This window comes from Pristiophorus japonicus, chromosome 1, assembly GCF_044704955.1.
Source record: "Pristiophorus japonicus isolate sPriJap1 chromosome 1, sPriJap1.hap1, whole genome shotgun sequence".
NCBI classification, from domain to species: Eukaryota; Metazoa; Chordata; class Chondrichthyes; family Pristiophoridae; genus Pristiophorus; species Pristiophorus japonicus.
This window is the reverse complement of record NC_091977.1, coordinates 11,652,202-12,205,044: the sequence shown is the minus strand read 5'-3', so window position 1 is coordinate 12,205,044 and position 552,843 is coordinate 11,652,202. Positions and strand designations below refer to the sequence as shown.

At 49.9% G+C, this 552,843-nt stretch overlaps 3 protein-coding genes across 4 annotated transcripts; 1 reads left to right on the top strand and 2 right to left on the bottom strand.

Moving 5' to 3' along the window:
- Positions 1–20,575: 20,575 nt before the first annotated feature.
- On the bottom strand, positions 20,576–52,786 carry LOC139261792 (beta-1,3-galactosyltransferase 5-like). Its single transcript, XM_070877087.1, has 3 exons — positions 52,731–52,786; positions 37,520–37,613; positions 20,576–21,718 (listed from the first exon to the last, which is right to left on the bottom strand). Exons 1-3 carry the CDS (start codon positions 52,784–52,786, stop codon positions 20,576–20,578), a joined length of 1,293 nt encoding a protein of 430 aa, XP_070733188.1.
- Positions 52,787–52,984: 198 nt separating this feature from the next.
- LOC139275680 (glutathione hydrolase 6-like) lies at positions 52,985–127,702 on the top strand. 2 transcript variants are annotated; one of them, XM_070892880.1, is made up of 4 exons: positions 52,985–53,259; positions 107,138–107,403; positions 120,194–120,307; positions 125,450–127,702. In XM_070892880.1, exons 1-4 carry the CDS (start codon positions 53,153–53,155, stop codon positions 126,721–126,723), a joined length of 1,761 nt encoding a protein of 586 aa, XP_070748981.1. In that variant the 5' UTR covers positions 52,985–53,152; the 3' UTR covers positions 126,724–127,702. The 2 variants fall into 2 exon arrangements, with proteins under 2 accessions (XP_070748981.1, XP_070749055.1); XM_070892954.1 differs by lacking the exon at positions 52,985–53,259 and adding an exon at positions 103,131–103,154.
- A 62,045-nt stretch (positions 127,703–189,747) lies between these two features.
- tmem8b (transmembrane protein 8B) lies at positions 189,748–544,715 on the bottom strand. Its single transcript, XM_070877086.1, has 14 exons — positions 544,631–544,715; positions 472,930–473,119; positions 466,307–466,514; positions 447,683–447,816; positions 429,930–430,198; positions 387,907–388,298; positions 214,576–214,672; positions 213,774–213,886; positions 210,879–210,889; positions 209,222–209,364; positions 202,528–202,706; positions 198,051–198,197; positions 191,325–191,441; positions 189,748–190,092 (listed from the first exon to the last, which is right to left on the bottom strand). Exons 1-14 carry the CDS (start codon positions 544,713–544,715, stop codon positions 189,748–189,750), a joined length of 2,430 nt encoding a protein of 809 aa, XP_070733187.1.
- Between the last annotated feature and the right edge of the window lie 8,128 nt (positions 544,716–552,843).

The window sequence follows — 552,843 nt, the reverse complement described above, 5'->3', positions numbered from 1 at the left end:
TAGACTGGCCAGTCTGAGGGCGTCTGACTGGACTGGCCAGTCTGAGGACGTCGGACTGGACTGGCCGGTCTGAGGGCGACTGACTGGACTGGACTGGACTAGCCGTTCTGAGGGTGGCGGACAGGACTGGACTGGACTAGCCGGTCTGAGGGCATCTGACTGGACTGGACTGGACTGGCCGGTCTGAGGGCATCTGACTAGACTGGACTGGAATGGCCGGTCTGAGGGCGTTGGACTGGACTGGACTGGAATGGCCGGTCTGAGGGCATCTGACTGGACTGGAATGGCCGGTCTGAGGGCGTTGGACTGGACTGGACTGGAATGGCCGGTCTGAGGGCGTTGGACTGGACTGGCCGGTCTGAGGGCATCTGACTAGACTGGACTGGAATGGCCGGTCTGAGGGCATCTGACTGGACTGGACTGGAATGGCCGGTCTGAGGGCATCTGACTGGACTGGACTGGAATGGCCGGTCTGAGGGCATCTGACTGGACTGGACTGGAATGGCCGGTCTGAGGGCATCTGACTGGACTGGACTAGAATGGCCGGTCTGAGGGCATCTGACAGGACTGGACTGGACTAGCCGGTCTGAGGGCATCTGACTGGACTGGACTGGACTGGAATGGCCGGTCTGAGGGCATCTGACTGGACTGGACTGGAATGGCCGGTCTGAGGGTATCTGACTGGACTGGACTGGAATGGCCGGTCTGAGGGCATCTGACTGGACTGGACTGGCCGGTCTGAGGGCGTTGGACTGGACTGGCCGGTCTGAGGGCGTTGGACTGGACTGGCCGGTCTGAGGGCGTTGGACTGGACTGGCCGGTCTGAGGGCGTTGGACTGGACTGGCCGGTCTGAGGACATCTGACTGGACTGGCCGGTCTGAGGGCATCTGACTGGACTGGACTGGCCGGTCTGAGGACATCTGACTGGACTGGCCGGTCTGAGGACATCTGACTGGACTGGCCGGTCTGAGGGCATCTGACTGGAATGGCCGTTCTGAGGGTGGCAGACAGGACTGGACTGGAATGGCCGGTCTGAGGGCGTTGGACTGGACTGGCCGGTCTGAGGGCGTTGGACTGGAATGGCCGGTCTGAGGGCATCTGACTGGACTGGAATGGCCGGTCTGAGGGCGTCGGACTGGAATGGCCGGTTTGAGGGCGTCTGACAAGACTGGCCGGTCTGAGGGTGTCCGACAGGACTGACCGGTCTGAGGGTGTCCGACAGGACTGGCCGGTCTGAGGGCGTCGGACTGGAATGGCCGGTCTGAGGGCGTCTGACAAGACTGGCCTGTCTGAGGGCGTCGGACTGGACTGGCCGGTCTGAGGGCGTCGGACTGGACTGGCCGGTCTGAGGGCGTCGGACTGGACTGGCCGGTCTGAGGGTGTCCGACAGGACTGGCCGGTCTGAGAGCGTTGGACTGGAATGGCCGGTCTGAGGGCGTCTGACAAGACTGGCCGGTCTGAGGGCGTCGGACTGGACTGGCCGGTCTGAGGGTGTCCGACAGGACTGGCCGGTCTGAGGGCGTCTGACAAGACTGGCCGGTCTGAGGGTGTCCGACAGGACTGGCCGGTCTGAGGGCGTCGGACTGGACTGGCCGGTCTGAGGGCGTCGGACTGGACTGGCCGGTCTGAGGGCGTCGGACTGGACTGGCCGGTCTGAGGGCGTCGGACTGGACTGGCTGGTCTGAGGGCGTCGGACTGGACTGGCCGGTCTGAGGGCGTCGTACTGGACTGGCCGGTCTGAGAGTGGCGGACTGGACTGGCCGCTCTGAGGGCGTCGGACTGGACTGGCTGGTCTGAGGGCGTCGGACTGGACTGGCTGGTCTGAGGGCGTCGGACTGGACTGGCCGGTCTGAGGGCGTCGGACTGGACTGGCCGGTCTGAGAGTGGCGGACTGGACTGGCCGCTCTGAGGGCGTCGGACTGGACTGGCCGGTCTGAGGGTGTCTGACTGGACTGGCCGGTCTGAGGGCGTCGGACTGGACCGGCCGGTCTGAGGGCGTCGGACTGGACTGGCCGGTCTGAGAGTGGCGGACTGGACTGGCCGCTCTGAGGGCGTCGGACTGGACTGGCTGGTCTGAGGGCGTCGGACTGGACTGGCTGGTCTGAGGGCGTCGGACTGGACTGGCTGGTCTGAGGGCGTCGGACTGGACTGGCCGGTCTGAGAGTGGCGGACTGGACTGGCCGCTCTGAGGGCGTCGGACTGGACTGGCCGGTCTGAGGGTGTCTGACTGGACTGGCCGGTCTGAGGGCGTCGGACTGGACTGGCCGGTCTGAGGGTGTCTGACTGGACTGGCCGTTCTGAGAGTGTCTGACTGGACTGGCCGTTCTGAGGGTGTCGGACTGGACTGGTCAGTCTGAGGGCGTCGGACTGGACTGGCCGGTCTGAGGGTGGCGGACAGGACTGGACTGGTCGGTCTGAGGGTGTCTGACTGGACTGGACTGGTCGGTCTGAGGGTGGCGGACAGGACTGGACTGGACTGGCCGTTCTGAGGGCTTCTGACTGGAATGGCTGGTCTGAGAGTGGCGGACAGGACTGGACTGGACTGGCCGGTCTGAGGGCGTCTGACTGGAATGGCCGGTCTGAGGGTGGCGGACAGGACTGGACTGGCCGGTCTGAGGGTGTCTGACTGGACTGGACTGGCCGGTCTGAGGGTGGCGGACAGGACTGGACTGGACTGGCCGGTCTGAGGGTGGCGGACAGGACTGGACTGGGCTGGCCGGTCTGAGGGTGGCGGACAGGAGCGAAGAGCTGCAATCTCACTGCTGGGCGGGTAGTTCCACCTCAAATCAAATCCCGTATCTAAGTTGAACCTGCTTTGTTACCTCTACAAATACATAACTCGCTCGAGCATATAAATCAAGCAACTCCAGTAAAAGAAAGGATGGCTTATACACCAGAATTTACAGTAGCTCATGAGATTGTAAATCCTGGAATAGAATAGTTACTTGTAAAAGAGCTGCAACTCCCAGTGCTATGATTGATCGGCGCAGGGATTATACCACAGGTTGGGACCAGCTGACCCCAGCACAAACCCTCTAGCTCTTCCCTGTTTTTGGTTAAAACTTAATTGGTGATGGCAGTAGCCATCTATTATCAGATAGCATGTGCCTCCTTTTAAAGGAGCACAACCAATGAAGCTGCAACTTAAAATTTAAAAGTTAAATCAAGATTCTATTTCAGGGAGGTGATGAAGCACTCCAGTCTCTCCGGTGCCTCTGGCTCTTCCTGAGACTCCGAGGGCTCCCAACCATTATCTGTACGGCTGCCAGCTGTTGCTAAGTAATGCTTTGTCCGTCGGCCAATTATTTTAAGAGTCCTTTGGAAAGAAGTTGCAGGAACGGTGGGTTGCGGGAAAGAGAAGAGCGTGGGCCCCTTCCAAGCCCAGTAGATTTCTACGAAGATATAAAAAAAGTGACGGGCAGGAAAAGAACATAAGAAATAAGAGCAGGAGTAGGCCATATGGTCCCTCGAGCCTGTTCCCGCATTCTATAAGATCATGACAGAGTTTCGATCTCAGCTCCACTTTCCCGCCCGATCCCCATAACCCTTGATTCCCTGAGAATCCAAAAATCTATGTCTCAGCCTTGAATATACTCAACGATTCAGCAACCACAGGCCTTTGGGGTAGAGAATTCCAGCTCTGAGTGATGAAATTTCTCCTCATCTCAGTCTTAAATAGCAAAATCCTTATCCGAAGGCTGTGCCCTCTAGTTCTAGACTCTCCTGCCAGCGGAAACAACCTCTCAGCATCTACTATGTTTCAACTCCAGAGAGTATAGGCCGGATCTACTCAATCACTCCTCTTAAGACAACCCTCTCATCCCAGGGATCAATCTGGTGAACCCTCGTTGCACCGCCTCAAAGATATTTTATCCTTTCTCAGATGAGACCACTACAACTGCACACAGTACTCCAGGTGTGGTCTCATCAAAGACCCTACAATTTTAGTAAGAATTCCTTACGCCAACCCCTATGCAATAAAGGCCAACATGCCATTTGCCTACTAATTGCTTGCTGCATCTGCATGCTAACATTTTGTTTCCTGTATGAGGACACCTAGATCTCTCAACACCATTTAATAGTTTCTCACCATTTAAAAATATCCTGCTTTTCTATTCTTATCAAAATGAATAACCTCACAATTCCCCACAATATACCCCATTTGCTACCTTATTGCCCACTCACTTAACCTGTCTGTAGCCCTTTGCAGGCTCTTTGTGTCTTCCTTACAGCTTGCATTCCCACCTAACTTTGTATTGTCAGCAAACTTGGATACATTGCATCGGTCCTTTCATCTAAGTGATGAATATAGATTGTAAATAGCTGAGGCGCAAGCACTGATCTTTGTGGCACCCCACTAGTTACAGCCTGCTAACTGAAAAATGACGTATTTATCCCATCTCTGTTTTCTGCCCATTAACTAATCCTCTATCCATGCCAATATTACCCCTAACCCCACGAGTCCTTATCTGGTGTAGCAAGCTTTTATGTGGCACCTTATCAAATGCCTTTTGGAAATCCAAATATACTACATCCACAAGCTCCCTTTGTCTACCCTGCTAGTTACATCCTCAAAAAACTCTAATAAATTTGTTATACATACTACCTGTACTGTCATCCCTTTTTTACCTTGTTTTGTTTATTTTGTGAATTAAATTTATGTAATTAACTTAGCTTATAGTTTAGTTTTTAACGAATTACTAGATCTTAAGTTCGAGGTGATGAAATTAAATATTTACCTGTAACGCACAGCACAAGAAGTATTTGAGGCAAAAAGCAGCACCTCCTTCCCCCCCCCTGCTTTAAATTCCCACTCTCTCCAAATTCCCAAGTTTAACACTCTGTTTAGAAGCACTCCATTTAAGATTACTCTGTGCAGACCATCTGGTCCATCAAGCTTGCCCCATACGGTCATGATGCCTAGAGCTTCATTATTACATCCCCTACCCACCAGCAGCAGTGTAATTTCCAGGGAGAAACTAAAAACAGATTTGAAAACTCAAGGCCAATTGAAGAGAAAATATATGGAAAGAGACGGAGTCCAAAGGGTGAGAGTTGTGAGGATCATTCAGCCACCCGCCTCTCACTGTTGTGTGTTGGCGACTTGGCGGGTACTTTTTAACAGCAGGTTCTGATGTGGAAACAGTGCCGGGGAGAGATCACGAGGATGCAATGGATTCCACGGGACTGCTGATCGCTTTGCACTTACTAAATTAACAAATAAAGACAATAGCTATTGGAAATGTATCCCGTCTCTGCGTCATCATTCAATAAGAAACAGTTCACATGTCTGGGGGAGTGAAATCAGATAGAGGGAACAGCTCCTGTCTGGGAGAGTGAAGTCAGATAGAGGGGACCGCAACTATCTGGGGGAGTGGGGACAGATAGAGGGAACAGCTCCTGTCTGGGGAAGTGAAATCAGATAGAGGGAACGGCCCCGGTCTGGGGGAGTGAAGTCAGATAGAGGGAACGGCCCCTGTCTGGGGGAGGGTCAGATAGAGGGAACGGCTCCTGTCTGGGGGAGGGTCAGATAGAGGGAACAGCTCCTGTCTGGGGGAGTGGGAACAGATAGAGGGAACGGCCCCTATCTGGGGGAGTGGAGACAGATAGAGGGAACAGCCCCAGGGGGAGGATCAGATAGAGGGAACAGCTCCTGTCTGGGGGAGTGGGGACAGATAGAGGGAACAGCCCCTGTCTGGGGAGTGTCAGATAGAGGGAACAGCCCCTGTCTGGGGGAGTGGGGACAGATAGAGGGAATGGCCCCAGTCTGGGGGAGTGAGGACAGATAGAGGGAACGGCCCCTGTCTGGGGGAGTGGGGACAGATAGAGGGAATGGCCCCAGTCTGGGGGAGGGTCAGATAGAGGGAATGGCCCCTGTCTGGGGGAGGGTCAGATAGAGGGAACGGCCCCTGTCTGGGGGAGTGGGGACAGATAGAGGGAATGGCCCCAGTCTGGGGGAGTGAGGACAGATAGAGGGAACGGCCCCTGTCTGGGGGAGTGGGGACAGATAGAGGGAACGGCCCCTGTCTGGGGGAGTGAGGACAGATAGAGGGAACGGCCCCTGTCTGGGGGAGTGAGGACAGATAGAGGGAACGGCCCCTGTCTGGGGGAGTGTCAGATAGAGGGAACGGACCCTGTCTGGGGGAGTGTCAGATAGAGGGAACGGCCCCTGTCTGGGGGAGTGTCAGATAGAGGGAATGGACCCTGTCTGGGGGAGTGAGGACAGATAGAGGGAACGGCCCCTGTCTGGGGGAGTGTCAGATAGAGGGAATGACCCCAGTCTGGGGGAGGGGGGACAGATAGAGGGAATGGCCCCTGTCTGGGGGAGTGTCAGATAGAGGGAATGACCCCAGTCTGGGGGAGGGGGGACAGATAGAGGGAACGGCCCCTGTCTGGGGGAGTGGGGACAGATAGAGGGAACGGCCTCTGTCTGGGGGAGTGGGGACAGATGGAGGGAACGGCCCCTTTCTGGGGGAGTGTCAGATAGAGGGAACGGCCCCTGTCTGGGGGAGTGAGGACAGATAGAGGGAACGGCCCCTGTCTGGGGGAGTGGGAACAGATAGAGGGAACGGCCCCTATCTGGGGGAGTGGAGACAGATAGAGGGAACAGCCCCTGTCTGGGGGAGGGTCAGATAGAGGGAACAGCCCCTGTCTGGGGGAGTGGGGACAGATAGAGGGAACATCCCCTGTCTGGGGAGTGTCAGATAGAGGGAACAGCCCCTGTCTGGGGGAGTGGGGACAGATAGAGGGAATGGCCCCAGTCTGGGAGAGTGAGAACAGATAGAGGGAACGGCCCCTGTCTGGGGACAGATAGAGGGAATGGCCTCAGTCTGGGGGAGGGTCAGATAGAGGGAATGGCTCCTGTCTGGGGGAGGGTCAGATAGAGGGAACGGCCCCTGTCTGGGGGAGTGGGGACAGATAGAGGGAATGGCCCCAGTCTGGGGGAGGGTCAGATACAGGGAACGGCCCCTGTCTGGGGGAGTGGGGACAGATAGAGGGAATGGCCCCAGTCTGGGGGAGGGTCAGATACAGGGAAGGGCCCCTGTCTGGGGGAGTGGGGACAGATAGAGGGAATGGCCCCAGTCTGGGGGAGTGAGGACAGATAGAGGGAACGGCCCCTGTCTGGGGGAGTGGGGACAGATAGAGGGAACGGCCCCTGTCTGGGGGAGTGAGGACAGATAGAGGGAACGGCCCCTGTCTGGGGGAGTGGGGACAGATAGAGGAATGGCCCCAGTCTGGGGGAGTGGGGACAGATAGAGGGAATGGCCCCTGTCTGGGGGAGTGAGGACAGATAGAGGGAACGGCCCCTGTCTGGGGGAGTGGGGTCAGATAGAGGGAATGGCCCCTGTCTTTGGGAGTGGGGACAGATAGAGGGAACGGCCCCTGTCTGGGGGAGTGGGGACAGATAGAGGGAATGGCCCCAGTCTGGGGGAAGGTCAGATAGAGAGAATGGCCCCTGTCTGGGGGAGTGGGGACAGATAGAGGGAACGGCCCCTGTCTGGGGGAGTGGGGACAGATAGAGGGTACGGCCCCTGTCTGGGGGAGTGGGGACAGATAGAGGGAATGGCCCCTGTCTGGGGGAGTGTCAGATAGAGGGAACGGCCCCTGTCTGGGGGAGTGGGGACAGATAGAGGGTACGGCCCCTGTCTGGGGGAGTGGGGACAGATAGAGGGAACGGCCCCTGTCTGGGGGAGTGTCAGATAGAGGGAACGGCCCCTGTCTGGGGGAGTGGGGACAGAGAGAGGGAACGGCCCCTGTCTGGGGATCAGATAGAGGGAACGGCCCCTGTCTGGGGGAGTGGGGACAGATAGAGGGAACGGCCCCTGTCTGCGGGAGTGGGGACAGAGAGAGGGAATGGCCCCTGTCTGGGGGAGTGGGGACAGATAGAGGGAACGGCCCCTGTCTGGGGGAGTGGGGACAGAGAGAGTGAACGGCCCCTGTCTGGGGGAGTGGGGACAGAGAGAGCGAACGGCCCCTGTCTGGGGGAGTGGGGACAGATAGAGGGAACGGCCCCTGTCTGGGGGAGTGGGGACAGATAGAGGGAACGGCCCCTGTCTGGGGGAGTGGGGACAGAGAGAGGGAACGGCCCCTGTCTGGGGGAGTGGGGACAGAGAGAGGGAACGGCCCCTGTCTGGGGGAGTGGGGACAGAGAGAGGGAACGGCCCCTGTCTGGGGGAGTGGGGACAGAGAGAGGGAACGGCCCCTGTCTGGGGGAGTGGGATCAGATACAAGACTGTACCAACCTGGACACTGCGGGCTGGTGAGAAGCAGGAGAGATGGTTTAACTCCCATCCTTTCAATCCAGGCTCAGATATAAAATGTATTTCCTTCAGGAACCTCTCCAGTCAGCCTCAGGGTTTTGCCAGCAGATCAATGTAACTTGGCACTCGATGGGGTGGGTGCCACCCGAACAACATGAAAACAAGAACTTCCATTTTTTAAATGCAGTTTTGTTCACTGCTGCATTGTTGGAAATGTGGCTGAAAAGTTGCGCACAGCAAGGTCCCACAAACAGCGTTGCAATAATGACCAGATAGTCTGTTTTAGTGATGTTGGTTGAGGGATAAATATTGGCCAGGACACTGGGGATAACTCCCCTGTTCTTGAAATAATTGTCATGGGATTTTTTAACCTCCAACTGAGTGGGTAGACAGAGCCTCCGTCTCATTCGAAAGATATCGGGCTGAAAATTGCGGTCGGAGGCTTCCCTCCGACGAATGCTTCGGAGCCCCCCCCCAAAAAATCTACGAAAATACCTGGTGGTCCTGGAGGAATGTAGGATTCCGGTCGGAGGCCTTCATTTGCTGCGCAGCGCATGGGAAGATATCCTCCACGTACGTGGGCCTGGGCCGCCAATCACTATGGAGTATTCTCATTGTTGGTAATGGGAACTCTGTTTGTGCGAGCTCCCATTACTATCAATGAGAAAAAAAATCCTAAAACAAGAAACACAGCACAATAAATTTAAAAAAAACACCTTACATATTTAAACTTAATTGAAATTGAATGTAATTAAATGTTTTAGAACATTTTAATGTGTTTTAATAGGATTAAAAATAAACTTACTTTAATCGCAGGGTTTTTAATATAAAAATGAGTGATTAAATTTAATTTTTCTATGTTTGAAAATTCTTACATTGGTCAAAGTAAACTATATGTCTGCTTTTATCAGGCGTAAGAGTTTGAAGGACATTCGCTGGGCAGGAGTTCGGCAAATCGCTTGAACCCACGGCCTTCTGACTCAGAGATGAGAATGCTAAGAACTGAGCTGAAGGAAAGTTTGGAGAGGGTGGGTGTGAGTTGGCAGTGAGGAGGAGGGAGTCAAGTCCTCTCCCCAACACACACCTCCTCCCCCCCACCACCGTGTCTAGGCTGGGGGTGGTCTTTTATCTGACCCCCATGCCCCCGTCAAATATGTTCCCTGTTTGTTCTCAGCTAAACCACTAGATGGCAGAATAATTCCATGCGAGTGGGGGAGCAGGGGACGGGAATACCAATATTTCATCCCATATAAAACTTAAACATGCAACAAAGCTGAAGCAAAGCCACACAGCAGAGATGTACCTCACGTACTTCTCCTGTATTGCAGCCATCACTCACTAGTCACTTAGGTACATTTTAATTCATATAACCTCATTAAATGCATTTATGAGAATTATTTTCAAAATTATATGTGAATTAGTTTTACTGCCTTGGAGAGGGTGCAGAGGAGATTTGCCAGAAAGGGATGAGGGATTTCAGTTACATGGAGAGACTGGAAAGTTGGGGATCTCCTTAGAGAAGAGAAGGTTAAGGGGAGATTTGATCGAGGTGTTCAAAATCATGAAGAGTTTTAAAAAGAGTAAAAAGAAGAAACTGGTAAATAAGGAGAACCGCCATTGGCAGGAGAGTCCGTAACCACAGGAAATAGATTTAAGGTAATTGGCGAAAGAACCAGAGGGGAGATGAGGAGAATATTTTCCGACACAACGAGCTATGATCTGGAATGCACTGCGTGAAAGGGTGGTGGAAACAGATCCGATAGCAATTTTCAAAAGGGAATTGAATATATACTTGAAGGGAAAAATTTGCAGGGCTGGGAAAGAGCAGCGGAGTGGAACTAATTGGATCGCTCTTTCAAAGAGCTGTCAGAGGCATGATGGGCCGAATGGCCTCCTCTGTGCTGTATCATTCTACAATCAACAAATACAAAAAAAAAATTGGTTCTTGTTGCATGGGTTACTGCACCGGTGAGTTGAAAGCAATTACGAGCACAGAAGTTTACAACCCATCCCACACGCCAAGCGTGCCTGTAACCCATCGATCGTCCATTCCCTCATGATCACCCACGATCGCTCCCACTCCTCCAGATATCCCCCACAATTGCTCCACACTCATTGCCAATCGCCCCTTCTTCCCCAGTCCCATCGCCACCCGTCGCCTGGTGCCCCTACATTGCCCCAGTTCCTCTGATCTCCCCCTCCTATATTGCATTCCTCATTCAGGGATCAGTTCTAAATCCCAGTAACACCCAGCAATTATTTACTCTTTATGCTAACCCTGGTGAAGGCAACAGAATTGTTGAGTTCCAACGCTTGTGCAAATCAGAATGCTTGAAACGCTGTATTGGTCCAAAAATTGCAGCCTCTCCAGGTGTGTACGATGTGCGCACGCACTCGAAGAGGCCTCGCAAATGCCGGTCTATGAAGGTAAGTTTATTTTTAACACTATTGAAACATGTGTTTTAAATTTCAAAGAATAATTTTTTCTCTAAACCATTTAATTTAATGCAATTTCTATTAATTTAAAAAATGTGTTTAAAAAAAAATTAATGTCTGTGTTTTATTTAATTTTAGGGGTATTCTCATTGATAGCAATGGGAGATCTGAGCTCCCAATACTATGAATGGAATACCACATTGTGATTGCTGGTCCAGGCCCACATGATCCCAGGATAGGCGTACGCTCCTGGAATACATGGGACCTTACGCCTCGCATTGAGGCACAGAACCTTCAGGCTTGTCTTTTTAACACACTTTGCCTCTTTAGAATGTTGCTGTAATGTGGCCCTTTTTGATTTTTGCCTCGGAGCCCAAGTCTACGCTCCTCCGGGACCACCAGGTATTTTCGTCAAAAAAAGTTTGGCCGGATACGTCCGCCCGCAGAAAGCCTCCAACCGCAATGTTCGGGCCATTAGTTTCCCGTCTCTGTGCTGATGTAGCCGGTCTCTGCAGGTGGCAGAGAGGATGTCTTCTTACTTATAATTTACTCGTCAAATCAATAGAGTTCATAAACATTGAATATCAAGTGTCACAGCTTATTTAATATACTAAACCATACAATTAAAGCAGTACTTAGGACCAAGTCTTGCGGGGTTAGACAGGGGGAACTCAAATGTGCCAGAGTTCTCAGCTCGTGATACAGGTTGATCACACCTGAATCGAATTCTACATATCTGTTCCAACACCCACTTTTTATACCTTTTCCCCCTTACCTTTTCTACGTGACAATCAACACCTTCATAAAATCAACGAAAGAAACGCTTACATTTATCGATGTAACTATTTGTACTGCGTCTTTTCCACGCATGTAATGTCAAGCTCCGCCATCCGATGCCTCCCTCCTGCACTGAAAGTGCTGGGCCGGAAGTGCAGCCCCACTCTCATTCCACGTAGCTGAGAGCGGCGGTGGGACGGAGAGAGGGGTGGGGGGCCGAGGGTGGCGGCAGGGGGGCCGAGAGGGGTGGGGGTCCGAGAGGGGCGGCAGGGGGGAGAGCGGCGGCAGGGGAGCTAAGAGGGGGATGGAAGAAAGAGATTGGGGGAGAGAGAGAGAGAGAGAGTGAGAGACTGGGAACATAAGGACATAAGAAATAGGAGCAGGAGTAGGCTATTTGGCCCCTCAAGCCTGCTCCGCCATTCAGTAAGATCATGGCTGATCTGATCGTGTACTCAGCTCCACTTCCCCGCCCGCTCCCCATAACCCTTTACTCCCTTATTTCTCAAAAATCTGTCTATCTTCGCCTTAAATATATACAATGACCCAGCCTCCACAGCTCTCTGGGGCAGAGAATTTCACAGATTTACAACCCTCAGAGAGAAGAAATTTCTCCTCATTTCAGTTTTAAATGGGCGGCCCCTTATTCTGAGACTATGTCCCCTAGTTTTAGTTTTCCCTATGAGTGGAAATATCCTCTCTGCATCCATCTTGTTCAGTCCTCTCATTATCTTATATGTTTTGATAAGATCACCTCTCATTCTTCTGAACTCCAATGTGTATAGGCCCAACCTACTCAACCTATCTTCATAAGTCAACCCCCTCATCTTCGAATTCAACCTACTGAACCTTCTCTGAACAGCCTCCAATGCAAGTATATCCTTCCTTAAATACGGAGATCAAAACTGTATGCAGTACTCTAGGTGTGGCCTCACCAATACCCTGTACATTTGTAGCAGGACTTCTCTGCTTTTATACTCTATCCCCCTTGCAATAAAGGCCAACATTCCATTTGCCTTCCCGATTACTTGCTGTACCTGCATACTAACTTTTTGTGTTTCATGCACAAGGACCCTCAGGTCCCTCTGTACTGCAGCACTTTGCAATTTTTCTCCATTTAAATTATAATTTGCTTTTCTATTTTTTCTGCCAAAGTGGATAATCTCACATTTTCCCACATTATATTCCATCTACAAAAGTTTTGCCCACTCACTTAGCCTGTCTATATCCCTTTGTAGATTATTTGTGTCCTCGCAACTTGCTTTCCCACCCATCGTTGTATCATCCTGGGACATTGAAACCGATTCTGGAGGAGATGGGACCAGTACAAACCGGACGGTCTGCACCTGGGCAGGACCGGAGCCAATGTCTGAGGGGGAGTGTTTGCTAGTGCTGTTGGGGAGGGGTGAAACTAATATGGCAGGGGGATGGGAACCTAGGCAGGGAGACAGAGGGGAGTAGAATGGGGGCAGAAGCAAAAGATAGAAAGAACAAAAGTAAAAGTAAAAGTGAAGGGCAGAGAAACCCAAGACAAAAATCAAAAAGGGCCACATTACAGCAAAATTCTAAAGGGGCAAAGTGTGTTAAAAAGACAAGCCTGAAGTCTCTGTGCCTCAATGTGAGGAGTATTCATAATAGGGTGGACGAATTAACTGCGCAGGCAGCAATTAACAAATATGATATAATTGGCATCACGGAGACATGGCTCCAGGGTGACCAAGGCTGGGAACTCAGCATCCAGGGGTATTCAACATTCAGGAAGGATAGACAGAAAGGAAAAGGAGGTGGGGTAGCATTGCTGGTTAAAGGGGAAATTAACGCATTGGTAAGGAAGGACATTAGCTTGGATGATGTGGAATCTGTATGGGTGGAACTGCAGAATACCAAAGGGCAGAAAACGCTAGTGGGAGTTGTGTACAGACCACCAAACAGTAGTAGTGAGATTGGGGACAGCATCAAACAAGAAATTAGGGATGCGTGCAATAAAGGTACAGCAGTTATCATGGGCGACTTTAATTTACATATAGATTGGGCAAACCAAACTGGTAGCAATAAGGTAGAGAAAGATTTCCTGGAGTGTATTAGGGATGGTTTTCAAAACCAATATGTCGAGGAACCAACAAGAGGGCTGGCCATCCTAGACTGGGTGATGTGCAATGAGAAAGGTTTAATTAGCAATCTTGTTGTCGGAGGCCTCTTGGGGAAGAGTGACCATAATATTGTAGAATTCTTTATTTAGATGGAGGGTAACACCGTTAATTCAGAGACTAGGGTCTTGAACTTAAGGAAAGGTGACTTTGATGGTATAAGAAGTGAATTCACTAGAATAGACTGGCGAATGATACTTAAAGGTTTGATGGTGGATAGGCAATGGCAAACATTTAAAGATCACATGGATGAACTTCAACAAATGTACATCCCTGTCTGGAATAAAAATAAAACGGGGAAGTTGGCTCAACCGTGGCTAACAAGGGAAATTAAGGATAGTGTTAAATCCAAGGAAGAGGCATATAAATTGGCCAGAAAAAGCAGCAAACCTGAGGACTGGGAGAAATTTAGAATTCAGCAGAGGAGGGCAAAGGGTTTAATCAGGAGGGGAAAAATAGAGTATGAGAAGAAGCTTGCTGGGAACATAAAAACTGACTGCAAAAGCTTCAAAAGATATGTGAAGAGAAAAAGATTAGTGAAGACAAAGGTAGGTCCCTTGCAGTCAGAATCGGGTGAATTTATAATGGGGAACAAAGAAATGGCAGACCAGTCGAACAAATACTTTGGTTCTGTCCTCACGAAGGAAGACACAAATAACCTTCCGATTGTACTAGGGGACCGAGGGTCTAGTGAGAAGGAAGAACTGAAGGAAATCCTTATCAGGCGGGAAATTGTGTTAGGAAAATTGATGGGATTGAAGGCCGATAAATCCCCAGCACCTGATAAGTACTCTGGGATGCAGCCTAAGGAAGTACCCCTAGAAATAGTGGATGCATTGGTGATAATTTTCCAACAGTCTATTGACTCTGGATCAGTTCCTATGGACTGGAGGGTAGCTAATGTAACACCACTTTTTAAAAAAGGAGGGAGAGAGAAAACAGGGAATTATAGACCGGTTAGCCTGACATCAGTAGTGGGAAAAATGTTGGAATCAATTATTAAAGATGAAATAGCAGCACATTTGGAAAGCAGTGACATGATCGGTCCAAGTCAGCATGGATTTATGAAAGGGAAATCATGCTTGACAAATCTTCTAGAATTTTTTGAAGATGTAACTAGTAGGGTGGACAAGGAAAAACCAGTGGATGTGGTGTATTTGGACTTTCAAAAGGCTTTTGACAAGGTCCCACACAAGAGATTGACGTGCAAAATTAAAGCACATGGTATTGGGGGTAATGTACTGACGTGGATAGAGAACTGGTTGGCAGTCAGGATGCAGAGAGTCTGGATAAACGGGTCCTTTTCAGAATGGCAGGCAGTGACTTGTGGGGTGCCGCAGGGCTCAGTGCTGGGACCCCAGCTATTTACAATATACATCAATGATTTAGATGAAGAAATTGAGTGTAATATATCCAAGTTTGCAGTTGACACTAAGCTGGGTGGCGGTGTGAGCTGTGAGGAGGATGCTAAGTAGCTGCAGGGTGACTTGGATAGGTTAGGTGAGTGGGCAAATGCATGGCAGATGTAGTATAATGTGGATAAATGTGAGGTTATTCATTTTGGTGGCAAAAACACAAAGGCAGATTATCTGAATGGCAGATTAGGGAAAGGGGAGGTGCAACGAGACCTGAGGGTCATGATACATCAGTCATTGAAAGTTGGCATGCAGGTACAGCAGGCGGTGAAGAAGGCAAATGGTATGTTGGCTTTCATAGCTAGGGGATTTGAGTATCGGAGCAGGGAGGTCTTACTGCAGTTGTACAGGGCCTTGGTGAGGCCTCACCTGGAATAATGTGTTCAGTTTTGGTCTCCTAATCTGAGGAAGGACTTTGTTGCTATTGAGGGAGTGCAGTGAAGGCTCACCAGACTGATTCCCGGGGTGCAGGACTGACATATGAGGAGAGACTGGATCAACTGGGCCTGTATTCACTGGAGTTTAGAAGGATGAGAGTGGATCTCATAGAAACATGTAAAATTCTGATGGAACTGGGCAGGTTAGATGCAGGAAGAATGTTCCCGATGTTGGGGAAGTCCAGAACCAGGGGACACAATCTAAGGATAAGGGGTAAGCCATTTAGGACTTAGATGAGCAGAAATGTCTTCACTCAGAGAGTTGTTAACCTGTGGAATTCTCTACCGCAGAGAGTTATTGGTGCCAGTTTATTGGATATATTCAAGAGGGAGTTAGTTATGGCCCTTACGGCTAAAGGGTTCAAGGGGTATGGAGAGAAAGCAGAAAAGGGGTACTAAGGTGAATGATCAGCTATGAACTCATTGAATGGTGGTGCAAGCTCGAAGGGCCGAACGGTCTACTCCTGCACCTATTTTTCTATGTTTCTATCAGCAAACTTGGCTACATAACACTCGGTCCCTTCATCCAGGTCATTAATATAGATTGTAAATAGTTGAGGCCCCAGCACCGATCTCTGCAGCACCCCACTAGTCACTGTTTGCCAATTGGTAAATGACCCATTTATCCCGACTCTCTGTTTTCTATTAGTTAGCCAATCCTCTATCCATACTAATATATTACCCCCAACCCCGTGAACTTTTATCTTGTGCAGTAACCTTTTATGTGGCACCTTATCGAATGCCTTCTGGAAATCCAAATACACCACATCCACTGTTTCCCCCATATCCACCCTGCTCATTACATCCTCAAAGAACTCCAGCAAATTTGTCAAACATGATTTCCCTTTCATAAATCCATGCTGATTCTGCTTGATTGAATTATGCTTTTCCAAATGTCTTGCTACTGCTTCCTTAATAATGGACTCCAGCTTTTTCCCCCAAAGATCGATGTTAAGCTAACTGGTCTATAGTTTCCTGCTTTCTGTCTGCCTCCATTTTTAAATAGGGGCATTACATTTGCAGTTTTCCAATCCGCTGGGACCTACCCAGTATCCAGGGAATTTTGGTAGATTACAACCAATGCATCCACTATCTCTGCAGCCACTTCTTTTTGGACCCTAGGCTTCAAGTCATCAGGTCCAGGGGACTTGCCCGCCTTTAGTCCCATTATTTTACCATGTTCTACTTCTTTAGTGATAGTGATTGTATTAAGTTCCTCCCTCCCTATAGCCCCTTGATTATCCACTTTTGAGATTTTTTAGTGTCTTCTACTGTGAAGACCGATACAAAATATTTGTTAAGCATCTCTGCCATTTCCCTGTTCATTATTAATTCCCCAGTCTCATCCTCGAGGGGACCAACATTTATTTTAGCCACTTTTTTCCTTTTTATATACATGTAGAAACTCTTACTATCCCGTTTTTATATTTCGTGCTAGTTTACTTTCATAATCTATCTTCCCTCTATCATTTTTTTAATCATTCTTTGCTGGCTTTTAAAAGTTTCCCAATCCTTGCCACATTGTATGCCCTTGTTTTCAATTCGATATCATCCCTTATTTCCTTAGTTAGCCACGGATGTTTATCTATTCTCTTAGTCTTTCCTTCTCATTGGAATATATTTTTGTGCAAGTTATGAAGTATGAAGTCTGCCACTGCTCATCAACCGTCCCATACTTTAATCTATTTTCCCAGTCCACTTAGCCAATTCTGCCTCTATGTAGTCTCCTTTGTTTAAGCTTAGGACACTGGTTTGAGATCCAACTTTCTCACCCTCCAATTGAATTTGAAATTCAACCATGTTATGGTCACTCATTCCTAGAGGATCCTTCGCTAGGAGATCGTTTATCAATCCTGTCTCATTACACAGTACCAGATCTAAGATAGCCTGCTCCCTGGTTGGTTCTGCAACATACTGTTCAAGGAATCTATCCCGGATACACTCTATGAACTCTTCTTCAAGGTTACCCTGGCCAATTTGCTTTGTCCAATCAATATGAAGTTTAAGATCACCCATGATTATTGCCGTTCCTTTTTTACAAGCCTCCATTATTTCTTGATTTATACTCAGTCCAACAGTGTAGCTACTGTTAGGGGGCTTATAGACTACGCCCACCAGCGACTTTTTCCCCTTATTATTCCTTATCTCCACCCAAACTGATTCAACATCTTGATCTTCTGAGCCAATATCGTTTCTCACTAACGCACTGATCTCATCCTTTATTAACAGAGCTACCCCACCTTCTTTTCATTTCTGTCTGTCCTTCCGAATTGTCAAATACCCCTGAATATTTAGTTCCCAGCCTTGGTCACCTTGCAACCACATCTCTGTAATGAATATCGGGGGGTGGGGGGGTGGGGGGAGGTGGAAAACGGTGGGGAGATAGGGAACTCAGGGAAGACGGATCACCTTCTTCCAACCCCCTACAAGAGACATCTTTGGAGTGGTTGAAATCCAGAAGTCACGACACTGTCACTATTCACTTCATACCCAATAAACCCGTTAACAATCCGTACACACTGCCCCATCTATGGTGGAGTGAAGGCTGGGGTGGGGGGGGAGCGGGCGGGGGGGGCGTGGTAAGGTCATGCACTTGCGCTGGTGTAAGGAGGAACTTTGGCTGGGGGAGGGATGAGGAATGCATATGTACTGGGGTAAGGCACTTTGGTTGGCCCTTGCTGTCTTCTGGGGAGCTCTGTCCTCTGTCGCTTCAGGAAGTCAAAGTAGATAGAGTTACAATTTGTAAAGTCAGTGAGACCTTAGGCTGGGTGGTTCCAGTTACACATTCCAGTGGAACGTCAGGATGTGGCTTATCATCCAAGGGAACCAATCATAGACAAAGGCTGGAGCATGGCGGCCATTTTCACAGTACAAATAAGTGCGTCCTACATTTATATAGCGCCTTTCACGACCACCAGGCATCTCAAAGCGCTTTACAGTCAATGAAGTACTTTTGGAGTGTGGTCACTGTTGTAACGTGGGAAACAACAGTGACTATATTATATGATTAAACTTTTGTACAAACTACAAGGTGAGTTTTAGGGTCCGTTCCTCTGAGACATATCGAGGGGGTGAATTTCCTCAGGACTTCACCTCTCCTCCGCCATAACCTTGGAGGAAACGCATTTTTAAACACGTAAATGGTTTTTACACCGAACTTCTATCAAAGTTAGAGTCAAGGTGCAGGAGAAGTCCCGAGGATATTCAACCCCAGGACCTCCACACTGCAGTTCTCATTTCACTGTACTTTGTTCCCATTCCTGCTAGAGAGGGAGATTCTTCACCACAGCCTGTCATCCCAGGCTGGAACCTGTGGAGATTCTGCAGTGAAACATTGAGCTGCTCAGTGCTGTGATCCCAGCACCTGAAATCTGGTTAATGGAAAAACTTCCTCCAATTAGAAAGAAATAATTTGCATTTATACAGCACCATTCATGACCCCAAGATGTCCCAAAGTGCTTTACAGCCACTGACGTACTTTTAAAGTGTAGTCACTGTTGTAATATAGGAAATGCAGCAGCAAGCTCCCACAAACAGCAATGAGATAACTTTTTTTAGTGATGTTGATTGATGTAGTGATGCTCGTCCTTATTTTCCAAATCCCTCCATGGCCTCACCCCTCCCTATCTCTGTAATCTCCTCCAGCCCGCCCCGAGATGTCTGCACTGCTCCAATTCTTCCTTCCTGAGCATCCCCGATTGTAATCGCTCAACCATTGGTGGCCGTGCCTTCTGTTGCCTAAGCCCCATTCTCTGGAACTCCCTGCCTAAACCTCTCCGCCTCTCTTTCCTCCTTCAAGACGCTCCTTAACACCTACCTCTTTGACCAAGCTTTTGGTCACCTGTGCTAATTTCTACTTATACAGTGTCAGAATTTTATCTCATAATGACTTGGGTCATTTCACTACATTAAAAGGAGTTATATAAATGCAAGTTGTTGTTGTTGAGGGATAAATATTGGCCAGGACACCGGGGAGAACTCCCCTGCTTTTCTTTGTAATAGTGCCATGGGATCTTTTACGTCCACTTGAGAGGGCAGATGGGGCTTCGGTTTAATGTCTCATCCAAATATTACACTAGAGTGTCAGCCTAGAGTGGCATTTGTCCTCATATCTCTGGATTGGGACTTGAACCCACAACCTTCTACTCAGGCAAGAGAATGCTACCCACTAAGCCATGGCTGAATGTGACAGCCAGACTCAACGCTCTTAAAACGTGGTCAAAGGAGGTTCTTTTTATTATTATTCATTTTCAGGATGTGGGCGTCACTGGTAAGGCCGGCATTTATTGCCCATCTTTAATTGCCCCTTGAGAAGGTGGTGGTGAGCCGCCTTCTTGAACCGCTGCAGTCCGTGTGGTGAAGGTGCTCCCACAGTGCAGTTAGGTATGGAATTCTGGGATATTGACCCAGCGACGGTGAAGGAACGGCCGATATACTTCCAAGTCGGGATGGTGCATGACTTGGAGGGCAACTTGGAGGCGATGGAGCTCCCATGCAGTTGCTGCCCTTGTCCTTCTAGGTAGTAGAGGTCACAGACCCTTGCCCAAGAAGCCTCATACACATTGCTACCACTCTACACCGACGGTGGATCTTTAGGTTTAGGTCTGGGGGTGACCTTAAAGACCCAGTGGCTGCATGCATGTTGAATAGATGAGTATGCGGTCCATGTCCAACTTCTCAGAGGGCGTTTAGCCACGCGAGATTGAGCGATAACCAAGGTTAGCACAGTCAAGAGTCAAACCCCACTAGCTATCTGCACAATTTTTTGCTTTCCGTTACATAGGAGCAGGAGGAGGCCATTCAGCTACTCGAGTCAGTTCCTCCATTCAATTAGATCACGGCTGATCTATGTCTTAACTCCATCTACCCACCTTGGATCCATAACCCTTACCTAAGAAAAAACGGTCAATCTCTACCCAGTATCAACAGCTTTTTGGGGGCAGATTTCCACCTTGCTTAGTGTGAGGAAGTGCTGCCTGAAATCACGCCTCAACGGCCGAACTCTAATTTTAAGGTTGTGCCCCCCTTTTCTGGACTCCCACCACCAGAGGAAATCGTTTCTCTCTATCTACCCCATCAAATCCTATCATCATCTTAAACACGGTCAGCTCCACCTGGTGATGTCCGGATTGGCAGAGCAAGCGGTCCGGGCCTGGACCATCTTATTATGGGCTGCCTGTTGCTCGCGGGCGCTGAGGTGATGAATGACCATCAGGTACCTGTAGTTGCACACTCTCCAGTTCACGTTGTGCTGGGTGAAGCGGCTGCTCGACTGCACCGGGATCCCGGCCGCTTCCGCCAGGATCCCGACGTAAGCGTCCTCGACGGGAATGGGGGGGACGGATGCCGCCTCCCTCAGGATGGCGGCCGCGGCATCCAGCGACAGCACGTAGCCCACCCCGCTGGCGTAGGGCGGGTAGCGCTCCCTCCCGTAGTCCCGCCGCGACACGTACCATTTGCTCCGGGGACTCCGGATGACTTCCCTCTTCCCGGCCGCGAAGAGAGAGCCCCCGTAGAGTCCGGTCCTCATGGGGTTGTCCCTGACCAGAAAGCGGGGCAGTCTATCCGTGTTCACGAAGCAATCGTCGTCGGTCTTGAGGATGTAGGCGGGCTGGCAGGCACTGACTGCCCACTTTAAGCCGTGCATGACCTTCAGTGTTAGGTTTCTGTAAGTGTCCAGGTAGCTTCCGACCAACAGGTCCCGAAATTCGCCCTGCTCGGCTCGGATTAGGTCGGCCAGTCTTTCCTCCGAGGCCTGGCCAACCAAGAAGACCACCTGCCAGGGGAAGGGACTGTGCCACCACTGCAGCCCCCAAGTGTTGCGGATCACATTCCTGCGATCAACGTTGGGCTGGGCGGACGTCACCAGGATCAGCAGAACCTGCCCCTTCTTGCAAGGTGGCTGTTCATGTCGCCGACTGAACAATGTCTCAAAGTCGATCCCGAAGCTCTTGCCAGCGATCTTGTCGCCGCCTTCTTCCTTGCTCTTCGCCTGCTCCAGCGCCTTGCGGAGGTCGACCTTTGACCGACCAGATTCCTCAGCCACTTCCCCGGTCGCACAGAAACTTAAGATCAGAAAGGCGAACGTCAGGATCAATGCGAGTACAAGCACTTTAAAGTAACCTCTTAACTTCATTTCTTCAACACGAAGAGTTAACAAATCCCTGCACGCAAGGAGGAAGCGTTCATCTCCATTCTGGTTGGGTTCAAATCGAGCAGCACCCAAGTTTGTTGGTGTGGCTGCAGCCTTGCATTAGGGTAAGGAATAGGCAGAAGCAACAGCATTCCTTCCCTTCCCTCTCACTGAGTTAGAAGAACTTGCATTCATATAGCGCCTGTCACAACCTCAGGCCATCACAAAGTGCTTTGCAGCCAATGCAGTACTTTTGAAGTAGAGACAGAAAATGCTGGAAACACTCAACAGGTCAGGCAGCATCTGTGGAGAGAGAAACAGAGTTAACGTTTCAGGTCAATGACCCTTAAAAGTTAGAGATTTAACAGTTTTTAAGCAAGTGTAGGGGCAGGGAAATAAAGGGGGGAGGAAAGAATAAAAGGGAAGGTCGGGTGGAAGGCAGGAGAGTTTAAATGACAAAAGGGATGATGGCGCAAGGCAGTAAGAGCTGGTAACGGGACAAGTAAAGAAACAAAAGCTGGTGTAAATGGAAACGGTAGAACTATTATCGTCTGAGAAAATGGGAGCAGTGGTTATGATCTGAAATTGTGGAACTCAATGTTGAGTCCAGAAGGCTGTAAAGTGCCTGATCGAAAGAAGTGCTGTTCCTCGAACTTCACTGGAACAGTGTAGGAGGCCGAGGACCGAGAGGTCAAAGCGGGAGTGGGATGGAGAATTAAAGTTCTGAAGTGTAGTCACTGTTGTAATGTAGAGGCTGGGATGTTTCTCCTCCGAGCGCAGAGGGTTCAGGGGAGATTTGGGATGTGTTCCAGGTTATGAGGGGTTTTAATGGAGCAAATAAGGAGATACGGTTTGCAGTGGCAGGAGGGTCTGTAACCAAAGGGAGGCAGATTGGAGCTGATCGGCTGGGGAGGTGAGAAATGTTTTTGCGCAGCGAGTTGTTGTGATCTGAAGCGCGCTGCCTTGGGAGTCGATGGGAGCAGATTCAATGGTGGGCGGGGGGAGTTGGATGGTTATTTGGGGGGGGGGGGGCAGTAAGACTAATTGGATCGTTCTTTCAAAGCTGACCACAGGTCGGGACTATAAATAGAGCTGGAGCGCTGGGCCCTGGAACAAGGTGCAGCGAATGAGGGTACGGGGCCCAGAAGAGCCGAGGGCCCAGGGGCAGCACGGGCCAGCCCACACTGCGATATGGTCCATGCAGCAGAGCAGGTCTCCAGTTGTCCTGGTTAATCCTTGCCACTGAATAAAGGCCTAGCTCTGTCAAGCCCGTGTCAAGCAACAGCCACCACACGTTAAATAAAACCACATGCAGGCATCTTCCACCCCCTCAATTGGAGTTCAGGACTGGAATATCGGGTCCTTCATTGAAACATCTGTGAACTCCTGTGGAAGCAAGTCATCCTCGTTCGAGGGACCGCCTATGATGATGATGATCTTTCAAAGAGCCGGCACAGGCACAATGGGCCGAATGGCCTCCTTCGGTGCTGTGTGATTGTATGGTAGGATATTGCATCACATCCCATACCAGCCCTTCCTGTGGTCTCTCTGAGCAAGATTAGTGCCAGATGTACAGGAAGCTTTGTGCTCAGGAGCTGTGTTGATACGGCCCTCCACGCTGCTCCCGAGGCCGCCACTCCTTTTATGGCCCCGACCTGCCGCTGGTGTTCTCACGCAGGTTGGGGCCTCCATGGTGCAGGAGGGCAATGGCAGCAAAGAGTGACGTCATCAAGGTCCAAGTCAGTGATTGGAGCATGGGCAGGTACAGCAGGAGCAGGCGAGGTCGGAGCGAAGGAGGGGCGAGAGAATGTAGAGTGAGGTGATCGGGCCCAGGAGAGGCGTGAGTTGGGGGCCAGGGTCAGCACAGGCCAGCCCACACTGCGATATGTGTGCGCACTAGGTCCATGCAGCAGAGCAGGTCTCCAGTCGTCTTGGTCAACCCTTGCCACTGGACCAAGACCTAGTTTTGTCAAGCCCATGTGGTGGCTGGTGTGCAATGGTCACCACACGTTAAAACAATCCACGCAAAGTCATCTTCCACCCTTCAGGATGTGGTTCAGGATCTGGAATACTAGGTCCTTCATTGAAACACCCGTGAACTCATTCTTTTTTGGCGTGGAAGCAAGTCATCCTCGTTTCGAGGGACCGCCTATGATAATGATGATAGGAGGGGAGTAGAAGCAGGGAGACAAAACATCTCAGCAACCTGCCACTTCCGACGTGAAAGGAATCTCACCCTTCTTCCCACAGTCAGCATGCCTCCCAGTTACTGCAGATCTCAGCTTTGCAGATCTCAGCTTTGCACAGTGGGATTCCAGGACGCCAAGGGAGGGGCAAAGAGAGCGAGAACAAGAGAGAGAGAGGTCAGTGCAGCGGGTTAAAGTCCAGTGAAATGTTTGGAATTCTTCTCTCCGATTTGAACATCAGTTAGCCTGGCTTCCAGCTGATTGACAGAGCGTGTATGGCAACCCAGAGCTGTGTGGCAATGCATGTGAAAGATCAGGGGAGGGGTACTCTCAGTCGCTATGAAACAGTTGTCCTGATACAAGTTGAGGACTCCTCCTAACATTAATGGGACACTCTATATTTTAGCCTTCTTTTCCTGCTCTGTTCTTGTTTGAAGAGTTATAAAAAGCACAAACACAGATAAATGCAAGTTTCCCAGCCGATAAGACCTGCTCTGCTTCCCTTGCGAGGCTGGGCTGAGTCAACCCAGGAGGCCTACAGAGGAGCAAGGGACGCTCAAGAGAAGTTTTACATCGAGTCTACAGTGCAGGAGCAGGCCCTTCAGCCTAACTGCTCGATCCTGGTGTTTGTGCTCCACATGAGCCTCCTCCCACCCTGCTTCATCTAACCCTATCATGTGCTTATCCCTTAAATGCATCGATACTATTCGCCTCAACCATTCCCTGTGGTAGTGGGTTCCACATTCTCACCACTCTCTAGGTGGAGTTCTCCTCAATTTCCTATTGGATAGTGACTATCTGATATTTATGACCTCTAGTTTTGGTCTCCCCCATTGTCTCTATGTCTACCCTATCAAACTCTTATCTTAAAGACCTCTATCACGTCACCTCTTGGCCTTCTGTTTTCTAGAGAACAGAGTCCCAGACTGTTCAACCTTTATTGATAAGTATATCCTCCTGGTTCTGATATCAGCCTTGTGAATCTTTTTTGCATCTTCTCCAGTGCCTCTATATCCCTTTCATAATAGAGAACAGAACTGTTTACAGCACTCCAAGTGTGGTCTAACCAAGGTTCTATACAAGTTTAACATAACTTCTCTGTTTTTCAATTCTATCCCTCGAGAAATGAACCCCAGTGCTTGGTTTACATTTTTATGATCTTGTTAACCTGCGTCGCTACTTTCAGTGATTTGTGTCCTAGAATCCCCAACCAGCAGAAATAGTTTCTCTCTATCTACCCTGTCTGTTCTCTTTAATATCTTGAAAAATTCAATCAGATCACCCCTTAACCTAGACCTCTAGCTAGCCATTCTCCCAGTTTCTCCGTCTCCGTTGCATCTGCTCTGATGACACCACCTTTCACATTAGTGCCTCTGACATATCTTCCTTTTTCCTCAACAGAGGAATTCCCCTCCACCGTGGTTAACATGGCCCTCAACCATGTCCGTCCTATTTCCCACACCTCTGCTCTCACCCCTCCCCCTCCCTCTCAGAACCACGACAGAGTTCCCCTTGTCCTCACCCTTCACCCCACCAGCCTCCACATTCAATGGATCATCCTCCGCCAGTTTCACCACCTCCAGCGTGATCGCGCCACCAATCACATCCTCCCCACCCCTCCCAGCATTCCGAAGGGACCGCTCCCTTCGCGACCCTGGTCCATTCCGCAGTCACCCCCAGCACCCCTCCCCTTCCCACAGCACCTTTCCCGTGCAAGCGCAGGAGATGCAACACCTTCCCTTTTACCTCCCACCTTCCCACTATCCAGGGCCCCAAATACTCCTTCCAGATGAAACAGCGATTTACTTGTACTTCTTTCAATGTAGTATACTGTATTCGCTGCTCACGATGTGGTCTCCTCTACATTGAGGAGACCAAGCGTAGATTGGGTGACTGCTTTGCAGAACACCTCGGTTCAGTCCGCAAGTGTGACCCTGAGCTTCTGGTCGCCTGTCACTTTAATTCTCCACTGCATTCCCACTCTGATCTCTCCGTCCTCGGCCTCCCACACTAGTCCAACGAAGCTCAATGCAAGCTCGAGGAAAAGCACCTCATCTTTCGTTTAGGCACTTTACAGCATTCTGGATTCAACATCGAGTTCAATAATTTCAGAGCGTAACCGTTGCCAATCTTTGCCCCCCCCCTCCTCCCTCCTCCCCCCGTCTGGCTCAAGTCTGTTTCTTTTTTTCTCCTTGTCTCTCATGGCAGCTGGTCATTATGCTGCCATTCACACCCTATCTTGACTAATGTTTTTCTAAATCCTGACATTACCATTTGAATTTGGGCCATCATCCCTTTTATCTCTCTAATCTCTCCTGTCTTCCAACCTATCACAGACCTTCCCTTTTGTTCTTTCTTCCCCTCCCCCTTTCAGTGCTTGTTAAGAATCCGTTCTTTCCGAACACGCTCCCGTTCTGACGAAGGGGCATCGACCCGAAACGTTAACTCTGCTTCCTCTCCACAGATGCTGCCTGACCCGTTGAGATTTCCAGCATTTTCTGTTTTTATTCCTCTAGATATAAAGGCCAGCATTCCATTAGCCTTCCTGGTTATTTTCTGTACCTGTCTATGTTATTTTAATGATCTATGATCTATGTACCTGGACCCCCAAATCTCTTTCAATCGCCACTGTTTTTAGGCTCCATTTTGGTAAAACTCCCAAAATAGACTCTGCTACACTGTAGTCATTTGACCAGCACAAACCCACAGACAAAACCCAGCACAAACTCACCACAGACCCGCACGCGGACTCAGATACAGACCCACAGACAGACTCAGATAAAAAATACAGATCCACACACACACACTCAGATACAGATACAGACCCACACATACACCCAGACTCAGATACAAATACAGACCCATGGAAACATAGAAACATAGAAAATAGGTGCAGGAGTAGGTCATTCAGCCCTTCGAGCCTGCACCACCATTCAATAAGATCATGGCTGATCATTCCTTCAGTACCCCTTTCCTGCTTTCTCTCCATACCCCTTGATCCCCTTAGCCGTAAGGGCCATATCTAACTCCCTCTTGAATATATCCAATGAACTGGCATCAACAACTCTCTGCGGCAGGGAATTCCACAGGTTAACAACTCTCTGAGTGAAGAAGTTTCTCCTCATCTCAATCCTAAAAGGCCTACCCCTTATCCTAAGACTGTGTCCCCTGGTTCTGGACTTCCCCAACATCGGGAACAATCTACCCGCATCTAACCTGTCCTGCCCCGTCAGAATCTTGTATGTTTCTATGAGATCCCCTCTCATCCTTCTAAACTCCAATGTATCAAGGCCCAGTTGATCCAGTCTCTTCTCATATGTCACTCCAGCCATCCTGGGAATCAGACTGGTGAACCTCCGCTGCACTCCCTCAATAGCAAGAACGTCCTCCCTCAGATTAGGAGACCAAAACTGAACACAATATTCCAGGTGAGTCCTCACCAAGGCCCTGTACAACTGCAGTAAGACCTCCCTGCTCAAATACCCTCGCTATGAAGGCCAACATACCATTTGCTGTACCTGTATGCCAACTTTCAATGACTGATGAACCATGACACCCAGGTCTCGTTGCACCTCCCCTTTTCCTAATCTGCCACCATTCAGATAACATTCTGTCTTCACGTTTTTGCCCCCAAAGTGGATAACCTCACATTTATCCACATTATCCTGCATCTGCTATGCATTTGCCCACTCAGCTAACCTGTCTAAGTCACCCTGCAGCCTCTGAGCATCCCCCTCACAGCTCATACCGCCACTCAGTTTAGTGTCATCTGCAAACTTGGAGATATTACACTCAATTCCTTCATCCAAATCATTGATGTATATTGTAAAGAGCTGGGGTCCCAGCACTGAGCCCTGCGGCACTCCACTAGCGCTGCTATTTCATCCTTAATAATTGATTCCAACATTTTTCCCACCACTGATGTCAGGCTAACCGGTCAATAATTACCCGCTTTCACTCTGCCTCTCTTTTTAAAAAGTGGTGTTACATTAGCTACCCTCCAGTCCATAGGAACTGATCCCGAGTCGATAGACTGTTGGAAAATGATCACCAATGCATCCACTATTTCTAGGGCCATTTCCTTAAGTACTCTGGGATGCAAACTATCGGCCTTCAATCCCATCAATTTCCCTAACACAATGTCCCGCCTAATATGGATAACCTTCAGTTCCTCCTTCTCACTAGGCCCTCAGTCCCCTAGTATTTCCGAAGGTTATTTGTGTCTTCCTTCGTGAAGACAGAACCAAAGTATTTGTTCAATTGGTCTGCCATTTCTTTGTTCCCCATTATAAATTCACCTGAATCTGACTGCAAGGGACCTACGTTTGTCTTCACTAAACTTTTTCTCTTCACATATCTATAGAAGCTTTTGCAGTCAGTTTTTATGTTCCCGGCAAGCTTCTTCTCATACTCTTATTTTTCCCCTCCTAATTAAACCCTTTGTCCACCTCTGCTGAATTCTAAATTTCTCCCAGTCCTCAGGTTTGCTGCTTTTTCTGACCAATTTATATGCCTCCTCCTTGGATTCAACACTATCCTTAATTTCTCTTGTTAGCCACGGTTGAGCCACCTTCCCCATTTTATTTTTACTCCAGACAGGGATGTACAATTGCTGAAGTTCATCCATGTGACCTTTAAATGTTTGCCATTGCCTATCCACCGTCAACCTTTTAAATATAATTTGCCAGTCTATTCTAGCCAATTCATGCCTCAAACCATCAAAGTTACCTTTCCTTAAGTTCAGGATCCTTGTTTCTGAATTAACTGTGTCACTCTCCATCCGAATAAAGAATTCTACCATGTTATGGTCACTCTTCCCCAAGGGGTCTCGCACAACAAGATTGCTAATTAATCCTTTCTCATTACACATCACCCAGTCTAGGATGGCCAGCTCCCTGGTTGGTTCCTCGACATATTGGTCTAGAAAACCATCCCTAATACACTCCAGGAAATCCTCCTCCACCGCATTGCTACCAGTTTGGTTAGCCCAATCAATATGTAGATTAAAGTCACCTATGATAACTGCTGTACCTTTATTGCATGCATACCTAATTTCTTGTTTGATGCTGTCCCCAACCTTACTACTACTGTTTGGTGGTCTGTACACAACTCCCACTGGCGTTTTCTGCCCCTTGTATTCTGCAGCTCCACCCATACCGATTCCACATCATCCAAGCTAATGTCCTTTCTTATTATTGTATTAATTTCCTCTTTAACCAGCAATACCACCCCGCCCCTTTTCCTTTCTGTCTATCCTTCCTAAATGTTGAATACCCTTGGATGTTGAGTTCCCAGCTTTGGTCACCCTGGAGCCATGTCTCCGTGATGCCAATTACATCATACCCGTTAACTGCTATCTGCGCAGTTAATTCGTTCACCTTATTCCAAATACTCCTCGCATTGAGGCACAGAGCCTTCAGGCTTGTCTTTCAAACACACTTTGCCCTTTTGCTGTAATGTGGCCCTTTTTCCTTTTTGCCTTAGGTTTCTCTGCCCTCCACTTTTACATTTCTTCTTTCTATCTTTTGCTTCTGCCCCCATTCTACTTCCCTCTGTCTACCTGCATAGGTTCCCATCCCCCTGCCATATTAGTTTAACTCCTCCCCAAAAGCACTAGCAAACACTCCCCCTAGGACATTGGTTCCGGTCCCACCTCCCCCAGAACCGGTTCCAATGTCCCAGGAATTTGAATCTCTCCCTGCTGCACCACTCCTCAAGCCACGTATTCATCTGAGCTATCCTGCGATTCCTACTCTGACTAGCACGTGGCACTGGTATCAATCCTGAGATTACTACTTTTGAGGTCCTACTTTTTAAATTTAGCTCCTAGCTCCCTAAATTAGTCTTGTAGGACCTCATCCCTTATTTTACCTATATCGTTGGTACCTATATACATCACGACAACTGGCTGTTCACCCTCCCTTTTCAGAATGCCCTGCACCCGCTCCGAGACATCCTTGACCCTTGCACCAGGGAGGCAACATACCATTCTGGAGTCTCGGTTGCAGCCGCAGAAATGTCTATCTATTCCCCTTATAATTGAATCCCCTATCACTATAGCTTTCCCACTCGTTTTCCTGCCCTCCTATGCAGCAGAGCCACCCACGGTGCCATGAACTTGGCTGCTGCTGCCCTCCCATGATCAGGGGTCATCCCCCTCAACAGTACCCAAAGTGGTGTCTCTGCTTTGCAGGGGGATGACAGCAGGGGACCCCTGCACTACCTTCCTTGTACTGCTCTTCCTGTTGGTTATCCATTCCCTTTCTCACACACAGACTCAGATACAAATACAGACACAGACTCAGATACCAGAGAGGGGTGCTGGAAGACGATGTTCCTCCCACTGGTCCCGGGATCGCTCCGCTAACTAACTCTCTCCAACTTTCTGCTCCATCGGGCGCGCCTTCCCTGTGATGGACAGCCGCTGACTCCAATCAGTGCACGGCCTGCATTGATTGACAGCGGGTGAGCCAATGGTTTCGGGGGGCGGGATCTATCACACAGCGGGGGTTAGATGGTGAATTCCTGGGAATCGGGATATGTTCCGCCTGATGAAATCAGGTTCCCCAGCAGGGACATATTGCATTGAATTGATTTCCAAATTAAATTAATTATATTTAAAATGAAAGTCACCAGAGGAAAATAAGTTTATTTTAAGTGCAGTGCTCCTTAAAGTTAGGCATTGGAGTGTTGAAATTGGTTACTATCTCGAGATAACTCTGAGGGGATTCTGCTCAGCGTGGGATAACCTCAGTTCCGGGTTTGTGACTGGAATCTGACCTGTTTTATCATTGGTTAGAGGGGCCGCAATGTTGTTGGGATTTGGTTTAGTTTGTGTGAAATATGCGCGTCATCCTGACATCTTTCTGGGGAAATCCCTAAAACAGACTGTGCTGCACTGTACCAGCAAACACTCTCAAACCCAGCACAGACTCACACTCACAGACAGACCCTGCACAGACAAACCCAGCACAGACTCACACTCACAGACAGACCCTGCACAGACAAACCCAGCACAGACTCACTCACACTCACAGACCAGACCCACACTCACAGGCAGACCAGACTCACACTCACAGACAGACCCAGCACAGACTCACAATCACAGACAGACTCAGCACAGACCCACACTCACACAACCACAAATCCAATAATTTTTCCACCACCGAGGTTAGGCTGACTGGTTTGTAATTATTCGGTCTATCCCTTTCTCCCTTTTTAAACAAATGTACATTAATGGTCCTCCAGTCCTCTGGCACTGCACCTGTAGCCAGAGAGGATTGGAAAATGATGGTCAGAGCCTCTGCTATTTCCTCTTTTGCTTCTCTGAATAGCCTGGGATACATTTCATATACAAACTCCAGCACAAACTAAAAGTCATTCTGTGTGTGCTAAAACCTCTGTGAGAGTTTAGTGTTGCTGCCCCTTTAAGAGTTTACAGTTAATTATATCCAGGTCAACAGTTAAATTGGCCTTCCTGAAATAAAATCCCCAATGCTCCACATCACCTTTCAAATTCATTGATTTGCTCAATTGTACCATTTGGATTTAGTTTTATAATTTATTTATTTCATTTGTTTTGTTTAAAACTATTTTGGTTGAACATAGACTTTCCTTCCCTGAAATAGCAAAGGTATTGCATCTTTAAGGAGAGAAGTGGCATTTATATTGCGTCTTGCACAACCACCAGATGTCCCAAAGCCCTTTACAGCCAATCAAGTACTTTTCAAGTATAGTCACTGTTGTGATGTAGGATATGCAGCAGCCAATTTGCACTCATCATGGAGGGGATTGCTATACGGGCTGATCTTGCACACCCTCCACTTTGCCATCCTCGTCTGCCATCCGGACACGACTTTGCACATCATCTTGCTGTCCAGAGGAGGCGACGGTCCCCAATCACTTTTAGAGTTGCATAAACTGGCTACAGACAGGAATGACCACATCTGTGTGACTTCCTGGAGACCTACTACCTGGATGAGCAGGTCAAGTCTATCAAGCTACTCGGAGACTATGTTGCGGGGATTGGGTGCTTCTGAGAACGGAATGGCTGAATACTTATTTGATGCAGGGCTCTCTATGCGGGAGTCCTTCCTATATCTATTGGGGACTTGGCCTGGAGGGTGTTGCATGAGGCAGTCCTGTGCAATAAGGTTTTAAGTCGGTTCACGGCGTCCTATATGCGCCAAGTGTGAGAGTTTACAGTCCCTCATCCACTATTTGAAAGGGCTATTCCTCAATCTTTGGTTGCACTTCAGTCCCACGCTCCTGATCTTTGTGCACCCTGTGTGGAGTGGAGCAGGCAGGTCGGAGGGCCTTGTCATAGGACAGCTTCTGGGCATGGCCAAGGGGGCCATCAACAGGTCCAGGTAGCAGACGGTCGAGGGGGTCGTTCAGCCCGACTGCCTGCCTCTCTTCCACTGGCACGTTTATGTCAGGGTGTCCCTCGAGATGGAGCTCGAGGCCATCCGCGATCGGTGTGCACCGGAGGGACTGGAGTGCATCTTCACAACCAGGAATAACATTTTTATTTGATTGATTAATTTTCCTTTAGAATTTATGTTAATTTACAGTCTTTATTTGTTGTGTCCCTTTAAAAAGGGGGCACATGGTTGACGTTTAATCAGCAATTAGCCGGCATTGAAAGAGTCAGCCAATTGAAGCACAGCAAGCTCCCACAAACCATCCAATATCATAGGCAGCCCCTCGAAATCAAGGAAGACTTGCTTCCACTCTAAAAGTGAGTTATCAGGTGACTGAACAGTCCAATACGAAAATTACAGTCTCTGTCACAGGTGGGACAGAAAATCGTTGAGGGAAAGGGTGGGTGGGGAGTCTGGTTTGCCGCACGCTCCTTCTGCTGCCAGCGCTTGATTTTTGCATGCTCTCAGCGACGAGACTCGAGGTGCTCAGCACCCTCCCGGATGCACTTCCTCCACTTAGGATGATCTTTGGATAGGGGCTCCCAGGTGAGTATGTTGCCTCTTATCAAGGAGGCTTCGAGGGTGTCCTTGAAATGTTTCCTCTGCCCACCTTGGGCTCGCTTGCCGTGAAGGACTTCCGAGTAGAATGCTTGCTTTGGGTGTCTTGTGTCGGGCATGCGAACAATGTGGCCCACCCAGTGGAGCTGGTCGAGTGTGGTCAGTGCTTCGATGCTGGGGATTTTGACCTGATCGAGGACACTAACGTTGGTGTGTCTGTCCTCCCGGGGGATTTGCAGGATCTTGCAGGGACATCGTTGGTGGTATTTCTCCAATGATTTGAGGTATCTATTGTATAAGGTCCATGTCACTGAGTCATGCAGGATGGCGGGTACTACAACCCTGTAGACCATGAGCTTGGTGGCAGATTTGAGGGCCTGATCTTCGAACACTCCTTTCCTCAGGCAAACGAAGGCTGCGTTGGCACACTGGAGGTGGTGTTGAATCTCATCATGAATGTCTGCCCTTGTTGATAACAGGCTCCCGAGGTATGGAAAGTCATAGTCAACATCTTCACTGCGGTTTACGAAAGCATGGGCCTTACACTAAACATCCGTAAGAAAAACGTCCTCCACCAACCTGACCCCGCCACTCAGCACTGCCCTCCAGTCATCAAGATCCACGGCGTGGCCCTGGACAAGATGGACCACTTTCCATACCTCGGGAGCCTATTATCAGCAAGGGCAGACATCGACGATAAGATTCCCACAAACAGCAATGTGATAATGACCAGATAATCTGTTTTTAGTGATGTTGTTTGAAGGATAAATATTGACCAGGACACCAGGGGATAACTCGCCAGCTCTTCTTCAAAATAGTGCCACGGGATCTTTAATGTTCCCCTGAGAGAGCAGATGGGGCCTCGGTTTAATATCTCATCCATAAGACAGCACCTTTGCCTCTGCTAATTACAGCTCTACAGATACAGAGAGCACCATTTACCAGCCTCATGTTTACCATTCCCTACTGAACTGTAATTGGGCAGGCTAATTTGCTTTTCCTTCAAGGCACATCATCAGAAGATTTAGGAAAGTACAGAACACATTCAAGCTGTTCCTCATCTGTTACCAACGAAGTTGGCAAAAAATAAAGAAAAGAAGTTGTTGCATTTTTATAGCGCCTTGCATGACCTCAGGACGTCCCAAAGCGCTTTACAGCCAATGAAGGGAAACCTATTGGCCGGGACTCTGGGAAGAACTCTCCTGCTGTGCCTCAAATAAAGCCGTGGGTTTTTTCCGTGCACTTGCTCTGCATTGCACTGAAGTGTCAAGCCTGGATAAAGTGTTCAAGTCTCTGGGGCAGGACTTGAATGCATCACAGCGAGCCACGGCTGACACCTTTAGCAGATGGCAGGACATTGGAAAGTAGCTCGCCTTTAATTTGGTAACAAGTCAAACCACAACATTGAGAATTACAGTCCAGTGGGGCTTGTGAGCTGCAGGAGGGGAAAAAACTGTAATAAAGAAAGCAGCTCCAGGTCTTTTATGGATTAAAAGCAATAATTAGAAGGCGGCATAGATCTATAAAAAAAACAGACCATGCCTAACAAAATGTATTGGATTCTTTAAGGATCTAACGGACTTAATGGAAAGGGTAATGTGATGGGTGTCGTATATCTTGACTTTCAGGAACCATTCGATAAACCGTCTCACTAGAGACTTGTGGCTAAACTGAAAGCTCCTGAGATAAAGGGGGATGCTGTAAATTGGATAATGAATAGGTTAAATATTAAGAAGCAAAGGGCAGTGATCAATTGTACTTGTTCTAATTGGGCAGCTGTGGCTCGAGCTAGTTTTTTGTTGCAGTAACTGATTTATTAAGCTCAGATAAACGGCAAAAAAAAATGGCCCTTCCACTGTCCCTGAGACATTTTACGGGAGAAAAAATGCAGCAAATTACATAGAATTCCATCGAGCCTACAGCACAGAATCATGCCTTAAGGGCACTTACTGTTGCCAGTAGGGATCTCCAGAGCTGAAGTTATGGGATGTCTGACATTCATTATAAGAAAGCAAAGACCCAGTAAAGTCCACTCAGCCCCTCAGGTCCAATTACTCCACAGACCATGTTCAATCCGGCATGTTTTGTGATCCTATCCAATTCAAGGAGACAATGAAGTGCAGTTGAACCCGTTGGAAGATAACATTCATTGACAGATCTGCTTGCACCCCCAAAAGTAATCTAGCAAAAAAAAATCCTGACTATTAATCCAATTTCACGATCCCAATTCTGACCAGTCATGTGGTGGCCATTAACCGGTCCAAGCAGCGGGCGGTCGAGGGGGTCGTTCAGCCCGACTGCCTGCCTCTCTTCTAGACTGTGTTCACGCCTGGGTGCCCCTGGAGATGGAGCACGCGGTGTCTGCCGGTAAGCTCGAGGCCTTCCGCAACTGGTGGGCACCGGTGGGATTGGAGTGCATCATCACAACAGGGAACAGAATTTTAATTTGATCTGTTAAGGCTCCTTTTAATGTTTATTTGTTAATTTGCAGGTTCTAGCGATCGTGCACGGTTGAATCGTATTATTTAAAAAGAGCTGTGAGCTAGAAGCTGATATTCTCCAAAGGTGCTGCTGCTACAGAGAGAGTCTCCCTGTGAGAGGGGGAGCTTCCTATTGATGCTACAGAGAGAGTCTCCCTGTGGGAGGAGGACGAGGAGCTTGCTACTGATGCTACAGAGGCGACTGGAGAGAGAAGAAGAAGAAGTAGAGAGGAAGCAGAAGGGAGCATTTAAACACGAGCTCCCTTAATTGTTGACTTTGATTGCTCTCCATTTTGAGAGAGGGGCGGGAAAGCTGACCAGTCATATTCCCAAGCTGCCAGCTGCATGGGTTCAAGGATGCATGGATTTATTTCAGGAAGTGACATAATCCATCCAGTGGGAACTTACTTCGATTTTCGGGAGACATTTGATAAAGCTTCACATCTGAAGCTGATAAAGAAGTTTAAGACTAATGTTAATGACGGCAAATTAGTCAGATAGATTGCAAACTGGATTGGCGATGAGAAGCAGGAGGTAGTAATGGATGGGAAACATTGTGTCTAGGAGACAGTGATTAGTACAGCCTCTCAGAGGCCTGATCTGGGAGGTTATTTGACAGGCGCTATATGCCTGGCTTAGTGAAGCTTCATAGAATAGTTGAGAGAGAGTTTTACTTTGCATCTAACCCACACTGTACCTGACCCAAAAACCAGCAATGACAACTTGCATTTATATAGCACCTTTACCACAGTAAAACAGAAACGATTATCAAACAAAATTTGACACCGAGATATTACAATAGGTGACCGAAAGCTTTAAGGTTTTAAGGAGCGTCTTAAAGGAGGAAAGAGAGAGGTAGAGAGGTGGAGAGGTTTAGGGAGGGAATTCCAGAGCTTGGGGTCCAGGCAACAGAAGGCACGGCCACCGATGGTGGAGCGATTATAATCAGGCATACGCAAGATCGATCGATCGATCAGGCCAGTGTACCCTGCGCGTTATGATACCTTGATGTGCTTATTCTGTATCTAATGCTCTTTCTGGGAGCATTTGCTAAGACAGTGAAGAGACAGCTTTACTTTGTATTGAGGTTGTGATTAAACACAGCTGGGAGCCAATAATGGATGACTAAATTGGAAAAGCAATGACATGTCTCAGCTTGATAAATGAAACAAAAAAATACCAAATATAAACGTATATAGGAACAAGAGAAGTCTATTCAGCTCCTCAAGCCTGTTCCGCCATTCAATTACATCATGTTTGATCTGTATCTCAACTCCATTTACCCGCCTCGGTTCCGTAACCCTTAATACCCTTAAAATCTATCGATCTCAGTTTTCAATTGACCCCCCCAGCCTCAACAGCTTTTTGAAGGAAAGAGTCCCGATCTCCACTACACTTCGTGTGAAGAAATGCTTCGTGACATCACCCTTGAACGGCCTGGCTCTAATTTTAAGGTTAAGCCTCCTTGTTCTGGATTCACCAACCCCCCCCCCCCCCGCCCGCCCACCCACCCACCCCCACCAGAGGAAATCCTTTCTCTCTATCTATTTTTATTTGCACAACTGAACTGTACTTTCACTGCTCCTGTTCCGATTTTCTTTTGACAGGAAACCAATGGTCCAACGACCAACGAACTCAGGGAACGGACAACTTAGAGAGAGCTTCTTTCTGATGTGATAATCATGTCAAGTTCTGATGAAATACAGGATTTGTCTAAACGGCCCTTTTAAAACAGAAAGTGCACTGAGAACCTCTGAGGGACAGTGACAAGTGTAACGTTATTCGTTAGAAATGTTTCACAGGATACACCAGCTCCCCTTGAATATTAGGCAGTCCCTCTTATCGAGGATGACTTGCTTCCACATCAAAAAGGGATGAGTTCACAGTTGTTTCAATGAGGGACCTGACATTCTAGGTCCCGAAATACATACTGAAGGGTGGAAGATGCCTGTGCGTGTATTCTTTTAAAGTGGGGTGGTCGTTGCACACCAGCCACCACAAGGGCTCGACAGAGCTAGGTCTTGGTCCAGTGGCAAGGGTTAACCAAGACGACTGGAGACCCTTGAATTCTGTGTCGCTGTGTGTACCTGCCACTCAGCTGACAGTGGGACTGGGCCAATTAAACTGGGGATAAGGCACTGCACAATTGGTCCTGGCACCCTGGTTTAAGGAACTGCATAAAAATCAGCCAAGGTTCCTGAACATGGGCCTTAGACCTGAAATACCAACCGACTGACTGCTATTACTCCACAGGTGTGACCGCCCTACCTTGTGAGATTTTAGATTTCCAGCATCTGCCGTGCCTGGCTGTTTTATCCCGCTCCTGATCGCTACTGCTGAGAAGTGGCTCGTGCTCAGGAGCCTGCAAAAAGAGCAAACCCCAGACTTAATCGAGGTGTTCAAAATTCTGAGGGCTTTTGAGTAAATAAGGAGAAACTGTTTCCAGTGACAGGAGGGTCGATAACCAGAGAACACAGATTGAAGATAATTGGTAAAAAAAAACCAGAGGGATTCTTTGATGAGAACATTTTTTTTACACAGAAAGTTAATACGATCTGGAAATGTACTGCCTTAAAGGAAGCAGATTCAATAATAACTTTCAAATGGAATTGGATATTTACTTGAAATGGAACATTTTGCAGGGCTGTGGGAAAATGGAAGGGAGTGGAACTAATTGGTTAGATCTTGCAAAAAGCAGGCACGATGGGCTGAATGGCCTTCTTTGGTGCTGTATGATTCTGTGAAGTGCAGATGGGTGTTGAGAGCTTGGAGGCTCATCTGCGTTGCATCTCCCCTTCTCTCCACACCCTGCCGACACTCACTATCTGAGCTCGTTGATGAAGGGTCGCTGACACCTGTGGAACCCATACCACAGCAGGAGGCTGTATACTTTGGGGAGAAAACTGAGGGAGTAGATAAAAGGAAATTACTGATATGCATGTGATTGCAGCAGCTGTCTTGTGCACAGCAAGATCCCGCAAACAACACTGTCTTGTTGGCCTGTGGTGTTGGTAGAGGGAGGACTGTTGGTCAGGACAATGTGGGGGAAACATCCTTCTTCCCCCATCCTGCCCCACTGGGTTCCTGACCTTCACCCCCTGCCCAAGTTCCTCCCCCACAGATTCATGACCTTCTCCCCCCCAACATGCTCCTAACATTCACCCCCACCCCGATTCAAATTGTTAGGTGATCTTGACGACCAGCATCTGGGAATATGCTTAACCGAGTGTTTTGCACATAGTTACTTATGGTGGCCAGATTTAGATAAAGATATAGAGTACATTGTTAGTCAGTGTACAACAAGTCGATCGGTAAGCAAGAAGCCACCATCAGTACCATTACAGCCATGGAAATGGCCACACAGGGTATGGCAAAGGTTACATGTAAAATTTGGTGAGCTAGAAGGACAACAATTGTTCATTGTGATTGATAGCCATTTGAAGTGGGTGGAAGTGTTTCCAATGCGGAAAATAACAAGTAAAACACAAGACAATTTGCGAAGATTGTTTTCTTCATATGGCCACCCAGAAAAAATTGTGTCTGATAATGGGCTGCAATTTTGTTCAGAAGAATTTGCACAGTTCATGAGCAGAAATGGTGTGAAACATACCAAAGTTCCACTGTAACACCTTGCTTCAAATGGTGCAGCAGAGTGCACAGTACAAGTTGTAAAACATGCCCTCATCAAATAGATGTTGGATCCAAATCCAAGGAAACAGCAGTTGTCATTGCATCACAAACTAGCAAATTTTCTAATTACTTATCAGAATACTTCTCATACAACTACTAGTAGAACACCAGCAGAGTTGTTTTTCAAACGACAGCCATGAGAACCAGTTCTCGTTGTTAAAGCCAAACCTGGCACAGTCATTAGAAGAGAAACAATTAAGACAGAAAGATAATCATGATAGAGCTAGAGTAAGAGACAGAAGTGTGAAATTGAATCAGAAGGTTAGAGTAAAGAACCATCACCATAAATGGTTAAAGTAGTTACCAGGAAGAGTAGTGAAGATATGTGGTCCTCGCACATATTTGGTCAAGATGTTTGATCATGGAAAGGTTAGGTTTATTCATATTGATCATATTTTACCTACAGATGTGGAAGGAGTTGAAAGTTGGAATGATTCGATTATTTCTGATGAGTCAGATGGTCTTGTTGCAAGTAGAGTACCAGTAGCAAATCCTACATCAAATGTACGAGAGTACGAGAAACAAGTCCAAGCCCGAGTCAGGCAAACAGACAGTCTGAAGTTGTAGAGAGTCAAAATGTAGATCTAGGGTTGCCCTTGGAGAAAAATTCTCCTCAGGATAGCCTAGAATGAGGCTAAGTTTAACACCAAGTTTGGAAAGCTCTGTTCAAGAGTGAAGGGATCCTCTTCAGAAACAGAAAAGCAGTGGTTAAGTTTGATTTGTAAATATGGCAAAATATGTCCATATCTTTTGTTGTGTATACCATGCACATTATGTATGATGATTATTTTTTCATTAAGGAGGGAGAAGTGTAATAGAGCTCCCCTAGTGGACTACTACTGCACCTAGTGGACTACTGTGGTACTGCAACTCGTGATGTATAATAATTAAAGGGTCATATGATATAGTCACATGATAACTGTTGGAGCCATCTTGTAGTCTGTGTGTTTGTGACGTCGTAAGGAATATATCACAGGGCAGATGGGGCCTCGGTTTAACATCGCTATTCTGAAAAACGGCACCTCCGCCAGTGCAGCACTCTCAGTGCTGCACTGGTGTCAGCTTAGATTATATGTTGTAGTCTCTGGGTGGGTTGTGAATCAACAAGCTCCTGACTCAGTGGAGGGTACTGAGCCACAGTTGACACATTATGTTATAAATAGGAAACATGACAAAAACCTGCTGATTTATATTGCCCTCATAGTGCCGACCACAGCTCACTTGTTATCAGGTTACTGCACTCATGGGATATAAATCGAGTCTCATGAGTTTTCAGATTGTATCCTTTATGTCACTCGCGGCGCTGCTGGAATCATCTGTGCCGTTATAAAGGGTCTGCCCCGCTGGCCAGGGTATATTCTATTCATGATGCATGCAGTAGGTTTTCAAACCCTGTAAAATAACTGAAATTATTATTTTCTGAAGCCCATGAAGATCAGTTAATGGACTGCGAAAGGACATTAGGGTCTCTCAGATCCAGTTAGTTTTGCAATGTTCTCGAGACTGGAGAACTGGTAATGACAGCTCCCTGAGCTGGGAGATTGTACCTGCCAGGGTGGACTGAACGGGCTGGGGCTCTTTACTCTGAAGGGGAGAGGGCTGATCTGATTCTTTGGAGTTATGAGGGGGGTTTGTTGGGGTGGAAGTGGAGAGGATGTTTCCACTTGTGGTGGTCGCCGGAACTGGGGGTCATGATTGTGGAATGGTCCAGTGGGGTGTTCGGGGAGAACTTCTTTACCCGGAGAGTGGTCGGAGTGTGCAGCTAGCTGCCATGGGGAGGTGTTATGGGAAGCATGGGGTTAATGTGAACGTTGCTTTGAAACACTGTAGCTATATTACGGCGAGATGTTGGCCGCAAGCTCAGGGCTAAGTAGCACCCTTGATGTTACAAGGCATGATGGGAAGCTTTGCCAAAACAGACAGAAGCACAGTGTCAGCACTTATTAATTAACAGTTGGTATAAAGATGTTTCACGATACCTTGTGACAGAGACAATGGGTAAAGATGAAACATTGTTACAGAGACAATGAGTAAAGATGAAACATTGTTACAGAGACAATGGGCAAACAGAAGATAGTTGAGATAACAGAATACATCTGCTGAGAGCTTACATGATTAATAATTGACAGTTGCTCGGTTGGTGATCACGTAAACTCTTAGCTTGTCGAGTTTCACTTCTGCTTGATTATGTATCAATACATTGTCACAACTATTGAAAGTTGAGAGACTTTGGGACTTGACTTTGGGATGCCGAACACTCTCCCCTGCTTGCTTGTATTAAAGAATTCTCGTATTGTGGACTACAAGTGACTTTGAGTGGTGTTGTTCCCACAACAGGGGGGGGGAGGTTAAGTCAAATAGCATTTACCCCTTTGTGGGGAAGCTAGATGGGTACATGAGGGAGAAGGGAATAATAGGATTTGCTGATAGGGCTGATGAGCTGGTTTGATGAGCTGGGGTGGGAGGAGACACATGTGGAGCATAAACACCAGCATAGACCAGTTGGGCCGAATGGCCTGCGTCTGTGCTGTGCATTCTATGTAATTTTTTCTGCTTACACACTCTGACACTGAAACAAGCCACAGTGATATAGTACTAAGTCTATCTCGTCGCCAAGTGTAGCTTTATTACTGCAACAGTGAACCTATAGATTTAAAATGTACAATAAAAGCAATTTTATAGAAAAGTTAAATACTTTATTGCTGCTCATTACTTCCATTTTCTTCTGTTCTCTCTTCTTGAGCATGTAACTTTATAGCAGCTTATAGAGAATGTTGCTTCTTCTCCCCTCGCGTTCCTGAACTTCTCCCCCCAAGTTCCTGACCTCCCCCTCCCCATATTCTGATTTTCTCCTCCCCCCTCTCCCACCTTTCGAGTTCCCTGCCTTCTCCCTCGAGTTCCTGCCTTCTTCACCGGAGTTCCTGACCTGCTCCTCCGCCCCCCCCCCCCGCAGATTCTGACCTCCTTCCCCACCCAACCCCCCCCCCCCCGCTGACCACCGAGTTCCTGACCTTTATCCCCCCCCAGTTCCTGATCTCACATAAGAACATAAGAAATAGGATCAGGTGTAGGCCATATGGCCCCTCGAGCCTGCTCCGCCATTTAATTCGATCATGGCTGATCTGATCATTGACTCATCTCCACTTCCCCACCCGCTCCCCATAGAAACATAGAAACATAGAAAATAGGTGCAGGAGTAGGCCATTCGGCCCTTCGAGCCTGCACCGCCATTCAATGAGTTCATGGCTGAACATGCAACTTCAGTACCCCATTCCTGCTTTCTCGCCATACCCCTTGATCCCCCGAGTAGTAAGGACCAAGTCTAACTCCTTTTTGAATATATTTAGTGAATTGGCCTCAACAACTTTCTGTGGTAGAGAATTCCACAGGTTCACCACTCTCTGGGTGAAGAAGTTTCTCCTCATCTCGGTCCTAAATGGCTTACCTCTTATCCTTAGACTGTGTCTCCTGGTTCTGGACTTCCCCAACATTGGGAACATTCTTCCTGCATCTAACCTGTCTAAACCCATCAGAATTTTAAACGTTTCTATGAGGTCCCCTCTCATTCTTCTGAACTCCAGTGAATACAAGCCCAGTTGATCCAGTCTTTCTTGATATGTCAGTCCGTCCATCCCGGGAATCAGTCTGGTGAACCTTCGCTGCACTCCCTCAATAGCAAGAATGTCCTTCCTCAGGTTAGGAGACCAAAACTGAACACAATACTCCAGATGTGGCCTCACCAAGGCCCTGTACAACTGTATCAACACCTCCCTGCCCCTGTACTCAAATCCCCTCGCTATGAAGGCCAACATGCCATTTGCTTTCTTAACCGCCTGCTGTACCTGCATGCCAACCTTCAATGACTGATGTACCATGACACCCAGGTCTCGTTGCACCTCCCCTTTTCCTAATACGTCACCATTCAGATAATAATCTGTCTCTCTGTTTTTACCACCAAAGTGGATAACCTCACATTTATCCACATTATACTTCATCTGCCATGCATTTGCCTACTCACCTAACCTATCCAAGTCGCTCTGCAGCCTCATAGCATCCTCCTCGCAGCTCACACTGCCTCCCAACTTAGTGTCATCCGCAAATTTGGAGATACTACATTTAATCCCCTCGTCTAAATCATTAATGTACAGTGTAAACAGCTGGGGCCCCAGCACAGAATCTTGCAGTACCCCACTAGTCACTGCCTGCCATTTTGAAAAGTCTCCATTTACTCCTACTCTTTGCTTCCTGTCTGACAACCAGTTCTCAATCCATGTCAACACACTACCCCCAATCCCATGTGCTTTAACTTTGCACATTAATCTCTTGTGTGGGACCTTGTCGAAAGCCTTCTGAAAGTCCAAATATACCACATCAACTGGTTCTCCCTTGTCCACTCTACTGGAAACATCCTCAAAAAATTCCAGAAGATTTGTCAAGCATGATTTCCCTTTCACAAATCCATGCTGACTTGGACCTATCATGTCACCTCTTTCCAAATGCACTGCTATGACATCCTTAACAATTGATTCCATCATTTTACCCACGACCGATGTCAGGCTGACCGGTCTATAATTCCCTGTTTTCTCTCTCCCTCCTTTTTTAAAAAGTGGGGTTACATTGGCTACCCTCCACTCGATAGGAACTGATCCAGAGTCAATGGAATGTTGGAAAATGACTGTCAATGCATCCGCTATTTCCAAGGCCACCTCCTTAAGTACTCTGGGATGTCGTCCATCAGGCCGTGGGGATTTATCGGCCTTCAATCCCATCAATTTTCCCAACACAATTTCCCGACTAATAAGGATTTCCCTCAGTTCCTCCTCCTTACTAGACCCTCTGACCCCTTTTATATCCGGAAGGTTGTTTGTGTCCTCCTTAGTGAATACCAAACCAAAGTACTTGTTCAATTGGTCTGCCATTAATTTGTTCCCCGTTATGACTTCCCCTGATTCTGACTGCAGGGGACTACGTTTGTCTTTACTAACCTTTTTCTCTTTACATATCTATAGAAATTTTTGCAATCCGTCTTAATGTTCCCTGCAAGCTTCTTCTCGTACTCCATTTTCCCTGCCCTAATCAAACCCTTTGCCCTCCTCTGCTGAGTTCTAAATTTCTCCCAGTTTGTTGCTATTTCTGGCCAATTTGTATGCCAGTTCCTTGGCTTTAATACTATCCCTGATTTCCATTGATAGCCACGGTTGAGCCACCTTCCCTTTTTTATTTTTACGCCAGACAGGAATGTACAATTGTTGTAGTTCATCCATGCGGTCTCTAAATGTCTGCCATTGCCCATCCACAGTCAACCCCTTAAGTATCATTCACCAATCTATCCTAGCCAATTCACACCTCATTCCTTCAAAGTTAGCCTTCTTTAAGTTCTGGACCATGGTCTCTGATGTAACTGTTTCATTCTCCATCCTAATGCAGAATTCCACCATATTATGGTCACTCTTCCCCAAGGGGCCTCGCACAACGAGATTGCTAATTAATCCTCTCTCATTACAAATCACCCAGTCTAAGATGGCCTCCCCCCTAGTTGGTTCCTCGACATATTGGTCGAGAAAACCATCCCTTATGCACTCCAGGAAATCCTCCTCCACTGTATTGCTTCCAGTTTGGTTAGCCCAATCTATGTGCATATTAAAGTCACCCATTATAACTGCTGTACCTTTATTGCATGCACCCCTAATTTCCTGTTTGATGCCCTCCCCAACATCACTACAACTGTTTGGAGGTCTGTACACAACTCCCACTAATGTCTTTTGCCCTTTGGTGTTCTGCAGCTCTACCCATATAGATTCCACATCATTCAAACTAATGTCCTTCCTAACTATTGCATTAATCTCCTCTTTAACCAGCAATGCTACCCCACCTCCTTTTCCTTTTATTCTATCCTTCCTGAATGTTGAATACCCCTGGATGTTGAGTTCCCAGCCCTGATCATCCTGGAGCCACGTCTCTGTAATCCCAATCACATCATATTTGTTAACATCTATTTGCACAGTTAATTCATCCATCTTATTACGGATACTCCTTGCATTAAGACACAAAGCCTTCAGGCTTGTTTTTTTAACACCCTTTGTCCTTTTAGAATTTTGCTGTACAGTGGCTCTTTTTGTTCTTTGCCTTGGGTTTCTCTGCCCTCCACTTTTCCTCATCTCCTTTCTGTCTTTTGCTTTTGTCTCCTTTTTGTTTCCCTCTGTCTCCCTGCATTGGTTCCCATCCCCCTGCCATATTAGTTTAACTCCTCCCCAACAGCACTAGCAAACACTCCCCCTCGGACATTGGTTCCGGTCCTGCTCAGGTGCAGACCGTCCGGTTTATACTGGTCCCACCTCCCCCAGAACCGGTTCCAATAACCCCTTATCATTTAAGAAACTGTCTATTTCTGTCTTAAATTTATTCAACGTCCCAGTTTCCACAGCTCTCTGAGACAGCGAATTCCACCGAGCTCCTGATCGTCTCCCTCCGTGTTACTAACATTCTCCTCCCATGTTCCTGACCTTCTCCCCTCCCACAGATCCTGATCTCCTGCCCCACCCAACCTCTCCCCCCCTGAGATCCTTACCCTCCCCCCCCCCCCCCGGAGTTCCTGATCTTCTTCCACCGAGCTCCTGATCTTCTCTTCCCCCTCCGAGCTTCTCTCTCCCCCACCCCCCCTCCCCCGAGGTACTTTCCTTTCCTACCTACGATTCTCTCTCCTCCCAGCCAATCATTTGTCCTTTCCCTTCCTCTGATACCCTGTCCTCTCCCATCCCCACCCCCCCAATCCTCCTCTCCTCTCCCCGCTCCGATCTCCCAACCTTCTCTCCTCACTCCGAGCTCTTCTCCTCCCCCTGTAAGATTTGGATTGCAGCTCACACACAGATTACACAAAGCATCTTAGCTGTCATAAGGAATTTAATGAAGGTGATTCAAATATAGCCAAATTGTTGTGTTCCTAACACAGATGAGACTGCACACAGGGAGGTTAAAGTAACAGTGACCCCCAGAGTGAGGAACAGGCCTTAGGGGCCGGCTTATATACAGTGCTCCCAAGGGATGCTGGGATCCCTTGGGACTTCAGGGGATGAGCTCCCTGGTGGCGGAACATGGGAGTGCATGCTTTACAGATACACAACATCACTCCCCCCCCCAAAGTCAAAGTGAAAACTATTTACAAGGTGAGGTGGTCAGGAGCCTTTCTTTCCCTGGTGGATCACCTCGGTAAAAATGTCTGTTCTGGTGTGTTGGCTGTGCCCTCGCTGGGCTGGCGTGTTGTTGGCCCTGCAGGACTGCTGGGTGAGCCTGTCCTTGCTGGGCTGTTGGGCGTGATGGGTTCAATTTCCTGGTCTGGCGTGGTGTCGTTGATCCTTTGGGTGTGTGTTGTGGGCTCGAAAAAAGTAGTGCCTGCTGTGGGTTGTTCAGGGCAGTCTGTGAACTGCAGCCTCGTTTGGTCCAGGTGTTTCTGCAAATTTGTCCATTGTCTAGTTTGACTACAAACACCCTACTCCTTTCTTTAGCTATCACCGTGCCCGCGATCGACTTGGGACCATGTCCATAGTTTAGCACATACACAGAGTCATTCAGATCAATTTCCCGTGACACAGTGGCGCGACCATCGTTTACATTTTGTTGCTGCCGCCTGCTCTCTACCTGATCATGCAGGTTGGGGGTGAACCAATGAGAGTCTGGTTTTAAGTGTCCTTTTCATGAGTAGCTCAGCCGGGGGCACCCCATGAGCGAGTGGGGTCTCGTGCGGTAGCTGAGCAGTACTCGGGACAGGCGGGTTTGGAGTGAGCCTTCTCTGACTCGTTTAAGGCTCTGTTTGATTGTTTGTACTGCCCGCTCTGCCTGCCCATTGGAGGCTGGTTTAAACGGGGCCGAGGTGATATGTTTGATGCCATTGTGAGTTATGAATTCTTTAAATTCGGCACTGGTGAAACATGGGCCGTTGTCACTGACCAGTATGTCAGGCAGGCCGTGGGTGGCAAACATGGCCCTCAGTCTTTCAATGGTGGCGGTGCTTCCCGACATTATTTCACATTCAATCCATTTTGAAAAAGCATCCACCACCACCAGGAACATTTTACCGAGAAACGGGCCCACATAGTCGACATGGATCCTTGACCATGGTCTGGAGGACCAGGACCACAAACTTAGTGGTGCCTCGCTGGGCACGTTGCTCAACTGAGCACACACGCTGCATTGCCGTATACAGGACTCTAAGTCAGAGTCGATACCGGGCCACCACACGTGGGATCTGGCTATCGCTTTCATCATTACGATACCTGGGTTTGTGATGTGAAGATCCGAGATGAACGTCTCCCTGCCCTTTTTTGGTAGCACTACGCGGTTACCCAACAACAGGCAGTCTGCCTGAATGGACAGCTCATCCTTTCGCCGCTGGAATGGCTTGATTAGCTCTTGCATTTCAACGGGGATGCTGGCCCAGCTCGCATGCAGTACACAGTTTTTTACTAGGGACAGCAGAGGATCTTGGCTGGTCCAAGTCCTAATCTAGCGGGCCGTGACAGTTGATTTATCATTTTCAAACGCTTCCATAACCATCAACAAGTCTGCGGGCTGCGCCACCATCAACAAGTTTGCAGGCTGCGCCATTTCCACCCCCGTGTTGGGCAATGGTAGCCGACTGAAAGCATCCGCACAGTTCTTGCTGCCTGGCCTGTGGCGGATGGTATAGTTATACGCTGATAGTGCGAGTGCCCATCTTTGTATGCGGGCTGAGGCATTAGTATTTATCCTCTTGTTTTCAGCGAACAGGGATATGAGGGGCTTGTGATTGGTTTCCAGCTCAAATTTGAGGCCAGACAGGTACTGATGCATTTTCTTTACCCCGAACACACACGCTAATGCCTCTTTCTCAATCATGCTGTAGGCTCTCTCGGCCTTAGACAAGCTCCTGGAGGCATATGCGATAGGTTGCAACTTCCCCGCAACGTTAGCTTGTTGTAATACACACCCGACTCCGTACGACGACGCATCACATGCTAGCACAAGTCTTTTACACGGGTTATACAATACAAGCAGCTTGTTGGAGCATAAAATGTTTCTGGCTTTCTCAAAAGCAATTACTTGGTTTTTTTCCCCATACCCAGTTCTCACCTTTACACAATAACACATGAAGGGGCTCTAAGAGGGTACTTAACCCCGGTAGGAAGTTACCAAAATAGTTGAGGAGCCCCAGGAATGACTGCAGCTCTGTGACGTTCTGTGGCCTGGGCGCATTCCTGATAGCCTCTGCCTTGGCGTCTGTGGTCCGAATGCCGTCCGCTGTGATCCTTCTCCCCAAAAACTCCACTTCTGTTGCCATGAAGACGCAATTCGACCTCTTCAGCCACAGCCCTACGCGATCCAGTCGCTGGAGGACCTCCTCCAGGTTTTGTAGGTGCTCGACGGTGTCCCGACCCGTGACCGGAAAAACCACCGTGCGTGGTACTGACTTAGAAACATAGAAAATAGATGCAGGAGTAGGCCATTCGGCCCTTCGAGCCTGCACCGCCATTCAATAAGATCATGGCTGATCATTCCCTCAGTACCCCTTTCCTGCTTTCTCTCCACACCCCAAAAATATGGAACACTTCACGAATTTGCATATCAACCTTGAGTAGACTTGAGTAAGCTCTCCATGTTTCTCTGGAAGATCACTGCAGCTGACCGAATTCCAAACGGGCATCTGTTGTAGATGAACAGTCCCTTGTGCGTGTTGATGCAGGTGAGGCCCTTCAAAGACTCCTCCAGCTCCTGCGTCATGTAGGCCAAAGTCAGGTCGAGCTTGGTGAATGTCTTGCCTCCTGCCAGCATCGCAAATAGGTCGTCTACCTTAGGTAGCGGGTATTGGTTCTGTCGTGAGAAACAATTAATAGTTACTTTATAATCATCACAAATCCTGACCGTGCCATCACTTTTGAGTATTGGAACAATCGGGCTGGCCCACTCGCTGAATTCCACTGGGGAGATGATGCCCTTGCATTGCAGCCTGTCCAGCTCGATTTCCACTCTCTCCCTCATCATGTGAGGTACTGCTCGCGCCTTGTGGTGAATGGGTCATGCCTCTGGGACCAAGTGGATCCGCACCTTCGCCCTGGAAAAGTTTCCAATGCCTGGATCAAAAAGGGAAGGAAATTTGTTAAGAACCTGGGTACATGAAGCCTCATCGACATGTGATAGCGCTCGGATGTCATCCCAGTTCCAGCGGATTTTGCTCAGCCAGCTCCTTCCAAGCAGTGTGGGGCCATCGCCCGGGACAATCCAGAGTGGCAGTTTTTGCACCATGCCCTCGTAGGTGACCTTGACCATGGCGCTGCCCAGGACAGTGATAAGCTCTTTGATGTACGTTCTCAGTTTCGTGTGGATGAGGCTCAGGGCTGGTCTGAGTGCCTTGTTGCACCACAGTCTCTCAAACATCTTTTTGCTCATGATGGATTGGCTAGCGCCAGTGTCCAGTTCCATGGCTTCGGGTAAGCCATTCAATTTTATGTTTAGCATTATAGGTGAACATTTCGTTGAAAATGTGTGCACCCCGTGTACTTCAGCATCTGCCTCCTCTCTCTCAGGCTCGAAATTGTTTTGGTCCACCATGGACTGATCTTCCTCTGCCACGTGGTGGTTAGCAGGTTTTACAGAATTTGCAGCTCGTCTGGAGGTGCCCCATTGTTCCACAGCTCTTGCAAACATACCCTTTGAAGCGACATGAGTAGGCTGAATGGAAGCCTCCATAATGCCAACAAGGTGTGAATTGCCTTGCATTCATCCTTTGTTGTGGACTCTGAATCATCTGGGTCACCTGAGGCCTGCTGGCAGTTGCAGCCTCGTGGTTTCTGCCCTGTACATTTCTGCTCGCAAACACAGTTCCAGTTAATTTATGAACATTGCTAGCACTTGTGTGCTGAGAGATTTGTTTGGTGTTATCACTGGTGGACATAAACACCTGTGCTATCGCAATGGCCTTACTGAGGGTCGGTGTCTCTACAGTCAAAAGTTTTCGTAGGATGGTCTTGTGGCCAATGCCCAGTACAAAAAAGTCTCTGAGCATCTGCTCCAGGTAGCCATCAAACTCACATTGTCCTGCAAGTCGCCTTAGCTCGGCGACGTAGCTCGCCACTTCCTGACCTTCAGATCGCTGGCACGTATAGAACCGATACCTCGCCATCAACACACTCTCCCTCGGGTTAAGATGCTCCCGAACCAGTGTACATTGCTCCTCCTCCGACTCATCTGTAGGTTTCACCGGAGCCAGAAGATTCTTCATGAGGCTGTAGGTCGGTGCCCCGCAGACCGTGAGGAGGACCGCTCTCCTTTTTGCAGCGCTTCCTTCTCCGTCCAGCTCATTGGCTACAAAGTACTGGTCTAGCCGTTCGACATAGGCTTCCCAGTCCTCACCCTCCGAGAACTTCTCCAGGATGCTCACAGTTTGCTGCATCTTTGCATTGGATTCGTATACTCGTCGCCAGTTGTTGTATTCCTAACACAGATGAGACTGCACACAGGGAGGTTAAAGTAACAGTGACCTCAGTCTTTATTAAGACACTCCAGAGTGAGTGCTGGGATCCCTTGGGACTTCCGGGGATGCGCTCCCTGGTGGCGGAACATGGGAGTGCATGCTTTACAGATACACAACACAAGTCTAACACATAATTGGGATAGACAAAATAGACATCCAACTCCTTATCTGACATGACTGGAATCGTTCTGTGTCATCAACTTAGGCAAACTGCTGAGCTAGGGAACACGTATAAGACTATTATTTCTTTACAATTCACAGTTTCTTCCAATCCATGATTACGTCCTCCCTCCGAGCTCCTGTCCTTCCCCCTCCGGGCACCTCTCCTCTCCTCCCTCCAAGTTGCTCTCCTCTCCTCCCTTCGATCCTCTCTCTTCCCTCCACTCCAATCCCCTTGCTTCTCCCACCCCCCCCAAACCCCTGTCCTGCCCCCGATCCCCATCCCCTCTCCCCGATCCGATATCCTGACCTTCTCCCTAAACACGTGCACCACAAACAAGCCAAAACTTTGTCTCCACCCAGGGTTGGGGAACGATCACTCCAGAAATACCCTCACAGACAATATGTGGTGTTGAAGCTCCGGCCCCGCGGCTGCAGAGCCTGAGTCAGGTCCCCACACCCAGACTTCCACTCCAAGGCTACGGCCTACTATTCAGGCCTTCGCCCACTGGCTTGCCCCATGTAAGAGGGCGAGGACCTGCCCGTATGCATGCGGGGTTACGGTGTAGGTGGGACGGTGTTTAGGCTCCGCCCCCATACGGTGCGCATGCGCAGAAGGACGCAGAAGATCCCATGCAAATAATTAGTGTATGTACCGCTCAACATCACTGAAACAGATTATCTGGTAATTATTACATTGTTGTTTATGGGAGCTTGCTGTGCCTTTCCTACATTACAACATTGACAAGACATCAAGTTGGCTGTAAAGCACTTTGGGATGTCCCGAGGTCATGAAAGGAGGTGTAGAAATGCAAGTTCTTTCTTCCTTATTGAGAGAAATAACAGCTCCCGGTCTCTTGAAGAGTGACTGTTCATGTTGCCATGGGGATATAATGATGGAACAACTATAACAACAATTACAACTTGCATTTATATAGCGCCATTAGCGTAGTAAAACATCCCAAGGCACTACAGAGGAGTGGTTACCAAACAAAATTTGACACCAAGCCACACAAGGAAATATTATGACAGATGACCAAAAGCTTGTTCAAAGAGGTAGGTTTTAAGGAGGGTCTTAAAGAAGGAAAGAGGTAGTGAGGTTCAGGGAGTAAAGAGCCTAGGACCTAGGCCCAGGCAGCTGAAGGCACAGCCGCCAATGGTGGAACGATTAAAATCGGGGATTTGGCAGAGGCTAGAATTGGAGGAGCATGGAGATCTCGGAGGATTGTAGGGCTGGAGGAGGTTACTGAGATAGGGTTCTATGAGTTCTTTCTGATGGTTGAGTTGGAAGGCCATTCCAAGGCATTGCCAAATCTAGGTCATCATAAATTGGATTGTTTTAAGAAAAATCAAACCTCCTGTTATCATTTGAAAACCCACCAAAACAATCGAACCAGGGTTAATTACTCATGCTGTAGAAATTAAACAAGTTATTTCATAAGTTCAGTTGTCAAGGTTGAGAATGAGGTGTTTGAACAGTAGATATGACATAGATTTAAATAATTATATGCTCGTTTATTTTTGAAAAACAGAACAAGTTATAAATAAAACATTCATCCGTAATAGAAAAGACAAGTTACATTGTCACTCTGAATAAATCACACAAAGAGTTGTATTTATATAGCACCTTTCACAACCACCGGATGTCTCAAAGCACTTTACAGCCAATGAAGTACTTTCTGAAGTGTAGTCACTGTTGTAATGTAGGAAATGTGGCAGCCAATTTATGCACAGCAAGCTCCCACAAACAGCAATATGATAATGACCAGATGTTGTAATCTTGATCGCGGGATAAATATTGGCTCGGACACCAGGGCTAACTCCCCTGCACTTCTTCGAAATAGTGCCATGCGATCTTTTACAGCCACCTGAGAGAGCAGACGGGGCCTTGGTTTCACATGTTATCCGACAGTGCAACACTCCCTCGGTACTGCACTGGAGCCTCAGCCTAGATTTTTGTGTGTTATATAAATACAATAACTTGTATTTATATAGCACCTTTCACGTCGTGAAACTTCACAAGGTGCTTCACGGGAGTATTATGAGATTTTTTTAAAATTGACCCTGGAGGGGATTTCTGCCTCAGAGGTGAGAGTGCTGTCCACTGAGCCACTGGCTTGCACTAACATGACAGCTAATGGGGCTGTTGGCGTCAGCAATGGACAGGCCTGGGCTTGTTGCATTCTTGTTTTGGTCTTGTTGTGCTGGGTGTAGTTAGGCCATGCAGTTATTCAGGTTACTGGGCGAGGCGGGGTGATGCGGTATCCAGGTGACGGGGCGGGGGGTAATGCGGTATCCAGGTGACGGGGCGGGTGGGAGGTGATGCGGTATCCAGGTGACGGGGCGGGTGGGAGGTGATGCGGTATCCAGGTGACGGGGCGCGGCGTGATGCGGTATCCAGGTGACGGGGCGACTTGTCCTACCGCCGCCCACAGGTGCGGGTGTGGCTTGTGTCACCTGCCGGAGCGGCTCCATGGCGCCGGCTGCCTGAAATTTCGGGAAGAGCTGAAAGAAGTGAGGGGCAGAGAGGGCCGCAGCATCGAGCGGTCATGGGCTCGGCCTCCGGGGCGCGTTACCAGCGGCTCCAGGCCCACGACTGGAGCGAGGAGGAGGAGGAGGAGGAACAGAAAGAAAAAGTCACCATTCACCTGCACTCGTGAGTGTCAGTCCCTCAAATAACCCGACACATTGCTCTGAAGGGCCTCAGAGAAAAAGTTAGGGATGGAAAACTTACTTTTTTTCACCAAAGAGGATACCTGTGTGGTGATCTGCAATAAAGCACTTGCATTTAGATAGTACTTGCATTACGGAGGATTACACAGGATATATGGCACAGAAACAGGCCATTGTGCCCAACCAGTCCATGCCGGCGTTTATACTCCACTCGAGCCTCATCCAGTCTTTCCTCATCTAAATCTATCAGTATAACCCTCTATTCCCTTCTCCCTCTTAATACGTCCTTACTATACAATATAAATGCACACAAGGCCCATACTTGAGAGGTGGTCAGTCTGTGACCTATCCTTTATTCCATAACACTCAACTGCAGGAAGTGGGTGGAGCTTCCCCTTTTATATCTGAAGGTCTAGGCTAGGAGTGTCTCCCACAAGTTCACCACCTAGTGGTCATTGTTCTCACAGTGTACAACTTAGGTCAGATTATACATGGGTTACAATGCTGGTTGAATACATGACATCACCTCCCCCCCCCCCCCCCCAAGTCTTATTGGGATCACAGGTTGAGTCTCTCTGGTGGTTTACGCTCTCTTGTAGAGCGCCTGAGTTGGGGCTCCGCTTGTTGGGCGCTGTCCTGAGTGTCTGCTGTTTGCGGTGCCTCAGGCCTGTCCAGACTGCCCACAGTGACTGGGCTCCCCTCCCTTTGGTTCCTGTGTTTGTTTAGCTGTGGAGAAGTGAACTCTATATCGTGTTCTTCCTCTGCTTCTTCTATGGGGTTGCTGAACCTCCTTTTTGTTTGATCCACATGTTTGCGGCAGATTTGTCCATTGGTAAGTTTAACTACCAGAATCCTATTTCCCTCTTTGGCAACCACAGTGCCTGCGAGCCATTTGGGCCCTGCAGCGTAGTTGAGGACAAAAACAGGGTAATTTACATCAATACATCGCGCCCTCGCATTCCTGTCATGGTAGTCATATTGTGACTGGCGGCTGCTCTCGAAAATTTCTTTCATGGTGGGATAACCGGGTTTTGAGTGTCCTTTTCATTAGTAGCTCTGCGGGTGGAACCCCTGTGAGCGAGTGTGATCGGGATCTGTAGGCCAACAAGAGGCGTGATAAGTGGCATTGTAAGGAACCCCCTTGGATTCTGAGCATCCCCTGTTTGATTATCTGCACTGCTCGTTCCGCCTGGCCGTTTGAGGCTGGCTTGAACGGTGCCGTTCTGACATGGTTAATTCCATTGCTTGCCATGAAGTCCTGGAATTCAGTGCTTGTGAAGCACAGGCCATTGTTGCTGACCAAGATGTCCGGTAGACCGTGGGCGGCGAACGTTGCCCGTAGACTTTCTACCGTGGCAGAGGATGTGCTTGAATTTAAAATGTCATGCTCGATCCATTTGGATTAGGCGTCTACTACAACCAAAAATGTTTTTCCCATGAAAGGACCTGCGTAGTTCACATGGATGCGTGACCATGGCTTGGCGGGCCATGGCCAGGGGCTCAGGGGGGCTTCCCTGGGCGCATTGCCCAGTTGGGCACACGTGTTGCACATGCGAACACAAAGTTCCAGATCTGCGTCTATCCCTGGCCACCAAACGTGTGACCTGGCAATTGCCTTCATCGTGACAATGCCCGGGTGCTCCTTGTGGAGTTCTCTGATGAACACCTCTCTGCCCCTCTGGGTCATGACTATGCGGTTTCCCCACAGCAGGCAATCGGCCTAAATCAAGAGTTCATCCTTGCGCCTGTAAAATGGTTTAAATTCCTCAGGGCATGCTCTGTACGTGGCTGCCCAGTCCCCATTCAGGACACATTTCTTGACTAGAGACACTAGTGGGTCTCTATTTGTCCAGACTTTAATCTGACGGGCTGTCATGGGTGAGCCTTCGCTTCCAAAAGCTTCAACAGCCATGACCATCTCAGCAGCATGCTCGGTAGCCCCTCAGTGGTGGCTAGTGGGAGCCTGCTGAGTGCATTGGCTCAGTTTTCAGTGCCCGGTCTGTGCCGAATAGTGTAGTCATAGGCGGCTAACGTGAGTGCCCACCTCTGTATGCGGGCTGATGCATTTGCATTTATGGCCTTGTTGTCGGCCAAAAGGGACGTTAGGGGTTTGTGATCTGTCTCCAGCTCAAATTTCCTGCCAAACTGGTACTGGTGCATTTTCTTTACCGCATATACACATGCGAGCGCCTCCTTTTCTACCATCCCGTAGCCCCTTTCTGCCTGGGACAGACTTCTGGAGGCATAAGCTACCGGCTGCAACTGACCCTTGGCATTGACATGCTGCAACACACACCCGACACCATAGGACGATGCATCGCACGTTAACACAAGTTTCTTACATGGGTCATATAGCGTTAACAGATTGTTGGAACATAACAAATTGCGTGCTCTATTAAAAGCCCTTTCCTGGCTGTCCCCCCAGACCCATTCACGACCTTTGCGTAGGAGCACGTGTAGCGGCTCTAGCAGCGTGCTCAATTTGGGAAGAAAGTTACCAAAATAGTTCAGGAGTCCCAGGAATGAACGCAGCTCCGTCGTGTTACGGGTTCTGGGTGCTCTCTGGATCGCTTCCGTCTTGGACGCAGTAAGGCTGATCCCGTCTGCTGCTACCCTCATCCCCATGAATTCTACTTCTGGAGCTAGGAAGACGCACTTTGCCTTTTTCAGTCGCAGCCCTACCCGGTCCAGTCTGCGTAGCACCTCCTCCAGGTTGTGGAGGTGTTCTTCAGTATCGTAACCCGTGATGAGGATGTCGTCCTGAAAAACGACCATCCCTGGAATCGACTTGAGGAGGCTTTCCATATTTTGTTGGAAGATTGCGACGGCCGAACGAATCCTGAACGGACATCTGTTGTACTCAAACAACCCCTTGTGTGTCGTGATGGTGGTCAGCTTCTTCGACTCACTTGTCAGCTCCTGGGTCATGTAAGCTGAGGTCAGGTCCAATTTTGATAAAGGATAGCGTCGCAAAGAGGTCCTCTGCTCTCGGTAGCGGGTACTGGTCTTGGAGTGACACCCGATTGATGGTGGCCTTGTAATCGCCATATATCCTGACCGACCCATCCGCCTTGAGCACCGGCACAATCGGGTTCGCCCAGTCACTGAATTCGACTGGCGAGATGATGCCTTCCCTCAGCAGGCGGTCCAATTCGCCTTGTATCTTTTCCCGCATCACGTACGGCACCGCTCTGGCCTTGTGGTGTACTGGCCTGGCGTCCGGGTTTATGTGAATCACTACCTTGGCTCCCATGAAAGTGCCAATACCGGGTTGAAATAATGAGTCAAATTTGTCCAGGATCTGTGAGCATGATACTCGCTCCACAGAGGAAATTGCATTGACATCGCCCCATTTCCAGTTCATGACAGCAAGCCAACTCTTCCCCAGTAGTGCGGGACCGTCCCCCGGGACAACCCAGAATGGCAACCTGTTCTCCGAATCTTTATGGGTCACGACTACCGTGGCGCTGCCTAGCACCGGAATGATCTGCTTTGTGTATGTCCGTAGCTGTGCATCAATCGGCGATAATTTTGGCCTCCTGGCCTTGGACGCCCACAACTTTTCGAACTGTTTGATACCCATCAGGGACTGGTTGGCCCCCGTGTCTAGCTCCATTGATACTGGGATGCCATTGAGAGGCACTTTCATCATTATCGGTGGCGTCCTGGTGTATGAACTGTATACGTGCTCCACATGAACTCGCTGAACTTCAGCTTCCAGCGATTTCCCCCAGCGTTCATTTCTGCAATTTCTGCAGATATTTTGCTCATCTCTGTAAACTCCGGCTGAGTGTGTGCCTCCACACCTCCAACATGAGCTGCTGTTGGAAACAAAAGATCCCTTGCTAGTCGATCGTCCCTGACTGCCTCTGTGATTGTCCTTGAGTGCGCCATTAACAGGTGTTGATGGCCCCATTACTGGCCGCATTGTCCCTTGCAATGGCGTGAATCGCCATTCATCTTGCCATTGTCTCAGTCGAACTCCCCCTCTGGGTTCGACATGTTGGGGCATGCTCGATTGCCCTTGTCTGCCTGGAGAACTGTGGTGCTGCTTTAACAATGTTGAATCTCTGTCCCAACCATTCCTTAACACAGTACCTCTCGTCTGTTCTGCTAGTGGCCATGCTCGCGTGGTTTAAATCCCAGTTTCTCTTCGCCATTAATACGTCCTTACTATACAGTATAAATGCACACTAGGCCCATGCTTGAGAGAAGGTCAGTCTGTGACCTATCCTTTATTCCATAGCACTCAAGTGATGGAAGTGGGTGGAGCTTCCCCTTTTATATCTGAAGGTCCAGGTTAGGAGTGTCTCCCACAAGTTCACCACCTCGTGGTCATTGTTCTCACAGTGTAGAACTTAGGTCAGATTATACATGGGTTACAATGCTGGTTGAATACATGACACCTCTTATGATTGTCTAGCCTCCCCTTAAATGCATTGATACTATTTGCTTCAACCACTCCCTGTGGCAGCGAGTTCCACATTCTCACCACTCTCTGGGTAAAGAAGTTTCTTCTGAATTCCCTTTTGGATTTCTTGGTGACTATCTTATATTGATGGCCTGTAGTTTTGCTCTTCCCTTCAAGTGGAAACACTCTCTCTGTATCCAATCTCTCTCTCTCTCTGTATCCACTCTATCAAAACCTTTCAGAACTTTAAATACCTCTATTTGGTCACCCCTCAACCTTTTTTCAAGAGAAAAGAGACCCAGTTTGTTCATCCTTTTCTGACCATGTATACCTTCGTATTTCTGGTATCATCTTTGTAAATCTTCTCTGCCCCTTTCCAGTGCCTCTATAAGCTTTTTATAATATGGCGACCAGAACTGTACGCCTACTCTTAAGTGTGATCTAACCAAGATTCGATACAGGTTTATTATAACTTTCCTAGATTCCCTTGATTCTGTCAAAAATATCTATTGAAGAAAAACTTCTAAGCGCAGAGATTGAAAATGCTGGAGACCTGTAACTAACATGTCCTGGCCAATATTTGCACCTTGAGCAACTTCACTAAAACAAATTATCTGGTCATTATCAAGTTGCTGTTTGTGGGAGCTTGCTGTGTACAAATTGGCTGCTGCATTTCCTACATTACAACAGAAATTGCATTTCAAAAAAGTACTTAATTGGCTGTAAAGCGCTTTGGGACATCCTGTGGTTGTGAAAAGCGCTTCTTTCATAACACTTTTATTTAAAAATGAAAGACATGTATTTATAAACGTCAGGACTTCCCAAAGCGCTTTACAACGAATGAAGTACTTTTTGAAGTTTAGTCACTGTTGTAATGTAGGAAACATGGCAGCCAATTTGCACACAGCAGGGTTCTACAAACAGCAATGAAGTATATGACCAGATTATTTGGTTTAGGTATTGGTTGATGGATAAATGTTGGCCAGACCTCCACTGCTCTTCTTCGAACAGTGTTATGGGAGCTTTAGATCTACCTGAGTGGGGAGATGGAGCTTTGATTTAATGTCTCATCCAGATGGCACCCCTAACAGTGCAGCACTCCCTCAATATTTATCATAACTTATACAGCAGGCATACCCAATTGTTGGGGTTAAAAAGGAGGCTCCTCTCCCTCAAGGTGGACTAACTGATATAGTTAATCAACACGTCGCCCTTCTCCTAGAAACATAGAAAATAGGTGCAGGAGTTGGCCATTCAGCCCTTCGAGCTTGCACCGCCATTCAATGAGTTCATGGCTGAACATGCAACTTCAGTACCCCATTCCTGCTTTCTCACCATACCCCTTGATCCCCCTAGTAGTAAGGACTACATCCAACTCCTTTTTGAATATATTTAGTGAATTGGCCTCAACAACTTTCTGGGTGAAGAAGTTTCTCCTCATCTCGGTCCTAAATGGCTTACCCCTTATCCTTAGACTGTGATTCCTGATTCTAGACTTCCCCAACATTGGGAACATTTCTTCCTGCATCTAACCTATCTAAACCCGTCAGAATTTTAAACGTTTCTATGAGATCCCCTCTCATTCTTCTGAACTCCAGTGAATACAAGCCCAGTTGATCCAGTCTTTCTTGATATGTCAGTCCCGCCAACCCGGAAATCAGTCTGGTGAACCTTCGCTGCACTCCCTCAATAGCAAGAATGTCCTTCCTCAAGTTAGGAGACCAAAACTGTACACAATACTCCAGGTGTGGCCTCACCAAGGCCCTGTACAACTGTAGCAACACCTCCCTGCCCCTGTACTCAAATCCCCTCGCTATGAATGCCAACATGCCATTTGCTTTCTTAACCGCCTGCTGTACCTGCATGCCAACCTTCAATGACTGATGTACCATGACACCCAGGTCTCTTTGCACCTCCCCTTTTCCTAATCTGTCACCATTCAGATAATAGTCTGTCTCTCTGTTTTTACCACCAAAGTGGATAACCTCACATTTATCCACATTATACTTCATCTGCCATGCATTTGCCCACTCACCTAACCTATCCAAGTCACTCTGCAGCCTCATAGCATCCTCCTCACAGCTCACACTGCCACCCAACTTAGTGTCATCTGCAAATTTGGAGATACTACATTTAATCCCCTCGTCTAAATCATTAATGTACAGTGTAAACAGCTGGGGCCCCAGCACAGAACCTTGCGGTACCCCACTAGTCACTGCCTGCCATTCTGAAAAGTATCCATTTACTCCTACTCTTTGCTTCCTGTCTGACAACCAGTTCTCAATCCATGTCAGCACACTACCTCCAATCCCATGTACTTTAACTTTGCACATTGATCTCTTGTGTGGGACTTTGTCGAAAGCCTTCTGAAAGTCCAAATATACCACATCAACTGGTTCTCCCTTGTCTCCCTTGTCCACTCTACTGGAAACATCCTCAAAAAATTCCAGAAGATTTGTCAAGCATGATTTCCCTTTCACAAATCCATGCTGACTTGGACCTATCATGTCACCTCCTTCCAAATGCGCTGCTATGACATCCTTAATAATTGATTCCATCATTTTACCCACTACCGATGTCAGGCTGACCGGTCTATAATTCCCTGTTTTCTCTCCCTCCTTTTTTAAAAAGTGGGGTTACATTGGCTACCCTTCACTCCATAGGAACTGATCCAGAGTCTATGGAATGTTGGAAAATGACTGTCAATGCATCCGCTATTTCCAAGGCCACCTCCTTAAGTACTCTGGGATGCAGTCCATCAGGCCCTGGCGATTTATCAGCCTTCAATCCCATCAATTTCCCCAACACAATTTCCCGACTAATAAGGATTTCCCTCAGTTCCTCCTTCTTACTAGACCCTCTGACCCCTTTTATATCCGGAAGGTTGTTTGTGTCCTCCTTAGTGAATACTGAACCAAAGTACTTGTTCAATTGGTCTGCCATTTCTTTGTTCCCCGTTATGACTTCCCCTGATTCTGACTGCAGGGGACCTATGTTTGTCTTTACTAACCTTTTTCTCTTTATATATCTATAGAAACTTTTGCAGTCCGTCTTAATATTCCCTGCAAGCTTCCTCTTGTACTCTATTTTCCCTGCCCTAATCAAACCCTTTGTCCTCCTCTGCTGAGTTCTAAATTTCTCCCAGTCACCAGGTTCACTGCTATTTCTGGCCAATTTATATGCCACTTCCTTGGCTTTAATATAATCCCTGATTTCCCTTGATAGCCACGGTTGAGCCACCTTCCCTTTTTTATCTTTACGCCAGACAGAGATGTACAATTGTTGTAGTTCATCCATGTGGTCTCTAAATGTCTGCCATTGCCCATCCACTGTCAACCCCTTAAGTATCATTCGCCAATCTATCCTAGCCAATTCACGTCTCATACCTTCAAAGTTACCCTTCTTTAAGTTCTGGACCATGGTCTCTGAATTAACTGTTTCATTCTCCATCCTAATGTAGAATTCCACCATATTATGGTCACTCTTCCCCAAGGGGCCTCGTACAATGAGATTGCTAATTAATCCTCTGTCATTACACAACACCCAGTCTAAGATGGCCTCCCCCCTAGTTGGTTCCTCGACATATCGGTCTAGAAAACCATCCCTTATGCACTCCAGGAAATCCTCCTCCACCGTATTGCTTCCAGTTTGGTTAGCCCAATTTATATGCGTATTAAAGTCACCCATGATAACTGCTGCACCTTTATTGCATGCATCCCTAATTTCCTGTTTGATGCCCTCCCCAACATCACTACTACTGTTTGGAGGTCTGTACACAACTCCCACTAACGTTTTTTGCCCTTTGGTGTTCTGCAGCTCTACCCATATAGATTCCACATTATCCAAGCTAATGTCCTTCCTAACTATTGCATTAATCTCCTCTTGTATAATAACCACGGAAGTGAACACATGAAATCCCAGGTTCAACTGGCTTTTATTACGAGCAATTGCAAGGGAAGGTTCAGTCGTGGAATCTCCGAAATACATGAGTTTTCAAGTAGAACTTAGAAGTTTTGGAGAGGAGCACTCTCCTACAAAATCATCGATGGGTCTATTTCTATCAGTGAAGTTACATTGATTTGTCAACTCTTATCATACTGTCTGAGTGGTATATGCAATTGTCCATCTCCCAATGTGTTGTTCCATGACTTGCACTTTGCCGCAGTCTGTCCGACGCCTAGGGTGGTTGTACTGGCTTCCTTATCTCTTCCTCAGAGACTTCTAATCAACAACTGCTGAGTTTGCCGTTTAAGTGTTACTAAGGTTAACCATACAGTTTAATGCGTTATAAGTGTGCTATATCTATATAAGAAAGTGTAACATACATAGGCAATTATACAGACCCTCCTAATACTGATAAGTTCACTACCTTCAGCATAATTCTGACCACCTATTTGTAACTTTTACAATTTATCCGTTACACCAGTTTCTTCAGTGAAGGTTTGCGGCAAAGGTTTTGGAGATTTTCCCTTATTTCTTGCAGAGGAATTGCAATCTATTCTGGCTATGTATTGGTCTTTGTTACAAATCTAATTCCTAAATCTGTACATTAAAAATATTGCATCTTTCTATTAGGGGGATCAAGGGGTATGGCGAGAAAGCAGGAATGGGGTACTGAAGTTGCATGTTCAGCCATGAACTCATTGAATGGCGGTGCAGGCTAGAAGGGCCGAATGGCCTACTCCTGCACCTATTTTCTATGTTTCTATGTTTCTTACATCGACTTTAGGTCTCATTTCCTCTGGCTTATTTTTTGAAGAGACTTTTATGTCAACATTAAACATTGTCATCATAGGCAGTCCCTCGGAATCGAGGAAGACTTGCTTCCACTCCTGAAGTGAGTTATTTGGTGGCTGAGCAGTCCAATACGAGAGTCATAGACTCTCACAGGCAGGACAGATAGTTGTTGAGGGAAGGGGTGGGTGGGACTGATTTGCCGCACGCTCGTTCCGCTGCCTGCGCTTGTTTTCTACATGCTCTCGGCGTTGAGACTCGAGGTGCTCAGTGCCCTCCCGGATGCACTTCTCCACTTTGGCCCAGGACTCCCAGGTGTCAGTGGGAATGTCTAACTTTATCAGGGAGGCTTTGAGGGTGTCCTTGTAGCGTTTCCACTGCCCACCTTTGGCTCGTTTGCCGTGAAGGAGCTCCGCGTAGAGCACTTGCTTTGGGAGCCTCGTGTCTGGCATCCGAACAGCTTCAATGCTGGGGATGTTGGCATGGATGAGGATGTTGTTGGTGCGCCTGTCCTCCAAGGGGATTTGTAGGATCTTGCGGAGACATCGTTGGTGATATATCTCCAGCGACTTGAGGTGTCTACTGTACATGGTCCATGCCTCTGAGCCATACAGGCGGGCGAATATTACTACAGCCCCGTAGACCATGAGCTTGGTGGTAGATTTGAGAGCCTGGTCTTCAAACACTCTTTTCTTCAGGCGACCGAGGCGGTGTTGAATCTCCTCATCAATGTCTGCTTTTGTTGAGAGGCTCCCGAGATATGGGAAATGGTCCACGTTGTCGAGGGCCGTGCTGTGGATCTTGCTGTCTGGGGGGCAATGCTGTGCGGTGAGGACAGGCTGGTGGAGGACCTTTATCTTACGGATGTTTATCGTAAGGCCCATGCTTTCGTATGCCTCAGTAAATACATCGACTATATCCTGAAGTTCAGCCTCAATGTGCGTAGACGCAGGCGTCCACATACTGTAGCTCAACGACAGAGGCTGGGATGGTCTTGGACTTGGCCTGGAGGCGGCGAAGGTTAAACAGCTTCCCACTGGTTCTGTAGTTTAGTTCCAAGCCAGCGGGGAGCTTGTTGACTGTGAGGTGGAGCATGGCAGCAAGGAAGATTGAGAATAGGGTTGGGGCGATGACGCAGCCCTGTTTGACCCCGGTCCAGACGTGGATTGGGTCTGTAATGGATCCGTTGGTAAGGATCACGGCCTGCATGTCATCATGGAGCAGGTGAAAGATGTTGATGAACTTTTGGGGGCATCCGAAACGGAGGAGGACGCTCCATAGACCCTCGCAGTTGACAGTGTCAAATGCCTTTGTAAGGTCGAAGAAGGCCATGTATAAAGGCTGGCGTGCTGCAAAGCTCATGTCCGTTGTGCCCCGTGGGGGACAAAATCCACACTGTGACTCTGGGAGGAGCTCCTTGGCCACAGGGAGAAGACGGTTGAGGAAAACTCTAGCGACAACTTTCCCAGTGGCTGATAGCAGGGAGATTCCTCTGCAATTGCTGCAGTCGGACTTGTCCCCTTTTTTAAAGATGATCATGATCACTGCATCTCTGAGATCTCCCGGCATGCTCTCCTCCCTCCAGCTGAGAGAAATGAGGTCGTGTATCCACGCTAACAGTGCCTCTCTACCATACTATAATGCCTCAGCAGGGATTCCATCCTCTCCCGTAGCCTTGTTGTTCTTGAGCTGTCTTATGGCTTTTCCTACCTCGTGCAGTGTTCGGGTTTTGCCGAGGTGGTGGCGGGTTGAATGCTGTGGGATGGGGTCGCGAACACTCGAGTCAAAGGCAGAGTTCTCGATTGAGGAGATCTTCGAAGTGCTCCTTCCAGCTGGCCCCGACTGCCTCGGTGGCCTTAACATTGAGACTGCCGACGTGAACAGTTAAAACAAACCCTGAGGCAAACAATTGTTTGTTGTAATGTAATCACAGGCTTTCATAGAATCATAGAATGGTTACAACCCAGAAGGAGGCCATTCGGCCCATCGAGCCTGTGTCGGCTCTCTGCAAGAGCACTTCAGCTAGTCCCACTCCCCCGCCCTTTCCCCGTAGCCCTGCAAATTCTTTTCCTTCAGGTACTTATCCAATTCCCTTTTGAAAGCCATGATTGAGGCTGGTCTAAAACTCTCTCAGGCAGTGCATTCCCGATCCTAACCACTCGCCGTATTCAATAACAAATAAAAAAATTAAAAGTTTTTCCTCCTGTCGCCTTTGATTTTTCTGCCAATCACCTTAAATCTGTGTCCTCTGGTTCTCGACCCTTTCGCTATCAAATCTCCTCTCAACCGTCTCTGCTCTAAGGAGAACAACCCCAGCTTTACCGGTCTGTCCACGTAACTGAAGTCCCTCATTCTGAGAATCATTCTCGTCAACCTTTTCTGCACCCTCTCGAAGGCCTTCACCTCCTTCTTCCTAAAGTGCGGTGCCCAGAATTGGATACAATACTCCAGTTGAGGCTGGACCATTATTTTAAAAAAGGTTCTTCATAAAAGTTATTATACTTTGGCCAGTAAACGGCAATGTTACGCAATTTTGTTAAATCTCTCCGCTCCATTGTCTTATTTTATAAAAAAACAAATCTTTTATTTATGATCTGACAGATGATGATGACATCGGCAATTTACTGTTTAAAAATCAAATTATTTCTACCTTTATCATAATGGTGGAGTACACTTGTTTTCCTACCCCAGGCTCAAACGCTCACTCTTATTCTCGCCCTGGGCTGTCACTCTTTCACCTCCCCCCTCTCCCCCGCCCCACGACTCAACTGCTTGAGTAGAGGCAAATATTTTGACTTTCTTCACCCAATTCCTCAGCTCATAAGAAATAGGAGCAGGAGTGGACCATTCGGCCCCTCAAGCCTGCTCTGCCATTCAATAAGATTATGTCTGATCATCGACCTCAACTCCACTTTCATACACTATCCCCCATATCCCATGATTTCCTGAGTGTCCTAAAATCTATCGATCCCAGTCTTGAATATATTCAGAGACTCAGCATCCACAACTCTCTGGGGTAAATAATTCTAAAGATTCACAACCCTCTGAGTGAAGATATTTCTCCTCCTCAAGGTGAACTGTCTTGGGATGTATAGGTTAAATGTGCTAGATAAATGTAAGTTGTTGCTCACCTGTTAACTCTCCTCCCATTATCAGCATTGCTTTCCCTCTTATCTCACTCCAGTTGTCTCTATCTTCAATCCCCAGCTTCCTATTCCTCTCTTCCCTCTCTTCTCCCATTCCCATCCCCCTCCCCAGCTCTCTCAACAGCTTGACCTGGAAGGCACTTACCAAACCGCTCTATATAAGTAGATTCCAAAACCTAATTGCTGGTTTCCCAGCTTAGCATTGGGAAGTTGGTGAAGGAATCTAAGAAGCGTGGGATGGGTTGACAACGCCCAAAGGCCGTGGGACAAGAAACAAAGTGTCTGCAGCCGGAGCCCTGAGGCGATTGGGGAGGCTTGGGGGGGGGCGGGGGGAGGGGGGAGTTGGGGTGGTCACGCAGGCGGGCATCGAAGAATGGAGGAGAGGTAGGCAAAAGGTGCGAATGAGCATGTTGCCGGTGACCAAGATTGGGCAGAGGGAAGCTGGTGAAAGGACAATGAGGAGGCTACAATACATTTAAATATCATTTAATATTTTTCTAGAATCACTTTAAATTAAAAACTTAGGGCTACTAGGCTGACAACGCAGCAATATCAATGACAGGCAACAGTGCTCCCGCCAAGTAACGTTGGATTCGGGGTAAGTATAATAATGGAAAGAAAAACAGAATAAAAGTGTGGAGCATAACGCAAGTGTGACTGACAGAAAAACATGACAGTTAAAGGAGCGTTTTCTCTGAATCGCTCCATCTCTCACTTCCTTCAAAAGCCTTTTTAGAAACCTCTCAGTCACGCCCCCTTCCCCACCACATTTGTAATAATTCATTCTTGGGATGTTGCGTGGTTGACGAGGCTGACATTTATTACTCAGGAAATGCTGGAAATACTCAGCAGGTCAGGCAGCGTTTGTGGAGAGAGAAACAGAGTTAATGTTTCAGGTCGTTGACCTTCCGTCAGAATTGGCAAAAGTTAGAGTTGTAGCAGATTTTAAGCAAGTGGGGAGGGGAGGAAAGAACAAAAGGGAAGGTCTGTGATAGGGTGGAAGGCAGGAGAGATTGAATGACATAAGAGAATGGTAGTGCAAGGCAAAAGGGAGTGGTAATGGGACAAGTTTCTGTGTTTTGTTTCAGATTTCCAGTATCTACAGCATTTTGCTTTTGCATTTATTTCCCATCCCTTATTGCTTTGAAAACTGACTGACTTGCTTAAGAGGACAGTTAAGAGGCAACTGCATTGAGTGCAGGACTGGAGTCACCAGTCCAAGGTCAGGCCAGGTCCAAGACTACCCCAACCTCTGTCGTTGAACTACAGTACATGGATGACGCCTGCGTCTGCGCACATACAGAGGCTGCACTCCAGGACATAGTCAACATATTTACTAAGGCATACAAAAGCATGGGCCTTGTGCTAAACATCCGTAAGACAAAGGTCCTCCACCAGCCTGTCGTCACCGCACAGCACTGCCCCCCAGTCATCAAGATCCACGGCGCGGCCCTGGACAACGTGGACCATTTCCCATATCTCGGGAGCCTCTTATCAACAAGAGCAGACATTGACGATGAGATTCAACACCGCCTCCAGTGCAGCCTTCGGCCACCTGAGGAAAAGAGTGTTCAAAAACCAGAACCTCAAAACTGCCACCAAGCTCATGGTCTACAGGGTTGTAATACCTGTTGTTCAGCCTGACTGCCTGCCTCTCTTCCGCGCTTACATCCGAGCCAGGGTGTCCCTGGAGATGGAGCACGCGGTGTCCACCGGTACGCTCGCGGTCTTACGCGAGAGGTGGGCACCGGAGGGACTGGAGTACATCATCACCCCCGGCAACCAAATTTTAATTTAATTTTATATGTTTTAAAGTTTAATTTGTTTTATTGCCGGTTTTAGTGTCCCCCACCTTTTAGCCAGGGGGCATTTGTAAAATTTGTGTTTTATAGTGCCAAAAAAGCAAAAATTCACCAAAAACAAAACCCCAAAAAAGGGCACTTGAAAAGTGTTTGGCGTGTCCCCCAGATCAGGGGGCACTTGATTTAACTGTTTAATTTTGTTTCCAACCAAAAGAGTTGTAGTAATACCTGCCCTCCTGTATGGCTCAGAGACATGGACCATAGACACAGTACAGTAGACACCTCAAGTCGCTGGAGAAATACCACCAACGATGTCTCTGCAAGATCCTACAAATCCCCTTGGAGGACAGACGGACCAACAATAGTGTCCTCGACCAGGCCAATATCCCCAGCATTGAAGCACTGACCACACTTGATCAGTTCCGCTGGGCAGGCCACATAGTTTGCGTGCGAGACATGAGACTCCCAAAGCAAGCGCTCTACTCGGAACTCCTTCACGGCAAATGAGCCAAAGGAAGGCAGAGGAAACGTTACAAGGACACATTCAAAGTCTCCCTGATAAAGTGCGATATCCCCACTGACACCTGGGAGTCCCTGGCCAAAGATCATCCTAAGTGGAGGAAGAGCATCCGGGAGGGCGCTGAGCACCTCGAGTCTCAAGGCCGAGAGCATGCAGAAATCAAACGCAGGCAGCAGAAAGAGCGTGCGGCAAACCAGACTCCCCACCCACCCTTTCCTTCATCGACTATCTGTTCCACCTGTGACAGAGACTTTGGTTCTTGTATTGGACTGTTCAGCCACCTAAGAACTCATTTTAAGAGTGGAAGCAAGTCTTCCTCGCTTCCAAGGGACTGCCTATGATGATGATGACGACGGAGTCACATACAGGCCAGACTGGGTAAGGACGGCAGGTTTCCTTCCTGAAAGACATTGATGACCCAATTGGAGTTTTACTTTTTAATGATAACCAGCTTTTTGTTTACAGATTTTTTTTTACCTGAATTCAAATTCTCAACCTGCCATGGTGGTGGTAACCTGTGGAATTCGCTGCCGCAGAGAGTTGTTGATGCCAGTTCATTGGATATATTCAAGAGGGAGTTAGATATGGCCCTTACGGCTAAAGAGATCAAGGTGGTATGGAGAGAAAGCAGGAAAGGGGTACTGAGGGAATGATCAGCCATGATCTTATTGAATGGTGGTGCAGGCTCGAAGGGCCGAATGGCCTGCTCCTGTACCTATTTTCCATGTTTCTATGGTGGGATTCGAACTCGCGCTCTCTTGAAATATTAGTCTAGGGCTCTGGAATACGACTAGTCCACTACACTAACATAGACCCCCCCCATTGCAAAGCACCTGGAGACGATTTCCTACATTTATTTATTTTAAAATGCGAGGCTTTCTAGGGCATAGTGTGGTCTCGGTGATTGCAGTGTGGATTCCCAGCGGACCTGGAAATGGCTTCCCTCTCTTATTGCAGTGGATGTCTTGTGGCGTTGCTCGTAGTAACAGGAGGAGGCCATTCAGCCCCTCGAACCTGTTTCGCCAGTCAATCAGATCATGGCTGATCTGCATCTAAACTCCATTTACTCGCCTTGGTTCCTTCCGTAACTCTTAGTACCCTTGTCTAACAAAAATCAATCAATCTCAGTTTTGAAATTTTCAATCAACCCTCTCCATCCCAGCCTCAACGGTTTTTTGGGAGAGAGTTCCAGATTTCCACTGCCCTTTGTGTGAAGAAGTGCTCCCGGACTTCACCCCTGAACGGCCTCATGCTCATTTTAAGGTTATGCCCTCCCCCTTTGTTCTGGATTCCGCCTCCCTCACCTTATCAGAGGAAATAGTTTCTCTCTATCTACCCTACTCCTTTTAATCATCTTAAACATCTCTGTTAGATCACCCCTTAATCTTCTATACTCCATAGAATACAAGTTGGAGGGAGGCGCTGGTTTGAAAATAGTGGGTGTACAAAATACGGACGGTAAGAAACAGTGGATTTGCTGCTGGACAGCGGTGTGTTGCAATTGGTTGAAGGGAGTGTGCTCTGGTTCTTTGATCCGATTTGTTGAAGCGACTCCGCAGTGCTGCATCATACACACTTAGAACAATATCGATGGATTCTACCTCTCCCTCCCAAGAGGATAAGACTGCCCTCTAGAGACTTGAACACATAATCCAGGCTGACACTCCCAGTACTGAGGGAATGCTGCACTGTCGGAGGTGCCGTCTTTCAGATGAGTCGTTAAACCCTGTCTGTCCTCTCGGGTGGTCGTAAAAGATCCCACAGCCACTATTTGGAAGAAGAGCAGGGGGGTTCTCACCAGTGTCCTGGCCAACATTCATCCCTCAACCAGCATCACTGGAATGGTTTTGTTGGTTATTTATTTTATTGCTGTCTGTGGCATCTTGCTGTGTGCAAATTGGCTGCCAGGTTTCCCTACACCACAATAGTGACTACACTTCAAAGTTACTTGATTGCCTATGAAATGATTTGGGATGTCCTGAGGTTGCTGTAGAAATGTACAATATCTCCACCTCTCTTGTGAATAGATACACTACTTACTCCATATATAAAGCCTCACGGCTCCTGTAGTAGCAGCAGGCATATTCTGATACATAAAAGCAGCCTCTTAAATCAGCCAATTTATTTTGATAAATTCATAACGTGCATGATGAAATGGATCAAAGTGTGTTTTATTAATCACATTGGTTAAGAACATTCATTGCCACTTCTGAAAATCCCGGGAGACTCTAACTTTATTTAACATGGATTATTAATGGCCTCAGAAAATGTCTAAATTCATAGTGCATCTAATAGTTATATGTTTATATAAGAAAGATCTTGAATCCTGCACACAGTTCCTTCTGTGTAATGCTGAACTGTCCAAGTTTTTTGGCTCCGTCTCATTGCGTCTCGCAATTTACGTCGTGACTGGATATCATAGTGTTTGCGTCATGCTTGTGATTTGGTTTTAAGCTGTAATCATCTATGCTTTAGCAGGAAAATAATACACTATCCATTACATGACATGTGGTGGGTGTAGCCTGCTTGGGAGGAACAAGTGACTTTGAACCTATGGTTCCCAAAGTTCTCCACTACTGGGAGTTTTCCTTGCTTCATGTCTGGGTCTGTTGTAGACTAATTCATAAAGATTGATTGCCACAATTAGTCAACAACTCTATAATCGTTGCATCATTTGCCCAGCATGCCAACGTGAAAGACAAGGCTGAAACGTTTATAACCATCTTCAGCCAGAAGTGCCGAGTGGATGATCCATCTCTGCCTTCTCCTGAGGTCCCCACCATCACAGAAGCCAGTCTTCAGACAATTTGATTCGCTACACGTGATATCAAGAAAAGGCTGTGCGCTCTGGATACAGCAAAGGCTATGAGCCCCGACAATATCCCGGCTGTTGTGCTCTAGAACTAGCTGCTCCAGAACAAGCCAATCCTCTAGCCAAGCTGTTCCAGTTCAGCTACAATATTGGCATCTACCTGACAATGTGGAAAACTGCCCAGGTATGTCCAGTCCACAAAAAAAACAGGGCAAGTCCATCCGGCCAATTAACACCATCAGTCTGCTCTCAATCCTCAGCAAAGTGATGGAAGGTGTTGTCAACAGTGCTATCAAGTGACACTTATCAAGAACCTGCTCACCGATGCTCAGTTTCTGTTTCGCCAGGACCACTCGGCTCCAGACCTCATTACAGCCTTGGTCCAAACATGGACAAAAGAACTGAATTCCAAAGGTGAGGCGAGAGTGATTCACATTAGGCATTTAGGCAGTATTTGACTGAGTGTGGCATCATGGAGCCCTAGTATTGAAGTCAATGGGAATTGGGGGAAAGACTCTTCACTGGCTGGAGTCATACCTAGCATAAAGGAAGATGGCTGTGGTTGTTGGAGGCCAATCGTCACAGCCCCAGGACATTGCTGCAGGAGTTCCTCAGGGCAATGTCTTAGGCCCAACCATCTTCAGCTGCTCCATCATAAGGTCAGAAGTGGGAATGTTCGCTGATGATTGCACAGTGTTCAGTTATATCACAACTGCTCAGGTAATGAAACAGTTCATGTCCGCCTGCAGCAAGACCTGGATGACATTCAGGCTTGGGCTGATGTGTGGACGAATGTTACTTGCCACTTAAGTGCCAGGCAATGACTATCTCCAACAAGTGAGAGTCTAACCACCGGCCCTTGATATTCAACGGCATTACCATCGCCGAATCCCCCCACCATCAACACCCTGGGGGGTCGCCATTGACCAGAAACTTAACTGAACCAGCCACATAAATACTATGCGGGTCAGGGGCTGAGGATTCTGAGGCAAGTGTCTCACCTCTTGACTCTCCAAAGCCTTTCTACCATCTACCAGGCACAAGTCAGGTGGGTGATGGAATATTCTCCACTTGCCTGGATGAGCTCCAACACACTCAAGAAGTTCAACACCATCCAGGATGAAGCAGCCCGCCTGATTGGCCCCCCATCCACCGTCTTAAACATTCACCCCCTCCACCACCGGCACGCACCTTGGCTTCAGTGTGTACCATCTACAAGAGGCACTGCAGCAACACGCCAAGGCTTCTTCAACAGCACCTTCCAAACTCACGATCTCTACCACCTAGAAGGACAAGGGCAACAGGCGCATGGAAACACCATCACCTCCACGTTCCCCTCCAAGTTACACACCATCCTGACTTGGAAATATATCGGCTGTTCCTTCATCATCGTTGGGTCAAAATCCTGGAACTCCCTCCCTAGCAACATTGTAGGAGTACCTTCACCACACGGACTGCAGCGGTTCAAGAAGGCGGCTCACCACTTTCTTAAAGGCATTTGGGGATGGGCAATAAATGCTGGCCTTGCCAGCGATGCCCACATCCCGGGAACAAATGTGTTTTTAAAATGAGACTACCAGGATGGTAGCAGGTGAACTAGATGGTTTTTGGTCATTTTGCATCAAGCAGTTCCTGTGTACGTGGAATACGCTCCTGTTTTGAAACAGATCATCTGTCGTGGAGGAGATATCTGCTCTCTCGGGTGGAATAAAAAGATCCCATGGCACTATTTCAAAGAGAGCAGGGGAATTATGCCCGGTGTCCTGGACAGTATTTATCCCTCAGTCAACATCACTAAAACAGATTATCTGGTCATTATCACAGTGCTGTTTGTGGAAGCTTGCTGTGCACAAATTGGCTGCTGCCTTTCCTATGTTACGTCAGTGACTACACTACAAAAAGTACTTCATTGGCTGCTTTCATTTGTACAGTAGTCTTGATACTGGCAGCACCTTTGCAGTGTATGTGAGTATAACTCAACATATATAAAATATATACAAGGGTATTATCACTATGGAATGCCCCTCCCTCCAAACTCTCCACTCCTCTGACTCAGACCTCTTGTGAAACTCCCCCTCCACCCATACTTCCCTTTGCCCACCATTGATGATCGTGTCTTCAGCCAACTGGGCCCCCACACTCTGGAATTCCCTCCCTGAACCCCTCTGCCTTTCGCTCTCCTCCTTTTAAGACTCTCCTGAAAACCCACCTCTTGTCACCCGTTCCTAATAGCCCCTCCTTTGTCTTGGTGTTCATTTTTTGATTACTCCTCTGTGAAGCGCCTGGGGACACCTTTCAATGTTAATGGTGTTCTGCAAATACAACTTGTTATATAGCCAGCAGTGCTTCCTGTCAAACATAAGTTATTATAAGGAGTATTTCACCTCAGTAAGACTATTGATATTAAAAACTGCTGTGCTGCACAATGTGCGATTGTGGGAAAGAGCAGGGCAGTGGGGCTAATTGGATAGCTCTTTCAAAGAGCCGAATTGGCCTCCTTCTGGGCTGTAAAATTATATGATCTATTCGAGAGATTTATACCTCTGCATTACTGGGTGAACTTGAAAAAAACTAAGGTGAAGGACTGAGGCCCACAGTTCAGGAGACCATCCAAGGTTGAAAAGAGACGGTGAAGTAAACTAGGAGCATTAGTTAGCAAACTTGAGTTGTAATGGCCTGTGGATTGTGGAAGAAAGGAAAGATTGAGGGAAGTGAGGAGTTGCACTGTTTTGCACTATTTTCCCGCGAGTGAATGAGTTAAGACCAGGAAATGCTGATGAGTTTTAATTTCAGACGGTGCAGTGGCGGATGCGAGCAGAGACGGCAGTAATGCAGCGCGTGCGATGGAGCTTTAGAATCCTCCATCTCTGCCCCTCTCCTCCTTTAAGATGCTCCTTAAAACCTACCTATTTGTCAAAGACTTTGGTCACCTGTCCTACTTATGTGGCTCGGAGTCAAATTTTGATAGCGCTCCTGTGAAGTGCCTTGGGATCGATGTTCCCTCTATTTTTTTCCCTGCGCGTGGGCCCTTTAAATTGCGGCGGTCGTGCATGTGCGCTATCTCTCTCAGCGGCAGCAGCTGGTGAGCGACCTGAGTGGGACCTCGCAACCTTAGGGGGAACATTGCTTGGGATCAACGTACCCTCTAGATCGTGCAGTTCTCTGCCGGTCCAGCACTGCATGGGACCGGCTTGTGAAATGTTAAATTTTGCGCATGTGCAAAACTGTGAATAGGCTTCACAGTGCTTAAAGGGGCCTTGCACCCCCCCCCAAAAAAAATTAGAGGGGACATTGCTTGGGGTGTCTTACTATGTTAAAGGTACTATTTAAAAGCAAGTTGTTGTTGTATTTACTACCCAAATGTAATGACCAACTAGCCTCAGCCCATTCCACCTGCCAAGGTTGGACCTTGACTCTTCCAATTTCCACTCAAATGCGCCATACTATGCAAGATATTCGCCGTAGCTCAGTTGACGGCATTCTGCGCCTCAGAGTCTGAAGGTTCGAGCTCTGGGAGCTGAGTGCACAATCTGGGCCATACTGAGAGAGTGCTGAACCATTCCAGGTGCCAGCCTTTGAATCGAACGTTTAACCGCGGCTCCGTTGGCCTATTCAGGTTAAGGATCGTTGGGGGAGGAAAAAAGCAGGATGTTCCCTCGCAGTGTCCTGGCTAACCGTCCTCCCTCACATCACCACCGGCTAACTGGACATTGCTGCCTGTGGGATCTTGCTGTGCACACGACAGCTGCTGCAATCACAGCTCAAAGTAATTCATTGTACGTGAAGCACATTGGGACATTTCTGAGATGCGTCGTACACCTGCCAGTGCCGTACAATAATTACTCGTGTGCATGCTGTGCTGAGAAAGTGTGGGACCTTCTGTTTCCCGTCATGATATTTAATAATCATAGAATCTTACAGCACCGAAGGAGGTCATTCAGCCCATCTTGCCTGTGCCGGCTCTTTGGTAGAGCCATCCATTTAGTTCCACTCCCACCCGCTCTATCCCTATAGCCCTTCAAATTTTGTCCTTTACAAGTATATATCCAATTTCCCTTTGAAAGTTGCTGTTGAATCTGATCCCACTGCCCTTTCAGGCAGCGCCTTGCAGACAACTCACTGTGTAATTGTTTTTTCTCCTTATCTCCCCCTCTGGTTCTTTTGCCAATTATCTTAAATCTGTGTCCTCTGGATACCGACCTTCCTGTCAGTGTAAGCAGCTTCTCCTTATTTAGTCTATGAAAACCCCTCATAATTTTCAGCACCTCTATTATATCTCCCTTTAACCTTCACTGCTCTAAATAATAATGAATCAAAAATGCGCACTAAGCAAAGAATTTTAAATAAAATAAAATTTACAGTCCTGTGCATTACAAACTCTGCTGGCAAGTGACTCTCGGTAAATATTAAAACAGTGATTCAGTGGTGGAGACAGCAAATGTAAACTGCAATATCTTTGCTCGGGCGGTTTATAGGATTATCTAAACCACTCAATTGGATTACTGACTTGTAATTCACCGAGATATCTATTGTTCTCTATGTAATGACATTTTGATTAATGCTCTTGTCTGCCTTGCAAGCTTTCAAATGTTTACATACCCTGCGGCGTATCTAAATCTCGCGGCAGACTTTCGGACAATGGGTCACATCTGCTGCCCCCTCGCCCTCCCACCCATTCCAGTGAGCTCCTCGTCTTGGGTGGGCTGACTGGGAGAGGCAGAGGTGAGTCAACCAAAGTCTTGTCTCCAAGCGATCCCATTGCAGGTTGGCATTGGCACACTGCTGGGCGCTTCGGGGCAGATGATATGAGGCACGTTCTTTACGGTGGGGGTGGGTGGAATGTAAAGAGAGTGAAATTTATTTTAGTTGGGGAGGAGGTTGATGCCATGAGAGGGAGGAATGTAAAGAGGGTGACATTTGTTTTAACTGGTGGGGGAAGGAGGGAAGGATGGATTGGAAGTATGTAGCTGTTTTCTTAAATTATCGCCCAGCTGTATTCTACAGCTGTCCCTGTTTTTATTCATTTGAGACATTTAGTGAAATGGGATGTCGCAGACTTGCAGTTAATGCAGGAAGCTCACTAATATCATTTTCGAAAGGTTATATTGGATCCCTGGGAGTGCAGTTTCCTCCTCCTCTGTCAAGCCCAGAATTAAACCGGGCAGTTTAAAATTCATGCTCCTTTTTGTGTGTCTTCTGGCAGATCGCTTCTTGCGGCACAGAATTAATCAGGGAGAGGCTGTCAAATCCAATGACGTCCTCCTCCGCTTCCCATGCCAATGAGCGAGGGCCACCTGCTTCGAAAGCCGCAGCGCCCTTGCAGGAGGGACACAACTTGGGTCATTGCTGGGCACTGCCTTGGAATCTCTGCCAGTGTCCTGGCAGGGGTCCCAGACACAGAAGTGACGAGGCTATCGATCGTTGAGCATCTGCTTGTGCAATTCATAGTGTGACCTTGGGCAGTATAGAGAGAGAGTGAGAGAGAGAAGGGGTGGGGTTTAGAGAATACAGAGAGCAAGGGGATCTCTTTTAACAGCAAGAGGGTTCACGAATGAGACCAGGTCAAATGCAAAAGATTTGGAAATGAGGGCGGGTGAAATCTCTTCACAGAGTGTGTTGTGAAACTCTGGAATTCACTGCCAGGGTTAGTGGTTGAGGCACAAACTGTGTCAAAATTAGTTTGGAGAGGCTAAGGGGAGACTTTATTGACGAGTATAAAATTATGAGGGGCCTAGATAGGGTGGATAAGAGGTCAACAACCAAGGGACATCGATTTAAAGTAATTGGTAGGAGATTCAAAGGGGATATGAGGAGAGATTTTCTTCACCCAGAGGGTGGTGGATGTCTGGGACTCACTGCCTGAAAGGGTGGTAGAGGCAGAAACCCTCATCACATTTAAAAAGTACTTGGATGTGCACTTGAAGTGCTGTAACCTACAAGGCTTAAGACCTAGAGCTGGAAAGTGGATTAGGCTGGATAGCTCTTGATCAGCCGGCACAGACATGATCGGCCGAATGGCCTCCTTCCGTGCTGTAAATTTCTATGGCCCAGAAATCCTGGTTTCTCCTTCCCGCTGACGTTCGACTGGATTCTAGAAAAAAGATGTGTACTTACCTGAAGCTGCTGCACCCACAAGATCCCAATCCTGAGGCCTCCACTGACTGCGCATCAGAGCGCGTGCGCAAGGCTGGAGCTGCAGTCACATGGCTCTGGGCAGCCAATCAAGATAAAGTATGTTCTCATTCATCATAATGGGAACTGAATGAGAAACACCCTCCCAAACACACACAACATTAATAACATTTGGAGAAAATACACTACATATTAATTTAAATTAAAGATATTTATGCATTAAAAAAATATACTTTTCCAATTTTTAAAGTTTTAAAAATTATTCTTTAAAATAAATTTAACGTAGTGGGCAGGGTTTTTAAAAATAAAATGTTTTTTATATTTTATTTTTTATGTTTTAAATGTGTTTTAAAACTCTTACGCCTATAAAAGCAGGCTATGCGCGAGTTTTAAGGACATCCGCTGGGCAAGATATGGGTAAATCCCACAATCTTGCCCATGCGAATGTCCTGGTTGCTCCAGCTTGACCAATTGGAAAAGCCGTTTTCAGCACATGTGGATTGTGCGCTGAAAACTGGATTTTGAAAACCGTATGGACCCGGGAGGCCGGAATTTTAAGGCCTATGATTCTATGAGAGGTGGATGAAGGAACAGGGGTTGAAGAGGATATGGGAACAGGGCGGGCAAATATGATTAAGACTATTTGCTCTTGTGGAGGGTGGACACCAACACTCATTGGGCCGACTGGCCTGTTTCTGTGCTGTAACTGCTAAGTATTTCAGTATATTTATAACAAAACTTTTTTTTACTAATCCAAAAGCAAAATACTGCGAATGCTGGAAATCTAAAATTAAAAAAAGCAGACAATGCTGGAAATACTCAGCAGGTCAGGCAACATCTGTGGAGAGAGAAACCGAGTTAACGTTTCAGGTTGGTGACCTTTCATCAGAAGTGGAAAACGTTAAGGGGTGAAGTTCATTATCGCCCCGTTTGGGGCAGTAACTTTTGAAAGCCGGGAAACATAGTGCCAGGTGCTAATGTTTCCCCGCTCTCTCAAAATTGGCTTTAGCGCTCCAGGAAGGAAGTGCAGCACTAAATCAAACGCTCCACTTCCATCTTGGAGAGCTAAAGGTTGCAGACGGAGCGGAGACCTCTGCAGTGCTTCACACTGGGCCGTACAGCGCTGCTGCGTTCAAAGGGTCCTTCCCTCCCTGAACAGGAAGGGCCATCGTTGCAGCCTCTGCAACGTATCTGGATCACCAAGGAGTGGTGAACCCGTGCAATCAGCTCAAGCAGCGTTCCGGACTGAATGAGTGCGGCCAGGATCCCGCGAAGGAAACGGCATCAACAAAGGTAAGTTTTTTTTTACCTATCTCGGCCGCCTCGCCTTTAATCATCGCCCCGGTAGTGGCTGGCCGCCCGATCCACACTTCCTGCAACTGCCGGTGTTTTCACCCGGCGCTGCCGCAGGAGTTGGAAGTGAATTTCGGGTCCGGGGCGATGCGCACGGCGACGATGTCACAATCTCCAGGCACAGGAGATCGGGGTGCAATGCTGTAGTGCTGCCACTAAACTCCTGCCCAATATGGCGGGAGCCAATGTCAGCGCCACACTTGGTCGAAAAGGCATTTGGCAAAAGTACTTAATTGTCTGTAAAGCGTTTTGGGAAGTTGAAAGCTATTGAATGGTGCTGTATAAGCGCAAGTCATTTTCTTTTTTCTGTTATGCTCTTTATCTACATCATAAGTTGAATATTGTTTTCTCAACAATTTTTGTTGACTAGATTTATAAAAAAAATATATAATTATCCTGTGAATAAAAGACACACAATTTGCATTTATAGAGCACCTTCTCACCTCTTAAAGCCCACCCTGAATAATAGATGACTTTGAAATGCAGTGACTCCTGTGTAAGCAACCGCACTCAGCTATTTTCGATGAATGACCAGTTAATCTGTTTCTTGGTGTTCGAGCAATGCTAGCCTGCACTTCAAATAGGGACCAAGCTGCAATGGCGGATAGAGCTGCTATTCATAGAATCATAATGCACATTCGGCCCATCGTGCCTGTGCTGGCTCTCCCACTCCCCTGCTCTTTCCCCATAGCTCTGCAAATTTTTCCTTTCAAGTATTTATCCCATTCCCTTTTGAATGTCACTATTTAATCTGCTTCCACTGCCCTTTCAGGCAGCACATTTGCAGACCACAACAACTCGCTGCGTAAAAAAAAATTCTTCCCTTCTCCCTCCTGGTTCTTTTGCCAATTACCTTAAATCTGTGTCCTCTGGTTACCGACCTTCCTGTCAATGGAATCAGTTTATCCTTACATAATCAAAACCCTTAAATGAATGTCTCACCCAAGGACGTCACAGTCAGAAGTGCAGTAAACCCAGACCCTTAAGGAAGTGGCCCTAGAAATAGTGGATGCATTGGTGATAATTTTCCAACAGTCTATCGACTCTGGATCAGTTCCTATGGACTGGAGGGTTACTAATGTAACACCACTTTTTAAAAAAGGAGGGAGAGAGAAAACGGGTAATTATAGACCGGTTAGCCTAACAGCGGTGGTGGGGAAAATGTTGGAATCAATCATTAAGGATGAAACAGCAGCGCATTTGGAGAGCAGTGATAGGATTGGTCCAAGTCAGCATGGATTTATGAAAGGGAAATCATGCTTGACAAATCTTCTGGAATTTTTTGAGGATGTAACTAGTAGAGTGGACAAGGGAGAACCAGTGGAATTGATATATTTGGATTTTCAAAAGGCTTTTGACACGGTCCCACAGAAGAGATTGGTGTACATAATCAAAGCACATGGTATTGGGTGTAATGTACTGACGTGGATAGAGAACTGGTTGGCAGACAGGAAGCAGAGAGTTGGGATTAACGGGTCCTTTTCAGAATAGCAGGCAGTGATAGTGGAGTGCCACAGGGCTCAGTGCTGGGACCCCAGCTCTTTACAACATATATTAATGATTTAGATGATGGAATTGAGTGTAATATCTCCAAGTTTGCAGATGACACTAAACTGGGTGGCAGTGTGAGCTGTGAGGAGGACACTAAGAGGCTGCAGGGTGACTTGGATAGGTTAGGTGAGTGGGCAAATGCATGGCAGATGCAGTATAATGTGGATAAATGTGAGGTTATCCACTTTGGTGGCAAAAACACGAAGGCAGAATATTATCTGAATGGTGGCAGATGAGGAAAAGGAGAGGTGCAATGAAACCTGGGTGTCATGGTTCATCAGTCATTAAAAGTAGGCATGCAGTTACAGCAGGCGGTGAAGAAGGCAAATGGTATGTTGGCCTTCATAGCAAGGGGATTTGAGTATAGGAGCAGGGAAGTCTTGCTGCAGTTGTACAGGGCCTTGGTGAGGCCCCACCTGGAATATTGTGTTCAGTTTTGGTCTCCTAATCTGAGGAAGGACGTTCTGGCTATTGAGGAAGTGCAGCGAAGGTTCACCAGACTGATTCCAGGGATGGCTGGACTGACATATGAGGAGAGACTGGATCAACTGGGCCTTTATTCACTGGAGTTTAGAAGGATGAGAGGGGATCTCATAGAAACATAAAAGATTCTGACTGGACTGGACAGGCTAGATGCGGGAAGAATGTTCCCGATGTTGGGGAAGTCCAGAACCAGGGGACACAGTCTTCGGGTAAGGGGAAGGCCGTTTAGGACTGAGATGAGGAGAAACTTCTTCACTCAGAAAGTTGTTAACCTGTGGAATTTCCTGCCGCAGAGAGTTGTTGATGTCAGTTCATTGGATATATTCAAGAGGGAGTTAGATATGGCCCTTATGGCTAAAGGGATCAAGAGGTATGGAGAGAAAGCAGGAAAGGGGTACTGAATAAATGATCAGCCATGATCTTATTGAATGGTGGTGCAGGCTCGAAGGGCCGGATGGCCTACTCCTGCACCTATTTTCTATGTTTCTATTATGAGCTCCAAACCTAAACTGGGGCGTTAACCCACCATTTTGTTTGTGGTGCACATTTAGTTGATTGCATTTTCCGGTTATATTTGTGAATGTGCATGCCCAGGCTTGGTTGGTTATAAAATTTAGCTTTAAATCTGTTGATTTTAAACATTAACTACAATGCAAATGGAGTAGTTAGTACCTAATTTTGTTTTTGTGATCGATCCAATCGAGATGTGTTGAGAAAGTAATTGATGCTATGACCTTCGCATGTGATGAACGGGAGGTGGTGAGACTGGGAGTTTTCAGGCAGGCTGAGTTCGTGAAGATTTAGTTCTATACTGTATTGACTGTCATGACCTCTCCGTGCTCATCTTGTCCATGAGACCCACTTCTATTAGATCCATTTCCGGCTCCCTGGACCCTATTCCCACCAAACTGCTGACCACCCAACTTCTGGCTCCCATGTTAGCCGACATTGTTGACGGTTCTCTCTCCTCAGGTACTGACCCCCTCTCCCTCAAATCTGCCATCATCTCCCCTCTCAAAAAACCAACCCTTGACTCCTCTGTCCTTGCAAACTACCGCCCCATCTCCAACCTTCCTTTTTTCTTCAAAGCCCTTGAACGTGTTGTCGTCTCCAAAATCCGTGCCCATCTTTCCCGCAACTCCATCAATCCCTCCAATCCGGTTTCCGCCCCTGCCACAGTACTGAAACATCTCTCATCACAGTCACAAATAACATTCTTTGTGAGTGTGACAAAAGTAAACTATCCCTCCTCGTCCTCCTCGACCTGTCTGCAGCGTTTGACACAGTTGACCATTCCATCCTCCTCCAAGGCCTCTCCACTATCGTCCAGCTGGGTGGGACTGCACTCGCCTGGTCCCATTCTTATCTATCTAATCTTAGCCAGAAAATCTCCTGCAATGGCTTCTCTTCCTGGATCTTTACTTCTGGTGTCTCCCAAGGATCTATCCTTGGCCCCCTCCTGTTTCTCATCTACATGCTGCCCCTTGGCGACATCATCCGAAAACACAGCGTCAGTTTCCACATGTATGCCGACGACACCCAGCTCAACTTCACCACCACTTCTCCCAACCCCTCCGTGGTCTCTAAATTGTTAGACTGCTTGTCTGGCTTCCAGTTCTGGATGAGCAGAAATTTTCTCCAATGAAATATTGGGAAGACCGAAGCCATTGTTTTCAGTCCCTGCCACAAACACCATTCCCTAGCCACTGACTCCATCCCTCTCCCTAACACTGTTCGTAACCTTGGTGTCATATTTGACCCAGAAATGAGCTGCCGACAACGTATCCAAGGCATAACTAAGACCGCCTATTTCCACCTCCGTAACATCGCCAGTCACTTGCCTCAGCTTATCCGCTGCTGAAACCTTCATCCATGCCTTTGTTACTTCGCGACTTGACTACTCCAATGCACTCCTGGCCTCCCACATTCTACCCTACATAAATTTGAGGTCATCCAAAACTCGGCGGCCTGTATCCTAACTCTCACCAAGTCCTGCTCACCCATCACCCCCTGTGCTCGCCGACCTACATTGGCTCCCGGTTAAGCAACGCCTCGATTTCAAAACTCCCATTCTTGTTTACAAATCCCTCCATGGCCTTGCCTTTCCCTATTCCCTATCTCTGTAATCTCCTCCAGCCCCACAAGCCCCCCCCCGCCCCCCACCCCAGATAGCTGCTCTCCTCTAATTCTGCCCTCTTGAACATTCCTGATTATATTCACTCAACCATTGATGGGCGTGCCTTCTGTTACCTGGGCCTGGAACTCCCTGCGTGAACCTCTCTCCCCTTCTTTCCTCCTTTAAGACGCCCCTTAAAACCAACCTCAGTGATTTTGGTCACCTGCCTTAATTTCTCCTTGTGTGGCTCGGTGTCAAATTATTTGTCTCATAATACTTCTGTGAAGCGCGTTGGGACGTTTTACTATGTTAAAGGCGCTATATAAATACAAGTGGTTGTTATATTGGAACAGGTGTAGGCCATTCAGCCCCTTGGATCTGTTCCACCATTCAATGAGATCATGGCTGATCTGAATCTTCACTCCATCCACCCACCCACCTTGGCTCCATATCCTTCTTTACCCTTGGCTGGCAAAAATCTATCGGTCTCAGATTTAAAATGTATAACTGAGTTCCACACTTCTATCACCCTTTGTGTGAAGCAGTGTTTCCTAACGTCTCTGCTGTTAGGGGTAAAGCAGATACGACACAAGGTTTTATATATACCTTAGAGAGTGGAATGAGTATCTTTGTCAAACATGAAGAAAGCTATTAGTATTTGAGAAGCCTCAGATGGCCCTGGGGACAGTTTTATTCCTACCTTCATCAAATTGAGGGATTTCAGTTCTGGGAATTAGAATACTTTTCCATTATAATCATGCTGCATACTACAAATGATCCCAGGCTAGCATGGGTTAGGTACAGAGTAAAGCTCCCTCTACACTGTCCCATCAAACACTCCCAGGGCAGGTACAGCACGGGTTAGGTATAGAGTAAAGCTCCCTCTACACTGTCCCATCAAACACTCCCAGGGCAGGTGCAGCACGGGTTAGATACAGAGTAAAGCTCCCTCTACACTGTCCCATCAAACACTCCCAGGGCAGGGACAGCACGGGTTAGATACAGAGTAAAGCTCCCTCTACACTGTTCCATCAAACGCTCCCAGGGCAGGTACAGCACGGGTTAGATACAGAGTAAAACTCTCTGTACACAGTGCCATCACACACTCCCAGGGTACATCCAGCATGGGGATAGATACAGATTAAATCTCCCTCTACACTGTCCCGTCAAACACACCCAGGTCAAGTACAGCACAGGTTAGATGCAGAGTAAAGCTCCCTCTACACTGTCCCATCAAATGCACCCAGGGCAGGTACAGCATGGGGTTAAATACAGAGTCTCCAAAAAGCTCCTTTTTACACTACCCCATTAAAGACTTTCACTCCAACCTCAGTGTTGTAAAATGGTATATTCCCATACCAGCCATCCATCCTTGGGGTCTCACCGATTGAAATTTTCAGTTTAAGTGCCGGCTCGGTCTCTGTGCAGCAGCCTTGCGCTGTGGTCTCATGCCTGTTCAGCACTAGATTGCCTCCTGTTTATTTCCCATATGATCTTTACAGCTATTACAGAGGAGATACATTCAGTGAATTTGAACCCGAGGTGAAGGGACCCCACTACACCACCCAATCCCGTTCCCTTTTATCGCTTCGGTGGGTCTGATCCCGAACACTCTTTCAAGTTAAAGAGTATGGGAACAACAACAACTTGAATTTATACAGCGCCTTTAACATAGTAAAATGTTCCGAGGTGTTTCACAGGAGAGTAATCAGACAACATTTGATACCGAGCCACGTAAAGAGATTTTGGGACAGGTGAGGGTCAAAGAGGTAGGTTTTAATGAGGGTCTTAAAGGTGGAGAGAGAGGTAGAACGGCGCAGAGGTTTAGGGTAGGAATTCCAGAGCTTGGGGCCTCGGCAGCTGAAGGTACTGCCACCAGTGATAGGGGAGATTGAAATCAGGGATGTGCAAGAAGCCAGAATTGGAGGAGTACAGAGATCTGGAAGGGTTGTAGGGCTGGACAAGATTACAGAGATAGGGAGGAGCGAGTCCATTGAGGGATTTGAACACAAGGATGAGAATTTTAAAATCGAGGCATTGCTGGAACAGGAGCCAATGCAAGTCAGTGAGCACAGTGGGTGATGGGTGAGCGGGACTTGGTTTGAGTTACCGTAGCCTTCTATGGGTCGAATGGCATCCCTCATCTCTAACTTAGAAATTAACATAACTACTGCCATTAAAATATCTGCAGAATCATTGCAAAGTATCTATATTAATTCAGACGTACAGCAATTTGTATTTATATAGAGCCTTTAATGTTGTGAAACACCCCAAGGTGCTTGGATCTTCTAAATGATATTCCTTTTAAGGGTCATCAAATTTCCCTCCTCAAAAAGAAGTTTAGAATAAGTATGTTAGCATTCCTAAGCTTGCTGCCCTGGGTTGCTGGTAGCAGGCGTGGGTTGGGGATGGCGGAGTGCGGTAGTAGTTTGATGAAATTGCAGATTTATGCTCATGTAATGTGTTGCTGCTCTCAACCAAGAAGCTGTCGTCGAGTTCAGGCCAGGTACTTTTTTTTCCCCCCAGGTGAGGAGCATATCTCTGATATTGGGACATCGGAACAGGATGCCATTCAGCCCATCGAACCTGTTCTGCACCTCAACTCCATTTTCCTGCCTTAGCTCCATATCCCAAGATACCCTTACCCATTAAAAATCTATCGATCTTGGTCTTCAAAGCTCCAATTGTGCCCCAACATTCTCAGCCTTTTGTGGGGAGAGTGTTCCAGATTTGCACTACCCTTTGTGGGGGGAAAAGTGCATCCTGATTTCACTCCTGAATGGCTTAGCTCTAATTTTAAGATTTTGTTGCGCTTTTGGATGTTTTACTATTTTAAAGGTGCTATATAAATGCAGGTTGTTGTGGTTGAGTGTATCAGGTGCCTGTCATCGGAATAGAGGCAAGTGACATTGATAAAACAAGGAAAGTCGTCTCAACGTTGGGTCATACGACCTTGGATAAGAACAAAGACCCATACAGTCTTGTGGCTAAGGAGGTTGCGCTATCAGTGGAGCAGTTATCTTGCTAAAGTACCTGTAGGGTGTCAGTTACACCTTAAGACATGTCCATGTGGTTGAATGATGCCTTGGAAAGAGATCTATGTCAACAAGTTGGTTTTTCTAGGAGGTTTACTCGAATGGTACCAGGGATGAGCACCTTCAGTTACGTGGAGAAGCTGGGGTTGTTCTTGTTATGTATGAAGAAAGAGTCAGACTGAACACTGTGAGCTCAAAGTAATGTGTGACCTTAGTCTTTTATTGCAGCTCTCCAGAGTACCTCTCCAACCTGTGAGGCCTCTTTAAATACCTGTGCTCCCAAGGAATTATGGGATCCCTTGGGATTCCAGTGGATGAGCCCTCTGGTGACTGTACAGAGTATATACAAGTTTACATACATAACAACACTACCCCCACCTTCCCCCCCCACCCCCCCCCCCCAGTCAACAGTGTAACTATTTATAAGGTGAGTCGATCTGGGGCCCTTGCCATGGTTGATCGTCTCGGGGCAAATGCTGGTATAGGTGAATCGTCTGTTGGGCCCTCGCTGGGCTGCTGTGCAGCTGGCCTTGCTGGGCTGCCTAGTGTGGTGAGTCCTGCTGGGCTGCTGTGGATTATGGGTTCTGCTTCGTGGTCAACCGTTGTGTTGGTTGCCACTGGTGTGTGTGCTGGGGGGGGGTCAAAGAAGGTAGGGGCCAAAGTGGGTTGCTTAGGATAGTCCGTGAATCTGAGTTTGATTTGGTCCCAGTGTTTCTGGTGAATGAGTCCATTTGAAAGTTTGACCCTAAACATCCTGCTCCCCTCTTTGGCCACAACAGTGCCAGGAAGCCACTTGGGACCTTGTCCATAATTCAATACAAATACAGGATCGTTGATTTCAATCTCGTGTGACACATTTGCGCTATCATGATATTGACTTTGTTGGAGCCGCCTGCTCTCTATCTGTTCATGTAGATCAGGGTGAACTAACGTGAGCCTTGTCTTAAGTGCTTTTTTCATGAGCAGTTCAGCGTTCTCTTCTCCATCCAGCTTGTTGCTACGATGTATTGGTTGAGTCGCTCCACAAAGGTTTCCCAATCATCTCCCTCTGAGAATTTCTCCAGGATGCTCACTGTTCTCTGCGTCTTTGAGTTCGCTATCTGTATCTTGTTGCCAGTTGTTATGTATGAAGAAAGAGTCAGCCTGAACACTGTGAGCTCAAAGTAATGTGTGACCTTAGTCTTTTATTGCACATCTCCAGAGTGCCTCTCCAATCTGTGAGGCCTCCTTAAATACCTGTGCTCCCAAGGAATGATGGGATCCCTTGGAACTCCTGTGGATGAGCCTTCTGGTAGCTGTACAGAGTATATACAAGTTTACATATATAGTAGTTCTCCTCAGAGCAGGGGAGGTGGTTAAGGGAAGATTTAATAGAGGTCTTCAAAATCATGAAGGGTTTTGATAGAGTAAATAAGGAGAAACTGTTACAACTGGCTTGGGGGTCTTTGTGCATGAAACACAAAAAGTTAGTATGCAGGAACAACAAGTAATCAGAAAGGCAAATGGAATGTTGACCCTTTATTGCAAGGGGGATAGAGTATAAAAACAGAGAAGTCTTGTTGCAACTGTACAGAGTATTGGTGAAGCCACACCTGGAGTACTGCGTGCAGTTTTGGTCTCCGTATTTAAGAAAGGATATACTTGCTTTGGAGGCAGTTCATAGAAGGTTCACTAGGTTGATTCCGGAGATGAGAGGGTTGACTTATGAAGATAGGTTGGGTGTATACTCATTGGCATTCAGAAGAATGAGAGGTGATCTTATTGAAACATATAAGACAATGAGAGGGCTGGACAAGATGGATACTGAGGTATATTTCCACTCATGGGGGAAACTAAAACTAGGCGGCATAGTCTCAGAATAAGGACCCATCCATTTAAAACTGAGATAGGGAGAAATTTCTTCTGAGGGTTGTAAATCTGTGGAATTCACTGCCCCAGAGAGTTGTAGAGGCTGGGTCTTTGAATATATTTAAGGCGGGGATAGACAGATTTTTGAGCGATAAGGGAATAAAGGGTTATGGGGAACGGGCAGGGAAGTGGAACTGAGTCAATGATCAGATCAGACATGATCTTATTAAATGGTGGAGCAGGCTCGAGGAGTCAAATGGCCTACTCCTGCTCCTATTTCTTGTGTTCTAGTGGCAGAAGAGTAATCAGAGGGCACAGATTTAAGCTAAATGGAAAAAGCACTTGATGGCTTAAATGAATAAGAACTTGAAGTACTTGAAGGGGATAAAATTACAGGGTTATGAAGAGTGGGACTAATTGGATAGCTCTTTCAAAGAGCAGGCACGATAGGCCAAATGGCGGCCTCCTGTGTTGGGTTGATAACCCGATTGGGAGTGTTGTTTGTATAAAGTTGACACAAGTAGCAGTATAAAACATGAGCAATGAAGGACAGATTTAGTAACCTTATCAATCCAGGGCTAATGGGAACCTGTGTTAGGTCATCACACGAATGATGCAAATGGACCAAGTGTTTGCAATATGGCCCTTGGAGGCAGAGAGATAAGGATTTTAAACTGCTGTCTTATGGTAGCAATAAACATCATTGTGATTGTAGCCAGTGCAGTTTAATTTAATTTTCTCTCATTAATTCATCGAGTCGGGGTGAACTGGCAGATTACACACAGCCTCTTGCTGCACATTGTCAGGATTAAGCTGTTGGCCTTAAATGTCTGACTGCTGCACACACAGTAAATTCCTTCCTTATGTGTCCCTCCTATGGCCTGTGTTGTGAATTAAAAAAGAATATTATTTATTCATTCATGGAATGTTAGCAACGCTGGCAAGGCCGTCATTTATTGCCCATCCCTAATTGCCCTTGAGAAGGTGGTGGTGAACCGCCTTCTTGAACCACTGCAGTCCGTGTGGTGAAGGTTCTCCCAGAGTACTGTTGGGGAGGGAGTTCCAGGATTTTGACCCAATGACGATGAAGGAACGGTCAATATATTTCAAAGTCAGGATGGTGTGTGACTTGGAGGGGAACGTGGAGGTGATGGTGTTCCCATGCGCCTGCTGCCCTTGTCCTTCTAGGTAGTAGAGGTGGTGAGTTTGGGAGGTTCTGCCGAAGAAGTCGTGGTGAGTTGCTGCAGTGTATCTTGTAGATGGTACACACCGCAGCCACGGTACACCGGTCGGTGGTGGAGGGAATGAATACCGCGGATGCTGGAAATCTGATATAGAAAGAGAAAATTTTGGAAATACGCAGCAGGTCAGGCAGCATCTGTGGAGAGAGAATCAGAGTTAATGTTCAGGTTGATGACCTTTCATTAAAACTGGCAAAAGTTAGAGATATAACAGGTTTTAAGTAAGTACAGAGGCAGGGAGAGGGAGGAAAGAACTTTATTTATCCCTCAGCCAACCACCAAAACAAACACATTATCTGACCATTCTCACATTGCTGTTGTGGGAGCTTCCTGTGCACAAATTACCGCGTTACCTCCGTTCGTCTGTCCTTTCTTTCAAATGACCCTAAAGGTCCTGAGCACAACAAGCATCGCACCTCGACTAATTCGGTATCAGTTAACGATATCAGTACATGATCTTGCAAGCAGCATGTGAACGAACACTGTGTACCCTTGCAAGTACTGTATGGAAAATGCTGTGATTTAATCTAAATGTCTGTTCATTTCTGCTTCACGTAGAGTTGCTCTTTTTGTTCGTTTAAGAACATTTTGAAAAGTTAAAGAGCTCATTTTGGTCCAAAATTATGAAGCATTTTGCTACTTGCCATTCTAGTGTGCATGGAACATAGGAACAGGCGTTGGCCATTCAGCCCCATGAGCCTGTTCTGCCTGTGTGTCAACTTGGTCGTACTCTCTGAGTCAGAAGTTTGTGGGTTTAAGCCCCACTCCAGGAATTGAGTGCAGAGTCTGATATCTAGTGCATTGCAGAGAGAATGCTGCATTGCTGGGGGTGCTGTACATCGGGTGAGATGTTAAAGCGAGGCCACGTCTGCCTCATCTCCAGTGCTCTAGATGGACAATGACGATCCCACGTCAAGACTCCCGGAGACCTGCCCAACATTCTACCCTCAAACAACAACAGGTCAACTGACCATTCAATCAGTGGGACTGTTACGTGCAAAATGTGGTTTGCAATGGGGAGCAAGTTGTAAATAGCCTCGGTCAGACCCCTTTTGGCGTCCTGCATTCAGTTCTGGGCACCTTACCTCAGGAAGCATAGGCCTTGGAGTGGGTGCAGGGCAGATTCACCAGAATCATGCTTAGAAGGTTAAATTATGAGGACAGGTTGCACAATCTTGAGCCTAGAAGGTTAAGGGGAGAACTGATGTGTTTAAAATGTTATGGATTTGATAGGGTAGACACCGAGTAACAAGGTGAGCGGATCTAGGTTGAGGGGGCAAATCTTAATATTAGAGCTAGGCCGTCCAGGAGCAAAGTCAAGAAAAGCTATTTCACACAAAGAGTAGTGAAATAGCCTTTCTCCAAAATGCTGTTGAGTCTGGCGGTCAATTGGAGCTTTCAAGACCGAGATAGATAGATTTTTGTTGGGTAAGGGTATCAAGGGATATGTTTCAAGGTGGGTAAACAGAGTTGAGGTGCAGATCAGCCATAATCTAATTGAATGCGGGAAAAGGCCCGAGGGACTGAATGGCCTCCTGCTCCTAATATGACTATCACTATGTTACCGAGCTAACAACTGCACTTCAAAAGCAATTGATTTTTGGTAAATTACTGAGAGACATTTGAGCAACTCGATGAGGCATTATGTAAATGCAATAGTTCCACTCCAGCGGGGAGCTTGTTGAGCGTAAAATGGAGCATTGCAGCGAGGAAGATCGAGAAGAGCGTTGGAGCGATGATGACGCCCTGTTTGACCTCAGTCCGGACATGGATTGGGTCTGTGGTGGATCCATTGGTCAGGATCATGGCTTGCATGTTGTCATGGAGTAGGTGGAGGATGGTGACAAACTTTTGGGGGCAGCTGAAACAGAGGAGGACGCTCCATAGTCCCTCGCGGTTGACCGTGTCAAAGGCCTTTGTGAGGGTTACAAGGGTTAGTGCTGTTCCCTGAAGTTCTCCTGTAGTTGTCACGTGGTGAAGATCATGTCCGTTGTACCCCTATATGGCTCAGAGATGTGGACTATATGCAGTACACACCTCAAAGCACTGGAGAAATACCACCAACGCTGCCTCCGCAAGATCCTGCAAATACATTGGGAGGATAGACGCACCAACGTCAGTGTTCTCGATCAGACCAACATCACCAGCATCGAAGCACTGACCACACTCGACCAGCTCTGTTGGGAGGGCCACATCGTCCGCATGTCTGACACGAGACTCCCAAAGCAAGCGCACTATTCGGAACTCATCATAGGCGGTCCCTCGTATCGAGGATGACTTGCTTCCATGCCAAAAAAGGGATGAGTTCACTGGTGTTTCAGTGAAGGATCTAATATTTCAGGTCCCGAACTGCATCCTGAAAGGTGGAAGATACCTGTGCGTGTATTTTTTAACGTGTGGTGGCCGTTGCACACCAGCCACCACACTGGCTTGACAGAGCTAGGTCTTGGTCCAGTGGCAAGGATTACCCAAAGCGACTGGAGACCAGCTCTGCTGCAGGGACCTAGTGCGCGCACATCGCAGTGTGGGCTGGCCCCTGCTGCCCCTGGCCCCACGCCTCTTCTGTGAACTCCTACACAGCAGGTAACCCCCAGGTGGGCAGAGGAAACCTTTCAAGGACACCCTCAAAGCCTCCTTGATAAAGTGCACCATCCCCACCGGCACCTGGGAATCCCTGGCTCAAGACCGCCTTAAGTGGAGGAAGAGCATCCGGGAGGGCGCTGAGCACCTCGAGTCTTGTCGCCAAGAGCATGCGGAGGACAAGCGCAGGCAGCGGAAGGAGCGTGCGGCAAACCAGACTCCCCACCCACCCTTTCCTTCAACCACTGTCTGTCCCACCTGTGACTGAGGCTGTAATTCCTGTATTGGACTGTTCAGCCACCTGAGAACTCATTTTTGGAGTGGAAGCAAGACTTCCTCGATTTCGAGGGACTGCCTACGATGATGATGATGTAAATGCAAGTCCTCTTTTCTTGCTCTTGCTGATTATAAATGTCACTCCTAAAATTTCTTTGGTGTGGATATAGTTTTGGGTGGAATGTTATCGTGTCATTTGACCAGTCCAAGCATACTTGATTTTTCAATGCCTTCAGGGTGGTGCAAAGCCATATGGAATCTTCAAAGAAGGGAGAGATCTGAACATTCTCCCAGATGTCTGAAGGCAATTGAACTGGTTTCAGTCTGGCATTGAAAGCTGCATCATTCCATCCAGCTTTCCTGCTACCTCCTGATTAGTCACCCATCTGTAGGGTTACCAACTCTCCAGGATTGTCCTAGAGTCTCCGGGGCACTACTGCGAGCAACACCGGCAGAAAAATCAAAGGAATGTTTTTTTTAAAATTGCATTTTCTTTAAAACTTTTAGTTATAAAAATATCAGAGATGGGGGAAAAGTGCTGTTTGACTGACGGTCAAGAATCATCCATTGGGGCAATGAATCTGTTCACTTTCCGGTTAGTGTGGGAAGGTGGTGTGTCATGAGGATGAACATATCAGGCGACTGATTGGGGGAATGTGGGATAAAAACACAAATTGCTGGAAACTTTTTTTTTTTGGAGTTCACCTGCAAAAACATAAAACATTAAACCGTGCCACCTGACCTGGGTGACACACCAGACATTTACAAGGCCCTTTTTTTCCTTTTTTTGGTTTTTATTGTGTTTTTCATTTTTTTGGGGGGTTTTTTTGGGCGCTAAAATCACATTTTTCCAGTGCCCCCTATAAAAGGGAAGGGGACACTAAAAGCACCGGCAATTAAAACAAATTAAACTTTAAAACGTAAAATCAAATTAAAATTTGGTTGCCGGGCGTGATGATGCACTCCAGTCCCTCCGGTGCCCACCTCTCGCGGAAGGCCATGAGCGTACCGGTGGACACCGCTGGAAATACTCAGCAAGTCAGGCAGCATCTGTGGAGAGAGAAGTAGAGTTAATGGGCCCAAGTTTCCACATGATTCGCGCCTGATTTTTAGGAGCAACTGGTGGAGAACGGACTATTTTAGAAATCGCAATTCTCCACATTTTTTTTTCTGCAGTTCTAGTCAGGTAGAACAGTTCTAGTTTAGAACAGAATTTTTTCTTCAAAAGGGGGCGTGTCTGGCCACTGACGCCTGATTTGAAAGTTTGCACAGTGAAAATGTACTCCAAACTAAAGTAGAATGGAGCCAGTGAAGATTTTTGTAGAACTGAAAAAACCTGTTCTACATATTAAAAAATCAGGCGCAGGTTACAAATTAGGCGTCCAGAACGAGGTGGAGGGGGGAAGGGAACTCATTAAATTCGACAATAAATCCTTATTTATACTTCTACAAATATTATACAAATAAATCCAACCTGAATAAACATTTATAAGCCAAGAAAAGTTTAAATAAAGCATCTTCCTACCTGTGTGAAAGTGCTTCAGAGAATTCTGCAGCTGTTCGTGCCGCTGAGCGAGGGAGGGAGAGAAGGGGAGAGAGGGAGGGAGAGAGAGAAGGGGAGAGAGAGAGGGAGAGAGAGAAGGGGAGAGAGGGAGGGAGAGAGAGAAGGGGAGAGAGGGAGGGAGAGAGAGAAGGGGAGAGAGGGAGGGAGAGAGAGAAGGGGAGAGAGGGAGGGAGAGAGAGAAGGGGAGAGAGGGAGGGAGAGAGAGAAGGGGAGAGAGGGAGGGAGAGAGAGAAGGGGAGAGAAGGGGGGAGGGGAGGGGGAGGGAGAGGGGAGGGAGAGGGGAGGAATAGGGAGGGGGGGAGAGGGGGAGGGGGAGGGGAGGGAGGGGAGGGGGGGGAGGAGAGGAGAGGAGGAGGGGGAGGGGGGGAGAGGGAGGGGGGGGTGTCGGGTCGCGGGGGTCGGGGGGGGGGAGCGGGTGTCGGGTCGGGAGGGGGGGAGCGGGTGTCGGGTCGGTGGGGGGGTGGGGGGGGAGAGCGGGTGTCGGGTCGGTGGGGGGGTGGGGGGGGAGAGCGGGTGTCGGGTCGGGGGAGGGAGTGGGTATTGGGTCGGGGGGGGGGAGCGGGTGTCGGGTCGGGGGGGGAGCGGGTGTCGAGTCGGGGGTGGGGAGCGGGTGTCGAGTCGGGGGTGGGGAGCGGGTGTCGGGTCGGGAGGGGGGGAGCGGGTGTCGGGTCGGTGGGGGGGTGGGGGGGGAGAGCGGGTGTCGGGTCGGTGGGGGGGTGGGGGGGGAGAGCGGGTGTCGGGTCGGGGGAGGGAGTGGGTATTGGGTCGGGGGGGGGGAGCGGGTGTCGGGTCGGTGGGGGGGTGGGGGGGGAGAGCGGGTGTCGGGTCGGGGGAGGGAGTGGGTATCGGGTCGGGGGGGGGGAGCGGGTGTCGGGTCGGGGGAGGGAGTGGGTATCGGGTCGGGGGGGGGGGAGCGGGTGTCGGGTCGGGAGGGGGGGAGCGGGTGTCGGGTCGGTGGGGGGGTGGGGGGGGGAGAGCGGGTGTCGGGTCGGGGGAGGGAGTGGGTGTCGGGTCGGGGGGGGGTGAGCGGGTGTCGGGTCGGGAGGGGGGGAGCGGGTGTCGGGTCGGTGGGGGGGTGGGGGGGGGAGAGCGGGTGTCGGGTCGGGGGAGGGAGTGGGTGTCGGGTCGGGGGGGGGGGAGCGGGTGTCGGGTCGGGAGGGGGGGAGCGGGTGTCGGGTCGGTGGGGGGGTGGGGGGGGGGAGAGCGGGTGTCGGGTCGGGGGAGGGAGTGGGTGTCGGGTCGGGGGGGGGGGAGCGGGTGTCGGGTCGGTGGGGGGGTGGGGGGGGGAGAGCGGGTGTCGGGTCGGGGGAGGGAGTGGGTGTCGGGTCGGGGGGGGGTGAGCGGGTGTCGGGTCGGGAGGGGGGGAGCGGGTGTCGGGTCGGTGGGGGGGTGGGGGGGGGAGAGCGGGTGTCGGGTCGGGGGAGGGAGTGGGTGTCGGGTCGGGGGGGGGGGAGCGGGTGTCGGGTCGGGAGGGGGGGAGCGGGTGTCGGGTCGGTGGGGGGGTGGGGGGGGGGAGAGCGGGTGTCGGGTCGGGGGAGGGAGTGGGTGTCGGGTCGGGGGGGGGGGAGCGGGTGTCGGGTCGGGGGGGGGGAGCGGGCCTCGGGTCGGGGCGGGGGGGAGGAGCGGGTGTCGGGTCTTGGTCGGGGCGGAGGGAGCGGGTCTCGGGTCGGGGGGGGGTGTGGGGGTGGGGGGGAGAGGGGAGAGCGGGTGTCGGGTCGGGTCTGGTCGGCGGGGTGGGGTGGGGTGGGAAGCGAGTGTCGGGTCTGGTCGGGCGGGGAGCAGGAGCTGGCCGTGGGAGGAGCCTCATTCACGCAGCCCCAGTGAGGCCATTGGGCCAGGGCTAGGGGCTGCGTGCTTCGGGCCCCTCCCACACAGTTCGGAGCCTGGAGCTACTGCACTTGCGTGCCGACTGTAGTGCGCATGTCCAGAGGTCCCGGCACTGTTTTCAGCGCCGGGACCTGGCTCCGCCCCCCCACAGCTCGTGCCGGGCGCCCAGCTCGGAGGAGCGCCCGTTTTATTTCTTGTGGAAACTTGGGCCCAATGTTTCAGGTTGTTGACCTTCATCAGAACTGGCAAAAGTTACAGATGTCCCAGGTTTTAAGCAAGTACAGGGAAATGGGGGAGGGGAGAAAAGAAAAAAAGGGAGAGTCTGTGATGGGGTGGAAGGCGGACAGATTAAATAACAAAAGGGAGATGGCAATGGGACAAGTTAAGAGACTAAAGATGGGTCGAGACGAGGTGTCAATTGGAGGTATCAACAGCTGCCGTCCGAAAAAATGGGGGCAGAGGTTGAACTCGATGTTGAATCTAGAAGGCTGTAAAGTGCCTAATTGAAAGATGAGGTGCTGTTCCTCGCGCTTACGTTGAGCTTCATTGAAACAATGTAGGAGGCCGAGGACGGCGAGATCAGAGTGGGAGTGGGACGGAGAATTAAAATGACAGGCGACCGGAAGCTCAGGGTCATGTTTGAGGACTGCTGAACGTGGGGGAGGGTGGGATGCGGGAGGAGAAAAGAGCTCTTGATGTAACCTCCACGAATACGTCCAACCAGAATTGACAATTCTTAACGGTATGGTAGTGTAGGGGCAGCACGGGCCTGCCTACACTTGAGATATGTGTATGCACTAGGCCCGTGCAGCAGAGCTGGTCTCCAGTTGTCTTGGATAACCCTTGCTCTGTCAAGCCCGTGTGGTGGCTGGTGAGCAATGGCCACCACACGGTTAAAAAAAATCCATGCATAGGCATTTTCCACCCCTTCAAGATGTAGTTCGGGACCTGGATTATTAGGTCTTTCATTGAAACACCTGTGAATTTTTTGACGTGGAAGAGGGTCATCCTCGATTTGAGGGACTGCCTCATCATCATCATTGGCGCTCCCTCGGAATTGAAGACTTGCTTCCACTCTAAAAATGAGTTCTTAGGTGGCTGTACAGTCCAATACGAGAACCACAGTCTCTGTCACAGGTTGGACGGATAGTCGTTGAGGGAAGGGGTGGGTGGGACTGGTTTGCCGCACGCTCCTTCCGCTGCCTGCCCTTGATTTCTGCACGTTCTCAACGGCGCGACTCAAGGTACTCAGCGCCCTCCCAGATACACTTTCTCCACTTAGGGCGGTCTTTGGTCAGGGTATCCCAGGTGTCGGTGGGGATGTTGCACTTTACCAGGGAGGCTTTGAGGGTGTCCTTGTAACGTTTCCGCTGCCCACCTTTGGCTCGTTTGCCGTGACAGAGTTCCGAGTAGAGCGCTTACTTTGGGAGTCTCGTGTCGGGCCTGCCCAGCGGAGATGATCAAGTGTGGTCAGTGCTTCGATGCTGGGGATGTTGGCCTGGTTGAGGACGCTAATGTTGGTGCACCTGTCCTCCCAGGGGATCATAGGAGACATCGTTGCTGGTATTTCTCCAATGACTTGAGGTGTCTACTGTACATGGTCCATGTTTCTGAGCCATACAGGAGGGCGGGTATTACTACAGCCCCATAGACCATGAGCTTGGTGGCAGTTTTGAGGGGGGACTGCCTATGCTGATGATGATGATAGTGTTGGGGTTATGAACTAGGAACCTAGCTGTGGTGAGAGTTCAGATCCCACTGTGGCAAGTTACAAAATTGAATTCAATAAATTATTTGTGGATTAGAGCTGCTATTTGTTTAAAAAACAACTGGATCAGTTGACAGGTTTTTATCGGGTAAGGTTATCGAGGCGGGTAACTGTATCACAGTGACCGAGCACGTTCTGTGTGACGATCCCAGGCCTCCTATGTTCAGATCCTGCGACTTGTTTATTTGTGCTGTACCGGCCTCTCTGGGCCAAGACATGAGTCACTCAGCTGGCAGAAGGCCACCAGAAAACAATGATTGCGTCCCACGTCAACAGTGTTACTGCTGCTACACTGCCTTGAGAGGCAGCAAACGGAACTGCCTCTACTCGTGCACCCTGTCTTAAACTTTACATAGAATTCTGCAGAATTTACAGCACAGAAACAGGCCATTCGGACCAACTGATCTGTGCCGGAATTTATGCTCCACACCAGCCCCCTCCCAGCGCTCTTCATCTAACTATCCGCATAACCTTCCAATTCTTTCTCCCTTTTTCTTTCTTTTCTTTTTCGTGTGTTTATCCAGCTTCCCCTTAGATGCATCGATGTTGTAGTAGCGAATTTCACATTCTCACCACTTTTGCTGCAAAGCCTCAAAGCTCTAGGAATTAAAGAGTGCAATGACATTTTCTGTTGCGGATTACACCGCTGCTTCGAGTATTACTGATCTTGCCAAACAGAGCTATAGGATCGGGACACGTGCAGTCTTGTGGCAGGGAAGAGGGCGAAGATATGATACAACCACAACCGTATCCCCAGATATGTTTGATTAGTGATGTTGATTTTGGGAGCAACGTTGGCCAGGGTACTGGCAGAATTGTTCTGCTCTGAATAGTGTTGTGGGGGCCATCAGGACAGTGCGAGCAGTCAAACGTCACTTGCATACCTTTCTGGAACATCTTGTGCAGCTCATCCTCAGTCGTACATCACTCAGTTACTGTTCTTGTAACCTCAAAGAAAAAGAAAGGGCTTACATTTATACAGCGCCTTTCACGACCCTGGGTCGTCTCAAAGCATTTTACAGCCAATGAAAAGTGTAGTCACTGTTGCAATGTAGGAAATGCTGCAATCAATTTGTGCACAGCAAGCTCCTACAAACAGCAATGTAATAATGATCAGATCAACTGTTTTAGTGATGTTGGTTGAGGAGTAGATATTGGCTAGGACACCAGTGATAACTCCCCTGCTCTTCTTTGAAATAGTGCCATGGGATCTTTTATGTCCATCTGAGAGCAAATTGGGTGGGAGTGGGGGATGGGCAAGACAGGAAAGTGTTTAATCCTGACGCTCCAGGCATCATGGTGTGTGAGGCAGGCTTGATTGACCAGCTGATCTTTCCTGCCTGTCATTTTTGTGTTCTCGTATTAACACCTCCACAATGAGGTAAGAAGCTGGGGTGGAAACTGGATTTCCATTTTAAAAACCAGGGGGGAGAAATTCACTGTTTGGGGCGCTAATTTTTAAGTTTGAAAAGTTAGCGGCAGGCACTAATGATTTCAAACTTTTAAAAAAAAATTGCCGTTTGCACTCCCAAGAAGGAACTGGAGCGCTAAATTAAGTCTCCACTTTCTTCTTGGAGCGCAATCGGCAGCAGAGGGGACAGAGACTTCAGCCACACTGCACACTGGGCCATGCTGCACTGCTGCATTCAAAGGTTCCTTCCCTCCCTTAAAGAGAAGGACCATCGCTGCAGGCTCTGCAAAGTTTAAAAAGTACCTACCTGCCATCATCATGGGCAGTCCCTCGAACGAGGATGACTTGCTTCCACAAGAGTTCACAGATGTTTCAATGAAGGACCCGATGTTCCAGTCCTGAACTCCAATTGAGAGGGTGGAAGATGCCTGTGCGTGGATTTTTTTAACGTGTGGTGACCGTTGCACATCAACCATCGCACGGGCTCGACAGAGCTAGGCCTTTATCCAGTGGCAAGGGTTAACCAGGATGACTGGAGGCTCTGCTGCAAAAACTAGGAGTCTTATAGAATTATAGAATCATAAAAATTTACATAGAAACATAGAAAATAGGTGCAGGAGTAGGCCATTCGGTCCTTTGAGCCTGCACCGCCATTCAATAAGATCATGGCTGATCATTCACCTCAGTACCCCTTTGCTGCTTTCTCTCCATACCCCTTGATCCCTTTAGCCATAAGGGCCACATCTAACTCCCTCTTGAATATATCCAATGAACTGGCATCAACAACTCTCTGCGGTAGGGAATTGCACAGATTAACAACTCTCTGAGTGAAGAAGTTTCTCCTCATCTCAGTCCTAAATGGCTTACCCCTAATCCTTAGACTATGTCCCCTGGTTCTGGACTTCCCCAACATCGGGAACACTCTTCCTGCATCTAACCTGTCCAGTCCCGTCAGAATTTTATATGTTTCTATGAGATCCCCTCTCATTCTTCTAAACTCCAGTGAATACAGGCCCAGTTGATCCAGTCTCTCCTCTTATATCAGTCCTGCCATCCTGGGAATCAGTCTGGTGAACCTTCGCTGCACTCCCTCAATAGCAAGAACATCCTTCCTCAGATTAGGAGACCAAAACTGAACACAATATTCCAGGTGAGGCCTCACTAAGGCCCTATACAACTGCAGTAAGACCTCCCTGCTCCTATACTCAAATCCCCTAGCTATGAAGGCCAACATACCATTTGTCTTCTTCACCGCCTGCTGTACCTGCATGCCAACTTTCAATGACTGATGTACCGTTAACATATCCGTTAACAGCACCGTCCACCTATTCCGAATACTCCTCGCATTGAGGCACAGAGCCTTCAGGCTTGTCTTTTTAACACCCGTTGCCCCTTTAGAATTTAGTTGGAATGTGGCCCTTTTTGCTTTTGGCCTTGGGTTTCTCTGCCCTCCACTTTTACATTTCTTCTTTCAAACTATTGCTTCTGCCCACATTCTACTTCCCTCTGTCTCCCTGCATAGGTTCCCATCCCCCTGCCATATTAGTTTAACCCCTCCTCAACAGCACTAGCAAACCACTCCCCCTTGGACATTGGTTCCGGTCCTGCCCAGGTGCAGACTGTCCGGTTTGTACTGGTCCCACCTCCTCCAGAACCGGTTCCAATGTCCCAGGAATTTGAATTCCTCCCTTCTGCACCACTCCTCAAGCCACGTATTCATCTGAGCTCTCCTGCGATTCCTACTCTGACTAGCATGTGGCACTGGTAGCAATCCAGAGATTATTACTTTTGAGGTCCTACTTTTTAATTTAGCTCCTAGCTCCCTAAATTCGTCTTGTAGGACCCATCGTGTCCACGCCAGCTGACAAACAGCTATCCAGCCTAATCCCACTTGCCAGCTCTTGTTCCATAGCCTTGTAGATCATGGCACTTCAACTCGAATAGTCACCAATTAATTCAGTGAGGAATTTAGGAGAAACTTCTTTGCTCAGCGAGTGGTAAGAATGTGAAACTTGCTACCACAGGGAGTAGTTAAGGCGAATGCCAGAAATGCGAGGAAGTACCTCTCAGGGAAGGATGAAGAGGCTGGATCTCTTGAAAACAAAATTCTGAGGGGCGACCTAATAGAGATCTTTAAAATGATGAAAGGTTTTGATAGAGTAAATGCAGAGAGTGTGCTTCCACTTGTGGTGAAGAGCATAACTAGAGGCCATCAATATAAGATCGTCACCAAGAAATGTAATGGGGAATTCAGAAGAAACTTCTTTACCCAAAGAGTGGTGAGAATGTGGAACTTGCTACCACAGGGAGTGATTGAAGTGAATAGTATCGATGCATTTAAGGGGAGGCTAGACAAGTATATGAGGGAGAAGGGAATAGAGGGTTATGCTGATAGAGTTAGATGAGGAAAGACGGGAGGAGGCTCGAGTGGAGCATAAACTCCAGCATGGACTGGTTGGGCCGAATGGCCTGTTTCTGTACTGTAAATCATGTCTGTTTGGACTGTGTTTCCTCCTGTGTTGATGCTGCTGCTGCTCCGAGCAGCAGCTGTGTGCTAATGCGATGAAATTGTACCAAACTACTACACGGATTGAAAACCTACAGAGTAATCCATGCAACAGAACATTAAGGGGAGGAAAAAAATTCCAGGCAGTCAGCTTTTTCCTCCAGCCTCCGCATTCCTTAGCCCTCCCCTTCCCAAAGAAAGTCACAACACTGTTTGAACATGAAGGCTTGACAAATAACAAACTTGTAGAGGTCTCGGAATTGTCCAACGAGTTTGTCCACTGAGCGGGTGAGCCGTAAGGAAAGGAACAAAACAAGTGGGGAAACGGGGCAAATAGTTTTTTTTAAAAATCACATCCATACATATCTAGCTGTAAGAAAGAACTTGCAACTCTACAGCACCTTTCGCGACTTCAGGACATCCCAAAGTATTTTACAGCCAATGAAGTGCTCTTAAAGTGTGGCCATTGCTATAATGTACATCTTGCCCTGCCACCGTCAAAGATTTGTAAATAGGCACCCCCAGTTCCATCTGTTCTTGCACCCCCCTCAAAATAGTGTCATTTAGATTATGAATACAGAAACTGCTGGAAATAGTCAGCAGGTCAGACAGCACCTGTGTAGAAAGAAACAGAGTTAACATTTCAGGTCGACAAACCTTTTATCAGAACTTTAAAAAAAATGTGTTCATTCATGGGATGTGGGCGTCGCTGGCAGCATTTATTGCCCATATTATATCGCATTATACTGCCTGTCCATATTGTTTCCACCAGAGTGCATCACTTCACACACATGAGCTCATCCATCCAGAAAGATGCTGATGCCCCATTCGCCTTTTCTCGCGTCATCCCAAAGTGCTTCACAGCTTCCAAGTTTGTAGCAAGCGCGGCAGCCAGTTTGCGCACAGCAAGGTTCCAAAAACAGCAATGAGATAATCTGTTTAGTGAAAGGTAAACAGAAAATGCAGGAAACACTCAGCAGATGAGAGCCTTTGTTTTTCTCTCTCTCCAGATTGCCAGCATCTGCAGTATTTTGCTTTTGTTTATCTGTTTTAGTGAAATTGCTGAGAGATCGATATCGTCCAGCACTCGAGGGAGAACTCAACTGCTGGTCATGGGAGTCATGGGATCTTTTAGTTGGGGTGGAGTGTACAATGTTTCAGTATAAGAGGTGTTACAGTTGTGTGAAGCGGACTGGTTGGGCTGGGTGCTCTTTGCCTTTCCATCATTGTTCAGAGGTTTATATGTAACCTTTAGGGCTGCTGACCAAGGGCCATGCGGCTCTTTGTCGGCCGGCGTGGAGACGATGGGCCGAAATGGCCTCCTTCTGCGCTGTAAATTTCTATGTTTTACGTCCACCTGAGAGGGCAGACATGACCTCGGTTTAACGTCTCATCTGAAAGATAGCCCCTCCGGCAGTGCAGCACTCCCTTGGTACTGCACTGGAAGTGTCGGCTTGAATTATGTGCTCAAGTCTCTGGAGTTACCTAGTCTTCCCATTTACTGTGTTTAAACTTGGTGTCACTGTGCACTAGGACCTTGATCTTTCACCGAGGATGTTTTCTCAACCTTGGTGGGGTGCGGGGGGCGGTGGGGAAATGATAGCCCATGATATGTCAAAAGTTTATCTTCCATGACATATCATCAAACTGGCAGCATAATTCAGTCAATAACCAGTCCCCGGGTTCAAATTAATTGATATAAACTGCTCAGCCTTTGCACTCTTATTCAATTGCCTCATCTGATATATGTCAAGGGGATCACTGTCCTGCAGTGCACTGACAGAAAGAAAAAAAAGACTTGCATTTATATCGCACCTTTCATGACCTCAGGACCCAAAGCGCTTTACAGCCAATTACGTACTTTTGAGGTGTAGTCACTGTTGTAGTGTGGGAAACGCAATTTGCGCAGAGCAAGCTCCCACAAACAGCAATGTGATGATGACCAGCTAAGCTGTTTTTATGATGTTGATTGAGGGATAAATATTGGCCAGGACACCGGGGCTAAACTCCCCCTGATCTTCTTTGAAATAGTGCCATGGATCTTTTCCGTCCACCTGAGAGATTAGAAAGGATCTCGGCTTAACATTTCCTCTGACAGACTGCATCTCCGACTGTGCAGCACTCCCTCAGCATTGCACTGGCAGCGTCAGCCTAGATTTTTGTGCTCAAGTCTCTGGAGTAGGACTTGAACCCACAACCTTTTGATTCAGCCAAGAGCGCTACCAACTGAGCTACAGGTGACAAATAAACCTGTAGTTACTGTATCACGGTTAGTCATCCTTGTTACCTGATGTCCTCTGACACCCAAGATTCAAGTGTACTGATAGCTGGAGCTGGTAGTGACCGTTTCTGCTGAGCTGCACAAAAGACCTCATGTTAAATGGTGCATCTGTTTACAGTGCAGCAGTGGTTTCAAGGCTGCAATCTAATTTTACTTTGCATAATGGCTATAAACAATTTGAACTTGACTCTGCTGATTTATGACGTTGTCTAAAACACTTGATTAGATTTCTGCCTTGTACATAACAGATAGTTCTTCGATTATTTTATTTTTTATTCGTTCATGGGATGTGGGTGTCGCTGGCAAGGCCAGCAATTATTGTCCATCCCTAATTGCCCTTGAGAAGATGGTGGTGAGCTGCTGCCTTGAAACGCTGCAGTCCGTGTGGTGAAGGTACTCCCATGGTACTGTTCGGGAGGGAGTTCCAAGATTTTGACCCAGCAATGGTGAAGGAACGGCGATATATTTCCAACTCAGGATGGTATGCGACTTGGAGGGGAACGTGGAGATGGTTGTGTTCCCATGTGCCTGCTGCCCTTGTCCTTCTAGGTGGTAGAGGTCGCGGGTTTGGGAGGTGCTGCCGAAGAAGCCTTGGCGAGTTGCTGCGTTGCATCTTGTAGATGGTACACACTGCAGCCACGGTGCGTTAGTAGTGGAGCGAGTGAAGGTTGAAGGTGGTGGATGGGGTGCCAATCAAGCGGGCTGCTTTGTCCTGGATGGTGTCGAGTTTCTTGTGAGTTGATAGAGCTGCACTCGTCCAGGCAAGTGGAGAGTATTCCATTACCCTGATGACTTGTGCCTTGTAGATGATGGAAAGGCTTTGGGGAGTCAGGAGGTGAGACATTTGCTGCAGAATACCCAGCCTCAGACCTGTTCTTGTTGCCACAGTATTTCTGATCAATGGTGACCCCCCAGGATGTTGATGGTGGGGGATTCGGCGATGCCATTGAATGTCAAGTGGCGGTGGTTAGACTCTCCCTTGTTGGAGATAGTCATTGCCTGGCAGTTGTGTGGCACGAATGTTATTTGCCACTTATCAGCCCAAGCCTGAATGTTGTCCAGGTCTTGCTGGGTGTGGGCATGGACTGCTCCATTATCTGAGGAGTTGCGGATGGCTGAACACTGCAATCATCAGCGAATATGCCCACTTCTGACCTTATGATGGAGAGCAAGTCATTGATGAAGCAGCTGAAGATGGTTGGGCCTAGGACACTGCCCTGAGGAACTCCTGCAGCAATGTCCTGGGGCTGTGATGAATGACCTCAAACCATCACAACCATCTTCCTTTATGCTAGCTATGGTTCCAGCCAGTGGAGAGTTTTCCCCCTGATTCCCATTGACTTCAGTTTAACGAGGATTCCTTGATGCCACGCTTGGTCAAATGCTGCCTTGCTGTCAAGGGCAGTCACTCCCACCTAACCTATGGAATTGAGCTCTTTGTCCTTGTTTAGGCCAAAGCTGTAATGAGGTCTGTAGCAAAGTGGTCCTGGTGGAACCCAAAATGGGCAACGGTGAGCAGGTTATTGGTGAGTAAGTGCCGCTTCATAGCATTGTCGATGATACCTTCCATCACTTAGCTGATGATTGAGAGTAGACTGATGGGGCAGTAATTGGCCAGATTGGATTTGTTCTGCTTTTTGTGGACAGGACATACCTGGGCAGTTTTCCACATTGTCGGGTAGATGCCAGTGCTGTAGCTGTACTGGAACAGCTTGGCTGGAGGCCCGGCTAATTCTGGAGCACAAGGCTTCAGCACGACAGCCGGGATGTTGTCGGGGCCCATAGCCTTTGCTGTAACCAGTGCATTCTGCCGTTTCTTGATAACACGTGGAGTGAATCAAATTGGCTGAAGACTGGCTTCTGTGGTGGTGGGGACCTCAGGAGGAGGCCGATAAGGATCATCCACTCAGCACTTCTGGCTGAAGATGGTTGCAAACACTTCATTAAGCATGGGGGATATTGAGCATAGAGCCTCCTCCTCCTGTTAGTTGTTTAATGGTCCACCACCATTCACGACTGGATGTGACAGGACTGCAGACCTTCGATCTGATCCGTTGATTGTGGGATCGCTTAGCCCTGTCTGTGGCATGCTGCTTCTGCTGTTTAGCATACATGTAGTCCTGTGTTGCAGCTTCCCCAGGTTGGCACCACATTTTTAGGTATGTCTGGTGCTGCTCCTGGCATGCCCTTCTACACTCTTCATTGAACCAGAGTTGATCCTCTGGCTTTATAGTAATGGTAGAGTGAGGGAAATGCCAGGCCATGAGGTTACAGATTGTGGTGGAATACAATTCTGCTGCTCCTGATGGCCCATGAATGCCCAGCTTTGAGCTGCTAGATCTGTTCTGAATCTACTTCATGTAGCACAGTGGTAGTGCCACACAACATGATGGAGGGTGTCCACAGTGTGAAGACGGGACTTTGTCTCCACAATGACTGTGGTCACTGTGACCAATGCTGACATGGACAGATGCATCTGCGACAGGTAGATTGGTGTGGACGAGGTCAAGTAGGTTTTTCCCTCGTGTCGTCTGGCAGCTATATCCTCAGGACTTGGCAAGTCAGTAGTGGTGCTACCATGGTGATGGACATTGAAATCCCCCATATTCTGTGCCCTTGCTACTCTCAGTGCCTCTTCCAAGTGATGTTCAACATGGAGGAGTTAATCATCAGGAGGTTCCCTTGTCCATGCTTGACATAAAGCCATGAGACTTCATGGGGTCTGGAGTCAATGTTGAGGACTCCCAGGGCTACTCCCTCCTGACTGTATACACTGTAACGCCACTCCTGGTAGGTATGTCCTGCCGGTGGGACAGGACATACCCAGGGATGGTGATGGAGGAGTCTGGGACATTGGCTGAAAGGTACAATTCTGGGAGTATGACTATGTCAGGCTGTTGCTTGACTAAGTCTGTGGGACAGCTCTCCCAATATTGGCACAAGTTCCCAGATGCTGATGAGGAGGACTTTACAGGGTCGACTGGGCTGGGTGTGCCGTTGTCCTGTCTGTAGCCGGTGCTGAGGGTGGTCTGTCCGGTTTTGTTATTGTTACAACTGAGTGCCTTGGAAGGATATTTCAGAGTCAACCACATTGCTGTGGGTCTGGAGTCACACATAGGACAGACTGGTAAGGATGGCAGATTTCCTTCCCCTAAAGGAAGGACGTTAATGAACCAGTTTTTAAGGACAATCCGAAAGTTTTATGGTCACCATTACTGATACTAGCTTTTTATTCCAGATTTATTTAATTAACGGAATTTAAATTCCCCCAGTTGCCGTGGTGGGATTTGAACTCGTGTCTCCGGATCATTAGTCCAGGTATCTGGATTACTAGTTCAGTAACGTTACCATTATGTTACCGTTCCCAATAAACACCTTGTTTAGATTCCAGCCTGTACCTCACTCCCAGGTACCCATTATTCTATATATAAACCACCTAAACCAATTGTTTAGACTCCAACCTGTAGCTACTCTCTAGCCTGTCAGAGCAGAACTCCCTTGCTCTTCTTCAAAATAGTGCCATGGAATCTTTTACGTCCGCCTGAGAGGGCAGTAGCATTCTTGCCTCTGTGTTCGAAGTTCATGGGTTCAAGCCCCGCCGCATAGACTTGAGCTCATAATCCAGGCTATCACTCCCAATACTGAGGGAGTGCTGCCCTCACGGATTAACGTAAAAGATCCCGCGGCGCTATTTCAAAGAAGAGCAGGTGAGTGTTCCCAATTTCCTGGACAATATTCATCCCTCAACTAACATCACTAAACCAGTTGATCTGATCATTATCACACTGCTGTTTGCGGGACGGGCACCAGGAGCTGGGTTGGAGGCGTATTGCCAATATGGAGACCCGCTTTCAGTGAATTCGCTTGCAATGCGGTGTAAAAGTGGCTCCAATGAGAGACCTGTGGAATCCTCTGCCGAGCGAGTGAATGTGCTGGAAGGTTGGTATAGCAGCACTCGCCTGAAACTCCACAGCAAGGTTAAAACCACCCATGGTGTTAGTGCAAAATGCAACCTGCAATCGGAGCAAAGAAAAACATTCAATCAGGCTCTCTCCTTTCACATTTTCTTTTTTTTTGAAAAGCAAGTGAGTTATTGTGATCTGGATTGCACTGCCTGAAAGGGTGGTGAAAACCGATTCAATGATATCTTTCAAAAGGGAATTGGATCTCTACTTAAGGGAAAAATTTGCAGGGCTGTGTGGAAAGAGCAGGGGGGAGGGGGGCTAATTGGACAAATGGTCGTCTCTTGCGCTGTATAATTTTCTGAACTAGAAACATAGAAACATAGAAAATAGGTGCAGGAGTTTGGCCCTTCGAGCCTGCACTGCCATTCAATGAGTTCATGGCTGAACATGCAACTTTAGTACCCCATTCCTGCTTTCTCACCATACCCCTTGATCCCCCTACCCCTACCCATCAAAAAACATGGTCTTAAATACAGCAATGGTTTTCTCTTCATTTTAGGGTGTCAGCACGTTCCTTGCTCTCCCGTCAGAAGCGGGAGTCTTGCCTTCGTATTACTGCGTCCATGGTGCTGCTCAGCGTTGGCCTTTATTTTGGGTTCCACATTTTGAGGTACAGCAGCCTGGAGGCACCCGAGAAAGGCGGCGGTGCCAAAGATGGGAAGGCCCACCACGGAGAAGGAGATCACCCCCATGACAATCAAGCGGCTCACGCTCACCGTCACAAAAAAGGGGTTTACCATCACGCAGCTGTGGTTACTGATTCAGGTCAGTGGGAGATTCCATTCCCTTCGCTTTGACACAGTTTGTATTCCTTCCTTCTCGTTTCATTGGCTGATGAAGAAAGGTTGAGCAGGTTGGGCCTGTACTTATTGGAGTTTAGAAGAATGAGAGGTGATCTTGAAACATATAAGATTCTGAGGGGGCTTGACAGGGTAGTTGCAGAGAGGATGTTTCCCCTCGTGGGGGAATCTAGAACTAGGGGGCAGAGTCTCAGAATAAAGGGTCGCACATTTAAAACAGAAATGAGGAGAAATTTCTTCTGAGGGTCATGAATCTGGAATTCTCTGCCCCAGAGAGCTGTGGAGGCTGGGTCTTTGAATATATTTAAGGTGGAGATAGACAGTTTTTTACCGATAAGGGGTTATGGGGAGCGGGCAGGGAAGTGGAGCTGAGTCCATGATCAGATCAGCCGTGATCTTATTAAATGGTGGAGCAGGCTCGAGGGGTCAGCAGGCCTACTCCTGCTCCTATTTCTTATGTTCTTATGTTCTTCTCACTGATGGCATTGGCTCCCATGACGCAGGATCGCACAGACACGCTACATTCCCCAAAGTCAGACGCACTAAAGGCCACTACCCAGAAAGACGCTCTCCCTCTCCGCCAGCCAAATGTAGTGAACAGGGCAAGCTTAATTTGGGGTTGTTGGTTCCTGTTGCATTCCTGCTGTGCCCTTTCACCGTCCCGTCCCCCACTGCAACCAACACACCCTTTCCAAGGTTAATAGGTTAATTGATGGCTGTCAGGGAGTTACAAAGTCAGTAACTCGATCACGTGCTCTTAATTAAAGTCATTAAGCATCGATGGAAGCCCGAGTAATTAACCTGCAGGACCATGAAATTGAATTACTTACAGCTTTGAACGCTGTCAATCGGTTCACTTCAAAGTTCTTTTCGTTTTAGTCTTGCAGAGTGAGCGCACTGATTTGACTTAAGAAGTTCTAACGAGCGAAAAAATGATAAAGTATGCACGTTTTTTCATATTGCAGATATTTTATATATAGACCTATAATAAAATGTTTTAAATTATTATTATATTATATTATATTATTCCCTTCCTTCACCTAGCCCTCATCTGAGGCTCCCACCTGTCTTAGCCCTAAATATATATTTTTCTAGTTTCTCTTTGATGTCCCCTCTTAATCTCTCCAAACTCATCTTATCCATGAGACCCACTTCCTGCTCTCTTCACCCTATTCCCACTAAACTGCTGACCACCCAACTTCCTTTTTTGCCTCCCATGTTAGCCGACATTGTTAACGGTTCTCTGTCCTCGGGTATCTTCCCTTCTCCTTCAAATCTGCTGTCATCGTCCCTCTCAAAAAAAAACCCCTTGACCCCACTTTGCTTGCTAGCTATCGCCCCATCTCCAACCTCCCTTTCCTGTCCGAAGTACTTAATCGTGTTGTTGCCTCCGAAATCCATGATCATCTTTCCATGAATTCAATGTTTGAATCCCTTCAATCTGGCTTTCGCCCCTGCCACAGTACCGAAACAGCCCTCATCAAAGTCACAAATTATATCCTTTGTGACTGTGACAAAGGTAAACTATCCCTCCTCATCCTTCTGGACCTGTCTGCAGCCTTTGACACGGTTGATCACCTCCTCCAACGCATCTCCACCAAAGTCCAGCTGGGTGGGACTGCACTCGCCAGGTTCTATTCTTATCTATAATCGTAGCCAGAAAATCTCCTGCAATGGCTTCTCTTCCCACTCCCATATCGTTACCTCTGGTGTCCCCCAAGGATCTATCCTTGGCCCCTTTCTATTTCTCATCTATATGCTGCCCCTTGGCGACATCATCCAAAAACACGGAGTCAGTTTCCACATGTATGTTCTCGACACCCAGCTCTACCTCTCCACCACTTCTATCGACCCCTGCTTGGTATCTAAATTGTCCAGATTGCTTGTCCGACATCCAGTACTGGATGAGCAGAAATTTTCTCCAATTAAATATTGGGAAGACCAAAGCCATTATCTTTGGTCCCCGCCACAAACTGCGTTCCCTAACCACTGACTCCATCCCTCTCCATAGCATCAATCTGAGGGTGAACAAGACTGTTTGCAACCCAGCTGTCATATTTGACCCTGAAATGAGTTTCCAACCACGTATCCGCGGCATAACTAAAACTGCCTTTTTCCACCTCCGTAACATTGCCTGCCTCAGCTCTTCTGCTGTTGAAACCCTCATTCATGCCTTTGTTACCTCCAGACTTGACTACTCCAACTCACTCCTGGCCAGCCTTCCACATTCCACACTACGCAAACTTGAAGTCATCCAAAACTTAGCAGCCCGTGTACTAACCCACATCAAGTCAAGATCACCCATCACCCCTGTGCTTTCTGACCTACACTGGCTCTCAGTTAAACAACACCTCGATTTCAAAATTCTCATCCTGGTTTGCAGATCACTCCATGGACTTGCCCCTCCCTATCTCTGTAATCTTTTTCAGCCTCACAACCCCACAAGGTGTCTGCGCTCCTCAAATTCTGGCCTTTTGAACATCCCTCGTTATAACTGCTCAACCATCGGTGGAGGTGCCTTCAGTTGCCTGGGCCCTAAGCTCTGGAACTCCCTCCCTAAACCTCTCCGCCTCTCTACCTCTCCCTCCTCCTTTAAGACGCTCCTTAAAACCTACCTCTTTGGTCATCTTTAATTTCTTCTGTGGCTCGGTGTCAAATTTATCTGTTTTCTGTAACACTGCTGTGAAGCGCCTTGGGACATTTTACTACATTAAAGACGCTATATAAATACAAGTTATTATTATAATGGACAGGACAGTATATATAGGCTTACATAAATATATATAACTGATTGGACCAGTTATTGGAAAATAATTTTTATTGGTATGAGCGGGGCTCAAGGGTTAAATTATGAGGTCAGGTTGCATAGACTAGGCTTGTATTCCCTTTAGCATAGAAGATTAAGGGATGATCTAATTGATGTGTTTAAGATGATTAAAGGATTTAATAGGGTAGATAGAGAGAAACTGTTTCCTCTGGTATCTGAATCATGAACGGGGTTGGTGGGGAGTGGGGTTATAAAATGACAGCTAGCCTGTTCTGGGGTGATGTCACAAAGCACACCTTCACACAAAGAGTAGTGGAAATCTGGAGCAGTCCTTCAAAAGGCTGTGGATGCTGGGGGTCAATTGGAGCTTTCAAGATGGAGATGGATAGATTTTGTTGAATAAGGGTTTCAAGAGATATGGAGCAAAGGCAGGTAAATGAAGCTTGAGGTACAGATCAACCATGATCTAAATAAATGGCAGAACAGGCTTGAGAGGCTGAATAGCTGACTCATGTTCCTATATAAAAAATATTATGTTCCTATAAGTACTTTGATAGGTAAGGGCACATTGAAAGAAGCAAGAGGAGCAAAGTCATGAAAATTTTAGCTTCTGACTGGGAAAAATGGATTTCAGCACTCATAAAATTTAAAACCATGACTGATCGATGAACCCACGGCGCATTTCATGACTTAAAAAGACAGATCAGCACAGCGCATCTCCCATACACGAGGGAAATAAAAACGCTGGGACAAAAAAAAGGCTTTAAATTCAGTACATTTTCAATCCTGTCACAAAATTCTATATAGCTCTTTCCACAAACCTCTCAACATTATTCTTAATAAAGGTTACATTGACAAGAATACTGTGTCCAGTTTTGGTCGTCTCACATGGTGAGCGATATCGAGACTCTGGAAATGATTCAGAGGTGGACCACTAGATTGATACTTGGCTCAAAAGGGCGCTAGTTGGAAAAAATTCTGAGGGACCGGATAAATCTTCATCTAGAAAGACACGGATTAATCAAGGACAGTCAGCATGGATTTGTTAAGGGAGGGTCGTGTCTGACGAACTTGATTGAATTTTTTGAGGAGGTAACGAGGTTTGGTGAGGGTAGTATGTTTGATGCAGAGTATATGGATATTAGCAAGGCTTTTGATAAAGTCACACATGGCAGACTAGTCACGAAAGTAAAACCCCATGGGATCCAAGGCAAAGTTGGATCCAAAATAGGCTCGGGCAGGAAGTAAAGGGTAATGGTTGCTGGGTGTTTTTGTGACTGGAAGGCTGTATTCAGTGGGGATCCGCAGGGCTCAGTGCTGGGTCCCTTGCTTTTTGTGGTATATATCAATGATTTGGACTTGAATGTAGGGGGTATGATTAAGAAGTTTGCAGATGATACAAAAAAATGGCCATTTGATTGATAATGAAGAGAAAGCTGTAGACTGGAGGAAGATATCCATGAAATGGAATTCAATCTGGAGAAGTAATGTATTTGGGAGGCAAGGGATTCCACATTAAACGGTAGGACACTGAGAAGTGTAGAGGAACAAAGGGACCTTGGATTGCATGTCCACAGATCCCTGAAGGTAGCAGGTCAGATAGATAAGGTGGATAACAAGGCATATGGAATGCTATCCTTTATTAGCCAAAGCATAGAATACAAGAGCAGGGAAGTTATACTTGAACTGTATAAAACACTAGTTAGGCCACAGCTAGAGTACTGCGTGCAGTTCTGGTCACCGCATTACAGGAAGGACGTGATTTCTCTAGAGAGAGTACAGAGGAGATTTACGAGGATGTTGCCTGGACTGGAGAATTTTAGCTATGAGGAAAGATTGGATAGGCTAGGTTTGTTTTCTTTGGAACATAGGAGACTGAGGGGAGACCTTATTGAGGCGCAGAAAACTATGAGGGGCGTAGGTAGAGTGGATAGGAAGGTCCTTTTTCCCTCAGCAGTGGGGTCAACAACCAGGGGGCATAAATGTAAAATAATTGGTAGGGATTTGAGGGGAAGCTTTTTCACCCAGAGTGTGGTGGGGGTCTGGATCTCTCTGCCTGAAAGGATAGTGGAGGAAGAAACCCTCACTAGATTTAAAAAGTACTTGGATATGCACTTGAAGTATCGTAACCTACGGACCAAGAGCTGGAAAGTGTGATTAGGCTGGATTGCTCTTTGTCGGCTGACGCGGACACAATGGGCCAAAATGGTCTCCTTCCGTGATGTAAATTTCTATGATTCTATGAGTTACCACCATAGGTTCAGAGAGCTGAGTCTCAAAAGGCGTAGACTTTGGGGAGATTTGATTGAGGTCTTTAAAATGGTGAAAGGATTAGGCTCTGGCCATGTGGCTAGACTATTTGACTTGGATAGGTTTAGGGAGGACCAGGCGTCATAAGCATCGAACTAGGTTAGATATCAGGAGGTAGCTCTTATTGTAGAGGGACATCGAGCTTCAGAGCGAGTTGCTGGTTCGTGCATTGAATGTTAATTAGGAAGCTGGGAGCTTTGCTGGGTGTGGCTGATCTCTGCATACAAAGGTCCTTCACCAGCCTGTCACCGCCGCACAGCACTGCCCTCCAATCATCAAAATCCATGCCGCGGCCCTGGACAACGTGGGCCATCTCCCATAACGTGGGCCATTTCCCATATCTTGGGAGCCTCTTATCAACAAAGGTAGACATTGATGCGGAGATTCAGCATCGCCTCCAGTGCGCCAGCGCAGCATTCGGCCGTCTGAGGAAAAGAGTGTTTGAAGACCAGGCCCTCAAATCTACCACCAAATTCATGGTCTACAGGGCTGTAGTAATACCCGCCCTCCTCTATGGGTCTGGGGCATGGACGATGTACAGAAGGCACCTCAAGTCGCTGGAGATATATCACCAACAATGTCTCCGCAAGATCCTGAAAATCTCCTGGGAGGACAGGCGCACAAACATCAGTGTCCTCGACCAGGCTAACATCCCCAGCATTGAAGCACTGACCACACTCGATCAGCTTCGCTGGGCATGCCAGATACGAGACTCCCTAAGCAAATGCTTTATGTGGAGCTCCTTCATGGTAAACGAGCCAAAGGAGGACAGCGATAACGTTATAAGGACACCCTCAAAGCCTCCCTGGTAAAGTGCGACATCACCACTGACACTTGGGAGACCCTGGCCGCAGAACGCCCGAGGTGGAGAAAGTCCATCCGGGAGGGCGTTGAGCTCTGAGTCTCGACGCAAGGAGCATGAAGAGGCCAGGCGCAGGCAGCGGAAGGAGCGCGCGGCAAAACAGCCCCACCGACCCCTTCCCCCGACGAATGTCTGTCCCACCTGTGACAGGGTCTGTGGCTCTCGTATCGGACTGTTCAGCCATCAAAGAACTCACTTTGGGAGTGGAAGCAGGTCCTCCTCGATTCCGAGGGACTGCCTATGATGATGACAAGAGGTAGGTGGGCCATTGGTCGCTGTGGTCTTCTAGCACTCTGTTCCATTGCCTTTGGAGGTCAGAGTGGAAGTTCCCAGATTTTTTCCCCCTCAATTAGTGTCAGCTGTGGTTCACTGGGTAGCACGCTGGCCTCTGAGTCAGGAGGTTGTGGGTTCAAGTCCTACTCCAGGAACTTGAGCCCACAAATCTAGGCTGACACTCCAGTGCAGTACTGAGGGAGCACTGCACTTTTGGAGCTGCCATCTTTCGGATGAGTCGTTAAACTGAGGCTCCGTCTGCCCCCTCAGGTGGCTGTAAAAGATTCCATGACACTATTTCGAAGAAAGGCAAGGGAGTTAGCTTCCTTTCTTTTCTTTTCTTTCTTCCTTTCCTTTCCCCTCTCTCTCTCTCTCTCTCTCTCTCTCTCTCTCTTTCTTGCCTGTCCAGGAGATTTCGTGAGAGAGGGTGGGGATCAGTGAAGGGATGCTTAGTTGCACCATGATGTTATTGGGCTGGATCGATTGACCAATTGGGAATTTTCCTGTCCCATCATTTTTGAATGTGAGTAGATTAAACTCATAAGACTATTAAACTGCCGGAGAGATCCCCTGGGAAAGAAAGCAGGTAAATAGTTTACAGGGGGAGCATGGAGCTGGTGAATGAGTGACAAGGCAGGAAAATCTTGGGGAAAGAGTTCTGTGGGGGTAGGGGGGAGGGGGAAGAGGGGAGTTGGGGGGGAGCAGTAGGCAAGAGCGTAGTGGCAGGGAAAAGAGTGGAAGAGCTGTAGTGATAGGGGATTTGATTGTAAGGGGAATAGATAGACGTTTCTGCGGCCACAACCGAGACTCCAGGATGGAATGTTGCCTCCCTGTTGCAAGGGTCAAGGATGTCTCGGAGCGGGTGCAGGGCATTCTGAAAAGGGAGGGTGAACAGCCAGTTGTCGTGGTGCATATAGGTACCAATGATATAGGTAAAAACCAGCATGAGGTCCTACAAGATGAATTTAGGGAGCTAGGAGCTAAATTAAAAAGTAGGACCTCAAAAGTAGTAATCTCAGGATTGCTACCAGTGCCACGTGCTAGTCAGAGTAGCAATCGCAGAATAGCTCAGATGAATACGTGGCTTGAGGAGTGGTACAGCAGGGAGAGATTCAAATTCCTGGGACATTGGATCCGGTTCTGGGGGAGATGGGACCAGTACAAATCGGACGGCCTGCACCCTGGGCAGGACCGGAATCAATGTCCGAGGGGGAGTGTTTGCTCGTGCTGTTGGGGAGGAGTTAAACTAATATGGCAGGGGGATAGGAACCTATGCAGGGAGACAGAGGGAAGTAGAATGGGGGCAGAAGCAAAAGATAGAAAGAAGGAAAGTAAAAGTGGAAGGCAGAGAAACCAAAGGCAAAAAGCAAAAAGAGACTCATTACAGCAAAATTCTAAAGGGGCAAAGTGTGTTAGAAAGACAAGCCTGAAGACTCTGTGCCTCAATGCGAGGAGTATTCGGAATAAGGTGGACAAATTAATTGCGCAGATAGCAGTTAACGGGTATGATGTAATTGGCATCACGGGGTAATGGCTCCAGGGTGACCAAGGCTGGGTACTCAACATCCAGGGGTATTCAACATTTAGGAAGGATAGACAGAAAGGAAAAGGAGGCGGGGTGGCATTGCTGGTTAAAGAGGAAATTAATGCAATAGTAAGGAAGGACATTAGCTTGGATGATGTGGAATCTGTATGGGTCGAGCTGCGAAATACCAAGGGGCAGAAAACGCGAATGGGAGTTGTGTACAGACCATCAAACAGTGCTAGTAAGTTTGGGGACAGCATCAAACAAGAAGTTAGGGATGCATGCAATAAAGGTGCAGCAGTTATCATGAGTGATTTTAATCTACATATTGATTGGGCTAACCAAACTGGTAGCAATGCGGTGGAGGAAGATTTCCTGGTGTGTATTAGGGATGGTTTTCTGGACCAATATGTCGAGGAACCAACCAGGAAGCTGGCCATCCTAGACTGTGTGATGTGTAATGAGAAAGGACTCATTAGCAATCTTGTTGTGCGAGACCCCTTGGGGAAGAGTGACCATAACATGGTAGAATTCTTTATTAGGATGGAGAGTGACACAGTTAATTCAGAAACAAGGATCCTGAACTTAAGGAAAGGTAACTTCGATGGTTTGAGGTGTGAATTGGCTAGAATAGACTGGCAAATGATACTTAAAGGGTTGATGGTGGATAGGCAATGGCAAATATTTAAAGATCACATGGATGAAGTTCAGCAATTGTACATCCCTGCCTGGAGTAAAAATAAAAAGGGGAAGGTGGCTCAATCGTGGCTAACAAGGGAAATTAAGGATAGTGTTAAATCCAAGGAAGAGGCATATAAATTGGCCAGAAAAAGCAGCAAACCTGAGTACTGGGAGAAGTTTCGAATTCAGCAGAGGAGGACAAAGGGTTTAATTAAGAGGGGGAAAATAGAGTACTAGAAGAAGCTTGCCGGGAACATAAAAACTGACTGCAAAAGCTTCTATAGATATGTGAAGAGAAAAAGATTAGTTAAGACAAACGTAGGTCCCTTGCAGTCGGATTCAGGTGAATTTTTAATGGGGAACAAAGAGATGGCAGACCAATTGAACCAATACTTTGGTTCTGTCTTCACGAAGTAAGACACAAATAACCTTCCAGAAGTACTAGGGACCGAGGTTCTAGTGAGAAGGAGGAACTGAAGGAAATCCTTATTAGATGGGAAATTGTGTTCGGGAAATTGATGGGATTGAAGGCTGATAAATCCCCGGGGCCTGATGGTCTGCAATCCCAGAGTACTTTAGGAAGTGGCCCTAGAAATAGTGGATGCATTGGTGATCATTTTCCAACAGTCTATCGACTCGGGATCAGTTCCTATGGACTGGAGGGTAGCTAATGTAACACCACTTTTTAAAAAGGGAGGGAGAGAGAAAACGGGTAATTATAGACCGGTTAGCCTGACATCAGTAGTGGGGAAAATGTTGGAATCAATTATTAAAGATGAAATAGCAGCGCATTTGGAAAGCAGTGACGGGATCGGTCCAAGTCAGCATGGATTTATGAAAGGGAAATCATGCTTGACAAATCTTCTGGAATTTTTTGAGGATGTAACTAGTAGAGTGGACAAGGGAGAACCAGTGGATGTGGTGTATTTGGACTTTCAAAAGGCTTTTGACAAGGTCCCACACAAGAGATCGGTGTGCAAAATCAAAGCACATGGTATTGGGGATAATATACTGACATGGATAGAGAACTGGTTGGCAGACAGGAAGCAAAGAGTCGGGATAAACGGGTCCTTTTCAGAATGGCAGGCAGTGACTAGTGGAGTGCCGCAGGGCTCAGTGCTGGGACCCCAGCTCTTTACAATATACATCAATGATTTGGATGAAGGAATTGAGTGTAATATCTCCAAGTTTGCAGATGACATGAAACTGGGTGGCGGTGTGAGCTGTGAGGGGGACGCCAAGAGGCTGCAGGGTGACTTAGACAAGTTAGGTGAGTGGGCAAAGGCATGGCAGATGCAGTATAATGTGGATAAATGTGAGGTTATCCACTTTGGGGGCAAAAACGCAAAGACAGAATATTATCTGAATGGTGGCAGATTAGGAAAAGGGGAGGTGCAACGAGACCTGGGTGTCATGGCCAGTCATTGAAAATTGGCATGCAGGTACAGCAGGCAGTAAAGAAGGCAAATGGTATGTTGGCCTCCATAACTAGGGGATTTGAGTATAGGAACAGGGAGGTCTTACTGCAGTTGTATAGGGCCTTGGTGAGGCCTCACCTGGAATATTGTGTTCAGTTTTGGTCTCCTAATCCGAGGAAGGATGTTCTTGCTATTGAGGGAGTGCAGCGAAGGTTCACCAGACTGATTCCTGGGATGGCTGGACTGACCTATGAGGAGAGACTGGATCAACTGGGCCTTTATACATTGGAGTTTCGAAGGATGAGAGGGGATCTCATAGAACCATGCAAGATTCTGACGGGAGGGGACAGGTTAGATGTGGGTAGATTAATCCCAATGTTGGGGAAGTCCAGAACCAGGGGACACAGTCTTGGGATAAGGGGCAGGCCATTTAGGACTGAGATGAGGAGAAACTTCTTCACTCAGAGAGTTGTTAACCTGTGACATTCCCAGCCGCAGAGAGTTGTTGATGCCAGTTCATTGGATATATTCAAGAGGGAGTTAGATATGGCCCTTATGGCTAAAGGGATCAAGGGGTATGGAGAGAAAGCAGGAAAGGAGTACTGAGGTGAGTGATCAGCCATGATCTTATTGAATGGTGGTGCAGGCTCAAAGTGCCGAATGGCCTACTCCTGCACCTATTTTCTATGTTTCTATGTGCTGACATGGTGAGGAATGCCCTAACCAGAAGGCATGGCCGAGAGAGCTCACTCGAGTAGGAAAGGGCAAAGGCCACGGAGAGATTAGAAAACAAAGATGAGCTTAAAATCGAGAGACACAGTGGAGTCTGTCGAGGCTGGTGTTGGGAGATTGGGACTTTGTCCATGAGCTGCTCAAGACGTTCGTGTTCGTGGGGGTGGGGTGAGAGTACGTTAAGAGTTTCGATGGCAATAAGAAAGAATGAACTTGCACATTTGCATAGCTCTTTTCACAACCTCAGGAAGTCCCAAAACTCTTTACAGCCAATGAAGTACTTTGAAATGTAGTCACTGTTGTAATTTGGGAAAAGTGACAGCCATATTGCACTTAGCAAGCTCCCACAAACAGCAGTGCGATAATGAGGATCTATCTGTCTTTTAGTAATGTTGGTTGATGGATAAATACTGGCCTGGACACGGATTTTGAACTTCTCTGCTCTTTTTCGAAATAATATCCTGGGATCATTTATGTCCACCTGAAGGGGCAGACAAGTCCCCCAATATTTATTCATTCTGGCAAGGCTGGTATTTATTGCCCATCCCAAATTGCCCATGAGAGGGCGGTGGTGAGCTGCCTTCTTGAACCGCTGCAGTCCGTGTGGAGGAGATGCTCCCACAGTGCTGTCAGGGAGGGAGTTCCAAGATTTTGACCCAACGACGATGAAGGAACAGTGATATATTTCCAAGTCAGGGTGGTGTGTGACTTGGAGGGGAATGTGGAGGTGGTGGTGTTCCCACGCGCCTGCTGCCCTTGTCCTTCTAGGTGGTGGAGGTCGCGGGTTTGGGAGGTGCTGCCAAAGAAGCCTTGGCGAGTTGCTGCGGTGCATCTTGTAGATGGTGCACACTGCAGCCACGGTGCACCGGTGGTGGAGGGAGTGAGTGTTGGAGGTGGTGGATGGGGTGGCCAATCAAGTGGGCGGCTTTGGCCTGGATAGTATTGAATATCGCCGCAGAATATCTCAGCCGAAAGACAGCACTCCCTCACTGGGAGTGTCAGCTGAGAAAGTGTGAGGGTTATACACAAAAGTCACCGGGCATAATCGCAGTCATCAACCAAGTTTGAGCTCTTGGGAAAAACTTTCAAAGGTGAAAGTCCAGAAAAAGTAAGTGACAGGAAATCCTTTATGTAATACTTTTTTTTTTTAACGAGTACGTTTGTTTAAGGAATACTTTCACAGATTGTCTTTTCTGAAAAGCCTAAGTGAAGGGCCAAAGCCTGTAGCGCAGGCTGGAATAAAAATAATTGTAAGAGGATATCCAATAAATCAGGAGGTAGTGGTTTAATAATGCCAAGCTTGGTTTTTAATAAGCTTGTTATTCTTAAGAGGATGGGAAGAACGAGGCTGTGGAGATGTCCTCCGATGATGACAAATGAGTCACCAGATAGCTAATGAGTTGGGATGTGTCTGAGAGTCTGCTTGAGGTCCACTAGCATCCTCTATTATCGCTAATGTCATGCTGCTGCCCATTCGGGAGTCAATTAAATGCTGCACAGTGATCGATCCAGTGTAGGGGAATCCAATTCCAGCTGTTTACCCCCAGCACTTTAATGCAGTGCAAAGGTCAGCGACGCATCCAATCCTACGGGATCGATGGAGGTCGGAGAGGCCCTGAAGCTGACATTTAGATCCGAGCTCAGAATCTGAGCGAAACCTTGAGCCAAAAAACCCTGGAAGATTACGACACTGCCTGAACCTCTCCACCGGATTCTAGCCTGTAACTTGCTCCTAGGTATCCATTATTCCTTATGATCTAGGATTTGCCAACACTGCGCTGTAGGTTTCATCACATAACATTCAACCACCCCGCCCAGTTAAAAGGCCTTTTTTTTTATCCTTCTCCAATATTTTTAAAACGAATTTAACAAATACACTTTTTTTTAAAAAAAAGTCCCCAGTGATTTTCCTCCCGGTGTTGCTTGTAGCTATGCCCTGGAGATGAATCTTAAATTCATGGAGACTCCAGGGCACTCCAGACGGTTTGGCAAACCCTATTATGCTCCATTAATTAGTTTTGTAGTTGTCTAGTTATTACTTGTAATCACGGCATGCTAGCTTCCTCTGTTTATTGTCCCGTGTCCATGCGATAAATTCTAAGCTGCCGATAGTGGCTACTCTTGGAATGCTCAGGAATGTACACACGAGTGATCTAATGCAAACCGTTTCTTTCCTGTGCCGTTAAGAGATCTGCTCCGGCTTTGCGAAGGAGATCTTGACGAAAGGTGGGACTGCGGTAGATGCTGGAGTTGCAGCGATGCTCTGTTTGGGAGTGGTGCATCCTCACAGCACTGGAATAGGTAGGTGATGCAACCCATAGTGCCCATTTTGCAGCTTATAATTTGAACTCGGGTATGGAATCATAGAAATTTACAGCATGGAAGGCGGCCATTTCAGCCCATCGTGTCCACGTCGGCCGACAAAGAGCGATCCAGCCTAATCCCACTGTCCAGCTCTTGGTTCGTAGCCCTGCAGGTTACGGCACTTCAGTTGCAGATCCAAGTACTTTTTAAATGTGGTGAGGGTTTCTGCCTTTACCACCCTTTCAAGCAGGGAGTTCCAGAACCCCACCGCCCTCTGGGTGAAAACATTTCCCCTCAAATCCCCGCCAAACCGCGTACCAATTACTTTAAATCTGTGCTCCCTGGTTGTTGACCTCTCTGCTAAGGGAAATAGGCCTTCCTATCTACTCAATCCTGGCCCCTCATAATTTTAAAAAACCTCAATAAGGTCTCTCCTCAGCCTCCTCTGTTCCAAAGAAAACAAACCCAGCCCATCCCATCTTTCCTCATAGCTAAAATTCTCCAGTCCAGACAAAATCCTCGTAAATCTCCTCTGTACCCTCTCTAGTGCAATCACATTTTTCCTGTAATGTGGTGACCAGAACTGCACGCAGTACTCTAGCTATGGCCTAACTAGTGTTTTGTGCAGTTCAAACATAAGCTCCCCCCTGCTCTTGTATTCCATGCCTTGGCTAATAAAGCAAGTATTCCGCATGCCTTCTTAACCACCTTATCTACCTGGCCTGCTACCTTCAGGGACCTGTGGACAGGCACTCCAAGGTCCTTTTGTTCCTCTACACTTGTATTCCCTTGCCTTGTTAGCCCTCCTCATGGGGAGGGAGCAATGGGGTGGACACCAGAGATGCTTATTGTCTGTAGTTTGACCAGGGAGTTTTCAAGAAGCCTAATGCCTCAACGTATCTGTCCAGTGATTAGCGGCTCTGTACCAAACCAGAAGACCCCAGGTCGAGCTAATCTCATCCAGGGTGGCAGTAAGAGGCATTAAATTTGGCCTCAGCACCTCTGAGTTAGCGAGGCAAAATTGGCTAGTTCTCGATTATTGTCCAGAGGTCTCTGCTGCGTGAATGGAATGGGCAGGTGTGTGTGGGGGGTGGGTGAATATGTCTGTGGGGTGGGGGGGGATTGGTTGGTTTTGTGGGGGGGGTGCGTGGTTGTGTTAGGTATGTGTGTGTGGGTGCGGGGCAGTGTGGGTGTGTCTTTGGGGGGGGGATCGGTTAGTTTTGTGGGGGGGGGGTGCGTGAATGTGTTAGGGGTATTTGGGACAGTTTGGGGTGTCTGTGTGTAGGTGAACACGGGATCGGGCTTGGCTGTGATGGCCCCTATGGTCGAAAAGCCCATCTCTTTCCCCCCCACCTCCCCCCCCAGTCAAAGCTCACAGTTGAACATTGCCCAATTCAAAAGGCCGTTTGTGTGAATGAGGCCTTGCGGAGGGGAGAAAGTGGAGGGGAGAAAGATGCCTCGGGATCAGCTGTGGGACTTGCCCATTCAACTTCATTGAAACGCGGCTGATTTAACGATCCAATTTCACTGTGAAGCCAGACTCCAAACACTTCCAGCAACTGAGTATTTATTGACGTACTAGTAATTGTGAATCAATGACTTTCATGGTCAGTATAGGCTCTTATAAAACACTATAAATTTAACCAGAGTGCCTAGAAAGGAAAAGACTGAGAGGTGACCTGAATGAGGTCTTTAAGATAATGAAATGAGACCAAAACCAGGGGCCATAAATGCAAGATACTGACAAAATCCAATAGGGAATTCAGGTGAAACTTCTTTACCCAGAGAGTGGTGAGAATGCAGAACTTGTTACCACAGCGGGTGGTTGAGGTGGATAGCATAGATGCGTTTAAGGGCAAGCTAGATAAGCATATGAGGGAGAAAGGAATAGTTATACTAGTAGGGCAGGAGGAGGCTCGTGTGGAACATAAACACCGGCATGGACCTGTTGGGCTGAATGGCCTGTTTCTGTGCTGTAAATGCTATTTAATTCTACAACTTTTAATTTTAAACCCTGAACTCCTATTTCCTCTGTTTTATTCGTTAGCTCTCCTTCTCCTGCCTCCCTCGCCCCCACTCTTTAATCCCTGCAGAGTAGAAATTGACGCTGTAACATTGCAATTTCCATTCGAAGGACCCACGACGAAAGAGCCAGTTCCATGCGCTGGATGTCTGCCAAACGGTGCAGTGTTGCAGCCCTACTTTGCAGACTGCAGGCAAAAAACATTGCAGTTAAGGTTGCGAACCTCCCCCCAGGACACTGCTGCGAGCAACACTGGGAGAAAAATAATAGGGGCATCGAAAAAAAAAGTTTCTGTTTAATTTTCTTTTAGCACTTGCATTTACTAATTATAAAAATATTGGTGATGGGTTCATGGCTGTTTGACTTGGGGCAGAGCTGTTGGAGGCGGGAGGTCATGTGGTGAAACCTCCAGGAATACCTCCACAGTTGACAACTCTTGCTGCAGTCCACGGCACCACGAGAGTAGGCAGCACTTCAGTCAGACATCCACATTAGGCCAGAAGCACTCAGCCTACACCACTGGGCGACCTCCGTGTTCAGTAGGTCGTGTTATTCAGTAGCACTCTTGCCTCTGGGGTCAGGAGGCTGAGCGTGCAAGACCCACTCCAGCACCTAATCTAGGCTGACACTTCACTAAGGGCGGGGGGGGCTGCTTTGTTAAAGGATTGCACATTAAAACAAAGCCCCATCTGACTATTCAGACGGATGTTATAGCTCTCACGGCACTCTTTGAAGAGCAGGTCAATATTTAATGCAGCCTTTTAGCGAGAGTGGGTGAATAAAAAGACTTGTATTTATAGAGAACTTTATTATTAGCATCGAAACATCTCAATGCACTTCACAGAGCGAATACTTTGAGTGAAGTGGCAGTTGTCATGTAGGCTAATATGGCATTCATTCCATATCAGTGACGTCCCACAAACAGCAATCAATTGAATGATTTGTTAACCTTTTGGTACTGGACCAGCAACGCAGGGGTCGAGAGTCCAAATCCCATCGTGGAAAATGGTGAAATATAACTCAACAAATCGGATCATTTAAAGCACCAGAATAGCTGTTAGATTATTCTAATAACACACAGCTGGTTCACTAATGTCACCCTTACCTGGTCTGGCCTCCTTGTGGCTCTCAATGCCCTGTGATGTCACCACCTCGGAGCACCTCCTAGGGACGGACATTAAGTGCAGCATTGCCCACAGCCTGAGAACATAAATAAAATGGGCAGCCACACCCACTAAGGAGCTAGATTGAGACTCCGTACGAAAGGAAAACATTCCTTCGAACAGTGGTATTCATAAACACAACCCATGGGCAACGTGTAGTCTACTCTTCCCTCTGTCCTTGCCCGTGTTCTAATCGCCTTATCTGGCTCGTGGTCACATTTTGTTTGCTAATGCTCCCGTGAAGCACCTTGAGAGATTTTACTATGTTAAAGGCGTTATGTAAATACAAGTTGTCATCGTTGTGCAGATATGTTGCATACGAACATATGAAATTGAAGAGCAGGAAAAGCTCAGCTGATCCACCAAGCCTGCCCCACACCATGATGGCCAGAGCATCATGACTAAACACTTGGTTTGAACTCCCCCACCTCTTTCTCCCCCCCCCAACCCCCGGTCCACTCTCCTGGGTGAGGCAAAAAAAAACTGAGAAATAACCTTGGGCCAATAAGGGAAAAAATATTCTTGAAAATTGCTCTCCGACCCCCTCGGGTGAGGGACACCAGTCCAAGAGATCTCACAGACCATGTGTTATCTATAAAGACACTTGCCTTCTATGTGATGCGATCTGTGCCCCCAGTTGGGAACCAATCTTGCAACACATTCCAGAGGCTCAGTACTCTGGGAAAGGAGGAACTGCCTCACAATCTAGTCTGTTCCTACTCTTGCATAGTTTAAACAACAACCTCATGACCAATTGTGGCCTATCCAGCTGTTGGTCTTCTGCTGTTCGCCAAGGATTACAAGGTGAACAGATAGCAACATCCAGGTTCTGTGCAAACTCTAGGGCCTCCTTTGTCCAATATTCTAGATCCAAACCACCTGAAACACAAAAATTTAAGAAATGGGAGCAGGAGCAGGCCATTTGGCCCCTTGAGCCTGCTCTGCCATTCAATAAGATCGTGGCTGATCTGATCTTGAAAGTGGTTCCTGATTTCATTCCATATAGGAGGAAGCACTTTTTCCACACACGGTAGTATAAATCTGGAAAACTCTCCCCAAATTTTCAAGACTGAGACCGATAGATTTTGTCAGGTAAGAATATCAAGGGATATAAAACAAATAAGCCTAAATGGGGTACAACTGGTCAGCCATGATCTAATTGAACAGTGGAAACAGCTCGAGGGGTTGAATGGCTTCCTCCAGTTTTCAAATTCCTAACTCTGTTCGATTGCAGTCTGTATCAATTCAGGGTACCTCATTCTATTATTCAAATTCTATGCTGACTTGACTTAAAGATGAAGAAAAAACTTGCATTTACATAGTGCCTTTCACAACCTTAGGATGTCCCAAAGTGCTTTGCAGCTAATTAAGTACTTTTTGAAGTGTAGTCACCATTGCAATGTGGGGAAACCTGGCAGCCAATATGTGCACAGCAAGCTCCCACAAACAACATTGAGATAAATGAGCACATAATCTGTTTTTTAGTGATGTTGGTTGAGGAATTAATATTGGCCCCAGAACACCCGGGACTAACTCCCCTATTCTTTTTCAAAATAGTGACATGGGATCTTTTACGTCCACCTGAGTGAGTAGATGGGGCCTCGGTTTAACGTCTCATCCGAAAGACGCCACACCTCCGTCAGGTCGGCGCATTGGGAGTGTCAGCCTAGATTTTGTGCTCTAGCCCATGGAGTGATATGTAGAAACATAGAAAATAGGTGCAGGAGTAGGCCATTCGGCCCTTCTAGCCTGCACCGCCATTCAATGAGTTCATGGCTGAACATGCAACTTCAGTACCCCATTCCTGCTTTCTCACCATACCCCTTGATAGAAACATGTACCCACAACCTTCTGACTCTGAGGCGAGTGTACGTCCCACTGCTGCCCTCAGTACTGTAGATTCCTTTGTCGCACGTAGTCTAAGTTTTATGACTTCTTGTATTTTTGATGCAGGTGGAGTTCTCTCAGCCGTGTTCCACAACAAGACCTCGGGAACGACCAAGGTCCTGAACGCCCTTCCGACGGAGTCCCTGAACCTGAGCTGCGGCGTCCCGTCGACCCTTCAGGGCCTCCGACTGCTGCACCGCGAGTACGGCAGCTTGGGCTGGGCCGAGCTGTGCCGACGATCGGCGAGGCTGGCGAGGGAAGGCTTCCCCGTCGACCACATCCTGGCAGGAGCCATGAGAGAGGCGGCGGGGCAGGGGACCGTTCTGTGCCCGCTCCTCTGCGACCAGGGCCGGGCGCTGAAGGGAGCGGGAGCCAACTCCACCAACCGGAAACTGGCCGACGTTCTCGAGCAGGTCAGCGCGGAGATGGAGGACGCCTCCTTCCCGGAGCCCCTGGCTTGGCTACTGGCTCGGGATGTGGCGGGGCCGGACCCGCGGGTGTTCGCAGAGGCCATCAGAAGGCAGCGGGCAGCCCTGGTCGAGCCTTTGGTGACCGAGCTTGGCCATTTCTTCCTGTACGTCCCTCCGCCGCCCACCGCCGGCGACGTCCTGGTCCAGATCGTCAAACGGGCCGGTCAGCTCGGGCTCTCCTTGTCCAGCGTCTCCGGTGCCAAAAATGCGGCCGGCACTTATCGGGATATTCTGTCTGCCGCCCAGCAGGTCTACCGGAGTCTCCCGGGTTTCCTGGGAATGGTCCGCGAGAACGGCCAGGATCGAGGCAGGGGAAAACCCTCCCTGAAGACGGCTCGGGCCGGCAGTCACGTCACGGTTATCGACGCCTCCGGCAATGCTGTGACGATGGTTGGCTCCCTGAACAGCACCTTTGGGGCAAAGTTCCTGTCCCCGTCCACCGGCATTTTCCTCAGCGATTTCACCGGGGACGCAGACGCTGGTGTTCTTTACTGGGCCTGCCCGGCGATACTGAGGGCTATAGCCGCGGACGACCTGGTGGCCGTGGCTGGTACAGGGGGGGCCTCCGCTCCCTTTGCCGTGGCCCAAGTGGTTGTGAGCAAGCTTTATTTTGAGAAGTCGGTTGGCGAGGCGCTCTCCGGCCCCCGCTTTTACCTGAGCGTCGGAAGGGGGAGGGGGACCCTGCGCAAGCGTGTCTCCGGGCTGCAGAGAGAGTCCGAGATTTATACCCGCCTGTGCCGGGAAGAGCCAGAGCTGGAACTCGTCAATGGGACTGCGGGCGGTGTGACCACCACGGTGGTCGAATCCCACCTGGGTCACACCAGTGCCTTCGGCCAGCCGCAAGCCTGCGCCTATGTCAACGGTTATTGATAGCGCGGAGGTGGGAGGCTGTTGGCTCATCCGGAATGGGTAGTGTCCATTCCCCTGTCACGCCATCTAGCCCTTTTCACCTGTTATGCCATCCAGCGGTTTCCTAAATGATACGGGGAGTTTTTATCTCCACTGCTCTACCTGATATTTATTCTCCCGGGTGTCAACCATGACTCGGTGGGTAGCCCTCTCGCCTCTGCGGCGTGAGTTCAAGTCCCAGTCCTGAGATTTGAGCACATGATCCAGGCTGACACTCCAGTGCAGTACTGAGGGAGTGCCGCACTGTCTAAGGTGCTGTCTTTCGGAAGGAACGTTAAACCGAGGCCCCGTCTGCTCTCGTGGGTGGACGTAAAAGATCCTGTGGCATTATTCGATGAAGAGCAGGAGAGTTCTCTCCTGTGTTCTGGGAAATATTTAACCCTTAACCAACATCACTAAAACAGATGACCTGGTTATTACCTTATTGCTGTTTGGGAGCTTGCTGTGTGCAAATTGGCTGCCACGTTTCCTACAGTGACTCCACTTCAAAAGCACTTCATTGGTTGTAAAGCGGTTTGGGACGTCCCGAGATCATGAAAGGTGCTCTGTAAATGTAAGTCTGTCTTTTAACTTATGTATTATTCACTGTGGATAAAATCCTACTGATGTTACTGATCGCACAATCTCAACAATTACATCCAATAATCCAGTCTTAACTAAATAAATATACATTTTTTAAACACAAATGCTGGAAATGTGAAATAAAACCAGAAAATGCCATAAGTGGACAATGCAGATGTTGTTCCCAATTCTGGCGGAGGGTGTCCAGCCTAAACATTAACCTGTCTGTTTCTTTTTCTAATGATGACGGGTCTCTCCTCTCTGAATGTTTTTGCATTTCCCCAGCGGTGGGCTGCACAGAGTCGATTGCACTCCATTAAGCGGGAGTCATGCCTTTTGCCGATGTATCCATCGAGTCCCGTGGGAAGATCAGCTTGCACTGGGGCCTTTTAAATGCGTCCTTATTGGATTTTCCCAGGAGGACTTGAGCCGGGGATTGAATTGCATTGATCGGGACTGCTTTCAAATCCCATCTCCTATGGAGCATTGCGGAGATGGGATTGCATTAAAGCGCGGATAGAGAGAGGCGCCTCAGTCAAAGTTTCCTCTGGAAGCTCTCTGAGAGATGACGCTGCACTAACATTTTTGTTGTACCAGAATTTGTTTTGATGCTGATAGTCCAGAATACTGATTGATTTGTGTTGTATGTTTTTCAGTGTTGTTGAGCAGGAACTGCTTTTCCCACGAGCCGTTCAATGGCCTCGAATGATGCCATTGGCCAACAACAGCATATAACGTGCACGATTAATCACTTTGGCAAACTGTCAACGCTCCTTGTCGGAACAGTTAGAATCACACTACTATTTTCCTCTTACATTTTAAAGAAATCAATTTTTGAAGCCTAGTTTCCCTGGAGCTGTATCCATAGCGTCAGATAACCTGTTGCCATTGAATGCTTTATTGACAGCGATTGTCGGCCGTGGCTCGGTGGGCCTTTGAATCAGGAGGTCGTGGATTCCAGTCCCACTCCAGCTACTTGAGCACAAAATCTACAGTGAGGCTCCCAGTGCAGGACTGACTAAGTGGTGAGTCGGTCGGTTGAGACATTAAACCGAGGCCACATCTGCCCTCTCTGGTGAAACATAGAAACTTACAGCGCAGAAGGAGGTAATTTCAGCCCATCGTGTCCACGCTGGCCGACAAAGAGCCGCATGGCCCTTGATCAGCAGCCCTAAAGGTTACGTATAAACCTATGAACAATGATGGAAAGGCAAAGAGCACCCAGCTCAACCAGTTCGCCTCACATCCCTTACACTTCACCCCAACCCGAGCCATGTGATCTCCTGGGAGAGGCAAAAACCAGATTTAAAACCCAGGCCAATTTAAGGAGCAAAAATCTGGGAAAATTCCTCTCCGACCCATCCAGGTAATCGAAACTAGTCCAGGAGATCACCCAGGCCGTATTCGATTCCCTGCAGTACTTACCATTATATCTGCACCGTCCAACAAAAGATCATCCAGTCTAATCCCAATTATCAGCTCTAGGTCTGTAACCCTGCAGGTTACGGCACGTTAAGTGCCCATCCAGCCATCTCTTAAAAGTGGTGCATCCACCACTCTTCCAGGCAGCGCGTTCCAGATCCCCACAACCCTCTGCGTAAAGAATCCGCCCCCTCAAATCCCCTCTAAACCTTCCACCAACCACCTTAAAACTATGCCCCCTCATAATAGACCCCTTCACCAATGGAAATAGGCCCTTACTATCCACTATGTCCAGGCCCCTCAATGTTTTGTACACCTCAATGAGGTCTCCTCCCAACCTCCTCTGTTCCAATGAGAACAACCCCAGCCTATCCAATCTGTCCTCATAACTAAGATTCTCCATTCCAGGCAGCATCCTAGTAAATCTCCTCTGCACCCTCTCTAGTGCAGTCATGTCCTTCCTATAATACGGCGACCAGAACTGCACGCAGTATTCCAGCTGTGGCCTAACCAAAGTATTATATAATTTAAGCATAACCTCCCTGCTCTTATATTCTATGCCTCGGCCAATAAAGGCAAGCATTCCGTATGTCTTCTTAACCACCTTATCCACCTGGCCTGCTACTTTCAGGGATCTGTGGACAAGCACTCCAAGGTGCCTTTGTTCATGTACACTATTATACGTAAAAGATCCGACCGTACTATTTCGCACAAAGGCAGACGAGTTCTCCCTGGTGTTCTGACCAATATTTATTCCTCAACCAATATGAGTTTTAAAAAAAAATGATGTGGTCATTCATTGCATTGCTGTTTGGGGGACCTTGCTTTGCGCAAATTGGCTGTTGCACCTTCTACATTATAACTGTCACTACACTTCAAAATTGCTGTACAGCGCTTTGGGATACCCTGAGGTCATGAATGGTGCTATGTAAATGCCAGACTGTCTATCTGTCTATCTCACCCTACCAAGTGACACACAAGTGAGGGTATTACCAATGGGCTGATCCTTTGGCTACACATTTGGGTAGATCTTGTGCGATAGTGTAAAACGGATGATAGCAAGTCAGCAGCTCGTTTTACATCTATATCGATTTATATTTTCTTTGACTTCATTGAGAAGAGATGTGAAACAGGCTGCCAATTCACTGTGTTTCTGCAAGGATTGAAGACTTGCTAGCCTATGGTTCTATGAGGATTGAAGACTTGCTGGGCTCTGGCTCTGAGGATTGAAGACTGGGCTATGGTTCTATGAGGATTGAAGACAGTGTGGGCTATGGCTCTGAGGATTGAAGACTTGCTGGGCTCTGGTTCTGAGGATTGAAGACTGGGCTATGGTTCTATGAGGATTGAAGACTTGCTGGGCTACGGTTCTATGAGGATTGAAGACTGGGCTATGGTTCTATGAGGATTGAAGACTTGCTGGGCTCTGGCCCTGAGGATTGAAGACTGGGCTATGGTTCTATGAGGATTGACGACAGTGTGGGCTATGGCTCTATGAGAATTGCTGGGGTCCAGTTCTACAGGAATCGATAGTCTTAAGGCATTTTGTGTATGACTGTTCTGCTTGTCTTTGCTTTTACAGTGAATGAACCTGATGCTGCCCCTATCCCTTGTCCCGACATGCTACAAATGCCAGTATGTACTCTACCTGATCAGAATCTTTTTTTTCTTTTAAAAATTGTAATTTAGTCGATGCAAACACACTCTTTGGCCATTAAATTGAGCTGCTAGAATTGAATTGTGAGAGGTGAATGTCGATAATCAAGATTTATATTTAAATTACAGCTCCACCATAAATTTACTGACATGCACCAGAATCTGTCTACTTGTGTAGTCAATGTTCATCATGTTTAAGGTCTTCTGTTTAACTGAGTCCTTTCACTTTCCTGCCCACCTGTCTGCCTGACATCAAGGCTTTCCCTTCAAGACATCGATTGTAATGGATGTGAGCCTTTCTATGGTAAAGTGTACAGCATGCAGTGCCGCTACCTAACAATTCTTATTGTTGCATGATATGAAGTGAAGCTATGTCTGGCTGTGCTTGATTCTGCCCACAAGTAGCATCCACTGAGTTTTTAAATACAGCTGGACTTTTCAACGGTAATTAAGGCTGTCGATCCGGATCGCCTAACTTTAGTAGCAATCATGGAACTGCTAACTGACCACAGACCCCTTCACCCTCCCGCCCAGAGTTCCTGAGGGACGACGTGTAGTCATTCATGAAAGGGGAGAAAAACTGGGCATCCCTTTATGGATCAGCTATAGTTGTGAGTTCAAGCCCGACTCCACAAAAGCTAGACTGATGCTTCAGTGCAGTACTGAGAGAGTGCTGCCATCGGAGGTGCCGTCTTTCAGATGAGATGTTAAACCGAGGCCCCGTCTGCCCTCTCGGACGTAAAATAGCCCAAGCCACTATTTTGAAGAAGAGCAGGAGAGTTTTCCCCAGTGTCCTAGCCAATATTTAAACCTCAATCAAAATCACAAAAAAAATATCTGGTTCTTATCACATTGCTGTTTGTGGAGCCTTACTGTGCGCAAATTGAATGTTGCAATTCTTTACATTACAACAGTGACTATACTTCAAAATGTACTTCATTGCCTATGAAGCACTTTGGGACTGCGAAAACTTGTGAAAGGTGTTAAGGAAGATGGTTGTGATGGGTGGAGGTCAATCATCACAGCCCTAGGACATTAATGCAGGTGTTCCTCAGGGCAGTGTCTTAGGCCCAACCATCTTCAGCTGCTTCATCAATGACATTCCCTCCATCATAAGGTCAGAAGTGGGGATATTCGCTGATGACTTCACAGTGTTCAGTGCCATTCGCAACTCCTCCAATAATGGAGCAGTCTATGCCCGTGTGTAGAAAGACCTGGATGACATTTAGGTTTGGGCTGATAAGTGGCAAGTAACATTCGCACCAGACAAGTGCCAGGCAATGACTATCTCCAACAAGCGAGAGTCTAATCACTGCTGCTTGACATTCAATTGCATTACCATCACCGAATCCCCCACCATCATCATCCTGGGGGTCACCATTGCCAAGAAACTTAACTGGACCAGCCACATAAATACTGTGGCTACAAGAGCAGGTCAGAGGCTGGGTATTCTGCAGCGAGTGTCTCACTGCCTGACTTCCCGAAATCTTTCCACCATCTAGAAGGCACAAGTCAGGAGTGATGGAATACTCTCTAGTTGCCTGGATGAGTGCAGCTCCAACAACACACAAGAAGCTCAACACCATCCAGGACAAAGCAGCCCGCTTGATTGGCACCCCATCCACCACCTTCAACATTCACTACATCCATCACCGATGTACCGTGGCTGCAGTGTGTACCATCTACAAGATGCACTGCAGCAACTCACCAAGGCTTCTTCAGCAGCACCTCCCAAACCCGCGACCTCTACCACCCAGAAGGACAAGGGCAGCAGGCACATGGGAGCACCACCACCTCCACGTTCCCTTCCAAGTCACACGCCATCCTGACTTGGAAGTATATCGCCGTTCCTTCATTGTCGCTGGGTCAAAATCCTGGAACTCCCTCCCTAACCGCTCTGTGGGAGCACCTTCACCACACGGACTGCAGCGGTTCAAGAAGGTGAAAAATTACCATATTCTCAAGGGCAATTAGGGATGGGCAATAAATGCTGGCCTTGCCCACAACACCTACACCCCAGGAATGAATAAAAAATAAATGTAAGTCTTTTATATAAGCAATGGATCAAATCAGGTTTTCCTGATCTGTGTAGCTGTGTCACGCTAAACACCTCTTATTAACCCACCCATTGTCCCAATTTCCCAATCCCGAACCCTTATCTCCTTTGTTTCCCTCTTCGAATATCTCGTCCATGGAACCTACCTCCTTGACCCTCTCTCCCTTCGTTCCCTTAACTCATCATCATCATAGGCAGTCCCTCGGAATCGAGGAAGACTTGCTTCCACTCTTGCAATGAGTCCTTAGGTGGCTGAACAGTCCAATACGAGAGTCACAGTCCCTGCCACAGGTGGAGCAGACTGTCGTTGAGGGTAAGGGAGGGTGGAGCAGGTTTGCCGCACATTCTTTCCGCTGCCTGCACGTGTCTTCTGCATGCACTCGACGATGAGACTCGAGGCACTCAGCGCCCTCCTGGATGCACTTTCTTCACTCCCAGGTGTCGGTGGGGATGTTGCACTTTATTAGGGAGGCTTTGAGGGTGCCTTAACTGCTGCTCACTCAACTATCACTCCTATTGGACATGAATGATATCCTATGATTGTGACCCCTGCCCCCCCCCCCCATTGTCCTCCTCGACCTCTCTGCAGTGTTTGACATGATTGATCATGCTGCCTGCTCCACCACCTCTTCCTGCAATACCCTGCTCCCTAGGACTGCCCTTATGTAGTTTTACCCCTACCTATCTGGATGCAGTATGTGTACCACCAGCAATGACTTCTGTTCCTTCTCGGGAACCGTCATCATGAGTTCCCCAGCCGATCTTTTTTGGGCTACTTTTTCTCGGCCATATGCAGCTCCTTGGTGACATCATCTGTAGGCATAGGGTCAGCTTCCATATGAATGCTAATTACATGGAATTGCATAGACTCCACCGCACACAGACAGGCCATTCAGCCCAACTAGTCTATGCAGGCGTTTATGCTCTTCACTTGGATGAGCCTCCTCCCACCCCTTTTCATCTAACCCTATCAACATATCCTTCTATTCCTTTCTCCATCGTGTTTATCTAGCTTCCCCTTAAATGCATCTATGCAATTTGCCTCAACCAGTCCCTATGGTAGCGAGTTCCACATTCCTATAACTCTGAGTAAAGAAGTTTCTCCTGAATTCCCTATTAGATTTATTGGTTTAATGATTTAATGACCCCCGAGTCTACCATTCCACCACTTCTACTAACCCACCGACCAGCTCCGTGTTACCAGACAGTCTGCCCAACATAGATGTGTCATAAATTCCTTCACCCGACCAGTAGAAAGTCATTGTTCTCAGTGACTGTCACATACTGTGCTCCCTTGTCATTGACTCCACCCACTTCTTCACTGGCCACTTGCTCAGGCTGATCAAGACTGTATGAAACAGATTTAAGATAATTGGCAAAAAGTCTAGGAGGGAAACAAAGATTTATTTTTACTTAGCAAGTGGTTATGATCTGGAATGCACTGGTGGTGGAAGCAAATTCAATAGTAACTTTCAAAAGGGAATTGGATAAATACTTCAAAAAGAAAAAAATGCAGGGCTATGGGGAAAGAACAGGGAGAGTGGGACTAATTGGATAGCTTTTTCAAAGAGCAGGCATGATGGGCCAAAACATTGAAACACAGAAAATAAGAGCAGTAGTAGGCCATTTGGCCCTTCGAGTCTGTACCGCCATTCAATATGATCATGGCTGATCTTCTATCTCAACACCATATTCCTGCTTTCTCCCTATACCCCTTGATGTCTTTTTTGTGTAGAAATCTATACCTCCTTAAATATATTCAGTGACTTGGCCCCCACAGCCTTCTGTGGTAGAGAATTCCACAGGTTCACCACCCTCTGAAGAAATTTCTCCTCATCTCAGTCCTAAGTTTCCTACCCCGTATCCTGAGACTGTGACCCTTTATTCTGGACTTCCCATCTAGGGGAAACATCCTCCCCACATCCAGTCTGTCCAGCCCCATCAGAATTTTATACATTTCAATGAGATCCCCTCTCATTCTTCTAAACTCTAGTGAATGCAGCGCAGAAGGAGGCCATTTTGGCCCATCATGTCCACGCCGGCCAACAGAGACACACAGCCCTGAAGGTTACATATAAACCTATGAACAATGGTGGAAAGATAAAGAGCATCCGACCCAACCAGTCCGCCCCTCACAACTGCGACACCCCATACACCGCAATATTCCATACTCCACCCCAACCATAGCCATGTAATCTCCTGGGAGGGGCAACAAAACAGATTAAAAACCCAGGCCAATTAGGGAAAAAAATCTGGGAAAATTCCTCTCCGAACCATCCAGGCGATCGAAACTAGTCCAGGGGATTACTCTGGCTGTATTTGATTGCCTGAAGTACTTACCATCGTATCTGCGCCAGCCAATAACAGATTATCCAGTCTAATCCCAATGACCAGCTCTAGGTCCGTAACCCTGCAGGTTACAGCACTGCAAGTGCCCATCCAACCATCTTTTAAATATGGTGAGGGTTTCTGCCTCTACCACCCTTCCAGGCAGTGAGTTCCAGACCCCCACAACCCTCTGTGTGAAGAAGCTTCCCCTCAAATCACCTCTGAACCTTCCAGCAACCACTTTAAAACTATGCCACCTCGTAATTGACCCCTCCATCAAGGGAAATAGGCCCTTGCTATCCACTATATCCAGGCCCCTCAAAATTTTATATATCTCAAGGAGAACAAACCCAGCCTATCCAATCTGTCCTCATAGCTAAGATTCTCCATTCTAGGCAGCATCCTCCTAAATCTCCTCTGCCCACTCTCCAGTGCAATCACGTCCTTCCTGTAATACGGCGACCAGAACTGCATGCAGTATTCCAGATGTGGCCTAACCAGAGTATTATACAATTTAAGCTTAACCACCCTGCTCTTGTGTTCTATTCCTTGGCTAATAAAGACAAGTATTCCGTATGCCTTCTTAACCACCTTATCCACCTGGCCTGCTACTTTCAAGGGTATGTGGACAAGCATTCCAAGGCCTCTTTGTTCATCTACACTTTTAAGTGGCCGACCATATAATGTGTATACCCTTTTCTTATTAGCCCTCCTCAAGTGCATTACCTCTCAATTCTGTGAGTTACATTCCATTTGCCATCTTCTGCCCATCTGACCAGTAGATTGATATCCTCCTGCAGTCCATGACTTTCCTCTTCATTATCAACCACACAGACAATTTTAGTATCATCTGCAAACTTCTTAATCATACCCCCTATAATTAAAATCTAGATCATTGATGTGTATCACAAATAGCAAGGGACCCAGTACTGAGCCCTGCGGAACCCCACTGGCAACATCCTTCCAGTCACAAAAACACCCATCAACCATTACCCTTTGCTTCCTGCCTGAGCCAATTTTAGATCCAACTTGCCCTGGATCCCATGGGCTTTTATGTCCATGACCAGTCTGCCATGTGGGACCGTATCAATAGCTTTGCTTACCATATACACTACATCGTATGCACTACCCTCATCGACCCTCAATTAGGTTAGTCAAACACGATCTTCCCGCAACAAATCTGTGCTGACTGTCCCTGATTAATCCTTGCTTTTCTAAATGTCGATTTATCCTGTCCAGGAATTTTTTCAATAATTTTCCCACCTCTGAGGTTAGGCTGACAGTCCTGTAATTACTGCCCTATCCCTTTCTCCCTTCTTAAACAAGGGTACCACATTAACAGTCCTCCAGCACCATGCCCACATCCAAAGTGGACTGGAAAATGATGGTCAATTTTTCATGCTCTCTCTTAGCATTCCTAATAAACTTTTTAATTTTACTTCTGAACTTTCTATATTCCTCCAGAGATGCTACAGTATTTAGCCGTCAGTATATGACATACGCTTCCCTTTTTTTCTTTATCCTCCCCTGTAAGCCCCTAGACATCCAGGAGGCTCTGGATTTGTTAGTCCAACCCTTTTTCTTTCAGGGCACATGTTTGGCCTGAGCTGTCCGGATCTCTGCCTTGAATGCCTCCCACTGTTCCGAAACTGATTTACCTATAAGTAGCTGTTTCCAGTCCACTGTGGCCAAATCACTTCTCAACTTAGCAAAGATAGCTTTTCCCCAATTTTGGTCTTTTATTCCTGGTCTATCCTTGTCCTTATCTATAACTACCTTGAATCTGACTGAATTATGGTCACTGGCACCCAAGTGCTCTCTCACTGATATCCGTTCCACCTGCACTTCATTCCCCAAAACTAAATCTAGAACAGCCTCGTCCTGTGTTGGGCTTGTTACATACTGACTAAAAAAGTTCTCTTGAATGCATTTTAAAAATTTGGCACCATCTATACCCTTCACACTATATTTGTCCCAATCAATATTAGAATAGTTGAAATCCCCTACTATTACTGCCCTATGGTTTTTGGAGTTCACCGAAATTTGCCTACGTATTTGCTCTTCTATCTCCCTCCCACTGTTTGGGAGTCTATAATACACACCCATCAGTGTAATCGTCCCTTTTTTATTTTTCAGTTTGACCCATATGGCCTCATTTGATGATCCCTCTAACATATCATCCCTCCTCACAGCTGTAATAGTTTATTTAATCAATACCGCGACCCCCTCCCTTTTTACCCCCCTCTGTCTTGTCTAAACATCCTGTAACCAGGAATATTTAGCTGCCAAACCTGCCCCTCTTTCAGCCATGTCTCTGTAATGGCTATACTGTCGTACTCCCAAGGGTCTATCTGTGCTCTCAGCTCATCCGCCTTATTCGCTACACTCCTTGCATTGAAGTGTATATTTAGCACAGGAAGACCTCCTTGATTACTACTTACTAACCCTTGTTTCTTCTGTCTTACAGATTCACTTTCTACATTCTTGCTTTCAAATTTCATCTTTACTTCCTTCCCTATTGAATTTGTTCTCAGGTTTCCATTCCCCTGCCAAGCTAGTTTAAACTCTCCCCAACCAGAAGCGGTCCCAATGCCTCAGGAATTTAAAGCTCTCCCTCCTACACCAACTCTCCAGCCACGCGTTCATCTTCTCTATCCTTTTATTCTTGTACTCATTAGCAAGTGGCACCGGTAGTAACCCGGAGATTACTACTTTTGAGGTCCGACCCTTTAATTTTTCTCCTAACTCCCTAAATTCTGAATGATAACACAAAAGCAAAATACTGCTGATGCTAGAATCTGGAATAAAAACAGAAAATACTGGAAATCTCAGCGGGTCAGGCAGCATCTGTGGAGAGAATCAGAGATAATGTTTCGGGTCGATGACCCTTCAGCAGAACAGAGTGTTCGAAAAGAACGGATTCTTAACAAACACTGAAAGAGGGAGGGGAAGAAAGAACAAAAATGAAGGTCTGTGATAGGTTGGAAAACAGGAGAGATTAGAGAGACAAAAAGAGATGATGGTCCAAATTCAAATGGTAATGCCAGGAGTTAGAAAAACATTAGTCAAGATAGGGTGTGAATGGCGGGATAATGACCAGTGACCGGAGGTGCTTCGCAACGCATTCACCCAATCTATGCTTGGTCTCCCCAATGTAAAGGAGACCACATCGTGAGCAGTGAATACAGTATACTACATTGAAAGAAGTACAAGTAAATCGCTGTTTCACCTGCATGGATTATTTGGCTCCTCTCACTTTATGGATTGAATGGTCAGAAAACCAGTTTTCTAAAAAGCTGGAGTGACGTGACTTCCGGTGGATGACACATGAAGATGAACTGAGCGAGTCCTCACATAACCATTAAACAAACAAAACCTCTTTGATGCATAACCTGTTAAACAGCAAAGGGTTCAATTTTGATGTTGCCTGTGGTGACTAGACCACCCTCACCTTATCATGGGTACTGGAAATCTGGAACTCTCCAAAAAGCTGTTGAGGCTGAGGGGTCAAGTGATTATTTGAAAGTTGAGGTTGATAGATTGTTGTTAGGTAAGGGTATTAAGGGATATGGAATCAAGGTGGGTAAATGGAGTTAAGAGACAGATCAGCCATGATCTAATTGAATGGCAGATCTTATTAAAATGTATAAGATTATGAGGGGGCTTGACGAGGTGGATGCAGAGAGGATGTTTCCACTGATGGGGGAGACTAAAACTAGAGGGCAAGGTCTTAGAATAAAGGGCCGCCCATTTAAAACAGAGATGAGAAATTCTTCTCTCAGAGGGTTGTAAATCTGTGGAATTCGCTGCCTCAGAGAGCTGTGGAAGCTGGGACATTGATTAAATTTAAGACAGAAATAGACAGTTTCTTAAACGAGAAGGGGTTATGGGGAGCAGGCGGGGAAGTGGAGCTGAGTCCATGATCAGATCAGCCATGATCTTATTGAATGGCAGAGCAGGCTCGAGGGGCCATATGGCCTACTCCTGTTCCTATTTCTTATGTTCTTATGTTAACACCTCAAAGAGCTGAATGGCCTCCTCCTGTTCCTATGTTGAATTTCAGCTGGCTGTGCTTTGTGCCTAAAGCTTTTCATTCCAGAAACCAACTTGAGCACCTCTTGAGGGTTGTGTTGAGTTGACTTGATATTTTTGTCATGATATTTTCTGAATTGCTTTTCAATTTCTCACTCTAACTATGTTCAATTCATATCACACATATATTATACATTTCGTAGTTTGGGTACAGTCTACAGTCTAAAACCCTCCGAGAACTCTGCGTTCCTCCAACTCTTCCCTCTTGTGTATTCCATACTTCCTTTGCCCCACCATTGGTGGGCTGGCTTGTTTGTGTGTGAAGCACACATCCCTCTCATGAATCCATAGATCTACCATTATCTTTCCCAGGTGGATGGAGACTAAGGTAATCCCATTACCATATGAAGCCTGACCAAGCAGATAATGGACTACACGTGATACTGTTATTCCTTGGCTAAATGAATCCTTCTGAAATTAGATTGTTCCATTTGGGTTGTCACAATTTTGCAAAAGTCATGGGGCTAGATTTTCCACTTTTTTTGCATGCTTAACGCCCACTTAACGTCCATTTTACCGCTGAAATGACGTATAACGCCCAGATATCGCCCATTTAGCCACAAAATGGAAACTGACACGCATTTTTCGGACACTTAGCGGCGAGCGTTACTTTCCCCATATGCGTAACGCCAGGAAAAAAAATACCGGCCGCCAAATTTTTTCGGGTGGAATCATCAGAATGGGCGAAATAATATTGCCCAGCGTTACTTTCCGCACGGAATTAACGCTAAGATTCAATATACCGCCCGCCCACTTTTTTTTGTCGTAAAGAGCACATTTGCCAAAACTAACGCCCAGGAGATCGGCCACCGTCACTTTCACCATCTCGCACACATATCGCCCACAATATCGCTCGGCCAAAACACCACTCAGAAAAAGTGGAACTGTTCTTAACGAATCACAGCGGTGTGGGCACCATTTATTATATCGCAGGTCGCTTCATTCAAAAGGCTGCTTCAACTTCAGGGGAGTTTGGATTGACTCTGGAGTTCTTCTCAGGTGAAGTGATCTTCTCAACAGACATATTTTCAGACTCTGGACTATTGGGGGTTTACTGTAGGTGTATTTTAGTGAGGAAATGATTGTTTCTGACCAATCGCTATTATACTTTCATTGCAATGGGGCCAGCCATTTCTCAGCCTGCATTGATTAATACACAGATGCTGCAGAGTGCAAATGGCTCAATATGTGATGCACATCATTATGTGCCCAATTTAAGACATGCAAGAATGAGGAGGATGTCCAGACCATACACACCTCGCACGTACAGGGAAAAGAGGTCTTACCTCGACGTATCCGACCACACTGGCCTTCGGAGACTGCGCTTCCACAAGGTGGTGATCAATGAAATATACGAGCTCATCAGGCCACATATGCAGCCTGCCATCAGGACAGTGTCAGTCGAGGTCAAGGTCACCGCGGCACTGTCTTTCTACACATCCGGTTCCTTTCTTGCCTCCGCGGTCAAAATTTGCCCTCTGTCTCACCATGCAACCCATCGCTGCATTAGACAGGTCACGGAGGCCCTGTATGCGAGAAAGATGGACTTTATATCAGTTTCCCCATGACTTTGGAGGCTCAAACTGGCAGTGCTGGAGCATTCTACCGCATTGTTAAGTTCCCCAGGGTGCAGGGAGCAATTCAGTGCGCTCACATCGCCATGCACCTTCTCAGGACCCAGAACTTTTTCATAACAGAAAAGGATTTCACTCTTTGAAGGTCGAACTAGTTGACAAGCACAACCAGATCATAATGGCAGTGAATGCCAAATGTCTGGGTAGCTTCGATGAGGCTCACATCCTGCATGAGAGCGCTGTCTCTGACATGTTTAAAAGTCAGCCACTAGGACAATGCTGGATGCTTGTTGATAACCAATATGGCCTAGCCACCTGGCTGATGACATCCACACCGAGGCCGAGAAGCGATACAACCAGAGCCACAGAGACACACGTAATGTGGTCCATAAAACAATAACTGTGCTTAAGCAGTGCTTCAGATGTCTGGACCACTCAGGAGGGGAGCTACAATACAGCCCTGAGCAAGTAGGTAAATTCGTGGTCGTGTGCTCCATGCTGCACAACCTGGCTATAAGGAGGGGCCAAGAATTGCCAGAAGGGACTGATGCTCCACCTCAGGAGAGAGAGGAAAAGGACAACAAGAGGCTGGACGCTGACTTAGGGCCAGACAACCATGCCCACAGCCCCCTCCAGACCGCAGGAAAGGGCCCGTGGTGGCTACATAGCTGCAAGACTCTTATGTGAGGAGCTGATATCTGAACAATTTGCCTGAAAGAACATTGCTGTGAGTGATTACGCTGACACACTGCTGTGTGTGTGCAGCTCAGACATCAATGGTGCCCATCCATCACCTTGGTGCCAGTTAAAGATTATGCTGATTGAAGTTAAGTTTTATTTAACCCTTTCATGTTAAGGAATCACCAGTGTGTAACGGTCCAGCTATCTGAGACATTGTGCAACAAGGTTATGTTGAATACATTTTTTTTTATACTAACATTGTTCTGAAATCATAAGTATCATGGGCAAAAACAACCCCCCGCCCTCCACACCCCACTTTTTCCACCATTGACATCAAACAAATGTTCAACATGTCCAGCAGCACAGAATACAAAGGCAAAGCAGGAGCATGGTCCCCTCCCCCCATACATTACAACAAATTGCATACACCCAGATGGAGATATAACACAGCCATCACCTGCACCTCACTTTCCTTCCCCCCTCCCCTTCTTCTCCCCACCTCTACCCTTCCCCTCCTCATAGGCAGTCCTTCGAAATCGAGGAAGACTTGCTTCTACTCTAAAAGTGAGTTCTCAGGTGACTGTACAGTCCAATACAAGAATTACAGTTTCTGTCACAGGTGGGACAGACAGTGGTTGAAGGAAAGAGTGGGTGGGGAGTCTGGTTTGCCGCACACTCCTTCCGCTGCCTGCGCTTGCTTTCTGCATGCTCTCGGTGATGAGACTCAAGATGCTCAGCGCCCTCCCAGATGCTCTTCCTCCACTTAGGACAGTTTTGGGCCAGGGATTCCCAGGTGTCAGTGGGGATGTTGCACTTTATCTAAGGAGGCTTTGAGGGTGTCCTTGAAACATTTCCTCTGCCTACCTGGGGATCGCGTGCCATGTAGGAGTTCTGAGTAGAGCGCTTGCTTTGGGAGTCTTGTGTTGGGCATGCGAACAATGTGGCCCATCCAACAGAGCTGGTCGAGTGTGGTAAGTGCTTCGATGCTAGGGATGTTGGCTTGATCGAGCACACTGGCGTTGGTGCGTCTATCTTCCCAAGGGATTTTCAGGATCTTGCGTAGACATTGTTGGTGGTAATTCTCTAGCAATTTGAGTTGTCTACTGGATATGGTCCACGTCTCTGAGCCATACAGGAGGGCGGGTATCACTACAGCCCTGTAGACCATAAGCTTAGTGCCAGATTTGAGGGACTGATCTTTGATCACTCTCTTCAGAAGGCTGTGCTGGCGCACTGGAGGCAGTGTTGGACCTCGTTGTCGATGTCTGTCCTTGCTAATAGGCTCCCGAGGAAAGTGGTCCACATTGTCCAGGCCTCGTCGTGGATTTTGATGACCGGTGGACAGTGTAGTGTGGCGGGGTCAGGTTGGTGGAGGACCTTTGTCTTACGGATGTTTCATGTAAGACCCATGCTTTCTTATGCCTCGGTGAAGATGTTGATCATGGCTTGGAGTTCAGCCTCTGAATGTGCGCAGACACATTCGTGTATTGTAGTTCAACAACAGAGGATTGGACGGTCTTGGATCTTTCTATTGAGACGTTAAACCGAGGCCTTGTCTGTCCTCAGGCAGACGTAAAAGAACCCATGGCACTATTCAAAGAAGAGCAGGGAAATTCGCCCCGGCGTCCTAGCCAAAGTTTCCCCTCAACCGACATCACTAAAACAGGTTATCTGATCATTTATTTCAATTCTGTTTGCAGAGTCTTGCTGTGCACAAATTGGTTGCTGCATTTCCTACATCTCAACAGTGACTGCACTTCATAAAGCGTGACCCGAGCTTACGGTCATAAGAACATAAGAAATAGGAGCAGGAGTAGACCATTTGGCCCCTTGAGCCTGCTTCGCCAATTCATAAGATCATGGCTGATCTGATATTGATCTTGTGATTATGGGCTAGACTTTCCATCGGGTTCGCCACGCTACCGCCCAGTTAACCACTAAGATTTAGTCTAACGCCCATTTTCAATGGAAACTAACGCCCAATTATCGGCCATTTATCGCCGGCGTAAGTTTCAGCATAAAGTTAACGTCGAGAATTTTTTAAATGATGACGTTAGCAATCATGCACCGCCCAGAAGACTGTTTAGAATGGAAACTAACGCCCAGAAACCGCCCAGAAACATCGAAAAGCGTTACTTTCGGCATCTCACCCATATATTGTCCAAAAGATCGCTTGCCCAAAAAACGCTCAAATAAAGCTGCACTCACCTGACCTTACCCCAGCGGTATGGATGGCATTCTGTAATTCGGTGGACTTTTCATAAAAGGCTGCTTCATGGGAGCTTTGAAGTAATTTATGAATGCTTTTAAGGTGGTTTTAAAATCTCTTGATAACCATCTAATCATATTGTGGAGAATTTGCATTTTTTATTGAGTTTTTAATCATTCTGAATACATATAAATAGGGCATTTAGTAATAGTAATGCGGCCTGTAATTTCTCAGCCACATATTGATGACTACTCACATGCTGCAGACTAGAGATGGGAGAAGATTTATTGAAGAGCGTTACGTGCCCAGTCAAAGAGGTGACAGACTGCTGAGGAGGAGGAGACCTTACACCCGACGCATTTACAGGGATAAGCGGTCATACCTGAACTTGTCCGAAAACACATGCCTTAGGAGTCTGCGCTTCCGAAAGGAGGTCATCAGTGAGATATTCCAGCTCATTAAGGGAGATCTGCAGCCTAACAGCACCATCAGGACCACAGTGCCTGTGGAGGTCAAGGTTATTGCGACACTTTCCTTCTATGCTTCGGGGCTCCTTTCAGGCCTCAGCCGGCGACATTTGCAGCATCTCTTAGCACACCACACAATGTTGCATTCAAAGCCCTTTATGCAGGCAGGATGGACTTTATAAGTTTCCCTCTGACCAGGGAGGCACAGATTGAGAGGGCTTTGGGTTTCTTGGGAATAGCAAACTTCTCCAAGGTGCAGGGAGCAATAAACTGTACACACATCGCTATGCGAGCACCTTTTAGGATGCAGAGGTGTTTTGGAACCGAAAGGGATTCAATGCCCTGAATGTGCAACTCATTGTCAACCACAAGCAAATAATCATGGCAGTAAATGCTAATTTTCCGGGGAGCATTCATGATGCACACATCTTGCGTGAGAGCACTGTCTCTGACCTGGGAAAGTTTGATGCTTGGACCACTCAGGAGGCGAATTACAATACCACCCTGAGCAGATCGCTCAGTTCATTGTGGTGTGTTGCATAATTTAGCTGTCAGGAGGGGACAAGAATTGCCAGATGGGATTGCCAGTTCACCTCAGGAGAGAGGAGAGGCGGACGAGGACCTCAGGGAGGACAATCAGGCTGGCGATGAAACCATGCCCCCACCCCACCCTAGACCGCAGGAAAAGCCTCATGGTAATTACGCAGCTGCAAGACTGTTGCGACAGCAGCTCATAAAGGAACGCTTTGCTTGAACTAACGTTGGTGGTAGTTACACAACTGCAAGACTGTTGTGTCCGCAGCTCATGAATGAATATTTTACGTTGCGTTTGTGACAGTTACAGTTGTGTTACATTATGTTTCATCTTTGCCTTTCCTGGCCTGGCCTCGCCAGTGTTTGCAAACTTTGTATATGCTTAACTTTTCTGCTATTTGAAGACATTGCACAACAATGTTAAGTTAAATAAAACATTTCTAATGTTATAAAAGTGTTAAACAATTTTGTTTAAAACAAGCATCATTAAAAGTTAACACCCATTTATCTACCACCCCTACCCCAACAGTGAAAATGTTATAAATAACAAATAACAATAAAAACAACAGCAACAACATACTTTAAAAAACAAAACAAACAAATATCACACGGCTCAGGTTGGGGTGGTGTGTAGAATGTTTCAGTGCAAGGGGTGTCGCAGTTGTGTGGGGCGGACTGGTTGGGCTGGGTGCTCTTTGCCTTTCCGCCATTGTTCATTGTTCATAGGTTGATATGTAACCTTCAGGGCTGCTGACTGAGGGCCGTGCGGCTGTTTGTCGACCGGTGCGGACACAATGGGCCGAAATGGCCACCTTCTGCGCTGTAAATTTCTATGTTTCTAAACACCCACCCACCCAACATTCAACACATTTTTTGGCATTTGTTTTCAGACAAGTTCAGGTATGACCGCTTATCCCTGTAAATTTTTTTTAACAGCAACAACAACAATTAGAAGAACCCCCACCCTCCCTACCTGTGGCCACGCTTCTCCTTTCCTTTACACCCCCCCCTCATCTTAACGACACCTCTTCCCCTTCCCCTACCAACTCCAACTCCATGCCACCTTGTAGCAAGACACCTCGAGCACTGCTGCGATGTAGGGGGGTGTCGGCAGAATAATAGATTGGGCTGGAGATTGAGAGCACATTTCCCTCTGGCATCCATGGACTCGGCTATCCTCTCCATCACCGCTACTATCCGCGACATCTCCCGCAAGACGCTCGCGGTCAGAGCGGCAACGTGGCCATTTAACCCGCCCATTGCCTGGAGGAACTCTTGACCAATGTTGATGCTGGTCCTGGACAGATTCACCATGTCCACACTTAAGTCTGCCGGTCTTGGAGCAGACCGACCTCGCCGAACCAACCTCCGCGGGGTCGGTGCAGGCATGGAGCCACTCAGGGTGTCCTGCTGTAAGGAGCTTGGTCCCGTTCGGTGGAAGAGGACGTAGCCGCAGGAACACATGACGAGAGGGCTGCAGGCTCCTCCTCCACCTTCTCACTATCCTCGGTGGATAGGAGGACCTAAAGAAGCACATGCGAGGCTCTTGCCTCCTTGCCTCTGGAGCAACACTACTGCTATAAATATACTGACAGACATCACATATAATTAACATCATGATAGTACAGAATCTGCATTGTATTACAATGATATTTCATGATCCCATCATTACTTACATAACATTACATCAATCATATATTATACGGAAATGGCATTAAATGATTTTAAATGACCAATGTTTATACATTACTCACGTGGCGCAAGAACGGGTTCAGCACCATCACGGGCCGACCGGTTGTGGACCCTCACCAAGGCCAATTCCCGCTCTTCCAGGTCGGTCAGTGGGGTGAGATCTCCTGGTCCTCCACCAGTGTGCCGCTACTCGATGCGATTCTTCGAGAGCTTCTTCTGCAAAGGTAACAAGAGCATGGCATGGCATAAGATCATTGCCTAGGTACTATTACAAATAATAAGCCATCAGATTACTGACATATATTATTATTACTATTACACAACACAACACACAGACAATCCTCAATTAATCCTATGCTAATCATCGTCAATATTAACGATATATGCTAATACACTTCGTATACAATTAAATGCATGGTTATATCTACCATCTGAGAATAACTTGAATAAGATCGAGGTTAGGAATAAACACACGACACCAACTACAATCCAGCAGATCTACATTTAAATTAATCATTGTATCATTACAATTTATTAAATAAATAAAAATAATACTCTGCTGGAACCGACGAGATCGCTCCAGCGCTTGCGGCACTGGTTCGGTTCTTTAACTTCGTGCATTGTTGACGACATAACCTCCGTGATGGCAGACCAGATTCTCTGGTACACCCTGGGGTGGGAGTGGGGGGGCGGGGGGTGGTTTCGCACGACTACCCTGGGTCAATTGGGTCCATCGATTCTCCACCTTGGAGACCAAGGCAGCATTGGCCTCCTCGCTGAAGTGCTTTGCATGCCTTCGCCCACCCATCTCTTCTCCCTCCTCACCCACACCTTCCTCTTCACTCATATTAACCTCCTCAAATAATTGTATATTCTCCATTTTCAAATAATAATACTAATAATACTTGACACAAGCTTCCTCCTCTCTCTCTCTCTCTTCTGCGCATGTGCAGATGACCCCTGACCTCCCAAAACACGGGAAGCCGGCCTTGCACGATGGAATAAATCGCTAACGCCCATTTTACATTGCTACGGCTAATGTCCAAATGAAAAAGTGGAAACTAGCAGATTTTAAAATGGGCGATATTCTGCCGGTCACGAAAAAAATATCACTGCTAACGCCGGGAATACCGCCCACTTTTGGGCGATCTGGACACCAACGCAAAGTCTAGTCCATATTCGTTACGACCTCACAAACACACAGGACTTCACAAGATGGCTTCAATTCCAGGAACGTGTCAGGTGACCTGACTTCTTTATAATTTACAGCATTAGTTGTCCACTAGTTGGAGCAGTAGTCGGAACTATTACCGTGCTCAGCTCCACTTGCCTTCATGTCACTTTAATTCCCTGCTCCACTCCCACTCTGACCTCTCCGTCCTCTCTCCTGCACTGTTCCAATGAAGCTCAACGCAAGCTCGAGGAACAGCACCTCATCTTTCGTTTCGGCACTTTACAGCCTTCTGGACTCAACATCGAGTTCAACTATTTCAGACCTTAACCTCTGCCTCTTTTTTTCCCCTTTCCTCCTTTTTTCTTTACAAATCTGCCCTGGTTTTTCTCTTTCCCAAGGCAGCTGGTGATGATTCCACCATTCACACTTCATCGAGACTCATCTTTTGTTTCTTAACTTGTGCCATTACCATCTCATTTTTGCTCATCATCCCTTTTGTCTCTCTAATCTCTCCTGCCTTCCATCCTATCACAGACCTTCCCTTTTGTTCTTTCCTCCCCTCCCCCTTTCACTGTCCCTGCACTTCCTTAAGAATCTGTTACAACTCGAACTATTCCAGGTCTATCGAACGGTCACAGACCTGAAACGTTAACTCTGTTTTTCTCCACAGATGCTGCCTGACCTGCTGAGATTTTAGAAACACAGAAAATAGGTGCAGGAGTTGGCCACTCGGCCCTTCAAGTCTGCACCACCATTCAATAAGATCATGGCTGATCATTCCCTCAGTCCCCCTTTCCTGCTTTCTCTCCATACCCCTTGATCCCTTTAGCCGTAAGGGCCATATCTAACTCCCTCTTGAATATATCCAATGAACTGGCATCAACAACTCTCTGCAGTAGGGAATTCCACAGGTTAACAATTCACTGAGTGAAGAAGTTTCTCCTCATCTCGGTCCTAAATGGCTTACCGCTTATCCTTAAACTGTTTCCCTTGGTTCTGGACTTCCCCAACATCGGGAACATTCTTCCCGCATCTAACCTGTCCCGTCCCGTCAGAATTTTATATATTTCTATGAGATCCCTTCTCATCCTTCTAAACTTCAGTGAATACAGCCCCAGTCGATCCAGTCTCTCCTCATATGTCAGTCCTGCCATCCCAGGAATCAGTCTGGTGAACCTTCGTTGCACTCCCTCAATAGCAAGAATGTCCTTCCTCAGATTAGGAGACCAAAACTGAACACAATATTCCAGGTGAGGCCTCACCAAGGCCCTGTACAACTGCAGTAAGACCTCCCTGCTCCTATACTCAAATCCCCTAGCTATGAAGGCCAACATACCATTTGTCTTCTTCACTACCTGCTGTACCTGCATGCCAACTTTCAATGACTGATGTACCATGATACCCAGGTCTCGTTGCATCTCCCCTTTTCCTAATATGCCGCCATTTGTGTTTTTGCCACCAAAATGAATAACCTTACATTTACCCTTTTGACAGTCCAAATACACAACATCCACTGGTTCTCCCTTGTTCACTCTACTAGTTACATTCTCAAAAAATTCCAGAAGATTTGTCAAGCATGATTTCCCTTTCATAAATCCATGCTGACTTGGACCGATCCTGTCACTGCTTTCCAAATGCGCTGCTATTTCATCCTTAATGATTGCTTCCAACATTTTCCCCACTACTGATGTCAGGCTAACTGGTCTATAATTACCTGTTTTCTCTCTCCCTCCTTTTTAAAAAAGTAGTGTTACATTAGCTACCCTCCAGTCCATAGGAACTGATCCAGAGTCGATAGACTCTTGAAAAATGATCACCAATGCATCCACTATTTCTTCCTTAAGTACTCTGGGATGCAGCCTATCAGGCCCCAGGGATTTTTCGGCCTTCAATGCCATCAATTTCCCTAACACAATTTCCCGCCTAATAAGGATTTCCTTCAGTTCCTCCTTCTCACTAGACCTTCGGTCCCCTAGTATTTCCGGAAGTTTATTTGTGTCTTCTGCGTGAAGACAGAACCAAAGTATTTGTTCAACTGGTCTGCCATTTCTTTGTTCCCCATTATAAATTCACCTGAATCTGACTGCAAGGGACCTACATTTGTCTTCACTAATCTTTTTCTCTTCACATATCTATAGAAGATTTTGCAGTCAGTTTTTATGTTCCCAACAAGCTTCCTCTCATACTCTGTTTTCCCTCTCCTAATTAAACCCTTTGCCTTCCTCTGCTGAATTATAAATTTCTCGCAGTCCTCAGGTTTGCTGCTTTTTCTGGTCAATTTATATGCCTCTTCCTTGGATTTAACACTATCCTTAATTTCCCTTGTTAGCCACAGTTGAGCCACCTTCCCTGTTTTATTTTTACTCCAGACAGGGATGTACAATTGTTGATGTTCATCCATGTGATCTTTAAATGTTTGCCATTGCCTATCCACTGTCAAACCTTTAAGTATCATTCGTCAGTCTATTCTAGCCAATTCACGTCTCATACCATCGAAGTTACCTTTCCTTAAGTTCAGGACCATAGTCTCTGAATTAACTGTGTCACTCTCCATTTTAATAACGAATTCTACCATATTATGGTCACTCTTCCCCAAGGGGCCTCGCACAACAACACTGCTAATTAGTCCCTTCTCATTACACATCACCCAGTCTAGGATGGCCTGCTCTCTAGTTGGTTCTTTCAGCATTTTGTTTCAGATTCAAGCATCCACAGTATTTTGCTCCTGACGTCGTAGGGGAAACTAAAACTAGGGGACATAGTCTTAGAATAAGGGGCCGCCCATTTAAAACTGAGATGGAGAAATCTCTTCTGACAGAGAGTTGTAAATCTGTGGAATTCGCTGTCCCAAAGAGCTGTGGAGGCTGGGTCATTGAATATTTTTAAGGTAGAGATAGACAGATCTTTGAGCGATAGGGGAGTAAAGGGTTATGGGGAGCGGGCAGGGAAGTGGAGCTGAGTCCCTGATCAAATCAGCCATGATCTTATTGAATGGCGGAGCAGGCTCGAGGGACTGGGTGGCCTACTCCTGCTCCTATTTCTTATGTTCTTCTGTAAAAGGTGCTATAGAAATTCAAGTTCTTTCTTTACAACATCTAGTTTCCCACAAATGTTAAACTTGATCCTCACCAAATCTCAAGATAATTACAAATGAGGAAGGCCCACCCTGGCTAATCGCTGCAGAAAGAATGTACTGTTCCTTCCTCCATCGCGGTGTCTGACCACTTGTTAAATGGTTTCAACGGCACTACCTGGAAGAATTTCCTGATATCATCTGTAAGTTTGAATGTCACCAATTTATGAACAAAGGAAAATGAGGGGCAAGAAAAGCCCCGCTGGTCCATCAAACCTGCCCCACACACCATGATGGCTGGAACATCATGACTAGACACTTCCCACCCACAGCCATGTCATCTCCTGGGAGATGCAAAAAAAAAATCAAAAACACCAGGGGCAATAAGGAGGGAGGGAAGGGAGATGCGGAGGGAGAGAAAATCTTTAAAAATTCCTCTCCGACTCCCTCAGGCGATGGAAACTAGTCCAGGAAACCGCATGGACAATGCTTATGTTGACTGTTAACTCGCTTACCGATCTTAATGATAAGATTCAATCTCTGCCCCAGCCAGGAATCTGTCCAGCTTCCTTTTGGAGCAGTGCAGAGAGTCAGCACACACCACACAACCCTGTTCCTCTTATCCTGTTTCATGGGCTAGAGTGTCGTGTAGATCGCAATTTATACAAGAACTCTCTGCATGTAATATGCATGGTCTGTATTTTTCTTCCACTGCTTTGTGAGGCATGATTTGTGCAGCAAGTTTTGGTGAAATCGATTTTTAAGAACAAAATGTAGTGAAGGAATTTGTGCAGTTTTACAATCTCCAGTTAACCCTGTCTTTCTTTAAAGAGTTCAGTGCATTAAAGATCTGTGGCATTTTAATCTGAAGTAAGTAGTTAACAGTAGCAGCTTGCAGGAGCAATTAAGGTGGATATTGGAGGAAATTGTCTAGCGTAAGGCTTGCGGGCAGTCTAATGATAATGTTCTCATCGAGATTTCATTTCCTTGCACCTGTTCTCCCCATCTGTCCATATCTCAGTCATAAATGGTTCATACTACTTGCTTATTCACCAGCAGAAAGGTCAGAAAATATGTGTTTATCATGTATTAAAGGTCTTGTGGATAACAAGAATTTGTAGCATTTAAGGGCATAGGAACAGGAGGAGGCCATTCAGCCCCACGAACCTGTTCTGCCATTCAATGAAATCATAGCTGAACCCGCTTTTGCTCCATATCTCATGACACCCTTACCCAACAAAAATCTAACGACCTCAGTCTTGAGAATTTCGATTGACCCCCACAGCCATTCGAGGGGAGACAGTTCCCGATTTCTACTGTTTGTGTGAAAAAGTGCTTCATAATTTCATTTCTAAGTGGCCTATAGCTCTACTTTTAAGGTTATGCCCCCTTGTTCTGGATCCCCCTCCAGAGGAAACAGTTTCTCTCGATCTAACCTATCAAATCCTTTTATCATTTTAAACACCTCGATCAGATCACCCCTCAACCTTTTAAACTCAAGGGAATACAAGCCAACTTATCATAATGTAACCCTTTAATCTCTGGCACCATTCTGGTGAATTTGTGCTGTGCCCCTTCCAAGGCCAATATAAGCTTCTAAGGTGCAGTGCCCAAACCTGATGCAGTGCTTCAGATGGGGTCTGACCAAGGCTGAATTATCACTTCCCCACTTGTGAATTCCACCCCCCTGACCAACATTCCATTAGTCTCTTTGATTACTTTTGTTTAGCTCACACTCCCCCACATTGAACTCCATCTGCCACAGTCCATGTCCCTCTGCAACTTCCTGCTCCCATCTACATAACTTAGTTAGTCCAAACTCTAGTGTAATTTGAAAACTTGGATATACAACTCTCTTATTCCTTCATCCAAGTCACTGATAAACATGGGCAAAAACTGAGGCCCCAGAACATATCCCTGGGGAACACCACTTTCTTCCAATCAGAGTAGATTCTCTTTATCCCCGACTCTGTCTCCGAGCTTCCAACTAATTACCGACACATGTCACAAGGCTACCTTCAATTCCGTGCACTTACATTCTTGCTAATAATCTCTCGTGCAAAATCTTAACAAGTGCCTTCTGGAAGTACTTATAGACAACATCCATAGACACTTCCTTACTCCTGTCACACCTTGCTGTCACGCCAAAAGTTGCCTTCCTCAAACCTATTTCTACTTGCTGCTGGCTCCTCGTATTTATGATGTGACACCGATAGATTGCTGCTCATATTTGCTTCTCCCATGTTCATTCATAAGAAGTCTTGCTCAATATCTCAGAATGTTGGCATGTAGTTTTGAGATTATCAATAACAATTGTATTGCTTCTTTTTTTCATTCATTTCATTTTATATGCTTGATTCTGCGTTGCGAATATTTGCTAGGACAGTGTAGCGAGAGAAATGCAGGGAACAGCACCAACCCTTGTACATGGCCTTCTTTGACTTCAGAAAGGCCTTTGACACTGTCAACCGTGAGGGTCTATGGAGCGTCCTCCTCCATTTTGGCTGCCCCCAAAAGTTTGCCACCATCCTCCACCTGCTCCATGACGACATGCAAGCCGTGATACTGACCAACGGATACACCGCAGACCCAATCCACGTCCGGACCGGGGTCAAGCAGGGTTGCATCATCATGCCAACGCTCTTCTCGATTTTCCTCGCTGCAATGCTCCATCTTACCATCAACAAGCTCCCCGCTGGAGTGGAACTAAACTATAGAACCAATGGGAACCTGTTCAACCTTCGTCGCCTCCAGGCTAGATCCAAGGTCGTCCCATCCTCTGTCATCAAACTACAGTACACGGATGATGCTTGCGTCTGCGCACACTCAGAGGCTGAACTCCAAGCCATCATTAACATCTTCACTGAGGCGTACGAAAGCATGAGTCTTACACTAAACATCCGTAAGACAAAGGTCCTCCGCCAACCTGACCCCGACTCACAGCACTGGCCCCCGGTCATCAAAATCCACAGCGCGGCCTTGGACAATGTGGACCATTTTCCATACCTCGGGAGCTTACTATCAGCAAGGGCAGACATCGACGACGAGGTCCAACACTGCCTCCAGTGTGCCAGTGCAGCCTTCGGTCACCTGAGGAAGTGAGTGTTTGAAGACCAGGATCTCAAATCTGGCACCAAGCTTATGGAATACACCTCAATAGTAATACCCGCCCTCCGATATGGCTCAGAGACATGGGCCATATACTGTAGGCACTTCAAAGCGCTGGAGAAGCAAGATCCTGCAAATCCACTGGGAGGATAGACAAACCAACGTCAGTGTTCTCAATCAGGCCAACATCCCCAGGATCGAAGCACTGACCACACTCGAACAGCCCCGTTGGGTGGGCCACATTGTTCACATGCCTGACACGAGACTCCCAAAGCAAGCGTTCTACGCAGAACCCCTACACGGCAAGTGAGCCCTAGATGGGCAGCTGAAACGTTTCAAGGACACCCTCAAAGCCTCCTTGATGAAGTGCAACATCCCCACCGGCACCTGGGAATCCCTGGCCCAAGAGAAGGAAGAGGGCGCTGAGCACCTCAAATCTTGCCGCCGAGAGCATGCAGAAAGCAAACGCAGTCAGCCGAAGGAGCATACGGCAAACCAGACTCCCCACCTACCCTTTCCTTCAAAGACTGTCTGCCCCACCTGTTACAGAGACTGTAATTCTCGTATTGGACTGTTCAGTCACCCGAGAACTCATTTTTAGAGCTGAAGCAAGTCTTCTTCAATTTCGAGGGACTGCCTAGGTGATACTCCCACATGAGTCTATATAGTTACTTGCCACCGGCTTGCTGTAAGACGAGGTTTGGAAGTTGATTGAGGGTTCGAGTTACCATGTTGGCAGTGTTGCACCACACATGTGAGCGGACTGAAGATTCATTCACCACAGCATGGCTGAGTCTTAGACTGGATTCCATCTGGAGGGAACAGAAGGAGTGACGGGCATCAAAGGACCAATCTCTGGACCATGGCAGAGGAGGCCACCATGATGAATAGGAGTCAAATATCTTGCTCTGAACGGACAGGAGTATTGCAAGAGGGGGCTCTAAAGTAATTGGCACTGCCTTTACCAATGGGAGATGGAGCAAACCCAGCCGTTAAATAATTAATGCATTTCATTAAATTTTTGTTCTGCAAGAATAATAAGAAATGTAATGCAAAGCGATGCATAAAATATTTCCTTCCAGCACTCCTGCTCCCAATGGCCAGTTCAACATATAAATACATATCTATGGGACCACGACAACGGGAGGCAACTGGTAAATAATTAATAAATTCTATTAGATTGGACTGCTGCAGACAAATATCACATACAATGCTCAACACTGTGTAAATATATTTCATTCCAGGTATGCCCATTTCAGTGTGTAAATTAATAATGTGCGGGTCACGGCTGCAGGAACTGAGTGGTAAATAATTAATACATTCATTAGTACCGTGTGGGACAGAAAAATATCAAATGCAACATATAGATATATTCAATTCCTATGCTGCAGTTTCCAACAGCCATTTCAACACATCAATAAATAGTGCACAACCAGGAAAGAGTTAATACATTGTGCTTGTCGTCTACCTGTAAACCCTTACTGACTCTCCCAAACTTGACCGGTTAATAATTCATGAATCCTCACGATAATTGATAAAATCTCCCAATCTGCTCTCTAAATGATTAATGAATTCACCAAACCCAGTCTCTAAATGATTAATGAATTCACCAAACCCAGTCTCTAAATGATTAATTAATTCACCAAATCCAGTCTCTAAATGATTAATGAATTCACCAAATCCAGTCTCTAAATGATTAATGAATTCACCAAATCTAATCTCTAAATGATTAATGAATTCACCAAATCTAATCTCTAAATGATTAATGAATTCACCAAATCGAGTCTCTAATGATTAATGAACTCTCCCATTCTGATTTATAGCCTGCTAATGAAGTCCTTTGACCCCTCAATCTGTAAATAATTAATGAATTCTGCTAATCTGTAAATAAATAACAAATTCTCCTGACCCACCTGTAAGTAATTCATGAATGTCCCACTTCTGACTAGAAAAGGGAATGGCAGCATAGTGGTAATGTTACTGGACTAGTAATGCAGAAGCCTAGACTAATTTATCCAGAGATGTGAGTTCAAATCCCACCATGACAGCTGGGAGAATTTAAAATCAGTTAATTAATTAAATCTGGAATAAATCAGTAATGGTGACCATAAAACTGCCAGATTGTTGTAAAACCCCATCTGGTTCACTAATGTCCTTTAGTGCTGCCATCTTCCTCACTGTTTGCTACACTTCCAAGTTTTGTGTCATTTGCAAATTTCAAAATTGTGCCTCCAAGTCATTAATGTATATCAAAAACAGCAGTGGTCCTAGTACTGAACCTTGGGGAGTGCCTCTGTATATCTTCCTCCAGTCTGAAAAACAGCCATTCACCACAACTCGCTGATTGATTTCTATCCCTTAGCCATGTTGCTACTGCCCCTTTTATTTCATTGGCTTCAATTTTGCTAACAAGCCTAGTAAGTGCTACTTTATCAAACACATTTTGAAAGCCCATATATACATCAACTGCACTGCCCTCATCCATCTGCTCTGTTAACTCATCAAAAAACTCAATCAGATTAGTCAAACAAGATTTGGTCTTAAAAATATGTGCTGGCTCTCCTTTATTAGTCCTTGCTTGTCCAAATGGCTGTTATTTTTCTCCTGGATTATTGTTTCTAAAAGTTTCCTCAGCACCAACGTTAAACTGACTGGACTGTAATTGTCAGGTTTATCCTACTCCCCTTTCTTGAACAAGGGTGTAACATTTACAAGCCGCCAGTCCTTTGGCACCAGCCTTGTCTCTAAGTTGGACTGTAAGGTTGTGGCCAGCACCTCTGCAATTTCTATCCTCAGTAACCAGGATGCATCCTATTGTGTTCCTAACACAGGGAGGTTAAAGCAACAGTGACCTCAGTCTTTAATAAGACACTCCAGAGTGAGGAACAGGCCTTAGGGGCCGGCTTATATACAGTGCTCCCAAGGGATGCTGGGATCCCTTGGGACTTCAGGGGATGAGCTCCCTGGTGGCGGAACATGGGAGTGCATGCTTTACAGATACACAACATCATTCCCCCCCCAAAGGTCAAAGTGAAAACTATTTACAAGGTGAGGCGGTCGGGAGCCTTTCTTTCCCTGGTGGACCGCCTCGGTACAAATGTCTGTTCTGGTGTGTTGGCTGTGCCCTCGCTGGGCTGGCGTGTTGTTGGCCCTGCAGGGCTGCTGGGTGAGTCTGAGCTTGCTGGGCTGTTGGCCGTGATGGGTTCGATTTCCTGGTCTGGCGTGATGTCGTTGATCCTTTGGGTGTGTGTTGTGGGCTCAAAAAAGGTGGTGTCTGCTGTGGGTTGTTCAGGGCAGTCTGTGAACCGCAACCTCATTTGGTCCAGATGCTTTCTGCAAATGTGTCCGTTGTCTAGTTTGACTACAAACACCCTATCCCCTTCTTTAGCTATCACCGCGCCCGTGATCCACTTGGGACCATGTCCATAGTTTAGCACATACACAGGGTCATTCAGATCAATTTCCCGTGACACAGTGGCGCGACCATCGTTAACATTTTGTTGCTGCCGCCTGCTCTCTACCTGATCATGCAGGTTGGGGTGAACCAGCGAGAGTCTGGTTTTAAGTCCTTTTCATGAGTAGTTCAGCCAGGGGCATCCCTGTGAGCGAGTGGGGTCTCGTGCAGTAGCTGAGCAGTACTCGGGACAGGCGTGTTTGGAGTGAGCCTTCTGTGACTCATTTAAGGCTCTGTTTGATGGTTTGTACTGCCCGCTCTGCCTGCCCATTGGAGGCTGGTTTAAACGGGACTGAGGTGACATGTTTGATCCCATTGCGGGTCATGAATTCTTTAAATTCGGCACTGGTGAAACATGGCCCGTTGTCACTGACCAGTATGTCAGGCAGGCCGTGGGTGACAATCATGGCCCTCAGGCTTTCAATGGTGGTGGTGGCGGTGCTTCCCGACATTATTTCACATTCAATCCATTTTGAAAAAGCATCCACCACCACCAGGAACATTTTACCGAGAAACGGGCCCGCATAGTTGACATGGATCCTCGACCATGGTCTGGAGAGCCAGGACCACAAACTTAGTGGTGCCTCTCTGGGCGCTTTGCTCAACTGAGCGCATACGCTGCATTGCCGTACACAGGACTCTAAGTCAGAGTCGATACCAGGCCACCACACGTGGGATCTGGCTATCGCTTTCATCTTTACTATACCCGGGTGTGTGCTGTGGAGATCCGAGATGAACGTCTCCCTGCCCTTTTTTGGTAGCACTACGCGGTTACCCCACAACAGGCAGTCTGCCTGAATAGACAGCTCGTCCTTTCGCCGCTGGAACGGCTCTTGCATTTCAATGGGGATGCTGGCTCAGCTCCCATGCAGTACACAGTTTTTGACTAGGGACAACAGAAGATCTTGGCTGGTCCAAGTTCTAATCTGGCGGCCGTGACAGGTGATTTATCATTTTCAAACGCTTCCATGACCATCAACAAGTCTGCGGGCTGCGCCACCATCAACAAGTTTGCAGGCTGCGCCATTTCCACCCCCGTGGTGGGCAATGGTAGCTGACTGAGAGCATCCGCACAGTTCTCGGTGCCTGGCCTGTAGCGGATGGTATAGTTATATGCTGATAGCGCGAGTGCCCACCTTTGTATGCGGGCTGAGGCATTAGTATTTATCCCCTTGTTTTCAGCGAACAGGGATATGAGGGGCTTGTGATCAGTTTCCAGCTCAAATTTGAGGCCAAACAGCTACTGATGCATTTTCTTTACCCCGAACACACACGCTAATGCCTCTTTCTCAGTCATGCTGTAGGCCCTCTCGGCTTTAGACAAACTCCTGGAGGTATAGGAGACAGGTTGCAACTTCCTCGCAAAGTTAGCTTGTTGTAATACACACCCGACTCCGTACGACGACGTGTCATATGCGAGCACAAGTCTTTTACAAAGGTTTTACAATACAAGCAGCTTGTTGAAGCATAAAGTGCTTCTGGCTTTCTCAAAAGCAATTACTTGGTTTTTTTCCACCTACCCAATTCTCACCTTTGCACAATAACACATGTAGGGGCTCTAAAAGGGTGCTTAACCCCGGTAGAAAGTTACCAAAATAGTTGAGGAGTCCCAGGAACGACCGCAGCTCTGTGACATTCTGTGGCCTGGGCGCAATCCTGATAGCCTCTGTCTTGGCGTTTGTGTGCCGAATGCCGTCCGCCGCGATCTTTCTCCCCTAAAACTCCACTTCTGTTGCCATGAAGACGCATTTCGACCTCTTCAGCCGCAGCCCTACGCGATCCAGTCGCTGGAGGACCTCCTCCAGGTTTTGTAGGTGCTCGGCAGTGTCCCGACCCATGACCAATATGTCGTCCTGAAAGACCACTGTGTGTGTGGTACCGACTTGAGTAGGCTCTCCATGTATCTCTGGAAGATCGCTGCAGCCGACCGAATTCCAAATGGGCATCTGTTGTAGATGAACAGTCCCTTGTGCGTGTTGATGCAGGTGAGGCCCTTCGAAGACTCCTCCAGCTCCTGCGTCATGTAGGCCGAAGTCAGGTCGAACTTGGTGAACATCTTGCCTCCTGCCAGCGTCGCAAATAGGTCGTCTGCCTTAGGTAGCGGGTATTGGTCCTGTAGTGAGAAACGATTAATAGTTACTTTATAATCGCCGCAAATCCTGACCGTGCCATCACTTTTGAGTACTGGAACAATCGAGCTGGCCCACTCACTGAATTCCACTGGGGAGATGATACCCTCACATTGCAGCCTGTCCAGCTCGATTTCCACCCTCTCCCTCATCATGTGAGGTACCTTGTGGTGAATGGGTCGTGCCTCTGGGACCAAGTGGATCCGCACCTTTGCCCTGGAAAAGTTTCCAATGCCTGGCTCAAAAAGGGAAGGAAATTTGTGAAGAACCTGGGTACATGAGGCCTCATTGACATGTGATCGCGCTCGGATGTCATCCCAGTTCCAGCGGATTTTGCCCAGCCAGCTCCTTCCAAGCAGTGTGGGGCCATCGCCTGGGACAATCCAGAGTGGTAGTTCATGAACCGTGCCCTCGTAGGTGACCTTGACAATGGCGCTGCCCAGGTCAGTGATAAGCTCTTTGGTGTACGTTCTCAGTTTCGTGTGGATGGGGCTCAGGGCTGGTCTGAGTGCCTTGTTGCACCATAGTCTCTCAAACATCTTTTTAGTCATGATGGATTGGCTAGCGCCAGTGTCCAGTTCCATGGCTATGGGTAAGCCATTCATAGAAACATAGAAAATAGAAACATAGAAACATAGAAAATAGGTGCAGGAGTAGGCCATTCGGCCCTTCTAGCCTGCACCGCCATTCAATGAGTTCATGGCTGAACATGCAACTTCAGTACCCCATTCCTGCTTTCTCACCATACCCCTTGATTCCCCTAGTAGTAAGGACTTCATCTAACTCCTTTTTGAATATATTTAGTGAATTGGCCTCAACAACTTTCTGTGGTAGAGAATTCCACAGGTTCACCACTCTCTGGGTGAAGAAATTCCTCCTCATCTCGGTCCTAAATGGCTTCCCCCTTATCCTTAGACTGTGTCCCCTGGTTCTGGACTTCCCCAACATTGGGAACATTCTTCCTGCATCTAACCTGTCTAACCCCGTCAGAATTTTAAACGTTTCTATGAGGTCCCCTCTCATTCTTCTGAACTCCAGTGAATACAAGCCCAGTTGATCCAGTCTTTCTTGATAGGTCAGTCCCGCCATCCCGGGAATCAGTCTGGTGAACCTTCGCTGCACTCCCTCAATAGCAAGAATGTCCTTCCTCAGGTTAGGAGACCAAAACTGTACACAATACTCCAGGTGTGGCCTCACCAAGGCCCTGTACAATTGTAGCAACACCTCCCTGCCCTTGTACTCAAATCCCCTCGCTATGAAGGCCAACATGCCATTTGCTTTCTTAACCGCCTGCTGTACCTGCATGCCAACCTTCAATGACTGATGTACCATGACACCCAGGTCTCTTTGCACCTGCCCTTTTCCTAATCTGTCACCATTCAGATAATAGTCTGTCTCTCTGTTTTTACCACCAAAGTGGATAACCTCACATTTATCCACATTATACTTCATCTGCCATGCATTTGCCCACTCACCTAACCTATCCAAGTCGCTCTGCAGCCTCATAGCATCCTCCTCGCAGCTCACACTGCCACCCAACTTAGTGTCATCCGCAAATTTGGAGATACTACATTTAATCCCCTCGTCTAAATCATTAATGTACAGTGTAAACAGCTGGGGCCCCAGCACAGAACCTTGCGGTACCCCACTAGTCACTGCCTGCCATTCTGAAAAGTCCCCATTTACTCCTACTCTTTGCTTCCTGTCTGACAACCAGTTCTCAATCCATGTCAGCACACTACCCCCAATCCCATGTGCTTTAACTTTGCACATTAATCTCTTGTGTGGGACCTTGTCGAAAGCCTTCTGAAAGTCCAAATATACCACATCAACTGGTTCTCCCTTGTCCACTCTACTGGAAACATCCTCAAAAAATTCCAGAAGATTTGTCAAGCATGATTTCCCTTTCACAAATCCATGCTGACTTGGACCTATCATATTACCTCTTTCCAAATGCACTGCGATGACATCCTTAATAATTGATTCCATCATTTTACCCACTACCGATGTCAGGCTGACCGGTCTGTAATTCCCTGTTTTCTCTCTCCCTCCTTTTTTAAAAAGTGGGGTTACATTGGCTACCCTCCACTCCATAGGAACTGATCCAGAGTCAATGGAATGTTGGAAAATGACTGTCAATGCATCCACTATTTCCAAGGCCACTTCCTTAAGTACTCTGGGATGCAGTCCATCAGGCCCTGGAGATTTATCGGCCTTCAATCCCATCAATTTCCCCAACACAATTTCCCGACTAATAAGGATTTCCCTCAGTTCCTCCTCCTTACTAGACCCTCCGACCCTTTTTATATCCGGAAGGTTGTTTGTGTCCTCCTCAGTGAATACCGAACCAAAGTACTTGTTCAATTGGTCCGCCATTTCTTTGTTCCCCGTTATGACTTCCCCTGATTCTGACTGCAGGGGACCTACGTTTGTCTTTACTAACCTTTTTCTCTTTACATATCTATAGAAACTTTTGCAATCCGTCTTAATGTTCCCTGCAAGCTTCTTCTCATACTCCATTTTCCCTGCCCTAATCAAACCCTTTGTCCTCCTCTGCTGAGTTCTAAATTTCTCCCAGTCCCCGGGTTCTCTGCTATTTCTGGCCAATTTGTATGCCACTTCCTTGGCTTTAATGCTATCCCTGATTTCCCTTGATAGCCACGGTTGAGCCACCTTCCCTTTTTTATTTTTACGCCAGACAGGAATGTACAATTGTTGTAGTTCATCCATGCAGTCTCTAAATGTCTGCCATTGCCCATCCACAGTCAACCCCTTCAGTATCATTCGCCAATCTATCCTAGCCAATTCACGCCTCATACCTTCAAAGTTACCCTTCTTTAAGTTCTGGACCATGGTCTCTGAATTAACTGTTTCATTCTCCATCCTAATGCAGAATTCCACCATATTATGGTCACTCTTCCCCAAGGGGCCTCGCACAACGAGATTGCTAATTAATCCTCTCTCATTACACAACACCCAGTCTAAGATGGCCTCCCCCCTAGTTGGTTCCTCGACATATTGGTCTAAAAAACCATCCCTTATGCACTCCAGGAAATCCTCCTCTACCGTATTGCTTCCAGTTTGGTTAACCCAATCTATGTGCATATTAAAGTCACCCATTATAACTGCTGCACCTTTATTGCACGCACCCCTAATTTCATGTTTGATGCCCTCCCCAACATCACTACTACTGTTTAGAGGTCTGTACACAACTCCCACTAACGTTTTTTGTCCTTTGGTATTCTGCAGCTCTACCCATATAGATTCCACATCATCCAAGCTAATGTCCTTCCGAACTATTGCCTTAATTTGCTCCTTAACCAGCAATGCTACCCCACCTCCTTTTCCTTTTATTCTATCTTTCCTGAATGTTGAATACCCCTGGATGTTGAGTTCCCAGCCCTGATCATCCTGGAGCCACGTCTCCGTAATCCCAATCACATCATATTTGTTAACATCTATTTGCACAGTTAATTCATCCACTTTATTGCGGATACTCCTTGCATTAAGACACAAAGCCTTCAGGCTTGTTCTTTTAACACCCTTTATCCTTTTAGAATTTTGCTGTACAGTGGCCCTTTTTGTTCTTTGCCTTGGGTTTCTCTGCCCTCCACTTTTCCTCATCTCCTTTCTGTCTTTTGCTTTTGCCTCCTTTTTGTTTCCCTCTGTCTCCCTGCATTGGTTCCCATCCCCCTGCCATATCAGTTTAAATCCTCCCCAACAGCACTAGCAAACACTCCCCCTAGGACATTGGTTCCGGTCCTGCCCAGGTGCAGACCGTGCGGTTTGTACTGGTCCCACCTCCCCCAGAACCGGTTCCAATGCCCCAGGAATTTGAATCCCTCCCTGTTGCACCACTGCTCAAGCCACGTATTCATCTGCGCTATCCTGCGATTCCTACTCTGACTATCACGTGGCACTGGTAGCAATCCCGAGATTACTACTTTTGAGGTCCTACTTTTTAATTTAGCTCCTAGCTCCTTAAATTTGTTTCGTAGGACCTCATCCCTCTTTTTACCTATGTCGTTGGTACCAATGTGCACCACGACAACTGGCTGTTCTCCCTCCCTTTTTAGAATGTCCTGCACCCGCTCCGAGACATCCTTGACCCTTGCACCAGGGAGGCAACATACCATCCTGGAGTCTCGGTTGCGGCCGCAGAAACGCCTATCTATTCCCCTCACCATTGAATCCCCAATCACTATTGCTCTCCCACTCTTTTTCCTGCCCTCCTGTGCAGCAGAGCCAGCCACGGTGCCATGAACTTGGCTGCTGCTGCCCTCCCCTGATGAGTCATCCCCCTCAACAGTACCCAAAGCTGTGTATCTGTTTTGCAGGGGGATGACCACAGGGGACTCCTGCACTACCTTCCTTGCACTGCTCTTCCTGTTGGTCTTCCATTCCCTATCTGGCTGTGGACCCTTTCCCTGTGGTACGACCAACTCGCTACACGTGATACTCACGTCATTCTCAGCATCGTGGATGCTCCAGAGTGAATCAACCCTCAGCTCCAACTCCGCAACGCGGTCTGTCAGGAGCTGGAGGCGGATACACTTCCCGCACACGTAATCGTCAGGGACACCGGAAGTGTCCCTGAGTTCCCACATGGTACAGGAGGAGCATAACACCTGACCGAGCTCTCCTGCCATGACTTAACCCTTATATACACTTAAATTGGCAACAACAATGCTAAAGGTTACTCACTGATATAGAAGAGAAAAAAGAAAAACTACTCACCAATTACCAGCCAATCACTTACCCTCTTGGCTGTGACGTCACCTTTTGATTTCTTTCTTCTTCTTTTTTGCCTTCTCCCTGTAGCTGCACAAGTCACGCCTTTTATAGGCCGCTCCACGCACCTCCTCGACACTGCTCCCGACTGCCGCCGACGCTGGGCCCCGGACTCCCTGCTGTGCCTTTTATAGGCCTCTCCACGCACCTCCTCGACGCTGCTCCCGACTGCCGCCGACGCTGGGCGTTTTTATGTTTAGCATTATAGGTGGACATTTTGTCGAAAATGTGTGCACCCCATGTACTTCAGCATCTGCCTCCTCTCTCTGAGGCTCGAAATTGCTTTGATCCACCATGGACCGATCTTCCTCTGCCACATGGTGGTTAGCAGGTTTTGCAGAGCTTGCAGCTCGTTTGCAAGCTCGTTGGAGGTGCCCCATTGTTCCACAGCTCTTGCAAACATACCCTTTGAAGCGGCATGAATAGGCTGAATGGAAGCCTTCACAACGCCAACAAGGTGTGAATTGCCTTGCATTCGTCCTTTGTTGGGGACTCTGAGTCATCTGGGTCACCTGAGGCCTGCTGGCAGTTGCAGACTCGTGGGTTCTGCCCTGTACACTTATGCTCGCAAATACAGTTCCAGTTAATTTATGAACATTGCTAGCACTTGTGTGCTGAGAGATTTGTTTGGTGTTATCACTGGTGGACATAAATGCCTGTGCTATCGCAATGGCCTTACTGAGGGTCGGTGGCTCTACAGTCAAAAGATTTTGTAGGATGGTTTCGTGGTCAATACCCAGTACAAAAAAGTCTCTGAACATTTGCTCCAGATAGCCATCAAACTCACATTGCCCTGTAAGTCGCCTTAGCTTGGCGACGTAGCTCGCCACTTCCTGACCTTCAGATCGCTGGCACGTGTAGAACCGATACCTCACCATCAGCACGCTCTCCCTCAGGTTAAGATGCTCCCGAACCAGTGTACACAGCTCCTCATACGACCTATCTGTGGGTTTCATTGGAGCCAGAAGATTCTTCATGAGGCTATAGGTGCCCCGCAGACTGTGAGGAGGACCGCTCTCCTTTTTGCAGCGCTTCCTTCTCCGTCCAGCTCGTTGGCTACAAAGTACTGGTCTAGCCATTCGACATAGACTTCCCAATCCTCACCCTCCGAGAACTTCTCCAGGATGCCTACAGTTTGCTGCATCTTTGCATTGGATTCGTATTCTCGTCGCCAGTTATTGTGTTCCTTACACAGATGAGGCTGCACACAGGGAGGTTAAAGTAACAGTGATCTCAGTCTTTAATATGACACTTCAGAGTGAGGAACAGGCCTTTGGGGCCGGCTTATATACAGTGCTCCCAAGGTATGCTGGGATCCCTTGGGACTTCAGGGGATGAACGACCTTGTGGTACCTGCAAGAGTAAATATTACATTGATTTACATGTACCTATGTATTTATATAATTTGATTTGTAACAGTCAAGAGTGACTATCAGTAGATGTGAGGTCTTTCACTTTTACTGGGAATGTTTTACTCAAAGCCTGTGTTCAAAGTGTACATCATTAGGTAAAGAATGCAAATTTTCATAATAATCATGATTACATATGTCGGTTATGTGCTGTATCAGACTCTGTGATAGTATCTAGCAATGATATCACGCAATGATCTCATGCCATGTCGTCCTGTCACCTTTTACAGAAGAAGCTATCGATAATGAGGTCCGTACAGAGGTAAACGGGTGGGGGGCCAGCAGCGACATCACTGAGATGGAGGAGCGGGTGCTCGCAGTCATGGGGAAGCACCCCCGGACAGCCACGCAAGCATTTGCAGACCCTGAAGTGATGCCACACGAGTAAAGCTTACACCATTGCGTGATGTGAAGTTAATAGATGCTACACCCACTCATATCCGAACAATCATATATGATACTCGGTGGTGCTTTTGTCATGTATATGCTGTGTGTAGCGCTGGACTCACCTTGTGACCGTAGCACCCCCTTCTCCTCTAATAACCTCATTTGTGTTTTGCAGCTCAGCCAGTAATATGTCCCAAGGCAAGACCACAGAGGCCAGAAGGTGGGGGCGCAGGGCCTAACTCTCCGGATGATCCAACATTTGTTACTGAGGAGCTCCGAGTCTCGCCCGTCAATCCACTGGGTCTGTTCTCTACGGATGAGAGCGCGGACTTAGAGGAACCTGCATTGCCACGCCCCAGAAGCCATTCCACCCCAAGGCCATCTATTGGTCCTCCGGTCATTCCTGCCTCCTCTCTGGAGGTACCGGCCTCAAGCACCTCGCCACAGAGCACCCCATTTGTCCCCAGGACGGTGCCGACCCCGCGGAGGTCTCGTTGTCGCGGCAGGTCTGTTCCACGAGCGCCACATGACAGCAGAGAGATGGTACAGTTGTCCAGGAGGACTGTAGACATTGGTGACCAGCTCATCGAAGCATTGAGGGGGCATATCCCGACAGCTGGCCATCATGACTGAGTACATTCCACGGGTGGCAGAGGCCCTGGATGCAATAGCTAGGAATACTGCTGGCACAGGCCTCCCAGTGGTCCCAGAGCGCAGCACTCCACCCCTAGGTTCCGCACCACCACTGCGAAGGACGGATGAGAGCAAGGACCAAGATCCTGCTTCTGCATCAGAGAATGTTGCCCCCTCGGCACCCCCCGCTCCCACCTCTGCCTTCATCTCCCCCAATGAGGCACTGCCTGAGGAGCTCTTCGGCCAGGCGCCATGGAGCGAGGAGGGGAAGAGGTAGAGGTGGGGAGAAGGAGAGGGGGGAAGGAAAGTGAGGTGCATGTCTGCAGGTGTTGGCTGTGTTATATCTCCATCTGGGTGTATGCAATTTGTTGTAATGTATGGGGGGAGGGGACCACGCTCCTGCTTTGCCTTTGTATTCTGTGTTGCTGGACATGTTGAACATTTGATTGATGTCAATGGTGGAAAAAGTGGGGTGTGGACGGGGTTGGGGTGTTATTGCCTGTGATACTTATGATTTCAGACCAATGCTGGTATAAAACTTTTGTTGTGCATTGTCTCAGATAGCTGCACCGTTACACACTGGTGATTCCTTAACATGAAAGGGTTAAATAGATCTTAACATCAATCAACGTAAGCTTTAACTGGCATCAAGGTGATGGGCACCATTGATGTCTGAGCTGCACACACACTGCAGTGTGTCAGCGTTGTCACTCGCATCAACGCTCTTTCAGGCAAATCGTTCAGATATCAGCTCCTCACGTAAGAGTCTTGCAGCTATGTAGCCACCATGGAGCCCTTTCCTGCGGTCTGGAGGGGGATGTGGGCATGGTTGTATAGCCAGCCTGATTGTCTGGCCCTAGGTCAGCATCCAGCCCCTCGTCGTCCTCTTCCTCTCTCTCCTGAGGTGGAGCATCAGTGCCTTCTGCCAATTCTTGGCCCCTCCTGATAGCCAGGTTGTGCACGATCATGAATTGAGTTACTTGCTCAGGGTTTTATTGTAGCTCCCCTCCTGAGTGGTCAAGACATCTGAAGCGCTGCTTTAGCACAGTTATCGTTTGGTGGCCCCCATTGCATTGAAAGTATAATAGCGATTGGTCAGCAGCAATGATTTCCTCACTAAAATATACCTGGAATAAAGTCCCAATAGACTAGAGTCTGAAAATATGTCTGTTCAGATGTTCAGTTCACCTGAGAAGAACTCCAGAGTCAATGCAAACTCCCCCGAAGTTGAGGTAGCCTTTTGAATGAAGCGACCTGCGATTTTAAAAATGCCAGCCACACCGCTGGCGTTTGTTCAGAACAGTTCCACTTTTTCTGGGTGTTTTTTTGGGCGAGCGATATTGTGGGCGATATGTATGCGAGGTGGTGAAAGTGACAGCGGGCATTAGTTTCGCCAAATGTGCTCTTTACGACAAAAAAAAGTGGGCGGGCGGTATTATTGAATCACGGCGTTAATTTTGTGCAGAAAGTAATGCTGGGCGATATTATGGGCGTTGACTTCACCCATTCTGATGATTCCGCCTAAAAAAAGTGGGCGGGCGGTGTTTTTTTCCCGCTGTTAAGCACGTGGGGAAAGTAACGCTCGGCGATAAATTTTCGAAAAATGCCCGTCAGTTTCCATTTTGTGCCAAAATGGGCGATATATGGGCGCTATACCTCATTTCAGCGGTAAAATGGGCCTTAAGTGGGCGTTAAGCATGCAAAAAAAGTGGAGGTTCTAGCCCTATCTCAAGTCTCTCATAACTATATTCCCATCTTTAGCATCATCCTGACAAGTCTATGCTACATGCTCTATTTGGTTTTAATACCTTTTTACAATGAGATGTCCCAAAATATGCACATTATTCTGACCTAACCAATGTATTGTATAAATTTATTACAAAGAATTCTCGGCTCAGGAACAGGCCATTCAGCCCAACTGGTCTATGCCGGCATTCATGGTCATAAGAACATAAGAACATAAGAATTAGGAACCGGAGTAGGCCATCGAGCCCCTCGAGCCTGCTCCGCCATTCAACAAGATCATGGCTGATCTGGCCGTGGACTCAGCTCCACTTACCCGCCCTCTCCCCATAACCCTTAATTCCCTTATTGGTTAAAAATCTATCTATCTGTGACTTGAATACATTCAATGAGCTAGCCTCAACTGCTTCCTTGTGCAGAAAATTCCACAGATTCACAACCTTCTGGGAGAAGAAATTCCTTCTCAACTCGGTTTTAAATTGGCTCCCCCGTAATTTGAGGCTGTGCCCCCTAGTTCTAGTCTCCCCAACCAGTGGAAAAAACCTCTCTGCCTCTATCTTGTCTATCCCTTTTATTATTTTAAATGTTTCTATAAGATCACCCCTCATCCTTCTGAACTCCAACGAGTAAAGACCCAGTCTACTCAATCTATCATCATAAGTTAACCCCCTCATCTCCGGAATCAGCCTCGTGAATCGTCTCTGTACCCCCTCCAAAGCTAGTATATCCTTCCTGAAGTAAGGTGACCAAAACTGCACGCAGTACTCCAGGTGCGGCCTCACCAATACCCTGTACAGTTGCAGAAGGTCCACACAAGCCTCCTCCGATCTCTCTTCATCTAACCCTATTAGCATAACCGTCTATTCCTTTCTCCCTCATGTGTTTATCTAATTTCCCCTTAAATGTATCTATGCTACTCGTCTCAACCGCTCCTCATGGTAGCGAGTTCCACATTCTCACCACTCTCTTGGTAAAGAAGTTTCTTCTGAATTCCCGATTGGATTTATTATTGACTATCTTATGTTTTGGACTTGCCCACAAGTGGAAACATCTTCTCCACGTCTACTCTATCAGAGAAACAGAGTTAACGTTTCAGGTTGATGATATTTCATCAGTAATACATTTATTGCATTACTTTTACAGAAGTGACGAGCATCATATCTGAGAGAGTTTCAAAGACCCAGGAGTGCTGTGTGAAGAGTTGCATGCTTATTCTATACAGATATTCTATCTTGCTCAGCAACATTGAAGTGCCACAACATCAGCTCTCGTGTAACTGTACAGTGTTGTTTAATTGCAGCAGACTGCGGCGGTTCAACAAGGCGGCACATCACCATCTTCTCAAGGGCAACCAGGGATGGCCAAAAAGTGCCGGCCTTGCCAGCAACACCCACATCCCGTGAATGAATAAATTAATGTAATTGTTAGTGGATGTGGTAAAGAACTTGTAGAAGACTGACAGACATGTTGAGTGCCTGCCTCTTCTGTCATAGCACAGATTCCAGGCCTCTCTCGCCCCCGCCCTTCCTCCATAGCACTATCTCTCCCATCGAGTAGAAAGGCACAACTCTGCAAAATGACATTCCAACAGGTTTCACCAATTCCCCTTTCGAAAAACTCATTTTCTTTCAAATTCAAGTTTGAAATTTGACTTAGCAAATCCTGCCTTATCATCCAATAAACATTTCACTTTCCATTCATAATTATTCAACCTTTAAATCCAAGCACTTTAAGTAATGACACGCATCATCTCTTTACCTCTGAAATTTAAATTCTTATTAATTCTGCATTTTGCAAGTCCCCAGTTATTAAACGGCAAGGTGAGCTAGAGGCTCCAGGTTTTGTTCAGAATCCAGTTGAAAATTCAGCCAAATGTCAGCTGCGGCTCAGTGGGCAGCGCTCTCGCCTCTGAATCAAGGTCGTGAGTTCAAGTCCCACTTCAACCAGCTATTTACAATATATATTAATGATTTAGACGAAGGAATTGAATGTAATATCTCCAAGTTCGCAGATGGTAGCAATGTGAGCTGTGAGGAGGATGCTAAGAGGCTGCAGGGTGACTTAGGCAGGTTAGGTGAGTGGGCAAATGCATGGCAGATGCGGTATAATGTGGATAAGTGTGAGGTTATCCACATTGGTGGCAAAAACAGGAAGGCAGATTATTATCTGAATGGTGACAGATTAGGAAAAGGGGAGGTGCAACGAGACCCGGGTGTCATGATACATCAGTCATTGAAAGTAGGCATGCAGGTACAGCAGGCAGTGAAGAAAGGAAATAGTATGTTGGCCTTCATAGCGAGAGGATTTGAGTATAGGAGCAGGGAGGTCTTACTGCAGTTGTACAGGGCCTTGGTGAGGCCACACCTGGAATATTGTGTTCAGTTTTGGTCTCCTAATCTGAGGAAGGACATTCTTGCTATTGAGGGAGTGTAGCGAAGGTTCACCATACTGATTCCCGGGATGGCAGGTTTGACATATGAAGAAAGATTGGATCGACTAGTCTTATATTCACTGAAATTTAGAAGAATGAGAGAGGATCTCATAGAAACATATAAAATTCTGATGGGATTGGACAGGTTAGATGCAGGAAGAATGTTCCCGATGTTGGGGAAGTCCAGAACCAGGGGTCACAGTCTAAGGGTAAGGGGTAGGCCATCTAGGGCTGAGATGAGGAGAAACTTCTTCACCCAGAGAATTGTGAACCTCTGGAATTCCCTACCACAGAAAGTTGTTGAGTACAATATGTTGGATATATTCAAAAGTGAGTTTTATATGGCCCTTACGGCTAAAGGGATCAGGGGTATGGAGAGAAGGCAGGAGTGGGGTACTGAAGTTGCATGATCAGCCATGATCATATTGAATGGTAGTGCAGGCTCGAAAGGCCGAATGGCCTGCTCCTGCACCTATTTTCTATGTGTCTATGTTTCAAAGACTTGACCATAAAAATCTAGGCTGACGCTCCAGTGCAGTACTGAGAGAGTGCTGCACTGTCGGAGGTGCCGTCTTTCAGGTCAGACATTAAACCGAGGCCTCATCTGCCCTCTCAGGTGGATGTAAAAGATCCCATGGCACTATTTTGAAGCAGAGCAGGGGAGTTATCCCTGGTGTCCTGGGGCCAATATTTATCCCTGATCAATCTACATCACTGAAACAGATTATCTGGTCATTATCACATTGCTGTTTGTGGAGCTTGCTGTGTGCACATTGGCTGCCACATTTCCTACATTGCAACAGTGACTACACTTTAAAAAGTACTTCACTGGCTGTAAAGTGCTTGGGGACATCACTATATAAATTTAAGTCTTTTTATTTAAATATCTATCTACTTATATTATTTATCTTTTTAATCTATATTATCAAGTATTTATTAAAAGTCCTGTGTAGGTTGCAACATGCTATTTTAATATGCATTGAAAATTCCTATGTCAAGCTTTGTCTATGGGGAAAAACAATTTATGCGTGTCAACCTGTGCCTGCAGTACCAGTAACCCCGCTGTTAATGGCCTTTTCCCTTTTAAATGTGTCACAGTAAAGTCACAATTTGTGAATCGCCCCAAACTCCACCACACTGATCCCTGGGTGGCCATGTAGCAGCCATTTACTTCCAGACACTTTTTCAGGCATCAGATGAATATTGCGTCTCTCGATTCATAGAAACATAGGAACATAGAAAATAGGAGCAGTAGTAGGCCATTCGGCCCTGCACCGCCATTCAATATGACCATGGCTGATCCTCTATCTCAACACCATATTCCCGCTTTCTCCCCATAGCCCTTGATGCCTTTTGTGTCTAGAAATCTATCTATCTCCCTCTTAAATATATTCAGTGACTTGGCCTCCACAGCCTTCTGTGGCAGAGAATTCCACAGGTTCACCACCCGCTGAGTGAAAACATTTCTCCTCATCTCGGTCCTAAATTTCCTACCCCGTATCCTGAGACTGTGACCCCTTGTTCTAGACTTCCCAGCCCCGGGGAAACATCCTCCCCGCATCCAGTCTATCCAACCCAGTCAGAATTTTATACGTTTCAATGAGATCCCCTCTCATTCTTCTAAACTCTAGACTCTTCTAGACTAGAGGCCTAGTCGACCCAATCACTCCTCATACGTCAGTCCTGCCATCCCAGGAATCAGTCTGGTGAACCATCGCTGCACTTCCTCTATGGCAAGTATATCCTTTCTTAGGTAAGGAGACCAAAACTGCACACAATACTCCAGGTGCGGTCTCACCAAGCCCCTGTATAACTGTAGTAAGACATCCTTGCTCCTAAGCGGCCGAAAGGCCTACTCCTACACCTATTTTCTATGTTTATATACTCAAATCCTCTTGCAATGAAGGCCAACATACCATTTGCCTTCCTAACTGCTTGCTGCACCTACATGTTTGCTTTCAATGACTGGTGTACAAGGACACCCAGGTTCCTCTGTACATCGACACTTCGCAAGCCATTCCTGATCTCAACAAGCTGATTGAGACTATTGGCAGAGTTAGAAACATACTGGTTGCATGGATTTTGTGGCCAAATATCAGCCAAAACCTCTTTATCAAGACACCGCGCTCTCCCTCTTCCACCTCTCTTCCCTCCCTTTCACACACACTCGCCTTGTTGGCCATTTTCCCCAGAAACAGTCTGCCAGCTTGTAACCTTACCACCATCCCCTCCTCTCATCTTCCCTCCCCTTCTCTCTCCCTGTCTCTTGCCTCTGCTCTCCTCTCTCCCCTCTTTTCATCTCCCTCCCACCCCTTCCTCTCTGCTCTTCCCCGCCTTCAGCCAAATATTTTCCCGATCCCATTCCCTTTTCCTGAATACTGCCCTTGGTCTTGACTACCCCAGAGCAACCCCACAGGATACTGGCTGGTAATATATTCAAAGTCCTGTGTCAGCCCGCACTTACGCACTTACTGTCACCTTCTCCCGTTATGAATTCCTATGCAAACCTGTCACGTTATAATGATGCTTCCCCTCAGTGCAATTTATTGTAAAGGCAATAAGTAAAAATAAAGACAGAATGTACAATTTTACAATGGAACCTGAAAAGCAGAGAATGGTAGAAACTTACAGCACAGAAGGAGGCCATTTGGCCCATCGAGCTTGTGCTGGCTCTTCTGAAAGAGTTGTCCAATAAGATCCACTCCCCCCGCTCTTTCCCCTGCACTGTCGGAGGTGCCGTCTTTCCGATGAGATATTAAACCGAGGCCCCGTCTGCTCTTGGAATCCAGAGAAATTGGGCTTAGTAAGTGTGGCGGTGTTCTAGGTTGGGCACAGTGGTACCATTTATACCCTCTCAGAACTGTAGGATAAAGAGCTCTCTAGGAATACTAATGCTGCTTGAGATTATTGACCTTTAAGAGAAACAGTTAACTGGAAATATATTCTATTGATGTTTGAAGCGAAGATACTATTACCACAGCCTTTCAGTTGCTCTTGTTATTGTGCTTTATACTTTACAATTGCTCATTCGAGACAGCCAGTGAGCAGACGTTTTATATGGAATTCCCCGTCATGGGAATTTCTGCCCAAAGATCTCATGTTTGGTCAAGTGTCTAGGAAAAGACTGTAGAGTGGATATTGACTGTGGGATAATGTAAAGTGAGTGATAGCAAATCGGCAGCTCGTTTTACATCTCTCCCCGTTGAATTCAATGGAGATAAAGATCGAGAGAGATGTAAAACAGGCTGCCAAACTGTTAACACCCGCACTCAAAGCCAAAATCTACTGCCATTTCTTCTGTTTAAGGGAGCCACCAACAATGGACCATCGGTATAAAATTGTTAGCGAGGAAAGCGGTTAGAAGAGATTGGAGCATCCAATAGGAGAGGTTGGAGTAGAGGTCTTTGCCTCTGTTGAGGGAAAATTGGACTGCAATGCATTCAGAATCATCTCCTTTAAGGAACTCTGTTGTTCCTCCACTCTCCTAGCCATATTCAAACCTCTCGGCCCCCATTCTGTCCAGACTTCTCAAGCGCTTAAAGTTGATCCTCTCAAAATCAGGCATTTTTTTTTTAATAACCTCTCCAATCCTTGTTATGTCAACTGCGATCACATTATGATCACTGGTACTTAAAGCCTATGTATTCTAGATTTGATCATCCCCATTATCCATGGGATCCTGATGGTCCTTTAACCCATCACAGAGCGGAGCACCAGGTGAAGGTCACTGAAGATAAGTGCAGAAACGTTCCCTAATGAGGCCCGAAGGAGCGGCAATGTTCCTCTGGGACCCTTCCCACCTGCGAGACCATCTCATAAGAACATAAGAAATAGGACCAGGAGTAGGCCATACGTCCCCTCGAGCCTGCTCCGCCATTTAATACGATCATGGCTGATCCGATCATGGACTCAGGTCCACTTCCCTGCCCTCTCCCCATAACTCTTTATTCCCTTATCGTTTAAGAAACTGTCTATCTCTGTCCTAAATTTATTCAATGTCCCAGCTTCCACAGCTCTCTGAGGCAGCGAATTCCACAGATTTACAACCCTCTGAGAGAAGAAATTCCTCCTCATCTCTGTTTTAAATGGGCGGCTCCTTATTCTAAGATTATGCCTTCTAGTTCTAGTCTCCCCTATGAGTAGAAACATCCTCTCTGCATCCACCTTGTCAAGCCCCCTCATAATCTTATACATTTCGATAAGATCACCTCTCATTATTTTGAATTCCAATGAGTAGAGGCCCAACCTACTCAACCTTTCCTCATAAGTCAAACCCTTCATCTCTGGAATCAACCTAGTGAACCTTCTCTGAACTGCCTCCAAAGCAAGTATATCCTTTCTTAAATATGGAAACCAAAACTGTACGCAGTATTCCAGGTGTGGCCTCACCAATACCCTAAATAACTGTAGTAAGACTTCCCTGCTTTTATACTCAATCCCTTTTGCAATAAAGGCCAACATTCCATTGGCCTTCCTGATCACTTGCTGTACCTGCATACTGACCTTTTGTGTCTCATGCACAAGGACCCCCAGGTCCCGCTGTACTGCAGCACTTTGCAATCTTTCTCCATTTAAATAATAACTTGCTCTTTGATTTTTTTTCTGCCAAAGTGCATGACCTCACACTTTCCAACATTATACTCCATCTGCCAAATTTTTGCCCACTCACTTAGCCTGTCGATGTCCTTTTGCAGATTTTTTGTATCCTCCTGACACGTTGCTTTTCCTCGTTCCCCCACACCCCATCCCCCGGCCCCTCCTCCCGATCATGGACATATCTAGCGGCTGGCTCCCTTCCCTTGGTGTCAGCAGCCGAATTAGTAAAGTTAAAATCTGGCGGGCCTCCGATTGAGACTCCCGCTCGGGATTGTCTTCTGCTCCCACGAGGGAGTTAGAATCGGCCCTTGAACATTGGCATGCTATTCACTCGAGGGAGCATCTTACGCGAGCCTGATCCTGCCCTCATCTAACACATATACATGCTAATCTTTCAGCCAGTGTCAAGTGACGAGGAAAGACCTTTAGAGTGGATATTGACTGTGTGCGATAGTGTTAAGTGGGTGAAAGCAAATCGGCAGCTTGTTTTATATCTCTCCCCATTGAATTCAATGGAGTTAAAGATTGAGCAAGATGTAAGACATGCTGCCAAACTGTTATCACCCACTTTACACAATCGCACAGAAGTCAAAATCTACCACCATTTCTTCTGTATAAAGGAGCCACCAACAAGGGGCCATTACGTAGAATTTACAGCACAAAAACAGGCTATTTGGTCCAACTGCTCCGTGCTGGTGTTTATGCTCCACAAGTGCCTCCTCCCACCCCTCTCCATCTCACCCTATCACCATAACCTTCTATTTCTTTCTGCCTCATGCACTTAACTAGCCTCATTTGTACTTCATTGGTGTAAAGTGCTTTGGGATGCCTTGAGTTTGTGTAAATGTAAGTCTTTCTTTCTTCTTTCTTTCCCCTGAATGCATCGATACTATTCGCCTCAACCACTCCTTGTGGGAGTGAGTTCCACATTCTCACCGCTCTCTGGGTAAAGAGGTTTCTCCTGAATTCTTTATTGAATTTATTAGTGATCATCTTATATTTATGGACCCTAGAACTAGACTCGCCCACAAGTGGAAACATCTTCTCTACGTCGATCCTATCACAGCACTTTCATAATTTTAAAGACCTCTATTAGGTCACACCTCAGCCTTCTCTGTTGTCGAGAAAAGAGCACCAGCTTTTCAAGGCTAGCCAGATGTTCAGGCACTCCCATCACTTACCCTGGTGAAATTAGCACACAGCAGAGATTAATCTCGGAGTCTTTCTATTCGATGTCACACCAGGTAAAAGATTTCACTGCTGAGTCACGTAGTGTCCTTTCGGATCCCTCTTGAGCATCCCTGATTATAACTGCTCAACCATTGGTGACCGTACTTTCAGCTGCCTGGGCCCTAAGCTCTGGAACTCCTTCTTTAAACCTCTCCGCCTCTCTAACTCTCTTTCCTCTTTTAAGACGCTCCTTAAAACCTAACTCTTTGACCATGTGGATGAGAGACAGTGTGTGTCCTTAAGTAATGTTACTTACATTTTCAAACAAAAACAATTGAGACCAGGCAATTACCTCCCCTGGGGTTATGTTGACAACTAGAAAAGATCAATGCTGATTCTTGACCTGCAGAGATTGTAAACTTCTGAGGCCTATGAGACATAGAGACACAGGGACAGGAACAAATAGAAAGAAAAGCAGACACACAATTTCTTTTTTAAAATTTGTTCATGGGATGTGGGCGTCACTGACAAGGCCCAGCATTTATTGTCCATCCCTAATTGCCCTTGAGAAGGTGGTGATGAGCCGCCTTCTTGAACTGCTGCAGTCCGTGTGGTGAAGGTACTCCCACAGTGCTGTTAGGGAGGGAGTTCCAGGTTTTTGACCCAGCGAAGATGAAGGAACAGTGATATTATTTCCAAGTTAGGATGGTGTGTAACTTGGAGAGGAACTTGGAGGTGGATGGTGTTTCCATGCCCTTGTCCTTCTAGGCGGTAGAGTTTGTGGGTTTGGGAGGTTCTGCATAAGAAGCTTTGGCGAGCTGCTACAGAGCATCTTGTAGATGGTACACACTGCAGCCTGAATATTGTCCAGATCTTGCTGCATGAGGCCTTGGACTGCTTCGTTATCTGTGGAGTTGTGAATGGCACTGAGCACTGTGCAATCAGCAGCGAACATCCCCACTTCTGACCTTATGATGGAGGGAAGGTCATTAATGAAGCAGCTGAAGATGGTTGGGCCTAGGGCACTGCCCTAAAGAACTCCTGCAGCGATGTCCTGGGGCTGATATGATTGACCTCCAACCACCACAACCATCTTCCTTTGCGCAAGGTATGGCTCCAGCCAGTGTAGAGTTTTCCCCTGATTTCCATTAACTTCAATTTTACTAGGGCTCCATGATGCCACACTCGGTCAAATGTTGCCTTGATGTCAAGGGCAGTCACACTCACCTCACCTCTGGAATTCAGCTCTTTTGTCCATGTTTAGACCAAGGCTGTAATGAGGCCTGGAGCCGAGTGGTCCTGGCGAAACCCAAACTGGACATCGGTGAGCAGGTTAGAAACAGAAACATAGAAAATAGGTGCAGGAGTAGGCCATTCGGCCCTTCTAGCCTGCACCGCCATTCAATGAGTTCATGGCTGAACATGCAACTTCAGTACCCCATTCCTGCTTTCTCACCATACCCCTTGATCCCCCGAGTAGTAAGGACTTCATCTAACTCCTTTTTGAATATATTTAGTGAATTGGCCTCAACAACTTTCTGTGGTAGAGAATTCCACAGGTTCACCACTCTCTGGGTGAAGAAATTCCTCCTCATCTCGGTCCTAAATGGCTTACATCTTATCCTTAGACTGTGTCTCCTGGTTCTGGACTTCCCCAACATTGGGAACATTCTTCCTGCATCTAACCTGTCTAACCCCGTCAGAATTTTAAACGTTTCTATGAGGTCCCCTCTCATTCTTCTGAACTCCAGTGAATACAAGCCCAGTTGATCCAGTCTTTCTTGATAGGTCAGTCCCGCCATCCCGGGAATCAGTCTGGTGAACCTTCGCTGCACGCCCTCAATAGCAAGAATGTCCTTCCTCAGGTTAGGAGACCAAAACTGTACACAGTACTCCAGGTGTGGCTTCACCAAGGCCCTGTACAACTGTAGCAACACCTCCTTGCCCCTGTACTCAAATCCCCTCGCTATGAAGGCCAACATACCATTTGCTTTCTTAACCGCCTGCTGTCCCTGCATGCCAACCTTCAATGACTGGTGTATCATGACACCCAGGTCTCGTTGCACCTCCCCTTTTCCTAATCTGTCACCATTCAGATAATAGTCTGTCTCTCTGTTTTTACCACCAAAGTGGATAACCTCACATTTATCCACATTATACTTCATCTGCCATGCATTTGCCCACTCACCTAACCTATCCAAGTCGCTCTGCAGCCTCATAGCATCCTCCTCGCGGCTCACACTGCCACCCAACTTAGTGTCATCCGCAAATTTGGAGATACTACATTTAATCCCCTCGTCTAAATCATTAATGTACAGTGTAAACAGCTGGGGCCCCAGCACAGAACCTTGCGGTACCCCACTAGTCACTGCCTGCCATTCTGAAAAGTCCCCATTTACTCCTACTCTTTGCTTCCTGTCTGACAACCAGTTCTCAATCCATGTCAGCACACTACCCCCAATCCCATGTGCTTTAACTTTGCACATTAATCTCTTGTGTGGGACCTTGTCGAAAGCCTTCTGAAAGTCCAAATATACCACATCAACTGGTTCTCCCTTGTCCACTCTACTGGAAACATCCTCAAAAAATTCCAGAAGATTTGTCAAGCATGATTTCCCTTTCACAAATCCATGCTGACTTGGACCTATCATATCACCTCTTTCCAAATGCACTGCTATGAAATCCTTAATAATTGATTCCATCATTTTACCCACTACCGATGTCAGGCTGACCGGTCTATAATTCCCTGTTTTCTCTCTCCCTCCTTTTTTAAAAAGTGGGGTTACATTGGCTACCCTCCACTCCATAGGAACTGATCCAGAGTCAATGGAATGTTGGAAAATGACTGTCAATGCATCCACTATTTCCAAGGCCACCTCCTTAAGTACTCTGGGATGCAGTCCATCAGGCCCTGGGGATTTATCGGCCTTCAATCCCATCAATTTCCCCAACACAATTTCCCGACTAATAAGGATTTCCCTCAGTTCCTCCTCCTTACTAGACCCTCCGACCCCTTTTATATCCGGAAGGTTGTTTGTGTCCTCCTCAGTGAATACCGAACCAAAGTACTTGTTCAATTGGTCCGCCACTTCTTTGTTCCCCGTTATGACTTCCCCTGATTCTGACTGCAGGGGACCTACGTTTGTCTTTACTAATCTTTTTCTCTTTACATATCTATAGAAACTTTTGCAATCCGTCTTAATGTTCCCTGCAAGCTTCTTCTCGTACTCCATTTTCCCTGCCCTAATCAAACCCTTTGTCCTCCTCTGCTGAGTTCTAAATTTCTCCCAGTCCCCAGGTTCACTGCTATTTCTGGCCAATTTGTATGCCACTTCCTTGGCTTTAATACTATCCCTGATTTCCCTTAATAGCCACGGTTGAGCCACCTTCCCTTTTTTATTTTTACGCCAGACAGGAATGTACAATTGTTGTAGTTCATCCATGCGGTCTCTAAATGTCTGCCATTGCCCATCCACAGTCAACCCCTTAAGTATCATTCGCCAATCTATCCTAGCCAATTCACGCCTCATACCTTCAAAGTTACCCTTCTTTAAGTTCTGGACCATGGTCTCTGAATTAACTGTTTCATTCTCCATCCTAATGCAGAATTCCACCATATTATGGTCACTCTTCCCCAAGGGGCCTCGCACAACGAGATTGCTAATTAATCCTCTCTCATTACACAACACCCAGTCTAAGATGGCCTCCCCTCTAGTTGGTTCCTTGACATATTGGTCTAAAAAACCATCCCTTATGCACTCCAGGAAATCCTCCTCCACCGTATTGCTTCCAGTTTGGTTAACCCAATCTATGTGCATATTAAAGTCACCCATTATAACTGCTGCACCTTTATTGCACGCACCCCTAATTTCATGTTTGATGCCCTCCCCAACATCACTACTACTGTTTGGAGGTCTGTACACAACTCCCACTAACGTTTTTTGCCCTTTGGTATTCTGCAGCTCTACCCATATAGATTCCACATCATCCAAGCTAATGTCCTTCCGAACTATTGCCTTAATTTGCTCCTTAACCAGCAATGCTACCCCACCTCCTTTTCCTTTTATTCTATCTTTCCTGAATGTTGAATACCCCTGGATGTTGAGTTCCCAGCCCTGATCACCCTGGAGCCACGTCTCCGTAATCCCAATCACATCATATTTGTTAACATCTATTTGCACAGTTAATTCATCCACCTTATTGCGGATACTCCTTGCATTAAGACACAAAGCCTTCAGGCTTGTTTTTTTAACACCCTTTGTCCTTTGTTATTGGTGAGTAAGTGCCACTTGATAGCACTGTCAATGACACAATCCATCACTTTGCCGATGATTGAGAGTAGACTGATGGGACGGTAATTGGCTGGATTGGATTTGTCCTGCTTTTTGTGGACAGGAAATACCTGGGCAGTTTGCCACCTTGTCGGGTAGATGCCAGTGTTGTAGCTGTACTGGAACAGCTTGACTAGAGGCACGGCAATTCTGGAGCACAAGTCTTCAGCACGACAGCCGGGTTGTTGTCGGGACCCTTTGCTGCATCCAGTGCGCTCAGCTGTTTCTTGACATCACGTGGATTGAATTGGATTAGCTGATCATCTGTGATGGTGAGATGGTCAAGTAGGTTTTTTCCCTCGTATTGGTTCTCTCACCACCTGCCACAGGCCCAGTCTGGCAGTTATGTTTTTCAGGACACGGCCAGCTCGGTCAGTAGTGGTGCTACCGAGCCACTCTTGGTGATATACATTGAAGTCTCCCACCCAGAGTACATTCTCAGTGCTTCTTCAAGGTGGTGTTCAACATGGAGGAGTTCTGATTCATCAGATGGGGGAGGGCAGTAGGTGGTAATCAGCAGGAGGTTTCCTTGTCCATGCTTGACCTGAAGCCATGAAACTTCATGGGGTCCGAAGTCAATGTTGAGGACTCCCAGGGCTACTTCCTCCCAACTGTATATCACTGTGCCGCCACCTCTGGTGGGTCAGTCCTGCCGGTGGGACAGGACATACCCAGGAATAGTGATGGAGGAGACTGGGACATTGGCTGAATGGTATGATTCTGTAAGTATGACTATATCAGGCTGTCTGTGGGACAGTTGTCCCAATTTTGGCACAAGTCCCCAGATGCTAGTGAGGAGATCTTTGCAGGGTCAACGGCTGGGTGTGGTGTGCCATAGTCATGTCTGAAGCTGGTGCCGAGGTCTACACGGGTGGTTCGTCCAGTTTTATTCTTATTATTTTTTTCCGTAGTGATTTTTTTCCGAGTGGCTTGCTAGGCCATTTCAGATCTAATTTGATTTCACTTGTAAAACATAAATTGATGGAGCAGCAAGTAGGAACAAGGGAGATTGTGTGTAATGGAGCAAGGGGAAAATAGGATAATGGGGCTGTGATAGGGGTAAATGATGATAAGTGGGACAAATGGTAAGAAGGGGAGAGGGTCGGAAGAAGGTGAAGGAAAAATAGGGACACAATGGGAGTGAGGGGTTGGGATAAGTACTGCAGTGAGTGATTGGGGAAGAGGATGGGAAGGGAACTAATGAGGGCCACAATATCCCCACAACCTTCACTCCAAGTACAACCTGAGGCCATTGGTAACTCTTTTTCCCACCACATCACCCACCCGAAAGGAAAGACAAAAAGAGAGAGAATTGGAAGAGAGAAGGAAAAAAAGTTAACGGGAGAAGGCAAAGAAAAGAGAAAAAGCGAGATGGAAGCGAAGAGGAGAAACAGATACAGTGACATACAGACAGTAGGGAAGCTGAGAGAGAGACCACATTCTCCATCTTACCGCGTGCAATGCCACAGCAGTTCGCTTCGTAATATCTCGAAAATCTTACATCTGCTCTCACTTCCTGTCCAAGTTTTCCATTGTAAATTTCTAAATCCACATTTATAATGGGAGCTGCAGCTGTAAACTTGTCAGGCTCCAATAACACCCTCCCCTCAACCACCCAGTGGAGGTGCTGCAGTGCCACCACTAGAGAGAGAGTGTAATTACAATGTGACACGTTTACATAGCCAGTTTTCATTGTAAATGTGAATTATTAGAATTTATTGATATACAAAAATAAGAAATGCACGGCTTTAAAATGGACTGAAGTATGTCGGCAAATGCTCAATTACCCTGCTTCACCTTAAGACTTGCTCTTGACTCCCCATGTGGGACACTGCATGTGATCAACTTGCATTTTATTCATTTCTGACATATCCAGTACAAAGTCATGCACATCTCAGAAACAAAAGACTATTTTGTAAAAAGCAATTCCGATAATTGAGTGTTTTACATATATATATTATATATATATATTTAAAATATTTTATTTTTACTCAGGTTGTCCTGACCAAAATTTATCCCTCAACAAACATCACAAGAACAAAATCAGATTATCTGGTCATTATTTCATTACTGCTTGTGGAATCTTGCTGTGTGCAAATTGGCTGCCACGTTTCCTACATTACAACAGTGACTACACTTCAAAAAGCACTTCATTGGCTGTACAGCGCTTTGGAAAATCCTGAGGTCGTGAAAGGCGCTATGTAAATGCAGCTTGTGTCTTTATCAATGTTTGGACATAGCCCCTAGATTTGGTCTCCCTCCACAAGTAGAAAGATAGTTTCTATGTCTACCCTATCGAACCCTTTCGTAATCTTAAAGACATCTATCAGGTCAGCCCTCAGCCTTCTCTGTTCTAGAGAAAAGAGCTTCAATCTTTTACAGATTTTCCTGATACATAGAACCCCTCAGTTCTGGTGTCATCCTTGTAAATCTTATCTGCAGCTTCTCCAGTGCCTAGATATCCTTTTTATAATATGGCGACCAGAACTGTGCATTAACCAATGTTCTACATAACCTGTTCACATCACTGACACAGCAACGTGAGGAAGCTATCACCCATGAGGCTACAGCTGTAAGTTAAATTATTTTTTCAACATTCCATGGGAATTTTGTCCATGTGAGTGAATTATTCCATGGGTAAAATATACCTACGCATCACATGATTCCCATGTGACCTCACTGTAGGGTTGCCCACTCTGGTTGTAGATATTCCTGGCGGTTTCATCACTTGACCTCTCTCCAAATGACTCACCTGATCAAACAGCCTTTTTTTCCATAGAAACATAGAAAGAAATATAGAAACCTACAGCACAGAAGGAGGCCATTTTGGCCCATCATATCTGCGCCGGCCGACAAAGAGCCGCACGGTCCTCGGTCAGCAGCCCTAAAGGTTACATATAAACCTATGAACAATGAACAATGGTGGAAAGGTAAAGAGCACCCAGCCCAAACAGTCTGCCCCACACAACTGTGACACCCCTTGCACCGAAACATTCTACACTCCATCCCAACTGGAGTCATGTGATCTCCTGGGAGAGGCAAAAAACAGATAAAAACCAGGCCAATTGGGGAAAAAAAATCTGGGAAAATTCCTCTCCAACCCATCCAGGCAATCGAAACTAGTCCAGGAGGTCACTCTGGCCGTATTCGATTCACTGCAGTACTTACCATCGTATCAGTGCCGGCCAACAAGAGGTTATCTAGTCTAATCCCAATTACCAGCCCTGCAGGTTACAGAACTTTAAGTGTCCATCCAAGCACCTTTTAAATGTGGTGAGGGTTTCTGCATCTACCACCCTTCCAGGCAGTGAGTTCCAGACTCCCACAACCCTCTGCATGAAGAAGCCGCCCTTCAAATCCCCTCTGAATCTTCACCAACCACCTTAAAACTATGCCCCTTCATAATTGACCCCTCCACCAAGGGAAATAGGCCCTTGCTATCCACTATATCCAGGCCCCTCAAAATTTTGTACACCTCAATGTGGTCTCCTCTCAACCTCCTCTGTTTCAATGAGAACAAACCCAGCTTATCCAATCTGTCCTCATAGCGAAGATTCTCCTTTCTAGGCAGCATCCTAGTAAATCTCCTCTGCACCCTCTCTAGCGCAATCACATACTTCCTATAATATGATGACCAGAACTGCATGCAGTACTCCAGCTGTGGCCTAACCAAAGTATTGTACAATTTAAGCATAACCTCCTGCTCTTGTATTCTATGCCTCGGTCAATAAAGGCAAGCGTTCCACGTGCCTTCTTAACCACCTTATCCACCTGGCCTGCTACTTTCAGGGATCTGTGGAGAGCACTCCAAGATCCCTTTGTGCATCTACACTTTTAAGTGGCCTACTGTTTAATGTGTACACCCTTACCTTATTAGCCCTCCCAAAGTGCATTACCTCACACTTCTCTGAATTAAATTCCATTTGCCACTGCTCTGCCCACCTGACCAGTAGATTGATATCCTCCTGCAGTCCATAACTTTCCTCTTCATTATCAACCACACAGCCAATTTTAGTGTCATCTGCAAACTTCTTAATCATACTCCCTATATTTAAATCTAGATCATTAATATATACTACAAAAAGCAAGGGACCCAGTTCTGAGCCCTGCGGAACCCTGCTGGAAACATCTTTACAGTCACAAAAACATCCATCAACCCTTTGCTTCCTACCTCCAAGCCAATTTTGGATCCAACTAGCCACTTTCCCCTGGATCCCATGGGCTTTAATCTTCGTGACCAGTCTACCATGTGGGACCTTATCAAAAGCTTTGCTGAAGTCCATATACACTACATCGTACACAGTGCCCTCATCGACCCTCCTGATTACCTCCTCAAAAGATTCAATCAGGTTAGTTTACAGGTGCAGCAGGTAATCAGGAAGGCGAATGGAATGTTGGCCTTCATTGCGAGAGGGATGGAGTACAAAAGCAGGGAGGTCCTGCTGCATCTGTATAGGGATTGGTGAGGCCGCACCTGGAGTACTGCGTGCAGTTTTGGTCACCTTACTTAAGGAAGGATATACTAGCTTTGGAAGGGGTACAGAGACGATTCACTAGGCTGATTCTGGAGATGAGGGGGTTACCTTATGATGATAGATTGAGTAGACTGGGTCATTACTTGTTGGAGTTCAGAAGGATGAGGGGTGATCTTATAGAAACATTTAAAATAATGAAAGGGATAGACAAGATAGAGGCAGAGAGATTGTTTCCACTGGTAGGGGAGACTAGAACTAGGGGGCACAGCCTCAAAATACGGGGTAGCCCATTTAAAACCAAGTTGAGAAGGAATTTTTCTCCCAGAGGATTGTGAATCTGTGGAATTCTCTGCCCAAGGAAGCAGTTGAGGCTAGCTCATTGAATGTATTCAAATCACAGATCGATAGATTTTTAACCAATAAGGGAATTAAGGGTTATGGGGAGCGGGTGGGTAAGTGGAGCTGAGTCCACGGCCAGATCAGCCATGATCTTGTTGAATGGCGGAGCAGGCTCGAGGGGCTAGATGGCCAACTCCTGTTCCAAATTCTTATGTTCTTATGTTCTTATAACACGATCTTCCCTTAACAAATCCGTGCTGACTGTCCCTAATTAATCCTTGCCTTTCCAACTGTAGATTTATCCTGTCTTTCAGGATTTTTACCAATAAATTTCCCACCACTGAGGTTAGGCTGACAGGCCTGTAATTACTTGGCCTATCCCTTTCTCCCTTCTTAAACAAGGGTGCTACATTAGCAGTTCTCCAGTCCTCTGGCACCATGCTTAAATCCAAAGAGGAGTGGAAAATGATGGTCAAGGCCTCTGCTATTTCCTCTTTTACTTCACTCAACAGCCTGGGATGCATTTCATCCAGGCCTGGGGACTTATCTACTTTCAAAGCTGCTAAACCTCTTAATACCTCCTCTGTCACTATGTTTATTTCATCCAGAATTTCACACTCCTCCTCGATGCAGTATTTGCATTGCCCTTTTCCTTTGTGAAAACAGACGCAAAGTATTCATTAAGAACCATACCAACATCTTCTGCCTCATACAAAGATTCTGCATTTTTAAAAAACTTTTCTCCCAGTTTGCTCACAGCAGTGTTCAGGAGATCAGTCTTTAATTCCAGGATACTCCTGGGCAATCCTGGAAGGATTGGAAACCTTAGTATGTGTAAGTGCCATCAGCACCTTATCATAGAAAATCACAACGCAGAAAGAGGGCATTTGGCCCATCGTGTTCATGCTAACAAGGGGCTATCCAGCATAATCCCACTTTCCAGCTCATGATCCGTAGCCCTGTAGGTTACGGCTCTCCAAGTGCACATCCCAAGTACTTTTTAAATGTGAAGAGGGTTTCTGCCTCTTCCACCCTTTCAGGCAGTGAGTTCCAGACCCCCACCACCCTCTGGGTGAAAAAGGTTTTCCTCATCTCCCCTCTAATCCTTCTACCAACTACTTTAAACCTATGCGCCCTGGTTATTGATCCCTCTTCTAAGGGAAATAGGTCCTTCCTATCCACTCTATCTAGGCCCCTCATAATTTGCTACACCTCAATTAAATCTTTCTTCAGCCTCCTCTGTTCCAAGGAAAATAACCCCAGACTATCCAATCTTTTCTCGTAGCTAAAATTTTCCAGTCCTGGCAACATTCTCGTAAATCTCCTCTGCACCCTCTCTAGTGCAATCACATCTTTCCTGTAATGTGGTGACCAGAACTGCACGCAGTACTCTAGCTGTGGCCTAACTAGTGTTTTATACAGTTCAAGCATAACTTCCTTGCTCTTACATTCTATGCCTCGGCTAATAAAGGAAAGCATTTCGTTTGTCTTTTTAACTACCTTATCGACCTGTCCTGCTACTTTCAGGGATCCGTGGACATACACTCCAAGGTCCCTCTGTTCCTCCACACTGCTCAGTGTCTTCCCATTTATTGTGTATTCCCTTGCCTTGTTGTCCTTCACCAAATGCACACTTTTCCAGATTGAATTCCATTTGCTAATTTTCTGCCCAACTGACCAGTCCATCGATATCTTCCTGCGGTCTCGAGCTTTCCTCCTCACTGTCAACCACACGGCCAATTTTTGTATCATCTGCAAATTTCTTCATCATGCCCCCTACATTTAAGTCTAAATCATTAATATATACTACAAACAGCAAGGGACCAAGTACTGAGCCCTGTGGAACCCCACTGGAAACAGCCTTCCAGTCACAAAACTCCCTGTCGACCTTATCGCACCTGACAACTGTTTCACACACAATGAAGTGCAGTCACTGTTGTTATGTGAACAATGCAGGCAATTTGTGCTGAGGAAGATTCTGCTTCTGATCTGTTTTTGGTGTGTAAGCTCAATATAGGGCATGGACACTGGGAGAACGTAAGAACATAAGAAATAGGATCAGGAGTAGGCCATACGGCCCCTCGAGCCTGCTCCACCATTTAATACGATCATGGCTGATCCGATCATGGTCTCAGTTCCACTTCCCTGCCCGCTCCCCATAACCCCTATTCTCTTATCGGTTAAGAAACTGTCTATCTCTGTCTTAAATTTATTCAATGACCCAGCTTCCACAGCTCTCTGAGGCAGCGAATTCCACAGATTTACAACTCTCTCAGAGAAGAAATTCCTCCTCATCTCAGTTTTAAATGGGCGGCCCCTTATTCTAAGATTATGCCCTCTAGTTCTAGTCTCCCCTATCAGTGGAAACATCCTCTCTGCATCCACCTTGTCAAGCCCCCTCATAATCTTATACATTTTGATAAGACCACCTCTCATTCTTCTGAATTACAATGAGTAGAGGCCCAACTGACTCAACCTTTCCTCATTAGTCAACCCCCTCATCTCCAGAATCAACCTAGTGAACCTTCTCTGAACTGCCTCCAAAGCAAGTATATCCTTTCGTAAATATGGAAACCAAGAAGAACCTCCTGCTCTTCTTCAAATAGTGCCACGGAAATTTTAATACTTCGGTACAACATCTTATCTGAGAGACGGCACCTCCAGCAAGGCACCACAGTGTACAACACCACCCATCTCCCCCTTACTGAGTTACTGTTTTTGGAGGAGATGACATTGACCACATCAGACACTCAACTCCATTCAGAAAAGAGACTTCCAGAAACACATCAAGCGAATCTTAGAACAACAGGAGATTTTAGGAATTGACAAGACTTTGATCATTCTGTCAACTGCCGGGTTTATGATAAAATTCCTTGTTGGATACCAAGAATGTGATTTCGAACCACGCTGTCAAGGCAGTTTGCCTCTAGCCATTCCTGCCTGCCTGTTGCACTTTCAGTCTTCACTCTAGCACCAACGGTGGACCTACAAAGGAAACAAAGAGGATCCCACCCCTGGGATTGACAAGATAAACTCCCGACAATGGATCTGACCACTCAAATGTGGCTCCATTGCTCATGATGCTGTGAAACTCTGCCCCTCACCCAAACGCTGTTGCTCATCGTTACACGAAGTTCGTTATCAGACAACAGTGGACTTTGCAGTTTAGTTAAAGTCTCACCGTTGCGCGTGGAATTCTTCCGGTCTCTCACTGCAACTCCCAGTTACACGGGATCACCGCTGTTTACTGTGGGTCTCCCCCAATAGGAACAGGAGGCGGCCATTCGGCCCCTCAAGCACATTCCGCCATTCAATTAGACCATGGCTGATCCGTACCTCAACTCTGTTTACCCGCCTTTCTTCCATTTCGCTTGATACCCTATCGAACAAAAATCTATCGATCTCAGTCTTGAATTGACCCCCAGCATCCATCGACTTTTGAGAGAGAGAATTACATGGAACGTACAGCACAGAAACATTCCATTCGGCCCAGCTGCTCCATGCCAGGGTTTATGCTCCACACGAGCCAGCTCCCACCCTGCTTCACCTCACCCCAGCAACATAGAGTTAGCTGAGGAAAGACAGGAGAAAGCATAAAAGCCTGCATGGACATCGTGCTGATGGCCTGTTCCTATTCTGCAAATTCTATGTAACATATCCTTCCAGTCCTTTCTCCCTCATGTGTTTATCTAGCTACCCCTTAAATGTATTTATACTATTCGCCTCAACCACTCCCTGTGGAAGCGAGTTCCACATTCTCACCACTCTCTGGGTAAAGAAGTTTCTCCTGAATTCCTGATTGGATTTATTAGTGACTATCTTATATTGATGGCCCCTAGTTTTGGACTCTCCCACCAGTGGAAACATCTTCTCCATGTCTACCTTTATCAAACCCCTTCATAATCTTAAAGATCTCCATCAGATCACGTTTCAGTCTCTCTTTTCTAGAGAAAAGAGCCCCTGCCTGTACAATCTTTCCTGCTAGTTATAACCTCTCAGTTCTGGTATCATCTGGTGCTGGTATTGGATGGTAGGTGACCCGATCAGGTCGGTCCGTTTGGTCGTGAGTTATACTGTCGACGGGTCGTATAAAGGTAGCCTCGCATTTTATTTAAAAAAAATGTGAATTCAAAGAGCTTTATCTGTTGTTTTTTTTTGACACAGTTTTATTGAGACAGTAAACCAGGGCCCCTCTCCTCCCCCTCCTTGCATTCCTGAACAAATCGTTCGTGAGGGGGCGAGGGAGGCGAGTGAGAAGACAAGAGGTGTTCCCTTTGGCGGTATGGAAAATTGTGGTGCCGGCCAGTATCGTGCAGTTTGCTTTTATTTACAGAGCACATGTTCGGTTTCATCTCCCTCTCTCTCTCTCTCTTTTCCTTGGGATGTTCCTTCCATTGTTCGTAAAGGAGAGAGAGAAAGAGAACTTTTGTCGTTTTACTGCAGGTCCCCATCAGAGAAAAAAAAATACCATCAGCTGCTGCAAATGCTGTTAACGGACACCAGCCCTGGATCCACCAGTCCCATCTCCTCGTGCTCGTTGACACAGAGCCGGTACCCGCACCCCCTCTTCCTCGGCAGTGGGGCGACCCCTCCGCCCCCTCCCTCCGGCCTGGCACTGGGGGGCAGCAGGAAGCCAACACTGCCAGCGATCAGCATGTGCCAGATGCTGTGGATGTAGAAGTAGTTCTCCTCCGTCTCCACGAAGGCGTAGAGCGCCACAGCCGACGTGGCAATGACCGTGCCGGGGAAGAGGTAGAAGACCCAGCGTTTCCACGTGGGAGGGTAGCAGTGACGTCTCCGGATTGTGCGCACGGTCTGCGGGAGAAAGAGGAGCGCAACGTTAAACCTTTATCACTAGAGGTATAGAAATCACTGGAGAAATACCACCAGCGATGTCTCCCTGGGAGGGCAGACGCACCAACGTTAGCGTCCTCGACCAGGCCAACATGCCCAGCATTGAAGCACTGACCACACTCGATCAGCTCCGCTGGGCAGGGCCACGTCGTCCGCATGCCAGACACGAGACTCCCAAAGCAAGCGGTCTACTCGGAACTCCTTCACGGCAAACGAGCCAAAGGTGGGCAGAGGCAACGTTACATGGACACCCTCAAAGCCTCCCTGAAAAAGTGCAACATCCCCACTGACATCTGGGAGTCCCTGGCCAAAGACCACCCTAAGGGGAGGAAGTGCATCCGGGAGGGCGCCGAGCACCTCGAGTCTCATCGCCGAGAGCATGCAGAAACCAAGCGCAGGCAGCGGAAAGAGCGTGCGGCAAACCAGTCCCACCCACCCCTTCCCTCAACAACTATCTGTCCCACCTGTGACAGGGACTGTGGTTCTTGTATTGGACTGTTCAGCCACCTAAGGACTTGATTCCGAGGGACTGCCTATGATGATGATGAGAGTACTGTGGTCAATCTTTATCAATAGAGAAAGGAAGAAGGACTTGCATTTATATAGCGCCTTTCACAACCTCAGGACTTCCCAAAGCACTTTACAGCCAATGAAGTACTTTTGGAAGTGTAGTCACTGTTGTAATGTAGAAAACGCAACAACCAATTTGCGCACAGCAAGTTCCCACAAACAGCAACGTGATAATGACCACATAATCTGTTTTAATTATGTTGATAGAGGGATAAATATTGGCTAGGATAGCGGGGAGAACTCCCCTGCTCTTCTTTGAAATAGTGCCATGGGATCTTTTACATCCACCTGAGAGGGCAGACGGGGCCTTGGTTTGGCATCTCTTCTGAAAGACAGCACCTCTGACAGTGCAGCATTGTGAGGGTCAGCCAAGATAATGTGGTCAAGTTTCTGGACTGGGACTCAAACCCACAGCTTTCTGACTCAGAGATGAGAGTGCTACCCACTGAGCCACGACTGACAACAAGGTGGGTGCAGACAGTTTAGCACAAACTGATGAATTGGACCCACTACCGCTCAAAATATTTCAGGCTCTTCCCACAAATCCAGATTTGTCTTTCACTGACTGAAATGATCATGGCCAATGCAGCAAAGACAACAAGAGATGGCATATTTCTCCTTACCCAAGCAATGGCCATGATTCCAAGAGCAAAGAGGCTTGGCCCCAAAAGGTTCCACAGTCCGTGTCGGTCCAACTGCAAGGCCATCGAAAGCAACATGGCTCCCAGTAAGTACAAGATCTGTCAAAGTGCAAGGGTCAAAGGTCAGCAAGTGTTAACATCACTGAATGCGACAGAACAAACCATCAAAGTCAGTCGGGCATTTTAATTATTTACGCTTTCTTTGCTTTGACTTACTATCCGTTGCTTTTATTAAGAAAGACTATTGTTTCATTGGATAGATCTTGTAACCAATCACTTCAAAATGTAGTGCAAGGGTATTAAGGGTTACAGAACCAAGGCTGCTGGATGGAGTTAAGATACAGATCAGCCATGATCTAATTGAATGGCGGAACAGGTTCGAGGGGCTGAATGGCCTCCTCCTGTTTTCTCTGGAGGGCAATTTCTATGAATCAGCTCCTGAACTGGAGCTATCTGGCCCTCCCAGCCTACGTCCTCCAGCTCTGACTAGTTGCATTCCACAGAGGACATCTCCAAGGCCACAACACGAGAGCTGGGATTCAACCCACTTGGTGCCAGATTGCCGGGCAAGCCAATGCCCCATTGAGCAGGCTGGTTCTGGCTGAGCAAACAGTGGGCAGTGAGCATGTACACTGGGCTGATAGGCCGCAAGGTTTTAGCTGGCTTTTAAAAAAATTCATTCATGGAATGTGGTCATTGGTGGCAAGGCCAGCATTTATTGCCCATCCCTAATTGCCCGCGAGAAGATGGTGGTGAGCTGCCTTCTTGAACCGCTGCAGTCCGTGTGGTGAAGGTACTCCCACAGGAGGGAGGGAGTTCTTGGACAGGATTTTGATCCAGCGACGATGAAGGAATGGCTGATATACTTCCAAGGCAGGATGGTGTGTGACTTGGAGGGGAACGTGGAGGTGGTGGTGTTCCCATGCACCTGCTGCCCTTGTCCTTCTAGGTGGAAGAGGCTGCGGGTTTGGGAGGTTAAACGCTGGGGATCTCTAAACCTTATCTCTGGCCGACTGAGGTCCCTAGGATTAGGCGAACTTGCATTTCTGTAGCGCCTTTCCTGACCTCAGCACATCCCAAAGTGCTTTACAGCCAATGAAATGTAATGTAGGGAAATGTGGCAATCGATTTGTGCACAGCAAGATCCCGCAAACAGCAATGTGATAATGACCAGATCGTCTGTTTTTATCGATATTGTTTGAGGGACAAATATGGGCCAGGATGCCGGGGAGATCTCCCCCCGCACCTCTCCAGATAGTGGCCGCGGGATCTTGCATCCGCCTGAAAGCGAAGTCAAGGCCACGGCTTAACCCCTCCCACTGGATTGGTGAGTGGCTTGTTCCCCCATGGGGAGAGCATGCAGACTCCACTTGAAGCCTACTAATGTGTTTCCATGTGTGACACACCCATCTGTCCTGAAGCTTGTACTGAGACAGTCCTGCTCCAACTCTGGCCATGAAGTAACTAACCTGTCCACTAGATGGTGCCTGGGAGCAGCATGAATTGATTCACTTATTTTTGTCTAAAAATACTTCCAATATATTTTTTATTATCCAAGAGATAAAGAAAGAAACAGGATGCTGTCAGGATTAATATACTCATAATCAGAACGTTTAGAAACTTAGTTCTGAAACAAATCTCGAGGATATTGGATTACAAGGAAGGACAAGAAATAATTGTTACGTTCAAATAAACTCTCAAATTGATGAGGTAATAACTAGCTGCTTTTATTTCCAGACCCTCTAGAATATTCCGTCAAAGAATTACGAAGCAATATATGAGAAGACATTGGAATGTAATTGCTACGATGTGATTACTTCCCTGCCAGGTTCAGCACGGGTTAGCTACAGAGTAAAGCTCCCTCTACACTGTCCCATCAAACACTCCCAGGGCAGGTACAGCACAGGTTAGATACAGAGTAAAGCTCCCTCTACACTGTCCCATCAAACACTCCCAGGGCACGGGTTAGATACAGAGTAAAGCTCCCTCTACACTGTCCCATCACACACTCCCAGGGCAGGTACACCACGGATTATATACAGAGTAAAGCTCCCTCTACACTGTCCCATCACACACTCCCAGGGCAGGTACAGCACGGTTTAGATACAGAGTAAAGCTCTCTCTACACTGTCCCATCAAACACTCCCAGGGCAGGTACTGCATGGGTTAGATACAGAGTAAAGCTCCTTCTACACTGTCCCATCAAACACTCCCAGGGCAGGTACAGCACGGGTTAGATACAAAGTAAAGCTCCCTCTACACTGTCCCATCACACACTCCCAGGGCAGGTACAGCACGGATTATATACAGAGTAAAGCTCCCTCTACACTGTCCCATCAAACACTCCCAGGGCAGGTACAGCACGGGTTAGATACAGAGTAAAGCTCCCTCTACACTGTCCCATCAAACACTCCCAGGGCAGGTACAGCACGGGGTTAGATACAGAGCAAAGCTCCCTCTACACTGTCCCATCAAACACTCCCAGGGCAGGTACAGCACGGGTTAGATACAGAGTAAAGCTCCCTCTACACTGTCCCATCAAACACTCCCAGGGCAGATGCAGCACAGAGTTAGATACAAAGTAAAGCTCCCTCTACACTGTCCCATCAAACACTCCCAGGGCAGGTGCAGCACGGGTTAGATACAGAGTAAAGCTCCCTCTACACTGTCCCATCAAACACTCCCAGGGCAGGTACAGCACGGGTTAGATACAGAGTAAAGCTCCCTCTACACTGTCCCATCAAACACTCCCAGGGCAGGTACAGCACGGGGTTAGATACAGAGTAAAGCTCCCTCTACACTGTCCCATCAAACACTCCCAGGGCAGGTACAGCACAGGGTTAGATACAGAGTAAAGCTCCCTCTACACTGTCCCATCAAACACTCCCAGGGCAGGTACAGCACAGGGTTAGATACAGAGTAAAGCTCCCTCTACACTGTCCCATCAAACACCAAGAATGCAAATTAGTGTTGATTTATTGGTCCCATAGAACTGTGGAAATTTACAGGACAGAAGGGGGCCAAACAACCCACCATGTCTCTGCCGGCTCCTTGCGAGAACAATCCCAAAGCCCCACCCTCTCCTAAAACTCCCATCTCTTACACTGCTTCAAACATTTATCCACTCTTGCGCTAAAACAAACAATGTGATGCATGAACCACTCCCTGTGGCAAGGCGATGCATGTTGCCACCACCCTGTGTGTAAGGAAGTGTCCCCTCTCCCCACTCGATTACCCTGATGCTCTACAGACTGAGCTGTCCTGACTGGTAGTTTTGTGCTCACTCAGGCGTTGTCCAAACTCAGTTGACAGAGAAACCTTCGAACCAGGAGAGTAAGGAAACTCCCATCCCCTCAGTCAGGGGCCCAGAAAGAAAAAGAACTTGCATTTCTATAGCGCCTCACAATGTCCCAAAGCACTTTACAGCCAATGAAGTAATTTTGAAGTGTAGTCACTGTTGTAATGAGGGAAACGCAGCAGCCAACTTGCGCACAGCAAGCTCCCATAAATAACGATGTGATAATAACCAAATAATCTGTTTTTAGTGATGTTGATTGAGGGATAAATATTGGCCAGGACACCGGGGATAACTCCCCCTGCTCTTCTTCGAAATAGAGCCATGGTATATTTTATCTCCACATGAGGGCAGACAGGCCTTCGGTTTAATGTCTCATCTGAGAGACGGCACCTCCGACAGTGCAGCACTCCCCCAGTACTGCACTGGAGTATCAGCCTAGATGTATGTGCTCAAGTCTGTGGAGTGGGACTCGAACCCACAACCTCCTGACTCAGAGGTGAGAGTGTTACCCACTGAGCCACAGCCGACAGAAGGGGAAAGTTTGATGTCTAGCCCACGACACTATCCAGTCTGTACATGGTCAGAAGCTGGATTAACTGCCACGTTAAATGCCAGGAGAACAGAAAGACTAACGTCATTCAGCCAAATTGCACGGGCCCGAAGTCCGGTTTATACGGGTACAGTTGTGTAGTGGTTATGTTACTGGACTTATAATCCAGAGAATCTCGCTCATGGCAGTTTGAGAATTTGAATTCAATTTAAAGAAAAATCTGGGAATACAAAACTGGTATCAGTGAAAGTGACCATGAAGCTAAGCTCAAACGAAATTTTAGAAACTCATCTGGTTCACTAATGTCCTTTAGGGAAGGAAATCGGCCGTAGTTACCCGCTCTGGCCTATATGTGACTCCAGACCCACAGCAATGTGGTTGACTCTTAACTGGCCTCTGAAATGGCCTGGCAAAGTCACTCAGATGTAGCAACTAGTGATTGGCAATAAATGTCGGCCTTGCCAGTGACACACACGTCCCGAGAATGAATTAAAAAAACCCACATGTGGTTGTGATAGAATGGGCTATGGCAGCAGAGTGATTGTGTCACCTAACTAGTAATCCAGAGGCCTGGACTAATGATCCAGACATGAGCTCAAGTCCCACCACGGCAGCTGGGGAATTTAATTTCAGTTAATAAACCTGGAATTTATAAAAAAGCTAATATCAGTAATGGTGACCCTGAAATTGTTGTAAAAACCCATCTGGTTCACTAATGTCCTTTCGGGAAGGAAATCTGCTGCCCTTACCCGGTCTGGCCTGTATGTGATTCTAGACCCACAGCAATGTGGTTGACTCTTAACTGCCCTCTACAGTTCAAGAACATAAGAATTAGGAACAGGAGTAGGCCATCTAGCCCCTCGAGCCTACTCCGCCATTCAATAAGATCATGGCTGATCTGGTCGTGGACTCAGCTCCACTTACCCGACCTCTCCCCATAACCCTTAATTCCCTTATTGGTTAAAAATCAATCTATCTTTGACTTGAAAACATTCAATGAGCTAGCCTCGACTGCTTCCTTGGGCAGAGAATTCCACAGATTTACAACCCTCTGGGAGAAGAAATTCCTTCTCAACTCGGTTTTAAATTGGCTCCTCCGTATTTTGAGGCTGTGCCCCCTAGTTCTAGTCTCCCCGACCAGTGGAAACAACCTCTCTGCCTCTATCTTGTCTATCCCTTTCATGATTTTAAATGTTTCTATAAGATCACCCCTCATCCTTCTGAACTCCAACGAGTAAAGACCCAGTCTACTCAATCTATCATCATAAGGTAACCCCCTCATTTCTCGAATCAGCCTAGTGAATCGTCTCTGTACCCCTTCCAAAGCTAGTATATCCTTCCTTAAGTAAGGTGACCAAAACTGCACGCAACACTCCAGGTGCGGCCTCACCAATACCCTGTACAGTTGCAGCAAGACCTCCCTGCTTTTGTACTCCATCCCTTTCGCAATGAAGGCCAACATTCCATTCGCCTTCCTGATTACCTGCTGCACCTGCAAACTAACCTTTAGGGATTCATGCACAAGGACCCCCAGGTCCCTCTGCACCACAGCATGTTGTAATTTCTCCCCATTCAAATAATATTCCCTTTTACTGTTTTTTTTCCCAAGGTGGATGACCTCACACTTTCCGACATTGTATTCCATCTGCCAAACCTTAGCCCATTCGCTTAACCTATCCAAATCTCCTTGCAGCCTCTCTGAGTCCTCTACATAACCCGCTTTCCCACTAATCTTTGTGTCATCTGCAAATGTTGTTGCACTACACTCTGTCCCCTCTTCTAGGTCATCTATGTATATTGTAAACAGTTGTGGTCCCAGCACCGATCCCTGTGGCACACCACTAACCACTGATTTCCAACCGGAAAAGGACCCATTTATCCCGACTCTCTGCTTTCTGTTCGCCAGCCAATTCGCGATCCATGCTAATACATTTCCTCTGACTCCGCGTACCTTTATCTTCTGCAGTAACCTTTTGTGTGGCACCTTATTGAATGCCTTTTGGAAATCTAAATACACCACATCCATCGGTACACCTCTATCCACCATGCTCGTTATATCCTCAAAGAATTCCAGTAAGTTAGTTAAACATGATTTCCCCTTCATGAATCCATGTTGCGTCTGCTTGATTGCACTATTCCTATCCAGATGTCCCGCTATTTCTTCCTTAATGATAGTTTCAAGCATTTTCCCCATTACAGATGTTAAAATAACCGGCCTATAGTTACTTGCCTTTTTCTGCAGTTCACCACCACCTTCTCAAGGGCAATTAGGGATGGGCAATAAATGCCAGCCTGGCCAGCGATGCCCACATCCCATGAATGAATTTTTTTAAAAGAATCAATGGATGGGCAATAACTAGGAATAGCTTAATGAAAAAAATCCCCAGTCCAGTGACTTCACCTCGTTCCATCCTGGTTAAGAGTCAACAAGTCCCGCTCCAAAGTGGTTGACTCTTAACTAGCCTCTGAAGTGGCCAATCAGTTGTATCAAACTCACTAACAGCGGTTCAAGAAGGCGGCTCACCACCACCTTCTCAGGGCAATTAAGGATGGGCAATAAATGCCAGCCCTGCCAGAGATGTCCACATCTGGAGAAGGCTACGGACCAAGAGCTGGAAAGTGGGATTGGGCTGGGATAGCTCTTCAAGGGCCGGCACGGACACGATGGACTGACTGGCCTCCTTCTGTGCTGTAAATCTCTATGGATTCTGTGAATTAATATTTTTTTTAATTCTCTGCACCATCTGCTTTTCCCCTTTGGAGAAAAGGAATGTGACTCCGAGCTGGAGATATGGAAGAGAATGTTTCCGAGCTGCCGCAGAGCAAGGCTCCATTCGCCGAGCCGAAAGTGGAGACTAACCTGCTTGATGATTGGCTGCAGTCTCGCCATGGCGATGACCGTGACCCAGACAGACATCAGTGACCCCAGGAAATCGCAGAACTGAAGCACGTCGTACTCCATGATGCAGAACACCACGATCCCGGGCTGGTCACACGCGTGGTAAAACTGCAGGGGCAACCACAAGCAGGCATTATTAGTGGGATACATGCAGACAGGGTCGGGGGTGGGAGAGAGTGAGTGAGGGAGAGGGAAGGGTGAGGGAGGGTGAAGGAGAGGGAGAGCTGGAGGGAGAAAGAATTACATACAATTACAGAATTTACAACACAGAAACAGGACATTCGACCCAACTGGTCTGTGCCGGTGTTTATGCTCCACACGAGCCTCCTCCAACCTTACTCCATTTCACTCCATCAACATATCCTTCTATTCTTTTCTCCCTCATGTGCTAATCTAGCTTCCCCTTAAGCTACTTGCCTTAATGACTCCAAGTTTTACATTTGCACCACTCTCTTCAGTAAAAAAAAGTTTCTCCTGAATTCCTTATTGAATTGGGAGAGAGAGTTGCGAAAAAAAGGGGTAAGGGGGAAAAAAGGTAGGGATGGAGCTGTGAAAGAGAGAGAGAAAGAGAAAGGACTTGCATTTCCATAGCACCTTTTATGAGCTCAAGATGTCCCCCAGCGCTTTTTAGCCAATGAAGTACTTTTGAAGTGTAGTCACTGTTGTAATGTAGGAAGCGAGGTAGGACATTTTCAAACTGCAAGCTCCCACAAACAGCAATGTGATAATGACACCATCATCTGCTTTTTAGTGATGTTGACTGAGGGATAAATATTGGCCAGGACACCGTGGAGAACTCCCCAGCTCTTCTTCAAAATAGTGCCGTGGGATCTTTTACGTCCAGCTGAGAGGGGAGACGGGGCCTCGGTTTAACATCTCACAAAAGCTGGCACCTTTGACAGTGCAGTACTCCCTCAGCACTGCACTGGGGGTGTCAGCCTAGTTTTTTTGTGCTCAAGTCTCTGGAGTGGGGCTTGAACTGACAACCCTTTGACTCAGATGCAAACATGCTACCCACTGAGCCACAGCTGACACCTTGGGAGCGGAAAACGAAAGTGGGAGAGGAAGTAAGGGAGAGGGAGGGAGAGCAATGAGAGTGAGAGGGAGACTGGGAAATCAGAGGCTGTAATAGACTGAGGGAGAGAGAGTAAAATGGAGCGATGTGGAAAGAAAGAGAGAGAGGCTATCAGGATACATATAAAGCAACTAAATAGTAGAAGGGAGTGATAAGGAGGAATTGGAAAGGGAAACAGTTAGGTTACAGGAATTCTTATCGACAGAGAGAGAAGGAAATAGAGGAAGAAGGAGAGATAAAACAGAGTACAAGATAGAGACAAAAAGAGAGGTTATAGGAGTGCAGACTGAGAGAAAGAAGGTTATAGGATATGTGTTGACTGAGAGAAAGAAGGTTATAGGATATGTGTAGATCGAGAGAGAGAAGGTTATAGGATATGTGTAGAAACATAGAAACATAGAAAATAGGTGCAGGAGTGGGCCATTCGGCCCTTCGAGCCTGCACCACCATTCAATAAGATCATGGCTGATCATTCCCTCAGTACCCCTTTCCTGCTTTCTCTCCATACCCCTTGATCCCTTTAACTGTAAGGGCCATATCTAATTCCCTCTTGAATATATCCAATGAACTGGCATCAACAACTCTCTGCAGCAGGGAATTCCACAGGTTAACAATTCTCTGAGTGAAGAAGTTTCTCCTCATCTCAGTCCTAAACGGCCTGCCCCTTATCCTAAGACTGTGTCCCCTGGTTCTGGACTTCCCCAACATCGGGAACATTCTTCCCACATCTAGCCTGTCTAGTCCAGTCAGAATCTTATATGTTTCTATGAGATTCCCTCTCATCCTTCTAAACTCCAGTGAATAAAGGCCCAGTTGATCCAGTCTCTCCTCATTTGACAGCCCAGCCATTCCTGGAATCAGTCTGGTGAACCTTCGCTGCACTCCCTCAATAGCCAGAACGATTGAGAGAGAGAAGGTTATAGGATATGTGTAGATTGAGAGAAGGCTATAGATAGACAGAGAGAGAAAAGGCTATAGGATATATGCAGACTGAGAGAGAGTTATAGGATAGGTGCAGACTGAGAGAGAAGGTTATACGATACGTGCAGACTGAGAGAGAAGGTTATACGATACGTGTAGACAGAGAGAGAGAAGGTTATGCGATATGTGTAGACAGAGAGAGAAGTTATAGGATAGGTGTAGACAGAGAGAGAAGTTATAGGATAGGTATAGACAGAGAGGGAAGTTATAGGATACGTGCAGACTGAGAGAGGTGGTTATAAGATACGTGTAGACAGAGAGAGAGAAGGTTACAGGATAGGTGCAGAATGAGAGAGAAGGTTATGAGATACGTGTAGACAGAGAGAGAGAAGGTTATAGGATACGTGCAGACTGAGAGAGGTGGTTATAAGATACGTGTAGACAGAGAGAGAGAAGGTTACAGGATAGGTGCAGAATGAGAGAGAAGGTTATGAGATACGTGTAGACAGAGAGAGAGAAGGTTATAGGACACATGCATACTGAGAGAGAGAAGGTTATAGGATACGTGCAGACTGAGAGAGAAGGTTATAAGATACGTGCAGACCGAGAGAGAAGGTTACAGGATAGGTGCAGAATGAGAGAGGGAAGGTTATGAGATACGTGTGGAGAGAGAGAGAGAAGGTTATAGGATACGTGCAGACTGAGAGAGAGAAGGTTATGAGATACGTGTAGAGAGAGAGAAGGTTACAGGATAGGTGCAGAATTAGAGAGAGAAGGTTATGAGATATGTGTAGAGAGAGAGAAGGTTACAGGATAGGTGCAGAATTAGAGAGAGAAGGTTATGAGATATGTGTAGAGAGAGAGAGAAGGTTACAGGATAGGTGCAGAATGAGAGAGAGAAGGTTATGAGATACGTGCAGACTGAGAGAGAGAAGGTTATAGATAGACAGAGAGAAAAGCAAAGGGTGGAGAAAATACAAGAGAGACAGACGGGTATCAGTGTCATGTACATTGATTTTCGGAAAGCATTTGATACGGTTCCACACAAGCGAGATACATGATGGGGTTAAATTCAGGAAGTCCCTCTCCCCCTCCGCCCCACGGGGCAGCGTTTTCCCCTACGTACAAATGATGATGGGGGGGGTCATGAATGGTGCTGGGGAGAGGGGGTTCAGGATCGAGAGTGAGTGGGTTTCAGGATCGGGGGTGAGGGGGGGGCAGGATCGGGGTTGGGGGGGGAGGTGGGCAGGATCGGGGCTGGGGAGAGGGAGTTCAGGATCGGGGCTGAGGGGAGGGGGTTCAGGATCGGGGCTGAGGGGGGGGGGGGTTCAGGATCGGGGCCGGGGGGGGGTGAGCCGTCAGGATCGGGTCGGCGGTTTGTTGATTGGGGGAATGATTGGGAGTTGGGGTTTAGGAAATGATCGGATCAGCGGGGAGTGTTTTGGATCGGGGGGCTGTTGGGCAATAATTGGGAAGCCGGAGTGGGATGCAGGGTGAGTGACCAGGATCGGGAGGGAGGGGTCAAGGGTCAGGGTGCCTGCAGGTCAGAGGCAATGTCTCCTCTAGGCTGTGCGAGCTGCGCAGCAATGGGGAAGGGTCCCTTGCAGGCCGCTCACTGACTTCTCCGTTGTAAGTAACGCGCAGCGACGGAACTTTAAAGAGTCCTCGCAGCTGACAGGGGACATTAGTCAGAGGCAGGGATCTTGGGTCCGGGAGCGGCACGGAGTGTGCTAAGTGGCGTGGCATTTAGGGGTTTGCGATTGATTTCCCCAAGTACGCTGGCACCGGCTGCCTCGGGAAAAGACAATGTTGTGAAGCAGCCGTGGGGCCTCCTGTCTGCAACACGTGAAGACTTTGCCCTGGAGGGTGATGGGGACTACCTCTGAAGCTAGCAGGCCAGGTAGATAAGGTGGTTAAGAAGGTGCACGGATTACTTGGATAGGCTGGGTTTGTTTTCTTTGGAACGGAGGAAGCTGAGGGGACACCTGATTGAGGTGTATAAAATTATGAGGGGCCGGGATAGAGTGGATAGGATGGGCATATTTCCCTTAGCAGGGGGGGGCATAGATTTAAAGTAACACGAGAGGGGATTTGAAGGGAGATTTTTTTGTCGGTCGGCGTGGATACAATGGGCCGAAATGGCCTCTTTCCGTGCTGTAAAGTTCTATGATTCTTCTATTGTATGAGTGGGAGCTCTGGACAGTCTCCCCTCTCTCGGTAACCCAAGGACACTGAGGGCTCACAGTCAACTTCCCAAACAGACCCTTCAGCGGAGAGTTTTGCTACCCTAGCACAGGCCGGCGATCAAACCAGCGGACTTTCCTGCTCAGTGCGGCCCCGTCCGGTCCACTTACCCCCGGGGGGGGGGGGGGGGGCTGACTAAGCTGGGCCTCGAAGCCCCCTCCCAGATGGTTTGCAAATGGACAAGACACTGGTACTGACCGTGGAGAAGAACATGGTGAAGATGTAGACGGAGGCCTCCAGGAGATATTCGCTGCGTATCGCTATGGCGACGGGGGGGACGAACATGAGGTTGCTGAGGCAGAGGAGGAGCGTGGAGAGGAGCTGGAAACCGTACGAGTAGGCCTCGACGTTGTCGGTGCAGCCCCAGCCATTCCAGCCTGGAACACGACAGAGCAGTCAGAATCACAGCATCCCACCGCACATTCGGCCCATCGAGCCTGTGCCGGCTCTTGGATAGAAAGAGCTATCCAATTAGTCCCACTACCCCCGCCCTCCCCCCCCGCCCCTGCTCTTTCCCCTTGCTCAACAAAGTTATTTTCCTTCTCCAGTATTTATCCAATTCCCTTTGAAAATTATCATTGAATCTGCTTCCACCGCCCTTTCAGGCAGCGCTTTTCAGATCACAAAAACTCGCTGCATAAAAGAAAATTCTCCTCATCTCCCCCTCTGGTTCTTTTGCCAATCACCTTCAATCTGAGCCCGCTGGTTACCGACCCTTCTGCCGCCGGAAACAGTTTTGTCTTATTTACTCAATCAAAACGCTTCATGATTTTGAACACATCGATTAAATCTCGTCTTAACCTTCGCTGCTCGAAGGAGAACACCTCCAGTCTCTCCAAAATAACTGAAGTCCCTCATCCCTGGCACCATTCCAGTAAATGTCCTCCGCACCCTCTGCAAGGCCTTGACATCCTTCCTACAGTGCGGTGCCCAGAATTGAACACAATACTCCAGTGAGGCCAAACCAGTGTTTTATAAAGGTTTAACATAGCGTCCTTGCTTTTATACACTGTGCCTCTGTTTATAAAGCCAAGGACCCATTCTGCCTCGTTCCCCATCGAAGCCCAGGCCCAGGAGTACTGCGTGACCCCGGAGACATAGAAACATAGAAAATAGGAGCAGTAGTAGGCTATTTGGCCCTTCGAGCCTGCACCGCCATTCAATATGGTCATGGCTGATCCTCTATCTCAACACCATATTCCCACTTTCTCCCCATACCCCTTGATGTCTTTTGTGTCTAGAAATCTATCTCCCTCTGAAATATATTCAATGACTTGGCCTCCACATCCTTCTGTGGTAGAGAATTCCACAGGTTCCCCACCCTCTGAGTGAAACAAATTCTCATTGCGGTCCTAAATTTCCTACCCCGTACCCAAAGACTGTGACCCCTTGTTCTAGACCTCCCAGCCAGGGGAAACATCCTCCCCGCATCCAGTCTGTCCAACCCCGTCAGAATTTTACAAGTTTCTATGAGATCCCCGCTCATTCTTCTAAACTCTAGTGAATACAGGCCTAGTCGACCCGATCTCTCCTCATACATCGAAGCAAAGAAACATAGAAAATAGGTGCAGGAGTAGGCCATTCGGCCCTTCGAGCCTGCACCACCACTCAATAAGATCATGGCTGATCATTCACCTCAGTACCCCTTTCCTGGTTTCTCTCCATACCCCTTGATCCCTTTAGCCATAAGGGCCATATCTAACTCCCTCTTGAATATATCTAACGAACTGGCATCAACAACTCTCTGCGGTAGGGAATTCCACAGGTTAACAACTGTCTGAGTGAAGAAGTTTCTCCTCATCTCAGTCCTAAATGGCTTACCCCTTATCCTTAGACTGTGACCCCTGGTTCTGGACTTCCCCAACATCAGGAACATTCTTCCTAGTCCAGTTCCGTCAGAATTTTATATGTTTCTCTGAGATCACCTCTCATTCTTCTAAACTCCAGTGAATAAAGGCCCAGTTGATCCAGTCTCTCCTCATATGTCAGTCCTGCCATCCTGGGAATCAGTCTGGTGAACCTCAGCTGCACTCCTTCAACAGCAAGAATGTCCTTCCTCAGATTAGGAGACCAAAACTGAACACAATATTCCAGGTGAGGCCTCACCAAGGCCCTGTACAAGTGCAGTAAGACCTCCCTGCTCCTATACTCAAAGCCCCTAGCTATGAAGGCCAACATGCCATTTGCCTTCTTCACCGCCTGCTGCACCTGCATGCCAACTTTCAATGACTGATGTACCATGACACCCAGGTCTCGTTGTACCTCCCCTTTTCCTAATCTGCCGCCATTGAGATAATAGTCTGCCTTCATGTTTTTGCCACCAAAGTGGATAACCTCACATTTATCCACATTATACTGCATCTGCCATGCATTTGCCCACTCACCTAACCTGTCCAAGTCACCCTGCAGCATCTTAGCATCCTCCTCACAGCTCACACCACCATCCAGCTTAGTGTCATCTGCAAACCTGGAGATATTACTCTCAATTCCTTCATTACAAAAACGTGGTTGCTGGGTGGCCAAGACTGGGAATTAAACATTCTAGGGGCTAGATGGCCTACTCCTGTTCCTAATTCTTATGTTCTTATGTTCATCTAAATCATTAATGTATATTGTAAATAGCTGGGGTCCCAGCACTGAGCCCAGCGGCACCCCACTAGTCACTGCCTGCCATTCTGAAAACATAAGAACAAAGGACATAAGAATTAGGAACAGGAGTAGGCCATCTAGCCCCTCGAACCTGCTCCGCCATTCAACAAGATCATGGCTGATCTGGCCGTGGACTCAGCTCCACTTACCCGCCCACTCCCCGTAACCCTTAATTCCCTTATTGGTTAAAAATCTATCTATCTGTGATTTGAAAACATTCAATGAGCTAGCCTCAACTGCTTCCTTGGGCAGAGAATTCCACAGATTCACAACCCTCTGGGAGAAGAAATTCCTTTTCAGCTCGGTTTTAAATTGGCTCCACCGTATTTTGAGGCTGTGCCCCCTAGTTCTAATCTCCCCGACCAGTGGAAACAACCTCTCTGCCTCTATCTTGTCTATCCCTTTCATTATTTTAAATGTTTCTATAAGATCACCCCTCATCCTTCTGAACTCCAACGAGTAAAGACCCAGTCTACTCAATCTATCATCATAAGGTAACTCCCTCATCTCCGGAATCAGCCTAGTGAATCGTCTCTGTATCCCCTCCAAGGCTCGTATATCCTTCGTTAAGTAAGGTGACCAAAACTGCACGCAGTACTCCAGGTGCGGCCTCACCAATACCCTGTACAGTTGCAGCAGGACCTCCCTGCTTTTGTACTCCATCCCTCTCGCAATGAAGGCCAACATTCCATTCGCCTTCCTGATTACCTGCTGCACCTGCAAACTAACTTTTTGGGATTCATGCACAAGGACCCCCAGGTCCCTCTGCACCGCAGCATATTGCAATTTCTCCCCATTCAAATAATATTCCCTTTTACTGTTTTTTTTTCCAAGGTGGATGTCCTCATATTTTCTGACATTGTATTCCATCTGCCAAACCTTAGCCCATTCGCTTAACCTATCTAAATCTCTTTGCAGCCTCTCTGTGTCCTCTACACAACCTGCTTTCCCACTAATCTTTGTGCCATCTGCAAATTTTGTTACACTAAATTCTGTCCCCTCTTCCAGGTCATCTATGTATATTGTAAACAGTTGTGGTCCCAGCACCGATCCCTGTGGCACACCACTAACCACCGATTTCCAACCCGAAAGGACCCATTTATCCCGACTTTCTGCTTTCTGTTAGCCAGCCAATTCTCGATCCATGCTAATACATTTCCTCTGACTCCGCGTACCTTTATCTTCTGCAGTAACCTTTTGTGTGGCACCTTATCGAATGCCTTTTGGAAATCTAAATACACCACATCCATCGGTACACCTCTATCCACCATGCTCGTTTTCTCCTCAAAGAATTCCAGTAAATTAGTTAAACATGATTTCCCCTTCATGAATCCATGTTGCATCTGCTTGATTGCACAATTCCTATCTAGATGTCCCGCTATTTCTTCCTTAATGATAGCTTCAAGTATTTTCCCCACTACAGATGTTAAACTAACCGGCCTATAGTTAACTGCCTTTTGTCTGCCCCCTTTTTTAAACAGAGGCGTTACATTAGCTGCTTTCCAATCTGCTGGTACCTCCCCAGAGTCCAGAGAATTTTGGTAGATTATGACGAATGCATCTGCTATAACTTCCGCCATCTCTTTTAATACCCTGGGATGCATTTCATCAGGACCAGGGGACGTGTCTACCTTGAGTCCCATTAGCCTGTCCAGCACTACCCCCCTAGTGATAGTGATTATCTCAAGATCCTCCCTTCCCACATTCCTGTGACCAGCAATTTTTGGCATGGTTTTTGTGTCTTCCACTGTGAAGACCGAAGCAAAATAATTGTTTAAGGTCTCAGCCATTTCCACATTTCCCATTATTAAATCCCCCTTCTCATCTCATAAGGGACCAACATTTACTTTAGTCACTCTCTTCCGTTTTATTTATCGGTAAAAGCTTTTACTATCTGTTTTTATGTTTTGCGCAAGTTTACTTTCGTAATCTATCTTTCCTTTCCTTTCTTTATTGCTTTCTTAGTCATTGTTTGCTGTCGTTTAAAATTTTCCCAATCTTCTAGACCCATTTATCCCGATTCTCTGCTTCCTGTCTGTCAACCAGTTCTCTATCCACAGCAATACATTACCCCCATACCATGTGTTTTAATTTTGCACACCAATCCCATGTGTGGGATCTTGTCAAAAGCCTTTTGAAAGTCCAAATACACCACATCCACTGGTTCTCCCTTGTCCACTCGACCAGTTACATCCTCAAAAATTTCTAGAAGATTTGTCAAGCATGATTTCCCTTTCATAAATCCATGCTGACTTGGACCGATTCTGTCACTGCTTTCCAAATGTGCTTTAATCTTTAATAATTGATTCCTACATTTTACCCACTACTGATGTCAAGCTAACTGGTGTATAATTCCCCATTTTCTCTCTTCCTCCTTTTTTAAAAAGTGGTGTTACATTAGCTACCCTCCAGTCCATAGGAACTGATCCAGAGTTAATAGAATGTTGGAAAATGATCACCAATGCATCCACTATTTCTAGGTCACTTCCTTAATACTCTGGGATGCAAACTATCAGGCCCCGGGGATTTATCGGCCTTCAATCCTATCAATTTCCCTAACACAATTTCCTGACTATTAAGGATTTCCTTCAGTTCCTCCTTCTTGCTAGACCCTCGGTCCACTAGTATTTCCGGAAGGTTATTTGTGTCTTCCTTCGGGAAGACTGAACCAAAGTATTTGTTCAATTGGTGTGCTATTTCTTTGTTCCCCATTATAAATTCACCTGATTCTGACTGCAAGGGACCTACGTTTGCCTTCACTAATCTTTTTCTCTTCACATATCTATAGAAGCTTTTGCAGTCAGTTTTTATGTTCCCAGCAAGCTTCCTCTCATACTCCATTTTCTCCCTCCTAATTAAACCCTTTGTCATCCTCTGCTGAATTCTAAATTTCTCCCAATCCTCAGGTTTGCTGCTTTTTCTGGCCAATTTATATGTCTCTTCCTTGGATTTAACACTATCACTAATTTCCCTTGTTAGCCACGGTTGAGCCACCTTCTCCATTTTATTTTTACTCCAGTCAGGGATGTACAATTGTTGAAGTCCATGTGATCTATAAATGTTTGCCATTGCCTATCCACCATCAACCCTTTAAATATCGTTTGCCAGTCTATTCTAGCCAATTCACGTCTCATACCATCGAAGTTATCTTTCATTAAGTTCTGGACCCTATTCTCTGAATTATCTGTGTCACTCTCCATCTTAATAAAGAATTCTACCATATTATGGTCACTCTTCCCCAACAAGATTGCTAATTCGTCCTTTCTCATTACACATCACCCAGTCTAGGATGGCCAGCCCTCTAGTTGGTTCCTCAACATATTGGTGTAGAAAACCATTCCTAATACACTCCAAGAGACCCTCCTCCACCGTACTGCTACCAGTTTGGTTAGCCCAATCTATATGTAGATTAAAGTCGCCCATGATAACTGCTTCCTTTATTGCACGCATCCTTAATTTCTTGTTTGATGTTGTCCCCAACCTCACTACTACTGTTTGGTGGTCTGTATACAACTCCCACTAGCGTTTTCTGTCCTTTGGTATTCTGCGCTCTACCCATACCGATTCCACATCATCCAAGCTAATGTCCTTCCTTACTATTGCATTACTTTCCTCTTTAACAGCAACACTACCCCACCTCCTTTTCCTTTCTGTCTATCCTTCCTGAATGTTGAATACCCTTGGATGTTGAGTTCCCAGCCTTGGTCACCCTGGAGCCATGTCTCCGTAATCCCAATTATATCATATTCGTTAATAGCTGCCTGCGCAATTAATTTGTCCACCTTATTACGAATACTCCTCGCATTGAGGCACAGAGTCTTCAGGCTTGTCTTTTTAACACACTTTGCCCTTTAGACTTTTGCTGTAATGTGGCCCTTTTTGATACGACTGTCCTGCCATCGCAGGAATCAGTCTGGTGAGCCTTCACTGCACTCCCTCTTCGGCAAGTATATCCTTTCTTAGGTAAGGAGATCAAAACTGCACACAATACTGCAGGTGTGGTCTCACCAAGGCCCTGTATAACTGTAGTAAGACATCCTTGCTCCTGTACTCAAATTCTCTTGCAATGAAGACCAACATATCATTTGCCTTCCTAACTGCTTGATGCACCTGCATGTTTGCTTTCAATGACTGGTGTACAAGGACACCCAGGTCCGTTTGTACATCACCATTTTCCAAGCTATTACCATTTAAATAATACTTTGTCCCTATGTTTATGACTTTACGACTCTCTGCGGCCTACCTGCTTTACACTCGCAAGCAGCGTACAGGTAGTTGTTGGTGCGCAGGAGTTTGCACTGCCCGTACGTGCCACACTCATTGATGCACGGCGTCAGGTACGTCCTCAGGTACACTTCCGCTGTCACGTTGTTGCACACTTCGAACCTGCCGGAACCAGAGGACAATCCCGTCAGCACTCCCGTTACACCCGCACGTGACCACGGCCTCCCATTACATCCGTGTCATGTGACCATGGCCTCCCGTTACACCCTTGTCATGTGACCACAGCCTCCTGTTACACCCCGGTCATGTGACCATGGCCTTCCTTTACACCCCTGTCATGTGACCACGGCCTCCCGTTACACCCCGTCATGTGACCACGGCCTCCTGTTACACCCTTGTCATGTGACCACAGCCTCCTGTTACATCCCTGTCATGTGACCACGGTCTTCCTTTACACCCCTGTCATGTGACCACAGCCTGCTGGTTCACCCCTGTCACGTGACTACGGCCTCCTGTAACTCCCCCCACCTCGACATGTGATAGCAGCCTCCTGTTACTTTTCCTGTTTTGTGACCTAGGATAATCCGACTAATTTAGTCTTCAGAGACTTGGGCCCATTAATCTAGGCCGACACTCCCAGTGCAGTACTGAGGGAGCATTGCATTGTCAGAGGTGCCGTCTTTCTCCTTCAAATTCTCTCCCCCAAAAAGCTGTGGATGCTGGGGTTTAATTGAAATTTTCAAAGATGAACTTGCTAGATCCTTGATAGTTAAGGTTATCAAGGGACTGGAGCAAAGGTGGGAAAATGGGGTTACGGTACAGATCAGACATGCTCAATGGCCCATTCCTGCTCCTTCGTCTTTTAGATGAGACGTTAAACCGAGGCCCCGCCTGCCCGCTCAGGTGGATATAAACTATCCCATGACTCTAGTTTCGAAGAAAAGCAGGGGAGTTATCCCCGGTGTCTCAGCCAATATTTATCCCTCAACCAACATCACTAACAAACAGATTATCTGGTCATTTTCACATTGATGTTTGTGGGAGCTTGCTGTGTGCAATTTGGCTGCCACGTTTCCCACATTACAACAGTGACTACACTTCAAAAAGTACTTCATTGGCTGTAAAGTGCTTTGGGGCGTCCTGAGGACCCAACTCAACACTGCGAACAGGTGGTTACTGATAAAAGTCCTTAATTTATTGAGCAATCTCACCATCGCTCCAGGCTAATTTTAGTTGAGCCTTTCATTTGGGCAGCATGAGCTGAAATTCTCCAAACATCCCTTTTATTTTCTGTTCCTTGTAAATCAGTGCCTGATCCGGATTAAACTACGTGGGTTTAACCAGAATCCCTCTGATAAACAGGCTTCCAATTATTTTCAAATCAAATTGTATGTAATAATAATCCCAGATGTCAATTTCTGGTTCATTCAACCTTAAATGCAGTCACTATCGAGATTCGGATGAATAGAAATCAAATCCTCCATAACTGGGAGATAAACAGACGGAGGAGCCGAAATCCAGGGTCTCAAAGAGACCTGTTAATAGTCCATTTTCGGCGGCCATTCGAAAAGTTATCAAGGGACTGGAGCAAAGGCGGGAAAATGGGGTTACGGTACAGATCAGACATGCTCAATGGCCCATTCCTGCTCCTTCGTCTTTTAGATGAGACGTTAAACCGAGGCCCCGCCTGCCCGCTCAGGTGGATATAAACTGGCCGACCCGACCAAAGTTCAGGTCAGGGATTTTTCGGCCTGGAACCCCATTCCGTCCAAGTGGTTGCACCGGCAATTTTAATCAATAAAAATAATTACCTCCCAATATTCAGCGGAACTTTTCAATCCCCCGCCACGCGGTGCCCCCGGCATTGTCAGTGCACCCTCGGAAGACTGAGTGCGGCCTGGCGGCGCCAATCGGCCGGAAAAATATTGCCCCCGGGTTCAACCGGGCCACCAACGGGCAGCCTGGCACACCCTCTTAGGTGCCAGATCGCTGGCCCGGCCAAAACCCAGTGGCCAAAGATAAAAAATGATCAAATCTCTCCCCTTTAACAGAGGGGAGAGAGCATGGTGACGCTCATGCGCTGTGATGTCACCATGACTCCACCGCTGATTGACAGGGACGGAGGCCCCGTCTGACCCATTTTCAGCCAGTCAGCCTGGCTTTCAGTCTAAAGCCCACCCCCATTATGAGTCATTTCCTGTGGGACTTTGAAAAAAATGTCAAAGTCCTGAAAATGGCTCTACCTACCAGCTTTCTGGCATTACCTGAATTTCGACCCCCACTGTCTCTCCACAAAGAAAGAAAAGACTTACATTTATATAGCGCCTTTCACGACCACTGGATGTCTCAAAGTGCTTTACAGTCAATGAAGTACTTTTGGAGTATCGTCACTGTCATAATGTAGGAAAGGCGGCAGCCAGTTTGCGTACAAGCAAGCTCCCGCAAACAGCATTGTGATAAATAATCAGATAATCTGTTTTTTTGTAATGTTGATTGAAGGATAAATATTGGTCAGGACACCGGGGAGAACTCTCTCGGCTCGTCTTCGAAACAGTGCCCTGGGATCATTTACATCCACTTGAGAGAGCGGACGGGACCCACGGTTTAACGTCTCATCCAAAAGATGGCACCTCCGACAGTGCAACACTCCCTCAGCACTGCACTGGAGCGCAGCCTAGATGTTTTTTGTGCTCAGGTCCCCAGTACTGGAATCCACAACCTTCTAACTCAGAGGCGAGAGTGCTCCCCACTGAGCCACAGCTGACACAGGGAGATGAATAGTCCCAAGACACAGTGGGGATAATGTTGACCCCCAAAACAGGCGGGTTGGGGTCGGGTGAGGTAAAATAACTTTTAAAACCTCAAACCCGGCCCCCAACCCGCCCACTTCTGGGTTCAACGGAGGCGGGACGTGGGGCGGGCAGCCAACCTGCTCCCAGGAGGCGGGTTGGCCATTTAAATATTTTTGGGTTTAACCCTGGCCGGCCAGGTTTCCCAAGCCTCGGGAAACCCGGCAGCTCAAGGGAGATGAGAACAGCTTCGGGGAGAGGATGGGGGCTCGTGGGCCAGGAACCGGGGCCCCCCCCCGGCCCCCCCCCCCAAGCTTACCTCCCTCCCTCAATTTACACTCCCCCCCCCCCCCCCACCATCCAGGGAACCCCCACCCCTCCCCTCTGCCCTGGGGTCAAGGGTCGAGGATCAGTTCCCCGCCCTCCCCCCCCTCGCCCCCCCACACTCCCACTAACCCAGCAGCAGGTTTCTGCGGCTGCAGCATGCTCCAGAGCGTTCCTCACCTGACTGGGGGAAAAGCCCGTCAATCAGGCTGGCTTCCGGGCGGGGATCCTGTTAAAGCTCCACTGCACGTGGGGGGGAGTCCCGGGTTTTCCGACCGTAACTCCACCTCCTCGCTCGGAAAACCTGTCCGTCAATATTGGGGCCAGTTTCTCTCGAGGGAGATGAACTGTCCCAGGAGCATGATGGAGAGCTTCTGAAGCAGCTCAACCTATTGTCAATGTTCATCAAGGCTGAAGGGGCAACGGATTTAAAGGAGGCAGAAAAAAAATGAAGGGAGAAAAGATGAAAAGGGCGAAATTTTATTTTATTTCAACCTGAGAGGGTTGGCAGCGCCCCGGTTTAACATCTCATTCGATAGACGTTTATGATTCCAGCAGTGCCTTCAATCAAAAAGGTGAAGGTAGTTTGCAAAAACTTGCCTAGAATAACCTAAAGGGATCAAGGGGTATGGAGAGAAAGCAGGAAAGGGGTACTGAGATGAATGATCAGCCATGATCTTATAGAATAGTGGTGCAGGCTCGAAGGGCCGAATGGCCTACTCCTGCACCTATTTTCTATTTTAGAACATAAGAACATAAGAATTAGGAACAGGAGTAGGCCATCTAGCCCCTTGAGCCTGCTCCGCCATTCAACAAGATCATGGCTGATCTGGCCGTGGACTCAGCTCCACTTACCCGCCCGCTCCCCGTAACCTATGTTTCTATAATTTTATTTTACTGATCTTTAAGATTTTGAAAGTGTTTGATAGGGTAGACGTAGAGAACATGTTTCCACTTGTGGGGGGTACCAGAACTAGAGGCCAGAAATACAAGATAGTCACTAATAAATCAAATAGGGAATTCAGCAGAAATTTCTTTACCCAGAGGGTGGTGAGAATGTGAAATTCACTACCACAGGCACTGGGTGAGGCGAATAGCATAGATGCGTTTAAGTGGCAGCCAGATAAACACGTGAGGGAGAAAGGAATAGAAGGTTAAGCTAATAGGGAGAGATGAAGAGGGGTGGGAGGAGGCTCGTGGAGCATAAACACGATGGACACGATGGGCCGAAATGGCCTCCCTTCTGTGCTGTAAACTTCTATGATAAACGCTGGCACGGACTAGTTGGGTGGAATGGCCTGTTTCTGTCCTGTAAATTCTATGTGGTTTAGAGGAACAACAGCCTTCGTCCCTCAATGACTTTCCCCACCACAGAGTTCTCAATCTATGAATCTAATTATCCTCTTGTATTAGCTGACAACCCTCCCATTTAAACACGGAACCTTACCCATAGTCAGCTGAGCAGAGGGAGCGTAGACTGATGTACCAACTTCCGGTCTGAGGGTAAGGGATGCGCAGTCTGGTGACGTTTGAGGTAGAGTTGACCAACAAGAGAAACCCTGCAGACGTTTCTGGAACAGAAAGAAAAGATGGAATCGTGTCAAGTGTAAGTGAGTTGAATGCTCCTTCTTGTTCCACAGTACTGAAGGAATGTTTGAGCAACACAGCCCCTTCTCTGCAATGGTCCACAAGAGAGAAGCACCTTCACTGCCAGCTGACAATGAAATAGATCCCATTCTTCGACGTCCTGCAGAAGTGAAGACCACCTATATTTGGCCGACAGTTACTTGGCAATTTAATTCTGCCAAAGGTATTCCCAGTGGAGTCTCAATGTGTGTCTCTTTCACTGCACTGCCTGCACCCCAAGGAGAGTCTTCAAGGTGGAGAGTTTGAGGAGAGAATTTCAGAGTTTAGGACCTAGATGGCTGAAGGCACTTTTGATGGTGCAGGGGAATAGAGTCAGTGACTGTCATGCTGCAGGTTCACAACTTTTCTCTGGGGCTGCAATTCACCTTGGAATGCATCGGAGGTCAGTGCAAAAAAAATAGTGTAAATCGAGCTGCTGATTGGCTATCTCACTGGGGTGAGCATTCCCTTGTCATTGATTCCCTCTCTCCAAACTCCAATGGCACTGCAATGGGAGGCCACATTTGAAGCCTGGGCATTAATTGGGACAAATCAAAGGCCATATTGTGGGTTTGTTACCCAGGACGGCTCATGCCCTGTAAGAGAGTGCAGAGAGTGTCTCCTCGCAATTTACCTGATTCACAACTGGTTGAAGTGTTGTCTGATGATATCAAAGGCATTCCATGGTTCAAGCAGCCAATCACAGTCACGTTCTCCCCTTTCACTGAGGACTGCACCAAAAGGAAAAAAAAGGAAAAGAAAAAGTTGACAGGTGAATTATTAAAATAAACATAATTTATTTCCTAGTCTAATTTCAACAGTTAATTGGTCACCTGGATACCAAGTCATCTTCACGAACCAGATATTCTCTGCTGATCTTCTCTGCACAGCCTCCAAGCTCAGAGATCCCCCAAACCCACACAGTCTATTTCTACCTCCCCACAAGATCCACACACAGGATTACAATCAACTGGAGGTTTCAGTCTGTTCCTCTCCCACCAAACCTACTTCCTTTCATCTCGGCTCTACTTTTCCCTTCTGTCCAGTCCCTACCCACTTGCATCCGGGACTCTTCCCAACGTCCTCTGTCACTTTAACTTTAACCTATCCATCTTCTTTTCGCTATGGACGTCCAGTCCCTCCACACCTCCATTCCTCACCAGAGTGTCCAGTCCCTCCACACCTCCAGCCCTCACCAGAATGTCCAGTCCCTCTACACCTCCAAAAAAGAAATAGAAAGAAACAGAAAGGTGACGTCACAGCCAAGGGGGTAAGTGATTCACTGGTGATTGGTGAGTAGTTTTTCTTTTTTCTCTTCTATATCAGTGAGTAAACTTCAGCACTTTTGTTGCCAATTTAAGTGTATCTAAGGGTTAAGTCATGGCAGGAGAGCTCGGTCACATGATATGCTCCTCCTGTACCATGTGGGAACTCAGGGACACTTCCGGTGTCCCTGACGACTACGTGTGCAGGAAGTGTATCCGCCTCCAGCTCCTGACAGACCGCGTTGCGGAATTGGAGCTGAGGGTGGATTCACTCTGGAGCATCCATGATGCTGAGAATGACGTGAATAGCACGTGCAGTGAGTTGGTATTACCGCAGCCAGCTAGGGAATGGAAGACCAGCAGGAAGAACAGTGCAAGGAAGGTAGTGCAGGGGTCCCCTGCGGCATCCCCCTGCAAAACAGATACACCGTTTTGAGTACTGTTGAGGGGGATGACTCATCAGGGGAGGGCAGCAGCAGCCAAGTTCATGGCACCGTGGCTGGCTCTGCTGCACAGGAGGGCAGGAAAAAGAGTGGGAGAGCGATAGTGATAGGGGATTCGATTAAAAGGGGAATAGATAGGCGTTTCTGCAGCCGCAAACGAGACTCCAGGATGGTATGTTGCCTCCCTGGTGCAAGGGTCAAGGATGTCTCGGAGCGGGTGCAGGACATTCTGAAAAGGGAGGGTGAACAGCCAGTTGTCATAGTGCACATTGGTACCAACGATATAGGTAAAAAAAGGGATGAGTTCCTATGAGACGAATTCAAGGAGCTCGGAGCTAAATTAAAACGTAGGACCTCAAAATTAGTAATCTCAGGATTGCTACCAGTGCCACATGCTAGTCAGAGTAGGAATCGCAGAATAGCTCAGATGAATATGTGGCTTGAGCAGTGGTGCAGCAGGGAGGGATTCAAACTCCTGGGGCATTGGAACAGGTTCTGGGGGAGGTGGGACCAGTACAAACCGGACGGTCTGCACCTGGGCAGGACCGGAACCAATGTCCTAGGGGAAGTGTTTGCTAGTGCTGTTGGGGAGGAGTTAAACTAATATGGCAGGGGGATGGGAACCAATGCAGGGAGACAGAGGGAAACAAAATGGAGACAAAAGCAAAAGACAGAAAGATGAATAAAAGTGGAGGGCAGAGAAACCCAAGGCAAAAAACAAAAAGGGCCACTGAATGTAAAGGGGCTGCAGGAGGGGTCAAAACTAAAAATCATGGTTTAAAAACGAGTATTAAAACACTCTACCTAAACGCACGCAGCATTCGAAATAAAGTAAATGAGTTGACGGCACAAATCATTACAAATGGGTATGATTTGGTGGCCATTACAGAAACGTGGTTGCAGGGTGGCCAAGACTGGGAATTAAACATACACGGGTATCTGACGATTCGGAAAGATAGACAAGAAGGGAAAGGAGGTGGGGTAGCTCTGTTAATAAAGGATGATATCAGGGCAGTTGTGAGAGACGATATTGGCTCGAATGAACAAAATGTTGAATCATTGTGGGTGGAGATTAGAGATAGTAAGGTCACTGGTGGGCATAGTTTATAGACCCCCAAATAATAACTTCACGGTGGGGCAGGCAATAATCAAGGGAATAATGGAGGCATGTGAAAAAGGAACGGCAGTAATCATAGGGGATTTTAACCTACATATCGATTGGACAAATCAAATCGCACGGGGTAGCCTTGAGGAGGAATTCATAGAATGCATACGGGATTGTTTCTTAGAACAGTATGTTACAGAACCTACAAGGGAGCAAGCTATCTTAGATCTGGTCCTGTGTAATGAGACAGGAATAATAAACGATCTCCTCGTAAAAGATCCTCTCGGAATGAGTGATCACAGTATGGTTGAATTTGTAATACAGATTGAGGGTGAGGAAGTAGTGTCTCAAACAAGCGTACTATGCTTAAACAAAGGGGACTACAGTGGGATGAGGGCAGAGTTGGCTAAAGTAGACTGGAAACACAGACTAAACGGTGGCACAATTGAGGAACAGTGGAGGACTTTTAAGGAGCTCTTTCATAGTGCTCAACAAAAATATATTCCAATGAAAAAGAAGGGTGGTAAGAGAAGGGAGAACCAGCCGTGGATAACCAGGGAAATTAAGGAGAGTATCAAATTAAAAACCAATGCATAGAAGATGGCTAAGGTGTGTGGGAAAATAGAAGATTGGGAAAATTTTAAACAACAGCAAAGAATGACTAAGAAAGCAATAAAGAAAGGAAAGATAGATTATGAAGGTAAACTTGCGCAAAACATAAAAACGGATAGTAAAAGCTTTTACAGATATATAAAACGGAAAAGAGTGACAAAAGTAAATGTTGGTCGCTTAGAAGATGAGAAGGGGGATTTAATAATGGGAAATGTGGAAATGGCTGAGACCTTAAACAATTATTTTGCTTCGGTCTTCACAGTGGAAGACACAGAAACCATGCCAGAAATTGCTGGTCACGGGAATGTGGGAAGGGAGGACCTTGAGACAATCACTATCACTAGGGTGGTAGTGCTGGACAGGCTAATGGGACTCAAGTAGACAAGTCCCCTGGTCCTGATGAAATGCATCCCAGGGTATTAAAAGAGATGGAGGAAGTTATAGCAGATGCATTCGTTATAATCTACCAAAATTCTCTGGACTCTGGGGAGGTACCAGCGGATTGGAAAGCAGCTAATGTAACGCCTCTGTTTAAAAAAGGGGGCAGGCAAAAGGCAGGTAACTATAGGCCGGTTAATTTAACATCTGTAGTGGGGAAAATGCTCAAAACTATCATTAAGGAAGAAATAGCGGGACATCTAGATAGGAATAGTGCAATCAAGCAGACGCAGCATGGATTCATGAAGGGGAAATCATGTTTAACTAATTTACTGGAATTCTTTGAGGATATAACGAGCATGGTGGATAGAGGTGTACCGATGGATGTGGTGTATTTAGATTTTCAAAAGGCATTCGATAAGGTGCCACATAAAAGGTTACTGCAGAAGATAAAGGTACGCTGAGTCAGAGGAAATGTATTAGCATGGATAGAGAATTGACTGGCTAACAGAAAGCAGAGAGTCGGGATAAATGGGTCCTTTTCAGGTTGGAAATCGGTGGTTAGTGGTGTGCCACAGGGATCGGTGCTGGGACCACAATTGTTTACAATATACATAGATGACCTGGAAGAGGGGACAGAGTGTAGATGACACAAAGATTAGTGGGAAAGCGGGTTGTGTAGAGGACACAGAGAGGTTGCAAAGAGATTTAGATAGGTTAAGCGAATGGGCTAAGGTTTGGCAGATGGAATACAATGTCGGAAAGTGTGAGGTCATCCACCTTGGGAAAAAAAACAGAAATAGGGAATATTATTTGAATGGGGAGAAATTACAACATGCTGCGGTGCAGAGGGACCTGGGGGTCCTTGTGCATGAATCCCAAAAAGTTAGTTTGCAGGTGCAGCAGGTAATCAGGAAGGCGAATGCAATGTTGGCCTTCATTGCGAGAATGATGGAGTGCAAAAGCAGGGCGGTCCTTCTGCAACTGTACAGGGTATTGGTGAGGCTGCACCTGGAGTACTGCGTGCAGTTTTGGTCACCTTTCTTAAGGAAGGTTATACTAACTTTGGAGGGGGTACAGAGACAATTCAATAGGCTGATTCCGGAGATGAGGGGGTTACCTTATGATGATAGATTGAGTAGACTGGGTCTTTACTCGTTGGAGTTCAGAAGGATGAGGGGTGATCTTATAGAAACATTTAAAATAATGAAAGGGATAGACAAGATAGAGTCAGAGAGGTTGTTTCCACTGGTCGAGGAGACTAGAACTAGTGGGCACAGCCTCAAAATACGGGGGAGCCAATTTAAAACTGAATTGAGAAGGAATTTCTTCTCCCAGAGGGTTGTGAATCTGTGGAATTCTCTGCCCAAGGAAGCAGTTGAGGCTAGCTCATTGAATGTATTCAAGTCACAGATAGATAGATTTTTAACCAATAAGGGAATTAAGGGTTATGGGGAGAGGGCGGGTAAGTGGAGCTGAGTCCACGGCCAGATCAGCCATGATCTTGTTGTTTGGCGGAGCAGGCTCGAGGGGCGAGATGGCCTACTCCTGTTCCTAATTCTTATGTTCTTATGTTCTCCATCCCTCGCCAGAATGTCCAGTCCCTCCACACTTCCACCCCCCCACCAGAATGTCCAGTCCCTCTGCATCTCCAGCTCTCACCAGAAAGTCTAGTCCCTCCACATCTCCAGCCCTCACCAGAAAGCCCAGTCCCTCTGCATCTCCAGCCCTCACCAGAAAGTCCAGTCCCTCTGCACCTCCAGCCCTCACCAGAATGTCCAGTCCCTCCACATCTCCAGCCCTCACCAGAATGTCCAGTCCCTCCACATTTCCAGCCTTCACTAGAATATCCAGTCCCTCTGCATCTCCAGCCCTCACCAGAATGTCCAGTCCCTCCACATTTCCAGCCTTCACTAGAATGTTCAGTCCCTCTGCACCTCCAGCCCTCACCAGAATGTCCAGTCCCTCTGCACCTCCAGCCCTCACCAGAATGTCCAGTCCCTCCACATTTCCAGCCTTCACTAGAATATCCAGTCCCTCTGCATCTCCAGCCCTCACCAGAATGTCCAGTCCCTCCACATCTCCAGCCCTCACCAGAATGTCCAGTCCCTCCACATCTCCAGCCTTCACTAGAATGTCCAGTCCCTCCACATCTCCAGCCCTCACCAGAATGTCCAGTCCCTCCACAACTCCAGCCCTCACCAGAATGTCCAGTCCCTCCACATCTCCAGCCCTCACCAGAATGTCCAGTCCCTCCCCATCTCCAGCCCTCACCAGAATGTCCACTCCCTCCACACCTCCAGCCCTCACCAGAATATCCAGTCCCTCTGCATCTCCAGCCCTCACCAGAATGTCCAGTCCCTCCACATCTCCAGCCCTCACCAGAATGTCCAGTCCCTCCACATCTCCAGCCCTCACCAGAATGTCCAGTCCCTCCCCATCTCCAGCCCTCACCAGAATGTCCAGTCCCTCCACATCTCCAGCCCTCACCAGAATGTCCAGTCCCTCCACACCTCCAGCCCTCACTAGAATGTCCAGTCCCTCCACATCTCCAGCCCTCACCAGAATGTCCAGTCCCTCTGCACCTCCAGCCCTCACCAGAATGTCCAGTCCCTCCACATCTCCAGCCCTCACTAGAATGTCCAGTCCCTCCACATCTCCAGCCCTCACCAGAATGTCCAGTCCCTCCACATCTCCAGCCCTCACCAGAATGTCCAGTTCCTGCACATCTCCAGCCTTCACTAGAATGTCCAGTCCCTCCACATCTCCAGCCCTCACCAGAATGTCCAGTCCCTCCACATCTCCAGCCCTCACCAGAATGTCCAGTTCCTCGACACCTCCAGCACTCACCAGAATGTCCAGTCTCTCCACATCTCCAGCCCTCACCAGAATGTCCAGTCCCTCCACACCTCCAGCCCTCACCAGAATGTCCAGTCCCTCCACACCTCTATCCCTCACCAGAATGTCCAGTCCCTCCACATCTCCAGCCCTCACTAGAATGTCCAGTCCCTCCACACCTCCAGCCCTCACTAGAATGTCCAGTCCCTCCACATCTCCAGCCCTCACTAGAATGTCCAGTCCCTCTGCACCTCCAGCCCTCACCAGAATGTCCAGTCCCTCTGCACCTCCAGCCCTCACCAGAATGTCCAGTCCCTCCACATTTCCAGCCTTCACTAGAATATCCAGTCCCTCTGCATCTCCAGCCCTCACCAGAATGTCCAGTCCCTCCACATCTCCAGCCCTCACCAGAATGTCCAGTCCCTCCACATCTCCAGCCTTCACTAGAATGTCCAGTCCCTCCACATCTCCAGCCCTCACCAGAATGTCCAGTCCCTCTGCATCTCCAGCCCTCACCAGAATGTCCAGTCCCTCCACATCTCCAGCCCTCACCAGAATGTCCAGTCCCTCCACATCTCCAGCCCTCACCAGAATGTCCAGTCCCTCCCCATCTCCAGCCCTCACCAGAATGTCCAGTCCCTCCACATCTCCAGCCCTCACCAGAATGTCCAGTCCCTCCACACCTCCAGCCCTCACTAGAATGTCCAGTCCCTCCACATCTCCAGCCCTCACCAGAATGTCCAGTCCCTCTGCACCTCCAGCCCTCACCAGAATGTCCAGTCCCTCCACATCTCCAGCCCTCACTAGAATGTCCAGTCCCTCCACATCTCCAGCCCTCACCAGAATGTCCAGTCCCTCCACATCTCCAGCCCTCACCAGAATGTCCACTCCCTCCACATCTCCAGCCCTCACCAGAATGTCCAGTCCCTCCACATCTCCAGCCTTCACTAGAATGTCCAGTCCCTCCACATCTCCAGCCCTCACCAGAATGTCCAGTCCCTCCACAACTCCAGCCCTCACCAGAATGTCCAGTCCCTCCACATCTCCAGCCATCACCAGAATGTCCAGTCCCTCCCCATCTCCAGCCCTCACCAGAATGTCCACTCCCTCCACACCTCCAGCCCTCACCAGAATATCCAGTCCCTCTGCATCTCCAGTCCTCACCAGAATGTCCAGTCCCTCCACATCTCCAGCCCTCACCAGAATGTCCAGTCCCTCCACATCTCCAGCCCTCACCAGAATGTCCAGTCCCTCCCCATCTCCAGCCCTCACCAGAATGTCCAGTCCCTCCACATCTCCAGCCCTCACCAGAATGTCCAGTCCCTCCACACCTCCAGCCCTCACTAGAATGTCCAGTCCCTCCACATCTCCAGCCCTCACCAGAATGTCCAGTCCCTCTGCACCTCCAGCCCTCACCAGAATGTCCAGTCCCTCCACATCTCCAGCCCTCACTAGAATGTCCAGTCCCTCCACATCTCCAGCCCTCACCAGAATGTCCAGTCCCTCCACATCTCCAGCCCTCACCAGAATGTCCAGTTCCTGCACATCTCCAGCCTTCACTAGAATGTCCAGTCCCTCCACATCTCCAGCCCTCACCAGAATGTCCAGTCCCTCCACATCTCCAGCCCTCACCAGAATGTCCAGTTCCTCGACACCTCCAGCCCTCACCAGAATGTCCAGTCTCTCCACATCTCCAGCCCTCACCAGAATGTCCAGTCCCTCCACACCTCCAGCCCTCACCAGAATGTCCAGTCCCTCTGCACCTCCAGCCCTCACCAGAATGTCCAGTCCCTCCACATTTCCAGCCTTCACTAGAATATCCAGTCCCTCTGCATCTCCAGCCCTCACCAGAATGTCCAGTCCCTCCACATCTCCAGCCCTCACCAGAATGTCCAGTCCCTCCACATCTCCAGCCCTCACTAGAATGTCCAGTCCCTCCACATCTCCAGCCCTCACCAGAATGTCCAGTCCCTCCACATCTCCAGCCCTCACCAGAATGTCCAGTTCCTGCACACCTCCAGCCCTCACCAGAATGTCCAGTCCCTCCACACCTCTATCCCTCACCAGAATGTCCAGTCCCTCCACATCTCCAGCCCTCACTAGAATGTCCAGTCCCTCCACACCTCCAGCCCTCACTAGAATGTCCAGTCCCTCCACATCTCCAGCCCTCACTAGAATGTCCAGTCCCTCTGCACCTCCAGCCCTCACCAGAATGTCCAGTCCCTCTGCACCTCCAGCCCTCACCAGAATGTCCAGTCCCTCCACATTTCCAGCCTTCACTAGAATATCCAGTCCCTCTGCATCTCCAGCCCTCACCAGAATGTCCAGTCCCTCCACATCTCCAGCCCTCACCAGAATGTCCAGTCCCTCCACATCTCCAGCCTTCACTAGAATGTCCAGTCCCTCCACATCTCCAGCCCTCACCAGAATGTCCAGTCCCTCTGCATCTCCAGCCCTCACCAGAATGTCCAGTCCCTCCACATCTCCAGCCCTCACCAGAATGTCCAGTCCCTCCACATCTCCAGCCCTCACCAGAATGTCCAGTCCCTCCCCATCTCCAGCCCTCACCAGAATGTCCAGTCCCTCCACATCTCCAGCCCTCACCAGAATGTCCAGTCCCTCCACACTTCCAGCCCTCACTAGAATGTCCAGTCCCTCCACATCTCCAGCCCTCACCAGAATGTCCAGTCCCTCTGCACCTCCAGCCCTCACCAGAATGTCCAGTCCCTCCACATCTCCAGCCCTCACTAGAATGTCCAGTCCCTCCACATCTCCAGCCCTCACCAGAATGTCCAGTCCCTCCACATCTCCAGCCCTCACCAGAATGTCCACTCCCTCCACATCTCCAGCCCTCACCAGAATGTCCAGTCCCTCCACATCTCCAGCCTTCACTAGAATGTCCAGTCCCTCCACATCTCCAGCCCTCACCAGAATGTCCAGTCCCTCCACAACTCCAGCCCTCACCAGAATGTCCAGTCCCTCCACATCTCCAGCCCTCACCAGAATGTCCAGTCCCTCCCCATCTCCAGCCCTCACCAGAATGTCCACTCCCTCCACACGTCCAGCCCTCACCAGAATATCCAGTCCCTCTGCATCTCCAGCCCTCACCAGAATGTCCAGTCCCTCCACATCTCCAGCCCTCACCAGAATGTCCAGTCCCTCCACATCTCCAGCCCTCACTAGAATGTCCAGTCCCTCCCCATCTCCAGCCCTCACCAGAATGTCCAGTCCCTCCACATCTCCAGCCCTCACCAGAATGTCCAGTCCCTCCACACCTCCAGCCCTCACTAGAATGTCCAGTCCCTCCACATCTCCAGCCCTCACCAGAATGTCCAGTCCCTCTGCACCTCCAGCCCTCACCAGAATGTCCAGTCCCTCCACATCTCCAGCCCTCACTAGAATGTCCAGTCCCTCCACATCTCCAGCCTTCACCAGAATGTCCAGTCCCTCCACATCTCCAGCCCTCACCAGAATGTCCAGTTCCTGCATATCTCCAGCCTTCACTAGAATGTCCAGTCCCTCCACATCTCCAGCCCTCACCAGAATGTCCAGTCCCTCCACATCTCCAGCCCTCACCAGAATGTCCAGTTCCTCGACACCTCCAGCCCTCACCAGAATGTCCAGTCTCTCCACATCTCCAGCCCTCACCAGAATGTCCAGTCCCTCCACACCTCCAGCCCTCACCAGAATGTCCAGTCCCACCACACCTCTATCCCTCACCAGAATGTCCAGTCCCTCCACATCTCCAGCCCTCACTAGAATGTCCAGTCCCTCCACACCTCCAGCCCTCCCTAGAATGTCCAGTCCCTCCACATCTCCAGCCCTCACTAGAATGTCCAGTCACTCTGCACCTCCAGCCCTCACCAGAATGTCCAGTCCCTCTGCACCTTCAGCCCTCACCAGAATGTCCAGTCCCTCCACATTTCCAGCCTTCACTAGAATATCCAGTCCCTCTGCATCTCCAGCCCTCACCAGAATGTCCAGTCCCTCCACATCTCCAGCCCTCACCAGAATGTCCAGTCCCTCCACATCTCCAGCCTTCACTAGAATGTCCAGTCCCTCCACATCTCCAGCCCTCACCAGAATGTCCAGTCCCTTCACATCTCCAGCCCTCACCAGAATGTCCAGTCCCTCCACATCTCCAGCCCTCACCAGAATGTCCAGTCCCTCCCCATCTCCAGCCCTCACCAGAATGTCCACTCCCTCCACACCTCCAGCCCTCACCAGAATATCCAGTCCTCTGCATCTCCAGCCCTCACCAGAATGTCCAGTCCCTCCACATCTCCAGCCCTCACCAGAATGTCCAGTCCCTCCACATCTCCAGCCCTCACCAGAATGTCCAGTCCCTCCCCATCTCCAGCCCTCACCAGAATGTCCAGTCCCTCCACATCTCCAGCCCTCACCAGAATGTCCAGTCCCTCCACACCTCCAGCCCTCACTAGAATGTCCAGTCCCTCCACATCTCCAGCCCTCACCAGAATGTCCAGTCCCTCTGCACCTCCAGCCCTCACCAGAATGTCCAGTCCCTCCACATCTCCAGCCCTCACTAGAATGTCCAGTCCCTCCACATCTCCATCCCTCACCAGAATGTCCAGTCCCTCCACATCTCCAGCCCTCACCAGAATGTCCAGTTCCTGCACATCTCCAGCCTTCACTAGAATGTCCAGTCCCTCCACATCTCCAGCCCTCACCAGAATGTCCAGTCCCTCCACATCTCCAGCCCTCACCAGAATGTCCTCCCTCCACATCTCCAGCCCTCACCAGAATGTCCAGTCCCTCCACACCTCCAGCCCTCACCAGAATGTCCAGTCCCTCCACACCTCTATCCCTCACCAGAATGTCCAGTCCCTCCACACCTCTATCCCTCACCAGAATGTCCAGTCCCTCCACACCTCTATCCCTCACCAGAATGTCCAGTCCCTCCACATCTCCAGCCCTCACTAGAATGTCCAGTCCCTCCACACCTCCAGCCCTCACTAGAATGTCCAGTCCCTCCACATCTCCTGCCCTCACTAGAATGTCCAGTCCCTCCACACCTCCAGCCCTCACCAGAATGTCCAGTCCCTCCACACCTCTATCCCTCACCAGGAGATCCAGTGTCTCGACTCCTCCATCCCTCACCAGGAGATCCAATCCCTCCACATCTCCATCCCTCACCAGGAGATCCAGTCCCTCTGCACCTCCAGCCCTCACTAGAATGTCCAGTCCCTCCACATCTCCAGCCCTCACCAGAATGTCCAGCCCCTCTGCACCTCCAGCCCTCACCAGAATGTCCAGTCCCTCCACATCTCCAGCCCTCACTAGAATGTCCAGTCCCTCCACATCTCCAGCCCTCACCAGAATGTCCAGTCCCTCCACATCTCCAGCCCTCACCAGAATGTCCAGTTCCTGCACATCTCCAGCCTTCACTAGAATGTCCAGTCCCTCCACATCTCCAGCCCTCACCAGAATGTCCAGTCCCTCCACATCTCCAGCCCTCACCAGAATGTCCTCCCTCCACATCTCCAGCCCTCACCAGAATGTCCAGTCCCTCCACACCTCCAGCCCTCACCAGAATGTCCAGTCCCTCCACACCTCTATCCCTCACCAGAATGTCCAGTCCCTCCACACCTCTATCCCTCACCAGAATGTCCAGTCCCTCCACACCTCTATCCCTCACCAGAATGTCCAGTCCCTCCACATCTCCAGCCCTCACTAGAAAGTCCAGTCCCTCCACACCTCCAGCCCTCACTAGAATGTCCAGTCCCTCCACATCTCCTGCCCTCACTAGAATGTCCAGTCCCTCCACACCTCCAGCCCTCACCAGAATGTCCAGTCCCTCCACACCTCTATCCCTCACCAGGAGATCCAGTGTCTCGACTCCTCCATCCCTCACCAGGAGATCCAGTCCCTCCACATCTCCATCCCTCACCAGGAGATCCAGTCCCTCTGCACCTCCAGCCCTCACCAGAATGTCCAGTCCCTCCACATCTCCATCCCTCACCAGGAGATCCAGTCCCTCCACACCTCTATCCCTCACCAGGAGATCCAGTCCCTCTACACCTCCAGCCCTCACCAGGAGATCCAGTCCCTCCACACCTCCAGCCCTCACCAGAATGTCCAGTCCCTCGACATCTCCAGCCCTCACCAGAATGTCCAGTCCCTCGACATCTCCAGCCCTCACCAGAATGTCCAGTTCCTCCACATCTCCAGCCCTCACCAGAATGTCCAGTTCCTCCACATCTCCAGCCCTCACCAGAATGTCCAGTTCCTCCACATCTCCAGCCCTCACCAGAATGTCCAGTCCCTCGACACCTCCAGCCCTCACCAGAATGTCCAGTCCCTCTGCACCTCCAGTCCTCACCAGAATGTCCAGTCCCTCCACATCTCCAGACTTCACTAGAATGTCCAGTCCCTCCACATCTCCAGCCTTCACCAGAATGTCCAGTCCCTCCACACCTCTATCCCTCGCCAGAATGTCCAGTCCCTCCACATCTCCAGCCCTCACCAGAAGGTCCAGTCCCTCCACATCTCCAGCCCTCACTAGAATGTCCAGTCCTTCCACATCTCCAGCCCTCACTAGAATGTCCAATCCCTCCACATCTCCAGCCCTCACCAGAATGTCCAGTCCCTCCACATCTCCAGCCCTCACCAGAATGTCCAGTCTCTCCACATCTCCAGCCCTCACCAGAATGTCCAGTCCTTCCACATCTCCAGCCCTCACTAGAATGTCCAGTCCTTCCACATCTCTAGCCCTCACTAGAATGTCCAGTCCCTCCACATCTCCAGCCCTCACTAGAATGTCCAGTCCCTCCACATCTCCAGCCCTCACCAGAATGTCCAGTCCCTCCACATCTCCAGCCCTCACCAGAATGTCCAGTCTCTCCACATCTCCAGCCCTCACCAGAATGTCCAGTCACTCCACATCTCCAGCCCTCACGAGAATGTCCAGTCCCTCCACACCTCTATCCCTCACCAGGAGATCCAGTTGCTCCACACCTCTATCCCTCACCAGGAGATCCAGTCCCTCGACACCTCCATCCCTCACCAGGAGATCCAGTCCCTCCACATCTCCAGCCCTCACCAGGAGATCCAGTCCCTCTGCACCTCCAGCCCTCACCAGAATGTCCAGTCCCTCCACATCTCCAGCCCTCACCAGGAGATCCAGTCCCTCCACACCTCTATCCCTCACCAGGAGATCCTGTCCCTCCACACCTCTATCCCTCACCAGGAGATCCAGTCCCTCTACACCTCCAGCCCTCACCAGAATGTCCAGGCCCTCTGCACCTCTATCCCTCACCAGAATGTCCAGTCCCTCCACATCTCCAGCCCTCACCAGAATGTCCAGTTCCTCCACATCTCCAGCCCTCACCAGAATGTCCAGTCCCTCGACACCTCCAGCCCTCACCAGAATGTCCAGTCCCTCCATATCTCCAGCCTTCACTAGAATGTCCAGTCCCTCTGCACCTCCAGCCATCACCAGAATGTCCAGTTCCTCCAGATCTCCAGCCTTCACTAGAATGTCCAGTCCCTCTGCATCTCCAGCCCTCACCAGAATGTCCAGTCCCTCCACATCTCCAGCCTTCACTAGAATGTCCAGTCCCTCCGCATCTCCAGCCCTCACCAGAATGTCCAGTCCCTCCACATCTCCAGCCCTCACCAGAATGTCCAGTCCCTCCACATCTCCAGCCCTCACCAGAATGTCCAGTCCCTCCACATCTCCAGCCTTCACTAGAATGTCCAGTCCCTCCATATCTCCTGCCTTCACTAGAATGTCCAGTCCCTCTGCATCTCCAGCCCTCACCAGAATGTCCAGTCCCTCCACATCTCCAGCCTTCACTAGAATGTCCAGTCCCTCTGCATCTCCAGCCCTCACCAGAATGTCCAGTCCCTCCACATCTCCAGCCTTCACTAGAATGTCCAGTCCCTCTGCATCTCCAGCCCTCACCAGAATGTCCAGTCCCTCCGCACCTCCAGCCCTCACCAGAATGTCCAATCCCTCCACATCTCCAGCCTTCACTAGAATGTCCAGTCCCTCTGCATCTCCAGCCCTCACTAGAATGTCCAGTCCCTCCAGATCTCCAGCCCTCACCAGAATGTCCAGTTCCTCCACATCTCCAGCCCTCACCAGAATGTCCAGTCCCTCGACACCTCCAGCCCTCACCAGAATGTCCAGTCCCTCTGCACCTCCAGTCCTCACCAGAATGTCCAGTCCCTCCACATCTCCAGACTTCACTAGAATGTCCAGTCCCTCCACATCTCCAGCCTTCACTAGAATGTCCAGTCCCTCCACATCTCCAGCCCTCACCAGAATGTCCAGTTCCTCGACACCTCCAGCCCTCACCAGAATGTCCAGTCCCTCCACATCTCCAGCACTCACCAGAATGTCCAGTCCCTCCACATCTCCAGCCCTCACTAGAATGTCCAGTCCCTCCACATCTCCAGCCTTCACCAGAATGTCCAGTCCCTCCACACCTCTATCCCTCACCAGAATGTCCAGTCCCTCCACATCTCCAGCCCTCACCAGAATGTCCAGTCCCTCCACATCTCCAGCCCTCACTAGAATGTCCAGTCCTTCCACATCTCCAGCCCTCACTAGAATGTCCAGTCCCTCCACATCTCCAGCCCTCACCAGAATGTCCAGTCCCTCCACATCTCCAGCCCTCACCAGAATGTCCAGTCTCTCCACATCTCCAGCCCTCACCAGAATGTCCAGTACCTCCACATCTCCAGCCCTCACCAGAATGTCCAGTCCCTCCACATCTCCAGCCCTCACTAGAATGTCCAGTCCCTCCACATCTCCAGCCCTCACCAGAATGTCCAGTCCCTCCACATCTCCAGCCCTCACCAGAATGTCCAGTCTCTCCACATCTCCAGCCCTCACCAGAATGTCCAGTCCCTCCACATCTCCAGCCCTCACGAGAATGTCCAGTCCCTCCACACCTCTATCCCTCACCAGGAGATCCAGTTGCTCCACACCTCTATCCCTCACCAGGAGATCCAGTCCCTCGACACCTCCATCCCTCACCAGGAGATCCAGTCCCTCCACATCTCCAGCCCTCACCAGGAGATCCAGTCCCTCTGTACCTCCAGCCCTCACCAGAATGTCCAGTCCCTCCACATCTCCAGCCCTCAACAGAATGTCCAGTCCCTCCACATCTCCAGCCCTCACCAGAATGTCCAGTCCCTCCACATCTCCAGCCCTCACCAGAATGTCCAGTCCCTCCACATTTCCAGCCTTCACTAGATTATCCAGTCCCTCTGCATCTCCAGCCCTCACCAGAATGTCCAGTCCCTCCACATCTCCAGCCCTCACCAGAATGTCCAGTCCCTCCACATCTCCAGCCTTCACTAGAATGTCCAGTCCCTCCACATCTCCAGCCCTCACCAGAATGTCCAGTCCCTCCACATCTCCAGCCCTCACCAGAATGTCCAGTCCCTCCACATCTCCAGCCCTCACCAGAATGTCCAGTCCCTCCCCATCTCCAGCCCTCACCAGAATGTCCACTCCCTCCACACCTCCAGCCCTCACCAGAATATCCAGTCCCTCTGCATCTCCAGCCCTCACCAGAATGTCCAGTCCCTCCACATCTCCAGCCCTCACCAGAATGTCCAGTCCCTCCACATCTCCAGCCCTCACCAGAATGTCCAGTCCCTCCCCATCTCCAGCCCTCACCAGAATGTCCAGTCCCTCCACATCTCCAGCCCTCACCAGAATGTCCAGTCCCTCCACACCTCCAGCCCTCACTAGAATGTCCAGTCCCTCCACATCTCCAGCCCTCACCAGAATGTCCAGTCTCTCTGCACCTCCAGCCCTCACCAGAATGTCCAGTCCCTCCACATCTCCAGCCCTCACTAGAATGTCCAGTCCCTCCACATCTCCATCCCTCACCAGAATGTCCAGTCCCTCCACATCTCCAGCCCTCACCAGAATGTCCAGTTCCTGCACATCTCCAGCCTTCACTAGAATGTCCAGTCCCTCCACATCTCCAGCCCTCACCAGAATGTCCAGTCCCTCCACATCTCCAGCCCTCACCAGAATGTCCTCCCTCCACATCTCCAGCCCTCACCAGAATGTCCAGTCCCTCCACACCTCCAGCCCTCACCAGAATGTCCAGTCCCTCCACACCTCTATCCCTCACCAGAATGTCCAGTCCCTCCACACCTCTATCCCTCACCAGAATGTCCAGTCCCTCCACACCTCTATCCCTCACCAGAATGTCCAGTCCCTCCACATCTCCAGCCCTCACTAGAATGTCCAGTCCCTCCACACCTCCAGCCCTCACTAGAATGTCCAGTCCCTCCACATCTCCTGCCCTCACTAGAATGTCCAGTCCCTCCACACCTCCAGCCCTCACCAGAATGTCCAGTCCCTCCACACCTCTATCCCTCACCAGGAGATCCAGTGTCTCGACTCCTCCATCCCTCACCAGGAGATCCAGTCCCTCCACATCTCCATCCCTCACCAGGAGATCCAGTCCCTCTGCACCTCCAGCCCTCACTAGAATGTCCAGTCCCTCCACATCTCCAGCCCTCACCAGAATGTCCAGTCCCTCTGCACCTCCAGCCCTCACCAGAATGTCCAGTCCCTCCACATCTCCAGCCCTCACTAGAATGTCCAGTCCCTCCACATCTCCAGCCCTCACCAGAATGTCCAGTCCCTCCACATCTCCAGCCCTCACCAGAATGTCCAGTTCCTGCACATCTCCAGCCTTCACTAGAATGTCCAGTCCCTCCACATCTCCAGCCCTCACCAGAATGTCCAGTCCCTCCACATCTCCAGCCCTCACCAGAATGTCCTCCCTCCACATCTCCAGCCCTCACCAGAATGTCCAGTCCCTCCACACCTCCAGCCCTCACCAGAATGTCCAGTCCCTCCACACCTCTATCCCTCACCAGAATGTCCAGTCCCTCCACACCTCTATCCCTCACCAGAATGTCCAGTCCCTCCACACCTCTATCCCTCACCAGAATGTCCAGTCCCTCCACATCTCCAGCCCTCACTAGAAAGTCCAGTCCCTCCACACCTCCAGCCCTCACTAGAATGTCCAGTCCCTCCACATCTCCTGCCCTCACTAGAATGTCCAGTCCCTCCACACCTCCAGCCCTCACCAGAATGTCCAGTCCCTCCACACCTCTATCCCTCACCAGGAGATCCAGTGTCTCGACTCCTCCATCCCTCACCAGGAGATCCAGTCCCTCCACATCTCCATCCCTCACCAGGAGATCCAGTCCCTCTGCACCTCCAGCCCTCACCAGAATGTCCAGTCCCTCCACATCTCCATCCCTCACCAGGAGATCCAGTCCCTCCACACCTCTATCCCTCACCAGGAGATCCAGTCCCTCTACACCTCCAGCCCTCACCAGGAGATCCAGTCCCTCCACACCTCCAGCCCTCACCAGAATGTCCAGTCCCTCGACATCTCCAGCCCTCACCAGAATGTCCAGTCCCTCGACATCTCCAGCCCTCACCAGAATGTCCAGTTCCTCCACATCTCCAGCCCTCACCAGAATGTCCAGTTCCTCCACATCTCCAGCCCTCACCAGAATGTCCAGTTCCTCCACATCTCCAGCCCTCACCAGAATGTCCAGTCCCTCGACACCTCCAGCCCTCACCAGAATGTCCAGTCCCTCTGCACCTCCAGTCCTCACCAGAATGTCCAGTCCCTCCACATCTCCAGACTTCACTAGAATGTCCAGTCCCTCCACATCTCCAGCCTTCACCAGAATGTCCAGTCCCTCCACACCTCTATCCCTCGCCAGAATGTCCAGTCCCTCCACATCTCCAGCCCTCACCAGAATGTCCAGTCCCTCCACATCTCCAGCCCTCACTAGAATGTCCAGTCCTTCCACATCTCCACCCCTCACTAGAATGTCCAATCCCTCCACATCTCCAGCCCTCACCAGAATGTCCAGTCCCTCCACATCTCCAGCCCTCACCAGAATGTCCAGTCTCTCCACATCTCCAGCCCTCACCAGAATGTCCAGTCCTTCCACATCTCCAGCCCTCACTAGAATGTCCAGTCCTTCCACATCTCTAGCCCTCACTAGAATGTCCAGTCCCTCCACATCTCCAGCCCTCACTAGAATGTCCAGTCCCTCCACATCTCCAGCCCTCACCAGAATGTCCAGTCCCTCCACATCTCCAGCCCTCACCAGAATGTCCAGTCTCTCCACATCTCCAGCCCTCACCAGAATGTCCAGTCACTCCACATCTCCAGCCCTCACGAGAATGTCCAGTCCCTCCACACCTCTATCCCTCACCAGGAGATCCAGTTGCTCCACACCTCTATCCCTCACCAGGAGATCCAGTCCCTCGACACCTCCATCCCTCACCAGGAGATCCAGTCCCTCCACATCTCCAGCCCTCACCAGGAGATCCAGTCCCTCTGCACCTCCAGCCCTCACCAGAATGTCCAGTCCCTCCACATCTCCAGCCCTCACCAGGAGATCCAGTCCCTCCACACCTCTATCCCTCACCAGGAGATCCTGTCCCTCCACACCTCTATCCCTCACCAGGAGATCCAGTCCCTCTACACCTCCAGCCCTCACCAGAATGTCCAGGCCCTCTGCACCTCTATCCCTCACCAGAATGTCCAGTCCCTCCACATCTCCAGCCCTCACCAGAATGTCCAGTTCCTCCACATCTCCAGCCCTCACCAGAATGTCCAGTCCCTCGACACCTCCAGCCCTCACCAGAATGTCCAGTCCCTCGACACCTCCAGCCCTCACCAGAATGTCCAGTCCCTCCATATCTCCAGCCTTCACTAGAATGTCCAGTCCCTCTGCACCTCCAGCCATCACCAGAATGTCCAGTCCCTCCAGATCTCCAGCCTTCACTAGAATGTCCAGTCCCTCTGCATCTCCAGCCCTCACCAGAATGTCCAGTCCCTCCACATCTCCAGCCTTCACTAGAATGTCCAGTCCCTCCGCATCTCCAGCCCTCACCAGAATGTCCAGTCCCTCCACATCTCCAGCCCTCACCAGAATATCCAGTCCCTCCACATCTCCAGCCCTCACCAGAATGTCCAGTCCCTCCACATCTCCAGCCTTCACTAGAATGTCCAGTCCCTCCATATCTCCTGCCTTCACTAGAATGTCCAGTCCCTCTGCATCTCCAGCCCTCACCAGAATGTCCAGTCCCTCCACATCTCCAGCCTTCACTAGAATGTCCAGTCCCTCTGCATCTCCAGCCCTCACCAGAATGTCCAGTCCCTCCACATCTCCAGCCTTCACTAGAATGTCCAGTCCCTCTGCATCTCCAGCCCTCACCAGAATGTCCAGTCCCTCCGCACCTCCAGCCCTCACCAGAATGTCCAGTCCCTCCACATCTCCAGCCTTCACTAGAATGTCCAGTCCCTCTGCATCTCCAGCCCTCACTAGAATGTCCAGTCCCTCCAGATCTCCAGCCCTCACCAGAATGTCCAGTTCCTCCACATCTCCAGCCCTCACCAGAATGTCCAGTCCCTCGACACCTCCAGCCCTCACCAGAATGTCCAGTCCCTCTGCACCTCCAGTCCTCACCAGAATGTCCAGTCCCTCCACATCTCCAGACTTCACTAGAATGTCCAGTCCCTCCACATCTCCAGCCTTCACTAGAATGTCCAGTCCCTCCACATCTCCAGCCCTCACCAGAATGTCCAGTTCCTCGACACCTCCAGCCCTCACCAGAATGTCCAGTCCCTCCACATCTCCAGCCCTCACCAGAATGTCCAGTCCCTCCACATCTCCAGCCCTCACTAGAATGTCCAGTCCCTCCACATCTCCAGCCTTCACCAGAATGTCCAGTCCCTCCACACCTCTATCCCTCACCAGAATGTCCAGTCCCTCCACATCTCCAGCCCTCACCAGAATGTCCAGTCCCTCCACATCTCCAGCCCTCACTAGAATGTCCAGTCCTTCCACATCTCCAGCCCTCACTAGAATGTCCAGTCCCTCCACATCTCCAGCCCTCACCAGAATGTCCAGTCCCTCCACATCTCCAGCCCTCACCAGAATGTCCAGTCTCTCCACATCTCCAGCCCTCACCAGAATGTCCAGTCCCTCCACATCTCCAGCCCTCACCAGAATGTCCAGTCCCTCCACATCTCCAGCCCTCACTAGAATGTCCAGTCCCTCCACATCTCCAGCCCTCACCAGAATGTCCAGTCCCTCCACATCTCCAGCCCTCACCAGAATGTCCAGTCTCTCCACATCTCCAGCCCTCACCAGAATGTCCAGTCCCTCCACATCTCCAGCCCTCACGAGAATGTCCAGTCCCTCCACACCTCTATCCCTCACCAGGAGATCCAGTTGCTCCACACCTCTATCCCTCACCAGGAGATCCAGTCCCTCGACACCTCCATCCCTCACCAGGAGATCCAGTCCCTCCACATCTCCAGCCCTCACCAGGAGATCCAGTCCCTCTGCACCTCCAGCCCTCACCAGAATGTCCAGTCCCTCCACATCTCCAGCCCTCACCAGGAGATCCAGTCCCTCCACACCTCTATCCCTCACCAGGAGATCCAGTCCCTCCACACCTCTATCCCTCACCAGGAGATCCAGTCCCTCTACACCTCCAGCCCTCACCAGAACGTCCAGGCCCTCTGCACCTCTATCCCTCACCAGAATGTCCAGTCCCTCCACATCTCCAGCCCTCACCAGAATGTCCAGTTCCTCCACATCTCCAGCCCTCACCAGAATGTCCAGTCCCTCGACACCTCCAGCCCTCACCAGAATGTCCAGGCCCTCTGCACCTCTATCCCTCACCAGAATGTCCAGTCCCTCCACATCTCCAGCCCTCACCAGAATGTCCAGTTCCTCCACATCTCCAGCCTTCACTAGAATGTCCAGTCCCTCTGCACCGCCAGCCCTCACCAGAATGTCCAGTCCCTCCACATCTCCAGCCTTCACTAGAATGTCCAGTCCCTCTGCATCTCCAGCCCTCACCAGAATGTCCAGTCCCTCCACATCTCCAGCCTTCACTAGAATGTCCAGTCCCTCCGCATCTCCAGCCCTCACCAGAATGTCCAGTCCCTCCACATCTCCAGCCCTCACCAGAATGTCCAGTCCCTCCACATCTCCAGCCCTCACCAGAATGTCCAGTCCCTCCACATCTCCAGCCCTCACCAGAATGTCCAGTCCCTCCACATCTCCAGCCTTCACTAGAATGTCCAGTCCCTCCACATCTCCAGCCTTCACTAGAATGTCCAGTCCCTCTGCATCTCCAGCCCTCACCAGAATGTCCAGTCCCTCCACATCTCCAGCCTTCACTAGAATGTCCAGTCCCTCTGCATCTCCAGCCCTCACCAGAATGTCCAGTCCCTCCACATCTCCAGCCTTCACTAGAATGTCCAGTCCCTCTGCATCTCCAGCCCTCACCAGAATGTCCACTCCCTCCGCACCTCCAGCCCTCACCAGAATGTCCAGTCCCTCCACATCTCCAGCCTTCACTAGAATGTCCAGTCCCTCTGCATCTCCAGCCCTCACCAGAATGTCCAGTCCCTCCACATCTCCAGCCTTCACTAGAATGTGCAGTCCCTCTGCATCTCCAGCCCTCACCAGAATGTCCAGTCCCTCGGCACCTCCAGCCCTCACCAGAATGTCCAGTCGCTCCACATCTCCAGCCTTCACTAGAATGTCCAGTCCCTCTGCATCTCCAGCCCTCACCAGAATGTCCAGTCCCTCCAGATCTCCAGCCCTCACCAGAATGTCCAGTCCCTCCGCACCTCCAGCCCTCACCAGAATGTCCAGTCCCTCCGCATCTCCAGCCCTCACCAGAATGTCCAGTCTCTCCACATCTCCAGCCCTCACCAGAATGTCCAGTCCCTCCACATCTCCAGCTCTCACCAGAATGTTCAGTTCCTCGACACCTCTATCCCTCACCAGAATGTCCAGTCCCTCCACACCTCTATCCCTCACCAGAATGTTCAGTTCCTCGACACCTCCAGCCCTCACCAGAATGTCCAGTCCCTTCACACCTCTATCCCTCACCAGAATGTCCAGTCCCTCCACTCCTCTATCCCTCACCAGAATGTCCAGTCTCTCCACATCTCCAGTCCTCACCAGAATGTCCAGTCCCTCCACATCTCCAGCCCTCACCAGAATTTTCAGTCACTCGATACCTCCAGCCTTCACCAGAATGTCCAGTCCCTCCACATCTCCAGCCCTCACTAGAATGTCCAGTCCCTCCACATCTCCAGCCCTCACCAGAATGTCCAGTCCCTCCACACCTCCAGCCCTCAGCAGAATGTCCAGTCCCTCCACATCTCCAGCCCTCACTAGAATGTCCAGTCCCTCCACACCTGCAGCCCTCACCAGAATGTCCAGTCCCTCCACATCTCCAGCCCTCACTAGAATGTCCAGTCCCTCCACATCTCCAGCCCTCACCAGAATGTCCAGTCCCTCGACACCTCCTGCCCTCACCAGAATGTCCAGTCCCTCCACATCTCCAGCTCTCACCAGAATGTCCAGTCCCTCGACATCTCCAGCCCTCACCAGAATGTCCAGTTCCTCCACATCTCCAGCCCTCACTAGAATGTCCATTTCCTCCACATCTCCAGCCCTCACCAGGAGATCCAGTCCCTCCACACCTCTATCCCTCACCAGGAGATCCAGTCCCTCCACACCTCTATCCCTCACCAGGAGATCCAGTCCCTCTACACCTCCAGCCCTCACCAGAATGTCCAGGCCCTCTGCACCTCTATCCCTCACCAGAATGTCCAGTCCCTCCACATCTCCAGCCCTCACCAGAATGTCCAGTTCCTCCACATCTCCAGCCCTCACCAGAATGTCCAGTCCCTCGACACCTCCAGCCCTCACCAGAATGTCCAGGCCCTCTGCACCTCTATCCCTCACCAGAATGTCCAGTCCCTCCACATCTCCAGCCCTCACCAGAATGTCCAGTTCCTCCACATCTCCAGCCTTCACTAGAATGTCCAGTCCCTCTGCACCGCCAGCCCTCACCAGAATGTCCAGTCCCTCCACATCTCCAGCCTTCACTAGAATGTCCAGTCCCTCTGCATCTCCAGCCCTCACCAGAATGTCCAGTCCCTCCACATCTCCAGCCTTCACTAGAATGTCCAGTCCCTCCGCATCTCCAGCCCTCACCAGAATGTCCAGTCCCTGCACATCTCCAGCCCTCACCAGAATGTCCAGTCCCTCCACATCTCCAGCCCTCACCAGAATGTCCAGTCCCTCCACATCTCCAGCCCTCACCAGAATGTCCAGTCCCTCCACATCTCCAGCCTTCACTAGAATGTCCAGTCCCTCCACATCTCCAGCCTTCACTAGAATGTCCAGTCCCTCTGCATCTCCAGCCCTCACCAGAATGTCCAGTCCCTCCACATCTCCAGCCTTCACTAGAATGTCCAGTCCCTCTGCATCTCCAGCCCTCACCAGAATGTCCAGTCCCTCCACATCTCCAGCCTTCACTAGAATGTCCAGTCCCTCTGCATCTCCAGCCCTCACCAGAATGTCCACTCCCTCCGCACCTCCAGCCCTCACCAGAATGTACAGTCCCTCCACATCTCCAGCCTTCACTAGAATGTCCAGTCCCTCTGCATCTCCAGCCCTCACCAGAATGTCCAGTCCCTCCACATCTCCAGCCTTCACTAGAATGTCCAGTCCCTCTGCATCTCCAGCTCTCACCAGAATGTCCAGTCCCTCCGCACCTCCAGCCCTCACCAGAATGTCCAGTCGCTCCACATCTCCAGCCTTCACTAGAATGTCCAGTCCCTCTGCATCTCCAGCCCTCACCAGAATGTCCAGTCCCTCCAGATCTCCAGCCCTCATCAGAATGTCCAGTCCCTCCGCACCTCCAGCCCTCACCAGAATGTCCAGTCCCTCCGCATCTCCAGCCCTCACCAGAATGTCCAGTCTCTCCACATCTCCAGCCCTCACCAGAATGTCCAGTCCCTCCACATCTCCAGCTCTCACCAGAATGTTCAGTTCCTCGACACCTCTATCCCTCACCAGAATGTCCAGTCCCTCCACACCTCTATCCCTCACCAGAATGTTCAGTTCCTCGAAACCTCCAGCCCTCACCAGAATGTCCAGTCCCTCCACACCTCTATCCCTCACCAGAATGTCCAGTCCCTCCACTCCTCTATCCCTCACCAGAATGTCCAGTCTCTCCACATCTCCAGTCCTCACCAGAATGTCCAGTCCCTCCACATCTCCAGCCCTCACCAGAATTTTCAGTCACTCGATACCTCCAGCCCTCACCAGAATGTCCAGTCCCTCCACATCTCCAGCCCTCACTATAATGTCCAGTCCCTCCACATCTCCAGCCCTCACCAGAATGTCCAGTCCCTCCACACCTCCAGCCCTCAGCAGAATGTCCAGTCCCTCCACATCTCCAGCCCTCACTAGAATGTCCAGTCCCTCCACACCTGCAGCCCTCACCAGAATGTTCAGTCCCTCCACATCTCCAGCCCTCACTAGAATGTCCAGTCCCTCCACATCTCCAGCCCTCACCAGAATGTCCAGTCCCTCGACACCTCCTGCCCTCACCAGAATGTCCAGTCCCTCCACATCTCCAGCTCTCACCAGAATGTCCAGTCCCTCGACATCTCCAGCCCTCACCAGAATGTCCAGTTCCTCCACATCTCCAGCCCTCACTAGAATGTCCATTTCCTCCACATCTCCAGCCCTCACCAGAATGTCCAGTCCCTCCACACCTCCAGCCCTCACCAGAATGTCCAGTCCCTCCACATCTCCAGCCTTCACCAGAATGTCCAGTTCCTCCACATCTCCAGCCCTCACCAGAATGTCCAGTTCCTCCACATCTCCAGCCCTCACTAGAATGTCCAGTCCCTCCACACCTCCAGCCCTCACCAGAATGTCCAGTCCCTCCACATTTCCAGCCTTCACTAGAATGTCCAGTTCCTCCACACCTCCAGCCCTCACCAGAATGTCCAGTCACTCCACATCTCCAGCCTTCACCAGAATGTCCAGTCCCTCCACATCTCCAGCCTTCACCAGAATGTCCAGTCCCTCCACATCTCCAGCCCTCACCAGAATGTCCAGTCCCTCTGCACCGCCAGCCCTCACCAGAATGTCCAGTCCCTCCACATCTCCAGCCCTCAGCAGAATATCCAGTCGCTCCGCTCCTCCAGCCCTCACCAGAATGTCCAGTCCCTCCACATCTCCAGCCCTCACCAGAATGTCCAGTCCCTCCACATGTCCAGCCCTCACCAGAATGTCCAGTCCCTCCACATCTCCAGCCCTCACCAGAATGTCCAGTCCGTCCACATCTCCAGCCCTCACCAGAATGTCCAGTTCCTCCACATCTCCAGCCCTCACCAGAATGTCCAGTCCCTCCACATCTCCAGCCCTCACCAGAATGTCCAGTCCCTCCACATCTCCAGCCCTCACCAGAATGTCCAGACCCTCCACATCTCCAGCCTTCACTAGAATGTCCAGTCCCTCTGCATCTCGAGCCCTCACCAGAATGTCCAGTCCCTCCACATCTCCAGCCCTCACCAGAATGTCCAGTCCCTCCACATCTCCAGCCTTCACCAGAATGTCCAGTCCCTCCACATCTCCAGTCTTCACTAGAATGTCCAGTCCCTCCACATCTCCAGCCCTCACCAGAATGTCCAGTCCCTCCACATCTCCAGCCCTCACCAGAATGTCCAGTCCCTCCACATCTCCAGCCCTCACCAGAATGTCCAGTTCCTCCACATCTCCAGCCCTCACCAGAATGTCCAGTCCCTCCACATCTCCAGCCCTCACCAGAATGTCCAGTCCCTCCACATCTCCAGCCCTCACCAGAATGTCCAGTCCCTCCACATCTCCAGCCCTCACCAGAATGTCCAGTCCCTCCACACCTCTATCCCTCACCAGAATGGCCAGTCCCTCCACACCTCTATCCCTCACCAAAATGTCCACTCCCTCCACACCTCTATCCCTCACCAGAATGTCCAGTTCCTCGACACCTCCAGCCCTCACCAGAATGTTCAGTCCCTCCACACCTCTATCCCTCACCAAAATGTCCACTCCCTCCACACCTCTATCCCTCACCAGAATGTCCAGTTCCTCGACACCTCCAGCCCTCACCAGAATGTCGAGTCCCTCGACCACGCCAGCCCTCACCAGAATGTCCAGTCCCTCCACACCTCCAGCCCTCACCAGAATGTCCAGTCCCTCCACATCTCCAGCCCTCACCAGAATGTCCAGTCCCTCCACATCTCCAACCCTCACCAGAATGTCCAGTCCCTCCACATCTCCAGCCCTCACCAGAATGTCCAGTCCCTCCACACTTCTGTCCCTCACCAGAATGTCCAGTCCCTCCACACCTCTATCCCTCACCAGAATGTCCAGTACCTCCACACCTCTATCCCTCACCAGAATGTCCAGTCCCTCGACACCTCCAGCCCTCACCAGAATGTCCAGTCCCGTGACACCTCCAGCCCTCACCAGAATGTCCAGTCCCTCCACATCTCCAGCCCTCACTAGAATGTTCAGTCCCTCCACACCTCCAGCCCTCACCAGAATGTCCAGTCCCTCGACATCTCCAGCCCTCACCAGAATGTCCAGTCCCTCGACATCTCCAGCCCTCACCAGAATGTCCAGTTCCTCGACACCTCCAGCCCCCACCAGAATGTTCAGTCCCTCCACACCTCTATCCCTCACCAAAATGTCCACTCCCTCCACACCTCTATCCCTCACCAGAATGTCCAGTTCCTCGACACCTCCAGCCCTCACCAGAATGTTCAGTCCCTCGACCACTCCAGCCCTCACCAGAATGTCCAGTCCCTCCACATCTCCAGCCCTCACCAGAATGTCCAGTCCCTCCACACCTCCAGCCCTCACCAGAATGTCCAGTCCCTCGACATCTCCAGCCCTCACCAGAATGTCCAGTCTCTCCACATCTCCAGCCCTCACCAGAATGTCCATTCCCTCCACACCCCTATCCCTCACCAGGAGATCCAGTCCCACACCTCCATCCCTCACCAGGAGATCCAGTCCCTCTGCACCTCCAGCCCTCACCAGAATGTCCAGTCCCTCCACATCTCCAGCCCTCACTAGAATGTCCAGTCCCTCCACATCTCCAGCCCTCACCAGAATGTCCAGTCCCTCTGCACCTCCAGCCCTCACCAGAATGTCCAGTCCCTCGACATCTCCAGCCTTCACTAGAATGTCCAGTCCCTCTGCATCTCGAGCCCTCACCAGAATGTCCAGTCCCTCCACATCTCCAGTCTTCACTAGAATGTCCAGTCCCTCCACATCTCCAGCCTTCACCAGAATGTCCAGTCCCTCTGCATCTCCAGCCCTCACCAGAATGTCCAGTCCCTCCACATCTCCAGCCTTCACTAGAATGTCCAGTCCCTCTGCATCTCGAGCCCTCACCAGAATGTCCAGTCCCTATGCACCTCCAGCCCTCACCAGAATGTCCAGTCCCTCCACATCTCCAGCCTTCACCAGAATGTCCAGTCCCTCTGCATCTCCAGCCCTCACCAGAATGTCCAGTCCCTCCACGTCTCCAGCCTTCACTAGAATGTCCAGTCCCTCTGCATCTCCAGCCCTCACCAGAATGTCCAGTCCCTCCACATCTCCAGCCCTCACCAGAATGTCCAGTCCCTCCACATCTCCAGCCCTCACCAGAATGTCCAGTCCTTCCAAATCTCCAGCCCTCACCAGAATGTCCAGTCCCTCCACATCTCCAGCCTTCACTAGAATGTCCAGTCCCTCTGCATCTCCAGCCCTCACCAGAATGTCCAGTCCCTCCACATCTCCAGCCCTCACCAGAATGTCCAGTCCCTCCACATCTCCAGCCCTCACCAGAATGTCCAGTCCCTCCACATCTCCAGCCCTCAGCAGAATGTCCAGTCCCTCCACATCTCCAGTCCTCACCAGAATGTCCAGTCCCTCCACAACTCTATCCCTCACCAGAATGTCCAGTCCCTCCACTCCTCTATCCCTCACCAAAATGTCCACTACCTCCACACCTCTATCCCTCACCAGAATGTCCAGTTCCTCGACACCTCCAGCCCTCACCAGAATGTCCAGTCCCTCCACATCTCCAGCCCTCACCAGAATGTCCAGTCCCTCCACATCTCCAGCCCTCACCAGAATGTCCAGTCCCTCCACACCTCCAGCCCTCACCAGAATGTCCAGTCCCTCCACATCTCCAGCCCTCACCAGAATGTCCAGTCCCTCCACATCTTCAGCCCTCACCAGAATGTCCAGTCCCTCCACATCTCCAGCCCTCACCAGAATGTCCAGTCCCTCCACATCTCCAGCCCTCACCAGAATGTCCAGTCCCTCCACACCTCTATCCCTCACCAAAATGTCCACTCCCTCCACACCTCTATCCCTCACCAGAATGTCCACTCCCTCCACACCTCTATCCCTCACCAGAATGTCCAGTTCCTCGACACCTCCAGCCCTCACCAGAATGTCCAGTCCCTCCACATCTCCAGCCCTCACCAGAATGTCCAGTCCCTCCACATCTCCAGCCCTCACCAGAATGTCCAGTCCCTCCACACCTCCAGCCCTCACCAGAATGTCCAGTCCCTCCACATCTCCAGCCCTCACCAGAATGTCCAGTCCCTCCACATCTCCAGCCCTCACCAGAATGTCCAGTCCCTCCACATCTCCAGCCCTCACCAGAATGTCCAGTCCCTCCACATCTCCAGCCCTCACCAGAATGTCCAGTCCCTCCACATCTCCAGCCCTCACCAGAATGTCCAGTCCCTCCACACTTCTGTCCCTCACCAGAATGTCCAGTCCCTCTACACCTCTATCCCTCACCAGAATGTCCAGTACCTCCACACCTCTATCCCTCACCAGAATGTCCAGTCCCTCGACACCTCCAGCCCTCACCAGAATGTCCAGTCCCGTGACACCTCCAGCCCTCACCAGAATGTCCAGTCCCTCCACATCTCCAGCCCTCACTAGAATGTCCAGTCCCTCCACACCTCCAGCCCTCACCAGAATGTCCAGTCCCTCGACATCTCCAGCCCTCACCAGAATGTCCAGTCCCTCGACATCTCCAGCCCTCACCAGAATGTCCAGTCCCTCCACATCTCCAGCCCTCACCAGAATGTCCAGTCTCTCCACATCTCCAGCCCTCACCAGGATGTCCAGTCCCTCCACATCTCCAGCCCTCACCAGAATGTCCAGTCCCTCCACATCTCCAGCCCTCACCAGAATGTCCAGTCTCTCCACATCTCCAGCCCTCACTAGAATGTCCAGTCCCGCCACATCCTCCAGCCCTCACCAGAATGTCCAGTCCCTCGACATCTCCAGCCCTCACCAGAATGTCCAGTCACTCATCATCTCCAGCCCTCACCAGAATGTCCAGTCCCTCCACACCTCCAGCCCTCACCAGAATGTCCAGTCCCTCCACATCTCCAGCCCTCACCAGAATGTCCAGTTCCTCCACATCTCCAGCCTTCACTAGAATGTCCAGTCCCTCTGCACCTCCAGCCCTGACCAGAATGTCCAGTCCCTCCACATCTTCAGCCTTCACTAGAATGTCCAGTCCCTCCACATCTCCAGCCCTCACCAGAATGTCCAGTCTCTCCACATCTCCAGCCCTCACCAGAATGTCCAGTCCCTCCACACCTCTATCCCTCACCAGGAGATCCAGTCCCTCGACACCTCCATCGCTCACCAGGAGATCCAGTCCCTCTGCACCTCCAGCCCTCACCAGAATGTCCAGTCCCTCCACATCTCCAGTCCTCACCAGGAGATCCAGTCCCTCCACACCTCTATCCCTCACCAGGAGATCCAGTCCCTCTACACCTCCAGCCCTCACCAGAATGTCCAGTCCCTCGACACCTCCAGCCCTCACCAGAATGTCCAGTACCCTCCACATCTCCACCCCTCACTAGAATGTCCAGTCCCTCCACAACTCCAGCCCTCACCAGAATGTCCAGTCCCTCGACATCTCCAACCCTCACCAGAATGTCCAGTCTCTCCACATCTCCAGCCCTCACCAGAATGTCCATTCCCTCCACACCCCTATCCCTCACCAGGAGATCCAGTCCCACACCTCCATCCCTCACCAGGAGATCCAGTCCCTCCACATCTCCTGCCCTCACTAGAATGTCCAGTCCCTCCACACCTCCAGCCCTCACCAGAATGTCCAGTCCCTCCACACCTCTATCCCTCACCAGGAGATCCAGTGTCTCGACTCCTCCATCCCTCACCAGGAGATCCAGTCCCTCCACATCTCCATCCCTCACCAGGAGATCCAGTCCCTCTGCACCTCCAGCCCTCACTAGAATGTCCAGTCCCTCCACATCTCCAGCCCTCACCAGAATGTCCAGTCCCTCTGCACCTCCAGCCCTCACCAGAATGTCCAGTCCCTCCACATCTCCAGCCCTCACTAGAATGTCCAGTCCCTCCACATCTCCAGCCCTCACCAGAATGTCCAGTCCCTCCACATCTCCAGCCCTCACCAGAATGTCCAGTTCCTGCACATCTCCAGCCTTCACTAGAATGTCCAGTCCCTCCACATCTCCAGCCCTCACCAGAATGTCCAGTCCCTCCACATCTCCAGCCCTCACCAGAATGTCCTCCCTCCACATCTCCAGCCCTCACCAGAATGTCCAGTCCCTCCACACCTCCAGCCCTCACCAGAATGTCCAGTCCCTCCACACCTCTATCCCTCACCAGAATGTCCAGTCCCTCCACACCTCTATCCCTCACCAGAATGTCCAGTCCCTCCACACCTCTATCCCTCACCAGAATGTCCAGTCCCTCCACATCGCCAGCCCTCACTAGAAAGTCCAGTCCCTCCACACCTCCAGCCCTCACTAGAATGTCCAGTCCCTCCACATCTCCTGCCCTCACTAGAATGTCCAGTCCCTCCACACCTCCAGCCCTCACCAGAATGTCCAGTCCCTCCACACCTCTATCCCTCACCAGGAGATCCAGTGTCTCGACTCCTCCATCCCTCACCAGGAGATCCAGTCCCTCCACATCTCCATCCCTCACCAGGAGATCCAGTCCCTCTGCACCTCCAGCCCTCACCAGAATGTCCAGTCCCTCCACATCTCCATCCCTCACCAGGAGATCCAGTCCCTCCACACCTCTATCCCTCACCAGGAGATCCAGTCCCTCTACACCTCCAGCCCTCACCAGGAGATCCAGTCCCTCCACACCTCCAGCCCTCACCAGAATGTCCAGTCCCTCGACATCTCCAGCCCTCACCAGAATGTCCAGTCCCTCGACATCTCCAGCCCTCACCAGAATGTCCAGTTCCTCCACATCTCCAGCCCTCACCAGAATGTCCAGTTCCTCCACATCTCCAGCCCTCACCAGAATGTCCAGTTCCTCCACATCTCCAGCCCTCACCAGAATGTCCAGTCCCTCGACACCTCCAGCCCTCACCAGAATGTCCAGTCCCTCTGCACCTCCAGTCCTCACCAGAATGTCCAGTCCCTCCACATCTCCAGACTTCACTAGAATGTCCAGTCCCTCCACATCTCCAGCCTTCACCAGAATGTCCAGTCCCTCCACACCTCTATCCCTCGCCAGAATGTCCAGTCCCTCCACATCTCCAGCCCTCACCAGAATGTCCAGTCCCTCCACATCTCCAGCCCTCACTAGAATGTCCAGTCCTTCCACATCTCCAGCCCTCACTAGAATGTCCAATCCCTCCACATCTCCAGCCCTCACCAGAATGTCCAGTCCCTCCACATCTCCAGCCCTCACCAGAATGTCCAGTCTCTCCACATCTCCAGCCCTCACCAGAATGTCCAGTCCTTCCACATCTCCAGCCCTCACTAGAATGTCCAGTCCTTCCACATCTCTAGCCCTCACTAGAATGTCCAGTCCCTCCACATCTCCAGCCCTCACTAGAATGTCCAGTCCCTCCACATCTCCAGCCCTCACCAGAATGTCCAGTCCCTCCACATCTCCAGCCCTCACCAGAATGTCCAGTCTCTCCACATCTCCAGCCCTCACCAGAATGTCCAGTCACTCCACATCTCCAGCCCTCACGAGAATGTCCAGTCCCTCCACACCTCTATCCCTCACCAGGAGATCCAGTTGCTCCACACCTCTATCCCTCACCAGGAGATCCAGTCCCTCGACACCTCCATCCCTCACCAGGAGATCCAGTCCCTCCACATCTCCAGCCCTCACCAGGAGATCCAGTCCCTCTGCACCTCCAGCCCTCACCAGAATGTCCAGTCCCTCCACATCTCCAGCCCTCACCAGGAGATCCAGTCCCTCCACACCTCTATCCCTCACCAGGAGATCCTGTCCCTCCACACCTCTATCCCTCACCAGGAGATCCAGTCCCTCTACACCTCCAGCCCTCACCAGAATGTCCAGGCCCTCTGCACCTCTATCCCTCACCAGAATGTCCAGTCCCTCCACATCTCCAGCCCTCACCAGAATGTCCAGTTCCTCCACATCTCCAGCCCTCACCAGAATGTCCAGTCCCTCGACACCTCCAGCCCTCACCAGAATGTCCAGTCCCTCGACACCTCCAGCCCTCACCAGAATGTCCAGTCCCTCCATATCTCCAGCCTTCACTAGAATGTCCAGTCCCTCTGCACCTCCAGCCATCACCAGAATGTCCAGTCCCTCCAGATCTCCAGCCTTCACTAGAATGTCCAGTCCCTCTGCATCTCCAGCCCTCACCAGAATGTCCAGTCCCTCCACATCTCCAGCCTTCACTAGAATGTCCAGTCCCTCCGCATCTCCAGCCCTCACCAGAATGTCCAGTCCCTCCACATCTCCAGCCCTCACCAGAATATCCAGTCCCTCCACATCTCCAGCCCTCACCAGAATGTCCAGTCCCTCCACATCTCCAGCCTTCACTAGAATGTCCAGTCCCTCCATATCTCCTGCCTTCACTAGAATGTCCAGTCCCTCTGCATCTCCAGCCCTCACCAGAATGTCCAGTCCCTCCACATCTCCAGCCTTCACTAGAATGTCCAGTCCCTCTGCATCTCCAGCCCTCACCAGAATGTCCAGTCCCTCCACATCTCCAGCCTTCACTAGAATGTCCAGTCCCTCTGCATCTCCAGCCCTCACCAGAATGTCCAGTCCCTCCGCACCTCCAGCCCTCACCAGAATGTCCAGTCCCTCCACATCTCCAGCCTTCACTAGAATGTCCAGTCCCTCTGCATCTCCAGCCCTCACTAGAATGTCCAGTCCCTCCAGATCTCCAGCCCTCACCAGAATGTCCAGTTCCTCCACATCTCCAGCCCTCACCAGAATGTCCAGTCCCTCGACACCTCCAGCCCTCACCAGAATGTCCAGTCCCTCTGCACCTCCAGTCCTCACCAGAATGTCCAGTCCCTCCACATCTCCAGACTTCACTAGAATGTCCAGTCCCTCCACATCTCCAGCCTTCACTAGAATGTCCAGTCCCTCCACATCTCCAGCCCTCACCAGAATGTCCAGTTCCTCGACACCTCCAGCCCTCACCAGAATGTCCAGTCCCTCCACATCTCCAGCCCTCACCAGAATGTCCAGTCCCTCCACATCTCCAGCCCTCACTAGAATGTCCAGTCCCTCCACATCTCCAGCCTTCACCAGAATGTCCAGTCCCTCCACACCTCTATCCCTCACCAGAATGTCCAGTCCCTCCACATCTCCAGCCCTCACCAGAATGTCCAGTCCCTCCACATCTCCAGCCCTCACTAGAATGTCCAGTCCTTCCACATCTCCAGCCCTCACTAGAATGTCCAGTCCCTCCACATCTCCAGCCCTCACCAGAATGTCCAGTCCCTCCACATCTCCAGCCCTCACCAGAATGTCCAGTCTCTCCACATCTCCAGCCCTCACCAGAATGTCCAGTCCCTCCACATCTCCAGCCCTCACCAGAATGTCCAGTCCCTCCACATCACCAGCCCTCACTAGAATGTCCAGTCCCTCCACATCTCCAGCCCTCACCAGAATGTCCAGTCCCTCCACATCTCCAGCCCTCACCAGAATGTCCAGTCTCTCCACATCTCCAGCCCTCACCAGAATGTCCAGTCCCTCCACATCTCCAGCCCTCACGAGAATGTCCAGTCCCTCCACACCTCTATCCCTCACCAGGAGATCCAGTTGCTCCACACCTCTATCCCTCACCAGGAGATCCAGTCCCTCGACACCTCCATCCCTCACCAGGAGATCCAGTCCCTCCACATCTCCAGCCCTCACCAGGAGATCCAGTCCCTCTGCACCTCCAGCCCTCACCAGAATGTCCAGTCCCTCCACATCTCCAGCCCTCACCAGGAGATCCAGTCCCTCCACACCTCTATCCCTCACCAGGAGATCCAGTCCCTCCACACCTCTATCCCTCACCAGGAGATCCAGTCCCTCTACACCTCCAGCCCTCACCAGAATGTCCAGGCCCTCTGCACCTCTATCCCTCACCAGAATGTCCAGTCCCTCCACATCTCCAGCCCTCACCAGAATGTCCAGTTCCTCCACATCTCCAGCCCTCACCAGAATGTCCAGTCCCTCGACACCTCCAGCCCTCACCAGAATGTCCAGGCCCTCTGCACCTCTATCCCTCACCAGAATGTCCAGTCCCTCCACATCTCCAGCCCTCACCAGAATGTCCAGTTCCTCCACATCTCCAGCCTTCACTAGAATGTCCAGTCCCTCTGCACCGCCAGCCCTCACCAGAATGTCCAGTCCCTCCACATCTCCAGCCTTCACTAGAATGTCCAGTCCCTCTGCATCTCCAGCCCTCACCAGAATGTCCAGTCCCTCCACATCTCCAGCCTTCACTAGAATGTCCAGTCCCTCCGCATCTCCAGCCCTCACCAGAATGTCCAGTCCCTCCACATCTCCAGCCCTCACCAGAATGTCCAGTCCCTCCACATCTCCAGCCCTCACCAGAATGTCCAGTCCCTCCACATCTCCAGCCCTCACCAGAATGTCCAGTCCCTCCACATCTCCAGCCTTCACTAGAATGTCCAGTCCCTCCACATCTCCAGCCTTCACTAGAATGTCCAGTCCCTCTGCATCTCCAGCCCTCACCAGAATGTCCAGTCCCTCCACATCTCCAGCCTTCACTAGAATGTCCAGTCCCTCCACATCTCCAGCCCTCACCAGAATGTCCAGTCCCTCTGCACCTCCAGCCCTCACCAGAATGTCCAGTCCCTCCACATCTCCAGCCGTCACTAGAATGTCCAGTCCCTCCACATCTCCAGCCCTCACCAGAATGTCCAGTCCCTCCACATCTCCAGCCCTCACCAGAATGTCCAGTTCCTGCACATCTCCAGCCTTCACTAGAATGTCCAGTCCCTCCACATCTCCAGCCCTCACCAGAATGTCCAGTCCCTCCACATCTCCAGCCCTCACCAGAATGTCCTCCCTCCACATCTCCAGCCCTCACCAGAATGTCCAGTCCCTCCACACCTCCAGCCCTCACCAGAATGTCCAGTCCCTCCACACCTCTATCCCTCACCAGAATGTCCAGTCCCTCCACACCTCTATCCCTCACCAGAATGTCCAGTCCCTCCACACCTCTATCCCTCACCAGAATGTCCAGTCCCTCCACATCTCCAGCCCTCACTAGAAAGTCCAGTCCCTCCACACCTCCAGCCCTCACTAGAATGTCCAGTCCCTCCACATCTCCTGCCCTCACTAGAATGTCCAGTCCCTCCACACCTCCAGCCCTCACCAGAATGTCCAGTCCCTCCACACCTCTATCCCTCACCAGGAGATCCAGTGTCTCGACTCCTCCATCCCTCACCAGGAGATCCAGTCCCTCTACACCTCCAGCCCTCACCAGGAGATCCAGTCCCTCCACACCTCCAGCCCTCACCAGAATGTCCAGTCCCTCGACATCTCCAGCCCTCACCAGAATGTCCAGTCCCTCGACATCTCCAGCCCTCACCAGAATGTCCAGTTCCTCCACATCTCCAGCCCTCACCAGAATGTCCAGTTCCTCCACATCTCCAGCCCTCACCAGAATGTCCAGTTCCTCCACATCTCCAGCCCTCACCAGAATGTCCAGTCCCTCGACACCTCCAGCCCTCACCAGAATGTCCAGTCCCTCTGCACCTCCAGTCCTCACCAGAATGTCCAGTCCCTCCACATCTCCAGACTTCACTAGAATGTCCAGTCCCTCCACATCTCCAGCCTTCACCAGAATGTCCAGTCCCTCCACACCTCTATCCCTCGCCAGAATGTCCAGTCCCTCCACATCTCCAGCCCTCACCAGAATGTCCAGTCCCTCCACATCTCCAGCCCTCACTAGAATGTCCAGTCCTTCCACATCTCCAGCCCTCACTAGAATGTCCAATCCCTCCACATCTCCAGCCCTCACCAGAATGTCCAGTCCCTCCACATCTCCAGCCCTCACCAGAATGTCCAGTCTCTCCACATCTCCAGCCCTCACCAGAATGTCCAGTCCTTCCACATCTCCAGCCCTCACTAGAATGTCCAGTCCTTCCACATCTCTAGCCCTCACTAGAATGTCCAGTCCCTCCACATCTCCAGCCCTCACTAGAATGTCCAGTCCCTCCACATCTCCAGCCCTCACCAGAATGTCCAGTCCCTCCACATCTCCAGCCCTCACCAGAATGTCCAGTCTCTCCACATCTCCAGCCCTCACCAGAATGTCCAGTCACTCCACATCTCCAGCCCTCACGAGAATGTCCAGTCCCTCCACACCTCTATCCCTCACCAGGAGATCCAGTTGCTCCACACCTCTATCCCTCACCAGGAGATCCAGTCCCTCGACACCTCCATCCCTCACCAGGAGATCCAGTCCCTCCACATCTCCAGCCCTCACCAGGAGATCCAGTCCCTCTGCACCTCCAGCCCTCACCAGAATGTCCAGTCCCTCCACATCTCCAGCCCTCACCAGGAGATCCAGTCCCTCCACACCTCTATCCCTCACCAGGAGATCCTGTCCCTCCACACCTCTATCCCTCACCAGGAGATCCAGTCCCTCTACACCTCCAGCCCTCACCAGAATGTCCAGGCCCTCTGCACCTCTATCCCTCACCAGAATGTCCAGTCCCTCCACATCTCCAGCCCTCACCAGAATGTCCAGTTCCTCCACATCTCCAGCCCTCACCAGAATGTCCAGTCCCTCGACACCTCCAGCCCTCACCAGAATGTCCAGTCCCTCGACACCTCCAGCCCTCACCAGAATGTCCAGTCCCTCCATATCTCCAGCCTTCACTAGAATGTCCAGTCCCTCTGCACCTCCAGCCATCACCAGAATGTCCAGTCCCTCCAGATCTCCAGCCTTCACTAGAATGTCCAGTCCCTCTGCATCTCCAGCCCTCACCAGAATGTCCAGTCCCTCCACATCTCCAGCCTTCACTAGAATGTCCAGTCCCTCCGCATCTCCAGCCCTCACCAGAATGTCCAGTCCCTCCACATCTCCAGCCCTCACCAGAATATCCAGTCCCTCCACATCTCCAGCCCTCACCAGAATGTCCAGTCCCTCCACATCTCCAGCCTTCACTAGAATGTCCAGTCCCTCCATATCTCCTGCCTTCACTAGAATGTCCAGTCCCTCTGCATCTCCAGCCCTCACCAGAATGTCCAGTCCCTCCACATCTCCAGCCTTCACTAGAATGTCCAGTCCCTCTGCATCTCCAGCCCTCACCAGAATGTCCAGTCCCTCCACATCTCCAGCCTTCACTAGAATGTCCAGTCCCTCTGCATCTCCAGCCCTCACCAGAATGTCCAGTCCCTCCGCACCTCCAGCCCTCACCAGAATGTCCAGTCCCTCCACATCTCCAGCCTTCACTAGAATGTCCAGTCCCTCTGCATCTCCAGCCCTCACTAGAATGTCCAGTCCCTCCAGATCTCCAGCCCTCACCAGAATGTCCAGTTCCTCCACATCTCCAGCCCTCACCAGAATGTCCAGTCCCTCGATACCTCCAGCCCTCACCAGAATGTCCAGTCCCTCTGCACCTCCAGTCCTCACCAGAATGTCCAGTCCCTCCACATCTCCAGACTTCACTAGAATGTCCAGTCCCTCCACATCTCCAGCCTTCACTAGAATGTCCAGTCCCTCCACATCTCCAGCCCTCACCAGAATGTCCAGTTCCTCGACACCTCCAGCCCTCACCAGAATGTCCAGTCCCTCCACATCTCCAGCCCTCACCAGAATGTCCAGTCCCTCCACATCTCCAGCCCTCACTAGAATGTCCAGTCCCTCCACATCTCCAGCCTTCACCAGAATGTCCAGTCCCTCCACACCTCTATCCCTCACCAGAATGTCCAGTCCCTCCACATCTCCAGCCCTCACCAGAATGTCCAGTCCCTCCACATCTCCAGCCCTCACTAGAATGTCCAGTCCTTCCACATCTCCAGCCCTCACTAGAATGTCCAGTCCCTCCACATCTCCAGCCCTCACCAGAATGTCCAGTCCCTCCACATCTCCAGCCCTCACCAGAATGTCCAGTCTCTCCACATCTCCAGCCCTCACCAGAATGTCCAGTCCCTCCACATCTCCAGCCCTCACCAGAATGTCCAGTCCCTCCACATCTCCAGCCCTCACTAGAATGTCCAGTCCCTCCACATCTCCAGCCCTCACCAGAATGTCCAGTCCCTCCACATCTCCAGCCCTCACCAGAATGTCCAGTCTCTCCACATCTCCAGCCCTCACCAGAATGTCCAGTCCCTCCACATCTCCAGCCCTCACGAGAATGTCCAGTCCCTCCACACCTCTATCCCTCACCAGGAGATCCAGTTGCTCCACACCTCTATCCCTCACCAGGAGATCCAGTCCCTCGACACCTCCATCCCTCACCAGGAGATCCAGTCCCTCCACATCTCCAGCCCTCACCAGGAGATCCAGTCCCTCTGCACCTCCAGCCCTCACCAGAATGTCCAGTCCCTCCACATCTCCAGCCCTCACCAGGAGATCCAGTCCCTCCACACCTCTATCCCTCACCAGGAGATCCAGTCCCTCCACACCTCTATCCCTCACCAGGAGATCCAGTCCCTCTACACCTCCAGCCCTCACCAGAATGTCCAGGCCCTCTGCACCTCTATCCCTCACCAGAATGTCCAGTCCCTCCACATCTCCAGCCCTCACCAGAATGTCCAGTTCCTCCACATCTCCAGCCCTCACCAGAATGTCCAGTCCCTCGACACCTCCAGCCCTCACCAGAATGTCCAGGCCCTCTGCACCTCTATCCCTCACCAGAATGTCCAGTCCCTCCACATCTCCAGCCCTCACCAGAATGTCCAGTTCCTCCACATCTCCAGCCTTCACTAGAATGTCCAGTCCCTCTGCACCGCCAGCCCTCACCAGAATGTCCAGTCCCTCCACATCTCCAGCCTTCACTAGAATGTCCAGTCCCTCTGCATCTCCAGCCCTCACCAGAATGTCCAGTCCCTCCACATCTCCAGCCTTCACTAGAATGTCCAGTCCCTCCGCATCTCCAGCCCTCACCAGAATGTCCAGTCCCTCCACATCTCCAGCCCTCACCAGAATGTCCAGTCCCTCCACATCTCCAGCCCTCACCAGAATGTCCAGTCCCTCCACATCTCCAGCCCTCACCAGAATGTCCAGTCCCTCCACATCTCCAGCCTTCACTAGAATGTCCAGTCCCTCCACATCTCCAGCCTTCACTAGAATGTCCAGTCCCTCTGCATCTCCAGCCCTCACCAGAATGTCCAGTCCCTCCACATCTCCAGCCTTCACTAGAATGTCCAGTCCCTCTGCATCTCCAGCCCTCACCAGAATGTCCAGTCCCTCCACATCTCCAGCCTTCACTAGAATGTCCAGTCCCTCTGCATCTCCAGCCCTCACCAGAATGTCCACTCCCTCCGCACCTCCAGCCCTCACCAGAATGTCCAGTCCCTCCACATCTCCAGCCTTCACTAGAATGTCCAGTCCCTCTGCATCTCCAGCCCTCACCAGAATGTCCAGTCCCTCCACATCTCCAGCCTTCACTAGAATGTGCAGTCCCTCTGCATCTCCAGCCCTCACCAGAATGTCCAGTCCCTCCGCACCTCCAGCCCTCACCAGAATGTCCAGTCGCTCCACATCTCCAGCCTTCACTAGAATGTCCAGTCCCTCTGCATCTCCAGCCCTCACCAGAATGTCCAGTCCCTCCAGATCTCCAGCCCTCACCAGAATGTCCAGTCCCTCCGCACCTCCAGCCCTCACCAGAATGTCCAGTCCCTCCGCATCTCCAGCCCTCACCAGAATGTCCAGTCTCTCCACATCTCCAGCCCTCACCAGAATGTCCAGTCCCTCCACATCTCCAGCTCTCACCAGAATGTTCAGTTCCTCGACACCTCTATCCCTCACCAGAATGTCCAGTCCCTCCACACCTCTATCCCTCACCAGAATGTTCAGTTCCTCGACACCTCCAGCCCTCACCAGAATGTCCAGTCCCTCCACACCTCTATCCCTCACCAGAATGTCCAGTCCCTCCACTCCTCTATCCCTCACCAGAATGTCCAGTCTCTCCACATCTCCAGTCCTCACCAGAATGTCCAGTCCCTCCACATCTCCAGCCCTCACCAGAATTTTCAGTCACTCGATACCTCCAGCCTTCACCAGAATGTCCAGTCCCTCCACATCTCCAGCCCTCACTAGAATGTCCAGTCCCTCCACATCTCCAGCCCTCACCAGAATGTCCAGTCCCTCCACACCTCCAGCCCTCAGCAGAATGTCCAGTCCCTCCACATCTCCAGCCCTCACTAGAATGTCCAGTCCCTCCACACCTGCAGCCCTCACCAGAATGTCCAGTCCCTCCACATCTCCAGCCCTCACTAGAATGTCCAGTCCCTCCACATCTCCAGCCCTCACCAGAATGTCCAGTCCCTCGACACCTCCTGCCCTCACCAGAATGTCCAGTCCCTCCACATCTCCAGCTCTCACCAGAATGTCCAGTCCCTCGACATCTCCAGCCCTCACCAGAATGTCCAGTTCCTCCACATCTCCAGCCCTCACTAGAATGTCCATTTCCTCCACATCTCCAGCCCTCACCAGGAGATCCAGTCCCTCCACACCTCTATCCCTCACCAGGAGATCCAGTCCCTCCACACCTCTATCCCTCACCAGGAGATCCAGTCCCTCTACACCTCCAGCCCTCACCAGAATGTCCAGGCCCTCTGCACCTCTATCCCTCACCAGAATGTCCAGTCCCTCCACATCTCCAGCCCTCACCAGAATGTCCAGTTCCTCCACATCTCCAGCCCTCACCAGAATGTCCAGTCCCTCGACACCTCCAGCCCTCACCAGAATGTCCAGGCCCTCTGCACCTCTATCCCTCACCAGAATGTCCAGTCCCTCCACATCTCCAGCCCTCACCAGAATGTCCAGTTCCTCCACATCTCCAGCCTTCACTATAATGTCCAGTCCCTCTGCACCGCCAGCCCTCACCAGAATGTCCAGTCCCTCCACATCTCCAGCCTTCACTAGAATGTCCAGTCCCTCTGCATCTCCAGCCCTCACCAGAATGTCCAGTCCCTCCACATCTCCAGCCTTCACTAGAATGTCCAGTCCCTCCGCATCTCCAGCCCTCACCAGAATGTCCAGTCCCTGCACATCTCCAGCCCTCACCAGAATGTCCAGTCCCTCCACATCTCCAGCCCTCACCAGAATGTCCAGTCCCTCCACATCTCCAGCCCTCACCAGAATGTCCAGTCCCTCCACATCTCCAGCCTTCACTAGAATGTCCAGTCCCTCCACATCTCCAGCCTTCACTAGAATGTCCAGTCCCTCTGCATCTCCAGCCCTCACCAGAATGTCCAGTCCCTCCACATCTCCAGCCTTCACTAGAATGTCCAGTCCCTCTGCATCTCCAGCCCTCACCAGAATGTCCAGTCCCTCCACATCTCCAGCCTTCACTAGAATGTCCAGTCCCTCTGCATCTCCAGCCCTCACCAGAATGTCCACTCCCTCCGCACCTCCAGCCCTCACCAGAATGTACAGTCCCTCCACATCTCCAGCCTTCACTAGAATGTCCAGTCCCTCTGCATCTCCAGCCCTCACCAGAATGTCCAGTCCCTCCACATCTCCAGCCTTCACTAGAATGTCCAGTCCCTCTGCATCTCCAGCCCTCACCAGAATGTCCAGTCCCTCCGCACCTCCAGCCCTCACCAGAATGTCCAGTCGCTCCACATCTCCAGCCTTCACTAGAATGTCCAGTCCCTCTGCATCTCCAGCCCTCACCAGAATGTCCAGTCCCTCCAGATCTCCAGCCCTCATCAGAATGTCCAGTCCCTCCGCACCTCCAGCCCTCACCAGAATGTCCAGTCCCTCCGCATCTCCAGCCCTCACCAGAATGTCCAGTCTCTCCACATCTCCAGCCCTCACCAGAATGTCCAGTCCCTCCACATCTCCAGCTCTCACCAGAATGTTCAGTTCCTCGACACCTCTATCCCTCACCAGAATGTCCAGTCCCTCCACACCTCTATCCCTCACCAGAATGTTCAGTTCCTCGACACCTCCAGCCCTCACCAGAATGTCCAGTCCCTCCACACCTCTATCCCTCACCAGAATGTCCAGTCCCTCCACTCCTCTATCCCTCACCAGAATGTCCAGTCTCTCCACATCTCCAGTCCTCACCAGAATGTCCAGTCCCTCCACATCTCCAGCCCTCACCAGAATTTTCAGTCACTCGATACCTCCAGCCCTCACCAGAATGTCCAGTCCCTCCACATCTCCAGCCCTCACTAGAATGTCCAGTCCCTCCACATCTCCAGCCCTCACCAGAATGTCCAGTCCCTCCACACCTCCAGCCCTCAGCAGAATGTCCAGTCCCTCCACATCTCCAGCCCTCACTAGAATGTCCAGTCCCTCCACACCTGCAGCCCTCACCAGAATGTCCAGTCCCTCCACATCTCCAGCCCTCACTAGAATGTCCAGTCCCTCCACATCTCCAGCCCTCACCAGAATGTCCAGTCCCTCGACACCTCCTGCCCTCACCAGAATGTCCAGTCCCTCCACATCTCCAGCTCTCACCAGAATGTCCAGTCCCTCGACATCTCCAGCCCTCACCAGAATGTCCAGTTCCTCCACATCTCCAGCCCTCACTAGAATGTCCATTTCCTCCACATCTCCAGCCCTCACCAGAATGTCCAGTCCCTCCACACCTCCAGCCCTCACCAGAATGTCCAGTCCCTCCACATCTCCAGCCTTCACCAGAATGTCCAGTTCCTCCACATCTCCAGCCCTCACCAGAATGTCCAGTTCCTCCACATCTCCAGCCCTCACTAGAATGTCCAGTCCCTCCACACCTCCAGCCCTCACCAGAATGTCCAGTCCCTCCACATTTCCAGCCTTCACTAGAATGTCCAGTTGCTCCACACCTCCAGCCCTCACCAGAATGTCCAGTCACTCCACATCTCCAGCCTTCACCAGAATGTCCAGTCCCTCCACATCTCCAGCCTTCACCAGAATGTCCAGTCCCTCCACATCTCCAGCCCTCACCAGAATGTCCAGTCCCTCTGCACCGCCAGCCCTCACCAGAATGTCCAGTCCCTCCACATCTCCAGCCCTCAGCAGAATATCCAGTCGCTCCGCTCCTCCAGCCCTCACCAGAATGTCCAGTCCCTCCACATCTCCAGCCCTCACCAGAATGTCCAGTCCCTCCACATGTCCAGCCCTCACCAGAATGTCCAGTCCCTCCACATCTCCAGCCCTCACCAGAATGTCCAGTCCGTCCACATCTCCAGCCCTCACCAGAATGTCCAGTTCCTCCACATCTCCAGCCCTCACCAGAATGTCCAGTCCCTCCACATCTCCAGCCCTCACCAGAATGTCCAGTCCCTCCACATCTCCAGCCCTCACCAGAATGTCCAGACCCTCCACATCTCCAGCCTTCACTAGAATGTCCAGTCCCTCTGCATCTCGAGCCCTCACCAGAATGTCCAGTCCCTCCACATCTCCAGCCCTCACCAGAATGTCCAGTCCCTCCACATCTCCAGCCTTCACCAGAATGTCCAGTCCCTCCACATCTCCAGTCTTCACTAGAATGTCCAGTCCCTCCACATCTCCAGCCCTCACCAGAATGTCCAGTCCCTCCACATCTCCAGCCCTCACCAGAATGTCCAGTCCCTCCACATCTCCAGCCCTCACCAGAATGTCCAGTTCCTCCACATCTCCAGCCCTCACCAGAATGTCCAGTCCCTCCACATCTCCAGCCCTCACCAGAATGTCCAGTCCCTCCACATCTCCAGCCCTCACCAGAATGTCCAGTCCCTCCACATCTCCAGCCCTCACCAGAATGTCCAGTCCCTCCACACCTCTATCCCTCACCAGAATGGCCAGTCCCTCCACACCTCTATCCCTCACCAAAATGTCCACTCCCTCCACACCTCTATCCCTCACCAGAATGTCCAGTTCCTCGACACCTCCAGCCCTCACCAGAATGTTCAGTCCCTCCACACCTCTATCCCTCACCAAAATGTCCACTCCCTCCACACCTCTATCCCTCACCAGAATGTCCAGTTCCTCGACACCTCCAGCCCTCACCAGAATGTCGAGTCCCTCGACCACGCCAGCCCTCACCAGAATGTCCAGTCCCTCCACACCTCCAGCCCTCACCAGAATGTCCAGTCCCTCCACATCTCCAGCCCTCACCAGAATGTCCAGTCCCTCCACATCTCCAACCCTCACCAGAATGTCCAGTCCCTCCACATCTCCAGCCCTCACCAGAATGTCCAGTCCCTCCACACTTCTGTCCCTCACCAGAATGTCCAGTCCCTCCACACCTCTATCCCTCACCAGAATGTCCAGTACCTCCACACCTCTATCCCTCACCAGAATGTCCAGTCCCTCGACACCTCCAGCCCTCACCAGAATGTCCAGTCCCGTGACACCTCCAGCCCTCACCAGAATGTCCAGTCCCTCCACATCTCCAGCCCTCACTAGAATGTTCAGTCCCTCCACACCTCCAGCCCTCACCAGAATGTCCAGTCCCTCGACATCTCCAGCCCTCACCAGAATGTCCAGTCCCTCGACATCTCCAGCCCTCACCAGAATGTCCAGTTCCTCGACACCTCCAGCCCCCACCAGAATGTTCAGTCCCTCCACACCTCTATCCCTCACCAAAATGTCCACTCCCTCCACACCTCTATCCCTCACCAGAATGTCCAGTTCCTCGACACCTCCAGCCCTCACCAGAATGTCCAGTCCCTCGACCACTCCAGCCCTCACCAGAATGTCCAGTCCCTCCACATCTCCAGCCCTCACCAGAATGTCCAGTCCCTCCACACCTCCAGCCCTCACCAGAATGTCCAGTCCCTCGACATCTCCAGCCCTCACCAGAATGTCCAGTCTCTCCACATCTCCAGCCCTCACCAGAATGTCCATTCCCTCCACACCCCTATCCCTCACCAGGAGATCCAGTCCCACACCTCCATCCCTCACCAGGAGATCCAGTCCCTCTGCACCTCCAGCCCTCACCAGAATGTCCAGTCCCTCCACATCTCCAGCCCTCACTAGAATGTCCAGTCCCTCCACATCTCCAGCCCTCACCAGAATGTCCAGTCCCTCTGCACCTCCAGCCCTCACCAGAATGTCCAGTCCCTCGACATCTCCAGCCTTCACTAGAATGTCCAGTCCCTCTGCATCTCGAGCCCTCACCAGAATGTCCAGTCCCTCCACATCTCCAGTCTTCACTAGAATGTCCAGTCCCTCCACATCTCCAGCCTTCACCAGAATGTCCAGTCCCTCTGCATCTCCAGCCCTCACCAGAATGTCCAGTCCCTCCACATCTCCAGCCTTCACTAGAATGTCCAGTCCCTCTGCATCTCGAGCCCTCACCAGAATGTCCAGTCCCTATGCACCTCCAGCCCTCACCAGAATGTCCAGTCCCTCCACATCTCCAGCCTTCACCAGAATGTCCAGTCCCTCTGCATCTCCAGCCCTCACCAGAATGTCCAGTCCCTCCACGTCTCCAGCCTTCACTAGAATGTCCAGTCCCTCTGCATCTCCAGCCCTCACCAGAATGTCCAGTCCCTCCACATCTCCAGCCCTCACCAGAATGTCCAGTCCCTCCACATCTCCAGCCCTCACCAGAATGTCCAGTCCTTCCACATCTCCAGCCCTCACCAGAATGTCCAGTCCCTCCACATCTCCAGCCTTCACTAGAATGTCCAGTCCCTCTGCATCTCCAGCCCTCACCAGAATGTCCAGTCCCTCCACATCTCCAGCCCTCACCAGAATGTCCAGTCCCTCCACATCTCCAGCCCTCACCAGAATGTCCAGTCCCTCCACATCTCCAGCCCTCAGCAGAATGTCCAGTCCCTCCACATCTCCAGTCCTCACCAGAATGTCCAGTCCCTCCACAACTCTATCCCTCACCAGAATGTCCAGTCCCTCCACTCCTCTATCCCTCACCAAAATGTCCACTACCTCCACACCTCTATCCCTCACCAGAATGTCCAGTTCCTCGACACCTCCAGCCCTCACCAGAATGTCCAGTCCCTCCACATCTCCAGCCCTCACCAGAATGTCCAGTCCCTCCACATCTCCAGCCCTCACCAGAATGTCCAGTCCCTCCACACCTCCAGCCCTCACCAGAATGTCCAGTCCCTCCACATCTCCAGCCCTCACCAGAATGTCCAGTCCCTCCACATCTCCAGCCCTCACCAGAATGTCCAGTCCCTCCACATCTCCAGCCCTCACCAGAATGTCCAGTCCCTCCACATCTCCAGCCCTCACCAGAATGTCCAGTCCCTCCACACCTCTATCCCTCACCAAAATGTCCACTCCCTCCACACCTCTATCCCTCACCAGAATGTCCACTCCCTCCACACCTCTATCCCTCACCAGAATGTCCAGTTCCTCGACACCTCCAGCCCTCACCAGAATGTCCAGTCCCTCCACATCTCCAGCCCTCACCAGAATGTCCAGTCCCTCCACATCTCCAGCCCTCACCAGAATGTCCAGTCCCTCCACACCTCCAGCCCTCACCAGAATGTCCAGTCCCTCCACATCTCCAGCCCTCACCAGAATGTCCAGTCCCTCCACATCTCCAGCCCTCACCAGAATGTCCAGTCCCTCCACATCTCCAGCCCTCACCAGAATGTCCAGTCCCTCCACATCTCCAGCCCTCACCAGAATGTCCAGTCCCTCCACATCTCCAGCCCTCACCAGAATGTCCAGTCCCTCCACACTTCTGTCCCTCACCAGAATGTCCAGTCCCTCTACACCTCTATCCCTCACCAGAATGTCCAGTACCTCCACACCTCTATCCCTCACCAGAATGTCCAGTCCCTCGACACCTCCAGCCCTCACCAGAATGTCCAGTCCCGTGACACCTCCAGCCCTCACCAGAATGTCCAGTCCCTCCACATCTCCAGCCCTCACTAGAATGTCCAGTCCCTCCACACCTCCAGCCCTCACCAGAATGTCCAGTCCCTCGACATCTCCAGCCCTCACCAGAATGTCCAGTCCCTCGACATCTCCAGCCCTCACCAGAATGTCCAGTCCCTCCACATCTCCAGCCCTCACCAGAATGTCCAGTCTCTCCACATCTCCAGCCCTCACCAGGATGTCCAGTCCCTCCACATCTCCAGCCCTCACCAGAATGTCCAGTCCCTCCACATCTCCAGCCCTCACCAGAATGTCCAGTCTCTCCACATCTCCAGCCCTCACTAGAATGTCCAGTCCCGCCACATCCTCCAGCCCTCACCAGAATGTCCAGTCCCTCGACATCTCCAGCCCTCACCAGAATGTCCAGTCACTCATCATCTCCAGCCCTCACCAGAATGTCCAGTCCCTCCACACCTCCAGCCCTCACCAGAATGTCCAGTCCCTCCACATCTCCAGCCCTCACCAGAATGTCCAGTTCCTCCACATCTCCAGCCTTCACTAGAATGTCCAGTCCCTCTGCACCTCCAGCCCTGACCAGAATGTCCAGTCCCTCCACATCTTCAGCCTTCACTAGAATGTCCAGTCCCTCCACATCTCCAGCCCTCACCAGAATGTCCAGTCTCTCCACATCTCCAGCCCTCACCAGAATGTCCAGTCCCTCCACACCTCTATCCCTCACCAGGAGATCCAGTCCCTCGACACCTCCATCGCTCACCAGGAGATCCAGTCCCTCTGCACCTCCAGCCCTCACCAGAATGTCCAGTCCCTCCACATCTCCAGTCCTCACCAGGAGATCCAGTCCCTCCACACCTCTATCCCTCACCAGGAGATCCAGTCCCTCTACACCTCCAGCCCTCACCAGAATGTCCAGTCCCTCGACACCTCCAGCCCTCACCAGAATGTTCAGTCCCTCCACATCTCCAGCCCTCACCAGAATGTCCAGTCCCTCCACATCTCCAGCCCTCACTAGAATGTCCAGTACCCTCCACATCTCCACCCCTCACTAGAATGTCCAGTCCCTCCACACCTCCAGCCCTCACCAGAATGTCCAGTCCCTCGACATCTCCAACCCTCACCAGAATGTCCAGTCTCTCCACATCTCCAGCCCTCACCAGAATGTCCATTCCCTCCACACCCCTATCCCTCACCAGGAGATCCAGTCCCACACCTCCATCCCTCACCAGGAGATCCAGTCCCTCTGCACCTCCAGCCCTCACCAGAATGTCCAGTCCCTCCACATCTCCAGCCCTCACTAGAATGTCCAGTCCCTCCACATCTCCAGCCCTCACCAGAATGTCCAGTCCCTCTGCACCTCCAGCCCTCACCAGAATGTCCAGTCCCTCCACATTTCCAGCCTTCACAAGAATATCCAGTCCCTCTGCATCTCCAGCCCTCACCAGAATGTCCAGTCCCTCCACATTTCCAGCCTTCACTAGAATATCCAGTCCCTCTGCATCTCCAGCCCTCACCAGAATGTCCAGTCCCTCCACATCTCCAGCCCTCACCAGAATGTCCAGTCCCTCCACATCTCCAGCCCTCACCAGAATGTCCAGTCCCTCCACATCTCCAGCCCTCACCAGAATGTCCAGTCCCTCCCCATCTCCAGCCCTCACCAGAATGTCCACTCCCTCCACATCTCCAGCCCTCACCAGAATGTCCAGTCCCTCCACATCTCCAGCCCTCACCAGAATGTCCAGTCCCTCCACATCTCCAGCCCTCACCAGAAAGTCCAGTCCCTCCACATCTCCAGCCCTCACCAGAATGTCCAGTCCCTCCACATCTCCAGCCCTCACCAGAATATCCAGTCCCTCCACATCTCCAGCCCTCACCAGAATGTCCCGTCCCCCCACACCTCTATCCCTCACCAGAATGTTCAGTCCCTCCACACCTTATCCCTCACCAGAATGTCCAGTCCCTCCACACCTCTATCCCTCACCAGAATGTCCAGTCCCTCCACACTCTATACCTCACCAGAATGTCCAGTCCCTCGACACCTCCAGTCCTCACCAGAATGTCCAGTCCCTCCACATCTCCAGCCCTCACCAGAATGTCCAGTTCCTCCACATCTCCAGCCTTCACCAGAATGTCCAGTCCCTCCACATCTCCAGCCCTCACCAGAATGTCCAGTTCCTCCACATCTCCAGCCTTCACCAGAATGTCCAGTCCCTCTGCACCTCCAGCCCTGACCAGAATGTCCAGTCCCTCCACATCTCCAGCCTTCACTAGAATGTCCAGTCCCTCTGCATCTCCAGCCCTCACCAGAATGTCCAGTCCCTCCACATCTCCAGCCCTCACCAGAATGTCCAGTCCCTCCACATCTCCAGCCCTCACCAGAATGTCCAGTTCCTCGACACCTCCAGCCCTCACCAGAATGTCAAGTCCCTCGACACCTCCAGCCCTCACCAGAATGTCCAGTCCCTCCACATCTCCAGCCCTCACCAGAATGTCCAGTCCCTCCACATCTCCAGCCCTCACCAGAATGTCCAGTCCCTCCACATCTCCAGCCCTCACCAGAATGTCCAGTCCCTCCACACCTCTATCCCTCACCAGAATGTCCAGTCCCTCCACACCTCTATCCCTCACCGAAATGTCCAGTCCCTCCACACCTCTATCCCTCACCAGAATGTCCAGTTCCTCGACACCTCCAGTCCTCACCAGAATGTTCAGTCCCTCCACACCTCTATCCCTCACCAAAATGTCCACTCCCTCCACACCTCTATCCCTCACCAGAATGTCCAGTTCCTCGACACCTCCAGCCCTCACCAGAATGTCCAGTCCCTTGACCACTCCAGCACTCACCAGAATGTCCAGTCCCTCCACACCTCCAGCCCTCACCAGAATGTCCAGTCCCTCCACATCTCCAGCCCTCACCAGAATGTCCAGTCCCTCCACATCTCCAGCCCTCACCAGAATGTCCAGTCCCTCCACATCTCCAGCCCTCACCAGAATGTCCAGTCCCTCCACATCTCCAGCCCTCACCAGAATGTCCAGTCCCTCCACACTTCTGTCCCTCACCAGAATGTCCAGTCCCTCCACACCTCTATCCCGCACCAGAATGTCCAGTACCTCCACACCTCTATCCCTCACCAGAATGTCCAGTCCCTCGACACCTCCAGCCCTCACCAGAATGTCCAGTCCCGTGACACCTCCAGCCCTCACCAGAATGTCCAGTCCCTCCACATCTCCAGCCCTCACTAGAATGTCCAGTCCCTCCACACCTCCAGCCCTCACCAGAATGTCCAGTCCCTCGACATCTCCAGCCCTCACCAGAATGTCCAGTCCCTCCACATCTCCAGCCCTCACCAGAATGTCCAGTCTCTCCACATCTCCAGCCCTCACCAGGATGTCCAGTCCCTCCACATCTCCAGCCCTCACCAGAATGTCCAGTCCCTCCACATCTCCAGCCCTCACCAGAATGTCCAGTCTCTCCACATCTCCAGCCCTCACTAGAATGTCCAGTCCCTCCACACCTCCAGCCCTCACCAGAATGTCCAGTCCCTCGACATCTCCAGCCCTCACCAGAATGTCCAGTCACTCATCATCTCCAGCCCTCACCAGAATGTCCAGTCTCTCCACATCTCCAGCCCTCACCAGAATGTCCAGTTCCTCCACATCTCCAGCCTTCACTAGAATGTCCAGTCCCTCTGCACCTCCAGCCCTGACCAGAATGTCCAGTCCCTCCACATCTCCAGCCTTCACTAGAATGTCCAGTCCCTCCACATCTCCAGCCCTCACCAGAATGTCCAGTCTCTCCACATCTCCAGCCCTCACCAGAATGTCCAGTCCCTCCACACCTCTATCCCTCACCAGGAGATCCAGTCCCTCGACACCTCCATCGCTCACCAGGAGATCCAGTCCCTCTGCACCTCCAGCCCCCACCAGAATGTCCAGTCCCTCCACATCTCCAGTCCTCACCAGGAGATCCAGTCCCTCCACACCTCTATCCCTCACCAGGAGATCCAGTCCCTCCACACCTCTATCCCTCACCAGAATGTCCAGTCCCTCGACACCTCCAGCCCTCACCAGAATGTCCAGTCCCTCCACATCTCCAGCCCTCACCAGAATGTCCTGTCCCTCCACATCTCCAACCCTCACTAGAATGACCAGTCCCTCCACATCTCCACCCCTCACTAGAATGTCCAGTCCCTCCACACCTCCAGCCCTCACCAGAATGTCCAGTCCCTCGACATCTCCAGCCCTCACCAGAATGTCCAGTCTCTCCACATCTCCAGCCCTCACCAGAATGTCCATTCCCTCCACACCCCTATCCCTCACCAGGAGATCCAGTCCCACACCTCCATCCCTCACCAGGAGATCCAGTCCCTCTGCACCTCCAGCCCTCACCAGGATGTCCAGTCCCTCCACATCTCCAGCCCTCACTAGAATGTCCAGTCCCTCCACATCTCCAGCCCTCACCAGAATGTCCAGTCCCTCTGCACCTCCAGCCCTCACCAGAATGTCCAGTCCCTCCACATTTCCAGCCTTCACTAGAATATCCAGTCCCTCTGCATCTCCAGCCCTCACCAGAATGTCCAGTCCCTCCACATCTCCAGCCCTCACCAGAATGTCCAGTCCCTCCACATCTCCAGCCCTCACCAGAATGTCCAGTCCCTCCACATCTCCAGCCCTCACCAGAATGTCCAGTCCCTCCCCATCTCCAGCCCTCACCAGAATGTCCACTCCCTCCACATCTCCAGCCCTCACCAGAATGTCCAGTCCCTCCACATCTCCAGCCCTCACCAGAATGTCCAGTCCCTCCACATCTCCAGCCCTCACCAGAAAGTCCAGTCCCTCCACATCTCCAGCCCTCACCAGAATGTCCAGTCCCTCCACATCTCCAGCCCTCACCAGAATATCCAGTCCCTCCACATCTCCAGCCCTCACCAGAATGTCCCGTCCCCCCACACCTCTATCCCTCACCAGAATGTTCAGTCCCTCCACACCTTATCCCTCACCAGAATGTCCAGTCCCTCCACACCTCTATCCCTCACCAGAATGTCCAGTCCCTCCACACTCTATACCTCACCAGAATGTCCAGTCCCTCGACACCTCCAGTCCTCACCAGAATGTCCAGTCCCTCCACATCTCCAGCCCTCACCAGAATGTCCAGTTCCTCCACATCTCCAGCATTCACTAGAATGTCCAGTCCCTCTGCACCTCCAGCCCTGACCAGAATGTCCAGTCCCTCCACATCTCCAGCCTTCACTAGAATGTCCAGTCCCTCCACACCTTATCCCTCACCAGAATGTCCAGTCCCTCCACACCACTATCCCTCACCAGAATGTCCAGTCCCTCCACACTCTATACCTCACCAGAATGTCCAGTCCCTCGACACCTCCAGCCCTCACCAGAATGTCCAGTCCCTCGACACCTCCAGCCCTCACCAGAATGTCCAGTCCCTCCACATCTCCAGCCCTCACCAGAATGTCCAGTCCCTCCACACCTCCAGCCCTCACCAGAATGTCCAGTCCCTCCACATCTCCAGCCCTCACCAGAATGTCCAGTCCCTCCACATCTCCAGCCCTCACCAGAATGTCCAGTCCCTCCACACCTCTATCCCTCACCAGAATGTCCAGTCCCTCCACACCTCTATCCCTCACCAGAATGTCCAGTCCCTCCACACCTCTATCCCTCACCAGAATGTCCAGTTCCTCGACACCTCCAGCCCTCACCAGAATGTCCAGTCCCTCCACATCTCCAGCCCTCACCAGAATGTCCAGTCCCTCCACATCTCCAGCCCTCACCAGAATGTCCAGTCCCTCCACATCTCCAGCCCGCACCAGAATGTCCAGTCCCTCCCCATCTCCAGCTCTCACCAGAATGTCCACTCCCTCCACATCTCCAGCCCTCACCAGAATGTCCAGTCCCTCCACATCTCCAGCCCTCACCAGAATGTCCAGTCCCTCCACATCTCCAGCCCTCACCAGAAAGTCCAGTCCCTCCACATCTCCAGCCCTCACCAGAATGTCCAGTCCCTCCACATCTCCAGCCCTCACCAGAATATCCAGTCCCTCCACATCTCCAGCCCTCACCAGAATGTCCAGTCCCCCCACACCTCTATCCCTCACCAGAATGTTCAGTCACTCCACACGTTATCCCTCACCAGAATGTCCAGTCCCTCCACACCTCTATCCCTCACCAGAATGTCCAGTCCCTCCACACCTGTATACCTCACCAGAATTTCCAGTCCCTCGACACCTCCAGCCCTCACCAGAATGTCCAGTCCCTCGACATCTCCAGCCCTCACCAGAATGTCCAGTCCCTCGACATCTCCAGCCCTCAACAGAATGTCCATTTCCTCCACATCTCTAGCCCTCACTAGAATGTCCAGTCCCTCGACACCTCCAGCCCTCACCAGAATGTCCAGTCCCTCGACACCTCCAGTCCTCACCAGAATGTCCAGTACCTCCACATCTCCAGCCCTCACCAGAATGTCCAGTCCCTCCACATCTCCAGCCCTCACCAGAATGTCCAGTCCCTCCACATCTCCAGCCCTCACTAGAATGTCCAGTCCTTCCACACCTCCAGCCCTCACCAGAATGTCCATTTCCTCCACATCTCCAGCCCTCACCAGAATGTCCAGTCCCTCGACACCTCCAGCCCTCACCAGAATGTCCAGTCCCTCCACATCTCCAGCCCTCACCAGAATGTCCAGTCCCTCCACATCTCCAGCCCTCACCAGAATGTCCAGTCCCTCCACATCTCCAGCCCTCACCAGAATGTCCAGTCCCTCCACATCTCCAGCCCTCACTAGAATGTCCAGTCCTTCCACACCTCCAGCCCTCACCAGAATGTCCAGTCCCTCGACATCTCCAGCCCTCACCAGGAGATCCAGTCCCTCTGCACCTCCATCCCTCACCAGGAGATCCAGTCCCTCCACATCTCCAGCCCTCACCAGAATGTCCAGTCCCTCCACATCTCCAGCCCTCACCAGGAGATCCAGTCGCTCCACACCTCTATCCCTCACCAGGAGATCCAGTCCCTCCACACCTCTATCCCTCACCAGGAGATCCAGTCCCTCGACACCTCCAGCCCTCACCAGAATGTCCAGTCCCTCCACATCTCCAGCCCTCACCAGAATGTCCAGTCCCTCCACATCTCCAGCCCTCACCAGAATGTCCAGTCCCTCCACACCTCCAGCCCTCACCAGAATGTCCAGTCCCTCCACATCTCCAGCCCTCACTAGAATGTCCAGTCCCTCCACACCTCTATCCCTCACCAGAATGTCCAGTCCCTCCACATCTCCAGCCTTCACTAGAATGTCCACTACCTCCACACCTCTATCCCTCACCAGAATGTCCAGTTCCTCGACACCTCCAGCCCTCACCAGAATGTCCAGTCCCTCCACATCTCCAGCCCTCACCAGAATGTCCAGTCCCTCCACATCTCCAGCCCTCACCAGAATGTCCAGTCCCTCCACACCTCCAGCCCTCACCAGAATGTCCAGTCCCTCCACATCTCCAGCCCTCACCAGAATGTCCAGTCCCTCCACATCTCCAGCCCTCACCAGAATGTCCAGTCCCTCCACATCTCCAGCCCTCACCAGAATGTCCAGTCCCTCCACATCTCCAGCCCTCACCAGAATGTCCAGTCCCTCCACACCTCTATCCCTCACCAAAATGTCCACTCCCTCCACACCTCTATCCCTCACCAGAATGTCCACTCCCTCCACACCTCTATCCCTCACCAGAATGTCCAGTTCCTCGACACCTCCAGCCCTCACCAGAATGTCCAGTCCCTCCACATCTCCAGCCCTCACCAGAATGTCCAGTCCCTCCACATCTCCAGCCCTCACCAGAATGTCCAGTCCCTCCACACCTCCAGCCCTCACCAGAATGTCCAGTCCCTCCACATCTCCAGCCCTCACCAGAATGTCCAGTCCCTCCACATCTCCAGCCCTCACCAGAATGTCCAGTCCCTCCACATCTCCAGCCCTCACCAGAATGTCCAGTCCCTCCACATCTCCAGCCCTCACCAGAATGTCCAGTCCCTCCACATCTCCAGCCCTCACCAGAATGTCCAGTCCCTCCACACTTCTGTCCCTCACCAGAATGTCCAGTCCCTCTACACCTCTATCCCTCACCAGAATGTCCAGTACCTCCACACCTCTATCCCTCACCAGAATGTCCAGTCCCTCGACACCTCCAGCCCTCACCAGAATGTCCAGTCCCGTGACACCTCCAGCCCTCACCAGAATGTCCAGTCCCTCCACATCTCCAGCCCTCACTAGAATGTCCAGTCCCTCCACACCTCCAGCCCTCACCAGAATGTCCAGTCCCTCGACATCTCCAGCCCTCACCAGAATGTCCAGTCCCTCGACATCTCCAGCCCTCACCAGAATGTCCAGTCCCTCCACATCTCCAGCCCTCACCAGAATGTCCAGTCTCTCCACATCTCCAGCCCTCACCAGGATGTCCAGTCCCTCCACATCTCCAGCCCTCACCAGAATGTCCAGTCCCTCCACATCTCCAGCCCTCACCAGAATGTCCAGTCTCTCCACATCTCCAGCCCTCACTAGAATGTCCAGTCCCGCCACATCCTCCAGCCCTCACCAGAATGTCCAGTCCCTCGACATCTCCAGCCCTCACCAGAATGTCCAGTCACTCATCATCTCCAGCCCTCACCAGAATGTCCAGTCCCTCCACACCTCCAGCCCTCACCAGAATGTCCAGTCCCTCCACATCTCCAGCCCTCACCAGAATGTCCAGTTCCTCCACATCTCCAGCCTTCACTAGAATGTCCAGTCCCTCTGCACCTCCAGCCCTGACCAGAATGTCCAGTCCCTCCACATCTTCAGCCTTCACTAGAATGTCCAGTCCCTCCACATCTCCAGCCCTCACCAGAATGTCCAGTCTCTCCACATCTCCAGCCCTCACCAGAATGTCCAGTCCCTCCACACCTCTATCCCTCACCAGGAGATCCAGTCCCTCGACACCTCCATCGCTCACCAGGAGATCCAGTCCCTCTGCACCTCCAGCCCTCACCAGAATGTCCAGTCCCTCCACATCTCCAGTCCTCACCAGGAGATCCAGTCCCTCCACACCTCTATCCCTCACCAGGAGATCCAGTCCCTCTACACCTCCAGCCCTCACCAGAATGTCCAGTCCCTCGACACCTCCAGCCCTCACCAGAATGTTCAGTCCCTCCACATCTCCAGCCCTCACCAGAATGTCCAGTCCCTCCACATCTCCAGCCCTCACTAGAATGTCCAGTACCCTCCACATCTCCACCCCTCACTAGAATGTCCAGTCCCTCCACACCTCCAGCCCTCACCAGAATGTCCAGTCCCTCGACATCTCCAACCCTCACCAGAATGTCCAGTCTCTCCACATCTCCAGCCCTCACCAGAATGTCCATTCCCTCCACACCCCTATCCCTCACCAGGAGATCCAGTCCCACACCTCCATCCCTCACCAGGAGATCCAGTCCCTCTGCACCTCCAGCCCTCACCAGAATGTCCAGTCCCTCCACATCTCCAGCCCTCACTAGAATGTCCAGTCCCTCCACATCTCCAGCCCTCACCAGAATGTCCAGTCCCTCTGCACCTCCAGCCCTCACCAGAATGTCCAGTCCCTCCACATTTCCAGCCTTCACAAGAATATCCAGTCCCTCTGCATCTCCAGCCCTCACCAGAATGTCCAGTCCCTCCACATTTCCAGCCTTCACTAGAATATCCAGTCCCTCTGCATCTCCAGCCCTCACCAGAATGTCCAGTCCCTCCACATCTCCAGCCCTCACCAGAATGTCCAGTCCCTCCACATCTCCAGCCCTCACCAGAATGTCCAGTCCCTCCACATCTCCAGCCCTCACCAGAATGTCCAGTCCCTCCCCATCTCCAGCCCTCACCAGAATGTCCACTCCCTCCACATCTCCAGCCCTCACCAGAATGTCCAGTCCCTCCACATCTCCAGCCCTCACCAGAATGTCCAGTCCCTCCACATCTCCAGCCCTCACCAGAAAGTCCAGTCCCTCCACATCTCCAGCCCTCACCAGAATGTCCAGTCCCTCCACATCTCCAGCCCTCACCAGAATATCCAGTCCCTCCACATCTCCAGCCCTCACCAGAATGTCCCGTCCCCCCACACCTCTATCCCTCACCAGAATGTTCAGTCCCTCCACACCTTATCCCTCACCAGAATGTCCAGTCCCTCCACACCTCTATCCCTCACCAGAATGTCCAGTCCCTCCACACTCTATACCTCACCAGAATGTCCAGTCCCTCGACACCTCCAGTCCTCACCAGAATGTCCAGTCCCTCCACATCTCCAGCCCTCACCAGAATGTCCAGTTCCTCCACATCTCCAGCCTTCACCAGAATGTCCAGTCCCTCCACATCTCCAGCCCTCACCAGAATGTCCAGTTCCTCCACATCTCCAGCCTTCACCAGAATGTCCAGTCCCTCTGCACCTCCAGCCCTGACCAGAATGTCCAGTCCCTCCACATCTCCAGCCTTCACTAGAATGTCCAGTCCCTCTGCATCTCCAGCCCTCACCAGAATGTCCAGTCCCTCCACATCTCCAGCCCTCACCAGAATGTCCAGTCCCTCCACATCTCCAGCCCTCACCAGAATGTCCAGTTCCTCGACACCTCCAGCCCTCACCAGAATGTCAAGTCCCTCGACACCTCCAGCCCTCACCAGAATGTCCAGTCCCTCCACATCTCCAGCCCTCACCAGAATGTCCAGTCCCTCCACATCTCCAGCCCTCACCAGAATGTCCAGTCCCTCCACATCTCCAGCCCTCACCAGAATGTCCAGTCCCTCCACACCTCTATCCCTCACCAGAATGTCCAGTCCCTCCACACCTCTATCCCTCACCGAAATGTCCAGTCCCTCCACACCTCTATCCCTCACCAGAATGTCCAGTTCCTCGACACCTCCAGTCCTCACCAGAATGTTCAGTCCCTCCACACCTCTATCCCTCACCAAAATGTCCACTCCCTCCACACCTCTATCCCTCACCAGAATGTCCAGTTCCTCGACACCTCCAGCCCTCACCAGAATGTCCAGTCCCTTGACCACTCCAGCACTCACCAGAATGTCCAGTCCCTCCACACCTCCAGCCCTCACCAGAATGTCCAGTCCCTCCACATCTCCAGCCCTCACCAGAATGTCCAGTCCCTCCACATCTCCAGCCCTCACCAGAATGTCCAGTCCCTCCACATCTCCAGCCCTCACCAGAATGTCCAGTCCCTCCACATCTCCAGCCCTCACCAGAATGTCCAGTCCCTCCACACTTCTGTCCCTCACCAGAATGTCCAGTCCCTCCACACCTCTATCCCGCACCAGAATGTCCAGTACCTCCACACCTCTATCCCTCACCAGAATGTCCAGTCCCTCGACACCTCCAGCCCTCACCAGAATGTCCAGTCCCGTGACACCTCCAGCCCTCACCAGAATGTCCAGTCCCTCCACATCTCCAGCCCTCACTAGAATGTCCAGTCCCTCCACACCTCCAGCCCTCACCAGAATGTCCAGTCCCTCGACATCTCCAGCCCTCACCAGAATGTCCAGTCCCTCCACATCTCCAGCCCTCACCAGAATGTCCAGTCTCTCCACATCTCCAGCCCTCACCAGGATGTCCAGTCCCTCCACATCTCCAGCCCTCACCAGAATGTCCAGTCCCTCCACATCTCCAGCCCTCACCAGAATGTCCAGTCTCTCCACATCTCCAGCCCTCACTAGAATGTCCAGTCCCTCCACACCTCCAGCCCTCACCAGAATGTCCAGTCCCTCGACATCTCCAGCCCTCACCAGAATGTCCAGTCACTCATCATCTCCAGCCCTCACCAGAATGTCCAGTCTCTCCACATCTCCAGCCCTCACCAGAATGTCCAGTTCCTCCACATCTCCAGCCTTCACTAGAATGTCCAGTCCCTCTGCACCTCCAGCCCTGACCAGAATGTCCAGTCCCTCCACATCTCCAGCCTTCACTAGAATGTCCAGTCCCTCCACATCTCCAGCCCTCACCAGAATGTCCAGTCTCTCCACATCTCCAGCCCTCACCAGAATGTCCAGTCCCTCCACACCTCTATCCCTCACCAGGAGATCCAGTCCCTCGACACCTCCATCGCTCACCAGGAGATCCAGTCCCTCTGCACCTCCAGCCCCCACCAGAATGTCCAGTCCCTCCACATCTCCAGTCCTCACCAGGAGATCCAGTCCCTCCACACCTCTATCCCTCACCAGGAGATCCAGTCCCTCCACACCTCTATCCCTCACCAGAATGTCCAGTCCCTCGACACCTCCAGCCCTCACCAGAATGTCCAGTCCCTCCACATCTCCAGCCCTCACCAGAATGTCCAGTCCCTCCACATCTCCAACCCTCACTAGAATGACCAGTCCCTCCACATCTCCACCCCTCACTAGAATGTCCAGTCCCTCCACACCTCCAGCCCTCACCAGAATGTCCAGTCCCTCGACATCTCCAGCCCTCACCAGAATGTCCAGTCTCTCCACATCTCCAGCCCTCACCAGAATGTCCATTCCCTCCACACCCCTATCCCTCACCAGGAGATCCAGTCCCACACCTCCATCCCTCACCAGGAGATCCAGTCCCTCTGCACCTCCAGCCCTCACCAGGATGTCCAATCCCTCCACATCTCCAGCCCTCACTAGAATGTCCAGTCCCTCCACATCTCCAGCCCTCACCAGAATGTCCAGTCCCTCTGCACCTCCAGCCCTCACCAGAATGTCCAGTCCCTCCACATTTCCAGCCCTCACTAGAATGTCCAGTCCCTCCACATCTCCAGCCCTCACCAGAATGTCCAGTCCCTCTGCATCTCCAGCCCTCACCAGAATGTCCAGTCCCTCCACATTTCCAGCCTTCACTAGAATATCCAGTCCCTCTGCATCTCCAGTCCTCACCAGAATGTCCAGTCCCTCCACATCTCCAGCCCTCACCAGAATGTCCAGTCCCTCCACATCTCCAGCCCTCACCAGAATGTCCAGTCCCTCCACATCTCCAGCCCTCACCAGAATGTCCAGTCCCTCCCCATCTCCAGCCCTCACCAGAATGTCCACTCCCTCCACATCTCCAGCCCTCACCAGAATGTCCAGTCCCTCCACATCTCCAGCCCTCACCAGAATGTCCAGTCCCTCCACATCTCCAGCCCTCACCAGAAAGTCCAGTCCCTCCACATCTCCAGCCCTCACCAGAATGTCCAGTCCCTCCACATCTCCAGCCCTCACCAGAATATCCAGTCCCTCCACATCTCCAGCCCTCACCAGAATGTCCCGTCCCCCCACACCTCTATCCCTCACCAGAATGTTCAGTCCCTCCACACCTTATCCCTCACCAGAATGTCCAGTCCCTCCACACCTCTATCCCTCACCAGAATGTCCAGTCCCTCCACACTCTATACCTCACCAGAATGTCCAGTCCCTCGACACCTCCAGTCCTCACCAGAATGTCCAGTCCCTCCACATCTCCAGCCCTCACCAGAATGTCCAGTTCCTCCACATCTCCAGCATTCACTAGAATGTCCAGTCCCTCTGCACCTCCAGCCCTGACCAGAATGTCCAGTCCCTCCACATCTCCAGCCTTCACTAGAATGTCCAGTCCCTCCACACCTTATCCCTCACCAGAATGTCCAGTCCCTCCACACCACTATCCCTCACCAGAATGTCCAGTCCCTCCACACTCTATACCTCACCAGAATGTCCAGTCCCTCGACACCTCCAGCCCTCACCAGAATGTCCAATCCCTCGACACCTCCAGCCCTCACCAGAATGTCCAGTCCCTCCACATCTCCAGCCCTCACCAGAATGTCCAGTCCCTCCACACCTCCAGCCCTCACCAGAATGTCCAGTCCCTCCACATCTCCAGCCCTCACCAGAATGTCCAGTCCCTCCACATCTCCAGCCCTCACCAGAATGTCCAGTCCCTCCACACCTCTATCCCTCACCAGAATGTCCAGTCCCTCCACACCTCTATCCCTCACCAGAATGTCCAGTCCCTCCACACCTCTATCCCTCACCAGAATGTCCAGTTCCTCGACACCTCCAGCCCTCACCAGAATGTCCAGTCCCTCCACATCTCCAGCCCTCACCAGAATGTCCAGTCCCTCCACATCTCCAGCCCTCACCAGAATGTCCAGTCCCTCCACATCTCCAGCCCGCACCAGAATGTCCAGTCCCTCCCCATCTCCAGCTCTCACCAGAATGTCCACTCCCTCCACATCTCCAGCCCTCACCAGAATGTCCAGTCCCTCCACATCTCCAGCCCTCACCAGAATGTCCAGTCCCTCCACATCTCCAGCCCTCACCAGAAAGTCCAGTCCCTCCACATCTCCAGCCCTCACCAGAATGTCCAGTCCCTCCACATCTCCAGCCCTCACCAGAATATCCAGTCCCTCCACATCTCCAGCCCTCACCAGAATGTCCAGTCCCCCCACACCTCTATCCCTCACCAGAATGTTCAGTCACTCCACACGTTATCCCTCACCAGAATGTCCAGTCCCTCCACACCTCTATCCCTCACCAGAATGTCCAGTCCCTCCACACCTGTATACCTCACCAGAATGTCCAGTCCCTCGACACCTCCAGCCCTCACCAGAATGTCCAGTCCCTCGACATCTCCAGCCCTCACCAGAATGTCCAGTCCCTCGACATCTCCAGCCCTCAACAGAATGTCCATTTCCTCCACATCTCTAGCCCTCACTAGAATGTCCAGTCCCTCGACACCTCCAGCCCTCACCAGAATGTCCAGTCCCTCGACACCTCCAGTCCTCACCAGAATGTCCAGTACCTCCACATCTCCAGCCCTCACCAGAATGTCCAGTCCCTCCACATCTCCAGCCCTCACCAGAATGTCCAGTCCCTCCACATCTCCAGCCCTCACTAGAATGTCCAGTCCTTCCACACCTCCAGCCCTCACCAGAATGTCCATTTCCTCCACATCTCCAGCCCTCACCAGAATGTCCAGTCCCTCGACACCTCCAGCCCTCACCAGAATGTCCAGTCCCTCCACATCTCCAGCCCTCACCAGAATGTCCAGTCCCTCCACATCTCCAGCCCTCACCAGAATGTCCAGTCCCTCCACATCTCCAGCCCTCACCAGAATGTCCAGTCCCTCCACATCTCCAGCCCTCACTAGAATGTCCAGTCCTTCCACACCTCCAGCCCTCACCAGAATGTCCAGTCCCTCGACATCTCCAGCCCTCACCAGGAGATCCAGTCCCTCTGCACCTCCATCCCTCACCAGGAGATCCAGTCCCTCCACATCTCCAGCCCTCACCAGAATGTCCAGTCCCTCCACATCTCCAGCCCTCACCAGGAGATCCAGTCGCTCCACACCTCTATCCCTCACCAGGAGATCCAGTCCCTCCACACCTCTATCCCTCACCAGGAGATCCAGTCCCTCGACACCTCCAGCCCTCACCAGAATGTCCAGTCCCTCCACATCTCCAGCCCTCACCAGAATGTCCAGTCCCTCCACATCTCCAGCCCTCACCAGAATGTCCAGTCCCTCCACACCTCCAGCCCTCACCAGAATGTCCAGTCCCTCCACATCTCCAGCCCTCACTAGAATGTCCAGTCCCTCCACACCTCTATCCCTCACCAGAATGTCCAGTCCCTCCACATCTCCAGCCTTCACTAGAATGTCCAGTCCCTCTGCACCTCCAGCCCTCACCAGAATGTCCAGTCCCTCTGCACCTCCAGCCCTCACCAGAATGTCCAGTCCCTCCACTTTTCCAGCCTTCACTAGAATATCCAGTCCCTCTGCATCTCCAGCCCTCACCAGAATGTCCAGTCCCTCCACATCTCCAGCCCTCACCAGAATGTCCAGTCCCTCCACATCTCCAGCCCTCACTAGAATGTCCAGTCCCTCCACATCTCCAGCCCTCACCAGAATGTCCAGTCCCTCCACATCTCCAGCCCTCACCAGAATGTCCAGTTCCTGCACACCTTCAGCCCTCACCAGAATGTCCAGTCCCTCCACACCTCTATCCCTCACCAGAATGTCCAGTCCCTCCACATCTCCAGCCCTCACTAGAATGTCCAGTCCCTCCACACCTCCAGCCCTCACTAGAATGTCCAGTCCCTCCACATCTCCAGCCCTCACTAGAATGTCCAGTCCCTCTGCACCTCCAGCCCTCACCAGAATGTCCAGTCCCTCTGCACCTCCAGCCCTCACCAGAATGTCCAGTCCCTCCACATTTCCAGCCTTCACTAGAATATCCAGTCCCTCTGCATCTCCAGCCCTCACCAGAATGTCCAGTCCCTCCACATCTCCAGCCCTCACCAGAATGTCCAGTCCCTCCACATCTCCAGCCTTCACTAGAATGTCCAGTCCCTCCACATCTCCAGCCCTCACCAGAATGTCCAGTCCCTCTGCATCTCCAGCCCTCACCAGAATGTCCAGTCCCTCCACATCTCCAGCCCTCACCAGAATGTCCAGTCCCTCCACATCTCCAGCCCTCACCAGAATGTCCAGTCCCTCCCCATCTCCAGCCCTCACCAGAATGTCCAGTCCCTCCACATCTCCAGCCCTCACCAGAATGTCCAGTCCCTCCACACTTCCAGCCCTCACTAGAATGTCCAGTCCCTCCACATCTCCAGCCCTCACCAGAATGTCCAGTCCCTCTGCACCTCCAGCCCTCACCAGAATGTCCAGTCCCTCCACATCTCCAGCCCTCACTAGAATGTCCAGTCCCTCCACATCTCCAGCCCTCACCAGAATGTCCAGTCCCTCCACATCTCCAGCCCTCACCAGAATGTCCACTCCCTCCACATCTCCAGCCCTCACCAGAATGTCCAGTCCCTCCACATCTCCAGCCTTCACTAGAATGTCCAGTCCCTCCACATCTCCAGCCCTCACCAGAATGTCCAGTCCCTCCACAACTCCAGCCCTCACCAGAATGTCCAGTCCCTCCACATCTCCAGCCCTCACCAGAATGTCCAGTCCCTCCCCATCTCCAGCCCTCACCAGAATGTCCACTCCCTCCACACCTCCAGCCCTCACCAGAATATCCAGTCCCTCTGCATCTCCAGCCCTCACCAGAATGTCCAGTCCCTCCACATCTCCAGCCCTCACCAGAATGTCCAGTCCCTCCACATCTCCAGCCCTCACCAGAATGCCCAGTCCCTCCCCATCTCCAGCCCTCACCAGAATGTCCAGTACCTCCACATCTCCAGCCCTCACCAGAATGTCCAGTCCCTCCACACCTCCAGCCCTCACTAGAATGTCCAGTCCCTCCACATCTCCAGCCCTCACCAGAATGTCCAGTCCCTCTGCACCTCCAGCCCTCACCAGAATGTCCAGTCCCTCCACATCTCCAGCCCTCACTAGAATGTCCAGTCCCTCCACATCTCCAGCCCTCACCAGAATGTCCAGTCCCTCCACATCTCCAGCCCTCACCAGAATGTCCAGTTCCTGCACATCTCCAGCCTTCACTAGAATGTCCAGTCCCTCCACATCTCCAGCCCTCACCAGAATGTCCAGTCCCTCCACATCTCCAGCCCTCACCAGAATGTCCAGTTCCTCGACACCTCCAGCCCTCACCAGAATGTCCAGTCTCTCCACACCTCCAGCCCTCACCAGAATGTCCAGTCCCTCCACACCTCTATGCCTCACCAGAATGTCCAGTCCCTCCACATCTCCAGCCCTCACTCGAATGTCCAGTCCCTCCACACCTCCAGCCCTCCCTAGAATGTCCAGTCCCTCCACATCTCCAGCCCTCACTAGAATGTCCAGTCACTCTGCACCTCCAGCCCTCACCAGAATGTCCAGTCCCTCTGCACCTCCAGCCCTCACCAGAATGTCCAGTCCCTCCACATTTCCAGCCTTCACTAGAATATCCAGTCCCTCTGCATCTCCAGCCCTCACCAGAATGTCCAGTCCCTCCACATCTCCAGCCCTCACCAGAATGTCCAGTCCCTCCACATCTCCAGCCTTCACTAGAATGTCCAGTCCCTCCACATCTCCAGCCCTCACCAGAATGTCCAGTCCCTCCACATCTCCAGCCCTCACCAGAATGTCCAGTCCCTCCACATCTCCAGCCCTCACCAGAATGTCCAGTCCCTCCCCATCTCCAGCCCTCACCAGAATGTCCACTCCCTCCACACCTCCAGCCCTCACCAGAATATCCAGTCCCTCTGCATCTCCAGCCCTCACCAGAATGTCCAGTCCCTCCACATCTCCAGCCCTCACCAGAATGTCCAGTCCCTCCACATCTCCAGCCCTCACCAGAATGTCCAGTCCCTCCCCATCTCCAGCCCTCACCAGAATGTCCAGTCCCTCCACATCTCCAGCCCTCACCAGCATGTCCAGTCCCTCCACACCTCCAGCCCTCACTAGAATGTCCAGTCCCTCCACATCTCCAGCCCTCACCAGAATGTCCAGTCCCTCTGCACCTCCAGCCCTCACCAGAATGTCCAGTCCCTCCACATCTCCAGCCCTCACTAGAATGTCCAGTCCCTCCACATCTCCATCCCTCACCAGAATGTCCAGTCCCTCCACATCTCCAGCCCTCACCAGAATGTCCAGTTCCTGCACATCTCCAGCCTTCACTAGAATGTCCAGTCCCTCCACATCTCCAGCCCTCACCAGAATGTCCAGTCCCTCCACATCTCCAGCCCTCACCAGAATGTCCTCCCTCCACATCTCCAGCCCTCACCAGAATGTCCAGTCCCTCCACACCTCCAGCCCTCACCAGAATGTCCAGTCCCTCCACACCTCTATCCCTCACCAGAATGTCCAGTCCCTCCACACCTCTATCCCTCACCAGAATGTCCAGTCCCTCCACACCTCTATCCCTCACCAGAATGTCCAGTCCCTCCACATCTCCAGCCCTCACTAGAATGTCCAGTCCCTCCACACCTCCAGCCCTCACTAGAATGTCCAGTCCCTCCACATCTCCTGCCCTCACTAGAATGTCCAGTCCCTCCACACCTCCAGCCCTCACCAGAATGTCCAGTCCCTCCACACCTCTATCCCTCACCAGGAGATCCAGTGTCTCGACTCCTCCATCCCTCACCAGGAGATCCAGTCCCTCCACATCTCCATCCCTCACCAGGAGATCCAGTCCCTCTGCACCTCCAGCCCTCACCAGAATGTCCAGTCCCTCCACATCTCCAGCCCTCACCAGAATGTCCAGTCCCTCCACATCTCCAGCCCTCACCAGAATGTCCAGTCCCTCCCCATCTCCAGCCCTCACCAGAATGTCCACTCCCTCCACACCTCCAGCCCTCACCAGAATATCCAGTCCCTCTGCATCTCCAGCCCTCACCAGAATGTCCAGTCCCTCCACATCTCCAGCCCTCACCAGAATGTCCAGTCCCTCCACATCTCCAGCTCTCACCAGAATGTCCAGTCCCTCCCCATCTCCAGCCCTCACCAGAATGTCCAGTCCCTCGACATCTCCAGCCCTCACCAGAATGTCCAGTCCCTCCACACCTCCAGCCCTCACTAGAATGTCCAGTCCCTCCACATCTCCAGCCCTCGCCAGAATGTCCAGTCCCTCTGCACCTCCAACCCTCACCAGAATGTCCAGTCCCTCCACATCTCCAGCCCTCACTAGAATGTCCAGTCCCTCCACATCTCCAGCCCTCAGCAGAATGTCCAGTCCCTCCACATCTCCAGCCCTCACCAGAATGTCCAGTTCCTGCACATCTCCAGCCTTCACTAGAATGTCCAGTCCCTCCACATCTCCAGCCCTCACCAGAATGTCCAGTCCCTCCACATCTCCAGCCCTCACCAGAATGTCCTCCCTCCATATCTCCAGCCCTCACCAGAATGTCCAGTCCCTCCACACCTCCAGCCCTCACCAGAATGTCCAGTCCCTCCACACCTCTATCCCTCACCAGAATGTCCAGTCCCTCCACACCTCTATCCCTCACCAGAATGTCCAGTCCCTCCACACCTCTATCCCTCACCAGAATGTCCAGTCCCTCCACATCTCCAGCCCTCACTAGAAAGTCCAGTCCCTCCACACCTCCAGCCCTCACTAGAATGTCCAGTCCCTCCACATCTCCTGCCCTCAATAGAATGTCCAGTCCCTCCACACCTCCAGCCCTCACCAGAATGTCCAGTCCCTCCGCACCTCTGTCCCTCACCAGGAGATCCAGTGTCTCGACTCATCCATCCCTCACCCGGAGATCCAGTCCCTCCACATCTCCATCCCTCACCAGGAGATCCAGTCCCTTTGCACCTCCAGCCCTCACCAGAATGTCCAGTCCCTCCACATCTCCATCCCTCACCAGGAGATCCAGTCCCTCCACACCTCTATCCCTCACCAGGAGATCCAGTCCCTCTACACCTCCAGCCCTCACCAGGAGATCCAGTCCCTCCACACCTCCAGCCCTCACCAGAATGTCCAGTCCCTCGACATCTCCAGCCCTCACCAGAATGTCCAGTCCCTCGACATCTCCAGCCCTCACCAGAATGTCCAGTTCCTCCACATCTCCAGCCCTCACCAGAATGTCCAGTTCCTCCACATCTCCAGCCCTCACCAGAATGTCCAGTTCCTCCACATCTCCAGCCCTCACCAGAATGTCCAGTCCCTCGACACCTCCAGCCCTCACCAGAATGTCCAGTCCCTCTGCACCTCCAGTCCTCACCAGAATGTCCAGTCACTCCACATCTCCAGACTTCACTAGAATGTCCAGTCCCTCCACATCTCCAGCCTTCACCAGAATGTCCAGTCCCTCCACACCTCTATCCCTCGCCAGAATGTCCAGTCCCTCCACATCTCCAGCCCTCACCAGAATGTCCAGTCCCTCCACATCTCCAGCCCTCACTAGAATGTCCAGTCCTTCCACATCTCCAGCCCTCACTAGAATGTCCAATCCCTCCACATCTCCAGCCCTCACCAGAATGTCCAGTCCCTCCACATCTCCAGCCCTCACCAGAATGTCCAGTCTCTCCACATCTCCAGCCCTCACCAGAATGTCCAGTCCTTCCACATCTCCAGCCCTCACTAGGATGTCCAGTCCTTCCACATCTCTAGCCCTCACTAGAATGTCCAGTCCCTCCACATCTCCAGCCCTCACTAGAATGTCCAGTCCCTCCACATCTCCAGCCCTCACCAGAATGTCCAGTCCCTCCACATCTCCAGCCCTCACCAGAATGTCCAGTCTCTCCACATCTCCAGCCCTCATCAGAATGTCCAGTCACTCCACATCTCCAGCCCTCACGAGAATGTCCAGTCCCTCCACACCTCTATCCCTCACCAGGAGATCCAGTTGCTCCACACCTCTATCCCTCACCAGGAGATCCAGTCCCTCGACACCTCCATCCCTCACCAGGAGATCCAGTCCCTCCACATCTCCAGCCCTCACCAGGAGATCCAGTCCCTCTGCACCTCCAGCCCTCACCAGAATGTCCAGTCCCTCCACATCTCCAGCCCTCACCAGGAGATCCAGTCCCTCCACACCTCTATCCCTCACCAGGAGATCCTGTCCCTCCACACCTCTATCCCTCACCAGGAGATCCAGTCCCTCTACACCTCCAGCCCTCACCAGAATGTCCAGGCCCTCTGCACCTCTATCCCTCAGCAGAATGTCCAGTCCCTCCACATCTCCAGCCCTCACCAGAATATCCAGTTCCTCCACATCTCCAGCCCTCACCAGAATGTCCAGTCCCTCGACACCTCCAGCCCTCACCAGAATGTCCAGTCCCTCGACACCTCCAGCCCTCACCAGAATGTCCAGTCCCTCCATATCTCCAGCCCTCACTAGAATGTCCAGTCCCTCCACATCTCCAGCCCTCACCAGAATGTCCAGTCCCTCTGCACCTCCAGCCCTCACCAGAATGTCCAGTCCCTCCACATCTCCAGCCCTCACTAGAATGTCCAGCCCCTCCACATCTCCATCCCTCACCAGAATGTCCAGTCCCTCCACATCTCCAGCCCTCACCAGAATGTCCAGTTCCTGCACATCTCCAGCCTTCACTAGAATGTCCAGTCCCTCCACATCTCCAGCCCTCACCAGAATGTCCAGTCCCTCCACATCTCCAGCCCTCACCAGAATGTCCTCCCTCCACATCTCCAGCCCTCACCAGAATGTCCAGTCCCTCCACACCTCCAGCCCTCACCAGAATGTCCAGTCCCTCCACACCTCTATCCCTCACCAGAATGTCCAGTCCCTCCACACCTCTATCCCTCACCAGAATGTCCAGTCCCTCCACACCTCTATCCCTCACCAGAATGTCCAGTCCCTCCACATCTCCAGCCCTCACTAGAATGTCCAGTCCCTCCACACCTCCAGCCCTCACTAGAATGTCCAGTCCCTCCACATCTCCTGCCCTCACTAGAATGTCCAGTCCCTCCACACCTCCAGCCCTCACCAGAATGTCCAGTCCCTCCACACCTCTATCCCTCACCAGGAGATCCAGTGTCTCGACTCCTCCATCCCTCACCAGGAGATCCAGTCCCTCCACATCTCCATCCCTCACCAGGAGATCCAGTCCCTCTGCACCTCCAGCCCTCACCAGAATGTCCAGTCCCTCCACATCTCCAGCCCTCACCAGAATGTCCAGTCCCTCCACATCTCCAGCCCTCACCAGAATGTCCAGTCCCTCCCCATCTCCAGCCCTCACCAGAATGTCCACTCCCTCCACACATCCAGCCCTCACCAGAATATCCAGTCCCTCTGCATCTCCAGCCCTCACCAGAATGTCCAGTCCCTCCACATCTCCAGCCCTCACCAGAATGTCCAGTCCCTCCACATCTCCAGCCCTCACCAGAATGTCCAGTCCCTCCCCATCTCCAGCCCTCACCAGAATGTCCAGTCCCTCGACATCTCCAGCCCTCACCAGAATGTCCAGTCCCTCCACACCTCCAGCCCTCACTAGAATGTCCAGTCCCTCCACATCTCCAGCCCTCGCCAGAATGTCCAGTCCCTCTGCACCTCCAACCCTCACCAGAATGTCCAGTCCCTCCACATCTCCAGCCCTCACTAGAATGTCCAGTCCCTCCACATCTCCAGCCCTCACCAGAATGTCCAGTCCCTCCACATCTCCAGCCCTCACCAGAATGTCCAGTTCCTGCACATCTCCAGCCTTCACTAGAATGTCCAGTCCCTCCACATCTCCAGCCCTCACCAGAATGTCCAGTCCCTCCACATCTCCAGCCCTCACCAGAATGTCCTCCCTCCACATCTCCAGCCCTCACCAGAATGTCCAGTCCCTCCACACCTCCAGCCCTCACCAGAATGTCCAGTCCCTCCACACCTCTATCCCTCACCAGAATGTCCAGTCCCTCCACACCTCTATCCCTCACCAGAATGTCCAGTCCCTCCACACCTCTATCCCTCACCAGAATGTCCAGTCCCTCCACATCTCCAGCCCTCACTAGAAAGTCCAGTCCCTCCACACCTCCAGCCCTCACTAGAATGTCCAGTCCCTCCACATCTCCTGCCCTCAATAGAATGTCCAGTCCCTCCACACCTCCAGCCCTCACCAGAATGTCCAGTCCCTCCACACCTCTGTCCCTCACCAGGAGATCCAGTGTCTCGACTCATCCATCCCTCACCAGGAGATCCAGTCCCTCCACATCTCCATCCCTCACCAGGAGATCCAGTCCCTTTGCACCTCCAGCCCTCACCAGAATGTCCAGTCCCTCCACATCTCCATCCCTCACCAGGAGATCCAGTCCCTCCACACCTCTATCCCTCACCAGGAGATCCAGTCCCTCTACACCTCCAGCCCTCACCAGGAGATCCAGTCCCTCCACACCTCCAGCCCTCACCAGAATGTCCAGTCCCTCGACATCTCCAGCCCTCACCAGAATGTCCAGTCCCTCGACATCTCCAGCCCTCACCAGAATGTCCAGTTCCTCCACATCTCCAGCCCTCACCAGAATGTCCAGTTCCTCCACATCTCCAGCCCTCACCAGAATGTCCAGTTCCTCCACATCTCCAGCCCTCACCAGAATGTCCAGTCCCTCGACACCTCCAGCCCTCACCAGAATGTCCAGTCCCTCTGCACCTCCAGTCCTCACCAGAATGTCCAGTCCCTCCACATCTCCAGACTTCACTAGAATGTCCAGTCCCTCCACATCTCCAGCCTTCACCAGAATGTCCAGTCCCTCCACACCTCTATCCCTCACCAGAATGTCCAGTCCCTCCACATCTCCAGCCCTCACTAGAATGTCCAGTCCCTCCACATCTCCTGCCCTCAATAGAATGTCCAGTCCCTCCACACCTCCAGCCCTCACCAGAATGTCCAGTCCCTCCACACCTCTGTACCTCACCAGGAGATCCAGTGTCTCGACTCATCCATCCCTCACCAGGAGATCCAGTCCCTCCACATCTCCATCCCTCACCAGGAGATCCAGTCCCTTTGCACCTCCAGCCCTCACCAGAATGTCCAGTCCCTCCACATCTCCATCCCTCACCAGGAGATCCAGTCCCTCCACACCTCTATCCCTCACCAGGAGATCCAGTCCCTCTACACCTCCAGCCCTCACCAGGAGATCCAGTCCCTCCACACCTCCAGCCCTCACCAGAATGTCCAGTCCCTCCACATCTCCAGCCCTCACCAGAATGTCCAGTCCCTCCACATCTCCAGCCCTCACTAGAATGTCCAGTCCTTCCACATCTCCAGCCCTCACTAGAATGTCCAATCCCTCCACATCTCCAGCCCTCACCAGAATGTCCAGTCCCTCCACATCTCCAGCCCTCACCAGAATGTCCAGTCTCTCCACATCTCCAGCCCTCACCAGAATGTCCAGTCCTTCCACATCTCCAGCCCTCACTAGAATGTCCAGTCCTTCCACATCTCTAGCCCTCACTAGAATGTCCAGTCCCTCCACATCTCCAGCCCTCACTAGAATGTCCAGTCCCTCCACATCTCCAGCCCTCACCAGAATGTCCAGTCCCTCCACATCTCCAGCCCTCACCAGAATGTTCAGTGTCTCCACATCTCCAGCCCTCACCAGAATGTCCAGTCACTCCACATCTCCAGCCCTCACGAGAATGTCCAGTCCCTCCACACCTCTATCCCTCACCAGGAGATCCAGTTGCTCCACACCTCTATCCCTCACCAGGAGATCCAGTCCCTCGACACCTCCATCCCTCACCAGGAGATCCAGTCCCTCCACATCTCCAGCCCTCACCAGGAGATCCAGTCCCTCTGCACCTCCAGCCCTCACCAGAATGTCCAGTCCCTCCACATCTCCAGCCCTCACCAGGAGATCCAGTCCCTCCACACCTCTATCCCTCACCAGGAGATCCTGTCCCTCCACACCTCTATCCCTCACCAGGAGATCCAGTCCCTCTACACCTCCAGCCCTCACCAGAATGTCCAGGCCCTCTGCACCTCTATCCCTCACCAGAATGTCCAGTCCCTCCACATCTCCAGCCCTCACCAGAATGTCCAGTTCCTCCACATCTCCAGCCCTCACCAGAATGTCCAGTCCCTCGACACCTCCAGCCCTCACCAGAATGTCCAGTCCCTCGACACCTCCAGCCCTCACCAGAATGTCCAGTCCCTCCATATCTCCAGCCTTCACTAGAATGTCCAGTCCCTCTGCACCTCCAGCCCTCACCAGAATGTCCAGTCCCTCCAGATCTCCAGCCTTCACTAGAATGTCCAGTCCCTCTGCATCTCCAGCCCTCACCAGAATGTCCAGTCCCTCCACATCTCCAGCCTTCACTAGAATGTCCAGTCCCTCCGCATCTCCAGCCCTCACCAGAATGTCCAGTCCCTCCACATCTCCAGCCCTCACCAGAATGTCCAGTCCCTCCACATCTCCAGCCCTCACCAGAATGTCCAGTCCCTCCACATCTCCAGCCTTCACTAGAATGTCCAGTCCCTCCATATCTCCTGCCTTCACTAGAATGTCCAGTCCCTCTGCATCTCCAGCCCTCACCAGAATGTCCAGTCCCTCCACATCTCCAGCCTTCACTAGAATGTCCAGTCCCTCTGCATCTCCAGCCCTCACCAGAATGTCCAGTCCCTCCACATCTCCAGCCTTCACTAGAATGTCCAGTCCCTCTGCATCTCCAGCCCTCACCAGAATGTCCAGTCCCTCCGCACCTCCAGCCCTCACCAGAATGTCCAGTCCCTCCACATCTCCAGCCTTCACTAGAATGTCCAGTCCCTCTGCATCTCCAGCCCTCACTAGAATGTCCAGTCCCTCCAGATCTCCAGCCCTCACCAGAATGTCCAGTTCCTCCACATCTCCAGCCCTCACCAGAATGTCCAGTCCCTCGACACCTCCAGCCCTCACCAGAATGTCCAGTCCCTCTGCACCTCCAGTCCTCACCAGAATGTCCAGTCCCTCCACATCTCCAGACTTCACTAGAATGTCCAGTCCCTCCACATCTCCAGCCTTCACTAGAATGTCCAGTCCCTCCACATCTCCAGCCCTCACCAGAATGTTCAGTTCCTCGACACCTCCAGCCCTCACCAGAATGTCCAGTCCCTCCACATCTCCAGCCCTCACCAGAATGTCCAGTCCCTCCACATCTCCAGCCCTCACTAGAATGTCCAGTCCCTCCACATCTCCAGCCTTCACCAGAATGTCCAGTCCCTCCACACCTCTATCCCTCACCAGAATGTCCAGTCCCTCCACATCTCCAGCCCTCACCAGAATGTCCAGTCCCTCCACATCTCCAGCCCTCACTAGAATGTCCAGTCCTTCCACATCTCCAGCCCTCACTAGAATGTCCAGTCCCTCCACATCTCCAGCCCTCACCAGAATGTCCAGTCCCTCCACATCTCCAGCCCTCACCAGAATGTCCAGTCCCTCCACATCTCCAGCCCTCACCAGAATGTCCAGTCCCTCCACATCTCCAGCCCTCACTAGAATGTCCAGTCCCTCCACATCTCCAGCCCTCACCAGAATGTCCAGTCCCTCCACATCTCCAGCCCTCACCAGAATGTCCAGTCTCTCCACATCTCCAGCCCTCACCAGAATGTCCAGTCCCTCCACATCTCCAGCCCTCACGAGAATGTCCAGTCCCTCCACACCTCTATCCCTCACCAGGAGATCCAGTTGCTCCACACCTCTATCCCTCACCAGGAGATCCAGTCCCTCGACACCTCCATCCCTCACCAGGAGATCCAGTCCCTCCACATCTCCAGCCCTCACCAGGAGATCCAGTCCCTCTGCACCTCCAGCCCTCACCAGAATGTCCAGTCCCTCCACATCTCCAGCCCTCACCAGGAGATCCAGTCCCTCCACACCTCTATCGCTCACCAGGAGATCCAGTCCCTCCACACCTCTATCCCTCACCAGGAGATCCAGTCCCTCTACACCTCCAGCCCTCACCAGAATGTCCAGGCCCTCTGCACCTCTATCCCTCACCAGAATGTCCAGTCCCTCCACATCTCCAGCCCTCACCAGAATGTCCAGTTCCTCCACATCTCCAGCCCTCACCAGAATGTCCAGTTCCTTGACACCTCCAGCCCTCACCAGAATGTCCAGGCCCTCTGCACCTCTATCCCTCACCAGAATGTCCAGTCCCTCCACATCTCCAGCCCTCACCAGAATGTCCAGTTCCTCCACATCTCCAGCCTTCACCAGAATGTCCAGTCCCTCCACACCTCTATCCCTCACCAGAATGTCCAGTCCCTCCACATCTCCAGCCCTCACTAGAATGTCCAGTCCCTCCACATCTCCTGCCCTCAATAGAATGTCCAGTCCCTCCACACCTCCAGCCCTCACCAGAATGTCCAGTCCCTCCACACCTCTGTCCCTCACCAGGAGATCCAGTGTCTCGACTCATCCATCCCTCACCAGGAGATCCAGTCCCTCCACATCTCCATCCCTCACCAGGAGATCCAGTCCCTTTGCACCTCCAGCCCTCACCAGAATGTCCAGTCCCTCCACATCTCCATCCCTCACCAGGAGATCCAGTCCCTCCACACCTCTATCCCTCACCAGGAGATCCAGTCCCTCTACACCTCCAGCCCTCACCAGGAGATCCAGTCCCTCCACACCTCCAGCCCTCACCAGAATGTCCAGTCCCTCCACATCTCCAGCCCTCACCAGAATGTCCAGTCCCTCCACATCTCCAGCCCTCACTAGAATGTCCAGTCCTTCCACATCTCCAGCCCTCACTAGAATGTCCAATCCCTCCACATCTCCAGCCCTCACCAGAATGTCCAGTCCCTCCACATCTCCAGCCCTCACCAGAATGTCCAGTCTCTCCACATCTCCAGCCCTCACCAGAATGTCCAGTCCTTCCACATCTCCAGCCCTCACTAGAATGTCCAGTCCTTCCACATCTCTAGCCCTCACTAGAATGTCCAGTCCCTCCACATCTCCAGCCCTCACTAGAATGTCCAGTCCCTCCACATCTCCAGCCCTCACCAGAATGTCCAGTCCCTCCACATCTCCAGCCCTCACCAGAATGTTCAGTCTCTCCACATCTCCAGCCCTCACCAGAATGTCCAGTCACTCCACATCTCCAGCCCTCACGAGAATGTCCAGTCCCTCCACACCTCTATCCCTCACCAGGAGATCCAGTTGCTCCACACCTCTATCCCTCACCAGGAGATCCAGTCCCTCGACACCTCCATTCCTCACCAGGAGATCCAGTCCCTCCACATCTCCAGCCCTCACCAGGAGATCCAGTCCCTCTGCACCTCCAGCCCTCACCAGAATGTCCAGTCCCTCCACATCTCCAGCCCTCACCAGGAGCTCCAGTCCCTCCACACCTCTATCCCTCACCAGGAGATCCTGTTCCTCCACACCTCTATCCCTCACCAGGAGATCCAGTCCCTCTACACCTCCAGCCCTCACCAGAATGTCCAGGCCCTCTGCACCTCTATCCCTCACCAGAATGTCCAGTCCCTCCACATCTCCAGCCCTCACCAGAATGTCCAGTTCCTCCACATCTCCAGCCCTCACCAGAATGTCCAGTCCCTCGACACCTCCAGCCCTCACCAGAATGTCCAGTCCCTCGACACCTCCAGCCCTCACCAGAATGTCCAGTCCCTCCATATCTCCAGCCTTCACTAGAATGTCCAGTCCCTCTGCACCTCCAGCCCTCACCAGAATGTCCAGTCCCTCCAGATCTCCAGCCTTCACTAGAATGTCCAGTCCCTCTGCATCTCCAGCCCTCACCAGAATGTCCAGTCCCTCCACATCTCCAGCCTTCACTAGAATGTCCAGTCCCTCCGCATCTCCAGCCCTCACCAGAATGTCCAGTCCCTCCACATCTCCAGCCCTCACCAGAATGTCCAGTCCCTCCACATCTCCAGCCCTCACCAGAATGTCCAGTCCCTCCACATCTCCAGCCTTCACTAGAATGTCCAGTCCCTCCATATCTCCTGCCTTCACTAGAATGTCCAGTCCCTCTGCATCTCCAGCCCTCACCAGAATGTCCAGTCCCTCCACATCTCCAGCCTTCACTAGAATGTCCAGTCCCTCTGCATCTCCAGCCCTCACCAGAATGTCCAGTCCCTCCACATCTCCAGCCTTCACTAGAATGTCCAGTCCCTCTGCATCTCCAGCCCTCACCAGAATGTCCAGTCCCTCCGCACCTCCAGCCCTCACCAGAATGTCCAGTCCCTCCACATCTCCAGCCTTCACTAGAATGTCCAGTCCCTCTGCATCTCCAGCCCTCACTAGAATGTCCAGTCCCTCCAGATCTCCAGCCCTCACCAGAATGTCCAGTTCCTCCACATCTCCAGCCCTCACCAGAATGTCCAGTCCCTCGACACCTCCAGCCCTCACCAGAATGTCCAGTCCCTCTGCACCTCCAGTCCTCACCAGAATGTCCAGTCCCTCCACATCTCCAGACTTCACTAGAATGTCCAGTCCCTCCACATCTCCAGCCTTCACTAGAATGTCCAGTCCCTCCACATCTCCAGCCCTCACCAGAATGTTCAGTTCCTCGACACCTCCAGCCCTCACCAGAATGTCCAGTCCCTCCACATCTCCAGCCCTCACTAGAATGTCCAGTCCCTCCACATCTCCAGCCTTCACCAGAATGTCCAGTCCCTCCACACCTCTATCCCTCACCAGAATGTCCAGTCCCTCCACATCTCCAGCCCTCACCAGAATGTCCAGTCCCTCCACATCTCCAGCCCTCACTAGAATGTCCAGTCCTTCCACATCTCCAGCCCTCACTAGAATGTCCAGTCCCTCCACATCTCCAGCCCTCACCAGAATGTCCAGTCCCTCCACATCTCCAGCCCTCACCAGAATGTCCAGTCTCTCCACATCTCCAGCCCTCACCAGAATGTCCAGTCCCTCCACATCTCCAGCCCTCACCAGAATGTCCAGTCCCTCCACATCTCCAGCCCTCACTAGAATGTCCAGTCCCTCCACATCTCCAGCCCTCACCAGAATGTCCAGTCCCTCCACATCTCCAGCCCTCACCAGAATGTCCAGTCTCTCCACATCTCCAGCCCTCACCAGAATGTCCAGTCCCTCCACATCTCCAGCCCTCACGAGAATGTCCAGTCCCTCCACACCTCTATCCCTCACCAGGAGATCCAGTTGCTCCACACCTCTATCCCTCACCAGGAGATCCAGTCCCTCGACACCTCCATCCCTCACCAGGAGATCCAGTCCCTCCACATCTCCAGCCCTCACCAGGAGATCCAGTCCCTCTGCACCTCCAGCCCTCACCAGAATGTCCAGTCCCTCCACATCTCCAGCCCTCACCAGGAGATCCAGTCCCTCCACACCTCTATCGCTCACCAGGAGATCCAGTCCCTCCACACCTCTATCCCTCACCAGGAGATCCAGTCCCTCTACACCTCCAGCCCTCACCAGAATGTCCAGGCCCTCTGCACCTCTATCCCTCACCAGAATGTCCAGTCCCTCCACATCTCCAGCCCTCACCAGAATGTCCAGTTCCTCCACATCTCCAGCCCTCACCAGAATGTCCAGTCCCTCGACACCTCCAGCCCTCACCAGAATGTCCAGGCCCTCTGCACCTCTATCCCTCACCAGAATGTCCAGTCCCTCCACATCTCCAGCCCTCACCAGAATGTCCAGTTCCTCCACATCTCCAGCCTTCACTAGAATGTCCAGTCCCTCTGCACCGCCAGCCCTCACCAGAATGTCCAGTCCCTCCACATCTCCAGCCTTCACTAGAATGTCCAGTCCCTCTGCATCTCCAGCCCTCATCAGAATGTCCAGTCCCTCCACATCTCCAGCCTTCACTAGAATGTCCAGTCCCTCCGCATCTCCAGCCCTCACCAGAATGTCCAGTCCCTCCACATCTCCAGCCCTCACCAGAATGTCCAGTCCCTCCACATCTCCAGCCCTCACCAGAATGTCCAGTCCCTCCACATCTCCAGCCCTCACCAGAATGTCCAGTCCCTCCACATCTCCAGCCTTCACTAGAATGTCCAGTCCCTCCACATCTCCAGCCTTCACTAGAATGTCCAGTCCCTCTGCATCTCCAGCCCTCACCAGAATGTCCAGTCCCTCCACATCTCCAGCCTTCACTAGAATGTCCAGTCCCTCTGCATCTCCAGCCCTCACCAGAATGTCCAGTCCCTCCACATCTCCAGCCTTCACTAGAATGTCCAGTCCCTCTGCATCTCCAGCCCTCACCAGAATGTCCACTCCCTCCGCACCTCCAGCCCTCACCAGAATGTACAGTCCCTCCACATCTCCAGCCTTCACTAGAATGTCCAGTCCCTCTGCATCTCCAGCCCTCACCAGAATGTCCAGTCCCTCCACATCTCCAGCCTTCACTAGAATGTCCAGTCCCTCTGCATCTCCAGCCCTCACCAGAATGTCCAGTCCCTCCGCACCTCCAGCCCTCACCAGAATGTCCAGTCGCTCCACATCTCCAGCCTTCACTAGAATGTCCAGTCCCTCTGCATCTCCAGCCCTCACCAGAATGTCCAGTCCCTCCAGATCTCCAGCCCTCACCAGAATGTCCAGTCCCTCCGCACCTCCAGCCCTCACCAGAATGTCCAGTCCCTCCGCATCTCCAGCCCTCACCAGAATGTCCAGTCTCTCCACATCTCCAGCCCTCACCAGAATGTCCAGTCCCTCCACATCTCCAGCTCTCACCAGAATGTTCAGTTCCTCGACACCTCTATCCCTCACCAGAATGTCCAGTCCCTCCACACCTCTATCCCTCACCAGAATGTTCAGTTCCTCGACACCTCCAGCCCTCACCAGAATGTCCAGTCCCTCCACACCTCTATCCCTCACCAGAATGTCCAGTCCCTCCACACCTCTATCCCTCACCAGAATGTCCAGTCTCTCCACATCTCCAGTCCTCACCAGAATGTCCAGTCCCTCCACATCTCCAGCCCTCACCAGAATTTTCAGTCACTCGATACCTCCAGCCCTCACCAGAATGTCCAGTCCCTCCACATCTCCAGCCCTCACTAGAATGTCCAGTCCCTCCACATCTCCAGCCCTCACCAGAATGTCCAGTCCCTCCACACCTCCAGCCCTCAGCAGAATGTCCAGTCCCTCCACATCTCCAGCCCTCACTAGAATGTCCAGTCCCTCCACACCTGCAGCCCTCACCAGAATGTCCAGTCCCTCCACATCTCCAGCCCTCACTAGAATGTCCAGTCCCTCCACATCTCCAGCCCTCACCAGAATGTCCAGTCCCTCGACACCTCCTGCCCTCACCAGAATGTCCAGTCCCTCCACATCTCCAGCTCTCACCAGAATGTCCAGTCCCTCGACATCTCCAGCCCTCACCAGAATGTCCAGTTCCTCCACATCTCCAGCCCTCACTAGAATGTCCATTTCCTCCACATCTCCAGCCCTCACCAGAATGTCCAGTCCCTCCACACCTCCAGCCCTCACCAGAATGTCCAGTCCCTCCACATCTCCAGCCTTCACCAGAATGTCCAGTTCCTCCACATCTCCAGCCCTCACCAGAATGTCCAGTTCCTCCACATCTCCAGCCCTCACTAGAATGTCCAGTCCCTCCACACCTCCAGCCCTCACCAGAATGTCCAGTCACTCCACATCTCCAGCCTTCACCAGAATGTCCAGTCCCTCCACATCTCCAGCCTTCACCAGAATGTCCAGTCCCTCCACACCTCTATCCCTCACCAGAATGTCCAGTCCCTCCACATCTCCAGCCCTCACCAGAATGTCCAGTCCCTCCACATCTCCAGCCCTCACTAGAATGTCCAGTCCTTCCACATCTCCAGCCCTCACTAGAATGTCCAGTCCCTCCACATCTCCAGCCCTCACCAGAATGTCCAGTCCCTCCACATCTCCAGCCCTCACCAGAATGTCCAGTCTCTCCACATCTCCAGCCCTCACCAGAATGTCCAGTCCCTCCACATCTCCAGCCCTCACCAGAATGTCCAGTCCCTCCACATCTCCAGCCCTCACTAGAATGTCCAGTCCCTCCACATCTCCAGCCCTCACCAGAATGTCCAGTCCCTCCACATCTCCAGCCCTCACCAGAATGTCCAGTCTCTCCACATCTCCAGCCCTCACCAGAATGTCCAGTCCCTCCACATCTCCAGCCCTCACGAGAATGTCCAGTCCCTCCACACCTCTATCCCTCACCAGGAGATCCAGTTGCTCCACACCTCTATCCCTCACCAGGAGATCCAGTCCCTCGACACCTCCATCCCTCACCAGGAGATCCAGTCCCTCCACATCTCCAGCCCTCACCAGGAGATCCAGTCCCTCTGCACCTCCAGCCCTCACCAGAATGTCCAGTCCCTCCACATCTCCAGCCCTCACCAGGAGATCCAGTCCCTCCACACCTCTATCCCTCACCAGGAGATCCAGTCCCTCCACACCTCTATCCCTCACCAGGAGATCCAGTCCCTCTACACCTCCAGCCCTCACCAGAATGTCCAGGCCCTCTGCACCTCTATCCCTCACCAGAATGTCCAGTCCCTCCACATCTCCAGCCCTCACCAGAATGTCCAGTTCCTCCACATCTCCAGCCCTCACCAGAATGTCCAGTCCCTCGACACCTCCAGCCCTCACCAGAATGTCCAGGCCCTCTGCACCTCTATCCCTCACCAGAATGTCCTGTCCCTCCACATCTCCAGCCCTCACCAGAATGTCCAGTTCCTCCACATCTCCAGCCTTCACTAGAATGTCCAGTCCCTCTGCACCGCCAGCCCTCACCAGAATGTCCAGTCCCTCCACATCTCCAGCCTTCACTAGAATGTCCAGTCCCTCTGCATCTCCAGCCCGCATCAGAATGTCCAGTCCCTCCACATCTCCAGCCTTCACTAGAATGTCCAGTCCCTCCGCATCTCCAGCCCTCACCAGAATGTCCAGTCCCTCCACATCTCCAGCCCTCACCAGAATGTCCAGTCCCTCCACATCTCCAGCCCTCACCAGAATGTCCAGTCCCTCCACATCTCCAGCCCTCACCAGAATGTCCAGTCCCTCCACATCTCCAGCCTTCACTAGAATGTCCAGTCCCTCCACATCTCCAGCCTTCACTAGAATGTCCAGTCCCTCTGCATCTCCAGCCCTCACCAGAATGTCCAGTCCCTCCACATCTCCAGCCTTCACTAGAATGTCCAGTCCCTCTGCATCTCCAGCCCTCACCAGAATGTCCAGTCCCTCCACATCTCCAGCCTTCACTAGAATGTCCAGTCCCTCTGCATCTCCAGCCCTCACCAGAATGTCCACTCCCTCCGCACCTCCAGCCCTCACCAGAATGTACAGTCCCTCCACATCTCCAGCCTTCACTAGAATGTCCAGTCCCTCTGCATCTCCAGCCCTCACCAGAATGTCCAGTCCCTCCACATCTCCAGCCTTCACTAGAATGTCCAGTCCCTCTGCATCTCCAGCCCTCACCAGAATGTCCAGTCCCTCCGCACCTCCAGCCCTCACCAGAATGTCCAGTCGCTCCACATCTCCAGCCTTCACTAGAATGTCCAGTCCCTCTGCATCTCCAGCCCTCACCAGAATGTCCAGTCCCTCCAGATCTCCAGCCCTCACCAGAATGTCCAGTCCCTCCGCACCTCCAGCCCTCACCAGAATGTCCAGTCCCTCCGCATCTCCAGCCCTCACCAGAATGTCCAGTCTCTCCACATCTCCAGCCCTCACCAGAATGTCCAGTCCCTCCACATCTCCAGCTCTCACCAGAATGTTCAGTTCCTCGACACCTCTATCCCTCACCAGAATGTCCAGTCCCTCCACACCTCTATCCCTCACCAGAATGTTCAGTTCCTCGACACCTCCAGCCCTCACCAGAATGTCCAGTCCCTCCACACCTCTATCCCTCACCAGAATGTCCAGTCCCTCCACAATCTATCCCTCACCAGAATGTCCAGTCTCTCCACATCTCCAGTCCTCACCAGAATGTCCAGTCCCTCCACATCTCCAGCCCTCACCAGAATTTTCAGTCACTCGATACCTCCAGCCCTCACCAGAATGTCCAGTCCCTCCACATCTCCAGCCCTCACTAGAATGTCCAGTCCCTCCACATCTCCAGCCCTCACCAGAATGTCCAGTCCCTCCACACCTCCAGCCCTCAGCAGAATGTCCAGTCCCTCCACATCTCCAGCCCTCACTAGAATGTCCAGTCCCTCCACACCTGCAGCCCTCACCAGAATGTCCAGTCCCTCCACATCTCCAGCCCTCACTAGAATGTCCAGTCCCTCCACATCTCCAGCCCTCACCAGAATGTCCAGTCCCTCGACACCTCCTGCCCTCACCAGAATGTCCAGTCCCTCCACATCTCCAGCTCTCACCAGAATGTCCAGTCCCTCGACATCTCCAGCCCTCACCAGAATGTCCAGTTCCTCCACATCTCCAGCCCTCACTAGAATGTCCATTTCCTCCACATCTCCAGCCCTCACCAGAATGTCCAGTCCCTCCACACCTCCAGCCCTCACCAGAATGTCCAGTCCCTCCACATCTCCAGCCTTCACCAGAATGTCCAATTCCTCCACATCTCTAGCCCTCACCAGAATGTCCAGTCTCTCCACATCTCCAGCCCTCACCAGAATGTCCAGTCCCTCCACATCTCCAGCCCTCACCAGAATGTCCAGTCCCTCCACATCTCCAGCCCTCACTAGAATGTCCAGTCCCTCCACATCTCCAGCCCTCACCAGAATGTCCAGTCCCTCCACATCTCCAGCCCTCACCAGAATGTCCAGTCTCTCCACATCTCCAGCCCTCACCAGAATGTCCAGTCCCTCCACATCTCCAGCCCTCACGAGAATGTCCAGTCCCTCCACACCTCTATCCCTCACCAGGAGATCCAGTTGCTCCACACCTCTATCCCTCACCAGGAGATCCAGTCCCTCGACACCTCCATCCCTCACCAGGAGATCCAGTCCCTCCACATCTCCAGCCCTCACCAGGAGATCCAGTCCCTCTGCACCTCCAGCCCTCACCAGAATGTCCAGTCCCTCCACATCTCCAGCCCTCACCAGGAGATCCAGTCCCTCCACACCTCTATCGCTCACCAGGAGATCCAGTCCCTCCACACCTCTATCCCTCACCAGGAGATCCAGTCCCTCTACACCTCCAGCCCTCACCAGAATGTCCAGGCCCTCTGCACCTCTATCCCTCACCAGAATGTCCAGTCCCTCCACATCTCCAGCCCTCACCAGAATGTCCAGTTCCTCCACATCTCCAGCCCTCACCAGAATGTCCAGTCCCTCGACACCTCCAGCCCTCACCAGAATGTCCAGGCCCTCTGCACCTCTATCCCTCACCAGAATGTCCAGTCCCTCCACATCTCCAGCCCTCACCAGAATGTCCAGTTCCTCCACATCTCCAGCCTTCACTAGAATGTCCAGTCCCTCTGCACCGCCAGCCCTCACCAGAATGTCCAGTCCCTCCACATCTCCAGCCTTCACTAGAATGTCCAGTCCCTCTGCATCTCCAGCCCTCATCAGAATGTCCAGTCCCTCCACATCTCCAGCCTTCACTAGAATGTCCAGTCCCTCCGCATCTCCAGCCCTCACCAGAATGTCCAGTCCCTCCACATCTCCAGCCCTCACCAGAATGTCCAGTCCCTCCACATCTCCAGCCCTCACCAGAATGTCCAGTCCCTCCACATCTCCAGCCCTCACCAGAATGTCCAGTCCCTCCACATCTCCAGCCTTCACTAGAATGTCCAGTCCCTCCACATCTCCAGCCTTCACTAGAATGTCCAGTCCCTCTGCATCTCCAGCCCTCACCAGAATGTCCAGTCCCTCCACATCTCCAGCCTTCACTAGAATGTCCAGTCCCTCTGCATCTCCAGCCCTCACCAGAATGTCCAGTCCCTCCACATCTCCAGCCTTCACTAGAATGTCCAGTCCCTCTGCATCTCCAGCCCTCACCAGAATGTCCACTCCCTCCGCACCTCCAGCCCTCACCAGAATGTACAGTCCCTCCACATCTCCAGCCTTCACTAGAATGTCCAGTCCCTCTGCATCTCCAGCCCTCACCAGAATGTCCAGTCCCTCCACATCTCCAGCCTTCACTAGAATGTCCAGTCCCTCTGCATCTCCAGCCCTCACCAGAATGTCCAGTCCCTCCGCACCTCCAGCCCTCACCAGAATGTCCAGTCGCTCCACATCTCCAGCCTTCACTAGAATGTCCAGTCCCTCTGCATCTCCAGCCCTCACCAGAATGTCCAGTCCCTCCAGATCTCCAGCCCTCACCAGAATGTCCAGTCCCTCCGCACCTCCAGCCCTCACCAGAATGTCTAGTCCCTCCGCATCTCCAGCCCTCACCAGAATGTCCAGTCTCTCCACATCTCCAGCCCTCACCAGAATGTCCAGTCCCTCCACATCTCCAGCTCTCACCAGAATGTTCAGTTCCTCGACACCTCTATCCCTCACCAGAATGTCCAGTCCCTCCACACCTCTATCCCTCACCAGAATGTTCAGTTCCTCGACACCTCCAGCCCTCACCAGAATGTCCAGTCCCTCCACACCTCTATCCCTCACCAGAATGTCCAGTCCCTCCACACCTCTATCCCTCACCAGAATGTCCAGTCTCTCCACATCTCCAGTCCTCACCAGAATGTCCAGTCCCTCCACATCTCCAGCCCTCACCAGAATTTTCAGTCACTCGATACCTCCAGCCCTCACCAGAATGTCCAGTCCCTCCACATCTCCAGCCCTCACTAGAATGTCCAGTCCCTCCACATCTCCAGCCCTCACCAGAATGTCCAGTCCCTCCACACCTCCAGCCCTCAGCAGAATGTCCAGTCCCTCCACATCTCCAGCCCTCACTAGAATGTCCAGTCCCTCCACACCTGCAGCCCTCACCAGAATGTCCAGTCCCTCCACATCTCCAGCCCTCACTAGAATGTCCAGTCCCTCCACATCTCCAGCCCTCACCAGAATGTCCAGTCCCTCGACACCTCCTGCCCTCACCAGAATGTCCAGTCCCTCCACATCTCCAGCTCTCACCAGAATGTCCAGTCCCTCGACATCTCCAGCCCTCACCAGAATGTCCAGTTCCTCCACATCTCCAGCCCTCACTAGAATGTCCATTTCCTCCACATCTCCAGCCCTCACCAGAATGTCCAGTCCCTCCACACCTCCAGCCCTCACCAGAATGTCCAGTCCCTCCACATCTCCAGCCTTCACCAGAATGTCCAGTTCCTCCACATCTCCAGCCCTCACCAGAATGTCCAGTTCCTCCACATCTCCAGCCCTCACTAGAATGTCCAGTCCCTCCACACCTCCAGCCCTCACCAGAATGTCCAGTCACTCCACATCTCCAGCCTTCACCAGAATGTCCAGTCCCTCCACATCTCCAGCCTTCACCAGAATGTCCAGTCCCTCCACACCTCTATCCCTCACCAGAATGTCCAGTCCCTCCACATCTCCAGCCCTCACCAGAATGTCCAGTCCCTCCACATCTCCAGCCCTCACTAGAATGTCCAGTCCTTCCACATCTCCAGCCCTCACTAGAATGTCCAGTCCCTCCACATCTCCAGCCCTCACCAGAATGTCCAGTCCCTCCACATCTCCAGCCCTCACCAGAATGTCCAGTCTCTCCACATCTCCAGCCCTCACCAGAATGTCCAGTCCCTCCACATCTCCAGCCCTCACCAGAATGTCCAGTCCCTCCACATCTCCAGCCCTCACTAGAATGTCCAGTCCCTCCACATCTCCAGCCCTCACCAGAATGTCCAGTCCCTCCACATCTCCAGCCCTCACCAGAATGTCCAGTCTCTCCACATCTCCAGCCCTCACCAGAATGTCCAGTCCCTCCACATCTCCAGCCCTCACGAGAATGTCCAGTCCCTCCACACCTCTATCCCTCACCAGGAGATCCAGTTGCTCCACACCTCTATCCCTCACCAGGAGATCCAGTCCCTCGACACCTCCATCCCTCACCAGGAGATCCAGTCCCTCCACATCTCCAGCCCTCACCAGGAGATCCAGTCCCTCTGCACCTCCAGCCCTCACCAGAATGTCCAGTCCCTCCACATCTCCAGCCCTCACCAGGAGATCCAGTCCCTCCACACCTCTATCCCTCACCAGGAGATCCAGTCCCTCCACACCTCTATCCCTCACCAGGAGATCCAGTCCCTCTACACCTCCAGCCCTCACCAGAATGTCCAGGCCCTCTGCACCTCTATCCCTCACCAGAATGTCCAGTCCCTCCACATCTCCAGCCCTCACCAGAATGTCCAGTTCCTCCACATCTCCAGCCCTCACCAGAATGTCCAGTCCCTCGACACCTCCAGCCCTCACCAGAATGTCCAGGCCCTCTGCACCTCTATCCCTCACCAGAATGTCCAGTCCCTCCACATCTCCAGCCCTCACCAGAATGTCCAGTTCCTCCACATCTCCAGCCTTCACTAGAATGTCCAGTCCCTCTGCACCGCCAGCCCTCACCAAAATGTCCAGTCCCTCCACATCTCCAGCCTTCACTAGAATGTCCAGTCCCTCTGCATCTCCAGCCCGCATCAGAATGTCCAGTCCCTCCACATCTCCAGCCTTCACTAGAATGTCCAGTCCCTCCGCATCTCCAGCCCTCACCAGAATGTCCAGTCCCTCCACATCTCCAGCCCTCACCAGAATGTCCAGTCCCTCCACATCTCCAGCCCTCACCAGAATGTCCAGTCCCTCCACATCTCCAGCCCTCACCAGAATGTCCAGTCCCTCCACATCTCCAGCCTTCACTAGAATGTCCAGTCCCTCCACATCTCCAGCCTTCACTAGAATGTCCAGTCCCTCTGCATCTCCAGCCCTCACCAGAATGTCCAGTCCCTCCACATCTCCAGCCTTCACTAGAATGTCCAGTCCCTCTGCATCTCCAGCCCTCACCAGAATGTCCAGTCCCTCCACATCTCCAGCCTTCACTAGAATGTCCAGTCCCTCTGCATCTCCAGCCCTCACCAGAATGTCCACTCCCTCCGCACCTCCAGCCCTCACCAGAATGTACAGTCCCTCCACATCTCCAGCCTTCACTAGAATGTCCAGTCCCTCTGCATCTCCAGCCCTCACCAGAATGTCCAGTCCCTCCACATCTCCAGCCTTCACTAGAATGTCCAGTCCCTCTGCATCTCCAGCCCTCACCAGAATGTCCAGTCCCTCCGCACCTCCAGCCCTCACCAGAATGTCCAGTCGCTCCACATCTCCAGCCTTCACTAGAATGTCCAGTCCCTCTGCATCTCCAGCCCTCACCAGAATGTCCAGTCCCTCCAGATCTCCAGCCCTCACCAGAATGTCCAGTCCCTCCGCACCTCCAGCCCTCACCAGAATGTCCAGTCCCTCCGCATCTCCAGCCCTCACCAGAATGTCCAGTCTCTCCACATCTCCAGCCCTCACCAGAATGTCCAGTCCCTCCACATCTCCAGCTCTCACCAGAATGTTCAGTTCCTCGACACCTCTATCCCTCACCAGAATGTCCAGTCCCTCCACACCTCTATCCCTCACCAGAATGTTCAGTTCCTCGACACCTCCAGCCCTCACCAGAATGTCCAGTCCCTCCACACCTCTATCCCTCACCAGAATGTCCAGTCCCTCCACACCTCTATCCCTCACCAGAATGTCCAGTCTCTCCACATCTCCAGTCCTCACCAGAATGTCCAGTCCCTCCACATCTCCAGCCCTCACCAGAATTTTCAGTCACTCGATACCTCCAGCCCTCACCAGAATGTCCAGTCCCTCCACATCTCCAGCCCTCACTAGAATGTCCAGTCCCTCCACATCTCCAGCCCTCACCAGAATGTCCAGTCCCTCCACACCTCCAGCCCTCAGCAGAATGTCCAGTCCCTCCACATCTCCAGCCCTCACTAGAATGTCCAGTCCCTCCACACCTGCAGCCCTCACCAGAATGTCCAGTCCCTCCACATCTCCAGCCCTCACTAGAATGTCCAGTCCCTCCACATCTCCAGCCCTCACCAGAATGTCCAGTCCCTCGACACCTCCTGCCCTCACCAGAATGTCCAGTCCCTCCACATCTCCAGCTCTCACCAGAATGTCCAGTCCCTCGACATCTCCAGCCCTCACCAGAATGTCCAGTTCCTCCACATCTCCAGCCCTCACTAGAATGTCCATTTCCTCCACATCTCCAGCCCTCACCAGAATGTCCAGTCCCTCCACACCTCCAGCCCTCACCAGAATGTCCAGTCCCTCCACATCTCCAGCCTTCACCAGAATTTCCAATTCCTCCACATCTCTAGCCCTCACCAGAATGTCCAGTTCCTCCACATCTCCAGCCCTCACTAGAATGTCCAGTCCCTCCACACCTCCAGCCCTCACCAGAATGTCCAGTCCCTCCACATCTCCAGCCTTCACTAGAATGTCCAGTTCCTCCACACCTCCAGCCCTCACCAGAATGTCCAGTCACTCCACATCTCCAGCCTTCACCAGAATGTCCAGTCCCTCCACATCTCCAGCCTTCACCAGAATGTCCAGTCCCTCCACATCTCCAGCCCTCACCAGAATGTCCAGTCCCTCTGCACCGCCAGCCCTCACCAGAATGTCCAGTCCCTCCACATCTCCAGCCCTCAGCAGAATGTCCAGTCGCTCCGCACCTCCAGCCCTCACCAGAATGTCCAGTCCCTCCACATCTCCAGCCCTCACCAGAATGTCCAGTCCCTCCACATGTCCAGCCCTCACCAGAATGTCCAGTCCCTCCACATCTCCAGCCCTCACCAGAATGTCCAGTCCGTCCACATCTCCAGCCCTCACCAGAATGTCCAGTTCCTCCACATCTCCAGCCCTCACCAGAATGTCCAGTCCCTCCACATCTCCAGCCCTCACCAGAATGTCCAGTCCCTCCACATCTCCAGCCCTCACCAGAATGTCCAGACCCTCCACATCTCCAGCCTTCACTAGAATGTCCAGTCCCTCTGCATCTCGAGCCCTCACCAGAATGTCCAGTCCCTCCACATCTCCAGCCCTCACCAGAATGTCCAGTCCCTCCACATCTCCAGCCTTCACCAGAATGTCCAGTCCCTCCACATCTCCAGTCTTCACTAGAATGTCCAGTCCCTCCACATCTCCAGCCCTCACCAGAATGTCCAGTCCCTCCACATCTCCTGCCCTCACCACAATGTCCAGTCCCTCCACATCTCCAGCCCTCACCAGAATGTCCAGTTCCTCCACATCTCCAGCCCTCACCAGAATGTCCAGTCCCTCCACATCTCCAGCCCTCACCAGAATGTCCAGTCCCTCCACATCTCCAGCCCTTACCAGAATGTCCAGTCCCTCCACATCTCCAGCCCTCACCAGAATGTCCAGTCCCTCCACACCTCTATCCCTCACCAGAATGGCCAGTCCCTCCACACCTCTATCCCTCACCAAAATGTCCACTCCCTCCACACCTCTATCCCTCACCAGAATGTCCAGTTCCTCGACACCTCCAGCCCTCACCAGAATGTTCAGTCCCTCCACACCTCTATCCCTCACCAAAATGTCCACTCCCTCCACACCTCTATCCCTCACCAGAATGTCCAGTTCCTCGACACCTCCAGCCCTCACCAGAATGTCGAGTCCCTCGACCACGCCAGCCCTCACCAGAATGTCCAGTCCCTCCACACCTCCAGCTCTCACCAGAATGTCCAGTCCCTCCACATTTCCAGCCCTCACCAGAATGTCCAGTCCCTCCACATCTCCAACCCTCACCAGAATGTCCAGTCCCTCCACATCTCCAGCCCTCACCAGAATGTCCAGTCCCTCCGCACTTCTGTCCCTCACCAGAATGTCCAGTCCCTCCACACCTCTATCCCTCACCAGAATGTCCAGTACCTCCACACCTCTATCCCTCACCAGAATGTCCAGTCCCTCGACACCTCCAGCCCTCACCAGAATGTCCAGTCCCGTGACACCTCCAGCCCTCACCAGAATATCCAGTCCCTCCACATCTCCAGCCCTCACTAGAATGTCCAGTCCCTCCACACCTCCAGCCCTCACCAGAATGTCCAGTCCCTCGACATCTCCAGCCCTCACCAGAATGTCCAGTCCCTCGACATCTCCAGCCCTCACCAGAATGTCCAGTTCCTCGACACCTCCAGCCCTCACCAGAATGTCCAGTTCCTCGACACCTCCAGCCCTCACCAGAATGTCCAGTCCCTCGACCACTCCAGCCCTCACCAGAATGTCCAGTCCCTCCACATCTCCAGCCCTCACCAGAATGTCCATTCCCTCCACACCTCCAGCCCTCACCAGAATGTCCAGTCCCTCGACATCTCCAGCCCTCACCAGAATGTCCAATCTCTCCACATCTCCAGCCCTCACCAGAATGTCCATTCCCTCCACACCCCTATCCCTCACCAGGAGATCCAGTCCCACACCTCCATCCCTCACCAGGAGATCCAGTCCCTCTGCACCTCCAGCCCTCACCAGAATGTCCAGTCCCTCCACATCTCCAGCCCTCACTAGAATGTCCAGTCCCTCCACATCTCCAGCCCTCACCAGAATGTCCAGTCCCTCTGCACCTCCAGCCCTCACCAGAATGTCCAGTCCCTCGACATCTCCAGCCTTCACTAGAATGTCCAGTCCCTCTGCATCTCGAGCCCTCACCAGAATGTCCAGTCCCTCCACATCTCCAGTCTTCACTAGAATGTCCAGTCCCTCCACATCTCCAGCCTTCACCAGAATGTCCAGTCCCTCTGCATCTCCAGCCCTCACCAGAATGTCCAGTCCCTCCACATCTCCAGCCTTCACTAGAATGTCCAGTCCCTCTGCATCTCGAGCCCACACCAGAATGTCCAGTCCCTATGCACCTCCAGCCCTCACCAGAATGTCCAGTCCCTCCACATCTCCAGCCTTCACCAGAATGTCCAGTCCCTCTGCATCTCCAGCCCTCACAAAAAATGTCCAGTCCCTCCACATCTCCAGCCTTCACTAGAATGTCCAGTCCCTCTGCATCTCCAGCCCTCACCAGAATGTCCAGTCCCTCCACATCTCCAGTCCTCACCAGAATGTCCAGTCCCTCCACATCTCCAGCCCTCACCAGAATGTCCAGTCCCTCCACATCTCCAGCCCTCACCAGAATGTCCAGTCCCTCCACATCTCCAGCCTTCACTTGAATGTCCAGTCCCTCTGCATCTCCAGCCCTCACCAGAATGTCCAGTCCCTCCACATCTCCAGCCCTCACCAGAATGTCCAGTCCCTCCACATCTCCAGCCCTCACCAGAATGTCCAGTCCCTCCACATCTCCAGCCCTCAGCAGAATGTCCAGTCCCTCCACATCTCCAGTCCTCACCAGAATGTCCAGTCCCTCCACACCTCTATCCTTCACCAGAATGTCCAGTCCCTCCACACCTTTATCCCTCACCAAAATGTCCACTCCCTCCACACCTCTATCCCTCACCAGAATGTCCAGTTCCTCGACATCTCCAGCCCTCACCAGAATGTCCAGTCCCTCCACATCTCCAGCCCTCACCAGAATGTCCAGTCCCTCCACATCTCCAGCCCTCACCAGAATGTCCAGTCCCTCCACACCTCCAGCCCTCACCAGAATGTCCAGTCCCTCCACATCTCCAGCCCTCACCAGAATGTCCAGTCCCTCCACATCTCCAGCCCTCACCAGAATGTCCAGTCCCTCCACATCTCCAGCCCTCACCAGAATGTCCAATCCCTCCACATCTCCAGCCCTCACCAGAATGTCCAGTCCCTCCACACCTCTATCCCTCACCAAAATGTCCACTCCCTCCACACCTCTATCCCTCACCAGAATGTCCACTCCCTCCACACCTCTATCCCTCACCAGAATGTCCAGTTCCTCGACACCTCCAGCCCTCACCAGAATGTCCAGTCCCTCCACATCTCCAGCCCTCACCAGAATGTCCAGTCCCTCCACATCTCCAGCCCTCACCAGAATGTCCAGTCCCTCCACACCTCCAGCCCTCACCAGAATGTCCAGTCCCTCCACATCTCCAGCCCTCACCAGAATGTCCAGTCCCTCCACATCTCCAGCCCTCACCAGAATGTCCAGTCCCTCCACATCTCCAGCCCTCACCAGAATGTCCAGTCCCTCCACATCTCCAGCCCTCACCAGAATGTCCAGTCCCTCCACATCTCCAGCCCTCACCAGAATGTCCAGTCCCTCCACACTTCTGTCCCTCACCAGAATGTCCAGTCCCTCTACACCTCTATCCCTCACCAGAATGTCCAGTACCTCCACACCTCTATCCCTCACCAGAATGTCCAGTCCCTCGACACCTCCAGCCCTCACCAGAATGTCCAGTCCCGTGACACCTCCAGCCCTCACCAGAATGTCCAGTCCCTCCACATCTCCAGCCCTCACTAGAATGTCCAGTCCCTCCACACCTCCAGCCCTCACCAGAATGTCCAGTCCCTCGACATCTCCAGCCCTCACCAGAATGTCCAGTCCCTCGACATCTCCAGCCCTCACCAGAATGTCCAGTCCCTCCACATCTCCAGCCCTCACCAGAATGTCCAGTCTCTCCACATCTCCAGCCCTCACCAGGATGTCCAGTCCCTCCACATCTCCAGCCCTCACCAGAATGTCCAGTCCCTCCACATCTCCAGCCCTCACCAGAATGTCCAGTCTCTCCACATCTCCAGCCCTCACTAGAATGTCCAGTCCCTCCACATCCTCCAGCCCTCACCAGAATGTCCAGTCCCTCGACATCTCCAGCCCTCACCAGAATGTCCAGTCACTCATCATCTGCAGCCCTCACCAGAATGTCCAGTCCCTCCACACCTCCAGCCCTCACCAGAATGTCCAGTCCCTCCACATCTCCAGCCCTCACCAGAATGTCCAGTTCCTCCACATCTCCAGACTTCACTAGAATGTCCAGTCCCTCTGCACCTCCAGCCCTGACCAGAATGTCCAGTCGCTCCACATCTCCAGCCTTCACTAAAATGTCCAGTCCCTCCACATCTCCAGCCCTCACCAGAATGTCCAGTCTCTCCACATCTCCAGCCCTCACCAGAATGTCCAGTCCCTCCACACCTCTATCCCTCACCAGGAGATCCAGTCCCTCGACACCTCTATCGCTCACCAGGAGATCCAGTCCCTCTGCACCTCCAGCCCTCACCAGAATGTCCAGTCCCTCCACATCTCCAGTCCTCACCAGGAGATCCAGTCCCTCCACACCTCTATCCCTCACCAGGAGATCCAGTCCCTCTACACCTCCAGCCCTCACCAGAATGTCCAGTCCCTCGACACCTCCAGCCCTCACCAGAATGTTCAGTCCCTCCACATCTCCAGCCCTCACCAGAATGTCCAGTCCCTCCACATCTCCAGCCCTCACTAGAATGTCCAGTCCCTCCACATCTCCACCCCTCACCAGAATGTGCAGTCTCTCCACATCTCCAGCCCTCACCAGAATGTCCATTCCCTCCACACCCCTATCCCTCACCAGGAGATCCAGTCCCACACCTCCATCCCTCACCAGGAGATCCAGTCCCTCTGCACCTCCAGCCCTCTCCAGAATGTCCAGTCCCTCCACATCTCCAGCCCTCACTAGAATGTCCAGTCCCTCCACATCTCCAGCCCTCACCAGAATGTCCAGTCCCTCTGCACCTCCAGCCCTCACCAGAATGTCCAGTCCCTCCACATTTCCAGCCTTCACAAGAATATCCAGTCCCTCCACATCTCCAGCCCTCACTAGAATGTCCAGTCCCTCCACACCTCCAGCCCTCACCAGAATGTCCAGTCCCTCGACATCTCCAGCCCTCACCAGAATGTCCAGTCCCTCGACATCTCCAGCCCTCACCAGAATGTCCAGTCCCTCCACATCTCCAGCCCTCACCAGAATGTCCAGTCTCTCCACATCTCCAGCCCTCACCAGGATGTCCAGTCCCTCCACATCTCCAGCCCTCACCAGAATGTCCAGTCCCTCCACATCTCCAGCCCTCACCAGAATGTCCAGTCTCTCCACATCTCCAGCCCTCACTAGAATGTCCAGTCCCTCCACATCCTCCAGCCCTCACCAGAATGTCCAGTCCCTCGACATCTCCAGCCCTCACCAGAATGTCCAGTCACTCATCATCTCCAGCCCTCACCAGAATGTCCAGTCCCTCCACACCTCCAGCCCTCACCAGAATGTCCAGTCCCTCCACATCTCCAGCCCTCACCAGAATGTCCAGTTCCTCCACATCTCCAGCCTTCACTAGAATGTCCAGTCCCTCTGCACCTCCAGCCCTGACCAGAATGTCCAGTCCCTCCACATCTCCAGCCTTCACTAGAATGTCCAGTCCCTCCACATCTCCAGCCCTCACCAGAATGTCCAGTCTCTCCACATCTCCAGCCCTCACCAGAATGTCCAGTCCCTCCACACCTCTATCCCTCACCAGGAGATCCAGTCCCTCGACACCTCCATCGCTCACCAGGAGATCCAGTCCCTCTGCACCTCCAGCCCTCACCAGAATGTCCAGTCCCTCCACATCTCCAGTCCTCACCAGGAGATCCAGTCCCTCCACACCTCTATCCCTCACCAGGAGATCCAGTCCCTCTACACCTCCAGCCCTCACCAGAATGTCCAGTCCCTCGACACCTCCAGCCCTCACCAGAATGTTCAGTCCCTCCACATCTCCAGCCCTCACCAGAATGTCCAGTCCCTCCACATCTCCAGCCCTCACTAGAATGTCCAGTCCCTCCACAACTCCACCCCTCACTAGAATGTCCAGTCCCTCCACACCTCCAGCCCTCACCAGAATGTCCAGTCCCTCGACATCTCCAGCCCTCACCAGAATGTCCAGTCTCTCCACATCTCCAGCCCTCACCAGAATGTCCATTCCCTCCACACCCCTATCCCTCACCAGGAGATCAAGTCCCACACCTCCATCCCTCACCAGGAGATCCAGTCCCTCTGCACCTCCAGCCCTCACCAGAATGTCCAGTCCCTCCACATCTCCAGCCCTCACTAGAATGTCCAGTCCCTCCACATCTCCAGCCCTCACCAGAATGTCCAGTCCCTCTGCACCTCCAGCCCTCACCAGAATGTCCAGTCCCTCCACATTTCCAGCCTTCACAAGAATATCCAGTCCCTCTGCATCTCCAGCCCTCACCAGAATGTCCAGTCCCTCCACATTTCCAGCCTTCACTAGAATATCCAGTCCCTCTGCATCTCCAGCCCTCACCAGAATGTCCAGTCCCTCCACATCTCCAGCCCTCACCAGAATGTCCAGTCCCTCCACATCTCCAGCCCTCACCAGAATGTCCAGTCCCTCCACATCTCCAGCCCTCACCAGAATGTCCAGTCCCTCCCCATCTCCAGCCCTCACCAGAATGTCCACTCCCTCCACATCTCCAGCCCTCACCAGGATGTCCAGTCCCTCCACATCTCCAGCCCTCACCAGAATGTCCAGTCCCTCCACATCTCCAGCCCTCACCAGAAAGTCCAGTCCCTCCACATCTCCAGCCCTCACCAGAATGTCCAGTCCCTCCACATCTCCAGCCCTCACCAGAATATCCAGTCCCTCCACATCTCCAGCCCTCACCAGAATGTCCCGTCCCCCCACACCTCTATCCCTCACCAGAATGTTCAGTCCCTCCACACCTTATCCCTCACCAGAATGTCCAGTTCCTCCACATCTCCAGCCCTCACTAGAATGTCCATTTCCTCCACATCTCCAGCCCTCACCAGAATGTCCAGTCCCTCCACACCTCCAGCCCTCACCAGAATGTCCAGTCCCTCCACATCTCCAGCCTTCACCAGAATGTCCAGTTCCTCCACATCTCCAGCCCTCACCAGAATGTCCAGTTCCTCCACATCTCCAGCCCTCACTAGAATGTCCAGTCCCTCCACACCTCCAGCCCTCACCAGAATGTCCAGTCCCTCCACATCTCCAGCCTTCACTAGAATGTCCAGTTCCTCCACACCTCCAGCCCTCACCAGAATGTCCAGTCACTCCACATCTCCAGCCTTCACCAGAATGTCCAGTCCCTCCACATCTCCAGCCTTCACCAGAATGTCCAGTCCCTCCACATCTCCAGCCCTCACCAGAATGTCCAGTCCCTCTGCACCGCCAGCCCTCACCAGAATGTCCACTCCCTCCACATCTCCAGCCCTCAGCAGAATATCCAGTCGCTCCGCACCTCCAGCCCTCACCAGAATGTCCAGTCCCTCCACATCTCCAGCCCTCACCAGAATGTCCAGTCCCTCCACATGTCCAGCCCTCACCAGAATGTCCAGTCCCTCCACATCTCCAGCCCTCACCAGAATGTCCAGTCCGTCCACATCTCCAGCCCTCACCAGAATGTCCAGTTCCTCCACATCTCCAGCCCTCACCAGAATGTCCAGTCCCTCCACATCTCCAGCCCTCACCAGAATGTCCAGTCCCTCCACATCTCCAGCCCTCACCAGAATGTCCAGACCCTCCACATCTCCAGCCTTCACTAGAATGTCCAGTCCCTCTGCATCTCGAGCCCTCACCAGAATGTCCAGTCCCTCCACATCTCCAGCCCTCACCAGAATGTCCAGTCCCTCCACATCTCCAGCCTTCACCAGAATGTCCAGTCCCTCCACATCTCCAGTCTTCACTAGAATGTCCAGTCCCTCCACATCTCCAGCCCTCACCAGAATGTCCAGTCCCTCCACATCTCCAGCCCTCACCACAATGTCCAGTCCCTCCACATCTCCAGCCCTCACCAGAATGTCCAGTTCCTCCACATCTCCAGCCCTCACCAGAATGTCCAGTCCCTCCACATCTCCAGCCCTCACCAGAATGTCCAGTCCCTCCACATCTCCAGCCCTCACCAGAATGTCCAGTCCCTCCACATCTCCAGCCCTCACCAGAATGTCGAGTCCCTCCACACCTCTATCCCTCACCAGAATGGCCAGTCCCTCCACACCTCTATCCCTCACCAAAATGTCCACTCCCTCCCCACCTCTATCCCTCACCAGAATGTCCAGTTCCTCGACACCTCCAGCCCTCACCAGAATGTTCAGTCCCTCCACACCTCTATCCCTCACCAAAATGTCCACTCCCTCCACACCTCTATCCCTCACCAGAATGTCCAGTTCCTCGACACCTCCAGCCCTCACCAGAATGTCCAGTCCCTCGACCACGCCAGCCCTCACCAGAATGTCCAGTCCCTCCACACCTCCAGCCCTCACCAGAATGTCCAGTCCCTCCACATTTCCAGCCCTCACCAGAATGTCCAGTCCCTCCACATCTCCAACCCTCACCAGAATGTCCAGTCCCTCCACATCTCCAGCCCTCACCAGAATGTCCAGTCCCTCCACACTTCTGTCCCTCACCAGAATGTCCAGTCCCTCCACACCTCTATCCCTCACCAGAATGTCCAGTACCTCCACACCTCTATCCCTCACCAGAATGTCCAGTCCCTCGACACCTCCAGCCCTCACCAGAATGTCCAGTCCCGTGACACCTCCAGCCCTCACCAGAATGTCCAGTCCCTCCACATCTCCAGCCCTCACTAGAATGTCCAGTCCCTCCACACCTCCAGCCCTCACCAGAATGTCCAGTCCCTCGACATCTCCAGCCCTCACCAGAATGTCCAGTCCCTCGACATCTCCAGCCCTCACCAGAATGTCCAGTTCCTCGACACCTCCAGCCCTCACCAGAATGTCCAGTTCCTCGACACCTCCAGCCCTCACCAGAATGTCCAGTCCCTCGACCACTCCAGCCCTCACCAGAATGTCCAGTCCCTCCACATCTCCAGCCCTCACCAGAATGTCCATTCCCTCCACACCTCCAGCCCTCACCAGAATGTCCAGTCCCTCGACATCTCCAGCCCTCACCAGAATGTCCAGTCTCTCCACATCTCCAGCCCTCACCAGAATGTCCATTCCCTCCACACCCCTATCCCTCACCAGGAGATCCAGTCCCACACCTCCATCCCTCACCAGGAGATCCAGTCCCTCTGCACCTCCAGCCCTCACCAGAATGTCCAGTCCCTCCACATCTCCAGCCCTCACTAGAATGTCCAGTCCCTCCACATCTCCAGCCCTCACCAGAATGTCCAGTCCCTCTGCACCTCCAGCCCTCACCAGAATGTCCAGTCCCTCGACATCTCCAGCCTTCACTAGAATGTCCAGTCCCTCTGCATCTCGAGCCCTCACCAGAATGTCCAGTCCCTCCACATCTCCAGTCTTCACTAGAATGTCCAGTCCCTCCACATCTCCAGCCTTCACCAGAATGTCCAGTCCCTCTGCATCTCCAGCCCTCACCAGAATGTCCAGTCCCTCCACATCTCCAGCCTTCACTAGAATGTCCAGTCCCTCTGCATCTCGAGCCCTCACCAGAATGTCCAGTCCCTATGCACCTCCAGCCCTCACCAGAATGTCCAGTCCCTCCACATCTCCAGCCTTCACCAGAATGTCCAGTCCCTCTGCATCTCCAGCCCTCACCAGAATGTCCAGTCCCTCCACATCTCCAGCCTTCACTAGAATGTCCAGTCCCTCTGCATCTCCAGCCCTCACCAGAATGTCCAGTCCCTCCACATCTCCAGTCCTCACCAGAATGTCCAGTCCCTCCACATCTCCAGCCCTCACCAGAATGTCCAGTCCCTCCACATCTCCAGCCCTCACCAGAATGTCCAGTCCCTCCACATCTCCAGCCTTCACTTGAATGTCCAGTCCCTCTGCATCTCCAGCCCTCACCAGAATGTCCAGTCCCTCCACATCTCCAGCCCTCACCAGAATGTCCAGTCCCTCCACATCTCCAGCCCTCACCAGAATGTCCAGTCCCTCCACATCTCCAGCCCTCAGCAGAATGTCCAGTCCCTCCACATCTCCAGTCCTCACCAGAATGTCCAGTCCCTCCACACCTCTATCCTTCACCAGAATGTCCAGTCCCTCCACACCTTTATCCCTCACCAAAATGTCCACTCCCTCCACACCTCTATCCCTCACCAGAATGTCCAGTTCCTCGACACCTCCAGCCCTCACCAGAATGTCCAGTCCCTCCACATCTCCAGCCCTCACCAGAATGTCCAGTCCCTCCACATCTCCAGCCCTCACCAGAATGTCCAGTCCCTCCACACCTCCAGCCCTCACCAGAATGTCCAGTCCCTCCACATCTCCAGCCCTCACCAGAATGTCCAGTCCCTCCACATCTCCAGCCCTCACCAGAATGTCCAGTCCCTCCACATCTCCAGCCCTCACCAGAATGTCCAATCCCTCCACATCTCCAGCCCTCACCAGAATGTCCAGTCCCTCCACACCTCTATCCCTCACCAAAATGTCCACTCCCTCCACACCTCTATCCCTCACCAGAATGTCCACTCCCTCCACACCTCTATCCCTCACCAGAATGTCCAGTTCCTCGACACCTCCAGCCCTCACCAGAATGTCCAGTCCCTCCACATCTCCAGCCCTCACCAGAATGTCCAGTCCCTCCACATCTCCAGCCCTCACCAGAATGTCCAGTCCCTCCACACCTCCAGCCCTCACCAGAATGTCCAGTCCCTCCACATCTCCAGCCCTCACCAGAATGTCCAGTCCCTCCACATCTCCAGCCCTCACCAGAATGTCCAGTCCCTCCACATCTCCAGCCCTCACCAGAATGTCCAGTCCCTCCACATCTCCAGCCCTCACCAGAATGTCCAGTCCCTCCACATCTCCAGCCCTCACCAGAATGTCCAGTCCCTCCACACTTCTGTCCCTCACCAGAATGTCCAGTCCCTCTACACCTCTATCCCTCACCAGAATGTCCAGTACCTCCACACCTCTATCCCTCACCAGAATGTCCAGTCCCTCGACACCTCCAGCCCTCACCAGAATGTCCAGTCCCGTGACACCTCCAGCCCTCACCAGAATGTCCAGTCCCTCCACATCTCCAGCCCTCACTAGAATGTCCAGTCCCTCCACACCTCCAGCCCTCACCAGAATGTCCAGTCCCTCGACATCTCCAGCCCTCACCAGAATGTCCAGTCCCTCGACATCTCCAGCCCTCACCAGAATGTCCAGTCCCTCCACATCTCCAGCCCTCACCAGAATGTCCAGTCTCTCCACATCTCCAGCCCTCACCAGGATGTCCAGTCCCTCCACATCTCCAGCCCTCACCAGAATGTCCAGTCCCTCCACATCTCCAGCCCTCACCAGAATGTCCAGTCTCTCCACATCTCCAGCCCTCACTAGAATGTCCAGTCCCTCCACATCCTCCAGCCCTCACCAGAATGTCCAGTCCCTCGACATCTCCAGCCCTCACCAGAATGTCCAGTCACTCATCATCTGCAGCCCTCACCAGAATGTCCAGTCCCTCCACACCTCCAGCCCTCACCAGAATGTCCAGTCCCTCCACATCTCCAGCCCTCACCAGAATGTCCAGTTCCTCCACATCTCCAGACTTCACTAGAATGTCCAGTCCCTCTGCACCTCCAGCCCTGACCAGAATGTCCAGTCGCTCCACATCTCCAGCCTTCACTAGAATGTCCAGTCCCTCCACATCTCCAGCCCTCACCAGAATGTCCAGTCTCTCCACATCTCCAGCCCTCACCAGAATGTCCAGTCCCTCCACACCTCTATCCCTCACCAGGAGATCCAGTCCCTCGACACCTCCATCGCTCACCAGGAGATCCAGTCCCTCTGCACCTCCAGCCCTCACCAGAATGTCCAGTCCCTCCACATCTCCAGTCCTCACCAGGAGATCCAGTCCCTCCACACCTCTATCCCTCACCAGGAGATCCAGTCCCTCTACACCTCCAGCCCTCACCAGAATGTCCAGTCCCTCGACACCTCCAGCCCTCACCAGAATGTTCAGTCCCTCCACATCTCCAGCCCTCACCAGAATGTCCAGTCCCTCCACATCTCCAGCCCTCACTAGAATGTCCAGTCCCTCCACATCTCCACCCCTCACCAGAATGTGCAGTCTCTCCACATCTCCAGCCCTCACCAGAATGTCCATTCCCTCCACACCCCTATCCCTCACCAGGAGATCCAGTCCCACACCTCCATCCCTCACCAGGAGATCCAGTCCCTCTGCACCTCCAGCCCTCTCCAGAATGTCCAGTCCCTCCACATCTCCAGCCCTCACTAGAATGTCCAGTCCCTCCACATCTCCAGCCCTCACCAGAATGTCCAGTCCCTCTGCACCTCCAGCCCTCACCAGAATGTCCAGTCCCTCCACATTTCCAGCCTTCACAAGAATATCCAGTCCCTCCACATCTCCAGCCCTCACTAGAATGTCCAGTCCCTCCACACCTCCAGCCCTCACCAGAATGTCCAGTCCCTCGACATCTCCAGCCCTCACCAGAATGTCCAGTCCCTCGACATCTCCAGCCCTCACCAGAATGTCCAGTCCCTCCACATCTCCAGCCCTCACCAGAATGTCCAGTCTCTCCACATCTCCAGCCCTCACCAGGATGTCCAGTCCCTCCACATCTCCAGCCCTCACCAGAATGTCCAGTCCCTCCACATCTCCAGCCCTCACCAGAATGTCCAGTCTCTCCACATCTCCAGCCCTCACTAGAATGTCCAGTCCCTCCACATCCTCCAGCCCTCACCAGAATGTCCAGTCCCTCGACATCTCCAGCCCTCACCAGAATGTCCAGTCACTCATCATCTCCAGCCCTCACCAGAATGTCCAGTCCCTCCACACCTCCAGCCCTCACCAGAATGTCCAGTCCCTCCACATCTCCAGCCCTCACCAGAATGTCCAGTTCCTCCACATCTCCAGCCTTCACTAGAATGTCCAGTCCCTCTGCACCTCCAGCCCTGACCAGAATGTCTAGTCCCTCCACATCTCCAGCCTTCACTAGAATGTCCAGTCCCTCCACATCTCCAGCCCTCACCAGAATGTCCAGTCTCTCCACATCTCCAGCCCTCACCAGAATGTCCAGTCCCTCCACACCTCTATCCCTCACCAGGAGATCCAGTCCCTCGACACCTCCATCGCTCACCAGGAGATCCAGTCCCTCTGCACCTCCAGCCCTCACCAGAATGTCCAGTCCCTCCACATCTCCAGTCCTCACCAGGAGATCCAGTCCCTCCACACCTCTATCCCTCACCAGGAGATCCAGTCCCTCTACACCTCCAGCCCTCACCAGAATGTCCAGTCCCTCGACACCTCCAGCCCTCACCAGAATGTTCAGTCCCTCCACATCTCCAGCCCTCACCAGAATGTCCAGTCCCTCCACATCTCCAGCCCTCACTAGAATGTCCAGTCCCTCCACAACTCCACCCCTCACTAGAATGTCCAGTCCCTCCACACCTCCAGCCCTCACCAGAATGTCCAGTCCCTCGACATCTCCAGCCCTCACCAGAATGTCCAGTCTCTCCACATCTCCAGCCCTCACCAGAATGTCCATTCCCTCCACACCCCTATCCCTCACCAGGAGATCAAGTCCCACACCTCCATCCCTCACCAGGAGATCCAGTCCCTCTGCACCTCCAGCCCTCACCAGAATGTCCAGTCCCTCCACATCTCCAGCCCTCACTAGAATGTCCAGTCCCTCCACATCTCCAGCCCTCACCAGAATGTCCAGTCCCTCTGCACCTCCAGCCCTCACCAGAATGTCCAGTCCCTCCACATTTCCAGCCTTCACAAGAATATCCAGTCCCTCTGCATCTCCAGCCCTCACCAGAATGTCCAGTCCCTCCACATTTCCAGCCTTCACTAGAATATCCAGTCCCTCTGCATCTCCAGCCCTCACCAGAATGTCCAGTCCCTCCACATCTCCAGCCCTCACCAGAATGTCCAGTCCCTCCACATCTCCAGCCCTCACCAGAATGTCCAGTCCCTCCACATCTCCAGCCCTCACCAGAATGTCCAGTCCCTCCCCATCTCCAGCCCTCACCAGAATGTCCACTCCCTCCACATCTCCAGCCCTCACCAGGATGTCCAGTCCCTCCACATCTCCAGCCCTCACCAGAATGTCCAGTCCCTCCACATCTCCAGCCCTCACCAGAAAGTCCAGTCCCTCCACATCTCCAGCCCTCACCAGAATGTCCAGTCCCTCCACATCTCCAGCCCTCACCAGAATATCCAGTCCCTCCACATCTCCAGCCCTCACCAGAATGTCCCGTCCCCCCACACCTCTATCCCTCACCAGAATGTTCAGTCCCTCCACACCTTATCCCTCACCAGAATGTCCAGTCCCTCCACACCTCTATCCCTCACCAGAATGTCCAGTCCCTCCACACTCTATACCTCACCAGAATGTCCAGTCCCTCGACACCTCCAGTCCTCACCAGAATGTCCAGTCCCTCCACATCTCCAGCCCTCACCAGAATGTCCAGTTCCTCCACATCTCCAGCCTTCACCAGAATGTCCAGTCCCTCCACATCTCCAGCCCTCACCAGAATGTCCAGTTCCTCCACATCTCCAGCCTTCACCAGAATGTCCAGTCCCTCTGCACCTCCAGCCCTGACCAGAATGTCCAGTCCCTCCACATCTCCAGCCTTCACTAGAATGTCCAGTCCCTCTGCATCTCCAGCCCTCACCAGAATGTCCAGTCCCTCCACATCTCCAGCCCTCACCAGAATGTCCAGTCCCTCCACATCTCCAGCCCTCACCAGAATGTCCAGTTCCTCGACACCTCCAGCCCTCACCAGAATGTCAAGTCCCTCGACACCTCCAGCCCTCACCAGAATGTCCAGTCCCTCCACATCTCCAGCCCTCACCAGAATGTCCAGTCTCTCCACATCTCCAGCCCTCACCAGAATGTCCAGTCCCTCCACATCTCCAGCCCTCACCAGAATGTCCAGTCCCTCCACACCTCTATCCCTCACCAGAATGTCCAGTCCCTCCACACCTCTATCCCTCACCGAAATGTCCAGTCCCTCCACACCTCTATCCCTCACCAGAATGTCCAGTTCCTCGACACCTCCAGCCCTCACCAGAATGTTCAGTCCCTCCACACCTCTATCCCTCACCAAAATGTCCACTCCCTCCACACCTCTATCCCTCACCAGAATGTCCAGTTCCTCGACACCTCCAGCCCTCACCAGAATGTCGAGTCCCTTGACCACTCCAGCACTCACCAGAATGTCCAGTCCCTCCACACCTCCAGCCCTCACCAGAATGTCCAATCCCTCCACATCTCCAGCCCTCACCAGAATGTCCAGTCCCTCCACATCTCCAGCCCTCACCAGAATGTCCAGTCCCTCCACATCTACAGCCCTCACCAGAATGTCCAGTCCCTCGACATCTCCAGCCCTCACCAGAATGTCCAGTCCCTCCACACTTCTGTCCCTCACCAGAATGTCCAGTCCCTCCACACCTCTATCCCTCACCAGAATGTCCAGTACCTCCACACCTCTATCCCTCACCAGAATGTCCAGTCCCTCGACACCTCCAGCCCTCACCAGAATGTCCAGTCCCGTGACACCTCCAGCCCTCACCAGAATGTCCAGCCCCTCCACATCTCCAGCCCTCACTAGAATGTCCAGTCCCTCCACACCTCCAGCCCTCACCAGAATGTCCAGTCCCTCGACATCTCCAGCCCTCACCAGAATGTCCAGTCCCTCCAAATCTCCAGCCCTCACCAGAATGTCCAGTGTCTCCACATCTCCAGCCCTCACCAGGATGTCCAGTCCCTCCACATCTCCAGCCCTCACCAGAATGTCCAGTCCCTCCACATCTCCAGCCCTCACCAGAATGTCCAGTCTCTCCACATCTCCAGCCCTCACTAGAATGTCCAGTCCCTCCACACCTCCAGCCCTCACCAGAATGTCCAGTCCCTCGACATCTCCAGCCCTCACCAGAATGTCCAGTCACTCATCATCTCCAGCCCTCACCAGAATGTCCAGTCTCTCCACATCTCCAGCCCTCACCAGAATGTCCAGTTCCTCCACATCTCCAGCCTTCACTAGAATGTCCAGTCCCTCTGCACCTCCAGCCCTGACCAGAATGTCCAGTCCCTCCACATCTCCAGCCTTCACTAGAATGTCCAGTCCCTCCACATCTCCAGCCCTCACCAGAATGTCCAGTCTCTCCACATCTCCAGCCCTCACCAGAATGTCCAGTCCCTCCACACCTCTATCCCTCACCAGGAGATCCAGTCCCTCGACACCTCCATCGCTCACCAGGAGATCCAGTCCCTCTGCACCTCCAGCCCCCACCAGAATGTCAAGTCCCTCCACATCTCCAGTCCTCACCAGGAGATCCAGTCCCTCCACACCTCTATCCCTCACCAGGAGATCCAGTCCCTCCACACCTCTATCCCTCACCAGAATGTCCAGTCCCTCGACACCTCCAGCCCTCACCAGAATGTCCAGTCCCTCCACATCTCCAGCCCTCACCAGAATGTCCAGTCCCTCCACATCTCCAACCCTCACTAGAATGACCAGTCCCTCCACATCTCCACCCCTCACTAGAATGTCCAGTCCCTCCACACCTCCAGCCCTCACCAGAATGTCCAGTCCCTCGACATCTCCAGCCCTCACCAGAATGTCCAGTCTCTCCACATCTCCAGCCCTCACCAGAATGTCCATTCCCTCCACACCCCTATCCCTCACCAGGAGATCCAGTCCCACACCTCCATCCCTCACCAGGAGATCCAGTCCCTCTGCACCTCCAGCCCTCACCAGAATGTCCAGTCCCTCCACATCTCCAGCCCTCACTAGAATGTCCAGTCCCTCCACATCTCCAGCCCTCACCAGAATGTCCAGTCCCTCTGCACCTCCAGCCCTCACCAGAATGTCCAGTCCCTCCACATTTCCAGCCCTCACTAGAATGTCCAGTCCCTCCACATCTCCAGCCCTCACCAGAATGTCCAGTCCCTCTGCATCTCCAGCCCTCACCAGAATGTCCAGTCCCTCCACATTTCCAGCCTTCACTAGAATATCCAGTCCCTCTGCATCTCCAGCCCTCACCAGTATGTCCAGTCCCTCCACATCTCCAGCCCTCACCAGAATGTCCAGTCCCTCCACATCTCCAGCCCTCACCAGAATGTCCAGTCCCTCCACATCTCCAGCCCTCACCAGAATGTCCAGACCCTCCCAATCTCCAGCCCTCACCAGAATGTCCACTCCCTCCACATCTCCAGCCCTCACCAGAATGTCCAGTCCCTCCACATCTCCAGCCCTCACCAGAATGTCCAGTCCCTCCACATCTCCAGCCCTCACCAGAAAGTCCAGTCCCTCCACATCTCCAGCCCTCACCAGAATGTCCAGTCCCTCCACATCTCCAGCCCTCACCAGAATATCCAGTCCCTCCACATCTCCAGCCCTCACCAGAATGTCCCGTCCCCCCACACCTCTATCCCTCACCAGAATGTTCAGTCCCTCCACACCTTATCCCTCACCAGAATGTCCAGTCCCTCCACACCTCTATCCCTCACCAGAATGTCCAGTCCCTCCACACTCTATACCTCACCAGAATGTCCAGTCCCTCGACACCTCCAGTCCTCACCAGAATGTCCAGTCCCTCCACATCTCCAGCCCTCACCAGAATGTCCAGTTCCTCCACATCTCCAGCCTTCACTAGAATGTCCAGTCCCTATGCACCTCCAGCCCTGACCAGAATGTCCAGTCCCTCCACATCTCCAGCCTTCACTAGAATGTCCAGTCCCTCCACACCTTATCCCTCACCAGAATGTCCAGTCCCTCCACACCTCTATCCCTCACCAGAATGTCCAGTCCCTCCACACTCTATACCTCACCAGAATGTCCAGTCCCTCGACACCTCCAGCCCTCACCAGAATGTCCAGTCCCTCGACACCTCCAGCCCTCACCAGAATGTCCAGTCCCTCCACATCTCCAGCCCTCACCAGAATGTCCAGTCCCTCCACACCTCCAGCCCTCACCAGAATGTCCAGTCCCTCCACATCTCCAGCCCTCACCAGAATGTCCAGTCCCTCCACATCTCCAGCCCTCACCAGAATGTCCAGTCCCTCCACACCTCTATCCCTCACCAGAATGTCCAGTCCCTCCACACCTCTATCCCTCACCAGAATGTCCAGTCCCTCCACACCTCTATCCCTCACCAGAATGTCCAGTTCCTCGACACCTCCAGCCCTCACCAGAATGTCCAGTCCCTCCACATCTCCAGCCCTCACCAGAATTTCCAGTCCCTCCACATCTCCAGCCCTCACCAGAATGTCCAGTCCCTCCACATCTCCAGCCCTCACCAGAATGTTCAGTCCCTCCCCATCTCCAGCTCTCACCAGAATGTCCACTCCCTCCACATCTCCAGCCCTCACCAGAATGTCCAGTCCCTCCACATCTCCAGCCCTCACCAGAATGTCCAGTCCCTCCACATCTCCAGCCCTCACCAGAAAGTCCAGTCCCTCCACATCTCCAGCCCTCACCAGAATGTCCAGTCACTCCACATCTCCAGCCCTCACCAGAATATCCAGTCCCTCCACATCTCCAGCCCTCACCAGAATGTCCAGTCCCCCCACACCTCTATCCCTCACCAGAATGTTCAGTCCCTCCACACCTTATCCCTCACCAGAATGTCCAGTCCCTCCACACCTCTATCCCTAACCAGAATGTCCAGTCGCTCCACACCTGTATACCTCACCAGAATGTCCAGTCCCTCGACACCTCCAGTCCTCACCAGAATGTCCAGTCCCTCCACATCTCCAGCCCTCACCAGAATGTCCAGTTCCTCCACATCTCCAGCCTTCACTAGAATGTCCAGTCCCTCTGCACCTCCAGCCCTGACCAGAATGTCCAGTCCCTCCACATCTCCAGCCTTCACGAGAATGTCCAGTCCCTCTGCATCTCCAGCCCTCACCAGAATGTCCAGTCCCTCCACATCTCCAGCCCTCACCAGAATGTCCAGTCCCTCCACATCTCCAGCCCTCACCAGAATGTCCAGTCCCTCCACACCTCTATCCCTCACCAGAATGTCCAGTCCCTCCACACCTCTATCCCTCACCAGAATGTCCAGTTCCTCGACACCTCCAGCCCTCACCAGAATGTCCAGTTCCTCCACATCTCCAGCCCTCACCAGAATGTCCAGTCCCTCCACATCTCCAGCCCTCACTAGAATGTCCAGTCCTTCCACATCTCCAGCCCTCACCAGAATGTCCAGTTCCTCCACATCTCCAGCCCTCACTAGAATGTCCAGTCCCTCCACATCTCCAGCCCTCACCAGAATGTCCAGTCCCTCGACACCTCCAGCCCTCACCAGAATGTCCAGTCCCTCGACATCTCCAGCCCTCACCAGAATGTCCAGTCCCTCGACATCTCCAGCCCTCACCAGAATGTCCATTTCCTCCACATCTCTACCCTCACTAGAATGTCCAGTCCCTCGGCACCTCCAGCCCTCACCAGAATGTCCAGTCCCTCGACACCTCCAGTCCTCACCAGAATGTCCAGTACCTCCACATCTCCAGCCCTCAGCAGAATGTCCAGTCCCTCCACATCTCCAGCCCTCACCAGAATGTCCAGTCCCTCCACATCTCCAGCCCTCACTAGAATGTCCAGTCCTTCCACACCTCCAGCCCTCACCAGAATGTCCATTTCCTCCACATCTCCAGCCCTCACCAGAATGTCCAGTCCCTCGACACCTCCAGCCCTCACCAGAATGTCCAGTCCCTCCACATCTCCAGCCCTCACCAGAATGTCCAGTCCCTCCACATCTCCAGCCCTCACCAGAATGTCCAGTCCCTCCACATCTCCAGCCCTCACCAGAATGTCCAGTCCCTCCACATCTCCAGCCCTCACTAGAATGTCCAGTCCTTCCACACCTCCAGCCCTCACCAGAATGTCCAGTCCCTCGACATCTCCAGCCCTCACCAGAATGTCCAGTCCCTCCATACCTCTATCCCTCACCAGGAGATCCAGTCCCTCGACATCTCCATCCCTCACCAGGAGATCCAGTCCCTCTGCACCTCCATCCCTCACCAGGAGATCCAGTCCCTCCACATCTCCAGCCCTCACCAGAATGTCCAGTCCCTCCACATCTCCAGCCCTCACCAGGAGATCCAGTCGCTCCACACCTCTATCCCTCACCAGGAGATCCAGTCCCTCCACACCTCTATCCCTCACCAGGAGATCCAGTCCCTCGACACCTCCAGCCCTCACCAGAATGTCCAGTCCCTCCACATCTCCAGCCCTCACCAGAATGTCCAGTCCCTCCACATCTCCAGCCCTCACCAGAATGTCCAGTCCCTCCACACCTCCAGCCCTCACCAGAATGTCCAGTCCCTCCACATCTCCAGCCCTCACTAGAATGTCCAGTCCCTCCACACCTCTATCCCTCACCAGAATGTCCAGTCCCTCCACATCTCCAGCCCTCACTAGAATGTCCAGTCCCTCCACACCTCTATCCCTCACCAGAATGTCCAGTCCCTCGACACCTCCAGCCCTCATCAGAATGTCCAGTTCCTCAACACCTCTATCCCTCACCAGAATGTCCAGTCCCTCCACACCTCTATCCCTCACCAGAATGTCCAGTCCCTCCACACCTCTATCCCTCACCAGAATGTCCAGTCCCTCGACACCTCCAGCCCTCATCAGAATGTCCAGTTCCTCAACACCTCTATCCCTCACCAGAATGTCCCGTCTCCCCACACCTCTATCCCTCACCAGAATGTTCAGTCCCTCCACACCTTATCCCTCACCAGAATGTCCAGTCCCTCCACACCTCTATCCCTCACCAGAATGTCCAATCCCTCCACACCTCTATCCCTCACCAGAATGTCCAGTCCCTCGACACCTCCAGCCCTCATCAGAATGTCCAGTCCCTCGACACCTCCAGCCCTCATCAGAATGTCCAGTCCCTCGACACCTCCAGCCCTCACCAGAATGTCCAGTCCCTCCACATCTCCAGCCCTCACCAGAATGTCCAGTCCCTCCACATCTCCAGCCCTCACCAGAATGTCCAGTCCCTCCACATCTCCAGCCCTCACCAGAATGTCCAGTCCCTCCACATCTCCAACCCTCACTAGAATGTCCAGTCCTTCCACACCTCCAGCCCTCACCAGAATGTCCAGTCCCTCCACATCTCCAGCCCTCACCAGAATGTCCAGTCCCTCCACATCTCCAGTCCTCACCAGAATGTCCTGTCCCTCGACACCTCCAGCCCTCACCAGAATGTCCAGTCCCTCCACATCTCCAGCCCTCACTAGAATGTCCAGTCCCTCCACACCTCTATCCCTCACCAGAATGTCCAGTCCCTCCACACCTCTATCCCTCACCAGAATGTCCAGTCCCTCGACACCTCCAGCCCTCATCAGAATGTCCAGTTCCTGAACACCTCTATCCCTCACCAGAATGTCCAGTCCCTCCACACCTCTATCCCTCACCAGAATGTTCAGTCCCTCCACACCTTATCCCTCACCAGAATGTCCAGTCCCTCCACACCTCTATCCCTCACCAGAATGTCCAGTCCCTCCACACCTCTATACCTCACCAGAATGTCCAGTCCCTCGACACCTCCAGTCCTCACCAGAATGTCCAGTCCCTCCACATCTCCAGCCCTCACCAGAATGTCCAGTTCCTCCACATCTCCAGCCATCACTAGAATGTCCAGTCCCTCTGCACCTTCAGCCCTGACCAGAATGTCCAGTCCCTCCACATCTCCAGCCTTCACTAGAATGTCCAGTCCCTCTGCATCTCCAGCCCTCACCAGAATGTCCAGTCCCTCCACATCTCCAGCCCTCACCAGAATGTCCAGTCCCTCCACATCTCCAGCCCTCACCAGAATGTCCAGTTCCTCGACACCTCCAGCCCTCACCAGAATGTCCAGTCCCTCGACACCTCCAGCCCTCACCAGAATGTCCAGTCCCTCCACATCTCCAGCCCTCACCAGAATGTCCAGTCCCTCCACATCTCCAGCCCTCACCAGAATGTCCAGTCCCTCGACATCTCCAGCCCTCACCAGAATGTCCAGTCCCTCCACACCTCTATCCCTCACCAGAATGTCCAGTCCCTCCACACCTCTATCCCTCACCAGAATGTCCAGTCCCTCCACACATCTATCCCTCACCAGAATGTCCAGTTCCTCGACACCTCCAGCCCTCACCAGAATGTCAAGTTCCTCCACATCTCCAGCCCTCACCAGAATGTCCAGTCCCTCCACATCTCCAGCCCTCACTAGAATGTCCAGTCCTTCCACATCTCCAGCCCTCACCAGAATGTCCAGTCCCTCGACATCTCCAGCCCTCACCAGAATGTCCAGTCCCTCCACATCTCCAGCCCTCACCAGAATGTCCAGTCTCTCCACATCTCCAGCCCTCACGAAAATGTCCAGTCCCTCCACACCTCTATCCCTCACCAGGAGATCCAGTCCCTCGACACCTCCATCCCTCACCAGGAGATCCAGTCCCTCCACATCTCCATCCCTCACCAGCAGATCCAGTCCCTCTGCACCTCCAGCCCACACCAGAATGTCCAGTCCCTCCACATCTCCAGCCCTCACCAGGAGATCCAGTCCCTCCACACCTCTATCCCCCACCAGGAGATCCAGTCCCTCCACACCTCTATCCCTCACCAGGAGATCCAGTCCTTCTACATCTCCAGCCCTCACCAGAATGTCCAGTCCCTCGATACCTCCAGCCCTCACCAGAATGTCCAGTCCCTCCACATCTCCAGCCCTCACTAGAATGTCCAGTCCCTCCACATCTCCAGCCCTCACTAGAATGTACAGTCCCTCCACACTTCCAGCCCTCACCAGAATGTCCAGTCCCTCTGCACCTCTATCCCTCACCAGAATGTCCAGTCCCTCCACACCTCTATCCCTCACCAGGAGATCCAGTCCCTCCACACCTCTATCCCTCACCAGGAGATCCAGTCCCTCTACATCTCCAGCCCTCACCAGAATGTCCAGTCCCTCCACACCTCTATCCCTCACCAGAATGTCCAGTCCCTCCACACCTCTATCCCTCACCAGAATGTCCAGTCCCTCCACACCTCCAGCCCTCACCAGAATGTCCAGTCCCTCGACATCTCCAGCCCTCACCAGAATGTCCAGTTCCTCCACATCTCCAGCCCTCACTAGAATGTCCATTTCCTCCACATCTCCAGCCCTCACTAGAATGTCCAGTCCCTCGACACCTCCAGCCCTCACCAGAATGTCCAGTCCCTCGACACCTCCAGTCCTCACCAGAATGTCCAGTCCCTCCACATCTCCAGCCCTCACCAGAATGTCCAGTCCCTCCACATCTCCAGCCCTCACCAGAATGTCCAGTCCCTCCACATCTCCAGCCCTCACCAGAATGTCCAGTCCCTCCACATCTCCAGCCCTCACCAGAATGTCCAGTCCCTCCACACCTCTATCCCTCACCAGAATGTCCAGTCCCTCCACACCTCTATCCCTCACCAGAATGTCCAGTCCCTCGACACCTCCAGCCCTCATCAGAATGTCCAGTCCCTCGACACCTCCAGCCCTCATCAGAATGTCCAGTCCCTCGACACCTCCAGCCCTCACCAGAATGTCCAGTCCCTCCACATCTCCAGCCCTCACCAGAATGTCCAGTCCCTCCACATCTCCAGCCCTCACCAGAATGTCCAGTCCCTCCACATCTCCAGCCCTCACCAGAATGTCCAGTCCCTCCACATCTCCAACCCTCACTAGAATGTCCAGTCCTTCCACACCTCCAGCCCTCACCAGAATGTCCAGTCCCTCGACATCTCCAGCCCTCACCAGACTGTCCAGTCCCTCCATACCTCTATCCCTCACCAGGAGATCCAGTCCCTCGACATCTCCATCCCTCACCAGGAGATCCAGTCCCTCTGCACCTCCATCCCTCACCAGGAGATCCAGTCCCTCCACATCTCCATCCCTCACCAGGAGATCCAGTCCCTCTGCACCTCCAGCCCTCACCAGAATGTCCAGTCCCTCCACATCTCCAGCCCTCACCAGGAGATCCAGTCGCTCCACACCTCTATCCCTCACCAGGAGATCCAGTCTCTCCACACCTCTATCCCTCACCAGGAGATCCAGTCCCTCTGCACCTCCAGCCCTCACCAGAATGTCCAGTCCCTCTGCACCTCTATCCCTCACCAGAATGTCCAGTCCCTCGACACCTCCAGCCCTCACCAGAATGTCCAGTCCCTCCACATCTCCAGCCCTCACCAGAATGTCCAGTCCCTCCACATCTCCAGCCCTCACCAGAATGTCCAGTCCCTCCACATCTCCAGCCCTCACCAGAATATCCAGTCCCTCGACACCTCCAGCCCTCACCAGAATGTCCAGTCCCTCCACATCTCCAGCCCTCACTAGAATGTCCAGTCCCTCCACACCTCTATCCCTCACCAGAATGTCCAGTCCTTCCACACCTCCAGCCCTCACCAGAATGTCCAGTCCCTCCACATCTCCAGCCCTCACCAGAATGTCCAGTCCCTCCACATCTCCAGCCCTCACCAGAATGTCCAGTCCCTCCACATCTCCAGCCCTCACCAGAATGTCCAGTCCCTCCACATCTCCAGCCCTCACTAGAATGTCCAGTCCTTCCACACCTCCAGCCCTCACCAGAATGTCCAGTCCCTCGACATCTCCAGCCCTCACCAGAATGTCCAGTCCCTCCATTCCTCTATCCCTCACCAGGAGATCCAGTCCCTCGACACCTCCATCCCTCACCAGGAGATCCAGTCCCTCCACATCTCCATCCCTCACCAGGAGATCCAGTCCCTCTGCACCTCCAGCCCTCACCAGAATGTCCAGTCCCTCCACATCTCCAGCCCTCACCAGGAGATCCAGTCCTTCCACACCTCTATCCCTCACCAGGAGATCCAGTCCCTCCACACCTCTATCCCTCACCAGGAGATCCAGTCCCTCCACACCTCTATCCCTCACCAGGAGATCCAGTCCCTCCACACCTCTATCCCTCACCAGAATGTCCAGTCCCTCCACACCTCTATCCCTCACCAGAATGTCCAGTCCCTCGACACCTCCAGCCCTCATCAGAATGTCCAGTTCCTCAACACCTCTATCCCTCACCAGAATGTCCAGTCCCTCCACACCTCTATCCCTCACCAGAATGTCCAGTCCCTCGACACCTCCAGCCTTCATCAGAATGTCCAGTCCCTCGACACCTCCAGCCCTCACCAGAATGTCCAGTCCCTCCACATCTCCAGCCCTCACCAGAATGTCCAGTCCCTCCACATCTCCAGCCCTCACCAGAATGTCCAGTCCCTCCACATCTCCAGCCCTCACCAGAATGTCTAGTCCCTCCACATCTCCAGCCCTCACTAGAATGTCCAGTCCTTCCACACCTCCAGCCCTCACCAGAATGTCCAGTCCCTCGACATCTCCAGCCCTCACCAGAATGTCCAGTCCCTCCATACCTCTATCCCTCACCAGGAGATCCAGTCCCTCGACACCTCCATCCCTCACCAAGAGATCCAGTCCCTCCACATCTCCATCCCTCACCAGGAGATCCAGTCCCTCTGCACCTCCAGCCCTCACCAGAATGTCCAGTCCCTCCACATCTCCAGCCCTCATCAGAATGTCCAGTCCCTCGACACCTCCAGCCCTCATCAGAATGTCCAGTCCCTCGACACCTCCAGCCCTCACCAGAATGTCCAGTCCCTCCACATCTCCAGCCCTCACCAGAATGTCCAGTCCCTCCACATCTCCAGCCCTCACCAGAATGTCCAGTCCCTCCACACCTCTATCCCTCACCAGGAGATCCAGTTGCTCCACACCTGTATCCCTCACCAGGAGATCCAGTCCCTCGACACCTCCATCCCTCACCAGGAGATCCAGTCACTCCACATCTCCATCCCTCACCAGGAGATCCAGTCCCTCTGCACCTCCAGCCCTCACCAGAATGTCCAGTCCCTCCACATCTCCAGCCCTCACCAGGAGATCCAGTCCCTCCACACCTCTATCCCTCACCAGAATGTCCAGTCCCTCCACACATCTATCCCTCACCAGAATGTCCAGTCCCTCCACACCTCTATCCCTCACCAGAATGTCCAGTCCCTCGACACCTCCAGCCCTCATCAGAATGTCCAGTCCCTCGACACCTCCAGCCCTCACCAGAATGTCCAGTCCCTCCACATCTCCAGCCCTCACCAGAATGTCCAGTCCCTCCACATCTCCAGCCCTCACCAGAATGTCCAGTCCCTCCACATCTCCAGCCCTCACTAGAATGTCCAGTCCTTCCACACCTCCAGCCCTCACCAGGAGATCCAGTCCCTCCACACCTCTATCCCTCACCAGGAGATCCAGTCCCTCCACACCTCTATCCCTCACCAGGAGATCCAGTCCCTCCACACCTCTATCCCTCACCAGGAGATCCAGTCCCTCCACACCTCTATCCCTCACCAGAATGTCCAGTCCCTCCACACCTCTATCCCTCACCAGAATGTCCAGTCCCTCGACACCTCCAGCCCTCATCAGAATGTCCAGTTCCTCAACACCTCTATCCCTCACCAGAATGTCCAGTCCCTCCACACCTCTATCCCTCACCAGAATGTCCAGTCCCTCGACACCTCCAGCCTTCATCAGAATGTCCAGTCCCTCGACACCTCCAGCCCTCACCAGAATGTCCAGTCCCTCCACATCTCCAGCCCTCACCAGAATGTCCAGTCCCTCCACATCTCCAGCCCTCACCAGAATGTCCAGTCCCTCCACATCTCCAGCCCTCACCAGAATGTCTAGTCCCTCCACATCTCCAGCCCTCACTAGAATGTCCAGTCCTTCCACACCTCCAGCCCTCACCAGAATGTCCAGTCCCTCGACATCTCCAGCCCTCACCAGAATGTCCAGTCCCTCCATACCTCTATCCCTCACCAGGAGATCCAGTCCCTCGACACCTCCATCCCTCACCAAGAGATCCAGTCCCTCCACATCTCCATCCCTCACCAGGAGATCCAGTCCCTCTGCACCTCCAGCCCTCACCAGAATGTCCAGTCCCTCCACATCTCCAGCCCTCATCAGAATGTCCAGTCCCTCGACACCTCCAGCCCTCATCAGAATGTCCAGTCCCTCGACACCTCCAGCCCTCACCAGAATGTCCAGTCCCTCCACATCTCCAGCCCTCACCAGAATGTCCAGTCCCTCCACATCTCCAGCCCTCACCAGAATGTCCAGTCCCTCCACACCTCTATCCCTCACCAGGAGATCCAGTTGCTCCACACCTGTATCCCTCACCAGGAGATCCAGTCCCTCGACACCTCCATCCCTCACCAGGAGATCCAGTCACTCCACATCTCCATCCCTCACCAGGAGATCCAGTCCCTCTGCACCTCCAGCCCTCACCAGAATGTCCAGTCCCTCCACATCTCCAGCCCTCACCAGGAGATCCAGTCCCTCCACACCTCTATCCCTCACCAGAATGTCCAGTCCCTCCACACATCTATCCCTCACCAGAATGTCCAGTCCCTCCACACCTCTATCCCTCACCAGAATGTCCAGTCCCTCGACACCTCCAGCCCTCATCAGAATGTCCAGTCCCTCGACACCTCCAGCCCTCACCAGAATGTACAGTCCCTCCACACCTCCAGCCCTCACCAGAATGTCCAGTCCCTCGACATCTCCAGCCCTCACCAGAATGTCCAGTCCCTCCATACCTCTATCCCTCACCAGGAGATCCAGTCCCTCGACACCTCCATCCCTCACCAGGAGATCCAGTCCCTCCACATCTCCATCCCTGACGAGGAGATCCAGTCCCTCTGCACCTCCAGCCCTGACCAGAATGTCCAGTCCCTCCACATCTCCAGCCTTCACTAGAATGTCCAGTCCCTCTGCATCTCCAGCCCTCACCAGAATGTCCAGTCCCTCCACATCTCCAGCCCTCACCAGAATGTCCAGTCCCTCCACATCTCCAGCCCTCACCAGAATGTCCAGTCCCTCCACATCTCCAGCCCTCACCAGAATGTCCAGTCTCTCCACATCTCCAGCCCTCACGAAAATGTCCAGTCCCTCCACACCTCTATCCCTCACCAGGAGATCCAGTCCCTCGACACCTCCATCCCTCACCAGGAGATCCAGTCCCTCCACATCTCCATCCCTCACCAGCAGATCCAGTCCCTCTGCACCTCCAGCCCTCACCAGAATGTCCAGTCCCTCCACATCTCCAGCCCTCACCAGAATGTCCAGTCCCTCCACATCTCCAGCCCTCACCAGAATGTCCAGTCCCTCCACATCTCCAGCCCTCACCAGAATGTCCAGTCCCTCCACATCTCCAGCCCTCACCAGAATGTCCAGTCCCTCCACATCTCCAGCCCTCACTAGAATGTCCAGTCCTTCCACACCTCCAGCCCTCACCAGGAGATCCAGTCCCTCCACACCTCTATCCCTCACCAGGAGATCCAGTCCCTCCACACCTCTATCCCTCACCAGGAGATCCAGTCCCTCCACACCTCTATCCCTCACCAGGAGATCCAGTCCCTCCACACCTCTATCCCTCACCAGAATGTCCAGTCCCTCCACACCTCTATCCCTCACCAGAATGTCCAGTCCCTCGACACCTCCAGCCCTCATCAGAATGTCCAGTTCCTCAACACCTCTATCCCTCACCAGAATGTCCAGTCCCTCCACACCTCTATCCCTCACCAGAATGTCCAGTCCCTCGACACCTCCAGCCTTCATCAGAATGTCCAGTCCCTCGACACCTCCAGCCCTCACCAGAATGTCCAGTCCCTCCACATCTCCAGCCCTCACCAGAATGTCCAGTCCCTCCACATCTCCAGCCCTCACCAGAATGTCCAGTCCCTCCACATCTCCAGCCCTCACCAGAATGTCTAGTCCCTCCACATCTCCAGCCCTCACTAGAATGTCCAGTCCTTCCACACCTCCAGCCCTCACCAGAATGTCCAGTCCCTCGACATCTCCAGCCCTCACCAGAATGTCCAGTCCCTCCATACCTCTATCCCTCACCAGGAGATCCAGTCCCTCGACACCTCCATCCCTCACCAAGAGATCCAGTCCCTCCACATCTCCATCCCTCACCAGGAGATCCAGTCCCTCTGCACCTCCAGCCCTCACCAGAATGTCCAGTCCCTCCACATCTCCAGCCCTCATCAGAATGTCCAGTCCCTCGACACCTCCAGCCCTCATCAGAATGTCCAGTCCCTCGACACCTCCAGCCCTCACCAGAATGTCCAGTCCCTCCACATCTCCAGCCCTCACCAGAATGTCCAGTCCCTCCACATCTCCAGCCCTCACCAGAATGTCCAGTCCCTCCACACCTCTATCCCTCACCAGGAGATCCAGTTGCTCCACACCTGTATCCCTCACCAGGAGATCCAGTCCCTCGACACCTCCATCCCTCACCAGGAGATCCAGTCACTCCACATCTCCATCCCTCACCAGGAGATCCAGTCCCTCTGCACCTCCAGCCCTCACCAGAATGTCCAGTCCCTCCACATCTCCAGCCCTCACCAGGAGATCCAGTCCCTCCACACCTCTATCCCTCACCAGAATGTCCAGTCCCTCCACACATCTATCCCTCACCAGAATGTCCAGTCCCTCCACACCTCTATCCCTCACCAGAATGTCCAGTCCCTCGACACCTCCAGCCCTCATCAGAATGTCCAGTCCCTCGACACCTCCAGCCCTCACCAGAATGTACAGTCCCTCCACACCTCCAGCCCTCACCAGAATGTCCAGTCCCTCGACATCTCCAGCCCTCACCAGAATGTCCAGTCCCTCCATACCTCTATCCCTCACCAGGAGATCCAGTCCCTCGACACCTCCATCCCTCACCAGGAGATCCAGTCCCTCCACATCTCCATCCCTGACGAGGAGATCCAGTCCCTCTGCACCTCCAGCCCTGACCAGAATGTCCAGTCCCTCCACATCTCCAGCCTTCACTAGAATGTCCAGTCCCTCTGCATCTCCAGCCCTCACCAGAATGTCCAGTCCCTCCACATCTCCAGCCCTCACCAGAATGTCCAGTCCCTCCACATCTCCAGCCCTCACCAGAATGTCCAGTCCCTCCACATCTCCAGCCCTCACCAGAATGTCCAGTCTCTCCACATCTCCAGCCCTCACGAAAATGTCCAGTCCCTCCACACCTCTATCCCTCACCAGGAGATCCAGTCCCTCGACACCTCCATCCCTCACCAGGAGATCCAGTCCCTCCACATCTCCATCCCTCACCAGCAGATCCAGTCCCTCTGCACCTCCAGCCCTCACCAGAATGTCCAGTCCCTCCACATCTCCAGCCCTCACCAGGAGATCCAGTCCCTCCACACCTCTATCCCCCACCAGGAGATCCAGTCCCTCCACACCTCTATCCCTCACCAGGAGATCCAGTCCTTCTACATCTCCAGCCCTCACCAGAATGTCCAGTCCCTCGATACCTCCAGCCCTCACCAGAATGTCCAGTCCCTCCACATCTCCAGCCCTCACTAGAATGTCCAGTCCCTCCACATCTCCAGCCCTCACTAGAATATACAGTCCCTCCACACCTCCAGCCCTCACCAGAATGTCCAGTCCCTCTGCACCTCTATCCCTCACCAGAATGTCCAGTCCCTCCACACCTCTATCCCTCACCAGGAGATCCAGTCCCTCCACACCTCTATCCCTCACCAGGAGATCCAGTCCCTCTACATCTCCAGCCCTCACCAGAATGTCCAGTCCCTCCACACCTCTATCCCTCACCAGAATGTCCAGTCCCTCCACACCTCTATCCCTCACCAGAATGTCCAGTCCCTCCACACCTCCAGCCCTCACCAGAATGTCCAGTCCCTCGACATCTCCAGCCCTCACCAGAATGTCCAGTTCCTCCACATCTCCAGCCCTCACTAGAATGTCCATTTCCTCCACATCTCCAGCCCTCACTAGAATGTCCAGTCCCTCGACACCTCCAGCCCTCACCAGAATGTCCAGTCCCTCGACACCTCCAGTCCTCACCAGAATGTCCAGTCCCTCCACATCTCCAGCCCTCACCAGAATGTCCAGTCCCTCCACATCTCCAGCCCTCACCAGAATGTCCAGTCCCTCCACATCTCCAGCCCTCACCAGAATATCCAGTCCCTCCACATCTCCAGCCCTCACCAGAATGTCCAGTCCCTCCACACCTCTATCCCTCACCAGAATGTCCAGTCCCTCCACACCTCTATCCCTCACCAGAATGTCCAGTCCCTCGACACCTCCAGCCCTCATCAGAATGTCCAGTCCCTCGACACCTCCAGCCCTCATCAGAATGTCCAGTCCCTCGACACCTCCAGCCCTCACCAGAATGTCCAGTCCCTCCACATCTCCAGCCCTCACCAGAATGTCCAGTCCCTCCACATCTCCAGCCCTCACCAGAATGTCCAGTCCCTCCACATCTCCAGCCCTCACCAGAATGTCCAGTCCCTCCACATCTCCAACCCTCACTAGAATGTCCAGTCCTTCCACACCTCCAGCCCTCACCAGAATGTCCAGTCCCTCGACATCTCCAGCCCTCACCAGACTGTCCAGTCCCTCCATACCTCTATCCCTCACCAGGAGATCCAGTCCCTCGACATCTCCATCCCTCACCAGGAGATCCAGTCCCTCTGCACCTCCATCCCTCACCAGGAGATCCAGTCCCTCCACATCTCCATCCCTCACCAGGAGATCCAGTCCCTCTGCACCTCCAGCCCTCACCAGAATGTCCAGTCCCTCCACATCTCCAGCCCTCACCAGGAGATCCAGTCGCTCCACACCTCTATCCCTCACCAGGAGATCCAGTCTCTCCACACCTCTATTCCTCACCAGGAGATCCAGTCCCTCTGCACCTCCAGCCCTCACCAGAATGTCCAGTCCCTCTGCACCTCTATCCCTCACCAGAATGTCCAGTCCCTCGACACCTCCAGCCCTCACCAGAATGTCCAGTCCCTCCACATCTCCAGCCCTCACCAGAATGTCCAGTCCCTCCACATCTCCAGCCCTCACCAGAATGTCCAGTCCCTCCACATCTCCAGCCCTCACCAGAATATCCAGTCCCTCGACACCTCCAGCCCTCACCAGAATGTCCAGTCCCTCCACATCTCCAGCCCTCACTAGAATGTCCAGTCCCTCTGCACCTCTATCCCTCACCAGAATGTCCAGTCCTTCCACACCTCCAGCCCTCACCAGAATGTCCAGTCCCTCCACATCTCCAGCCCTCACCAGAATGTCCAGTCCCTCCACATCTCCAGCCCTCACCAGAATGTCCAGTCCCTCCACATCTCCAGCCCTCACCAGAATGTCCAGTCCCTCCACATCTCCAGCCCTCACTAGAATGTCCAGTCCTTCCACACCTCCAGCCCTCACCAGAATGTCCAGTCCCTCGACATCTCCAGCCCTCACCAGAATGTCCAGTCCCTCCATTCCTCTATCCCTCACCAGGAGATCCAGTCCCTCGACACCTCCATCCCTCACCAGGAGATCCAGTCCCTCCACATCTCCATCCCTCACCAGGAGATCCAGTCCCTCTGCACCTCCAGCCCTCACCAGAATGTCCAGTCCCTCCACATCTCCAGCCCTCACCAGGAGATCCAGTCCTTCCACACCTCTATCCCTCACCAGGAGATCCAGTCCCTCCACACCTCTATCCCTCACCAGGAGATCCAGTCCCTCCACACCTCTATCCCTCACCAGGAGATCCAGTCCCTCCACACCTCTATCCCTCACCAGAATGTCCAGTCCCTCCATACCTCTATCCCTCACCAGAATGTCCAGTCCCTCGACACCTCCAGCCCTCATCAGAATGTCCAGTTCCTCAACACCTCTATCCCTCACCAGAATGTCCAGTCCCTCCACACCTCTATCCCTCACCAGAATGTCCAGTCCCTCGACACCTCCAGCCTTCATCAGAATGTCCAGTCCCTCGACACCTCCAGCCCTCACCAGAATGTCCAGTCCCTCCACATCTCCAGCCCTCACCAGAATGTCCAGTCCCTCCACATCTCCAGCCCTCACCAGAATGTCCAGTCCCTCCACATCTCCAGCCCTCACCAGAATGTCTAGTCCCTCCACATCTCCAGCCCTCACTAGAATGTCCAGTCCTTCCACACCTCCAGCCCTCACCAGAATGTCCAGTCCCTCGACATCTCCAGCCCTCACCAGAATGTCCAGTCCCTCCATACCTCTATCCCTCACCAGGAGATCCAGTCCCTCGACACCTCCATCCCTCACCAAGAGATCCAGTCCCTCCACATCTCCATCCCTCACCAGGAGATCCAGTCCCTCTGCACCTCCAGCCCTCACCAGAATGTCCAGTCCCTCCACATCTCCAGCCCTCATCAGAATGTCCAGTCCCTCGACACCTCCAGCCCTCATCAGAATGTCCAGTCCCTCGACACCTCCAGCCCTCACCAGAATGTCCAGTCCCTCCACATCTCCAGCCCTCACCAGAATGTCCAGTCCCTCCACATCTCCAGCCCTCACCAGAATGTCCAGTCCCTCCACACCTCTATCCCTCACCAGGAGATCCAGTTGCTCCACACCTGTATCCCTCACCAAGAGATCCAGTCCCTCGACACCTCCATCCCTCACCAGGAGATCCAGTCACTCCACATCTCCATCCCTCACCAGGAGATCCAGTCCCTCTGCACCTCCAGCCCTCACCAGAATGTCCAGTCCCTCCACATCTCCAGCCCTCACCAGGAGATCCAGTCCCTCCACACCTCTATCCCTCACCAGAATGTCCAGTCCCTCCACACATCTATCCCTCACCAGAATGTCCAGTCCCTCCACACCTCTATCCCTCACCAGAATGTCCAGTCCCTCGACACCTCCAGCCCTCATCAGAATGTCCAGTCCCTCGACACCTCCAGCCCTCACCAGAATGTCCAGTCCCTCCACATCTCCAGCCCTCACCAGAATGTCCAGTCCCTCCACATCTCCAGCCCTCACCAGAATGTCCAGTCCCTCCACATCTCCAGCCCTCACCAGAATGTCCAGTCCCTCCACATCTCCAGCCCTCACTAGAATGTCCAGTCCTTCCACACCTCCAGCCCTCACCAGGAGATCCAGTCCCTCCACACCTCTATCCCTCACCAGGAGATCCAGTCCCTCCACACCTCTATCCCTCACCAGGAGATCCAGTCCCTCCACACCTCTATCCCTCACCAGGAGATCCAGTCCCTCCACACCTCTATCCCTCACCAGAATGTCCAGTCCCTCCACACCTCTATCCCTCACCAGAATGTCCAGTCCCTCGACACCTCCAGCCCTCATCAGAATGTCCAGTTCCTCAACACCTCTATCCCTCACCAGAATGTCCAGTCCCTCCACACCTCTATCCCTCACCAGAATGTCCAGTCCCTCGACACCTCCAGCCTTCATCAGAATGTCCAGTCCCTCGACACCTCCAGCCCTCACCAGAATGTCCAGTCCCTCCACATCTCCAGCCCTCACCAGAATGTCCAGTCCCTCCACATCTCCAGCCCTCACCAGAATGTCCAGTCCCTCCACATCTCCAGCCCTCACCAGAATGTCTAGTCCCTCCACATCTCCAGCCCTCACTAGAATGTCCAGTCCTTCCACACCTCCAGCCCTCACCAGAATGTCCAGTCCCTCGACATCTCCAGCCCTCACCAGAATGTCCAGTCCCTCCATACCTCTATCCCTCACCAGGAGATCCAGTCCCTCGACACCTCCATCCCTCACCAAGAGATCCAGTCCCTCCACATCTCCATCCCTCACCAGGAGATCCAGTCCCTCTGCACCTCCAGCCCTCACCAGAATGTCCAGTCCCTCCACATCTCCAGCCCTCATCAGAATGTCCAGTCCCTCGACACCTCCAGCCCTCATCAGAATGTCCAGTCCCTCGACACCTCCAGCCCTCACCAGAATGTCCAGTCCCTCCACATCTCCAGCCCTCACCAGAATGTCCAGTCCCTCCACATCTCCAGCCCTCACCAGAATGTCCAGTCCCTCCACACCTCTATCCCTCACCAGGAGATCCAGTTGCTCCACACCTGTATCCCTCACCAGGAGATCCAGTCCCTCGACACCTCCATCCCTCACCAGGAGATCCAGTCACTCCACATCTCCATCCCTCACCAGGAGATCCAGTCCCTCTGCACCTCCAGCCCTCACCAGAATGTCCAGTCCCTCCACATCTCCAGCCCTCACCAGGAGATCCAGTCCCTCCACACCTCTATCCCTTACCAGAATGTCCAGTCCCTCCACACATCTATCCCTCACCAGAATGTCCAGTCCCTCCACACCTCTATCCCTCACCAGAATGTCCAGTCCCTCGACACCTCCAGCCCTCATCAGAATGTCCAGTCCCTCGACACCTCCAGCCCTCACCAGAATGTCCAGTCCCTCCACATCTCCAGCCCTCACCAGAATGTCCAGTCCCTCCACATCTCCAGCCCTCACCAGATAGTCCAGTCCCTCCACATCTCCAGCCCTCACCAGAATGTCCAGTCCCTCCACATCTCCAGCCCTCACTAGAATGTCCAGTCCTTCCATACCTCCAGCCCTCACCAGAATGTCCAGTCCCTCGACATCTCCAGCCCTCACCAGAATGTCCAGTCCCTCCATACCTCTATCCCTCACCAGGAGATCCAGTCCCTCGACACCTCCATCCCTCACCAGGAGATCCAGTCCCTCCACATCTCCATCCCTGACGAGGAGATCCAGTCCCTCTGCACCTCCAGCCCTGACCAGAATGTCCAGTCCCTCCACATCTCCAGCCTTCACTAGAATGTCCAGTCCCTCTGCATCTCCAGCCCTCACCAGAATGTCCAGTCCCTCCACATCTCCAGCCCTCACCAGAATGTCCAGTCCCTCCACATCTCCAGCCCTCACCAGAATGTCCAGTTCCTCGACACCTCCAGCCCTCACCAGAATGTCAAGTCCCTCGACACCTCCAGCCCTCACCAGAATGTCCAGTCCCTCCACATCTCCAGCCCTCACCAGAATGTCCAGTCCCTCCACATCTCCAGCCCTCACCAGAATGTCCAGTCCCTCCACATCTCCAGCCCTCACCAGAATATCCAGTCCCTCCACACCTCTATCCCTCACCAGAATGTCCAGTCCCTCCACACCTCTATCCCTCACCGAAATGTCCAGTCCCTCCACACCTCTATCCCTCACCAGAATGTCCAGTTCCTCGACACCTCCAGCCCTCACCAGAATGTTCAGTCCCTCCACACCTCTATCCCTCACCAAAATGTCCACTCCCTCCACACCTCTATCCCTCACCAGAATGTCCAGTTCCTCGACACCTCCAGCCCTCACCAGAATGTCCAGTCCCTTGACCACTCCAGCACTCACCAGAATGTCCAGTCCCTCTACACCTCCAGCCCTCACCAGAATGTTCAGTCCCTCCACATCTCCAGCCCTCACCAGGAGATCCAGTCCCTCCACACCTCCATCCCTCACCAGAATGTCCAGTCCCTCCACACCTCTATCCCTCACCAGAATGTCCAGTCCCTCGACACCTCCAGCCCTCACCAGAATGTTCAGTCCCTCCACATCTCCAGCCCTCACCAGGAGATCCAGTCCCTCCACACCTCTATCCCTCACCAGAATGTCCAGTCCCTCCACACCTCTATCCCTCACCAGAATGTCCAGTCCCTCCACACCTCTATCCCTCACCAGAATGTCCAGTCCCTCGACACCTCCACCCTCACCAGAATGTCCAGTCCCTCCACATCTCCAGCCCTCACCAGAATGTCCAGTCCCTCGACATCTCCAGCCCTCACCAGAATGTCCAGTCCCTCCATACCTCTATCCCTCACCAGGAGATCCAGTTGCTCCACACCTCTATCCCTCACCAGGAGATCCAGTCCCTCGACACCTCCATCCCTCACCAGGAGATCCAGTCCCTCCACATCTCCATCCCACACCAGGAGATCCAGTCCCTCTGCACCTCCAGCCCTCACCAGAATGTCCAGTCCCTCCACATCTCCAGCCCTCACCAGGAGATCCAGTCCCTCCAAACCTCTATCCCTCACCAGGAGATCCAGTCCCTCCACACCTCTATCCCTCACCAGGAGATCCAGTCCCTCTACACCTCCAGCCCTCACCAGAATGTCCAGTCCCTCTGCACCTCTATCCCTCACCAGAATGTCCAGTCCCTCCACACCTCTATCCCTCACCAGGAGATCCAGTCCCTCCACACCTCTATCCCTCACCAGGAGATCCAGTCTCTCTACATCTCCAGCCCTCACCAGAATGTCCAGTCCCTCCACACCTCTATCCCTCACCAGAATGTCCAGTCCCTCCACACCTCTATCCCTCACCAGAATGTCCAGTCCCTCCACATCTCCAGCCCTCACCAGAATGTCCAGTCCCTCCACATCTCCAGCCCTCACCAGAATGTCCAGTCCCTCCACATCTCCAGCCCTCACCAGAATGTCCAGTCCCTCCACATCTCCAGCCCTCACCAGAATGTCCAGTCCCTCCACACCTCTATCCCTCACCAGGAGATCCAGTTGCTCCACACCTCTATCCCTCACCAGGAGATCCAGTCCCTCGACACCTCCATCCCTCACCAGCAGATCCAGTCACTCCACATCTCCATCCCTCACCAGGAGATCCAGTCCCTCTGCACCTCCAGCCCTCACCAGAATGTCCAGTCCCTCCACATCTCCAGCCCTCACCAGGAGATCCAGTCCCTCCACACCTCTATCCCTCACCAGGAGATCCAGTCCCTCCACACCTCTATCCCTCACCAGAATATCCAGTCCCTCGACACCTCCAGCCCTCACCAGAATGTCCAGTCCCTCCACACCTCTATCCCTCACCAGGAGATCCAGTCCCTCTACATCTCCAGCCCTCACCAGAATGTCCAGTCCCTCCACATCTCCAGCCCTCACTAGAATGTACAGTCCCTCCACACCTCCAGCCCTCACCAGAATGTCCAGTCCCTCCACATCTCCAGCCCTCACCAGAATGTACAGTCCCTCCACACCTCCAGCCCTCACCAGGAGATCCAGTCCCTCGACATCTCCAGCCCTCACCAGAATGTCCAGTCCCTCTGCATCTCCAGCCCTCACCAGAATGTCCAGTCCCTCGACACCTCCAGTCCTCACCAGAATGTCCAGTCCCTCCACATCTCCAGCCCTCACCAGAATGTCCAGTTCCTCCACATCTCCAGCCCTCACCAGAATGTCCAGTCCCTCCACATCTCCAGCCCTCACCAGAATGTCCAGTTCCTCCACATCTCCAGCCTTCACTAGAATGTCCAGTCCCTCTGCACCTCCAGCCCTCACCAGAATGTCCAGTTACTCCACATCACCAGCCCTCACTAGAATGTCCATTTCCTCCACATCTCCAGCCCTCACTAGAATGTCCAGTCCCTCTGCACCTCCAGCCCTCACTAGAATGTCCAGTCCCTCCACATCTCCAGCCTTCACTAGAATTTCCAGTCCCTCTGCATCTCCAGCCCTCACCAGAATGTCCAGTCCCTCCACATCTCCAGCCCTCACCAGAATGTCCAGTCCCTCTGCATCTCCAGCCCTCACCAGAATGTCCAGTCCCTCCACATCTCCAGCCTTCACTAGAATGTCCAGTCCCTCTGCATCTCCAGCCCTCACCAGAATGTCCAGTCCCTCTGCACCTCCAGCCCTCACCAGAATGTCCAGTCCCTCCACATCTGCAGCCTTCACTAGAATGTCCAGTCCCTCCACATCTCCAGCCCTCACCAGAATGTCCAGTCCCTCCACATCTCCAGCCCTCACCAGGAGATCCAGTCCCTCCAAACCTCTATCCCTCACCAGGAGATCCAGTCCCTCCACACCTCTATCCCTCACCAGGAGATCCAGTCCCTCTACACCTCCAGCCCTCACCAGAATGTCCAGTCCCTCTGCACCTCTATCCCTCACCAGAATGTCCAGTCCCTCCACACCTCTATCCCTCACCAGGAGATCCAGTCCCTCCACACCTCTATCCCTCACCAGGAGATCCAGTCTCTCTACATCTCCAGCCCTCACCAGAATGTCCAGTCCCTCCACACCTCTATCCCTCACCAGAATGTCCAGTCCCTCCACACCTCTATCCCTCACCAGAATGTCCAGTCCCTCCACATCTCCAGCCCTCACCAGAATGTCCAGTCCCTCCACATCTCCAGCCCTCACCAGAATGTCCAGTCCCTCCACATCTCCAGCCCTCACCAGAATGTCCAGTCCCTCCACATCTCCAGCCCTCACCAGAATGTCCAGTCCCTCCACACCTCTATCCCTCACCAGGAGATCCAGTTGCTCCACACCTCTATCCCTCACCAGGAGATCCAGTCCCTCGACACCTCCATCCCTCACCAGCAGATCCAGTCACTCCACATCTCCATCCCTCACCAGGAGATCCAGTCCCTCTGCACCTCCAGCCCTCACCAGAATGTCCAGTCCCTCCACATCTCCAGCCCTCACCAGGAGATCCAGTCCCTCCACACCTCTATCCCTCACCAGGAGATCCAGTCCCTCCACACCTCTATCCCTCACCAGAATATCCAGTCCCTCGACACCTCCAGCCCTCACCAGAATGTCCAGTCCCTCCACACCTCTATCCCTCACCAGGAGATCCAGTCCCTCTACATCTCCAGCCCTCACCAGAATGTCCAGTCCCTCCACATCTCCAGCCCTCACTAGAATGTACAGTCCCTCCACACCTCCAGCCCTCAACAGAATGTCCAGTCCCTCCACATCTCCAGCCCTCACCAGAATGTACAGTCCCTCCACACCTCCAGCCCTCACCAGGAGATCCAGTCCCTCGACATCTCCAGCCCTCACCAGAATGTCCAGTCCCTCTGCATCTCCAGCCCTCACCAGAATGTCCAGTCCCTCGACACCTCCAGTCCTCACCAGAATGTCCAGTCCCTCCACATCTCCAGCCCTCACCAGAATGTCCAGTTCCTCCACATCTCCAGCCCTCACCAGAATGTCCAGTCCCTCCACATCTCCAGCCCTCACCAGAATGTCCAGTTCCTCCACATCTCCAGCCTTCACTAGAATGTCCAGTCCCTCTGCACCTCCAGCCCTCACCAGAATGTCCAGTTACTCCACATCACCAGCCCTCACTAGAATGTCCATTTCCTCCACATCTCCAGCCCTCACTAGAATGTCCAGTCCCTCTGCACCTCCAGCCCTCACTAGAATGTCCAGTCCCTCCACATCTCCAGCCTTCACTAGAATTTCCAGTCCCTCTGCATCTCCAGCCCTCACCAGAATGTCCAGTCCCTCCACATCTCCAGCCCTCACCAGAATGTCCAGTCCCTCTGCATCTCCAGCCCTCACCAGAATGTCCAGTCCCTCCACATCTCCAGCCTTCACTAGAATGTCCAGTCCCTCTGCATCTCCAGCCCTCACCAGAATGTCCAGTCCCTCTGCACCTCCAGCCCTCACCAGAATGTCCAGTCCCTCCACATCTGCAGCCTTCACTAGAATGTCCAGTCCCTCCACATCTCCAGCCCTCACCAGAATGTCCAGTCCCTCCACATCTCCAGCCCTCACCAGAATGTCCAGTTCCTCCACATCTCCAGCCCTCACCAGAATGTCCAGTCCCTCCACATCTCCAGCCCTCACCAGAATATCCAGTCCCTCCACATCTCCAGCCCTCACCAGAATGTCCAGTCCCTCCACATCTCCAGCCCTCAGCAGAATGTCCAGTCCCTCCACATCTCCAGCCTTCACTAGAATGTCCAGTCCCTGCACACCTCCAGCCCTCACCAGAATGTTCAGTCACTCGATACCTCCAGCCCTCACTAGAATGTCCAGTCCCTCCACACCTCTATCCCTCACCAGAATGTCCAGTCCCTCCACACCTCTATCCCTCACCAGAATGTCCAGTCCCTCCACACCTCTATCCCTCACCAGAATGTCCAGTCCCTCCACACCTCTATCCCTCACCAGAATGTCCAGTCCCTCGACACCTCCAGCCCTCAGCAGAATGTCCAGTTCCTCGACACCTCCAGCCCTCACCAGAATGTCCAGTCCCTCCACATCTCCAGCCCTCACCAGAATGTCCAGTCCCTCGACATCTCCAGCCCTCACTAGAATGTCCAGTCCCTCGACATCTCCAGCCCTCAGCAGAACGTCCAGTCCCTCGACACCTCCAGCCCTCACTAGAATGTCCAGTCCCTCGACATCTCCAGCCCTCACTAGAATGTCCAGTCCCTCGACATCTCCAGCCCTCACCAGAATGTCCAGTCCCTCGACACCTCCAGCCCTCACTAGAATGTCCAGTCCCTCAACACCTCCAGCCCTCACTAGAATGTCCAGTCCCTCCACACCTCCAGCACTCACCAGAATGTCCAGTCCCTCCACATCTCCAGCCCTCACCAGAATGTCCAGTCCCTCCACACCTCCAGCCCTCACCAGAATGTCCAGTCCCTCCACATCTCCAGCCTTCACTAGAATGTCCAGTCCCTCCACACCTCCAGCTCTCACCAGAATGTCCAGTCCCTCCACACCTCCAGCCCTCACCAGAATGTCCAGTCCCTCTGCACCTCCAGCCCTCAGCAGAATGTCCAGTCCCTCGACACCTCCAGCCCTCACCAGAATGTCCAGTCCCTCCACACCTCCAGCCCTCACCAGAATGTCCAGTCCCTCTGCACCTCCAGCCCTCACCAGAATGTCCAGTCCCTCCACATCTCGAGCCCTCACCAGAATGTCCAGTCCCTCCACACCTCCAGCCCTCACCAGAATGTCCAGTCCCTCTGCACCTCCAGCCCTCACCAGAATGTCCAGTCCCTCTGCACCTCCAGCCTTTTCCAGAATGTCCAGTCCCTCCACATCTCGAGCCCTCACCAGAATGTCCAGTCCCTCTGCACCTCCAGCCCTCACCAGAATGTCCAGTCCCTCCACATCTCCAGCCTTCACTAGAATGTCCAGTCCCTCTGCACCTCCAGCCCTCACCAGAATGTCCAGTCCCTCGACATCTCCAGCCCTCACCAGAATGTCCAGTCCCTCCACATCACCAGCCCTCACCAGAATGTCCAGTCCCTCCACACCTCTATCCCTCAACAGAATGTCCAGTCCCTCCACACCTCTATCCCTCACCAGAATGTCCAGTCCCTCCACACCTCTATCCCTCAACAGAATGTCCAGTCCCTCCACACCTCTATCCCTCACCAGAATGTCCAGTCCCTCCACACCTCCAGCCCTCACCAGAATGTCCAGTCCCTCGACACCTCCAGCCCTCACCAGAATGTCCAGTCCCTCCACATCTCGAGCCCTCACCAGAATGTCCAGTCCCTCCACATCTCCAGCCCTCACCAGAATGTCCAGTCCCTCCACATCTCCAGCCCTCACCAGAATGTCCAGTCCCTCCACACCTCTATCCCTCAACAGAATGTCCAGTCCCTCCACACCTCTAGCCCTCACCAGAATGTCCAGTCCCTCTACACCTCTATCCCTCACCAGAATGTCCAGTCCCTCCACATCACCAGCCCTCACCAGAATGTCCAGTCCCTCCACACCTCTATCCCTCACCAGTATGTCCAGTCCCTCTACACCTCTATCCCTCAACAGAATGTCCAGTCCCTCCACACCTCCAGCCCTCACCAGAATGTCCAGTCCCTCGACACCTCCAGCCCTCACCAGAATGTCCAGTCCCTCCACATCTCCAGCCCTCACCAGAATGTCCAGTCCCTCCACATCTCCAGCCCTCACCAGAATGTCCAGTCCCTCCACATCTCCAGCCCTCACCAGAATGTCCAGTCCCTCCACATCTCCAGCCCTCACCAGAATGTCCAGTACCTCCACACCTCTATCCCTCACCAGAATGTCCAGTCCCTCGACACCTCCAGCCCTCACCAGAATGTCCAGTCTCTCCACATCTCCAGCCCTCACCAGAATGTCCAGTCTCTCCACATCTCCAGCCCTCACCAGAATGTCCAGTCCCTCCACATCTCCAGCCCTCACCAGAATGTCCAGTCCCTCCACATCTCCAGCCCTCACTAGAATGTCCAGTCTCTCCACATCTCCAGCCCTCACCAGAATGTCCAGTCCCTCCACACCTCTATCCCTCACCAGGAGATCCAGTCCCTCCACACCTCTATCCCTCACCAGGAGATCCAGTCCCTCGACACCTCCATCCCTCACCAGGAGTTCCAGTCCCTCCACATATTCATCCCTCACCAGGAGATCCAGTCCCTCTGCACCTCCAGCCCTCACTAGAATGTCCAGTCTCTCCACATCTCCAGCCCTCACCAGAATGTCCAGTCCCTCCACACCTCTATCCCTCACCAGGAGATCCAGTCCCACACCTCTCTCCCTCACCAGGAGATCCAGTCCCTCGACACCTCCATCCCTCACCAGGAGATCCAGTCCCTCCACATCTCCAGCCCTTACTAGAATGTCCAGTCCCTCCACACCTCCAGCCCTCACCAGAATGTCCAGTCCCTCCACATCTCCAGCCCTCACTAGAATGTCCAGTCCCTCCACACCTCCAGCCCTCACCAGAATGTCCAGTCCCTCCACATCTCCAGCCCTCACCAGAATGTCCAGTCCCTCCACATCTCCAGCCCTCACTAGAATGTCCAGTCCCTCCACACCTCCAGCCCTCACCAGAATGTCCAGTCCCTCCACATCTCCAGCCCTCACTAGAATGTCCAGTCCCTCCACACCTCCAGCCCTCACCAGAATGTCCAGTCCCTCCACACCTCCAGCCCTCACCAGAATGTCCAGTCCCTCCACACCTCCAGCCCTCACCAGAATGTCCAGTCCCTCCACATCTCCAGCCCTCACTAGAATGTCCAGTCCCTCCACACCTCCAGCCCTCACCAGAATGTCCAGTCCCTCCACATCTCCAGCCCTCACTAGAATGTCCAGTCCCTCCACACCTCCAGCCCTCACCAGAGTATCCAGTCCCTCCACACCTCCAGTTCTCACCAGAATGTCCAGTCCCTCTGCACCGCCAGCCCTCACCATGACGACCCACTTTTCCTCCTTGAACTGCGGCCCAACCAGTCTCCATCCACCACTGCTCTCCTCTACCTGGCTGAACTTGATCTTACATTGAGCAAGTTTTCCTTTAACTCCACTCACTTCCTCCAAATAAAAGGCATTGCTCGGGGAATACTCACGGATCCTAGCTATGCTTGTCTTTTTATAGGATATGCTGAACACTGGTTTTCCGAATCATACTCAGATCCACTTTGTGATCTCCTTTTCTGATGCTGCTTTGTGTTCCAATCCAGAGAATCTCATTAAATTTTGCTTCAAATTTCCACTCCTTTCTTTCCTTCACATGATCCATCTGTAACTCCTCATAGCGACATAGGAACAGGAGTAGGCCATTCAGCCCCTTGAACCTGTTCCTCTATTCAACGTGATCATGGCTGATCTGTATCCTGATTCCACCCACCTATCTCGGCTCCATATCCCTTGATACTCCAGGCTGGCAAGAATCTATTGATCTCCAGATTTAAAATTATTGATTGAGCTCGCACCTACTGCTTTTTGTGGGAGAGAGTTCCACAGCTCTACCACCCTTTGCATGAAGAAGTGTTTCCGAACTTCTCTCCTGAATGGCCTCGCTCTGATTTTAAGGTCATGTGCCCTTGTCCTAGACTCCTGCACCTGCAGAAAAAGTTTCTCTCTACCTACCCTATCAATTTGTTTCAAAATCCTAAAAACCTCAGTCCAATCACCCGTAACCTTCTACATTCCAGGGAATACAAGCCGAGTTTATGTAATCTCTGCTCATAATCTAACCCTCGGAGTGCTGGTAACATTCTGGTAAACCTACCCTGCACTCCTTCCAAGGCCAGTATATCCTTCCTCAGAATTGTCCAAGTGCTCCAGGTGTGGTCTAACTAGGGCTTTGTATAGCTCTGGCAAAACTTCCCCTTTATATTCCTCCCCTCCAGTGATAAAGGCTAACCTTCCATTGGCCTTTTTGATTATTTTTTTGTATTCTGTGTACGTGGACCCCTAAATCTATTTAGACCTCCACCGTTCCTAGCATTTTACTATTTAAAAAATATCCGGTTTGGCCCAAAATGGATAACCTCACACTTAACAGAGTTGAAATCCATCTGCCATAGTTTTACCCACTCACTTAATCTATCAATGTCTCTTTGTAATTTTATGCTGCTGTCTACACTGTTTACTATACCATCAATTTTTGTGTCATCGACAAACTTGGATATATGCTTCTCTATTGTGTTATCGAAGTAATTAATAAATATAGTGAATAATTGAGGCCGCACCACAGATCCTGTGGGACATCACTAGTCACTTCCTTCTGTTTCGAGTACATACCCATTATCCCTACTGTTATGTCTTGGATAAAGAGTCAGACTAGATACTGCAAGCTTAAAGTAAGTGTGACCGTATTTCTTTATTGCAGATCTCAGAGTGCCTCACCAGCCTGTGAGGCCTCCTTATATACAGGTGCTCCCAAGGGATTGTGGGATCCCTTGGGACTCCAGGGGATAAGCCCTCTGGTGGTTAGACATGGTAATTACAGGTTTACACGCATAACAACACTTCCCCCCTCATTGTAACTATTTACAATGTGAGTCGATCTGGAGCCTTCCTTTCCCTGGTTGATCGTCTCGGTGCAAATGCTGGTGTTGGTGAGTCGTTTGTTGGGCCTTGCTGGACTGCTGGGGGTGGTGAGCCTTGCTGGGCTGCTGTGGGTGATGGGTTCTGCTTCGTGGTCAACCTCTGGGTCGGTTGCCACTTGTGTGTGTGTTGGAGGGTCGATAAAGGTAGAGTCTATTGTAGGTTGTTCTAGTGAGCCTTCAGTTACCCTTTTCAAGCTCTGCTTGATTGTTTGAACTGCTCGTTCTGCCTGACCATTGGACGCTGGCTTAAACGGGGCAAACGTGACCTGTTTGACCCCATTACGGATCATGAATTCCTTGAATTCGGCACTGGTAAAGCATGGCCCATTGTCACTTAAAAGGACATCAGGCAGGCCGTGGCAAACGTGGCCAGTAAGCTTTCAATGGTGGCAACGGACATGCTTTCCGACATTATCATGCATTCAATCCATTTGGAGTACATATCTGCAACCACTAAAAACATTTTTCCCAAGAATGGGCTTGCAGAGTCGACATGGACCCTAGACCATGGTTTGGAGGGCCAAGACCATAAACTTATTGGCGCCTCCCTGGGTGCATTGCTTAACTGAGAACGTGCATTACATTTGTGCACACAGGACTCTCAGTCTGCATCGATACCACACGTGGGATCCGACTATCGCTTTCATCATTACAATGCCTGGGTGGGTACTGTGGAGATCACTAATGAAAGTGTCCCTGCCCTTTTTTGGCACAACTACCCGATTGCCCCATAGAAGGCAGTCTGCCTGTATAGACATTTCATCTTTGCGCGCTGTTACCGATTTATTTCTTCCTGCATCTCTAACGCGACACTAGACCAACTCCCGTGGAGCACACAGTTTTTTACTAAGGACAGACAGTAAGAGGTCCTGGCTCATCCAGGTTCTAATCTGTCGGGCGGTAACGGGTGATTGCTCACTCTCAAATGCTTCCATTACCATAACTAAATCTGCAAGGTGTGCCATCTCCACCCCGGTGGTGGGCAATGGTAGCCTACTGAGAGCATCGGAGTTTTCTGTGCCTGGCCTGTGGCAGATGGTGTAGTTGTATGCAGACAACGTGAGCGCCCATCTCTGGATGTGGGCCGATGCATTCGTATTTATCCCCTTATTTTCAGAAAAGAAGGATATAAGTGTTCGGTTTCCAATTCAAATTTGAGCCCGAACAGATGTTGATGCATTTTCTTTACCCCATAAACACATGCTAACGCTTCTTTTTCGATCATACTGTAGGCCCTCTCGACCTTAGACAGACTTCTGGATGCATAAGCAACCGGTTGCAATTTCCCAAATTCATTAGCTGTTGCAATACACACCCGACCTTGTAGGAAGACGCATCACATGCTAGTATCTAACGTTTACATGGATCATACAATACAAGCAATTTGTTTGAACATAACAGCTTCCTAGGTTTCTCAAAGGCATTTTCTTGGTTTTTACCCCATACCCATTCATCTCCCTTATGCAGTAAAGAGTGCAGGGTTCTAACAATATGCTAAGACCCGATAAGAAGTTATCAAAATAGTTCAGGAGTCCCAGAAACGACCGCAGCTCCATCACGTTCTGTGGTCTCGGTGCATTCTTGATTGCCTCTGTCTTCGAATCGGTGGGCCTGATGACGTCCACCGCAATTCTTCTCCCCAGGAACTCCACTTCAGGCACCAGGAAAATGCACTTCGAGCGTTTTAGCCTGAGCCCCACACGATTAAACCGACTAAGAACCTTCTCCAAGTTCTGCAGATGCTCGACGGTGTCCCGACCTGTAACCGAGATGTCGTCCTGGAAGACCACGGTGCGCGGGACCGACTTCAGCAAGCTTTCCATGTTCCTCTCGAATATCACCGCGGCCAATCGAATCCCAAACGGGCCTCTTTGTGCATGTTGATGCGGGTGAAGCCTTTCGATCATGTAGGCCGAGGTCAAGTCCAGCTTCGTGAACGTTTTCCCTCTAGCCAGGGTCGCAAATAGGTCATCTGCCTTTGGTAGTGGGTATTGATCTTGCAGGGAGAAACGATTAATAGTTACTTTGTAATCACCACAGATTCTGACGGTGCCGTCTCCCTTGAGGACTGGAATGATCGGACTGGTCCACTCAATGAATTCGATCGGTGAAATGATGCCCTCTCGTTGCAGCCTGTCCAGCTCGATCTCCACCCTCTCTCTCATCATGTAAGGTACCGCTCTCACCTTGTGATGGATGGGTCACGCCCCTGGAATCAAATGGATCTGTATTTTGCTCCTTGGAACTTCCCGATGTCTGGTTCGAACAGTGAGGGGAACTTGTTTAGGACCTGGGCACATGAGGTGTCGTTGACGGACGAAAGCGCTCGGACGTCATCCCAGTTCCAACGTATCTTTCCCAATCAGCTCCTGCCGAGCAAAGTGGGGCCATCGCCCGGTACTACCTAGAGTGATAAATCGTGTACCGCTCCATCGTAGGAGACCTTTACGGGAATCAGTTCCTTTGTGTACATTTTGTGTTTGGTACGAATGAGAGTCAGGACTGGCCTTGAATCCTTGTTGCACCACAACTTATCAAAAGTCTTTTTGCTCATTATGGACTGGCTTGCGCCCGTGTCCAGATCCATGGACACCGGGAGTCCATTGAATTCAACCTTCAGCATTATCGGGGGACACTTTGTGGTAAATGTGTGCACCCCATATACCTCTGCTTCCTCGGTCTGAGGCTCTGGTTCATCATGATCCACTGTGGATCTGTTCTCCTCTGCAACATGGTGGTTTGCATGATTGGCAGGGTTGGCAGGGTTTGCAGCTCGCCTGCACATGCGTTGGAGGTGTCCCATTGTTCCACAGCCCTTGCAAACGTATGCTTTGAAGCAGCATAAATGGAATCGATGATCACCCCGCAGCGCCAACAAGGTGTTAATGGCCTTATATTCACCACCCTTGATGGTGGACTCTGAGTCATCTGCAGACGTGCAGCTGCAGGCATGGAAGTCCTGCCATGTACATTTCGATTCAAAAACAATGTTACTTGCAGCAGCACTAGTGTGCTGGGAAATTTGTTTGGTATTGTCACTGGTGGAGATAAATGCCTGGGATATCGCTATGGCTTTACTCAAGCTTGGGGTCTCTATAGTCAAAAGTTTGTGAAGTATTACTTCATGGCAAATGCCAAATATAAAGAAGTCCCTGAGCATATGCTCCAAGTGTCCTTCAAATTCGCAATGTCCTGCAAGGCGCCTTAGCTCGGCGATGTAGCTCGCCACTTCCTCGCCTTCAGACCTTTTATACGTGTAGAACCGATACCTCGCCATCAGAACGCTTTCCTTCGGGTTTAGATGCTCCCGGACCAGTGTGCACAAATCATCGTACGACTTGTCTGTGGGTTTTGCTGGAGTGAGCAGGTTTTTCGTGAGGCCATACGTTGATGCCCCGCAAATGTTCTATGTTCTAAATGGTGAGAGGGATCGCCCTTCGTTTGGCAGTGTTCGCTTCTCCTTCCAACTCATTGGCCACAAAGTATTGGTCGAGTCACTCTACGAAGGTTTCCCAATCATCTCCCTCCGAAAATTTCTCCAGGATGCCCACAGTTCTCTGCAGTGTTGCGTTGGGGTTCGATATCTGTATCTCGTCGCTAATTGTTATGTCTTAGATAAAGAGTCAGACTAGATACTGCAAGCTCAAAGTAAGTATGACCGTAGTCCTTTATTGCAGATCTCAGAGTGCCTCTCCAGCCTGTGAGGCCTCCTTATATACAGGTGCTCCCAAGGGATTGTGGAATGCCTTGGGACTCCAGAACATAAGCCCTCTGGTGGTTGGAAATGGTAATTACAAGTTTACATACATAACACCTACTCTCTGCCTTCTATTGCCTCACCAATATCCTTACTAGGTCAATAATTTGCCGCCAATTCCATGAACTTTAATTTTAGCTAACAACCTCTTATGTGGAACCTTATCGAATGCCTTCTGGAAGTCCATATAAACTACATCCGTTGACATATTCCCTTGTCTACTACTTTAGCTACTTCCTCAAAAAATTCAATTAGGTTTGTTAGACTTCTCCCAGTTTCTGCGTTGTGTCTACTCCAATGATTCCATATCAGAGATTGCGAAATATCCTCCTTTTCCCTCAGCCAAGGATTTCTCTTCGCGATGGAAGGACCCGCGACCAAGTTTGTTTTATTTTTCGTGCCACCATCCTCAGCCTTTCCCCCCACCCCCTCAGAATGATGATAGGGGTGTGTCCCCCAGCTTTCCATCCCACCAGCCTCTCCACATTCGACAAATTGTCCTTTGTCACTTCCAGCGGGATGCCACCACCAAACGCATAATGTAAGAACATAAGAACATAAGAAATAGGAGCAGGAGTAGGCCATATGGCCCCTCGATCCTGCTCCGCCATTTAATAAGATCATGGCTGATCCGATCATGGACTTAGGTCTACTTCCCTGCCTGCTCCCCATAACCCTTAATCCCTTATCTTTTAAGGAACTGTCTATTTCTGTCTTAAATTTATTCAATGTCCCGGCTTCCACTGCTCTCTGAGGCAGCGAATTCCACAGATTTATAACCTGTGGGAGAATAAATTCCTCCTCATCTCAGTTTTAAATGGGCGGTTCCTTATTCTAAGATCATGCCCTCTAGTTCTAGTCTCCCCTATCAGTGGAAACATCCTCTCTGCATCCACCTTGTCAAGCCCCCTCATAATCTTATACGTTTCGATAACATCACCTCTCATTCTTCTGCATTCCAATGAGTAGAGGCCCAACCTACTCAACCTTTCCTCATAAGTCAACCCCCTCATCTCCGGAATCAACCTAGTGAACCTTCTCTGAACTGCCTCCAAATATGGAAACCAAAACTGTATGCAGTATTCTAGGTGTGGCCTCATCAATATCCTATATGACTGTAGCAAGACTTGCCTGCGTATATTCTTTCTTAAATATGGAAACCAAAACGGTAGTCAGTATTCCAGGTGTGGCCTCACCAATACCCTCTGCCCCACCCCTCCCCTCTCAGTATTTCAAAGGAATCATCACCTCCGTGACACCCTAGTTAAATCTTCCATTACCCGCTCTCCTTCCCCTGGCACCTTCCCATGTGAACGCAGGAGATGCAACACCTTCCCATTCAGTGCCTCCCATGCCTACCATCCAGGGCCCCAAACACTCCTTCCAGGTGAGACAACAATTTACATGTACTTCCTTCACACGAGTACACTGCATTCACTCTACAGCGAGGGGATCAAACACAGATTGGGTGATTGCTTTGCCGAACACCTCCATTTTGTCCACAAGGCCGACCCAAGTTCCCTCTCGCTTACCACTTCAATTCTCTGCCCCACTCCTGTTCTGACCTCTGCTTTTGAAACCTTCCTACAGTGAAGCTCAACGCAGCCTCGAGGAACAACACCTCTGGCATTAACATTGACTTTAACAACTTCAGACCTTAACCACAGCTCCCTTTTTCTCCCTGGCAGTAGGTAGGACAGGGGTGCACTATCTTTTCTGGGGATGGGGGAGGGGAGTGCTGGGTTAGGGACCCCCCTCCCCCCCTCTCAATTGGAACACCGTGCTATCCGGTGGTCTGAACCCTGGGTGTCCCCCTGCTTTATTCATCCATCAAACTCCTGGACCAACTTACGGGGCCAAAATTGCCCTCCGCTCGAAACGGGGCACACCCACCGATCTGGAAACATAGAAACATAGAAAATAGGTGCAGGAGTAGGCTATTCGGCCCTTCGAGCCTGCACCACCATTCAATAAGATCATGGCTGATCATTCACCTCAGTACCCCTTTCCTGCTTTCTCTCTATACCCCTTGATCCCTTTAGCCGTAAGGACCATATCTAACTCCCTCGAATATATCCAACGAACTGGCATCAACAACTCTCTGAGGTAGGGAATTCCACAGGTTAACAAGGGCTCTGTCCACTTCAATGTATGGGGCAGACAATCTGGAGAAATTCAGCACTTTGTGGGTTTTTCTGGAGCGGGGCAGAAGTGGCCTCATCATCGGGGCGGAGGTGTGGCGGGGCGGAGTGGCCGATGTAACAAGTCATCAGCGCCACTCGTCACAACATCCCTCCCCTTCAGTTAAAGGGGAAGGCCGCTGCAAACTCTGCAGCCCCTTCAGTGGCAAACACTGGGCCACCAGGGAGGGTTTTGGCCGGGCCAGCGGTCTGCCACCCAAGAGGGGGTACCACGCTGCCCGTTGGCGGCCCGGCCGAACCTGTGGGCATAATTGTCATCCCTACCTGGCAGTCAGCCGAGGAGAAAAAAATAAGATGGAGTCACTGGCAGCGCCAACTCCCCTTTAAGGGCATCTGGGCCACCCAGCCACAGAAAGGGTACCGACACCAAAAGCTGTCAGTGGCACTGGCCGGCAGTGCCGCTCCCGTGGGGCAATTTCCCACAGGGCAATTTCAGAAAGGGGTCGTTGCTGGTCGGTAAGGGGTCAGCGCTGGTCGGTAAGGAGCCGACGCCGGTCAGTAAGGGGCCGAAGCCGGTCAGTAAGGGGTCGACGCCGGTCGGTAAGGGGTCACCGCTGGTTCGTAAGGGTTAGGGTTAGGGTTAGCGCTGGTCGGTAAGGGGTCGGTGCTGGTCGGTAAGGGGTCGGTGCTGGTTGGTAAGGGTTAGGGTTAGGGTTAGGGTTAGCGCTGGTCGGTAAGGGGTCGGTGCTGGTCGGTAAGGGGTCGGTGCTGGTTGGTAAGGGTTAGGGTTAGGGTTAGGGTCAGCGCTGGTCGGTAAGGGGTCGGTGCTGGCCGGTAAGGGGTCGGTGCTGGTTGGTAAGGGTTAGGGTTAGGGTTAGGGTCAGCGCTGGTCGGTAAGGGGTCGGTGCTGGTCGGTAAGGGGTCAGCGCTGGTCGGTAAGGGGTCGGTGCTGGTCGGTAAGGGTTAGGGTTAGGGTTAGGGTCAGCGCTGGTCGGTAAGGGGTTGGCGCTGGTCGGTAAGGGGTTGGTGCTGGCCGGTAAGGGGTCGGTGCTGGTCGGTAAGGGGTTGGTGCTGGTCGGTAAGGGGTCGGTGCTGGTCGGTAAGGGGTCGGCGCTGGTCGGTAAGGGGTCGGCGCTGGCCGGTAAGGGGTTGGTGCTGGTCGGTAAGGGGTCGGTGCTGGTCGGTAAGGGGTCGGTGCTGGTCGGTAAGGGGTCAGCGCTGGTCGGTAAGGGGTCAGCGCTGGTCGGTAAGGGGTCAGCGCTGGTCGGTAAGGGGTCAGTGCTGGTCGGTAAGGGGTCGGCGCTGGCCGGTAAGGGGTCGGTGCTGGTCGGTAAGGGGTCAGCGCTGGCCGGTAAGGGGTCGGTGCTGGTCGGTAAGGGGTCAGCGCTGGCCGGTAAGGGGTCGGTGCTGGTCGGTAAGGGGTCAGCGCTGGTCGGTAAGGGGTCAGCGCTGGTCGGTAAGGGGTCAGTGCTGGTCGGTAAGGGTTAGGGTTAGGGTTAGGGTTCGGCGCTGGCCGGTAAGGGGTCGGTGCTGGTCGGTAAGGGGTCAGCGCTGGTCGGTAAGGGTTAGGGTTAGGGTTAGGGTTCGGCGCTGGTCGGTAAGGGGTTGGTGCTGGTCGGTAAGGGGTCAGCGCTGGTCGGTAAGGGTTCGGCGCTGGTCGGTAAGGGGTCGGAGCTGGTCGGTAAGGGGTCGGCGCTGGTCGGTAAGGGGTCGGCGCTGGTCGGTAAGGGGTCGGCGCTGGTCGGTAAGGGGTCGGCGCTGGTCGGTAAGGGGTCGGCGCTGGTCGGTAAGGGGTCGGCGCTGGTCGGTAAGGGGTCGGTGCTGGTCGGTAAGGGGTCGGCGCTGGTCGGTAAGGGGTCGGTGCTGGTCGGTAAGGGGTCGGTGCTGGTCGGTGCTGGTCGGTAAGGGGTCGGTGCTGGCCGGTAAGGGGTCGGTGCTGGTCGGTAAGGGGTTAGCGCTGGTCGGTAAGGAGTCGGTGCTGGTCGGTAAGGGGTTAGCGCTGGTCGGTAAGGGGTCGGCGCTGGTCGGTAAGGGGTTGGTGCTGGTCGGTAAGGAGTTGGCACATGCACAACGCAGTGCGGCTGCTATCAGAGGGCCACAGGCCTTATAGAAAGGGGCAATTTCGGCACTGCCTCTTTAGCTGATCGTATACTCTCAGTGAAAGGAAAAGAAAGGAAGACTTGCATTTCTATAGCACCTTTCATGACCTCAGGATGTCCCAAAACTCTTTACAGTCAACCAAGTACTTTTTGAAGTGTAGGAAATGCGGCAGCCAATTTGCACACAACAAGCTCCCACAAACAGCAGTGTGATTCCGACAGATCATCTGTTTTAGCGATGTTGGTCGAGGTATAAACATTGGCCCCAGGGCACCGGGGTGAATTCCGCTGCTCTTCTTCGGAAAGTGCTGCGGGATCTTTTACAGCCACCTGAGAGGGCAGGCGGGGCCTCGGTTTAACGTCTCGTCCGTCTCTCCCCACTGAGCCACACCTGTCACACTGCCGCGTCTTTTATGTCTTTGATTTCTCTCACAATGCTTCCTTTTGCTCCCTGAATGAATCACTTGGGGCATTTAAACCATCTTCTGTTCTGCACTTGAGCACTTTATAAGTCATTCTATTTATATTCCTGTAAGTGTGGTTGTTGTGTGTTTCCCCAGCGCCCCCCCTTTACCGAGTGCTGCTCATCTCCCAGTTGTGAGCAAGTGTTCCGGACCTGAAACAGCAACTTTTTGTTTCAGAATTCCAGCATCTGGAGGTCTTTGCTTTGTAAGGCAAATAGGATTCTGGGATATGTTGCCAAATTATTTTAGTTCAATTCCCAGAGTTCAGGCAGCACCTGGAGTACTGGCTAAAAGTTCTGGGCACCACAATATTTTATATACATCATATTGTAAGTGTTACTCCAACTTCTATGGGAGTTTCCACGTGTTATACAATATATTGGTACAGCGTCAAAATTCGGGAGTTCCAGAATCTGTACTGTTCTGGAACCCGGACACCGGGCAATCCGTGGCAGGGTCATCCGGAATCTGGAAAATATTCCGGAACCCGGACTCACGCCTCGAGCCACCGCCGACCTCTTCCCCCGCCGACCTCTCCCCTCGCCGATCTCTCCCCCGCCGATCTCTCCCCCGCCGACCTCTCCCACACTGACCTCTCCCCTCGCTGACCTCTCCGCCGCCGATCTCTCCCCCGCCGACCTCTCCCCCCACCGACCTCTCCCACACCGACCTCTCCCTCGCCGACCTCTCCCCTCGCCGACCTCTCCCACACCGACCTCTCCCCACACCGACCTCTCCCACACCGACCTCTCCCACACCGACCTCTCCCACATCAACCTCTCCCCCTGCCGACCTCTCCCCACACCGACCTCTCCCACACCGACCTCTCCCCACACCGACCTCTCCCACACCGACCTCTCCCACACCGACCTCTCCCACATCAACCTCTCCCCCTGCCGACCTCTCCCCCGCCGACCTCTCCCACACCGACCTCTCCCTCGCCGACCTCTCCCCTCGCTGACCTCTCCCCACACCGACCTCTCCCACACCGACCTCTCCCACATCAACCTCTCCCCCTGCCGACCTCTCCCCCGCCGACCTCTCCCACACCGACCTCTCCCTCGCCGACCTCTCCCCTCGCCGACCTCTCCCACACCGACCTCTCCCCTCGCCGACCTCTCCCACACCGACCTCTCCCCACACCGACCTCTCCCACACCGACCTCTCCCACATCAACCTCTCCCCCTGCCGACCTCTCCCCCGCCGACCTCTCCCACACCGACCTCTCCCCCGCCGACCTCTCCCCCCACCGACCTCTCCCACACCGACCTCTCCCTCGCCGACTTCTCCCCCCACCGACCTCTCCCCCCACCGACCTCTCCCACACTGACCTCTCCCCTCGCTGACCTCTCCGCCGCCGACCTCTCCCCCCGCCGACCTCTCCCCACACCGACCTCTCCCACACCGACCTCTCCCCCCGCCGACCTCTCCCCCGCCGACCTCTCCCCCCACCGACCTCTCCCACACCGACCTCTCCCTCGCCGACCTCTCCCCTCGCCGACCTCTCCCACACCGACCTCTCCCCACACCGACCTCTCCCACACCGACCTCTCCCACATCAACCTCTCCCCCTGCCGACCTCTCCCCCGCCGACCTCTCCCACACCGACCTCTCCCTCGCCGACCTCTCCCCTCGCCGACCTCTCCCACACCGACCTCTCCCCTCGCCGACCTCTCCCACACCGACCTCTCCCCACACCGACCTCTCCCACACCGACCTCTCCCACATCAACCTCTCCCCCTGCCGACCTCTCCCCCGCCGACCTCTCCCACACCGACCTCTCCCCCGCCGACCTCTCCCCCCACCGACCTCTCCCACACCGACCTCTCCCTCGCCGACTTCTCCCCCCACCGACCTCTCCCCCCACCGACCTCTCCCACACTGACCTCTCCCCTCGCTGACCTCTCCGCCGCCGACCTCTCCCCCCGCCGACCTCTCCCCACACCGACCTCTCCCACACCGACCTCTCCCCCCGCCGACCTCTCCCCCGCCGACCTCTCCCCCCGCCGACCTCTCCCCACACCGACCTCTCCCACACCGACCTCTCCCCCCGCCGACCTCTCTCCCGCCGACCTCTCCCCACACCGACCTCTCCCACACCGACCTCTCCCCCCGCCGACCTCTCCCCCGCCGACCTCTCCCCCCGCCGACCTCTCCCCGCCGACCTCTCCCACACTGACCTCTCCCCTCGCTGACCTCTCCGCCGCCGACCTCTCCCCCGCCGACCTCTCCCCCGCCGACCTCTCCCACACTGACCTCTCCCCTCGCTGACCTCTCCGCCGCCGACCTCTCCCCCCGCCGACCTCTCCCCCGCCGACCTCTCCCACACTGACCTCTCCCCTCACTGACCTCTCCGCCGCCGACCTCTCCCCCCGCCGACCTCTCCCCCACCGATCTCTCCCCACACCGACCTCTCCCCCCGCCGACCTCTCCCCCGCCGACCTCTCCCCACACTGACCTCTCCCCACACCGACCTCTCCCCCCGCCGACCTCTCCCCCCGCCGACCTCTCCCCCGCCGACTTCTCCCCCCCGCCGACCTCTCCCCCGCCGACTTCTCCCCCCCGCCGACCTCTCCCCCGCCGACCTCTCCCCCCACTGACCTCTCCCCCCGCCGACCTCTCCCCCCACTGACCTCTCCCACACCGACCTCTCCCACATCAACCTCTCCCCCCGCCGACCTCTCCCACATCAACCTCTCCCCCCGCCGACCTCTCCCCCCGCCGACCTCTCCCACGCCGACCTCTCCCACGCCGACCTCTCCCACGCCGACCTCTCCCACATCAACCTCTCCCCCCGCCGACCTCTCCCCCCGCCGACCTCTCCCACGCCGACCTCTCCCCCCGCCGACCTCTCCCACGCCGACCTCTCCCACGCCGACCTCTCCCACGCCGACCTCTCCCCCCGCCGACCTCTCCCACGCCGACCTCTCCCCCCGCCGACCTCTCTCCCGCCGACCTCTCCCACGCCGACCTCTCCCACGCCGACCTCTCCCCCCGCCGACCTCTCCCCCCGCCGACCTCTCCCACGCCGACCTCTCCCACGCCGACCTCTCCCCCCGCCGACCTCTCCCCCCGCCGACCTCTCCCCCCGCCGACCTCTCCCACGCCGACCTCTCCCCCCGCCGACCTCTCCCCCCGCCGACCTCTCCCATGCCGACCTCTCCCACGCCGACCTCTCCCACGCCGACCTCTCCCACGCCGACCTCTCCCCCCGCCGACCTCTCCCCCCGCCGACCTCTCCCCCCGCCGACCTCTCCCCCCGCCGACCTCTCCCACGCCGACCTCTCCCCCCGCCGACCTCTCCCCCCGCCGACCTCTCCCCCCGCCGACCTCTCCCATGCCGACCTCTCCCACGCCGACCTCTCCCACGCCGACCTCTCCCCACACTGACCTCTCCCCCCGCCGACCTCTCCACCCACCGACCTCTCCCACGCCGAGCTCTCCCACGCCGAGCTCTCCCACGCCGCTCTCTTCCCTTGCCGACCTCTCCCCTTGCCGACCTCTCCCCCCGCCGAACTCTCCACCCACCGACCTCTCCCACGCCGAGCTCTCCCACGCCGAGCTCTCCCACGCCGCTCTCTTCCCTTGCCGACCTCTCCCCTTGCCGACCTCTCCCCCCGCCGAACTCTCCCCCCGCCGACCTCTCCCCCGCCGACATCTCCCACGCCGCTCTCTCCCCCCACCACTCTCTCCCCTCGCCGACCTCACCCACGCTGACCTCTCCCCCTGCTGACCTCTCTCCCGCCGACCTCTCACACGCTGACCTCTCCCTCGCCGACCTCTCTCCCGCTGACCTCTCTCCCGCCGACCTCTCCCCCGCTGACCTCTCCCCCGCCGACCTCTCCCCCACCGACCTCCCGCCGACCTCTCCCCCACCTCGGGCTGCCGCTGACCCCTCTCCCGGCGACCTCTCCCCCGCCGACCCCTCTCCTGCCGACCTTTCCCCCACCTCGGGCCGCCGCCGACCCCTCTCCCGCCGACCTCTGCCCCACTGACCTCTCTCCCGCCGACCTCTCCCCCACCGACCTTTCCCCAGCCTCAGGCCCCCACCCCCCCTCCTTCCCGCTGCCGCTCGGCCAACGCCCCCTCCCTTCCCTACCTACTTACCTTGGCCCAGGCGTTTCCGTATTCGGGACGTCAGAAAGACGTTCTGTTGTCTGGAAATAGACAGAATTCGGAGCGGTCTCAGTCCCGAGGCTTCCGAATTTTCAACACTGTACCTGTATATATAGGAGTGTTAATGTAACTGCACTGATAAGTAATCTAGAGTCTTGGACTAATAATCCACAGAACATGAGTACAAAGCTCACCACGGCAGTTCGATACTTTGAATTGAGTTTAATAAATTTAGAAATAAAAAGCTGGTATCTATAAAACAGCACGTGAAACTGTCGGATTGTCGTAAAAAACCAACTGGTTCACTCACGCCCTTCAGGGAAGGAAACTGACCGTCCTTACCCAGTCTGGCCTATATGTGACTCCAGTCCCACACCAACATGATTGACTCTGAACTGTTCTCTGAAGTGGCCGAGCAAATCACTCAGTTACTATCTCAGGGGAACTGTGGATGGGCAATAAAATAATATTTTTATTCGTTCCGGGATGTGGGCGTCGCTGGCAAGACCGGAATTTATTGCCCATCCCTAATTGCCCTTGAGAAGGTGGTGGTGAGCCGCCTTTTTGAACCGTTGCAGTTCGTGTGGTGAAGGTGCTCCCACAGTGCTGTTAGGGAGGGAGTTCCAGGATTTTGACCCAGCGACGATGAAGGAACGGCCGATATATTTCCAAGTCAGGATGGTGTGTGACTTGGAGGAGAATGTGGAGGTGGTGGTGTTCCCATGCACCTGCTGCCCTTGTCCTTCTAGGTGGTAGGTGCTGTTTGGGAGGTGCTGTCGAAGAAGCCTTGGTAAGTTGCTGCAGTGCATCTTGTAGATGGTACACACTGCAGCCACGGTGCGCCGGTGGTGGAGGGAGTGAGTGTTGAAGGTGGTGGATGGGGAGCCAATCAAACGGCTGCTTTGTCCTGGATAGTGTCGAGCTGCTTGAGTGTTGTTGGAGCTGCACTCATCCAGGCAAGTGGAGAGTATTCCATCACACTCCTGACTTGTGCCTTGTAGATGGTGGAAAGGCTTTGGGGAGTCAGGAGGCGAGACACTCGCCACAGAATACCCAGCCTCTGACCTACTCCTGTAGCCACAGTATTTATGTGGCTGGTCCAGTTAAGTTTCTGGTCAATGGTGACCCCCAGGATGTTGATGGTGGGGGATTCGGCGATGGTAATACCATTGAATATCAAGGGGCGGTGATTAGACTCTCGCTTGTTGGAGATAGTCCTTATCTGGTACTTGTGTGGTGTAAATGTTACTTGCCACTTATCATCCCAAGCCTGAATGTCGTCCAGGTCTTGCTGCATGCAGGCACGGACTGCTCCATTATCTGAGGAGTTGCAAATGGAACTGAACACGGAACAAATGGAAATGTCAGCCTTGCCAGTGACACCCACATCCCGAGAATGAACATTAACAAAAATGTCATTCTGGTGAACCTGCGCTGAACTCCCTCCAAGGCCAATATATCTTTCCTGAGGTGCAGCGCCTAAAACTGAACTCACAACTCTCTGGAGAGAGACTTGAACCCACATCCCTCTGACTCGACAGGAGATTGCTACCCATGGACTCACAGAAAACCCCTACAGTTGGCTGTTGGCTCCATTGTCATCATCAGTGGGAACGCAGTGGCCTGTGGGCAACTCACCCACTCACAGAGCCACCTGGAGCGAGGACTCGCAAGCTTACAAAGGGAGTTAACAAAACTGATCCCCATAAACTGCTCGGATACCAGGGCAACAAAAGTTAAAACGCAGGAAATTGAAAGTGATCAGGAACGTCAGGTGAAAGGTCATCTACTTGAAACATCAATTCACCAGAATACCGGGGCTGAAAGGGTTAAATTACGAGGAAGGGTTGCACAGACTAGGCTTGTATTCCCTTAAGTTATCGAACATTAAAGGGGTGATCGAATTGAGTTATTCAAGACAATTACAGGATTTGATAGGGTAGATAGAGAGAAACTGTTTCCTCTGGTGGGGCAAGTCCAGAACAAGGGGGCGTACCCTTAAAATTAGAGCCAAACCGTTCAGGGGGTGATGTCAGGGAGAACTTCTTCACACAGAGGGTTGTGGAACTCTGGAACTCTCTCCCCCAAAAAACTGTTGAGGCTGGGGGGAAACGGGCGGGGGTGGGGGGAGAGCGTGAAAACTGTTGAGGCTGTGGGTGGGGTGGGGGGGGAAACGGGCGGGGGGGTGCGATAAAACTGTTGAGGCTGTGGGTGGGGTGGAGGGGGAATCGGGCGGGGGGGGTGCGTGGGGCGGGCAGGGGGTCAAGTCAAAATTTCAGAGCTGAGATCGCTATGTTTTTGTTAGGCAAGGGTATTAAGGGTTCGGGAACCAAGGTGGGCAAATGGAGCTCCGATCCAATCAACCATGATCTAATTGAATAGAAACATAGAGTAGGAATCGCAGGATAGCTCAGATGAATACGTGGCTTGAGCAGTGGTGCAGCAGGGAGGGATTCAAATTCCTGGGGCATTGGAACCGGTTCTGGGGGAGGTGGGACCAGTACAAACCGGACGGTCTGCACCTGGGCAGGACCGGAACTAATGTCCTAAGGGGAGTGTTTGCTAGTGCTGTTGGGGAGGAATTAAACTAATATGGCAGGGGGATGGGAACCAATGCAGGGAGACAGAGGGAAACAAAAAGGAGACAAAAGCAAAAGACAGAAAGGAGATGAGGAAAAGTGGAGGGCAGAGAAACCCAAGGCAAAGAACAAAAAGGGCCACTGCACAGCAACATTCTAAAAGGAAAAAGAGTGTTAAAAAAACAAGCCTGAAGGCTTTGTGTCTTAATGCAAGGAGTATCCGTAATAAGGTGGATGAATTAACTGTGCAAATAGATGTCAACAAATATGATGTGATTGGGATTACGGAGACGTGGCTCCAGGGTGATCAGGGCTGGGAACTCAACATCCAGGGGTATTCAACATTCAGGAAGGATAGAATAAAAGGAAAAGGAGGTGGGTTAGCATTGCTGGTAAAAGAAGAGATTAATGCAATAGTTAGGAAAGACATTAGCTTGGATGATGTGGAATCTATATGGGTAGAGTTGCAGAACACCAAAGGGCAAAAAATGTTAGTGGTAAATGTGTACCTCCAAACAGTAGTAGTGATGTTGGGGAGGGCATCAAACAGGAAATTAGGGGTGCATGCAGTTATAATTTGGGTGACTTTAATATGCACATAGATTGGGCTAACCAAACTGGAAGCAATACGGTGGAAGAGGATTTCCTGGAGTGCATAAGGGATGGTTTTCTAGACCAATATGTCGAGGAACCAACTAGAGGGGAGGCCATCTTAGACTGGGTGTTGTATAATGAGAGAGGATTAATTAGCAATCTCGTTGTGCGAGGCCCCTTGGGGAAGAGTGACCATAATATGGTGGAATTCTGCATTAGGATGGAGAATGAAACAGTTAATTCAGAGACCATGGTCCAGAACTTAAAGAAGGGTAACTTTGAAGGTATGAGGCGTGAATTGGCTAGGATAGATTGGCGAATGATACTGAAGAGGTTGACTGTGGATGGGCAATGGCAGACATTTAGAGACCGCATGGATGAACTACAACAATTGTACATTCCTGTCTGGCGTAAAAATAAGAAAGGGAAGGTGGATCAACCGTGGCTATCAAGGGAAATCAGGGATAGTATTAAAGCCAAGGAAGTGGCATACAAATTGGCCAGAAATAGAAGTGAACCCGGAGACTGGGAGAAATTTAGAACTCAGCAGAGAAGGACAAAGGGTTTGATTAGGGCAGGGAAAATGGAGTACGAGAAGAAGCTTGCAGGGAACATTAAGACGGATTGCAAAAGTTTCTATGGATATGTAATGAGGAAAAGGTTAGTAAAGACAAACGTAGGTCCCCTGCAGTCAGAATCAGGGGAAGTCATAACGGGGAACAAAGAAATGGCGGACCAATTGAACAAGTACTTTGGTTCGGTATTCACTAAGGAGGACACTAACAACCTTCCGGATATAAGAGGGATCAGAGGGTCTAGCAAGGAGGAGGAACTGAGGGAAATCCTTATTAGTCGGGAAATTGTGTTGGGGCAATTGATGGGATTGAAGGCCGATAAATCCCCAGGGCCTGATGGACTGCATCCCAGAGTACTTAAGGAGGTGGCCTTGGAAATAGTGGATGCATTGACAGTCATTTTCCAACATTCCATTGACTCTGGATCAGTTCCTATGGAGTGGAGGGTAGCCAATGTAACCCGACTTTTTAAAAAAGGAGGGAGAGAGAAAACAGGGAATTATAGACCGGTAAGCCTGACATCGGTAGTGGGTAAGATGATGGAATCAATTATTAAGGATGTCATAGCAGCGCATTTGGAAAGAGGTGACATGATAGGTCCAAGTCAACATGGATTTGTGAAAGGGAAATCATGCTTGACAAATCTTCTGGAATTTTTTGAGGATGTTTCCAGTAGAGTGGACAAGGGAGAACCAGTTGATGTGGTATATTTGGACTTTCAGAAGGCTTTCGACAAGGTCCCACACAAAAGATTAATGTGCAAAGTTAAAGCACATGGGATTGGGGGTAGTGTGCTGACATGGATTGAGAACTGGTTGTCAGACAGGAAGCAAAGAGTAGGAGTAAATGGGAACTTTTCAGAATGGCAGGCAGTGACTCGTGGGGTACCGCAAGGTTCTGTGCTGGGGCCCCAGCTGTTTACACTGTACATTAATGATTTAGACGAGGGGATTAAATGTAGTATCTCCAAATTTGTGGATGACACTAAGTTGGGTGGCAGTGTGAGCTGCGAGGAGGATGCTATGAGGCTGCAGAGCGACTTGGATAGGTTCGGTGAGTGGGCAAATGCATGGCAGATGAAGTATAATGTGGATAAAGGTGAGGTTATCCACTTTGGTGGTAAAAACAGAGAGACAGACTATTATCTGAATGGTGACAGATTAGGAAAAGGGGAGATGCAACGAGACCTGGGTGTCATGGTACATCAGTCATTGAAGGTTGGCATGCAGGTACAGCAGGCGGTTAAGAAAGCAAATGGCATGTTGGCCTTCATAGCGAGGGGATTTGAGTACAGGGGCAGGGAGGTGTTGCTACAGTTGGTGAGGCCACACCTGGAGTATTGTGTACAGTTTTGGTCTCCTAACCTGAGGAAGGACATTCTTGCTATTGAGGGAGTGCAGCGAAGGTTCACCAGACTGGATGGCGAGACTGACCTATCAAGAAAGACTGGATCAACTGGGCTTGTATTCACTGGAGTTCAGAAGAATGAGAGGGGATCTCATAGAAACGTTTAAAATTCTGACGGGTTTAGACAGGTTAGATGCAGGAAGAATGTTCCCAATGTTGGGGAAGTCCAGAACCAGGGGTCACAGTCTAAGGATAAGGGGTAAGCCATTTAGGACCGAGATGAGGAGAAACTTCTTCACCCAGAGAGTGGTGAACCTGTGGAATTCTCTACCACAGAAAGTAGTTGAGGCCAATTCACTAAATATATTCAAAAAAAAGTTAGATGTAGTCCTTACTACTAAGGGGATCAAGGGGTATGGTGAGAAAGCAGGAATGGGGTACTGAAGTTGCATGTTCAGCCATGAACTCATTGAATGGCGGTGCAGGCTAGAAAGGCCGAATGGCCTACTCCTGCACCTATTTTCTATGTTTCTATAGAAAATAGGTGCAGGAGTAGGCCATTCAGCCCTTCGAGCCTACACCGCCATTCAATATGATCATGGCTGATCATTCCCTCAGTACCCCTTTCCTGCTTTTTCCCCATACCCCTTAATCCCTTTAGCCGTAAGGCCATATCTAACGACCTCTTGAATATATCCAATGAACTGTCATCAATAACTCTCTGCGGCAGGGAATTCCACAGATTAACAACTCTCTGAGTGAAGAAGTTTCTCCTCATCTCAGTCCTAAATGGCCTACCCCTTATCCTAAGACTTAGTCCCCTGGTTTTGGACTTCCCCAACATCGGGAACATTCTTCCTGCATCTAACCTGTCCAGTCCCGTCAGAATCTTATACATTTCTATGAGATCCCCTCTCATCCTTCTAAACTCCAGTAAATAAAGGCCCAAGTGATCCAGTCTCTCCTCATATGACAGTCCAGCCATCCCTGGAATTAGTCTGGTGAACCTTCGCTGCACTCCCTCAATAGCAAGAGCGTCCTTCCTCAGATTAGGAGACCAAAACTGAACACAATATTCCAGGTGAGGCCTCACTAAGGCCCTGTACAACTGCAGTAAGACCTCCCTGCTCCTCTACTCAAATCCCCTCGCTATGAAGGCCAACATACCATTTGCCTTCTTCACCGCCTGCTGTACCTGCATGCCAACTTTCAGTGACTGATGAACCATGACATCCAGGTCTCATTGTACCTCCCCTTTTCCTCATCTGCCGCCATCCAGGTAATATTCTGCCTTCATGTTTTTGCCTCCAAAATGGATAACCTCACATTTATCCACATTACACAGCATCTGCCATGCATTAGCCCATTCACCGAACCTGTCCAAGTCACCCTGAAGCCTCTTAGCGTCCTCCTCACAACTCACCCCATCACCTAGTTTAGTGTCATCCACAAACTTGGAGATATTACACTCAATTCCTTCATCTAAATCGTTAATGTATATTGTAAAGAGCTGGGGTCCCAGCACTGAGCCCTGCGGCACTCCTCTAGTCACTGCCTGCCATTCTGAAAAGGACCCGCTTATCCCGACTCTGCTTCCTGTCTGCGAACCAGTTCTCTATCCACGTCATACATTACCCCCAATACCATGCGCTTTGATTTTGCACACCAATCTCTTGTGCGGGACCTTGTCAAAAGCCTTTTGAAAGTCCAAATACACCACATCCACTGGTTCTCCCTTGTCCGCACTGCTAGTTACATCCTCAAAAAATTCCAGAAGATTTGTCAAGCATGATTTCCCTTTCATAAATCCATGCTGACTTGGACCGATCCTGTCACTGCTTTCCAAATGCGCTGCTATTTCATCCTTAATGATTGATTCCAACATTTTCCCCACTACTGATGTCAGGCTAACCGGTCTATAATTACCCGTTATCTCGCTCCCTCCTTTTTTGCTACCCTCCAGTCCATAGGAACTGATCCAGAGTCGATAGACTGTTGGAAAATGATCACCAATGCATCCACTATTTCTAGGGCCACTTCCTTAAGTACTCTGGGATGCAGACTATCAGGCCCCAGGGATTTATCGGCCTTCAATCTCATCAATTTCGTTAACGCAATTTCCCGCCTAATAAGGATACCCTTCAGCTCCTCCTTCTCACTTGACCTAATGTTCCCTAGTACAATCGGAAGGTTATTTGTGTCTTCCTTCGTGAAGGCAGAACCGAAGAATTTGTTCAATTGGTCTGCCATTTCTTTGTTCCCCATTATAAATTCACCTGAATCCGACTGCAAGGGACCTACGTTTGTCTTCACTAATCTTTTTCTCTTCACATATTTATCGAAGCTTTTGCAGTCAGATTTTATGTTCCCTGCAAGCTTCCTCTCGTACTCTGTTTTCCCCCTCTTAATTAAACCCTTAGTCTTCCTCTGCTGTATTCTAAATTTCTCCCAGTCCTCAGGTTTGTTGCTTGGTCCTCAGGTTTGTTGCTTACTCCTGTTCCCTACTCCTGTTCCCATGTCCCTTCCTAAAGTGATGCACAGACACACTGCACAGCATACGGTGGCTGCTGAGGTTCTCTAGGTAGGCCAAGGATTTGTGTCCTATTATTGTTCAGCAAAATCCATATTTAATGTGCCCCCGGGTAGAATTACTATGATGCCGAGGTGTACACCACAAAGAGCTTGGCTATTAGATTTTTGTGTTCATGAATAATGTTTGGCAGCACTTTGCAATTGGATGCTGTCTGCTGTTCACTTGTCTATCTGTCTAATCAAAATTGGTTGGACATCGTCGCAGCCAAATGGAATTTGGTTGTGCAACAACTCGATTTTAAAATTCTCACCCACTCGTTCAAATCCCTCCATGGCCTCCCCCTCCCCCAACATCCCTATCTGTGTAACCTCCTCCAGCCCTCCAACCCTCCGATCTCTCTGCGCTGCTCCGATTCTGACCTCTTGCGCATTCATGATTTCCTTCGCTCCACCATTGACGGCCGTGCCTTCAGCTGCTAAGGTCCTAAGCTCTCCACCTCTCTCTCTCTCGCAACCTTTAAATCGTTCCTTAAAACCTACTCCTTTGATGAAACGCCCATCCTAATATCTCCTTATAATGTTCGATGTGAAATTTTGTTTGATAATCGCTCCTGTGAAGCACCTTGGGACGTTTTACTACATTGAAGATGCTATATAAATGCAAGTTGTTGTTGTCATTCGAACACATCTGGAAGGCGGGGGGGGGGGGCTGTTGGGTGCAATTGTAACCTAATTTTAACTCCGTGGAAAGTAATATTGGGTAGAATGTTAAACTGGGGGTATCCCACCCACCTGGTTCGGTTAAAATTGCCGCCATTGTCTCCCCCCCCGAGTTCTACTCTTCCTGGTAGATGAGAGAATTGAGGGTAGCTCCAGGAGTGTCATACCCCATCAGCAAGGGGTTGAAGGAGCTAAAGAAAGAACCTGAGTTTCACAACCTCAGGGTGTCCCAAAGTGCCAATAAAGTTGTTTTGAAGTGTAATTAGTGTTGTAACGCTGGCAAATCCAGCAAGTCCATTTTCACACAGCAAGATCCCACAATCAGCAATGAGGTCATTGGCCAGTTGATTTGGTTGAAGGATAAATATAGGCCAGGACACCTGCTCACGAGTCCAGCAGGTTCAAGGCCCACCAGGGAGAGAGCCATTGGTTCCAACACTACGTGTGAGTCTTTCATTAATATATTTGCTATGTGCTGCATCGTTTTTTAATTTGATAGTGAGTTGGGAATGGAATGGCCATGGCAACTGTATCTAGGGTAATTTTGTTCCGCGGTATGTGATTGGGGAGAAAAACTAAACGGGGCAGTGGTCGGGGGAGCGGGGTGATAATAACGATTGGTGAATAAGGAAATTAGAAAATAACCAGTTAGAAAGGAAAAAAACAGAAAAACACAAATCAAAGAGGAAGACAGACTCATAAACCTCTGCCAACTTTGCTCAGTTGGTAAAACTCTTTTTATGTAGAATTACACAGAATTTACAGCAGAGAAACAGGCCATTCAGTGCATCAGGTCTATGCTGGTATTTATGCTCCACACAAGCCTCCTCCCACCTTCACTTCATCGCACCCTAACACCACAACCTTCTGTTCCTTTCTCCCTCGTGTACCTAACTACGTCGCCTTAAGTGCATCGATACTATTCACCTCAACCACTCCCTGTGGCAGCGAGTTCCACATTCTCACCACTCTCTGGGTGAAGAAGTTTCTCCTGAATTCTTTATCAGATTGATCAGTGACTATCTTATATTTATGACCCTTACTTTTGGATTTCCCCAGAAGTGAAAACATCTCTACGTCTACCCTATCAAAGCTTTTCATCATTTGAAGGACCTTTAACAGGTCACTCCATATCCCTCTCATTTCTAGAGAAAAGAGCCCCAGCCTGTTCAATCTCAGAGTTGAAAGAAATGGTCTTGAGGGCTCTTGAATCAAGACTTTTGGGGTTCAAGCTCCAGTCCAGGGTTTACATTTAACTTTAAACAGTCCATGTCATGATCATCAATTTCCTTACTCCTCTTTAAACCTTCCCATTTTTTTCCCTTTCCAAGTGAGGTTGACTCTTGAGGGAATACTTCGCTGATGGGGGGGGTTGCCATCTTTCAGATGAGATATTAGCCCCGTCTCCCTGTTCGGTTGGCTGTCAGATATCCCAAGGCACTAGCGAGTGGAGCAGATAGATGGCATGTGCAACAATCCTTCCTCAGCCAACACCACCAAACTCTAAATAAATCAACTTAACATTCATCTCATTACTCGTGCACAAAACCCTGATGTGTTTTCTCACATAGCACAAAGGGGTAAAGTTCTACTACAGTTATATCATCATAGGCAGTCCCTCGAAATCGAGGGAGACTTGCTTCCACTCTAAAAGTGAGTTCTCAGGTGACTGAACAGTCCAATATGGGAATTATAGTCTCTGTCACAGGTGGGACAGACAGTGGTTGGAGGAAAGGGTGGGTGGGACTGGTTTGCTGCACGCTCCTTCCGCTGCATGGTCTCGGCGATGAGACTCGAGGTGCTCAGCGCCCTCCTCCACTTCGGGCGGTCTTTGGCCAGGGACTCCCAGGTGTCGGTGGGGATGTTGCACTTTATCAAGGAGGCTTTGAAGGTATCCTTGAAACGTTTCCTCTGCCCACCTGGGGATTGCTTACCTTGTGGGAGTTCTGAGTAGAGCGCTTGCTTTGGGAGTCTTGTGTCGGGCATGCGGATGATATGGCCCGCCCAACGGAGCTGGTCGAGTGTGGTCAGTGCTTCGATGCTGGGGATGTTGGCCTGAGCGAGGACGCTAACGTGTATATGGTCCATGTCTCTGAGCCATACAGGAGGGCAGGTATCACTACTGCCCTGTAGACCATAAGCTTGGTGCCAGATTTGAGATCCTGGTCTTCGAACACTCTCTTCCTCAGGCGACCGAAGGCTGTGCTGGTGCACTGGAGGCAGTGTTGGACCTCGTCATCAATGTCTGCCCTTGCTGATTTGTAGGCTCCCGAGGTATGGAAAGTGGTCCACATTGTCCAAGTTATATAAAGCTTTGGTTAGACCGCATTTAGAGACTGTGTTCAGTTCTTGGCACTGCACCTCAGGAAGGATATAGGGTTGGACGGGGTGCAGCGCAGATTCACCAGAATTATATAGGGGCCTACTATAGGGCAGTAATAGTGGGGGATTTCAACTATCCTAATATTAAATGGGACAAAATTAGTGTGAAGGGTATAGAGGGTGCGGAATTCCTAAAATGCATTCAAGAGAATTTTTGATCCCGTATGTAGCAAGGCCAACACGGGAGGGGGCGGCTCTGGATTTAGTTTTAGGGAATGAAGTACAGGTGGAAGGGGTATCAGTGGGAGAGCATTTAGGTGATAGAGACCATAATTCAGTTCGATTTAAGTTGGTTACGGAAAAGGACAAGGATAGACTAGGAATAAAAGTTATAAATTGGGGAAAAGCCAATTTTGCAAAGCTGAGAGGTGATTTTGCCAAAGTGGAAGTTAAATCAGTGACAGAGCAGTGGAAGGCATTCAAGGAGGAGATCCTGAGGCTTCAGAGCAAGTATGTTCCTTAAAGAAAAAGGGTGGGATTATCAAATCTAGAGCCCCTGGATGTCAAGGGACAGACAAGGTAGGATAAAGAAAAAAAGGGAAGCTTATGACAGATACCGAGGGCTAAATATTGCAGAATCTCTAGAGGAGTGTAGAGAAGTGCAGAGGTGAAATTAAAAAGCATATTAGGAATGTTGAGAGAGCATGAAAAAATTCTTGGCAAGTAAAACCCAAAGATGTTTTATGAATATATTAAGAGCAAGAGGATAAAGAAAAGGTAGGTCTATTAGAGACCATGAGGGTAATCTGTGTGTGGAGGTGGAAGATGTGGATATGGTTCTTAATGAGTACTTTGCATCTGTTTTCACAAAAGAGAGTGGCAATGCAAACACTGCTATCGAGGAGCACGACTGTGAAATATTAGATGAAATAAACATAGTGAGAGAGGAGGTATTAAGGGGTTTAGCAGCTTTGAAAGTGGATAATCCACAGGCCCGGATGAAATGTATCCCAGGCTGTTAAGCGAAGCAAAAGAAGAAATAGCACAAGTTCTGACCATCATTTTCCAATCTGCTCTGGCTTCAGGTGTGGTGCCAGAAGACTGGAGGCCAGCTAACGTGGCAGCTTTCTTTAAGAAAAGAGAAAGGTATAGCCCGGGTAAATACAGGCCAGTCAGCCTAACCTCAGTGGTGGAAAAATTATTGGAAAGAATCCTGAAGGACAGGATAAATCTTCATTTAGAAAGTCACAAATTAATCAAGGACAGTCAGCATGGATTTGTTAAGAGAAGGTCGTATCTGACTAACTTGATTGAAGTTTTCGAGGAAGTAACCAGGACGGCCGATGAGGTCAGTGCAAATGATGTAGTGTATATGGATTTTAGCAAAGCTTTGGGTAAGGTCCCACATGGCAGACTGGTCACGAAAGTAAAAGCCCATGGGATCCAGTGGCAAGTTGGATCCAAAATTGGCTCAGAGGCAGGAAGCAAAGGGTAATGATTGATGGGTGTTTTTTTGTGACTGGAAGGATGTTTCCAGTGGGCTTCCGCAGGGCTCAGTACTGGGCACCTTGCTTTTTGTGGTATACATCAATGATCTAGACTTGAATATAGGGGGTATGATTAAGAAGTTTGCAGATGATACTAAAATTGGCTGTGTGGTTGATAATGATGAAGAAAGCTGCGGACTGCAGGAAGATATCAATCAACTGGTCAGGTGGGCAGAACAGTGGCAAATGGAATTTAATCCGGAGAAGTGTGAGATAATGAATTTTGGGAGGGCTAACAAGGAAAGGGAATGCACATTAAATGGTAGGACACTGAGAAGTGTTGTGAAACAAAGGGACGTTGGAGTGCATGTCCACAGATCCCTGAAGGTAGCAGGCCAGGGAGATAAGGTGGTTAAGGCAGCATACGGAATGCTTGCCTTTATTAGCGGAGGCATAGAATACAAGAGCAGGGAGGTTATGCTTGAACTGTATAAAACACTGGTTATGCCACAGCTGGAGTACTGCGTGCAGTTCTGGTCACCGCATTACAGGAAGGACGTGATTGTACTGGAGAGGGTACAGAGGAGATTTACAAGGATGTTGCCGGGAGTGGAGAATCTTCGCTATGAGGACAGATTGGATAGGCTGGGTTTGTTTTTCTTGGAACAGAGGAGGGTGAGGGGAGACCTCATTGAGGAGTACAAAATTATGAGGGACCTAGATATAGTGGATAGGAAGGGCCTATTTCCCTTACCAGAGGGGTAACCAGGGGCACAGATTTAAAATAATTGGTAAGACGTTTAGAGGGAATTTGAGGGGAAATTTCTTCACCCAGAGGATGGTGGGGATCTGGAACTCACTGCCTGAAAGGGTGGTAGAGACAGAAACCCTCATCACATTAAAAAGTACTTGGATGTGCACTTGAAGTGCCGTAACCTGCAGGGCTACAGACCTAGAGCTGGAAAGTGGGATTAGGCCGGGTAGCCTCTTGTTGGCCGGCACGCACACGATGGGCCGAAATGGCCTCCTTCCATGCTGCAAAATTGTATGATTCTATGATTCTAAACAGGTTACAAGCTTGTATTCCCTCACATGTAGAAGATTAAAGTGTGATCTAATTGAGCCTTACACTAAACATCCGTAAGACAAAGGTCCTTCACCAACCTGACCCCGCCTCGCAGCACTACCCCCCAGTCATCAAGATCCACGGTGCGGCCCTGGACAACGTGGACCATTTCCCATACCTCGGGAGCCTACTGTCAGCAAGGGTAGACATCGAGGACGAGATCCAACATCGCCTTCAGTGCGCCAGTGCAGCCTTCGGTCGCCTGAGGAAAAGAGTGTTCGGAGTTCAGGCCCTCAAATCTGCCACCAAGCTCATGGTCTACAGGGCTGTAGTGATACCCGCCCTCCTATATGGCTCAGAGTCGTGAACCATATACAGTAGACACCTCTAATCGCTGGAGAAATACCACCAATGATGTCCCCACAAGATCCTGCAAGTCCCCTGGGAGGACAGATGCACCAACGTTAATGTCGTCAATCAGACCAACATCTCCAGCATCGAAGCACTGACCACACTCGACCAGCTCCGTTGGGCGGGCCACGTTGTATGCATGCCTGACACAAGACTCCCAAAGCAAGCGCTCTACTCGGAACTCCTACATGGCAAGCGAGCCCCAGGTGGGCAGAGGAAACGTTTCAAGGACACCCTCAAATGCAACATCCCCACCAACACCTGGGAGTCCCTGGCCAAAGACCACCCTAAGTGGAGGAAGAGCATCCGGGAGGGCGCTGAGCACCTCGAGTCTCGTCGCCGAGAGCATGCAGAAATCAAGCGCAGGCAGCGGAAGGAGCGTGCGGTAAACCAGACTCCCCACCCACCCTTTCCCCCAACCACTGTCTGTCCCACCTGTGACAGAGGCTGTAATTCCCGTATTGGACTGTTCAGTCACCTAAGAACTCATGTTAAGAGTGGAAGCAAGTCTTCCTCGATTTCGAGGGACTGCCGATGATGATGATGATTTAAGATGATTAACGGATTTGATAGGGTAGCTGGAGAGAAACTATTTCCTCTGGTGGGGGGAGTCCAGAACAAAGTGGGGAATAACCTTAAGATTGGAGCCAGGCCGTTCAGGGGTGATGTCAGGAGTCACTTCTTCACACAAGTGGAAATCTGGAACTCTCTCCCCCAAAAAGCTGTCGAGGTTGCGAGGGGGTCAATTGAAATATCAAAACTGAAATTGATAACAGTTTGTTTGGCAAGAGTATTAAGGCTTATGGAATCAAGACAGATAAATAGAGTTAAGATGCAGATTTGCCATGATCTAAATGAATAGCAGAACAGTCTCAAGGGGCTGAATGGCCTCCTCCTGTTCCCATGCTCCTAAGTTGCAGTCATTGTACTTCAAAAGCACTGTGTAGACAAAGCACTTTGAGACATACCGAGAGATGTGGATCAGGTGCGATATCAATGCAAGTGTTTTTTCAGTTGGTATAATCGGATATCTTTACCGTAACCCCCCCCCACCTCCCAATCTGTGCACGGCACGATTAAGAGAACCGTTTCCATTGGCACCCTTCTCACTCGTGTTAGCGTTTCGGAGTGAGGCAGGATTGTAGTCGCGTTTTAATCATCGCATCCGCTCACGCAGCCTGGACCACTGGGGATGAAGCAGTGTCTGGCAGCAGTCCACTTGCTTAAATAGGCTCAATCATCCTCAGGCTATTTCAGTCCGGCATTAATGCACACAACATGTTAGCAGAAAGCTACACGCAGACTTCAAGCTAAACTTGTCACGGCAGGCCTGAGGTTATAAATTAATTAGAGCCATCCCAGAATAGTCTATAATGGACTAGCCAAACATTCAACCTGCACTCTGATTAATTTACACGGATTGAAAGAAAGGAAAACTTGCATTTATATAGCGCCTGCTACTGCATCATGAAATCCCAAAGCGCTTTACAGCCAATGAAATATTTTTTGAAGTGTAGTCACCGTTGTAATAATAGGAAATATGGCAGCCAATTTGTGTACAGCTCCTACACACTCAGCAATGTGATAATAGGGGGCATAGTCTCAGAATAAGGGGCCGCCCATTTAAAACGGAGATGAGGAGGAATTTCTTCTCTCAGAGGGTCGTGAATCTTTGGAATTCTCTGCCCCAGGGAGCTATTGAGGCTGGGTCATTGAATATATTTAAGATAGATATAGACAGATTTTTGAGTGATAAGGGAGTCGAGGGTTATGGGGAGCAGGCAGGAAAGTGGAGTTGAGGTCAAGATCAGATCAGCCATTATCTTATTGAATGGCAGAGCAGGCTTGAGGGGCCAAATGGCCTACTCCTGCTCCTGTTTCTTATGTTCTTATAATGACCAGATAATCTGTTTTAGTGATGCTGATTGAGTGATAAATATAGGTTAGGACATCGGGGAAAACTCCCCTGCTCTTCTTCGAAATAGCCACCTTTGACATCCATCTGAGAGAGCAGACGGGGCCTCGGTTTAACGTCTCATCCAAAAGATGGACAGGAAATGAAGAAGTAAACAGTGGCAGTAGCAAAACATCTATTCCCATCAATGGTAGGTCAGCTCAGCTAGCTCTGCCCATCATTGATAATAACATAGGAGAAGGAGGAGGCCATTCAGCCCCTCAAGCATGTCCCACCATTCAACTAGCTCACAGTTGGTCTGTATCCCAACTCTATATACCCGACTTTTCTGTATATCTCTGAATACCCTTACCCGACAAAAATCTATCCATCCCAGTGTTGAAAATTTAAATTGACCCCCCCAGCACCAGCACCTTTTGGGGAAGAGAGTTCCAGATTCCCGCTACCCTTTGTGTGAATCAGTGCTTCCTGACATCACCCCTGAACAGCCGAGCTCTAATATTAAGATTTTGTCCTCTTATTCTTGATTTCCCGCCAGAGGAAATAGTTTCTCTCTATCTACCCTATAGAAGGCCTTATCTATTTTAAACACCTCAATTAGGTCACCCATCAACCTTCTCTAACCACAGGTTTGTAACTTTCATGCCAAGATAATGATTTAATTTTTGTTTCACATAGTTTGGTTTTCTTTTCTTTTTCTCTAAAGACGTTTAGAACAAGGGGTCGCTGTCTCAGGATACGGGGTAGGAAATTTAGGACCGAGATGAGGAGAAATGTTTTCACTCAGAAGGTGGTGAACTCTCTACCACAGAAGGCTGTGGAGGCCAAGTCACTGAATATGGTTAACATAGAAACATAGAAAATAGATGCAGGAGTAGGCCATTCAGCCCTTCTAGCCTGCACCACCATTAATGAGTTCATGGCTGAACATGCAACTTCAGTATCCCATTCCTGCTTTCTCGCCATACCCCTTGATCCCCATAGTAGTAAGGACTTCATCTAACTCATTTTTGAATATATTTAGTGAATTGGCCTCAACAACTTTCTGTGGTAGAGAATTCCACAGGTTCACCACTCTCTGGGTGAAGAAATTCCTCCTCATCTCGGTCCTAAATGACTTCCCCCTTATCCTTAGACTGTGTCCCCTGGTTCTGGACTTCCCCAACATTGGGAACATTCTTCCTGCATCTAACCTGTCTAACCCCGTCAGAATTTTAAACGTTTCTATGAGGCCCCTTCTCATTCTTCTGAACTCCAGTGAATACAAGCCCAGTTGATCCAGTCTTTCTTGATAGCTCAGTCCCGCCATCCCGGGAATCAGTCTGGTGAACCTTCGCTGCACTCCCTCAATAGCAAGAGACCAAAACTGTACACAATACTCCAGGTGTGGCCTCACCAAGGCGCTGTACAACTGTAGCAACACCTCCCTGCCCCTAAACTCAAATCCCCTCGCTATGAAGGCCAAAATGCCATTTGCTTTCTTAACCGCCTGCTGTAACTGCATGCCAACCTTCAATGACTGATGTACCATGACACCCAGGTCTCTTTGCACCTCCCCTTTTCCTAATCTGTCACCATTCAGATAATAGTCTGTCTCTCTGTTTTTACCACCAAAGTGAATAACCTCACATTTATCCACATTATACTTCATCTGCCATGCATTTGCCCACTCACCTAACCTATCCAAGTCGCTCTGCAGCCTCATAGCATCCTCCTCGCAGCTCACACTGCCACCCAACTTAGTGTCATCTGCAAATTTGGAGATATTACATTTAATCCCCTCATCTAAATCATTAATGTACAGTGTAAACAGCTGGGGCCCCAGCACAGAATCTTGCGGTACCCCACTAGTCACTGCCTGCCATTCTGAAAAGTCCCCATTTACTCCTACTCTTTGCTTCCTGTCTGACAACCAGTTCTCAATCCATGTCAGCACACTACCCCCAATCCCATGTGCTTTAACTTTGCACATTAATCTCTTGTGTGGGACCTTGTCGAAAGCCTTCCGAAAGTCCAAATATACCACATCAACTGGTTCTCCCTTGTCCACTCTACTGGAAACATCCTCAAAAAATTCCAGAAGATTTGTCAAGCATGATTTCCCTTTCACAAATCCATGCTGACTTGGACATATCATGTCACCGCTTTCCAAATGCGCTGCTATGACATCCTTAATATCATTTTACCCACTACCGATGTCAGGCTGACCGGTCTATAATTAAGAGGGAGATAGATAGATTTCTAGAAAAAAAAGTTATCAAGGGGTTGAATATGGTGTTGAGGTAGAGGATCAGCCATGATCATATTGAATGGCGGTGCAGATTCGAAGGGCCGAATGGCCTACTACTGCTCCTAGTTTCTATGTTTCTCACTAACTACAGAGATCTTTGGTTTAGCTTGGAGGCTTCAGATACATTGGCCGAGAAATTGGATTGTGCCACACCCACCTGTAGCAGTTGGCGCAGTCCCCATGGATTTTTAGGTATACCCTTATTAAAAACTGGACAGGCTGTTTGAGGGAAACAATGGAAAAACCCTCATCATAGGCAGTCCCTCGAACGAGGATGATTTGCTTCCACAAGAGCTCACAGATGTTTCAAATAAGGACGCGATGTTCCAGTCCTGAACTTCAATTGAGGGGGTGGAAGATGCCTGTGCGTGGATTTTTTTAACGTATGGTGACCGTTGCACATCAGCCACCACACATATCGCAGTGTGGGCAGGCCCCATGCTGCCCCTGGGCCCTGGCTCCTCTGGGACCCGTACCCTCATTCGCCGCACCTCCGCCAAAAAATTTGCCGAACCTCCGTCACGAATTAGGGAGATATCTGTAATCTGTACACTAATTGGTGACTCTCAGTCTCTCTCTCACAGGGAGATATCTATACGCTGACTGGTGTTTCTCAGCTCCTCTCTCTCAGAGAGATATCTGAACTGATGTGTCTCCCAGTCCCTCTCTCTCAGGGAGATATCTGTACACTGACTGGTGTCTCTCAGTCCCTCTCCCTCAGGGAGATATCTGTACTCTGACTGGTGTCTCTCAGTCCCTCTCTCTCAGGGAGATATCTGTACTCTGACTGGTGTCTCTCAGTCCCTCTCTCTCAGGGAGATATCTGTACTCTGACTGGTGTCTCTCAGTCCCTCTCTCTCAGGGAGATATCTGTACACTGACTGCTGTCTCTCAGTCCCTCTCTCTCAGGGAGATATCTGTACACTGACTGGTGTCTCCCAGCCCCCTCTCTCAGGGAGATATCTGTACTCTGATTGGTGTCTCTCAGTCCCTCTCTCTCAGGGAGATATCTGTACACTGACTGCTGTCTCTCAGTCCCTCTCTCTCAGGGCGATATCTGTACACTGACTGCTGTCTCTCAGTCCCTCTCTCTCAGGGAGATATCTGTACACTGACTGCTGTCTCTCAGTCCCTCTCTCTCAGGGCGATATCTGTACTCTGACTGGTGTCTCTCAGTCCCTCTCTCTCAGGGAGATATCTGTACTCTGACTGGTGTCTCTCAGTCCCTCTCTCTCAGGGAGATATCTGTACACTGACTGCTGTCTCTCAGTCCCTCTCTCTCAGGGAGATATCTGTACTCTGACTGGTGTCTCCTCAACTGAAGGTGGCTGACGTAACCAGGTTGCATTCATATGGTAACGGCCTGTCCTTGGGAACAATGGCCTGAGAGGCCCACTCCCAAGGCATGGATAACGAGGCTGGAGACTCACTGAGAAGATGAGCATGTTAAGTTAAATCGGCTGGGGGATCGAAACGAGATCGAAGCCATCACCGACCATTAAGGACATTAAAACATATCTAAAAGACATCCAACATGAAGTGCCTTTGGTTACCATGGAGGCCTGGCCCCGGAAGGCGGGACGAGGCCACAAAGGACTCGAGTGGATGACCCATCCAAACTTGGGAGGAAGCCTGGAAAGCATGCCCTGAGGCCCTGCATCTATTAAAACACAGATAGCATTCTGTGTATTGAGGGTGTATAGCAGAGAGCCATTTTGGATAGCGCTCTCTCTCTCTCTCTCCTGTCCTCACCACAATAGAATGCCAAGAGGAGCTGAGCCTTGCTCTTCCAACCGAGATGGACTTCGACTCAGACTGGAACTCACGTACCGCAAGGCCGGTGAGGAACCAGGGAGTCGAGATGTATGGGAAGAAGCTGTAAGCAAGATCAAGGGCAAGCTAGGTGAGCATTGCCAAGTCTACACCCCTACAAGATCACTTAGCTGGGAAAGGTGGTGCCTGTATGTTCTTACCAAACCAGAGGGGGTTTAGTGTTGGAAGGGTCCGGTGATAGTTTCGTTCACGGGAGGGTGGTAAGTCAGCACGATGGGGCTTGTTGGACAAGCCAGGGTTGTACTGTTGTAAACCGTACTGTTGTGTACACACCGCTTGTACTGTATACGAGTAAAATACATTGACTATGTCCTGGAGTTCGGCCTCTGTATATGCGCAGACGCAGGCGTCGTCCTTGTACTGTAGCTCGACGACAAAAGTTGGGGTGGTTTTGGACCTGGCCTGGAGATGGCAAAGGTTGAACAGGTTCTCACTGGTTCTGTAGTTTAGTTCCACTCCAGCGGGGAGCTTATTGCCTGTGAGGTGGAGCATGGTAACGAGGAAGATTGAGAAGAGGGTTGGGGCGATGACGCAGCCCTGTTTGACACCGGTCCAGACATGGATTGGATCTGTAATGGATCTGGCCACATTGTTCACATGCCAGACATGAGACCTCCAAAGCAAGCGCTCTACTCGGAACTCCTTCACGGCAAATGAGCCAAAGGTGGGCAGAGGAAACGTTACAAGGACACCCTCAAAGCCTCCCTGACACCTGGGAGTCCCTGGCCAAAGACCGCCCGAAGTGGAGGAAGTGCATCCGGGAGGGCGCTGAGCACCTCGAGTCTCATCGCCGAGAGCATGCAGTAAACAAACGCAGGCAGCGGAAAGAGCGTGCGGCAAACCTGTCCCACCCTCCCTTACCCTCAACGACCGTCTGTCCCACCTGTGACAGGGACTGTGATTCTCGAATTGGACTGTTCGGCCACCTAAGGACTCATTTTAAGAGTGGAAGCAATTCTTCCTTGATTCCGAGGGACTGCCTATGATGATGATGATGTATACGAGTGGGGTGGTTTTGTTAACCTTAATAAATATTGTACGGGTAAGCCTGAAAACACTGTCCAAGTTCAAATCTGTCCTCAGTAATCCCTATCATCCAGAACTTGTAGCAAGGGGGTTTGCATGCTCGCTACGGGCGGGGCAAAACCACTTACAATAACCGCCGATTGTGGCGGGGCCTATTGGTTACCACAAAACCAGTTACAACCTTTCAGGCATAAAATGGTCACCTAATGGTCAGAGAAGGTGCCGATCCTTTATATAGGAACATAAGAGCATAAGAAATAGGAGCAGGAGTGGGCCATTCGGCCCCTCGAGCCTGCTCCGCCATTCAATGAGATCACGGCTGATCTTCGACCTCAACTCCACTTTCCCGCCCGGTCCCCATGTCCCCTGATTACCCTTGAGTACAAAAATCTTTCAATCTCAGCCTTGAATATACTCGACGACTGAGCCTCCACAGCCCTCTGGGGTAGAGAATTCCATAGAGTCACCATCCTCTGAGTGAAGAAATTTCTCCTCATCTCAGTCCTAAATGGCCGACCCCTGATTCTGAGACTGTGACCCCTGGTTCTAAACTCACCAACCAGGGGAAACATCCTCCCTGCATCTACCCTTTAAGAATTTTGTATGTTTTAATGAGATCACCTCTCATTCTTCTAAACTCTAGCGAATATAGGCATCGTCTACTCAATCTCTCCTCATAGGACAATCCCCCTATCCCAGGAATCAGTCTGGTAAACCTTTGTTGCACTCCATCAATGGCAAATATATCCTTCCTTAGGTAAGGAAACCAAAACGGTGCACAATACTCCAGGTGCGGTCTCACCAGGGCCCTATATAATTGCAGTAAGATATCTTTACTCTTATACTCAAATCTTCTTGTAATACAGGCCAACATACTTTCTTAATTGCTTTCTTAATTGTTTGCTGTACCTGCATGTTAACTTTCAGTGATTCGTGTACAAGGACCCCAGGTCCCTCTGAACACCAACATTTTCCAGTCACTCACCATTTAAAAAACACTCTGCTTTTCTATTTTTTCTACCAAAGTGGATAACTTCACATAATGGGCTCAATTTTCCCCAGCGATTTGTGCCATTTTTTTTGAGCTGGCCGCTTTTTTTGGCCTCAGTTAAAAAACCACACTTTCCCCAATCAATAACCACCAGCGTAACTCAGTTAGTTACAGTTTGTTTAGGTAAGTTTATTTTTTCAGCCAAAGGGGGCATAACTTGCCACCTGCGCCAATTCTGGTCACTTAGGGAAGTTTGGCCAGTTGAGAGTTACTCCAGTTCTTAGGCCAGCGTGTGTGGCCTCTGCAGAAAAACATTCTGGAGAGTTAAAGAAATCGGCGCAGGTGAGTGCAGCAGATTCCTGGACAGCAGCAGCAGGAAAGGTAAGAGAGAGGGGGAGAGAGAGCGAGAGGTGGGACCGGGGGTGGGGGCGAGGAAGTGAGAGCGGGGGGTGGAGAGGGGAGAAACCTTTCGGGTATAGTTAGGTGCGGGGACCGGGAGTGAGTCGGCCATTCAGCCTGGGATATGGGCAGGGGGAGTGGACCTGGAGGCCATTTGGCCTGGGCTAAGGGCGGGACCGGCAAGGCACTCCGGGGCCAGGGTCGGGCAGGGGAACGGGCCGGCAAACCCTTCGGCCAGGGCTAGGGGCGGGGGAGCAGGACCGGCAAAGCACTTGGGGCAGGGGAAGCAGAACGGGAGGCCCTTTGGCTAAGGCTAGGGGTGGGGGAGTGGGGCAAGGCATTTGGGGTTTGGGGGAGGGGGGGTGGTGGGGAGCGGGACCAGCAAGGCACTCGGGGTTTGGGGGAGGGGGGATTGGGGGAGCCGGAGCTGGGCTGGCACAGGCAAGGGGCTCGGGGCAGGATAGGCAAGCAGACCGGCAAGCCCTTCGGCCTAGGATAGGGGCAGGGATTAACACCGGCTTTAATAATTGGAGGTAAGTTGCTGCAATATATTTTAAAGTGTTTTCAAGTTGATGCAATGTATTTTAATGTGTTTTTAAGTTGCTGCAATATATTTTAATGTGTTTTTAAGTTGATGCAATGTGTTTTAATGTGTTGGGAGCTGGCTGTATGTTTCACTTTGCAGCCTCAGCCCACTTTGTGTCCCTGGTTACCGTGGCAACCTAATCTTTTTGGTCCCGATCAAGTCTCCACCCCCAAAACTAAAGGACAGGTTTGGTCGCGCCAAAATGAAGAAATCTAACGGGGAAACTTAGAACATTTTGTTTTGGCGTACTTGGGCCCCCAAAAAACGGTCGCAACTCTTCAAGGACACCAAAAAAAAGCTTTGGGGAAAATTGAGCCCAATATTCCATTTGCCATGTTCTTGCCCATTCACTTAGCCTGTCTATATCCCCTTCAAGCCTCTTTGCATCTTCCTTACAACTTACATTCCCAGCTAGCTTTGAATCATCAGCAAACTTGGATATATTACATTTGGTCCCCTCATCCAAATCATTGATATAGATTTGATATAGGAAGCAGTACTTCGGAAAGTAGGAGCCAAGCGACTCAATTCAAATACAAACACATAGTGTGTGAGTTGTCCCTAGTGTGTGTGGATAATTCACAGAGCATGTTTGTAGTTGAATTGAGTGACTTGGCTCCTGTCTCAAACAACTGCCTGATGAAAACCAAATAATTACCGCAATTTAGTATTATGTTAAACTGGCACATGATTTGTGTGAGTGAAGATGTTTTTTTTAACCTATTGCCTACCATGACACAATGAACAAAACTGATGCCAAGCCAAATCTTAGACACACACGTTTCACCTTTATCACACCTGAAACCTGCCAATGCTCCAGGACCCAAGCATCAACCCCTCAGCACCAACTCTTAACCCTCTCCCATCCAGCAGTACCTCTGCATGTTTCCTGCCTACTTACCTACCTGCCAACAACATCTTCCCTACCATCTTGCTGAGCCCCTGGACATTAAAAAATAAAATGGGAGATAAAATTGAATGCAAACTAAAGGGAATGCAAAACTATGAAGGAAGGCCATTTAAATCCGACATCCACAGATACAATTGCAGAATCTCTCCCAGAAATCTGTGCAACAAAACCTCCTGTGATCGCGATACATCAGTGGCCCTGACAATACATTGTGCATAATTTGGGATAAAGCAATATATCGCCTGGCTAACTATAAGAACTGACACATATGGTCCTAGATATAAAAAAAGTCGAAAATCTAGAAATTGTGGTTTCAAGACCCACTCAACAATAAGAACTTGTATTTATATAGCGCCTTTAAAGTCCTAAAACGTCCCAAGGCACATCACAGGAGTATTATAAGATAAGAAAATTGACACTGAGCCACATAAGGAGAAATTAGGGCCGGTGACCAAAAACTTGATCAAAGAGGTAGGTTTTAAGGAGCGTCTTAAAGGAGGGCGGAGAGGTTTAGGGAGGGAGTTCCAGAGCTTGGGGCCCAGGCAGCTGAAGGCACGGCCACCGATGGTGGAGGAGCGATTATAATCAGGGATGCTCAAGAGGGAAGAATTAGAGGAGTGCAGACATCTCGGGGGAGGGGTGGGGGGTTGTGGGGCTCCAGCGATTTGAGCATATATCCCAGGCTGACATTCCCAGTGCAGTACTGAGGGAGCGCTGCACTGTCGGCTTTCAGATGAGACGTTAAACCGAGGCCCCGTCTGCTCTCTCAGGCGGATGTAAAAGATCCCATGGCACTATTTTGAAGAAGAGCAGGGGAGTTATCCCCGGTGTCCTGGGGCCAATATTTATTCCTCAACCAACATCACTAAAATACAGATGATCTGGTCATTGTCACATTGCTGTTTGGGGGAGCTTGCTGTGCGCAAATTGGCTGCCACATTTCTTGCATTACAACAGTGACTACACTTCAAAAAGAACTTCATTGGTTGTAAAGTGCTTTTGGGACATCCTGAAGCCATGAAAGGCACTATAGAAATGCAAGTCTTTCTTTCTGTCACACACCAAAGGTCAAACATTGTTACAGATTCCAAAACAGAAAACATTCCTGTCGCTGAACTGCAGCCTGAAATGTACAATTACAATTGCACTCTCAATGACTTCAGCAGCTTATAGGAAGGCACAAATCCCTGGATTTACCTGTGTAGAGCAGTGACCTTAAAGACACAGGCCAGGTTAGCATATAAATATCAAAACCACACTCCACATCCCAGACTGCATATAAGCAATGCCATGTGAGATCCATTAGTATCTATATACATTTTCTTCGAGTGCCTATCGGTCTCCAGATGTTCCACTTGAAATTGTAAAAAGCAGTAAAAAGAGAGTTTTTTTTTCCCTCTGACCTAATTTCCCTCAGCAAACAGCAATTAAACTCTGATTGACACGTTTAGACCACTCATCCAAAGGCAATGTCTGACACAGTTGGATTCAAGGACCAGGCCAGGACAGGCCAGGCTCTGAGCTAAATATCACAACCGGGATCTGGACCCGAGATCTATAGTCAGAGAAGATCAGCTGATGTATATACACATGAGAGAGACAGACAGAGAGAGTGAGTGTGAGGGAAAGAAAAACAAAGAAAGAGATCAGGCTGATAGAGAGATGGAAAAAAAAATCAGAGAAAATGAAATAAAGAGAGATTGGGGCAGGTGAGAGAGAGAGAGAAAACAAGGGAGAGAGACAGAACGAGAGTGAGAGAGACAGAGCGAGAGTGAGAGGGAGACAGAGCGAGAGTGAGAGAGACAGAGCGAGAGTGAGAGGGAGACAGAGCGAGAGTGAGAGAGACAGAGCGAGAGTGAGAGAGACAGAGCGAGAGTGAGAGAGGGAAACAGAGCGAGAGTGAGAGAGACAGAGCGAGAGTGAGAGAGACAGAGCGAGAGTGAGAGAGGGAAACAGAGCGAGAGTGAGAGAGACAGAGCGAGTGTGAGAGAGGGAGACAGAGAAAGAAACAGTGAGAGGAACAGTGAGTGAGAGGGGTAGAGTGAGACAGAGAGAGAGAGACAGAGTGAGAGAGAGACAGAGTGAGAGAGACACTGAATGAGTGAAAGAGAGAGAAAGACAGTGAGAGATAGAAAGAGACAGAGAGAAGGAAACAGAGCGAGACAGAGTGAGAAGAAAACAGTGAGGGAGAGAAGGAAACAGAGTGAGAGAGGAAGAGTGAGTGAGAGAGGAACAGAGTGAGTGAGAGAAGGAAACAGAGTGAGAGAGGAAGAGTGAGTGAGAGAGGAACAGAGTGAGTGAGAGAAGGAAACAGAGTGAAAGAGGAACAGAGATAGAGAGGGAGAGAGGGTGAGAACATGTCTTGAGAGAAACCAATGGCTTCAGCCCCAGCATTAAGTAAATAAAATGAGAGGGAAGAAGGCATCAGTATTGATCACCTGCTGTCAGTTTGATGGATGACTCTTACTGACTGAGCTGCACGACGCACTGAATACATTTATCATCCCTCGCACTTTGAGACACCGCTCGCTACCCCTTACTTACTGTGTTCAGTTTTAGCTCCATATTCAGGACGCCTCCACTGTCCAGGACAGGCATCAGATTGATCACAAACACAGCCGGCTTGTTGGGCAGCACAAAGACGTTGGGCCCGAAAAATATGTAGAAGTGGACAGAGAAAGTGTCCAGCTCGTTCCTGAGGGTGGGCCGGATGGGCCAGCATCGGTCTCCCAGGGCAGCCCTGTCCTGCTGACTCTCTGTGGATGGACGCTCCGCTGAGCCTCTGTCCGACTCGTTGAGTGCCCGAGGGGTGAATCCGGTGACGGGGAGGGTGTCGAGGATGGACATGCTCCCGGGGGAGCCGAAGGACTGCGGCATGTTCAGTGTTGGGCTGATGGGCGCGGAAATGCTCTTGGACACACCGAGCTTGGAACAATCTGGAAGGGGTGGGGGAAAAAAAATGTATTTCATTATCACAGCGTCACGGACAGGGGAGGGAGGGGACGGGAGGAGGGGCGCTTATTTCAAGCCATTCCGCCCCTGGGTAAATGGGTCAGTCAGCGCCCTGAAAATGCTGCTCCGCTTTATACTGGCGCCATCTTGGGCTGGGTCCTGAGCTAGGCCGCCGGAGCGCCTGCCTGTTTTTCAAGTGGAAGACTCCTTGCGATTCTGCAAATCAGAGTCATAAGAACATAAGAAATAGGAGCAGGAGTAGGCCATTTCGTCCCTTGAACCTGCTCCGCCATTTAATAAGATCATGGCTGATCCGATCATGGACTCAGGTCCACTTCCCTGCCCGCTCTCCATATCTCCTTATCGGTTAAGAAGCTGTCTATCTCTGTCTTAAATTTATTCAATGGCCCAGCTTCCACAGCTCTCTGAGGCAGTGAATTCCACAGATTTACAACCTTCTGAGAGAAGAAATTCCTCCTCATCTCAGTTTTAAATGGGCGGCCCCTTATTCTAAGATTATACCCCCGAGTTCCAATCTCCCCCATCAGTGGAAACATCCTCCCTCCTTTGACCTACCTATGACCCCCTCCAGCCCCCTCCCCGCCCCCTCCAGCCAGCGCAATTTTTGAGGGGTAAAAAGGAAGAAGAGGCAAAGGAATATCTTGACTTTGAGAACGCACTCGAAGAAAACATTTCATGATTTTGAACACCTCTATTAAATCTCCCCATAACGTTCTCTGCTTTAAGGAGAACAATCCCAGCTTCTCCAGTCTCTCAACATAACTGAAGTCCCTCATCCCTGGTACTATTCTGGTAAATCTCTGCACCTTCTCCAAGGCCTTGACATCCTTCCCACATTGCGGTGCCCAGAATTGGACACAATACTCCAGCTGAGGCCTAAACTAGTGTTTTATAAAGGCTTAGCGTAACTTCCTTGCTTTCGTAATCTTTGCCTCTATTTATGAAGCCCAGGATCCCGTATGCTTTTTTTAAAGTTAGACACGGCAGAAGGAAGGCAAGATTTTGGGTAATAACTAACAGGTTTAGAGTCCAATTGATATTCTTTCGTGAGGGTCAGAGAGGAATTTTTGACAGTGACTACATGTCTCCGTGATTTTGTTCATCTCTCCCAGGAAGTGGGTGAGGAGTGGAAGGAAAGGTGGGGGTGGTGATATAAAGACGATTCAAGTAAGTTGGTGAGCGAGTGTGTATTGAACTAATTACGAAACATCGCGTCATACAACAGGGATCAAATTTGTAATGACTGGCTGTTTTACCATTTGTGGTTGTTACTGTTTTATTCCTGCAACATCTTTTATAAGTAAACAGATCAAACAAAACATGTAGCTCAATATCAGATACATCTTCAATAGAGAGATAGATTCATGATGCACATATCGATACATACAGAAGAACATAAGAAATAACAGAAGTAGGCCATTCGGCCCCTCGAGACTGCTCCGCCATTCAATAAGATCATGGCTGATCTGATCTTGGGCTCAGCTCCACTTCCGTGCCCACTCCCCATAACCCTTCACTCCCTAAAGAGACTTACAGGTAGAATGACAGAAAGATGGCTATTTATATAGATTGAGAGTTAGAGAGATAGCGATAGATATAGTGAAATAATGAGACAGAGAGAGATAGACAGAGACAGGGAGAGAGAGAGAGACAGAGATCGACAGAGACAGAGATAGAGATAGACAGAGAGAGAGAGAGAGATATACAGAGAGAGAGAGAGAGAGACAGAGACAGAGATAGAGAGAGACAGAGCTAGAGATAGACAGAGAGAGAGAGAAAGAGAGAGACAGAGACAGAGATAGAGAGAGACAGAGCTGGAGATAGACAGAGAGAGAGAGAGACAGAGAGATAGAGATAGACAGAGAGAGACAGAGACAGAGCTAGAGCTAGAGAGAGACAGAGCTAGAGATAGACAGAGAGAGAGAGATAGAGATAGACAGAGACAGAGACAGAGATAGAGAGAGACAGAGCTAGAGATAGACAGAGAGAGAGAGAGAGACAGAGACAAAGATAGGGATAGACAGAGCTAGTGATAGACAGATAGAGAGAGAGACAGAGAGAGGGATGGGAACCAATGCAGGGAGACAGAGGGAAATAAAAAGGAGGCAAAAGCAAAAGACAGAAAGGAGACGAGGAAAAGTGGAGGGCAGAGAAACCCAAGGCAAAGAACAAAAAGGGCCACTGTACAGCAAAATTCTAAAAGGACAAAGGGTGTTAAAAAAAACAAGCCTGAAGACTTTGTGTCTTAATGCAAGGAGTATCCGCAATAAGGTGGATGAATTAACTGTGCAAATAGATGTTAACAAATATGATGTGATTGGGATTACGGAGACGTGGCTCCAGGATGATCAGGGCTGGGAACTCAACATCCAGGGGTATTCAACATTCATGAAAGATAGAATAAAGGAAAAGGAGGTGGGGTAGCATTGCTGGTTAAGGAGGAAATTAAGGCAATAGTTCGGAAGGACATTAGCTTGGATGATGTGGAATCTATATGGGTAGAGTTGCAGAACACCAAAGGGCAAAAAAACATTAGTGGGAGTTGTGTACAGACCTCCAAACAGTAGTAGTGATGTTGGGGAGGGCATCAAACATGAAATTAGGGGTGCGTGCAATAAAGGTGCAGCAGTTATAATGGGTGACTTTAATATGCACATAGATTGGGTTAACCAAACTGGAAGCAATACGGTGGAGGAGGATTTCCTGGAGTGCATAAGGGATGGTTTTCTAGACCAATATGTCGAGGAACCAACTAGAGGGGAGGCCATCTTAGACTGGGTGTTGTGTAATGAGAGAGGATTAATTAGCAATCTCGTTGTGCGAGGCCCCTTGGGGAAGAGTGACCATAATATGGTGGAATTATGCATTAGGATGGAGAATGAAACAGTTAATTCAGAGACCATGGTCCAGAACTTAAAGAAGGGTAACTTTGAAGGTATGAGGCGTGAATTGGCTAGGATAGATTGGCGAATGATACTGAAGGGGTTGACTGTGGATGGGCAATGGCAGACATTTAGAGACAGCATGGATGAACTACAACAATTGTACATTCCTGTCTGGCGTAAAAATAAAAAAGGGAAGGTGACTCAACCGTGGCTATCAAGGGAAATCAGGGATAGTATTAAAGCCAAGGAAGTGGCATACAAATTGGCCAGAAATAGCAGCGAACCCGGGGACTGGGAGAGATTTAGAACTCAGCAGAGGAGGACAAAGGGTTTGATTAGGGCAGGGAAAATGGAGTACGAGAAGAAGCTTGCAGGGAACATTAAGACGGATTGCAAAAGTTTCTATAGATATGTAAAGAGGAAAAGATTAGTAAAGACAAACGTAGGTCCCCTGCAGTCAGAATCAGGGGAAGTCATAACGGGGAACAAAGAAATGGCGGACCAATTGAACAAGTACTTTGGTTCGGTATTCACTAAGGAGGACACTAACAACCTTCCGGATATAAAAGGGGTCGGAGGGTCTAGTAAGGAAGAGGAACTGAGGGAAATCCTTATTAGTCGGGAAATTGTGTTGGGGAAATTGATGGGAATTGAAGGCCGATAAATCCCCAGGGCCTGATGGACTGCATCCCAGAGTACTTAAGGAGGTGGCCTTGGAAATAGTGGATGCATTGACAGTCATTTTCCAACATTCCATTGACTCTGGATCAGTTCCTATCGAGTGGAGGGTAGCCAATGTAACCCCACTTTTTAAAAAAGGAGGGAGAGAGATAACAGGGAATTATAGACCGGTCAGCCTGACATCGGTAGTGGGTAAAATGATGGAATCAATTATTAAGGATTTCATAGCAGTGCATTTGGAAAGAGGTGACATGATAGGTCCAAGTCAGCATGGATTTGTGAAAGGGAAATCATGCTTGACAAATCTTCTGGAATTTTTTGAGGATGTTTCCAGTAGAGTGGACAAGGGAGAACCAGTTGATGTGGTATATTTGAACTTTCAGAAGGCTTTCGACAAGGTCCCACACAAGAGATTAACGTGCAAAGTTAAAGCACATGGGATTGGGGTAGTGTGCTGACATGGATTGAGAACTGGTTGTCAGACAGGAAGCAAAGAGTAGGAGTAAATGGGGACTTTTCAGAATGGCAGGTAGTGACTAGTGGGGTACCGCAAGGTTCTGTGCTGGGGCCCCAGCTGTTTACACTGTACATTAATGATTTAGACGAGGGGATTAAATGTAGTATCTCCAAATTTGCGGATGACACTAAGTTGGGTGGCAGTGTGAGTTGCAAGGAGGATGCTATGAGGCTGCAGAGTGACTTGGATAGGTTAGGTGAGTGGGCAAATGCATGGCAGATGAAGTATAATGTGGATAAATGTGAGGTTATTCACTTTGGTGGTAAAAACAGAGAGACAGACTATTATCTGAATGGTGACAGATTAGGAAAAGGGGAGGTGCAAAGAGACCTGGGTGTCATGGTACATCAGTCATTGAAGGTTGGCATGCAGGTACAGCAGGCGGTTAAGAAAGCAAATGGTATGTTGGCCTTCATAGCGAGGGGATTTGAGTACAGGGGCAGGGAGGTGTTGCTACAGTTGTACAGGGCATTGGTGAGGCCACACCTGGAGTATTGTGTACAGTTTTGGTCGCCTAACCTGAGGAAGGACATTCTTGCTATTGAGGGAGTGCAGCGAAGGTTCACCAGACTGATTCCCGGGATACCGGGACTGAGCTATCAAGAAAGACTGGATCAACTGGGCTTGTATTCACTGGAGTTCAGAAGAATGAGAGGGGACCTCATAGAAACGTTTAAAATTCTGATGGGGTTAGACAGGTTAGATGCAGGAAGAATGTTCCCAATGTTGGGGAAGTCCAGAACCAGGGGACACAGTCTAAGGATAAGGGGGAAGCCATTTAGGACCGAGATGAGGAGGAATTTCTTCACCCAGAGAGTGGTGAACCTGTGGAATTCCCTACCACAGAAAGTTGTTGATGCCAATTCTCTAAAAATATTCAAAAAGGAGTTAGATGAAGTCCTTACTACTAGGGGGATCAAGGGGTATGGCGAGAAAGCAGGAAGGGGGTACTGAAGTTGCATGTTCAGCCATGAACTCATTGAATGGCGGTGCAGGCTAGAAAGGCCGAATGGCCTACTCCTGCACCTATTTTCTATGTCTATGTTTCTATAGACAGAGAGAGAGAGATAGGGATAGACAGAGAGAGAGAGAGAGAGAGAGAGACAGAGACAGAGAGATAGAGATAGAGATAGACAGAGAGAGAGAGACTGAGACAGGGATAGAGAGAGAGACAGAGCTGGAGAGAGACAGAGAGAGAGAGAGATAGAGAGAGTCAGAGACAGAGATAGGGTTAGACAGAGCTAGTGATAGACAGAGAGAGAGAGATAGAGACAGAGACAGAGATAGAGAGACGGCTAGATATAGGGACTGAATTTGATGCAGGTTGCAAGTGCAGCCGCTGCGGATCTGCTGGGACTGTATGTTTTTCGGCTGATTCCTCCGGAACGCCCATCTGCCACCCAGGCGCAAGATCGGTCGCGGAGGGATCTGCCGGCGTTATGTCATGCCGCCCGCCTATGCCGGATGCTGCAAATCGGCCATTTTGGTGAGGGATGCTGACCTCAGATCGACCTGCTGCCCGCCAGGAGGACCACTGATAAAGAGCAGGTGTGAGCTGGCCGTATGTCGGGCGGCAGGGAGCAGGGCTCCGAATGCTGCAGCACTGCACATCGCGGCTATGGTACAGATACTGGACCATCCTGAGTGGGACTGCTGGAAAAACGTTAGGTGGAGGTTGCTTTACTTTATTGCTGATCGTCCTGTTTAATTTGGTAAAAGCGACTGAAATGTGTCCAGGCTGATGGAAACTTTTCTCTTTGACCTTGCTGAAAGACCTTCATTGAGAAGCCCAATGGCGAAGGCAAAATAATTAGGAATAAGTAAAAAGTCACGTTTTGTCCATCCAAGTTGATTATAATTAATTCTGTGACACAGTCCTTCAAGAAGTTCTCAGGGAAGCACTACATATCACAGAGAGGGTAAGAGGGTTAGAGTTAGAATGATCTATTGTACGCCTGAGACAGCTGCAGACTCTGACAACATTTGTATGGGAGGAAAAGGGTATAAAGTTACAGCTATTTGACTTTAGGGGCAATGCAATTACAGACCAAATTGAGGAAGGACTATGGTCAATAGAACAGAGCAAGAGACAAGTAAGTGACTCAGTGGCTTACCGTTGAGGTTTCAACAACTAGACTGTCACTGTCGCCTAGTTAATGTGTTTTTCTTTGTACTGCAAGGAAACTACTTCATAAAATCTGTTCTGATTCATCACAAAAGACCTGTACCCAGTGTGCCTTGTTGTGGTGACGGACATAAGTCTATGCTGAGAGATGTAATTAATCTGACACATCGAATAACCCTCACAGCACATAAAGCGTGTTGCGATGGCCTGATGACCAGACCCATTATACAGTGCAGTCATATGTGGGTGGGAAGATATTCCTGATAAAGCAGATGACCTGAGAGACAGATGTATGTTTCTCACAAGGCACCACACATGACGTTAAAATCAGATACTCACCAAGAGAGGGTCAACAATGTGAGTGTAGTTACAAGTGCACAATAACAAATGTTACATAGCATTATTATATTTACAAACATTTACACCATCAACAGTCTACCCCCCCTCTCTACCCAGCACCACCACCTCTCTTCCCCCCCCCCGCACCCCCACCTTGAAGCCATACCCAAGCCCCATAGAGATATAGATAGAGAGATAGAGAGACAGATAGTGATCGATATAGAGAGTTAGAGATAGATGTGGAGAGATAGAGTGATAGAGATAAATATTATTGATAGGTTGGTCATATTAATTTCTGCTCAGCAAGGGTTAGTTGCCAAGGAAACCTTGCTAATACGTAAACCAGGTTCATTGGCAGCTCAGTGGACTAAATGCTGGAGATGGCGGGGAGCGGGGGTGCTGGAGGAGGCTTAGATGGTTCTCTATTGAACTAAGGAATAACAGACACAGTGTGACAGATCTGGTAAGGGATACAGACATAGGGAGTGAGACGCTCTCCTCAAAGTAGTGCTGATCAGAGTCAGAAAGTGACTGGTCGGGAAACTTCACGTATCTCCGCTATCAGGGCTGGTACAGCGCACTTTGTTCATTTCGATGTTACCAGCTGTTTTGTGAAATCACTCTTAATTCATCATAATCTTTACTCTCTTTATTCACTCATTGTAAAGGAAACCCATCTGTTGATTTTATATTTGACCATGCCTCACTTGAGGATGAGAATTTTCAAATCGAGGCTACTTGAGCTCATCCACTGCTGAAACCCTCATCCACCTGTGCTTTTCTCACCTCGAGAATCGACTATTCCAACGTTCTCCTGGCCGGCCTCCCACCTTGCACCCTATGTAAGCTTGACCTCATCCCAAACTCTGCTGCCCATATCCCAACTCTCACCAAGTCCCACTCACCCATCACCCCTGTGCTCGCTGACCTACATTGGCTCCCGGTTAAGCAACGCCTCGATTTCAAAATTCTCAGCCTCATGTTCAAATCCCTCCATGGCCTCGCCCCTCCCGATCTACGCAACCTCACCCAGCCCCACTACCCTCCTCCCCCCGCGATATCTGCACTCCTCCAACGTTGGCCTCTTGTGCATCACCCACTTGCTTCACCCCACCAGACTATCTTTCGGAAGATTGGACGCCATTGCAATATCCAATCTTTCAACAAGGGTTTATCTTTGCTATGACCCCTGGGTCTTGCTGCCATAAGAGCGGTTGGTTGTCCGGTAAAGATGAACTCCTAGTCGTAGGAGACCCAGGGAGAGACGAGCAAGCCTGAGGGGTTATCTGGGGCAGATCAGAAGCTTGTATCAGAAGCCATTCAGCCCATCTTAGCCCATCCATCGGGAAATGATGCTCCAGTCGCCACAGGCAACCGAGACAGATGGAGGAGCGGCGCGATCTCGGGGTTCGTATACATAAATCACTAAAAACTGATGGACAGGTATGAGAAATAATCCAAAAGGCTACTGGAATGTAAGCCTTTATCTCAAGGGGTGCTGGAATACAAGAGTGAGGAAGTTATGCTACGGTTGTATCAAGCTCTGATTAGACCACTTCTGGAGCACTGTGTTCAGTTCAGGGCACTGCCCCTCAGGAAGGATAGAATGGCTTTGGAGGGGGGAGCAGTGCAGATTCACCAGAATGATACCGGGGCTGAAAGGTTTTATTGTGAGGACATGTTGCACAGACTAAGATTGTATTCCCTTGAGTATAGAAGATTAAGGGGTGATCTAATTGAGGTGTTTAAGATGATTAAAGGAGTTGACGGGGAAGATAAGAACATTAGAAATAGGATCAGGAGTCGGCCATTTGGCCCCTCAAGCCTGCTCCTCCATTCAATAAGATCTTGGCCTCAGCTCCACTTCCCTGCCCGCTCCCCATAACCCTTCACTCCCTTATCGCTCAGAAATTTGTCTCTCTCCGCCTTAAATATATTCAATGACCCAGCCTCCACAGCTCTCTGGGGCAGAGAATTCCACAGATAGAGAGAAACGATTTCCTCTGGTGGCGGGGGAGTCCTGAACAAGGGAGGCCGTTGAGGGGTGATGTCGGGAAGCACTTCCTCACACCAAGGGTAGTGGGGATCTGGAACTCTCTCCCCAAAAGGCTGCTGAGGCTGGGGGTCAATTAAAAATGGCAAAACTAAGACTGATAGATTTTCATCAGGCAAGGCTATTAAGGGTTAGGGAACTAAGATGGAGTTGAAATACAGATCAGCCATGATCTAAGAGAATGGTAGAACAGGCTCGAGGAGCTGTAAGGAGACAGAGAGAGAGAGAGGGAGAGATGCTATGTACCAAACGGATGCCGTGGTACCGTTAACAAGACAGATGGATTTTGTAATGACACAGACACATCATTACCAGCATTATTGGTAAAAGAATCTGGAGTGTAAATTAGGTTTACAATTGAGCTTAAGTAGCACAGATCACTGAAACGTAATTGTCCTCTTTTATTTTTTTTTGAAAAAACAATCCTTATTTCTCCATGCCTTTGAGTCTGTCTGGTGTAAATTATTCTTCAAATGGTAAACTGGAAGTCTCATTTTAATTTGGAGGCAGGAAAGCATGAATGAAATAATAATCTTCGAGGCAACAGAGACATCGCACAATACCCGGGCCCCCCCCCCCCCGAGGTGAGAAATTAGCACCAAAGGACACTTGGACCTGTAGTAATTGTCCACAAGCTTTGATTTACACACGTAGCACAAATGCTACTCCCTTAAACCAGTTCTACAAGCATGGGCTGGGGTTGTTATCCTTGCAGCAGAGAAGGACAAGAGAGCATTTGACAAAGGTGAAGGGTTTAGCTAGAGTAAATCGAGAGAAGCAGTTTCCAATGGATGAAAGTTCGATAACCAGGGAGCACAGATTGAAGGTGATTGGCAAAAGAACCTGGGGCGACGCGAGGAAAATCTTTTTCACGCAGCGAGTGGTTAGGATTTGTGATGCGCTGCCTGATACGGCGGTGGATGCAGATTCAATGCTGGCTTTCAGAAGGGAATTGGGTAAGCACTCGAAGGAGAAAGAATTGCAGGGATATGGGGAAAGAGCGGGGGCGTGGGACTAACTGGAATGCTCTCCGAAAGAGCCGGTGCAGATTCGATGGGCCAAATGGCCTCCTCCTGTGCTGTATGATTCTATGAAGATAGTGGGCTGTGGAAAACAGAACTTTCACCCCGGTGCTGAAAAATAGGCACGTAATGAGCCAAGTGCACACATCCAATGAGCCCATCCAATCCAAGCCCTCGGAAACCAATCCCAGTTGCTTGCCGTGCTTTCAGCTGCCTGGGCCCCAAGCTCTGGGATTCTCTCCCTACACCCCTCCGCCTCCCCACCTCACTCTCTTCCTCACAGCCCACCTCTTTGACCAAGCATTTGGTCACCTGTACTAATATCTGCTTCAGACCTGAGCCTTTTACCCCTCTTACACTTCCCTCTTCCGCTTTTTCTCTCTTTCCCTCCCTTGTCAATATCTAACATGGACAGAAAGCAGGAAAGGGGTACTGAGGTGATGATCAGCCATAATCTTATTGAATGGCGGTGCAGGCTCGAAGGGCCGAATGGCCTACTCCTGCACCTATTTTCTATGTTTCTATGTTGTAAGACTGTTATGAAGCACCTTGGGACGTTTTACTACGTTAAAAGGACTATATAAATAAAAGTTATTATTATCAAATAACGCTTTGTGAAGCGCCGAGGTTGTATTGCATTAAGAGGTGCTAATCAATCAACGTTTTTGTATCACTTACTGCCTCGGTTGTCCTGTTTGAAGTGCGTCGGTTTGGAAAGGGTATGTTTGTAACACTCGCCTCAATGATGGCTAAATCCCAAATCAGAACATCAGGATCTGTTGGGGGCAGTGGCCTCACAATTTCTGCGGCTTGAGAGGCTTAAGTACTGGTGCGGGAGGGGGGGGTGGTGTGGTGGTGGGGGTCGGGGTAGCGATCGGAGGGTGGTCATAAATGGGACTTCCAGTCTCTAACCTTAGCACAAAAACTCACCTCTCCCCCTCGGGGCAAAATATAGCCAAGTATAGTACAAAGTCTATGAGGGCACTAACGACACGGAGCCCATTGGCCCTCACAGATTCGCTTCAGTTGCTACATAATTCATTCCCAGTAATTATATTTTTCATTATCACATTTGCATATTCTTTGCGGGGACATCCAATATGCACGATTGAATTCGACCTGTGCATATTTACTCATCAGAGGGATCATCCATTATTTAATGCTCCTGAGATTTGTGCAATGACAATTCCTATTAGACGGGAGAATGTATTCCATTCTCCACCAACTCATCTCCGCCCCAAACTAGTTTTCCCTGGCAGTGGAAAATCAATTGCAGAGATTTTCTCGAGTCTAATAATATATAAACCACATCCAGCCCTCTCGGGACTGAGCCGAGCTTCATGCACAAAAAAAACACAGGCACAAATGAAGAATTGGGCTTCTGACGACTTTATCTCTGAAGGTATCTGATCAAAATAGATAGATTCGGTGCTTGATTTGACTGCATATTTATCGACACAACAACATGCTTCAAAAGTAATTTATTGTTTGGGATTTTCTGAGAATGTGACGAGAGCTGTGCAAATCCAAGCTCTGTCCTCTGTACTCATGATGACATCTTCACTCGCATAGAATCAAAGAAGCTCACAGCAGCACAAGGAGGCCATTCGGCCCATCGTTCCTGTGCCGGCTTTTGAAAGAGCTCTCCAATTAGTCCCACTCCCCTCTGCTCTTTCCCCATAGCCCTGCAAATTTTAATTTTGAAAGTTACGCTTGAACCTGCTGCTACCTCCCTTTCAGGCAGCGCGTTCCAGATCGTCACAACTTGGTGCGTTAAAAATAGTTCTCCGCACCTTCCCTCTGCTTTTCTTGCCAATTATCTTGAATCTGGGCCCTCTGGTTACCGACCCTCCTGCCACTGGAAACCGGTTCTCCCTAAATAATCGATGCAATCATTCAGAATTTTGAACACCTCCAATAAATCTCCCTTTAAGGTTCTCTGCTCTAAGGAGAACAACCCCAGCATCTTCACGTTCTCCACATAACTGAAATCCCTCGTCCCGGGTACTGTTGTAATAAATGTCGCACTGGCAAAAATGGAAGGAAATATTACACTGGCCACAATTAAGCAGATTTTGCTTTGGTCACACCTCGTTCTTGAATCCCTGTATATCACCTGCCCTTCCCCCATCTGTTATATTATCACCAGTATTGAGGGATATCAATCTGCAAAATCCCCATTGCCCCATCGAGCCCAGTCCTTCCAATGTACTCTGTCAATTCTCATTCCGACAGTAACTTCAAGATTCTGAGATGAAAGCCACAGGTAAAACATTGCACGGTAAAGATCCATGAACCCGCTCATTCCCAAAAGTAATCGAACCAAATTTGCAAGACGTCTAGCTAGAATTATATAGAATTTACAGCATAACAACAGGCTATTCAGTCTAACTGGTCCACGTCAGTGTTTATGCTCCACTCGAGTCTCCTCCCACCCCCCTTCATCTCACCCCATCAACATATCCTTCTATTCCTCGCTCCTGCATGTGTTTATCTAGCTTCTTTTTAAATGCATCTCTGCTATTTGCCTCAACCAGTCCCTGTGGTAGCAAGTTCCACTTTCTCACCACTCTCTGGGCAATGAAGTTTCTCCTGAATTCCCTATTGGATTTATCTTAATTTATATTTATGGCTCCTAGTTTTGGACTACGCCACAAGTGTAAAATATCTTCTCTACATCTGTGTAGCATTTACTGTTTATTGTATTACACGTTGACGAGGTCACGACATTACAGGAAAGATGTGATTGCACTGGAAAGGGTGCTGAGGAAATTTATAAGAATGTTGCCTGGACTGGAGAATTTTGGCTATGAGGAAAGATTGGAGGTGCTGGGTCTGTTTTCTTTGGAATAGAGGAGGCTGAGGGGATTTGAGTACAGGGGCAGGGAGGTGTTGCTACAGTTGTACAGGGCCTTGGTGAGGCCACACCTGGAGTATTATGTACAGTTTTGGTCTCCTAACTTGAGGAAGGACATTCTTGCTATTGAGGGAGTGCAGCGAAGGTTCACCAGACTGATTCCCGGGATGGCGGGACTGACATATCAAGAAAGACTGGATCAACTGGGCTTGTATTCACTGGAGTTCAGAAGAATGAGAGGGGATCTCATAGAAACGTTTAAAATTCTGACGGGTTTAGACAGGTTAGATGCAGGAAGAATGTTCCCAATGTTGGGGAAGTCCAGAACCAGGGGTCACAGTCTAAGGATAAGGGGTAAGCCATTTAGGAGCGAGATGAGGAGAAACTTCTTCACCCAGAGAGTGGTGAACCTGTGGAATTCTCTACCACAGAAAGTAGTTGAGGCCAATTCACTAAATATATTCAAAAAGGAGTTAGATGTAGTCCTTACTACTGGGGGATCAAGGTGTATGGCGAGAAAGCAGGAATGGGGTACTGAAGTTGCATGTTCAGCCATGAACTCATTGAATGGCGGTGCAGGCTCGAAGGGCCGAATGGCCTACTCCTGCACCTATTTTCTATGTTTCTATGACCTGATTGAGGTGTATACAATTGTGAGGGGGCTGGATAGAGTGGATAGAAAGGACCTGTTTCCCTCGGCGGAGGAGTCAACAACCAGGGGGCATAGATTTAAAGTAATTGGGGGGAGGTTTAGAGGAGATATGAGGGGAAATGACTTCACCCAGAGGGTGGTGGGGGTCTAGAACTCACTGCCTGAAAGGTTGGAAGAGGCAGAAAGCCTCACCACATTTAAAAAAATACTTGGAAGTTCACTTAAAATGCCATAACCTGCAGGGCTATGGACCAAGAGCTGGAAAGTGGGATTAGGCTGGATAGCTCTTGATAGGCCGGTGTGGACACGATGGGCCGAAATGGCCTCTTTCTGTACTGTAAATTTGTATGATACTCTACAGATATTGGTCCAAACACAACGGGCACTATATTATTCCATGTAGTTCTCAATTATCCAATGAATGGCCACGGAAATGCGGACAGGCATGTGGGTGGGGCTGTGGACTGGAGACTCGGCCTGTCCAGTCACCGTGGAGTGGCAATCAAAAGATTCAGAAGGTCGTGGCGTGCATGTGTGCACACACACACACACACACACACGTATCGATAGTGAACAATAGTGCTCAGTGATGGAGAGCAGAAAGCTACAGTTTGAAGATGGCACACACTCAGTAATTAACAGTCCAGCCCACTCTTCACGGCACTGAATTAATACTGCAGCTCATCACTCAGTGAATGCACAACCCAAAACATGAATCTTTCATTATTATAAAGACACCAGCCTCTGCTCCCTCAATTCAGAGTAATTGGAATTTCTGCCTTCTTGTGTATTTTAATTAGGTTAGATTTTATGTTCCTAATTTTCTTCATGTTTGATCAGGTCTGTCAGACCATCTGTTCCTCCAACTGAACGTTTCTCCTAAATTTTTCTACAACAACAACTTGTATTTATATAGCACCTTTCACGTAGTGAAACGTCCCAAAGCGCTTCACAGAAATGTTACGCGATTAAAAAATATTGACACCGAGCCGCATACATAGAAATTAGGGCAGACGACCAAAAACCTGGCCAAAGAGGTAGGTGTTAAGGAGCGTCTTGAAGGAGGAAAGAGAGGTAGAGACACGGAGAGGTTTAGGGAGGGAGTTCCAGAGCTTGAGGTCCAGGCAACATAAGGCATGGCCACTGATGGTTGAGCGATTATAATCAGGAATGCTCAAGACAGCAGAATTAAAGGAGCAAGAGATCTCGGGGTGTGGGGGGGGGGGGGGTTGTGAGGCTCGAGGGAGATAGGGAGGGGCGAGGCCATGGAGGGATTTGAAAATAAGGATGAGAGTTTTGAAATTGAGGCGTTGTTTAACCGGAAGCCAATGTAGGTCGGCGAGCACAGGGGTGATGGGTGAACGGGACACGGTGCGAGTTAGGACACGGGCTGCCGAGTTTTGGATCACCTCTAGTTTACGTAGAGTAGAATGTGGGAGGCCAGCCAGGAGTGCTTTGGAATAGTCAGGTGTAGAGGTAACAAATAGAAGGATCTATTAATGGGCTGAGATGAAGAGGGGTGGGAAGAGGCTCATGTGGACCATAAATGCCCACACGGATATATTGTGCCGAATGGTCTGTTTCTGTGCCGTATCATTCTATATAAATCTATGTACTGACCAAAGCAAACTTAGGCCCCCCTAAGCTTAGCATCGATGCCCGAGACAAAAAACTGGAGTTCAGAAGAAATGTTTCACAAAAACAGTATGGTGGTGTCGTGGTTATACTGGACCAGCAATGCAAAGAACGTTAGTTCAAATCCAGCTCAGCAGTTTGAGAATTTGAATTCAGTTTTCAATAAAAACATGTAAATAAAAAGCTGGTATCCGTAAAAGTGACCGTGAAGCTGTCGGATTGTCACGACAAAAAAAAACGGTTCACTGATGTTCTTTCGGGAAGCAAACCTGCTGCCCTTACGTGGTCTGGCCTATATGTGACTCCAGTCCTACACCAACGTGGTTGACCCTAAACTGCCTTCGAACTCACAATCTCTGCTGAATGATTATTTGCAACAACTTTTATGTGTCCTTCGGCGCATGTGCGTCATGGACTCCGCCCCCTTTTTGCGCATGCGCGCTCAATCCGGCCGTGCATGTGCAGTGCGACATATGAGGAAGCCGGAAGTGGGGCCAAACAATGAACCGTGTGGAGCTCATCGCTGCTGGAGCTGCTTCGAGGGCTTTTGGATTATCTCCAGGACTTGGCCTAAAATATCACTGCGACTATCTACACCAATATTTTCATGGCCTTCTGTGGGAGAGAAAAAAACCGAGAGAGACAGAGAGACTTGAGGGGGCGGGGGGGGGGGGGGCGAGAGACAGACTGGGGGAGTGAGAGGCTGGGAGAGAGAGAGACTGGGGAGAGAGAGAGAGACTGTGGAGAGAGAAACTGACTGTGGAGAGAGGGAGACAGGTGTACCTAAGAACATAAGAACATAAGAAATATAAACAGGAGTAGGCCATACAGCCCATCGAGCCTGCTCTGCCATTCAATAAGATCATGGCTGATCTGATCATGGACTCAGCTCCACTTCCCTGCCCGCTCTCCATAACCCCTAATTCCCTTATCGTTTAAGAAACTGTCTATTTCTGTCTTAAATTTATTCAATGATCCCAACATCCACAGCTCTCTGAGGCAGCGAATTCCACAGATTTACAATCCTCTGGGGAAAAGAAATTTCTCCTCATCTCTATTTTAAATGGGCGGCCCCTTATTCTAAGATTATGCCCCCGAGTTCTAGTCTCCTTTCTACATCCACCTTGTCAAGCCCTCTCATAATCTTAAACGTTTCGATAAGATCACCTCTCATTCTTCTGAATTCCAATGAGTAAAGGCCCAACCTACTCAACCTTTCCTCATAAATCAACCCCCTCATTCCCGGAATCAACCTAGTGAACCTTCTCTGAACTTCCTCAAAAGCAATAAATATGGAAGCCAAAACTGGGCACAGTACTCCAGGTGTGGCCTCACCAATACCTTATATAGCTGTAACAAGACTTCCCTTCTTTTATACTCCATCCCCTTTGCAATAAAGAGCAAGATACCATTGGCCTTCCTGATCACTTGCTGTACCTGCATACTATCCTTTTGTGTTTCATGCACAAGTACCCCCAGGTCCCAGTGTACTGCGACACTTTGCAATCTTTCTCCATTTAAATATGAACTTGCTCTTTGATTTTTTTTCTGCCAAAGTGCATGACCTCACAATTTCCAACATTATATTCCATCTGAAAAATTTTTGCCCACTGACTTAGCCTGTCTCTGTCCTTTTGCAGATTTTTTGTGTCCTCCTCACACGTTGCTTTTCCTCCCATCTTTGTATCATCAGCAAACTTGGCTACGTTACAATCAGTCCCTTCTTCCAAGTCGTTAATATAGATTGTAAATAGTTGGGGTCCCAGCACTGATCCCTGCGGCACCCCACGAGTTACTGGTTGCCAACCCGAGAATGAACCATTTATCCCAACTCTCTGTATTCTGTTAGTTAGCCAATCCTCTATCCATGCTAATATATTACCCCCAACCCCGTGAACTTTTATCTTGTGCAGTAACCTTTTATGTGGCACTTTGTCAAATGCCTCTGGAAATCCAAATACACCACATCCACTGGTTCCCCTTTATCCACCCTGTTCGTTACATCCTCAAAGAATTCCAGCAAATTTGTGAAACATGAGTGAGAGAGAGAGACTGGGGCAAAGAGAGAGAGAGACTGGGGCAGAGAGAGAGAGAGATAGAGAGACTGGGGGAGAGAGAAAGAGACTGGGGGAGAGAGAGAGAGAGAGCGAGAGAGACTTGGAGTGACAGAGAGACTGCGGGGCGGAGAGGGGAGAGAGAGGGAGAGACTGGGGGGGAGAGAGAGAGTCTGGGTGGAGGTGGAGAGAGAGGTAGAGAGACTGAAGGGGAGAGAGAGAGAGAGAGAGAGAGAGAGAGAGATTGGGGGAGAGAGAGAGAGACTGGGTGGCGAGAGAGAGAGAGAGACTGGGGGAAGAGAGAGAGAGAGACAGAGACTAAAGGGAGAGAGAGAGAGACTGGGGGAGAGAGCGAGAGAAACTGAGGAGATAGAGGGAGACTGGGGAGAGAGAGAGAGAGAGACTGGGGAGAGAGAGAGAGACTGGGAACGAGAGAGAGAGAGAAACTGGGGACGAGAGAGAGAGAGTGACTGGGGATGAGGGAGAGAGAAACTGGTAACGAGAGAGAATGACTGGGAAGAGAGAGAGACTGGGGATGAGTGAGAGAGCGAGATTGGTGAGAGAGAGAATTTTCTTCATGTTTGATCAGGTCTGTCAGACAATTCGAGAGAGGCCCACCCAACCATCTGTTCCTCCAAATGAACTTCTCTCCTGAATTTTTCTACAACAACAACAACTTGTATTTATATAGCGCCTTTAATGTAGTGAAACATCGCAAGGTGCTTCCCAGGAGTATTATGCAATTTAAAAAAATTGACACCAAGCTGCATAAGTAGAAATTAGCGCAGACGACCAAAAGTCTGGTCAAAGAGGTAGGTTTTAAGGAGCATCTTGAAGGAGGAAAGAGGTAGAGAGGCGGAGAGGTTTAGGGAGGGAGTTCCAGAACTTGGGGCCAAGGCAACAGAAGGCATGGCCACCGATGGTTGAGCGATTATAATCAGGAATGCTCAAGAGGAGCACAGAAATCTCGGTGGAAGAGGGGGCGGGCTGGAGAAGATTACAGAGAATAGGAGGGGCGATGCCATGGAGGGATTTGAAAATAAGGATGAGAGTTTTGAAATTGAGGCGTTGCTTAACTGGAAGCCAATGTAGGTCGGCGAGCACAGGGTGATGGGTGACATGGTGCGAGTTAGGACACGGGCTGCCGAGTTTTGGATCACCTCTAGTTTACGTAAGGTAGAATGTGGGAGGTCAGCCAGGAGTGCTTTGGAATAGTCAGGTGTAGAGGTAACAAATAGAAGGATCTGTTAATGGCCTGAGATGAAGAGGGGTGGGAAGAGGCTCGTGTGGACCATAAATGCCCACACGGATATATTGTGCCGAATGGTCTGTTTCTGTGCCGTAACATTCTATATAAATCTATGTACTGACCAAAGCAAACTTAGGCCCCCCTAAGCTTAGCATCAGTGCCCGAGGCAAAAAAACTGGAGTTCAGAAGAAATGTTTGACAAAAACGGTATGGTGGTGTCGTGGTTATACTGGACCAGCAATGCAAAGAACGTGAGTTCAAATCCAGCTCAGCAGTTTGAGAATTTGAATTCAGTTTTCAATAAAAACCTGGAAATAAAAAGCTGGTATCTGTAAAAGTGACCGTGAAACTGTCGGATTGTCGGAAAAAAAACAACCGGTTCACTGATGTCCTTTCGGGAAGCAAACCAGCCGCCCTTACCTGGTCTGGCCTATATGTGACTCCAGTCCTGCACCAACGGGGTTGACCCTAAACTGCCTTCGAACTCACAATCTCTGCCCAGTGATTATTTGCAACAACTTTTATGTGTCCTTCTGCACATGTGCATCATGGACTCCGCCCCCTTTTTGCGCATGCGCGCTCGATCAGGCTGTGCACATGCAGTGCGACATACGAGGAAGCCGGAAATGGGGCCGAATTATGAACCGCTGGAGCTGCTTCTAGGGCTTTTGGATTATCTCCAGGACTTGGCCTAAAATATCGCTGTGATTATCTACACCAATATTTTCATGGCCTTCTGTGGGAGAGAAAAAATCTGAGCTAGTGAGAGACTGAGGGGAGAAACTGGGGGAGAGAGAGACTGGGGGGGAGAGAGAGAGAGAGAGAGAGAGAGACTGGGGGAGAGAGAGAGGGGAGTGGGGAGAGAGACTGGGGGGGGAGGGGAGAAAGACCGGGGGAGAGAGAGAGAGAGAGAGAGAGACTGGGGGAGAGAGAGAGGGGAGTGGGGAGAGAGACTGGGGGGGGGGGAGAAAGACCGGGGGAGAGAGAGAGAGAGAGAGAGAAAGAGACGGTGGGGGAGAGAGACGGTGGGAGAGAGACACTGGGGGAGAGAGAGTGACTGGGGAGAGAGAGACGGGAGAGAAAGAGAGAGATACTGTTGGGAAAGAGAGAGAGACTGGGCAGAGAGATTGACTGGGGAGAGAGATTGACTGGGGAGAGAGATTGACTGGGGAGAGAGATTGACTGGGGAGCGAGAGAGAGAGGGAGACTGGGGAGAGAAAGAGAGGGAGAGGAATTGGGAGAGAGAGACAGAGAACTGGGGCGAGAGAGGGAGAGGCTGAGGCGATTGAGAGAGACTGGGGGGAGAGAGAGAGAGACTGACTGGGGGGAAAGAGAGAGAGAGACTGGGGAGAGAGAGAGAGACTGACTGGGGAGAGAGAGAGAAACTGGGGACAAGAGAGATAGAGAGAGTGACTGGGGAGAGAGAGACTGGGGAGAGAGAGAGAGAGAGAGACTGGGAAGAGAGAGATAGAGAGAGTGACTGGGGAGAGAGAGAGAGACTGGGGAGAGAGAGACTGGGGAGAGAGAGAGAGAGAGAGAGAGACTGGGGACAAGAGAGATAGAGAGAGTGACTGGGGAGAGAGAGACTGGGGAGAGAGAGAGAGAGAGACTGGGGAGAGAGAGAATTTTCTTCATGTTTGATCAGGTCTGTCAGACAATTCGAGAGAGGCCCACCCAACCATCTGTTCCTCCAAATGAACGTCTCTTCTTAATTTTTCTTCAACAACAACAACTTGCATTTATATAGTGCCTTTAACGTAGTGAAACGTCCCAAGACATTGAATTCAGACACAGTTAATTCAGAGACTAGAGTCCTGAACTTCAGGAAAGGTAACTTCGATGTGTATGAGACGTGAGTTGGCTAGGATAGATTGGTGAATGATACTTAAAGGGTTGACGGTGGAAAGACAATGGCAGACATTTAAAGATCACATGGATGAACTTCAACAATTGTACATCCCTGTCTGGAGTAAAAACAGAACGGGGAAGGTGGCTCAACTGTGGCTAACAAGGGAAATTAGGGATAGTGTTAAATCCAAAGAAGAGGCATATAAATTGGCCAGAAAAAGCAGCAAACCTGAGGACTGGGATAATTTTAGAATTCAGCAGAGGAGGACAAAGGGTTTAATTAGGAGGGGGAAAATAGAGTATGAGAGGAAGCTTGCTGGGAACATAAAAACTGACTGCAAGAGCTTCTATCGATATGTGAAGAGAAAAAGATTAGTGAAGACAAACGTAGGTCCCTTGCAGTCAGAATCAGGTGAATTTATAATGGGGAACAAAGAAATGGCAGACCAATTGAACAAATACTTTGGTTCTGTCTTCACTAAGGAAGATACAAATAACCTTCCAGAAATACTAGGGCACCGAGGGTCTAGCGAGAAGGAGGAACTGAAGGAAATCCTTATTAGTCCGGGGCCTGATAGTCTGCATCCCAGAGTACTTAAGGAAGTGGCCCTAGAAATAGTGGATGCATTGGTGTTCATTTTCCAACAGTCAATAGACTCTGGAACAGTTCCTATTGGAGGGTAGCTAATGTAACCCCACTTTTTAAAAAAGGCGGGAGAGAGAAAACATATATAGACTGGTTAGCCTGACATCAGTAGTGGGGAAAATGTTAGAATCAATTATTAAAGATGTAATAGCAGTGCATTTGGAAAGCAGTGACAGGATCGGTCCAAGTCAGCATGGATTTATGAAAGGGAAATCATGCTTGGCAAACCTTTTAGAATTTTTTGAGGATGTAACTAGTAGAGTGGATAAGGGAGAACCAGTGGATGTGGTGTATTTGGACTTTCAAAAGACTTTTGACAAGATCCCACACAAGAGATTAGTGTGCACAATTAAAGCACATGGTATTGGGGGTAAGGTATTGATGTGGATAGAGAACTGGTTGGCAGACAGGAAGCAAAGAGTAGGAATAAACATGTCCTTTTCAGAATTGCAGGCAGTGACTAGTGGGGTACCGCAAGGTTCAGTGCTGGGACCCCAGCTATTTACAATATACATTGATGATTTAGACAAAGGAATTGAATGTAATATCTCCAAGTGTGCAGATGACACTAAACTGGGTGGTGGTGTGAGCTGTGAGGAGGATGCTAGGAGACCACAGAGTGACTTGGTCAGGTTAGGTGAGTGGGTAAATGCATGGCAGATGCAGTATAATGTAGATAAATTTGAGGTTATCCACTTTGGTGGCAAAAACAGGAAGGCAGAATATTATCTGAATGGTGTCAGATTAGGAAAAGGGGAGGTGCAAACAGACCTGGGTGTCACGGTACATCAGTCATTGAAAGTTGGCATGCAGGTACAGCAGGCGGTGAAGAAGGCAAATGGCATGTTGGCCTTCATAGCAAGAGGATCAGTATAGGAGCAGGGAGGTCTTACTGCAGTTGTACAGGGCCTTGGTGAGGCCACACCTGGAATATTGTATACAGTTCAGGTCTCCTAATCTGAGGAAGGACATTCTTGCTATTGAGGGAGTGCAGCGAAGGTTCACCAGATTGATTCCCGGGAGGGCAGGACTGACATATAAAGAAAGACTGGATCGACTAGGCTTATATTGACTGGAATTTAGAAGAATGAGAGGCGATCCCATAGAAACATATAAAATTCTGACGGGATTGGACAGGTTAGATGCAAGAAGAATGTTCCCGATGTTGGGGAAGTCCAGAACCAGGGGTCACAGTCTAAGGGTAAGGGGTAGGACCGAGATGAGGAGAAACTTCTTCACTCAGAGAATTGTGAACCTGTGGAATTCTCTACCACGGAAAGTTGTTGAGGCCAATTCACTAAATATATTCAAAAAGGAGTTAGATGTAGTCCTTACTACTGGGGGGAGGGAGATAGGCACTGGGAAGAGAGTTAGAGAGAGACTGGGGAGAGAGATAGAGAGAGAGAGACTGGGGGGAGAGAGAGACTGACCGAGGGGGAGAGAGAGAGAGAGACTGACTGGGGGGAGAGAGAGCGAGGGGGAGAGTGAGGACAAGAGAGAGAGTGTGACTGGGGAGAGAGAGAGAGGAAGACTGGGGAGAAGGAGAGAGTGACTGGGGAGAGAGAGAGGGAGACTGGGGAGAGAGAGAGAGAGACTGACTGGGGACAAGAGAGAGAGAGTGACTGGGAGAGAGAGAGAGAGAGAGAGAGAGAGAGAGACTGGGGAGAGAGAGCGCGAGGGAGACTGGGGAGAGAGAGAGAGACTGACTGGGGACGAGAGAGAGAGTGACTGGGAGAGAGAGAGCACGAGGGAAACTGGGGAGAGAGAGAGAGACTGACTGGGGACAAGAGAGAGAGAGAGTGACTGGGAGAGAGAGAGAGAGAGACTGGGGAGAGAGAGAGAGACTGACTGGGGACAAGAGCGAGAGAGTGACTGGGAGAGAGAGAGCACGAGGGAGACTGGGGAGAGGGAGAGAGTGACTGGGGAGAGAGAGAGAGGAAGACTGGGGAGAAGGAGAGAGTGACTGGGGAGAGAGAGAAGGAGACTGGGGAGAGAGAGAGAGACTGACTGGGGACAAGAGAGAGAGAGAGTGACTGGGAGAGAGAGAGAGAGAGGGAGAGACTGGGGAGAGAGAGCGCGAGGGAGACTGGGGAGAGAGAGAGAGACTGACTGGGGACAAGAGAGAGAGAGTGACTGGGAGAGAGAGAGCACGAGGGAGACTGGGGAGAGAGAGAGAGACTGACTGGGGACAAGAGAGAGAGAGAGTGACTGGGAGAGAGAGAGAGAGAGAGACTGGGGAGAGAGAGCGCGAGGGAGACTGGGGAGAGAGAGAGAGACTGACTGGGGACAAGAGAGAGAGAGAGTGACTGGGAGAGAGAGAGAGAGAGAGAGAGAGAGAGACTGGGGAGAGAGAGAGAGAGAGAGAGAGAGTGACTGGGAGAGAGAGAGCACGAGGGAGACTGTGGAGAGAGAGAGAGACTGACTGGGGACAAGAGAGAGAGAGTGACTGGGAGAGAGAGAGAGAGAGAGAGACTGGGGAGAGAGAGCGAGAGGGAGACTGGGGAGAGAGAGAGAGACTAACTGGGGACAAGAGAGAGAGAGAGTGAATGGGAGAGAGAGAGAGAGAGAGAGAGTGACTGGAGAGAGAGAGCGAGAGGGAGACTGGGGAGAGAGAGACTGACTGGGGACAAGAGAGAGAGAGAGTGACTGGGAGAGAGAGAGAGAGAGAGACTGGGGAGAGAGAGCGCGAGGGAGACTGGGGAGAGAGAGAGAGACTGACTGGGGACAAGAGAGAGAGAGTGACTGGGAGAGAGAGAGCACGAGGGAGACTGGGGAGAGAGAGAGAGACTGACTGGGGACAAGAGAGAGAGAGAGTGACTGGGAGAGAGAGAGAGAGAGAGAGAGACTGGGGAGAGAGAGCGCGAGGGAGACTGGGGAGAGAGAGAGAGAGACTGACTGGGGACAAGAGAGAGAGAGTGACTGGGAGAGAGAGAGAGAGAGAGAGAGAGAGAGAGACTGGGAGAGAGAGAGCACGAGGGAGACTGGGGAGAGAGAGAGAGACTGACTGGGGACAAGAGAGAGAGAGTGACTGGGAGAGAGAGAGAGAGAGAGAGACTGGGGAGAGAGAGCGAGAGGGAGACTGGGGAGAGAGAGAGAGACTAACTGGGGACAAGAGAGAGAGAGAGTGACTGGGAGAGAGAGAGAGAGAGAGACTGGGGAGAGAGAGCGCGAGGGAGACTGGGGAGAGAGAGAGAGACTGACTGGGGACAAGAGAGAGAGAGTGACTGGGAGAGAGAGAGAGAGAGAGAGACTGGGGAGAGAGAGCGAGAGGGAGACTGGGGAGAGAGAGAGAGACTAACTGGGGACAAGAGAGAGAGAGAGTGACTGGGAGAGAGAGAGAGAGAGAGACTGGGGAGAGAGAGCGCGAGGGAGACTGGGGAGAGAGAGAGAGACTGACTGGGGACAAGAGAGAGAGAGTGACTGGGAGAGAGAGAGCACGAGGGAGACTGGGGAGAGAGAGAGAGAGACTGACTGGGGACAAGAGAGAGAGAGAGTGACTGGGAGAGAGAGAGAGAGAGAGACTGGGGAGAGAGAGCGCGAGGGAGACTGGGGAGAGAGAGAGAGAGACTGACTGGGGACAAGAGAGAGAGAGAGTGACTGGGAGAGAGAGAGAGAGAGAGAGAGAGAGAGAGTGACTGGGAGAGAGAGAGCACGAGGGAGACTGGGGAGAGAGAGAGAGACTGACTGGGGACAAGAGAGAGAGAGTGACTGGGAGAGAGAGAGAGAGAGAGAGACTGGGGAGAGAGAGCGAGAGGGAGACTGGGGAGAGAGAGAGAGACTAACTGGGGACAAGAGAGAGAGAGAGTGAATGGGAGAGAGAGAGAGAGAGAGAGAGAGAGAGAGAGAGAGAGACTGGGGAGAGAGAGCGAGAGGGAGACTGGGGAGAGAGCGAGAGACTGACTGGGGACAAGAGAGAGAGAGAGTGAATGGGAGAGAGAGAGAGAGAGAGAGAGAGAGACTGGGGAGAGAGAGTGAGAGGGAGACTGGGGAGAGAGAGAGAGACTGACTGGGGACAAGAGAGAGAGAGAGTGAATGGGAGAGAGAGAGAGAGAGAGAGAGAGAGTGACTGGGAGAGAGAGAGAGCACGAGGGAGACTGGGGAGAGAGAGAGAGACTGACTGGGGACAAGAGAGAGAGAGTGACTGGGAGAGAGAGAGAGAGAGAGAGAGAGAGAGTGACTGGGAGAGAGAGAGCACGAGGGAGACTGGGGAGAGAGAGAGAGACTGACTGGGGAGAAGAGAGAGAGAGTGACTGGGAGAGAGAGAGAGAGACTGGGGAGAGAGAGCGAGAGGGAGACTGGGGAGAGAGAGAGAGACTGACTGGGGACAAGAGAGAGAGAGTGAATGGGAGAGAGAGAGAGAGAGAGAGAGTGACTGGAGAGAGAGAGCGAGAGGGAGACTGGGGAGAGAGAGACTGACTGGGGACAAGAGAGAGAGAGAGTGACTGGGAGAGAGAGAGAGAGAGAGAGACTGGGGAGAGAGAGCGCGAGGGAGACTGGGGAGAGAGAGAGAGACTGACTGGGGACAAGAGAGAGAGAGTGACTGGGAGAGAGAGAGCACGAGGGAGACTGGGGAGAGAGAGAGAGACTGACTGGGGACAAGAGAGAGAGAGAGTGACTGGGAGAGAGAGAGAGAGAGAGAGAGAGAGACTGGGGAGAGAGAGCGCGAGGGAGACTGGGGAGAGAGAGAGAGAGACTGACTGGGGACAAGAGAGAGAGAGTGACTGGGAGAGAGAGAGAGAGAGAGAGAGAGAGAGAGTGACTGGGAGAGAGAGAGCACGAGGGAGACTGGGGAGAGAGAGAGAGACTGACTGGGGACAAGAGAGAGAGAGTGACTGGGAGAGAGAGAGAGAGAGAGAGACTGGGGAGAGAGAGCGAGAGGGAGACTGGGGAGAGAGAGAGGGACTAACTGGGGACAAGAGAGAGAGAGAGTGAATGGGAGAGAGAGAGAGAGAGAGAGACTGGGGAGAGAGAGCGAGAGGGAGACTGGGGAGAGAGCGAGAGACTGACTGGGGACAAGAGAGAGAGAGAGTGAATGGGAGAGAGAGAGAGAGAGAGAGAGAGACTGGGGAGAGAGAGTGAGAGGGAGACTGGGGAGAGAGAGAGAGACTGACTGGGGACAAGAGAGAGAGAGAGTGAATGGGAGAGAGAGAGAGAGAGAGAGAGAGAGTGACTGGGAGAGAGAGAGAGCACGAGGGAGACTGGGGAGAGAGAGAGAGACTGACTGGGGACAAGAGAGAGAGAGTGACTGGGAGAGAGAGAGAGAGAGAGAGAGAGAGTGACTGGGAGAGAGAGAGCACGAGGGAGACTGGGGAGAGAGAGAGAGACTGACTGGGGAGAAGAGAGAGAGAGTGACTGGGAGAGAGAGAGAGAGACTGGGGAGAGAGAGCGAGAGGGAGACTGGGGAGAGAGAGAGAGACTGACTGGGGACAAGAGAGAGAGAGAGAGTGACTGGGAGAGAGAGAGGGAGACTGGGGAGAGAGAGCGCGAGGGAGACTGGGGAGAGAGAGAGAGACTGACTGGGGACGAGAGAGACAGTGACTAGGGAGAGAGAGAGAGAGAGAGAGGGAGACTGGGGACAAGAGAGAGAGAGAGAGAGTGACTGGGGACGAGAGAAAGAGAGAGACTGGGAAGCGAGAGAATTTTCATGTTTGATCAGGTCTGTCAGACAATTCGAGAGAGGCCCACCCAACCATCTGTTCCTCCAAATGAACGTCTCTCCTGAATTTTTCTACAACAACAACAACTTGTATTTATATAGCGCCTTTAACGTAGTGAAATGTCCCAAGGCGCTTCACAGGAGTAATATGCAATTTTACAAAATTGACACCAAGCTGCATAAGTAGAAATTAGCGCAGATGACCAAAAGTCTGGTCAAAGAGGTAGATTTTAAGGAGCATCTTGAAGGAGGAAAGAGAGGTAGAGAGGCGGAGAGGTTTAGGCAGGGAGTTCCGGAGCTTGGGGCCGAGGCAACAGAAGGCACGGCCACCGATGTTTGAGCAATTTTAATCAGAGATGCTCAAGAGGGCAGAATTAGAGGAGCACAGAGATCTCGGAGGCGGGGAGGGGGGGAGCTTGGATAGAGAATTAGCTGGCGAACAGAAAGCAGAGAGTCGGGATAAATGAGTCCTTTTCCGGTTGGAAATCGGTGGTTAGTGGTGTGCCACAGGGGATCAGTACTGGGACCACAACTGTTTACAATATACATAGATGACCTGGAAGAGGGGACAGAGTGTAGTGCAACAAAATTTGCAGATGACACTAAGATTAGTGGGAAAGCGGGTTGTGTAGAGGACTCAGAGAGGCTGCAAGGAGATTTAGATAGGTTAAGCGAATGGGCTAAGGTTTGGCAGATGGAATACAATGTCGGAAAGTGTGAGGTCATCCACCTTGGGAAAAAAGGGAATATTATTTGAACGGGGAGAAATTACAACATGCTGCGGTGCAGAGGGACCTGGGGGTCTTTGTGCATGAATCCCAAAAGGTTAGTTTGCAGGTGCAGCAGGTAATCAGGAAGGTGAATGGAATGTTGGCCTTCATTGCGAGAGGGATGGAGTACAAAAGCAGGGAGGTGTTGCTGCAACTGTATAGGTATTGGTGAGGCTGCACCTGGAGTACTGCGTGCAGTTTTGGTCACCTTACTTAAGGAAGGATATACTAGCTTTGGAAGGGGTACAGAGACGATTCACTGGGCTGATTCCGGAAATGAGGGGGTTACCTTATGATGATAGATTGAGTAGACTGGGTCTTTACTCCTTGGAGTTCAGAAGGATGAGGGGTGATCTTATAGAAACATTTAAAATAATGAAAGGGATAGACAAGATAAAGGCAGAGAGGTTGTTTCCATTGGTGGGGGAGACTAGAAATAGGGGATCAGCCTCAAAATACGGAGGAGCCAATTTAAAACCGAGTTGAGAAGGAATTTCTTCTCCAAGAGGGTTGTGAATCTGTGGAATTCTCTGCCCAAGGAAGCAGTTGAGACTGGCTCATTGAATGTTTTCAAGTCAAAGATAGATAGATTTTTAAGCAATAAGGGAATTAAGGGTTATGGGGAGAGGGCGGGTAAGTGGAGCTGAGTCCACGACCAGATCAGCCATGATCTTATTGAATGGCGGAGCAGGCTCGAGGGGCTAGATGGCCTACTCCTGTTCCTAATTCTTATGTTCTTATAGAAACATAGAAACATAGAAAATAGGTGCAGGAGTAGGCCATTCGGCCCTTCTAGCCTGCACCGCCATTCAATGAGTTCATGGCTGAACATTCAACTTCAGTACCCCATTCCTGCTTTCTCGCCATACCCCTTGATCCCCATAGTAGTAAGGACCTCATCTAACTCCTTTTTGAATATATTTAGTGAATTGGCCTCAACAACTTTCTGTGGTAGAGAATTCCACAGGTTCACCAATCTCTGGGTGAAGAAGTTCCTCCGCATCTCGGTCCTAAATGGCTTACCCCTTATCCTTAGACTGTGACCTCTGGTTCTGGACTTCCCCAACATTGGGAACATTCTTCCTGCATCTAACCTGTCTAACCCCGTCAGAATTTTATATGTTTCTATGAGGTCCCCTCTCATTCTTCTGAACTCCAGTGAATACAAGCCCAGTTGATCCAGTCTTTCTTGATAGCTCAGTCCCGCCATCCCGGGAATCAGTCTGGTGAACCTTCGCTGCACTCCCTCAATAGCAAGAGACCAAAACTGTACACAATACTCCAGGTGTGGCCTCACCAATACCTTATATAGCTGTAACAAGACTTCCCTTCTTTTATACTCCATCCCCTTTGCAATAAAGGCCAAGATACCATTGGCCTTCCTGATCACTTGCTGTACCTGCATACTATCCTTTGTGTTTCATGCACAAGTACCCCCAGGTCCCGCTGTACTGCAGCACTTTGCAATCTTTCTCCATTTAAATAATTACTTGCTCTTTGATTTTTTTTTCTGCCAAAGTGCATGACCTCACACTTTCCGACATTATACTCCATCTGTCAAATTTTTGCCCACTCACTTAGCCTGTCTATGTCCTTTTGCAAATTTTTAATGTCCTCCTCACACTTTTTTTTCCTCCCATCTTTGTATCATCAGCAAACTTGGCTACATTACACTCAGTCCCTTCTTCCAAATCATTAATATAGATTGTAAATATGGGGTCCCAGCACTGATCCCTGCGGCACCCCACGAGTTACTGGCTGCCAACCAGAGAATGAACCATTTATCCCAACTCTCTGTTTTCTATTAGTTAGCCAATCCTCTATCCATGCTAATATATTACCCCCAACCCCATGAACTTTTATCTTGTGCAGTAACCAGGGGTCACAGTCGAAGGATAAGGGGTAAGCCATTTAGGACCGAGATGAGGAGAAACGTCTTCACCCAGAGAATTCTCTACCACAGAAAGTTGTTGAGGTCAATCAACTAAATATATTCAAAAAGGAGTTAGATGTAGTCCTTACTACTAGGGGGATCAAGAAGTTTGGCGAGAAAGCAGGAATGGGGTACTGAAGTTGCATGTTCAGCCATGAACTCATTGAATGGTGGTGCAGGCTCGAAGGGCCGAATGGCCTACTCCTGCACCTATTTTCTATGTCTATGTCTATGTCTATTCTTCTGGGTGAAGACGTTTCTCCTCATCTCGGTCCTAAATGGCTTACCCCTTATCCTTCGACTGTGACCCCTGGTTCTGGACTTTCAAATGCCTTCTGGAAGTCCAAATACACCACATCCACTGGTTCCCCTTTATCCACCCTGTTCTTTACATTCTCAAAAAATTCCACAAATTTGTCAAACATGAGAGAGAGAGGTAGAGAGAGAGAGAGACTGAGGGTGAGAGAGAGACTGGGGGGATGGAGAGAGAGGGAGAGACTGGGGACAGAGAGAGAGAGAAACTGGGGGAAGAGAGAGAGAAAGACTGGGGGAGGAGAGAGAGAGAGAGAGAGACTGGGAGTGAGAGAGAGACTGGGGGGGGGGAGAGAGAGAGAGAGGGACTGGGTGGGAGGGAGAGAGAGAGACTGGGTGGGGAGAGAGAGAGAGACTGAGCGGAGAGAGAGAGAAAGAGAGACTGAGCAGAGAGAGAGAGAGAGAGACTGGGGGGATGGAGATAGAAACTGGGGAGATATAGAGAGCGAGACTTGGGAGAGAGATAGAGAGAGAGACTGGGAAGAGAGAGAGAGACTGACTGGGGGGAGCGAGAGAGAGAGAGTGAGGGAGACTGGGGAGAGAGAGAGAGACTGACTGGGGACAAGAGAGAGAGAGAGTGACTCGGGAGAGAAATAGGGAGACTGGGGAGAGAGAGAGAGTGACTGGGGACAAGAGAGAGTGAGAGTGACTGGGGAGAGAGGGAGAGAGAGACTGGGGAGGGAGAGAGAGAGACAGAGTGTCTGGGGAGAGAGAGAGAGAGAGAGAGAGACACTGGGGAGAGAGAGAGAGAGAGAGAGAGACTGGGGAAAGAGAGAATTTTCTTCATGTTTGATCAGGTCTGTCAGACAATTCGAGAGAGGCCCACCCAACCATCTGTTCCTCCAAATGAACGTCTCTCCTGAATTTTTCTACAACAACACCAACTTGTATTTATATAGCGCCTTTAATGTAGTGAAACGTCCCAAGGTGCTTCACAGGAGTGTTATGTAATTTTAAAAAATTGACACCAAGCTGCATAAGTAGAAATTAGGGCAGACGACCAAAAGTCTGGTCAAAGAGGTAGGTTTTAAGGAGCATCTTGAAGAAGGAAAGAGAGGCAGAGAGGTTTAGGCAGTGAGTTCCAAAGCTTGGGGCCCAGGCAACAGAAGGCATGGCCACCAATGGTTGAGCGATTATAATCAAGGATGCTCAAGAGGGCAGAATTAGAGGAGCACAGAGATCTTGGAAGGGGTGGGGAGGGGAGCTGGAGGGAGATTACAGAGAATAGGAGGGGCGAGTCCATGGAGGGATTTGAAAATAAGGATGAGTTTTGAAACTGAGGCGTTGCTTAACCGGAAGCCAATGTAGGTCGGCGAGCACAGGGGTGATGGATGAGCGGGACATGGTGCGAGTTATGACACGGGCAGCCGAGTTTTGGATCACCTCTAGTTTACGTAAGGTAGAATGTGGGAGGCCAGCCAGGAGTGCTTTGGAATAGTCAGGTGTAGAGGTAACAAATAGAAGGATCTGTTCATGGGCTGAGATGAAGAGGGGTGGGAAGAGGCTCGTGTGGACCATAAATGCCCACACGGATATATTGTGCCGAATGGTCTGTTTCTGTGACGTATCATTCTATATAAATCTATGTACTGACTAAAGCAAACTTAGGCCCCCCTAAGCTTAGCATCGGTGCCCGAGGCAAAAAACTGGAGTTCAGAAGAAATGTTTCACAAAAACGGTATGGTGGTGTCGTGGTTATACTGGACCAGCAATGCAAAGAACGTGAGTTCAAATCCAGCTCGCCAGTTTGAGAATTTAAATTCAGTTTTAAGTAAAAACCTGGAAATAAAAAGCTGGTATCTGTAAAAGTGACCGTGAAGCTGTTGGATTGTCATTAAAGAAAACAACTGGTTCACTGATGTCCTTTCGGGAAGCAAACCAGCCGCCCTTACGTGGTCTGGCCTATATGTGACTCCAGTCCTACAGCAAAATGGTTGACCCTAAACTGCCTCCGAACTCACAATCTCTGCCGAGTGATTACTTTTATGTGTCCTTCTGCGCATGTGCGTCTTGGACTCTGCCCCCTTTTTGCGCATGCGCACTCGATCAGGCCGTGCATGTGCAGTGCGACATACGAGGAAGCCGGAAGTGGGGCCGAACTATGAATCGCTGGAGCTGCTTCTAGGGCTTTTGGATTATCTCCAGGACTTTGCCTAAAATATCGCTGCGCCTATCTAACCAATATTTTCTGGGCATTCTGTGGGAGAGAAAAAAATCGGAGGGAGAGAGAGAGACTGGGGGGGAGAGAGAGTCACGGAGCGAGTGGGGGGAGGGTGTGAGAGAGATTCAGAGCGAGATAGAGTAGGGGAGAGAGAGAGAGAGATGGTGGATAGAGAGACTGGGGGGTCAGAGAGAGAGAGAGACTGGGGAGGACAGAGAGAGAGAGAGGCTGGGGGGTGAGAGAGACAGGGGCGGGAGAGGGAGAGATTGGGGGTGAGAGAGACTGGGGGACAGAGGGAGAGAGAGAGAGACTGGGGGGACAGAGAGAGAAAGGCTGGGGGGGGGAGGGAGAGACTGGGGACACAGAGAGAGAGAGAGAGAGAGAGACTGGGGGGTTGAGAGAGAGAGTCTGCGGGGGGGAGGGAGAGACTGGGGGGGGGGGTGAAGAGAGAGAGAGAGAGAGAGACTGGGGGATGAGAGAGAGAGATACTGGGGGGGAGGGAGAGACTGGCGGGGGGAGAAAGAGAGAGAGAGAGAGAGAGAGAGACTGGGGGAGAGAGAGAGAGCGAGAGAGACTGTGGAAGAGGGGAGAAAGAGGACGGGGGAGAGAGAGAGCGCGAGACTGGGGAGAGTGGAGAGAGGGGACGAGGGAGAGGGGATCAGAGGGGAGAGAGAGAGAGAGGGAATTCAGGGAAGACGAATCACATTCTTACAACCGAACCCCCTTCACCCCCGCACCACATTTTCTCTCTCCTCACCATACACCTGGCTGATTTCTCGGAAAGCTCATGCGTGTGTGGCAAGTGACATCATTGGAATGGATGAAATCCAAAAGTCACGACACTGTCGCTATTCACTTCATACCCAATAAACCTGTTAACAATTTGTGACCCACACACAATGCCCCATCTATGGCGCGGTGCGGTGGGGGAGGAGTAAGGTCAGGAACTTGGGCTATGATGGAGTAAGAACATGGGCGAGGTAGATCAGGAACCTGGGCTAAGGGGTAAGCAACTTAGGCTCGGATGAGGTCAGGAACTTGGGCTGCGGGGGTGGCGGCGGATAAGGAACTTGGGCTGGGGGGGGATAAGGAACTTGGGCTGGGGGGGGATAAGGAACTTGGGCTGGGGGGGAGATCAGGAACTTGGGCTGGGGAAGGGTCAGGAACTTGGGCTGGGGAGGGATAAGGACCTTGGGCTGGGGGAGGATAAGGAACTTGGGCTGGGGGGGAGATCAGGAACTTGGGCTGGGGAAGGGTCAGGATCTTGGGCTAGGGGGGGATAAGGAACTTGGGCTGGGGGGGGAATAAGGAACTTGGGCTGGGGGGGATAAGGAACTTGGGCTGGGGGGGGTCAGGAACTTGGGCTGGGGAAGGGTCAGGAACTTGGGCTGGGGGGGGATAAGGAACTTGGGCTGGGGGGGGATAAGGAACTTGGGCTGGGGGGGGATAAGGAACTTGGGCTGGGGGGTCAGGAACTTGGGCTGGGGGGGGATAAGGAACTTAGGCTGGGGGGGGATAAGGAACTTAGACTGGGGAGGGGTCAGGAACTTGGGCTGGGGGGGGATAAGGAACTTGGGCTGGGGGGGGATAAGGAACTTGGGCTGGGGGGGTCAGGAACTTGGGCTGGGGGGGATAAGGAACTTGGACTGGGGAGGGGTCAGGAACTTGGGCTGGGGGGGGGGGAATAAGGAATTTGGCTGGGGGGGGATAAGGAACTTGGGCTGGGGGGGGATAAGGAACTTGGGCTGGGGAGGGGTCAGGAACTTGGGCTGGGATGGGGCAGAAGCTGGGCTGGCAGGGCAGGGGCAAGAACTTGGGCTCGGAGGGGGAACTCTCTCCTGTCTGGAGTCAACAGTCAGAATGGCTCAAACTACACTTTGCAAAGTCACTGATTACGTGGGCAGGGCGGTTCTCATTGCACATTCCAGAGAAACTGCTGGGTTTGTCCTATCCTCCAAGGGGATCAATCAGCAATCAGGTCATGTGATCAAGGAGACCTAATCAGAGCATTTTACTGTCGCAAATTGATGCGCCTTAATAGTCCAGGCCTCTATTAAACACTGCATTACCGCACCACATGTTCGGTGCTGTCTATGGCGGTCATGAAAAAGCAGCCGTATTGCAACAGTAACTCAAAATCTGGCGGTTTCTGTGGCCTCTCAGTGAGACATGGTCTAGATATTAAAGGTCAGCCTTTGCTTGTCAGCCTCCCCGACAATTATCTGGGCCAGATCTCCACCTGGGGCAGTCACTCAACAATTACCGGATGCTCCAAGTCGACAATCTAATAGCTGATCATTAAAACTGCCCCACAGCCACTGCAGTGACTCAGCCTGTTTGGTTGCTGCTATTTCTCCCCATGTGGAGTGGGAAGGGTGGGTAGTTAAGGATAAAACATAGAAACGTAGAAAATAGGTGCAGGAGTAGGCCATTCGGCCCTTTGAGCCTGCACCACCATTCAGTGGCTGATCATGCAACTTCAGTACCCCTTTCCTGCTTTCTCTCCATACCCCTTGATCCCTTTAGCAGTAAGGGCCACATCTAACTCCCTTTTGAATATATGTCATGAACTGACCACAACAACTTTCTGTGGTAGAGAATTCCACATGTTCACAATTCTCTGAGTGAAGAAGTTTCTCCTCATCTCGTTCCTAAATGGCATACCCCTTATCTTTAGACTGTGACCCCTGGTTCTGGACTTCCCCAACATCGGGAACATTCTTCCTGCATCTAACCTGTCCAATCCCATCAGAATTTTATATGTTTCTATGAGATCCCCTCTCATTCTTCTAAATTCCAGTGAATATAAGCCTAGTCGATCCAATCTTTCTTCATATGCCAGTCCTGCCATCCCGGGAATCAGTCTGGTGAACCTTCGCTGCACTCCCTCAATAGCAAGAATGTCCTTCCTCAGATTAGGAGACCAAAACTGAACACAATACTCAAGGTGTGGTCTCACCAAGGCCCTGTACAACTGCAGTAAGACCTCCCTGCCCCTATACTCAAATCCCCTAGCTATGAAGGCCAGCATGCCATTTGCTTTCTTTACAGCCTGCTGTAAAGAAATGACTGATGACTGATGTACCATGACACCCAGGTCTTGTTGCACCTCCCCTTTTACTAATCTGTCACCATTCAGATAATATTCTGCCTTCCTGTTTTTGCCAAAAGTGAGTAACCTCACATTTATCCACATTATACTGCATCTGTCATGCATTTGTCCATTCACCAAACCTGTCCAAGTCACCCTGCAGCCTCCTAGCATCCTCCTCACAGCTCACACTGCCACCCAGCCGAGTGTCATCTGTAAACTTGGAGATATTACATTCAATTCCTTCGTCTAATTCATTAATGTATATTGTAAATAGCTGGGGTCCCAGCACTGAACCGTGCGGTAACCCACTAGTCACTGCCTGCCATTCTGAAAAGGACCTGGTTATTCCCACTCTTTGCTTTCCATCTGCCAAACAGTTCTCTATCCACGTCAGTACATTACCCCCAATACCATGTGCCTTAATTTTGCACACTAATCTCTTGTGTGGGCCTTGTCAAAAGCCTTTTGAAAGTCCAAATACACCACATCCGCTGGTTCTCCCTTATCCAATCTACTAGTTACATCCTCAAAAAACTCTAGAAGATTTGTCAAGCATGATTTCCCTTTCATTAATCCATGCTGACTTGGACCGATCCCGTCACTGCTTTCCAAATGTTCTGCTATTATGGGCCCAAGTTTCCACATGATTCGCGCCTGATTTTTAGGAGCAACTGGTGGAGAACGGACTATCTTAGAAATCGCAATTCTCCACATTTTTTTTCTGCAGTTCTAGTCAGGTAGAACAGTTCTACTTTAGAACAGAATTTTTTCTTCAAAAGGGGGCGTGTCCGGACACTGACGCCTGATTTCAAAGTTTCCACAGTGAAAACGTACTCCAAACTAAAGTAGAATGGAGCAAGTGAAGATTTTTGTAGAACTGAAAAAACCTGTTCTACACATTAAAAAATCAGGCGCAGGTTACAAATTAGGCTTCCAGAACGAGGTGGGGGGGGGGGAGGGAACTCATTAAATTCTACAATCAATCCTTATTTATACTTCTACAAATATTATACAAATAAATCCAACCTGAATAAACATTTATAAGCAAAGAAAAGATTAAATAAACCATCTTCCTACCTGTCTGAAAGTGCTTCAGCCATCGTTCGAAGGAAACCGCCGTTTGTTGCCGCGCAGGGGAGGGAGGGGAAGGAGACAGCGGCTTGTTGCCGTGGAGGGGAGGGAGGGGAAGGAGACAGCGGCTTGTTGCCGCACAGGGGAGGGAGGGGAAGGAGACAGCGGCTTGTTGCCGTGGAGGGAGGGGAAGGAGACAGCGGCTTGTTGCCGCGGAGGGGAGGGAGGGGAAGGAGACAGTGAGAAGGGTAGCCTCAGTGCTGATGGCAATGTGATTTTATTAAAAAATGTTCAAAAATTAAACAGCAACAAAGAACTACAAAAATGGCCGAGTGCCAATGTTTTTTTTCACACTGAGCATGCGCGAACGTTCCAACGCGCAGCGTTGCCGGCAGGAAAAAAACTAATTTAAATAGTACCCGCCCCCTCCCACTTACAAAATCGGCGTGAGTGTAGGCTCCGCCCCCCTGGGCGCCGCGCCAAACAGACAAGGAGCTGCAAAGCGCTCCAGAATAGCGTGTTTTTTTTCTGGCGCCGTTTTAGGCGCGAAAAACGGGCGCCCAGCTCGGAGGGGCGCCCGTTTTTTATCCTGTGGAAACTTGGGCCCCTGATCTTTAATAATTGATTCCTGCATTTTCCCCACCACTGATGTCAGGCTAACAGGTCTATAATTCCCTGTTTTCTCTCTCCCTCCTTTTTTAAAAAGTGGGGTTACATTAGCTACCCTCCAATCCATAGAAACTGAACCAGAGTCTATAGAGTGTTGGAAAATGACCACCAATGCATCTATTATTTCTAGGGCCACTTCCTTAAGTACTCTGGGATGCAGACTATCAGGCCCTGGGGATTTATCAGACTTCAGTCCCTTCAATTTCCCTAACACCATTTCCTGACTAATAAGGATTTCCCTCAGTTCTCCCTTCTCGCTAGACCCTCTGTCCCCTAGTAGTTTTGGCAGGTTATTCTTGTCTTCCTTAGTGAAGACAGAACCAAAGTAATTGTTTAATTGGCTTTTTCTGGCCAATTTATATGCCTCTTCCTTGGATTTAACACTTTTCCTAATTTCCCTTGTTAGCCACGGTTGAGCTACCTTCCCTTTTTTATTCTTACACCACACAGGGATGTACAATTGTTGTTGTTCATCCATGTGATATTTAAATGTCTGCCATTGCCTATCCACCATCAACCCTTTATTCGTATCATTCGCCAGTCTATCCTAGCCAATTCACGTCTCATACCGTCAAAGTTTCCTTTTTTTAAGTTCAGGACCCTAGTCGCTGGATTAACTGTGTCACTCTCCAGCTTAATGAAGAATTCTACCATATTATAGTCATTCTTCCCCAAGGGCTTCCGCACGATCGGATTGCTAATTAATCCTCTCTCATTACACAACACCCAGTCTAGGATGGCCTGCTCTCTAGTTGGTTCCTTGACATATTGGTCCAGAAAACTATCCCTTATACACTGCAGGAAATCCTTCTCCATAGTATTGCTACCAGTTTGGTTAGCCCAATCAATATGCAGATTAAAGTCACCCATGATAACTGCTGTACCCTTATTGCACGAGTCCCTAATTTCCTGTTTGATGCCATCCCCAACCTCCTTACTACTTTTTGGTGGTCTGTACACAACTCCCACTAACATTTTCTGCCCTTTGGTGTTTCGCAGCTCTACCCATATAGATTCCACATTATCCAAGCTAATGTCCTTCCTTACTATTGCATTAATCTCCTCTTTAACCAATAACTCTACCCCACCTCCTTTTCCTTCCTGTCTGTCCTTCCTGAATATTGAATACCCTGGATGTTGAGTTCCCAGCCTTGGTTACCTTGGAGCCATGTCTCCGTAATCCCAATTACATCTTATCCATTAACAGCTATCTGTGCAGTTAATTCATCCACCTTATTACGAATGCTCCTCGCATTGACACTCAGAGCCTTCAGGCTTGTTTTTTTAACACTCTTTGTCCTTTTAGAATTATGTTGTAATGTGGCCCATTTTGATTTTTGCCCTTGATTTCTCTGCCCTCCACTCTTGCTTTTCTCCTTCCTACCTTTTGCTTCTGCCCCCTTTTTACTTCTCTCTGCCTCCCTGCATAGATTCCCATCCCCCTGCCTTTTTAGTTTAAACTCTCCCCAACAGCACTAGCAAACACTCCCCCTAGGATATCGGTTCCGGTCCTGCCCAGTTGCAGACCGTCCGGTTTGTACTGGTCCCACCTCCCCCAGAACCGGTTCCAATGTCCCAGGAATTTGAATCCCTCCCCCTTGCACCATTCCTCAAGCCATGTATTCATCTGAGCTATCCTGCAATTCCTACTCTGACTAGCATGTGGCACTGGTAGCAATCCTGAGATTACTACCTTTCAGGTCCTACTTTTTCATTTAGCTCCTAGCTCCCTAAATTCAGCTTGTAGGACCTCATCCCGTTCTTTACCTATATCGTTGGTACCTATATGTACCACAACAGCTGGCTTTTCACCGCCCCCTCCCCCCCCCCCTCCAGAATGCACTGCAGCCACTCCGAGACATCCTTGGCCCTTGCACCAGGGAGGCAACATATACTCCGGGAGTCTCGTTTGCGGGTGCACAAACGCCTATCTATTCCCCTTATAATAGAATCCCTTATCACTATAGCTCTGCCACTCTTTTTCCTGCCCTCCTGTGCAGCAGAGCCATCTCTGGTGCCATGGACTTGGCTGCTGCTACCTTCCCCTGATGAGCCATCTCCCCCAACAGTACCCAAGGTGGTGTATCTGTTTTGGAGAGAGATGACCGCAGGAGACCCCTGCACTATGTTCCTTCCACTGCTCTGCCTGATGGGCACCCATTCCCTATCTGCATGAGTAACCTTTACCTGCGGTGTGACCAACTCACTAAACGTGCTATTCACGACATCTTCAGCATCGCAGATGCTCCAGAGTGAATCCATGCGCAGCTCCAGTGCCACAATGCGGTATGTCAGGAGCTGCAGCTGGATACACTTCCTGCACATGTAGTTATACACTTTGTATTTTAGAATCGCACAGCACAGAAGGAGGCCATTCAGCCCATCGAGCCTGTGCCGGCTCTTTGATTGAGTTAACCAATTAGTCCCACTTTGCCCATAGCTCTGTAAAATTTCTCCTTTTCGAGTATTTATCCAATTTCTTTTTTGAAAGATACCATTGAATCTGCTTCAACCGTCCCCTTCACGCAGCGCATTCCAGATCACAACTTGCTACGTAAAAAGATCTCCCCTCATCTCCCCTCTGGATTGTTGCCAATTATCTTAAATCTGTGTCCTCTGGTGACCAACAATTCTGCTATTTAAAAAAATAGCATATTTTTATAAAATATAGGAAAACTCCATTTAGCAATAGACTCTCCTAAGCCATCGCACCCAGGATCGCAGCATGGAGATATTCGCAGTTTATCATGATAGACATCCTGGAGACATGTACATTGCGGGGGATGGGGGGGCGGTGGGGGGGAGGGGGTTAAAAGTTTAACAAAGAAAACTTACATTTATATAGCGCCTTTCATAACCACCGGACGACTTAAAGTGCTTTCCGCCAATACAGTACTTTTGAAGTGTAGTCACTGTTGTAATGTGAGAAACACGGCAGCCAATTTGCACTCAGCAAGCTCCCACAAACAGCAATGAGATAATGACCAGATAATCTGTTTTTTTTGTTATGTTGATTGAGGGGTAAATATTGGCTGAAACACCAGGGATAACCCCCCTGCTCTTCCTCGAAATAGTGCTGTGGGATCTTTTACATCCACCTGAGAGGGCAGACGTTTAATGTCTTATCCGAAAAACGGCACCTCTGACAGTGCAGCACTCCCTCAGCACTGCATTGGATCATCACCCTTGATTTTTGTGCTCAGGTCCCTGGGGTGGGAACTTGAACCCACGACCTTTTGACTCAGAGGCGAGTGTGCTACCCACTGAGCCACAGCTGACAGTCGAACGTTTTTGTTACACAGGTTGTCTTTGAAGTGTGATAAAAGGAATGCATTGTCTGGCTTTCCGATATAAACAGGACGACATTGAAGTGGCGTGAGGAGAAAGCATTGCTTGTGTGCTGAGATGTAAAGTGCTTGTATAAGGGAATGAGAATCAGTAATGACATCACCCATGAATGGTTTGGTTTGAGGGTAATAAAACGGGTAACGAGTCCTTTTGCTAAAGATACCAGTGGGTAAAGGAAATCTTGTGTAGGGGAAATGGTTCTGAGGTAAACAATTGCAAACGATAGCCTGTTTCCAGAGGATTTGGGAAATAGAAATGTCATTTTGACATTTTCCTTTGGTGTATTTAAAATATGGTGTATAAAGGATCATGGTTTCCCACAGTATCTCAGAGAGTGCTCGAAAGATACAGAACCGGTAAAGTCACTCTCTGTGTACAGTTAAAGGCCGATCACCTTTCTGCGTATCAATACAGTCTGTTTCATATACTCCACGACGGAGTCTGGTGCTTACTCGAAACGTGTGGTTGTGTATCAGGGGAGACAGGAGGTAGCTCAATATAAGAAATAGGAGAAGGAGCAAGCCATATAGCCCCCCCCCCCGCCATTCAATAAGATCATGGCTGATCTTCTACCTATTTTTTTTTAAATAATTATTTTTAATTAAGAGGAGAAAGGGGCTCTCAGAGAGAGAGGGGAGTGGGAAAGAGGGAAGCTGTGAGAGTGGGTCTCCCCTCACAGTGCTGGGTGGGTATTTGCTGGAGTGCACTCCCCGGATGGTAAACCAAAACACAGTCTTATAGGTGGTCTTCAGGTGGGGGGAGAAGATGTCTTCACCTGGGATGGCTGGAGCTACCCAGGCACAGCACTCCCAATGATGTTAATTAGGGTGTTAACAATTCTTCACCCAGGTAGCTCCAGCTAACCCAGGCTAACAAATGTCCCCTGCAAGGGGGGAAGCCTACTGCACCTGGTATTCCCAGGTGGTCTCCCATCCATGTACTAACCAGGCCTGACTCTGCTTAGCTTCTGAGATCAGACGAGATTGGGCGTTTTTTTTTCAGACTAGCATGGCCTCTCCTACCTATTAACATATCACAGTGCGAACAGCTGATTGAAGCTTAGTGAAGAGAAGACTTTGCCTGAAATAAGCAGAGCTTTATAAATGGGTAAATACAGAGGTAACAACTCGTTAAATGGCCCAAGGTCGAAACATAGAAAATAGGTGCAGGAGTAGGCCATTCACTTGTGGGAGAATCCAAAACTTGAGGCCATAATACAAAATAGTCGCTAATAAATCCAATAGGAAAATAAAGATAAATGACTTTACTCAGAGTGGTTAGAACGTGGAACTCACTGCCACAGGAAGTGGTTGAGGCAAATAGCTTGGATTCTTTCGAAAGGAAACGAGAGTAGTACATGAGACAGAAGGGAAGAGAAAGATGGGCTGAAAGGCTGAGACGAGGCAGGTGGAATGGGAGGAGACTCGTGTGGAGTATAAACCCCAGCACAGACTGGGCCGAATGGCCTGTATATTCTATGTAAACAAATAGTTCACTAGTTTCCAGGGGACAGGTTAGCTGAACACAGCAGGTCGCACGTTCTCCTGACAGGGTAGACGGGGCCTCGGTTTAACGCCTCATCCAAAAGACGGCACCTCCGACAGTGCCGCACTCCCTCGGTACTGGCACCAGAGTGTCAGCCTGGATTATGCGCTCAAGTCTCTGGAGTGGGACTTGAACCCGTGTGACCTCTGACTCAGAGGAGAGAGCGCTGCCCACTGAGCCACGGCTGACACCATTGGTGAGTTTAGGAACGATGGAAGAGCGAGAGATCGGTCATTAATATCTCTTTAAACCACAATCAGACCTCTGGTGAACCTATTATTCACATCCTTGCCGTGTGCCATGTAACTGATGATAACTCCTCACCTCTGAACCCACCGCCCCCCCCCCACAACTGCTCCCACACCCGCCCCCCGCCCCCCGCCCCTCCAACTCCCATTTCACTGGAGCATAAGACTCGTGTGGAGTATAAACCCCAGCATATCATATGGGGCCGAGAACCTTGACCTCTTACCTCTGACGTGAACCCCAACCCGGAAGTACACATCGGCATTGCGAATGGACCTCTCCACCAGGATGTAGTACCACTGCTGCCAGAACGGCACCTGGTCCTGCAGCTCGCAGACACGCTGATCCCGGCAATCTACACGGCTGGAGTTGTGCAGGGGCGGGGCCTTGGCCCTGACCTTCAGCAGCACGGGGCAACCTCTGACCGTCCTGTTGCTGCTGCTGCAATCTGAGAGCTGCACCGTCACCCGGGAGGTGTAACTTGGTATGAAAACCCTGCGGAGCAACGAAAGAAAAATGAAAGTCAGAGGAAGGGAGACCAGCAGAAGAGTAGGGCAGATTCCGTTTAGAGTTTCTTCATCATCATCACAGGCAGTCCCTCGAAACGAGGATGACTTGCTTCCACGCCAAAAAAGGATAAGTTCACAGGTGTTTCAATGAAGGAGCTAATATTCCAGGTTCTGAACTACATCCTGAAGGTTGGAAGATACCTGTGGGTGGATTTTTTTTAACGTGTGGTGGCCGTTGCACACCAGCCACCACACGGGCTTGACAGAGCTAGTTCTTGGTCCAGTGGCGAGGATTAACCAAGACGCCTGGAGACCAGCTCTGCTGCACGGGCCTAGTGCGCACACATATCGCAGTGTGGGCTGGGCCCGTGCTGCCGCTAAGCCCTCGCCTCTCCTAGGCCCCGATCACGTCCCTCTACAATCTCTCGCCGCTCCTTCGCCCCGACCTCGCTGCTCCTGCTGTACCTGCCCATGCTCCAATCACCGACCTGGACCTTCATGACGTCACTCTTCACTGCCGTCGCCCTCCTGCACCAGCTCGCGCTGTACCTTGCCGTGGTACCTTAGAGTTTAAAGGAGCACCAATAAACCTGTCAGCATCGACAGCAAGTGCATGGCGGCTGTTTGGAATAGTAGCACAGGCGAAGGCCGTTCAGCCCCTCGAGCCTACATTAGGCCATGGTTCATCTGCACCATTCACCCGCCATATCCCTCGATACACTGTCTCACAACCCGCACAGTGATGTCTGCCCTCTTGAACATCCCCGATAGTGATCGCTCAACCATCGGTAGCCGTGCCTTCTGTTGCCTGGGCCCCAAACTCTGGAACTCCCTGCCCGAACCTCTCTGTCTCTCTAACTCTCTTTCCTCCTTAAAGATGCTTCTTAAAGCCTACCTCTTTGACCAAGCTTTTGGTCACCTGTCCTAATATCTCCTTACGTGGCTCGGTGTCAAATCTTGTCTGATTACGCTCCTGGGAAGCGCCTTGGGATGAAAGGCGCTATATAAATGCAAGTTGTTGAAGCTTCACGTTCTCTCCTGGAGAAGAGTGAAAGGATTCACAGGCTGATTAACACTCTGACAGATGTAAGCTCTCCGCGAATGAAGGAACATCATCTTAAAATGAGAATTAGGCCTTTCAGGAGTGGGATCAGGAAACATCTTTTCACACAGTGGGAGGTGGAAATCCCACAAAAAAGCTGTGGATGCTGGGGGTCAAATGGAGCTTTCAAGGCGGAGATCCATATGATTAGAATAGATAAGGGTATCAACAACAACAACTTGTATTTATATAGTGCCTTTAGGGTAGTGAAACGTTCCAAGGCACTTCACAGGAGTATTATGCGAGGTTTAGGCGGGGAGTTCCAGAGCTTGAGACCCAGACACAGCCACTGATGGTGGAGCGATGAAATTCAGGGATGTGCAAGAGGACAGAATTAGAGGAACTCAGACATCTCAGGGCGGGGGTGGGGGGTTGTGGGGCTGGAGGAGATTACAGAGATAGGGAGGGTCGAAGCCATGGAGAGATTTGAAAACAAAGACGAGGATTTTGAAATCGAGACGTTGCTTAATGTAGGTCAGCAAGCACAGGGAATGATGGGCGAGTGGGACTTGGTGCGAGTTAGGACACACGCGCAGCCGAGTTTTAGATGAGCTCAAGTTTATGGAGTGTGGAAGATGGGATGCCGGCCAGAAGAGCATTGGGAATAGTCGAGTCTGGACGTTACGAAGGCATGGATGCAGGTTTCAGTAGCAGATGGGCGGAGGTGGGGCAGAGACGAGCGATGTTATGGACGATGCAACATTTAAATGGAGAAAAATTGTAAAGTGCTGCAGTACAGGAGGACCTGGGGGTCCTTGTGCATGAAACACCAAAAGTTAGTATGCAGGTACAGCAAGTGATCAGGAAGGCAAATGGAATGTTGGCCTTTATTGCAAGAGGGATGGAGTATAAAAGCAGGGAAGTCCTGTACAGGGTATTGGTGAGGCCACACCTGGAGCACTGCGTACAGTTTTGGTCTCGGTATTTAAGGAAAGATATACTTGCATTGGAGGCAGTTCAGAGAAGGTTCACTAGGTTGATTCCGGGGATGAGGGGCTTGACTTATGAGGAAAGGTTGAGTAGGTTGGGCCTATACTCATTGGAATTCAGAAGAATGAGAGGTGATCTTATTGAAAATTATAAGATAATGAGGGGTCTGGACAAGGTGGATACAGAGAGGATATTTCCATTCATGGGGGAAACTAAAACTAGGGGGCATAGTCTCAGAATAAGGGGCCGCCCATTTAAAACTGAGAAGAGGAGAAATTTCTTCTCTCAGAGGGTTGTAAATCTGTGGAATTCTCTGCCCCATATTGCTGTGGAGGCTGGGTCATTGATTATATTTAAGGCAGAGGTAGACAGAGATAGCGATAAGGGAGTAAAGGGTTATGGGGAGCGGGCAGGGAAGTGGAGCTGAGTCCATGGTCAGATCAGCCATGATCTTATTGAATGGCGGAGCAGGCTCGAGGGGCCAAATGACCTGCTCCTGCTCCTATTTCTTATGTTCTTAACAACAGAATAACTTGGTGGCTGATCACAATCCACAACTGGAGTGGAGGGCACCTCCACCCATAGGTCCACCTAATGTGTGAGCAGAGAGTTAATTAAATGGTCTACAACAACAACAACTTGTATTTATATAGCGCCTGTAACATAGTAAAACATCCCAAGGTGTCGAGACGTCTCTTTATATTGTAGTAAAGTTAACTTTTAACTTTTGCATGTGAAGTGAGTTTCTGTTACGAGAATGAAAGTGTAATCATAAGACAGGCTTGCTCTTTTTTGGAGAAAATTGTGTTTTAACATGCGATGCAATATTTCAGATTAAACAGTGGATGAAATAGCTGGCAGAGACCGTCTTTCGCTGATAAGAGATTCAGCAGCGGACAACTAACATTCAACCATGGGGTGGAAATATATTCTGGGGATATTAACTCCTCCAATGACATGTCTGCATTAGGAGTGTGGTCAAGTGATAATGCAGTCTGGAGAGGAGCCTTTATTCAGTAATCTCCCTGTAACTGTCTCCAGTTGAATGAGTTGATTGACAGTTCCATCAAGGTGAAGCTGTCACAAGGTTTGGGGAGTTGTACTGAAGTTATTGATAAGGGTCGAGGGGAAATAGTTCATTGCATGAGGTACTGCGAAGGAAGGTGTGGATTCTCAGGTAGCAGGATTGGGAACAAGGTATAGAAAAGTGGGAGTGTTAGGAGAGACGCCTCAGAATTCAATGAGGCGTGGTCAGCTCCGAGAAAATCCTCGATCCCTACACCATGTTTGAGATCTCCGGTGACCTTGCAAGGTCGCGCCATAAATGTTAGAATTCACAGGAGGAGGCCAATGGGCCCGTCTGACTGCTGGCTCTTTGACAGAGCAGCTTTGCTCAGTCCCAACACCCGTTCTTTGTCCCTAACCATGTACGTGCCTCATCTTCAAATACCATCCAACTTTATTTCAAGATTATTTATGGCATCAGCTTGCATCGTCTTTTCAGGTCCAGCGTTCCAGATCCCCACAACTCCGAGTGAAAAAATTCCACCTCCTCTCCCCTCTTGATCTTTTTCCAGTGATTTTGAATCTAAGATCTCTAGTTATTGACCCACTCGCCAGAGGGAATAGTTTTTCTCTATCTACTCTATCAAAACCTCTCATCATCTTGAAAACATTGATTAGGTCACCTCTTAACCTTCTCTGTTCCAAGGAGAACAGTCCTAACTTTTCCAACCTCATAATTGAAGTCCCTCATCCCTGGTAACATCCTAGTAAACCTCCTCTGTACCCTTTCCTGGAGTGTGGTGCCCAGAATTGTCCACAATACTCCAGCTGAGGTCTAATCAGTGATTTATAAAGTTCCAACTTGATCTCTTTGCCTCTATATTCTATTCCTTTATTTATTACCCCAAGTAACCCATGTGCTTTTTTAACCACCTTACCAACTTGCCCTGCCAACTTTACAGATTTGTGTACTTGGACACCAAGGTCTCTTTGCTCATCTATACTTTTCAAAGCCGTGCCGTTTATAGTACACTGCCTTTCCATTGTCTCCCAAAATGCATCGCTTCACAATTTGAACTCCATCCGCCATGCTTCTGACCATTTCACCATCCTGCCTATGTCAGGATGAAGCATATAACTATCTTCATCATGATCTACTACTTTGCTAAGTTTCGTATCGCATGCAAACTTTATAATGCTGCTCCCGACACCTGAGTCGAGGTCGTTTATAAAAACTGAAAAGCGTCAAGGATCCAAAACTGACCCTTGGGGAACACCACTGCAACCACTTCCCAGTCTGAAAAACATCCGTCCCCCACCTTTGGTGCCTGTCACTGAGCTAATTCTGTATCCATACAGCCATTTTCCCCTTAATTCCATGGGCTTCCATCTTCTTAACAAGTCTCTTGTGTGGCACTCTGTCGAATGCCTTCCGTAAGTCCATATATACAACATCTACTGCACTACCTTGATCAATCTTCTCTGTTACCTTGTCAAAGAATTCAGTCAAGTTCGTCAGACGTGAATTACCTTTAACAAATCCATGCTGGGTCTCCTTGATTAACCCATGCCGTTCCAAATGAAATTTTATTTTGTCCCTGATGATGGTTTCCAATAACTTCCCCACCACCAAGCTTAGGCTAACTGGCCTGTGGTTTCCTCGTTTATGCCTCTCCCATTTCGTGAATAGTAATATAACATTAACAACCCTCCAGTCCTCCGACACCACTCCTGTAACCAATGAGGATTAAAAGATTGTGACCAGTGCCTCTGCTATTTCTATCTTTGTTTCTTTCCAGTAACCCAGGATGCATTCCATCTGGACCAGGTGACTTATCAGCTTTCAGTAATGCTAATCTGTTCAGTATGTCTCATCTATCTATAACTATCGGGTCTATAACTTCCCTCTCCACTTTTAACGTGACCTTCACAACATCCGCTTCCTTTCTGAAGACAGATGCAAAGTACTTGTTTTATAAATTTGGCAGATGGAGTATAATTTTGGAAAGTGTGAGATCATGCACTTTGGCAGAAAAAATCAAAGAGCAAGTTATTATTTAAATAGAGAAAGATTGCAAAGTGCTGCAGTACAGCGGGACCTGCGGGTACTTGTACATGAAACACAAAAGGTTAGTATGCAGGTACAGCAAGTGATCAGGAAGGCCAATGGAATATTGGCCTTTATTGCAAAGGGGATGGAGTATAAAAGCAGGGAAGTCTTGCTACAGGTGTACAGGGTATTGGTGAGGCCACACCTGGAATATTGCGGCAGTTTTGGTTTCTGTATTTACGAAAGGATATACTTGCTTTGGAGGCAGTTCAGAGAAGGTTCACTAGGTTGATCCCGGGGATGAGGGGGTTGACTTATGAGGAAAGGTTGAGTAGGTTGGGCCTCCACTCATTGAAATTCAGAAGAATGAGAGGTGATTTTAATCGAAATGTATAAGATTATGAGGGGGCTTGACAAGGTGGATGCAGGGAGGATGTTGCCACTGATGGGGGAGACTAGAACTAGAGGGGCCGCCCATTTAGAATAAGGGGCCGCCCATTTAAAACTGAGATGAGGATTGTACATTCCTGTCTGTCGTAAAAATAAAAAAGGGAAGGTGACTCAACCGTGGCTATCAAGGGAAATCAGGGATAGCATTAAAGCCAAGGAAGTGGCATACAAATTGGCCAGAAATAGCAGAGAACCCGGGGACTGGGAGAAATTTAGAACTCAGCAGAGGAGGACAAAGGGTTTGATTAGGGCAGGGAAAATGGAGTACGAGAAGAAGCTTGCAGGGAACATTAAGATGGATTGCAAAAGTTTCTATAGATATGTAAGGAGAAAAAGGTTAGTAAAGACAAACGTAGGTCCCCTGCAGTCAGAATCAGGGGAAGTCATAACGGGGAACAAAGAAATGGCGGACCAATTGAACAAGTACTTTGGTTCGGTATTCACTGAGGAGGACACAAACAACCTTCCGGATATAAAAGGGGTCGGAGGGTCTAGTAAGGAGGAGGAACTGAGGGAAATCCTTATTAGTCGGGAAATTGTGTTGGGGAAATTGATGGGATTGAAGGCCGATAAATCCCCAGGGCCTGATGGACTGCATCCCAGAGTACTTAAGGAGGTGGCCTTGGAAATAGTGGATGCATTGACAGTCATTTTCCAACATTCCATTGACTCTGGATCAGTTCCTATGGAGTGGAGGGTAGCCAATGTAACCCCACTTTTTAAAAAAGGAGGGAGAGAGAAAACAGGGAATTATAGACCGGTCAGCCTGACATCGGTAGTGGGTAAAATTATGGAATCAATTATTAAGGATGTCATCGCAGTGCATTTGGAAAGAGGTAATATGATAGGTCCAAGTCAGCATGGATTTGTGAAAGGGAAATCATGCTTGACAAATCTTCTGGAATTTTTTGAGGATGTTTCCAGTAGAGTGGACAAGGGAGAACCAGTTGATGTGGTATATTTGGACTTTCAGAAGGCTTTCGACAAGGTCCCACACAAGAGATTAATGTGCAAAGTTAAAGCACATGGGATTGGGGGTAGTGTGCTGACATGGATTGAGAACTGGTTGTCAGACAGGAAGCAAAGAGTAGGAGTAAATGGGGACTTTTCAGAATGGCAGGCAGTGACTAGTGGGGTACCGCAAGGTTCTGTGCTGGGGCCCCAGCTGTTTACACTGTACATTAATGATTTAGACGAGGGGATTAAATGTAGTATCTCCAAATTTGCGGATGACACTAAGTTGGGTGGCAGTGTGAGCTGCAAGGAGGATTATATGAGGCTGCAGAGTGACTTGGATAGGTTAGGTGAGTGGGCAAATGCATGGCAGATGAAGTATAATGTGGATAAATGTGAGGTTATCCACTTTGGTGGTAAAAACAGAGAGACAGACTATTATCTGAATGGTGACAGATTAGGAAAAGGGCAGGTGCAAAGAGACCTGGGTGTCATGGTACATCAGTCATTGAAGGTTGGCATGCAGGTACAGCAGGCGGTTAAGAAAGCAAATGGCATGTTGGCCCTCATAGCGAGGGGATTTGAGTACAAGGGCAGGGAGGTGTTGCTACAATTGTACAGGGCCTTGGTGAGGCCACACCTGGAGTATTGTGTACAGTTTTGGTCTCCTAACCTGAGGAAGGACATTCTTGCTATTGAGGGAGTGCAGCGAAGGTTCACCAGACTGATTCCCGGGATGGCGGGACTGACCTATCAAGAAAGACTGGATCAACTGGGCTTGTATTCACTGGAGTTCAGAAGAATGAGAGGGGACCTCATAGAAACATTTAAAATTCTGACGGGGTTAGACAGGTTAGATGCAGGAAGAATGTTCCCAATGTTGGGGAAGTCCAGAACCAGGGGACACAGTCTAAGGATAAGGGGGAAGCCATTTAGGACCGAGATGAGGAGGAATTTCTTCACCCAGAGAGTGGTGAACCTGTGGAATTCTCTACCACAGAAAGTTGTTGAGGCCAATTCACTAAATATATTCAAAAAGGAGTTAGATGAAGTCCTTACTACTAGGGGAATCAAGGGGTATGGTGAGAAAGCAGGAATGGGGTACTGAAGTTGCATGTTCAGCCATGAACTCATTGAATGGCGGTGCAGGCTAGAAGGGCCGAATGGCCTACTCCTGCACCTATTTTCTATGTTTCTATGTTTCTATGTTTCTAAATTTCTTCTCTCAGAGGGTTGTAAATCTGTGGAATTTGTTGCCTCAGAGAGCTGTGGAAGCTGGGACATTGAATAAATTTAAGACAGAAATAGACAGTTTCTTAAACGATAAGGGGATAAGGGGTTATGGGGAGCGGGCAGGGAAGTGGAGCTGAGTCCATGATCGGATCAGCCATGATCTTATTAAATAGCGGAGCAGGCTCGAGGGGCCGTATGGTCGACTCCTGCTCCGATTTCTTATGTTTTTATGTTCTTATACTTTAGCCATGTCCTCTGCCTCTACATGAAGATTTCCCTTTAGGTACTTAATAGGCCCAACTTTTTCCCTCGCAAACACGTTACAAGCTAGAAATTCATTTTCTTAACATCACCCGTTAGCAGCTGAGAGGGGCGCTGACGGACCGCTAAGTGCTTACTGTCTGAGCACTGCTCTGTCAGCGCCTCCCGCGAACTTCAGTGGACGTTCAGCGGCAGCGCTAACAGTTAGTGCTACGCACTCTAGCGCCACCCACGTGGTGACATCACCGAGTGTGCAACGCCCCCCATTAGTGCCGCATTGACTAACTTCAATGGAGGTGCGGCGGCTCGGGAGCAGCGTGGAGGCCACTTCAGGGAACAGCGCGAGCTGGTGCAAGAGGGCAACGACTTGGAGAAGGGCAACTGGATTGGACATCACCAAAATCAAGGTCGCTGATTGGAGCGTGAGCAGGTACAGCAGGCAAGTAGCAGAGGAGTGGCGAGGTCGGGGCGAAGGAGCGGCGAGAGATTGTAGAGGGACGTGATCGGGGCCCAGGAGAGGCGTGAGTTCGGGGACCAGAAGAGGCGAGGGGCCCAGGGGAGCACGGGCCAGCCCACACTGCAATATGTGTGCGCACTTGGTGCGTGCAGCAGAGCTGGTCTCCAGTCGTCTTGGATAACCCTTGCCACTGGACCAAGACCTCGCTCTGTCAAGCCCGTGTGGTGGCTGGTGTGCAACGGTCACCACACGTTAAAAAAATCCACACACAGGCATCTTCCACCTTTCAATATGGAGTTCGGGACCTGGAATGTCAGCTCCTTCATTGAAACACCTGTCAACTCATCCCTTTTTTGTGTGGAAGCAAGTCATCCTCGATACAAGGGACCGCCAAAGAAGAACTTCAATGTTTCCACCTGCCGCAAATCCCGACAGGGAAAGCAGGTGTCCGAAGAAGCTCCCGGGGTGATATTTCAACGGATGAGCAGATGGGTCTTTAGAATGCACATTATTTATATTCATCTAACTCTCTGAGCTGTTGAACACCATTGCTCATGGGAACAGCAGTTCCCTTCTGTTTTTATTCAGCTCTCGGGTGGCCCAGCCGACCTCCCCTTTAGGCGCTGGGATGCCGGTTCCTGGCACCACAACTTCATCTGCGCGATAGCGCCCCAGGAGTCAGGGTTAGAGCCCAAAGAGGGGTATGGGACACTTCCCTTGGTGCTCCACTCTCCTCTTGGGTTACTAAAAATCAATATCCCGGTTGAAGGCGGTGAACATCGCCCGCTGCTGAAGTTAGCGACCAGGCGGTGTCACCCCCTCGATGAATTTTTAGCCCTATATGTTTAGAAAATGGTTTAGGGTTCAATTTAATGTCACCTGCTAATCTTTACTCGGAAACTCACTTTGCCTCCTGTATTAACTTTTTCAATCCCCTCCTGTAATTCCCACAATCTTCCTGGTTATTAACTGAAGGCATTAGTCATCTGCCTCCTTTTTCTATTTTATTTTAACTTTTATTTCTTTTGTCGTCCAGGGTGCATTGCCTTTGGATGATCTATCTCTTCCCTTCAAAGGAATATGTCGAGTTTGTACCTGAACCATCTCTTCCCTGAATGACCACCATTGCTCGAGTGTTGTTGTCAAATGTGTATTTCATTATTGTCACTGAATTCCGATCAGTGACAATAAATGCTTTGAGCCATATTACTTTAAGAAGCAACTTATAAAGTTAGAAGCAAGGGCACCCATTCTCTTACAGAAGCACGCGGTTGCTCCTACAGTGTTGCTCTCTGTGTCTGCACTGGCCCCGTGCCCAATTCATGCTCACTGCTTGGGATGGCAAACAGTGTCTGGCTCTGTGTGCGTATGTGTCTATTGGCTCCGAGCCCATTAGCACAGCAGCCGACATCCATTCGACAGTCCCAAGCACTGAGAGGCTCGAGTTAAACACAGACACTGCGCACGAACGAACGTACCAGGCAGCGAGGAGGACGGAATGCCGCAGGGATCGGGATTGGTGCCAGCGGTTCATGACACCAATTAACGGAAAAGGATCTGTGCCCCCAGCAGTGACAGTGCCACCGGCAGTGACAATGCCACCGTGGCTCTTTCGTCGCCAACCCTGACTTTGGCTGGCTGGGTCACGGGGAGCCAGCACATCTTTGCCAAGCTGGCAGTAAGCAGCGTGTGGGACGTTGTGAGGGTGAGGATTGGGCACACAGGGTTAAGTAGCCACTGTTGACACAACTGATCAGAACGCAGTTGTGTAAGGGACACATAAGAACATAAGAAATAGGAGCAGGAGTAGGTCATACGGCCCCTCCAGCCTGCTCCGCCATTTAATACGATCATGGCTGATCCGATCATGGACTCCGCTCCACTTCCCTACCCGCTCCCCATAACCCCTTATCCCCTTATCGTTTAAGAAACTGTCTATTTCTGTCTTAAATTTATTCAATGTCTCAGCTTCCACAGCTCTCTGAGGCAGCAAATTCCACAGATTCTAACCATCTGAGAAAATAGATTTCTCCTCATCTCAGTTTTAAATGGGTGGCCCCTTATTCTAAGATCGTGCCCTCTAGTTCTAGTCTCCCCCATTAGTGGAAACATCCTCTCTGCATCCACCTTGTCAAGCCCCCTCATAATCTTATACATTTCGATAAGATCACCTTTCATTCTTCTGAATTCCAATGAGTAGAGGCCCAACCTCCTCAACCTTTCCTCATAAATCTACCCCCTCATCCCCGGAATCAACCTAGTGAACCTTCTCTGAACTGCCTCCAAAGCAAGTATATCCTTTCGTAAATATGGAAACCAAAACTGCCGCAATATTCCAGGTGTGGCCTTACATCTCCATGCTTATTCTAAACAGCACCAAGCTTCAACAGAACTAGTACAGCGATAGTACAATACCAACAGAACCAGTACAGCACCAATAGAACCAGTACAGCGATAGTACAACACCAACAGAACCAGTACTACACCAATAGAACCAGTACAGCAATATACAACACCAACAGAACCAGTACAGCCGAACAGTACGAACAGAACCAATACAGCGATAGTACAGCACCAACAGAACCAGCAGAACCAGTACAGTACCAGCAGAACCAGTACTGCACCAACAGAACCATACAAGCAACCACAGCTATACTAGCACCAACATTAACACAAGCAAACATGGAACAAGTATGGCACCAGCACAGGCACCAACAGAACCAGTACCAAGCAGAAACAGTACAAGTACACCACCAACAGAGAAACACAAGCATCAACACCACCAGCCAGCATGGACACGACGGGCTGAATGGCCTCCTTCTGTGTCGCAATTTTTCTATGGTTCTACCAGCACAGCACCACAGCAGACCAGCGGCAACTTCCCCTGATACAGCGCTTTGCCTGTTGTGGAACGTCTCAGAGTATTTTACAGGAGAGGAGACGATGAAGCAAGTAAAGACCTTTGGGTGGCACCGTGGAGGGGACTCAACTTTAGAACAGCTTTGAAGGTAGGAAGAGAAGTAACAGGGTGAAATGGATGCGTTAGAGAGTTCCGGGTTGGTACGGGGGTGAGGGAGGCCAAGAGATCATAGAGGAGCAGTAGGACTGAGCATGCAGTAATCCAGAGCGGGAGAAACAGCATGTGCCGGCTGGGACTTTGGGCTGGAAAGAGAGCGACAAGGCCATGAAGGAATTCAAAGTCTAATGCCAATGATCTTGGCATTGATCCACTGGGCGAATCGGTTGATGTTGGGAGCGCAGGACTTCACATAGGAACGGAATGTTGTGTACGTAAATAAACAGACTAACTGAACCAGGAGTAAAGTAACTTAACTGTGTTCTTTATAGCAACTCCCCAAATGGTGTCCCACAACCAGCATGTTTACAGCAGCTGAGAATAGCTCCAACAGGGTCCTAATGCTCGTCCAGTGAGCGTTCGTGCCACAAACAGAGTATGAACACAACATATTTCCCCCCTTCTGAAAACACAGTCTATGAACAAAGTCCTTGAGATAGCCAGGCCGTGTTCTGATACGCTGAGACCGGCGTGGAGCTTGCGGTGTTTGATCGAGGTTTTCGGTTGCGAAACAGAATGGTGCCTCTGTTCCATCGTGCTGATTGTTGGCCTGCGAGTTGGGATCAGTCTACAAGCATTCCATCGAGTTCCATCATTGAGCTCGTAGGTGTGAGGGCTGAACTTTCCCCCAATCTGTTTTGGAGACAAAAGTGAAGATGCGAGCTTATGACTATGGTTTGGACGCTTAACTCTGACCCAATCTCCGTTCTTCAGTTGGGGCTTTTGAGCGTGTCGTTTTGTATCAGTGTACGACTTCGCTTTTCGTTGGCGTTCCAAAATCTGGGATGCGTGTGTGGTTATCTTCGCGCTAGTTTTGGCTGGGAGTTTGAGAGTGTCCAGCAGCCAGCGAAGATTCCACCCAATCATAAGCTCAGCGGGTGTCTTCCCCGTTAGCAAGTGCTTTGTCCAACGGTATGTGCAGAGTATGGTTTGAACCACTTTGAATGTTTGGCTTGTTGCGAGGTTGGCTTTCAAACCCTCTTTGATGACATGGTTAAATCGCTCAACACCTCTGTCGCTTTGAGGATTGTACCGAGCAGTAAGACGACACTCGATAGCATGATGAGTGAGGAAATCCGTGAACTGGTCGGATACAAACTGTGGTCCATTGTCAGTGATTATGACCTCTGGGAGGCCCCACTTTGTGAACATTCGCTGCAGAATAATGACGATTGTTGATGAGGTCACTAAACTTGTAGCGATTTTGGGCCATTTGGAATGCAGGTCATGTACTACAACAAGGAAATACTGGTGCTGTGGAGCTGCTTCAACTGGACCGAAGATATCCACAGAAGTTGTTGCCATGGTCTGTGTGACCATGGAATGGGCTTCATTGGCGCTGGTCGCATGTTTGTGGCCTTTTCGCTCAGACTGCATGTTTCGCAGCGTGAGACAAACTCCTCGATGCGAGTGTCAATCCAGGCCACCATACTGAATCGCGACATCTCTGCTTCATGTGGACATTGCCAGGGTGTCCATCATGTGCCAATGAGAGAACGCGCTGTTGAAGTGACCTCGGGATTACTGCTCTATCACCACAAGCTAGGCAGCCATCGTTCCAAACGGAAAATTCATCGCGAAGTCTGTGAAAGGTTTTCAGCTCTTCTGGAATTTTCTTAGGCCACTCAGTCTGGAGGAAGTGGCATCACGTTGTAATTTGGTTTTGAGTTCGTCGCTGGAGACAAGTTTTCTGATGAACTGAATGATGATCAACCTAACAGATGTGTTGTCATCACCAGAGTCCGAAGCAGGAGTCAAGCGGCTGAGCATGTCAGCTACGTTGTTGTGACGGCCAGCGATGTACTGTACCTCAAACTTATACTGATGAAGGCGATCTGGCCATCGGTTGATTCGTAGTGGTCTGTGCCCAGATCCAGTTGTTGCAAGTAGCGTAGTTAGTGCTTGGTGATCCGTACGGAGGGTAAATTTCCTGCCATAGAGGTAGATGTGCCAGTGTTCACATGCGTAGATGCAAGCGAGTACTTCACGTTCCCCTGTAGAGTATTTACATTCTGTAGACGAGAGTGTGCAAGAGGCGAAGCCCACTGGGCGTTCCAGGCCATCACTCCATTGCGAGAGCACAGCACCCATGGCAGTGCCTGACGAACGTAGTGCCACTCGGGTCAAAGTGCACGAGGATAGGAGGGGATGTGATTTTCTCCTTAAGCGTGGTGAATGCCTGAGCCTGGGAATCTGTCCATTCCCAAGGGACGTCCTTGTGCAACAACTTGCGAAGTGGTTCGGCAATGTGCGCGTAGCGCGGGCCGAACTTCAGATCGAACTTGCAAGTGCCGAGGAATGATGAACGTTCTTCGATGTTGGGAGCCTCCTGCATTCGCTGGATCACATCAATGTTGTCAAGTGCTGGCTTGACACCTTGTCCTGTGACTTTGTAGTCCAGAAAGTTTATTTCTCCAGCAACGAATGTACACTTATCGGCATTAAATGCAATGTTATGTGTAGCAAGTCTAGCCATAACTGTGTGAAGTCGCTGGTCATGTGCTTCCATTGACCAGCCATGGATGACGATATCGTCAAGCAGATTGAGAGCAACCTCTATGCCTGCGAGCATAGTAGTGACAATCTTTTGAAATGCACGGTGCAGAAAATAGTCCGTATGTCATGCGTCGATAATGATACAGACCATCATGTGTTGTGAATGCCGTGAGCGGTTTGCTGTCCTCCGCTAGGGGCATTTGCAGGTAACTGCGGCGCATGTCGAGTTTCGTAAAAACTATTGAGCGGTGGAATTCTGAAGACAGGTCGTCGATGGTAGGAAGAGGGTACTTGTCGGGGATGATGGCCTTGTTGACCTCTTTCAGGTCGATGCATAGGCGGATCTCCCCATTTTTACGCCAAGCAAGGACTCAGTTCAAGATCCAGGGTGAGGAGTCGATGCTCTCAATGATTCCCCGAGATTCGAGTCGGGTTAATTCTGCGTATACTTGGTCGCGAAACGCGAATGGGAGACGGCGAAGTCACTGCGTAACCGGTTTGATGGAAGGATCAACACGGGGACAATGGCATAATTTTGTTGTCACTGAAAACCCTGTGAAGATTGAGGGATACTGCTTGTCAAAGTCCATCGTGTACACAGGTGTGCCGGTTGGGTCGTAAACTTTGAACCCAAGCTTGTCAAAAAAGTCAATACCCATGAGGCTTCGTTCCTTCGTGACATGAAAGGAAACGTTCTCCAATGTTATGTCCTTGTAGTGTATCGGGACAGATATGACCCCAAGTACCCAAATTTTGGAGTCGGAGTACGCATGTAGAGCGGAAGTTGCAGGCCTGCAGTTGACAGTGCGTGAAGTGGGTTTTGTACACAGCCTCGCTCAATATGGAGACTTTGGCTCCAAGGTCAATGAGGAGGCAGCAGGACATGCCGTCAATGTTTACATCACAGTCCTTGAATTTACCTGAACCGATTTGCAAAATGTCACTAACGGTGTAAACCATACCGGGTCCATCACTGTCGGGGTTGTTCACATGTTGAATATGCTGCGATGAGCAACAGACACTAGCAAAATGGTTCATTTTACCACATGCAGAGCATTTCGTCCCACGTGCAGGGCAGTTAGGACTCTTTGCTGAGTGTGATTTGTCCCCACAGTTAAAGCAGTGAAAGTTAGGCCCGTGATCCGTAGTGGGTGGCTTATTACTAGCCCTGGGTCTCTGCTGTGATTTCCACTTTGGACAAACGCCGTGCACATGGGCTGTAGCTGAAGTCTGCTGCACAGGGGGAGCAGGGGATCTGATCGCTTTTGAATCGGAAAGCGTGATTCGATTTGGATGGGCAAATTAGTTGCTTTGTCTAATGTCAATTTGTCATCCTCCATTAACAAGCGTTCCTGAATGCGGGGCATCGTTGTTTTCTCAATAATTTGATCCCTGATCATTTCCTCTGTGAATGCTCCAAAGTTACACGTAGCGGCCAGTTCAGTTAATGAAATGATGTACTGTTTGATTGGCTCACCGTTCCCTTGCCCCCTTTGACAAAATTTGTATCTCTCCATCATGATACTTTTCTTTGGTCCAAAAGATTTCTCTAGGGCGCTTACCGCTTTGTCATAGGACTCCGTGTCTTTGATTTGGCCAAAGGTGCGGTGCCAAGGCAGTGGGTAAGTATTGCACGGCGGCGAGCTGGTGTTACTATGTCACCGTCTAACCCACTCGCCGTGATGTACGTAGAAAAGCTTCTTATCCATCTCGGCCATGGGATTGGAGGGTCCTCGGGTGTGGAGAGGAAAGGCAGCGGGGGGAGGCGGGGGGGGGGGGTTGGTGGTAGGGAGGGAGGTTAATTTGATTCATCCTCATCGCTAAATTATGTTGTGTACGTAAATAAACAGACTAACTGAACCAGGAGTAATGTAACTAACTGTGTCCTTTATAGCAACTCCCAAAACCAGCATCAACCAGTATGTTTACAACAGTGTGTGAATACCTCCCACAGGGTCCTAATGCCCGTCCAGTGAGTGCTTGTGCAACAAACAAACAGAGTATGAACACAAAGTGAAGCAACAGGAGGAAGCCATTCAGCCCCTCGAGCCTGTTCCGCCATTCAATCAGAGCATGGCTGATCGGTATCTTAACTCCATCCACCCACCGTGACTCCATATCCCTTAACATTGCTCAGTCTATGCAATCTGTCCTCATAAGAACATAAGAACATAAGAAATAGGAGCAGGAGTAGGCCATACTGCACCTCGAGCCTACTTCGCCATTTAATACGATCATGGTTCATCTGATCCACTTCCCCGCCCGCTCCCCATAACCCCTTATTCCCTTATCGTTTAAGAAACTGTCTATTTCTGTCTTAAATTTATTCAATGTCCCAGCTTCCACAGCTCTCTGAGGGAGTGAATTCCACAGATTTGCAACCCTCTGAGAGAATAAATTTCTCCTCATCTCTGTTTTAAATGGGTGGCCCCTTATTCTAAGATTATACCACCTAGTTCTAGTCTCCCCCATCAGTGGAAACATCCTCTCTGCATCCACCTTGTCAAGCCCCCTCATAATCTTATACATTTCGATAAGATCACCTCTCATTCTTCTGAATTCCAGTGAGTAGAGACCCAACCTACTCAACCTTTCCTCATAAGTTAACCCCCTCATCCCTGGAATCAACCTAGTGAACCTTCTCTGAACTGCCTCCAAAGCAAATATATCCTTTCGTAAATATGGAAACCAAAATTGCATGCAATATTCCAGGTGTGGCCTCACCAATACCCTGTATAACTATAGCAAGACTTCCCTGCTTTTATACTCCATCCCCTTTGCAATAAAGGCCAAGATTCCATTGGCCTTCCTGATCACTTGCTGTACCTGCATACTAACCTTTTGTGTTTCATGCACAAGTACCCCCAGGTCCCGCTGTACTGCTTTGACGCTTATAACCACGTGAATCTGTGCTGCATTCGCTCCCAGTTTGTCCATATCCCTAAATCCTACCTACTCATCTTCTCTCCACATCCCTCAACCTCCTCACCATATCCCTCAACCCCACCTACCCACCTTCACATCATATCCTCAACCCCACCTACCCACCTTCTCAACCTATCCCTCGACCCCTACTACCCACCTTCTCACCAAGTCCCTCAACCCTGGGTGATTGAGGTCCATGCCCCAGGGAACAATTTGCCTGGATCGATCCCCTGAATGATCTTGAAGACCTCAATTAGGTCACCTCGAATTCTCCTCTTCTCCAGATAAAACAAGTCCACGATTACAGATCTCCTGCTATTGCATTACATCTCCTAGTGTGCAGAGTGCTCTTACAGACCACACGATTGACAGGCTGTTGGAGGAATGAATAGGGAGTTTTATCCATTTCCCATAAATGACTGTCAACATTAACAGGAAGAGCACATTTCACACAGTTGGCGTACTCTCATGCTCCATTATGTCATCTACTTGGTAACATTAGCTGAGGAGGATTCAGCCTGACTCACTTACTTGTAGAGTGCTGATCTGTTGTGGGCCGGGATCATCTGATCAATCAGGTATCCCGGATACAGGACAGGGATGCCAATCAATCTCTGCACAATCAATTGGGGTTGGAAGAGGTATTGGCATTCTTCGTAGAGACCCTGGGGACGCAAGGCAAGATAAATTAAATCAGACAGCGTGACCGCTGATTTCCCCTCTTAGTCACCTGCTCTTTGTGTTTAGGGTAGAATAATGGATCATCAGCGGGTCAGTTTAACAACAACAACTTGTATTTATATAGCGCCTTTAACGTAATAAACTGTCCCAAGGCGCTTCACAGGAGCATTATCAGATAAAAATTGACACTGAGCTGCAAAAGGAGATATTAGGGCAGGTGAAGCTTGGCCAAAGAGGCATGTTTTAAGGAGCATCTTGAAGGAGGAAAGAGAGGTAGAGAGGCGGAGAGGTTTAGGGAGAGAATTCCAGAACTTAGAGGCTTGGCAACTGAAGGCACAGCCACCAATTGTTGAGCGATTATAATCGGGGATGCTCAAGTGACCAGAATTGGAGGAGGATGAAATTAACACATATCAGGAGAAAGAGAAAATAGTTAGAAATAGCCATCACGGATTTCAAACGGGAGCTTGACAAACTTCATAGAATCCTCTGAGAAGGTAACAGACATGATTGACGGGGAAATGCAGTGGATGGAGTGTTGACTTTAAGCAAGCCTATGACAAGGTACCACTTGGGAGAATGGGATATGGAATTGGAGAGAGGGTAGCGAACTGGATTTAAAATTGGTTAGAAGAGAGAAATTAGAGTCTGAGTGAAACATAGAAACATAGAAACATATGTGATATATTCACAGAGCACAGCACACACAGCTTCCTACATGGCAGGCAGCTCTCTCGGAAGCCTCCGGAATCTGCCTGGTTCTGTTTATTATTAACTCTGCATATGCAGTACACAATACGGCCACATCCACAGTGTAGAGCTACAAACATTACAAGCTTACAGACATTACACTTCTCCCTCCTTAATGAAGAAGTGATTATAACAAACATCATACATAACTTTCATTTTTATACATAACACAGGATATAGAAATTTTTTTCCATATTTACAAATTTAACTTTACCACTTGTTTTCTGTTTCGAAGAGGATACCTTCGCTCTCGAACAGAACCTTCCAAACCTGGTGTCGAATATAAACTCATTCGAGGCTCATCCTGAGGAACGTTTTCCTCTACGGAATTTCCTTGATTTTCATTTGAACTCGCTCTAACTTCAGGCTCTTTGTTTTCCTGACTCGGACTTGGACTTTCATTCTGATTCTCTCCTGGATTTGTTTCCAGTACATTGGATTTAGGATTTGCTACTGGTGTATCAAAACGATCTGATGAGTCAGAAATAATTGAATCATTCCCACCTTCAACTCCTTCCATGTCTGTAGGTAAAATATGATCAACATGAACAAACCTAACCTGTCCATTATCAAACATCTTTACCAAATATATTCGAGGATCACATATCTTCACCACTCTCCTGGTAACCACTTTAACCATTTATGGTGATGGTTCTTCACTCTCACCTTCTGGTTTAATTTCACTCTTCTCTCTTTTACTCTACCTCTATCATGATTCTCTTTCTGTCATAATTGTGTCTCTTCTACGGACTGTGCCAAATTTGGTTTTAACAACAAGAATCTGGTTCGTGGCTGTCGTTTGAGAAACAACTCTACTGGTGTTCTACCAGTAGTTGTATGAGGAGTATTTCGATATGTAATGAAAACATTAGCCAATTTGTGATCCAATGACAACTGTCATTTCCTTGGATTTGGATCTAACATTTGTTTTATGAGGGCACGTTTTACAATTTGTACAGTGCGCTCTGCTGCACCATTCGAAGCAGGATGGTATGGTGGAACCTTGGTATGTTTTACACCATTTTTGCTCGTGAATTGTGCAAATTCTTCTGAACGAAATTGTGGTCCATTATCCGAAACAATTTCTTCAGGGAAGCCAAATGAAGAAAATACTTTTTGTAAAATGTCCAATGTTTTACTTGTTGTTATTTTCCACATTGTAAACACCTCAACCCACTTTGAATGGCTATCAATCGCAATGAACAATTGTTGTCCTTCTATAAGAACATAAGAACATAAGAATAAGGAACAGGAGTAGGCCATCTAGCCCCTCGAGCCTGCTCCGCCATTCAATAAGATCATGGCTGATCTGGCCGTGGACTCAGCTCCACTTACCCGCCCTCTCCCCGTAACCCTTAATTCCCTTATTGGTTAAATATCTATCTATCTGTGATTTGAATACATTCAATGAGCTAGCCTCAACTGCTTCCTTGGGCAGAGAATTCCTCAGATTCACAACCCTCTGGGAGAAGAAATTCCTTCTCAACTTGGTTTTAAATTGGCTCCCCCGTATTTTGAGGCTGTGCCCTCTAGTTCTAGTCTCCCCGACCAGTGGAAACAACCTCTCTGCCTCTATCTTGTCTATCTCTTTCATGATTTTAAATGTTTCTATAAGATCACCCCTCATCCTTCTGAACTCCAACGAGTAAAGACCCAGTCTACTCAATCTATCATCATAAGGTAACCCCCTCATCTCCGGAATCAGCCGAGTGAATCGTCTCTGTACCCCCGTCCAAAGCCAGTATATCCTTCTTTAAGTAAGGTGACCAAAACTGCACACAGTACTCCAGGTGCAGCCTTACCAATACCCTGTACAGTTGCAGCAGGACCTCCCTGCTTTTGTACTCCATCCCTTTCGCAATCAAGGCCAACATTCCATTCGCCTTCCTGATTACCTGCTGCACCTGCAAACTAACTTTTTGGGATTACCAATCGTGGAGCAGTGGAGGCGTGTCCTGCTCAGTTGGAGCTGAGCTGCAGAGAGAGGAGCAGCTACCAACTTTTGCTCTTGCCTGGAAGGCCTGGAGAGCCCTGAGAACAGCCCAGGAAGAGAAGGAAGGAAGGGGCTTCACCACCAACTTTCACCCAGAGGGAGAGGAGGAAAAAGCACTTTACCATTTCTACAAAGAGTTGGAGAGGGGGGGAAAGACCAACAACAACATCCAGTGTGGAAGGAGGGAGACTCTACCACTCTACAGGTGGGTGTATTGGTGCAGTCCCCAATAGACTTTGTTATATCGGTGGGGGGAGGAAAGAAGACCACTGAGGGCCGGAACATCGCGGGGGGTGTGTGTATGTGGAAGTGTGTGTGGGGGCCTTGCTTACAACTAGGCCCCACACACAATTGAACCCCCCCCCCCCAATTGCCTAGCCTGGGATAGCTGGAGCTACCAGGCTGAAGAATATTTACCACCTATTTAACATCGTTAGGAGTGTGTGCCTGGTGGCTCTAGCTGCCCCAGGTGAAGACATCTTCTCCCCTCACCCGAAGACCACCCCAAAGACTATTTTGTGTTTTGCCATCTGGGGATTGCACCCACCCACAGCTGCGAGGGGAGACCTGCCCTCGCAGTTCCCCCCCCCCTTCCCACCCCCTCTCTCTTTCTCTGTTACTCTCTGTTTCTTCCCTCTCTCTCTGAGACCCCTTCCTCCTAATTTAAAAAAAATATAAAACAATTAAGACAACTGAGCAGAGGGAGCAAGGCCCCTCCCCAATTGCCAACTAGGGGAGGGGTGTGCCTCGTTAAGAGCTCCTCTGCTCAGTCTAATCAAACGAGGCCAATTAAGACCTTTGAGGCCTGTGACTTTGGGGTGGGTGTAGCCCTTAAAGGGACCCCGTGATGGCGACCCCATCCACGCCGGTGGCGGGGCCAGCGAGGACATATGCGCAGGCGGTGTCCACATCCACGGCACCTCCTGCGCCACCCGCTGCCCTGCCACCTTTTCAACTCATCACAAAAAAACACGGGGTCAAGAGCTACACTCACCCCACAATGACCATCGAGGAGTGCGTGCGGGCGATGGTTGGGGTAGTCGGCCCCTCGGCCATTGTCGCAGCCTCCAAGATGTCTGGGAAGGCCGTGTTCTTCCTGGGGTCGGAGCGGGCGGTGTCCCTGGCCCTCGAAAAGGGGCTCACGGTGGGCGGGACGTTCCTGCCGGTGGACCCTCTCGAGGCCACCGCGCAGAGGGTCATCGTGTCAAACGTCCCGCCCTTTGTTCCCGCTGAGCTCCTCCTCCCTCACCTACAACAACTGGGGGAGGTAAGGTCGGGGATCAACCCCATACCGCTCGGCCTCAGGGAGAACAGCCTACGCCACGTGTTCTCCTTCCGCCGCCAGCTCTTTGTCCAGCTGGCGCGGGAGGACACGACGGAGGGATCATTTGATGTGGAGCACGAGGGGACTGCCTACCGCGTCTTCTGGACATCGGACGGCGTGCGGTGCCATGCCTGTAGGGAGGTGGGGCATGTTCGTAAGAACTGCCCCGCCTCCAAGGCCGCCAAACCACCGAAGGCGGCCAAGGCTGGCGCCGCCGCCACCCCTCCCCCTAGTTGCGTCCGCGTGCCGGGAGCCGTAGGTGCGCGGGCATCGTCGGGGGCCTTTGTTTTCACGGCCTCCGGCGGGGGGGAGGGAGAGCGTCCGACCAGAAAGAAGGCGCGGAACAAGGAGAAACATCTAGAGGCGGGTCCCCTCAGTGCGCCGGAAAGATTGACCACCGCGCTCAGCCCAACCCAGTCACCGGCGAGCACGGGGTGCCCTGAGCCCGTGCCCAAGCCCTTGACCAATACCGCAGAGGGGCTCGGGCGAGGGCAAGAAAAGGAAAACGAGGGGGCGGAGCGGGAGGCCTCGGCAGACATGGAGGTCTCCCTGCCTCAGCGCACCCCCAGCAACAAAAGGAGGCGCCGCCCCAATGAGGCGGAGGGGGAACAACATCCCTCCGCGGAGGAGTCGGTGCCCGCCGCGTGTCCCGCGTCCCCCACCAGCGCCCCCAAGCAGCGCCGTAGGCGGGAGGAGTCTGTCCTCGGGGAGGGTGAGACAGTCGAGGCTGCCCATCCTCTGCCTCCCGGGCAGGGCGTGGAGGATCTGCCTGTCGTGGGGGGCGTGGGGATCGCGGAGGAAAGCATTGCCGCCGGGCCGGGCGTCCCGGGGACTGAGGCGGGCGGGGCCGAAAAGGCCGAACCTGAGCCCGCCCAGCCAATACCCAACTTCCCCCGGGAGTCGCTCGACCCGGCAGAAACCGAAATCAAGAGATTTAATGAAACTGTAAATGCTGGGCCGGGGGGTGGCAGCGGGGAGAGGGAGGAACACCCACCCTCGCCCCTTACTTTGGAGCTGGTGCACTTGGGGAGCCTGGGGATTTCCAATGGCCGGGTCTCTCCTTGTTCCCCGGTTCCTGGGGCGGAGGGGGAACCCCTTCCGCTGTCGTTTCCCGACCCAGCACCATTTTTAAATGAGCCCAGTGGGGACTCCTCTGCCGACAATCCTGGGGGTGGGATCGGGGCAGAGCCAGGGCCGGTTGGAGCGGCCGGGTCATTTGCCGTACCTTGTGCGGTCGATGGGCCGGCTGCTGGCGGCCACCTCCCGGAGGAGGACGGGGACTCGGTGGGGGACGCGGGAGAAGAACTAGAGACCACTGCCAGGGAGGCGGTGGATCTGCTCGCGGCCGCCGCTGAGGCCCTCCTCATTCCTGCAAAGGAACTCCGGGACTTTTTGGCCCAGAGCCGGGGTCGCTGCGACCAAGCCCGACTGGCCCTGGAAAAATGGTCCGAGCCAGAGCTGATCAAGGGGTCCGTCCGCGCCGCCGTCAAAACCTTGGCCGCGGGCGGGCCCTTGACAAAGGAGCAGCACCTTGAGCTGCGCGAGCTCGAGGGACTCCTCGCTGGGCTGCGGAGGGAGCGGAGTTCAACAAAAGACTCCGCTCCCTCCCCCACAATAGGTTAAGGTAGAGGTTGCACTATGCTTTTGCCATGAAGATAACCATAGCCAGCCTCAACATCAACGGCGGCAGAGGGGCACGCCGTAGATTTGACAATTTTTCGCTCCTGCGGGAGGGGAAATATGCGGTGTGCTTCCTGCAAGAAACCCACACCGTTCCGGGAGACGAAGCCACGTGGCTCCTGGAATGGCAAGGAGAGGTCCGCATGAGCCACCTCACCGCCATTTCTAGTGGGGTGGCCATCTTGCTGGGCCCGCATTTTCAGCCGGAGATCTTGGGGGTCGAGGAGCCCGTGCCAGGCCGCTTGCTGCACGTAACGGTTCGCCTGGGGGACGTGCCGCTCCATCTCGTGAACGTGTACGCCCCTCAGCCCGGCCCGCAGCAAACGCGCTTCTTTGAAGAGGTGTCCGCTCTTCTTGGCTCCGTCGACGTCGGCGACTGCATTGTCCTCGGGGGGGATTTTAACTGCACCCTCGAGGCGAGGGACCGCTCCGGTGCCCCGCAGTGCATGACGGCGATGGAGAAGTTGAGGGACCTGGTCGGGTCCTTCGACTTGGTGGACGTCTGGCGAAATCTCCACCCCGACTCCAGCGCCTTTACTTGGGTGAGGCCTGGAGTTGGATGGTCTAGAGTCGACCGCCTTTACGTGTCTCGGGCGTACGTTTCCTGCGTCCCGGCAGCCTCCATGCGGCCGGTGCCGTGTTCGGACCACCACCTGGTGTGGGCGGAGCTCGCTTCGCTCCGCGCGAGGACGGGGTCCGCGTACTGGCACTTTAACAACCGGCTGCTGGAGGACGTGCGGTTCCAGGACTCGTTCCGTCGATTCTGGTCCGACTGGAGAAGGAAGCAGGGGGGCTTCCCCTCCTTGAGGCTGTGGTGGGACGTGGGCAAGGCTCACGTCCGCGTCTTCTGTCAAGAGTACGCGAGGGGGTCGACCAAGAGGCGGGCGGCCAGGGTCGGGCGCCTAGAAAAAGAGGTGCTCGACCTGGAATCCCGTCTCGGTCAAGTCGTCGAGGACCTGGCCCTGCGGACGGTGTACGAAGCGAAGAAGGCCGCGCTGAAGGACCTGCAGCTCGTCGGGTCCCGAGGCGCGTTCGTGAGGTCGCGGATCCGGTTCCTGCGGGATCTGGACCGCGGCTCCCCCTTCTTCTACTCGCTGGAAAAAAGGCAGAGTGTCCGTAAGCAGCTCTTGACGCTGCTGGCCGACGACGGCTCTCTCGTCTCGGATCCGGAGGGCGTCAACAACAGGGCCCATGAATATTACGGGGCTCTGTTCTCTCCGGATCCGTCCAGGGAGGAAGCGCGTAGAGTTTTGTGGAAGGACCTGCCGAAGGTCAGCCCGGAGGGCGCCGAAAATCTGGAAGCTCCGCTAAGCCTGACGGAGCTGACCGGTGCCCTCGACCGGCTCTCGAGGGAAAAATCCCCGGGGCTGGACGGGCTGACCGTGGAGTTCCACAGGGCGTTCTGGGACGTCCTGGGGGGCGACTACGTGCGGGTCCTGAGGGAAAGTCTGGCGACCGGGGAGATGCCCCTCTCTTGGCGCAGGGCAGTCATCGTCCTGCTGCCTAAGAAGGGCGATCTCCGCCTCCTTAAGAACTGGCGCCCGGTCTCCCTCCTCAGCACGGACTACAAAATCTTCGCCAGGGCGATGTCTGCTCGCCTTGGTGCCGTGCTGGACCACATGATCCACCCCGACCAGTCCTACACGGTCCCGGGCCGGACAATCCACGACAACATCCATCTGGTCCGGGACCTCATCCATTATTCCCAGGAGGCTGGTCTGTCGGTCGCCTTCCTATCCCTCGACCAAGAGAAGGCGTTCGACAGGGTGGATCACGACTACCTGCTCGGAACTCTGCGCGCTTTCGGGTTCGAGACGCATTTCGTCGCCCGGATCCGACTTTTGTACGCCGCCGCGGAGTGTCTGATTAAGGTTAACGGGTCCTTGACAGCGCCCCTTCGCTTTAGGAGAGGGGTGCGCCAGGGATGCCCCATGTCCGGCCAGTTATACGCCGTTTGCGTGGAGCTTTTCCTGCGCCTCTTGCGGACGAGGTTGACGGGACTGGCTCTGCAAGGGCCCGGCGTGGAGGTCGTCCTCTCGGCTTACGCCGATGACGTGCTCCTCGCGGTAGAGGATCCCGCTGACCTGCGGAGGATGCGTGAGTGCCAGGAGATTTACTCGGCCGTGTCCTCCGCCAGGATCAACTGGGAGAAATGTTCCGGACTCCTGGTGGGTCAGTGGCGGGTGGACTTCCTGCCGGAGGAGCTCAGGCCTTTTGCCTGGAGCATGACCCATCTCCTCTATCTGGGAGTCTACCTTAGCCCCGACGAGGGAGCCTGGCCGGCGAACTGGCAGGAGCTGGAGGCCAAGGTCGCCGCTCGCCTAGGGCGCTGGACAGGACTGCTCCGAGTGCTGTCCTACAGGGGTCGAGCGCTAGTCATAAACCAGCTGGTGGCCGCAATGTTGTGGTATCGGCTGGTCACTTTGACCCCTCCCCCTGCGTTTGTCGCCAAGATACAGAAGAAGCTGGTGGACTTCTTCTGGAACAACAGGAAGCACTGGGTCTCTGCTGCGGTCTTGAGTCTCCCGCTTGAGGAGGGCGGTCAGTCGTTGGTGTGCGTCAGCGCCCAGCTTGCGACTTTCCGTCTTCAGACCCTGCAGAGATACCTTTACGTCGAGCCCCCTCCTAGGTGGTGTGCTCTGGCGACGTATTTCTTCCACCAGCAGCGCGACCTCAATTACGACACGCAGCTCCTGTTTGTGAACTTGGGGGGTGTCAGGACCGCCCTCCGGGAGCTGCCTGTCTTTTACAAGGAACTCATCAGGGTCTGGAACAAAGTCTCCACCAAGCGCAGCTCTCCGCCGGCTGGAGTGGCGGCCGTCCTGCAGGAGCCGCTGCTCGGGAATCCATACCTCCACGACCGAGGTTTTATGTGGCGGTCGGAAGAGAGGGCTGTGGCTGGTGAGGTGACCAGGGTCAGGGACCTGCTCGATGGCGGAGGAGCGGGCTGGATGGCGCCAGACACGCTGGCGCGGCGCCTAAATTCTGCCAACGTCCGCCACACGGCCGATGCCATCGAGTCGCTAAAAACAGCTCTGGGCCCTGACTCCGTTAGGTGCATCGAGGAGGCTCAAGCACGTGGGGAGATCCCGTCCGAACTGACCCCCGTCCGGACGGAATTCCTCATCGGCGCCAAACCCCGGAACTTCCCTCGGGGGCCGGCGCCTCACAACTTGAGCCGCCTCGGGAAAATCCCCTCCGTGCCTTTCAGTTCCGCGCGGAGGGGTTTCTTGTACGGGCTGCTCCTGCACACTCTCAACTTTGCCATCCTCGCCTGCCGTCCGGACACGCCATGGCGTACCATCTTGCCGTCCGGAGGAGGCGGGGGTCCCCGATGGAGGGCACTCTACGCAGGGGTCCTCCCACTATTCGTCGGGGACTTGGCCTGGAGGGTGGTGCACGGAGCAGTGCCGTGCAACAAATTTTTAAGCCGGTTCACGGACTCCCAGGCCGCCTGCAATTTCTGCGGTCTGGAGGAGTCCGTGTTCCATGTTTTTATTGAGTGCACGAGGTTGCAGCCCCTGTTCCATTATTTGAAGGGGCTGCTCCTGAAATTCTGGCTGCACTTCAGTCCCACTCTCCTGATCTTTGGGCACCCTGTGCGGAGGGGAGCGGGTAGGTCCGAAGGCCTCCTCGTAGGACTGCTCCTGGGCACGGCCAAGGGTGCCATCAGCCGGTCCAGGCAGCGGGCGGTCGAGGGGGTCGTTCAACCTGACTGCCTGCCTCTCTTCCGCTCTTACATCCGGTCCAGGATGTCCTTGGAGATGGAGCACGCGGTGTCCACCGGTACGCTCGCGGCCTTCCGCGAGAGGTGGGCACCGGAGGGACTGGAGTGCATCATCACGTCCGGCAACCAAATTTTAATTTGATTTTACGTTTTAAAGTTTAATTTGTTTTAATTGCCGGTGCTTTTAGTGTCCCCTTCCCTTTTATAGGGGGCACTGGGGAAATTGTGATTTTAGTGCCCAAAAAAAAAAAAAGAAAAACACAAAAAAACCAAAAAAAGGAAAAAAAGGGCCTTGTAAATGTCTGGTGTGTCACCCAGGTCGGGTGGCACGGTTTAATGTTTTATGTTTTGTAGGTAGACTCTAAAAGAGTTTCATGCACAAGGACCCCCAGGTCCCTCTGCACTGCAGCATGTTGTAATTTCTCCCCATTGAAATAATATTCCCTTTTACTGTTTTTTTTCCCAAGGTGGATGACCTCACACTTTCCAACATTGTATTCCATCTGCCAAACCTAAGCCCATTCGCTTAACCTATCCAAATCTCTTTGCAGCCTCTCTGTGTCCTCTACACAACCCGCTTTCCCACTAATCTTTGTGCCATCTGCAAATTTTGTTACACTACACTCTGTCCCCTCTTCCAGGTCATCTATGTATATTGTAAACAGTTGTGGTCCCAGCACCGATCCCTGTGCCTCACCACTAACCACCCATTTCCAACCCGAAAAGGACCCATTTATCCCGACTCTCTGCTTTCTGTTCGCCAGCCAATTCTCTATCCATGCTAATACATTTCCTCTGACTCCGCGTACCTCTATCTTCTGCAGTAACCTTTTGTGTGGCACCTTATTGAATGCCTTTTGGAAATCTAAATACACCATATCCATCGCTACACCTCTATCCACCATGCTTGTTATATCCTCAAAGAATTCCAGTAAATTAGTTAAACATGATTTCCCCTTCATGAATCCATGCTGTGTCTGCTTGATTGCACTATTCCTATCTAGATGTCCCGCTATTTCTTCCTTAATGATAGTTTCAAGCATTTTCCCCACTACAGATGTTAAACTAACCGGCCTATAGTTACCTGCCTTTTGTCTGCCCCCTTTTTTCAACAGAGGCGTTTCATTAGCTGCTCTCCAATCCGCTGGTACCTCCCCAGAGTCCAGAGAATTTTGGTAGATTATAACGAATGCATCTGCGATAACTTCTGCCATCTCTTTTAATACCCTGGGATGCATTTCATTAGGACCAGGGGACTTGTATACCTTGAGTCCCATTAGCCTGGCCAGCACTACCCCCCTATTGATAGTGATTGTCTCAAGGTCCTCCCTTCCCACATTCCTGTGACCAGCAATTTTTGGCATGGTTTTTGTGTCTTCCACTGTGAAGACTGAAGCAAAATAATTGTTTAAGGTCTCAGCCATTTTCACATTTCCCATTATTAAATCCCCCTTCTCATCTTCTAACTGAGCAAAATCAATATGTAGCCTTTGCCACACCCTGGGAGGCCATTTCCATGGCTGTAATGGTACTGGTGGTGGTTACTTGCTTACCGATTGACATGTCGTACACTGACTCACGATGTCCTCTATATCTTTATCAAGACCTGGCCACCATAAATAACTGCGTGCAAAACTCTTGGTGAAGCGCATTCCCAGGTGCTGGTCACGGAGGTCTCCTAATAATTTGGACCTGAATTTATTTGGTATAACCACTCTTGCACCCCACATGATACAATCTTTATCGACTGATAATTCATTCCTACGAATGAAGAATGGATGTGTATCTTTGTCTGTTACCTGATTTGGCCATCCATTTGCAATATACTCATACACCTTTGACATCACTGGGTCACGCTTGGTTGCTCTACCAATCTCTTCAGCTGTGACTGACAGTTCATCAATGTATAAAAAATAAAACACTTCTTCCTATCGGGTGTAACTTGTGATGGGGAAGGCAATCTAGACATTGCATCAGCATTACTGTGATCAGCTGATCGTCTGTATTCAATATCATATGTATATGCTGACAAAATCAAAGCCCATCTCTGCATTCGGGCTGTAGCTAATGTTGGAACTGGGAACTTTGGATGGAGGATTGCTGTTAGGGGCTTATGGTCCGTAATGATGGTAAACTTATGACCATACAAGTATTTGTGAAACTTCTTGACCCCAAAAATTAATGCCAAAGCTTCCCTTTCAATTTGCGCATAATTACTCTCACTGGAGTGAGAGTGTGTGAAGCAAAAGCAATTGGTCTCTCCTCCCCACTATGTGATACATGAGAGATCACTGCCCCAACTCCATATGGAGAGGCATCACATGCTAGCTTAATCTCCTTGGATATGTCATAGTGAACTAACATGGTACTATCTACCAATTTGCTTTTACACTCCTTGAATGCTGTTTCGCATTCTTTTGACCACTTCCAATGGACTTGTTTTTTTTCAAAAGTTCATTCAGCAAATGTAATACTGTAGCCAAATTTGGTAGGAACTTCTCATAATAGTTCAGAAGACCCAAGAATGAACGAAGTTCAGTGACATTCCTAGGAGTGGGTGCATTTCTAATTGCATCCAATTTTTCCATGGTTGGATGTAAACCATCTTTGTCTACTCTGTACCCTAAGTACTCCACTGAGTTTTTAAATAGCTCACACTTACGAGCAGACACTCGTACTCTGTGCTTTTCTAGCCGTTTGAGGACTTCATTCAATATGTTATTATGAATTTGCCTATTTGGTGCTGAAATTAGTATGTCATCCAAATAACATACTACCCCTTCAATACCTTGCAAAATCTGGTTCATCACCCCTTGGAATATGGCAGGGGCGGAAGACACTCCAAAAGGTAGCCTATTAAATTGATATCGGCCTAGATGAGTATTTATAGTCAAATATGACTTGGACTCCTCATCTAGTTCAAGCTGTAAGTAGGCATTCGGAAGATCCAGTTTTGAGAAGATCTGACCACCTGTCAGTGTTGTGAACAAATCTTCTATATTCGGCAATGTATTGGGGACATTACCCTCTAGAATATGGTTTACAGTTACTTTATAATCACCACACCATCTTACCTGACCATCAGACTTAGGTACAACAACAATGGGTGTAGCCCAATTACATCGATCTATCTTACAAATAATGTTCTCAGTCTCTAGTCTTTTGAGTTCTTGCTCAACTTTCTCCTTGAGTGCATATGGTATGGAATGTGGCTTGTAGTAAACCGATCTAGTGTCCTTCTGTACCCTGACACTCACCTTGAAGCCTTCGATCGGACTGCCCGTTTCGCAGAACACCTTCAGATACTTCTTGATAACCTCATCCGTTGATGAAAATCTCGCTTCCACACAGAAAATCTTACTCCAATCCAGCTTCAGTGAGCTCAATCAATTTATTCCTAGTAATGCAGACTTGTCTCCCTTCACTACTATTAGAGGCAAGTTCTGAAATTGATCTTTATATTTCACCGGTACGGTGATACGACCTACCACAGGAATTTTCTCTCCCGAGAAACCCCGCAGCTCTATCTTGGATTTCTCCAGATGGAAATCACGCAATTTGTCGATGTACAGCGACTCCGGTACTACACTCACGGATACACCCGTGTCAATTTCCATTGGTATCTTGAATCCCGCAACATCTATGTGGATTTTGATGCTTTCCGAATCGCTGTCCATTAACGTCATGCTCTTGATAACATGTAACTCTAACATCTCCTCGTCCTGTTGTTGTTCTTCCATGCTATGTAGTCTCTTGGGATTTCTACTCATAGCTTTGAATGCTGGACTCATAGCTTTGGAAGCTGGTTTACCCTTCAGTCGGCATGCCTTCGCAAGATGCCCAGTCTTCACGTATGGACAACTTTGAGCAATGTGTTGTCCCAGGCACCTATAGCACGACTTCGATGCTCTGTTAGAATTTCCAGTTTCTGAGATTTTGAGCCCCCACCGTCTTTTACTTTGAACCTGCAGGTGATTTACCTCGGTTGACTGACGACCGTAATTATTATTTAATTCTCGGGAATATTGTTCGGCCATGCCCATCGACCTCGCTGTCTGACAAGCAATCTCAAAAGTCAAGTCCTCCGTTGTCAATAACTTCCTTCTGATCGCATCATTTTTCACCCCACAAACAAAACGATCCCGTAATGCTCGGTTTTGAAAGTTTCCAAAATTACTGTGCATCGATAGCTTTTTTAATGCTACGATGTAATCAGTGATACTTTCATCAACTTTTGATTCCGAATCCCAAAACGATAGCTTTCAGCAATTTCTAATGGTTTGAGGTTATAGTGCTGCTCCAGCTTTGTTAAAATCTCTTTAAGCGTTGTGTCCTTTGACTCGTCAGGCACAAGCAGATTTACAAGGGTTTCGTATAATGCCAGACCCGTCTCCGATAAGAAGATCGCTTTCTTATGTTCTAACACAGCCCGGTTCTGGACTGCATTGTCTGGAACTTCGATTATGTTATTTGCAGTGAAATACATTTCTAGCCTATCCACATACGCTTTAAAACGTTCCCGGTCATGTCTATATTCCCCCAAATGTCCAATTACACCTGCCATTTTAAACTCTAGCTGTTCACACCATGTGCTGTATTTTACCTCGGATTTTGTAGCTTTTTTCCAAAGACAGAAACTTCCAAAGTCTCTCTGTCGTCTGGCTGAATCCTTCCCCAACAAAATTTAAGCTTTAAATCATCCGAAAAATCCGATCTCACCGCCAAATGTGATATATTCACAGAGCACAAGCACACACAGCTTCCTACATGGCAGGCAGCTCTCTCGGAAGCCTCCGGAATCTGCCTATTCTGTTTATTATTAACTCTGCAGTTACAGTACACAATACGTCCACATCCACAGTGTGGAGCTACAAACATTACAAGCTTACAGACATTACAACAGAGAAATTAGGTGCAGGAGCAGGCCATTCAGCCCTTCAAGCCTGCACCGCCATTCAATAAGATCATGGCTGATCATTCAACCTCAGTACCCCTTTCCTGCTTTCTCTCCATACCCCTTGATCCCTTTGGCCGTAAGGGCCATATCTAACTCCCTTTTGAATATATCTAATAAACTGGCCTCAACAACTTTCTGCGGTAGAGAATTCCACAGGTTAACCACTCTCTGAGTGAAGAAGTTTCTCCTCATCTCAGTCCTAAATGGCTTACCCCTTATTCTTAGACTGTGACCCCTGGTTCTGGAACTCCCCAGCTACGGGAACATTCTTCCTGCCTGCCTCTAACCTGTTCAATCCCGTCAGAATTTTATATGTTTCTATGAGATCCCCTCTCATTCTTCTAAACTCCAGTGAGTAGTGATGGCCAACAGGGTTTATTCTGGAGCCACCTCTTCACCTTTATTATCAGCAAATCCTCCTCCCCCAGTCAAGGCCAGGTATACTTGTTAGTTATTTTCTATATAATCACACAGTAATCCAAAACATATATAATCAACCCAGGTATCAAATACGTTCTATATAATCACTCACAGGGATAGGATCAGGAGGAGGCCATTCAGCCCCTCAAACCAGTCTATCATTTATTCAGATTATGGCTGACCTCCACCTCAACTCCATTTACCTACCTTTACCCAACTAAAATCTATCGATCTCAGCCTTGCAATTTTCAATTGACACCCAGCATCCACAGTCTTTTGCGGGAGAGAGTTCCAGATTTCCATTACTCTTCGTGTGAAGAAGTGCTTCCTGACATCACCCCTGAATGGCCTAGTTCCAATGTTATAATTATGTCCTCGTGTTCTGGATTTCCCCCACCAGAGGAAATAGTTTCTCCGTATCTACCCTATCAAATCCTTGAGGAGGTTGGGCCTCTACTCATTGAAATTCAGAAGAATGAGAGGTGATCTTATCGAAACGTATAAGATTATGAGGAGGCTTGACAAGGTGGATGCAGAGAGGATGTTTCCACTAATGGGGGAGACTAGAACTAGAGGGCATGATCTTACAATAAGGGGTCGCCCATTTAAAACTGAGATGAGGAGAAATTTATTTTCTCAGAGGGTTAGAATCTGTGGAATTTGCTGCCTCAGAGAGCTGTGGAAGCTGAGACATTGAATAAATTTAAGACAGAGATAGATAAGGGAATAAGGGGTTATGGGGAGCGGGCAGGGAAGTGGAGCCGAGTCCATGATCGGATCAACCATGATCGTATTAAATAGCGGAGAAGGCTCGAGGGGCCGTATGGCATACTCCTGCTCCTATTTCTTATGTTCTTATCATAAACACCTCAATTAGATCAACCCTCAACCTTCTAAACTAAAAGGAATACAACCTATTTATGCAAATTGTCCTATAAGTTAACCATTTTAGCTTCAATATGATTCTGGTGAATCTGCGCTGCAACCCCTCTAAGGCCAATATAGCCTTCCTGAGGTGCGGGGCCTACAACTGAACGCAGTGCCCCAGATGGGGTCTGACCCAGGCCGTATACAATTGGAGCATCACTCCCTCCCTTTTGTATTGCAACCCCCTTGAGATAAAGGCCAACATTCCATTAGCCTTTTTGATTACTTCAGTGTACCTGTGCACTAGCTTTTAGTGATTTTTGTATAGGAACACGCACATCTCTTTGCTCCACCACAGCATCTAGTCTCTCGCCATTAAGAAAATATTCTGATTTGCCTTTCTTGGATCCAAAGTGGATGACCTCGCACTTCCTCCTCATTGAACTCCATTTGCCACAGTTTTACCCGCTCACTTAATCGGTCCATGTCCCTTTTGTAACTTCCTGCTCCCAGCTACACAACTTACTGTTCCTCCGAGCTTCCAGACCTATCTGAACTCCTCCATTAGTTTCCAGCCTGTAACTCACTCCTGGATGTCCATTATTCTATATATAAACCACCCAAACCCCCTGAGTAGATTCTAGCCTGCAATCCACTCCCAGGTATCCATTATCCATATATTATATATTAAACTAGTGAGTGGTCGATGAATTCCAGAGGTATTGCACTTGTAGGTGGAGCTGTGAGTCTAACGTTACATGACCTAAGGTCAGGTGACAGTGCCACCAAATGAGGAATCAAAATCACATCTTTGCGGGAAAATATTGCAAACGGTCAACGTAAAAAGAATTGAGGGCACTTTGGGAAAACGATACAAAAGATGTCAGTCTTGGTTCAGTAGTAGTGTCTTTAGGTTCAAGCACCACTCCAGAGACTTGAGCACATAATCTAGGCTGACACACCCAGTGACAGTACTGAGGGAGTGCTGCACTGTCGGAGGTGCCGTCTCTGGGATGAGTCATTAAACCGAAGCCCCGTCTGATCCCATGGTACTTTTTCGAAGAAGAGCAGGGGAATTCTCCCTGGGTCTTGGCCAATATTTATCCTTCAACCAGTACCTCGAAAAACAGATGATCCGGTCATGTATTTCACTGTTGTTTGTGGGACCTTGCTGTGCACAAAATGGCTGCGGCACTCAGAGACGTGAGCGCAAAATCTAGGTGGACACCACTCCAGGAAATGCTGTGTTTTAGATAAGAAGTTACCGTAGCCCTGTTAAGTGGATATAAAAGATCCTATTTTACTATTAGGAGTTGGGGAATTGAGCTGGCCAGCATTCATTCCTCAACCAACATCACTAAAATAGATCATTACTGTCAGTGGGAGCTTGCTGTGCACAAATCAGCTGCCATATTACAACAGTGATTACATTTCAAAAGTATTCATTGGCGGGCGGTCAAGTGCTTCGGGATGACCTGAGGGTGTGAAAGGTGCTATATAAAGGTGCTATATAAAGGTAGCTCAGTGGGTAGCACTCTTGCCTCTGTGTCAGAAGGTTGTGGGTTCGAGTCCCACTCCAGGGACTTGAACACAAAAATCCAGGCTGACACTCCCAGTGCAGTGCTGAGGGAGTGCTACATTGTCAGAAGTGCTGTCTTTCGGATAGATGTTAAACCGAGGCCCCGTCTGCTCTCTCAGGTGGATGGCACGGCATTGGCCCCGACCTGAAAAGTTTCTACAAAAGTACCTGGAGGTCCCGGAGGAGCATGAGATTCCAGTGGGGAGGCCTTCTCTTCCCGCATTGTGAAGCGTGCTCCCGTCCTCCAGGTTCCCCCGCAGAAGATGCAGTCATGTGTGACTGCTCGGCCAATCAGGTACAGCATTCTCATTAATAGCAATGGGAACTCTGTATCTACAAGTTCTCATTGTCATTAATGAGGAAAAAAAACATACACACTAAACACCATAATAAAAAATAAAAAACACACCTCACATAATTAAAATTAATTGACATTAAAGTTAATAAATGCCTTAGAAAAAAAAAATATTTTTCCTATTTTTAAAAAAGTTTTGTAATTAAAGTTAAAAATAAATTGACCTTAGTGGGCAGGGTTTTGAAAAATAAAATGTTTTTTTTATTTTATTGTTTATGCTCTAAGTATGTTTTAAAACTCTTACGCCTGTAACAGTAGGTTATACGCCTGCTTTTAGCAGACACAAGAGTTTTGAGGACATTTGCTGGGCAAGATATGGGTAAATCCCGCAATCTTACCCAAGTGAATGTCCTCGCTCCAGAGATGTGTTGGATCTGTCAAGCTCCAGCTTGACGGGTCGGAAAAGCTGGTTTTCTGCGCATGCCTTCCAGCTTTTGCGATGCCTTCCGGGGTCCATACACACTCCGTACACACTTTGTACGGACCCAGGGAGGCCGGGATTTCAGGGCCATCATTTCGAAGAGTAGCAAGAGATGTTAACCCCAGTGTCCAATGTTTATTCCTCAATCAACATGACAAAAACAGATGATCTGATCATTATCACATTGCTGTGTGCGGAAGCTTGCTGTGCGCAAATTGGCTGCCGCGTTTCCTACATTGCAACAGTGACTACACTTCAAAAATATTTCATTGGCTGTAAAGCATTTTGAGACATCCCGTGTTGGTGAAAGATGCTATATAAATGCAAGTCTTTCTTTTATATAAATACACATGCGTTCATTCTATTGCAACTATCCATGACACCTTGGCTGTCGGGCTCACCTTGACTGAAATTTTCCCTTTTTCCTTCGGTAAGTGAGCAGCAAGAAACCAGTCTCCTGGAAGTGGACTGGTGATGTTAAACACCCCCGTTGTACGGTTTGGTAGAGTCCACGTCAGTGTTACTGCGAACAACCCCGGCACTATGGTGTCTGTCGGGAACCGGTTGTGGAGAGGGTTAATAACCGGTGGAGCCCCGGATCTGAAATACCTGGTGGAGATGAGGAGAGAAGCAAGAGTTAGGAGTAAAAATAATTATAACTTGCCTTTATATAGCGCCTTTAACGTAGTAAAAGGTCCAAAGGCGCTTTAGAGGGGCGTAATCAGACAGAAATTGACTCCGAGCCACATAAGGAGAAATTGCGGCAGATAACCAAAAGCTTGGTCAAAGAGGTCGGTGTTAAGGAACACCTTAAGGGAGGAGAGAGGGGCAGAGAGGCGGGGAAGGTTTAGGGAGGGAATTCCAGAGCTTGGGGCCTTGGCAGCTGAAGGCATGGCCACCAATGGTGGAGCGATTAAAATCGGGGATGCTCAAGAGGGTCGAATTAGAGAAGCGCAGAGATCTCGGAGTGTTGTGGGGATGGAGGAGATTGCAGAGGTGGGAGGGGTGGGGCCATGGAGGGATTTGAAAACAAGGATGAGAATTTTAAAACTGAGGCGTTGCCGGATTGGGCGGCCACTGTGGGTCAGTGGGCACAGGGTCATTGAGTAGAAAATCTGGAAGCGGCGAGGGAGTTTTGAGAAATGAAGATGACAAGAATGGACCTGACGGCGGAATGGAAAAGGAAGGTATTACAAAAAAACTAAGGTCACTGTAAAGAAAGAAAGTAAAGGGGAAGAGAGAAGAAAATAATGAAGAAGAGAAAGTAAAGGGGAAGAGAGAATGTAACGGAGAACTGAGTGAAGACAATGAAAGGGAACACCGAGGCGGTTTAGAGACCATTGCACCATTAAAGCGCATAGCCCAAAAGGAGGCCATTTGTCCCATTGTGTCTGTGCCAACTCTTTGCCAGAGAAATCCAAATCCCCTGGGCCCAGTTTCTCCCCATTGCCCCTGTACCTTACTCTGCTTCAAATGTTTATCCAATTTTCCCTTTAAAGGTACAATGACCACTGCTTCCACCACACTCTGGAGCAAAACATTCCATGCTCCATCACCCCTCCGCGTAGAGACATTTCTCCTTTGCTTATTTTTTTATTTATTATTTATTTTATTTATATTTTTATTCATTCACGGGATGTGGGCGTCGCTGGTAAGGCCAGCATTTATTGCCCAACCCAAACTGCCCTTGAGAAGGTGGTGGTGAGCCCTCTTCTTGAACCGCTGCAGTCCGTGTGGTGAAGGTGCTCCCACGGCGCTGTTAGGGAGGGAGTTCTGCAATTTTGAGCCAGCGACGATGAAGGAATGGCGATATATGACCAAGTCGGGATGGTGTGTGACTTGGAGGGGAACTTGCAGGTGGTGGTGTTCCCATGCGTCTGCTGCCCTTGACCTTCTAGGTGGTCGATATAATGTATGCACCTGTGAGTATGCTCACAGGTTTGTAGAGCTGTTGCACTGTGAGTGGCTTAGCCAGTCACATGATGTTCACAAGACTCAATAAAACCCCAGCCAGTTGGATCTAGGTCAACCACAATGAGGTATGCAGTTGTGAGCCTAGTGGATGAACTGCTAATGTGTAGTGTGATTGTTAAAGTTTTGTTAATAAATCAACTAGTTCTGAATAGCAATGTGTTGCTATAAATTCTTAAGCAAAGAACCCATGAAGCAAATACATTACAGTAGAGGTAGTGGGTTTGTGAGGTGCTGTCTTGATCTTTTTCCTCACCCTTTAGTGACACTTTTTAAATTGATGATCCCTTGTCACTGATTCCCCAACCAGAGGAAACTGTCTATTCAGTCTATCAAAGCCCTTCTTAATTTAAAAAACCTCTTATTAAATCTCCTCTGCTCCAATGGAAATAGACCTGGTATCTCAAGTCTCTCCTCATAATTAGTTTCCCATCCCTGGTATCACCCTGGTGAATCTACGCTGCACACTCTCTGTGGCTTTAATGTCCTTTATGTAATGGGTCACCCACAGTGCTCTAACTGTGGTCTAACCAATGCTTTGTACAAACTTATCATTACTTCCTTACTCTAGTTCTCTATGCCCCAATTTAAAAAAAACAAAATGCTGTTGGCCTTTTTATTCATTCACGGGATGTCGCTAGTAGGGCTTTTGTCTACCTGCACCCACTCTCAGGGAATTATATATTTGAACTCTGAGATCACTCTGATCATCCACAACCTTTGCGTTGAGTGTACTCATCCATAGCTTGTTTTTCCTCCCAACATGTATTGCCTCCGACTTCTCCACATTGATTTGCACCTTCCACCAGTCTGCCCGTTTCATCAACCTGTCCTGACATCTCTCGCTGTACTCCTCACTGTTGGCCGAACCTCCTACGTTTGTGTCACCGGCAACTTTTGGGAATAAAGCAGGATCCATCACTGACCCCTGGGGCACACCACTTCCCACTCCTTCTCCAATCTGACCATAGGAACAGGAGGAGGCCAATCAGCCCCTCGAGCCTGTTCCGCTACTCGATTAGATCATTACTGATCTGAATCTCAACTCCATTTACCCGCCTTGGTTCCATATCACCTTCATACACTTAGCCAACAAAAATCTACCGGTCTCAGTCTGGAACATTTCTATTGGCCCCCCAGCATCCACAACCTTTTGGGGAGAGAATTCCCGATTTCCACTCCCCTTTGTGTGAAAAGTGGTTCCTGATTTCACTCCTGAATGGCCTACCTCTAGTTTTAAGATTATGTCTGCTTGTTTTGGATTCTCCACACCACAGGAAAAAGTTCCTCTGTATCACGGGAATCGAATATGGCCAATTAACCCCCGGGACTAGTTCCGATCACCTGGATGGGTCGGAGAGGAATTTTCCCAGATTTTTTTTCCCCAAATTGGTCTGGGTTTTTATCTGTTTTTTTTGCCTCTCCCAGGAGATCACATGCTCCAGTTAGGATGGAGTGTAGATTGTTTCGGTGCAAGAGGTGTCGCAGTTGTGTGAGGCGGACTGGTCGGGCCGGGTGCTCTTTACCTTTCCGCCATTGTTCTTTGTTCACAGGTTTATATGTAACCTTCAGGGCTGCTGACTGAGGGCCGTGCGGCTCTTTATCGGCCGGTGCAGACACGATGGGCCGGAATGGCCTCCTTCTGTGTTGTAGATTTCTATGTTTCTATATTTCTATCTACCTTATCGAATTCCTTTGTCATTAAACACCTCAATGAGATCACACCTAAAGCAAGACCCAGTAACCCTAAACAACTGCCGATCCATGCTGCTATATTTCCTCTGGTATTATCCACCTACTGTTATTTGCAACAAACTTTTTGTGAGACACCTTATCGAACACCTTCTGAAAGTTCATAGATGCCACATCTACTGCATTCCTCTATCTATTCAATCAGATCAAAACACTGTATAAATCTATCAAACTACTTGTCTTTAACAAATCTGTGTTTGTTGTTCATAGAATCATACAGCACAGAAAGAGGCCATTCGGCCTATCGTGCCTGTACCGCCTCTTTGAAAGAGCGATCCAATTACTCCCACTCCCTGCTCCTACCCCATAGCCTTGCAATTTATTTCCTTTTCAAGTATTTATCCAATTCCCTTTTGGACTTACCATTGAATCTGCTCCCACCGCCCTTTCAGGCAGCGTGTTCCAGGTCATAAAAATTAGTTGCATTAAATAAAAATTCCTCAGTGTTAGGTGGGGCATTTTGGTCGGAAGAATAAGGAGACCACATACTGCTTGGAAAGTAAGAGTCTCAATGGGGTCGAGGAGCCGAGGTGTCGAGTGGGTACACATTCACAAATCATGAAAAGTAGCAAATACTGCGGAAATCTGAAACATCAACAGAAAATGCTGGGAACACTCAGCAGGTCAGGCATCATCGTGTGGCCTGACCTGCTAAGTATTTCCAGCATTTTCTGCTTATATTAAACGTAGCAATGCAGGTTAACAAGGTCATAGAAAATGCAAACAAAGCACAGGCATTCATTTTTCGATGAACAGAATTGAAAAGCAGAGAAATTATGCTGAACTTGTACAGAGCCTTGGTTAACCCACACTTGGAGTACTATCACAAATAGGATACACAGGCACTGGAGAAGGTGCAAAAGCAATTTGCAAGTGAGGTATCAGAACAGAGAGGTTACACCGGGATAGACTGAACAGGCTGGGGCTCGATTCTCTGGAAAAGAGAAGGCTGAGATCATTATCATTACGAAGGGATTTGATAGGGTAGACGTAATGAAGATGTTTTCACTTGTGGGGGGAGACCAAGAGTAGGGGGCCATAAATATAAGATTGTACATTAATGATTTAGACAAGGGGATTAAATGTAGTATCTCCAAATTTGCGGATGACACTAAGTTGGGTGGCAGTGTGAGCTTCGAGGTGGATGCTATGAGGCTGCAGAGTGACTTGGATAGGTTAGGTGAGTGGGCAAATGCATGGCAGATGAAGTATAATGTGGATAAATGTGAGGTTATCCACTTTGGTGGTAAAAACAGAGAGACAGACTATTATCTGAATGGTGACAGATTAGGAAAAGGGGAGGTGCAACGAGACCTGGGTGTCATGGTACATCAGTCATTGAAGGTTGGCATGCAGGTACAGCAGGCGGTTAAGAAAGCAAATGGCATGTTGGCCTTCATAGCGAGGGGATTTGAGTACAGGGGCAGGGAGGTGTTACTACAGTTGTACAGGGCCTTGGTGAGGCCACACCTGGAGTATTGTGTACAGTTTTGGTCTCCTAACTTGAGGAAGGACATTCTTGCTATTGAGGGAGTGCAGCGAAGGTTCACCAGACTGATTCCCGGGATGGCGGGACTGACATATCAAGAAAGACTGGATCAACTGGGCTTGTATTCACTGGAGTTCAGAAGAATGAGAGGGGACCTCATAGAAACGTTTAAAATTCTGATGGATTTCGACAGGTTAGATGCAGGAAGAATGTTCCCAATGTTGGGGAAGTCCAGAACCAGGGGTCACAGTCTAAGGATAAGGGGTAAACCATTTAGGACCGAGATGAGGAGAAACTTCTTCACCCGGAGAGTGGTGAACCTGTGGAATTCTCTACCACAGAAAGTTGTTGAGGCCAATTCACTAAATATATTCAAAAAGGAGTTAGATGTAGTCCTTACTACTCGGGGGATCAAGGGCTATGGCGAGAAAGCAGGAATGGGGTACTGAAGTTGCATGTTCAGCCATGAACTCATTGAATGGCGGTGCAGGCTTGAAGTGCCGAATGGGCTACTCCTGCACCTATTTTCTATGTTTCTATGTCTATATTTCTATAGTCACTAATAAATTCAATAGGGAATTCAGAAGAAACGTTTTCACTCAGAGAGTGGTGAGAACGTGGAACTCGAGGTGAATAGTGTCAGCTGAGTCAGAAGGTCGTGGATTCAGGTCCCACTCCAGGGACTTGAGCACAAAAAAATTCCAGGCTAACACTCCAGTGCAGTGCTGAGGGAGTGCTGCACTGTCGGAGGTGCTGTCTTTGGGACGCGACATTAAACTAAGGCTCCATCTGCTCTCTCAGGTGGACGTAAAAGATCCCATGGCACTATTTTGAAGAAGAGCAGGGGAGTTATCCCCGGTGTCCTGGCCAATATTTATCCCTCAATCAACATAACAAAAGAACAGATGATCTGGTCATTGTCACATTGCTGTTGGTGGGAGCTTGCTGTGCGCAAATTGGCTGCTGCGTTTACCACATTGCAAGAGTGACTACACTCCAGAAGCACTTCATTGGCTGTAAAGCGCTTTGAGATGTCCAGTGGTTATGAAAGGCACTATATGAATCCAAATCTTTCTTTTCTTTCTTAGTATAGATCGATTTAAAGGGAAGCTAGATAAACACATGAGGGAGAAAGGAATAGACGGAAATGCTGGTGGGGTGAGATGAAGAGGGGTGGGTGTCGGCTCATGTGGAGCATAATGATCTGAATGGTCTGTTTCTGTGCTGTAAAATTCTATGCAGTTCTTTTATAAAGGCTACATCCAATTTATTCCATGCGCATTGGTAACTGCTCCTTATGAACTTCCTGTGCCCCCACATCCCCCCCACCCTCCACCCAGCCCCCAGACCCCCCCCGCACTGCCACCATCCCATCTCCCCCCGCCTCCACCTTCCACCCAGCCCCCAACCCCCAAACCCCACCCGCACTGCCACCTTCCCATCTCCCCCCCGCCTCCACCTTCCACCCAGCTCCCAACCCCCAAAACCCCCCCCCCCGCACTGTCACCTTCCCATCTCCCCCTCGCCCTCACCTTCCACCCAGCCCTCAACACCCCCGCACTGCCACCATCCCATCTCCCCCTCGCCCCCACCTTCCACCCAGCCCTCAACACCCCCGCACCACCCCTGACACATCCCCCCCCCAGTCCCCAACACCAGCTCCCCCCCCTGCACCGCTACCTTCCAATCTCCACCCCCTCCCCATTCCCCACCCTCTACCCAACCCACCGCACCGCCCCTGACACACCGCCCCCCCCCCCCCGCACCCCTGGTCTCACCCCACAGGTGCAGCTCTGCCCCCGAACTACTCACACGGTGATGTCTCGGTCCGGGCAGCTGTCTCCGAAGCTGCCTCCTTGCTCCTTGAAGGTGATGAGGTTCCAGACGGCCACCACCGTGTCCTCGGGCACGTGGAAGTGAAAGAGCTCGGCGCTGGCGAAGGACGTGAAGGCGTTGAGCTTGCGGGGCGTCCTGGTGAAGTAGTCGGTGACAAAGAGGCACTCTGGGAAAGAGAGAGAGGCAGAGGGGACAATGGTGAGTGGCGGCCCGTGCGATGCTAGCGGGAGGCTCCTGCCCTAGCGAGCGATGTGCTAGTGTTGGCCACTCGGCCTGTCATACCCACACTGGCTCCTTGCTGCCACATTTCATTTACGCCCCACCCTCGGTGGCCAAGTTCACGGACCCCCGTCATCATTTGAATTCGCTGAGATTGAGTGGGGAAGTGGGCTTCATGGTGGGGAGGTGCTGAGCTCAGTCTGAGCAAGGCCTTCCACCCATCTTAGGCCCTCCCAGTGCCGGCAAAATGGAAGCAGACAAACTGCGCACAGCAAGATCGCACAAAAAAATACAGCAGTGGTACAAATCACAAGATAATCTGCTTGTTTTTTTTTTGTCAAATGAAATTTCCCATAGAAGAAGAGTCAACAATCAGGGGAGGCATGATTTAAATTAATTGGTAGGAGGTTTAGAGGGGATTTGAGAGAGGGGAGGGTTGAAGCTGGCTGTGAAGGGGGGAAAAGGGGTTCATGGTGGGGCCTGAGCTCAAGGCCTTTCACCCACCTTATGTCCTCCCAGTACTTTTCTTTTTAAACTGCCTACACTGCTTTGGTAAAATGGAAACAGCCAGATCCCACAAAAAAACCCAGCAGTGCCACAAATCACTAGATGATCTGTGAAATAACATGTCACGTAGAAGAGGGGACAACAACCAGGGGACAGACATAGATTTAAAGTAATTTTGTAGGAGGTTTAGAGGGGCTCTGAGGGAGAATGTATTTTTACCCAGAGGGTTGTGGGGGTCTGGAACTCACTGCCTGAAAGGGTAAATGAGGCAGAAACCTTCATCACATTTAAAAAGTACTTGGATGTGCACCCGAGTCCTCGGATTGGGGGATGGCCCTATAAGGAGAGATTGAGTCGACTAGGCCGATATTCTCTCGAGTTTGGAAGGTGGGGCCTGAAATTCAGTACCGCTGGAAAGCTGGTGCTCTCCCCACCTTTTTGTGGCCATTAGCGGCAAAAGATTTTCGTGGCTGGGCCACCCCATATTCAACTCCAAAAGTGGCAAAATGGGTTCCAGCGCTAATGAACCCTTCCAAAGTGGATTTTTCAGCGGTGTGGCTGTCTTAATTTGAGCGTTATGACCACTGAGAAATTCAGCATGCAGGTAAGGGTTTCTATTGAGCCAGCTGCTCCCTGGCCTTTTTGGGTTTTGCAGCAAGGAGGGGAGGAAGGAGTTTGGAAGGAATTTAGAAGGATGGCTGCAAGGAGAGCCAACAGGTTCACTGATATGGAGCTGGAGACACTGATGGGTGGTGTGGAGGACAGAAGAAGAGGCAACGGATGCTGGGTCAGCTGCCATTTTCAAGACTGGGCGCACTAGATATTTTAACTTCTTCCCTCCCAGGGCCTTAGCAATGTTATAGGCAGGGCCTCAGAGCCATCCCTTGTGTCCAGCAGTGTTCGAGTGCAAATAGAGTGACATACGTCATGTGACATACGTCATGTGACATATTACCACCTTCATTTGCATGGCATCATAATATGCCTTCCCATTTGTGGGCAAGAGCATTATGTGCCTGAAATTTCTGAGAGCAACACAAACTTGGCTCCAGCTAGGCAGAATTACATCCTCATATTTCCATTTCAATGGATCTGCAGTCCACAGAGATACATGGCTTTCTCAGTGGTCTGATCTTGTCGATGCTATACTCAAATTTCACCCAAAAACACCCCAACAGCAAAGAACAAGAATGATCTACACGCTAGAGCACAAAATGCAACCATTAGCAATATGTGAGTGACGAGAGTGCTTTAATAGAAAATGTATATCCAACTGATTGGCTAATGGTTTGTGAGGGATCTTCTGCAGTCATATTTCATCTCAAATGCTGCTATTTATGTTGCAGAGTGGCTTTAACAAAGTCAGCATGCTAGCATTCTGTACTCTCACAATAGCCCTGTATTCAGCTCCGCTGGGCAGGCCACATCGTTCGCATTCCAGACACGTAACTCCCAAAGCGAGCGCTCTACTCGGAACTCCTTCACGGCAAATGAGCCCAAGGAGAGCAGAGGAAACGTTACAGGGACACCCTCAAAGCCTCCCTGAAAAAGTGCAACATCCCCACTGACACCTGGAAGTTCCTGGCCAAAGACCGCCCTAAGTGGAGGAAGTGCATAGAAATATAGGAACATAGAAAATAGGTGCAGGAGTAGGCCATTCGGCCCTTCAAGCTTGCACCACCTTTCGATAAGATCATGGTTGATCATTCCCTCAGTACCCCTTTCCTGCTTTCTCTCCATACCCCTTGATCCCCTTAGCCGTAAGGGCCATATCGAACTCCCTCTTGAATATATCCAATGAACTGGCATCAACAACTCTCTGCGGCAGGGAATTCCACAGGTTAACAACTCTCTGAGTGAAGAAGTTTCTCCTCATCTCAGTCCTAAATGGCTACCCCTTATCCTAAGACTGTGTCCCCTGGTTCTGGACTTCCCCAACATCTGGAACAATCTACCCGAATATAACCTGTCCCTTCCCGTCAGAATCTTGTATCTTTCGATGAGATCCCCTCTCATCCTTCTAAACTCCAGTGTATAAAGGCCCAGTCGATCCAGTCTCTCTTCATATGTCAGTCCAGCCATCCCAGGAATCAGTCTGGTGAACCTTCGCTGCACTCCCTCAATAGCAAGAACGTCCTTCCTCAGATTAGGAGACCAAAACTGAACACAATATTCCAGGTGAGGCCTCACCAAGGCCCTGTACAACTGCAGTAAGACCTCCCTGCTCCTATACTCAAATCCCCTAGCTATGAAGGCCAACATACCATTTGCCTTCTTCACTGCCTGCTGTACTTGTATGCCAACTTTCAATGACTGATGAACCATGACACCCAGGTCTCGTTGCACCTCCCCTTTTCCTAATCTGCCACCACTCAGATAATATTCTGTCTTCGCGTTTTTGCCCCCAAAGTGGATAACCTCACATTTATCCACATTATACTGCATCTGCCATGCATTTGCCCACTCACGTAACCTGTCCAAGTCATCCTGCAGCCTCTTAGCGTCCCCTTCACAGCTCACACCGTCACCCAGTTTAGTGTCATCCGCAAACTTGGAGATATTACACTCAATTCCTTCATCCAAATCATTGATGTATATTGTAAAGAGCTGGGGTCCCAGCACTGAGCCCTGCGGCACTCCACTAGTCACTGCCTGCCATTCTGAAAAGGACCCGTTTATCCCGACTCTCTGCTTCCTGTCTGCCAACCAGTGCTCTATCCACGTCAGTGTATTACCCCCCAATACCATGTGCTTTGATTTTGCACACCAATCTCTTGTGTGGGACCTTGTCAAAAGCCTTTTGAAAGTCCAAATACACCACATCCACTGGTTCTCCCTTGTCCACTCTGCTAGTTACATCTTCAAAAAATTCCAGAAGATTTGTCATGCATGATTTCCCCTTCATAAATCCATGCTGACTTGGACCGATCCTGTCACTGCTTTCCAAATGCGTTGCTATTTCATCCTTAATGATTGATTCCAACATTTTCCCCACTACTGATGTCAGGCTAACCGGTCGATAATTACCCGCTTTCTCTCTCCCACTCTTTTTAAAAAGTGGTGTTACATTAGCTACCCTCCAGTCCATAGGAACTGATCCCGAGTCGATAGACTGTTGGAAAATGATCACCAATGCATCCACTATTTCTAGGGCCACTTCCTTAAGTACTCTGGGATGCAGACTATCAGGCCCCGGGGATTTATTGGCTTTCATCCCATCAATATCCCTAACACAATTTCCCGCCTAATAAGGATATCCTTCAGTTCCTCCTTCTCACTAGACCCTCGGACCCCTAGTATTTCCGGAAGGTTATTTGTGTCTTTCTTCGTGAAGACAGAACCAAAGTATTTGTTCAATTGGTCTGCCATTTCTTTCTTCCCCATTATAAATTCACCTGAATCCAACTGCAAGGGACCTACGTTTGTCTTCACTCATCTTTTTCTCTTCACATATCTATAGAAGCTATTGCAGTCAGTTTTATATTCCCGGCAAGCTTCTTCTCGTACTCTATTATCCCCCTCTTAATTAAACCCTTTGTCCTCTTCTGCTGAATTGTAAATTTCTCCAAGTCCTCAAGTTTGCTGCTTTTCCTGGCCAATTTATATGCCTCTTCCTTGGATTTAACACTATCCTTAATTTCCCTTGTTAGCCACAGTTGAGCCACCTTCCCCGTTTTATTCTTATTCCAGACAGGGATGTACAATTGATGAAGTTCATCCATGTGATCTTTAAATGTTTGCCATTGCCTATCCACCATCAACCCTTTAAGTATCATTTGCCAGTCTATTGTAGCCAAATGCCTCAAACCATCGCAGTTACCTTTCCTTAAGTTCAGGACCCCAGTTTCTGAATTAACTGTGTCACTCTCCATCCTAATAAAGAATTCTACCATGTTATGGTCACTTTTCCCCAAGGGGTCTCGCACAACAAGATTGCTAATTAGTCCTTTCTCATTGCACATCACCCTGTCTAGGATGGCCAGCTCCCTGGTTGGTTCCTCGACATATTGGTCTGGAAAACCATCCCAAATACACTCCAGGAAATCCTCCTCCACTGCATTGCTACCAGTTTGGTTAGCACAATCAATATGTAGATTAAAGTCACCCATGATAACTGCTGTACCTTTATTGCATGCATCCCTAATTTCTTGTTTGATGCTGTCCCCAACCTTACTACTACTGTTTGGTGGTCTGTACACAACTCCCACTCGCGTTTTCTGCCTCTTGGTATTCCGCAGCTCCACCCATACCGATTCCACATTATCCAAGCTAATGTCCTTCCTTATTATTGCATTAATTTCCTCTTTAACCGCGAGGGCACTGAGCACCTCGAGTCTCAGCGCTGAGAGCATGCAGAAAAAAAGCGCAGGCAGCAGAAAGAGATGTGGCAAGCCAGTCCCACCCTCCCTTACCCTCAATGACTATCTGTCCCACCTGTGACAGGGAATGTGGTTCTCGAATTGGACTGTACAGTCACATAAGCACTAATTTTAAGAGTGGAAGCAAGTCTTCCTCGATTCCGAGGGACTGCCTGTGATGACGATGATGTACTGCAACATTTTGTGATATAACTATATTGTTTACAGCTCACTCATTCATTGAGAGAACTTTGTAACTTTCCTCCTCTCTATAGCTCGTTACACATGTGGCCCTCAAGGGCAGTCTCTCACATAGTGGAAGTCTGGGACTCACTCCTTCAAGATGCAAACAGACCCGATCGCGGCAAATCTCCAGCGGTTTGTGCACTGACTGGAAAATCCCGCAGGGGGCACTGCCGGGAAAAATCTTACCTTTTTATCCCTGAATATCACTGTCGTGGCCGCTTTTGAGCAGCCCGCACGCTGCTCAGTTCACCGCTGCAAACCTTCCTTTACCGTAGCTCCACCCCGCCGTTTCCGGCGGAAGTGCGCACCGCCGTAACCACCGCCCCCCCCCGCCCGCCGAGCTGAATGTGGCTCAGGGAGGGAAAAACAACCGATCACGGCAGCCGTTCGATTTTTCCGATCGGTTGCCTAAACCCCGCGGTAACTGTCCCGTTAGGGACAGTGAATTTCGGCCCCGTGATCTCATTGAAACATACAAAATTCTTACAGGGCTTGACAGGGTAGATACAGGGAGGATGTTTCCTTTGGCTGGGGAGTCTAGAACCAGGGGTCACAGTCTCAGAATAAGGGGTCGGCCATTTAGGACTGAGATGAGGAGAAACCTCTTCACTCAGAGGGTGGTGAACCTTTGGAATTCTCTATCCCAGAGGGCTGTGGAGGCTCAGTCATTGAGTATATTCAAGACAGAGCTCGATAGATTTTCAGAATATTAAGGGAATCAAGGATTATGGGGCACTTCAGGAAAGTGGAGTTGAGGTCGAAGATCAGCCATGATCCTATTGAATGGCGGAGCAGGCTCGAGGGGTCAAGTGGCTTACTCCTGCTCCTAATTATTATTTTTCTTATTTTAAACGTTAGATGGTGTTGGTGATAGAATGCGCTGAGTGCGAGAAGTTCGCCCCACATGGTGATGGGATACCGGATCACACCGGTGAGCCCTCGTGGAGCAAGTGTTCATGGCTGGGCTCCCCGAGCTTAGCTAAACTCTGTGACACTTGCTTTACCTGACACCTATCATAGACTCATGGAGCACAGAAGGAGGCCAATCGGATCATCATGCCTGTGCCGACTCTTTGAAAGAGCTATCCAATTAGTCCCACTCCCTGCAATTTCCCATTGCCCTGCAAATTTTTCCTTTTCAAAAGTTTCATGGGAGCTTTACTAACCCCATGCTGTACCTGCCCTGTGAGTGTGTGATGGGGACAGTGTAGAAGGAGCTTTACTCTTTATCTAACCCGTGCTGTATCTGCCCTGGGAGTGTTTGATGGGACAGTGTAGAGGGAGCTTTACTCTGTATCTAACCCGTGCTATACCTGCCCTGGGAGTGTTTGATGGGACAGTGTAGAGGGAGCTTTACTCTGTATATAACCCGTGCTGTTCCTGCCCTGGGAGTGTTTGATGGGACAGTGTAGGGGGAGCTTTACTCTGTATCTAACCCGTGCTATACCTGCCCTGGGAGTGTTTGATGGGACAGTGTAGAGGGAGCTTTACTCTGTATATAACCCATCCTGTACCTACCCTGGGAGTGTTTGATGGGCCACTGCTGTCCTGAAATGGGACATGTTCCGTTCCTCGGCACTAACATCTCTCACCTTGATGCGCGCGCGAAGGTAAATTTAAACACCAGCTGCTGTGTCCTTACTATTCGGACACAGAGCATGAAAGCAACAGCTTGTCCTGCAGCTTCACAGTGTGTGTATTCTGTGAGTACAGGTGCCCTTTGCTATAGCCGCCTGATGCTCTCTCGCATCCAGGCCATAGCTCCCTCCTGTGCACCGACACTCGAATGTACTCAGGGTGCAGTGTCCTTGTACGGTTACCCCAGACGGACAATACCACAATGAGAACGGGGCAGATCGAGCAATCAGGCAGACAGAAAGCAGGAAACTATAGACCGGTTAGCCTAACATGTGTCGTTGGGAAAATGCTGGAGTCCATTATTAAGAAAACAGTAGCAGGACATTTGGAAAAACATAATTCGGTCAGGCAGAGTCAGCATGGATTTATGAAAGGGAAATCATGTTTGACAAATTTGCTGGAATTCTTTGAGGATGTAACAAACAGGGTGGATAAGGGGGAACCAGTGGATGTGGTATATTTGGATTTCCAGAAGCCATTCGATAAGGTGCCACATAAAAGGTTACTGCACAAGATAAAAGTTCACGGGGTTGGGGGTAATATATTAGCATGGATAGAGGATTGGCTAACTGACAGAAAACAGAGAGTCGGGATGAATGGGCCATTTTCCGGTTGACAAACAGTAACTAGTGGGATGCCGCAGGGATCGGTGCTGGGGCCTCAACTATTTACAATCTATATTAATGACTTGGATGAAGGGACCGAGTGTAATGTAGCCAAATTTGCTGATGATACAAAGATGGGTGGGAAAGCAAGTGGTGAGGAGGACACAAAAAATCTGCAAAAGGATATAGACAGGCTAAGTGAGTGAGCAAGAATTTGGCAAATGGAGTACAATGTCGGAAAATGTGAGGTTTTCCATTTTGGCAGAAAAAAATAGAAAAGCAAATTATAATTTAAATGGAGAAAAATTGCAAAGTGTTGCGGTACAGAAGGACCTGGGGGTCCTTGTGTGTGAAACACAAAAAGTTAGTATGCAGGTACAGCAAGTGATCAGGAAGGCAAATGGAATGTTGGCCTTTATTGCAAAGGGGATAGAGTATAAAAGCAGAGAAGTCCTGCTACAACTAACTGTACAGGGTATTGGTGAGGCTAAACCTGGAGTACTGCATACAGTTTTGTTCTTCGTATTTAAGGAAGGATATACTTGCATTGGAGGCTATTCAGGGAAGGTTCACTAGGTTGATTCCGGAGATGAGGGGGTTGACTTATGAAGATAGGTTGAGTTGGTTGGGCTTATACTCATTGAAATTCAGAAGAATGAGATGTGATCTTATCGAAACATATAAGATAATGAGGGAGCTCGACAAGGTGAATGCAGGGAGGATATTTCCACTCATAGGGGAATCTAAAACTAGGGGGCATAGTCTCAGAATAAGGGGCCGCCCATTTAAAACTGAGATAAGGAAGAATTTCTTCTCTCAGAGGGTTGTACGTCTGTGGAATTCTCTGGCACAGAGAGCTGTGGAGGCTGGGTCATTGAATATATTACAGCAGAGATAGACAGATTTTTGAGGGATAAGGGAGTAAAAGGTTATGTGGAGCGGGCAGGGAGGTGGAGCTGAGTCGATGATCAGATCAGCCATGATCTTATTAAATGGCAGAGCAGGCTTGAGGGTCCAAATGCTACTCCTGCTCCTATTTCTTATGTTCTTATGTCCTTATGTTACCCGTGGAGGTGTGCCAGAGAGAGCGACTGGACTTGGATCATATTCAGCTGAGCCTAGCTGTGATCTAAGCTTGGGCCCCGCATGCCCCTGTCAGTCCAGGAACACTGAAACAGGAGGAGGCCATTCAGCCCCTCGAACCTGGTCTGCCACTCAATCAGATCATGGATTATCTGATCCTCAACCCAATTTACCGCCTTGGTTCTGTAACCCTTAATACACTTACCCAACAAAACCCTAGCAATCTCAGTTTTGACATTTTCATTGACCCCCCCAGCCTCGACAGCTTTTTTGGGGGACAGAGTTCCAGATTCCCACTACCCTTTGTGTGAAGAAGTGATTCCTGACATCACCCCTCAACAGCCTGGCTCTAATTTTAAGGTTATTCACCCCTTGTTCTGGACTCCCCCCACCAGAGGAAATAGTTTCTCGCTATCTAGCCTATCTACTCCTTTAGTCATCTTAACAACAACTTAGATTTAAGTAGTTCCTTTTATAGAATAAAACATCACAAGGGGCTTCATTAAAAAAGTGTTATAAAATAGACAGTGTAAATTCCGAACTCTACAGTATGAAACCACACGAGGCACATTCTGGGGACAAGCACTCTGTGATCTTAACTCTTTATTCACAGGACTCCAAAGATGATGACCCTGCGTGGGACCTCCCTTTTTATACCTGAGTGATCAGGTAAGGAGTGTCTCCCACAAGTTCACCCCTTGTGGTCACGGTGTGCATCTAGGTTGAGTGTATACAGTAATACAGTGGTGTTGCATTGTGGTTACATACATGACAGACAGAATTTTACACTGAGCCATGTTAGGACAGGTAACCAAAAGCTTGGTCAAAGAGGCAGGTTTTAAGGAGCGTCTTAAAGTAAGAAGAGAAACAGAGAGGCGGAGAGGTTTGGGAGGGAATTCCAGAGCTTTGGACATCGGCAGCTGAAGGCACGGCCACCAATGGTGGAATAACACCTCGATTAGATCATCCCTTAATCTTCTATAACAAGCTGAGTATGTAAACAAAAGCAAAATATTGCGGATGCTGGAATCTGAAATAAAATCAGAAAATGCTGGAAATCTCAGCCGGCCAGGCAGCATCTGGGAGGAAGTGTATTCCAGGTAGCTGTGGGAGTCAGTGGGCTTATAGTGAATGTTTGTCAATAGTCTATCCCCAGAAATGGAGACAAAGAAGTCAAGGTGGGGAGATGGACCACGTGAAGGTGAGGGGAAGGTGGAAATTGGATGCAAAGTGAATGACATTTTCTAGTTCAGGGCGAGAGCCGGAAACGGCACCGATACAGTCATCAATATACCGGGAAAAGAGGTGAGGGAGGGGACTAGAGTAGGGCTGGAATAAAGAATGTTCCACATATCCCACGAAAAGGCAGGCATAGCTAGGACCCATGTGGATTCCCATCGCAACATCTTTAATTTGGAGGAAGTGAGTGGAGTTAAAGGAGAAGTTGTTCAGTGTGAGAACAAGTTCAGCCAGGGGCAGGAGGGTGATGGTGGATGGGGACTGGCTGGGCCTCAGCTCGAGGAAGAAGCGGAGCGCCCTCAGGCCATCCTGGTGGGGGATGGAAGTGTTGAGGGATTGGGCGTCCATGGTGAAAAGAAGACGGTTGGGGCCAGGAAACTGGAAACTGTTAAAGTAGTGCTGGGCGTCGGAGGAGTCGTGGATGTAGGTGGAAGAGAGTGGACAAGGGGAGGAAAAATAGAGTCGAGGTAGAAAGAAATAAGCTCTGTGAGGCCAGAACAGTAACCATGTAAGCTGTCCTCATAGTTTAACCCTTTTAGCCCTGGGGTCATGCTGATAGTCTTGGCTGAATGGGAATGAAACAGTTACAAGATCAAAAACAAAGTTTGAAGTAAAACCTCAAAGTTTGATGGTTCAGTGAGTGAGTGTTGGGCTCGGTTTGATGGCTGGATCACAGGGAGGAGCAGAGCCCCGCTCCAATCCTCAGATTGTCCCCGAAGTCGCTGATCGCAGCCTGGACACTGGTGCTACAAAGAGCTTTAGTCTGCTGGGGTAGGGTGGGGACCATCAGTGCAGTTCCTGCTCCTGATCACACTCCAGAGCGAGACAGGGTCATACAAAACCCAGTCAATCCCAGTCCCGGAATATCTTCCCATACTGAACTGAGCCCGGTAAATCCCGGTATCCAAATCATCCCCATTACTGGACTGAGCACTCCCGGGAGTAATGGGACATGCTGACTCCTCGTACTGATTGTAAACAGAGGCACAGTGATCCCTGTCCAGCACTGGGATGAGTAATTGGTTTACTGGGTGTATGACATCAGAAATAATAACAATGATATATCAACATAAGTAATCTGTCTATTAATATCTATGTGCATTGTTTCATTTTACGATCAATATTTAAACACATTTATTGATCAAGATGTCAATAGACACCTTCTCTTGGAGGAATATTCAGACTGCCGCTGTGAGTTTGGATCTAAGGGTAACTATATAGTTTCACGGAGACATGAAAAGGGGTAAGGAAGAGTGATGGATTGTAGGAGGGTCCTGTTTACCCATCACCCCCCGATCTACATTGACTACCGCTTAAGCAACCCCTTCAAAATTCTCATCCTAGTTTTCAAATACCTCCATGGCTTCACCCCTCGCTATATCTGTAATCTCCTCCAGGCCTATAACCCTCCGAGATCTCTGCGCTCCTCCAATTCTGTCCACTTGAGCACCCCCAATTTTAATCACTCCACCATGGGTGGCCGTGCCTTCTGTTGCCTAAGCTCTCAGTCTGAAATTCCCTGCCTAAACCTTTCCCCCTCCCTACCTCTCTTTCTTCCTTTAAGACACTCGTTAGAACCAATCTCTTCTGCCCTAATGTCTCCTTATGTGGCTCGGTGTCAAATTTTGTTTGATAATGCTCCTGTGAGATGCCTTGGGATGTTTTGCCACGTTAAATGTGCTATATAAATGCAAGTTTTTGTTGTTGGGGTGAGTTAGCCAATGGGATGGACTGTAAGGGGCTGAGTTGGCCAATGGGATGGACTGTAAGGGACTGAGTTAGCCAAAAGGATGGACTGTGAGGGCTGAGTTATCCAATGGGATGGACTTTAGGGACTGAGTTAGCCAATGGCATGGACTTTAGAGACTGAGTTACCCAATGGGATGGACTGCAAGGGACTGAGTTAGTCAATGGGATTGCCTGTAATGGCTAAGTTAGCCAATGGGATGGACTTTACCAGAGTCGGGGATGGATTGTAGGGGGTGAATTATTCAGAGGAATTGCCAGTAGTGCGATATGAGCTCATTGCAAATCGATGCCCTATCTTACACTGCGTCTGAATTTATTTTCTATTGGCTATAATGGGACACGGTTTAAAATGGTCTGCCGGTTCATAATGAAGCTGTTTCACACTATTGGCGAAGACCAATTTCACCAAACCCCACCGCAACCCCTGTCTGTCCTCTCAGGAGGACATTGAAGATCCCACGGCACTATTTCGAAGAACAGAGGAGTTATCCCCAGTGTCATGGGGCCAATATTTATCCCTCAATCAACATCACTGAAACAGATTAACTGGTCATTATCATGTTGCTGTTTGTGGGAGCTTGCTGTGCACAAATTGTGTTTCCTACACGACAGCAATGACTAAACTTCAAAAAATGCTTCACAGAAACCTAGAAATTAGGGCAGGAGTAGGCCATTCGGCCCTTCGAGCCTGCACCACCATTCAATAAGATCATGGCTGATCATTCAACCTCAGTACCCCTTTCCTGCTTTCTCTCCATACCCCTTGATCCCTTTGGCCGTAAGGGTCATATCTAACTCCCTTTTGAATATATCTAACGAACTTGCCTCAACAACTTTCTGTGGTAGAGAATTCCACAGGTTCACAATTCTCTGAGTGAAGAAGTTTCACCTCATCTCGGTCCTAAATGGCTTATCCCTTACCCTTAGACTATGACCCCTGGTTCTGGACTTCCCCAACATCGGGAACATTCTTGCTGCCTCTAACCTGTCCAATCCCGTCAGAATTTTATATGTTTCGATGAGATCCCCTCTCATTCTTCTAAACTCCAGTGGATACAAGCCCAGTTGATCCAGTCTCCCCTCATATGTCAGTCCTGCCATCCTGCGAATCAATCTGGTGAACCTTCCTCAGTTGCAAGAACATCCTTCCTCAGATTAGGGGACCAAAACTGAACACAATATTCCAGGTGTGGCCTCACCCAGGCTCTGTACGACTGCAGTAAGACCTCCCTAACCTAACCTAACCTGTCCAAGTCACCCTGCAGTCTCTTAGCATCCTCCTCACAGCTCACACCGCCACCCAGCTTAGTGTCATCTGCAAACTTGGAGATATTACATTCAATTCCTTCATCTAAATCATTGATGTATATTGTAAATAGCTGGGGTCCCAGCACTGAATCCTGCGGCATCCCACTGGTCACTGCCTGCCATTCTGAAAAGGACCCGTTTATTCCAACTCTCTGCTTCCTGTCTGCTAACCAGTTCTCTATCCACGTCAATACATTACCCCCAATACCATGTGCATTAATTTTGCACACTAATCTTTTGTGTGGGACCTTGTCAAAAGCCTTTCGACAGTCCAAATACACCACATCCACTGGTTGTCCCTTGTCCACTCTACTAGTTACATCCTCAAAAAATTCTGGAAGGTTTGTCAAGCATGATTTCCTAAATCCATGCTGACTTGGACCGATCCTGCCACTGCTTTCCAAATGCGCTGCTATTTCATCTTTAATAATTGATTCCAACATTTTCCCCACCACCGATGTCAGGCTAACCGGTCTATAATTACTCGTTTTCTCTCTCCTTCCTTTTTTAAAAAGTGGTGTTACATTAGCGAGTCCATAGGAACTGATCCAGAGTCGATAGACTGTTGGAAAATGATCACCAATGCATCCACTATTTCTAGGGCCACTTCCTTAAGTACTCTGGGATGCAGCCTATCAGGCCCTGGGGATTTATCAGCCTTCAATTCCATCAATTTCCCTAACAATTTCCTGACTAATAAGGATTTCCTTCAGTTCCTCCTTTTCGCTAGACCCTCGAACACCTAGTATTTCCGGAAGGTTATTTGTGTCTTCCTTAGTAAAGACAGATCCAAAGTATAGAAACATAGAAACATAGAAAATAGGTGCAGGAGCAGGCCATTCAGCCCTTCTTGCCTGCACCGCCATTCAATGAGTTCATGGCTGAACATGAAACTTCAGTACCCCCTTCCTGCTTTCTCGCCATAACCCTTGATCCCCCGAGTAGTAAGGACGTCACCTAACTCCCTTTTGAATATATTTAGTGAATTGGCCTCAACTACTTTCTGTGGTAGAGAATTCCACAGGTTCACCACTCTCTGGGTGAAGAAGTTTCTCCTCATCTCGGTCCTAAATGGCTTACCCCTTATCCTCAGACTGTGACCCCTGGTTCTGGACTTCCCCAACATTGGGAACATTCTTCCTGCATCTAACCTGTCTAAACCCATCAGAATTTTAAACGTTTCCATGAGGTCCCCTCTCATTCTTCTGAATTCCAGTGAATACAAGCCCAGTTGATCCAGTCTTTCTTGATAGGTCAGTCCCGCCATCCCGGGAATCAGTCTGGTGAATCTTCGCTGTACTCCCTCAATAGCAAGAATGTCCTTCCTCAAGTTAGGAGACCAAAACTGTACACAATACTCCAGGTGTGGCCTCACCAAGGCCCTGTACAACTGTAGCAACACCTCCCTGCCCCTGTATTCAAATCCCCTCGCTATGAAGGCCAACATGCCATTTGCTTTCTTAACCGCCTGCTGTACCTGCATGCTAACCTTCAATGACTGATGTATCATGCCACCCAGGTCTCGTTGCACCTTCCCTTTTCCTAATCTGTCACCATTCAGATAATAGTCTGTCTCTCTGTTTTTACCACCAAAGTGGATAACCTCACATTTATCCACATTATACTTCATCTGCCATACATTTGCCCACTCACCTAACCTATCCAAGTCACTCTGCAGCCTAATAGCATCCTCCTCGCAGCTCACACTGCCACCCAACTTAGTGTCATCCGCAAATTTGGAGATACTGCATTTAATCCCCTCGTCTAAATCATTAATGTACAATGTAAACAGCACAGAACCTTGCGGCACCCCACTAGTCACTGCCTGCCATTCTGAAAAGTACCCGTTTACTCCGACTCTTTGCTTCCTGTCTGACAACCAGTTCTCAATCCACGTCAGCACACTACCCCCATTCCCATGTGCTTTAACTTTGCACATTAATCTCTTGTGTGGGACCTTGTCGAAAGCCTTCTGAAAGTCCAAATATACCACATCAACTGGTTCTCCTTTGTCCACTTTACTGGAAACATCCTCACAAAATTCCAGAAGATTTGTCAAGCATGATTTCCCTTTCACAAATCCATGCTGACTTGGACCTATCATGTCACCATTTTCCAGATGCACTGCTATGACATCCTTAATAATTGATTCCATCATTTTACCCACTACTGAGGTCAGGCTGACCGGTCTATAATTCCCTGTTTTCTCTCTCCCTCCTTTTTTAAAAAGTGGGGTTACATTGGCTACCCTCCACTCCATAGGAACTGATCCAGAGTCAATGGAATGTTGGAAAATGACTGTCAATGCATCCGCTATTTCCAAGGTCACCTCCTTAAGTACTCTGGGATGCAGTCCATCAGGCCCTGGGGATTTATCGGCCTTCAATTCCATCAATTTCCCCAACACAATTTCCCGACTAATAAAGATTTCCCTCAGTTCCCCCTCCTTACTAGACCCTCTGACCCCTTTTATATCCGGAAGGTTGTTTGTATCCTCCTTAGTGAATACCGAACCAAAGTACTTGTTCAATTGGTCTGCCATTTCTTTGTTCCCCGTTATGACTTCCCCTGATTCTGACTGCAGGGGACCTACGTTTGTCTTTACTAACCTTTTTCTCTTTACATACCTATAGAAACTTTTGCAATCCGCCTTAATGTTCCCTGCAAGCTTCTTCCCGTACTCCATTTTCCCTGCCCTAATCAAACCCTTTGTCCTCCTCTGCTGAGTTCTAAATTTCTCCCAGTCCCCAGGTTCGCTGCTATTTCTGGCCAATTTGTATGCCACTTCCTTGGCTTTAATACTATCCCTTATTTCCCTAGATAGCCACGGTTGAGCCACCTTCCCTTTTTTATTTTTACGCCAGACAGGAATGTACAATTGTTGTAATTCATCCATGCGGTCTCTAAATGTCTGCCATTGCCCATCCACAGTCAACCCCTTAAGTATCATTCGCCAATCTATCCTAGCCAATTCACGCCTCATACCTTCAAAGTTACCCTTCTTTAAGTTCTGGACCATGGTCTCTGAATTAACTGTTTCATTCTCCATCCTAATGCAGAATTCCACCATATTATGGTCACTCTTCCCCAAAGAGCCTCGCACAATGAGATTGCTAATTAATTCTCTCTCATTACACAACACCCAGTCTAAGATGGCCTCTCCCCTAGTTGGTTCCTCAACATATTGGTCTAGAAAACCATCCCTTATGCACTCCAGGAAATCCTCCTCCACCGTATTGCTTCCAGTTTGGCTAGCCCAATCTATGTGCATATTAAAGTCACCCATTATAACTGCTACACCTTTATTGCATGCACCCCTAATTTCCTGTTTGATGCCCTCCCCAACATCCCTATTACTGTTTGGAGGTCTGTACACAACTCCCACTAACGTTTTTTGCCCTTTGGTGTTCTGCAGCTCTACCCATATAGATTCCACATCATCCAAGCTAATGTCTTTCCTAACTGTTGCATTAATCTCCTCTTTAACCAGCAATGCTACCCCACCTCCTTTTCCTTTTATTCTATCCTTCCTGAATGTTGAATACCCCTGAATGTTGAGTTCCCAGCCCTGATCATCCTGGAGCCATGTGTCCGTAATCCCAATCACATCATATTTGTTAACATCTATTTGCACAATTAATTCATCCACCTTATTACGGATACTCCTTGCATTAAGACATAAAGCCTTCAGGCTTGTTTTTTTAACACCCTTTGTCCTTTTAGAATTTTGCTGTACAGTGGCCCTTTTTGTTCTTTGCCTTGGGTTTCTCTGCCCTCCACTTTTCCTCATCTCCTTTCTGTCTTTTGCTTTTGCCTCCTTTTTGTTTCCCTCTGTCTCCCTGCATTGGTTCCCATCCCCCTGCCATATTAGTTTAAATCCTCCCCAACAGCACTAGCAAACACTCCCCCTAGGACGTTGGTTCCGGTCCTGCCCAGGTGCAGACTGTCTGGTTTGTACTGGTCCCACCTCCCCCAGAACCGGTCCCAATGCCCCAGGAATTTGAATCCCTCCCTGCTGCACCACTGCTCAAGCCACGTATTCATCTGCGCTATCCTGCAATTCCTATTCTGACTAGCACGTGGCACTGGTAGCAATCCCGAGATTACTACTTTTGAGGTCCTACTTTTTAATTTAGCTCCTAGCTCCTTAAATTTGTTTCGTAGGACCTCATCCCTTTTTTTACCTATGTCGTTGGTACCAATGTGCACCACGACAACTGGCTGTTCTCCCTCCCATTTCAGAATGTCCTGCACCCGCTCCGAGACATCCTTGACCCTTGCACCAGGGAGGCAACATACCATCCTGGAGTCTCGGTCGCGGCCGCAGACACGCTTATCTATTCCCCTCACCATTGAATCCCCTATGACTATTGCTGTCCCACTCTTTTTCTTGCCCTCCTGTGCAGCAGAGCCAGCCACGGTGCCATGAACTTGGCTGCTGCTGCCCTCCCCTGATGAGTCATTCCCCTCAACAGTACTCAAAACTGTTGTTCAATTGGTCTGTCATTTCTTTGTTCCCCACTATAAATTCACCTGCTTCTGACTGCAAGGGACCTACATTGGTCTTCATTAATCTTTTTCTCTTCACATATCTATAGAAGCTCTTGCAGTCAGTTTTTATGTTCCCAGCAAGCTTCCTCTCATTCTTTATTTTCCCCCTCCCAATTAAACCCTTTTTCCTCCTCTGCTGAATTCTAAATTTCTCCCAGTCCTCAGGTTTGCTGCTTTTTGTTGCCAATTTATATGCCTCTTCTTTGGATTTAACACTATCCCTAATTTCCATGTTAGCCACGGTTGAGCTACTTTCCCCTTTTTATTTTTACTCCAGACAGGGATGTACAATTGTTGAAGTTCATCCATGTAATCTATAAATGTCTGCTATTGCCTATCCACTGTCAACCCTTTAAGTATCATTTGCCAATCTATCCTAGCCAATTCACGCCTCATACCATCAAAGTTACCTTTCCTTAAGTTCAGGACCCTAGTCTCTAACTTAACACTGTCACTCTCCATCTTAATAAAGAATTCTACCATATTATGGTCACTCTTCGCCAAGGGGCCTCACACAACGAGATTGCTAATTAGTCCTCTCTCATTACACAACACCCAGTCTAGGATGGCCAGCTCTCCAGTTGGTTCCTCGACATATTGGTCTCGAAAGCCATCCCTAATACACTCCAGGAAATCCTCCTCCACCGCATTGCTACCAACTTAGTTCGTCCAATCAATATGTAGATTAAAGTCGCCCATGATAACTGCTGTACCTTTATTGCATGCATCCCTAATTTCTTGTTTGCTGCCATCCCCAACCTCACTACTACTGTTTGGTGGTCTGTACACAACTCCCACTAGCATTTTCTGCCCTTTGGCATTCTGCAGCTCCACCCATACCGATTCCACATCATCCAAGCTAATGTCCTTTCGTACTATTGTGTTAATTGCCTCTTTAACCAGCAATGCCACCCCACCTCCTTTTCCTTTCTGTCTACCCTTCCTGAATGTTGAATACCCCTGGATGTTGAGTTCCCAGCCTTGGTCACCCTGGAGCCATGTCTCCCTAATTCCAATTATATCATAATCGTTAATAGCTGCCTGCGCAGTTAATTCATCCACCTTATTACGAATACTCCTCGCATTGAGGCACAGAGCCTTCAGGCTTGTCTTTTTAACACTCTTTGTCGCTTTAGAAATTTGCTGTAATGTGGCCCTTTTTGATTTTTGCCTTGGGTTTCTCTGCCCTCCACTTTTACTATTCTCCTTTCTATCTTTTGCTTCTGCCCCCATTTTATATCCCTCTGTCTCCCTGCATAGGTTCCCATCCCCCTGCCATAAAGTGTTTTGAGACATCCTGAGGCTTTGAAAGCTGCTATAAAAATGCAAGTTTTTCTTTCTCTATCAATTGAAAGACTGGACAGACAGCTGGAACAGCAGAGAGGAACAAAGGGCCAGTATCTCTCGGCGACTGTTTGCTTCAGTCGTTGGATGCTGCTGGCCTTTGGGGATTTGCTGAGCATGATGTCAGGGCGGAGATGTGTTTACAGTAAGTTGGCCTCAGGTCTGAGTCAATCAGATGACGAATGTCATATTATGCTTCACTGCTGATCAAGCTGACCTTTTGTCCCTCTCTATCTCTCTCTCCGTCCTGCAGACACACAAATACTAAATCAGAAACTGCATGCTGGCTATTACAACCTCCCCAGTCAGTGCATGTTATCAACAACTTGCACTTATGCCAGTGCCTCCAACGTAGTAAAACATCGCAGGGCGCCTCACAGGAGCGTAAATCAAACAAAACCACACAAGGAGACATTAGGACAGATGACCAAAAGCTTGGTCAAAGAGGCAGGTGTTAAGGAACGTCATAAAGAAAGAAGTAGCGAGAGGTAGAGAGGCGGCGAGATTTAGGGAGGATATTCCAGAGTTTAGGGTCTAGGCAGCTATAGGCACGGCCGCCAATGGTGGAGTGACAGAAATCAGGTATGTGCAGGAGGCCAAAATTGGAGGAGCGCAGAGATCTGGGAGGGTTGTAAGCTGGAGGAGATTACAGAGATAGGGATGGGGCAAGGCATGGTGGGATCTGAACACAAGGATGTGAGTATAAAGCACAGGTACACAATTTAGTTTGGAAAATGAAGATTTAGCCACTGATTTTAAATAATTAAATCCAATGTTGATGTTTCCAACCAGCTCTTCTCTCCAGGTCAAACCAACCATGGCCGACTCCGGCTCCTAATTCTTATGTTCTTACATTCTTATGATGGGCCGAATGGCCTCCTTCCGTGCTGTGTGATTCTATGATTCTCCAGCCCAGTGAAACCCACTGTTGCGATTGTCGGGTCTGCTTCAGATAATGTCTTGGGCTCAGCGGTGTTGGTCGCTTCTGTAAGCTGCCCGTGGGGATCTCAGCATCCCAAGCTGTCCGCCATCCCAGCGACATGGCAGAACATGGAGAGGCCCTGAGACCAAACCAAATTCATCATCGGGCTGCAGCATCATAATTCAGGACCGATGCGGGCGTCAATTAGCGGTGTGTGCCGCACTGCCGGCGAAGTAACGCCAGCAGAGCGGGAATTTCCCGGCCTCCCGAACGTTGGTCGGTGGATCAGCGGTGAAGCACTTTCCAGCAGGGGGCGATGGAGAGAGATCAGGGCCAGAATCTCCCCAGCCCTGAGAGTGCGGGTTTGGGGGCGGGCCCGCTGTCAATATGGCCATGATTGACAGCGGGTCGGGATCCCTCTCTGAACCCGCCTCCATGTGAATTTCTCAGCCGTCGGGGCTGCGCACAGATCGCAGATCCGACACCAAGCGGCGGGTCAGTTAATTAAGGTAGTTAACAGGCAGTTTAATGCTGTTTCAGAGGATTAAAAGCAGGCACGCACAATTTATTTTCTATTGGCAGTAATGGGACATGGTTTAAAACGGTCTGCCGGTTTGCAATGAAGCTGTTTCACACTATTGGCGAAGACCAATTTCACCAAACCCCACCGCAACCCCTGTCTGCCCTCTCAGGAGGACATTGAAGATCACACGGCACTATTTCGAAGAAGAGCAGGGGAGTTATCCCCAGTGTCGTGGGGCCAATATTTATCTCTCAATCAAAATCACTGAAACAGATTATCTGGTCATTATCACGTTGCTGCTTGTGGGAGCTTGCTGTGTGCAAATTGCGTTTCCTACACAGCAGCAGTGACTACACTTCAAAAAGTACTTCATTGGCTGTAAAGTGCTTTGAGACATCCTGAGGTTTTGAAAGGTGCTATAAAAATGCAAGTCTTTCTTTCTCTATCAATCGAAAGACTGGACAGACAGCTGGAACAACAGAGAGGAACTAAGGGCCAGTATCTCTCGGCGACTGTTTGCTTCAGTCGCTGGATGCTGCTGGCCTTTGGGGATTTGTTGAGCATGATGTCAGGGCGGAGATGTGTTTACAGTAAGTTGGCCTCAGGTCTGAGTCAATCAGATGACGAATGTCACATTATGCTTCACTGCTGATCAAGCTGACCTTTAGTCCCTCTCTATCTCTCTCTCCGTCCTGCAGACACACAAATACTAAATCAGAAACTGCATGCTGCCTATTACAACCTCCCCAGTCAGTGCATGTTATCAACAACTTGCACTTATGCCAGTGCCTCCAACGTAGTAAAACATCGCAGGGCGCCTCACAGGAGCGTAAATCAAACAAAACCACATAAGGAGACATTAGGACAGATGACCAAAAGCTTGGTCAAAGAGGCGGGTGTTAAGGAACGTCATAAAGAAAGAAGTAGAGAGAGGTAGAGAGGCGGCGAGATTTAGGGAGGGTATTCCAGAGCTTAGGGTCTAGGCAGCTATAGGCACGGCCGCCAATGGTGGAGTGACAGAAATCAGGTATGTGCAGGAGGCCAAAATTGGAGGAGCGCAGAGATCTGGGAGGGTTGTAAGCTGGAGGAGATTACAGAGATAGGGATGGGGCAAGGCATGGTGGGGTCTGAACACAAGGATGTGAGTATAAAGCACAGTTACACAATTTAGTTTGGAAAATGAAGATTTAGCCACTGATTTTAAATAATTAAATCCAATGTTGATGTTTCTAACCAGCTCTTCTCTCCAGGTCAAACCAACCATGGCCGACTCCTGCTCCTAATTCTTATGTTCTTACATTCTTATGATGGGCCGAATGGCCTCCTTCCGTGCTGTGTGATTCTATGATTCTCCAGCCCAGTGAAACCCACTGTTGCGATTGTCGGGTCTGCTTCAGATAATCTCTTGGGCTCAGCGGTGTTGGTCGCTTCTGTAAGCTGCCCGTGGGGATCTCAGCATCCCAAGCTGTCCGCCATCCCAGCGACATGGCAGAACATGGAGAGGCCCTGAGAGCCAAACCAAATTCATCATCGGGCTTCAGCATCATAATTCAGGACCGATGCGGGCGTCAATTAGCGGTGTGTGCCGCACTGCCGGCGAAGTAACGCCAGCAGAGCGGGAATTTCCCGGCCTCCCGAACGTTGGTCGGTGGATCAGCGGTGAAGCACTTTCCAGCAGGGGGCGATGGAGAGAGATCAAGGCCAGGTTTGGGGGTGGGCCCGCTGTCAATCACCATCATCATCGGGGTCCCTCGAACGAGGATGACTTGCTTCTATGAGTTCACAGGTGTTCGATGAAGGACCGATGTTCCAGTCCTGAACTCCATGTTGAAGGGTGGAAGATGCCTGTGCGTGGATTTTTTTAACATGTGGTGACCGTTGCACACCAGCCACCACTCGGGCTTGGCAGAGCTAGGTCTTGGTCCAGTGGCAAGGGTTAATGAAGACGACTGAAGACCTGCTCTGCTTGCACGGACCTAGTGCGCACTCATATCGCTGTGTGGGTTGGCCCGTGCTGCCCCTGGGCCCTCGACTCTTCTGGGCCCCGTACCCTCATCTGTCGCACCTCCGCCACGATCTCTCACCACTCCTCCGCCATAAACATTCACCACATCGCACCGCAAACACTTGCCACTCATCTGCCCCGACCCTCCCTCTCCTCTGTACCTGGGCCCTGCCGATGTTCCTGTCCACGCTCCAAAGCGGCAACCAGGGCTTTGATGACGTCACCCAGTCGCCCATCTCAAAATCGTCACATACTTGGATCCCAATATGCTCCCCAGTACAATGGGGGGGTATATCCCCAGTATTATGGGAGGGTAACATTGTGGATGCTTTCATCCTCAGGTGGATTTTATTTTTGCAGACATCGAACGAGATATTTCCATATGTTTAAAATATGATTGGGTTTCACATATAATTGGGTTTACAATATGATTGGGTTTAAAATGTAATTGGTATAAATCTGACTCCCTCCCCTACTCTATCCACCCACTGCAGCCCAGGCCCGGCCCACGCCTGCAAATCACGGCCCTCGGCAGTGCCTCACCCTCCTGGGCCGGTGCGGTCCTGACCGGCTCCTCTCCGTCCACACACTCCTCACCGGCCCCCGCCACCACCTTGCCTCTGCCGCTGGCTCGCTCACTCTCTCTGGAAAGCTCTGGCCCTGATTGACAGCCAGTCGGAATCCCGCTCTGAACCCGCCTCCGTGTGAGTTTCGCAACTGTCGGGTCTACGTGCGGATCGCAGGCCCGGCACCAAGCAGCGGGCCAGTTCATTAAGGTCGTTAACAAGTAGTTTAATGCTATTTAAGAGGATTAAAACCAGGCACTCATAATTTTACCACCTTTTTGTCGGGTTTCCCGTCCCTCTTGGAACTCGCCAGGTAAATGTGTCAGGTTGTCAATGACTCTCCTTTGCATTGACTAGTTGACAGCTGCAGAAGTAGTATGAAAGCTACCATTTCACAGCTGTTCACTTTCCAGTGTCAGCAGCTGAAGCCTTCAGGATTTGAGCTGTATGCAGTTTGGAAGTTTTTGCAGTGAACACTGTCACCTCCTTGGAGCAACCTCTCTCACCATTGACAGATCGCTTCTGTCATTTCAACCTCACCTGCCATCTATTCCAGCAGCATCGGTGCCCTGGAGAAAATCTCCCCTTGGTCCTCAGAATCCCACCACGATCAGCCCCAACACCAACATCACTAAACACACCAGCATCACCACCAACAGCACCAACCTTCTCCACAATCACCTGATGCTGCACAGGACACAGGCCATCAGCACGCGACCACATTGCTGCCCGGGAGGCCAGCACCATAAAGCATCCCTACAATGCCCAAGCCATTCCATTCACACTCATCACCATTATGCAGGGTGCCCTTATGTCCGACCATTCACAACAGCTCGCTAAGCCACTTCCAAAAGTGCACACAAATCTGTCCAAGGACGCAAAGTGTTCAAAATAAAGAATTCAATGTTTAACAACACATTAGCAGAAAGTCTACATGAACATTGGCTAAAAAACCCAAATGCCTACCCTTGCGTGTTGTTAGTTGGTATGATTAGACAAGGATGAGGGTGAGTGTGAGGGGCGGCTAGTGAGATGGGGATGTGATAATGTAGATAGAGAGAGAGGGATGGGTGGAGGTGCAAGGTAAGTTGGTGTGAGTAAGAATGTGCAGGAGCAGGGTAGGGAAGGCAGAGTGATGGGGATGTGATGAGTGGCACAGCAGGATGAGGTTGAGGTTGAGTTCTGATGAAGGGTCATCGACCTGAAACGTTAACTCTGTTTCTCTCCACAGATGCTGCCTGACCTGCTGAGATTTCCAGCACTTTCTGTTTTTATTTCAGATTCCAGCATCCGCAGTATTTTGCTTTTGTGTTGTGTGAGGTTGAGTGTGGCTTTGCAGTCACGACTTCTGATCGACTGAGATCATTGAAAGGTTTGTGCCACTGCAGCCAGCTCCTCCTGACCACATCCTGCTTGTGCCCTCCTGAACAATGTGCAACCAGACTGCATTCGGTGACCTGGAGAGGGCTCTTCTGCCCATTGGAAGTGAAGAGAACCTCCCTGTGTGCTGTGACTCCATCCATAAGCACCTGGAGGTGGTCATGGGAGAGCCTAGGTGCAGCCTTGGCAATGCCGCTCCCGCGGTTAGCGCCCCGGGTCACCGCACAGCTGACGATGATGTCATTGCCATGCGCGGCGACCCCTCACTGTCCCGCCCCAAACACTTAATGCCCCGCGGGGAAATTGGCCCACGGATCGCGAAGCTGGCATGAATGGATGTCAACGTCACCTTCGCGGGTCACGAAGCGGGCCAACATCTGCTCTCAGGGCGTTCCTTAAAGGGGCAGGCGCCGGCGCCCCGGGCCACCATCTTTTTTTGCCTGACGACTCTCGGGTCAGCTCAACGATGGTGGCCCCAATGTGGTCTGGGCTGCCATCGTGTAGCCCAGCACTCCATTTTGGGTGCCGGACTGCAGGCCAGGTCCCACGCTGCCCTGGTGGCTCAGTGGAGCCCATCAGAGGTCGTGCAGTGTGGCCAGCAGCCCACCACTTTAACTGCGGCATTAGCACCCTGGGAACCGCCCCCAGAGGAAGTGGAATACGGGAGATGGCGCTCCGCTTCCTTTGGGGGGTGGTAAGGGCAATTCCGGGGTGGGGGCAGGACTTCAATGCCGGGTACAGGAAGTTCTGGCCCCAGAAAGTTACAGTGAGGGGTGTGGGGTATATCAGTGTTACAGTGAGGAGGGTGGTATATATCAGTGTTACAGTGAAGGGTGTGGGGTATATTGGAGTGTTACATTGAGGGGTGTGGGATATATCAGTGTTACAGTGAAGGGTGTGGGGTATATTGGAGTGTTACATTGAGGGGTGTGGGGTATATCAGTGTTACAGTGAAGGGTGTGGGGTATATTGGAGTGTTACATTGAGGGGTGTGGGATATATCAGTGTTACAGTGAGGAGGGTGGTATATATCAGTGTTACAGTGAAGGGTGTTGTCATGTATTCAACCAGCAATGTAACCCATGTATAATCTGACCTAAGTTGTACACTGTGAGAACAATGATCAATAGGTGGTGAACTTGTGGGAGACACTCCTAACCTGGACCTTCAGATATAAATGGGGAAGCTCCACCCACTTCCTGCACTTGAGTGCTAAGGAATAAAGGACAGGTCACAGACTCACCTTCTCTCAAGCATGGGCCTCGTGTGCATTTATACTGTATAGTAAGGACGTATCAGGTGTGGGGTGTATTGGAGTGTTACAGTGAGGGGTGTGGGTTATATTAGAGTGTTCCAGTGAAGGATGTGGGGTATATCAGAGTGTTACAGTGAGGGGTGTGGGGTATATCAGAGTGTTCCAGTGAGGGGTGTGGGGTATATCAGAGTGTTACAGTGAGGGGTGTGAGGTATATTGGAGTATTACAGTCTGGGCAAAGGTTTGGCAGATGGAGTATAATGTTGGAAAGTGTGAGGTCATGCACTTTGGCAGAAAAAAAATCAGAGTGTTATATTAACGACTTGGAAGAAGGGACCGAGTGTAACGTGGTCAAGTTTGCTGATGATACAAAGATGGGAGGAAAAGCAATGTGTGAGGAGAACACAAAAAACCTGCAAAAGGACACAGACAGGCTAAGTGAGTGGTCAAAAATTTGGCAGATAGAGTATAATGTTCGAAAGTGTGAAGTCATGCACTTTGGCAGAAAAAAATCAAAGAGCAAGTTATTATTTAAATGGATAAAAATTGCAAAGTGCTGCAGTACAGCGGGACCTGGGGGTACTTGTGCATGAAACACAAAAAGTTAGTATGCAGGTACAGCAAGTGATCAGGAAGGTAAATGGAATCTTGGCCTTTATTGCGAAGGGGATTGAGTATAAATGCAGGGAAGTCTTGCTACAGTAATACAGGGTATTGGTGAGGCCACACCTGGAATACTGCGTACAGTTTTGGTTTCCATATATACGAAAGGATATACTTGCTTTGGAGGCAGTTCAGAGAGGTTCACTAGGGGGATTCCGGGGATGAGGGGTTTGACTTTTGAGGAAAGGTTGAGGAGGTTGGGCCTCTACTTATTGGAATTCAGAAGAATAAGAGGTGATCTTATCGAAACCAAAATATTATGAGGGTGCTTGACAAGGTGGATGCAGAGAGGATGTTTCCACTGATAGGGGAGACTGGAACTAGAGGGCATAATCTTAGAATAAAGGGCCGCCCATTTAAAACAGAGATGAGGAGGAATTTCTTCTCTCAGAGGGTTGTAAATCTGTGGAATTCGCTGCCTCAGAGAGCTGTGGAAGCCGGGACATTGAATAACTTTATGACAGAGATAGACAGCTTCTTAACCAATAAGGGATTAAGGGGTTATGGGGAGCGGGCAGGGAAGTGGACCTGAGTCCATGATCAGAGCAGCCATGATCGTATTAAATGGCGGAGCAGACTCGAGGGGCCCTATGGCCTACTCCTGCTCCCTTTTCTTATGTTCTTATGTTCTTATGTTACAGTGAGGGGTGTGGGGTAAAGCAGAGTGTTACAGTGAGGGATGTGGGGTAAAGCAGAGTGTTACAGTGAGGGATGTGGGGTATATCGGAGAGTTACAGTGACGGGTGTGGGGTATACTAGAGTGTTACTGAGAGGGGTGTGGGGTAGTATATCCGAGTGTTACAGTGAGCGTTGGGTATATCAGAAAGTGTTACAGTGAGGGGTGTGGGGTATATCGGAGTGTTACAGTGAGGGGTGTGGGGTATATCAGACTGTTACAGCGAAGGGTGTGATATATATCAGAGTTACAGTGAGGGGTGTTGGTATATTGGAGAGTGTTACAGTGAGAGGTGTGGGTTATATCAAAGTGTTCCAGTGAGGGGTGTGGTGTATATCAGAGACTGTTACAGGGAGTGTGGGGTATATGAGAGTGTTCCAGTGAGGGGTGTGGTGTATATCGAAGAATGTTACGGTGAGCGGTGTGGGGTATATCAGAGTGTTACAGTGAGGGGAGTGAGGTATATCAGAGAGTGTTACTGTGAGGGGTGTGGGATATATCAGTGTTACAGTGAGCGGCATGGGGTGTATCAGAGTGTTATATTAACGACTTGGAAGAAGGGACCGAGTGTAACGTGGTCAAGTTTGCTGACGATACAAAGATGGGAGGAAAAGCAATGTGTGAGGAGGACACAAAAAATCTGCAAAAGGACATAGACAGGCTAACTGAGTGGGCAAAAATTTGGCAGATGGAGTATAATGTTGGAAAGTGTGAGGTCATTCACCTTGGCAGAAAAAAATCAAAGAGCAAGTTATGATTTAAATGGATAAAAATTGCAAAGTGCTGCAGTACAGCGGGACCTGGGGGTACTTGTGCATGAAACACACAAGGTTAGTATGCAGGTACAGCAAGTGATCAGGAAGGCTAATAGAATCTTGGCCTTTATTGCAAAGGGGATGGAGTATAAAAGCAGGAAAGTCCTGCTACAGTTATACAGGGTATTGGTGAGACCACACCTGGAATACTGCGTGCAGTTTTGGGTTCCATATTTACGAAAGGATATACCTGCTTTGGAGATAGTTCAGAGAAGGTTCACTAGGTTGATTCCGGGGTTGACTCTTGAGGAAAGGTTGAGGAGGTTGGGCCTCTACTCATTGGAATTCAGAAGAATGAGAGGTGACCTTATCGAAACCAAAATGTTATGAGGGGGCTTGACAAGGTGGATGCAGAGAGGATGTTTCCACTGATGGGGGAGACTAGAACTAGAGGGCATAATCTTAGAATAAGGGGCCGCCCATTTAAGAGATGAGGAGGAATTTTTTCTCTCGGAGGGTTGTAAATCTGTGGACTTCGCTGCCTCAGAGAGCTGTGGAAGCCGTGGCATTGAATAAGGTGACAGTCCGGGGTCGGAGGCCAATAAAAAGACCGCGAGTTCAGGAGTTCGGGCAGCGTTGAGGAGGCGGAGCTTGTGCAACTACAGGGAGAAGGCAAAAAAGAAGTAGAAAGAAGTAGAAAGGTGACGTCACAGCCAAGGGGGTAAGTGATTGGCTGGTGATTGATGAGTAGTTTTTCTTTTTTCTCTTCTATAACAGTGAGTAAACTTTAGCATTATTGTTGCCAATTTAAGTGTATCTAAGGGCTAAGTCATGGCAGGATAGCTCGGTCACGTGATATGCTCCTGCTGTACCATGTGGGAACTCAGGGACACTTCCAGTGTACCTGACGACTACGTGTGCGGGAAGTGTATCCGCTTCCAGCTCCTGACAGGCCGCGTTGCGGAATTGGAACTGGGGGTGGATTTACTCTGGAGCATCCACGATGCTGAGAATGACATGAGTAGCACGTGTAGCGAGTTGGTCTTACCGCAGGTGAAGGGTCCACAGCCAGCTAGGGAATGGAAGACCAGCAGGAAGAGCAGTGCAAGGAAGGTAATGCAGGGGTTCCCTGCGGTCATCCCCCTGCAAAACAGATACACCGCTTTGAGTAGTGTTGAGGGGGATGACTCATCAGGGGAGGGCAGCAGCAGCCAAGTTCATGGCACTGTGGCTGGCTCTGCTGCACAGGAGGGCAGGAAAAAGAGTGGGAGAGCGATAGTGATAGGGGATTTGAGTGTAAGGGGAATAGATAGGCGTTTCTGCGGCCGCAACCGAGACTCCAGGCTGGTATGTTGCCTCCCTGGTGCAAGGGTCAAGGATGTCTCGGAGCGGGTGCAGGACATTCTGAAAAGGGAGGGTGAACAGCCAGTTGTTGTGGTGCACATTGGTACCAACGATATAGGTACAAAAAGGGATGAGGTCCTACGAGATGAATTTTAGGAGCTAAATTAAAAAGTAGGACCTCAAAAGTAGTAAGCTCAGGATTGCTACCAGTGCCATAAGCTAGTCAGAGTAGGAATCGCAGGATAGCTCAGATGAATACGTGGCTTGAGCAGTGGTGCAGCAGGGAGGGTTTCAAATTCCTGAGGCATTGGAACCGGTTCTGGGGGAGGTGCTGTTGGGAGGAGTTAAACTAATATGGCAGAGGGATGGGAACCAATGCAGGGAGACAGAGGGAAACAAAATGGAGACAAAAGCAAAAGACAGAAAGGAGATGAGAAACCCAAGGCAAAAAACAAAAAGGGCCACTGTACAGCAAAATTCTAAAAGGTCAAAGTATAATAAAAAGGCAAGCATGAAAGCTCGGTGCCTCAATGCAAGGAGTATTCGGAACCCAGGAGAGGGCTCTGAGCGAGTTGGAGTGGGTAAGAGCTCGGATGAACAGGACCCCAAGAAAGAATGCAAAAAGCAGGAGGCAACAGAGCAGAGTAGCACTGGGGTAAGTGTAAACCACAAGGTGATAGGAAGGGACAATATGTATGAATATAAAGGGGCTGCAGGAGGGGTCAAAACTAAAAATCATGGTTTAAAAACTAGTATTAAAACACTCTACCTAAACGCACGCAGCATTCGAAATAAAGTAAATGAGTTGACGGCACAAATCATTACAAATTGGTATGATTTGGTGGCCATTACAGAAATGTGGTTGCAGGGTGGCCAAAACTGGGAATTAAACATACAGGGGTATCTGACAATTCGGAAAGATAGACAAGAAGGGAAAGGAGGTGAGGTAGCTCTGTTAATAAAGGATGATATCAGGGCAGTTGTGAGAGACGATATTGGCTCAAATGAACAAAATGTTGAATCATTGTGGGTGGAGATTTGAGATAGTAAGGGGGCGTAGTTTATAGGCCCCCAAATAATAACTTCACGGTGGGGCAGGCAATAATCAAGGGAATAATGGAGGCATGTGAAAAAGGAACGGCAGTAATCATGGGGGATTTTAACCTACATATCGATTGGTCAAATCAAATCGCACAGGGTAGCCTTGAGGAGGAATTCATAGCATGCATACGGGATTATTTATTAGAACAGTATGCTACAGAACCTACAAGGGAGCAAGCTATCTTAGATCTGGTCCTGTGGAATGAGACAGGCATAATAAACGATCTCCTCGTAAAAGATCCTCTCGGAATGAGTGATCACAGTATGGTTGAATTTGTAATACAGATTGAGGGTGAGGAAGTAGTGTCTCAAACGAGCGTACTATGCTTAAATAAAGGGGACTACAGTGGGATGAGGGCAGAGTTGGCTAAAGTAGACTGGAAACACAGACTAAACGGTGGCACAATTGAGGAACAGTGGAGGACTTTTAAGGAGCTCTTTCATAGTGCTCAACAAAAATATATACCAGTGAAAAAGAAGGGCGGTAAGAGAAGGGATAACCAGCCGTGGATAACCAAGGAAATAAAGGAGAGTATCAAATTAAAAACCAATGTGTATAAGGTGGCCAAGGTTAGTGGGAAACTAGAAGATTGGGAAAATTTTAAACGACAGCAAAGAATGACTAAGAAAGCAATAAAGAATGACTAAAAGAGTGACTAAAGTAAATTTTGGTCCCTCAGAAGATGAGAAGGGGGATTTAATAATGGGAAATGTGGAAATGGCTGAGACCTTAAACAATTATTTTGCTTCGGTCTTCACAGTGGAAGACACAAAGACCATGCCAAAAATTGCTGGTCATGGGAATGTGGGAAGGGAGGACCTTGAGACAATCACTATCACTAGTGGGGTAGTGCTGGACAAGCTAATGGGACTCAAGGTAGACAAGTCCCCTGGTCCTGATGAAATGCATCCCAGGGTATTAAAAGAGATGGCAGAAGTTATAGCAGATGCATTCGTTATAATCTCCCAAAATTCTCTGGACTCTGGGGAGGTACCAGCGAATTGGAAAGCAGCTATTGTAACGCCTCTGTTTAAAAAAGGGGGCAGACAAAAGGCAGGTAACTATAGGCCGGTTAGTTTAACATCTGTAGTGGGGAAAATGCTTGAAGCTATCATTATGGAAGAAATAGCGGGTCATCTAGATAGGATTAGTGCAATCAAGCAGACGCAGCATGGATTCATGAAGGGGAAATCATGTTTAACTAATTTACTGGAATTCTTTGAGGATATAACGAGCATGGTGGATAAAGGTGTACCGATGGATGTGGTGTATTTAGATTTCCAAAAGGCATTCGATAAGGTGCGACACAAAAGGTTACTGTAGAAGATAAAGGTACGCGGAGTCAGAGGAAATGTATGAGCATGGATAGAGAATTGGCTGGCTAACAGAAAGCAGAGAGTCGGGATAAATGAGTCCTTTTCGGGTTGGAAATCGGTGGTTAGTGGTGTGCCACAGGGATCGGTGCTGGGACCACAACTGTTTACAATATACACAGATGACCTGGAAGAGGGGACAGAGTGTAGTGTAACAAAATTTGCAGATGACACAAAGATTAGTGGGAAAGCGGGTTGTGTAGAGGACACAGAGAGGCTGCAAAGAGAGTTAGATAGGTTAAGCGAATGGGCTAAGGTTTGGCAGATGGAATACAATGTCGGAAAGTGTGAGGTCATCCACCTTGGGAAAAAAGGGAATATTATTTGAATGGGGAGAAATTACAACATGCTGCGGTGCAGAGGGACCTGGGGGTCCTTGTGCATGAATCCCAAAAAGTTAGTTTGCAGGTGCAGCAGGTAATCAGGAAGGCGAATGGAATGTTGGCCTTCATTTCGAGAGGGATGGAGTACAAAAGCAGGGAGGTCCTGCTGCAACTGTACAGGGTATTGGTGAGGCCGCACCTGGAATACTGCGTGCAGTTTTGGTCACCTTACTTAAGGAAGGATATACTAGCTTTGGAGGGGGTACAGAGACGATTCACTAGGCTGATTCCGGAGATGAGGGGGTTACCTTATGATGATAGATTGAGTAGACTGGGTCTTTACTCGTTGGAGTTCAGAAGAATGAGGGGTGATCTTATAGAAACATTTAAAATAATGAAAGGGATAGACAAGATAGAGGCAGAGAGGTTGTTTTCACTGGTCGGGGAGACTAGAACTAGGGGGCACAGCCTCAAAATACGGGGGAGCCAATTTAAAACCGAGTTGAGAAGGAATTTCTTCTCCCAGAGGGTTGTGAATCTGTGGAATTCTCTGCCCAAGGAAGTAGTTGAGGCTAGCTCATTGAATGTATTCAAATCACAGATAGATAGATTTTTAACCAATAAGGGAATTAAGGGTTACGGGGAGCAGGTGGATAAGTGGAGCTGAGTCCATGGCCAGATCAGCCATGATCTTGTTGAATGGCGGAGCAGGCTTGAGGGGCTAGATGGCCTACTCCTGTTCCTAATTCTTATATTCTTATGTTCTTATGTAAATTTAAGATAGAGATAGACAGCTTCTTAACCAATAAGGGATTAAGGGGTTGTGGGGAGCGGGCAGGGAAGTGGACCTGAGTCCATGATCGGATCAGCCATGATCGTATTAAATGGCGGAGCAGGCTCGAGGGGCCGTATGGTCTACTCCTGCTCCTTTTTCTTATGTTCTTATGTTCTTATGTTACAGTGAGGGTTGTGGGCTATATCAGAGAGTGTTACAGTGAGGGATGTGGGGTATATCTGAGAGTTATAGTGAGGGATGTGGGGTATATCAGTGTTACAGTGAGAGGCGTGGAGTATATCAGAGTGTTACAGCTTGGGGTGTGGCGTATATCAGAGTGTTACAGTAAGGGTGGGGTATATCAGAGTGTTACAGTGATGGGTGTGGGGTATATCAGAGTGTTACAGTGAGGGTGGGGTATATCAGACCATGTGTAACTTAGAAGGGAACTTGCAGGGGATGGTGTTTCCATGCACCTGCTGTCCTTGTCCTTCTCGGTGGTGGAGGTCTCAGTCTGACAGGTGCTGCCTCAGGTGGCAAGGTGGGGGAATTGAGGTTAAAACCATAAAAGGCAATTATATCAGGAAAGTTTCTGCACGCTAAGTGTCATTAACTCAGTGGAACTGAATGCTCGGTGGCGGAATGGGACAGAACCCCTGGAATGATCCAGCCAACAGTTGGATGCTTTGTTGGGTTATCGGAGTGGACAAGCCAGAATGACCTTCCTGAACGCCATCTATCATGTGCAAAATGGGTGTGTAGGCAAAATGGAGCCTCTTGTTCTCTCGATATGGACCCTGCCTCTTTTCTGCTCCTTAACTTTCTCCCTCACTGTTTCGCCACATTCTCCTTTCTCTACTGGACAGGCCCATATATCACACTCCACTTGATTTATTGAGGGCTGCATGCTCTGAACAATGAACTTTGTGAATAAAGCAGCTCCAACTCAAACAATGTACTCCTGATCCACTCACTGCAGCTACTAATTCCCACATGAAGATATATGTTCAAAATATCCCCGGACTGACAAACTCATCCCATTTCCCAAGTATTCCAGTATCGGGGCTGTAAATGTGATTCCTTCCAACATATTTGGGCTGCATTTCGTGGGTTGTTAAATTTGATTCAGAAATAGAACACTTTCCTATTTTGGACCTCAGTCACACCACCAAACACACCCAGGGCAGGTACAGCACGGGTTAGATACAGAGTAAAGCTCCCTCTACACTGTCCCATCAAACACTCCCAGGACAAGTACTGCAGGGGGTTAGATACAGAGTAAAGTTCCCTCTACACTGCCCCATCAAACACTCTCAGGACTAATACAGCACGGGTTAGATACAGAGTAAAACTCTCTGTACACTGTCCCATCACACACTCCCAGGGCAGGTACAGCACGGGTTAGATACAGAGTAAAGTTCCCTCTATACTGTCCCATCAAACACTCCCAGGGCAGGTACAGCACGGGGTTAGATACAGAGTAAAGCTCCTTCTACACTGTCCAATCAAACATACCCAGGGCAGGTACAGCATGGGTTAGATACAGAGTAAAGCTCCCTCTACACTGTCCAATCAAACACACCCAGGGCAGGTATAGCACAGGATTAGATACAGAGTAAAGCTCCCTCTACACTGTCCCATCAAACACTCCCAGGGCAGGTACAGCACGGGTTAGGTACAGAGTAAAGCTCCCTCTACACTGTCCCATCAAACACTCCCAGGGCAGGTACAGCATGGGTTAGATACAGAGTAAAGCTCCCTCTACACTGTCCCATTAAACACTCCCAGGGCAGGTACAGCACGGGTTAGATACAGAGTAAAGCTCCCTCTACACTGTCCCATTAAACACTCCCAGGGCAGGTACAGCACGGGTTAGATACAGAGTAAAGCTCCCTCTACAATGTCCCATCAAACACTCCCAGGGTAGGTACAGCACGGGTTAGATACAGAGTAAAGCTCCCTCTACACTGTCCCATCAAACACTCCCAGGGCAGGTACAGCACGGGGTTAGATACAGAGTAAAGCTCCCACTACACTGTCCTATTAATCACTTATAATTGCCCACCATATCTAAAAATTCCACCCCCCCCATTATATTGTGTCTTCCTTGTTTGCACTGATTCAGAGTTAGTAAATTTGGTTGCGTTGAGCCTGTGTGCGATATTCTGGAATCTTTTCCTGGTTGAGGTACAGACTGAGAGTCTTTAATGACATGGCCAGGTGGGTTTAGATGAAGACAGACCCTCTCGCCCCATTCGGTCTCACCCTCCCGAAACTGTCCCCTTTCTTTATCCCCGTCACACCATCGCGAGGTTGCTGCAACGAATCCATTCACAGATATATGCTGCTTCTTTTAGTAAGAAGGAAGGGAGTATTGGCGTTGACACGGTACCTACTCACATCTCAGAAACACCTCAGACACGCTATAGCTTCCTGTGAAGTAGAGCGACGGTTGCTATGGAAACAAACTTGGCAGCCATTTTGCATTACCAAACCTCAAGAAACACTAAAGGTTGGGGGGTGGGGGAGGTGTTTTTTTTTTTAAACCCCACTTTATGGTCTTCATGGGTGCTTTTAATTTAACTTACCCTTTTCCTTTTTTTTAAAGGCGAGGACACCTGATGCTGTGAACCATTTCCTCCCCCTTCTCCTTCTCCTTGGTGGCTGGGACCGGGTGTTTTCAGGCAGCTACCTGTTCCTGGGCCTCTCACAATACTATTCCAAAGCAGCCAGAAAAATAAAAGGTGTGAGCCTGGGTCTTGGAGGGTGCCCCTGGTTACGGTGACCCCCCTCCCCACTGGGATATACAGGAAAGATGGCAATGAACCACTGGTTCAGGGACTTCGCCTGGCTGCATAAGTTGTGGAACCGTGGAACTTTCCCCTTTACGACACTCCACGACAGAAATAAGTCATTTCCACAGTGCCTTTCTACACAATGTCCCAAAGCGCTTTATAGCCAATTGTAATGTAGGAAACATGGCAGCCAATTAGCGCCCAGCAAGCTCCCGCAAACAGCAACGTGATAATGACCAGATAATCTGTTTTACGATATTGGTTTGTGGATAAATGTTTGTCAGGACACCTGCTCGAATAGTGCCATGGGTTTTTTTAAGTCCACAAATGGGGCCAATGTTAGACAGAGTGTGTTTCATCATCGTCATCATCATAGGTAGTCCCTTGGAATGGAGGAAGACCTGCTTCCATTCTTAAAATGAGTCCTTAGGTGGCTGAACAGTCCAATACGAGAACCACAATCCCTGTCACAGGTGGGACAGACAGTGGTTGGAGGAAAGGATGGGCGGGGAGTCTGGTTGGCCGCACGCTCCTTCCGCTGCCTGCGCTTGATTTCTGCAGGCTCTCGGCTATGAGACTCGAGGTGCTCAGCGCCCTCTCGGATGCATTTCCTCCACTTAGGGCGGTCTTTGGCCAGGGACTCCCAGGTGTTAGTGGGGATGTCGCACTTTATCAGGGAGGCTTTGAGGGTGTCCTTGTAACGTTTCCTCTGCCCATCTTTGGCTCGTTTGTCTCGAGTGCGTTTATAGAGCTGTTCTCAGTCACGGTTAGACAGATGTCATTTCCTGGATGTGGCATCCATTTTGATGAGGACGCAGCCATTTTTGATGATGTCACTTCCTGGCTGCGGTGTCCATTTTGATGAGGCCGCAGTCGGATAGCGGCCATTTTTGGTGATGACACTCGATGTTTACGAGCTGTGCTCAGTCACTGTTAGACTCAGTGTGTGTTATAAAGCTGTGTTCATTGTTAGACTCACAGTGTGTCTGAATTTAATGTCCCAGCCCTTGTTCGTCTGCACTGGTCGTTCGAGGCCATTTCCCTGATGATAAAAACATTGTGTCGAATCTGAAGCTGGTGGACAGAGTTGATGTAGAGTCACACGCTTTAACTTCAATGTTATTAAACACGGCTTGTTTAGAAATATTTTATCCTCTGTAAATCACACCGTCCGTGATATAGGTTTTCCATGTATCTCAAAATGCCCCTTTGGAACAGCGTGAGATTAACTGCTATCGCTGTGAAGCTGTTGCCAGTGATAAATTCAACACCAGCCAACATCCACTGGCCCCACGGGGAGTCCTGTGCTTCTTTTTATTAAACATGCGCAAAAATCCTTGAGGGTTTAATGAGACAAGGATAATGCATGGGATGATAAATTAGGTGGGATCACTGAGTCAGGACGCCTTCTCCAGAGGCGACGCTGGTAGCTGCTCCCGAGGAATGATAAATGGATTTAATATTTTCTGCCGGGCTTGCTGCCAGATGGGATTAAGGAGGGACTGAAGGGCTGTGACACTTGCGCTTGGCGCTGGAGCAATGGTAAGCCCTGAGGTGTACACGGCCGACCGGCAGGCTGTAGGTGAGATAAGAATTTTAGCAGCAAGGTCATTTCTCCCATTGGTGACTGGCAATGGCTCACGGTGCAGGGGTCAGATCGAGTCACTGCTCACTGAGCTGGCAAAGGATGGTGGCAGTAAGCCAAGGCCGAAGAGCGCAGATGTGATGGATGGATAAGCATCCTGAAATTTTCCTTGATTACCTCTGGGAATTGGGCAATTAAATAAAGGGGCCATAAATATAAGAGAGTCGCCGATAAATCCCGTAGGGAATTCAGGGGAAACCTCTTTACCCAGAGAGCGATGAGAAGGTGGAAATCGCTGCCACAGGGAGAGAGAGGTTGAGGCGAGCAGCAGAGATGCATTTAAGGGAAGGCTGGATAGACACATGAGGAACAAAGGCGCGTATGACAGGCATCACTTAAAGGGAAGCTAGCTAAGTGCGTGAGGGAGAAAAGGAAAGAAGGTTAGCTGATAGGGTGAGACAAAGAAGGTTGGGAGCAGGCCAGTTTAGAGCATAAACACTGGCATGGACCAGTTAGGCCTGTTTCTGTGCTGAAAATTCAATATAATGGTGCTGAAATTCCGATGTCCCAGGTCCGTACAAAGTTCCTACGGACCCAGGAAAGCATCGGAAAAGCCGGGTTTCAGTGCATGCACTGAAAACCAGCTTTTCTGCTCTGTCAAGTTTCTGGCTTGACAGATCTCCCGCATTTCGGGAGCGAGGACATTTGCAGGGCAATATTTCCAATATTTACAAATATCTTGCCCAGCAAATGTCCTCAAAAATCTTGCGCCTGAAAAAGCAGGCGTATAGCCTACTGTTATTGGCGTGTGTTTAAAAATACACTAAAACATTTTAAAATAAAGTTATAAAAACACATTTTATTGTTAAAAACCCTCCCCACAACGGTAAATTTTTTGAAGGCATAATTAAAAAAACTTTAAAAGAGTCGGGAAAATATATATTTTTTTATAAGAACTTTAATTTATGAATCTTAAATATGTAGTGTATTTTTCTATTTTTTATTAGTGTTTAGTGTGTTTGGGGGGGGTTTCTCATTCATAATAATGGGAACTCCAACTTACAGAGTTCCCATTAATTTGAATGAGAAAATACTGTACCTTGATTGGCTGCCCAGAGCCATGTGACTCCAGCTCCAGCCCTGCACACGCCCTGACGTGCACGCGCTCCGATGGGTAGGAGTGAAGGCCTCAGGATCGAAAGTTCGAGTGGGCGCAGCAGGAACAAGTAGGTACGCATATTTTTTAACTTTTACAGTCGATTGCCCGCGGGAAGACCTCGATCGGAATTTCAGGCCCAATCTATGTGTATGGAGTAGAATTGGTGGTTGTGCCTTCAGCTGCCTGGGCCCTGAGCTCTGGAATTTCCTCCCTAAACCTCTCTGCTCTCTCTCCTCATTTAAGACGCTATCTCTTTGACGAAGTTTTTGGTCACCTAAAATTGTGTGGCCCGGTGGTTGATTTTGCAACTGTGAATCACCTTGGGAGGTTTTACTATGTTAAGGGCGCTGTAGAAATGCAAGGTTTGGAATTGAGGATTGGAGCAGGTTTAATGGACCAGGGAGGCTCTCTCTCTTGCTGTGTTGGTAATAGAGAGAGAGGCCCTCACATTCCCTCCTGACCACACTCAAACCAAATCACGCAGCACCTCAACCATTGAGCCCATCTTGCTTATTTTTTTATCCACTTCTTTACCAGATGTAAGCTTTAACGGATTGTACAAACAGAAGACACTAAGAGGACACAAGGGATATGATTTGTTTCTTTGTGTAAACAGGTCAGTCCTTCCATGGGACGTAAATCCTATCCAGAAGATTTAATTTGCCCTTGGTGTATTGATTGTGTCTTGAATTAGAGTTCATTCATTGCCTACCTTTTTCTAACACGCTCGCGAGGTCCCATGGGATAATTCAGGACACATTCTTAGAGCACAGCATCACGACAACTGACACACAGAGCCGAGCAGAGGGAAGAAAAAGCTTGTAATAACGATGCTTAACCACCCCTTAATCCCCTTACTAGATGGGCACATACGAACAGCATAAGAAATAGGAACAGAAGTAGGCCTGCTCCACCATTTAATAATATCATGGCTGATCTAATCATGGACTCAACACCACTTCCCTGCCCGCTCCCCATAACCCTTTATTCCCTTATCGCTCAAAAATCTGTCTATCTCTGCCTTAAATATATTCAATGACCCAGCCTCCACAGCTCTCTGGGGCAGCGAATTTCACAGATTTACAACGCTCTGAGAGAAGAAATTTCTCCTCATCTCAGTTTTAAATGGGTGGCCCCTTATTCTAAGACTATGTCCCCTAGTTTTAGTTTCCCCTATGAGTGGAAATATCCTCTCTGCATCCACCTTGTCATTATCTTATATGTTTCGATAAGATCACCTCTCATTCTCCTGAACTCCAATGAGTATAGGCCCCAACCTACTGAACCTATCTTCATAAGTCAACTCCCTCATTTCTGGAATCAACCTAGTGAACCTTCTCTGAACAGCCTCCAATGCCTTAAATACGGAGACTAAAACTGTACGCAGTATTCTAGGTGTGGCCTCACCAATACCCTGTACAGTTGTAGCAGGACTTCTCTGCTTTTATTCTCTATCCCTCTTTCAATAAAGGCCAACATTCCATTTACCTTCCTGATTACTTGCTGTACCTGCATACTAACTTTTTGTGTTTCATGCACAAGGACCCCCAGGTCCCTCTGTATTTTGCAATTTTTCTCCATTTAAATTATAATTTGCTTTTCTATTTTTTCTACCAAAGTGGATAACCTCACATTTTGCCACATTATACTCCATCTGCCAAATTTTTGCCCACTCATTTAGCTTGTCTATATCCCTTTGCAGATTTTTTGTGTCTTCCTCACAATTTACTTTCCCACCCATCTTTATATCATCAGCAAACTTGGCTGCATTACATTCGGTCCCTTCATCCAAGTCATTAATATAGATTGTAACTGATCCCTGTGGCACCCCACTAGTTACTGTTTGCCAACCGTAAAATGACCCATTTATCCCGACTCTCTGCTTTCTGTTAGTTAGCCAATCCTCTATCCATGCTAATATAATACCTCCAACCCCGTGAACTTTTATCTTGTGCAGTAACCTTTTATGTGGCACCTTATCGAATACCTGCTGGAAATTCAAATACACCACATCCACTGGTTCCCCCTTATCCACCCTGCTCGTTACATCCTCAAAGAACTGCAGCAAATTTGTCAAACATGATTTCCCTTTCATAAAACCATGCTGACTCTGCCTGACTGTATTATGCTTTTCCAAATGTCCTGCTATTGTTTCCTTAATAATGGACTCCAGCATTTTCCCAATGACAGATGTTAAGCTAACTGGTCTGCAGCTTCCTGCTTTTTGTCTGTCTCCTTTTTTAAATAGGGGAATTACATTTGCGGTTTTCCAATCCACTAGGACCGCCCCAGAATCCAGGGTAAGCACGATGACCCTCGGTGCATGGATTCAATTGTGGAGCACATTAATCGGAGCACTGATGGAGGAGCTCATAATCAAGACTGACACTCTCCAGTGCCAGTACTGAGGGAATGCAGCACTGTTGTAGGTGCCGCTTTTCAGATGAGACGTTAATCCGAGGCCCCGTCTGCTCTCTCAGGTGGACATAAAGGATCCCACGGCCACGATTTAGAAGAAGGGCAGGGGAGCTCTCCCCGGTGTCCTGACCAATATTTATCCCTCAACCGACATTACTAAAAACAGATTATTGAGTCAATATCTGATGGCTATTTGTGGGATTTTGCTGTGCCCAGAATTGGCTGCTGCGTTTCCTTCATTACAACAGTGACTGCACTGCAAAAAGTCCTTCGCGGGCTGGATTTTCCGGTCCTTTGTGCTCCGGCTTTCGCCCCGGAGCGGCGTGAAAGGTGTCGGTGAGGTCTCCAACGCCCTGCCGCGACCCTCGGGTCGGGTTTGGTGGTGGCGCTGAGCAGCATCGCCGGGAAGAGTTGCGCTGGGTGTGTAACGCTCCTGGTTGCGACACCGGCGCCAGTTTTGAGTCTTGGCCGACCCGTCCGCCCCGAAGTGCGCCCGCAATAACGGCCTGGGAAATCAGAGCGGTCCAGCCGAGCCAGCGGTGGTGGGGAAGGTAAAGTGCTACAAATGTAAGTGTGGGTGTTTCCTGTTTTAAATTTTTGTGCGGTTTGTGTTGCGGTGGTGGTGGTGCGGGCCATGTTTTAGGAATGTTTTGTGTTTTTTTTAGGTTTTTTTCCACCCCCCCCTCCCCAGGCCTCTCTCGGAGTGCTCCCGGCCCGGCTCTTTAGCTCGGGAGTTTCCCATCCTTGCACCAAGAGAGGTGTATGACACCTCCCTTAGCGCTGCGCCCCCTGACTCAGGGCCCAGCTGCCCAAACTATTCCCGGCCACTAACCTTCCCGCCCTGCCACCATTATTGCCCCGAAAATAGAAAAGACGAAAATTCCGCCCATTGGCTGTGAAGTGCTTTGGGACGTCCTGGGAGGGACCATGAAAGGCGCTATGTACAATATAAGTTCCTTCTCTCTTCCTTTAAGGCCTGCTTTTACTGATGGGGCCTGTCGGATTACTGTGGACATTGAGCGCGAGTTTGAGAATTTGAATTCACTTCAAACAAATCTGGAAATGAAAAGCTTCCGGATCGTAGTAAACACCCAGCCAGCTCATGACCCGTCCCTTCAGAGGAAGGAAACCTGCCGTCCTCACCCGCTTTGGGCCTACACGTGACTCCGGTCCCACACCCAACAGGGCCAACTCCTAACCTCCCTGTGAAGTGGCCGAGGAAGCCACTGGGAAGTAAAACCAGAATCAAACCAGACGCGTACCCTGTGGAATATGGATTAATGGCAAGTGTCTGTTTACAATCACATGTCTGAGTCTGGGTCTGGCTGCCCCTGTTGTAGCGCTAGAAAGTCAATGACACTAGTCCGCTTTCAAGGTCTCCCCGATAAACGGAATAGAGATCGCCTTCCACAGACACCTGCTGAGCTTTCTATACACACCACAAGTTTCAGATCTATTGATTGCCGGACTGATGTGCTGAAATATTCCATTGCAGGAGGCAACTTCCAGCTCCCTACAGAGAGGTTTTGATGCCCTGCTGAAAGTTCTTTGAGTGAAGGATACAAATTCTTACAGCACAGTTGGAGGCCGTACAGCCCATCGAGCCTGTGCTGGCTCTTTGAAAGACCTATCCAATTAGTCCCTCTCCCCCCCTGCTCTTTTCCAATCCACAGCCCTGACATTTTCTCCCTATTCAAGTATTGATCCAAATCCCTTTTGAAAGTTACTATTGAATCTGCTTCCACTGCAACGCGCTGTTCCAGATCACAACTTGCTGTGTATAAATACATTCTCCTCATCTCCCCCTCTAGTTCTTTTGCCAATTATCTTAAATCTCTGTCCTCTGGTTACTGATTTTCCTGCCACAGGGAACAGTTTCTCCTGATCTACTCTATAAAAACCCACCAGCTTCTCGAGGGCAATTAGGGATGGGCAATATATGCTGGCCCTGCCAGCAACACCCACAGCCCAGGAACGAATAACATTTTTGAAAAATGGTACTAAATCTCCTTTTAACAACTCCAGCCTCTCCAGTCTATCCACGTAACTGAAGAGCTGGCCAATATTTATCCCTCAATCGACATAACAAAAAAACAGATTATCTGGTCATTATCACATTGCTGTTTGTGGGAGTTTGCTGTGCGCAAGTTGGCTGCCGTGTTTCCCACATTACAACAGTGCCTACACTCCAAAAGTACTTCATTGGCTGTAACGCGCTTTGAGACGTCCGGTGGTCGTGAAAGTTGCTGTATAAATCCAAGTCTTACTTTCTTTCTTTGAAGTCCTTCATCCTTGGAACCATTCTTGTAAATCTGTTCTGCGGCCTCTCTAATGGCATCCTTTGTAAGAAATCATGAATCCGAAGAAATTGCAAATTATAAAATAATTAATGACTTTATAAAAGAAATACTTGTGTCAGCTCGGCAGACACAGAAAGCTAAGGTCAAGACAGAAAAAGAGGCTTTCAATGCCTAGCTCTGGCGATAAGGGACTTAGCAAGGAGCCTTAAAGCTAAACAAGCTGTTACTTGAAAGGGCAACAAGACATTCAGACAGAGATAAGGAAGAAAATTATTGGCAACTGAATGGGTAAAAAATGACTGATGCCAGGAATCCATCGGCCCACTGAAATAAGGTAAAAAAACAGGCAACCAAGAGAAACAGGGAAACTAAGGAGAGAGTTTCCTCAAGGCGGATCCCATGCGGACTTTGGCCTAACACTTTGGTCAAGCTCAAATCTCTTAGGCCCCCCCCCCGCCCCCCCCTCCCGCTATGCTTGCTTCGGCCTGACACTTCCACCAGTTCGGGATCTGTTCAGAGACCACTATTCAGCCCCGGGCCCGTAGACTGTTCTCATCTGTCACGGATTGTATGTCTACTAAAACTTCCTTGATAAAGTGCAACATCCCCACTGGCACCTGGGGATCCCTGGCCCAAGACCGCCCAAAGTGGAGGAAATGCATCCGGGAGGGCGCTGAGCACCTCGAGTCTCATCGCCGAGAGCGTGCAGAAATCAAGCGCAGACAGCGGAAGGAGCGTGCGGCAAACCAGACTCCCCACCCACCCTTTTCTCCAACCACTGTCTGTCCCACCTGTGACAGAGACTGTAATTCCCGCATTGGACTGTTTGGTCACCTGAGAACTCACTGTTAGAGTGGAAACAAGTCTTCCTCGATTCCGAGGGACTGCCTATGATGATGATATTTATCTTAATTGCATGCAATATCTGATTGTGCTTAAAACTGGTAGTTTTAATAAAACGCCTGACAACTCCTAAGACCCCTTAGGTAATCTGTGTGTTGACCTGTGATCCAAATCTTGCACCACCCTAAAGTGAGGTGCCAGAATTGGACACAAAACTCCAGCTGAGGCCAAATCAGTGTTGGATACAGGTTGAGCACGGTTAAACAACACCGGTTCCTTCTATCTCGAGAGAGAGAGGGTCACTCTCGCCTTCTGCTCCCGATATCCTGGCATGTCGCAAATGTTGGAACGTGCAGATATGGCAGTCAACGTGCGTTGTCAATGGGCAACTTCGGCAGCTGGCTATCCGCTGAGATCACTGCCCAGGGCTCTCCATCTGTTTGTATGGAACATCCTCGGCAGCCCAGCTGGAACTGCGGGGCTAGCTAGTCAAGGCTCCTCACCGTGAGTATGATGTTCTGAAACAGTTACTACAGTTGCTACAGCTCTTGACTCCAGACTCAGAAGGTCGTGGCTTCAAGTCTCACCCCCAGAGACCTGGACACATAATCCAGGCTCACACTCCAGAGCAGTACCGACTTTTAGACATTAGGTTGCACACCCATCTACCTGTTCAGGTGGACGTAAAAGATCCCGTGGCCACCATTTCAAAAACAGCTTGGTTTCCTGGCCCATATTTATCCCTCAATCAACATTAGCAAAAAAAACCAGATTACTCAGCCATTCAATTCATTGCTGATTGTGGGATCACACTCATCATCATCATGGGCATTCCCTCAAAATCGAGGAAGACTTGCTTCCACTCTAAAAGTGAGTTCTTAGATGACCGAACTGTCCACTATGGGAATTACAGTCTCTGTCACAGGTGGGGCAGACAGTGGTTGAAGGAAAGGGTGGGCGGGGAGTCTGGTTTGCCGCACGCTCCTTCCATTGTCTGCGTTTGGTTTCTGCATGCCCTCGGCGACGAGACTTGAGGTGCTCAGCGCCCTCCTGGATGCTCTTCCTCCGCTTAGTGAACGGAGGATAGTTACACATTAATTACGTGCGTAAAATCAACCCGTCGCTTACAGCAGTGCGGTCTCCAGGTGTAATTGACAGGGGAATACAACCACTCATCCCAATTCTGGCCATGAATAGTGCTGTCACAAGGGGTTAGATAACAAAGGGTGGGAAGAGGCGCACGTGGAGCATAAACACCAGCTCGGAACAGTGGGGCCGAATGGCCGGTTTCTGTGCCATAACTTCTATGCAATGTAATTCTATTTAAAGTATCACAGACAGCAGAGAGATCCTTTGTCCCTTTTGTGATCTTGCCAAGCCCCTCTAACCCCTATCACCTTGCCGCGCTCTCACCACCAAATCATAAGGGGGGATTTGAGTACAGGGAGGTGTTGCTACAGTTGTACAGGGCCTTGGTGAGGTCACACTTGGAGTATTGTGTACAGTTTTGGTCTCCTAACCTGAGGAAGGACATTCTTGCTATTGAGGGAGTGCAGCGAAGGTTCACCAGACTGATTCCCGGGATGGCGGGACTGACATATCAAGAAAGACTGGATCAACTGGGCTTGTATTCACTGGAGTTCAGAAGAATGAGAGGGATCTCGTAGAAACGTTTAAAATTCTGACGGGTTTAGACAGGTTAGATGCAGGAAGAACGTTCCCAATGTTGGGGAAGTCCAGAACCAGGGGTCACAGTCTAAGGATAAGTGGTAAGACATTTAGGACCGAGATGAGGAGAAACTTCTTCACCCAGAGAGTGGTGAACCTGTGGAATTCTCTACCACAGAAAGTGGTTGAGGCCAATTCACTAAATATATTCAAAAAGGAGTTAGATGAAGTCCTTCCTACTAAGGGGATCAAGGGGTATGGTGAGAAAGCAGGAATGGGGTACTGAAGTTGCATGTTCAGCCATGAACTCATTGAATGGCGGTGCAGGCTCGAAGGGCCGAATGGTCTACTCCTGCACCTATTTTCTATGTTTCTATAACTTGAACCCTCTCTAGCTTTATCTCCATTTTCATTGTGATCCAATCCAATTTCTTTCACCAAACCCCACCCACAAACCCAGGGTCCCTATCCACACATCCTGCCACCACAACCTGTCAAATTTTAGCACGTAGTATTCAGCGGTATAGTTTACAACAGCAACAACTTATGTTAGCCAGGGCCATCTTTGGCCAAGGGTTCCCAGGTCTCGGTGGGGATGTTGCATTTGATCAAGGAGGCTTTGAGGGTGTCCTTGAAATGTTTCCTCTGCCCACCTTGCCATGTAGGAGTTCCGAGTAGAGCGCTTGCTTTGGAAATCTTGTGTCAGGCATGCGAACAATGTGGCTCGCCCAACGGAGCTGGTCGAGTGTGGTCAGTGCTTCGATGCTGGGGTATTAGCCTGATCGAGAACACTGACGTTGGTGCATCTGTCCTCCCAGGAGATCTTACTATGTGCAAAATGGCTGCCATGTTTGCCTACATAACAGTCTCTGTGTAATTCTCTGCAAATCAAGTAGTTTGAGACATTTGTGAGAAATGTGATCAGGTGCGATATAAATGTAAGTCTTTCTTTCAATGGCTCATTAGCATTGTGCTCTCAAAAGGTTCTCCACTTAACATAGGAACAAAGGAATAGAAGGAGGTCATTTAGCCCCTCGAGCCTGTTCCGCCTGTTAATGAGATCATGGTTGATCTGTGACCTAACTTCCAATTTGCCCCATATTATTGAATATTGCCCAATCCATGCAATACCTGTCCTCATAATTTAACCCTTTTAACCCCGGTATCATTCCGGTGAATCTACGTTGAATCCCCTTGTCCATATCCCCCAACCCCACCTACCCACCTTCTCCCCATATCCCCCAACCCCACCTACCCACCTTCTCCCCATATCCCCCAACCCCACCTACCCACCTTCTCCCCATATCCCCCAACCCCACCTACCCACCTTCTCCCCATAACCCCCAACCCCACCTACCCACCTTCTCCCCATAACCCCCAACCCCACCTACCCACCTTCTCCCCATAACCCCCAACCCCACCTACCCACCTTCTCCCCATATCCCCCAACCCCACCTACCCACCTTCTCCCCATAACCCCCAACCCCACCTACCCACCTTCTCCCCATATCCCCCAACTCCACCTACCCACCTTCTCCCCATATCCCCCAACCCCACCTACCCACCATCTCCCCATATCCCCAACCCCACCTACCCACCTTCTTCCCATATTCCCCAACCCCACCTACCCACCTTCTCCCCATATCCCCCAACCCCACCTACCCACCTTCTCCCCATAACCCCCAACCCCACCTACCCACCTTCTCCCCATATCCCCCAACTCCACCTACCCACCTTCTCCCCATATCCCCCAACCCCACCTACCCACCATCTCCCCATATCCCCAACCCCACCTACCCACCTTCTTCCCATATTCCCCAACCCCACCTACCCACCTTCTCCCCATATCCCCAACCCCACCTACCCACATTCTCCCCATATCCCCCAACCCCACCTACCCACCTTATCCCCATATCCCCAACCCCACCTACCCACCATCTCCCCAAATCCCCCAACCCCACCTACCTACCTTCTCCCCATATCCCCCAACCCCACCTACCCACCTTCTCCCCATATCCCCCAACCCCACCTACCCACCTTCTCCCCATATCCCCCAACCTCACCTACCCACCTTCTCCCCATATCCCCCAACCCCACCTACCCACCTTATCCCCATATCCCCAACCCTACCTACCCACCTTCTCCCCATCCCCCAACCCCACCTACCCACCTTCTCACCATATCCCCAACCCCACCTACCCACCTTCTCCCCATATCCCCCAACCCCACCTACCCACCTTCTTCCCATATCCCCCAACCCCACCTACCCACCTTCTCCCCATATCCCCCAACCCCACCTACCCACCTTCTTCCCATATCCCCCAATCCCACCTACCCACCTTCTCCCCATATCCCCCAACCCCACCTACCCACCTTCTCCCCATATCCCCCAACCCCACCTACCCACCTTCTCCCCATCCCCCAACCCCACCTACCCACCTTCTCCCCATATCCCCCAACCCCACCTACCCACCTTCTCCCCATATCCCTCAGTTCTCTCCCTCCACGCAATTGTCTCTTATTTTGTCCACTTAGGACCTCACTCCACACTTGCCTAACAAAAATCTATCAATCTCAATTTTGAAATGATGAATTGATCCCCGGCCTCAACAGCATTTTGGAGGAGAGAGTTCCAGATTTCCACCACCCTTTGTTAACACCTTTAGTTAATAAAAAGCTATCGATTGCAGAGACAGTATAATAAATACATTCAATGCCATTTGTCCCCAAATAACTGGGTCAGAATTTCTATCATTGCCCTTTAATTTCCAACACAGCTTGTTGGGACTGAGAAGTGTCCTAAGGCACTCTGTACTAATCCTGTTAATACCTGACTGTATTGGAAGATTTAATTTTTAAGACTATATTTGAGTCATCTGTTAAAGCACCTAATTTAGCTCCAATCGTTCCATCTGCTCCTAGACATGTGTCCGCGCGACTGGGGATATATAGTGTGAGCATAAAAGACAGGAATAGCAAGAAACATTGGAGCACCTGAATCAAGGATGCAGTGTGTTGCTATGCCAATTGGTGGAATGCCAGAACGTGGGTGTGATTGGGGAGGAGGGGCTTTAAGATTACATATAGAGAAATGGCAAAGTAGTGCAAAATAGTGAGCTCCGGAAGAAGGTTAAAGAAAGGTGCACCTTGGGGCAGAAAGGAGACTGAGCAAGGACCAGGGATATTAAAGGAAAGAATACTTAGAACAATTTGAAGGAACAAGACACTGTGTGAGGGTTGCAGTGTTTATCTCAGGGAAGTAGAAGCCTTAATTAAACAGGAGGAGCACAGTGTAGTGGCCTTGGCAGAAATGTGGCCAGGAGTGAGACTGGGAATTAAATATTCCTGGCTAGCAAATTTTCAGGAGGTAACAAAAGAAGGGAAGGCAAAGGCGATGGGGAGGAAATGGGAGGGGTGGCAGGAGATAGGAGGGGACGACAGGTTGGAGAGGAGAAGGCAACTGAGTGAGGGAGGAGGTGAAGAAAGGGGATGGTGAAGAGTTGGAAGGGGAGGAGAGAGGGAGAGGAGAGGAGATGGTGAGGAGTTAAGATGGAGAAGAGAGGGGAAGAAGAGGAGAGAGGTGGGGAGGGGAGGAAAGGGGATGGGGAGGAGAGGAGAGGGGAGGAGAGGAGAGGGGAGTGGAGGGAGGGAGAGGGGAGGGGAGGGAGGGCAGGGAGGGGACGGATGGGGAGGGAGGGGAGGGATGGGGAGGAGAAGGGAGGAGAGGAGAGGAGAGGAGAGGGGAGGGAAGGGGCGGTGAAGAGAGGGGAGAGGAGAAGGGCAGGGGCGGGGAGGAAAGGGGATGAAGGAGAGTTAGGAGGAGAGGAAAAAGGGAGAGGGGAGGATGAGAGGAGACGTGAGGGGAGGAGCCAGCATTTATTGCCCATCCCTAATTGCCCTTGAGAAGGTGGTGGTGAGCCGCCTTCTTGAATCACTGCAGTACGTGTGGTGAAGGTGCTCCCACAGTTAAGGAGGGAGTTCCAGGATTTTTCACCCAGCGATGATGAAGGAACGGCGATATATTTCCAAGTCAGGATGGCATGTAACTTGGAGGGGAACGTGGAGGTGATGGTGTTCTCATGCACCTGCTGCCCTTGTTCTAGGGGGTAGAGGTCGCCGGTTTGGGAAGTGCTGTCGAAGAAGCCTTGGCGAGTTGCTGCAGTGCATCTTGCAGATGATACACACTGCAGCCACGGTGCGCCGGTGATGGTGGGAGTGAGTGTTTAAGGTGGTGGATGGGGGGCCCATCAAACTGACTGGAAACAATGTCAGTGTGAGATATTGAAATATAAGATGGATAAAGTGCAGGTTAAATACATCCTTACTAGCAGTCAAGGAGTACATCAGAGGCAGGAGCACCAGGGCTAAATAGATTAGAATTGTGTTTCACAAAGTGCAATATGATAATACGATGGCAGAAATATAAAAATATTGTAGGGAAGCAGAAAGATTAGAAAGGATTGGGGGAGTATGAAAGAAGACTGGTGCTCAACATAAAAGGAATTAATAAGGCACCATGAGTTGTAAAAGGATAGTCACATAAAGAGTCGGAGCTCCTCAAGAAACGGATTCCACTGGCAGGAGGTTTGGAAACCAAAGGACACAGATTAACGTGTAATAAAGCTGGTGATGGGGAGAGGAGGAGAACTTTTTTTACTCAGTGAGTTGTTGTGATTTGAAATGCGCTGCCTGAAAGGGCGGTGAAAGCAGATTCAATAGTGACTTTCAAAAAAGAACATAGGAACATAGGAAATAGGAGCAGGAGTAGGCCGTTCGGCCCTTCAAACTTGCTCCGCCATTCAGTAAGATCATGATGATCTTTTACCTCAACTCCACCTTCCCGCCCGATCCCCATAACCCTAGTGCTTCCCATAGTATTTAAAAGTCTATGATCTCTGTCTTGAATTCACGGAATTGGATATAGTACTTGAAGGGAGAAAGAAGGGAAGTCTGAGGGAACCCTTTCTCCTGAAAGATAATCGAGCTGTGGACTAAGTTACCAAGGAACCGGCCCGTGTAAGTGGATTGAAGAGACAATTAGATGTGTTGCTAGAGAGAGAAGTGATTGAGAGATATGGTGAGAAGGTGGGGGAGGTCCATGAAAGACAGACTTTCTGGTCTGGTTTGAAGGGCTTTGGCAGATATTCTAACATCATCCAGTACACCAGAGCAGTGACACAAAATCTCAAAAATTACCAATACTTCAATCCCATGACGTCAACAGAGTACAGAACTGGGAGATGTGCAGTTATTCCGTTCTCTCACTCATGGAATGATACCGGTGCTAAAACGGTTAAATTACAAGGACAGGTTGCATAGACTAGGCTGCATTCCCTTGAGTATAGAAGATTATGGGCTAATCTAATTGAGGTGTTCAAGTTGATAAAAGGATTTGATCGGGTAGCTAGTGAGAAACGATTTCCTCCGTTGAACTCATCCTTTTTTTGGCGTGGAAGCAAGTCATCCTCGTTTCGAGGGACTGCCTATGATGATGATGATTTCCTCCGGTGAGGAGGTGGCGGGAGGGAGGGGTGTGGGGGGGTTCCAGAACAAGGAGGCATGAATCTAAATTCGAGCCAGGCCATTCAGGACTGCTGTCAGGAAGCAGTTCTTCACACAAAGGGTAGTGGAAATCTGGAACTCTCTCCCCCAAAAAGCTGTCGAGGCTGAAGGTCAATTGACTGACAATGATAAATTTTTGTCAGGCAAGGGTATGAAGAGTTATGGAACCAATGTAGGTAGATGGAGTTAAGGTACAGCTCAGCCAAGATCTACTTAAATGGTGTAACAGGATCGAGGGGCTGAATGGCCTCCTCCTGTTCCTATTTTGCATTAGCCTGCTCGGTCACTTGTGAAATACTTCTTACTGCACTTTTAAAATTCGTTCCTGGGATGAGGGCATCAGTGGCAAGGTCAGCACAAATCTATATGGCCAGAGTTAAGAAATAATAGAGGTGCCATTACACTACTCGGTGTATTCTATAAGCCACCAACTAGTGGGAAAAATTGAAGGAGCAAATTTGCAGGGAAATTAGAGAGAGATGCAAGAACTATAGAATAGTGATAATGGGGGACTTCAACTATCCTAATATAGACCTGGAATAATAATAGTGTAAAGGGCAGAGAGGGGGAAGAATTTCTGGTGTGTTCAGGAGAACTTTCTTGATCAGTATGTTTCCGGCCCAATGAGGAAGGAGGCATTGCTGGATCTGGTTCTGGGGAATGAGGTGGGTCAAATGGAGCACGTGTCAGGAGGGGAGCATTTAGGGAACAGTGATCATTGTATCATAAGGTTTACACTAGCTATGGAAAAGGACAGGGAGCAATCTAGAGTAAAAATACTTAATTAGAGGAAGGCAAATATAAGTGGGATGAGAACGGACTTGGCCCGGGTAAATTGGAATCAAAGATTTGAAGGTAAAGCTATCATGGAACAATGGGCTGCCTTTAAAGAGGAAATAGTTTGGGTACAGTCGAGGTATATTCCCAACAGGCGGAAAGGCAGGGCAACCAAAGTCAGACCTCCCTGGATGACGAAAGAGATAGAAATTTCAGATAGAATCAGAAAAAGGGGGCGGATGACAGATGTCAGGTCGAGAATACAAGTGAGAATCAGGTTAATATAAAAAGTTCAGAGGGGAAGTGAAATAGAAAGTAAGAGGGGCAAAGAGAGGGTATGCGAATAGAATGGCAGCCAACATAAAAGGTAATCCAAAAGTCTTCTGTAGGCATATAAATAGTAAACAGGTAGTAAGAGGAGGGGTGGGGCCGATTGGGTCCAAATGGAGACTTTTACATGGGGGCAGAGGGCACGGCTGAGGTACTAAATGAACACATTCCATCTGTCTTTACCAAGGAAGAAGATGCTGCCATAGACATAGTAAAGGAAGAGGTAGAAGAGAAACTGGATGGGATAAAAATTGATAAAGAGGAGGTACTAGAGAGGCTGTCTGTACTTAAAGTTGATAAGTCACCAGGACCGGATGGGATGCATCCTAGGATGCTGAGGGAAGTGAAGGAATAAATCAGTACTGACCATAATCTTCCAATCCTCCTTAGTAACGGGGCTGGTGCCAGAGGGCTGGAGAATTGCAAATGTTACACCCGTGTTCAAAAAAGGGTGTAAAGATAAACCCAGCAACTACAGGCCAGTCAGTTTAACCTCAGTAGTGGGGAAGCTTTTAGAAACAATAATCAGGGACAAAATTAACAGTCACTTGGACAAATGTGGGTTAATTAAGGAAAGCCAGCACGGATTTGTTAAGGCAAATCGTGTTTAACCAACTTGATTGAGTTTTTCGATGAGGTTACAGAGAGGGTTGATGAGGGTAATGCACTTGACGTGGTATACATGGATTTCCAAAAGGCATTCGACAAAATGCCACATAATAGGCTTGCCAGCAAAGTTGAAGCTCATGGAATAAAAAGGACAGTGGCAGCATGGATACAAAATTGGCTAAGTGACAGGAAACAAAGAGTAGTGGTGAAAGGTTGTTTTTCGAACTGGAGGAAGTTATACAGTGGTGTTCCCCAGAGGTCGGTTTCTTGATATATATTAATGACTTGGATATGAGTGTACAGGGCACAATTTCAAAATTTGAAGATGAAACTAAATTTGGAAATATAGTGAACAGTGAGGAGGATAGTGATAGACTTCAAGCGGACATAGACAGGCTGGTGGGATGGGCGGACAGGTGACAGATGAAATTTAACACAGAACAGTGTGAAGTGATACATTTTGGAAGAAAGCATGAGGAAAGGAAATATAAACTAAAGGGTACAATCCTAAAGGGGCTGCATGAACAGAGAGACCTAGGAGTATATGTGTGCAAATCATTGAAGGTGGCAGTGCAGGTTAAGAAAGCGGTTAAAAAAGCTTATGGGATCTTGGGCTTCGTGAATAGAGATATAGAGTACAAAAGCAAGGAAGTTACTATGAACCTTTATAAATCACTGGTTTGGACTCAACTGGAGTATTGTGTCCAATTTAGGAAGGATGTGAAGGCCTCAGAGACAGTGCAGAAAAGATTTATAATAATGGTTCCAGGGATGAGGGATTTCAGTTACGTGGTTAGACTGGAGAAGTCTATGGGCTAGATTTTATACTTTTGTGCATATCGCCAAAAATGGGCGTTATTTCCGGTGTGGGCGGTAAAAATGGGTTTTCAGATCGCCGGCTTGTCGCCCATTCTCAAAGCACCTAGTCTCCATTTTTGAAATTGGACGTTACCGTGAGCGATATGAAATGGGCGGTAGCGTTACATCTTGCTGACCTCCTGCCGTAAAGTGTCGCCGTCCTTAGCAACGCTCGATTCCCGCGATTCAGGAGGTCAAGGGTCATCAGGACATGGGCAGAAGAGGAGTCATGGAGAGAGGGAGCTCAGAGGGACTGAAGGCGTGTGTGGTGTGGTGTGTGCTTGTTTGGCTGTTGTGGGAGGCACGAGGGAACAAAAAGCCTACTAAGCACCAAGAACATAGTTGGCACCGAGTTTTTGTCCAAAAATTAAGATATAACATGGAAGGGATGGAGGACGCCCTGGAGCTGGTAGCCAGGAACACTGGTGGCAGAGGGCTCCCAGTGGTCCCGGGGCATGGCATTGCACGCCAAAGTGCCGCACCCCCAATGCCAACCACATGAGAGCCAGGAGCAACATCTAGCTTCTGGCTCGGAGCACATTCCAACCTCGGGACTGCCCTCTCCCGTATCCATCCAAGCAGCGGTTCGACCGTCATCGCATCCCCCACCCCCCCACAATGAAGCATCATCGAGGAGCTCTTCGGCCAGGCGGCTTGGAGTCAGGAGGGCAAGGGGAAGGGATAGAGATGGGGAGGAGAAGCGGGGGTGGGGGGCAGGGTTCGTTTTTACAGAAATAATGATGATTTCAGACAACTGTTCGGTTTAAATGTATTTTATTTAACAAAACCTTGTTGCGCATTGGCTCAGATAGCTGCACCGTTACACGCTGGTGATTCCTTAACATCAAAGGGTATAATTACACTTAACCTCAATCAACTTAAACTTTAACTGTCAGCAAGGTGATGCCCACCATTAATGTATGACCTGCACACCCAGCAGTGTGTCAGCCTTGTAAATAACACCAATGTTCTTTCAGGCAAAGTGCTCATTGATGAGCTCCTGATGTAAGGCTCTTGTAGCTATCATGACACCACGGGCCCTTTTTGCGGTCTACAGGGAGGGCGGGGGCATGGCTTTAGCATCAGCCTGATTGTCTGGGCCGATGTCAGCATTCGCCTCCTCGTCCTCCTCTTCCTCTCTCTGGTGAGGTGGACTGTCAGACTCATCAGGCAATTCTTGTCCCCTCCTGATAGCCAAGTTGTGTAGCATGGAGCACACCACCACGAATTGAGCTACCTGCTCAGGGTGGTATTGGAGCTCACCTCCTGAGTGGTCCAAGCATCTAAAGCGCTGCTTAAGCACTCCAACGGTTTTCTCCACGATATTGCGAATTGCTCTGTGGCTCTCGTTGTATCGCCTCTCGGCTTCGGTGTGGGTGTCAGCCAGATGGCGAGGCCATATCCTTTGTCACCAAGCATCCAGCATTGACCTTGTGGCTGATTGTTAAACAAGTCAGATATAGTGCTCTCACGCAGGGTGTGAGCATCATGGATGCTGCCCGGAAATTGAGCATTCACTGATCATATAATTTGATGGTGGTCGACAACGAGTTGCACATTTAAGGAGTGGAATCTCTTGCGGTTGCTGAAAACCTCTGCACCCTGAAAAGGTGCCCGCATCGCGATGTGCGTATAGTCTATTGCTCCCTGCACCTTGGGGAAGTTTGCAATTCTGGAGAATCCTAGAGCCCTCTCACTCTGTGCCTCACTGGTCATAGGGAAGCTGATCAAGTCCCTCCTGCGTGCAGTGTACAGGGCTTCAGTGACCTGTCTAATGCAGCAATGTGTGGCATGCTGAGACAGACCGCAAATGTCTCCAGCTGAGGCCTGAAAAGAACCCGAGGCATAGAACGACAGTGCCGTGGTGACTTTGACCTCAACAGACATTGCAGTACTGATGGTACTGGCAGGCTGCAGATCTCTCCTTATGAGCTGGCATACCTCAGTGATAAACTCTTTGTGGAAGCGCAGTCTCTGAAGGCAGGTAGTGTTGGACAAGTCGAGGTAAGTCTGCTTCTCCCTGTACTTGTGGGGGGTGTAACGTCTGGTCCTCCTCATCAGTCTGGCACATCTTACATTGGGTACAAATTGCTCTGGTGTGTACCTTCAGCCATCTCGAGTCTGCAGCATGTAATTGGTCATCAAGAGAGGGTGAGAAAGGACAGGCCCCATTGCAATAGCTCTCTGTTTTCCACCGATTGGTCACAAACAATGAATGTCCCAATGAAGGCGCCTATTAATTTCCAATCGGTCACAGTATGGTCAAGATGTTTGTACAGATGTTCACATCAACTCCAACGACTTCCAGAGTACATCCGAACTCCCCCGAGGTTGAAGCACAGCAGCCTTTTAAAGGACGCGACATGTGATGTAGAACATGGCGTCCATAACGCTGTGATTAGTTCCAGTTAGTTCCACTTTTTCTGGCCGTTTTTTTGGGCGAGCGATATTGTGGGCGATATGTGTGCAAAGTGGTGAAAGTGACGCTGGGCGATCTCATGGTCGCTAGTTTCGGTAAATATGATCTTTACGACAAAAAAAAGTGGCCGCGCGGTATTATTGAATCTCGGCGTTAATTCCTGTGGAAAGTAACGCTGGGCGATATTTTGGGCATTGATTTCGCCCATTCTGATGATTCCGCCCAATAAAAAGGGCGGACGGTATTATTTTTCTGGGTGTTATGCACATGGGGAAAGTGACGCTTGGCAATAAGTTTCCGAAAAATGCCCATCAGTTTCATTTTGTGGCTAAATGGGCGATATATGGGCGTTATAAGTCATTTCAATGGTAAAATGGACATTAAGTGAGCATTAAGCATGCAAAAAAAATGGAAAATCTAGCCCATATATCTTATTGAAACATATAAGACTTTGAAAGGACTTGACAGGGTAGATACTGAGAGTATGTTACCCCTTGTGAGAAAATCTAGAACTAGGGGCATAGTTTCAGAAAAAGGGGTCGCCCATTTAAGACAGAGATGAGGAGAAATTTCTTCTCTCAGAGGGTCATAAATCTTTGGAATTCTCTACGCCAGAGAGCTGTGGAGGCTGGGTTATTGAATATATTCAAGGCTGAGATAGACAGATTCTTGAACTGTAGCGGAGTCAAGGGTTATGGGGAAAAGGCAGGAAAATGGAGTTGAGACCAAGATCAGATCAGTCATGATCATTTTGAATGGTGGAGCAGGCTCGAGGGGCCAAATGGCCTTCTCCTGCTCCTATTTCTTATGTTTTTATGTTCAATGGTTCGGCCTCAACTGGAGTACCTATTCATCATCATAGGCGGTCTCTCGAAACAAGGATGACTTGCTTCCACGCCAAAAAAGGATGAGTTCACAGGTGTTTCAATGAAGGACCCAAACTACATCCTCAAGGGTGGAAGATGCCTGTGCATGGATTTTTTTAACGTGTGGTGGCCGTTGCAACCCAGCCACCACAGGGGCTTGACAGAGCTAGGCCTTTATCTAGTGGCAAGGATTAACAGGACAACTGGAGACCAGCTCTCCAGCTCTATTTATAGCCCCGACCTGCGGTACTGTTCTCACACAGGTCGGGTGGCCCATGATGTTCCAGGGCCCAGCTCTCCAGCTCTATTTATAGCCCCAACCTGCAATGGTGTTCTCATACAGGTTGGGGCGGCCCATGCTGAGGTCCAGAGAGTATAGGCCCATTCTACACAATCTTTCATCATAATACAGTTTATCTATATTATTTGCAAGACGACTGGAGACCAGCTCTGCTGCACGGACCTAGTGTGCACACATATCGCAGTGTGGGCTGGCCCGTGTTGCCCCTGGGCCCTCGCCTCTTCTGGGCGCCAAACTCACACGGCTCCCCTGGGCCCCGATCACATTACCAGGCCTCCAGTCCTCTGACACCATACCTGAAGCCAGAGGGGATTGGAAAATGATGGTCAGGGCTTCTTTTATTTCCTCTTTGGCTTCGCTTAACAGCCTGGGATACATTTCATCCAGGCCTGGGGATTTATCCACTTTCAAAGCTGCTAAACCCCTTAATACCTCCTCCCGCCCCCCCCCACCCCCACTATGTTTATTTCATCTAGTATTTCACACTCCTCCTCACCGATAGCAGTGTCTGCATTGCCCCTCTTCTTTGTGAAAACAGTCGAGGGCCCAGGGGCAGCACGGGCCAGCCCACACTGCAATATGTGTGTGCACTAGGATAGGCCTCCAGTCGTCTTGGGTAATCCTCGCCACTGGACCAAGACCTAGCACTGTCAAACCCGTGTGGTGGCTGGTGTGCAACGGCCACCAAACGTTAAAAAAATCCACGCACAGGCAACGTATTCATTAAGAACCATACCCACATCACCCGCCTCTACACACAGATTACCCTCATGGTCTCTACCCTTTCTTTAGTTACCCTCTTGTTCTTAATATATTTATAAAACATCTTTGGGTTTTCCTTGATTTTACTTGCCAATAATTTTTCATACTCTCTCTTTGCTTTCCTAATATCCTTTTTAATTTCACCACTGCACTTCTCTATACTCCTCCACAGATTCTGCAGTAATGAGCCCTCGATATCTGTCATAAGCTTCCCTTTTTTTCTTTATCCTACCTTGTATGTCCCGAGACATCCAGGAGGCTCTAGATTTGATAGCCCCACCCTTTTATTTAAGGGCACATATTTGGTCTGAACCCTCCAGGTCTCCTCCTTGAATGCCTCCCACTGCTCTGACACCGATTTACCTTCAAGGAGCTGTTTGCAGTCCACTTTGACCAAATCACCTCTCAGCTTTGCAAAGTTGGCTTTTCCCCAAATTAGAATATTTATTCCTGGTCTATCCTTATCCTTTTCCATAACTACCTTAAATCTAACTGAATTATGGTCACCAGAACCTAACTGCTCTCCCACGGATACCCCTTCCACCTGCCCAGCTTCATTCCCTAAAACTAAATCCAGAGCCCGTAATGGGTTTGCTATATGCTGGCTAAAAAACACAGGTTTGCATCACTTCTTGGCTTTTTGTCTCTATTTATAAAGCCCAGGATCCCATAAGCTTTATTAACTGCTTTGTTAAGTTGACCTGCCACCTGAAAAGATTTGTGCACAAACCACCCCCAGGTCTCTCTGTTCTTGTACAATTTAGCTTGTATCTTCTCTCTGCCTTCTTCTCATCAAAATGTATCACATCACATTTTTCTGTGTTGAATTTCACCTCTTGCAGTGTAGAAAACACATCAGTTCCCAGATTCCTTTTGAGATCATATTACCAATATTAGAAGCTTTGGTTTTACTTCTTAAAATGATTTAGAAATTTGTCGGCAAAAAGAGACATTCCGACTTCAAAATGGCTCTCAAGAAATGAATATAGCAAAAGATGTTAACTACAACACTGAAACATCGTACAGTATCTGTCATTAACCTATCCACTATCCACCTATTTATCATTTCTTTTATTGATCTGTGTATCTATTAGTTAGTTAGCCGTAGAACCATAAAAGTTTACAACACAGAAGGAGGCCGTTCAGCCCATCATGCCTCTGCCAGCTCTTTGTTAGAGCAATACTTCACAGCCAATAAAGAACTTTGGAAATGTAATCATCATTGTAATTTTTTTAAAATTCATTCTTGGGATGTGGGCGTCGCTGGCAAGGCCGGCATTTATTGCCCATCCTTACATACAACTCACAAGCTGGCGGAGGGCTACCTTCTTGAATCACTGCTAGCGGTTTGATACAACTCAATGATTTGCTCAGCTACTTCAGAGTGCTGTTAAGAGTCAACCACGTTGGGTGTGGGACAGGAGTCTCACATAGGCCCAGACCGGGTAAGGACGGCAGGTTTCCTTTCCCTAAAGGATGTTAGTGAGCCAGTTTGGTTTTTTATCAACAATCGGACAGCTTCATGGTCACTTTTACGGGCACCAGCATTTTGTTAGTAAAACAGCCAATGTTAGAAGGATTAAAGGTAGCACAGTGGTTATGTTATTGGATTAGTTATCCAGAGGTCTGGATTAATGATTGGTGAGATATAAGAACATAAGAAATAGGAGCAGGAGATGGCCATACCGCCCATCGAGCCTGCTCTGCTACTCAATAAGATCATGGCTGATCATTGACCTCAACTCTACTTTCCCGCCTAATCCTCATATTCCTTGATTCTCCTAAACTTCAAAAATCTATCTATCTCAGCCTTGAATATATTCAGAGACTCAGCATCCACAGCTCTCTGGGACAGAGAATTCCAAAGATTCACAGCCCTCTGAGTGAAGAAATTCCTCCTCACCTCTGTCGTAAATGGTGTTCCCCTTATACTCAGACAGTGCCCCCTAGTTCTAGACATTCCAGCCAGGGGAAGCAACCTCTCAGCATCTACCCTGTCAATCCCCTTCATGTATGTTTCCATGAGATCACCTCTCATTCTTCTAAACTCCAGAGAGTCATCATCATAGGCGATCTCTCGAACGAGGATGACTTGCTTCCACGAGAGTTCACAGATGTTTCAATGAAGGACCCGATGTTCCAGTCCTGAACTCCAGTTGAGGGGGTGGAAGATGCCTGTGCATGGATCTTTTTTAACGCGTGGTGGCCGTTGCACATCAGCCACCATAGGGGCTTGACAGAGCTAGGCCTTTATCTAGTGGCAAGGATTAACAGGACAACTGGAGACCAGCTCTCCAGCTCTATTTATAGCCCCGACCTGCGGTACTGTTCTCACACAGGTCGGGTGGCCCATGATGTTCCAGGGCCCAGCTCTCCAGCTATATTTATAGCCCCAACCTGCAATGGTGTTCTCATACAGGTTGGGGCGGCCCATGCTGAGGTCCAGAGAGTATAGGCCCATTCTACACAATCTTTCATCATAATACAGTTTATCTATATTATTTGCAGATGCTTTGTGTTCTCCTCACAGCTTACTGTCCTACCTAGTTTTGTATCATCAGCAAATCTGGATATATTACACTCGGTCCCTTCATATAGGTCATTAATATAGATTGTAAATAGCTGAGGCACTGATCCTTGCGGCACTCCACTAGTTACAGCTTGCCAACCTGAAAAAGACCCATTTATCCCTACTCTCTGTTTTCTGTCCATTAACCAATTGTCTATCCATGCTAATACATTACCTCCAATCCCATGAGCCCTTATCTTGTGTAATAACCTTTTCGTGTGGCACCTCATCAAAAGAACGTTTGGAAATCCAGTTATATTACATCCACTGGTTCCCCTTTATCTACCCTACTAGTTACATCCTCAAAAAACTCTACTAAATTTGTCAAACACAATTTCCCTTTCAAAAAACCATGTTGACTCTGCCTAATTATGTTATGATTTTCTAAGTGCCCTGATACCACTTCCTTAACAATGGATTCCAGCATTTCTTGAATAGTGGGGTTACATTTGCTACCTTCCAATCCACTGGGACCATTCTAGAATCTAGGGAATTTTGGAAGATCAAAACCAATGCATCCACTATCTCTGCAGCCACCTCTTTTAAAACCCTAGGATGTAGGCCGTCAGGTCCAGGGGATTTGTCGGCTTTTAGTCCCATTATTTTCTCTAGTACTTTCTCTCTACTTATATTAATTACATTAAGTTCCTCACCCTCATTAGACCCTTGGTTCCCCACCATATTAGGTTTGCTTTTTGCATCTTCTACAAGGAAGATAGATAGAAAATATTTGATTCACATTTCTGCCATTTCCTTATTCCCCATAATAATTTCTCCGGTCTCAGCCTCTAAGGGACCAATGTTTACTTTTGCTACTCTCTTCCTTTTTACATACTTGTAGAAGCTCTTACAATCTGTTTTTATATTTCTTGCTAGTTTTCTCTCATAGTCTACTTTTTCTCTTTTTAGCAATTTTTTGGTCACCCTTTGCTGGTTTCTGAAACTCTCCCAATTCTCAGGCTCACTACTATTCTTTACAACATTATAAGCTTCTTTTTTCAATCTAATGCTGTCCTTAACTTCTTTAGTTAGCCATGGATGGATCACTTTTCCCGTGTACTTTTTGTTTCCCAATGGAATGTATTTTTGTTGAGAATTATGAAATATTTCTTTAAATGCTAGCCACTGCTTATCTACTACCATACCTTGTAATCTATTTTTCCAATCCACCTTAGCCAACTCGCCCTTTATACCTATGTAATTGGCTTTATTTAAGTTTAAGACTCTAGTTTCAGGCTTAGGCAAGTCACTCTCAAATGCAATGTGAAATTCTATTGTATTATGATCACTCGACCAGAGGATCCTTTACTAAAATAGCTTGTTCCCTGGTTGGTTCCATGAGGTTGGTTCCTATTGTTCTAGGAAACTGTCCTGAATGAATTCCATGAACTCGTCCTCTAGACTACCTATGCCAATTCAATTGTCCAGTCCATATGAAGATTAAAGTCCCCCACGATTATTGCATTACCTTTGTTACAAGCTCCTATTTCTTGATTAATATTCTGTCCAACAATATAGCTATTGTGAGGGAGCCTATATACTACTCCCAGCAGTGTTCTCTGCCCCTTGTTATTCCTTATCTCCACCCATACTACTTCTACTTGCTGATCTTCTGAGCCAAGATCCTTTCTCTCTATTGCCTTTATGTCATCCTTTATTGTCAGGGCTACCCCCACCCCTATCTCCACCCCCTCCTTTACCATTCTGCCTGTCTTTTCAAAACAACAAGTACCCTGGAACATTTAGTTCCCAACCTTGGTCACCTTGCAACCACATCTCAGTAATGGCTATTAGATCAAACCCATTTATCTCAATTTGTGTCACTAGTCTGTCTATCTTGTTGCGGATGTTTCGTGCATTCAGAGAAAGAGCCTTTAATTCCCTGCTTTGACTTTATTCTCTGCTGCACTTCTGCCATTAAACTCTGTCCCTTCCTGTCACACTCTGCTTGTTTTTACCCAAGTCGCTACACCGCTCTATTGCATTGACCTTTCTCTTCAGATATTTAAATTTCCCCTCACCTGAGTTCCCCCCCCCCGCCCCCCGCCCTCATTTTTTAGTTAGATGTGAGTTCAAATCCCACCACGGCAGCCGGGGAATTTAAATTCAGTTAATTAAATAAATCTGGAATAAAAAGCTAGAGTCAGTAATGGTGACCATAAAACTACTAGATTGCTGTAAAAACGCACCTGGTTCACTAATGTCCTTTAGGGAAGGAAATCTTCCCAGTCCTTACCCGGTCTGGCCTATATGTGACTCCAGCCCCACAGCAATGTGGTTGACTCTTAACTGCCCCTCTGAAATGGCCTAGCAAGCAACTCAGTTAAGGGCAATTAGGATGGGCAATAAACGCTGGTCTTGCCACCCCAAGGCTGAATAAAAAAAAAGGAGAATAAACTGGGTGAGATTGCAGAAACTTTCATCTCACAGTCTGAGTTTGATTTAAACACAGGTCCCAGAGGATATTATGCACTAACCCGTTACACTAACAAGCAAGGCTTCCATCCGTGGAGAGGCCTGTCAGCTTAATTCATGCACTTAGGCCACCTGACCAGCAGACGATGCAGGGACTAATTAGCAGACAGGCAGGCAAGCTTGGCTCTGTAACTCCTGCCCACAAGGATGGACTGGATGGCTCTGTAAATGACACACCAACTATCAAAACACACTCACTATTAAAAGGCATTGGGGTAGATAATTGGGCCTCACTGAACCCAATTTCTGAGCTGAAAACAGGGGTAAAAATGACCAATTTCACAGGGCTGTGCCCTAGGACACCTGAAATACATCCAAAACTGTATAGGCCTTGAATGGTTTTTAGGCATTCATGGCGGCCACCTGAAACATGCTCCAGCGCACTTCCGGTGGGAAATGTCCGTGTGCTTCCTGCCCGTCATATTAGGGACTTAATAGAACACTTAGCCCCCACCCCGCCAGCCTACCCGGTTCCAAAGCCATAAAATCCCTCGTCAAGGTATGACTGTGGAATTTACAGCACATTCGAGCGGCCAAGATCAAAACTGTCGCCCATAAAATGGGCAGCAATCTGGCCACAAAACAAAAAACAGAGAGTCGGGGTTAAAAGTTGTTCCTCGGATTGGCAAATGGCGGGAAGTGGTGTTCCACGGGGATCGGGCTGGGACCACTGTTGTTCAACATTTACAGAAACGATTTGGACTCGGAAACCTGAAGAACAATTTCAAAATTTGAAGGCAACATCAAATTGGGGAGTATAGTTAATACAGAGAACCATGACAAAATACAGGAAGACATTAATAAACTTGCAGAATAGGAATGTAATTGGCAAATGAACTGAAACATAGATAAGTGGAAGTAATACACTTTTGGTAGAAAGAATAAAGAGGACACATACTCGATTGTGTAAATGGAGGAGAGGAACAAAGGGATCGGGGAGGTACAGATACACACATGACTGAAAGTAGCGACGCAGGTTAATAAGGCCATCCAAATGCAAACCAAGCAATGGGATTTATTTCTAAAGGGATAGAATTGAAAAGTAGAGAAGTTACGTTAAACTTGTATAGAACCTTGGAATACTGTGCACAGTTCTGATCTCCATATTATAGAGACGCTAGAGAGGGTGCAAAAAATATTTGTGAGAATGACAGCAGAACTGAGAGGTTATACCTATCTGGAAAGATTGAACAGGCTGGTCAGGGGGCAGAATGTCAATTTCAATATTATAATGAGGCTCGCAGCCTCATTTTTCACCTCTATTTTGAATTGAACTGCAATCTGCGAAACTTGATAGTTAAAGCGAGGTGGAGACTGCAGCATCCAGGAGGTAAGTGCCTTTATACCTACCTCCCGGATCCAGGGTCCCAGTCATACACACCCACCGTGATCGGAGCCCCCACCCCGAGGCCTCCAATCAGCCTCCAATTGCCACCATCAGGCCCCACCCCACCGATGATGCTCAGGCTGGCCACAATCCAAGGAGGCTGGCCGCGATTCTCTCCCTTCCCCCTGCCGATCCTCGGCCAACCACCCCACCCGCACCATGCCCCCCGCCAAACCCAAATCCCATCTCCAAACCTCCCATTGAATATCCCCAGGGAGGGATTCTGCAAGGACCAACCAAAGGTAAGGAGAAGATAGTCATAGAGTGAATGAAAGGAAGGTCAACGGGGCAAACATCAACACGACCCTCACATCAATAATATATGTACCTGCCCTGGGAGTGTTTGATGGGACAGTGTAGAGGGAGCTTTACTCTGTATCTAACCCGTGCTGTACCTGCTCTGGGAGTGTTTGATGGGAAGTATAGAGGGAGCTTTACTCTGTATCTAAGCCATGCGATACCAGCCCTGGGAGTGTTTGATGGGACAGTGTAGAGGGAGCTTTACTCTGTGTCTGACCCGTACTGTACCTGTCCTGGGAGTGTTTGATGGGACAGTGTAGAGGGAGCTTTACTCTGTATCTGACCCGTATTGTACCTGCCCTGGGTATGTTTGATGAGACAGTGTAGAGGGAGCTTTACTCTGTATCTAACCCGTGCTATACCTGTCCTGGGAGTGTTTGATGAGACAGTGTAGAGGGAGCTTTACTCTATCTAACCCATGCAGTACCTGCCCTGAGTATGTTTGATGAGACAGTGTAGAGGGAGCTTTTCTCTGTATCTAACCCGTGCTGTACCTGCCCTGGGAGTGTTTGATGGGACAGTGTAGAGCGAGCTTTACTCTGTATCTAACCCGTGCGGTACCTGCCCTGGGAGTGTCTGATGGGACAGTTTAGTGGGAGCTTTACTCTGTATCTAACCCATGCTGTACCTGCCCAAGGAGTTTGATGGGACAGTGTAGAGGGAGCTTTACTCTGTATCTAACCCATGCAGTACCTGCCCTGGGAATATTTGATGTAACAGTGTAGAGGGAGCTTTACTCTGTATCTAACCCCTTGCTGTACCTGCCCTGGAATTGTTTGATGGGACAGATTAGAGGGAGCTTTACTCTGTATCTAACCCATGCTGTACCTGCCCTGGGAGTGTTTGATGGGACAGTGTAGAGGGAGCTTTACTCTGTATCTAACCCATGCTGTACCTGCCCTGGGAATGTTTGATGGGACAGTTTAGAGGGATCTTTACTCTGTATCTAACCCGTGCTATACCTGACCTGGGAATGTTTGATGGTACAGTGTAGAGAGAACTTTACTCTGTATCTAACGCGTGCGGAACCTGCCCTGGGAGTGTTTGATGAGATAGTGTAGAGGGAGCTTTACTCTGTATCTAACCCGTGCTGTACCTGCCTTGGGAATGTATCTAACCTGTGCTGCATCTGCCCTGGGAGTGTTTGATGGGACAGTGCAGAGGGAGCTTTATTCTGTATCTAACCCGTGCTGTACCTGCCCTAGGAGTGTTTGATGGGACAGTGTAGAGGGAGCTTTACTCTAGCTAACCCAATCTGTACCTGCCCTATGAATTTGATGGGGCCGTGTAGATGGAGCTTTACTCTGTATCTAACCCGTGCTGTACCCGCCCTAGGAGTTTGATGGGACAGTGTATTGATACACAATGCACCACCTACAAATCACAATAGTCACACTCAGTAATCTCAATGGCCCATTCATAAATCAGAGAGCCCCATTGAGAATTTATTTAGAAGCTGATGTGTTTCATTGACAAATCTCAGTCCTGCACTCCCAGTCATTCGGAAGCTGTGCCCCAGATTTGAATATCCTCTATTCCCAGATGCCAGAATTCAGTCACTTAATATTAATTTCTTCACAGTTCACCTGCGTGCATGCCATGGGAAGATAGAAAGCTCACACCTCTGCTAATCTATCATGCCAAGTAGGGTTTGCAAAGAAAATTACATTTGCAGATTTCCATTTTCATTTAGTCTGCTCTTTGGGCAGTGGATTGCAGCTTATGTGATGGAAATCTGCTATTCAGTGTGTGCCTAGATGGAAACATTGGGACCGAAATAAGGACAGAAGTAAATTAGTCTTTGGGCCACAACAGAATAAATCAGGTAGGCTGCCAATGTGTAGCAGTGTGACCAAGTATTCTGAACCCCCTTTATTGAAGTCCACACAAGTCCCATCCTCACTAACACCCCACCAGTACAGCCCTACATAGTGAGGCGCAGAATGACCATAGGTAGAGAATGGAAATCCACGTACAAGAACAATCAATCCAACAACTTGCTCAGAACAGATGGAGTAGCCCAGGAGTACTTGTGGCTGAGGACCTAACTCACGCCTGGCCAAACCCTGTCACGTGTAACACGAGCTGTATAAAACCACCTATGTTAACATACTGACCAGAACTTTCAAAAAGTATATTTCTATCATCAACAACAATTTGCATTCATGTAGCACTTTTAGCGTAATAAATCATCCCAAGTTGTTTTACAGGAGCGATCATCAAACAAAGCTGCATCCACCCAGCGACAATACTACGTTAGAGTACAGTCAGTCATCCATTAGTTTTCTAACACTTGTCTCAGGCACCTGACTTCACGCAGTTACATTGGCCACATGCTTTCCAAACAGGCAACAGACCAGTGCTGGAATAATCAGATGGAGATGGAGATTAGAGAGAGATACACAGAAAGAGCAAGTCAGAAGGAGAAAGATTGGCAGATACAAACATAGAAATGGAGAGAGTGGGAAAGAGATAGAAAGAATGGCAGACCCAGAGAGAGAGGGACACAAGCACGGAAACAGAGAGTGGGAAAGAAAGACTTATATTTCTATAGTGCCTTTCACAACCATTGGATGTCTCAAAGCACTTTACAGTCAATGAAGTACTTTTTGAAATGTAGTCACTGTTGTAATGTGGGAACTGTAGCAGCCAATTTGTGCACAGTAAGCTCCCACAAACAGCAATGTGATAATGACCAGATCATCTTTTTTTGTTATGTTGATTGAGGAATAAATATTGGCCAGGACACCAGGGAGAACATCCCCTGCTCTTCTTCGTAATAGTGCCATGGGATCTTTTACATCCACCTGAGAGAGCAGTTTAACATCTTATCTGAAAGACGACACATCTGACTGTGCAGCACTCCCTCAATACTGCACTGGAGTGTCAGCCTAGATTTATGTGCTCAAGTCTCTGGAGCGGGATTGAACCCACAACCTTCTGAGTCAGAGGCAAGCATGCTACCCACTGAGCCATGACTGACACAGAAGAGATAGGGACCAGCAGATACAGGGACCAGCAGATACAAACACAAAAACAGAGAAGGAAAGAGCTAGAGAGACTGGCAGACCCAGAGAGAGAGGGAGAGATAGAGAGAATGGCAGTCACTGCATAAAAATAGAGAGAGTGGCAGATACAAGCACGGAAACAGAGAGAGGGAAAGAGACAGAGATACTGGCAGACCCAGAGAGAGTGGGAGAGATAGGGAGACTGGCAGTCACTTTGCAGAAACAAAGAGTGGGAACGAGATAAAGAGACTGACAGATCCAGAGAGAGAGAAAAAGAGATAGAGGGAATGGCAGACCCAGAGAAAGAGGGAGAAATAGAGAGACTGGCAGACCCAGAGAAAGAGGGAGAAAGAGAGAGACCGGCAGACCCAGAGAAAGAGGGAGAAATAGAGAGACTGGCAAATCCAGAGAAAGAAGGAGAAATAGAGAGCATGGCACACCCAGAGAAAGAGGGAGAGATCGAGAGACTGGTAGACACAGAGAAAGAGGGAGAAATAGAGAGACTGGCAGACCCAGAGAAAGAGGGAGAAATAGAGAGACTGGCAGACCCAGAGGAAGAGGAAGATAAAGAGACTGGTAGACCCAGAGAAAGAGGCAGCGATAGAGAGACTGGCAGACCCAGAGAAAGAGGAAGATAAAGAGACTGGTAGACCCAGAGAAAGAGGGAGAGATAGAGAGACTGGCAGACACTGCACAGAAACAGAGAGAGAGAGAAAGATGTGTAAAGGAAAACAATAGGAGAAAGAGACGGATAGACGAAATATCAAAACAGGAAGAGAAATTACCAAATAGAACAGATTAATTTTTAGGGACAATAAAGCTGCACCTTTTTAAAAGCAAAAGTAAAGGCAGAGAAAGATGGGTAGAGAACAGAAAATTAATCAGTGCTTTGCAAATTATGTAAATTATGTCATTTTGAATTCTTTGAGATATAGATTTTTAAGGACCAGAATAATACAGAAATTAAGTCAGGAGAGAGAGAATGTACAGTAAGGAGAGAAAATTAGAATAAGACATTGGTTCAAACACTGAGATAGACCGAATTGAGAGATCAGCAAAAAAGCAAAGACAAGGGACACATGAAATATCAATATAGTAAAAGCACAAAGGACAAGGAACATAACAGACATGGTGGAGAGAATATTAGGAGCAAAGAATTATCTCACAGGCGAATATTCTGACAGAGAGCGAAAGAACTGGCTAGAAATTGAGAACATGATTGGCAACATAAAGAAAGCAGAGATAGAGATCAAATATACAAAGCCTAGTGTGGAATGTCTATTCCTGCCTCAGTTAAATTGCTACAGGATCATGAATACCTACACTCTTCAAGGGCGGCTGTGATAAAGGCTGAGGAACATTATCAGGGGAAGCTATTAAATCCTTTTGGTTTGTTTACTGAATATGAGTGGGGGATAAAGAAAGAGAGGGAATTGTACATTTCATGAAACCAGTAGCATCGTTGGGAGGTGAACAATTCTGGCTCTGGGACCTCTGATTATTCCTCGCACACAATCCAGGATGTTCCCCCTCAACAGCCACACCATCAGTACAGACATGCAACAGACTGCAGGAAGGCAGCCTGTGAAAGATGGAGGGTAGAAAGCACACTGGCAGAGAACGAACAGCTGGACAAATGGAAATGGGGATGAGCAAAGAGAGCAGGCGGTGAGAGAAATCACTGCAAGAAGACTGGCTGAATTAACTCAAATGTGAAGAGAAAAATAGAAAATAAAGAGAGATAGAGATAAATAGGGTTAGGAATGGAGATAGAGAGAAGTACGGATAGAGATATAGAGATAGATATAGAGACAGATAGATTCAGTGATATAGACAGATATATAACGGTAGAGATATAGGGATAGAGACAGACCTAGAGATATAGGAACAGAGATAGACAGAGACAGAAATAGAATTAGAGCTAGAGATAGATATATAGAGACAGACACTGTGGCAAACAGAAGTAGAAATATAGGTAGGGACACATTTAGAGGCAGAGAAAGACAACCTAACCAATTGTACAATCTACAAGAAAATTGCAAAATAAAGAATGAACCAGACAGAGAGAAAGCAGATGAATTCAGAAAGAGATGGCAGACAGATAGATGGAGAGACAAAGAGACAGATACAAAGACGTGGAGGGTTAGAGAGACAGACAGATAGATGGTGAGAGTAGCAGAGACACACAGACAGAAAATGAGAGAAAAATGGACAGACAGAGGCAAAGAATCAGGAGTTGGATTCAGCGAGGAGAATCCTGTAAAATGACAGTGATTGTAAAATATGCCACATATATCCTCAAAATGCTGGGTTTCGCAGTATTTTTGATACAAATTCATAGGGCTGATGCACTGCCAGAAACTTGCAGCAAGGAAGGGAGGGAGAAACCTACAGGGACATCAGCAACTCGAGTAAAAGCTCATAAATTCAAGTAATTAAATAGACTTGTAAATTTAACCGGTATCATTGAGACTCGATTGGCAGCAACACACAGCAGCATTAGCCATGAAGGGAACATTCCAAATATATAGTGAACAATAGTCATCAGAGGAAGATGGCAACATAGTAACGTCCAACACAGGGGCTAACATCAGCATTTCTTACTCATAATCTCAAAGGATTACAGAACTAACGTGAGGGAATTAACTGGTGTCTTATCATTGGGTCAAGTGAATGTGAGAGAGTAGAGATTAGGAGTGGAGAGAGAGTGAGTGTGGAAGAGGAGAGAGAGAGAGAGTGGGAGAGGAGAGAAAATGAGTGTGGGAAAGTAGAGAGTGTGAGAGAGGAGAGCACGTGTGTGAGAGAGGAGAGAGGGTGAGAGTGAGTGGGAGAGGAGAGTGAGTGGGAGTGAAGAGAGAGACTGGAGAGCACAGAGAGTGAGTGTGGGAGAGGAGAGAGTGTGGGAGAGGAGAGAGTGTGGGAGCAGAGAGAGAGAACTGTCGAGAGCAGAGTGAGAGAACCATGGAGAGCTGAGAGAGTGAGTGTGGGAGAGGAAAGAGAGTGTAGGAGAGGAGTGTGGGAGATGATAGAGCGAGAGTGTGGGAGAGGAGGGAGATGTGGGAGAGGAGATAGAAAGTGAGTGGGAGAGGAGAGAGAGTGTGGGAGAAGAGAGAGAAGGTGGCAGAGGGAGAGAGAGTGGGAGAGGGGAGAGAGAGTGGGAGAGGAGGGAGAGAGTGTAGGAGAGGAGAGAGAGTGAGAGTGGGAGGGGGAGAGAGAGTGTGGGAGAGAAGAGAGAGAGAGAGTGGAAGAGAAGATAGACAGTGGTAGAGGAGGGAGAGTGTGTAGGAGAGGAGAGAGAGAGTGAGAGTGGGAGAGGAGAGAGAGAGAAAGTGGGAGAGGAGAGAGATTGTTTGTAGAGGAGCGAGGGAGTGGGAGAGGAGAGAGTGTGTGTGGGAGAGGAGAGAGTGTGTCGGAGAGGAGAGAGTGTGGGGGACGAGAGAATGTAGGAGAGGAGAGAGTGAATGTGGGAGAGGAGAGTGTTGGAGAGGAGTGGGAAAGGATAGAGAGGAGAGAGAGAGTGGGAGGGGAGAGTGAGAGTGTAGGAAAAGAGGGAGAGAGTGGGGGAGAATTGAGAGTGTATGGGAGAGGAGAGAGTGTAAGAAAGGATGACAAGTGAAGTGTTGGACAACGAGATGGATAGGGGAAGGAAGGAGAGAGTCCGCATAAAAAGGATCGGCTTACACACTTTAATAAAGTACTCCTCGCACAGCTAAGAGCTGAAATGAATCAGATCTTTAAAATTCTGAGCAGAAAGTGTCAGAGAAAGAGATGGGTGGGGATGGCAGGGTGAGTCCGCATGCCCAGCAGCGTGGACTTTCAGAACGCAGCGCCGGCGGACAGCTCCAGAGCCCCGCAGCGGGGAGTTTTAGCTCCCACGCTGGTGGACAGCTCCCCGCTAGCGATGGCTAGTTTCAGCACCCACGCCGGTGGACAGCTCTCTGTTTGTGCTGGCTGGTTTCAACACCCACAACTGCGGCCGGCTCTCTGCTAATGCTGGCTAGTTTCAGCACCCACAGAAGCGGACAGCTCTCTGCTAATGCTGGCTGGTTTCAGCACCCACAGAAGCGGACAGCTCTCTGTTAATGCTGGTTGGTTTCAGCACCCACAAAAGTGGACAGCTCCCTGCTAGCTGCGGCGGTGGGGAGGGGTGGAGGCGGACAGAGTCCGGGATACTCACCGCTGAGAGGGTGCAGGCAGCAGGCGAGCAGAAGCAGCATCGGCCGCGGGTGCAGCGGGGGAAAGCCCCGGGTCCCGGGCGACATCTCTCAGGAGCAGCAGATGCAGCAGCGGCGCAGTCCGGTGGAGGAGGACTCGATCGGTATCTGGTTATTATGTAGACACAGACACACACACAGAAAGAAAGAAAGAAATCAAAGGGAATGAGAGCAGCTGCCCCCTTTGCAGAGCTCCTCTGCTACTCGTCTCCCATTCTGCAGCGGTCCTCCCAGCCCTGCCACTCGCCACAATGATATGCTCAACACGCCGGGGCTTTGCAAGCGCTGCGCTGTCTAAGGGAGGCTGTCCGCCAGCACACGCATGCATTGGTGCGGGCCACACGTCAGTCAGGAGAAAGGGCGGGAGCTTGACTGAGTGGAATTTCACCAATTTAACACTTTCATGCCGGGCTGCATTGTGTCCGTCCTGGGTAGCACTCTCGTCTCTGAGTCAGTAGATTGTGGGTTCAAGTCCCCACTCCAGAAAGTTCAGCACAGAATCGAGGGAGTGCTGCACTGTCGGAGGTGCTGTCTTTTAAATGCGATGTTAAATAGAGACCCTGTCTGCCCTCTCAGGTGGACGAAAAAGATTCCATGGTACTATTTCGAGGAACATGGGAAGTGGAGGAGCCCATTTAGCCCCATGGAGACTGTTACACCATTCAATTAGATCATGACTGATAGGTGACCAAACTCCATATAAGAGCAGGGGAGTTCTCCCCGGTGTTCTGGCCAATATTTATCCCTTGACCAACATCACTAAAAACAGATTATCTGGTCATGATCACATTGCTGTTTGTGGGATCTTGCTGTGCAGAAACTGACTGCAGCATTTCCTACATTACAGCAGTGACTACGCGAGAAAAGTACCTTATTGGCTGTAAAGAGCTTTGGGACGTCTTGAAGTTGTGAAAGGCGCTACATAAAGGCTGGGTGCAATAAATTGGTAAGAAAAGCCCTGTTTGGCTCACTATTAAAGAAAAGAAAGAATTTGAATTTATGTAGCACCTTTCATGACCTCAGGACATCCCAAAGCACTTTACAGCCAATGAAGTAATCATCATTATATGCAGTCCCTCGGAATCGAGGAAGACTTGCTTCCACTCTGAGCATGAGTTCTTAGGTGGCTGTACAGTTCAATACGAGAACCACAGTCTCTGTCACAGATTGGACAGATAGTCATTGAGGGAAAGGGTGGGCAGGGAGCCTGGTTTGCCGCACGCTCCTTTCGCTGCCTGCACTTGATTTCTGCATGCTCTCGGCAATGATACTCGAGGAGCTCAGCGCCCTCCTGAATGCACTTCCTCCACTTAGAGCGGTCTATGGCCAGGGACTCCCAGGTGTCAGTGGGGATGTCGCACTTTATCAGGGATGCTTTGAGGGTGTCCTTGTAACATTTCCTCTGCCCGCCTTTGGCTCGTTTGTCATGGATGAGTTCAAGTAGAGCGCTTGCTTTGGGAGTCTCATGTCTGGCATGCGGACTATGTGGGGATGTTGGCCTGGACGAAGACGCTAATGTTTGTGCATCTGTCCCCCCAGGGGATTTGCAGGATCTTGCGGAGACCTCGCTGGTGGCATTTCTCCAGCGACTTGAGGTGTCTACTGTACATGGTCCATGTCTCTGAGCCATACAGGAGGGCGGGTATTACTATGGCCTTGTAGACTATGAGCTTGGTGACAGTTTTGAGGGACTGATCTTCAAATACTCTTTTCCTCAGGCGGCCGAAGGCACTGGAGGCGGTGTTGGATCTCATCATCAATGCCTGCTCTTGTTGATAGGAGGTTCCCGAGATAGGGGAAGTGGTCCACGTTGTCCAGGGCCACGCCGTGGATCTTGATGTTTGGGGGCCAATGAAGTACTTTTGAAGTGTAGTCACTGTTTAATGTAGAAGCAATCTGTGCACAGAAAGCTGCCACAAACAGCAATCAAATAAATTACCAGATAATCTGTTTTTAATGATGTTGCTTGAGGGATTAATATTTAAGTAAACTGGGGAGAACTCCTGTACTCTTCTTTGAATAGTGCATTGGGATCCTTTACGTCTCATCCAAAAGACAGCACCTCCAACAGTGCAGCTTCCCTCAATACTGCACTGGGAGTGTCAGCCTAGATTGTGGGCTTAAATCTCTGGCATGAGGCCTAAACCTGCTGACTCAGAGTGCTACCACTGAACCAAGGCTGACAGTCATTGATACGAGGTGTTCCTCCTGTGCTTCAGTGAGAATCAAACCATGCTATGTCAGGAAGAACACAGACAGGCTAAGTGAGTGGACAAAAAATTAGCAGATGGCGTATAATGTTAGAAAGTGTGAGGTCATGCACTTTGGCAGAAAAAAATCAAAGAGCAAGTTATTAGTTAAATGGAGAAAGATTGCAAAGTGCCACAGTACAGCGGGACCTGGGGGTACTTGTGCATGAAACACAAAAGGATAGTATGCAGGTACAGCAGGTGATCAGGAAGGTCAATGGTATCTTGGCCTTTATTGCAAAGGGGTTGGAGTACAAAAGCAGGGAAGTCTTGCTACATCTATATAAGGTATTGGTGAGGCCACACCTGGAATACTGCGTGCAGTTTTGGCTTCTATATTTACGAAAGGATATACTTGCTTTGGAGGCAGTTCAGAGAAGGTTCACTAGGTTGATTCCGGGGATGAGAGGTTTGACTTATGAGGAAAGGTTGAGTAGGTTGGGCCTCCACTCATTGGAATTCAGAAGAATGAGAGGTGATCTTATCAAAACGTTTAAGATTATGAGGGGGCTTGACAAGGTGGATGCAGAGAGGATGGTTCCACTGATGGGGGAGACGAGAACTAGAGGATATGATCTTAGAATAAGGGGCCGCCATTTACTACTGAGATGAGGAGAAATTTCTTCTTTCAGAGGGTTGTAAATCTGTGGAATCCGTTGCCTCAGAGAGCTGTGGAAGCTGGGACATTGAATAAATTTAAGACAGAAATAGACAGTTTCTTAAATGATAAGGGAATAAGGGGTTATGGGGAGCAGGCAGGAAAGTGGAGCTGAGTCCATGATCAGATCAGCCATGATCTTATTGAATGATGGAGCAGGCTCAAGGGGCCATATGGCCTACTCCTGCTCCTATTTCTTTGTTCTTATGTTCAAGGAAGAGCCCAGGCTCGATCTCTGAACATTAATCTGGATTTGCACTCCAGATTCAAGTGCAATTCTGTGCAAATTGGGTGGGAGCTGGATCGGCTTGACTGTGATGCCTCTATGGTCAAACAGTGTACCAATACACTGCCCAGGTCCACACAAGGGTGATATTCATGTGGGAGACCAGTACTCATTGTGGGAGCACCTTCAGGTGAGAAAACTGGAAGAAGCGGGGGTGGGGGGGGTAGGAGGGGGGGGTGGCGGGGGTGCGGAGAGGGGGGCGTTGGGAGAGGAGAACTGAACTATGTGTCAAAGCTTTCTGTTTTCCTGTGTACAAATGTACAGACACATCTTATTGGGTCGAGTTGTGATTTCATGCATAAATAGCACTTGCTTGATCAAAATATTCAGCTCCACTGACTGCAACAAAACTGAATATCAGGCGCTGTGTATAATGGGCGGCCAATCAAATACTGCCCGTTATACTCCACTGGCTGAGACGATGGGATTTTGCTGCAGCTACTGTACTTTTAACCAATAAAAGGTCTGTCAAGCACCTTGTCACAAAGTGTCAGCTGTGGCTCAGTGGGTAGCACTCTCACTTCTGAGTCAGAACGGTGTGTGTTCAAGTCTCACTCCAGAGACTTGAGCACAAAAATCTAGGTTGACATTCCAGTGCAGTGCTGAGGGTGTGATCTCAGCTGAGATGTTGAACCAGGGCTCCAGCTGCTCTCTCGGGTGGATGTTAAAGATCCTGTGGCACTATTTTCAAGAAGAGCAGGGGAGTTCTCCCTGGTGTCCTGGGCCAATACTTATTCTTCAATCAACATCACAAAAAAAAACAGACTATCTGGTCATTACCACATTGCTGTTTGTGGGAATTTACTGTGCACAAATTGGCTGTTGTGTTTCCGACATTACAACAGTGACTACACATCAAAAAGTACTTCATTGGCTGTAAAGCACTCTGGGACAACCATGGTCATGAAAGGTGCTATATAAATGCAAGTCTGTCTTTCTTTTAAAGCAATCCTCACAACACCAAATTTGTTCATTGTTGACCATATGCTTAATGACTAGTTTCCCTATGTGATCAAACTGGCTATTCAGCTTTGAGATATGGGGCTAGAACCTCCACGTTTTTTGCATGCTTAACGCCCATTTAACACTCACTGCAATGACATACAACACCCATATATCACCCATTTTGGCACAAAATGGAAACCGATGGACATTTTTAGGAAACTTATCGCCGAGCATTAATTTCCCCACATGCTTAACGGCGGGAAAAAATATTACTGCCCGTCCACTTTTTTGGGGCGGAATCAGCAGAATGGGTGAAATCAACGCCCACAATATCACCCAGCATTAATTTCCACACGGAACTAACGGCAAGATTCAATAATACCGCCCGCCCACTTTCTTTTGTTGTAAAGAGCATATTTACCGTAACTAGCGGCCATGAAATCGCCCAGCGTCAATTTCACCATCTCGCAGACATATCGCTCACAATATCGCTCGCCCAAAAAGACGCCCAGAAAAAGTGGAACTAACTGGAACTAATCACAGCGTTATGGACGCCATGTTCTAGATCCGTGTTTAAAAGGCTGCTGTGCTTCAACCTCGGCGGAGTTCGGATGTACTCTGCAGGTTGTTGGAGTTGATGTGAACATCTCAACAAACATCTTGACCATACTGTGACCGATTGGAATTGAATAGGTGTCTTCGTCCAGATATTTCTTGTTTGTGACCAATCAGAGAGCTACTGCAATGGGACCTGTTCTTTCTCACCCTCACTTGGTGACCAATTACATGCAGCAGACTCGAGATCGCTGAAGGTATGCTCCACTGCATTGTGTGCCCAATGTAAGACGTGACAGACTGATGAGGAGGACCAGACGTCACCCCCCCCCCCGCAAGTACAAGGAGAAGCATTCTTACCTCGACTTGCCCGACACCACCTGCCTTCGGAGACTGCGCTGCCACAAAGAGGTTATCACTGAGGTGTGCCAGCTCATATGGGCAGATCTGCAGCCTGCCAGCACCATCAGTACTGCATTGTCTGTCAAGGTCAAAGTCACTGCGGCACTGTCGTTCTACGCCTCAGGTTCTTTTCAGGCCACAGCTGGAGACATTTGCGGACTCTCTCAGCATGCCACACATTGCTGCATTAGACAGGTCACTGAAGCCTTGTACGCATGCAGGAGGGACTTGATCAGCTTCCCTATGACCAGGGAGGCACAGAGTGAGAGGGCTCTAGGATTCTCCAGAATTGCAAACTTCCCCAAGGTGCAGGGAGCAATAGACTATATGCACATCGCGATGCAGACACCTTTTCAGGATGCAGTGGTTTTCAGGAACCGCAAGAGATTCCATTCCCTGAATGTCCAACTGGTTGTCAACCACCAGCAAATTATACTGGCAGTGAATGCTCAATTTTCGGGTAGCATCCATGATGCTCACATCCTGCGTGAGAGCACTATATCTGACTTGTTTAACAATCAGCCACAAGGTCAATGCTCACTGCTTGGTGACAAAGGATATAAGAACATAAGAACATAAGAATTAGGAACAGGAGTAGGCCATCTAGCCCCTCGAGCCTGCTCCGCCATTCAATAAGATCATGGCTGATCTGGCCGTGGACTCAGCTCCACTTACCCGCCCTCTTCCCGTAACCCTTAATTCCCTTATTGGTTAAAAATCTATCTATCTGTGACTTGAATACATTCAATGAACTAGCCTCAACTGCTTCCTTGGGCAGAGAATTCCACAGATTCACAACCCTCTGGGAGAAGAAATTCCTTCTCAACTCGGTTTTAAATTGGCTCCCCCGTATTTTGAGGCTGTGCCCCCTAGTTCTAGTCTCCCCGACCAGTGGAAACAACCTCTCTGCCTCTATCTTGTCTATCCCTTTCATTATTTTAAATGTTTCTATAAGATCACCCCTCATCCTTCTGAACGAGTAAAGACCCAGTCTACTCAATCTATCATCATAAGGTAACCCCCTCATCTCCGGAATCAGCCGAGTGAATCGTCTCTGTACCCCCCTCCAAAGCCAGTATATCCTTCCTTAAGTAAGGTGACCAAAACTGCACGCAGTACTCCAGGTGCGGCCTTACCAATACCCTATACAGTTGCAGCAGGACCTCCCTGCTTTTGTACTCCATCCCTCTCGCAATGAAGGCTAACATTACATTCGCCTTCCTGATTACCTGCTGCACCTGCAAACTAACTTTTTGGGGATTCATGCACAAGGACCCCCAGGTCCCTCTGCACCTCAACATGTTGTAATTTCTCCCCATTCAAATAATATTCCCTTTTACTGTTTTTTTTCCCAAGGTGGATGACCTCACACATTGTATTCCATCTGCCAAACCTTAGCCCATTCGCTTAACCTATCTAAATCTCTTTGCAGCCTCTCTGTGTCCTCTACACAACCCGCTTTCCCACTATGGCCTTGCCACCTGGCTGATGACCCCCCTGCATGACACCCACACCGAGGCCAAGAGGCGATACAATGAGAGCCACAGAGCAACTCGCAATATCATGGAGAAAACCATTGGAGTGCTGAAGCAATGCTTTAGATGCCTGGACCACTCAGGAGACGAGCTCCAATACCACCCTGAGCAAGTAGCTCAATTCGTGGTGGTGTGCTCCATGCTGCACAACTTGGCTATCAGGAGGGGACAAGAATTGCCTGATGAGTCTGACAGTTCACCTCACCAGAGAGAGGAAGATGAGGAGGCGGACGCTGACATCGACCCAGACAATCAGGCTGATGCTGTAGCCATGCCCCCGCCCCCCGGTAGAACACATGAAAGGGCCCATGTTGGCATGATAGCTGCAAGAGCCTTACATCAGGAGCTCATCAATGATTGCTTTGCCTAAAAGAACGGTGTTATTTACAAGGCTGGCACACTGCTGGTGTACAGGTGATACATCAATGGTGAGAATCACCTTGGCGATAGTTAAAGTTTAAGTTGATTGAAGTTAAGTGTAATTATACCCTTTGATATTAAGGAATCACCAGCGTGTAACAGTGCTGCTATCTGAGCCAATGCACTACAAGGTTTTGTTAAATAAAAAACATTTAAACCGAACATTAGTCTGAAATCATCAGTATTTCTGTACAAACCAACTCTTCCCCCCCAACCCCCTACTTCTCCTCTCCACCTCTACCCCTTCCCTTCCTGACTCCAAGCCGCCTGGCCGAGGAGCTCCTCAGGCGATGCTTCATGGGGGGACGGGGGGCGGTGGGGGGGATGACGGCCGAACCGCTGCTTGGACGGTAACGGGAAAGGACGGTGCCGAGATGGGAACGTGCTCCGAGCCAGAAGCAAGATGTTGCTGCTAGCTCTCATGTGTGGTTGGCAATGGGGGTGCGGCACCTTGGGGTGCAGTGCCGCGCTCCGGGACCACTGAGAACCCTCTGCCACCAGTGTTCCTGGCTACCAGCTCCAGGGCCACCTCCATCCCTTCCATGTTGTATCTTATTTGTTGGACAAAAACTCGGTGCCAACAATGTTCTTGGTGCTTAGTAGGCTTTTTGTCACTGGTGAATCTCCCTCGTGCCTCCCACAAGAGCCAGACAAGCACACACCACAGCCACTCAGTGCCTCTGAGCTCCCTCTCTCTCTGTCTCCTCTTCTGCGCATGTCATGATGACCCTTGACCTCCTGAATCGTAAGAATCAAGCGTTGCCGTGCCGTTGCTAAGGACGCCGACACTTTACGGCAGAAGGTCAAAAAACTTTAACGCTAACGCCCATTTCAGATCGCTCGCGGTAACGCCTAATTTCAAAAATGGAGACTAGGTGCTTTGAGAATGGGTGAGAAGCCGGCGATCTGAAAACCCATTTTTACCGTCCACGCCAGAAATAATGCCCATTTTTAGCCGATAAGCACAAAATTGGAGGCGCTAGCCCATGGTCTCATGTACCCATAGTAATACTTTCAAATATTTGGATTAATTGTTCAGAAAGGATTCAGCATACAGGCAGAAAATCTCCCTCTGTACGAAAATTAGAGAGAGAAAGAAAGACTCCATTCATTCGCAGTAAAGCAC

Coding starts and splice junctions, on each gene's coding strand:
- LOC139261792 (XM_070877087.1), bottom strand. CDS start 52,786: ATGCAACAAGCCCAGGCCTGTCCATTGCTGACGCCAACAGCCCCATTA. Junction 37,614..52,730: donor ACAGCCCCATTAGCTGTCAT/GTTAGTGCAAGC, acceptor CTCTTTTTGCAG/GCTCCTGAGCACGAGCCACT. Junction 21,719..37,519: donor GAAATCTAAAATCTCACAAG/GTAGGGCGGTCA, acceptor CCCTAATGCAAG/GCTGCAGCCACACCAACAAA.
- LOC139275680 (XM_070892880.1), top strand. CDS start 53,153: ATGGGCTCGGCCTCCGGGGCGCGTTACCAGCGGCTCCAGGCCCACGAC. Junction 53,260..107,137: donor GTCACCATTCACCTGCACTC/GTGAGTGTCAGT, acceptor TCTTCATTTTAG/GGTGTCAGCACGTTCCTTGC. Junction 107,404..120,193: donor AGCTGTGGTTACTGATTCAG/GTCAGTGGGAGA, acceptor TGTGCCGTTAAG/AGATCTGCTCCGGCTTTGCG.
- tmem8b (XM_070877086.1), bottom strand. CDS start 544,715: ATGTCGCCCGGGACCCGGGGCTTTCCCCCGCTGCACCCGCGGCCGATG. Junction 388,299..429,929: donor GGTTGGGGTTCACGTCAGAG/GTAAGAGGTCAA, acceptor CACCCCTTCCAG/ATTGTTCCAAGCTCGGTGTG. Junction 198,198..202,527: donor TCACCATGTTCTTCTCCACG/GTCAGTACCAGT, acceptor TTGCCCCTGCAG/TTTTACCACGCGTGTGACCA.